Source organism: Lampetra fluviatilis, chromosome 18 (assembly GCF_964198595.1).
Source record: "Lampetra fluviatilis chromosome 18, kcLamFluv1.1, whole genome shotgun sequence".
Classification (NCBI taxonomy): Eukaryota; Metazoa; Chordata; class Hyperoartia; order Petromyzontiformes; family Petromyzontidae; genus Lampetra; species Lampetra fluviatilis.
The window spans coordinates 4,360,782-4,922,309 of record NC_136292.1 but is presented as its reverse complement, the minus strand read 5'-3'; the positions used below and the strand labels follow the sequence as shown (position 1 = coordinate 4,922,309).

The 561,528-nt window shown below is 45.7% G+C and overlaps 5 protein-coding genes across 16 annotated transcripts; 2 read left to right on the top strand and 3 right to left on the bottom strand.

The window, feature by feature from the left end:
• Nucleotides 1-36,718: 36,718 nt before the first annotated feature.
• Nucleotides 36,719-42,413, bottom strand: CCDC32 (coiled-coil domain containing 32). The gene is made up of 4 exons (XM_078864401.1): nucleotides 42,276-42,413; nucleotides 40,338-40,874; nucleotides 38,977-39,130; nucleotides 36,719-38,471 (listed from the first exon to the last, which is right to left on the bottom strand). Exons 2-4 carry the CDS (start codon nucleotides 40,852-40,854, stop codon nucleotides 38,222-38,224), a joined length of 921 nt encoding a protein of 306 aa, XP_078720527.1. The 5' UTR covers nucleotides 40,855-40,874; nucleotides 42,276-42,413; the 3' UTR covers nucleotides 36,719-38,221.
• A 2,495-nt stretch (nucleotides 42,414-44,908) lies between these two features.
• On the bottom strand, nucleotides 44,909-48,769 carry LOC144937115 (histone H3.3A). 2 transcript variants are annotated; one of them, XM_078864399.1, is made up of 4 exons: nucleotides 48,621-48,769; nucleotides 45,877-46,028; nucleotides 45,586-45,739; nucleotides 44,909-45,466 (listed from the first exon to the last, which is right to left on the bottom strand). In XM_078864399.1, the coding sequence occupies exons 2-4, from the start codon at nucleotides 46,002-46,004 to the stop codon at nucleotides 45,338-45,340; spliced, it is 411 nt and encodes a 136-aa protein (XP_078720525.1). In that variant the 5' UTR covers nucleotides 46,005-46,028; nucleotides 48,621-48,769; the 3' UTR covers nucleotides 44,909-45,337. The 2 variants fall into 2 exon arrangements, with proteins under 2 accessions (XP_078720525.1, XP_078720526.1); XM_078864400.1 differs by lacking the exon at nucleotides 48,621-48,769 and adding an exon at nucleotides 47,369-47,524.
• Nucleotides 48,770-50,891: 2,122 nt separating this feature from the next.
• LOC144937271 (uncharacterized) lies at nucleotides 50,892-61,037 on the top strand. The gene is made up of 12 exons (XM_078864680.1): nucleotides 50,892-51,041; nucleotides 52,132-52,308; nucleotides 52,973-53,078; nucleotides 53,917-54,078; nucleotides 55,595-55,946; nucleotides 56,416-56,538; nucleotides 57,312-57,499; nucleotides 58,106-58,302; nucleotides 58,728-58,819; nucleotides 59,008-59,062; nucleotides 59,888-59,985; nucleotides 60,611-61,037. Exons 1-12 carry the CDS (start codon nucleotides 50,980-50,982, stop codon nucleotides 60,847-60,849), a joined length of 1,851 nt encoding a protein of 616 aa, XP_078720806.1. The 5' UTR covers nucleotides 50,892-50,979; the 3' UTR covers nucleotides 60,850-61,037.
• A 1,389-nt stretch (nucleotides 61,038-62,426) lies between these two features.
• On the top strand, nucleotides 62,427-108,067 carry POMT2 (protein O-mannosyltransferase 2). Of its 2 annotated transcripts, XM_078864398.1 has the most exons (22): nucleotides 62,427-63,047; nucleotides 67,933-68,017; nucleotides 70,249-70,353; nucleotides 71,688-71,796; nucleotides 74,028-74,136; nucleotides 76,982-77,141; nucleotides 77,740-77,846; nucleotides 80,220-80,302; nucleotides 83,746-83,855; nucleotides 85,853-85,919; nucleotides 86,119-86,179; nucleotides 87,260-87,338; nucleotides 89,792-89,943; nucleotides 91,617-91,708; nucleotides 92,720-92,796; nucleotides 95,037-95,108; nucleotides 98,029-98,088; nucleotides 98,870-98,975; nucleotides 100,636-100,776; nucleotides 101,122-101,233; nucleotides 103,974-104,113; nucleotides 106,955-108,067. In XM_078864398.1, the coding sequence occupies exons 1-21, from the start codon at nucleotides 62,725-62,727 to the stop codon at nucleotides 104,077-104,079; spliced, it is 2,316 nt and encodes a 771-aa protein (XP_078720524.1). In that variant the 5' UTR covers nucleotides 62,427-62,724; the 3' UTR covers nucleotides 104,080-104,113; nucleotides 106,955-108,067. The 2 variants fall into 2 exon arrangements, with proteins under 2 accessions (XP_078720524.1, XP_078720523.1); XM_078864397.1 differs by having other exon boundaries at nucleotides 103,974-108,067.
• A 16,523-nt stretch (nucleotides 108,068-124,590) lies between these two features.
• Nucleotides 124,591-517,384, bottom strand: LOC144937111 (neurexin-1-like). Of its 10 annotated transcripts, none has more exons than XM_078864387.1 (23): nucleotides 517,008-517,383; nucleotides 497,588-499,357; nucleotides 485,617-485,634; nucleotides 477,658-477,687; nucleotides 345,179-345,480; nucleotides 341,739-341,762; nucleotides 335,354-335,515; nucleotides 312,026-312,315; nucleotides 309,702-309,868; nucleotides 294,257-294,643; nucleotides 264,433-264,636; nucleotides 257,623-257,649; nucleotides 236,284-236,403; nucleotides 235,516-235,897; nucleotides 232,405-232,595; nucleotides 226,072-226,245; nucleotides 213,807-213,926; nucleotides 172,917-173,098; nucleotides 152,603-152,774; nucleotides 144,497-144,586; nucleotides 142,915-143,234; nucleotides 133,941-134,019; nucleotides 124,591-127,524 (listed from the first exon to the last, which is right to left on the bottom strand). In XM_078864387.1, exons 2-23 carry the CDS (start codon nucleotides 498,471-498,473, stop codon nucleotides 126,680-126,682), a joined length of 5,172 nt encoding a protein of 1,723 aa, XP_078720513.1. In that variant the 5' UTR covers nucleotides 498,474-499,357; nucleotides 517,008-517,383; the 3' UTR covers nucleotides 124,591-126,679. The 10 variants fall into 10 exon arrangements, with proteins under 10 accessions (XP_078720513.1, XP_078720519.1, XP_078720516.1 ...); XM_078864393.1 differs by having other exon boundaries at nucleotides 124,591-127,080; XM_078864394.1 differs by lacking the exon at nucleotides 124,591-127,524 and adding an exon at nucleotides 127,554-127,860 and having other exon boundaries at nucleotides 517,008-517,384.
• Between the last annotated feature and the right edge of the window lie 44,144 nt (nucleotides 517,385-561,528).

Here is a 561,528-nt window from a genome sequence, read left to right as displayed (position 1 = left end):
GTCAGACAACAGGGATGGACTGTAGCAATCACTCTCACAGTGATACTTTAAGGCATGGGTGGGGAACGTCCGGCCCGCGGGCCGTATAAGGCCCGCGAAATCATTTGGGTCTGGCCCTGCCAAGGCAACCGCAGGCGGAACTCGAAATTCAATGAATTTAGGAGCACACCTGGAAAAGCAGTTGCGAGTAGCAACATCATCAATACCAGCTAACATCACACGCCTCGCCAAAGAGAAGCAGTTCCAGCCCATCACATCAGGGGCGAGTTAATTAAATGTTTGACCAAATATAACAGGCTAATTTAGAAGTTGATAACTTTGTATGGCCCGCGAATGATGTTGTAAATATCCAAATGTTCCTTGGCAAAAAAGGTTCCCTGCCGCTGTTTTAAGGTTTGTTATGGTGAAGTGTGGTCAAACAAGTCCTCTCTGTAAATGAGCGTACTCCGGATGAGTAATTTAGAGTTCGAGAGGGGGGGGGGATGACCCTGTATGCACATTTGACAAAGATAATACCAAACATCTATGAAAATGATCTTCATAGCTCATCGGATTCCTCCAGTCTAATTAAAGATTCGCGTTCTGAAACGTCAGCAGCATGAGCGGCAGCAACCGGCAGCTACTCCGTATAATCGAGGGACAATTTGAGCTGCTCCGTTCAATTTCTGAAAAAGCCCCCAGGTCAGACATCGTGATGGACATCACGCGTTCCAACGCGGGAGAGCCAGAGCTCACCGGGTGTGCTTGGCAGCTCACATTCGCGCTTACAAAACCCACGAAGCATCCTCTCTCGTCTTTTCATATCCCAACATCACTCCACGTGCATCGGTGTTTTACACAGAACAGCAGTTTTGTGGGAGTGCGGTGATGGGATTGTAGTGGTGGTGGTGGGAGGTTAGGAATTTTTGCAGTATTTGTTTTGTTCTGGCTTTGTGGATTTTCAGTTTAATGTAGGCTCTGCCGAAAACAGATCGGAATACTCGACGAAATTTTCTTTGCGCAAACACATTATGGTGCTTCGCAATTACGCGCCGCCCGCCTGCCCGTCCGCCTTGCACGGCACAGCAGGGGGGACATTACGTGCTGGCTGCGTGGTGGGAAATAAAATCAAGGTGTGGGTCACGAGAGACAGAGAGATGCGTGGGAACACTCTCAAGGGTTCGTGTGTGTGTAGTGTGTGTTCCCACTGGGGGCCACGGCTCTGGCAGGAGGAGCCGTGGTTTTTTTTGGGGTCTGGTGGTGAGTGGGGGGGGGAGGATTGGGTGAAGGTTATCATATGGTGTGTGGGGCGGTGTGGTGGGGAGTGGGGGGGTGAAGGTTCTATGGTGAGTGGGGGGGGGTGAAGGTTCTATGGTAAGTGGGGGGGGGGGTGGAGGTTCTATGGTGAGTGGGGGGGTGTGGTGGTGAGTGGGGGGGGGGGGGTGTGGTGGTGAGTGGGGGGGGTGAAAGTTCTGTGGTATGTGGGGGGGTGTGATGGTGAGTGGGGGGGGGGGTGTGGTGGTGAGTGGGGGGGGGTGTGGTGGTGAGTGGGGGGGGGTGGAGGTTCTATGGTGAGTGGGGGGGGGGTGTGGTGATGACTGGGGGGGGGGGGTGGAGGTTTTATAGTGAGTAGGGGGGTGTGGTGGTGAGTGGGGGGGGGGCTGGGTGAAGGTGCTATGGTGAGTGGGGGGGGGTGAAGGTTTATGTGGTGAGTGGGGGGGTGAAGGTGCTATGTTGTGTGGGGGGTGTGTGGTGGTGAGTGGGGGGTGTGTGGTGGTGAGTGGGGGGTGTGTGGTGGTGGGGGTGTGTGGGGGGGGCAGACTGTTGCTCGCAGCTGAGTTGGGGGATGAAGTCAAGTGCTGCCTGAGCGATGGCTCCCGTCTTTTTGTTTTCGTCTTCGTCTTCTGTTTCCCAGATCCCTCGGTCTGTTTTTTCCATTATGCGCTGCAGGGCTCAACCCAGTGGCCTCCGCATATCCCCGATACAATCTACACGCGGTTTCACTTCTTTCCATCAGTGTATTGGAATGTTTGTAATGTAATGTATTTTTTCAACGGTGCTGTGTACTGTTTGTGTGTGTGTATATATACAGCAACGTGGATTTATAATGATGATGATGATAATAATCTTACTCTCTTCTCAGCGGGCGATTGAATAGTGTGACTATAGTGGAACCTGCGATACAAGTTTGATGAAAAATATTTTTCAAAACAAGGGGAAAACTGTAAGATCTGACGAGAATGCTGTTGACGTTTACAGGATGTAATGATTAACGACCCTTTGTGGTGTATCTATGAACGAATCACACGACTGTGTGTACACAAATATTGCTTCCCTGACAATACAGAAGCTCCCAGAGGAATACCAACCCTTGTGGGTGGAAGTCGATGCCACTCCTGCTATGAATTATTTGTGAGCGGCACCGCTGTTTGGCGGGGAATTAAAGCAGCGGGGACTACAGGTCTGTGAGATCCTGAGTTTGAATCCTGGCCAGGGTTGACCCAGTCTGGCTGGTCCCCCTTAGCCCGGTAAAGTGAAAGCAGCACTCAGAAATTCTACTTGGTGTCAAGTCCATGTTGGTTGGCCAGTTGTTGTTGTCGACAACCTTTAACTTCCCACTGTTGGGAAGTTAAACGCAACGACAAGCAGTTATGAAGAAATTCGTTTTCAACCTGGATTTAAAAGTGCACAGCTCCAGTGGCTTCCTAATATCGGAAGGAAGAACGTTCCAGACGGCCGCAGAAGCGCGTCTGAAAGCGCGCGACGCCGTCACCGTCGTCTTTGTCCGATGCTGCGGCCAAGTCGTGGCGCATGCAAACGCGTTGGTTGTTGTCTTACCGCTGCCATCTCCTCCGCCATCCTCCGCTGCTTCTCTTGCCTCCTCGCCGTTTCCACTGTGCAGTTAACTTCACCAATGTTTGTTGTCCTCAGTTCTTCTCGTGACACGTCCTGGACACCTTCGCTTGATTTATTTTGCTTTAACGGCAGCGGCGGCGGTGGCGGCATTCATGACCACAGTTTCCCTTTCGTTATTTCTTAATTCCTTAACCCGTCTCTTTGACTTACGTTTTTTTTTCTCTTTTTGGTTGCTCAGATTGGAAAAAAAACAAGTATCAAGTCTTCATGCCCCGAGGGAAGAGAGCGAGAACGCCGGTATGGTAGATGGATATCTCCCGTTTATTTTGCAGCGGGACGGAAATCGAAGACAACGCCTTTGTTGTCGCAGAGTGGCCGGGCTTCGCTGGAATGAATACCAACCCCTTGCCATGGGGTATAGGGTTCATTGCACTGGCATCGCTGTTGCACAGCAGCAGCAGCAAACATGAAACAGAATGTGCCATGCAGGATGTTCCTATTTAACGTATGCACCACGTGTACTACATAACGGGACTGGGGGGGGGGGGTTGTTTGTTTGCAATGCGAAGCAAGACAAATTACATTCTCGTGTTTCGACAGAAATGGAAATATGTTTTTGTAACATTTCAATTACAATATGTTTGTACTTAGGTTTTTTTTTTTAAAAGAGGAAAATTCCTGGACAGCAATCTGTATGTTGGACCTCCACAGCCGTATAAGGCATCAAGAGCTGGCTGACCATTGATGGGCATTTGCTGGTCTTTCTCGAGGGAGGCATTTGAAGGCAAAGACAGAATGCTGTTGGCCCTCTCTGGGGGCGGGGAGGGGGGGTCCTGGGCCAAGAGGGTGAAGAGGAAGTTGAGCTGGAAGCACGAGACTCACTCGACCTCTCGGAGCCCCATTGACCCCCGAGGTCACGGGACCGTCACTCAGTCGACTGCCCGAGTTGAGATTGAAAACGAGTCCAGTGTCGTCCGAGTCGGCACTTGATCGCGTTGCTCCGCTCCCCGTGCGGTCGCTGCACCGACTGGGCAGGACTGGCCTTGCAAGCGGCGGCACACAACCACGATGCACGCGCGTCCCTGTCGACGCGTATATAGTCACCGGACTCGACGACTCTCTCTGGCTTCACCATGACGCGAAATAACCCGTTGGTCTCGTTCATTCCCACTCGTTCACGCATCGCGCGACAGACCGCTTTGATGCCAGCTAATGCGACGTCGTCGTATCAGTGATTCCCACCCCCCACCACCCCCCCCTCCCCAATCTTCAAATGCCAATACCCCCCCCCCCTCGCCCCCCATTCTCGGGGCGCTTTAATCGGCCAGGAACGCGAAAGCGCCCCACGCTGAGCCGCGCGCGATGTTCGGCATTAAATGCCAACAGCTGCTTGAAACGTTTCGAATAGCTGGCTGTGTCGCACCGGGCACCATCGGGGAAGCAGCAGCAGCAGCGGCAGCAGCAGCGGCAGCACCATCAGCGGGGTGGCACTTAGACGCTTAATGGACAAGTGTGGCATTGGCCTGCTTTTGGGAGGCGGAGAATCGCATCCACGATTGCTCGGCTAAGCTTCCCCGGTTTGCACGTGACGGAGAGTGAGAGAGTGAGCCGCGGCTTTGATATCAGCCGCGTGCCTTGGCAGGATTGTGCGAGCTGTCGCCGGCTTATAGGTTGACAACTCATCTCTATAGGACTGCTTTGTTGCGTGTGCTTAGTTTGTTGTCACCCCCCCCCCGAACCTCCAATTAGCACGGTTGACGACGTACGGTGCGAAAAAAAGTTCAACATACAAAAAAACAAAGATCCCCCGTATAACGTTAACAGACTGGTGGGGCAAGTGCTGTTGGCGAGCACCTATATATATACACATACATACATTCTAGCGTGCCTTTACACAGAAGTATTTTTCTTATATGTGTGCCGTTTATTGTTATTACTGTTTGACTGCTGACAGCACCGCGTGCCAAATGTTTTTGGGTCAACGGTGAAGTTTATTTTGTTTGTCGCTTGTCCCAATTGGCCTGCTGCTTCGGTGCAGAAGAATCAATAACGCAGTGACGTCAGTGCTGTCGTTGTTGTTGTTGTTGTTGTCGTTGTTGTTGATGTGCGTGGAGAGCTCAGCACGGTGGTACACACGCCGTCGAGCACAAATAAGGCACGCGTCGTGAAAACTTGAGGCCAGGGTTCCATCTGCAATGAGCATCGCACCGTCTCGGCCTAGCCACTGCAGCGGCGTATCGACTTTAAAATGTTCGCTGACCCACGAATGGCAACGTTAGGTCAACAAGTTGCTGATTTTTTTTTTCAAACAAAATTTCCCACCACCATCTTCAATCTCGCTACCTCCGCAACCTAAGCCCTGTGCCCTCTCTCACCCAATCCCGCCTTCCCCTCCTTCTCCATTCTCTCGACTGCCCCTCCAACCACCCCTCCACCACGGCCATGGCTCGGAGCCTCACTCTTCGCTATTTAGGTTACGGGAAGTGAAGGGGAAAAAAATGTCAACGCGACCACAAAGCCGGATCCAGATGCCGGGCAGGGAAAGACCGGCACGGGGCACGGGTGGCACGTGGAAGTAGATGCTGAAAACCTGGGGCTCCGTTGTTGGACAACAATGAGAATGCGTCCCGTCTTTATCACGGACTGTTGTTTTTATTTTTGCAAGTACAAATCTAAAAATAAAGACGCGGTCCTGCAATCACTTGCGCTCGCTACTGCTGGCGGAAGGGCCTCCACTAAAGGGAGCGTTAGTGACCCCCCTTTAGGGGGGTGTTTTGGCCTATTCTTCCATGCTGACCACATGTCTTGGATAAGGTGGGAGTAGCCACACTGTAGCCCACCGCACCCAGACTGCCGATCGCCTTGGTGGGCAGAAGCCGGTGGGATTTTAAGGGACGTGCCGACTCTGTTAACTTCCGTGCCAGGAGATCGAACTGGCGCTCAGCACTTTACTGCAGCAGTGCTCCTTAGACGGATTGTGGCATCGCAGGACCGTGATGGATGGCGATGCAGGGAGACCTTAATCCAGCAGTGGATGGACTCGGGCTAATGATGATTCCAAATATGAAATGGCCGAACGTCCAAATGTGAGGCTTTCCTCGGTAACTAAAATAAGTATTTCATTATTATTATTGAGTAAGCTTGTCTTAATATCGATGTCAATACTACTGCCATAACGAAAATATATTTCTGTCTATTATTAGGGCTAATTTAACTTTCCGAGTAATCTTGATTTGAAGTTTTCCGAATAATGTCATACTTTACACAAACGAGGAAATTCATAACATCACACTCATTGCCAGAGGTTCATCAGCCAATGTTTACATTGAATAGCTCTCAAAAAATAAGCAACATTGCCGTGGCTCGTTCCAAAATTAGTTATTTTTTGGGGGGTTCAGTTCAGTGACAGAGCTCTGGAGTGTGCCGGCAGTGCAACTGCACCAGAGGTCGCAATGATATCTGTTTACCAGAGGTCGCAAACGGATTTTGATTCCTTACCCGTACCCGTACCCGGCCGCAACAGGGTCGCAAACGGGTACCCGTACCCTACCCGTACCCGGCCGGGTACGGGTAGGGTACGGGTATCGGGTACCTGATTGCGACCTCTGGGATGAAGCCATGTTGCAGGCGCGGGTGCGTTGATTCTAGGAACTTTAATTGTGAGAAGAGACAAGACGTTGGGAAATGAGTGACAAACGGTGACTCACCAGTGACTCACGGCCTACCCGTACCCGTGCCCGGCCGCACCAGGGTCACAAACGGGTACCTGTACCCGTACCAGGCCGGGTACGGGTAGCCAGGTATCGGGTAGGGTACGGGTATCGGGTAGGGTACGGGTATCGGGTACCCGGTTGCGACCTCTGAACTGCACCGGGGCCTACGGCCCGGAAGGGCCCAGGTGAAAGGCTCCGAGGAGGAGGTTACATTTGGACATTGGGGGGTGGCGGGTTATTTAATTCCTTGCCCCAGGGCCCATGCGAACCACGCCACTGCCCACTGGATCACGTGCACTCCGATTAGCACGGCTGGCTACGTACGGTGCGAAAGAGGTACAACATGCACAGCAGACACACTCAAGCTCTTTGTTATTGAGCGGCGTATTGCAGCCGCGAGGGCCTGAATCTATACCCGCAACTCGATCCGAAACGTTCACTTCACGGGCAGTTTATTTGAACAAGAGGCCGTCCATAAATGACGTCACGCACCTAGGGGGGGGGGGGGTGTCAGACATTTGTGACGATGTGTGACGAGGGGGGGGGGGGGTTTGAGAAATGTGACGTCACATCAAAATGCGCAACTTTAAATAAATATAGACACGTTCTACTTAATTAAATATACTTTTTAAATATTTTTTTTCTCCTACAACATCAGAGCGCTGCGCCACATTAATTACGCACTACAATGACAGTAGTGCGGGGGGGGGGGCAGAGCTTTGTGACGTCATATTTGAGGGGGGGTCTGACTTTTGTGACGCCGTGTGACGATGGAGGGGGGGGGTCAAAAATCGTCCAAAATCGTGTGACGTCATTTATGGACAGCCCCCAATTGAAATACATCTTAATAGCCCGATCAAATTATTTGTGATAAAAATGTTTTGCCTTTTCCCCACCCCCGATGACGAGAAGTCCCTTCAACTCAAATCTCCGTGGCGCGTCCCGTCACATTGCCGGGCCCGCGGTAACTACCAGTGATTGATGTCCGCTGTGGCGGCTCTCTCGCTGTGTAATTAACCGGCTGCGTCGGGGTTACGGGAAGCCCGAGGTTGTTGTAGCACGAGGAGCCGGCAGCCACAGCAGCCACAGCAGCAGCAGCAGGTGGCTCGCCTCCGCCTTAGACTCGCGAGGCGGTGTGGGACGGAGCCTGCGGGTGTGCGGGGGGGGGGCACCGGTGACGTCTGAAAGGTCGCGCGCCACCCCACGTCCTGCCACAACACGCCGTGCCAACCCGTGTCCTGCCACCCGTGCCCTGCCACCCCGTGCCGTGCCACCCCGTGCCCTGCCACCCCGTGCCGTGCCACCCCACGCCCTGCCACCCCGTGCCGTGCCACCCCGTGCCCTGCCACCCCGTGCCGTGCCACCCCACGTCCTGCCACCCCGTGCCGTGCCACCCCGTGCCCTAACACCCCGCTCCGTGCCACCCCGCGCCGCCCCACGCCGTGCCACGCTCTGCCACGCCACGGAACGACGCTACGACCCTGCCGTGATGCGTGTTGAACTTCTTTTCGCACCGTACGGTCGCCAGCCGTGCTGTTCGGAGATGCCGGGGGAAGGAAAACAAACTAAACACACACACAAAAAGGCATTTCTAAAGAAATGTGTTTTCAATCTAGATTTAAAAGTGCATAGCTCCAGTGGCTTCCTGATATCGGAACGAAGAGACCCATAGAGACCCACGGAGATCCAGAGACTCGTATAAAACCATCGAGGCAACACAGCGACCTATAGCCATGTGTGTGTATGTATGTTACGTGTTGTTGGCCTGGCACAGCCACCACGGTGGCATCACCGTCACTTCGTGGCGAATGTTGGATTTTGGTATTGGTTGTTGTTGAACGAAACAAGGTATTAATTCTAGATTTGAAGCTTTCGTGACTGCAAGGATTCATATTCTTAGGTTTTGTCGGTAAAGTCACGTAGGTAAAAAATTTAAATTTTATTTTTTATTTAACTTTTATGAATTGTAATTTTTTACCTACGTGACTTTACCGAAAACGCCTAAGAATATGAAACAAGGTATATCTTGCTGTACCATGCCATGCCATGCCGTTTACCCGCTGTGCTTTCCCATGCCCCACCGCACTGGCTGTGTGAGGTAAATCACGCCATACCATGCCGCACCACGCACGCCATGCAATGCTGTTCCCGTGCCATGGTGCCGCTATCATTGCCTTGGCCTTTCTGAAATATAACAAAGTTGACATAACGGTTCCCCTGCCCCGTACTTCTCCACGCCAGTCAGCGTAGTTAGAACTCTGCTGTTTAATGTTTAGTGTTTGTTGTCCTTTCCCCCCGTACCTCCCATGAACACGGTTGGCTACGTACGGTGCGAAAGAAGTTCACCATCCTCTACATACATACATGCCAAGGCCGATCAACACCATAAAACTGCATGTCACACCGTGTCATACGCCAACCCCGCCGTACCTCGCACGCTATGCCACGCGACGTGTCGCGTTGAGGTTTGTATCACGCAGTAACAACGTCTCGCTGAGACATGGCACGCCACGCCATGCCACAGCATTCCATGCTATGCCATCGTTATGCCCGTGCCACACCACGTGCCACACCACGTGCCATGGCACGCCACACTGCCCCACCACACCACCGCGCTGCATGCCCAGGGGAGCTTTCACACTCTGGAAAATTTGGGGGGGTGGGGGGGAGGGAGGGGTGTCATCTCCGTGTGTGATTATTATTGCTTAGATTGCAAATAAAGGAGCACACGAATTAAACAACAAATGGAAAACGTAGAGACATCGTCCATAACAGAGCTTGTTTGGGTTAAATCGCGTAAATATCGATGTGTCGTTAAACCCGCCACCACCTGACACGGCCAATTAGTAAGGTTTGTCACGTAAACAAAACGTCTCAATTGGGTTACGAGTACAGCACACCGGTGTGTTGGAGAGTAAACCCACAACATTTACAATCCGAGTACGACGTTTCGTCGGTAATTACAACCAGCTTCATCAGGCGACATCCAGATTTATAGAGACATCGTATTGACTTCACGAGGGTAAGTGGGTTTGGCTGGGACACGCCGCTAGAAGGGATGATGATGATGATTGACGGGAAAGACAGGCTGCGGGGAAGCGAACCCCAAAGGAGGGAACACGCCCAAGAGGGTGACCACCGCAGGGGTGGAGCAATGAGATCCAGTCCATGTGCGGGAGCAAGATGGATTGTGGCATCGCAGGACGGCGAGGGATGACGATGTAGGGAGGCCTTAATCCGGCAGTGGATAGAGTCGGGCTTATGATGATGACTCCAGTTGCAATGTGAGTTTGTCGCGTTGTCGTGTGTTGAAGAACTATCATCCGTTTGGAAGGTCTGTGGCTAATAGTGCATCAGCCTGTGCCAGACAACAGCGCCATAAGATTGCGTCACCAAACTACTTCAGACCTCCGTGCTCCCACAAGTGGTCAAATACCCTTCATAAAATGCATCAAAATGCCAAACAGTGGAGCTCGAAAAAAGCCATATTAAGTGACATCACTCAACACACTTGTGTCTGATTACCTGGATGGATGCCCAGAGTCGAACCCAGGCTCTCAGCGGTGCTGGATCAGCAGTGCTCTGACCCCTTAGCCACCCAGCCACCCAGCCACCTCAGGCATGCACTTCTTAACTGCAGGAATTCGCTCTCCAGCTACGGTTCCATGGACGATTTACCTTGGTGCTTTGCCACGCGGTATGGCATTGATTCTGACATTGGAAAATGGAATAGCGTCTTGTTTGGCCGACAAATCACTTCTTTTCAATTCCCAGTTCCAGCAAAGGAATCCATTCCTCTGGACTCATTTTTTTAAAAATTAATTTCTGAGTTGTGCTGCCTATTTCTCTCCAGAGAGCTGTTAGCCGCATTCACCGCACGACCAGTCTGCACGTTCATAATTGCGTCACCTGTTATTTATAGTTAACGCGCTGTGTGGGGCTAAGAGTCCTACCTACCCTTGAATAATAACAATTGCTACTTGTAATGGGCCACACCGTATTCACTCACACATACAGGTGGGAAGGCAGCGGACAATGTACGTTGAACTTCTTTCGCACCGTATGTAACCAACCGTGCAAATCGTAGGTGTGGGGGAAGGACAACAAACTTAACACAAAAAGCAGTTCTAAATAAATTAGTTTTCAATTTAGATGTAAAAGTGCATCGCTCCAGTGGCTTCCTAATATCCGAAGGAAGAGCGTTCCAGACGGCCGCAGAAGCGCATCTGAAAGCGTGCGACGCAGCAACCGTCTTTGTTCGACGGTGAGCCAACATCCTCTGCTGCGAGGATGATCGGAGTTTGCGTGATGGTTGACGAGAATGAGCCGATACCAACAATTGCCCAAGTTCTACGGTCCTCTATGTAATATGATGTTTTTTTTTTAATTAATGTGGAAAGGAAACGGGAACACCCAGAGAAACTCCACACACGTATGAGAGAGAGAGGGGGGGGGGCATCATTCCGCCCTGTACAGACGGAAGAGGTGGAGTCCGTCTTCGCTTTACCCCCTTTCTCCTTGAAAGCGAGGCTATGGCACCCGAGCACTCACGGGAAGAAAGTTGCCCAACGTTCGCGTGACCCAGCAACCCGTGCTGCATCTGCAGTGCTGCATCTGCAGCGCTGCATCTGCAGTGCTGCATCTGCACCTCGCGTCGTCAGCTCCTTGTGACAGCGAAGCCTTCACGCCGTCTCTCGGCCCGTAATGCAACCCCGATGGCTTGCACCGCGTGCGAACACAGTTGCCGAGGCACGGAGCCGCCGTCGGGAATGCCAGCGTGTCTAGTCGGAGCAGTCCGATTGTAGTTCGGGAGGTTGGCTTTGAAGTCAGAGGTCTCGATGGCGGAGGAGGTGTATCTCAGGGGTGAAGGTCGCGGGGTTGAGTTTTAGCAGTGTAACAGTTGCCGCTGAATCGCAGCTGCACGAGACTCAGAAAAAAAATACGTGGGGAGATTACGCCGGGCCATGATTGACCGTGTTGCCGGGAAGTCTGCTCGGACGAGCGTTTTCTCGTGGCGCTTATAAAACGTCCCACGACGTTTGCGTGAAGGCGAGGATCTGCAGCGTTCACACACCCCCCCCCTCCATCTGACAATGGACAGGGACCCATCGATATTCCGAAGTGGGGGGGGGGGGAGTTTGTTGTTTTTGGCAGTAGAACCGCGAATCCGCATAAAAGTAGAGCGGGCGCGCCGTGCCAGGCGTCACACGGACGCAAGACCTTGCATCGTCACACTGAAATCATCAGGACATTTAAACCGCGGTTTCATGACGTTTTGTTTGTTATGTTTGCAAGCGTCCAGAGAGGTGTCGCGTGAGGCTACGCGATTCAATTGGCTTCCTTAATCTGAATTCATCGCTTTGCCTCCCTCCAACTCTCATCGCCACGTGCGCGCGTGTGTGGTGGTGGTGGGGGTGAGCGGTCGTGTAGCGGTTAGCGCGCTGCGCTGCGAACCTGGTGATACGAGCTCGATTCACGGCCAACACCGAGTGACGATTAGCTGAACCAGTCTTGGGCCTCCCCTAGGTCGACTCAGCCTCAAATGAGTACCTGGTGCGGTGTGTAGAAACATGACTACTAGGGAGACAAAGGCGGTCGGGCGTGGTGCTGGCTACTCACCCCCTCGTGTTGTACCGTTCCGGCCTTCATAGGTGCTCGCTAGCAGCACTTGCCCCAACAGTCTGTTAAGGCGATAAGGGGGATCTTTGTCTTTTGTGTTTCTCATAGGTGCTCGCTAACCGCACTTGCGCCAGCAGTCTGCTTAGCCTATACGGGGTATCTTTGTCTTTGTGTCCCTGCCCGCGTGAGCGAACCTGTGTACACAAAGCGCGCGCGTGCGCTTTGTGTACACAGGTTCGCTCGGCACGTATTTCCCAGCTGCCTTTTCTTTTTTTTCTTCTGCCCGCCGACCAATTCCTCGGCCTCCCCTCCTCACTCTCTGCATTCCTCCTTTGTTTTCCTTTAATCGTAGCACATCACAGGAACCCTGGGCCCCCGCGTGAATAATCAATTGCAGGGGAGAGTCCGTGGAGAGCACTGGTGTCGGGAAATGGCTTTGCCAGGTGGCTCCGTGGTGGCCAGGTGTGGCTTTCAGACGCCTCCTACCCCCCCACCACCACCTCCTCCACCCTCTCCATCCGCGTGCCCCTTGCGCCCTGGGTCCCGAGAGGTCAGGGAACTCTGAACTTTCTCTGCGGACACACGAGGCGGAGACGGAGGACTTGGCCGTTTCGGAATTACAAGGCGGTACTGTAAAGGCGCAACCCTAAAAATCCATTGCTCGCCTCACTGCTGGTGGAAGGGCCTCGTCTATCAGGGGAAGCTCCCGAGGGTATTTGGCCTACTCATCCATGCTGGCCAGACATCTTGGAAGAGGTGGGAACAACTAAACAATTTACTCCACCCAACACGACCTGCTGCCGAACGTGTATCGTGTACCTATTAAATACTGCCGGGCGGAGAGAGAGCCAGGGTGTGATGACAACACATGTCTTTGAACCTCAGCACGGGCAGATCAAAGCGAACCGCCCACCTCTGGATTGCAAGTCCAGTGTTGTTGACCATTACAGCACGGTGGCAGGACACCCCTCCCCCCACCCCGCAAAAGAAGAAAATAACAATCCCAAAGTACAAACAGGAGAAGTGAAGCTTCTAAATGTTCGCGTGCCGTGAGCCCTTTCAAGGAGTCCGTTAGCGCACTGAGATGCTTATCGCCAGGACTTTCTCTCTCTCTCCTCTTGCTGCAGTGGCAGCAAGAGGAGAGAGAGGAGGAGGGTTTTGAGTGGTGAGGGCGATGTCGAACGATTGTCCCCCGTTCCCCTTGGCCAGCAGCGTCCTGTTTATCAGGCTGCCGCGACCTCGACTCGGCAATGCCAAGCACATGTGGTAATACTGTACGTAGCAAGCAGCGTGGCGATTTTTTTTTCTATCATCTCTCTCTCACTCGCTCGCTTGCTACGAAGCGAGTCTCACGGTATTGTGTAACGCTTACAGCTGCTGCTGCTGCTTTGGTATTTTGTACATGTGTCGGTGAACTTCGCTGTCGGGTTTCTGGCGATGCAATCAATGCGGCCTCAAGATCGTCATTTTGTGATGTTAGGTTTTAGTATAACGTATGTTATCGGACTGAACAGAAGTATTTCTTTTCCTCCAAGTGCACTGCTGCTATTCATTCTTCAACCACAACTTTTCTCCACGCACGCTGCCCCACGAACCAAGGCTCTCTGTCGAAACCAACAGTCATAACGTTCATCTTCTTGGTTCTTTAGGTAAAGTCACGTAGAAGGGAAACTTTTATTATGTTTTATTTCTATTGTTTTATTTTTATTATTGTATTATTTCCCTTCTACGTTACTTTACCGAAAGAACCAAGAAGATCAATCCCTGCAGTCACGAAAGCTTAAAATCGAAAAAAAAGTAATAACGTTGTTTCATATCAGTGGGAAGTCGCTCATTCTCCTATGCCGTGCCAATAGTTTAGAACTCCCCCCACCCCCACGCCTTCTGTGTTGTCAACTCCTAGGTCCAGGCTCAAGAACCTTCCTTTTATCCTCTGTGAACGACCGCCAGCCCCTCCAACATAAAACAATATAAATAAGTGCCCACTGTTTCTGCACAACATCTGAAGACGTGGCAGCGTTTCGGCGCACTGTAAGTCCACAGTGTATTGTATAGAGTCACAAATAATAATATTTAAGTCGATACAAGCTTCTTGAGGTTGGGTAGCGGTGATGGAAGTTACCTAGCGCATTGCACTCTAAACCCGGCTACCTGAGCTTGATTCCCTGCCACGGCGAGTGATATCTCAATTGTTCCTGGGAATCCCACCACTGCACGTACCCACACTGACCAATTAACCCCCATCAAGATCGACATGGCATGGTGTAGAAAATTCATCCAGCGGGCGAGTTGACAAAGGGGCTGAAAATATACTGAAGCTGCTCGGACAGGTTCAGACTTTTGATTGCTAAACGCGAGGGATGGGGGTAGATGCAATCACTCCGGCTTTCCTTGTTTATCAAACCAGGCAAACATGCCGAAAGCTGCCCCTGTGATTAGACCTGTGGCAGAACCACCCCCCGTATCACGTGAGATCTGAGTGAGGTGACGTTCGCCCTTGCGCGAGGATGTCAAACACCGGCTATATTGATGGCAATAAAACCGGAGGTGTTGAGATGTTCAACCACCGAATAGATACATACTACAAGGCATCAAATCTGCACGATTTCGCCACAAGTATGCGTGGTTGAACGCGTTTAAACGTCTTAAAAACCTGTTTCATTGTCAGAAAGGGTAAATTCTAGATTTGAAGTTTTCGCAACTGCAAGGGTCCATATTCTTTGGTTCTTTCGGTAAAGTCACGTAGGTGAAAAAATAAAAATAAAAAATCACGACGTTTCGATTGCAACACAAGCAATCATCATCAGGTGTGACAATATTTTTTACTGAGAGAATATAGAAAGGGTAAAGCCTGTTCTTATTTTTTTCCATAACTTTGATACTGGCAAAATAAAATAAAAAGAGTCCCATATAGACCGCGTATATTTACACGCGCGCCGCCGTCTCGCTATTTTCAGCTTCGCTATTAGATTTCTGCATTTGACGTCTGCGATATCGGCGCCACTAAAAATGTGCCACCACCACCACCACCACAACTATCCACAAGCTAAAGGCCTTGGCTCCGCGCGGCCTCACGAGCGAATAAACGTCTCGCAACGAGCCGCTCATGTGCAGCCTGCGTCTGCAGGGGAACGCACGAATGGTTATAGCGGCAGACGTTCGACATTTCGTAACCAGAGAAGAAGAATGTATTTTTGAAGTTCGGGAGAGTGTCTTGACAGCGAGCGATGATGTTTTAGTGGCCTTGATGGGACAAATGCGCGGCAGTAATGCGTAATGAGTTTGTGTGGCACGGTGTTGTCTCTCTCTGACTCTCTCTCTCTCTCTGTGTTTAATTGGGTGCTATATTTTATAAGGAGCGCCCTTGCCAGTAAACGTCGTGTAAATTAGCAAGCAGCATTTGTCTTAACAAGCCTGACTCCGCTGATGAGACGCAGTAGGTTGAAATCGACCCACAGATTGCTTGAAATGTATTGGCCCGGAAAGCCCCACAGCCTTATGGACTAAACACACATTTGTGTTTACGTGTGGAGACACAGAGTTGTGATTATGCTTACTCTCATCCTTAATGCTCCACAGCAACACATCACAGGTTTGTTGATGGGACGAATTAGTTACTTGCTTAGTTTTCTTTATCACGTTTTGTTTGTTTGGTTCATGCTATAGTTGAGCCAAAGAGGTGGAAGTACATCCACCATTGCACAAAGTAAATAAATACATACGGCCATTCTTCTCCGTGTGAAAATCATGTCTCGTTGTTTAGTCTCCTTTGAGCATTTGTGCTTTCCATTAAGCAACATTACCCAGCAGCAAATTGACTCGATGGAGCGGAGGCCGAGTGCAGTGGACAGCGCACTTTTGCGCAGTGAGCCTAACGCGACCCGAGTTCTATTCTCGACCACAGCGAACACGAGTGGCGAGTGATAATCGAACCTGTCCTCGTTCCAGCCCCACCCCCTCCCACTCCTATGCAAACCTTCGCTGACCAGCATGGTGAAGTATGGTTAAGACAACCACGTGACTGGCACGGTGTGCGGGGGAGGTCATCGGGCAGCAGTGGATTGACTAAGCCACTAAGGGCTGTAAAGTTTAAAAAATATATATATAACAAAAATGTAATCAGACAAACTGTGGACCTGGTGGTTTCCACCACGGCCGGCTGGCTGGTTTTGTTATTGAGGGCATGAGTGGGAAGAAAGAGCACGGCTGGACTGTGCGTCAGTGCTGTCAGGCCAGGGTGTTTGAGAGATCTTTTGAGGGGGAGCAGTGGACAGGAGTGATTAAAGAAACCTCCCCCCACCTCCCCCCCCCCCCCAAAAAGTGCTTGACGCAGCAAACTGCAGCGCCGGTATCGTCAGGGGTTGTGGGAGAGGTCACGCCGAGCGGTCTGAGCGCATCACTTTGGAGTGATGGTGGTGCCGTCAGGCGTTCCTCCCTCCGCCATGCCCGCGCCACCTTTCGTGCGCCGCCGTGTTCACGTAGCGAGGCCGCTTTCGGCTCGTTCGAGTTATCTCGGCAGAAGATGTTCGAGCTGCTGATGCTGCTGCTGCTGCCTGGTGGCACGCGACTGTGCCGTGAGGTTGGTTCTGGGGGGTTGGCTCACTTAGTACAGAGCGCTGTGCTGGGCGCCGTTCAGATGTTTGAGAGCCTGGGTTTTAATCTGGGCCTCACCCGTCGTGAGAATTATTGTATTATGTTTTATTTTTATTATGTTATTACTTCCCTTCTACGTGACTTTACCGAAAGAACCAAGAAGAAGATAAAACTGGGTTCTCAAGTACGGTGGGATGATGGTGTCGGCGTGGTTCGGTATTGACTCCACAACAAAAAAACACACTCAATGTATTCCCCAATGATTCCACCAGAAACTGTCACGTTCATTTTGCCTAAATTACACTTCTGAAAAAAAATTGGAACATCTCGTGAAGAATCGTCCTCCCATTGTGGGAAAGCGCTCACTCCCTAATGTGTGGATACAAAAAAAAAACCAAAGTCCCTTGAAAAGAATCGCACGAAAAAAAAGATTGGAAATCTTTCTGTGAGAAATGATTATCTGACACTGAGTGAAGCACACGCTCGGCATCGTCTCGTGGTGACCACAATCACGATACAAATTGTGAGAGACAGCAACAGCAAACCACTCGTTTAAACGCAAAGACACTTGGTGGAAATATCTCATGCGAACGTGCAAGTATTCGTTTGGCGTGCTGGCACTTTCGAGGCGTTGATTTGTGAAACGCTCAGTTGTGCTGGGCCGAAGTGAGCAGGAATGTGTTCGTGAATGCACTGCCTTTGTGAACCTGTCTGTGTGGACCTGTCTGTGTGGTGTACCTCTGAGTATGTATGTTGTACTATGTATGGTATACTATGTATGTTGAACTTATACTGGTAGGAACCTCCTGGTTACACCAGCCCACAGGGGATTATTCTGTCCGTCCGTCCGTCGTGCATCCAAAAATGGGAGAGGTGGGGCTGGGTGGAGAGGGGAGGGTAGGGAGGGGCTGGGTGGGAAGGGGCTGGGTGGGGAGGGGAGGGTGGGGCTGGTTCGAGAGGGGAGGGTGAGGAGGGGCTGGGTGGGGAGGGTGGGGAGGGGCTGGGTGGGGAGGGGAGGGTGGGGAGGGGCTGGGTGGGGAGGGTGGGGCTGGGTGGGTGGTGGGAGGGGTGGGGCTGGGTGGGGAGGGGCTGGTCACCCCGTGGTGCCCTTATACAACTCAACGTTTAACCTACTCACGCCGGCTTGTGCCCGCCCTCACAGTCGGCCATATTTGCGGAATACACCACGCCGCCGTTGACCCTGGCCATTGACCGAGCAACCCAACGTTCCTACCAGCTCCCTCCGCAGGAATGTGTTTTTGCACCGTACATAGCCAACCACGCTAATCAGAGGTGCGGCGGAAGGACAACAAACTAAACACCAAAAATAATTGGGTACTAGTCACATTTTCTGGTTTCCTCCAACATGCAAAGCACTCATTAAAAAGGAATGGCCCAAGCATATCACTTCAGGTCCCTGTAAAATAGAATCCTTCGTCTCAGTGAGGCTTTCTTGGACAGAAAAATAACTTTTTGTTTTTACCAGTAGCTTCTTTTTAAAGGGGAACAATCTTTGCATCATCGTTACCGCTATTTTTTAAGTTCACATTTTTAAATAACAGGTATTTGAATCTTCTTGCAAGGTTTCAACTGTCGTCGTTATTTTTCATCCGTGGAAGTTGATTTAAGCACACATAAAGTTGCAACAATCGGATGCCACTGGAAGGCGTATCCAAGGCAACGTCCTTGAGTGATCTATCATGGACAGAGATACATTCGAAGAAAGGCCATGATTATTTAGATTATTTTGCTGGTATAAATGTGCACGTAATAATCCACTTCGTTTAGCAATCATTTGTGGCCAGGTCGCTTCTGAAAAATAAGCTAATAACTCAGTGGACGTTACCTGGAAAGATAAAATAAAACTAGTTTTTATTATGTTTTATTTTTATTATTTTATTACTTCCCTTCTACGTGACTTTACCGAAAGAACCAAGAAGATGAATCCCTGCAGTCACGAAAGCTTTAAATCGAAAAATAAAACTAGTTTCGTTTTATTCGTATAAATTTTAATTGATTTGCATACCTTTCCTATACTTTACACTCCTATCGTGTGTTTTGCACTGTTTGTTGTTGTAACGTTCTGACCCGCCCCTACATCTGGAATAAAAGAGCTTCATAGCTCATCGGATTCCTCTAGTATAAACACACATTCTGATCCTTTGAGACAGTTCACGGCACATAGACAAGGGAGAGTAGTTGTTTTTTTTGTGTGCCCATCTCCTGCTGCAGAGGCGAGCTTCGTTGAGGCGCAGTAGTCATTGGGAATCAGCAATCTCGACATCTCTGGGTCCGTTTACAATCGTCACGGGGCCCGCGGTGTTACTGCAGCCGTCGGCGGAGATGCAAAGTGGGGCAATCGACTTCTCTCGCTCAAGAGCGACCCGGATCTGTGAAGCGACGACGCCGTTGCACGCGGGTCGCACTCACCACACACGCACACACAACGACGTGTGGCCTTAACAGACTTGGTTGGGGCAAGTGCTGTTAGCGAGCACCTATGAAGGCCGGCACGGCACACGAGGGGGTGGGTGGCCAACACCACGCCCGGCCGATTTTATCTCCCCGGTGGCGATGCTTACTACACACCGCACCAGGTAACAATTTTAGGCTCAGTCGACCTAGGGGATGGCCAGGACCGGTTCACGTAATCGTCACTGGGTGTCGGCCGTGAGCGGCAATCGAACCCTGGTCTCCGGGTCTCCGGGTTTGTAGCGCAGCGCGCTAACCGCTACACCACCGCTCCCCACACACACGCACACAGAGACGTAATTCTTGTGAAGTCCTCTACACTTTGTGTCGTCACACATCGGCTGCTGTCACTATAGTGGGGACGTCGGTCACCAAGCGTCACATTTGTTTAAAAGTAGCGGTGTGGGTGGGTGGGGGGGCACGATGGTATTTGGAGTTGCGGTGTAGTGGGTAGCGCACTGCGTGACAGACCTGGCGACCTCGGTTTGAATCTCTCGTCACCGCTCACGTGACACTAAATCAAGAGATATATATTTTTAGTTTTATCAGGATAGGCCCGCAGAGATGTGTCGCTGTTTTTCAGAAGCGACCTGGCCGCAAATCGTAGCTCAGCGAAAGTGGCCTGTCACGTGGAAATTGACAGCAGCCAAATCGTCTGAACGCGTGATGTTGATTTGAAATTTGGAGGAACAAAAACCGGAGGACCCCGGAGAAAAATCCACTCTACCACGGGGACAGAGACACGCAAACTCCAACTGTACAGCAGGCGTCAGGGTCGGGATCGAACCCACGAACTTCTGTATAGGGGCCGTCCATAAATGACGTTACGCACCTAGGGGGGGGGGGGGGTTAGACATTTGTGACGATGTGTGACGAGGGGGGGGGGGGTGAGAAATGTGACGTCACATCAAAATGCGCAACTTTAAATAAATATAGACAACACGTTCTACTTAATTAAATAGACTTTTTAATAAATGTTTCTCCTACAACATCAGAGTGCAGCGCCACATTAAATACGCACTACAATGACAATAGTTTAAAGTGATTTGAAGCATGTTTTTTTTTTGGGGGGGGGCAGAGCTTTGTGACGTCATATTTGAGGGGGGGGGGGTCTGACTTTTGGTGACGCCGTGTGACGAGGGAGGGGGGTGGTCAAAAATCGTCCAAAATCGCGTGACGTCATTTATGGACGGCCCCATACCAGGCGAGCGAGTTAACACCTCGCCACAGCGGCGCCCCCTTCGTGCCGTGCGATGCTTGAACCCGGCTTTGACCTCCTTTCATGAATCCGCACTAACGAACATTGAAGTATGGTCAAACACAACCCCCCCCCCTCCTTGACAAACGAGTCGTGGGGAGGCCTTCATCCAGCGGAAGATGGAGACAGGGCTACAGACGAAAGTATTATGAAACACGTTTCAACAACGGCACTCAAACCACAGCAATACCCCGATTTACGTCTCCCACGTTTACGTTGCTTCGCAAATACGTCGTCACTTTATTCATCGTCCGTCTTGTATCGTTCCCGTCGTCTCTCAGCCTTCGTCATCCTCCACCTGACTAACCCTGTAAATCGCCGTTGATTTACGTCGTTCAGATAACCGTCGTCGCACGTTTCAGGAACGCATTCCCCGCGCCATAAAGAAACACACACACAGCAGTTAATATGTATGTGCCAGATTTGAAGCTTTCGTGACTGCAAGGATTCATATTCTTAGGTTTTTTCGGTAAAGTCACGTAGGTAAAATTGTAAAATTAATAAAAGTAAAATAAAAAATAAAATAAAAATCACGACGTTTCGGAGGCAACACAAGCTTCCGTCTTCAGGTGGAACAGTCACAGCACGATAGCTGTATCAAGTGAGAGAAATTCCAAGTAAACCGTAGGGGGGGGGGGGAAACCCTAAGAATATGTATGTGCCCTTTAAACAAGTGCCGGCGCTGTTGACGTAAACTCGAGCATTTGGAAGAGAGCACGTTGTAGAGTGAAGGCTGTATGGAATTGTTTATGGAACTTAAGGTGCAGGTGCATTTCCAAAAAAAAAAAACCTCTTGGCTTACGAAGGCACAAAAGCAATACCACGTGGATAGTGTTCTTGGCAAGTCCCTGTTACACAACAAGAACGACACTTTTGGCATGGCTCTGTCAACTCGACACAAGTTTGGTTTACGAGTGCTCGGCTGCTGAGCTATTCATCTGCCTAATTGCAGACACCATCAAGGAGTTATACGATACTCTTATCAAAGGCTAAGTGGCTGGACGTATTGTGGATATTGTACAGCGCGCGACACGTGGCGTTCGGCGTTCTTGTCCGCCCGTGTTCTCACGGATTTCATCGTAAAAACCCGCAGCGAGAGAGGCCACGCAGCTGCCCCGGAGTTTTGACGGGGAAAAGCCCACCCACGCACGCGTGCGTGTGTACACTAACTCACTCGCTCGCGAATGCCTTGGCTCTGCTCATCGCTGGGCAGATGCGTGAAGCGGCATTGCGCTGTGAGTCAGAGTAGCCCCACTGCCCTGCACTGATAAGACTGGGGGGGGGAGGGGGAGTCAGGGAAAGTCGGAGGAAAGTTGAGCTGCACGAGATGAACGGCTCATGCGAGTTTTTTTTAAATCAAAACCCATAAAGAAAATGAGCTCAAAGATGAAAAAAAAACACGAGACATGTGGTGACGTCCCGTCTGGACGCATTCTTCTTCTTTTGGTGGGAGGCAAGGTCCTGGGTGGCTGTGCGCTCGCTCAAAAATAAATAAAAGTCACATCGCATCGAGTTTTGTTTGAACCCAAACATAGACGGAATGGGTGGGTGGGCCAGACAAAGTATGACAGATGGAGGCCGTCGTACGGGGCCATCGCGATTGTCTCCGCTCGTGGTCTGTTTCCCGAACGTCCGATGACGTTGCCTGTGAACGGTGACCGATAGCCGAAAGACGCAGCATCGCTTCCAGGAAAGCCACCGACGCTTATCGTTCAATAAATTCGCAGTCGATCAGAATCGTGGAAGAAGGGTTCGTCGCCAACTAAGCCTAGTGCGTGGCCTGTAGAATATGTTATAAAGGAGCCCTAAATAAAAAAAAACACGTAAATATTAAAACACAATTTTTTTACTTGCATAGTAAAGTAATTGTATTTTTTATTTGCTATACAGCCAGGATAATACGACAAAGCGCTAACCTTAAACACCCAGTCGTTCATAAAAGTTGAAGGCAGTATAGTACTATAGTAATAGAGCAAGTGCAGAATCACTGAACCGGAATTGATAGCTTGAAAGTATTTAGTGCGGAGCCCTTGAAAGTGCGGGGCCCATAGCTACAAATGTAGCTACTTTTGATACTAGGATAATCCGGCACTGGGACAAGGAAATAATCGAAAGAAAAAAAAGACAAAAAAATGGGCATCCAATTGTTTTGTTTAGGCTTTCCAACTAAGTTAATACCTCAGTGGGCTTCGTCTGGTAGGATGGGAATGGTATCATGTTGTATTTGGATGTGTTTGGGTGACCTGTTTACCTTTCTTGTACTTTTTTTACTCTCATCATGTTTCTGTACTGTTTGTTGTTGTAGTGTTCTTACCCGACCCCCGACTGGACATCTGTGCAAAATGGAGCTTCATAGCTCATCGGATTCCTCCAGTATGAATACATATTCTGATTCTGAAGTTTGAACGCGTTAATGCACGAGCTCTCACGTCCGTCTGTAACGATGGGGGGCACGGTAACTGTCCCAACAGTATCCAAATGTGCGGCTCAATTTTTATGAACAACAACAACTACAAAGTCGTTTCGCTATCGAGGACGTACTCTCAGAGAACCTGGCCACGTCCATGAAAAGCGTCCCCCGCACTCATCCGCATCGGAGCCGCTCTCCGACCCCCCCCCCTTCCACGCCCCCCCCTTCCACCCCCCGTTGACTCGCCGTCGCCCCGCGAGGCGCGTTGCTCCCTTTGCCCGTCGTGACCGCCGCTGCCGTAATTAGCGCGAATTAAAAATACTTCCGAGGACAAATAACACGTCGGTAAGCGCGTGCCACAAGAAGTCACGTGCCTTGTGCGTGCCGCGTCTTCCTTATTTTGCTTTTAAATCCAGCAACGGGGGAGGGGGGGGGGCGAGGGGGAAGGGCAACTGAGGTTTAGCGGTTCGAATTCGATCGGCCGCCCTGGTTATTACTGCAGGTGTATTTAACGTGGAAACAATGTTAAAGATGCCGTCACGTAAATAACCATACCCCACACCGTGTCAGTCAAGGTCCATATTTGCCAAAAAATAATAACATGCAAATTTAATTTGGATCTACGAAGCGACCATTGCCCCCTACTTTGAAAACTTGTCGGGATCCTCCTAAAGACGAGTCACGAGATTCGGTGAGCCTTTCTTGCGAAAAACGAGCGTGATATTAAAATATAATTTCATTCGGACGTGAGCAAGCACGTGGTGGTGAAGGAGGAGATGGTGGGCGTCTGAAACCAGACGTGATGGGTCCATCTCTTCCGCCCTGGCCTTGAGCAGGACAGACGAGCCCATCCTTCCGCTCGCCCCGGGGAATACGTCTGCTGGAGGAGTGCTGTTGCGTCTTGCCGATTTGTACCGTGAAACTGGAAACAGATGGGAGCCCTGGAACCTGAACACCGCGAGAGCTGATTTCACGGTGGAGTGTTTATTGGAAGCTGGGATGGAGAGCCGGGGCGCGTAGGAAATGTCGTGGCGCGTGCCGGTGTGCCAGCACAAACCCTGGAGGTCCCGCGGTGGCGAGATCTTAACTACCTCGCCTGGTATGCAGGAGGTTGTGGGTTGGATGCCGACCCTGATGCCCGCTGTATGCGTCTGGAGTTTGCGTGTCTCTCTCCACGTTGGCAGCGTGGGGTTTTGTTTCTGCGGGTCCTCCGGTTTTTCCCTCCACTTTTAGAATGAACATCACGCGTTTAAAGTATTTGGCTGCTATACATGTCCACGTGATGAGCCACTTTGTTGAGCTATCATTTGTGGCCAGGTCGCTTTTAAAAAAAAAAGAGCTGTAGAACTCAGTGGGCCTTTACCTGGTAAGATAAAAAAAGCAGTTTCGTTCCAATAAAATTGTTTAGTTTAAATGTCAATCGGTCGCTAATCTCACTGAGATGATTTGTGCTCGGTAGGGCATGTTTGTGATTCAGCACTTTCGAGGCAGAGGGTTGGTGGGTCGTGCAGTTTTGTGAAATTCCCAAACCTGCTGCTGGGATGTGTGTCTTTTTATAAATCACGGATGCTGAGCACAGGACCACCCCCCCCCCCCAGCTCCACAAAGCGCCAAACAGCACAATTGAAGGCGTAATAGATGATAGTTGAGAGGTTCCTTGAATTGAGCGAGGTTATAACACGGGAAAGAGAGGCGATGGTAACGGATTCCAAGAGGGGGAGTGCGATGGAGGAAGCAAAAAATTAACCCGTAAAAATTAACCCGTAAAAACAAAGTTTTTCACTATAAATCCTTTATATGCGTGGCGGCTAGAGTCCTCTCATCCTCTGGCTTGAGATGGCTGCCACCTATGGGTCAGATGATTGCCTGGCAGCATTAAGCAATTGGTAATTAAATATAAAAAAAAAATTCCTAAAAAGTGTAAAATTTTGCAAACATTTTTTCACGAAAATTAATTGTCACGCACAACGAGTCTGTGTGGAAAATGTCAGCTCGATTGGATCACGGGAAGTGGGTTAAAAAACGACCGAAAGATTTGCACGGTCGTAAGCACGCAAGCAAGCACGCAAGTGAACTTAATATAAAGGATTTAAAAAGAGAAGCGTGTTCAGCTACAGCAGGGTGGACGAACACGGTATGAGTGAGATGAAACAGTCGATCTGCTATTGGTGGCTCGGGGAGATGGCCCTACAGGACATGCTTGTCATGTGTGCTTATCACGAATGAACCTAAACACCTTGCTGATCTAGTCAAAGAGCATAAACCATCAAGCAAACTTCGTTCATCCTCCCAGCGGCTTTTGGTTGTTGCCCCTCCCCTCCCCGCACCTTAGCACGGTTCACTACGTACCGTGCGAAAGAAGTTCAACATACACACGGTATGTGCAGCAAATTTGTTCGTGAACCCCATCCGTGTTAGACACATTCATGTTCACCCCATCACGTTCATGGGTCTTCTCCTGGCATTCCCGTTTCCTCCCACGCGCCGAATACCACTCATGAAAGACGGATTGGCCGAAACTCCCAAAGCGTGGCCCTCTGAAAATAGCCGTGAACCTTTGATTGAGGTTTTCCTGGATAAATCAACGTGTTCCACGTGAAAGCGGCAGTGCCACGAACACGTTTTAGAGGTTGGCAGCGCTGGGGCTGCTCAGGCTGAGGGGTTGGGGGAAGGGGAGGAAACATTTGCCCTGGGCCTCACACAAAAGAGAGACCCGCAACGGGCCTATTTTATGTCGCTCATGAACAAGGGTGGCTCTGATGTGGCAATCTTCACTGGGCCTCCAGCCCTGGGCATCTAGGAACTTCTGGGCAGCCCTGTGCAGGGGGACATGGTGAGGTTATGAGATTGAGTCTGCAATGACTTGTCATAGGACCTGAGCGCGCACGTGTGTGTGTGTTTTTGTTTGAAAGTGACCTGGTGAGTTGTTCTATTCCAGGAGCTGTTGGGGGAGGCCAACATTGGTGAAGTGTGACTCAGAGATATATTTGTGAGGTGTCGGTATCAGCCGAGCGAAGGCAGAATTAGCAGTGCGGTGATGATCTACGTTGCCGGGGAGAGCGCTGCACTGTCGCATTAAATCACGTTGACGTGTTTGCGATTTGCTACCGGGATCAGCGCCGTCTCCACGCGCGTGCAACTCACGCATTGTACACAGAGCTCCAGCGTGTGTCCTTCTACGTGTGTTTCTGTGTGTGTGTCTCTCTGTATGTGTCTCTCTGTGTGTGTCTGTGTGTGTGTGTGTTTCTGTGTGTGTGTCTGTGTGTGTGTCTCTCTGGGTGTGTGTCTCTGTGTGTGTGTGTGTCTCTCTACGTGTGTGTATCTGTGTGTGTCTCTGTGTGTGTGTCTGTGTGTGTTTCTGTGTGTGTCTCTCTGTGTGTGTCTCTCTGTGTGTGTCTCTCTGTGTGTGTCTGTGTGTGTGTCTCTGTGTGTGTCTCTCTCTGTGTGTGTCTCTCTGTGTGTGTGTCTCTCTGTGTGTGTATCTCTGTGTGTCTCTGTGTGTGTGTCTCTCTGTGTGGGGAGCGGCAGCCTATGGGGTTAGCGCGCCACGCTACGAACCCAGCGTTCCCGGGTTCGATTCCCGCCCACGGTCGACACCAGTGATGGTTATCTGCAACGGCTCCTGGGCCTCCCCTAGGTCGTCTCGGCCTCAAATGAGTAGCGAGTGCGGTGTGTAAACATCGCCACTCGGAAGACAAAGGCGGCCGAACGTGGTGCTGGCCACCCACCCCCTCGTGTGTCGTGCCGGCCTTCATAGGTGCTCGCTAACAGCACTTGCCCCAACAGTCTGTTAAGGCTATACGGGGGATCTTTGTCCTTGTCTCTCTCTCCATGTACTTCTCTTTTTCTCTCTCTGTGTTTTTGTCTCCGATGTTGAACTTTGTGTATCTCTCTTACATCCTCTCTGCGTCTGTCTGTCTCTCCCCGTGTCTGTCTCTCCCCCTCCCCCCCGTCTGTTTATCTGGGTAATCTCTCTTCTCCGCGCTTGCCTCTCACGCGTCGCTCTATTGTGTCTCTCGCCCACCGGGTGTCTCTGTGTGGAGCCTGCTAGCCGGGGCGAGGGGGTGTGGGTGAGACTCTGCCAGAGACGTTCTCCTCCTCTTGCCCGCAGACCCCGTCACGTCAGCGGTGTCGCCGCCGCTAGCCCCTGACGGGTCGTCGCTCATCGATGCAACATTGACGGCAGGGCATTCGGGCAGCCCTGCATGACACCCACATGCTTCGATTTAAAGCTTTCGTGACTGCAGGGATTCATCTTCTTGGTTCTTTCGGCAAAGTCACGTAGAAGGGACGTAATAAAATAAAAATAAAACAATAAAATTTCGATGTAAAGCTTTCGTGACTGCAGGGATTCATCTTCTTGGTTCTTTCGGTAAAGTCACGTAGAATGGAAATAATAAAATAATACAAATAAAACGTAATAAAATTATTCTCACGACGTTTCGGCCACAACGCTTGCGCTTGCGTTGTGGCCGAAACGTCGTGAGAATTATTTAATAATGTGTTATTTTTATTATTTTATTATTTCCATTCTACGTGACTTTAGCGAAAGAACCAAGAAGGTGAACCCACATGCTTAGTTATACGTACGCGTGTGGAACTTCTTTCGCACCGTACGTTAAGCCTACGGTGCACATTGGAGGTGCGAGGCGCGCAGATACGCACGCTGGTCGCCTAGCCAAGGGCAAATGTCGTGGCTGGCGACGAATGTTTTCGATGAGCGCAGATGATAACCCCGCTCTGACATATGGGTGATCGGGACCGTGGGCACGTGGATAAAGGAGATTTGAAGAAAGCCTGAAAACTGGATGCGTGCGCGGTTGGAATTCGACCGAGGGGCAGGAAGGGAAGCACACGGGATGGTCAAACTCACTCGAGCAACATCGATCGCGTTGAACGTTCGGAAACGTAAGTGGGCTGGGGCAGGACGCGTGGCGGATAGAAGGGATGATGATGATGATGGCCAAGAGTCGAGGTTTTACAATTGCGTGGTAGTCGAGAGGGAGCGGACGCAGCTGAGAAGACGCCAAATGGGGGGAGATGTAGCGGTGAGATCAGCTGATGTGCGGGAGTGGAATGCGCCGTGGCAGAGGGAGGTCTACAATCCAGCAGTAGAGAGAGAGAGAGACATTGGCTGCTGGTGTTATATATTCACACATTTGAAGCGCAACAATTACGGTCCAAATATAAAATCCCATTCTTAAAATTACGTTGTGCATTGAAACAAAAATAGTCACACTATACCGTGTTGACACTGCGAGAAACACGTTACGTAAATATTTAGCCGTGTTTAGAAATAGCAACGTCTCTTTCTGAGCGTCTCGAGCATGACCACATGCCCCTAGATGCGTGAAGGTATGCGGCTATGTCATTGCGCAGTACAGCAGGATGCAAGCGTCGTGATGGCATCGCCCTCTCTCTCTCTGCTCTCGCACGAGATCAGAGGAAGGGCGAGGGCGTGAGCAATAAAACATCTCCGAACGACGTCGTGGAGGGAGAGAGCAGAGGTAAAAATTAACCCGTAAAAACAAAGTTTTTCACTATAAATCCTTTATATGCGTGGCGGCTAGAGTCCTCTCGTCCTCTGGCTTGAGATGGCTGCCACCTATGGGTCAGACGATCGCCTGCCACCATTAAGCAATTGGTAATTAAATATAAAAAAAAATTTTCCTAAAAAGTGTACAATTTTGGAATTTTTTTTCACGAAAATACATTGTCACGCACAACGAGTTTGTGTGCAAGATGTCAGCTCGATTGGATCACGGGAAGTGGGTTAAAAAACGACCGAAATATTTGCACGGTCGTAAGCGCGCAAGCAAGCAAGCAAGTGAACTTGATATAAAGGATTTAAAAAGACCTGTGACTCCTCACGCACTCCTCCTCCTCCTCCGTCTCATCCTCCTCATCCTCTTCCCTGCTCATGAATCTCCTCCCTCCACCCGCCGAGTCAACAGATTTTCACTTCGTCCACAAAATTTGAGCATCCCAAAAAAAAAAGATCTGGTCAGGCGGTTCATGGTTGCGGGGGGGGGGGGTCAGTGTGTGGTGGTAGAGGGGTCAGTGGGGAGTGGAGTTTTATTCAGATTGTGTCGAATGTATGCACGTTGAACTTCTTTGGCACCGTACGTAGCCAACAGTGCTAATCGGAGTTGCGGGGGAAGGACAACAAACTAAACACAAAAAATATAGTTCTATATAAGTATGTTTGTGTGTGTGTGTCTCGTGTCAGTGGGGAGCGGTAGTGTAGTGGATAGCGCGCTGCGCTATGAACCCGGTGGTCCGAGTTCGATTCCCGCTCACGGGGATGGGGCCAGGGCGGTCCCCGTGTTCATTGTGTCTGCTTGTCGCCTGGGTCTGCCCCGTGACCTCCTGCCAGCGGGCGTTCGACACTTCACGTGGCCTCAAGGTGCACATAGCCTGGCACGAGCGTCGTGGTGACGTCACAGCCACTTAGTGGCGAATGGCGGTTGTTGTGTTGTGTGTCTGTGCGTGTGCGTGTTTTTTTTTTGTCCGCGGTTGTGCATTTTTCAGAGGAAGGTTGGGGAGAGAGCTGTCCCACTGCCGCCTATCCGTCGGTAGCGGTCGAGATAGGATCGTGCGTGCGTGCCTTTGCCATTGCGTACACACAGAACTCCCCGTCCCTCCAAAATACAGGGGTTTGTTAGTGTTGGGTTAGATCGCGTAAATATATAAATGTGTCGTTAAACCCGCCATCACCCGACACAGCCAATTAGTAAGGTTTGTCACATAAACAGAACAATTCAGATTGCAAATGTTGTGGATTTGCTCTCCAACACACCGGTGTGCTGTACTCTTAACGAATTGGCATGTTCTGTATTCGTGGCAAACCTGACTAATTGGCTGTGTCGGGTGGTGGTGAGTTTAACGACACATTTATATTTAAGCGATCTAACCCAAAAACAACCTTTATTATAGGTGATGTTGGTCGCGAAAGCCTCCGACCGCACGTTCAACTTCAAATTCCTCGTTTCAGAGTGGCCATGGCCGTCGTTTTGAGCCAAGCACGTGGGCCGATCTCATCGCTGCAATCTTTCTTATTGGACGTCCTGTTGGGGACATGTTCTCTCAGCAGATGGTTAGCATCGACTGCTGGCGATCATCAGTTCTCGCGACATGTCCTGCCCAAGCCCTCTCACTTTCCCTTTCAGTCCATCCGGTGTTTCTCATTTTTTCCCCCCCCGGATTGATGGACGGGTCTTCTTCTGTCTCTCGGTGTAGTTCCGAGCGCATGTGTCTCTCCGTTTCGGACCGACACCTTTGGCCGTCGTTTTGAGCCAAGCACATGGGCCGATCTCATCGCTCCAATCTTGCTTACTGGACGCCCTGTTGGAGACATATTCTCTCATTTGGCCGCCCCTCAAATGGTTAGCCTCGACTGCTGCATGGCCATCATCAAATCTCGCGACGCGTTCTGCCCAAGCCCACTTATGTTCCCTTTCAGTCAATATGGTGACCCTCATTTGTGCTTGTTCCCGGATTTGATGGATGGGTTCTCCGTCTGTCTTTCGGTGTAGTTCCGAGCGTGCGAAACAAAAAAAAGTGTTGCCAGGCCGAGACGCCGCGCTTTCCACGTGCCCTTCGTTTTTGGGACGGACACCTTCGGCCGTCTGTTTCGAGGCGAGCCACAATTTGCCCTGGCCGCAAACTACTGACGGGCCGCTGGGGAGAAGGCGGGTGGAGAAAGTCAACAACGGAAAGGGGATAGCGCTGGAAGGAGGAGGACAGCGAAATTAATAACAACTTTCAGCCGCGCCGATGTTTATTCCAAGTGCAGCTGCGTGAACGACAGCAGTTTTTTCGTTGTTTTGTTTTTTTTGTCGAGCGGGAAGACAGCAGCCTATCCCGCCTTGGATCGGGCCCCATTTCTTTTTTAGGGCGCGCGAGTGACGCGTCGTAAAAAAAAAGTGTCAGATTTAACCTCGCTGCTGCTGCTGCTTTAAAAAAAAAGACCGGACGGCCTTGCGTTTTGGGATTGTCTAGACGGAGGACGTCATGGAGATTATGGCAGATTTGCACGATCGATGTGCGTGCGAATTCACCGGAGCAGGGCGCTCCAACCCGTGGCCCTTCAGAGCCATTTCAGACGCACCCGCCCCCCCCAAATAAATACCTACGCATATGCCGCAGAAATCCTCCCATCTCAAAAACTTTCTTTTGCTGCCCTTGATTTAATCAGTACTGGATTAGCATGAATTACATATGCGCTTTTCGCTTCAGAAAAACTTTAACCCCCACATCTTGCAAGACCTCTAGGGCTCTCTCTCTAGTGGAGGCCCTTCCGACGGCAGTGCCGTGAGCGAGCAATTGCAGGGCTGCGCCTCTGCAATGACACATTTTTACTTCGTTCCCATTTCTCTGCAGAATGACCGGAGGCTCACGTGTAGATTCATTCCCGTTCTCAATCAGGATCACTTATTTCCGAAGGGCCCTTGACACTGGGCGTGTGTCTGTGTGTTTGGCATGGAGCCGTGCAGCGGTGGCGCTACGAACCCCGGCCACCCGGGTTCGATTCCCGCTCACGGTCGACACCCAAGTGACAATTATTTGAACCGCTCCTGGGCCTCCCCTAGGTCTACTCAGCCTCTAATGAGAACCTGATGCGATGTGTAGCCACCACCACCACTGGGGGGCCACCCATCCCCTCGTGTGCCGTGCCGGCCTACATCGGTGCTCGCTAGCAGCACTTGCCCCAACAGTCTGTTAAGGCTATACGGGGATGTTTGTCTGCGTGTATCGCGCCACAGTCCCAGTGTAGTCACACGTCCTGTGCACGATCTGCTCCTGTGCATGCCGCGAAATCCTTCTTCTTGACAGGCTCCAGCTTGGGGGATAAAAAACACAGCTTGGAATAACTTTGTGTGTTTTTTTTCATCAACAGTCCTTTCTTTTTGTCGCTCGTATTGTCTCATTTAAAACAAAGGCAACGCTCCGCCGTGTTGCCTTGTACAGATGGACACACGAGGTAACCATGCTGCTCGCCAGCACCTCCATCAGGCTGTCGCGACTCACAAAGGAGTTCGGTATGGCCAGAACATCCAGACCCAGCCAACTTTGTCTCCCCAGTGCTGATGTTTACAAATTGCACTGGGAGCGAATTCAAGGCTCATTTGAGCCCGGGAAGGCTCCGGAAAGTTTCTAATGCCACGTGGTTCAGATACAGAGGCGAAGATCCAATGTTGTCGACTCACAGGCTGCAGTGGGACGCGTTGTCAGTAAGCATAGATTGAGGTCCTCACAGCGCACAGCGGAGTGGCATGGCCAGCACCGTCCCTGGACGCCTTTGTCTTTCCAGTGCTCAGGCCCAGGATAACGCGCAAAGATAAAGGCCCCCGTATAGCCTGAACAGACTGTAGGAGCAAGTGCTGTTGCGAGCACCTACGAAGGCCAGTACGGCACACGAGGGGGTGGGTGGCCAGCACCACGCCCGGCTGCCTTTGTCTCCCTCGTGGCGATGTTTACACACCGCACCAGGTACTCAGTTGAGGCTGAGGCGAACTAGGGACCCGTTCAGAACCACTGCACTGCCGTTAGCCCACAATATTATGGCCAAGTTCCTCGTGGAAGACGTTCTTAGTTTGGGGCATTATAGATACGTGTGGAGCAGCAGGGTTAGGGAGCGTACTGTGCTATGAAGCCGGCAATCTCAGCTTGATTCCCGGCTATAGCCAACATCGGTGGCCATAACCCACGCCTGGCAGAATGGTGAAGTATGGTCAAACAACCCCCATTATAAACACAGCGTAGAGATTGACACATTGTTATTATTACTTTGATTAAAGGTGCTTGTGTCGTCGTACCTACACAGCTGCACTCATCGCCTCGTGCTATTTGGTCAGGCTGTTGTGAAGTTGTGCGTTTCGTGTTGGTACTGCCATTCATTATTGTCAGACCTCCAAACTTAAAATACGAGGGCTGGCTTAACACCTGTTCTTTACTAAAAAAAATAGAGACACGCGGGCAATGTCGCATTCGTATATCTGTCTCCATATACACAAATAAAAGTGTTATTTTACACAACCCATCACCCCCACATCCTTCTGGGAGTTCATCATTTCAATAAGCATTGATTCAGTTCAAGCAAACTCTGGACTGCTTTCGACATACTGTCATTCTTGCTTGAATCAATGCCAGTGAACTGCCCAATGTCATCGGCAAGAGTCCCCTTTCTTTAAGATGACGACACTCATAATCGTTATTAGTTCTTTACAAAACTCTGCTTCACAATTGACGCAAGTGGGATTATTCAGAGCGATCACGCCCCCTAACTGCATTCTTGTTATGGTTGAGACTCTATAAGGCTCGCCTGGGTAAGCGAGCCAAAACAATACAAAACTCTACTTTGTGATCAACCAGGCTGGATGAGCCAGAACTCTTCCTCGATACGCAAATTGTAGGTGTAAATTGTCAAGCACAGGGGCATCTCTCGTCTTTTGTGACACCCAGGGAAGCAACCACCACGTCCTACCATTAGCATCCTGACGGGCGTCTGACCCACGTGGATCTCTGGTTTGGATTACTGAAGAGTTCTCGAGCCCATTGGCGCTCTGCCTTATCTTCAGCGGGAGACAGACGAAGCATCGCCTCCTCAAGCGGAGACAGCTTAAGGGGGCTCCAACCAGATGCAGGTGCCTGGATGCGGTTGGTGGAAAGAACTCGAGCCATTTCTCTCCATAGGGCCATTGATTATGCTGGGAGCAGTTGACTGGTTGAAAAGTATTTGTGTTTACTCAGTTGCTGGCCGCTTTGCGTTTTTTTAGGGGGCTTTGTGCGTTGGCAACTCTTGCATGCTAGTCTGGCTCTGGTGTGTGGCCGATAGACGAAAGCCTTCCCTAGTTGATGGACGATAAGGGAGCGTTTGGAAAAATACGGAGCAGGTGGTGACCCTCCTAACCCAAAGGCCTGTGCCCTCTTCAAATGGCATACCCGGAAGTCTGCTGGAAAAAAAAGCATTGTGAACGGAATCTATTAACCATCATTTAACTTCCAATACTCGGGTCTTCTACCATTAGATTTATAGAAAACTGTGTTCAATGGTAATTACTAAAGAACTTCAAATGACAAATATAAAACTACTCATAGAATGTAAATCGTTATTCATGGAAGCCAGTTTAAACCTACACGTAATAATTATCGTTGCATACTTTTATAGCAATTATTTTGTTAGTAATAATTATTATAATCTGGTCATGACCAAATCACCAAGAATGTACCCAGCGTTGCCATATCTCAGCAGCTAAGCAGGGTTGGGCGTGGACATGTATTGTATGGTTGGCCACCATTCCTAATCGATTGCTAAAGGTTGTTGTGGGCTACGTGATGTGAGCATTGCAGCGTTGTACTACGTTCCCACATCTATGCTTCTGGTCTCCTTCACAAACCCACACTGCCTAGCGTGGTGAAGTATGGTCAAAAATCACCCCATGACACACACGGAAAAGAGGGGGGGGGGGTGGATAGGGAGGCTTTCACTCAGCAGTGGATTTACAAAAAGGCGCTACATGTCACGTAAACAGCAACAAACCGCGACGATCCTGAAAACGACGCAAACTTTTCTCCAACTCGCATTCGCAGAGCACCTTGCACCGACAGATCTCCCGAATTTTTCGATGTAAAGCTTTCGTGACTACAGGGATTCATCTTCTTGGTTCTTTCGGTAAAGTCACGTAGAAGGGAAGTAATAAAAAATATAAAACATAATAAAATAATTCTCACGACGTTTCGGCTGTCTCCCCGACAGACCTGGTCTTCACCTGAGGACGGCTGCTTGCGTTTTGGCCGAAACGTCGTGAGAATTATTTTATTATGTTTTATTTTTATTATTTTATTACTTCCCTTCTACGTGACTTTACCGAAAGAACCAAGAAGAAGATCTCCCGAGGTTTGCCTGCGCGTCTTTCGCTCCGCGCCCATCAGAGCGCCGCCGCTGCTTCGCAGAGCGCGTCTCTTAGAAGAGCGAGCGCTTAAGTGGAAACAGACGTCTTGAACGGGGCCACCACTTTGTTATATTTGGGGGGGTGGGGTGCAGGGTTTCGCATGCCCCCACCCCTCCCCCACCCCTCCCCCACCTCTCTGACGCACGTTGGGCTTGGCGATTGCCTCATTCATCACCGACGTTGTGGGGGGTGGGGGGGGCACTTTAAATCATCACGCGCCGCGCATTAAAATACAAGCCCCGGCCCGGTCTCCTCTGTGCGCATCGGGTAGCAAGCAGCAGCAGCGGCGGCGGTGGCGGCAATAACACGGCAACTCGGAACGGCAGCAGCGCTTGGACGCCGGGAGGAAAGGTTGAGGGCACGAGTTAGGGCCATTATCTACTTGGAGGTAAACGTCCATAGATCGAGGCGTCATATTTCACCCGCTCAGCTCGTCAAAGCCGCTTGTTCGAGCACCGTTGCCAAGTGCAGGTGGCAATGTGCTAAATTAAAGTGCAGCTAATTCGTCGGTTGGAGGGGGTTGGTTCTTGGAATCTTGCGCAGGCGTTTACCCAAAGTTGCCGTGATGCCGAGCGCAATCCATCATGTTGACCTCTCGCGAGCCTCGATTAGTGGGAGCAGGGGGCCAAGGGTGAGTGTGCCAGGCACGCCCAGGCACAGATGGTGTATCCCTGTGCAGCGGAGAGTGCCCGCCTCCCCCCTCACCCAGCCAGCCACGGGAGGGGCTCGGGGAACAGTGGAAGAAAAATGTGGGCAAATGTCTTCATCGCATTTCACTGAACCATTGAAGGGCTTGTAGGCGGTGTTGAATTGTCAGTAGCCCCTGCATGAATTCGTAGTCAAGTCAATAAATGTTGGGACATTGGTATATATACAACGGGGGGGGGAGGGGGTCACTGCTGGATCATAATGCATGATGGTAAAGAAACTCGTTCTTGTTTAGCCTTCAGCATGTTTGAAGCTTGTTTTACACTGTATGAACCCCCTCCAACCCCATTTTAAACAAGATTACGCTACAGGGTTGGATAGGACGTAACAATGCGTCGATTACAGTAATCTACGTGGAAATGTGCACGTAAGAATAAAAGTGTTGATTTGTATGAATTGTATAGTCGCTACGGGTCAGCACAATGTAACAAAAAAAATATTTTTGATTTATGAGCTTGAATTATGAAAAATTTAAGTGTTGCGAATCCATATAATGCCAATTGGTATACATTTAAGATGATTGCGGCGTTCATGTACATAGTGGATGCAAATATTGTTGCCTATAGTATGCGAGGCAAAATGTTACAAGCCACGCTTATTTAAAAATTACCAAAAAAGTATGATTTACAGCCCTTTGCCAGTGCATGATGGATTAAGTCCTCCCCATGCCATGTCGGTCACATATTTTAAAGCCTCATACCTAAAGCCTCTTATTTTAGCACTGGGGGTGGAAGCATTGGTCGCGGTAAGTACACTGCAATATGAATCCAGTCACCTGAGTTCGAATTATGGACCATGACTAACACAAGTAGTAAATTACATACGAACTGATCAAAAAAGGAAGCAATGAGTACTGCCGAATGTTTCTAAAGATTACAAGTTTGTTATTTCACCTTTCACCTATCTAAGGAAAAATAACTGTATTTATATCCGCATTGTGATCCAAAATGTATCGTAATACAGTATCTGCATTTTATCAGTGGATGCCACCCAGAAGTGCTTTCCAAAATTGTTAAATTCATCTTCATACAACATATCTCTTCATGGATAATCATGCAGACATCAGTCATGTACATATATTATTCACACCTGCCAACCTTCATATCAATGCAGAGAAAAGATATTGCATTGGAATTTACAAAAAAAATTCCAGAACTTGCATATTCAATTTTTATTTTTTCCCAACAGCAAACATGTCGACATAAGTACATCAATTAATTAAATACGTAGTTAATGCCTTACGCCAGGAACACTTCTGGATAAACTGGTCATAGGATAAAGAAATGCAACAAAGTACTACAGACATAGCTTATAGATATTTAACACATTTCCACTCTCTCGACACGACTTCCGTTTGCGGGCGTCCGCTTTGGATATAATTTTCCAGTTTTGGTTTAAAAAAGCATCATAAAAAAAAACCACTCACCATCAAATTATGAAATAATTAGGGCCGAACACAGGAAGGGAGGGAGGATAATAGGTGCTTTAGGGTTGACAGCGTAAATAGTAGACAGATGGTGATAACAGTGCTATTTCTGTCGGACGCCACCCATCCGTCCCTGTTGGCTGTAAACATGGGGCACTTATTTTTAGCTGTTCCTTGATGTTGGCAGTACCCGGAAATCTGGGGTCAGATCGTTTTGCCAAGGGGTCCAAAGCCAATCTCCGTGCCTTGGGCAGCTGTGTCCAAGCCTAGGCATGTGGCCGGTTCAATGATTCCAGCAACTGGGTCCTGTGCTTCCACATGTCTCGAAATGCATCCACGAACATCAAATCATAGCAATTAAGCAGCAGCAGATAAATCACACATTTTTGCATCTTTCTTTATCATTAGGATTTTCATGTGACGCCAAACATAATACTGCACACACGTACACTCTAAAATGTAGTTCGCAAGTTCTCAACCAGCCTTGCCAATGATCACAGTGCCACCAACTGGTGAAAGATGAAAACTGAACGAGTATCCCGTGTTGATTTGTCAGTCATCCTCAACGGTTTTTTTTATTGAAAAAAATCAGGTTCTCTTGTAGACTTTAATCGATGCAAACTTTCTGTGTTATACTGGGCTTTGTAGTGATATGAATCCCAGTGAAAGGCAATCTTACATACGTACAAAACTCAGTGTTGGGAAATCAACACGAAAAACTGTGCACCCATCTTCAAGTGATTTACTGGCTCCAGGATGTTAACATCTACTAAAAAAAGATCCACCTTAAAGCCACACGTTAACTAAATGAACCACAGATACTAATAGTTGTTTTGCTTGATTAAAACAACATTTTTCCATTTAATTGCTATTCGGGCTGGAAAGATGGATGCATTAATTAATCATGTTATGCAATAATTTGCACGTTTAACGATCAATGCATTTTGTTTTGTACGTATGCTACCATTCACCATAATGTAAACAATTAATAATCTTGAATTACAGCCCTGAATCATGTCAATTGATTTAATTTCCAGGGCAATGAACCATTTGACCCCTAATGTATCCCACTTAATGTCGAGTGCCACAAAACACATATCCTCTTGGTCAGAGAAACTGTGCAAGTTTTCAACAAAAGCTAAAGTATTAGACACAATGTCACTTTCATTTTTTCGCGAAGCCACCTGAGCTTTGCGGATGTGTGTGCGTCTTCAGCTATCAACCGCTGCCATGTCAAGGGCCCGTATCAGGAAGCTCCACGTCCGCACGGCCCTCCGACTCGTTCACCGCATGGTCACTTATTTCCTCCGTTTTCACCGGTTCCAGGCTCACCGCCGCTGCGCTTTTATCCGTCGTCCCACCGTTAGTCGACGCCATGCTATTATTTTCCACCATGGCCACGGGCGGTATGAGGTGCTCCAATTCTTCGGCTGTGACGGCCACTCGCTCGGGCGCGAGCCATCGCCGGAACTGTATCAGGGAGCTTTTCACAAGTTGTAAAAATGAAAAAGGGACAACAGCGACACATTTTATATCGAGTGTACAGCCAAATAGAACAATACTCACAGGTAGCAATTATGGATAAACACGTTATTGCTTTTACTAAATATGGATTTAATCTTGTAAGTTTTCATCTTCACATTTTAATGGTGTATTGTGTGTGTGTGTTATATGATTTATAAGGAATTCCTCGGCATTCGTAACATCTTTACAAATATTCGTATCATAAATTAGGCATGTGTTGATGCGTCAAGTAATCAATTAAAAATAATTCTCACTCATAATATATGCAAGTAAATGCATACGTTACGCTAATGTGATATTGACACTAATGTAGCCAAGAACAAATACAATCTGAACATGACCCTAAATATTAACAATTCACCGAATGGCTGAGGAAGAGGTGGGTGAAGTGTAACATGCCTACCCTACACACCGAGCCACACATAAGTTGCCCACCAAATTGTCAGATAAGTCTTGACGCTCACCCGTCTCCGAGGTTGTCTTCAGTGAAGGCCTCCGTGGACGAGTCGTCGTGCAGGAGACGGTCCAAGCACTCTTGTCGCGCCTGCGCCAGGCTGCTCACCATCTCCCGTGACGACACGGCCCGCTCCTGCCCTTTGATACGTCTGAGCCGTGACTCTATCATCAAACAAACCAAAATAAACCCACAGCAATTTAGAATAATAACAATAACAAGTCATGGCAGTTTCCTACTCAAACAAGTATATGTTGGTGTTCACATCCTGTTTGTATCTCTGAGCCTGTGGTAACAAAAAATAAATCAACACTTCTATGGGAGGGGTAAGTTTATCTATTGGGTAACTGTTGTTAATAGAATAAAATCAAGATGAATGTATCTTATTGAGAGTGGGTGTTTAGTTATATAATTAAGCAACCAAATGTCAATATTCGTATGAATGTGATGTAAGTGACATAGTGGTAGTGCACTGGTATATATTTGCTGGACATTTTTTCAAAACTCAAGGAACCAAAAATATTCATACTCATCGCCATGGGGTAATCCTGGGGTGGGGAACCTTTTTTTATGGAGGGCTGATTAAGACCTTTAAATGCCGTTAGAAGGCTACACATTAACTTACACCAAATTTTGACCAACCAAGGACTGTACCCATTCACTCTCTGTTTATAGCAATGGTAAAGACAACAGGTGAAAATGTTCTCAGAACAGAAAGGGTTTCCAAGTCGAAAATATATTCCCTTTGAGTACCAGATTAGTGCAGCTAAGATGCTTGCAGTGATGGATAAATGTTGTGGGACATTTCGAAATGGTTATCCTTCTGTACTCTGCATGAAATTAAGTTGTGGGTTGCGTGTTGGCTCGTGGGGTCTTGAATACGTTGGTTATGTATGTTGAACTTCTTTCGCACCGTACGTAGCCAACCGTACTAATCGAAGGTGCGGGCCCTATTAACGAGCCCGAAAGGCTTCCCGTGCACAAAAAGTATGCAAGCCTATGGCAAGGCAAACACAGTAAACAACTTTGAATAAGTTTAACGCGTAGGCTTTCGCAACCAAAATGATCCATAACAGGTTTAATTTCAGACCAAAACAGGAGGAGGATTTCTCCACAACTCTGGCTGTCTACTGATGAGGCTAGTTGTCATTACTAGCGAAACGTCGTACTCGAATTGTAAATGTTGTGGGTTAACTCTCCAACACACCGGTGTGCTGAACAAGTAACGAATTGGCACATTTTGTTAACGTGACAAACCTTACTAATTGGCTGCGTCGGGTGATGGCGGGTTTAACGACACATTTATATTTATGCGATCTAACCCAAAAAATACTCTTATGGATAACTTTGAATACGATTACATTATTTTACCGAGCAAGGCCAAGTAAGCTGCAGAATCGTCAAGTCGCCCAGACGCAGAGTTGGGGGCGGCTCTGCCGTCTTGCCGTGCGTTGACGCTGGAGGAGGTGGCGTTGCAAAGTGACGTTGCAAGAATCAGGGTCTGGGTTCCCCATTGCATCTCAGGAACCTTGTCCCCCTCTGCTTGAGTGATCCTGGTCACAGTGTCTCTCTTTGTCTCGGTGACAATGGTGTCGTTGTCTCCCAGTGTCTGAGGGTGGTTCCTTGCCGGTACATCCCCAAATGTCTCAGGAATCGTCGTGATGGGAGCATCCCTGTGTGTTTTAGGGAATGGGGTATGGGTGCTGTTTCCTTGTGTCCCAGCGGCGTGGATGAGTGGACATCCCCGTGCGTCAGGAACTCCAACGGGAACGTCACTGCTTCCAAATGAATCCTCGAAGCCGTCGGTCGTGCTGGGAACCTCGGGGCCGGCGAGACCCTCACACACATGGGCCCACGCCTCGCTCGACAGCGCCGAGTCCAGGGCCATGGGGCTGGAAGAGATCCCCACTGAAAGAACGGAGGAGAACGAGGCGAGGACATTTCTCGGCAGCGGCGTCTCTGTGCTGCACTTGTTACGGTACTGGGGGTGTCCGGAGCTCTTGACATTGGAAGGTGGCGACGATACGAGTGCGTGAGAATGGTCAGCGGATGAGCATGAGATTGGATCGTGAAACAATTCAAATATGCCTCGGAGCGTGCGACTCGGGCACCATTGCCGAGTGGGTGAGAGGCTACAGGGCTGGTCCAGATTACTTGTGACCCCCCCCCCCCAACAGAATTCTCTAACGTTATGTTTTCTTAAAGCAAGGTTTATTAAACATAAAAATGCAAAGGAAATAAATCTATAGAAGTTAAGTAATTTGGCAGGGGGGGGGGTCACAAGAGATCTCGACCACCCTGTACAGTATATACAGGACACGTAATCTGCTTGGTGTGCTTCTGTTTGGCTCTATGAATCTCAATGACACGGACGTGATTACTGTACAAACTAAAACCTCACACTAAATAAACGGGGTTGTAATCCATTTATAAGATAGAAATTAGACAAACCCAGTGGAATCGCAAGGTTTTCCACGTGTCTCGCACTGATCTCGATACACGAACGACGCGTTTGAATGTTCCCGCACCTGCGATTAGCACGGCTGGCGAAAGCAGTTCAAGGTACACGCTGAACATTCTCTCTCCCCTATTCTTGGTTATTTCGGTAAAGTCACGTAGAAGGGAAATAATAAAGCAATAAAAATAAAACAATAAAATGATCACGACGTTTCGATTGCAACACAGCAATCATCATCAGGTGTGAAAACCACAGAAAGAATATTAGATTTTTTTTAATGTATTGCTGTGGTTTTCACACCTGATGATGAAAATTTGAAAAAAATTTGATTTTTTTTTCTTGCTGTGGTTTTCACACCTGATGACGATTGCTTGTGTTACAATCGAAACGTCGTGATACTTTTATTGTTTTAGTTTTATTATTTCCCTTCTACGTGCCTTTACCGAAAGAACCAAGCATATGAATCCCTGCGGTCACGAGAGCTTTAAATAGAAATTCTCTCCCCTGTGAGATACGGGCCCGTCGCTTGCACGACGGACACCTGCAAAAAGTATCCGTCTAGAAACAAAGATGCTCTTTAGAAAGCACAGGGATATCTGTAAAGATCACGAACGAATCGCTGTGTTGAGGGGGGGGGGGGTATTTACACGATTTCGGTGGCACTCCCCCACCACCTCCGTGGTATCCACAGCAAAAAAAATATTAGGCGACGTTTCGGGCAATGCCCCCACCCCCCCCCCGCATGGCATTCGCACACCACATGCATCGCCGTCCCGACGATATGAAACCTCAAGAATTCCCCTCTCCCAACTCGTCTCTCTCTCTGCACTCAACGACGGCGTCGCGTTTACCTCGAGGCGCGGACAGGCACGGGGGGTTGACGGGCGGCGTCGGGACGGGCGAGGAGACGAATGTTTATTTCTGTGTTGGCCGCAGCCTCCATGGGCCCCTTCGTGTTTACTTCCAGGGTTGGCACATCCGGTCCGTGACGTCATTGAAGGGGGAGGGGGGGTTGGTGGGGGGTGCGTGCGGTTACTCAAATCGCCGCCCGGGGGGAATGTTCGTGGGGGCGGGCGAGAGGGGGCGGGGGCTAAACGCTCCGAGGGGGTGTGTTCGGAAACAGAATGTTAATTTAAAGTGGAGGAATCCGATGAGCTGGAAAGCTCTTTCGGTCGCAGATGTCCCAGTAAGGGGGTGGGTCAGAACGTTACAGCAGCAAACACGATAGGAGTGACTCTTTGGTTCTTTCGGTAAAGTCACGTAGAAAAAGAAAATAATAAATTAAATACATTTACATACTTTTAAATTTTCTCTTTCTACGTGAAAATAATCAATTTAATTCAATAAAATACTTTATTATTTTCTCTTTGTACGTGACTTTACCGAAATAACCAAAGAGTAATGCCTGCAGTCACGAAAGCTCCAAATAACGGTAGGAGTGCTCCACCGAAAGGCGTCCTCTGGTCTAACACCGTTTGAGACGAGGCTCAAAAGAAAGCTGTCTCTGGTGTGGACCAATCAGTTTCAAAGACAATGCATATCCTTTCAGAGTATGTTTTTTGTTTGCATCCTGACCACAAGGTGTTTTAACATCGTAACACCTGTTTTGTTGCCAGAAAAAAGGGGAAAACCTATTCTCATATTTTGGTACTGGCAAAGGAGGTCCCATGATGAAAGTGATAGTAGTTAATACATTTTTTAAATTGTTGATATTTTAGTAAATATAATTGCAGATGGAAATGTTATACTTGCTCATATTAATGTCTGTAATATACAATGTATGCTTTTCCAGCTTACAACATTGCACATGTAAAACCAGTTTGCCAACCCATTACTGGATGAGCCTTTCCACGCCTGCGGGAGTCGTGTTATTTGACCATACTCCACCAAGCTAGTCACTCCAGGTTTGAAATGAGGTACACATACATGAGCACTTATGATCTAAATGCTCATAAAATGCGCGTGCAATTATATTCTCATTCATGTGTTTGTAATTACGAATGCTGCAGTAAACATCTTCCTCAGGATAACCTCAGATCAAACCCTGTTGTACATTAAGCCTCATCATTGCCATTATCGAGCTGGCAAAGGTTAAATGTGGACCCGTGGGATGCATTGCATAGAGGGGAGATGTGGCTTCCAGTTTTATTTCACGAATGGATGGATGTAACCAGCCCTAGCGTTTCGGGTTTTTTTCCATAGCGTGCAAAATACGGGCAATCAATCATAGGGCAATTCATGTAATCCGATGCAGGGAAGTTTGTATTGTATATCTGAAAAGCAACACGATTGACATGATTGAAATGCATTAATTAGCTCACCAGTTCTGGTAAGAAATACAATATCCTCACAGTGCATATTAAAGTAATGAGAATGATTGGAAAAAAAAACATTAGCTTTCATACGAAACGTCTTGATGTTAGGGACTGTACCTGAATGTTGTCCCGTTGTATATGGTAATGGGATGTGCGATTTTGATTCCAGTCTCCATATTAACGCACACAAATCACAATTGATGCCCCTCTGAATTTAGTTTCAATCCAGTGTCACTATATAACATCGTGTCAATAATCTCCCGTGCACTTTACTTGAAATATTCTTAGGTTTTTTCGGTAAAGTCACGTAGGTAAAAACATTAAAAAGTAAAATAAAATAAAAATCACGACGTTTCGGAGGCAACACAAGCTTCCGTCTTCAGGTGGTACCGTCACAGCCACGACAGCTGTATCAAGTAAATGAGAGATTGCAGGAGTTACTTGAAATGTAACCGTGCCGACGCGACTGCTTGTTTTACGCTTGATATGAGGCTGCCACCTAGTGGTCAATTTTATTGGGGAATCACTTTTTTAAACATTCTGAAATAATGTACTTGCATGGTTAGAAACTTTTATTATAAGTGGGTGTTTCTTACAACAGCTATGATGAAGCAATATTTGAACACTGCCCTAATGTGTAAAAGGGATGATCATTGCAAGACCACTAATTTACCATCTTCTTGGTTCTTTACCAAAAGAACCAAGATGAATCCCTGCAGTCACGAAAGCTTTAAATCGAAATACTAATTTACCAGTTACAATTCATTTTAATTCCCATGATGTATGGGTCGGCATCCTTCACCATGCATGTCACATTTTGCAGGCAGGGAGAATAATCGCAGTATAGTACAATTTTACTGCATTGACACCTGCCCACTGGTCTCGTAGTAACCTTCACATCAGTTTAATGTGGTGCGTATCCATCCGGAGCAATATTCAGGGCCATGCCGACGTTGCGAGCAACGTCTAATAAAATTAGGCATTCCACTCCAAACACCAACACATTTAAATTTAAGACTATTGATATTACTCAGGCTATATTATAAGTTTGTTTTATAACTGGGCAACGCTTTGGCTTCACTATCATCATTAATGTAAAATGTCTGCTGCTTGACAATTTTCATCAGAATGCAAAATGAGAAACATGCGTTCAATAAATGTCAAAAACATTCTTATTTGAACAAATGTTTATTGGCAACCTTTAAAAAAATTCCACAGATACACAGTAATGGGTAAAGGAATAGGAGATGCAACACAAGCTTGATGGGGAGGAAAAGAAACTGAAAGATGTAATCAAACCACGTACAAAGTTTCAATTTACCTGAAGTTGTTATAAAAATACACTGAGCCTGTGTACAAATGCTGCTGCGCTGGAAAAAAATGGTATAAGATCTTATCATGAATCCCCTTCAATCCAGGCAACTTTACCATGATGCACAAGGGGATAAAAACAAATTTCCGAGACAAAACGCGACAAAGAAGCAAGCAATTTGTGTACAACTTCAACTATTCTATGAAATACACGTGGCTAAAATCTAAAAATCTACTTTTTTTTGTATCCATGGACCCAAGGTGTGCGGGTGCAATGCTGCCAAGGCTTAGGCGCGCTCGCCACGGATGCGTCGTGCCAGCTGGATGTCCTTGGGCATGATGGTGACACGCTTGGCGTGAATCGCACACAGGTTGGTGTCCTCAAAGAGCCCCACCAGGTAGGCCTCGCTTGCCTCCTGCAGAACCAAACACAACCGTTACTTGCAAATACACCGCACAAATAGACATTTCAAACCGACGATACGATAAAACACGCAAGAACATTTGTTTGCGCTACAAAATGCTATTGTCGTACCTGCAAGGCGCCAATGGCAGCGCTCTGGAAGCGCAGATCGGTCTTAAAGTCCTGCGCGATCTCACGAACCAGGCGCTGGAATGGCAGCTTGCGGATCAACAGCTCCGTCGACTTCTGGTAACGACGGATCTCACGCAGCGCCACCGTGCCAGGTCTGTTGTAAACCGCACACACAATCACGTCATACAAGATTATATCGTGAAATAATGCGTGTTCATCAAATGTAATTGTGTTGGGAGGCAATTTTGTTGATACGCTCCCCGTTCGTGGTGGGGATGGTCCGGCACCTACCGGTAACGGTGAGGCTTCTTTACGCCACCGGTGGACGGCGCACTCTTGCGAGCCGCCTTGGTGGCCAGCTGCTTGCGTGGGGCCTTCCCACCAGTGGACTTACGGGCTGTTTGCTTGGTACGGGCCATGGCCTCTTAACCACCTTCGTTCACCTGGTAAAGATTGGGGACAGTCATTACCACACAGCAACAAGTCAAGACTATGCAAAAGGGCTATCTTAATTGACTCAATTACTTAATCATAAAAACATACCAAATTGCCTAAACACGATTTACAGTTTAAATAGGTGGTATGATTATAGCTAGTAGTCATGTGTATATATAGCTTGGATACCGTTTACCCGAGTAGAACATGTCATTGGAAAAGCTAGGTAGATTAAATTCAATACAATTAAAGTTTGTTTTATTACTAAGAAAGCCACAGGGAGAAAAAAAAACTCGTTGAATCAGTCTCTTAAGACTTTTTCAGACTGCTAATATGGCAACATCCAATACCGACACGCTTTACCAACGTCGACCGAAACATAAGACGATTAAGGGGGCACCGAAGGAAATAACCTTGCCCCCTTTGCTGGAGGCTTACAGCTTAAGGGAAGACCGTTGGGCGACGACGAGAAATAGAACAGCTGGAAGGAGTTGGAGCCCGGCAAGAACTTCACACTTTGCTCTGCTCAGTGCAGCCACGTTGCCCTTTGTTTCTCACGGCCAGGCTCAACGGAGGCCTCCTCTCCCGCCCAGCAGCACCTTGCCGCGATTAATCTATCGCCCAAGCGTGTGGAGGCACAGGTGTGCCGTTATTGGCACCGATATATATTTAATCGGGTTCCAAAACCGACAACGTTGTCAGGGAGAGAGAGGAAAAAAAACAAGAGACATTTACAGGGAGTCGTAACCCACCCACACCGACCATTTGGGGATGAAGCCGCACAAACCCGAACGCGTCGACGGGGGCCCGCGGGGAGAGCCTACGGAGCTCAATTAACGCCGAGGACGTTAATTAGGCGACGATTACGGCATTACCTGCTATGTATATTGAGAACACGTAACGTAATCAAGTATAAATGCGAAGGCACGAGACAAACGACAAATTCGCGCCAAAAAAGTGAAGCGAATAAAAAAAACCCAAGAACGAGACAATAGGTCGCTACACACGATACGGTGAAATAAATGGCGACACACAAACGAAACTTCCACAAAACACTGAAATAAATAGTATTTGTTCGTAACGTCTCGTCTGTTTTGTTTCACTTCATCGTCTCCTTCATTACAATAACCTTCGGAAAAAAACGAACATAATCGCTTACTCAATAACCACGAGTGCATATCACCGATTTATATCGATAAATTGGCGGCACGCGGCCTAGGCATCTAGTACATCCGCTCCGCATCACCACAAACCACGCACTTAAAAAAAAATGCTCAACTTCCTCATGGCCCACACGAACCAAGCGACACGAATCGTTCTTAGGCCTACAAACCCCGCCGCAACGCACCTCTCTCGCCTCCTTCGCTTGTGCCGACAACGAAAGCCTCGACCGCCGGTGGGTGGAGCAGCACGCGCAGTAACACGAAGCCAATTAAAGCGAACCTCTAAATCTCTCCCGCGTCCCAATTCCAAAGCGGCGCCTTCCTTAAGTACCGACTGCCCGGGCACGTAGACGCGATGACGTCACCACGCACGCGTTTTGTCGACGGGCGATGATGACGTCATCGCGCCGATCTTTTTTTTCTGTTCGCAAACGCCTTTTGACGTCACGCAAAGTCAACGGCGTCATTGAACGTGACGCAACGTGGGAGGGTTATGGAGGTGGGGGTGTAGGAGGGATGGGGAAGAAGGGGGTTGGAGGGAGGGGATGATGGGTGGGGTCTGGAGGGGGCGGATAAAGGGGGTCAGGAGGGGGGAGGGGATCAGGCGCGGGGTCAGGCGGGGGGGGTCAGGAAGGGGTGTCAGGAGGGGGAACTGGGAGGGGGACTGGAGGGGAAAGAAGCCTTGACGGTGGGGGGGGGGGCCTTGACGGTGGGGGGGGGGGCCTTGACGGTGGGGGGGGGGGCCTTGACGGTGGGGGGGGGGCCTTGACGGTGGGGGGGGGGCCTTGACGGTGGGGGGGGGGCCTTGACGGTGGGGGGGGGCCTTGACGGTGGGGGGGGGGGCCTTGACGGTGGGGGGGGGGGCCTTGACGGTGGGGGGGGGCCTTGACGGTGGGGGGGGGGCCTTTACGGGGGGGGGGCCTTGACGGGGGGGGGGGCCTTGACTGGGGGGGGGGCTTGACGGGGGGACGAATGGATAGAAAGGGGGAGGCGAGTAACGTGGGCGGGTGTTGTAGTGGGGAAAAAGGAGGGGGTTTTCACCCAGCCTCGCTCGTCTCGTCTCCCTCCTCCTCACACGTGCTCCCACCAACAAAACAATTCCAAGAAATGTAATAGAAAATGATAACAAAACAGCCGCAACTATCAGAGCGGGAGTGGGATCCACGACGAAAACAACACGAACACGCAAACGACCGTGAAGGCGAGCGACGACAAATGGCCGGACCGAACCGCCCCCTCCCCTCAACGCGACAATAAAAAAAACCTCTCGCGACAAAACGACGCCAAAAAACAACAACCACCACCACCACCCCCCGAAACCGCCTTTAACGCACGGAACAAAACAAAACCGCGGCGATTTTTATTTTTGTGTGTGTACGAAAAATATCGTAGAATGTCGCTTGTCGAGCGCGCCGCGTCGGGGCAGTCTCGACTCACCGGGGGCGCTTCTCTCTCCGTCGTCTTCGTCTCCTTCGTCTCCTTCGCCGCCGCCGCTCAAACGAAAAAGGAAAATGGCCGCTCGCGAAACCGCCGCGCTCGGGAGACGCTCGCGTGACGTCACGGCGGCGTGTGACGACATCACGGCGGGGGGGCGGGGCGTCGCCCGCGCGCTGACGTCACCACGTAGGGTGGGCGGGGCTACTTGCATTCGCGTTTACGTTTGAAGGAATCGGCACGTTCGCGCAGTTACGCCATCACGTTATTTTTTTTTTAAGTGCCACGCAAAAGGGACGTTACCCGAAACATCACGTATTATATTTTTCCTTATAAGGTCACGTTATGCACGAAAGCAAAACATTTTCACGTTGATGTAGGTGTTTTTTTTTACGCGTGCGTGATGACGTCACCGCGTTTTATAGCGGAGACGTCACTCCGTATTGGGGCGGTGATATTTTCTCAGGAATGTCAGTGACGTCATCGCGGTTGACCCTCGTCTGGTACAATGGCCCCACCCCCTTACACAAAGGTCGCCCCACAGCGAATCGATTCTCGCTATACGTGCTTGGAATTTAATTTAGGAATCGATTCTTCGTTTTGCTTAAATACTATGGGGTCTAAACTCTTTGGTTCTTTCGGTAAAGTCAGGTAGGTGAAAATAAAAATAATAAGATAAAATAAAAAATAACTAGACTTTTTATGTTATCTTATTTTTTTTATTTTCACCTACATGACTTTACCGAAAGAACCAAAAGGTATATGGATCCTTGCTTTCACGAAAACTTCAAATCTAGTACTATGGGGTCTGTGAAGTTGATTCCAACAGCTTGATTATGTCCACAGTTATGACTTTAAAACTTTAGGCCGCAGTTTTGGGCTCGATACACGTGTGAGCAAAACAAAATCCATGTCCAGCAACTATAAGCAGACATTTTATCTCCAAACAATGCGTATACATTATTTAGCCCACCCGCCTCTTGGATTTCCAAACTGTGAAGCAGCATCTGTTTAAGCAAGCACATTCTGGACTGGGTTTGACCTTTTAGCGTCTCATCTATAGGAATGGTTGTTAAATACAGCTGGATTACCAAATGTTTGCAAGAGCACTCCCATCTTAACAGTAGAGAGGGTAAGTACATTATGTCTTGCATGTGCCCCATCTATATCCCTTTATTTAACAAGCAACACATTCAAAAAGGACTATAATCTCGATGGCAAAAGTTGGAAATGTCAGGTCAGCATCATCTATCGTGATATACTGATTAATCACAATGCTATATAATAACAATTATAATGTTACAGCTCTTTGTCAACATTTCCCATGCCGTGTCGGTTAAGGGCGTTGTTTGACCATCCATAACTCCCATCAGGCTGGTCGGTGTGGATTTAATGTGGTTCATATATAATGCCACTGGTGTTAGCCGTGACTAAAATCTAACTCAGGTTTTGCATTGCAATGCGTTAAGCCGTGAATGAACCACAGTGCCACCACAAAATAGAATGACTATCAGATCCATCAGAGCCCTATAGCAGTCCTGGACCAATGTTTTACAGCAGCCGCATTGGTTTAAATAGGTAAATCCTGAAACACTATATGGTACCGGATGCTACTTTCAGAGCCCAATGCTGATGGGTTGGTCATAGGTTAATGGAAAATTTAGTTTCGTGTGAAAATTATACGCAACACGTACAAAGCATTGGGAACATTGTACACTTGGGTTCTGATCATCTAGGCTATTATTATCTATGCTCTTTGGGTCTTTCGGAAAAGTCACGTAGATATTATTATCTAGTTTAATACGTTGTTTCGGAGAGCTCGAGCGTGATTGCGTGAATTTGAAATCTGATAAGGCAGGTTTTTCCAGCCAATTGTTGTGCAACCTGTAGCTCTTTTTTGGTGTAATATTTACACAAAGTGTCACATATTAACGATGAATGGATAAATTAGGCACACTTGGCGTCCATTGTTAAGCCACACGCGTGAATTAAACAACTGAAGTCTGATGAAGTTTTCAGAACCCAGAGAAATTAAGCCACTTTTGACAAACTGAAGTTGAATATCTATTTAGCCTCTGCTCATTTGAAACACAATGAAAACCGCGACATCTGTGTCCCGCCTGGCGAGTCCCCTCGTCAGACAGAAGCAATGAGGAAAAAATTAGCATAGCAACGTTCTGATTCGCGGATTGGAAGAGACCGCTCCAGCCAATCGGAGCGCGCGAGAGGTTATTTGGCGCGAAATCTCGTTTTCGTAAGTTCAGCGGTGGCGCATCAGTTCCGCATGTGCGTCGTGTTTATTATTATTGTTCTTGTTGTTGTTTAAACTCAGAATTTGCTACCGCTAACTTCGCTCGCGAACATGGGGAAGCTCGAAATCTACGTCCTGTGGAATCTGAAGGATCCGCCCAGACAAGCCATCAGGTCGGTAGTACACGTTGGTTACATTGGGCCACTGGGAATCGTTTTCCCGCGTTTTTTTGTATCAAGACGATTGAGCTTTGCTGTTGTTTATACTGTAGTTTGTATTATATACTGTAGTTTGTATTATATAATATATATGAACGTGATGGCTCTTTGTCCCTCAAGGCCTCCCGTTCTAATGGATTGTTTGACCATACTTCACCACGCTGGTTAATGCGGCTTTTGTGAATGAGGAGTCTGGAATCGCTTCAGATATCGTTCGCCACTGATTATGAGCCGTGGTCTGGAATCTTATACCTTTAGGTTTTGCGGGTCTATAGCACAATCCCCTAATCATTGTGCCACCGCTTAACCCCCAGCTATAGTATCAACATGGCCTGCGAAATTATAGGATGAGGCCCCGACGGATTAGAATTCCCCGGGGTAAATGTATGTACTGTACATGTTGAACTTCTTTAGCACCCTACGTAGGCAACAGTGCTAATCGGAGGTGTGGGGTAAGGACAAACTAAATGTCTCCACCTGCCCCGTGTCTACGGGCCTGTTATATGACCAGCCTTAGAACCAGGAGAGGTCCCACTTAACAGTTCTTTGTCAAGGGAGATTTGAGTCCCAAAATCTATACAATACTAACGTGATACAGCATAAACCCTATAATAATTAATAAACAGGTGGCTAAAGAAATTACCACGTGAATAAAGAAAATTTCTTGTCACGCCACGGATATAAAACTATTTAATATAATCAACCTGAGGACAGCTGCTTGTGTTGTGGCCGAAACGTCGTGACAATTATTTTATTATGTTTTATTTTTATTATTTTATTACTTCCCTTCTACGTGACTTTACCGAAAGAACCAAGCAGATATAATCAACCTGTGGGTTTTTAACACGTTCACTGGGACGTACTGTGATTGCATGGCGAGATCATGGACAAATATGGCCGTGGATAGACCATGGCTGATGATAACAATAGGGGGAATACTTATTGTACATTGAACACGGCAATTAAAATAATAGTTTTCGCCACGTACCGTGGCCTTGTGTGACCTTTATAAGTTGCGTGTTTCTACCACTTCTGTTGGGTGCAGCAAGTCGGACCGTCTTTGCTTTTCGCTGGCCGTGCCACTCCCCCTGCCCGCTCACCTGGTGGTGTTCACGCGGGGAGCGTGGGGCGCCTACTCGGCAGGCAGCTTCGTGAGCGCAGAGATGAGGGTGCCTGGAGCCGTCAAAGCACAGCCCCTGGGCACCTTGTCTGCAGAGAACAGGTGAGAGAGGGAGAGAGAGAGAGTTCCCACAACAACAGCCTAACGAATGGATACGTGTGCTGTGGTTTTGGGGGCTGCTGAGCAACAAAGCGATCAAGCATCATTGACACGTAAATGGAAAAAAAAAGAATAACGTAAATGGATCTGAATGTGTTGTGGGCAGCAGATGATAGTTTATCAAAATTCCTTCTTAGATCGCGCTTCATTGCTCCCATGTCTCTGTTCCCCCAGCTTTACCAATTTGCACTGACTAGCATAATTTATTTTCTCATTAATACGTGGAGTCATTGCGTGAATTGTATTTCTTGTGAAAAAAATAACTTCCGTTCAATGACCAACTTGTGTATATATAAAGTACTCCCAGATGAATAAATATAAATTAAAGCAATAAAAAAGTGGTACAGATGGAGAGTAGTGCAGAAAAATCATTATTGCACCGATCCTGTATTTACACACCGCTGTTTATGTCCTTGATTTAATCAACACGCACTGACCAGTGTGTGAAGTATGGAAAAATAATCCGCTACAGCCCAAACGGCATGGGAAGGGGGGCCTCTCATCGTCTATCAATAAAGATTTATAAAAAAATACCTCTGTGTACATAAACTCTGATGCACTGATGGCGTGGTAAGTTTATTTTTAATTCCACTTGTTTTATGCTCAGGAGTCTGGTGTGGGAGGGCGAGTGGACGGACGAATTTTTGGAGGCTGCTGAAACGCAGGCTGAATTCGGGCAATTCGCAAAACTGGTGCTCACCGTGGATGGACGGGTACGTCCGCGCTGGTCATCTTGCCCGTGGCGATGTGGGGTTTGTGTATCGTGCAGAGAATTGCTACAGCATGGGTCTTTGCGATTGTGCTCTACAACTTTGTTTTTGGGTTATACCACGTGTTGGCATGAAGTCTGACTATGTTCCATTTGCTGTAAGCTTTTGTCCGTTCATAAAGTTCCCAAAGAAGCTTAGGGTTAGGGTTGGACATCATACCAGACAACACGCTTTACAACCTGAAAACACAATGTAAAGGACAATTTAATTTGTTATTGTAAAAAAATAGTTTTCGGTGTCTTCTTGCAGTGTTTTATTGCACACCCCTGTACTTGTAGTAAACAAATCATTTGGTGATGCTGCATTGGCGGTGGTGCACAAGCACAAATAAAAAAACACATTCGTCAATAACACTGCCTTTTAATAATATCACTGACTTAAAAGGAAAAATATATAGTTGGAGACGTTTTGTGCAATGTCCCTTCTTCATGGAACATAGATAGGCTAGAGAGATTGAGTGGATAATGAGAGCTAGAGACTGCACTTGACACCATGGGGTCTGATGAGAATAATATATATATTTTTTTTTATTCCTGATGACCAGTTTTTAAATTGGCATATGAATAGTTACCTATACAATCCAATTGTACAGAAGTACAGTACAACAATTTATTTACCCCACTCCCCTCTGCTATTCACTGCAGCCTATAGCATCTTCTATGCATCAACTGATGAAATCTGGTTCATTAAGGGTGATTTGTTCATGTTGCTTTACGTGTAGCAATATACCAATGACTCATGTTCTGGTTCAAATAAAGGAACTGATAATTTTTTTCTGTAGGTGGTGAACAAGAGGCAGGGCCTAGGCGGGTGCAAGAGGAGTTCCACAGCGTCCCTTCGCTCGTTCTTCATGTCAGTGGGCGGCCAAACTTCCATAGAGAGAGAATCGGCAGAAGACCCTTCAGAAGCTGAGGTCTCTTCACCTGCTGAGGTTTCTCCAAAGGTTTGTCTGAAACATTCTTGTTGATTTGCCTTTCAGGTTTGATCTTGAAATTTTTGCGGATGGAAATGTATTTTTTATTTTCAGGGAATGTTTGATTGCAATTTAATTCGCCTAATAACAACAACTTATTTGCATCACAATGCGGCTTTAATTTGTAATCATTCCCTTTGGAAGCTAATATTGGTTGGATTTTATTAAATTCTACTTTGTATAAGGAATGCAGTGGCTGAACACATTCATTTTTGGTCATGGCTTATTTTAGCGGTAACACTACAAATTCTAATGTATATTAGGTTTGTAATAGTTCACTTTCCCTTTGTTGACTCCATTATCTTACATGTAACATAAGTGCAACATTTTCATATACCTTGCATACATCATCAGCCAATTCTCATGCTATTCTATGCATGGTGTTTGTTGAAAGAATTATCATACACATATATGACATGTACAATTATTTTTCGATTTAAAGTTTTCGTGATTGCAGGGATTCATCTTCTTGGTTCTTTCGGTAAAGTCACGTAGAAGGGAAGTAATAAAATAATAAAAATAAATCATAATAAAATAATTCTCACGACGTTTCGGCCACAACACAAGCAGCCGTCCTCAGGTGAAGACCAGGTCTGTCGAGGCGACAGCGTCAATCCACTGCTGGATGATGGCCTTTGCTGCCCACCACTTTGTTCCCCATTTGGCTATGGCAACTTGATGTGTGCTGTGAATGGTGGTCACCCATTCAAGCACAATTCAGGCTCAACCCTGCTCGGTTTCTGATGTACAACAAGTTTGGCCACATTCCTGGTGATTTTGTCAAGGTAAAATTGACAAGCAATTGAGAGATTACTTGCAAATCACCTTATTTTGGAAGCCATATGGCAATTATCACCCACGACTGGTTGGCTAATGCCCAGTTGCTGGCCAGTGCTGCATTCACTGTATGCCTCGCAGGGACAACTTCCAGGAGGGGTTCCCTGCCGCGGGTGCATCGACTAAATATATACACACACTTCTTTTTTACGTGGTGGTTTAGTTACTGCAGCTACATACTATTAACATTCCTTCCCTTTATTAATGCTACCCTATCCCCCTCCCTTTGATGCTGCTAATCCTGCATAATGCACGGGCATAATATGACTTTGAAACCCCCCGCCCACCTCCTACGCATTTCACAAGTAGTACTAATCCCATATCTGCTTTTCCCATAAATATGCTAAATTCCTCTTGATATGCAAATTATTTTGTCAAGGCGCTTTTCCCCCTCGAACCCAGCTTAAATATACGCTCCAAGTCTGGGGTGTTTCATTCAGACGCTGTCTTCCCGACGCACCTGTTGTTCACCTGAGGACGGCTGCTTGCGTTGTGGCCGAAACGTCGTGAGAATAATTTTATGATGTTTTATTTTTATTATTTTATTATTTCCCTTCTACGTGACTTTACCGAAAGAACCAAGAAGATGAATCCCTGCAGTCACGAAAGCTTTAAATCGAAATTTACACACTTCTTTCTCAACGTGTAGGTCTCCATTTTGGCGACAAAGGTGGAGTCTATGAAGGGGAATCACAGGCAGCGCAAGCGCAGTCACCAGTCCACAGAAGATGGCCCTGACACGCCTCCGGGCAGCCTCCCCATTGCCAAGCAGTCGCGCATCTGCCGCAAGCTGCACCAGGCGGGCAGCCCCGTGAGCTCCACACCCGGCGAGACCTTTTGCTCCACCAGTGCCAGCCCCGGTGATTCCCCCTGCTTCGGCAGCACAACTCCCGAGGGGAGTTTTGAGAAGAGCGTCAAAGACGCAAGGGATGAGAAGAAGCCAGCGGGCAAGAGCGTCAAGAAAATGGCCCAGCAGCTTCAAAAGAAAAGCGAAGAAAATGGTCGGTAAACGAGTGTCGTGTATTTGATTTTGAAACGGATTTGCAAGTCGAGTGGTGCAGAGATGCATACTGCCAGAGTATTTTTTGCTGTGGCGATGCGAGAATGGTGTAGTAGGATATATTTTAAAGACCTCGTAGAAGTATGAACCTGTTTCCAGTAGCATAACTAACTTGCGAAAATGAAATTTGTTTCAAGTGCTGTTTGTTCATTAACTGCTTTTGTACTGTCTCATACTGCCATTACTACGGTGGATTGTGCTGAAACTTTTATTCCGTTGTCAAAAAAATATATAATGCTTTCAGCTGTAAGTAAAACTATTTAGAATTGCAAGTGATGATCGAATCATTTCTCTTAGAACCATTTGTAGAGATGAGCAAAAGCGGCTTTGGTCTTTGTGCACGTTTGTATTTCCCACGTGTGATTTGACGGTGCGCTGCCATGCCATGCCATGCCCTCACTCCACTGCAGCCCTGCCGAGTGCACGCTGGGGCCACAGCCTGTGCCTCATCGACCCACAAACAGTCATCCTCATTGGGGGACAGGGCCACCGCATGACTTTTTGCAAGGACCCCATTTGGAAATTGCACATTGGTAAGGACTGTAATTCACGTCAAGGGCACCTACGTTTGCGTACATTTTACCTTTGCGGTGGATTTGTATGGATCACATGTTTTTAACACATTTTACACACCCAAACTTGTTGTATGACTTTGTTGCAAGTTCCATTTTTGAACATTTTGATTTATATTTATGTTTTCATTGTAGTTGTCCGAGGATTTTAGGTTGGGTATGCAGCTGTTTTTTTTGTTTCTTCCGAATTGTCTAATTCTGTTATCCTTTTATTGTTGTCCCTGTTTCCCTTGGTCAAATGTTTTTTGTCGTGCACTTTGAGATACTTCTCAGTTTAAGTACTAAATTATAATTTTCATCCTAGGGACAGCGAAAAATGTGGTTTTATGTTTTTCTATTTTTAAGATTGGTCCTGATTCAGTAATTGTTTTGAACAGAGTAGTTGGGTAATAAGGAGAACCAAATTCCAATGGCTCATTCTGACATAAAATAATCATGTCTGCCTTATGCATTTCAACTTTGGTTGAGAAAGCCTTAACTCTGCCTGTACCCATCTACATCAGGGAGTGACTAACCGATGTATATAACCTGTGTGTGTTCTCTCTCTTATCACTTGTTCCTTTTTCGAAACTTATCCGCATTTGTTCCATTTTTTATTTAATGTCCATATTTCTGATCCATTTGTCATAGCAGGTAGTGTGCCTTGTATATGTTGTTGTTTTTACTTTAGAGGACAAGCACATCTTGAAGTTACAAAATCTATGCAAATGTACGATTTTTTGTCGTTGTACTAGAGAATAACTCGTGGTTACCAGCGGAGACGGTTGCCACTGGTAAAACCCCAGAATGCCGCATTGGGCACACCGCTACATTCGACTCGGAGATGCGGCGAATCTACGTTTTTGGAGGCTCCAAGAACGGGAAATGGTTCAGTGACATGCACATCTTGGACATGGCCACATGGAAGTGGCAACTGGTGGAGGTGAGCTCTATGCAGTGTTTGGAATTACATTGGATCAGCATTATCATCGTCACATATATTGGAATAATTATTCATATTTATCATCCTCACCATTGCATCTAATCCTTATGAGCCACTTTGTTTTATCCACCGCTGAATGAAGGTATCCTCATGTCGCTATCCCTCATGGTGACGCAGTGTCACAATCCGTCTCACTTAAAAAAACACATGAAGTGATATTGCTCTTATCAGATAAGTTCCTCAGGCACATTCTGTCACATAAGAGATCTTTGAAGCAGGCCTGTCACATCTTTCCTTGGACTGCTCTAATACGGCACCCCGAGAGTTTCAAATAGATTTTTTCTCTCATGACATGACATCAAAAGTTAAATGTGGATAAAATTAGAAAAAAAGGCACGTCTCTAAAAATATAATTACCGTGTACAATTGCATTACAAAGCACCCTGCACTCTTGACATTTTATAAGTTCAGTCAAATGGGCTTATAGGACATGGATGGTTTGAGGGCATGTTTCAGAATATGGCACTGGTTAAAAATATAGCTGCTGATGATGAATTGCAATGCCGACCTGTGTGTGTCTCCCTCCCCAATCCTGTTTTGAGCCAGGCCAAGGGCAAGGTTCCACCTCTGGCGTACCACAGCAGCACGCTTTTCCGCCATGAGCTGTTTGTGTTTGGAGGCGTTTTCCCACTACCCAACCCACAGCCGGACGGCTGCAGCAACCAACTGTACATCTTCAATCCGCAGCACAGCATCTGGTACCAGCCGATTGTGGTGGGCGACCTGCCCTGCCCTCGATCCGGGTACGCACTTTAAGGATGATAATGCCGGCAGGCCATTATGAATAAATGAGTGTGTCAATACACTATCCAGATGAGGGTTTTTCCCATGCTGTGCAGGTCATGAGGAGTTGTTTGACCATACTTTGCACTGGCCAATGCGGTTGGTGAAGGCAACACAGTTGTATAAGCATAGCAGTACAATAATAGATATTGCAGGACTAACTGCCTTCTGCTGTTCATCATGTTAGCCCCATTTCAAACTACATGGTGATCACCTGTCCAAGCACTATCCAATAATTCTGCTTTGCTTTAACGGTCCGATGAACAGATGCCTTGAAAAAAAAAGTGATTGGTTATAGAATGAGACTGTTAACAACAAGTTCAATGATGTTCCCATATTGTCATCATTATAAGCTCAAAAGCTTATTTTGCATGTTATTTATCAGACACTCGATGATCCTGCTGAAAAACAAGCTGGTGATATTCGGTGGTTGGGATGCACCCGTGTGCTTCAGTGACCTGCATGTCCTCGACCTTGGTGAGCGATGGGAGTGTGCATGCTGTGCTGTTTAACATGCTGCCGTGGGGCCAGTGATTTATATTTTCAACCGTGCTAAAATCGGGGGCGGGGTTGGCGTGTTCATTGTTTGTAATGGCTTTTGCTTTAATTAAATCCATGTCGTAACTGGTATTGCTGCCCGTCAAACTTGTATATCATCACTCTAGGGTTTATGGAGTATGCACCCGTGCAAGTCCAGGGAGCCGTGCCTTCTCCAAGATGGTGAGCAATTAAAACGATTTACTGTGAAAGGGGGATGCTGCTGTGCTGTCATGGTTAGTTTATGGTTTGCACACTGGACTTGCAATCCAGAGATCACCTGTTCGATGCAATCTCCCGGCGGGGCAGTTGAACCAATGATGCATATTTCGTAAATGCCCCAGTCCCTATCCACGCAGCGGTATACATGGGTACACCACAATTAGTTGATCGTCAGGTTTTTGTGTCGTGACCAGTGTTGAAGAGTTGGCCAAAATTTTCCCCCGAAGGGTCTCTAAAGCTCCCTCTTGGTGAGAATGTAATTGTAGTGATGTTCTTTTTTTAACGTTGTATCTATGAAAACAAGTACTGTATGATTGAGGTGTAAATAATTAATTACATTTGATTATAAAGCTTGCAATGCATGTGTAGACTTGAATGTTTTTTTTATTTTCTATACGGAATGTATTCTTGTGTCCTGCAGCCACTAGTGGCCGCTACACTTACCGCAAAAAGTAATTTATGATGAAATCTCGACTCCTTTTAATTACATCAATCATCACATGATCCTGTGGAGAGGGTGTATATCGTTACACCTCTACTGCATTAAAGAAATGTCATTATTTATACCCAAGCTGTTTTGTAAATTGTATCATAGCATTACTACTGCGCACGTTTTTCACGTTTGTGCTGTATAGGTCCGATTTGTTTTCAGGTTGTACTACGTGTTGTTTGGCAGGTGTTGTGAAACGTCAGACATCATGCCAAAACAAACATGTGGTAAAATCTGAAACGAGATTTGAGTTGGTTTATAGTAAGTATAAAACATATACCCCTTTCTATCCTTAGCTGGCATGCATCTGCCCCTGTTTCGGACAACCGTATGATTATTCACGGAGGATATAATGGCCAACGTGCTCTCACGGACACGCACATCTTCAACGTTGGTGAGCAACCTCTCCGTTTATTTATTTAGCATTTCAACCCAAATTTTTGAGCCATGTTTTTGTACAGCAAAAGCAGATGTGCTAGAAATCGCATGAATATAGCCCATTGGAAGTTAACTGCACACATGAAGATTTGTTGATGTAAAATTCATTTGCACAGTTTTTTTTCGATGTACTGCTACGAACTTGATATAATATAATTTACATGGCATTTTGTCAATCCACTGAAGCCCTACCCCTTGCCAAAGGTCATGGGGGTTTGACCATAGGTACGGGTTAGTGAAGGGGAAGGTCAAGGCTTTTCTTGATATAATTTGCCACGGATGTTAGCCGTGACTGGAAATCAAACTTAGCTTTTCTTCATAGTGCAGTGTGCTAACCATGTCTTAGCTGCTCCTGGGAATTGATGATTTATGCCTTATTAAAAGTACATGCTAATGTTCCTTCGGGATACTGCTACGAACTTGATAGAACAAACCAGATAGAATATAAAGCTGAATACAAATGAGATGAAAGTGTAAAGATCCTTGAATCTCACATTTTGACAATTCATTGCATTGTGGGGGGGTGGATTGGAGATTGTTGAATTCTTACACGCCGAGTAATAACTGTGTGTGTGCTTCAGATACGAGCGAGTGGACACAGCTCATGAGTGACCCCTTTGGGTCGGTCCCACGTGCTGGCCACTCTATTCTCGCACTGGCGTCTCTGGACGGGGGCGCTGATGCCAAAACGGAAGGAGCGACTGGGGGGCACGAGGCCCTCTCCACGCTGCTCGTTTTCGGTGGGGGAGACAACGAGGGGGGCTTCTATAACGATGTGTGTCTCGTGCCGCTAAGAGAGGTCCTGGAAGACGTAGTGTAGGAATTTGTTCCTGATTTTCTTGTCGATCCGAATGTGTGATGTCCACCGGAAAGGATGCCGCGTGTTTCACAACTTGCGTGCATTTCCTCCAGAAAGTTGCGTGACGAATCATCTGACGATGTCACTTTTGTAAGCATGAATACACGTTAATTTATTACAATGTCAATAACCCCAATATCTGAAAAAAATATCCGAAATTGTCCTTAAGCTGAAACTCCTCCCTATTATATAGGAATTGGGCAGAGCTGCTACTGTATTCCCTGGATTGTGGTCTGATTTTTTGTACTCCTTTAAAATTAAAGCAAAAGTTGGCAGTGCATCTTTTCCAATAGTGCTGTGTGACCAGATTTGTATCACGATTGACAATGGCCAGGCACAAGTTTGTGGTGCGTCTTACCTTCTGGATCGTCTTATAATCTGAAGAATATGATCATCTTGTCTCGCTCCTGTTGTTCTTTCCAGGTTAAATACTTACATCCATCTGAATGCCGCATTGAGTTATGTCTACAAGGCCCCTAAACGTTGTGCTGGCATTGCCATTCAGCCTTGCAGGAATACTCTCCGATTTTCGCCATGTGCTGTTGTGGTGGTATATTCAAGGCTTCTCAAAAGCCACTCTACCTTAAATATTGATGTTAAGATAGCCAGATTCTAGTTTAAAATATGCATTAATTAGCAACCTTGCATTTTAAATGTTTTCAGGTGTAAATGTGTCTCCTGTTGCATTCTGCTTTATTGTGTGTGTGTGGCATTGGAAGCTACTAATATAAAGTGTTTTGTCATTTTTTATTGCAGAATTATATCGTTTTCGTGTTTAAATAAATGTGTACATTTCTTGAATAAAAGCAATTGAATAAAGCATTAAATATCGCACGTGATTTTATTTTGCACATCCGGGTACCCCCTTTGTGTTTTTGTAGTCCAGTGTATTGTGACAGTTGTCCAGTAACAACATGCATTACTTTAAATGGCAACCAACACTAAAGTTCATTTAAAGTTTAATTAGTTTGGCCACATACTCTGGCTTGGAAAATAACTTAATGTCAGGGGACTGCTTGTGTGAATCCAATGTTTTTGAAATGATGCCACTAAGAGGGCCAAGTGGATTATTGGATGTGTAAAGCAAAAAAATATATTATTTTACGTTCACAGACGTGCGTGAAGACATCTGAAGTACAGTCTAATTCTCCACGACGCTCATTCTGTCGCAAAAGTATACATACGATGCATTGTTACATTACGCACGTGCTAATCTGCACGTTCTCAAGTATTCAATTGTCACGAATGCTGTATTTGTTTCTTTGTGTCACGGATTTCAACAACTTGTTGATGTACGCCATTTTTTTTAACCCAACCTAATTCACGACAGATCTATTATACAAGTCTGAATTATATTCTCGCGGATGGGGCAATACGTTCAGGGCACGAAATGCCAATAAAGTTTACTTCGCCACGACGAGAAGGCTTCCTGAGAGATCGTGTAGCTAAGGAGCATTCACTGCAGTTGTCTAACAAAATAACACGGGAGAGCAGATCATCCTTGTCTTGGCGCGTGTTGTTGAAACTGGTGCGTTTAACTGTAATATTGTGGTCGAACGACGTTAATAATGATTGATTTCGGGCAGGGACACCACCCAACCCCTTGACTTTTTAAACTTTTTTGTAAAGTCGAAGAGCCGCACTGACGTCACCTCCACGACAGCTGTGAGAGTTCAAAGACCCCCCTCCCATCTGTTCAGTACATGAACGTCCATTCGGAATGTGGTTCTCCCAGATCTCCAACACCACCACTGCTGCTACTACCACCAGCACCACAGTCCTGCCCCATGCGAAAAGACGCGAGGGGCCATTCTTGAATGCTCTTTCGCTTCCACGATGAGCAAGCAAGGAGACGCTTTTGTCCGTCGGCGTAAAGCGATGAGCGATCCGGCGACTCCGACGGCGGCGGCTTCCCCGCATCTCAACGGCGGCGGCGGCGAACCCGAGCGAGTGCGTCTCGGACGACGAGAAGGAAGAGGTGGCGGACGAGGTGGAGGGCGAGGGACAGGAGGAGAGGGACCGGGAGAGGCCGGGCCTGGCTCTGGTGCCGAGGGGGGGCAGCGGGTGTCGCCGAGAGAGGCGCGCGTGGTGTCGGCCTGCGTGCTGTTACTTGCCGCGGCCACAAGGTTCTATCGCCTGGACGAGCCAGACCATGTGTGGTGGGTGTGCGGACACATCATCACAAATCATCATCACACACGTACAGCAGTGTGTGTGTGACACACATCATCACCATCACACACGTACAGCAGTGTGTGTGTGACACATCATCATCATACACATCATCATCACACGTACAGCAGTGTGTGTGTGTGCACTGTGCAGTATCACGCACTGTCAAGGGTAACTGAAGTCGCCTGCGCACTGTAAGCCAGAGCGCACTGTAAATTCACACGTGTGTGTGCAGACTGTAAGCGAGCACGCACTGTAAATTCACACGTGTGTCTGTGCGCACGCGCACTGTAAATTCACACGTGTGTGCACGCAGACTGTAAGCGAGCGCGCACTGTAAATTAACACGTGTGTCTGTGCACACGCACTGTAAGCACGCGCACTGTAAATTCACACGTGTGTTTGTGCACACGCACTGTAAGCGAGCACGCACTGTAAATTCGCACGTGCTCAGTGTGTGTTTGAGCACGCGCGCTGTGAGCACGCGCTCTGCCGCACGTGCGCAGGCGAACGCGCAGACAACAACGACGTCTTCTCCACCACCCGTGGGCGTTTATTTCGCAACCTTTGCACGCGAGCGATACGGTCCCTGCTGCCAGCAAGGGTGGAGAAAAAAAACCCGATTTTTTTTTAAATAGCAAATTTGATCGGGTTATTGGTTTTTATTCCAAAAAACACCCGATTTTGTCGGGAAAAAAAACCATGGTTTTAATCCGGCAAGTCAAGTTGCCGTCAATCGGCGGCAGCAGCAGAGTCATCGGATTCGCTGTCCTCTCGCAGTTCGATCATCTCGACCGCGCCGTCGAAGAAGACGTGAATGTTGCTCTTGATGAAGACGACGACCTTCTCCACCGATTCCACGCTCGGGTGGCTGCTCCTCCTCCTCCTCAGCTCGGAGTGAACGAAGGCCGTGGTGGAGAAGAAGTTCCTCTCGGACGCGGCGCTGGACGTGGCGATGCTGGACAGCTCCATTGTGAACTTTTGCAGCTCGGGCCACTCGCTGCCATCGGACAGCCCAAGACTCCATCAGGAGCCTTGCGAACTTTGACCATCATCTTGTAGCGGGACGTGTTGTTTGTCTTCTCTCTGGTGGGCGGCTATAATTATAGGGATTAACAGGCAATGCAACCGGATTGTGGGCCATCTGAGATGATCGTTTTTTAAAATTAAAGCCATGAAAAACCCGATGGAAAAAAAAACCCGATGCTGCCAGCCAGCCTTGGCTACAAGCTACACGCGGACTGCTGGGACAAGTGCTGTTAAGCGGACGCCTGTTAAAGCCCATAGATTATACTTTTTGGTTCTTTCGGTAAAGTCACGTCGGTATAAAATAAAATAAATCACGACGTTTCGGGCGCAACACAAGCGTCCCACCTGATGATGGACGCTTGTGTTGCGCTCGAAAACGTCGTGATTTATTTGAATCTATACCCACGTGACTTTACCGAAAGAACCAAAGAGTATGGATTCCTGCAGTCACGAAAGCTTCAAATCAAGGTTCGGGTATAGTTCAAGCCAACCTGTCCGCTTCTAGGCTTCCCAACCCTGATGTTGATCACGCGCCGCACCGGTTATTCGGATCTTCTGCTGCTTCTTCTTCTTGTTGTCCTCGTCGTCGTACGACTGCTGATGTCGATGCAGAGCAGCGACTTGCAATTTCCACACTCGGGTGGCCAAGCCAAGATAACCGCGAGTGAGCGGAGTGTATCCGCTCTGATCTCCCCCCCTACCCCGTTTTCGTGTTATTCGATTATTGCAACTAATTACTCTACAGGACGTCTGGTAAAAAAAAACCAATAAACACAAAATTGGCAAGCTGTGGTGTGTACAACAACATTCTTTGGCACGTACCAGTGACAGGTACCGCAATATCTCATCCTGTCGGTACGGTGGTGGCTGAGCCGCATCGAATTCCGGTTGCCGAACGAATACATTATAAAGTTGCCCTCGCAAACCTGTCCACCCCTTATCAGTGCCCTACCTTATTACAGACCAATTCAGACCTTATTGGTCTTCCCGTGCCCTTATAATTCTCAACGTTCATCCGACAAAGTCCCGTATTGAAACGGCTGTCTGTCGTATGGACCTGAAAACTCAATTTCCCTGTTCAAGAATACGGGTAAACCGTATGGGCTAACACGGTATGCACTCATTACACACGAAGTGCTTGCCACAAAAGAACCACAATACCTTGCTGATCTCGCCAAGGGGCATAAACCATCACGTGAACTCTGGTCGACCTCACAGCAGCGGATTTTGGCTCGGCCATCGAACAAAGATGGCCACTGGAGCAATGCACTTTTAAATCTAGATTGAAAATGTATTTCCTTAGAACAGCTTTTTTGTGTTTCGTTTGTTGCCCTTCCCCTGCACCTCCGATTAGCATGGTTGGCTACGTACGGTTCAGCATTCTTACACCATGTAGTGATTGTGAAAGTATGTCACCATGTCTGACACTTAACTGATGAAAAAGAGGTAGTGTTCCCAGGACAGGTCTTAACTATACCGAGTCCTAAGACTCATTTGAAGTGCGTTTGTATGCGGGAGAAAACTGGAGTTTCCGGTGAAAACCCACGCATACCAGAACAAGCAACCAAAGAATGACACAAATAGATTAAATAATCCACAGTCGAGTGAGTTGGGATTCTGATAAAACTCTACGTGATCCACCAACGCAAGCCTCCAAAGTGATGGAATCAAAGCACCATGCATACACCACAGCAGACACGCATCTATAAGTCTGAGTTGACGTTCCAGAGGCTGAGAACTGTCACATTAACCACTGGCGAAAAATACTTGCAAGCTGCAGTGTGTACAAATTCTTTGGCACGTGCCGTGACGGGTACCGCAAGCGTGTCCACCCGGTGCTCCCTGAGCTGCATTGGATTCTGGTTGCTGAACGAATACATTGAGGGTCGCACTCATTACACACAAAGAGCTTACCACAAATGAACCACAATACCTTGCTGATCTCATCAACGAGCATCAACCATCACGTGAACTACGGTCATCTTCGCAGAAGTGACTTTTGGCTGGCCATCGAACGAAGACATTCATTGAGGCTCGCAAGGACCATTCCCCCTGCCTCAAGAATATGCCTGATATGGTCGATGCTAAGAGATAGGCGACAAATCCAGCTCACTCCGGTTCCTCAACAATGGATTGCCACAGGTTCAGTACTCGCGGCAATGCTCTTCAAGGTCTACACGAGTGGCATGCCATCAAACGTGTCAAGCTAATTTGCATATGCGGGTGACCTTGCCCTGGTAACAGCAAACAGCCATTTTCAACAACATTGAATCCACTGAACCAAGACCTAATGACCATGGGGGAATATTTCTTGGAATGGAGGCTCAAGCTAAATCCGCACAAAACAACAGGCATTGCACTTTATCTTGATAATTCTAGGAGCACCAAGCACACTCTGAAAGTGACCTTCTGGGGCAACACTCTGCGACACGACCCCACTCCAACCTATCTCGGAGTGAAGCTGGACCTCACGCCAACCTTCCACGATCTCCTGAAAAAAATAGCTGCCAAGACCAAAACAAGGGTCAACCTGGTTAAGCAACTGGCAGGCACAAGTTGGGGAACATCAGCACCGGTGCCACGGACATCACCAATGGCCCTTGTGTACTCTGTGGCCGAGTACCGTGCACCAGTATGGACCAGAAGTAGTCACACTCGACTTATTGATGTCCAACTGAACACAGCAATGTGGTGTACCACGGGAACTTTCAAGTCGACTCGAACACCCTGGCTGTCCGTGCTGGGCAGTGTGTTTTTTTAAAATCACGGATGCTGAGCACAGGTCCCAAAACCCTCAAAACACCAAGTGGTGAGCAACAAACGACACAATCAAAGGTGGAATATATTTAAGTTGAGATGTTATAACACGCGAAGAAGAGGTTGATGGGAAGGAATTCCAAGAGGGGGATTGCGATGGAGGAAGCAAAAAGAAAAGTATGTTCAGCTACAGTAGGGTGGACAAACACGGTAAAAGTGAGATGAAACGATTGATCTGCTATAGGTGGCTAGGGGGGTGGCACTACAGTACATGCTTGCCATGTGTGCTTGTCACAAATTAACCAAAGAACCTTGCTGATCTCATCAAGGATCATAAACCATCACGCAAACTCCTCGCATCCTCGCAGCGGCTTTTGGCGAGCCATCAAATAAAGACGCTCACTGCATCGTGAGCTTTCAGATGGGCTTCTGCAGCCGTCTGGCATGCTCTTTCCTCTGATATTTGGAAGCCACTGGAGCTATACACTTTAAAATCTAGATTGAAAACGAATTTCTTTAGAACTGCTGTTTGTGATTCGTTTGTTTTCTTTCTCCCACACCTTCGATTAGCACGGTTGGTTATGTACGGTGCGAAATAAGTTCAACATACAAAGTGTGCACCCATCCCTGCTCACAACAGGTGTAGATTTATCCACACGCAAATTGGAGAGTTTTAAGTGTGCATATACAACACTAATTTGAACTATGCTGGACTTTCATTAATATATTTTCTAGGTACGCAAGAAAAGGTAAAGCCTCATTATATGTCAGATGCCAATTCATGGGGATGTCACGAACATTTTGGCTAATTGTCCTTTTCCAAGCACTTGCAACAAATTATCAATTGGGGTCAGTAATCCATAATATAATAATTAATAAGCGTCACACGACCATATGCGAATGGCAACCTTTACGGCGGTATAGTGTTCAAGATGTTACCCGTGTAGCCGATCATCCAAGGGGCTGACAATGTGCCACACCTGGGCTGTGTGGTGGATGGGGCATGTGATCATTGTAAAATGTACAGCAGGGGGATGTGTGCATCTGACCGTCTACTGAAGCCCTCTCGTGTCTTTCCTCCACCAGTTGGGACGAGACTCACTTTGGCAAGATGGGAAGTTACTACATCAACAACACGTTCTTCTTCGATGTCCACCCTCCACTGGGCAAGGTGGCTTGTTACACATTAACAGAGTGGTAATACTGCAGTAATGGTACAGCTCTTTGTAAATAGAATTGCTGGATGAAGGCCTCCCAAATGCCAAATCGGTGATGACAGATGTTTGGCTGTAATTCATCACGCTGCTGAGTGCAAATCAGTGAAGGTGTGAAGGTGGTGGAAGACCTAGGACCGGTTCAGAGATCACTCGCTGCCTGCTGTTAGCTGAGGCCGAGAATCAAACTCCGGTGATCAGGTTTATAGAGTGCAGGGTACTATCCTCTGCGCTTACCCTTGTTCAAGGCCAGGCTCTGCCTATGACCATATCATCCTGAACGTGCCTGATTTCATCAGAGCTCAGAAGCTAAGCTGTTGTGAACCTGTATGGTGCTTGGATGAGTGACCAACCGTGCATTTGATGTTGTAGGCTGATGTGGGGGCTATGTTGTCAGCAGAGGGCAGTGCAGCAAAATGCACTTTGTGGTACAGGGACTCCTCTACTTACGGACATTCGACTTACGAAGTTTCAGAGATTGGAACAAACCTGTCCGTATGTCCAGTTGCCTTTCTGGACCGAGTGTCATAAGTTCAACCACCGCGCAATAGATGGCGGTGGTTGTTCGGTGTCATTACCCAGCATTCCCAGCACTTCTGCCTGGGCCGCCACCATTGTCTGTTGTTATGTTTGTCTAGTGGCGGCTCCTGCAAAATCTCTCAGGGGGGGCAAATGTCTGGATGATTTATAAGGATAAGGTCCACCCATGCAAAGGATAAATTAACAGCTTAAGCATGTAAAGGCAACTTCACTTCTTTAATATTAATGAAAAATAAAGTGACTCTTACAATACATCTTGTTTGTTTCTATACTCACTATTAATACAATCCACTCAAGTTTCTTTTATTAAAGATTCCACTAGGTGGCGACAAATTATATTGTTGGATGAAACGTGCTTACGTATGATGACGTAAGCACGTATGATGACGTAAGCACGTTAGAGCGAGCCCTCCCGGAAGCCATAGAGAATGCATTGCAGCGCCCCCGTTCGAAAAAAAACATCTTTGAATGTAAGTCTATGGGACCACTCGGGGCGATTCTCAGCTGGAGGGAAATCGCCCAAAAAGAGGCGGTACTCCACAGAACGTAGCATGACGCTGATTGGACTATATCCAGAGGCACAGTGACGGCTAGCGTGACTCTGTGGCTGAATGACATTGGTGGTGCGTCGCCCAATCGCCCTAATGAAGAAACCGCCCCTGTGTTTGTCGCTGTGCGGTGCACTACAACGTTCTCTGTGCTTTTCACAAACACTATCAACCCCCATAATGTCTCGGAAGCATGAGAGTAGTGAAAGGTGTTGAGGGTGGTAGTACAAAGAACCAGTGGCATCTACATCTACAGGAGATTATACAACTTTTAAAGCCATTCCCCGTGTTTAGTGTACATGCTGTACAACATGTTTGGAATCGACAGGAGTAAAGTTGGACTTAAGAACAAATCGACTTACGAACAGACCTCTGGAACCTAACTCGTCTGTAAGTAGAGGCGTCCCTGTACTATATTATGTCCCAACGTTGATGGTCCCCACCTCCACCAACACTCGCTGCTCAGCGTGGTGAAGTACGGTCACAGAGCTCAAGCGAGCCATTTGACATGGGTTAGCCCCCTCACCCAGAAGTGAAATGACAAATTAGGTTGTTCTTCTTGGTTCTTTCGGTAAAGTCACGTAGAAGGGAAATAATAAAATAATAAAAATAAAACATAATAAAATAATTCTCACGACGTTTCAGCCACAACACAAGCAGCCGTCCTCAGGCGAAGACCAGGTCTGTCGGGGAGACAGCGTCTGAATGAATTACTTCCCTTCTACGTGACTTTACCGAAAGAACCAAGAAGATGAATCCCTGCAGTCACGAAAGCTTTAAATCGAAATTTAAATTAGGTTGTACTTGATATGACTGATTGATTATTTCGTTCATTAAGTACGTAAATATTCCCACTGTTCTGCAATAGCGTCGTGTTGACCCGTTTGTAATTAGACGCCGTATAAATCCACAAGCTAAATATCCGGATGCCATCAAGGCAGAAGCCGTTGATGCCACCACACTTTGTTGACGTGTTATACCCTCTGCCGTAGCTGCACAGTAGACACGCAACCTCCAAGATCTGCTCAAACGGTGTCCCACCATCTGGTGTTGCAGCTTGTCGAGCTGTATGAATTTGTGACTGTGCGTTGCTCTACCAGATGCTGATCGGCCTGGCTGGGCACCTCAGTGGCTACGACGGCACCTTCCCCTTCTCCAAGCCCGGTGACAAGTACGGAGCGGCGGAGTACCTGGGCATGCGAGCCGTGAGTCGCTGTAGTCGCAGTCTCCGTGTCCCACACCCCCACCCCACTTCTCGTGACTCTGTTCCTCGGCTCATGGCCGGAGAATTATCGCATCCAACGGTGTCCTACGCTGACATGTCTGTCCTTTTACGGGGTGTCTGGACCTTGTCACCAAAGGGGCGAATTTACCAAATGTAAAAATGTTCCTTTGCAAATTACCGAATTGGAGTGGCCGATAGCAATGTGACTTGCATGTGTCGGTGCTGCGTCACCCTCTGCTGCACAGGGACAGCTGCCATCAGGAAGGGTCTCCTAGGCTAAAAAAAAACTGACTGCTGTGTATCGAAATGATTGAGATGCGATGTAAGGCGCTTTGAGACATTGGGGCATTTAAGCGCCCAACACATGCAAATAGTTTTTCTTTGGCTGGCTTTGTTTTCAGTAAAATGTGAATGCATGTGAGGTATGCGGTTGATTCAGAAGTCAAGAGAACTGAACTGGCACCGTCAAGTTCCTGGGTTTGAATCTGAAGCAGCCAGCTGTGGTTAAACCGGGTTCTCAAGTGCGGAGAGTTGATGGTCTCAGCTGGGTCACCGATGGCTGCACAAAAAACACGTCCGGCAAAAACCCCCCGAAGCTCCGCTTGAGTAAGGCAAAATTCATGGTAAGCGGGAACAGCTACTAAAATAAATAAAAAAATCGAAACAAAAAGACTCAAACCAGCAATATGCAGCGTTTTCCTAAATGTGTGTTTAACCGAGAAGATTTGGTGAATATGGTGGCTCATGTGAACTGGAGTCGAGGGTAGCACTGGATTTCATTTAATGGCACACTGTTTAAATAAATAACTAATTTACACAGGACCCTTAACACATTCCTGTGGAGGGAGCTGGTAGGAACGTTGGGTTGCTCGGTCAATGGCCAGGGTCAACAGCGGCATGGTGTATTCTGCAAATATGACCGGCTGTGAGGGCGGGCACAAGCCGGCGACGTTGAGTTTTATAAGGGCACTACGGGGTGATCAGCCCCTCCCCACCCAGCCCCGCCCCACCCCACCCAGCCCCACCCTCCCCACCCAGCCCTTCCCCACCCTCCCCACCCAGCCCCTCCCCACCCTCCCCTCCGCACCCAGCCCCTCCCTGCACGACGGACGGACACAATAATCCCCTGTGGGCTGGTGTAACCAGGAGGTTCCTACCAGTATAAATATGCAACTTAAATATTCATCAGACTGTAAAATCCATAAATGTAATCACTGAATTTACAGTCCATTAAATTGCTAAACAGAACAGCAAAGCTTCAATAAGTAGGAGAACATAGTCATAATATTTTCGTGTGCTCATTTGCCTGGCCAGTTTTGCGCGCTGCTGGGGTCACTGGCGGTATTTTTCGCGCACCTGACCGTGCTCGAGGTGACGCGCTCCATCTCCGCCTCGGTCGTCCTCGCGGCGCTCCTCATTTTCGGTGAGTCGCTTCCAATCCCTGCCAATGGCACCCCGTTATCAAGTGTCATCGCTCCGCGCCGCGTTGCAATTCCACCGTCGGGGGCGTACGAAGGGGCTACCGCTTTTCGCAGAAATTGCGTGAAAAAAAAAATGTACGTAGACGGGTCTCTACATTTCTCGGGGGTGTGTTTTTGACCTTCTGCCGGTGGCTTTGTGAGCTTTTCAGCTCACGGCTGTGAAAATAGCCACCGTCTGTTTCACTTAAGGCCAGTCCCTTGGGGTCTTTGGACGGGTTGTGTGGCCAATCGCTCACGAGTGTCTTTAATCGCGCCGGTTTTATGAAAGAATCAAACGGGCTGCGATAGAAAACTGACGATGCGTATCATTGGGTTTTCTATTTACTCGCAACAAAAGGCCTGCATGACAACAGTGTCGTTGTTTGTGCAGATTGTCCTCTGGGAATCCTGGAATTGCCACGTTTACCCCTCCCCCCCCCCCTTTTTTTTTACAATTTCAAGCAAATCCTTTGTTCGGTCCAGTTATGAGAACAGCGCACGGCAATTGAGGCCTAAAAGGCTCTCGTTAAAGTGTCATCACCCCCTGCTTCAACCTCCGTTTGACATTTATAAACACGCATGCTCCGACCTACAAGTGTCATTCGCCGCTTGCCACACACTGCCTCCCAGAGACGCTGCTGCTGAAGGTCGCGTTAGTTGTATGGTCGCATAGTTTCACTGGTGCCTCAACAAGACTCAATTTTGTAGACAATCACATTTTGTGAGTCGCCATGACTTTTTCCAGGACACGCCTCATTTTTTACCTTTGTAAACAAATGACCCGCAATAATGTGCAGTTAGACCTCCCAGAAATTCAAATCGTAAGCAATTCACTTTTTTACGACGCGAATCGTAATGAAAAGTATAATCCCTTTATCAATCCACGGCTGTATGAAGGTCTCGGTCATAGGGCATTGTTTGACCCCACCACGCTCGTCATTGCTGGTTGTCGCCAGTGGTGGGGGCCCAGGGCTGTTGCAGATATTGCTCGCCGGTGAATTTAATGCCCCGGAATCAAGTTCAGGTAGCTGGGCGCATAGCACAGTTTGCCAACGACTATTCCCGCTTGTCCATGCTTGGATAGCATGCTTGGATAGATATGAACGGTGCGAAAGACGTTCAACATACATACACACTTTAGGAAATATGTAAGTAAAATTCTCCATGTAAGGCAATTTAATTTGCCCTGGTGGCTCAGCTGTAGAGCGAGCGGCGAGTAGTTGCAAGGTTGCGAGTTGACTCAGCCCATAATCCCTCTCAGGGTCGATACAATCAGTACCACTTTGTGGGCAAGTCAACAGCAGTTATCATAAGGATCGACTCGCCTCCGCCATAGGAACATGGAATATTCACCATTAGTTTTAAGTGCGATGTGGCACTTAAAACTAATGGGTTAAACAACCTGGTAACGAGTACACACATGGCGACTGACTTCACTTGTGATCACACCAGGCATGTGCTGTTACTCGCTAAATAAGGAGTGCCTGCTCCATCTAAAACCTATTTACAATTGTAAGCATTTTTCTAAAATACCTAGAACTTAAAATAAATATACGAGTAGTTGCAGAAGTGTGTAAAGGCAGCACGTGTGGCGGCATTTGCAGATAGCAGCAACTTGTTTCATTATGTGTGCGTGTGTTTATGCGTGTGGGGAGCGGTAGTGTAGCGGTCAGCGCGCTGCGCTACGAACCTGGCGACCCGGGTTCGATTCCCGCTCATGGCCAATACCAGTGACGATTATCTGAACCGGTCCTGGGCCTCCCCTAGATCGACTCAACCTCAAATGAGTACCTGGTGCGGTGTGTAGTAAACATCGTCACTAGGGAGACAAAGGCGGCCGGGCGTGGTGTTGGCCACCCACCCCATCGTGTGCCGTGCCGGCCTTCAAAGGTGCTCGCTAACAGCACTTACCCCTACAGTCTGTTAAGGCTACACGGGGGATCTTTGTCTTCGCATCGGGAGGCCGAGGACCAGTTCAGATATTCGCCACCGATGTTTCCAGTGATGAATATCTATACTGGTTCTGGGCCTCGCCTTGGTCGACTCAGCCTTAAATGAGTACCTGGTGCCGGGGCGTGGCACTGTCCACCCACCCCTTAGTGTGCCGTGCCGGCCTTCATGGGTGCACGTTTACAGCACTTGCCCTAGCAGTCTGTTAAAGGCTATAATGGGTTTCTATCTTTTTTTGTATCAGATACGGGCTGCCTTACACTGTCTCAGTACATCCTGCTGGACCCCGTGCTCCTCTTCTTCATCATGGGGGCCACGTACGGCATGGCGCGCATCGGCTGGGGTGGTCACAGGTGAGGGGTTCATTTAATCTTCGTCGTTAGTTGCCGCGACTTATCCACCGCTGAATGAAGGCCGACCCCGGCCGCCACCGCCCCTCATTGTGCCATGGTGTAGCAATGCGCCTTGCACCTGCTGCGGAGGACTCGCTCACGTGGTGAGTTTCGTCTTTTGGGCAGTCGCCTCCACCCTCAGTCTCGGCCATTTTGTTTTGCCCAAGCCCACTTAAATGTTTCTTTACAGTCAATATGATGTCTCCATCTTGTCTGTATTACTTAATCATTGTGCTTCTGTCCGCGTCTCTCAGTGTAATGCCGAGCATGCACTTCTCCTCGCTTCAATGCGCACTTTTCAGCTCTTCAATTCTATTTGCCAGCAAAATGGCCATGCTGAGTGGCTCCCTCGTGTACCTTGGTATTCTTTACGCACTCAATTTTCCTCTCACATGAAGCCAAACACTCATTAATAAGTTTGCCCAAACATCTCAAATGCAGGACACTATTGAAAAATAGACCCGAGACTCGGTGAGGCTTTTTTGAGTAAATCATTTCCATTAGGCTGTGTGCTGCATATTAAGTCCCACCTTGATTCTGTGCCCACCTTTGTCCCACAGTAGCGGGAGACTGGGCTGACAGCAGCAATTAATCAATTAAGCCATTGATTAATTAGCTCATTAGGTGTATGACGTGAACTGCCTTTTAGCAGTTTTGCCACTCTGTGATTGCATTCATGAGTATCATTTCTCCTTTTTTGACACATTTTGCAAGTATCCTCTAGTGGAAAGAAAGAGGAAGTGTTGCTCGGCTCACGGCTGTCTTTTTAACACCTTCACTCCTGAGTTCCCTCTTTGGCCATTCTTGACCACTCGCATAAGAGGACACATTTGATCATGTGTCAATTAGGAGAGGGTTTTCCACATTGTGGCGCCTCGTGGCCATCGAATATCACTCGGTTCACCAAAATACAAAATGCCCCTTAAAGGAGGTCACAAAAGTCTTCATCATTGTCGGCTGTGATCCGTTGTCCACTGTGCGATGAAGGCCTTTTGAAGTCTTTGCCATCTCTCACAGTCCTGCGGTGATACAAAATCCACCTGGTCCCTGCGTATGAGCTCACTCTGTGTTCATTTCTTAACGCACCCGGCTAGTCAGTCCTGATTGTGGAGGGAAAGTTGGTGACTTTGAACAAGGCTATAAACTGCGAATACAAAATACATTGAAAATAAGCGATGAAAGACATACTTGAAGCTTGACTTCAAGTATGTCTTACAATTGAGATGTTTTTTTGGGAACACTGGGAAAATACTTTTACGATGTGTGATAATTGTAATAATTGTAATAATTGCTGTAGTTTGATCTACAGTTGGGTTAATAAGTTAAAACTTTTATTACTTCACCGTCATCCCTTACTCTAGTGGGGCATCCTGCTTTTCCACTAGGATCCCAGCATTTATCTGAATATCCCTTGAGTAGCACGCCTCACCTATAAACGTTTGCTCTGAGGGTTTCCAAGTGGAGTAGAGAACAGACACAGCTTAGGGATGTCATAATTGACCTTGAAGAAAAGTAATTCAGAATCAGAAACTCTATTTAGACCGGAGGAATCCAATGAGCCCTATGCAGCTCTTTTTCACAGATGTCCAGTATGGGCAGGTCAGCAGGTTACAAAGTGGGGCGAGGGCAGGAAACGTCACCAGACGGGATTATGGCCGGTGGGCGAGACACAGACGAGCAACGCCCATTTGCTCGTTGGCGTTTGGGAACGCTAATTCTAGATTTGAAGTTTTCGTGACTGCAAGGATTCATATGCTTTGTTTTTTTCGGTAAAGTCACATAGGTAAATTTTTTTAATAAATTAAATCACGACGTTTCGGGCGCAACACAAGCATCCTCCTTTAGGTGGGGACAACTTAGCAAAAGCACACCGCTTAAGTGTGTAACTTAGTGAAAGCACACCGCTTAAGTGTGTAAGCGGCATAGGTGGGACAAAGTCATTGTTATGCAAGTCCAAGTCGAGTCGCAAGTCATCAAATTCATGACTCGAGTCTGACTCGAGTCCAAGTCACATGACTCGAGTCCACATCTCATAGGTGGGACAAAGTCATTGTTATGCAAGTCCAAGTCGAGTCGCAAGTCATCAAATTCATGACTCGAGTCTGACTCGAGTCCAAGTCACATGACTCGAGTCCACACCTCTGGTAAGCGGTGTGCTTTCGCTAAGTTATCCCCACCTGAAGAAGGACGCTTGTGTTGCGCCCGAAACGTCGTGATTTAATTTATTAAATTTTTTTACCCACGTGACTTTACCGAAAAAAACAAATATTATAGAAATGTACTTATCTCAGATAAAATAAATCACGACGTTTCGATCGCAACACAAGCGGTTGTCCTCAGGCGGAAATAATGTAATCCAGCAGTGGAACTCGTGATTTATTTTATTTTCTACCTACGTGACTTTACCGAAAAAAAACAAAGAGTTTGGGACGTACTTCGCCACTGATGTTTAGAAAACACATCGATTCATCCTCTCGCACAACCTGATGGTGAATGGTCGCGATTCGGGATCCGTGATTTGATAAAAAAAAAATCGATTATCTTTTTTTCTTCTTCCCTCACGTTTGCACCGTCTCGTTTGTATTGGCCGCCTTGTCCGTTCCTTCTTGTTTGTTGCCTTCCATTGACGTAATTGGACTTTGTGCCACCCAACGTGCAGTGACAACCCGACGACGTGTCTGAGGGCTATTGCGATACAACCGCAAAAAAATATATAATGTACAGGCTAGTGCAGCAGTCACGACGCGCCTGCGAACGAATTTAACCGCCGCTCTCCATCTCTCTCGTGTCGCCGATGCCGCGGCAGGCCTTTCTCTGCCGGATGGTGGCTCTGGCTCGCTTTCACGGGCGTGTTTCTGGCCGGCGCGGTGAGCGTCAAGTTCGTGGGCCTCTTCGTGGTGACCCTCGTGGGCCTTCGCACGGCGGCTGAGCTGTGGGCGCTGCTGGGAGACCTCCGCCTGCCCGTGGTATTTCCCCCTCGCAGCTTTGTCATCTTCGTCGGTGTCTTTAGTTTGGAAATGTCCTCCCACCCCCCCGCCCTGCACCCTACCTGATTCAACACCTCTCCCGTTTCTGCTCAGGACGACCCAGAAATAAACCGGGAGACGCTCACCGTGTGCGCGCCTCACACAGAGGCAGCGGTGCACAGCTCCTGCCGGTTTTTTTCTCTTGCACAGAAAATAATGTGTTTGTTGTATTCAAGATTCCGCCGGGGTATAACGGTTAGGGCACCGGACCAATTAAGTTCCATCTCCTGGCACGGAATTTGAATTGATGGGAAAAGTTATGAAATCCCCCTTGTCTGTTTCCACCCAGCAGCATAAATTGGTTCACCGCAGTTAAGTCGATCGGTACTCCAACCTCTTTCGAGATGTCTGACCAGCGTGGAAGAGTAGGCCAAAAGACCCTCTCGTGTTGGGTTCTCTCGAACTCCATCTTGGTCGAGGCCCCTTCCGTGAGCAGCGGGGCGAGCATGCATCGTCAGGGCTTTACCTTCGGCTATTTGTGAGCTTTAATCCAACGGGACCGTGGCTTTGACGGGACCATGTCATGTTTTATTTGCAGAGTGAATTCGGGTGGCACTTTGTGGCGCGGGCGAGCTGTCTAATTGCCCTTCCGGTGGTGCTGTACACTGTGACGTTCGCTGCTCACGTCGCTGTACTTTCGCGAAGGTGAGTGGGCACAATGTAAGGCAGCGTGGAGTGGGTGGCACAGTGATTCACGCGACGCGGTTGACATCGGTGGCTTGTGACATCGAGGCCATTCCTTGGCTGCCCCTTCACCAACTCGCACTCACGAACATCGTGAAGACCATAGGAGAGGCCTTCATCCATCAGTGGTTTGGAAAATGGCTCCAAATTAACTGTCTTATAAAACAATGTAGCACACGAGTGCAGTGAAGAAATTATCAGGGGCAGGAGAAATATGAATCGAGGTGTAATATGACTAGTTTAGTATGACTAGTATCTTGTTACAAATTGTTAGTGTAATACAAAAACCACAGTAACCCGTGCTGAAGTCACGTTTATTTTTTTTGACCGCGCCTCGAATGTGCTTTTTTTCCGTGAACCTTTGTACCTCTGTGGATCTTCAAATAAAGTCAATTTCCCTACAACAGCAACAACAACAAAAATAACACCACCCCCGATGCGTCTGCCTCTCAATTTTCACCATCAGACCTGTCGAATTGGCCCCATTGGCACCGCACTTAGCAACCGCCTGCTGTCTTGTGGAGACGTTGGTTCCTGTCGTTAGGACCGGCGAGAGCTGGCTGGGGATTGAGAGAAATGTAGGTGTCAAACTCTCTGGGACGCGTTCCCAAACAGTCGAAGTACATCCAATGGCCCGTTTATTTGGCTTATGTAGACTAGGATCGCTTCGATATGGCGATACCATGACGTAGCGGACGGTATAGGTCCACCCTGAATCGTATCGTCCGCTTTGCTAAATTTCGTCACGTGGTGATTACAGTTGCTCGTTATTTACACTTCTAAATATTTTACTTTTTCTGCCAAATATTTACGTGAAAAGCGAAAATGTAAGTTTACAGTCGTAATTTCACAACCGTAAATCACAGTTATAAATAAACAGCTATTACCAATCTACTTAGTGCTTTGTAAAAACGTTTTCCGGAGTAATTTACCGCCGGTGTCTGACACGGCTTGGCTTTCGTTCAATTTTCGATTGAATAAAGAGTCTGTAAATGAGTACGTTTTATTATTCACATATTTGTGGCAAAACGCTGCGAGTGTTGGCGGGCGTGTTGCGGAACTTCTGCAGTGGTGACTCAGTCAGTGAGGAGGGCACCTTGGCTGTGTGACTCTCGCGACTCTGTTGTGATTAACTGTGAATGAGGTGTAATTTTAGGCGATAATAGCAGCCGTGGTGACTTTGTTTCCTCTCGTTGCACACGCCGGGCCAGATCCGGTTTGATAGGATCCCGGGGGTGTTATGGTGTTGGGGTGCCCCCTTTTTGTATGTTCGGTTCAATCGGTGATCAAAATAAAGGGCTTTATTACCATTTCTGGCGTAAATACAGGTGTTACGATATTCAAGATACCGACTGGCAAGAGAGGTGTCGTAGCTCTGTTAATTCATTTGACTGTTTTACCACTACCACTCATCCATGCCTGATTGCAAACACTTCACCGTTATTAATTTTGCTTATATAATTAGCAGTTTTAAAATGTGATGTACAAAAAAAATGGTTCAACTAATTAAGACTATAAATGAACTAAACTAGTTTAATGTTGGCTGCACTATTGTTAGTAATACACACAGTGATGCTATGATTTTAATTACCAAATGATGCTAAAGTTTTTTTTTTATCACAGTGCTACATTGCTGCATTTAAATCGTTAGAAAGCAATATACGTGTATATACATGGGGGGTGGTGGGCCTTAAAGGCATAGGCCCTGGGCTGCAACCACGAAAGCCCTTGTGTTAATCCAGCCCTGGCCACAGGGTGGAGTGGGAGGGTACGGCGCTCACTCGCTCCTTGTTGCCCATCTCGGTGCAGCGACAAGTCGGTGCACACCGATTAACTCCATCACCATTCGATGAATTGCCGAGATTCGGAGATTACAAACACATTTAAAAATGCTGGTTATTTGTTTCATTTTCCCAGTCTCACTTTGTATTGTTTGTATCGACACCTGTACATTTGGATTATTAAGCAATAAATACCTATTCATTATCTGTGTAGAATGTGGGTGGGGAACGTGGAATGACTTGTGTGTTGTTGCTTTTAAAGTTATCGGTTGACTTGCCAAAACGTTTGTGCCAACTGCTTGATAACCGAGTCAACTGTCATTTTCTGTGCCACCTGCTTGACAACTGGGAGTCAACTGTCACTTTCCGTGCCACTTGCTTGACAACTGAGAGTCAACTGTCACTTTCCGTGCCACTTGCTTGACAACTGAGAGCCAACTGTCACTTCCTGTGCCACCTGCTTGACAACTGAGAGTCAACTGTCACTTCCTGTACCACTTGCTTGATAACCGAGTCAACTGTCACTTTCTGTGCCACTTTCTTGGCGTTTTAGTGGAAATGGAGACGGCTTCTTCAGTTCCGGCTTCCAGGCGAGACTGATGGGCAACAGCCTGTACAACGCGTCCATGCCCGAGTGTAAGTACGACTGGTGGGAATTGTATCGCTGGGCTCACGGTGTCTGCACTATACCAGTGTCCAGGGCATTTTGACCCCGAGAATGTAACTCGTGTAAAAAACTCTGCCCGTGTTCGTTCAAGTCCCGGATCAAGTGCTTGCTATTTTTCATCTGCCTGTAAACTGACTAACCTCTATGCGTATAATGAATATGCTCACGGTGTACTGCACAGCGTCTGGAGATGAGGATGCGTTTAGAGCTGGAATGATTGGTCGATGAAGTGGAATAGTCTACTAAGCATTGTAATTTGTGGCCAGGTCAGTGGGCTTTACCTGGTAAAATAAAAATAGTTTTACGTGGAATATATATTTTTTTAGTTACTTGCTCACCTTTCCTATACTTTGCACTTCTGTCGTATTTTTGTATTGTTGTAACATTCTGACCCGCCGCTACTAGCGATGTGTGAAAAAGAACTTTACAGCTGTAATCGACCACTTATTTCCCGTGGTCGATTACTTGAGGCCCCTTTAAAAAAATTGCGGCCACCCCCACGTCCCGCCTGCGAAAGGTGGGAAACGGAATCCTGAGCAAGGCACACCTAGCTGACGATACTGACGACCTCGCAAAGCCCCCCCGCCCATTACCTCCTATCCAGTGGCACATGTGAGAACACAGGGTGAGGCCTACCTTTTCCAACAATTGTTTGTGTTATCCGACGAGTCAAGTCATGGAAGCGACATTCGCTAGAGGAAGACTGTACGTTTATTATATGCTTGGAGAGCCCGACTGTTTCAAAACCCTTATTACGCACTCCTGTGGAGCATCGTGAATCATAAAATAAATCAACGTCTACTTTTTGTGCAATATTACTCTTTGGATTGAACAAAGTGTCATTGTTAAGATGGAGTGCTCTGCCAAATAACTCCTGACAGTCCAGTAGCTCTGTTTAACAAGCATTGTACTGCTGATGAGACCCATAAGGTCAAAACTAGTCGAGAGTTTGTCTCTGTCGACAAATGCTGCTAGAAATAATTGTCCGTGGGCTGCACGGCCTGTGGGCTGAAAGACTAAAAAACAAAATGTAAATCTCATGTTGTTTGTTGTTACGCAGTGGTAATGTGTATAATGGTGGTCTCAAACGTCGGGAGGAGGTTGAGTACATAATGTAGAGCTTTGAAGTTTTTCCACTCAGTCATCCTTTAATTATCTCACTCCCTGTGTTTATTTGACATGTTTAAAATTACATTTCGCGTAACACATTGGGTTCCCCTCCTACTGGCAGGATTTAGTTGTGTGGTAAAAAGCTACAATAACGATTCATGCCCAAGAGAACAGATCTGATCGATGTTGATTTTAAATCGACTGTTCATGCATTCACATTGCATGTAGCAATTTAGTTCAAGTTCATTTATTAGGTATAGCCCTGTGAGCCATTTGGCATCTTGAATCGGGTGCAACTGCAACAAACAAAAACATGAACAAGAATACATCTTATAGTAACTATGTGCAAATAGAAAATCCAAGAAAAGACAGAAAAATATTGCAGAAAAATCACCGTACACTAACACTGTGTGCAAAAATCCCAGTGGGATGCAAGTCAAACAACAACAACCACAAGACAACTTAGATTAAGGCCATCAGTCTAACTCTGTACTACAACAAACAAACATGGCCAAAGCAAAAAACTTTTCGAAAATCACCAAAATAAAGCCATAAAAGCAATGAAACAGTGGTCATAGGAACTGTGACCGAATTTTCACAATAAACGATGTAAACAACATGTACTACCAAACTCTGCAGCCATAGCTGGCTGCATGAGTCACTCCACAACAGCAGGAGCATGTTTCTACGAGTTGCTATAGTTTATTAATTCGATTAGCACGTTGCTTCTGTTGTTGCCGTTGTGCTTGCTGAAGTTACCACCGTGGTAATCTATAGAATCTATGGTCTTGTTAATTTTCGATTTAAAGCTTTCGTGACTGCAGGGATTCATCTTCTTGGTTCTTTCGGTAAAGTCACGTAGAAGGGGAGTAATAAAATAATAAAAACAAAACATAATAAAATAATTCTCACGACGTTTTGGCCACAACGCAAGCAGCCGTCCTCAGGTGAATGTTTATGAATTGAAATAATTGATTTTTACTTTCCTGATCGTTCATGTAAATTACAAAATTGATCAATTAAACTTTGGAGCAATACATCCGTACTATTTGGAGTTTGTACGTCATTGTAAGCGCTGTGTTAATGTTTATATATTTTTTTACGAACATTCATCAAATTGTGCTGTTGACATTTTGTCTTGATATCAAGTATGCACTAAAATCTCTCACGTAGAATGGTCCACAAAAGGGGATATCACGGAGTTATATCTGAGTTTTTAAGTGACCTTTCATATTCCTGACGCAATTATCTGGCACATCGACATGACATTAACTTGCTAATCTCCCTAATCTCTCTGCCTAATCTCTCCCATCAACATAGTGCTAATATCCCATTAACACTGCTGCTGTGCGCATATGCGGGGACGGTACTCTTATGCGGAGACGGAAGCTCATTTACTTTGACATGCTAATCTCTCTCCCTAATCTCTCCCATTGACACAACTGATGTGCTTGCGTGCGGGGATGGGACTCCTTTCCAGCTCAGACCCCGCCTCCTTGCCCTTGGCCAACATCTATAATCTCTTGTTGTAGCAGCTTTCTCGCTGTGTTCCTCCTGGTTCAGCAGTTCTACTGCTGGATTATTTTTTCCGCCTGAGGACGATCGCTTGTGTTGCGATCGAAACGCCGTGATATATTGTTTTTATTTAATTGTTCTACCTACGTGACTTTACCGAAAGAACCAAAGAGTATGGATTCCTGCAGTCACGAAAGCTTCAAATCAAGATTAAAATCATAGTTGTTGCTCCGCATCAATATCGGCCATACGAAGACGAGCAAGGAGACTAGGAAATGCATTTCCTCATGTGCTCAGTCATTTATATGTTTGTGACATGGCCGTAAATCAAATCGTTTAAATTCTGAGAGTTGACAGTTTTACAAGTTACACGCAAAAAATGTATTTCATACGACATCTTTGTGTGTGTGTGAAGCAGAGGTGTGGACTCGATTCATGCGACTTGGACTCGAGTCAGACTCGAGTCATGATTTTGATGACTTCAGACTCGACTTGGACTTGCCTCATCTTTGACTCGACTTGACTCGGGACTCGAGAGCAAAGACTTGAGACTTACTTGTGACTTGCATAACAATGACTTTGTCCCACCTCTGGTGTGAAGCAATAGGTGATCATCACGTGCAGCTGAAACCTCAGATATTAACCCAGGAGCTCAGCGGTGCCAGCTAGGTTCCGAGACCTCTGAACCACGTGGCCACTCTGTTCATATTCTTCTGTTCATGTTTGTCAAGTGACCTGAATGCTCGAGCGCTCGCTGACGCGCGACGTGGTGTTTGTCCACAAACAGACATCGCGTACGGATCGGTGGTGACGCTGAAGAATGTGCGGACAGCGGGAGGCTACCTGCACTCACACTGGCACCTCTACCCTGAGGGCGTGGGGGCCAAGCAGCAGCAGGTAACGACATTCGCGATTCAGTTCCGGTGACATCACGTCGGCGCTTTCCGCAAGGGCATTAAGCATCGCTCGCGTTGGGGTCACAAATGTCTCGTGACACTTTAAGGCTGGCGGTGGCTCGCATCCGTGACATTCGATTACCACCGGCAAATCTGCCATTTCATTACTGAGACGCAAAGTGTGACCAACGCTTTGCGCCGTGCCGTGGACAACAACAATTTAGAAACATGGTAAATTCTCGACACTGGCGGATGTTGCGATCGCGGTTTTTGCGTCCTCGCGATACATTCTTCGCGTCGTGCGATTTGAAATTCGCCGTGGGTTGCATTTTAAATGTTCACCGCCATTAAGCTTGCAACCGCCCGACAAGAAGTGGTGAGGCGTGTGAGCGTCGCGGATCCTGAAAATACCCCCCAACGCGCCACGCCGCTCTCCCTCTCGGTCCGCCTCTGTCTGCCGCCCCATTTACACACAAGCGCTTTCCTTTACGATCATCGCCATTGAAGGTGAGTTCAAATAACACTGCGTATTTACCCCCCCACTCCCCTATTTAAGACCGAAACAGGACTTCTCCACAATTCTGGCTGTCGCCTGATGAGGCTGCTTGTAATTACCGGCAAAATGTCGTGCTAGAATTGTAAATGTTGTGGGTTTACTCTCCAACACACAAGCGGTGTGCTGAACGAGTAACTAATTGGGATGTTTTGTTGACGTGACAAACCTTACTACTAATTGGCTGCGTCGGGTAGTGGTGGTGGGTTTAACGACACATTTCTATTTACGCGATCTAAACCAAAAACACTTCTATTATGGATAATATTGGTCATGAAAGCCTACGTGTTAAACTGGGCATCTTCATTAATTTATCACGTGTTCAAGTGTGGAATATTTTCTTAATTATTCATTGATATTTTCACTTTATGTGTTTTTGTGTAAACGTCACATTTTGTTTATGCCCCCCAAACCAATTTTGCTCATAAGCTTTAAATATCAATATTCGCAGATGTAATATTCATGCCGTTCTCAAGGAACGCATCCCCTGCGAACATTAAGGCTTTACTGGGCATGCAGAGGGGAGCGGACACAAGTCGGCAGTTGTTCTTCATAGTGCCAAAATGATCCCATCATCCGATGACGCTCTTATCAAGGGATGATGCTCTTATCGAACCAAATCATCCTGAATGTGCCCGCTTTTGTTAGCTCTTGGAAACTAGATGGAAGACTGCCTGGAAATACGAAGATTTTGTAGGTTCGAGTCAAGGTGGTTAGGAGATGGTGGTGCAGCAAGGAATTCACTGGGTGCTCTTGTTTCCTCCCGCATGCCAAACACTTATGAATGGAATTGGCCAAGCAGCACAATGCAGGACCCTCCTGAAAAAGAGTCTTGAGACTCAGTGAGGCTTTCCTGGTTATATAAAGGGCATTATTATTATTATTCCCATCCACTGCCATCGTGTAACTTGCAATAGCAGTTTGATTCGATCTTCCAGGGCGGCAGTTGAGACATTTGTGCAAGTTCACCGCATATAGTCGATAGGCAGGTTGTGTGTGGTGGGGTAAAGTATGGGTACACCTACATCTTCCAAGATGTATGACCAGCGTGGAAGAGTAGGCGAAATACCCTCTATAGGGGCCTTCTAGAGCTACCTGTAGTTGATTGCCTTTATAACAACCGCAGCATGAGGAAGTAATTGCAGGGCTGCGCATTTCCCTTTACTTCATCACTCAATCTTGCAAGTGCGCAGAATACATAGGCAGCATTTAATAGGAGGGCATACATTTCTGCTTTCAGGAAATGCACTTTTTTTGTCTCGTTATTTCCCAACAAAATTGCACGGAAGCCCGGAGTGGGGGCGGACCGAAGTGCGCCAAGCACAAAGACGCGTTGGGTCACCGAAATTAGCCCGGGAAAGCATCGCTTCGAGGCTTTGAAGAAACAGGAGCCTTTTTGGTTTGTTTGTTCACCTCATGCTATCCTTTGATGTCATCCCCGACAGATCACCGCCTACACCCACAAAGACCACAACAACATGTGGCTCGTCAAGAAGCACGACCGGAATCCGAGTAAGAGAGCGAGCGAGAGCGCGCGGCGCTATTCGAGAGAGAAAAAAAGTATTTGAATGCCGCGTCCCTGAAGTAAAAAGGGAGATATCAATTATTCGAAGGGGGTACTCGTGATGTTTAATGAGCGTGGCAGCTGTCGTCGGCTGGGTGCGTGTGGCCGCGCTAATGAGGGTGATATCCGCGCCGATCGCCCTCGCAGGTGACAGCGAACCCCCGGAACTCGTGCAGAATGGAGACGTCATCCGCCTGGAGCACGTCGCGTGAGTTGCGCCAGAATGTGCCGCAGGCGTGATGAAGACGACGATGATGACGATGATGATGAGGATTCAAATAATAATAGTGCAAAGCAAGGGAGGATGAGATAAAAAAACGGGAAATTGTATTGAAGAGCTGCTGGAGTTTCTGGCGTTAAGTCACCCGTGGTCCGTCTTCAGGATTTGTTACCCTCACCCTTTTCATCGTAGCCGCCTATTAACTCATTCCGCAGTTATAATTCAATGTTTATTTCTTCCACGGGAAATCCAAATTTAGCCAGTTACCGAGTTAGTTTCCATGGCAATGTCACACAACTGCTCAGGAGTTACTGTTGGGGAGAAAGGAGCCCAGCCAGGAAACCCAAGGCATCGATCATTTTCAATAGCGCTGTGATATACGGAACAGAAGTGAATTTGATTAAACTGTTAGTCCACATTTATAAATGCATGCATTATATAACTGCGGCATTTATTCCATATTGAGCTGCACTTGGTTTTATCACAAATTTAAAGCTGTCCTTAAAAAATTGCCATTGTGATGTATCACTGATGCCACTAGCCTCCTGGAGTGGAAAATGTACACGAGGGATAGGGGTATAATGACCCATTGATTCATCAATTAATATCGATTCTTAAGCTCATGATACATGCATCCAATCGTGCGTGTACGAATTGACGATTTTCGATTCATCTCTGTTACATTGCAATGGGTTCACGTGATCCCTCCAGCCACTAGAGGCCACTACCATTCACCGCAAGGAAAAAAAGAGAACTAATTCTTGAGTCAATTTGAAGCCAAGAATCGCGACGATACATCAAATTGCTGGGTGGCTGGGGGAATCTGTTCCATCTCTAATCCATACGTGTCGCGACGTTCATGCGTTTTTTAAATTAAAAGGTAATGGTGCTGATGCCTGGTCTCTCAATCATTTGCATGAATCGTAATCTTCAGTTGTGACAATTGAATCGTGACAGTGGTAATGGCTCGGTGGAGGGTTCGGACAGAGTGGGGGGCATCGGGGAGCTAAGGGTGGTGGATTGCCGCACCTCTAACAAGGAACGTTGGGTTTGTGTTTGCGCCAACAGAACAAAGAGGAATCTGCACAGTCACAAGGAGCGCGCTCCCCTCTCCTCGAAGCACTGGCAGGTCACCGGCTACGGGGAGGTATGGCCGTTGCGGCTCGGCCCGTGCTTTGGTTACGTTTACAATGACCCCCACGAATAACCTTGGAAGCGTCCTGCGTCGGTAACCGGTAATGGATGATAATGTAGATATATTAACAGCGTGTAGACGCAAAAGCAATTGCGCATTCGATGTTTTCCCTTCAACCACTTGCAATTGGAACATTTTTGGTAATTTCATCGCAGCGTAATAGATTAACAACCGAGCTCTGGCTAGGGCATTCTATTTTGTTGTCAGTTCCATGCTGTGCTTCATTATTTTCACGAAATTGCAAGTGAGTTGAGTGTCGGACTATGCTTGGATTTGTCAGAGTGGCGAGCTGCTGGTGGATGAAGCTGATTGAGCCAGTTCACTGAAATTGTGGCCGGATAATTCCGAAGGCCTAGGTAATATCAGGATATATTACAATTTGACTGAATCAGCGAGTCACTGTTTCCAGTCATTGCGTAACATCACAATGATTATGCTGCGTTTGTCGATGCATACAAATTCAGAGGCGATATTTATGAATGTGGAAACGTATTTTGGCGAAATTTATATTCAGACCTTTTGCACTCTTGTTAACATTCGTACAAAGATGAAAATGACGATTAAAAATAATGCATATGCATGGATTCTGTAACACATTTGAAATTAGAAATAACAATAGATTCCAAGCTGCACAACGAGATGATGTCAAATGACGTGTCATTGCCTTGGCCAACAAATCTTATTTTTTTAAGTGGCATCCCTTTGATGAAATTTGACCGTTTTTTTTAAATCGGTGCAACTTTATGCTGAAGGTTCGCGAATATTGTATCATCTTTACGAGAGTTATCGTGACCCTCCACTTTATACACATGAACAGACGGATGGACTGAGCTCATGCATGAACGCTTTCAGCCCTTAGTTAGAATGTGTAATAAATTATTAACGTTGGATGATTATAAAATCTTATTTTAAAAGGAATAAAAACTCCGATTTAAAGCTTTCGTGACTGCAGGGATTCATCTTCTTGGTTCTTTCGGTAAAGTCACATAGAAGGGAAATAATAAAATAATAAAAATAAAACATTATAAAATTATTCTCACGACGTTGTCAAGCCTGGTGGTGCCCATTCAGACGCTGTCTTTCCGACAGACATGTTCTTCACCTGAGGACGGCTGCTTGCGTTGTGGCCGAAACGTCGTGAGAATTATTTTATTATGTTTTATTTTTATTATTTTATTATTTCCCTTCTACGTGACTTTACCAAAAGAACCAAGAAGAGGAATAAAACTGATATATATTTTGTATACCAGTTGCATTGTTGCTACAGGAGCAGCTCTTTTTAAATATTCTCGTCCGCCAGCCGGGATGGATAGTCTACGGCCTCGGATGCGTCCAACATACTCGCTCGCTGTTAATGTAACCAATCGGAAGTCCACCATTATCGAATGCCTAAAAACGATGGTGCAGAACACGGGCAAAAACGGTATCTTTAAAATAAATCTTAACGGGTTGTCAGTGTAAATGAATGTAAACAAATATAATGGAATAAAAATAAACACCGCCATTCCTGTGAGAGTCCCCGAAGCCCCTCGCAACATCTGTCGTGGAAATAGTTCTCGGTTTTATGTTTGTTGCCATGTGAGAGTCTGAATTTACAGAGCGGCCCATCGGTTCGCCTGCCTTTGTGTGTGTGTGTGGCGGTGGCGCAGCAGTTAGTACGCTGCGCTACAAACCCGTCCACCTGAGTTCGATTCCCGCTCACGATCCATAACAATGGCGAATATCTGAACCGATCCCGTGTCTCCCTGAGCCCAACTCAGCCACACATGAGGACCTGGTGCAATGTGTAAACGCCGCCACTGGGGAGACAAGGGGGTGGTAACCCACCCCCTTGTGTGCCGTGCCGGCCTTCATAGGTGCTCGCTAACAGCACTTGCCCCAATAGTTAGTTAAAGGCTATAGGGGGATCTTTGTCCTTGTATATGTGTGTGTGGGGTGTGTATGTTCATGGTTCTGTGGGAAAATCTGTTTCATTGCATGTTGGGTATACATATGTGTATATGTGTGTATACAGCTGTGTATATCTGTGTGGGTGTGCGCATGGCAGCATGGTGCAGTGGTAACACTTTCGCCTCACAGCAGGGAGGCCCTGGGTTCGATCCCTGACTGGAGCACTTTTCTGTGCGGAGTGTGTACGTTCTCGCCCTGTTCTGCACGAGTTTCCTCCGGGTGCTCCAATTTCCTCCCATAGCTGAAAAAAACACAACAAATTATTACCGGCAAAACTCTCGTTTGGGATTATTACATCGCAACGTCGCCCCCGACTGTAAAACGCGTCGTCAGGAGGCAGGACGCTCCCGATCAAAGATTCTTGGTGACTCCGTGAGTCTCTCATGAGTAAACAAGTCGAGCAGTAGTCGTAATAACAACAATAACGATGCACGTGGTCTCTGTGCCGGCCTCAGAACGGCACGGGGGACTCCAACGACTTATGGCGCGTGGAGGTGGTGGGCGGCGCGACGGGAGAGGCGCTTGGGGTGGTGCGGAGCCGAATGCGCCTGGTGCACGTCTCCACAGGCTGCCTGCTGCACTCACACTCCAAGGCGCTGCCCAAGTGGTGAGAGCCGCGTTCGGGGGTGGGCGCAGTGGCCTGTCCAGCCTCCCTCCCACGGCGCAGGGTGCCCACCTCCCACAGTCATAATAATTGTTGTTGTTGTTTGACTTGCATCCCACTGGGATTTTTGCGCACAGCGTTGGTGTACGGTGTTTTTTTCTGCTGTCTTTCTTCTGTTTGCACTTAGTCACATATTCACTTTAAGATGTTTTTTGTTCATGTTTTAGTTTTTTTGTTTGTTGCGGTTGCACCCGATTCAAGAGCCGAATGGCTCACAGGGCTATACCTAATAAATGAACTTGAACTTGAAATTTATAAAACTTCACATTTACAATGCTTCCCCCCCTCTGCTTCTTTTCACTCGCGCTGCCCCACTTTGGAATTCCCTCCCGTCATCTCTTCCCTCCCTCCCCCCCCCAAACTCTTACGGTTAACCTTGCTCGGAGCAAGTAACGGTTTTACGATCGTGCCTGCATCCGTGCTGTTTGTTGCAGGCTGCTTGGCAATTTCGGCCTGCGGGTCGGTGCTTGGCAACCGGAGGGTTGATGTGCCCGATGTGTTTCTGTTTTGTTTAATATTTTGACCCTGAATTATGTTGTGGATTCTGTCTGCTTTGCAACCCAGATTTACCTCTAAAGAGACACTTTTAGTCGCACTGGGCTCTCAGCTAAAATAAGGGAAGAGTATCACCGACTGACTGAGCCCACCCCGTAATCTTAAGGGATGTTGTGGAGCAAAGGGGTGGGATGATAATGATTTTCTTTTAGCCTCTTGCAAGGGAGAGGAAGAAAGCAGCAACGTAGTGAACAGTGATAATGAAATACGGTACGGAGAGAAAAAGTGAACTGCTTCATTGCTTCTTATTTATTCCAAAAGTCCTGCGCATCTGCGCCATTAATTTTACAGCTGTGTGCCTCATCGATTCTTTGGCAAATACAGAGTGCTGGAAGCTGCCTGCTTTGTGACGGTGTGGTCTCATCCATCCGTTGCGATTGAATGGTCGGTTGAGTGCACTCTTGAAGGGGGTCAGTAAGCTTTAGCGACAGGGCTGTGTGTGTGTTTGTTTGTGTGTGTGTGTTGTGGTGGCGGTGGTGCAACGGTTAGCACGCTGCGCTTACGAACCCGGCGACCTGGGTTCGATTCCCGCTCACGGCCAACACCAGTGACGATTATCTGAACCGGTCCTGGGCCTCCTCTAGGTCGACATCGCCACTGGGGAGACCAAGGCGGTCGGGCGTGGTGCTGGCCACCCACCGCCTCGTTCGTGTTCCGTTCCGGCCTTCATAGGTGCTCGCTAACAGCGCTTACCTCTACAGTCTGTTAAGGCTATACGGGGGATCTTTGTCTTTATCTTTGTGTGTTGTGGTGGCGGTGGTGCAACGGTTAGCACGCTGCGCTTACAAACCCGGTGACCCGAGTTCGATTCCCGCTCATGGCCAACACCAGTGATGATCTGAACTGGTCCCGGGTCTCCCCTAGGTCGACTCAGCCACAAATGAATACCTGGTGCAATGTGTAAAAATCGCCACTAAGGAGACAAAGGCGGCCGGGCGTGGTGCTGGCCACCCATCCCCTCGTGTGCCGTGCCTTCATAGGTGCTCGCTAAGAGCACTTGCCCCAACAGTCTGCTATGGCTATGTGGGGATCTTTGTCTTTGTGATGTGGTGTCTTTGAAGGGGCTACGATCAGATGGAGGTGACCTGTAACCCGTATAAGAAGGACACGGGGAACGTCCTCTGGAATGTGGAGGAGCATATTCATCCCAAAAGTGAGTTTTGATGCAATGATGCCGGGATGAAAAAAAAGTACGTAGCTGTTTTTTTTACGTCGCAAGCATTAACTTCAAATTCATAATCGTTGAGTCTTATGTGGAAAACGTCTTCCTTCGATTCTGTCGCCTGAGAAATTAAACCGATGTGAATAGATGATATCTGTTCATCTCTCTGTGCCTGCCTGTCTAACAGTTTTAATATTATGTTCAGCGGATGTAGCGCTGACTTGGACACCTCATCTTGAGATGCTGTTGGATTTAGATGCTATATCCAATCATATTTAAATCCAAGTGGTATTGTATTAATGTTCGGGATTCATATTAAAAGGAATTTATTTTAATGAATCATCATGTTTGTATTTTTCTAATATTGTTTTGTCTCGGTTTAACACGTAGGCTTACGCGACCAATATCCATGATACAGGTTTTTTGGGTTAGACCGCGTACATTTTTTAATGTGTTGTTAAACCCGCCACCACCCGACACAGCCAATTAGTAAGGTTTGTCACGTAAACAGAACGTGCCAATTCGTTACTAGTACAGCACACCGGTGTGTTGGGGAGCAAAGCCACAACATTTACAATCAGCGTACGAAGTTTTTCCAGTAATTACAACCAGCTTCATCTGGCTGTAATTACTGGCGAAACGTCGTGCTCAGATTGTAAATGGTGTGGCTTTGCTGTCCAACACACCGTTGTGCTGTACTAGTAACGAATTGGCCACGTTCTGTTTACGTGACAAACCTTACTAGTTGGCTGTGTTGGGTGGTGGTGGGTTAACGACACATTTATATATTTACGTGATCTGACCCAAAAAAAAACCTGTTTTCTGGATTGTTTTGACTCGTTTGTACAGTTTCATTTGCTTCATTAGCCTAAATAACTTTTAACAAAAATAAATATACATTTCTCTGCAACTTTCCACAAAAGCATTTCACCTTTATCTGTGGCCATGAAACGAAATGCTTTACGGTATACATGCATGCACTTAACGCTGTCACATTTGCAGTGCCCAACGTCAGTTTTGAAGTGTTCAAGTCGTCCTTCCTGGAGGTTTTTATCGAGTCCCACATCGTTATGGCGCAGGTGAGTGGTGGCAAGATGTTACCTCCCTCACCTGGTGTGATCCCAACCCTGATGCCTGTATATTTGAAGTTTGTGTGTCTCTCCCCGTGGTTGCGTGGGTTTTTCTCCAGGTCCCCCCATCATGGTTTCTCCCTCTACATTTAGAAACATGCGTTTTTAGTATTTGGCTGCTGTAAATTCCCACTTCGTTGAGCTATCGTTTGTGGCCAGGTCGCTTCTGAAAAAGAGCTAGAAAGCTCAGTGGGCTTTACCTGGTAGAAATTGAGTGCAACAAGGGGTAGGATTTTTGGGAAGCAAGTTAGATTATTTTTTGTTTGTTTAAAAAATGTATTGTTAATGTCTATTCGATACGTGGCAGGAGTATAACAATTAATTCTCCCAGAGTTGCGATGAATTGTGAACGATCAGAGCCACGATTCGATTTTATAACCGATTGTGTTTATAACCTTTGTAGTAATTGTAGTGACCTCTTATTGCCTGCAGAGGTCACGTGAACCCGTTAAATCCGACATATGGGTGCAAAAACATCGGATTCTTCCACACATAATTTGATGCACATGTGGTGAGCTTAAATAATATTGGTGTATTATTACACACTCCTAGAGTGCTGTATTTTAGTAAATAAAAAAATTGTCTCAAAATAGGTTTTAATATTTTGCCAATCCACTGCTGGATGACGTTTTCCCCATACTGTGTTTGGTCTTTGTGGTCGTTTGGACATAGTCCACCATTCTAGATTTGAAGCTTTCGTGACTGCAATGAATCATATTCTTAGGTTTTTTCGGTAAAGTCACGTAGGTAAAACATCAAAATTAATGAAAATAAAATAAAATAAAAATAAAAACAAAAATCACGACGTTTCGGAGGCAACACAAGTCTCCGTCATCAGGTGGGACCGTCATAGCCGAATTAGCTGCATCTTGATGCACAAGTCTCCGTCATCAGGTGGGACCGTCACAGCCGAATTAGCTGAATCTTGATGCATCTTGATGCAGCTAATTCGGCTGTGACGGTCCCACCTGATGACGGAGACTTGTGTTGCCTCCGAAACGTCGTGATTTTTGTTTTTATTTTATTTTATTTTCATTAATTTTGATGTTTTACCTACGTGACTTTACCGAAAAAACCTAAGAATATAGTCCACCATGCTGATCAGTGCCGGTTAGTGACGGCGTGGGTGGGAGGGGGGTCCAGGAATAGTTCAGATGTCACTCACTGCTGATGTTAGCCATGATTGAGATCAAACTCAGGACACCGGGTTCAAAGGTCATTATGAAAACTACTGCCCCACCACTCTCATCTGCTCAAGAAAGTCATACTGAGGGTTATCCTATTTGTTACCAGCCCCAAGATAGTGGTGGGCGTTCCATATTCCCATGGCAGAGGTAATTTTGTCTCTATGACTATAACGGTTAAGTAATGCCCACACACAAGGTACGGATCCATTTCTAGATACCCCACTAAAATTACGTGAAGAAATTACGGAGAAAATGGGATTTTATTTCTAAGCATCTACACGCGTCCCACCGATCTCAATACGAGTGTTACATCTTGTGACACTCTCCTCAGTAAGATGTGGCGCCGTTGATTCCACGGTTTTCATTCATTTCTTGCAGAAGAAAGGTGCTCACTTGACATCTAGTGGGGTGTCTATAAATGGATCAGGCTGTGTGTGTGTGTGTGCACATGACAGGATGTAAGGGTAATGCTAAAAATAAAATAATGGGGAAGTGCAAGTCCCAGCTAGCAACTGTCATCCCCTAAATATTTACCGCTATTTTTAATCCAGAGAATCTCATGGGATGAACATAGAGCTTGTTGCGATGAGGTGACAGGGGTGGCATAATAGTGAAACTTGTGCCTTGCAGTCATAAGCACCTGGGTTCGATTCCCAACACGGGCATCTATCGTGTTTGGGGGTTTGTATGTTCTCCCCCCTGTTCTGCACGGGTTTTCTCTGGGATCTATGGTTTCCTCCCATTGCTAAACAAACCCAAAAACAAACATTGTAATTGGTATTGGCAAAACATCCCAATGCTGAAATATTATATGCAATATAGTCAGTTGGGATCATGCTTAGCAACATTGCCCCCCCCCCCCACCTACTGTGAAAACTTGCCAGGACTGTCCTGAAAATGTTTCTTGAGACTCAATGAGGCTTTCCTGGGTTAATAAGCATGATAAAAATAATGAGGTTCTACAGGTATCGTAGTGAAATGTCACCGGTTTGGTTTTTGCAGAGCAACAGTGGGCTGAAACCCAAGGAGAATGAAGTGACTTCACAGCCGTGGCAGTGGCCCATCAACTACCGGGTAAGGCTCAGGTTGCTGATTTCTCTTTGACACGTGTGAAGGTCTTGCTCTCCTCGCGATTCGATGAATTGACGTGATTCGATGGATGTTTCCTTGGTAAATATATCCAGCATCATCGGCGATAATTACATCTAGCATCATTGGGCAAAATCGCCCGATGATGCTGGATGTAATTACCAGCAAAAACGTACTCAAATTCTAAATGCTGTGGGTTTACTCTCCAACACACCGGTTGGTTGAATGAGTAACAAATTGGCATGTTTTGTTTACTTGATAAACCTTACTAATTGGCTGTGTCGGGTGGTGGTGGCTTTCCGACACATTTATACTTACGTGATCTAAACCAAAAAACCCTTCTATTATGAATAATATTGGTCGCGAAAGCCGACTTGTCAAACTGACACTGGCGTTGGCTGTGGCCAGGAATTTAAGTCGGGTTGCAATGAGCTAACCACTCTTGCACCGTTTCACCTCTGGTACTTGGAAATGTAGATCGAAGGTGGTTTTTTGTTTGTTGTTGTTATAATTAAATCATTTACGATATGAAAAAAAAGGGAACCGTGCATTTGGCTTGCAGTTCCACGCCACTTTGTTGCACACATTATTGTCACAGCGGTCATTGCTGTGAATAGGTTTTGTCAAACTACGAAGCAATTTTTTTAATAATCCTTTGCTGGATTTACAGGCTTTTATACGTCGTGTGTCAGTCATGGGAGGTGGTCTGACCACCTGCCATGACTGACACAGATTAGTGAAACGGGGGGGGGTGGGTTTGGGGGGCCCAGAAATCACTCGGCACCATTGTGAGCCATGGCTGGGAATCGCACTTAGGGAACCAGGTTAACAGCGCAGTGTTTTAGCCAGTGCGTGACCGCTGCCTGTTTGTGTCTTTCATATGAAGTCGTATAAATCTTGACATCTTTGTGTTGGATGTTGAGCCAGTTGAATTTCCAGTCTCCCGCGTTAAAACCAAACGACAGGCTGTTCATGACTCGTCGTGTTGTGCAGTCTCTTGTGCAAGTTTGTCACGAGAATGTCTGGGTTTTGGGATCGGTTCATTTAGCTTGGTAGCATTATCTAGAGCAACAGAGATTCATAATGAGAAGTCTCAGTACGACTGAGGCTGGCTTAAAGGTTAGTGGAATCGCCAAACCCACAGTATTTGGTGTTGCCATCATCTTCGTGCTTTCAAGGTTCTTGTACTTTGTCTCACTTTAAAGAGCCGAGACGCAGATGCTCAAAGGATCATTGAGGGCATGACTAAATTCCTTCGTTCTTAAATGTCTTCGCAAACATTGTGCTAGTGCTTGAAACTAACATGACTGTGACTGAACATAGACTACTGCGGCTTTGCCAGGAGGGGCCCCTAAGAAGGGAGTTCACTTTGGGGCCTAGTGCCAGGAGGGACCGCTAGGGGTTGGAGCCGGATGGTTGATGCTGCTACAGACTGTCTCGGCCTATACTCCTACGCTTGACTTGAATATAAATCTGCACCAGATCTTACTTTAGAACTATATCAATTCTATATTAAATGTTGATAAATTACGAGCATTAATATTTATTGATATCTGCTATCCAATTGCTTTAGAGATCCTAAGCAAACCTTATTCCATAATTCATCCATTTGCCTTTGATCCTGTACGGCTTTTTGAAGGTAGTCAATTAATTATGGAGGTGCTATCTTCAGAAGCCTATTGAAAGTTAGGTCCGCTTCACAATGTGTGAGTCACACTGAGCCTGAGTGGATAGTCTGATTAAATGTAACATGTGCTTAAAAATATACTCGTTCTATTCGTCTCAATGTATTCGTCTGTTGACTCGTCTCTATATAAGTTACACGCTACTTATTGAAATTCACATTACAGAACTTTTAGATTTTTTCGGACCTTTTTTTTGCCAATATCAAGAATGATGAAATATAAAAATAGGTTTTACCCTTTCTGGCAATAAAACAGGTGATTAGATGTCCAAACACCAAATAGAAACCTTTTGCAAGGCATCAAGTCCGCATTAACCACACGTACTTGTGGTGAACATGCAAACCAACATGCTCTGATAATAGATGGCATTGTCTATGAAACTGATTGGCCTGGCCTGCACCAGAGACAGCCTTCTTTATGGCCTAGTCTCACTAGTGTCAGACTAGAGAACGCCATTCTTGATACTGCTAGAAAAGGTCCTATAGATATAACTGCTCGATCCGCGCTAGAAATGCTCTGATAGTGCATTGTCTTTGTGCTGTTCACTTTTTTGCTGTCTCTGGTGGAGGCCAATCAGTTCCAAAGACAATGCATGTATTCATCTTCTTGGTTTTTTCGGTAAAGTCACGTAGAAGGGAAGTAATAAAATAATAAAAATAAAACACCTCCAACCCAGCTTATACCCCAACCCAGCTTATATGTAAGTTCCTAGCTTGAAGTGTCTCATTCTTCACCTGAGGACGGCTGCTTGCGTTGTGGCCGAAACGTCGTGAGAATTGTTTAATTTTATTATGTTTTATTTTTATTATTTTATTACTTCCCTTCTACGTGACTTTACCGAAAAAAACCAAGAAGATGAATCCCTGCAGTCACGAAAGCTTTAAATCGAAAAATGCATATATTATCAGAGCATGTTTGCTTTGCATGTTTTGTCACAAGTGCGTGTGGTTAATGCAGACTTGATGCTTTGCAAAAGGTATCTGTTTGGTGTTTTAACGTCTTCACACCTGATTCTTTGCCGTAAAGGGTAAAACTTATTCTTATTTTTCATCATTGTTGATTTTTGCTGGTCATATTTTTCTTTGCAGTTTGGAACATCAATAGTTCATTGTCTCATGTAACTGTGTCACGCACACCCACATGTATGTATGTATGGACACACGCATGCGCACACGCACACGCACGTGTTCTCAGAAAATCGAATTACTTTTTTCCTTCAGGGCCAGCGGTTTTCGGGCGTTAATGAGACCGATTACCGCGTGTACTTATTGGGAAATCCGGTGAGTGGCATTTTGTCACCTTTTGTCCTCGCACGAATGTACCAATTACGACGTGAAGGAAAGTAAAAATGTTCAGCATTCCGTTCAATTACTAACTCACTATCAGTCCTGCTTGGCATTCAGCTCCAGCGGACGAGAGGTGAGGAGCAGATCGGAGTGTAAATTGAGAGCAGTGGGTGTCTGTTCTTAGAAAACGTATCACAAATTGGCCGAGCCGCGATGTGGCTGACGTTGAAGGTGCGAGTGGTTGCCCAGGGATGCTGGATTTGGGCACAAATTGAGAGATCAGACACTCCGAGGACCAGCTTTGCCATTAAAGCAGCGCACACTGGTCCATGTTAGAATTGCGCACGGTTCTCGTTTGGGGTTTTGTTAAAAAAAACGGATTGCTGGAATGATAATAATAAGACACTTGCACATCCAGCATGCAGTCCAGTGATCCGATGAATGGAACATTCGTAATTTATCTGCAGTTTTCTTGCTTAACTCATCAAATGCAGGTTTTACATTTTTACCAGTGTATCTGCATGTACAGGCATTGTTGAATCCACTGCTGGATGAGGGGCTCCCCCCCACACCCCGTGTCTGTCACGGCGGTTATTTGACCATGCTTCACCACGATGGTCAGTGTGTGGGTTTGGGAAGGCGGGGAGAATATAAGGAACAGTACGACTGTGCTTTGTTTCTGCACTGCGATAGCTGTCCAGGTATAATCGCATACCTGTTTATATACCTGTGTTATGTGCTTACTCATTGATCACCGGTTTTGTGTCGTGGTCAGGTAATTTGGTGGTGGAACCTGGGCAGCCTCTTTGTGTTTCTGGTGATGTTCTGCTTCTTGGGGTTTGCGATCCGTCGCCGATGCCCCCTGGCCAGCAAGCTTCAGGGTGAGATGTGACGACAGAGCGTGCGCTCGGACTGCCCCTTCTTACTTGGGTAACGACACAACGGAGCCAGCGTGCCCAGTGCCCAGACCTCCCGCGAGCATTGTGACCACGCTGGGCAGCTTCTCCTCCACTCCTCCATTCTCTTACAAATTGGGCAGGAATTCTCAAAGCAACTGAGGACCGGTACATTATTACTCTCTTGCCTGCCTCTGGTGAAACGAGGACAACTTGTATTGACCACGGAGACCTTGAGAATTAGACACTTAGTCTATGACAACAGTTCTCAGAAACACAGTTGGATTCCCGCACCTCCAATTAGCACAGTTGGTGACGTACGGTGCAAAAGAAATCCAACATACATAGAAACCACTGTACATTACACGCTACACTATACAGTACTGTACACTACGATACACTGCACGATTATACACTCCGATTAGCACGGTTGGCTACGTATGGTGCGAAAGAAGTTCATCATACGTACAAACTACTATACACTACACACTACACTAGCATACACTATACCCTACACTACGATACACTACACTACTACAGACTCCGATTAGCACAGTTGGCGACGTACAACATACATACAAGGTACTTATTTACACATTTGCTCATCTTCCCCCTGCATATCTACGCGTGTTAATTCTTACTTTGTGTGTGTCGTCATCCGGTTGATGCGAGGTTGCCGAGACTGCAGTTAGACAAGACACAGCTTCAACTCCACGAAGACATGTAACCATAATTTTGTGTGATCGGCGGTGTGTGTGTGTGCATCTTGAACTTCTTTCACACCATACGTAGCCACCCGTGCTCGTCGGAGGTGCAAGGCAGTGGTGCACAAGAACAAATTGCAAGAATTCTCTGCTATGAAGAAGACTCATCGCCTGAAACGTCGCCATATCATGCATCTTTTCCTCTTAATCTTACTGACGCTGTTTCCACGTTGCTGTTTTAACCTTCTTGCTCTGCTTACTCCAATCTTTGTGTTAAAAAAACTGGTCATGATGGTTCCCACCTCATTCCACTCCACATGGCTTGCCATCTCCTTCTTGCTTCCCTCGCCTTTGTCAACAAGAGACACATTTGATTTAAAACGGAAGAAGCTGATGAGCTCTGTCTAGCCCAAGTTGGTCGGCAACCGTGGAAAGTCACCGACAAATTCTTCGCACCTGCCCCCAGTTATTTTCTGAGGTCCCGACCTCTCTTCTCTCCTCCGATTAGCACGGTTGGCTATGTACGGTGTGAAAGAAGTTCAAGTTCGATGTTCTCGTGGTGGCCGTGGTATTGACGAGCGTGTGTCGAACTTGTTATTTGTTCTCGTGAAGAAATTGGGCTGGCGCGCGCCATTTATAGTACAGTAAAACCTTGGATTGCGAGTAACTTGGTCTGCGAGTGTTTTGCAAGACGAGCACATTTTTAAAATAAATATGAATTTGATAAACGAGCGAGGTCTTGCAACACGAGTAGTACGTGTATACGCTTTGTCTGCCGAACGTCACGTGATCACAACTGATATACGAGTGCTTTGGATTACAAACACGTTTCCGGAACGAATTATGCTCGCAATCCAAGGTTTTACTGTATTACCTGTGAAAGCCTACACGTCAGGGCCAAGATGCGTTTCTCATTATTCTAAATATATCCCCTCACCCAGCCCGCACCCCAGAGTTTATGGACGCCGGGTTCTGGTTGTTCCTGGGCTGGATGCTGCACTACCTGCCATTCTTCACGATGGGTCGCGTCCTCTACTTCCACCACTACTTCCCGGCAATGATGTACAGCAGCATGCTCACAGGTGCGCAGCGGGGCGAGGCGTTCGTACAAGTCGACACTTTCCATTGGTTGTGATTGTCTTATATTTTTTTGTTCAGGCAAAGTTTTGCCAGATTGTGTCTGTGTGCGTCTCTTTGTGTCCCTTTTTGTGTCTCTTTGAATCTCTCTGCGTCTCGTATTGTCTCTGTGTCACTTCATGTGTGTGTCTGGTTTTTTTTGGGTCTCTGTTGTGTCTGTGTATTTGTCTCTTGTGTGTCTCTCTGTGTTGTCATGCGTCTTCACGTCTCTTTGTATCTTGCTGTCTTATCTCTCTCCGTGCGTGCTCACGTCTCCGTGTCTCTGCGCGCCTCTCTGCGTGTGCTGGTAGCGGCCACGTGGGACGCCGCTCTGCGCTGGGTGGGCCTCCTTCTGCAGGGCCGCGCCAGGGAGAGGTTGCACACGGCCGGGACGGCGCTGATGCTGCTCCTCTGCGTGTACAGGTGCCGCTCCAGTTGTTTGTATGTGTGTGTGTTTGTATGTTGAACTTCTTTCACGCCGTACGTAGCCAACCGTGCTAAAAGGGAAGGACAACAAACTAAACGGATAAAAAAGTTGCCGCAAACTCATATTTCACGATGCGATATCAATTTTTATCGACATGACATTTATCGATATATCAATAACCCGTAACTTTTTTTATTGGATTGCACGTTTTTACTTGTATAGTATGGTTTGCTGTACTCCCAACACACCTAAAGATTGTCTGAACGTTCTTGAATTGTAATTCACTCAGCATCGGCCTGCCTTGCAAATCAATACATTCTCTATCGCCTTTAATGCACATGCTCTCAGTTCTGCCAACACCAATTAAATAATTAAATTCACAAATCAAATGATCACATTGGTTTTCGCAGCCAATATTATGACCGAATTGATTTTTGGGTTATGCCGCCAAACCGAAAAAAAAATAATGAAAGAAAATGTTGACATCATATAAACTCCATGCTGTCTATCACTCTCAGATGTTTTTGTGCAAAGTATCACTTTAATAGATAACAGCTATTTATTTGCAAATTTATTTACGGAGATAAAACATTTCAAGTAAATAAAACTGCCAGCAATAATCGTGATATGACATTTTTAAATCCTTTATATTAAGTTCGCTTGCTTGCTTGCGTGCTTGCTTGCTTGCTTGCGTGCTTGCTTGCTTGCTTAGGACCGTGCAAATCTTTCGGTCGTTTTTTAACCCACTTCCCGTGATCCAATCGAGCTGACATTTTCCACACAGACTCGTTGTGCGAGACAATTAATGTTCGTGAAAAAAAATTCCCAAAATTTTACACTTTTTAGGCAAAAAAAAATGATTTTACATATATTCAAATAGAACTCATTCATGGCTTTGGCTGAACGTCACAGTGTAAGAGCCCAGAGCGTAACCCCTCCACAGGCCGTGGCGGAGTAGCGCAGTTGGTAGCGCCCTCGCTTCCCATGCCAAAGGTCGCGGGATCGATCCCCGCGTCCTCCACAGGCGAATATATTTTTAAATTCTTTATATTAAGTTCGCTTGCTTGCTTAGGACCGTGCAAATCTTTCGCTCGTTTTTTTATCCCACTTCCCGTGATCCAATCAAGCTGACATTTTCCACACAGACTCGTTGTGTGTGACAATTAATTTTCGTGAAAAAAAAATTCCAAAATTTTACACTGTTTAGGGAAAACAAATTAAATATTTACTTACCAATTGCTTAATGGTGGCAGACAATCATCTGACCCATAGGTGGCAGCCATCTCAAGCCAGAGGACGAGAGGACTCTAGCCGCCACGCATATAAAGGATTTATAGTGAAAAACTTTGTTTTTACGGGTTTACTTGTTTTAAATGGAGGATCCCGACCCTGATGCCTATTGTATATTTGGAGTTTGCATGTCCTCCCCGTGGTTGCGTGGATTCTTCTCCGGATCTTTCGGGTTTTCCCTCCACATTTAAAAACATGCGTTCTGAGCATTTGGCTGCTTAGAAATTTCCACGTGATAAGCCACTTTGCCGAGCTGTCATTTGTGGCCAGGTCGCTTCTAAAATATGAGCTCAGTGGGCCTTACCTGGTAAAAATAGTATCCCAACAGTTCAGGATTTTTGGAAAGAAAGTTAGATGATTTTTTTTATTTTGTTCCAAAAATGTATTGTTAATCTCTAGTTGATACGTCCAGGAGTATAACAATGAATTCTCCCAGAGTTGTGAAGAATTGTCAACGATCAGGGTAACGATTCGATTTCATAACTGTTAGTTTATTTTATGTACGATTATCGTGTATTTTACATCGTACGATATACCGTAGCGAACCGCAGTGGTCGCCATGTTGCCGCGAAACCATGTGCTTCTGCACGCGCCTCGACCGCCCGCTCACCTACCCGCTCACCTGCCCGCTCATCTGCCCGCTCACCTGCCCGCTCACCTGTAAGATCACCTGTCCACTCACCTGCCCGCTCACCTGCCCGCTCACCTGTCCGCTCACCTGTAAGATCACCTGCCCGCTCACCTGCCCGCTCATCTACCCGCTCACCTGCCCGCTCACCTGTCCGCTCACCTGCCTGCTCACCTGCCTGCTCACCTGTCCGCTCACCTGCCCGCTTACCTGCGCGCTCACCTGTCCGCTCATCTGCCCGCTCACTGTCCGCTCACCTGTAAGATCACCTGCCTGTTCACCTGTCCGCTCACCTGGCCAGCGTGGCGAGAGCGTTTAGCAGGCGACGTTCAGAAACGCCGTCGGGGTGAAATTGGTCGTACACCGAGGCCAATCGATGCGGTGTTTCCTGCCAACCGACGCAAGCCTCGTGTGCGTTTTATACGTTGGGGAATTAAGTTTGTCCATTGTATTTTAAGTGCGGTAAGTGTTAGCGATTTTCTTTCCTTTGTTCATTTCCCCACATTAATTGAGCAGCATTGGTCCTTTAAGTGGCTCATTATAACTGACCTCGCCTGACAGTTGTTGTGAATGGTGATGGGTTTGTTTTCATCAAAGGCAGTGGAGCGCAGCAGGGATTTAATTACTCTGCTACTTTGTGTTACTGAAGGTGCTATGGAAGGTGTTACTTAGGGTGGCATTATGCCTTATTGACATTGCAGTGCTCAGTGTCCTTCCGGAACGTGCCTGCTGGCTCCAGGATGGTGAAAAACTCACTCAAATGCGATGAAATGTGCATTCATGTTTTCTAATGTACGTGTATATATTTGCTTCTGCAGTTTTTACCTCTTCCACCCACTTTCGTACGGGATGACGGGGCCTTACTCAACGGATCCCAGCAGCGATATGGCCGGCCTGCGATGGATGGATGCGTGGGAATTTTAACCTCTCAACCTTTGGCTCTGCCAGACAACTGGAGGTGGTTGGACTGCGGCTGTTACTCTGACTGACACTGCAAAATATTGGAGATGTCGACTACTGATTATAACCAAGATGATTTTTTACATGCAGTGCCAGTCATGGGGCCTGTTTCACCGGTCGTTGTGGATGAGGGAAGAGTGGGGAGGGTGGGTTGGTGCTGATTGGTGGCCAGGGTCGGTTTGAATATGTATGTATGAATGGTGAACTTCTTTCACGCCGTACATAGCCAACCGTGCTAATCGGAGGTGCGGTGGCTGGGAATCAATCTCAGGTATTCCGGGTTCATAGTGTTAGTGCATTAACCGCCGCAACATTGCTTCATCCTAGAAATTGACCTGTTATGGATGACATTTTGGTTTTAATGGAGTAGCGTGCAATCACTTGTGTCACTTGGGTTTGTTTATTCTAAAAAGCAACAAAAAAACCCTCAAAAGTATTAAAACCATTTCTGCAAAAGTGCCGTCATCTATGGTGGTTTATCAAGCACCATTCCACACGTGGCTCAGCACAGGGTGGCACGCGTTTATCGGAATTGTGGAGGAGTTCGGAGAAGAACTGCGCTTGAAATCGGGCGAGCGCAACCGTCGTCCTGATTCGCCGCCCGTAAATGTCGTAAAGAAACGAAACGTGATGGGAATGAAAGTCGTAAGAAATCGCGAGGGAAAAAAACAACAAAAGCCTACGTTTACGTTGCACACCAATAAAGCAATTTGTCGGCGTTTTGGACAACTGCATTTGCTTTAAAAAGAGCAAAGCATTCTTCATTAGCCATGCCAGTCTCCAAGGTTATCTTTTATTAGCTTGTGAAGCGGGGCATTCACCCTCGTGTTGACTGCACGGCTCACCCCGTGCATTTAACGAGTAGCTTAATGAATGGACGACGCCCCGCGCAATTCGCGGCCGCAATTTTCTGCGCGTCGTCGGCACGCTCAGAAGACGGCCCTCTGCGACGTGCACATTTACCTGATCGGCGCTCGATTACCGTAGCGCAAGCTGCGGTCTAGCCCAGGACTCCCCGACACGTTTCCAATTGGTGTTGAATCGGCGGGGCGTGTTTGTCACGTCGCGAGCAATTTGGTAAATTTGGTTGAGCTGTCAGAAGGTGGAATGTGGCGTGCGACACTCCCCATCCCCCCTCCCCCAGACTTTTTATTTTATTTTTTTGCCTCCAAACTGCTAAAGGCCTTGAGGCTTTCTGTCGTGTGTTGTGTATGGAGCCTGAGTTGCGATGGCTTGCGTTATGTTTCGTGCGCGAGAGGATGACAATTCACGTGTGTTCCGCCATTGCGCTAGAGTCGTGACTTTAACGAAACGTTGATTGAGGATTATCGATTCTCAAGCTGACGATACATGTCTCGATTCATGCAAGAATTGATGTTTTAGATTTGTAAATGTTGTGCGTAATTGGCTTCCCCGTCATGCCTTCTGACATTGGTAGAGTTTCCAGCTCTGAGTTACACAAAACCAGGGGACACATCATGGGAAGAAGAAAATCTCGATGCCAGAATATGGGAGAACTGTATGTGCATGCATTGCCTTGAGTCGTTATCCTGCAACTGATAAAAAAAGAAGACAATCCTAGGAAAACCAAGACGGGTCGGCAATACTAGGCATGAGTGAACACTACATTAATTGCAATCACACCCCTATAAACACAACCCTCGATTTAAAGCTTTCGTGACTGCAGGGATTCATCTTCTTGGTTCTTTCGGTAAAGTCACGTAGAAGGGAAGTAATAAAATAATAAAAACAAAACATAATAAAATAATTCTCACGACGTTTCGGCCACAACGCACCTGGGGACGGCTGCTTGCGTTGTGGCCGAAACGTCGTGAGAATTATTTTATTATGTTTTGTTTTTATTATTTTATTACTTCCCTTCTACGTGACTTTACCGAAAGAACCAAGAAGATGAAACACAACCCTGTTCTGCTTACGTGACAAACCTTACTAAATTGGCTGTCTCTGGTGGTGGCGGGTTTAACGACATTTATATTTATGCGATCTAACCCAAAATAAAACTATATCATGTATGACATTGGTCGACGGAAGCCTACGTGTTAATATCACAACCTTAGCATTGCGACAAACACTGGCGCTACATCGTGCCCACATTTGCGCGTTTGTAACATTTCCCGCAGAAGTAGTTGCAGTTTCAGCGTGTGCGCAGATCGAAGGATGACAATGATGATGAGCATGGCCGTTGTATTTTTTCAGCCCACCACACCGCTCTCCAGAGACGCGACAGCAGTGTCTGTGCGGGTGTGTGAATGGTCTTGCCAACTTTTGCTCGGTCGGATAGAAGGGGGCTAAACGGGTGCGGCTCGGGCTAGAGAAGAGATGGAGTGATGTGGTACAAGAGGATGTGGAGCTGAGTGGACTTGCTGATGACTGGTTACCAGCCGATGTCAAGATCGACCTATGTGGAGGAGGCTCGTGAAGGATGCTACTGGGTAGTTGTAGGCAGTCGCCCTACAGCAACAACGGAGGACAGAGGAGCGACGCTCACAACAACGAGCAGAGCGCCGGGTGGCTAAAACACAGCAAGTTGGCACAGTAGGGGGCACAGGTGGTGCATCGGCCAGTCATTTCAGTCAGACGACCCATGGCACTTGGGTCTGTCCCGTGACCTCCTGCCAGCGGGCGTTGGACACTTCATGTGGCCTTAAAGTGCACTTAGCCTGGACACGTCACCGCCACTCAGTGGCGAATGACGGTTGTCGCTGTTGTTGAACACGCTGGATCGCTGAGCCTGCTCCCCACGGGGCCATTCCTGTGTGCCACCTTCCAAGTTGTCCGTCCTTGACGACCCCCCCCCCCATCGGCTCTGTCTGTACAGCGCCCGCAAAGAAGTCCCGAGGCAACGGAGTCATCCTCCACGGGTTTCCACGCGTGCAAGTGGATTAATTTAGAAACAGCGAGGCGCTCTGAGTCATCGTTGGCACTTTCTCCGGGAGACTGGTGCTCGCAGCAAATTGACAGCTTTGCAGAAAACTGGTTTGGTGAAGACCTCCACTGGTGCAGCATATTCATCGACACGACCAGCGCACATTGAACTTGTGCTCCACTGATCACTCCTATTCTCGCACGTGACAATATTGTTCAGGAATGAAATGGCCAATGTCAAGGTCGGCTGTCCACGAGAGGGCTTTCAGGGTTAGAGTTCGTGTCGTTTTGCTACTGCTTTGTTGAAGGAGCGCAGACTTACGGCAGTTTATTTTTTTACGTGGTTCACAAATAGTCCATAATGGCACGTGTTATCACCTGAGACTGAAAGACCCGAGGTGGGACTATGTTAACTCCTCCAACTCACGTTGCCGATTGGAACATTGCAGCGTTTTATCATTGACGAATGCTCGCCACCACCGGCGGCTTGTCTTATTTGATCGCCGCGTCAAACGGCGACGTTTTCAACGTCACGATAAGCGAGGAGTCGATTGTGAGAGCTTGCTGCTGTACTTGCCTGTCAGTTGAAATAGACGCGTGCTCTCGAACTCTTATTGAACCGTGCATCGTCTCGAGGTATATAGGGGGATGTGAGGATTAACGGCGCTGGCAACTCGATGACTTGTTACAATTTCAGGGAAGAATAGACGCTTCAAATGCGTGCTGAAAACTGCAGCCACTATTGTCTGCAGGGTATGTGTGACCCGTTGCACCGTATATGATTCATGCTGAAACTGAATTCAATGCTTGTTTATTGCCAACTTAAGAATCGATATTAATAGGTGAATTGATGCGTCGTGATTACACCGCTTGTAATTACTGTTTACGTGCAGTCTTGAGCCTGTTCTACAACTGAAATATTGATTTGCGGGGAAGAAGGGAACGGTTATGGGATTGTAGACGGTATTTATTTCCTTTTTGGTATGAAATAGTAAAACGTGGACGAAACAACGTTCTTGTGAAACTCTTTTCCCTGTAAATAAACATTTAAAACGTGGAATGGCTTGCTACCGATACCCGAGTCGAGGTCTTTCTCAAATGAGCATTGAGGGGCCGTGCTTCGGTCTTAACAGCCCTGAGCCCGTGGTGGAATATTCCACGTTCCTGTGGTGGGAGCGAGTCTACCCGTAGGGAAATCACTTGTGGACGTCCCCCACAGTGTTGGTTACTCATTGTATCAGCCCCACAGGGACGTGATGATGATGATGCTGAAGTCATCCACCAAAGGGTTTAGACTTTATGATTGCGAGCCGCTCGCAATACCATACATGGCTGTCCCACACATCATCATCATCATCCATTGTGGGAAGGCCCTTCCCATAGGGCCCTGCCCAAACTGGAATAACGCTACCGGTAATGGATTTCCATTGTAATTTATATGATTACATTACCCCCCCCTCCCACACTCTGGCCTTCGCACCTAATTGGCTCACAAGTGACGACATCACACGAATCCCATTAATTATTGAAGACCGAAACAAGAGGAGCATTTCCACCACAACTCTGGCTGTCGCCTGATGATGCTGGTGGTAATTACTGGCGAAACGTCGTACTCGTATTGTAAATGTTGGTTTCGTCTCCCACACCAGGGGTGTGCTGTACTAGTCACGAATTGGCACTTTTTATTTACGTGACAAAACTCAGTGTCTGTGTCGGGTGGTGGCGGTTTGAACGACACATCTATATTTACGCGATCTAACCCCCCAAAAAAACCTCTTGGATAATATTGGTGGCGAAAGCCTACGTGTTAAACTGGGAATCTTTATAAATGTAATTTCACGAGTTTACAATTGAGAAAAAATAATTATATGCACCCCGCGATTCCAAATGGGGGACAAAGCGAACCACTGTATCTCCCCCAAATATAGAAGTCAAACTCCACCTATGCATCCATGGTCAATCCACTGCTCGATTAAAGCATTCCAAATGAATACGAATGGACTCCTTCCCAACCCCCCCCCCCTCTTTGTAAACCTCAACACAAAACGAGACGAAAAAGAAACGAGAAAAGTTAACCGAAGAACGCGAAGTGATTGAAGACGTCGCCTTTCTACATTTCACGAGAGGCGTTGATGCAAAAAAACACGTTTGTTTTGTTTCGATTTAAAGCTTTCGTGACTGCAGGGATTCATCTTCTTGGTTCTTTCGGTAAAGTCACGTAGAAGGGAAGTAATAAAATAATAAAAATATAACATAATATTTCTTCCCTTCTACGTGACTTTACCGAAAGAACCAAGAAGACGTTTGTTTTGTATCAATGCCACACGTTGCTTTATCGGCCGCCGTATTTCTGTTGACGACGGCGACGACGATGATGATGATGAACAAGCGACTCGATATTGAGTTGAGCCGCCACACTCCGCTGGGCTGTACGATCGTGCGACGTGGCCAGAACCGGCCCTAGACCTTTGGGGGCCCTAAGCAAAATTTGGTTGGAGGCCCCTTTGATGTATGATTTTTTTCAACCACTAGCTAGCAGTGACTCTAGGGGGCCCTCTGCTGGCCACGGGGCCCTTTGCAATTGCAAGGGTCGCTTAGTGGCTGGGCCGGCTCTGGACGTGGCGACCGTCGTCTGCACGGCGTGACACGCACGTGGCCGGCCTGGAGAGAAGCAGACAAACTTGCCAGACTTGCTTTTGCTTCATCAAGCGTTCGTTCATCCATGCTGCTCGTCTGTCCCACTGCACGTGGAATCACTGAGTAAACTCTTACCCCACCCCCACCCCGCTTTGTATTTTGCAAAGCTACAGAGATCGCTGCCAGATATTGGGGTTTTTCGCATTTTGCCCCAGTAGCTTTACCATCCACCTGTGCGAGAAATTGATAATAATTGCCATGATTGGCAGAGTTTAATCGCTGGCACGTCTCGAGGATCGGGGGCTAAACGAAATCGGGAGGAGGATACACAAGCAACACACCAGAACGATGGCCTCAATCCAAAACTAAATGAAGCCGAGGCTAGGAGGCAGCAGCTATTGACTCCGCGCACGAAGTAACGTGCACCGCGAGCCAGGTCGCGTTTTGTTTTAAAACGCGCCCGTAGTTGGGCGAATTTTGGCGAACTTTCCACTTGGGGTGACGTCTCTGAGATTTGGAGAGTGGGGGGCGCGCTCTGGGCGATGACTGTCGTCCCCACGACACATCACCCACGCACAGCGGGGTTGGCATTGGCACCGCGGTGGAGACAATGAAGGTAACTGCAGCAGATGGAGAATGCGCCGAAGGATTATTTCTGGGAACCAACGGGCGTGGAGGTGAGTTCAGCCATGGTGAATGTTAACGCGCACTACAGGGTAGTCCAGATGTCTTGTGACCCCCACCCTCCCCCCACCAATATCATTATTTTAAACTTAATATTTAAAGAGATGGGTTCATTTAAATTATAAATTAATATGGAAAAGGATTTTTTCTACGACTCAATTGGTGGTCACAATACATCTGGACCACGCTCTACAGGACGTATTGTTGAAGTTTACGTAAAACTGCTGAAACGAAGGGGGGAAGGGGGGGGGGGTACAAGTTGAAATTGAAGTTGTTGGTATTTTGTCATTTGTTGCCAAACGAATGGCGCGCGAGGTTTTCGCGACCGTGCCGTGAACACGGCTCTCCCCGACTGCGCCTTCGCGTCGTACCCCGTTGTCCGACGTTTCGCTCCACGAAACGCTTACGGTGCATACACGCACGTGCTGGGAACTCGTTCACATTGGGGAGCGACGTGACTCAATGCGGTCTTTGTAGGTACCCGAGCGTGTATGGCTATTTAAAAATTGGCCATCAGAAATTTGTACAAAAAAAGTATCCTTATCAGGCCCGATGGTGCAATGTGCAGTCTCCCAACGCCTTCAATCCACTCGATCTCTCGGGCTTCTCCATGCGTTATGAATACGGGCCATTGCCCGAAACGTCGCCGAGTATTATATTCATTCTTTTCAGGACCCACACACTTGATGGTGTTGACGAGTGTGCTGATTTGTGTTGTTACTCGTGCCTGTGCATTACTGCCAAAGCAGCAGCAGCGTCAGCATCGTTTTGTCTTTATCGTGACGAATATTTGTATTCAATGAAAGGGGCTTAGCAATAACAACAATGACTTATGAATTTAGCCATTAAACAAAGACGGTGGTCACTGCATCGCGCGGCGCTTTCAGATGCGCTTCGGCGGCCGTCTGGAACGCTCTCTTCTTTCCGATATTAGGGAGCTCCCTGTAGCTGTGCACTTTCAAATCATCGAGATTGAAAAACTCATTTCTTGAGAACTGCTTTGTTGTGTTTAGTTAGTTTTCCTTCACTCGCGAAAGAAGTTCGAAGTACGGTATATTTAACGACACAAGCGGGGGAGGTGTGGGTGGTGTTTCTCCACAAATTATCCGCAGGCTCCATCCATAGATTTGAGGCATTGCTCATTATTCAGCCGGCAGAGGGCGCGATGCGCTATGGGGGCGTGGTGTTCGGTACATCCGTGCCGTGTGTTACATTTCGTTGTTTAATTACGATTTGCTTCGAATACGAATGAATTGTAATCTGCACCAGAGTTTGTGTACCGTGGCCTTATTCTACGCGTTTATTTTGATGTCTGGCAATGCGGATTTAACTTTTGAAGCCCGAGTCAAATGCATGGGTGTGGAGCTAAAAAACAAACATACGCCAAAAACGTGTTGTGTTAAATCTGAGCGTGTGTGCCTCAACTTTTAGCAATTAAGCACACATACAGTGTACGTTCTGGACAAAGCAATGGATTGAATTGGGATTTTTTTGTTTGTAAATATGGATAATGTATTTAGCGAATTCGTTACACTGTAGTTTTAAAATATAATTTTATTAGCCACCCATCCATCCAAACGGCTGTATTTGTGTTAACCGCAAATTGTTAATGATATTTGCCACGTGTTTGTGGATTCGAGAGAAAAAAAACCCATTTATACCTTCGTTTTAATTGTTTTAGATCTTTATTTTCCACTTGCATGAACAGGATATCTCAAATTTATGTCCTCCTAGCACGTTTACCAATCCTCTCCGTTCAAATACAAATTAATCTGTTGCTCCATCTGCCACGGCGGTCGTTTATTCCTTTGGCTACCACTCTGCACTTCGATTAGCACGGTTACATACGGTGCGAAAGAAGTTCAACACACATCCATGTTAGTTTCGGCCACTGGCCATCATCATTTCTTCTCGCGAGTGGCCTGCCCAAACCCACATTCTGTCCTTTTCTTTACGATGTCTCTAACTTGTGCAGATACCTCATCCATGTTTTTCTCTTTCTCTCAGTGTCATTCCATACATCCACATTCACCTCCCCACGCTTATTTGCACATTTTGCTGTCTTTGTTCCATTTCCATTGTCAGCATCCACGTTTCTGATCCATATGTCACAGCAGCGGATATGCATTCATCAAGGACGCGCTTCTATAGGCCGACTGGTATGCCACTAATCATAATTATTTAATTTTCCTAAAAGCACTCAAGCCTGTGCTCTTCTGGGTTCTTTGTTTCGTAATTTTGATCCCGATCTGCTTTAAATAACTCCCCGACATAGAGCTGAAGTGGATTCTGGTTGTGTCTCTTCCTCCATCAAATACACAACTGCCAGCTGCCCGTCAGAACGACGATGGGATTTTCTCAGAAGTTTGTAGTTCATGGTTTTGTTATCTTTTGTTCAATTACAATTTTTAAAATATATATGGTCTCGGCAATGCAGGATAAGTGTGTTCTTCGTGTCCCTCACAAACATCATCAATTGTTTTGACAAACTTTGTGTTTTGTGACTTTTGTTTTGCGCATGTGTAGTGAACCCCACTTTGTAGTCAATATTAAGTTCGTTTATCATTTCCTGTTGTTCATTTAGAATCGGATGTAGTAATGCCTGTCATCGGCAACATTGTGAGGACAGTTTATATTTGTGCCGTTTGAAAGTTTATCTTTGTATGCCTTTGTTTTTTCGATCAATTTGGGAAAACATAATCATGTAGATTGAGGCCTCCTTTGCCAGTACCAAAATATTATAATATGGTTTTCCCCCTTTTTTTCTGGCGACAAATACTGAAACCTTTTGCAAGGAATCATGTTTACATTAACCACAATACTTGCAGTCAAAATGCAAAAAAAACACTATTATAATTTATGCATTGTGCTTGAAACTGATTGGTCCACACCAGAGACAGCTTTCCTTAGAGTCTCGTCTCATGCGGTGTTCGCCCAGATGACGCCAAAAGGCGCCTTTTGGTGTCATCTGGTTTGCAGTTTGACTGCAAGTATTGTGGTTAATGTAATCATGATTCCTTGCAAAAGGTTTCAGTTTTGTCGCCAGAAAAAAGGGGAAAAACCCTATGATAATAATCATATAGTTTGTGCTGAAATTGATTCTGGTGCAAATATGTCACCTTGTCTGAATTTCCTTCTAATAATGCATGTTTGGTATTTTCTTCATGCAATCCCAAGAATGTGGCTGTTCCATTATCGTTAATCGGTTTGCAACATTTTAAAATCCATAACATAGGTTTTTTGGGTTCGATCGCGTAAATATAAATGTGTCGTTAAACCAGCCACCACCCGACACAGCCAATTAGTGAGGTTTGTCACGTAAATGTAGTGGATTTGCTCTCCAAAACACCGTTGTGCTGTACTAGTAACGAATTGGCATGTTCTGTTTACGTGACAAATCTTACTAACTGGCTGTGTCGGGTGGTGGTCGGTTTAACGACACATTTATATTTACGCAATTTAGCCCAACCAAACAAACTTATATATTATGGATGATATTGGCCGCGAGAGCCTGCAATGTGTTTTAAAACTGAGTATTTCTAACTCTTTGTTTTTATTCTGGGGACCTTCGGTGCTTGGCGACTGCACGGATGACCGCGTCAATTTCCACCGAGTCAAATACCATTTGTGCCCCAAACTTTTGGGAGACTTCGTACGACAAGCGAATTTGACTCGGTTGAAAGTTGATGCATTCATCCGAGCGCTTGCAAACTGTGGCAGCCCCATTCCGCACAAACTCACGTGTGCATTTGGTGCTGCCAATTTCACAACGATCCCTATCCCCCAATTTTTTAAGATCACGTTTCTTTTTGTTGCTTTGCTCCGAAATCTGCGGCCAGCACCAGAAAAGATGACAAGTGATGATGAATATGACGATAACGATGTTGAATAATTTGTTGATGATTGTGATGACGGCTGTTGTGGAAAGTTATTGTCACTGATATGATGCTGCTGTAGCTATTGTGTTGATATTGCGTCTGCTGCTGCTGCTGAGCATTATACAAATTTGAAATGATGCAGAAGAGGTAGCGTTTCCAGGAAAGATCTTATTACACTGAGTCCTAAGAGTGATCTTGACTGCATTTATATGCAGGAGGAAGCTGGAGTTCCCGGCGAAAACCCACGCATTCCAAAACATAGCAACCACAGAACGACACAGATAGATTAAATAATCCACAGTCGAGTGAGTTGGGATTCTGATAAAATTGGACGTGATCCACCAACGCATGCCTCCAAAGTGATGGAATCCAAGCACAATGCATACACCACGGCAGACACGCATTTAGAAGTCAGAGTTGACGTTCCAGACGCTGATAACTGCTTCATTAACCACTGTGCTCCCAACATCGCACATGAACACACGTATATACACAAGTGTGCAGTTTCATACAGACATGTGCACTCATGCACACATCCACATGTTCAAACATACATGTGAATGTGTGTATGTGTAAATGCGCATGTTTATACATATATACAAAGACAAAGATCCCCCTATAGCGTTAACATACTGTTGGGACAAGTGCTGTTGGTGAGAACCTATGAAGGCTGGAACATGAGGGGGTGAGTGGTCAGCACCACGCCCGGCCACCTTTGTCTCCCTAGTGGCGATGTTTACACACCGCACCAGGTACTCATTTGAGGCTGAGTCGACCTAGTGGATGCCCAGGACAGGTTCAGATAATCGCGGCAATCGAACTCGGGTATTTGGGTTCGTAGCGCAGCGCGCTAACCGCTACACTACCTCTCCCCCATGCACGTACACGTACACACACATGGGAAGACAGTGATTTCCCATGTCGCCTCGAGGCCACTGACATTATTCAGAATGTGGTGGGTGTAGGGTATGGGGAAGGGGTGATTGGGGAGAGATCTGGCATGGACAGCACTGCACTGCAAGCCTTGCAAACCGAGTTGTATTCCCGTCCTCCCTCGACGAACAACAGCCATCATTCAGCAGTGGATTAATAGAGGGCTGTAATGACGTTACATTTATAACCAGTGGTACAAAATCCTTGGGTTGTCAGTGCGTTGACAGCGATCAAGGCGACGTTGTATTCTCGGCATGCTGTCTTCGTTGTATTTACTTTCAACCCTTATTCCATCCACTGTCTTTGATTCGGCTAATGTAGGAATTTCACAAAATCGTGAAGACAAACTCAGCATGAATCAAGCTTATGGGCCCTATCTTAATTGGAATCGGCATTCTCCGAATCACGTTGATGCATTCATGCGTACATAACGCGCACACACAACTAATATTTCTCTCTATCTTAATTCGAATCGGCACACTATTAGTCACATGACATGACAGCAGGCGAACGCACACACACAAGTTATCATAGTGTGAATCGTCACTCTCCAGGTTACGTGAGACCCATTTTACTAATAATAAAGTGTGTGCAGCACGTGATGGCTAACTCTGCAGTTGAAGGTGGAGACTGGCAAGCACGATAATGAGTCCTGGGCTGGGTTACGAGGAATGGACTTTGGGAAATCCCTGTCTTTGACAATGACAATGTTTTTTTTTTCCCTTTGGGTCTTTCGGTAAAGTCACGTAGATAGGTTCAAATTAATATAAATAAAATAATAAAAAAACTACGACGTTTCGATCACAACACAAGCGATCGCTTGTGATCGCGTGTGTTGTGATCGAAACGTCGTACTTTACGAAAGACCCAAATCAATGAATTCCTGCAGTCACGAAAGCTTTAAGTCTATGACAATGTTGCACGTGTACGGCCCGTTGTTAATCGAATTTATGTATTGAATTACCAAAGTACATTTTTATAATTACCAGCGCCCTATAAAGTGGACCCTACAAACCGCGAAACATTATTTGTACGGGCATGCCGTCGTGAGCCTTTAGTCTTATTTTCAGCCCTTTGCAAGTCGACTGCTGGTTGGAGGGTGGTTGTTCGACCATACTTCACCACACGGGTCAATGTGGGTTGTTAAAAGTGGAAGAGATGGAGGACCGGGACGAGTTCAGATATTGTTACTCGCCACTGCTAATAGCTGTGGCCGGGATTTGAACGCGGGTCATCAGATTCAAAGCACATTGCCATAACCGTTGGCCCAAGTGCTCGACCTCTTGACATTGGTATTCTGTATGAAACTGATAAATGAGATGGCACGAATGATTGAGGGTGTTTATGCGTAATATTACAAGCGTGCGGCCACTTGCAGCGATTCATCACCATCATCATGCTTTTGCGGTGCTGTAGCGCAATTTACAGCCGGCATCATCGTGTTCACTACCATTCATGTAATCAGGTAATCTTAATGGATTCCATTATAGTGAATTTAATTAGAGTTCATTTATCAGACAATTACGATGAAATACTGTGGATTTTCTCCGATTTAAATTTGTCATTTGTAAAAAAAAAACCAGGAGGTCATTATTATTTATTTTATTTTTTCCCCTACTTTTTGCCAATTTGCTGCATTCCCTTGCATGCATTACATGGACCTTTACTCCCTGGCTTGCGATGTCGGGTTTCGTGCTTGTTCTCGATTGTACCGTGCATGCACACTGCACATTACGGACTAGAGATAACCGCGAGACGGCAGGGTTTCAAAAATAACCCCAGAATTACCTCGTCGGATGCATTTTTTTCAATCCTCCAACCGGCTCGCTCAGCCGCCCTCAAAACGTTTTGACCGTGCCTCCGACACGCAATTAGATTTTTTATACGATGTTAAAATACCAAATGCGTCGAGCCAAAGCCGTCCACTGCGAGTCGCAGGGCCCATTCCTCCGTTGCCACGTGGGAGGGGAAAGCGGTTGACTTCGGACGCGTCCCCGGATTGTTTTTGCAATCCGCCTCAGACCGCGAGGAAAAGCTAGCAGTTAGGATTTTTAAGTTTGTCTTTTATTACGCTTGTGCTTTCACGGTGCGTTGAGAGGTGTAATTTGAATTTGTAAAGCGTGGGGGAAAAAAATATAATTGCACGGTGTCCCTGGACCCGCCTGTAACGTAGGCGATGCAGGCGTCATCTGCTTAAAGGATGCATTCCTGCTTAAAGGAATTAAAAAAGGATTACAACAACAATAACAACAACCAAATACATTAAATAGACGCCTTCTGGCAATATTGATGAATTAACGTTCCCATCTTGAATGGATTGAGGAAATTCCAGAGCAGATGCCGGTCGTGTGAATGTAACGTTTAGGTGTTTCGTTTGTTTGTTTCGCCCGTCGCACGAATGTGTAGCTGGGTCCGTCTGCGGCAGGCACCGCTCGCATTTCGTTTGCCCCACTGCGGCCCACGCAGCGTGTAGCCAGCCGCTTCGTGTTGGGCATTGTTTCGTGCCGTTATCTTTTTGAGCCCATCTCCGTCTCTTGACCCTCGGGCACGACGCTGAATCACGTCACCTGTCAATACATTTTCGCGTCGCTGTGTTTCGTGAAAGGAGGGGGTGGGGTTTGTGGTGAAAAAGGGGAAAAGAGAAAGCCCGGTTTTGTGAAAAGACCTCCTCTTAAACGCAAAATGACAATTCTCTTCAGTCAGTCAGCGGGTCATCTTTTCTTTTTTTAAAGTCTGTCTTTTTCAATAGGCACAAATCTGGAAAACTTGTTCAAATAGGGAACCCATCCATCACCCACGGCGCACGCAAGCAAAACAAAACGACGGCAGCAAGTTGGGGGGCGGCGGTAGGAGCGGGGTGGGGGGCGGCGGTAGGAGCGGGGTGGGGGGCGGCGGTAGGAGCGGGGTGGGGGGCGGCGGTCAAGTCGAATCGTCCAGTGCCCGCGCACGTCGCTGTTGGTGGTGGGTGGTTGGGTGGTGGTGGTTGGGTGGTTGGATGGTGGTGCGTGGTTGGGTGGTGGTGCGTGGTTGGGTGGTTGGATGGTGGTGGGTGGTTGGGTGGTGGTGGTGCGTGGTTGGGTGGTGGTGAGTTGGGTGGTTTGGTGGTGGGTGGTGGTGGGTGGTGGTGGTTGGGTGGGTGGTTGGATGGTGGTGGGTGGTTGGATGGTGGTGGGTGGTTGGGTGGTGGTGGTGCGTGGTTGGGTGGTGGTGAGTTGGGTGGTTGGATGGTGGTGGGTGGTTGGATGGTGGTGGGTGGTTTGGTGGTGGGTGGTGGTGGGTGGTTTGGTGTTGGATGGTGGTGGGTGGTTGGGTGGTGGTGGTTTGGTGGTTGGGTGGTTGGATGGTGGTTGGGTGGTGGTGGGTGGTTGGATGGTGGTGGGTGGTTGGGTGGTGGTGGGTGGTTGGGTGGTGGTGGTTTGGTGGTTGGGTGGTTGGATGGTGGTTGGATGGTGGTGGGTGGTTGGATGGTGGTGGGTGGTGGTGTTAGGTGGTTGGGTGGTGGTGGTTTGGTGGTTGGGTGGTGGTGGGTGGTTGGATGGTGGTGGGTGGTGGTGGGTGGTTGAGTGATGGTGGGTGGTTGGATGGTGGTGGGTGGTAGTGTTAGGTGGTTGGGTGGTGGCGGCTCTTTGATGGCTTGTCAGAGTAAATAAAGCGGGCGCGTGCCCCCCCCCCCCTAGCAGCGATTGCAAAATAGGTCTGCGGGGCGACAGTTCCCTGTTTTCCATCAACCTCGACGAGAGAGGGATGCTTTTCAATTCGACGTGGCCGCCAACTCTCCACAATCGCTGCAGGCTGGCCGTTTCCTTAAAAGCAAAGCTTTTTAGAGAATCGGTGCAACAGCCCTTTTAAATATTTTTCTCTATACATATACGTGCCAATGTAATCCCTAATCGCCGTTATAGGCCGTTAGGGCTCCAACAAAAGCCATCTTTTGTGAGGAGCGGGCATGTTCGTGGGGTCTTTTGCCGCGGAGTTGTGACGTGTCAAAATTGCTCGTCCCAAAAACAGTCTCTCCAATTTTCCAAATAGTGCTTTCTTGAAAGCCCGACTCGCAGTGCGAGTGGCGTTGCGATGCATTAAGTTTTGAAATCACTCCATAATGCACGTTTGTAGTGGGCGCGCAAATGTACGAACGAATAGAAGCGGCATGCATAATTAAAGTACCAAAGCCCACATTACGGGTCTCACATATCAGCAGAGCCTACAGTTATTTGAACCACTGCCTTGTTAAATATTAATAGTACGGCAATGGCTCTTTTTTTAGCAGTTTGAAGTTGAAGCATGTATGAAGGCATGGTAAAGAAAAAAAACTAAATTACTGTTGGGTTCTTGAAGGTAATTAAATGATAATTTCGGCCATTAGTCGGTGTATTATGTGCTGGTGAAGGTGGTGAAGGTGTGAAAGCAGGCCCACATTAATATCTCGGCGTGTGCTCTTAGGTTTAGAGAATTGACTGGTACAGACTGGAGTGGGCCCTGGTTGCTGGAATTGTTTGTTTAAGTTGCTGATGAACAAACTAAAAATGAGCTGCTGTTGAATATTAAGTGGAAAACTATGTAATGGCATATATAATTTAATCGTAAGTAGTGTACTGCTGCCTCAAAGGGATTTCCTCTCCCCACACTTTAAACTGGAGTTGTTGTGAGATCCGGAAAATCTTTTTTGGGAAATTATATCAGTTTTTAGCGAGATTTGTGAGCACATAGGCAACACTTTGGATTGTTTAACTGTCAGTAGTAAGCTTGAACTCATTGAATGATGGATCAACACATTATTTTTTTTAAATATACGAGCACTGCCCGCGTATTTGTGTGGAATGCATGACCCGAGTGGAGGATGGGGTGGGGGGAGGCGTGACGTCAGCACGCATATGTGCTCGGTGACATCACCACCACGCACTTGCCCACCCGTGCGCCAGCCAGCAAAACTTTTTTGTCGAATCTATTTATATCCCACCTATTTTATTCCAATGGTGGTGCCATTGGCACCTTTGTCACACGATGACATCTTCAAATAGAAACTCGATCGGCGAGCAGTGCACCACGTTGCCGCATTTGTCGCACGTTGCAGAGATTAAACTACTTTTGTTTTATATTTTTACCAGGTAAGGCCCACTGAGCTACAGGGCTATTTTTTGAGACGCGATCTGGCCACAAATGATCGCGCAACAAAGTGTCTTTTCACGTGGAAATGTAGAGCAGCCAAATATTCTAAATTACTCCAAATATGATAATTGTTTTTTTACCCTTCTATCTGGCAACAAAACTGACACCTTTTTTAACGAGGAGTCATGTTTGCATAGACCACAATACCTGCAGTCATAATGCAAGCAAAAAACATAACTCTGATAATGTATGCACTGTCCTTGAAGTTGATTTATCCACACCCGAGACAGCTTTCCTTAGAGCCTAGTCTCACCAAAAAAAGGTGTCAGTTTTGTTGCCAGATAAAAGGGTAAAACAACAATTATCATATTTTTTACTGGCAAATGAGGCACCAATGGTTACTCCAAATACTTTAGATTCGTGGTTCGAATCCAGCGGCGGCCCTGGTGTTTGCTGTGGAGGTTCTAACCAAAACATACACGTCGTCTGCCCCACGGTGCATCTTCGATTTGGCACGGTTGGCTATGTACGGTGCCAAAGAAGTTCAACATACATACGGCGAACATTAAAGATGCTACAACACCATTCGCAGAAGAAGGCCAAAACTTGTCAAATTTGAAAAATCGCCCGCAAAATCAGACAATTGGGATGATACGTAGCAATAATCGTAGTCGACTGCGAAAACTTGACAGGATCCTCCAGAAAAAGAGTCATGAGATTTGTTATATGGTGTCACGTAACAGTTTCTAAAGCCACTTTAATAAGCTTCTTTATCGAAACCGGGAAATGTATTCTTTAAGCACTGAAAAGATTATTCATATCATGTCAATCCAACATACTGTATATGACATTTCTCGGAGCTGGAATTGAGCCTAATGAAGTGAAAAGCCAAATTGAATGCGGTGGGGCTTTTGTGCAGCCACTGGTGACTAGTTTGAGACCTTTGACTTAAGATACGCGAGTTTAATTATGGGTCTCGCTGACACTTGGATTCAAACCCACGATCTCTGAGCTGCCTAGTTTGGAGATTTGACAGTATTAAGCTCCGTGAACCATCTGTGGCCTCCTTGGGGTAAATTTGTTACCAAGGTGAAAAAGCTATCAAAGTGACCTCTGTGACATTGGCACGATTTCCTTGAACAGTTATTTGAAAAAAAAGCGAGGCTAATTTGAATATCATTTTGCGTGTAATGTTTAAAAATGTTTTGCTCTAAATTCTTAGGAGACATGTTTGCATGCTTAAAAGAAAGAACATGTACTTTACGTACTTCAGTGCCTCTGTAAGGCTTTTTAGTTTTATAGTTTAAGGTATGAGATGATAAAATGAGGGTTATTAACATTTATGACCTGAAGGTTTGTTGTAGCTGTGCCCATTGTAAATGCTCGCGGATTTTATTTCCAAACTCAGAGCACAGTGTGTCCTAGTGAAGACTGTGTTCACCATTGCTTGTACAAATTTACAAGTCGTATGCATTTTCCCGTGCGTTAAGCATTGAATGGGCACACTTGATCAACGTATTTAGCATTGCAACATTTCCCCCATTCATTTATAAGTAACTTTTTTTTGTTAAGTGTTCTAAAAAAAATCACAACCAATTGTCCATACATGTCAACCCCAAAATAGTTCAAATCTGTGAGCCTCTCCTAGAATAACCTTGATGAAAACCCAAGAAACCGTGGCAGAACCCCAGAAAACTGAGACACAAACATTTCACCGTCATGTAAGCAAGGGCAAGCCGACTGAGCTTACTTTGTAGAAATAGCCCTCAGGTATACCACTTAGTGAATTAAATAATAACATTGGATAGTTGTGATTGGTTTCCCTGCTGTTTCCTCATGAAGAGGCTGTAGAGACGAGCTTTACCCATCCGTACACATGAGAGCTGACCCATCGGTAACTGCTGCTGGTTGCACAGATAAAAAATTAACCCGTAAAAACTAATTTTTTCACTATAAATCCTTTATATGCGTGGCGGCTAGAGTCCTCTCGTCCTCTGGCTTGAGATGGCTGCCACCTATGGGTCAGATGATTGTCTGCCACCATTAAGCAATTGGTAATTATAATTAAATTTTTTTCGTCCTAAAAAGTGTAAAATTTTGGAAAAATTTTTTCACGAATATAAATTGTCACGCACAACGAGTCTGTGTGCAAAAAGTCAGCTCGATTGGATCACGGGAAGTGGGTTAAAAAACGACCGAAAGATTTGCACGGTCGTAAGCAAGCAAGCAAACTTAATATAAAGGGTTTTAAAAATATGGTCGAGTGAATTATTTTCAGGTAAACAACGACATTAAATCTGAGAATCAATTGCCCGGCTGTGAGACACTCAACAATGTGAAACACTGCGAGTCTCAAGGGTTCAACATACATACATACGTACACATTTAAAGCTTTCGTGACTGCAGGGATTCATCTTCTTGGTTCTTTCGGTAAAGTCACGTAGAAGGGAAATAATTAAATAATAAAAATAAAACATAATAAAATAATTCTCACGACGTTTCGGCCACAACGCAAGCAGCCGTCGTCAGGTGAAGAACAGGTCATTCAGACGCTGTCTTTCCGACAGACCTGTTCTTCACCTGAGGACGGCTGTTTGCCTTGTGGCTGAAACGTCGTGATAATTATTTATTATGTTTTATTTTTCTTATTTTATTATTTCCCTTCTACGTGACTTTACCGAAATAACCAAGAAGATACGTACACACGTAATGGTTCTTGAAACTTGACAGGTATGCTTTGTCAATCCACCGCTGGATGAAGGCCCTTCCAATGCTGTTTCGGTCATGGGCATTGTTTAACCCTCCTTCACCATGACGGTCATTGCCGATTGAAGCAGTGGGTGGGTGGGGGGGTAGCAGCAATTCAGACGTCGGTTGCCGGCTGAAACTCCACCAGATCCATCGTGCATTGACGACTACTCCTCTGCTGCCTCCAACTTGCAATTAGTCGCGTGAGATGTCTCATGAATCAAACCTTTATTAACGGCTTAAAATATACGTTGTCGTAAAAATTAGGAAGGAAATTTCAAAGCAATCAATAACTTCTCCGCCAAAAGCGCACTACTTTGTCTGCGTGTAATGTGCGCCTTTGGTGGGGTGGGGGTGGGCTCCCACATGTATGCAGAGGGAGATGTGGGAGTAACCTAAACTATTAAACAATTTATTTTTGTATTTTACCAGCTAAAGCCCACTTAGCTACATAACTCTTTTTCAGAAGCGACCTGGCCATAAATGATAGCTCAACGAAGTGGCTTATCACTTGGAAATGTAATGCAGCCAAATGCTCTAAAGGCATGTTGAGTCTGAATTCACGTGACCACGGGGAGAACATGCAAACTCCAAGTATACAGGCGTCAGGGTCGGGATCGAACCCACGACCTCCTGTATACCAGGCGAGGTCGTTAACATCTCGCCAATGTGGCACTCCAAACCACGCTCTACCCCAAACCACACTCTACCCCAAACCACGCTCCACCCCAAACCACGCTCCACCCCAAACCACACTCTACCCCAAACCACGCTCTACCCCAAACCACGCTCCACCCCAAACCACGCTCTACCCCAAACCACGCTCCACCCCAAACCACGCTCTACCCCAAACCACGCTCCACCCCAAACCACGCTCTACCCCAAACCACGCTCTACCCCAAACCACGCTCTACCCCAAACCACGCTCTACCCCAAACCACGCTCCACCCCAAACCACGCTCCACCCCAAACCACGCTCTACCCCAAACCATGCTCTACCCCAAACCACGCTCCACCCCAAACCACGCTCTACCCCAAACCACGCTCCACCCCAAACCACGCTCCACCCCAAACCACGCTCTACCCCAAACCACGCTCCACCCCAAACCACGCTCTACCCCAAACCACGCTCCACCCCAAACCACGCTCTACCCCAAACCACGCTCCACCCCAAACCACGCTCTACCCCAAACCACGCTCCACCCCAAACCACGCTCTACCCCAAACCACGCTCCACCCCAAACCACGCTCTACCCCAAACCACGCTCCACCCCAAACCACGCTCTACCCCAAACCACGCTCCACCCCAAACCACGCTCCACCCTCGCACATATGAACTGCGGAGTGCCCATAGATACTTTTGCGTGGAAAACTTGCCCGTTGTTTCCACTGCCGATACGGGAGTTCGATTTGGTGATCTCTGGATGGCAAGACCAGCTTTCTAACCATAATACCACGGCACCATCTGCAGCAGTGTAATTTGTTACAAAAGATACCGTTTGCGAAATGCCCTTTGGGGGGTTGTGCAAAGCTGTGAGGCTGCCAACACAAGCTGTCTTGAAATAAAAGAAAGCATTTATTGCTAAGCAGCACAAGGTACAAATAACAAAATTGAAATGTCGAGATATGGGACCCGATGACGTCGTTTGCATAAAAAAGCACAAATCGTTTTCTCTTTTTAATTCTTAAAATCAATGCATCATTGACAACCATGAATCGTAAAAGCAGAAAAAACACTGAGCAAAGGGGAGCTGAGGTATGCAAGAATGGACAAAGAAACATCGGATTTACCGTCAACTGGGTACAAGTCAACAAGAAGAAAGATGAGTCGGTGTTGCAAAAAAAAACCAAAGAGCAAATTCCATAGTCAACTTAAAACCGGTATGAAACAGTTAACTTTTATATTATATGCCACGATGCATATTTTAACTCTCCCCCCACCCCCCAATGAACTCAACAAATATCAGAAAACCATGATATTCATTATAATTTTACAGCTAAACTATTTATGTACATGACTTCTACCTTAAGCCACCTTCACTGTACATGGCATATAAGGGAATCTCTCGGTAAATATGGGCGCAGCAATTGGACACAACATCAACTGAAATATACATGACACGTACACACTTGCTACCGTATACAAGCGCTAATTCGCACAGTTTGTACTTTATTCACCCCCCACCACCACCACCACTCCACCGTTTTGGTAAACCAGGTTTTGAAATAGACTTTTAAAAGGTAGAGCTTTTAAATGACGCAAAAAGGTTTGCAGCAATCGCCCCGAATCGCGGCAGTGTGCCAAGGAGAGCTTTTACAGCGTCCCCTCGTGTGAAGTCAATTCATTTTAGTTTCAGAGTATATAGAAAATGAGTCTTTAAGAGTTACATGTGCTGCACCATTGCATCCGTGTGCCATTTGTTATTGTGCTTTAGATCTGCCGAAGGAAACTTTCTCTTGGGATATTTTGTGCAGTTTTTTTTCGTATAATTTTTGTATTATTCATAGAGGACGATATTACTTTTTTTGAGAATAAGTACAGCACTGTATTAATGTGCCGAATGTGTCCTTGGAACGATGGTACAGCTAGATGTAACATTCTTTATTGTTTCGCCAGCTGTGAACAGGATGGAATGTGAGACATAGCGCGTGTGCGAGCATTTCACTGTAGCATTCATTAGCCTTGGGGGAAAAAAATTCAATGAGCACATTGAAAAATACATTCTTCACATAGCCCATTCATTTTTCCTATTCTCTTTACTTTTATAAACAAGCTTACAATGAAAGACAAAAAAAAAACACAAAATACCCACGAAGGAAATGAACACCCGAGATCCTAGTCACAGGTAGAATATTATAAATTAATACAAATTATAAATCTTTGTTCTCGGAACCACCGAACATGTGTGCATGCGTTGTCACCATAATCAAGAATGCAATTTGTTTGCACGCTCCGTGGACGTAAATATGTATGCCACTTTGTTTTCATTTGAAGCCTCATCCAAAACACAAATGATCGGCATGAGGTCCACTTGGTGGCTACACGATGGGGAGATGTTGAGTACATCAATGCAGTGCTTTAAAAGGCAAGTTTACAATAGTTTTTTTTTCTTTCCATTAAACAAACCAGTTTTATTTTTTTGAACATGCATCCCTTAACACAACCGGGGTATCCAGATGTGGACATTTTTTTAGGAGTGTTATGTTTTAGAGTATCGGAGAAAATAAGTAAAACTGGTCATCATTTTCTGTTCTCTTCTCACACCGTACACACATATATATATAATATTTACGCAGTGGTCTTCTGCAAGGGTTGAAGTCACAACTCAGTGGGAAAATGATCACATAGTATTTGTTGCCTCTGTGGCGTAAAAGCACATCTTAGAATTAGCATTATAAAGTTTTCAGCAAACATTGTAAAGGAGTTTGTGCCGTAAAAAACCAAGGTTGTAAAGTTTATGGTTTCTTCCGTTATATTTTTTCTCGTTTTTTTGTTTCCCCCACCCCCCCCACCCCCCCATTTTTTTGAAAAAAAAAACAAAAACTGATTTTTTTTGGAGCATCTTCTTGGACAGTTGACACATTTGCCAACTCGTGGATAAGAAAGCAGTTGAACGGGTGGGAAAAAAAAACATTTCACGTTGGCAAATATCAGCGGGAGCGGTGCCCGTCGACGATGGAGAGAGGCTCGCTCACACGTAGTACTCTTTGTCCTTGTTTTTCTTGCCCTTGCCGGGCGCCGCCGGTGGCTTCCCCTTCCCCATCGCGCCGGCCTGCTTGTCGGCCTTGCTCGCCGAGCCGTTGGCCTGCGCCGGGCCGGCGTGGGCGGTCGACGTGGCGCTGCTGCTGATGTAGTTGCGGGTCTCGTCCACGTGGTACGAGCCCTCGTCGCGGTTGCGATACTTGTACATGGCGTAGAGCAGGATGACGATGCAGAGGGCCGCGGCGGCCACGATCCCCACCACCATGCCCGTCGTGCTGCCAGACTCGCGCACGGTGATCTCCGAGACCCCGCCTGCCGATCCGAGGCCCGGGCCGAGCCCCGGCCCCCCGCTGCCCGCCTGCCTCCCACCTCCGCCGGGCCCTGGCCGAGCTGTGGGCAAAGACATTGGTGAAGTTACTACCGCTGGGACCCCCCGCATTTTGGTGCTGTCCGACTCGGGCACGGTGGGTGGCACCAGCACCACGTCGGGAAACTGCGCTCCTCCGCTCTGACGCGTGTTCATTTTGCCGGCGGGGAACTTGCGTCCGCTGCCTCCCGGCTGGGCCGCCACGGTGGGCAGCGCCGCGCCACCGGCCGTGGCCGCGCCGCTGCCGGTGTGCCTGGCGGTCGAGGCGGCCGTGGTGGAAACGTAGCCGGGGGCCAAGGTGGTGGTTGTGGTGGAGACAAAAGCTGAGTGGCTGCGGCCGTCAATGCCGAAGGCCAGGCTGGGCCCGAAGTCCTCGGCCTCCCACTGCCGCGCCTGCGCTTTGTTGTAGCCGCCCCCGCCACCCGTCGCGGCGCCACTTTCAAAAGTCGTGATGCCCTTGTCGGGATCTGCCGTTACCAAGCAACACGGAGGAGGAGGAGGAGGAGGGAGGGAGGTGAGTACTCTTCTGCTGTTGCCTTGAAGAAGGTGGAAAAGTCCCCCCCGAGGGGTTTCTTTTGTCGGCGAGGGTCAGGGCGGGTAAGGGGGGGTCACACGGAAGCCGTGTGGGTTTGGCTGGGAGTCGGGTCGGGGTTTCGCGGAGAGGGCTTTTTGGATGGGAAGAGCAAAGGTGAGGAGGCATGGGAAGGGTTTGCCGGGTGTTCTCCTCCGGGCTGGTGGTCGACGTGCGTGCTTTGGTGGGACTCAGCCCAGATGAAGCTGTTTTGCCGTGACTACTGTAACTCCTGCGAAGCGAGAGAGACGAGAGAAGTGATGGTGGTCACAACAAAACGACAGGGAAGAAAACACTGCGATGTGCACGCATTGTTTGTATAAATTGTAATTGATGATTTTCAATCAATGTGTACTATATACTTTTTTAATCCATGATACTTCTTTTTATGAAGTACGGTAACTGTGGCATACCCAGGAGGCACATTTTCTCGTTCTTAGCACCCTAAAACATTGTAGAACTCAGTAAGGTTAAAGGGACAACTTCTAGTTCGTAGTTGGTAAGAGAAAATAAACTATTTACAGCGCTGAAAACTATTCAGTACGACATAACCTAATGCAATATTGTTCCATCATATCGTGTATGCAGGACCGATGGCATTAGTGCAGCCTTTAATGATTTACTTATTAAATGTAATTCAGCATTTCTTCTATGGCCAGGTGAGAGTGCATCGAGATTAATTAATTATGCAGGTAAGACTTGCAACGACCTTCGTTATGCAAGGACATTTTTGTTCAGCTGTTTGTAATTTTTGACGTTTAGGACTGGAGTTATGACATTGGCACATTTTAATTTACTCTTGCGAACGACGTCGTGGCTTTCAGTGTCGGCAACGTAAGGGGGGTCGGGTCCTCTTTGGTGATTCTGCGCCATTCCGGGCATCTGCAGCAATTAATCTGTCAACTGAAATGGCTCGGTTGACAAGTTCACTATCGGCTACCGTACGTACCCGATAACAGTAGAGCAATTTAACCGCCACCGCCAACCAACCAACCAACCACTGGAATGTGATTACTTGTCACAGTTGAGGGTCGCGGTTCTATATATATAAAAACACTATCTTTTTTTGACATGTTTTAATGCCTTGAGCAGTTACAGGCATCGATGTGAACCCATTGCATGAAACATATAAATAAATAAAACCCATCAATTCCTGAATTAGCTTTTATTGCACACATTGAGAGCTTGATAATCAAAATGAATCTGTTTGGAATTGATTAATTGATTCACCATTACACCCATATGACCCAATACTCCAGTACTTGGCTCTTAACTACCCTACTATCCTGGCCACTATTCATCCCACCCCAGGAACATTTGAAGGGTATGCCACTTCACCATGAATACGCCACCAAACATATAAAAGCAGTGTGCTGCTCTGGAGGATTATATAATATGTTTCTATCTCTACGTATCATTTTTTGTACGATAGCAGCTGGTATGACAAAGATGGTAACAAGAGCAAATAGAATTTACGGAATGTATCAATTCACTAATGCAAGATTGACAGAGTGGCTAGATTGTAATGCTTAGAAAACCAGTTGGCTTATGAAATGAAAAGCGTGCGGCGTGTAATTGTCGGTCAAGAAAGAGTAAACTTTACTCACGTTTGCAGTGTGCTCCCAAAGGATATTGCATGAAATACCATGAAGTTAAAACGAGAGTTAAGAAATCTTTGGAGGTCATAGAATTACAACAGACTTACACCATTGTCATTTCACGATCAAAATATTCATGGATATAAAAAAAAAACCTTCTATAATAATGATATTACAGGACAAGAAAAACAGCCCATGATTAAATATACATACACATGACTCAATTTGTAATAAGTGTTACTATGAATCCTCATTTCTGGATTATTTCTATTAAAAAGGTTCACATCTATTGGACGCAACAATTTAAATATTTCTTTGAGGGAAAAAAAAAACCTCCCTTAACCTTGAAATGGAGATTGCCCGATAATTGATTCAAGACTATCCACAATTAGGGCTCGCCTCAGCGCATCTGACAGCCAACTTTCCGAGGACGAGCTTCCGTTTAGGCATTTCACCCGCATGGGTGAAATGGAAGTATCGGGTGTGGGGGAGCGCACGATGCAGCGGAAGAGTACGTGAGCCGGGGGAAGAGTTTGTGAAGAGTTTCTGTACATAGTCTCGTGTCTCTTAGAGCTCTCTTCACTTGAAACAGTAATTTTGCTGTGACGGTTCCACCTGAAGACGGAAGCTCGTGTTGCCTCCGAAACGTCGTGATTTTTTTATTTTTTTATTTTCTACCTACGTGACTTTACCAAAAAAAAAACAAAGAGTATGGACCCTTGCAGTCACGAAAACTTCAAATCTAGAATGGTTCGTGAACACAGGAAAAATTAAGTGAGCCAGGGAAGAGTAGGTGAGCCCGGGGAAGAGTTTGTGCAGAGTTTCTGTACATAGTCTCGTGTCTCTTAGAGCTCTCTTCACTTGATACAGTACTTTTTCTGTGACGGTTCCACTTGAAGACGGAAGCTCGTGTTGCCTCCGAAACGTCGTGATAATTTTTTTTTATTTTTTTTATTTTCTACCTACGTGACTTTACCCAAAAAAAAAACAGTATGGACCCTTGCAGTCACGAAAACTCCAAACCTAGAAGAGTTCGTGAGCCCAGGGAAAATTAAGTTAGCCAGGGAAGAGTAGGTGAGCCAGGACGTTCAGTCATTGCCCCCCCGGCGCAATTAGCTACGACGCGCGGATATGTTTTCTCTTGCATCCACGGCGTGTCTTGTGGCCTTTGCCACTTTAATTCTGCCTCGGTGTCGACCACAGCGGCGGAGGGGGGCCTCCGATGCCGGTGCCTTTGTGTCGGCGCTGGTGGCAGAGTAGCTCGGGGAACTTTTTAACACAGCCGGCGAGGAGCTTCGGGTGAGGCTGTCCGCAGCCAGCGTAGACGAGAGAGAGTTTGACCTTAAAGCGTCCTTTGGGTCTTTTGTTATTTTTGTTGGCCATGTTTTGCATGAGTGAACGTATGTATGTTTGTTTGTTGTTGTATACTGCTGTGATGGAAAGGTGGGTGGGTCTCATGTAAAAGGAAAGAAAACATGGAGAGACATCAATAATCTTTAGTCTGTGGCTGCTTGTTGATACGTTTGGGCCTGGGAGAGAGAGATATTCAACCAGGTGCCACTAGCACAGCTCATTGGGCAATCGTATTAAGTAGGATCACTACATCTCACCCGATCCAAATTTTGAGGTGTTTGATGAGCAATACAAACAAACAAAAAAATATTTTTTTTTTACAACGAATCTAATTGTGTTCAAATAAGTCTTCTTGCACAACTGATGACTTACAATCAACTCCCAGATTTGCACAAGACAGACGTTATTATAACAAAATAAATTGCAGTGCTACGTAGAACTGACTATACAATCCTTCGCTAATAATGCGAACCAGGAATGCGCGCGGGCTGACACATCCGTGTAAAAACGAGGGAGAGAGAGAGAGAGCGAGCGTACGAACTGCACACTGTGGATTGAAGAGCCGTTATTTCGAGGTCACCGCTAATCAGCCAAGGATAGTTGAGCGTAGGGAATTAAAATGGTGGCGATGATGGCATGGCGAAGCGCAGGACCGGCTGTCTGAGTCTGACATGCATTGGCTGTGCGGGACTGACATGATGGGCTGCACTAGGGGTGAGAGCGAGAGAATGATGAAGATGAAGGGGGAGGTGGGGAGTTGGGGGGGGGCGGGAGGGGGGTGGGTACGAAAGGGGAAGAACATAATCCGTGAGCATAAACCATGCCCAACAACACAGAACCAATAAGATGTGTCACAAAGCACAGACATTAAAGTAGAAAATAAAAGACAAAAAACTGTCTGGTGCTCCATTGGGTGCATGTGATGTGTGTGCGTGTGTCTTCGCAGCGGGAATGTGCCAATGATTCTGCGGTGCCGGCATCTGTGGAATAACTCGGTCCTGAAAAAATGTACGCAATGGTTATACTAGTTTTGTTGCATCTCAAATGAGCAACTTTTTGTGAAGGATGCCTTGGCTTTAATCGCTGTGCATTGCAATTATGATTGGAATTTCGTTCAGTCAGGGGAAATTGCCTCCTTTGATTCGGCCGCAGTTGCCGCCAACAGACTTTTTTCGTCACGAAAATCACGTTCTGTGTTTAGTCTGTTTTTGGCAGTCTTTCGTTGGTGAAAATCTTTGTTTGTGCCAGCTAAGACACGAAGAAAACAGTCAGTTATAATTAAAGGGGGGGGGGGGGGGTGGGGGGGAGCACGTGTGTGCGTGTGATTGCAATGGCAGTGCGGCCTCGTGAAGTGCAGAAACGGGCCATTGAGGATGTTTTAAGACTCGAACGTGGAGTCAATTAGGAGAAACCGTCATGCTGATGGGGTTGAAGAGCCAGGGGGTGGGGGGGCGGGGGGCAGGGGGCGGGGGGAGGTGTTAATTCAACGCGAGCGCTGATTGACCCACAATTTCATTAACGTTCAGAGACGAGGTGCAGCCGGGAGCAGTCTGCCATCCACCCCTGCAGGAATTGACCACCGCTAAATGGAATGCACGGTCGTGGTGGTGGGGGCTTTGCGTGGGACCTGTTTTTTTTCTTACTCCTTTAACCGACCTCACAATTGATCCTTTCAAAGTAAACATCTGTATTTTGGTGCTCAGGCGTCGGCTTTGACCTGCCGATCGTGCGCCGTTTGGCGCTGGAGACCTCGGCCACTTGTGGTTCAGCCCGAAGGTGGAACTTTGAACCGTGGATCGCGTTGGCTTGTGGGTTTTGGTAGCTGCAGGCCTGAGGGGGAGGATCGCGCTTACAAGGTGGTACCTGTGTTATTTCGTTTGGCTGTGTCAATCACTGAGACCGTCCCGTACACGCCCACGTTGAACAGGTATTCCGTTGCGACATTCAAAACGGCAAGACTCATCGCGGGTTTTCACGGGAGCCTGCTATGACTGAATGCGCGACTTGGGTTCGATGCATAGTTGAGGTTTCTCAGCTCTCTCTGCGTGTCTCTCACTTGTGTTAAGTGTTTCATTAAAAAAAGGCAACATGAAAGAATTATAAAAACGAGACTGGCGACAAATTAATATTTTATCTTGTCTGACAGTGACTTAATGCTAACACTTTGTTCCCGCATAACAATTCGGCCATGGTACGGGTACATGACGACTCGCATTAAGCTGAAGTCACAGATTTTTACGGGGCTCTAATTTTAATTGTTATTCGAGTCAAAATAATTGAACTTGAGTTTAGCCTTTCACAGGCCCTTGCTAAATATACCCATGTCCTGACCAGTCCAGTCCAACATATCCTAAACATATAAAATAACATTTGACCTACAATTGAATACCTTTTTTTTTAAGTGACACAAACATCCCTATTTTGTTACGTGTGATATTACGTGAAAAACGGACACTCCAACGACCACCACCGTTCGTCAAACAAGGACGGCTGGAAGGATTTGCAGAGGTAGATTTATGGAGGAGGGTGAAGAATGACAACGCTTTTGGTTCGTTGAGATTTTCTTCATTACTGATACGCTCGGAGGGAAACGGCAGTCGGCAATTTCCACCCAAAAGCGATCTTACTGGGGAAGGGCCCAGGAACGCGACTCGCTGAATGGGCGGGGCCCATTCCTGCGGTCACTGTTGATCAGCGTTTGATGCGCAAAACAGCCGCCGACACAATAAGCTCCGCACAGCGGCTTTTTTTTTTACCAAGCACCAGTAACGCCTCCAGAGTCTGAAAACGCGTGCAATGGAAACGCACGAGTTTGCAGGGACCGACAAGTTTTTTTTTCCACTCGCTTACCTTTTTTTGAACATCTGTTTTGAAAAAAAAGGTACATTTTCATCGGCAACAAAAGCGGGTGCGTAAAACGTGACACGTTGCATTTTCGCCTCCCGCCCTTGATCACAAAATAATGTTTATAAACAGGAGCATTTTGTTTCATCCACTCCCCATGAATGATTTAATGCACCGTGAAGCATCGGACTTATTTCTGCGAAGATGGGCTATACGGCACCTGCTGTCTCTCCCACGAGACGGCCGTGGCCCACTTGAATGCTAATCGCCGTGTGCCGTGCAGCGTCGTACATGCTCACCGGCGAGAAAGGGCGCAGTTGGGGAGGTCACTCAAAGGACACCTTCGTCGTGTGATCACGAGCACCGCAGACAGCTAAAGAGCTGTGTTGCAGGTTAGCGAGAGACATTGCCGTGGTTGAAACAGCAGCTAAGTCGGGCTGAGTATTGCGGTGTGGTGGTACGAGAGGTGGTCGTGGTGGTCGTGGTGGTTGTGGTGGTGGTGTAAAGTCTGTCCCACCTGAGCTCGTGTCACACTCCTCCAGGTCCTCGTCGTCGCTCGGGCACTCGGCCGAAGCCACCAGGATGTCGTCCGTGTTCTGGATGTGACAGGCGGTACAAAGTTGACGCGTTAACGTCCGGTTTGTGAAGCGCGCAACGTGTTGGTGAGTTTGGTGGGCTTGGGCAGGACGCGTCGCCGGATGGGGTGATGACCGGTGACCGGGAATAATAACCGAGTGGCGTCCAAGGATTTGAATGCGTCAGAGAGAACTAATTCAAGTCCGTGAATGATGAGGAAACGTGTCGCATCAGTATTATTAGTGCAGTCCGCAAAAACAAAGAATTTCAACGATACACAAAACTGTGCACTTATGGGTACAAACACCTCTTGGCCTTATATAGGAAACTACCAATCTCCATCGAATTTAGAAAACGTCCATGTGGGCAATATAAAGGGTGACCAGGGTTGGGTTTTGCCCTCTATGGGGTTCACCCTCTATGGGGTTCACCCTCTATGGGGTTCACCCTCTATGGGGTTCACCCTCTATGGGGTTCACCCTCTATGGGGTTCACCCTCTATGGGGTTCACCCTCTATGAGGCTCCCAGTGGAAGATTGCAGCAGTGAACATGGATTACTGTACTGATCAATCCGAATCAGAACAAAACCGGTCAACAGTTGTATCCTTGTCTCAATGCTGCCCATCAATTGATTACATATTATCAAGTTTATGGAGAGTGATCAAAGACAAAATCACCAGAATGCAGTTCTTCTGAACTGGTGGTTTGCTGTATAAGGCTGAGACATTTTCGTACACACAGCGAGTGCTCGTTTTTGTGTGCGGTTGAAACTCTCAGAGAGGATGTTGACCGAGGAGATGGAGCGATGAATTCAGCTCGTTGTGTGGGTGCTAGGAGGCAGTCATCCAGCAGTGAGATTGACCATGGCTGATAATGATACGACGTTCCGTTTTGCTTTTCATGTGTCTCTCTCGCGAGCGTTTAACAATGCAGGAGCTACCCCTGTGCATTATATTCAGAAACACAAAACTCTCTTGGGAAGTCAAAATATTTTTGTCTTTTACATTACATTTTTTGCTCTTGAGTTTCAGAGGCCCCATGTATCAATCTGGATCACCAGGCCAAGTGCTGCTAGTGGGCATCTATTAAGGCTACCGTTGCACACAAAGAGGCTTTATGTTATGAACTCTGGACTGCCTCTGTCTCGGCAATGCCGGTGTTTACCCGTGGTATTTTAGGACAAGTATTCGCAAGGGAAGACCCATTGCAGGTTACAATACATTACAGTTTGGATTCACACAGAGCCTAAATGTAACCGTTATCTCAAGATTCCGTGCGATAAAGGTCCGGCACATATACAGTCTAGACCAGCGGTCGGGAACCTATGGCTCGCGAGCCATATATGGCTCTTCCAGTGACGGCATATGGCTCCCAGACAATTTTGAGTTGAAAAAAGAAAAAAAATCAGTTTGGAACTGATTTTAAAATACTTGTGATATTGCTTAATAATACTGTGTCATTTTAAAGTAAACAGAAATTAGTTTTGAAGATAAATTTCACGGGTCACGCCTGCATGAATCTCAACCTCACCACGTATGAACCAGACTACAAGGCCATCAGCAAAACCATGCAGCACCAGAAGTCGCATTAAAAGTAAGACATATTCAATTTATTATACGTTAAAAATACTATATGGCTCTCAATGAAATATATTTAGAAATATTTGGCTTTTATGGCTCTCCCAGGCAAAAAGGTTCCCGACCCCTGGTCTAGACACATGTATGACTGTATATATTACTCAAAGAGATGAGGCAGTCAGAGGCAAATGAGAAGAGAGAGGTCTTGAGCCTGGACTTGAACAGGGCGAGGGAGTCAACAGCACGAACAGCCGTGGGGAGAGAGTTCAAAATAATGGTGGCAGCAGAGGAAAAGGAGCGACCTCCCACAGAGCGAAGAATGACTGGGGGCTTCGACAGAAGGCCATGGCTGCTAGAGCGGAGAGCAAGTGTGTGTGTGTGGGTGGGTGGGAGGAGCTAGATGAAGGGTTGCTTTCTTTTGTCATTAATTTTGAGTCAAATGTTAGTTGTTTTGTAATTAGGCTTCCGAATCACGAAGTATAATCACAATACAACACAATTTGGATCTTGCCGGGCAGATACGAAGAGCCGATGGTGTACCCTTGGCCAGGAATCCATTTCAGGGGAGCCAGGATTGTGCAGCAGAGCCATATGATCACCATGCCAATGCCAATATATATTTTTAGATACAGACCCACAAAGATACCTCGTATAGCCTGTTACATGTTGCTGGGGGCAAGTCCTGTTAGCAAGCACCTATTAAGGCTGGTACGACACCAAACGTCCAATTAGCGTGGTTCTCTACGTATGGTGTGAAAGAAGTTCTACATACATGCACCACACGTTTGTCTTTGTATCCACATTATCGATATTTACCCACTGCAACAGGTACTCATTTAAGGCTGATTCGACCGAGGAGAGGTACAGGCCCAGTTCAGATATCACTCGGCCCTTATGTTCGCCTTTGTCGAGGGTTCATAACACAGAGAACTAACCACCATGCCACGGCTCCACTATATATGTGTACGCACACACAAGGTCTGCACACAAACTCTAACAAGCATTCGAGTTTCTATTTCTCTGTGGGGCCAAAACAAAGAAAAAAAACGAAATAAACTCGGAGGCGGAGGAAATAGGAACACACAAGGTAGTAAATTATTCACCGGGAATGTCTTGCAGCAGGCTGTGTGTGTGTGTGTCCAACACAGGGTCGTTGTTAATTTGAGGCAACAGTTGGCAGCTACCCGCTGCAAGTCAACGTGGGCAGCCGCTGTATTTGACACGGCACGGCCGGCACGCTTACAAAAAAATAATCTCAACCATGCGTTTGAGATTGAGAGAGGTTGGCGATTGCAAATATGCCGGCAAGTCCTACGACTGCGATGACGATGACATTGATGTTTGCCCCAATGTTGTTTGCACGATAAATGATTGGTTTGCCATCGCAGTGGTTTGTATTGTTGGCAGTCGCACAGCAAGAGCCCACCCAGAAAAATAATTGCTTGAGAACAAATATGGAATGTTGGTTCTTTGAGCCATCCACCACGGGTGGTGTGAGCTGTAACCCTCGCCCCATCGTGACTGGAGGGAAAAACCACGCTCTGTATATTTATGCCGCCTGCTGAGCTACGTGACCAAATATTAAGTGACTGATAGATGAATTTCCGCGCTAGCTTCCTGATAAAAAAATTACAAATAATGCACGTATTTTTTTCGATGAATGACGGTAGTAAGAGCACATTTAAAAGATATATACCATTATCAAACACAATGCATTGTGTACATGTGCATCACCCTTTAAAGCTGTCATATAGCTCGATCAAATGATGGGATAATGAGGAACTAAAAGGTGGGCGCGGTGGCTCAATATATGCGGTGACAAGTCAGCGTTGGGCCCACTTCTGTCATTGACCAGTGTAACGCTGTGGGGCATCACAGACACCCTACATCAGCAAATTGGACATCGAAGACCCTGTTCTGTTGTTTGTAAGAGTCCCAATAGCTGTGCCCCAGATACCAAATTTGAACTCGCCTGCAACTTCCCGATGCAGTTCCCAGGTTTCCCAGGTCTCTTAATTTGGTTTTAATTATTTAAGACGTGTATTACATTAAAAATTATACAATCGGAGAGAGGAAAATCCAATTTAAATATACAATTACATTCAATGTCAGTAACCTTCGCACAGCTAAATATTACTCGCTAATTTCATCTAACAACAAAAAGGAAATCGCATTTATTTATTTATTTACCCAGGCAAAAGGCTGAGTCTCAAGCCTCGTTTTCAGGAGGGTCCTGCATTGGGATATTTGGCGAGTCCAGTAATGGCCTTTTGGCTTCATGTGGCAGGAAGCTTCGGAATCCGGAGGAAACCCACCACGCATGCAGGGGGAGTTGAGACACCCAAGGCTCCACACACATAGATGCAAGATAATCCATTTGTTGTCGTGCCATATCCTGACCACCTTGCAATCCCTCATCCAAGTAATAGCCGGGCTCAACTTTGCTCAGCTTCGGACAAGATCAGGTGCATTCAGGTTGATTTGGCTGTGATTTGAGAATAGCAAACAATACATCATGGCAAAGGGAGCCAGGCAGTACATGGGTTAAAGTATTAGGATTATTACCATTAAACATAATTTCTGACAGGGACTCCGTGGTGGCAATATATTAACTACCTCGCCTGGTATGGAGGAAGTTGTGGGGTCTACCCTGACCCTTAAGCCTATATATTTGGAGTTTGCGTATTCTCTCTCCCCACGGTAGCATGGATTTCTCTCCGGGTCCTCCGGTTTTTCCCTCCACATTTAGATGCATGCGTTTAGATTATTTGACTGCTATAAATGACCACATTATAAGCCACTTAATTGCGCTATCATTTGTGGCCAGGTCGCTTATTAAAAAGAGCTGTATAGCTCGGTGAGCCTTACCTGGATAAATAAAAAAAAAGTTAGTAGTTAAACAAGTGTTGAAGACATTCCATTTCGAACATTAATAGTTAAATGTGTTGATGCCATTCTATTTTGAATAAACACAGCTCGAGTTGGGAAATTGAGAGGACTCCGTTTGAGGCGCGACATCTTTCATCTTCCCTTTGTTGTAGGATTCGTTTGACCCTATCGGCAATTTTAAAAATGACATGTTACATCCTTTGATATTAAATTGCTGAAAAATTACTGGAATATGCCTCGCATTCAAGCAACTTTGTTTTACTTCCTCTCGTTATCGTGCGGGAAAAGAAAGAGCATGTCGTAGAAATAAGCGATCGGCTGGAAGGTTATGAATATAATGAGGGGGGGGGGGGGGGTTGAAGGGAACAGATGAGTTTGATTTAAAATATAAAATTAGGGTCACATCACGAGGAGGGAAGACAATGAAGAGCTTTGAGGTGTCATTAGTTTACCATTAGGCATGATTGTCATTTTCATAGATGTTCGCACTGAGCAGAAAATTAATTGAAAACATTTATTCAACCAGAACAGGTGCTCGGGCTGCGTGGTGGATATGTTTATAAATGACGGCGCTCACAATGTTACCTGTCAAAGTGTCATCTTCGTTGTGTTTTTATGAACAGTCTTTCCGAACGTGTTTTGTAATAACAATGTCGTAATGCTTTCCTGTGGATCGAATTGGCCCTGCCATAGGAATGTTGAATTTCCATCAATCGCCAGTAGAGAAGAGGAGGAGACTGAAATAATTTGTTACCTACATTGGCTATATTTGTATTTTTGAGTATATTAGATAAAATTTTGAGTTAATATGTTTTGTAACCGAATATGATTGAAATACATTTTAGGTTGCGGTGCGAGGCGATACAATAACAAAGGGGTGATCCTTTGTTGATGTTCACTACGCAGAGGTTACATTTCGTTGAAAGGCATTTTACTCTCCGCACTTGATGCCATTAAACATTGATGCGGCGGCAGGGTCTTCAGGAATGTTATAGAATACGCAGGAATGGCGAGGGCTTGGAGAAAAACACTGCTGCTTTTTTATGGCTCGCGATGTTCCTGTTGGGGGGGGGGGGGGGCGGATGGTGTGGGGGGGGATGGTGGTGGTGGGGGGGGGGGTATAGCAGATTGTGGCAGCGGGTATTAAAAGAATTGGGAGTCAATATAAAATGTAATTGGAAAACACAGCAGCCTGGGCAATTGGCAAAAAAAAAAAATTCATCCGATTATTTGCAGCACATTGCAACATCAAAAGAATACAAATGCACATTACGTTTAAAAGGTATTTTAAATAAAATAAAAATTATGGAAATGACACCGTGTGCAATTTATAAAACCGCAACTGATCTTTGGGTAAAAGTGCTACGGCTATATGATCAATTTCAATGCTGTTTGCCAGTCGCAGGCGTGGAGGGGGATGGAGACTGTGGTCTGTACCATGACCACAATTGGCACGTGATTTTCATGTTGGATTCTGCAAATTGGGGAGTGTGTTTTGGCGATGGTTTGGCCACAGCGGCCAGGTTATTATTGCCAGGGTGCTGGGCAGTGTCTGGGCCCGTCACGTCCAATTACGGTGACATTGCCGCAACATGACGGGCCCTCATTATCTCGCGTCGTGGCGCCTGGCGGCCCCCTCTGAGCCTGCTGGCGATTTTCCGTTTAACCACATCCTCGCGTTTTATACCGCCCCGACACAACTGGCGATGGCTTCAGCGCAAAACAAAAACCAACGAGGCGAATGCAGGAACAAAAATAAGCAAGTCAAGGGAGGTGTAAATATATATTTCGTTCTAAAATATTTACGTTTTTGTTTCCCTAGACAAAATGTCTTGCAAAACAATAATAATAATAATAATGCCAAGTATGATATAATTGTGCCATACTTAGTAATTGTTATTTATTCATTCAGGGTGAGTGCATGGCACTCTGTATTCATATTTTTTTTTTATTTTAACAACCCAATACTTCATTCGTTGCTAACACAAACATTGGGCAGTCAGTGAATTGTTGTCATGAAGGATGGATGTGTTAAAGATTTGCAATACGTCCAAATCTTAGCAATCAGAGGAACAACATTTGGGATGTAAATGTTTTAATAATTGTACAGATAATCTAGCTGAAATATTAATGCAGCCCTACATCTCTGTGTGAAGTTTTATTTGTGTGGACAGACTTTGTCAAATTAGCTCTTTATGCCCCCTCCAGCTATGCGATAGCTTATTTCTTCGAGGTCAAGTTGAGGTTAGTTTTAACGCAACTGCATGTAATATAAAAAAAATAATTCCATAAAGAATGCATCAAAGCATAGAAATGCTATGGAAATATTATTGATAATAGCAGTAATGGTATTGCCACAGATTATCGATGGCATAGCAAACACAATCGTAAAGGTTTTTTTTTTAATAGACACCTTGTGTTTTTCACGTTTTAAATCGGTAAGTGAACTTTCTCGTGCTTTGTAAAATAACTGTGAAAACACAAACCCTCTACTGACTGATTAACGGATGGTTTGTTAATGGTTTTGAGCAGTATCTTGTCACTAAAATGCCAAGGCCCATTGATTTACCATTGGGATATGTTACCAATTAGTGATTATAAAGAAGCCCAATGGTTCTTGAAAAACTAATAAACGGTAGCGAGTACGTGAAATTTATTTTTTGCCCTGACTAAATTTCGTGCAGGTTACCTGCGTATCAATAAATGTAAATCTGAACTTCACTGCTTCGAGGCATTTCATCATCTTGTCTAATATCGTAACGCAATGCTGGCCCGAGTCCTCGTGAATGTGACCGCATATGTATGCCCAGCGGTGCTCATCAAGAAATCGAATTCTCACCTTGAAATTTTCAATCAAAAACGCATTTTTTATATTCAATTCTAAAAAAAATTATATATCGAGTGCAATTGTGAACAACAGCCATATCAGACATGAGTACGCCTAATCGGCATACTCATTGGTTCACTGCAGTTCAAAGACTCAGTCCCTACAAGGCATGTGGTGAAATTAAGCACGTGCTTGGCATTTGAAGGCCCGAAGACCAGAATCGGTGATTTCGCCGACAATGTGTTTGTTTCAGGGAGGCAGCTCTTATATCTCCGGACAGCGGAGTGAAGTGGAGCTTCTGTCGAGGGAGAAATGTTCTGGCGACTGGGGGGCTAAGGTGTGGCATCGTGCAGTGAAAGGGGGGGGGGGATCGTTTTGTATTGAAGGTCACGGCCGGAATAGGTGAACAGAGACAAGACAACCCGTGGGGGTTTACGTTGGTTGTAGAAGTAGAACTCTTTAGAAGTAAACGTCGAATACGGGATGTAATAAGACTCGACAGACATTTGTGCCATGAAGTTAATTGGCCCGGAATGGTTTCGGGGTCAGTCGTCCCGTTGTCTCGGAGACAAACGAAGGGGCGACTTGAATTTCCTCTCCGCGGACGGTCGTGACAAGACGCCTAAGTCCATCTGCATGTTTCCAGCTTGGAAACGGTCACATCCAGCGGGTTTGTGCACTCTCTCGCTGTTTCTTCCATGGGAACAATTAGTTTTGTGCTCCCACATGACATTTCAGCCTGAATGTCGGCACTTGGTTTCAGCTGAACACAGCCTCCACAGCGCTGATTAGGTCCGTTAGTTTACGGTATTTTTTGGAAAATTATTTATTTACGTTAATTGAAACCCGCTAAAGCGTATTTGGTAAAGTAATATTATTATTGCTGTACAGGAGAAGACAAAGTGTTTGTAATTTGGTAGGTAATGCAGTTTATTGAAATTTAAAATTGTATCCCTGGTGATTGTCATCGTGCCTTGTCTGCTTTTCCATTAACTTTTATTCTGCACAAATCTTAAACCAATTAAAAGCTGACTGATCTGAAGGTCACCTTGGCCACGATTTAACACGAAGCATTAATTATGCCGAAAATGAAATCATTACGCTTCTGTTTGCATTGCTCCGATAAGGATTTGTAATACATTATTTTTGTTAGGGGGCCAGGTATCCGTGTAACAAATATTTTTTCATGAGTTGTAATTAAATTATGCGGCCTTGCCTGTTGGGGGGTCAAGGAGATGCTTATTAATATTTAAAGGATTAGAGAGCATTCCTGGGCCACCTTTCATCAGAAGCTTCATCTGTTTGTCTCCAGCAAAGCAATAAAAGGGGGAAAGTGATATAAGTGAGCCACCATTTGGCCGGACCTTAATTTTATAATTCGTTTTTAAGCCCGGCGGGCAGAGCTGCGCTCAAAAGACAGCGGCGCAAATCGTACAATTTACCTAAACAAGAATCTAACAGCAGACGACAGGCACCAGCTCAAGACTGATCGGACATCGGCGTGCCCACGGGGGAGGAGACGATGATGGGGAAGGACACGGGCAAGGGGAGAAGACAAGAGGAGACGGAAGATGGGGCGGGGGGGGGGAAGACGGCGTTGTTCGCTCGCGCGTTCACTCACTATGAGCGGGGTGTCACGCGTGGTTGAGCGGGCCTTGCGCGTGGTGGTGGTGGACAGCGTGGTGGTCGTCTCCATGATGGTGGTGGACATCTCGGTGGGCATGGCCGTGACGGCGGTCTCGGTGGACGCGAGTGAGGGCAGCTCGCCGACCATGCGCACGTTACCCTGGACCCGCACGTTGGGGTCTCCCTCCGCCGCCATGTTGAGCACCTTGAGGCCGTTGTAGTAGAGGCCTGAGAGCTGGCCCTGGAAGGGCCGCTCGCCCTCTTTGCTTCCGATGGATATCGCAGCCTGGCTGTTGAATATCGTCAGCTGCCGCCCTGCAAGAGGAAGACTGTGAATCCGACTTAAGGGCTCGCCGGCGTTGAAAGCGTAGAGTCGGCGGCAGATAAATCTGCCAAGATTGTGATGACGGTGTAGTTTTTTTGCAGTTGTGCCTGTGTAACTCTCCGATGCGTATTCGGGTTGTACCACATGTCGTTCCCGGGCATGATGTCCAACGTTTTGAACCACCTACTTTTGCGTTTCTTCAGTGTTTACCCACATGCTGAGAGCTTCCTCAGGATCTGAACTTGGTTCTTGAAGAAGCCCCCAGCACGTGTAGAGAAGAATTGGACATCATGCTAAAACAACACATGGTACAACTCGAAAGCACATCGGAAAGCTGGCTGTATTTTTGTATTAGCTGCATTGCACAGTATGTATGTAATGCATGTTTATATGCATGTATGCATGCACGTGTGTACGTGATGTTATGAAGCTCAAAGCTGTATGTAAAGAACTATGAAGTTAATGAACATGCTGTATTTACTGGATAACAAGGATTTGTGACAAAAAACCAATGGTTTTTAACATTTAATGTTTGTGATTATCGGTTGAAACATTTACGAGTATGGGTTAAACATGACATTACGCTGCAACTAAGATATTCTTTTATGGTGCATAAAACATGCGATGACATTTATGTTTTTGTTAAAGGGACTTTTAAATGGTTTATCATATTAGTTTTCATATATTTTTATCATATTTTTTTCCTTTTCTAAACAAAGTTTGTTTAATTAAAAGTCGAAGCGAAAAAGCTTACCTAATTTATTGTAAACTAAAATAATTTATATGAAATTTCTTTTATGTAAAATTTATATTCGTTTAGTTTTTTAAAATTAATTTAATGTAGTCCCTTTAACACAATGTTTTACTTCACAAGTTGTTTTGTAATGGTTACATTCAAAAATGAATGCATGATATGAAAAACAAAAAGTGAATTAAATGGTCAAAAGGAAAAAGCCCCAAAAAAAGTCACAACATCTACAGTTTGATTTCAAACTGACGGTGATTTATCCATGCCGAATGAATTTAAAGCCATGAAGCTGTTAATATTTCATGCCTCGCTCGCAGATGCTGGACAAAAACAACAGATGTCAGAAAAGAAAGGAACATTGTATAATTATATAAACAAAGGAGATGCGTTCATGTTTGAGTTGAAATACAAAAAAACGGGGTGGTTTAATGTTTAGAGGATGGTTAGCAGGTTTTTGCGTGGACAGTTTTTTTGTTGTCGTTCCATTTTAATTGCAGATGTTACCTTTATCAAGCAGCCAATCGTCCACCACTCGACCAAGTCTGGGTGGAATGCGAGACCTAGCGATCGTCAGCCGATCGCTATCACTGTTCCCTTCAGGTTTAATAAAGAGACAATTAGATTAAGTTACACCATTTAAAACAGACTCTTTAAAAAAAAATACACGTAACACGTTAAAAGTTAGTGAAGCAACAGACCGCTATTTTAGTACTCGGAACTTGTGTTTTTTTTTTAAAGAACTTAAGCTTGTTAATGTTTTCAATTCGCACACCGACCTACCAATTCACACAGGTTTAAACATTTAGGTGAGAGGTGCTCATTGATTTTTTTTTAACAATACTCTTAGTTCATTGAAGATATATGTTAAACCTCACACTTTTAAATGACTGTGCAAATTAGGTTTGGCTTAAAAGACATAGCGTTAGACATTAAAACATTTTGAATGAGCTAACATTTTACTTGCTTTAAAAGTGTTAGTGCACTAAATGGCTTTAGTTATCATGTAACAAGATATTTTATTTTTTATATATATCTATCGAAAAAAAATTGCACACATTTGTAAGGTCAACGGTACCTAACTAATGCATTGAGAGAGTTGCATGCATTACAAAAAGCCTAATTTGTCCCAAGCCATTTGTATAATTTATTGCTTAACATTCAAATACAGATTACATATTTCACAACGGCAAGAATGCATGCGCACATTTAACGCACGCGTCCGTACACATGCGTGCACACGCGAGCACACCAACACAGGCACTGGCATGGTTTGGCAGGATGTGTGCTTAGTGGACGGTACATATCGGTGACACCGAACAATGAACCTAGCACAATCATTTTTATTCCACGTCCATCAGTGGGATGAAGGGAGCTTTTTTTGGGAGATCCATAATCTCTTGCGGTGACCTTTGGTTCAGAGCCTCGTCACAAGGAAAGGAAAAGTCAAATCTGGCATAATTTTGAAGGATAAATGGTGGATTGGTCATAGTCCTCAAAGACAATTTAATATTTGCGAATTGACTCATGATGAAAGATTCTTGAGTGAATGATGGATGACAGATCGTCGTGGTGAGTGGTGCTAGCTGGCGCTTGTTCCTTGGCATTAGCCCGCTGTGTGTACTGGGCTGAAGCAAATTCAGTGCCATTAATTCATTGCAATCTAGGGTGAAGGCCATCACGAGTACATTGGCTTAATTTGAAAGGTACAGCGGTGGCATAGGAGGACAGGGCACGATCCACAAAGCCACCTACTTACACCGGGTCTTCAAATAAATTGATACTTGACCTCTTCAAAGCAAAATATTCAACAGAAATTACAACAGTGTTGCTATGAGGCACATTGCACAATTTTGGCTGAGGAAAATTCAGATCTTTGGATTTTAGTAAAACTGCTATATTATCTGGGGGGATCATTTTTGTTTTACACCATTTGCTTTGGCCAAGGTATGAATCGTTCAATGAATTGTACACACTGTGTTTGGTTTTTGAAAAGCCTAAGAAGGCAGATTATCAACGACGATAGTCTGGCGCTTTGTACAAAAATAATAATCAGTCACCGTGCAGAATCTGCAAGTGTATCTATTCCCTTATCTCTCCATTAAATGCTTTGTAAGTGTAAAGAAGAGATAAACCCTGCCATTCGATTCCTTTCATGCAGGACCTTGTCAATGCTATCAGCTCCGTTTCTGCCCATGTCCTGCTGACCTCTCATTCTAACCCCTCGACACTTTCATTTAAAAAAACAGCAGAAATACAGAACTGTCAAAATGAATTTTATTTTTTATTATTCAGGGTGCCGTTTCATCACTTCTTACGAGCTACTTTTTTGTCTTATGAGCATGTGCTGCCAATGGAAGCTTCGTGGAGTTCACTTTGAGGAAATCTTTGGGAAATGTCGAATCAAATGACATGAAAATACATACTTTTGTTCACATTGTTGTGTTACTTAATGTGGTACTTTGTACCTTACCGCAGTTATCTTCATATTGAGGTTGATGTGTCATTTATAATTGGGCTTTCAAAGCTAACGTCCCATTTTGAAAAGAATTTGTTTCCATCCGTTGTTTACAAGCCATTTTTATAATTTGACTGTTTGAACTTTCAAATTAACAAGACAATGTCGCGCTCTTTAATCGCGCGCAACTTGCTCGGATTTGATAGTGTGTCAAAATAATGTGACTGGGGGGGGGGAAGCCACACAAATTAGCGTGGATTTAGAAATGCTAATACCCAGGCGTTTATAAGTCATGCCAAAAGTATAAAAAGGGCTCATGAATATTTTAAATTTTTTGAAGAAATAAAATCATTCAGCACAAAATAAGTCAACTTGGAGAGTGAATTGGTTTATAAATGATTTGCCAATTTAAAAAAACGAAATTACTTTTCTCAAAGCCCCCCCCCCCCCACTGAGTGAACCCTATTGAATGGATGAAATCTTGGCATTGAAATTGGGCCGCCCAGCCCCTAAAGCGGCTGCTGCACATGTGGTTAAAAAAGTTATGCGCATGCTTAAAAAAAGAAGATCATGGTCGATGAGCACAGGGCCCAAAAATGGCAAGCGGTCAGCAACAAACGGCACTTGATTTGAAAGTTTTTTTTGGGTTAGATGTCTTGAGTATATATGTGTAAACAATACGCGTCAATTGGTTACTACTTCAGCCCACCGGTGTGTTGGAGAGTAAATCCACAACATTTACAATTTGACTACAATGTCTTTTGCTGGTAATTACATCCAGCATCATCGGGCGATTTTTGCCAGAATAATATTGGTCGCGAAAGCCTATGTGTCAAACTAACTAACAGCACTTATTGATATTGAATGTGTAATCGAAATGCATGAACGAGTCTTTTTTTAACGAGCAAGGCTATAATGACTTGGTGTGGACGAGATGTATCAGTGTTGTTTTATCAACTCCCTATCGCTTACGGTGTATGCGAGCTGCTGTTTGCGGATGCATCTTTATCAGCCATTTGCATTCACTTGCCTACAACACAATTTTCACGAAAGCACTCCTAGTTGGGGCGCCACAGTGGTGAGATGTTAACTACCTCGCCTAGTATACAGGAGGTCGTGGGTTCGATCCAGACCCTGACGCCTGCTGTATCGTTGGAGTTTGCATGTTCTCCCTGTTGTCACGTGGATTTTTCTCCTGGTCCCCTCTGGATTTTCCCTCTACATTTAGAATCAACAACATGCGTTTAGAGTATTTGGCTGCTATAAATTTCCACATGATAGGCCACTTGATTGAGTTATCATGTGTGGCCAGATCGCTTCTGAAAAAGAGCAATATATATAGCTCAGTGTGCCTTTCCTGGTAAAAAAAATACAAAGTTTAGTTTATAGTTTCTAGAGGATGCACTGCAGCATACAAGCCCAGTCTGAGGAATTTTCTCCCGCACCATAAGATTTTATTGTAATTTTTCTCGGTGAAGCGTCTCAGGTCCTCGTAAACCCAATCCTAGGGAGAGTGTTAATGAAGAGGCACATACACCAGTAACGGCGGCCGGTAGCCTGATTGCGAAACTGCCGATAAAATGGGGAGAGAACAAGGGGTTAACGGAGCGACCGTGGTCTTATCAGCCGGCTCCAGTCCCCGTGTTTGTGAGCGTTGGCCTGTGGCAAATTCTACGGCAGAAAGAACCGGGTTTAAATACAAAAAAAAAACTCCGTGCACTTTTCTGTTGCGAGAGCTATCAGATTGAAACTTTTCCTCCAGCTCTTTATTTTTTTTATTTTGCCCAAGGCATTTATCCAATGTAGGCCACGAGAATGTTTGTATCTGTATGGGGAAAATAAACCAGTCTCCCAGTTTTTTCTCTCTTCCTCCTCCTCTCTATCTTTCTTTTCTTCTTGGTCCACTATGTGCGTCTTTGTTGCACGTTCACATCTCTGAGATTAAACCGTATTTTCTTAAGGACTGTAATGGAATAATATCGGGCGAATGATAAAGCTCCCCTTGTGTTCAATAAGAGGATATTGGCGTGTTTCAGCCGAGCCATATTCTATTTTTCCCCGTTACCTCCGTTCTCGGAGCATATTGTACCGGTATTACTCTGCGCTGCTGCCACATTATGTCAGGAACGCTGCGTAATGAAGCACTGGATATGCTTGAGCTTCAGGCAAGAGGAATAGGAAAAAAACCAAGTCGTGGTTGTTAGCAGCAGCAGCAGCAGCAGTCCTCCATATTTTCCCCGTCCTGTGCTGCACCCTGCAAGCTCCGGCCTCCACCATTTGTGTGTGTTTGTTGCTGCAGCGAAGCAAGCGAGAAACAAATTGATTTGGGCAGTTTAATGTATTTTCTTTTGCTCGAAGGAATAGTGATCTATTCATGTAGTCTCTGCAGAAATCTCTGCGGTTATCCTGTTTCCTCCTCCCTTTCCCTGCCCTCATTTGTGCTGTGCCTCCCCTTCCCTTTTATCTCTCGCGTTTATAAGTGGAGTTGAGTTGTTCATGTCTGCTGTTTTGAACTGTGTGTAAGCCAATTAAAACAAATACATATATGATTTAGCAGTGTACTTTCGACTATATGGGTCTTTCGGTAAAGTCACGGAGATAGAAAAATAAAAAATAAACATCACGACGTTTCGATCGCAACACAAGTAATCGTCTTCAGGTGAAGAAAACACAGTAGGAGAACTGCTGAGGCAGGAGAAATATAGCGGGAGAGCTATTTATTTTCATTTAATTTCTAGTGGCCATTTATAATGCCATTGTTAAGAAAAATCATTTTGGACGGATGCCAAAACGTACCTAATAGTCGTATTGGTCTTGATATGCCTCATAATTTTCACACACAAGGATTAATTGCGTTGGGACATTACAGTTTGATGCCGCGCTACATTTCATTTCGCACAACTCAATATCCGTACGCATAGACCAGACACAGAGCGTGCTGTCTTTTGATAGACCATCATCTGCCATTCTCCTTCTGCTGGTGAATGAAGAGCCTTCACTCTGCTTGTGTCATCACTTCTGCCACTGCAGAGCTGAAATCCATCTCTCTTGCGTGCGTGCCCCGGTTGCATTGCTCCTCCTCACCATTTGATCATCACTTTCACCATAATCCTTTTTGGCTGCATTGATATATCTATCGAATTACCCCTCGCACAAGGCTTGAAAGTAAATTTCTTTTGCGCATTCAGATTTACGAGCCGTTGCTGGCATGGTGAATTATAGCACGGGAAATAGTGCCCACTCCACACAGCTGCATTTGGATGTACTTTGATATAATTTGGGGCATGGGTCAAGGTACTCGCAAGTGCACGGAATCATTGTAATAAGGGTTCGTGTTTTTTTTGTATTAACCGACCCATGCCTGTTCGTTTGCGGCAACACTATGGAAAGTATATTCTTAGTTCTTTCGGTAAAGTCACGTAGAAGGGAAAGAACTAAGAATATGAATCCCTGCAGTCACGAAAGCTTTAAATCGAAATTTACTTTGGAAAGTTTTTTGTAAACTCGTCCTGAAACGACTTCATCGCACCTCGAGATTTGGTGATTTGTCAAAACTCCGGGTTGTAATTTCGATTCGGGAATGTATAACTTTGGTGACACTTTCATAATCAACGTTTTTGGGTTTAGATCGCGTTATTTATAAATGTGTCGTAACCCTCCACCACCCGACACGGCCAATCAGTAAAAAAAGTGTCACGTTGACAAGAGACAAATAGTTCACTGCTTTAGCCCACCGGTGTGTTGAAGCATGAAACCACAACAATTTACAATTTGAGTTTCACGCTTCAACACACCGGTGGGCTAAAGCAGTGAACTATTTGTCTTTTGTCAACGTGACACTTTTTTTACTGATTGGCCGTGTCGGGTGGTGGAGGGTTACGACACATTTATAAATAACGCGATCTAAACCCAAAAACGTTGATTATGAATAATATTGGTCGCGAAAGCCTACGTGTTAATTTGGTGACACTGCGGTTCAACTGTACCGCCAACAGTGATTGCAAGCGGTCACGTGGACTAATGACGTGCAAGGAATACGAATCCAAACATCCGCCCAGGTGGCTCAGTGGTTGAGCAGGCGGCATCTCAACCGGAGGGTTGCGAGTTCAAGTCCTGGTCGGAGGTTGTTGACTCAGCCCGTCATCTCTCCCTGGGTCGATAAAATACGTACTACGTTGCGGAGGAGTCTGCAGCGGTTGTCCTATGAAGAGACTCGCGCCATCATAGGAATTTGTAATTTCCACCTCTGAGCTCAGGGCTGTAAACGGCAAGATGAGCACTGCCTCAAGTGCTCATTTGAGCAGCAAATCACTGCGACTTTCTCTTTGCTCATAGAAATCGTGTAATAATTTCCCAGTGCCTTATTCTGCGCATTGTCGCAAGCGGTAAGCATCGACTTCAATCGCCATGTCACCGTTGCCTATAGCCAACTGTGTGTGCCACAGCCAACACCATCGTTCACCGCTACGGTTCGTTGGGTAATTTACAGTGCCACAAACGAGCATATTCTCGCTATTTAAAGCACTCAAGACGGTGGCTTGTCTGCATGAAGGGTGAGCTCAGGGTGACAGCCCGTTGGGAGGTTGTATAACCCACGGATAATGAGCCACACGTGCGCGCTCCACACAGCGCGCACATTTGAGTCAGTGGCTCCCTTTGCGCCGCTATTCTTGGCATTCTGTCGGGCAAAGTTTATTTGTTTTTTTTTGGAGGTTGGTCTCTCTCAAACCAGTTCCCAAGTGATCAGGTCTTCCACAATAACCATGGCGCCGAATGGCAGCGAATTTGACATCGGTTTTAAATTGAGATTGAAAACTCATTTGTTTGTAATTGCTTTTTGTGTTTAGTTTGTGCCTTCCCCCCGCCGCACCTCCGATTAGCTCGGTTGGCTGCGTACGGTGTGAAAGAAGTTCAACATACACATGCACAGAATAAATAACATCTAGCTGTATATCGCGAAAAATCACATTGTTATACCGTACCGAAATTAAGACACATCCATTGGAAATTCTCCACATTATAATTTTTACACACAATTGTGAGTAAGCTACCTGACTCTTAATGACAGACACGCTCTGCGTCTAAAAGCACACAGCGTGTGTGTGTGTGTGCTATGGAGGAGACTCGTGAAGGATGCTGCTGGGCAATTGGAGGGTAGCCACACACCCACAACAACAGGTCAGAAGAGCAATGCTCACAACAATGCTCGTTGGCACAGGTCAGAGCACAGGTGGTGTGTGTTTGGCAGTCATCTTAGACGGTCAATCCGGGCCTGTCCTGAGACCTCTTGCCAGCAAGCCTACGACACGCTACATGGCCTCAAAGGGCACCTAGCTTGGCACAAGTGCTGTGGTGACTTTTCGATTTAAAGCTTTCGTGACTGCAGGGATTCATCTTCTTGGTTCTTTCGGTAATGTCACGTAGAAGGGAAGTAATAAAATAATAAAAATAAAACATAATAAAATAATTCTCACGACGTTTCGGCCACAACGCAAGAGGACGGCTGCTTGCGTTGTGGCCGAAACGTCGTGAGAATTATTTTATTATGTTTTATTTTTATTATTTTATTACTTCCCTTCTACGTGACTTTACCGAAAGAACCAAGAAGATGCTGTGGTGACGTCACCGTCACTCAAAACTTTTTTTTATTTCACCAGGTAAGGCTCACTGAGCTATACAGCTATTTTTCAGAAGCGACCTGGCCACAAATGATAGCGCAACGAAGTGGCTTATCAGGTGGACATTTATAGCAGACAAATACTTTAAACGCACATGGATTCTAAATGTGGAGGGAAAAAACCAGAGGACCTGGAGAAAAATCCACACGGCCACGAGAACATACACGCTTCAAATATACAGCAGCAGGCGTCAGGGGTCGCGATCAAACCCACGACCTTCTGCATACCAGGCGAGGGAGTTAACATCTCGCCACCATTTAGTGGCGAATGGCGGCGGCGGCAGCGGTTGTTGTCACCGACGTGTGCACCATATGCGCTCGAATGTGAATAGCGGCCGAAAAGTCCCAGGCCAGCCTGCACCATTGCCTAGTAACTGGCTATGCGTGTGTGCGTGGTGGCGCCTGCTGGGCCGTGGAATGGCTAAAGTGGGGAGAGTGTGTGGGGCGAGCAGCTCGAGGCGATTGTTGTCCCACGTACCTGAAGGGGAGCGCTCTTTGACGGGAAGCTGGTCAAGCTGCAAGGTGGCGTTGCCTCCGCTGCGGGTGAACCTCACCACGTGGTACCGGCCGTCGTTTACCAGCGCGTCGTCCTCCGTTATCACCATGTCGTCCGTGCCCACGTTAAAAATCACGCCGACCTTGCCTTGCTCCTGTAAGGGGATAGAGTTTTCCGTGGTAATTTTGGGCGCAGGAGCCCTCGTCCCAACGATCCAGAAATGGCGTAGAGTTTGGATTTGGGCACATTCTCAGAGGTGGGAGCTTGATGGAGCAAGTCCTGGAAGGAAGGAGGGATGTAGACGCAAGAGGTGGATAAATACAACTGCCGCTTGACTGCCTGAAGAAAGGGTGAAGGCAAATGAAGAAGAAAGGTCAAGATCAGAGGACAGAGGATGGAGAACTTTGAGACCTGCCATTGGGTAAAGGACTTGGGAAAATAAATTTGGATATATACTCTAAATGTTTAAATATATTTTGGGTCTCATTTTTCTCCCAATTGTGTTCTTTGCAATGTCTTGTAAAATGATCCATTTGCAAATTTTGGAGAGCAGTGTGCAAGCCTGTGTGTCAGAGGCTGGTCTTGAAAGAGAATTTCACAGCATCTCTCCTGAAAAATACTTAGCCTCTTCACATTTGGTATTGCATACTCCCTCGCCCACTGCAATTATGCATGTGCTTTGAACTTATTTCCCACGTACGTAAATTGTTTGTTGCAGGACAGTGAATGCAATATGTTTTTTTTATATTCTTCGAGCTGGAATTTTGCAATAATCATTGAAAAGCCAAATTTTGTATATTTATTATAAAAAAAAAATCTTATTTGTTTATCTGCCATCATTGGCGACTGGGCTGAGACCACAAACTCGCCGCCGTATTTGAGGGCCTGGTTTAATCACGGGTGCCTGCCTGGATTCAAGCCCAGGATTTGAGGAGTAACGGCTTAGTGCTCTGACCTCTGTGCCACCTGCCCAGAGCAGGGTAATCGGATATTAAATTCCTAACGAGGCAAGCTAATCAATGGAGAAATGAATCTACTGGCATTGGTGAATCAATTAATTAGCCAGTGCCCTTCATTTAACCAGGGGAGAGCCTATTAGGCATGCGATGATTCATCGATTCATCAACTCAGATCGTTCCTTATGCTCGCGACACGTGCACTGCATCGTGCACTTTCCAAGCAGTTATTTATATTTTAGGCAAATTAATGCAAATTATGTACGTATGTTGAACTTCTTTCACACCGTACGTAACCAGCCGTGCTAATCGCAGGAGCGATTAGGGTAATGGAGTGAACAGAATTGTGCAAATTAGGCAACGAAAATAATGAGGATTGATACACGAAACAGGATGGAATGAACAAGACGAACATCAAATGGATTCTAGATTCCTGACAAATCATCGTATTGCTGGCAGAGTGTGAATTATCTCATGCCTCGAGCCCATGGATGTCTGTTTATAGAAGGCAAAATTCAATCGATTGGTGAAACGAATGATGTTGCAAGGGTTATAATGTGAATTTTACATCTATTGGTACAATTTTGTATTTTTTTCTGCCAGAAATTATTGAGTTTTGGCAGAAATAAAAATGTTAAATTCAGGCATACACTCGATCCAGCTGCCGAAACCATTCCACCTCTGCTCGCCTGTCGAGGCTGTCTATTATTGTATAATTTAGTTCATTGCCATGTACAGTTTATTCACTATAGTGTAATGCTGTTTGTCTCTTCTCAAGAGCTGTCAGCAATCTCTCACGACTGGCCTTATAATTATATGAGCCATGTCATCCATGCCTCCCCAGTGGCGATGTTTAAACACCGCACCAGGTACTCATTTATGGCTGAGTCGACCTATTGTAGGAACCAAACACGGTTCAGAAAATCGTCACTAGTGTTGTCAATAAGCAAAAGACAAAAAAGACAAAGCTCCCCCGTATAGCCTTAAACAGACTGTTGGGGCAAGTGCTGTTCGCGAGCACCTATGAAGGCCGGCACGGCACACGAGGGGGTGGGTGGCCAACACCACGCCCGGTCGCCTTTGTCTCCTCAGTTGCGATGTGTACACACCGCACTAGATACTCATTTGAGGCTGAGTCGACCTAGGGGAGACCCAGGCCGGGTTCGGATAAATCGTCACTGGTGTTGGTGGCCGTGAGCGGGAATTGAACTGGGCGGGTTAATAGCGCAGCGCGCCAACCACCACACTGCCTGCGTCCCCACGGTGTCAATAGGCAACACTCTACAAACACACACATATTTAAGTGTCAGATCTCAATGGGCTATGCGTTTCTCACAAAGTCCGACATGTGGGTGCGGCGTGTCATAACAGACACTCGATTATAGCGTGGTGAAAGAACGCTCTTAGCAAACCCTCAGAAACCCTGCAATAAAAAACAAATCTTTTCTCAACAGCTGTCATCAATGCTCTCGCTCCTAGGCCTGTCCCCCCCCCTCCTCACCCAACACCCACATCTGGCAAAGACGCAAAACAACAAGACACATACACAGAGTCACGATCTTAACAACTCGCCAGATTGAACGCACACAACGCGCGAACGTCCTTTGTGTGGTTTTTGTTCTAAAAACAGATTGGACACAATGAAAAACCCGAGTTTGTAACGCACAAAAACCCGGTCCATGTAACGATTTCCGTGGCTCCGAGACACTCCATTTGCCACCATTAATTGGAATTTCTCACTGTCCAGGGATCCGGAGGTAATCCTCTACCAAGTACTCACTCTCGATCGTTACGGCTTATTGCTTACCATAATCCTGCAGCACAGAATCGCAAGGTATCCCGCAGGCCCGCCTTTCGAGCCCTTCTCCAGCCGATCAATAGCCAATATGGTGAGTTAGAGCCTGTCGTTGGCTATCAAAGCCCACTTGAGCAACAGATTAGTGGAATTGTACCGCAAGAGAGAGAGAGAGAAAAAAAAGAAGAAAAATTGACGTCTGAATCAAATGTGCTGAGATGCTGCCTTCCCACGTCCGCTTGAACAGTTTAAGGTATATTGCTCTTTGCCATGGTAATGGTGCCTTGTGCATTCAAGTGATTACACCATTGGAACCTCATTTGCCAGTAAAAAATATAATTGTTTTTTTACCCTTCTATCTGGCAACAAAACTGACACCTTTTTTTTTACAAGGAGTCTTGTTTGCATAGACCACAATACCTGCAGCCATAATGCAAACATTATGGCTGCAGGTATATATATTTTTTTGCATTATGGCTGCAGGTATTGTGGTCTATGCAAACATGACTCCTTGTAAAAAAAGGTGTCTGTTTTGTTGCCAGATAGAAGGTTAAAAACCAATTATCATTCAAGTGATGTCGATGTCGCGCTTTGGGCTTCACAGTCACGTGGCCGAGTGGAAGTGCGTTCGCGACTCGCTGTGGAGCCTCGTGCTTGTGAAGCCCGGTGGCCGCCCTGGTTAATACTGCAGGCGCGATTAGCCAAGGGGGGGCTACGCGCCGTCTGATTCACGGTGGGCGCTAAAGATCCTGTGACGTTATTTGAAAAAGAGAAGGTCAAGTGTGCTCACATGAGCGTCCAAAATTTTTTAATTTTTGTAAATTGCTTTGCAAATGACTTAATTGGGTGAAGCCACGCAGCAAAATCTCCCCGCCCCCCCCTCCCGCTGTGAAACGACTGCAAACTATAATCGTCTTTGAACATACCGCCTTTGTGATTGCCTTGCCCTATAGCAAGAATTACACGGATACCGAATGTACTAAATGGTTTGATGCATTGCTCCCAGAGCTTTGGGGTCAGGAGAGGCCAAATTTGCACGAGCGCTAATGACGATCACCTGGAAAGTGCCGCTCCACGGCACGCGGTTGCTGGGTTCGCTCCCGCCAGGCTGTGACCGCGAGACGTAGCGTTGACTCTCGGTTTACTAGCATTACGCACGCATTGTGTGTGCGCGCGTTAAAAAAAATGCACACGCTCATGTTTCGCTTGCGAAGTAAATAGGGGAACGGGCGACTTGAACGCTTTAAACCGCTGCCTCTGTGTGACAAATCACAGCGCGAGTTTCCGTGCAGACATTTGCCTCTTTATTGCAGTCTGGGGCATGAATGATTTAAATGTTTTATGGCTGTGGGTGGAAATGGGGGAGGTGGACGGGGCATTGCTCGGGTCAAGTGAATTAGTTTAGCATGGTCAAAGTGGCTCTGTGCAGGGGGGCGCATCCCACGTCCTATCACACAATAGACGGTTGTTTGTTGCAGTCATGTTTGTGCACGCGTGTACTACCCCACATTCGCGTGTACGCAAAGCATATCTTGCGCTCACGTGGGCCTTGAAAGATTTCAATGTTTACTTGGTATTCGAGGTGCCGAAAGTACATATCGCACAATTTGTACTCCGTGCACGCGGTCTATTTTTCGGCAATGGAATTATAGCATGGGACACCGAACCTGATAATGACGGCGTTCAACATTGGCAGCATGTGGGCTTTTAGAGGTTCTGTTCATCTACAGCAGGATGGTGTGACGCATAAAGGGGGCCATTGGTAATTTGTCCGCGTTGCTGCTGTAATTATGTTTCCATGGAATCGGCCATCGTTTTCAAGAATAATAATTTGCAGCTTTTATTGATCCACTGTTGGATGAAGTTAGTCAGTCATGAGTGAGTATTGGTCAGTGTCGGTTGGTGAAGGCGAGGGGGGGGGGGGGGTTAAATGTCCTACTGGACATTTGTGAAAAATAGCTTGATAGCTCATCGGATTCCTTAAGTAAAAATAAATATTTTTGTTCTAAATGTCACTTGCTACTGGTGTTAACCATGGCAAGCCCAACGCGTTTACAGCGCACAGCGCTAACAGCTGCGCCGCCTCTCCCTCCAATGTCTCAATGTAAAAATAACAAAAACATTCGATGCATTCGGCAGTTTTCACAATGCGGATCATTCAACTGCATTTATAAAAGATATGCAAGTTAAATTAAAATGCTTAAGCATCAGAACCAAGAATATGAACAGTGTGAGGCCAAATGCTGTTCTGCAGGGTACATTGCTAATTCCAGCAGCATAGAACCTCAGCGGTCTAGTGCAAGACTCTCACAGATGGGGAGATGATGGTCCATCTGCCCTCGCAGGATAAATGTTTTTCCACCACTGGCTGCCTGCGATTTTAAGTCTCATCTTTACCATTTCAGAGAGAGGTTGTGGCTCCTGTTAAAAAAATATATATAAACTGGCGCAGACAGTTACCCCCGACATATGGAAGTTTCTGTGCACGAATTTTTTGTATTTTATTCATTTTATTTCTACGTGACTTTACCGAAATAAACAAATAGTAATTTCTGTGCATGGTTTGTCACCGATTGAGGCTGATTGCAGATACGACGTGCAATTGTACATGGCAGAGTAAACCAAAAGCCATTTGCCCACAGTACAGTATTGCATTGGTCTTTCAAGGGCAGCAAACAAGAGGGTGGTCAGGTGTTTGCAGGACCAGAGCACTGAGCTAGCACCACTGAGAATCTGGCGAGATGTTAACTACCTCGCCTGGTATACAGGAGGTCGTGGGTTCGATCGTGACCCTGAAGTCTGCTGTATATACGGAGTCTGTGTGTTCTTCCCGTGGTCGTGTGGATTTTTCTCGGGGTTCTCCGCATTCATGAACACGCGTTTAGGGTATTTGCGCTGCTAGAAATGTCGACGTGATAAGCCACTTCGTTGGGCTATAATTTTCGATTGCCAGGTCGCTTCCGAAAAAAAAGTTATATAGCTCAGTGAGCCTTACCTGGTAAAATTTAGAAATATTATTTTTTCATTTATTTTAGAATCGAGGTCACCAACCGTGATTAAACCGCGTTCTTGACATGTTATTTTTTGCCATTTAACTTAACAAAATTAAAGATGTGAGAATTAAAAAAAACCCACATGAATGTCAGTTTTCTTTTACTGACATGGCAGGTCCAAAAGTGTTGCATCCGACCCCCCCCCCCCCTTTGGTGTGGATGCAAGAGGTCACTTGAAGGGATCTCGGTAGTAGTTCTACGATACATCCTTCCACAGGCTGATGCAGTGCTCTGCCAGGGTTCTGAATGCACGTGACCTTCTCATGACGTGACACTCACGGCACAATTGGAAGAAATAATGTTGGGGGGGGGGGGGGAAAGACCAGAAAATAAATGGAAGATGCGGCCTTGAGCATCTTTTCCCGTGCGCAGTCGCTATACCAACTATTGCCGACAAGATTTAGCTTTCACCTGAAAGCGACGATTTACGATGAAGGAGCTGCTCATTTGTTAGACACAACACACTGTCAGCTGTGTCACTCAGTGCACACAGAACACGGAGCTTTACATAACCACCCAATTGTCTATTTTTAAGCTGCGGAATACACACTTGCATCGCTGCATTGAAATGATAAAAGCGATAGTATACTAGGTTTCCTCCAGACATTTGTATTTTTGGAAAGTGCAGCTTTCAAAATATTTTTGCATTAATTCTAGATTTTAGGTTTTCGTGACTGCAAGGATTCATACTCTTTGTTTTTTTCGGTAAAGTCACGAAGGTAAAAAAAATATTAATAAAATAAATGAAAACAACTAAATTAAATCACGACGTTTCAGAAGCAACACAAGCCTCCGCCTTCAGGTGGAACACGCCACAGCAAAATCACTACAGTGTTCCACCTGAAGACGGAGGCTTGTGTTGCTTCTGAAACGTCGTGATTTAATTTAGTTGTTTTCATTTATTTTATTAATATTTTTTTACCTACGTGACATTACCGAAAAAACCATAGAGTATTTTTGCATTATTTCCTACTTTAAATGTGTATCGCTGTCTACATAAGAGTTGTGGGAAAAATATATTTTAAAAATTACGTTTCTCTAACCGTTAACGGGAAACATTCTGTTTGGCGAGCACAGAAGGGGGGAGGGGGCTTAATGGAGGTGGGCAGAGGCAGCAGTGTTTTGCTTTTGCATGCAGTGGCGATAAAGCGGGGAAACGCGAGGATGACCTTTGCCTATCAATATTGGAGGCCAGTTCGCCGTCATATTTGGTGTGCGAGCACCCTGCGCTGCTGGGCAGACCTTTATCGTCACCTGCACTTCCGGCGTGTGTGTGTTCTTGAAATGGAAGGAGGCTCACATCTGGAGGTAATTACCAGCGGCAGCTTTGCTTGGTAAAAAAAAAAGGCCACACTCGGAAGAATTGGAAAATTAGAATTTGATTTTAAGCCACACGTCGTGACGTCGAGCCCCCCGCTGCCCCCCCCCTCTGCCTCTGGCTACACAACAATACTGCCTCGAGGTAAATCAATGTTTATGGCCACTGGGAGAATTGGGTTTTTCGTCATGACTGGTTGCAGGCAAAAAAAAACACCCAGCAGTGCCGCCTTAATTATTAGGGTAATGGCAATGTAGGAAGCTGTTCAATAGACGTTCATTTAAAAATGTGTCATTATGTGCTGTAATGAAACGTTTTACTTCTGTGCTTTAAGTGATCTCACGAACAAATAATGTTAGTAATTTCTTGCGTATTTGATATTCTTGGCGCCTATTTCGTATATATAATAAAAATAACGGTCCCTTTTCTAATTTTTTTTTGCTCCCATGCTGACATTTGCACAAATACAAGGAATAACGGGAATTGAATTCTAAAGCAATATAAAATGATTTCCTGTCAGTCTTGAGAAACCACCAATCATTGTAAAATCTCACGGTTGACATTTATTTTTCCTAAGTTTGGAGAATAGGTGGGGTTTTTTTCTTTCTTCAGGTTCTGTCTTCAGGATTATGTTAAAATGAACACCTACTCTTGAAACACCGCAATGGCATAAGCACCGTGTTGGGCTTGACACGGAGAAGCCCTCTGGTGTTGGCTAAATTTCAAGTAAAGCACGTGGGAAAATGAAATGTTTTCATCAAAAGGCATCAACGCAAAATCCCGTCCCCACCCCACCACCTCAATTCCTTGCAATGCCCTCTGCGAGTACATGTAAGACGTCTGCTCTGGCACCTGGCCTTCAAAAAGTGCGGCTTTAAAAATAATAAAAAATCGGGAAAGTATCATAACAGACGGAGATATTTTCCAGTCGATGGAGATTTTGATTCATGAGGAGAGAAAAAAAAGCCCCGTTGGCTGTGTTAGGAATATGTCCTGTGGCGTCGGTGCAAGAACACAAAGGCGGGCGAGCGCTGAGGGGGCGACCTGTTATCCCTCGCACCACCCCAAAGCGGTGCTTGCAACAAATAAATATAATTGACTGAAGAGAGAGCTGGAGAGAGAAAATCATTGCGATGGATTATCGGTGACATTTCAGGGTCCAGAAACACTCGCGTATTGAGACGCCGTAAAATACAAAATGATATCGTATTGTATTGTTCCGAGCACTTAAGTGTTTGGCTCATGTTTGTATCCTTTCGGGCGCTGCGTGTTTCAAAGTTTATCACCAGGCAAGGTGTCACAATGGCAGCTGGCTGTTTCGCAGGCCTTTACGTGAAAATTGGAACTGTTGTGAAAGACGTTCGCGGCGATTTAGCTAATTTATTTACACTTGACATTGCGGCCGTCCTAACAGATGTTTGCCTGCCGCCAGGTATGTATTTAAAGAAGAGGGCTGGGTGGGACGGGGCTGTTTCTTTTCGCGCTTAAACCTGGCTATCCATCACGCGTGGCAACGCGGCACCGGTAAACATTTCTTAGTTGCTGGAATTTGTGGGTTAGTGGGGGGGTGGCTGCGAGGGCTCAATGAGGACGATAACTCAAATGCATTTAGTGCTACGAGAAAGGTGAAATGAAGGGACAGGTCCAAATAACATGGAACAAAAACGGATTGCGTGACTGTAATTCAAATTGATGCAACTGCCCAGTGGGGGTGAGCACTGCCTCAACGCACAACTCTCGACCAGTGCTGCACCTGCACGGGGGAGCTTGCCTCGATCCGCCGGGGGAGGCAATCGGCGCAATCTCCCGTCGGAGGAGCGGTGCTTGCCTTTGTGCGACCTGGTGTGACGGCTAACGTGCTGGTCCATCAAATGGCAACAATCGTGTCCGATCGGGCACTTGCTTACGTAACGCGAAAGCGGTTTGGATTTGGAGAGCGTCGAAATGCGACCGCATATTAAAGATGACCGCACTTCAGAAGGGACGTGTGAGCATCAGGATAATTTGAAGAGGAATATATATTTGTTTTCCTTCCATCCCAAAATTGTTTGTATGCACGCATGTTGAACTTCTTTCGCACCGGACGTAGCCAACCATGCTAATCGGAGGTGCTGGGGAAGGACAACAAACTAAACACAAAAAGCAGTTCTCAAGAAATACTTTTCAATATAGACGATTTACAAGTGCTTAGCTCCAGTGGCTTCCTAATATCGGAAGGAAGAACGTTTGTGTTCGAGAATGACCCACGGAAGCTGACACTACAGAGCTACTTCTGACATCCCCTCACAAGTGATATCTGGTCCACACAGCAGAGGGAAGCTCTTTCCCACCTATACTCAATGTGGGAGTACTGTTTTGCACATGATGGTCAAACCGATATAATAATTAATTCTAAATGCTGGAATGTGGCCAAATTAAGTGCAGTCATTGTTCGCCAGGCTGAGACCATTATTTCACCGCAACTTGAGAACCGGGTTTCCCGAACCAATGATATTTGTGTCAGCTCAGTTCCCTGACCTCTGGGCTACTTGAAAAGGGAATTTTTGCATTACCTTAAAAACATTACAGTATGTTGTGATGCATTACTTTGCTTTAAAATGCTTTATTGACTGTAAGGCTACTTTTGACCGTCTAATCAATTTCCTCGAAAAGAATAGCTTCTTTTGTATTCTCTATTGCAACCACATTCTAGTGAATAGACTGAAAATATGCTGGGATTTATTGGCTTGAAACAAACTGTGTTGAAAGGGCAGTGTTAGGCTTGGCTGCCCAATTTGTGTCATTGTCATGAAAGTCACATCAAATATGCAAAGCATTTGCGTTCATTGCATCCCCACTGTGCGCACGTTTGGTTTTATATAGTCCGGGCGTGTATCTGTAGCGCAGAGTAAATGATACGGGCAGTGCATCATGCATGTAAGTAGTGACTTTGTGTACGGTGGTGAATAAAACGCGTCCCATGAAAAATATTCCACTCCACATTGGTAATAAAAATGCATGCTTGTAGCCGACATTGCTGTAATGTTAATAGCCTGTGCTTTTATTGCTATCGTATTTTCCAATGCAAAAACCAAAATCCAAGGTGAAAAATCAGATAAATACTAAATTATGTTGCAATAAAGGCTGCCAAATTCAAGGTGAGAACATTTCAATCATCTGAATCCCCAAATGTGGGATAGAGGCTACATTTCCGAAGAATTATGAATCAAAATTAGAAAAACGTGGAATCCTAGTTGTACACAAGGCATGCGCTCATTGTAGGCCGTTTTACTAAGCCGCAGAACACCCATTGTTGGAGTGCCATTATAAATTTCACAAGATGTACATTACTTAATTTTAGAACTTTCGTGACTGCAGGAATTATTATTTGGTTCTTTCGGTTAAGTCACGTCTAAAGATAAAATAATAAATTAAGTTAAATAATTAAAGTAAATTAAATAATTATTTAATTGAATTTATTATTTTATCTTTAGACGTGACTTAACCGAAAGAACCAAATAATAATGTACATTACTTCCGTGCTTTGTACGAAGGGGCTCGTTTGGCCATGACCCCACTCGCGCCCTTGGTCCATTTTTCGAAGAAATTGTCACGAAACATTTAATGCTCGCGAGTGACCGGCATTGGCAGCTCGCTCTGACGACGAACTCAACCGTGTTTTTTTTATTTCTCTCCCTCTTTACGCTCAGCAACGGGTGTGCAAATCACGCTTTTTAAACGCGCCGCAGCCGTGCACCCGCAAGCGGGGCTGCGGTGCTGCCAGCTCCCAATGCCACCTTCCTCTGCTCCTGGCAAGTTTTAACAATGTGACTCGGGCAATGGAGGATTTGCAAGTGGGCAGAAGTGAGTAAGACATGTTTTTCCCCTTGCCCCAACCTACTTCATTATAATCGTGGCGCTAATTAACCGCCGAGTAATAGACTTGCCTCTGGCAGAGCATGATGCGAGGCAATAGAAGCAGAGAAAGTCGAGGTTGGGGAAGCAGTTTTTGGCTGTCATTGCCGGCAGCGAAACACAACTGGGCAAGGCTGGCCATTAAATGGGCGAGTTAAGTGCTGAAAATTCTCTTTTCTGTTTATGTGTATGAAGGCGATACATTGTATCGAGGTAGCATAGAAGTGGCAGAGTGTATACGATTTTGCTGTACATGTCAGCTTTCAAATAACAATTTACTTTCGTGCCAGCATACAGATCGCAAGCAAAATAAATGGTCTTTAAATATAGTAGTAGGTTTTTACCCTTTTAAACTGGTAAAAAACTGACACCTTTATTCAAGGCATCATGTTTGCAATAACCACAACACAAGTAGTCAAAAAAGCAAACAAAAAGAAGCAACTCTGATAATGATAATAATATGCACAGTCCTTGAAGTTGATTGGTCCACACCCGAGACGGCTTTCTTAAGAGCCTAGTCCCCATTGGTGTTGGACCAGATGACACCAGAAGGCGTACAACTCAAACACAGTGCAATATCAGAGTATTGAGAGCTCGGGGTAAGCATTTACACTATGAGATCTCTTTTACCAGTGGCAAAATATAGTAGTAGGTTATTGAAAACATGATGCCTTGAATAAAGGTGTCAGTTTTGTACCAGTTTAAAAGGGTAAAAACCTACTACTATATTTTGCCACTGGTAAAAGAGATCTCATAGTGTAAATGGTCTTTAAATGTTTAATACATACTCGAAGATGGACCTATTTTGTATTAAGGGAATTCTCTATACAAGTCTCTTTACATGTGCATCCATAATGTGCATCCACATTCACACGGCGGATTATTTTAGTAAAACTCTTTTATCACCATAGGCTTACAATGCAACAAAAGTGACTTCGATGCCATGTAAGTCATAATTCTCACTCTGCGGTGGCTGTGCAGTTGCATTCGAGTAGAACTAATGAGTCCTGGTAATGATCCCTTTTTTTTTGTTTACGACCCAAACATAAGGTGGATTAAAGTTTTTCAAATTGCCTTTTGCCTTTCTGTTTCTAGGTAATCATTGAAGAAAGAAAGAAAGCTTGGGGTCGGTGAATCGAAGGCAGTTAATTTGGCAGGGGAGTTAGAGACTCTAAGGGCGTGCAAGGTTTGTGTCCTAGAAATTCTGGGGATATTCTTGCCAAAAAATTTCATTTCCCCGATTTTTTTTTTCATTTGCGGCAGTCTTATACTCGGCCTGTAGCATTGTAATCGTGGGTTTCAATGCAAATCTCATGGCCTTCCTGAAAAGACGGGAAAATGATTTTGGCTCTATAGTGTTGCCATGATTATGGCTTTGGCATTAAAGTTTTAAATTAATTAGCATAATATACTGCAGTTTTTGGTTCAGAGGGCCCATTAAATATTTATTATTTCCTTCATTATTTCCCCCCCCCCCCGTGCAATAATTATTTACACCGGAATTTGTGCATTTAAGATTTGTCGTCAATTGGAGCATTTTATTACATGAGCTGCTCTCGGAGGAAAAGCACATTTCCGATAAGCAAACTCGTGCCTAAACGCCGCGTGGTTTTGCCATCACTCATTAGGCTCCGAGTTGTTAAGGCGGGGAAGGGTCAGAATGAGCGAAACATTCCCCCACTGTGACTCCCTTAGCATGCCGTTCCCCCCGCCTGTTAATCAGTTGCAGTGCAAAGACAAATCATTGTGGAGCCCGGTGCCCAAATGTCAAGTGCTCTCTCGCCTTCCTCGGGCTAGCCGGTTTTTTATTGCACTCATTTCGGCGTGTTATTAACGTCAAAACTCCACGTAATTTATGTACATCAAGGGCCACGAGCATTCACAAGGCGGCAGTGGCATTTATTTCTCCGGCTCAGAGGTAGTGATATTTATTTTGGGCTCAATTTGGTTTTGTAGTTAATGTCCACCCACTCCTCCCCAACTGGCCCCTATCCTTTGGTACCATAATGGATATATAATATATATTTCACCATTCAATTACGAGCCGATAGCAAAGAGAAGTATATTTTAAGTTTGTCACTCGATAATCAAATGTATAATGAATCGGTAACATATAAAGGCCGTGCATATTAATGAGTACTGTTTGCAGGCTGCTCTACTCGAGCGGAAATGCCTTATTTTTTTATAATGGCACGCAAATGGAAATATAAATGACTGTCATTGTTATCCATGGCAACACTACGAGAGGTAGGCATTGACCTCGTTAGATAACCACACAGAGATGTGGAACGTCATAAATCAGACGATGGTTTGTGATTAGCCTTCACATGCAAAAAATGGCATCATTATAGGCCAACTTGAGCAACAAATTTAACCCCAGAACAACATTTAATTACGTTCCGTGCGCAATGCGTTGAGTGGTGATGCGGCGGTTAGCGGCACTGTGCTATAACGCCGGGGTGACCCCATTTCGAATTCTGTCCACGTACGCGGCTGGCATTTTGGGTCTATCTGTACCTGGTACGGGCCTACCGTAAGGTCGACTTGGCCTCAAATGAATACGCGGTATGTCGTTTCAGCATCGGAGCACTGGAAGCAAAGGTTGCCTGGCTTCACCGCCGTCGTGTTTGCCACGCCACCTCTGATGAGCGTTTTGCTCGCGAAAATTGCCGCACTTGTCAGCGGCGATTCACAAATGTCTTGGACAACATTTCCTCCCTGCCTTTTTGGATGCAGTTCTGAAATGCCCCTGGTTTCCCGCTACCCCTCGGGTCATCTCATACAGGGCAGCACTTTCTGTCCTAAAATTTGAATCTTGCACCGGGCGATAATCATTTTCCTGTCATAGCCACGGTCATTCTCCCGAGGCTGGGATACTCTACCTGCCAGCAATGGTACAGGCTGTGCCCAATCAGCTCTTCACAAACTCCACAACCTCAAGGCACCCGCACGAATGCAATGATGCTCAATATTCCCGTTTCAATCGCAGTGAGTTTCATTTGACATCTGTGTGTTTCCTCGGTTTTCATGTAATGTGCCGTGTTGTCCTCCACTCCAATATAATTACCTGCACTAGATTTGTTTCTGCGTTTCTCTTTAGGGGGTTGCAGTGACACGATGGTTAGCACAGTGTGCTATGAACTTAGTTACCTGAATTTGACTCCCAGTCATGGCTAACATTGGTGGCGACTCATATCTGAACTAGTCCTATTGACTCCTTCACCCACCTGCATTGACAAGTGTAGTGAAGTATGGATCAAGCAACTCTCATGGCTGACATAAACTAAAAACTTAGCTAAACTTTTTATTTTACCAGGCAAGGTCCACTGAGCTCTATAGCTCTTTTTCAGAAGCGACCTGGCCGCAAATGATCGCTCAATTAAAGTGGCTTATCATGTGGAAATATATAGCAGGCAAATGCTCTAAACGCATATTTCTAAATGTGGAGGGGAAAACCGGAGGACCTGGAGAAAAATCCACGCGACCACTGGGAGAAAGACACCGCAAACTCCAAATATACACGTTTCAGGGTTGGCATCAAACCCACGACCTCCTGTATACCAGGAGAAGTAGTGAGCATCTCGCCACTGCAGCGCCCCTTTAACCTTGACATGACAAGAATAAGCCTAAAATGTACATACTTTCAGGATTCTTCTAGAAATAGAACTTAAAACTAAAATATGCAAATTAAAATATTGGTAACAAGAGCAAATTGAAAAGACAGATGTGTGTGTATGTGTGCACGTTTTGGCTGAGATGTTTTAAAAGTGTGTAAATATTTGCCACAAGATTTTACGAAATTGGATGCCATGTCATGATCAAAGTGACGGTGGTGATTATTCGGATTACTCATATGAGCTGCTCTTGAATTAAATTAATTGGGAAATGCAAGCATTAAAGCTGAGTCATATATTGCAGAAACTAGCATATTGTCTTCATTGTTTTAGCCTTATCGTAATAACGTAATAATAACTTAATTAGCAATCACGTCATTGCTGGTACTGCAATAATGATAATAACAAATAACAGTAGTGATAATTCAGAGCTAATCTGCATTAACATGAGCTTAACATTTACGTGCATTTGTAATTGCTTCACAAGCCCTGGGTTAAGAGAAAGAAGTAGCACATCCAGATCAATGGACGTTTAATTATCTTCTTAAAAGTGAAGCGGGCCCATAAAGAGAAAAGGCAAAAAAAAACCTACGCTTCATTTACTGATGAACCCATTAGAGAACTCACTCTAGCAGCAAACACACTTGTTTATGAGTGGCTGGATGGCTAAACGTGCATAAAGACTGCGTTTGGGGTACTCTGGTGGAGCCAAAGAAATTCCGGGTGTAGGGCCCTAGCGACGATGAGAGAGTGGGGTGGGGTGGAGAATGGCACCTCGCAGATCGTGAAGGTTTCACATGAGCAGCGGGTTTGATGCGGATTAGCTCAGTGGTCGATGAAAGCCGAGTTAAGTAAAAAAAAAAGTGCTGCATAGAAAAGCGTGATCACACCACTTGCGTTACACATGGTAAGCTCCTAGAGCCCCCACAGAGCAGCCCAGAGCCTGAGATCACGGATCCGTGGTCTCGCCTACCTCTTGAGTGCCGGGTGACACAGATCGACTGGGATTTCAGATAAGTCTAAAGCCAAGGCGGGGGGGTCCAGTCGCTTGGCGGTTCATGCGTGACCGCGTCACGTTGCCACGTGAGTCGGCGGTGACCTGCTCCATGTGAGAACGGCATTGATCGTGCGATTTTGACATCGTCCCAGAGCCCTTCGAGTGGCCCGTGAGCGTCGGTGTCCCAGAACATTGACGTGTATTGGCTCTGCACTCGCGAACAAGTGGCCGAATGTCGAAACGCAACTGGGGCACGTAAGTTTAACACGTAGTAGGCTTCGATTTAAAGCTTTCGTGACTGCAGGGATTCATCTTCTTGGTTCTTTCGGTAAAGTCACGTAGAAGGGAAGTAATAATAAAAATAAAACATAATAAAATACAATTCTCACGACGTTTCGGCCACAACGCAAGCAGCCGTCCTCAGGTGAAGAACAGGTCTGTCGGAAAGACAGCGTCTGCGTTTCCGACAGACCTGTTCTTCACCTGAGGACGGCTGCTTGCGTTGTGGCCGAAACGTCGTGAGAATTGTATTTTATTATGTTTTATTTTTATTATTTTATTATTTCCCTTCTACGTGACTTTACCGAAAGAACCAAGAAGACATAGTAGGTTTTCACGACCAATATTATCCACATTCGTTTTTTTGTGTTAGATCGTGTAAATATAAAACGTGTCGGTAAACCCGCCAACACCCGACACAGCCAATTAGTAAGGTTTGTTCCGTAAACAAAACATGCCAATTAGTTACTATTGTTGGAGGGTAAACCCCCACAACATTTACAATTTGAGCACAACGTTTTTGCCGGTGATTACAACCATCAGGCGACAGCCAGAATGTGGAGAAATCTTCCCGTCTTGGTCTTAAATATAAAACTAATTATACATAAAAAAAATTGTATACATCTGCTGGGAACCCTTTTTGAGAAATTACTATCATCTGTATAATTAATATATAATAAAAACATACTAATTACGTCGTGTTAACAAAGGTCAGATATGGTGCTTTATTTGAGGAGTGAACAAGCTAGACATACTGTAATGCCACTCAACAGCAACTTATTGTCTCTCTTGTCCAGCAACAAACAACAGACGTCTGACTATCTTAAGGCCAAAGTCTTAAGATCTCATATAGACAAATCTTTTTAACTGCATTTCCCCAAACAAATACTGCTGCTGCAAGTGTATTACATAATTCCATTTCATAAAAACAATAACGCCTTCACTCCACTTAAATGACAAGTAAAAAGAAATAAACCCGCAACTCGGAAATGATTTGAAATTACCAATTTAACAGCTGTACATTTGAAGGAGCGGGCAGACGGGCTGTGGCCTTTCTTTTGGGTAAGAAAAAACAGAGAAACTATTAACCAATCAAGGCAATAGTTATGTGGACATGTGCGAGAGGAAGGCACTTACAGCTCTATTGGAAAACATGCAACGGAGTAGAGTAATTGAGGTTGGGCACGTTAAAGATGGGGGTTACAAATTCCCAGTGGCGGCTGCCCTCTCAGCAAATTACTTGCAATTTTTTTTTGCAGCCGCCTGCAATTATAATGAGAAAATTGGGGCCAAACTGGCTGGGGAATGGAGGAGGAGGCAGCGGGGTGGGGGGGGGTGTGGGGTGGGGGGCGGTGGGGGGGGTGGGGTGGGGGGCGGTGGGGGGGGTGGGGGGTGCGTTGGGGGGGGTGGGGGGTGCGGTGGGGGGGGGTGCGGGGGTGTGTGCGGGGGGGGGGGGGTGCGTTGGGGGGGGGGGGCGAGGGGGGGGGCGAGGGGGGGGGCGTCGGGTGCGAGGGGGGTGCGGGGAGGTGTGGGGGGGGTATGCGGGGGGGAGGGGTATGCGGGGGGGAGGGGTATGCGGGGGGGAGGGGTATGCGGGGGGGAGGGGTATGCGGGGGGGAGGGGTATGCGGGGATGGGGGTGCGGGGTGGGGGTGCGGGGAGGTGCGGGGGGGTGCGAGGGGGTGCGGGGGGGGGTGCGGGGGGGGTGCGGGGGGTGCGGGGGGAGACGTAAGTATGGGTTAGATGGCACTAAAAACATGGGGGTTAGGCTCAGGTTCACTCTGGCGATTCACTCTGGTGTGTTGCCTCTTCAACTCGGTTTCTGCCGCTACGAAGTTCAACATTGGTAATAATGATGGGCGGCGCTTTGAAATGCTGGGCAGTGGGACGTTGAGGTATTACGAATTTGGTGAAACTGGGTATATTTTGTGCCTGTTAGTATGACGCAAAAACATTTATTGAAATTAATTGTACTTAATTTGTGCCCTTGTTTGTATTCAAAGCAAAATTTGTTCAATGAAAGACGTTTTACACAAAGTTTCTTCTTTTACTTTACCTGCTTGGACGAATTGTTTTCGGCGTCATGTACGAAACAAAAGCAATGTTTGACACCTTTTGCGACCCCCCCTCTCACGTTTTAAACAACAAAGACATTTCATTTTCATGATGTAGAAAAAAAATAGATATCTTTCGAAAGCAGCTGATTTTTCTCAGCCAATGGTAGGGTTGTGGAAAAAACCACACCTTTTGTTCAGACACAAATAGGGTTGTTCGTGGGGGGGGGGGGGGTGCTGGCGATGTTTGGAAGAAACGTCGCTTTTATTCAAGGACATTTCAGGGTCTGCAAGGATATTAAAAAAAACCCGCTTGCGTGAGGTCCATCTCATTCGTCAGCCTGTGAAGCACTTCAATGGGACTAACCCCAGCGCCAACGATCCGCAATGGAGTGGGCAGCACAATAAAGGAGTTTAAGTCACAGATGTGCCACTGTGTAGACAATTGTCTACGCTCTAAATGTGTGCTGGTTAGGCAGTGTAGGCACGAGGGCCCTATAATATCGCCGCTAAGGCGCTTGTAAAATATACTACATGGCAATGGGGGAGTGTCTGCTTAAGCTGATTAATTAGTTAATTTTAATCTGTTTAATTAGCGTCGGTACAAATATTCTGACGCTGTCAAGGGCTTACTGCCGGTTGGTAAATTTTTCATTTTAGAAAATAATTAACTAGTTCAAATTCGTTTCTCCCCCTTCGCAAATCGGTGTTCTTCATGGTGTTTCCTCACTGCCGCTCAAATGTTCGCTCATTGTTGCGTAATGCTGTCGAAATATGTAATTAGCAAATTGTTGACACATTGGGAATGGTGCTGTGCATGAATGAGACTCATTAAACGCGACAGGATTTCGTTGAGCGGCTGATACCAGGCATTGGCTGTGGAATTGTTGTGGATTAATACACACACACACAAAAGAGCCACGATCGTTATGCTAATTGAACCACTTTTGCCGAAGACCTTTTTTTAAGCATGGCATTTTCCACAAACGCTTATTGAAAGAGTTTTGACAGTCATTCAAATGTACGAATACATTTCTCTATTTTAAAAAGCGAGTGGAACGTGTCAAACACGCTCAGTTATTAGTTATTTTTATATAATTTGAGAATCTTTGACATATTGCATCAGTATTTTCAAAATAAATTATTTTATTCATGAATTTCAGTGTCTATTACTTATACTAAAAAGACACATTTTGGCGGAAATAATACTGTACTTAGAGAGACCTTGGCCAAATATGGTGAACAAGGCTGCTGCTGAAATAACAACTTCTGCAGGCTTGCCTGAAAAAAAATCAACTGCTCTCATTGTTAGAATTTGTATTCGCAGTGTACAATGTGATAGCTGCTCACATTTAACAATGCATCTTATAGCTCAATCTATGCTCTTGTCAGTAATATCTGGCAAGAGCAACTGCATTTAGCAAACAAAAACATCCTGATCATAGGACCCAGTAGGTCAAAACCATTCTGGAGTTTGCCAAAGTAAACTAATGACGCTGGGAAACAGTTCAGAAGGCTAAAGAGCCAATGCATGAAAAGCAATATTTATTTTTGTTTGGAGTGATGTTGGACTTTTGTATTACAGGTAAAGGTACAGTCCTGCAATTACATCTTGAAATTTTCGTGACTGCAGGAATTCATATTCTTTGGGTCTTTCGGTAAAGTCACGTAGATAGGTTCAAAGAAAATAGCAAAAAATAAAAAAAAAACTACGACGTTTCGATCGCAACACAAGCGTGCGTCATCAGGAAGAGGTGGTTTAGCTTCTAGAGGTAAACTGTTTATAAAGGTTTGAAATGGGCTTGGCCCAAATGTCAGCAGACAATGTTAATGTCAGTGGTGGGCAGCGACCGCGACGGTGGTGTGGGTTTTCCCACCAATCATAGGGCTGCCCAGTAAAAAAAAAAACATTATCATGCTCATTTTTAGCAAACGAAATGGGCGAACAAGTTAACCGCCATCGCAGCGAAATCACACGCTGGTGAACACAACCGGTGCCGTGGTTGCGCCGTGCCGCCAGCAATGCGGCTTTAGCGGAGGGGGGGGGGCTCGAGTGGGGAGAGCGCCCGTGCTGGAAGACTCGGCCCCCCCCTCCCCCCCCCCAAATCCCCCTGCTGAATTATTATCATCAAGCCAAAAAATATTCGTGCAATTTTTAACGCAGTAGGTGGTGGCGGGATGATGTGTGATAGACTCGGCAGATCACATTGTGACTCAGTTTGTTCAGCGTATGCTTGGTTTACATTGACCTGCGTCACGTGCCCCCCCCCCCCCTTGTGACAAGGTCACGCGCTGCGGGGGGGGGGGGGTTTGCAGCATGCAGCCGCCACCACTCACGATGTGAAGCCGCAGGTAGTCTCCGAGCGTCTCGCCGCTCTCCACGTGCACCAGGATGGCGTCCTTGTTCTGCGTGCTGAAGCCCAGCGCCAGACGGTCGGCCCGCGTGCTCGGCCGGTTGTTGGGCGGCCACACGTACGTGATCTGACCTCCCGTGCGGCCAAATATGTATGTGGTGCCCGCTGGGGGGGGGGGACGGCAGAGACAGGGGGGGGGGGAGCGGCGCGTCAGATCATCGGTCGGGTGGATCCCATCTCGCCCCCCACCACCCACACCCCCCCCCCCCCCATGGGTTTTCACCGCGCGAGTCAAAGCCGCCGGGGTCTGCCTTGCCGGCTCGCCTGCCCGGCGTGAGCGATGTTCGTCTCTGCGGGCGGCCCCCGGAGCTAGCCGAAGAAATTCCAGCGCGCAATACGATCGCATTTGGATTTACGTAGCAGCGCCGAAATGCGGCTGCATCTCACAATGCCGTGCAGGAGGAGTGGGCGCATTTTTTCATCTTTATAGGAGGAGGCAATCATAGGTTCTATGTGAGTTTTTGAGCATCTATGTAAATATATGGGGGCTCCATGGTGGTATTTGCATCTCACGTGTGTGAGTCTGTACAATACAATTACGCCGTGGATTTATATAGCGTGGAAATGCGAGTGTGTCGCAAGACGCCGTACGAAAACAATGGGTTGATATGTAGTCATATAGAGAAGTAGTTTTCCATAGGCATGGGAGAAGAGTGGTTCATGGAAACCCAAATTAAACAACCGTGGCTTATGCATGGATTCAAACTCAGATTTTCAGTGGCGTCGGCCCACCCAGTCACCTGCTAAATAGACCTGTACCGCATTTCAATGGCCACTTGAGTGATTACATTTCCAATACAGTAATCGTACACGGTATACAAAACAAATGTAGACTGATAGTAATGGTCTGAATTGAACAGAAATGGTTTTCAAGATAAATTCTGCCAATAATCGTGAATGATGACTTTTCTCCTCTATAACGATTATCCTTTGACTGATAACCAAAAAAAAGCAAATGCATTCGCATTATCAATGTGCAAGCAAATAAAATAACAATTATTGGAAAATAAAATCGGCAGAAAATAGGCGTGAAACTATCTCGAGCCTACACGATTGTGAACCTCGAGACGATCAAGCTGTGTGTCGCCATGGAATGCACGCTGTAGATGGAGCGCAAAGTGGTACCCCCTTTTTATCTGCGCCAACGAGTGTGATGGGCTAAGTAGACCTCTCCTGGCCAGGTGTTTTGAAATTGCAGCCTTTTGATTGAACTAGTCAAGCACTCCAACCCTCAGTGGTACTTGGCCTGTTTGTATCTTATTACACATATATTTATATATATATTTCAAAAAGGGGGTTAATTAAAGGTCGGATAGTCATTGTACAATGCTTATAGTTCTTTGTGTCTTAAAAAAAAAACCCCACCATCTTTTCTTTATTCCATGTGATGACAGCAACAGAAAGGTTGCAATTTAATAATTTACATTATTTGGCCACATTTAGCAGAGATGAGTTGAAAAACGCGTGGCAACAACTCATTAGCGGGCAGACCCCTTTCACACAGAGCTCCCCCTCCGTCTCTCAGGGTCATTTGGGGGGGATTTGGGGTTATTTGGCTGTGACAATGGCGAGCGGCGGTCTCTTTGTGCTCTCGGCGTCACGCGGGATCTTTTGATGTTGTCGGGGCGTTTCGCGAATGTGACGAGCTGGACCGGAGACCACGAACAACCCGCAGGCAGAAGCAGGGCTTGGTCTTATCGGCGAGTTGGCAAGGCAAACCCACGGCCGCCTGCCTTGTTAAGCACGTGTTGTATATTGCGGCTGTTTAAACGCTCCAGGGGTGATTATTTTTCTTCCGCAGGTGCTTTATAATGGGATGATGATGAACGTGCGAACGATTAAAATAAACACATGGCGGATACGGTAGATAATCTCCATGAAGTCGAGTGATATGGTAATGCTAACCTTATTTGAGCACTCCTGCTGCCAAATGCGTAATGTGTTGTTTTTGCCGAACCAAAAAACGTAGTCGTTAGTAATGCTTTTTATACTCAATGGGTTGAGCTCTATTAAGCACGTTGGCAATAAGCGGTAAATTGGTAGCGGTAAATTGGTAGCGGTTGTCGTCGCTGACAAATCTCGGCAGCTTTTCGTTTGTTTGTGTCGAGGGTGTGAAATAAAAGATTTAGCAACAACGAAAAAGTCATCGTCGCATTTTCTGCCGTGGTGCCAAACGTCGCGAGTCGTTGCGTCGGCTCTGGTGGAGTTGGCTGGGACACAAAAGGGAAGTTGTGGGGGGGGGGGGTCATCCGGCAGTGATATTCTGAACATCGCTTGTTGCAACAACAACAACAACACAAAAAACAGATGGCTGTAATTATCGCCAACTAAAAAAAAAATCTGCTGTTAGCCACAAGCTTGCGGATAAAAAAAGCGTGATTAGCACGGTTGGTTACGTATGGTGCAAAATAAGTTACACACACACACATGCATGCGTACGTATAGAGTGACAGTTCTCATTCCAACTCTCCCCCTGGTTATTCCCTCCAAGCGTAGCGTCCTATGTTCGCCGCAGTTCTGTCCATTAGGCTTGTGTCTCAGTTGTTCCATATGCAAGCGCAATGCAGCCAGTGCCTCGAGTGTTTTGTTGAAGATTTGTTTTTGTATCACTTACAGGAGCATTGCCTGAGCAATTGCGCACGATACACGGGTGGAGTAGGGGGTGGGGGGGGCATGACGTCAGCACGAACCCAGCTCAACGCTGTGGGATGCAGGTGACGTCTTAATACAGATGTGCTTGGTGACGTCACTACCATGCACTTCCCTGCCGGTACACCAGTCAGCAAATTTTTTTTTTAAATCGTACATGACATGTGGGCATTTTGCTGCTCATAATAGTTAAAGTTATCGAGTTTTGGAAAGAGCATGCCATTATCTACTAATGCTTTCCTATTATTTATTGAGTAGTTGTCCTCGATGGACATTATCTGTCCTTTTTGGCAGGACAGACTCATTGAGTCTCAAGACTGTCAGGAGGGTCTCGCTCCATTTGGATGTTTGGCCAATTCAATTCCTTAACATTTGGCTTCATGTGGGAGGAAACCACAATACCCCTACACATAACCTCTGCACATACAGTCTGAGCATCTAAAATTGTAATGGCCCAGAGTGAAACTTGCGTCACGTTTGCTGGTATTCTGGTTATATTGATTCCGTCACTTGTACTCGTGGCCTCATTTGATTACTAATAAATTGCAACGTTCAAGTAAAAACAACAACATTTCACGTGTGAAACCTAGAAACTATTGCGTTCCAAAGAAAAAAGTCAGCCCAGAAAAGCGTGTCTGGCCCTGAAATATTTACTGTTCTTGTGCTAAGAGCACGGAAATGCATTATCCTGCCAAAGAGATAACACAACAACATTGCTCTGGTGGTAATGAGTTGCTACCTCGGTTAGCATCGACAGAGAAGAGGTCCCATTGAAATTGTACCTTTCCTAGTGTTCTGGGGTATTGTCCAGCCACAGTGGCAAATCAAATAAAAGAAGTGGGTTTTCTCAATTTCGAGTTTACTCTATTGTTTCCTTAATATCTTTTTCTCACCGTTTGTTTCTCACGTGTTTGTTTCTCGACACGTGATTTCGTCATCCTTGTTGCTGCATTTTCTCTCGTGTCCTCCTCTTGTTTCTTTTGCTTTGCCGTCTCCCGTCTGAGGAAGGTCCTGGGCTTTTTTGGGGCCACGCAGTCCGTGTGCTCGTGCTGAGCTGGGATCCAGTAGTGATGGACGGCCGGTGCGATAATTAGATTGGGCCATTAAATGAACCCGACCGGCGCAGTGGCTGTTCTCCGTAGATAAACCAGTGCAATTTCCAGCCAGGCTGCGGCAAGCAAGCGGGGAGCCTAGTGATACATCATCCATAATGCCTTAAATCCAGCCCTTCCTTCCCAATTTTCCTCCACCCTCCGCTGCCGTTGCTGTGCCTTACATCATGCCGGAGAGAGAATATCCGAGTCGCTGTGAGGATCCACTGTTGTTTTTTTTTTATCATTTTGACTGGTGGCAGCTCCTCTGGTCCGTGTGCACTTCACAGCCTCATTTAAGTCAATGGCCTTAATGTTGACTTTGGACAGGTGGGCACATTCTGGAGGAAGTGACATTCAAGAACCAGGGTGTTACCACAACATGTCATGGATTCTTAAATTATAAATATAGGGCACTTTGTTTTGCAAATCTTACCGGTTGGATTTTTATATTTGTGCCATCACAAAAATATATATTCATCTGGAGAGGCTTGTATACATAATCATGAAAACACGCAGAAACACTTCTGAATTTGCTGTACACATCGTAATATTTCAAGTACTTCAAAGCTTTGGCAATTGTTGGCGTTGGCTCACCACGTGACTGTCCTCCAGTTTGTCTATGGTCCCTCACCAATTGCGGTTTGCAGTTTGTATGAATGAGACGATATGAGACTAAAACATGTTAGAATTTAGTAATGTCAAAACATACTCGCCTTTGTTTGGTTACTGCGGTCAAAAAGAGGTTGGTAGGACCATGCAGACATTACACTGTTTTCTGAAAATGTGTCATCACTCAGCCTTGATCTATCCATGGCTGGATGAAGGCCTTCCTGAGTCAGCACTAATCTGCATCATTATGGCAGTATTACTATTCTTGAGGAACGGTTCATGGTGCTGTGAAACCGGTCATCCGAGTTCGATTCTTGGCCACGGCTAACATCAGCCGTGGCTTTTCACCAAAACCCGCGCCGCACTGGAAGATGGCAGTAGCCTTCACGCGGGCCCCACTCTGCTACGTGAGAGATCACGACTTGATGCCATCATCAACCCTGGAGACCGATCAACGATTTCGTGGTCTCCGAAGCGATAACTCAAGCCGACCAACCCACTCTGACCGGTATATGAAAGTACAGTACGGTCAATCAATCCCACCCCTTCCACCCCTCCCAATAATCGAAATGGCATTGGGCGGCATTCATCGAGCTGTGGATTGACAAAGGGTTGTACGTTCTTATTATGGCAATATTTCAGATTTAAGTCAACTCGCTGCTGACATGTCTTGGAGAAAAGCACGTTGAGGACCTTTGTAATAGATACTGGCTAACAAGGCACAGACGCTGTGCTTCATCTCCCTGTGGGTAATGATTTGCGAACTTGTACATGCTGAGCCCACGTCCACGATGCTCCACTTGAAATTTTAAATGTTATCCTTAATCAACGCTTGCAAGCGTTTCACCATAATTAAGGCTATAAAGTAACCCCTATTTTATCTCATTCGCAAATTATATTATTATTACTCGGAAAAAAGGGCTTGTCTCAGGCCGATTTGGCAAGCCGTAGAGCCCGATTCCCCAGAGGTGCCATTACATGTCGTGTATTTGAAAAGGATGAAATGTCAGTAGATAATAAACCCTCTCCTTCCTATCCTCCCTTTCTCTGCAAAAATGTTGAATTACTGCTTCGCATACCAATATTTCTGTTTTATACGACGCACTTTAATATGCGCTTGGAATATATCTGAAATGTTTTTCAAGAGTAAAGATATCTCCCCCTCCCCCCTTGCCACTTTTTTTTGGGGGGGGGGGGGCAGAAATCACGCCATTTTACTCGACATCATCAGTATGCCATTACCCAGCAACCTTTGCAATAACCGGGCTGAAAGTGATGGTGATGTAAACTAAGGGTGGCATGTAGCTCTTGTTACTGTGCGGATACATTTCACGACCCCCGATGGCAGTATGCGACGGCCATGGGCTCTATCTGTGCTTTGAAAATGCCAGTACTGGAAAGTTTCTGTCGGGAAGGACAGCCGGGTCTCAAATTGGGTTCGGCGCAGCAAACTGTCACAGAGCTTTCCCTGAATACACCCACGCAAGTCGATGGAAGGCGTGCGGCGGTGGTGGTGATGCCATCGTTGTAAAGTCAAGTCTTGATTTAATGGCCTTTGATTAGATGTGAATGCAACGTGAAGGGCGACTGACTGGTAGGCACGTGATCATTCATACTCTTTGGTTTTTTCGGTAAAAGTCACGTAGGTACAAAATTTAATAAAATAAATGAAAACAACTAAGTGAAATCACGACGTTTTGGGCGCAACACAAGCGTCCGTCATCAGGTGGGAAAGCATGGCCTACTGCTGATGCAGACTGTTTTAAAGGTTTGGCAATTTACCCCCATGCCCCGTTTACCAAAGCGATTAGACGAATTTTCATGATTTGGCATGACGATTCAATTCAAGGATCGATTCGCTTTAACTGTATTGTTTGTCTCTGTTATTAATTCTCTGTCTCGTTTGGGCAGTAATGATTTCTCTAATACCCCTAAATGGAGCACGGCATATAACATTTGCATTCAATTTGCAAGAAGAGTAATAATCAATTCTCACTCGAACGATTCAATGCACGTGGAATGAGCATAAGAATTGGCCAATTGTAATTGGTTAATCAATTGCATTCAAAACAGCATTGCAGTACAGGAAGCTCGTGAAGACATGAAAGTTATCTCATCGCTTTACCTCCTAACTTTCTTCCTCTCGATGCAGCAGTCGTGCAGAGTTCCAGATGAGATTCGCCGCGGATAGCCAAAATATCGCGGATATCAAGTTCTAGTGCATAACTTTGGGAATATGTACAAGAACTCGTCTACTCACGAACATACGACTTAATAACTTTCAGAAATATAGATGGCGGTGGTGGCATCTACATCTGCAGAGCATAAAGAACCAGTGGCATCTACATCTACAGGAGATTATACAACTTTTAAAGCCATTCCCCGTGTTTAGTGTACATGCCGTACAACATGTTTTGGAATCGACAAGTGGATTTACGAACAAATCGACTTAAGAACAGACCCTTGGAACCTAACTCGTTCATAAGTAGAGGACTCTCTGTACTATAAAAGGTAAAGGTGCAGCCCTTCAATTGCTTTGCTCATGCCACTGCTGTCGGAACAGCCTCCACTAGAGAGAATTCTAGAGAGCCAGTTTATATTTCGTACTAGCATAAGTACCCGGCGTTGCCCGGGTGAAAAATATATTTCTTAATAACCTTACATATATACACACCCTCACCACTCACCCTCACCATTCACCCTCACCACTCTCCCTCACCACTCTCCCTCACCACTCATCCTCACCAAACACACCCTCACCACTCACCCTCAACACTCACCACTCACCCTCACCATTGACCCTCACCACTCTCCCTCACCACTCATCCTCAACAATCACACCCTCACCACTCTCCCTCACCACTCTCCCTCACCACTCATCTTCACCAATCACACCCTCACCAATCACCACTCACCCTCAACACTCACCCTCACCACTCACCCTCACCATTCACCCTCACCACTCTCCCTCACCACTCTCCCTCACCACTCATCCTCACCAATCACCACTCACCGTCACAACACTCACCCTCACCAATGACCCTCACCACTCACCCTCACCACTCAACCTCCCCTCACCACTCACTAATCACCACTCACAATCGCCAATCACAACCGCCTGCACCAATATATTTTTGCCCCAGTCAACGCCGGATATTTGCCATTCGTAGCAGTTTATATCAACTCTATAAGCAACTTATATTAAACAGGAAGCTAATTCGGCTGTGACGGTCCCACCTGATGACGGAGACTTGTGTTGCCTCCGAAACGTCGTGATTTTTTGTTTTATTTTATTTTCATTAATTTTGATGTTTTTACCTACGTGACTTTACCGAAAAAACCTAAGAATATACTTCGATGAGTCCTTTGTGCGATTCAAAGAATCGATTCCTGGCGATTCCTGGCGAGTTTTTAATTACATTTTTGCCCTGGTCAACGCCGGATATTTCCCGTTCGTAGCAGTTTATATGGACTTTAAACAACTTATAGTAATTCTAGATTTGAAGCTTTCGTGACTGCAATGATTCATATTCTCAGGTTTTTTCGGTAAAGTCACGTAGGTAAAAACATTAAAATTAATGAAAGTAAAATAAAACAAAACAAAACAAAAAACTTATAGTAACTTATAGTAACTTATAGTAAACGGGAATCGTCCGAATCTAAAGGAATCTACAACCTTCGATTCCTTTGCGCGATTCAGAGAATCGATTCTTGGCGCGTGGGGTTTAAAAGTAATTACACAGTTGTTTTTTTCATTGGTATGTAATGTTTGAAAGTTTTCATAAGATTTTAAATGTATTTTCCCCCCGGGCAACGCTGGGTATATCGAGTTTATACGACAAATGCGTGCGCATATTTTTAACGGGAATTAAAAATGGCGTCCACCCGGCAGCGAATGCGTCGCTACCCGTTGCCAGGGGCAACCGCCTTCCAATGAAACTGCGTATGGTCCGGCGACACACAGACACACAGACAGATTTGCGATTTTATATATATATAGATTAGCCTCCTCAACGACACAGTCACCTGCCTAGCAAGATCCAATTTAAAAGCGACATCAATTTTAAGAAAGCAGAATGTTGTTACGTTACTGAATCACAACGCATCAATGATAATGTGCAGTCATTTTGTCAATCCATTGTTGGATGAAAGCATCTCCATGCTATACTGGGTGTGGGGGTTGTTTGACTATAATTCACGATGCTGGGCAGGATAGGTTGGTGAAGAGCAAAGCCCAGGACCAATTCAAATAACACTTTTCACTGATGCTAGTAAGGTCATCAGGTTCAAAGCACCCTTGGCATAAGGCCAAGATATTTGGCCTATGCTTCCATGCTGGCCGGATGTCTTGGCAGAGGTATGGTATCCTATATACACCAATAATAATGCACAGAATGAAACTACTTACAACGCAAATATATCGTCATACAATATTCGTAGAACCTGAACTGAAATGGACTATTACATAGATATTTAACTTCTGTATGTAATTATATGTACTATTATTGCACGGTTGGTTACGTATGGTGCGAAAGAAGTTCAACATACATACAAACATACAACAGGTTCATTGAAATAATAAGAGTTGTTTTTTTACCGTTAGTAGAAGGTTTGGCATTTGTCAGGATTTTCCTGAGCAAGGCCATGACCAAGGCCACACACACTGAAATGTCTTTCTTTATAAATTAGTCAATAACAGAGCCCTGAAGGGAAATGTACATATATATACATAAATTATATGTCCTGTTGCTATCAGTAAATAACACACTTATTATTATTATTATTCAAATTTACTCATCCTATCTGTGGTGGTGTGGTGGTGTGGGGGTGGCACTCTTGACACGTTTATCTGTGGAACTTCTCCTGTATTTCACACAGCTATCCACAGATAAATATGGATAATAGGAGAAATGTACCACGACTCACGGGCGATTCCTCTAATCCTCAGCCTCAGGTAATAGGATGAACTTTATCCTTCTGAGAGACCAATTCTGGTGAGTCCTTATCTACGGATAAGTGGGAATCCGACGAACTTGTTACCGCATCTGGATTACTCCTCTTATCAGCAGATAAGTACAGATAAACCGTAAGTAATCGATAAGAGGGTACAAGATTTCTGCCGATCAGTTTCGGGGGGTGCAATTAATGAGAAAGAACGGATCGGAGGAGTTCTGCTGCAATTACTATGAACGCTGAGGGTGAAGGAACAACCCTCGCGTTCATCGCTTGAGCCACTGCTGGAGGAAGGGCCTCCACTCGAGACAGCCAGAGGGAACCCCTCCAGAGGGCATTTTTTTTGGCCTCGTTTTCAACGCTGACCGGACCTTTTTTTTATTGAGGCAATACGCCGGCCCGTTCCATCATGTTGTGTTGTGTGTTCGAGCCGGCGACGCGAGTTAACCCGGTTGCCGAGAGCAAGGGGGTGAAGAGAGGGGGAGCGGACCCGCTGCCATGCTGACCAGACATTTTGAAATAAGTGGGAGTAACCACAGTTTTTTTTGTTTCCCACCGCACATGGCCTGCTGCGAGACTAATCGTGTTGTACCCAATTATACTGCAGGGTCCGACAGAGGTGGGGGTATTTAAGAGGTCGTGGGTTCGATCCTGACCTTGACGTCTGTATATTTGGAGTGTGCATGTTCTCCCCGTGGTCGCGTGGATTTTTCTCCAGGACCTCCGTTTTTCCCTCCACATTTAGAATCGACATTCGTTGAGACTATTTGGTTGACCTGGGGCAATTTTTTTGCTTCTCCCATGCAAGTGCATATGTTGCACGTGACAACAACAACAGCGCCATTCACCATGCGGTGGTGGCGAGATGTTAACTAAATCGCCTGGTATGCAGGAGGTCGTGTGTTCGATCCCGACCCCGACGCCTGTATATTTGGAGTTTGTATGCTTTCCCCATGGTCGTGTGGATTATTCCCCGGGACCTCTGGTATTTGGCTGCTAACCTGGCCACAAATAATAGCCATCAATGAACTGAAAAGGATCTATATAGCTGAGTGGGCCTCACCTGGTGAAATAAAAAACAGAAACTTGCCCCATTGTTTCAACTTAAGTGCCGGGAGGAGATCGACCAGACCACCGCTGGATTGCGAGTTCAGAGTGCTAACCATTGCACCATGGGAGCTTCTCAATAATGCATACATTTACATCGCAATTAGGCACTTTCACATACCTTGACTTGCTATGAAAGATAACAACAATATTTTAAAGCCTATGTAACGTTTCACTGCATAAAATCCCGTGTACGAGTTTGGGTGGCATGAATGATTGCAGGTTAATGCCACTACATAATCCCGATGGAGTAAACACAGAACACGCAATGGGCTAAATGTTCATGCATGTTCAGCATATGTTCATATTAAATACTGTGTAATGTAAATACGGCCCATGTGATGATGATCGTATGCAGAAATGAGATGGGCAATGATGGGAATTCAGTGCGGTTAGCAGGAAACATGACTAAGCGACGCATGAAATTACATCAATACACCCACGCTCTCCTGAATGATTGGTTTGCTTCACCAAACACCCAGACGCGATGTGCTTTAACAGAGGACTGAGATTGGTTGATATGTCATAACCAAGAGAAATTCCCCAGAGTCCAATTAAACCCGTGCCTTTCATGATGAAGGATACAGAGACATCTTCAAATAACGACATTGCTCAAACACATTGCACATACACTACGCGGTGCTTTGTTTATCTTGGTGCCTTACGTCAGATGTGCTGTTTTTTTGTTGTTAAATGCTAGTTGTGGATTTAAAGTTTAGTGTTCATATCTGGGGGGGGGGGGGTCGGGTGGGGAGTGGAGGTGTAGTGGTTAGTGCAGCGCGGTCTGAACCCGATGACCTTACTAGCATCAGTGGGAAGTATTATTTCTATATTTGAAGCTTTCGTGACTGCAAGGATTCATATTCTTAGGTTTTTTCGGTAAAGTCACGTAAGTAAAAAATAAAAATTTATGAAAGTAAAATAAAAATAAAATAAAAATCACGACGTTTCGGAGGCAACACAAGCTTCCGTCTTCAGGTGGAACCGCCACAGCACGATAGCTGTATCAAGTGATACGTCGTGATTTTTTTTTTATTTTAATTTTACTTTTATTAATTTAAATTTTTTTACCTACGTGACTTTACCGAAAAAACCTAAGAAAATGGGAAGTATTATCTCAATTGGTCCTGGGCTTCGCTCTTCACCAGCCAATACTGCCCACCCCTCGTGAATTATGTTCAAAGAACCCTCATGACCAGCACAGCATGGAGATGCCTTCATCCAGCAATGCATTGACAAAATGGCTGTACATTTTCATGTATGCTTTGTGATTCCGTAACGCAAATAACATCATTTTACATTCTTAAAATTGATGTTGCTTTCAAATTGGATCTTGCTATGCAGGTGACTGGGTCTCTCAGGAGGCTAATAGAACGTCGGAGAACTAAGCTGGCACTGCTGAGATCCTGAACCCGAATCAAGGTTTTAGTCACCCGTCATTCAACCAGGTTGTATGTATGTTGAACTTCTTCTGCACCGTACGTAGCCAACCGTGCTAATTGGAGGTTCTCAAGCGTAGTGAGTTGAATATTATCACCAATGATAATATCACCAATGATAATATTCACTCTTTTAATGGGTGGCGACACAGATTGGAACCCAGGAACTTAGCGCTCCTGGTTTAGTGCCTCAACTGCTGAGTCACCTGGTCATTATCAACGTTTATTGGACGACATTACGTTGATGGGATTCTGAAATTTTGGCCACAGGCACACTCGGTGAAGTTTTTGAAAAGGATTTGTTTCAGATTTGCTTCGAAATATATAATCGTAAATGCGTGCACTAGGTTTCAGAGCATCTGCAAGTGAAATATGCCCACTGTAATAATAGTCTGCTTAGAGCATGAATAATTATGATGATATGTCAGTTGATTACTAATTCACGTATTAATCAGCAGGTTCGGGTAATCTCTGGCTCATTATATTGAAGTGGGCAGATGTAACTAAGGAAATTAATTTTGGATGAAAGAAGAAGAGAATATATTGCGGGTGTTTGGGGGGAGAACTGAAGGTGTATGCAGGTAGAAATAATGCGCTTGTACCGGCGCGTGGAAAGATGTTAAGACGTAGTTAATCAAATAAAATTACGCGCGGAAGACAGGAGCCGAGGAAGCTTGAACGTTTGACAGGGAAAATGTGGACAATGCCTCGATTGGAGGCAGAGAGAACGGTGGCACAGAGGATCGTTGGCACGGGTCCCGGGGGGGAGGAGAGCGTACGTCTCTTAGCTTGCATTTCGCGAGGCTTAGATAGACAGAATGGAGGAAGCTGCACCGTACTTATTTGCCCTGCCTTTGATTCAAAGAGAAATTCTTTACCTAGATAACATTCTGTTTTGACTAATTTTCACCCAAGTGCTTCGTGTATAAATCCGGGCACGGCATTTAAAATTCTCGCACGGGGAACTTTGCCACTAACACCAGCGGCTTGCACCACGACCAGCGCACAGCGCTTGCTGTTCGTCATGCTGCCGGCGCGTTGCAGAATGTGCTCATTTATTTGACGGTAATTGCAGTTTATGCTTCCTCCAGATTTGTACGAAAACAACTTGGGTGTGTCGCCACAAACAAACAATGGCTTGTACAGCGAACTCTGTGCAATAATGTCTTAAATAACGTGGGATATATATATGAAGTCGTGCCATATCACACTATATTTTTTATACAGTTAAAATTTTAATATCACACTATCTTTTTAATACAATTTAAAAAAATTATTGAATCCCGTTCGTTTCTCCACTTTTCCACTTGTTTTGTTTTGAGCAAAGCAACACCGAGCATTGATGAATTTACTCTCTCGTCCAATGTTACTCTGGCGGGGACATTGCACAGCGGTTCACGAACTACATTACCAGTCCAGAAATATCAGTTTAAGTTCCCGGCCACGGCTACCGTCAGTGGCGAGCAAAACCTGAACAGGTCCCGAGGTCACCAAAATTCACCAACCTGCACTGACCAACTTGGTCAGCACCTAACAACACTGTGTTAGTATGTCTTTATACAGCAGTGGATTAATAAATGGAAGTAAATTGATATTTTGGATTTATTCATTTCACGATTATTGAACAGACTGCTCTGCATGTTGCAAGTAATTCATAGTTATTCCGTGGCAAACATTGTAAATGAAGAGCATTATTTCCAGATGGATACGTGCAATATCTCTTGCAATCTCACACCCATTAACAGCTTCTCTCCCGAGTGAGACCCACTTCCTCACGTCGTAAGTTTCATATGCCAACGGACGCAGTGAGTGCGTAGAAAATTGCTGGTAACGCAACAATTAACGTTGACAAAATGCGTTCGTATGCATTCGTTAGTTAGTTGCACTGTTATCACACTTGTACCTGGTCGCTCTGTAGGTCTTGTGGCAATTTGTCAGCGTTGGCGTGGTTGCGTGTGCGTGCTGGTGAGTGCTCACAAGTGCGGTGTGTGGGCCGTGCACATGTTCGAGTAATTAATGACCCTTGTATGGCTGCTTAAATTTGCTCAACCATAGACGTGGTAATGCCCTTTGCTTGTGGTAGTCCGTCTTTAATTGCTCTCTTTTTTTGCCCGTTTTTCAAGGGATTGCGAATTAATTTTGAGAATCCTCCTCCGCGGAGGTTTAAGTTGTTTTCTTCTTGGAAACTTAAGCAAATGTACAGTGTTTCCACTAAGGAGCGCAATGAGGTTTTGAACACTGAGAATTCCCCCATCTTACGCATTAAATAAGTTATTACCTCTGGGCTTTACCTGGTAAGAAAAATACATTGTTTAGTTTTATTTGTATATATTTTTACGCGATTTGCTTAGCTCTTATATTCCTTGCACTCCGATCGTGTTTTTGTATTGTTTTCTTAGGTTTTGTCGGTAAGGTCACGGAGGTAAAAAATAAATAGAAGTAAAATAAAAATAAAATAAAAATCACAACGTTTCGGAGGCAACACAAGCTTCCGTCTTCAGGTGTATCAAGTGATACAGCTATCGTGCTGTGACGGTTCCACCTGAAGACGGAAGCTTGTGTTGCCTCCGAAACGTCGTGATTTTTATTTTATTTTATTTTTATTTTACTTTTATTAATTTTGATTTTTTACCTACGTGACCTTACCGAAAAAACCTAAGAATATGAATCCTTGCAGTCACGAAAGCTTCAAATCTAGAATCTGTATTGTTTGTTGGTGTAACGAGCTGACCCGCCTCGACTGGACATCTGCGACAAAAGAGGTTTAGAGCTCATCAAATTCCTCCAGTGATAAATATTAAGATTGTGATTTTGATTGAAAACGAACAAGAGTTCTGTGAAACCTCGTTAGCAAGTGAGGCGAGGTGCCAAATATCACTCACTACCCGTGCTGGCTGCTAAGCAGTTCGTTTGTGTCCGCAGGCGCAAAAGTCCGGGATTTCATCGGACGTGGGTGGTTAGGTGCCTATACATGGTCACCTTCAAATCAACACGATGCTAAGTGGCACAGCCAGTCATTTCAAACCACGTGGAGACACCTTATTCACACCCGTGCTAATGTCCATCGTTGCGGATGGCGCCGTGGTGAGTGCACTGCATTCACCACGCAGCGTTTAGACTATTTCGATTATTTTGCTGCTATAAATGTCCACGTGATAAGCCACTTTTTGTTGAGCGATCATTTGTGGCCAGGTCGCTTCTGAAAAATAAGTGAATACCTCAGTGAGCTTTGTCTGGTAACGATGGGGATGGTTTAGTTTTGTATTTGTTTGTGTTTATGTGACATGTTTACCTTTCTTGTACTTTGCACTCCGATCGTGTTTGTGTGTTTTGTTTGTTGTAACGTTTTTACCCGCCACCTATTTGGCGTCTGTGAAAAAGAGCTTTCTAGATCATCGGATTCCTCCGGTATGAATGACTATTCTGATTCTGACCTAAGTTTGATTACTAGCCACAGCTGATATCAGTGGCAAGTCGTGTCTGAAGCAGTCCTCGACTTCTTCCTCCTCTCTCCCAACCCAGCCCGCACTGACCATGTTTGCACTGAACATTTTTGCTCCCCGATGTTTGCGCCGTTTTTTTTTTTCGATCTCTGTGCATTTATCTCACATACTCTGTTTTTGCACTGTTCGTTTCGGTTCACGTGTGTTTCATTTTCGACTGTCAAATACAGTGATTCTGGTATTTTTTTTTAGTTGCGCAATATTCCTTAAGGAGCCGTTACTCGTTCTCTGCAACGTCGATGGTTTGTTAAGATTCTTGGTTTTTTATTGTTTATTGTTGCGGTGATGCTCACGGCACCGCGGATCTCCCTCGGAAAATAGCCGGGCGACCGGCTCGACGAGGAGCATCCGTGCAACAAATCAAATGAATTTTAGATTTGAAGCTTGAATCAAATGAACTCAAACTCAAGTATGGCGAAGTTTGGACAAACAACCTTCGTGACCGACAATGGCGTGGGGGGGGGGCACTTCTTGCAGTCGTGAACGGACAAAGGGCTGCACGTTGTCACAAATCATTTATATTGATTTGATATTTGATCAATTTCGGCATTGTTTTTGGCCGACGCAATGATGCATCGATTAATCGGTTCACATTGATTCTTTAGCTCGCAATAAAATTAATCGAAACGCCCGTGTGAGGTTATTGATCTTTCAATTCACGTGCGTTGTATGCAACGGGTTCACACGGCCATTGCCGGCACTAGAAGCCACTACAATAATCAAATTGTAAAAAAATTATCTTGAATTGGATAGCGACAATTAATCAAATCGCTGCGGGAGGGAATTATTACACCTCTAGCATATGGTTATAGATATAACAATATGTTTCGTCTCACTTATTTGGAGCCATATGCAAATACAATGGCTGGAGAGCTCCCCCACACATGTCAGTCACGGAGATTGTTTGACCATACTTCACCGTGCCGGTCAGTGCGGGTTGGTGAAGGGGGTGGAATCTGTTCAAATAGCACTCGCCACTGATGTTAACCGTAGCCAAGAAACTCATTGCAGCCGCCGCGTTCATAATGTACCACGCTAACCCCTGAAATAGTTCCAATCCTCAGAAACAAAGTGGAAGTTTCGGGGCAATATTTTGACTTCGCTATCATTAGAGCCACGGGTCTTCGCTTGATATATTTAGTTCAAAGACTGTACACATAGTGGAGGCTACACGTGTATAAATGTGCATATATATTAAATAGCGCTGCCAAATCCTGCAGTTTATATTCACAGTATTTACTTATTTACCAATGCACGATGGAAAAACAATATACAGTGTTGCGCCAGACCCACGAAGTATGATTGTGGCATCAGCTTGCAGTGTACTTCAGTTTGGCATCTGCAGAAATTGAAAACCCCGTTTGTATTCATCGCAACTCTCAATTCCGTATTCGCTGGATGTATTCACAGTGTGAAGTGCTCGCCAAACACGAGCTGTTCCTCACAAATATTCTGCACCTTCAATCTTCACTTTCTAAGAATTAGGGTGGAGTTTTTTTTGCATTACTTACCCTCCAGCCTTGTGCAATATCTCTCAATCGGCGGCGAGCGATAAGAGTTTTCAAATGTATTATTATGCAAAAAACTCACAAAAGATGATGGTGCTGTTTTTCCACCGTAAGATTAAATGACTCGGTTACTCAATGGGCATGAACCCCACACCGTTAAACAGTTTCTCAATATCGCCACTTGATTCATTTCTGCTCACTCATGAGTTATATTACAGAACCTATATTTCTCAAAGCTTCCAATTGTTATGTGTTTAAGGTTCTGGCTTATGTGAATATCGCCTTTACGATGTCTTATTTAGCTGGCCGAGTGTTGTTTTTCTTTGTTCATTGCTTGCCTTATTTCTCAACCGTCTATGGAAAACTGTTCAGCATGCTCTCGATCTTCTCGCATCTCGGAAGCTAGGACGGGTGACCACCCCGCATAGAACAGGTGTCGTAGACTGCCACTGGGCTATGTCGTCAGCAGCGCACGAAATCCTTTGTTGCATTGTACTACGTCGCTACATATAATGCCCTCTGCCTTCACTGACCAGCACTGGCCCACGTGGTAAAATATGGTCAAATAACCCCCACGACCTGCACGGTGTGGGGGAGGCCATCTGGGACACTGGCATAAAGGGATGGGCATGTGTATGTGTCACCACTCTCTTGGTGTGTCTCTCTCTCCCGACTTTTACCAACCACTCCGCGAGCTTCCAATCTTGGGGGAGTGGAGGTGAAAAATTAATGCATCGAGCTCACGTGCAGCTGGGTAGTAACATGAGCCAGTTTTTGTCCCTGCCACAACCCAGTTTCCTGGCCTCCTTTTCTAGCACGTGTTCCTCCGTTTATTCTGCACTCTACCTTTCATCGTTAAAAAAGTTAAAGAAATGAAGCATTGGCCATGCAAAATTTAGTAATGTAAAAAAAAGAATCCAACCTACTTAGCGAAATAAAAATTAATACGGCTGTTCCTGAAGCATTCATATTTAAAATGTAAGTCCGCTTACAACCATTATCTTGCGATTTTTTTTTATTAAATGTAATTAAATATAAATGTACCTGCAGACACACACGTACACACAATGGATGCCTTCAGCTCCCGAATATCGGAAAATATAGCCAGCATCTTTACGAATTGATTTCCCTGCATCAAAATAATTATTTATCGTTACAATTTTTTATTGTGATTATTGTTACGATGATGAAATAATTCATCACCTTCAGTAAAAAAAGGCAAATGTTACAATTACCATCATTTGGTAATCATTTCCGTAAGTGAGCCTATTGAGTCTTGGATTATTTATTGCATTTCGCGCTGGGTAATATCTGCTAAGATTGGACTAAAATCAAATTTTTGTCTCAGTGCGTCACGCCTTTGAAATCTAAAACCTCAGGGCACACACTGTGATCAATGGCCTGTCAATATCTCTGCCTTGCTTCTATGCCTTTGGGTGGATAATTAAAGCCCGCCAGGTGTTTGTCAGGCAGGAAACAGGTTAAATCTCGTCTGCTCAATTGTGGCTTTCGGTCTCACGGGAGCAGGTGCACAGATTTTACAGGGAAATCTGATCAGATCTCTTCGGCTGGCAATTTACCAATACCGGCTTGCCTCGAGACATGGGCAGACGAGGAAAAAAATATATATACATGGTCGGGTGTACTGAGGAATGCATACCTACCGAACAATGCCCTAAAGGTTGATGTGTAAAAACAAATATTCCCTTCCCTCCCTCCCCGGTAAAGCCTACACAGGGGAAAGTGGTGTGAGAGAGCACCTAGCACCTATGAAGGGCAGCACGGCACGCAAGAGGGTAACCATTGCTGACGTTTATACACCACACCATATACACGTTTTAAGGCTGAGTCAACCTAGGGGAGGAGTTGGTGTCATGACCGGGGTTGGATATTTATCGCTGATCTTGGCCACGAATAGGGAATCGCACTCATGTCGCAGGGCTTTTGAGGCGCATTTCACTCGCCACTCAGCTACCCCATGCACGTGTATGTATACACACACACACAGACTGCGTGTGCAGCACTCACACGCGGTATTTGCACACGGGTGAGTACATACGTCTGCCTTCAAGGGCTGCGCATTACTCAGTGAGCGGGTTTTAATTGGGCCGAGTAAGCCATTTATCATGCTGCAAGCAAATTACCTGGTGGTTTTGTGTGCTCAGCAAACAAAAGCGTGGGCTGGCCTGGGCTGGCGGACGGGATAGTCCATCTGACCCTTGTTACGATCCGTCTGAGAAGCGCATTTCAGCGGTGAGACAATCGGCGCGTATTGACACCGGACGAGAGCCGCAGCCGTCGCTATCGCAAGTGGCCACGGTGACCAAAGTCCACTGGGGCATGAAGCTGGCAACGTTCGTTATACGATTTGAATGAACGAGAGCACGTACAAAAACAACAACAACAAACAAACAAAAGCGTCGTGCCGCTCGCTGTTACGATGCCAGAAATAGAGAAAACAAATAAAACGGCTCGAGAAAAGGCTTGGCAAACGAGGAGCACAGTTTCCCTTTGTCGGCGAGCAACGGTGCGCCGAATGAGCTTATGAAAATGTTATCACAAGGACCAGACCATTTATAATGCATTTATACTCGTATTGTACCGGGATTCGCTCTCTTGCTGACAGTCGCTGTAGTCAGTGCTGTGGAGTTGTTTTTTTCTTGTTCTGCTGTAATGCATAGCGAGGGTGTTCATTCCCATAAGGTGCAGGGATGGGGGTGGGGGGGCTCTTATAATATTGAAGAGAGGACCCAACACTGTTGTTCATTTATTTATGCTTGCACGTCTCCGCGCAAGTAGTTCATGTAGTTGGCGGACAGTCTGCGGTCGGTGCCATTCACGCCCGCGTCCTCGTGCAGGTATCCGCTGGAATGTGTTTTAATTATTGAATGCGCGTAATGCATTTTAGATGCATTTAAATGCATTTTTCAGAGGCTGGAAGTTTGACGTAGGCTGCAAAGAGCGGAGGCGGATGGAAACGCGTGCGCGCGCGCGCGCGCGTCATAGTGTGCCCGCACGAATAGAAATGCTCTTAATCGAAATCAATTATAAATCGCAATGCATAATTGAATTTAATCATGGAAAACATACGAAGTGGCCAGCATTTTGTCGCACTTATTGACCCGTCTGCGAAAGGCTTGCCGCCTTGCAAGAATATTTCGGCGAGTCAAAAAAATTACTACTTTGTAAAAGCTTCTGCTCGTAAAATGCGACACGGTGTTTTGCTCGGCCGAGTGCACCTTGCGTGAAAACAAACAAACAAATCAATTGCGCCTTCTTGGTTCTTTCGGTAAAGTCACGTAGAAGGGAAATAATAAAAATAAAAACATAATAAAATAATTCTCACGACGTTTCGGCCACAACGCAAGCAGCCGTTTTCAGGTGAAGAACAGGTCTGTCGGGAAGACAGCGTCTGAATGAAACACCCTATTCAGACGCTGTCTTCCCGACAGACCTGTTCTTCACCTGAGGACGGCTGCTTGCGTTGTGGCCGAACAGTCGTGAGAATAATTTTATTATTTTATTATTATTTCCCTTCTACGTGACTTTACCGAAAGAACCAAGAAGATGAATCCCTGCAGTCACGAAAGCTTTAAATCGAAAAATAAATTGCGGTTCATTCGACAAGATGATCGAGTGAACGGGTACCGTTAAATCTTCCTGGGCTTGCATGTTTTCTCGAAAGCAAAGGTCGGCAGCGATGCTCCTCCGAGCCACTGACCTTTAGCCTGGGCTCCCGGGATCTCGGCTGTTCTACAAACGTGAGCGTTCTTTTCGGCAAAGGCGAGTTAAGGGCTGAGAAAACAAAAAGTATGTATATATACCCCGACAACAAGCGGACGCTGTGGGCATACGTGTGTTTTCACTCTCAGCATTGATTGTCAACAGTGTTGGCGTAAATCGGTAGTTCTGTATGGACATTCATGATGAACACGTACGTTTGGCATGGATTTATATCTTTGAGCTGTGGTGGGAGCCTTAATGCAAGTGTATGCCTTTTTCGAACCTGACTATCTCACGTTGACAAATGTTTCACCGACCAGTAAGAAGTTGTAAAAAAAAAGAAAGTGCATATAAAGCGTCTCGCGTGTTTACAAATCGCCTCGTGTATCGCAGCATACGAGCCTGCGTTTGTGACGGCACAAGGTAAACATCGATAACATTTGTACTCGCACGTTCATATTGCGGCGGACAGCTGTGCCACCGCTTGCTCTGGATGACACGTGGTGTCTTTTGAGGGGTTAGCTCCAGGGCACCCGGTGATCACCGATTACCTCGAAACAATAGGCTGCTCACAAAAGAGACTGAAGGTAATAATCGTCTCAACCTCGACACTCCCGGGGAGGTTCGTTCTATCGCCCAACATCAAAGTAACGTTACCAACAAATAACAGTCATTGTACGCGCGCGGGAGCGAATAGAAGCAAACAAAAAAAATTGCACCCTTAATTTTCGATTTAAAGCTTTCGTGACTGCAGGGATTCATCTTCTTGGTTCTTTCGGTAAAGTCACGTAGAAGGGAAGTAATAAAATAATAAAAATAAAACATAATAAAATAATTACAAAATTATCATGTTTTATTTTTATTATTTTATTACTTCCCTTCTACGCGACTTTACCGAAAGAACCAAGAAGACGCACCCTTAATTTTAAGCGTTTCCGTAGTTTTTTTTTGCTGTTAGTGTGAAAAGCGCCAAAAAACGCGGACTTACAATGGGAGCGCAGGGAAGCTGGAGCATTGTAATTAACGTGCCGTGCGCCGACATGAGATGATTGCAGCTCACTCTCGTGATGATCTTGGCTGTGATGGTGCCGCTGCTGCTGCTGCTGCTGCCGCGGGCCGGACCCATGGTGCTGAGACATGTAGCTGGGCATGGTGAGGAAGAGAGCCTGCGACAGCGTAATTAACTGCAGGAGGCGACTCGCAGACCGAAGCCCCCCCGGGAAAAACGCCGAGAAGGGGAATTGTATCTGCATGGTGGTGATGGCGAGTACGCGGGTGCGTCTCAAGTAGGGCGCCGTAAATTCCCTTTGTCGCAAGCACGAGGTCAGAGCGCCGTCATCGTAGCCTCAACGACTCCGGCTCCGAGGTGAGATTGACGGAATAAATTTGAGCTGCAATTAAAACGGTTACGCGTATGCATTCAGCACAGCCCCGTGCCTATGAAATCCATTTCCAATTACATGTCCAAAGCAATGGCAGAGTTCACTCATAAGATCCCACCACAGCGACGCTGTCATCCGGATGATGCACGGCGGTCATCATGTCCAGTTTCATTGTCTTCTCCGAAATGTGTCCAAGCAAAACGACAATAGCTGTATTCTTCAGAGCAGTAACACTTTTCGACGATATGATGCCCCCCCACCCCACCCCCCCCCAAATAAAAAAAATCCACGATGGAGACGGTAGATATTTCTTCACAATTGTATGCTCCTTCCACGATGTTACGGCACGCGAAGTAAAACAACAACAGACTTTTTGAAAGGCAGAACGGTGCTCAAAGACGCCGCGGTATTTCTGCACTCTTACTTGTCAACGCCAAGTTGATCCCTTCCACTTTACAGGCACGAAGCAGCCACCGCAGCGCCGCTCGCCGCGTACGACACTCACAACTTCTCTCGCCTCATTCTCTTCGTCCTTTCCTTCATTTACCCTTCCGTTGTTGGGGTGGGGGGTGAGGAGCGAGTGGGGGGCCACTTCGACAACGCGAATTTTTTTTGGGTCACCGCAGCGATCAGACGAAGAAAAGTGGGAAACTGCAAATGGTGAGAGGGTTGAGAGAGAGAGAGAAAAAAAATCCTCATCTCTTCAAACAGCCAATGGGTTGCAGCCTGCAGTGGAGCGTTCCACTGTTCGCGTTCCGAGGGGAGGCTCGGGCTAAAGGGGAAGCCGAGCCATGCAGCGGGGAACGGAGCGAGCGAGAGAGAGAGCGAAGCAACCTGCCTGCGAGAAATGCGCGCCGAGCGAGTCCAGATTGTTGCAATTTACTCAGAGACACAACAACGGCTTGTCAATGCTGTCATACCTCTTGCGGGCGCGAGCACGAATGCTCGTGTGAATACGACATTTCTGTAGCCGTGCATTCGTGTAAAAGCATTGCTCTGAAATTGATGTGGGAGGCAGAGGTTATCGTTTTAGTTTTTAAGGCAAAAATATTTCTATAAATATTAAGCTCAATTTTAGTTTGAGTGCACATTAATTTTGTATACTCAACTTCATATTTAAGTTATAATTGTCTGGCCCGAAGGTTTATTCACTTCTCAATTGTTAAGCAACATCTGTCCCGCCATATGAACAGAGTATTTAAGCAAAGCAGTCATAGCTTTGAAACAACACAAATTGATTTAATTGCTCGATATCTGTACCTAATTAACCTCGGCTAACTGACCTGTGCTAAAAAGATTTCCACTGCAGTTTCAATTAAGGCATTTGTAAAGTTATTTTCATCCGATTGACTTTTGAGAAGAGTACGTAGACCCCTGCACAGGAGAGATGCAATGATGGCCGATTGATTCGACTGCTGACGGAATGGCAGCCGAAGGAGGCAACGCGCCAGAGAGAATGTCTATCGTGGAGATGGAGTGGTGACATTGGTTCGTGTGCAGGTGCTAGATGGATTGTTGCATCACGAGATGATGACGACCACTTCGGAATGCCTTCATCTAGCAGTGGATAGATAATCGATAACGACAATGCTGGCTTTTACGTTAAAATGATCAATTTCAAGGTGAAAACACGTTTTCAAGGTTTTATATTGGCGGATTTACAAATAATAAAAAAAAATCACAGTTTTTTATTGCCACTTTAGTCCTTTATTTATTATTCTTTGTTTTTGTTTGACTGTTTTGCTATCGCGTAAATCTACGTCCGCGAAAGCCGGGCGCTGATGTGCAAAAAAATCATTATTGACGACCGCGCATTGCCACGAGATGACACGGGGACAATAAAGCCTCTTTAGACACCGCCGGTCGCACCCTTCCTCTCTCAAGTCTCAAGTAGATTGGAGCTGATGGAATTTCTTTTTTGAATACAGGAAGCGGGATGATGCACCACACCTCGCAAACGGCTGGTGCACCTCCAAACCGTTGCGCTCGTCACGTCAAGTGGAGCTGGGGAAAGCCTTTGCACCCGAGTGGGATTTGGAAAGGGCACTGCCGCTTCAAAGATTCTATCCCGCTTGTCACTTGTTCAAGTGCCCTCTCGCGTTCGCTAGCGCAATCCGGGCTGGCTATCCCACCTTGCTTCCACGTTTGCCTTTAAGCCAGTGTTTAGCTTGTGTGTTTCAGCCTATTTGTAGAACACCCAATGATGTTGATTGGATTTTAAATTAATTCAACCGTTCAAGGAACTTGCAAAAGAGCAGTGCTGCCTTCTGCGGAGAACTTCTTTTAAAAGTTTGGCAATCTGCGCCTTACACGTCAAAAATATATAGAGTAATTGAGTTCAGGTGCCATGGGCAAGAGAAGTTTGTCTTTGTGATGCCTTTGAACAAGTGCAGAAATTGACACCTATTACAATTGGCTCATCTGTTTATGTCACTGATGTTGTCTTTTTATTTGTTGTGTTTTTTATTCTTCGTCCTGCTTACTTTAGGCGCATGGCAGGCTGGTTTAATTTACTATGCGTTTGCCTTTGGGGAGCACCTTTAGGCAGCAGCAAAAAAAGACACACACAGCCAACTGGCTAATCTGTTCGGTCGGAGATGCTATCCATTGTGGGCTATTTGTCCACCGTCCATGACAAGTGCCAAGCTGGTCTAAGTTTCCCGGACATTTATCTTGTTTATTGCAAATTACGAAGGCCTCTCTCCTGTACCTGACCTTCCCTGGTGCCGTGGGCTCTCACGTAAAGTAACCGCAAGCTGTTGAATAGTTTTTTTTCCCTCAACCTAATCTGCCAAAGGTATAGTAAATAAAAAATCATAGAGCCGAAAATGAAGAGGGCCTTTGGGCTTTGTGTGGAAGTGCATCGTGGCCCACACGGAGGGAGAGAACTGTAAAAGCAATTGATTAGACCACCACTGGCTTTGTAGTTTTTATCCAACCCCCTCTCGGCTTTCATCTATTCCTCTAGTTGTCAGGAAATCGTTAAGAGATTCCACCGATTTTTTTTCCAGAATGAAGTGGTGTGAAACTACAGTAGGGTAAGGCACACATTCAGACCATATTTAAAAATACTTGTATGAAAAAATTGTTGGAATCGTGTTGGTAGAACCTACATTCATTTTTTCTTTTTTTAACTTGAGCAGAATTTGATGTTGTGCCGGTAACTTTCATAAACAGCGTTAACATCCATCTCGCCACCATGGGTTGGGTGATTTTTTTTTTGCTACCTTTGTGTCGTCCTTGATAAAAATCCCCTCAGAAAATCAAAGGGCTTTAAAATATTTACACGATATCGAACGCTGATAAATTAATATTGCAGGCCTTCTGGGGACCTTTTGTACAAAAAAAAGAATCTAAGCTGTCATTTGTGCTGTATCTATAATAGAATGAAAGGATTTGAAGAGATAAAAACCACAATCCACCAAAGGGAAGCAAGAATCATTTGAGTGTGGACGGAGCTGTTCCGGGTGGCAGGGTGGCTGTCCCTCTTAAGAGTAAGTCCACAGCAGCTCACGGGGTCTTTTCCCTGCTGATGGTTCCATCAGCGCAGTGTGCTCGTCAAAAACAGACCAATCAATTTCTCTGCTGAGCCGGAGCGAATGTCACCCACCCTGCCATCTCATCCCATCCTGTTCCAGCATAACCCCGCCCCGTGCCTTGAATGATTTAATTTTCGGTTGAAGGGCCACGGGGGTTGAAGCAAACCTTTTTTTTTTGGGGGGTGGGGAGGTGGGGATAGCGGGTGTGGGGTGGAGGCCGCCTCTTCTCTCTCTCATCGTTTCTCTAATTATATCATCGCAAGGTGGCTTCGAGCGTTCAACATTTTTCGCTCGCGATGGAATGTGCGCCGCCGTTCGCAGGAGATGTCGGTCGCTCGTTCTATTTTGTGTGTGTGTATCTCCTCTCGCCGAAGCTGAAGCGATATCGCTCCTTACAAGGTGATCGTCCTGGGGAATAGGCGCGGCGCGGAGCTGCGGCGGGGGGGGGGTATTAAACTGTCGTTCAAGTCTGCAAGTGTGTGCAAGATAAAGCAGGCGGTCAGAAAAATTACGAGCGCTTGACACGGCCGATCAATTTTTTGATATGCAGTTTGTAAGTTGAGCGATCTTTTTTCATTACCCGCGTCTATTACAGCGCCGCGCGGCGGGTTTAAAGGGAGGGAGGAGGGGAGGGGAAAACGCATCATGTTGTGTGTGTGTGGCTTGTTTCCATGTTAACATTTTGATGGATGATTAGAGAGCCGTTCCTGCACTTGTTCATTTCTTTGCACCCCTCCCACCCACCCACCCCCTCCCCCCTTCAGTGATCCGCTCGCAGGCGTTTCGCTGGTTTATATTTGACACGACAAGGCCGCCTTGCACTCTTCCTGTGCACCTCCGCGTAGGGGATGTTTACGGCACAGCCGTTAAGCTGCTGAGATGGCGGCGTTAATTAGATGCCTCCCTTTTACCCACAAAAAAATCGTAGGTTTTGGAAAGAAAAAAAAATTCACGCCCTGACGCCGTTTAATGAATCGGAGTCGCTGGACCATTTCGGTTAACGGAGCATGGTAAAATAAAGACGTAAATAACTCCGTAATTCCAGGGGACCCACCTTTTCTATCAATCAAGCGCACACCCTCGATACGTCTCGGCAGGCGCGTGCCCACGTGGCCCGAGACGACCGATTCGCTCAGCTTGCGACTCAACATTCATCTCGAAGGGCGGCACCGTCGCATACGCGTCATGAAGGGCTTTTGCAAACACACACGCGACCAATGTGCTCGAGTGTCGAACACAAAATGATTTTGCAGTTTGATAGACAGCTTTGTTCCGAAGCTCATAATTGAACATCTCAGGTCACGGTGGAGGGATATTCTCCCTTCCCCCAACCATCCACGCTGTTGACCTCCTGCCCCCCGTTCAAGTCTAGGCTCAGGACCTTTCTGTTTTTTTTTACCTTTGCCTCTGACTGACTGCCTCTATCTCTCTATAAAATTGCTATACCCAATGTTTCTGCTCAGCGTCTGGCGAAGCAGTTGCATGAATGTGCTCCATAAATCCGAATTGTATTGTTCAGTGGAGGGATTTATCTGAGGGATGGCACATAATGGTGGCGTTTTCATCGGCTCAGACATTTCATAATTCCGCTTTATTGTAACACAATAGGATTCCTACGGTGCTGTGGGGATGTTGGTGATTGGTGTAGTGTTACGGGGCTACCCTAGGCCCTCCTGTCTGATAAGTCCCTTTGTGCTGCGGATTAATTACCGTCATCACAGTCGTCGTCCTGGGAATTCCCTGTCGAAGTGCCCTAATTTAATGACTGTGGCTAAAAGGGCAGGATAGGGTACATGGCACGTGGTGGGCACCCTTTCTTCCCCCCACTATTTGGCAGACCGGGAGGCTAGCCCATCGTGCCACGGATCCCGCACTCGACTTGAGCTCCAGAGGTTGCCTGGCTCGGTCCCCCCAGCACTGCGGTTGATACAACGGCACATGTTTCTTCGTAATTCCGCGCCCTCCACCACCTCTGCTCACCCGAGCAGTGTAAATGGTTACGCCGCAGTTAGAATCAGTCGATCGGCGATGTCTCTTGTGGTGGTGGAGTAAAGTGTGAGTACTTACAACCCCCCGCCCCCCAACTATTTTCTGCACCGAACCTCACAAAATTAATATTCAGGGCCCACCTTGGCTCCTCCCACCCTCAACCAGTATATATATACAAGGACTGTTTTCTTGGAATTTCTCTTAATTGATACAGCTATCGTGCTGTGACTGTTCCACCTGAAGACGGAAGCTTGTGTTGCCTCCGAAACGTCGTGATTTTTATTTTATTTTACTTTTATTAATTTACATTTTTTATCTACGTAACTTTACCGAAAACAACCTAAGAATATTTCCTGAGACATCTGGCCAGCGTTGAAGAGAAGGCCACGTTACCGTGAGGGGGGTGGCCGAACCCAGCACACCGCTGCCAGCGGTTACATGAGCACGTTAATTGTGGGGATTTACCATTACCTTTTTTTCTAAGAGAGGACTACCAATGCAGATAGTATTCATCGCAGAAGGTACCCACCCGTGAGGGCCCCCTGGGTGTTCACACACAAAAAAAACCCGTAATGAAATGCGTGGGTTCATTGACAACCGTTGTAATTCTCACTCGCAAACCCGTTGTATTGAAGGTGTGAAAATACGACGATAATTGGGAAATGCGCGGTTTGAGAGTGAGTGCACCCCCGAAGCATGGAATCGGGGTCATGTTGACAGGCGTGTCAAGAGAGGTGACTTGTGTTGTACAGTAACATGTAAAGTCGCAGCCGTGCAATTCCTTTCAAACACCACTGAACTGTTAACTATTTAGCTATTTTTATTTTACAAACACAGCTCGTTTTCAGAAGCCACTAGGCCACAATTGATAGCCCTACGAAATGGCTTATCACGTGTAAATTTATAGCAGCCAAATACTCTAAACACGCGTTTATGAATGTGGAGGGGAAACCCGAAGGACCTGGAGAAAAATCAATGCGACCACGGGGAGAAAGAGACACAAAGACATCAGGGTTGGGATCGAACCCACGACCTTCTGTATACGAGGCGAGGAAATTAACATCCCCCAGCCACCGTGGCCAAATGGCCTCTGCGAGAGGGAAATTGGCCTTCTCTACCACGCTGACCAGATTTTGAAAGAGGTGGGATTACCCACACTTTAGTCCACTACACGTGAACTGCCGATTGCTAAACAGTACAGATGTGGAATTGGTAATTTAGCGCAGTTAAGTTGATCTAAATACACAATGTTTTTTTTACACATAATTATCATTATTTACATGAGATTAAAAATGTTTATATGAATGCAACCTTTCTGGAAAGCTGATAATTTAACGCAATGTTTTGAACCAAACCCAAATTATTTCTTGAATAAAAATATAAACAGCTGCGTTTCCAGTGGCGCACAAACACAAAACAAGTCAAACAACTTTAACCATCGACGCTGCCTTACAACCGCAAAGAAAAGAACAGATTGTGTAGCATTATCTGCTCTGAACAAAGGGCATAGCCTGAAACCTCAGCCTCTTATACATTGTTCCGTCGTGGCGATACGTGGTGAGTTGATTTCATACACTCTTTGTTTACAACTATATGCGAAGAAAATACATTTGATGAAATCGCCAACTTTGGATAAATGCCAGTTATTACTTATGCGTGTCTGAAGATAGCTTTGCAAGTAAAACATAACACACGTGGCTAACATTTTGTGAGTGGTTGTTTTTGTGGCGCATTGGTGAGTGTATATCCTGCTATGAATGTGGAAACCCGAGTGAGATACCCGGCCATGACGAACGTCAGTGGCGTCATGCCCTCGCCAACCAACACTGACCAGTGCGGTGAAGTATGGTCCAACAACCTCCATGATTAGCATGGCTTGGAGGAGAACTTCATTCAGCAGTAGATTAACACAAAGGGCCGCATGTAATTATTGTATACCTCATTTAAAGCTTTCGTGACTGCAGGGATTCATAGTCTTGGTTCTTTCGGTAAAGTCACGTAGAAGGGAAGCAATAAAATTATACAAATATAAACAATACAATTCTCACGACGTTTCGACTGCAACACAAGCAATCATCATCAGGTGTGAAAAACTCACGGCAAGAAAAATTGAAAAAAGTTGCGTTTTTTTCTTATCGTCAGCACCACGGACAGCGATTTTGGCAGTTGGTCAGATGGACGAGTTCACGCCTGTAGATGATTGCTTGTGTTGCAGTCGAAACGTCGTGAGAATTTAATTGTTTTGTATTTTTATGATTTTATTGTTTCCCTTCTACGTGACTTTACCGAAAGAACCAAGACTATTGTATACCTATTTAATTGCCCATTCTATTTTTGGAGTTGTTCCCACATCGGCAGCCCAAATCGCATTAGGAAGCCCGTCTCTCATGCACGAGCACCTACGATTCACACGGATGGCTACATACTGCGCGAAATAAGTTCAACATACGAACATCGTTCAACTTTTCATCAGTGAACCGCGGCTATTTTTAACGGTCACCCAATCCGGGTGGTGCAGTTTGCTGGAGAAACGCGGCGAGCAATCACGAGGCCTTCACCACACTGAGGGTCAAACAAGTACCACTGATGATCATAAACACAAATACCTTTGATGGTCATAAATACCTCTGATGGTCATTAACACAAGTACCTGTGATGGTCATTAACACAAGTACCTCTGATGATCATTAACACAAATACCTCTGATGATCATAAACACAAATACCTCTGATGATCATTAACACAAATACCTCTGATGATCATTAACACAAGTACCTCTGATGATCATTAACACAAATACCTCTGATGATCATTAACACAAGTACCTCTGATGATCATTAACACAAGTACCTCTGATGATCATAAACACAAATACCTTTGATGGTCATAAATACCTCTGATGATCATTAACACAAATACCTGTAATGGTCATTAACACAAATACCTCTGATGGTCATTAACACAAGTACCTCTGATGGTCATTAACACAAATACCTCTGATGGTCATTAACACAAGTACCTCTGATGGTCATTAACACAAGTACCTGTGATGGTCATTAACACAAGTACCTGTGATGATCATTAACACAAGTACCTGTGATGATCATTAACACAAATACCTCTGATGATCATTAACACAAGTACCTGTGATGATCATTAACACAAGTACCTGTGATGATCATTAACACAAATACCTCTGATGATCATTAACACAAGCACCTCTGATGATCATTAACACAAGTACCTGTGATGATCATTAACACAAATACCTCTGATGATCATTAACACAAGTACCTGTGATGGTCATTAACACAAATACCTCTGATGATCATTAACACAAGCACCTCTGATGATCATTAACACAAGTACCTGTGATGGTCATTAACACAAGTACCTGTGATGATCATTAACACAAATACCTCTGATGATCATTAACACAAGCACCTCTGATGATCATTAACACAAATACCTGTGATGGTCATTAACACAAATACCTGTGATGGTCATTAACACAAATACCTCTGATGATCATTAACACAAATACCTGTGATGGTCATTAACACAAATACCTGTGATGGTCATTAACACAAATACCTCTGATGATCATTAACACAAATACCTGTGATGGTCATTAACACAAATACCTCTGATGATCATTAACACAAATACCTCTGATGGTCATTAACACAAATACCTCTGATGGTCATAAATACCTCTGATGATCATTAACACAAATACCTTTGATGGTCATAAATACCTCTGATGATCATGAACACAAATACCTCTGATGGTCATTAACACAAATACCTCTGATGGTCATAAATACCTCTGTAGATCATTAACACAAATACCTCTGATGATCATTAACACAAATACCTCTGATGGTCATAAATACCTCTGATGATCATGAACACAAATACCTCTGATGGTCATTAACACAAATACCTCTGATGGTCATAAATACCTCTGTAGATCATTAACACAAGTACCTCTGATGATCATTAACACAAATACCTCTGATGGTCATAAATACCTCTGAAGATCATTAACACAAGTACCTTTGATGGTCATAAATACCACTTATTTTAATCAAAACAAGTACCACTTTGTGAATGCGGACTTTTACCATTGGCTCAGGCCCATAAACAGCCTGTGGGGATCTGGCGGGAGGTGAAGGAAGCATCGGAGAGGTGGGGTGGCGTCAGTGGCTTCGGCCATGGCGACATCTTAATCTTGATGAATATTAAATAAGATAGCAGTCAACCTGCTGTGTTTGTTTCGCACCTGATGACGGTTGCTTGCGTTGCGATCGAAACGTCGTGATCTATTATTTTTTCTACCTACGTGACTTTACCGAAAGAACCAAAGAGTAAGGTTAGATCAACAAGCAACGGACAACATTCCATGCTCTCTTGAGTTAGGGTATCATTTTTGGTAGAGAAGTGAGAACGCGCCGGAGAGGGAGTCATTTGGAGAAACTTTTGGCGACGATGCCAAGAAGGCGCCGTCCACATTGATGCTCGCGACGACTTTCGAACGCAAGGAGACTGCGTTTATTTAGCCTCTGCTGACCACTACCTGGCGATTGCCATTTATACAAACACCCGCTCATCCTGCGGCGTGAATTACACAGTAGCTCGCGTGCATTGTAACACAGTTACTTCGTGAAATATTGCGTTATAATGTACCACCCGTTCATCTTCGGGCGTAAACTACATCGTTAGCTCGCGTGCATTGTAACACAGTTATTTCTTAAAATATGATGTTATCATGTTGGTCCACATGATTTGTGTTTTTTTGGGGAATTTGGAATTTTGACTTCATGAAACCAAATTGTATAATTTACAGTTTCCATAGTAACTACTTGTAAATTTTAGATGTGCTCCACATACTTAAAAACAAAATCGCCAATTTTCCCAACTTCCTGACGTAAAATATTAATGCATATTTTGCACAGCAGTGGTGCTCCCGGGGAGATTTACTGGAGCGGTATACAATTGTGAGTGCCGTTTCAAAGATTTTTAAAGCAAAATGCTAAAATGAGCCGTGCCAGCCGAACGTCCAACCTCATTTAAAGTGCCCGGAAACTATTTACAAAAATTTGAATCTGTTATGTGGATTGTTGCTCTGGATGACTTCCTAGATAAAATCATAATTAAGTATGTTCTTTCATGTTCTTTTCTCAAATCGCTTTTCATAGCCTCATATAGATATATAAAATCATTGCTCCAGTTATTGATTGCTGTTACAGAATATAAATTAAGATTAGCCAATCACCGAGCAGTTTAAACGGGTAGCAGTTCACGTGATACAGCAATCCATTGAGGGATCGTAAATTACAGGAGCAGGCAGAAACTAACTGTGTGCGATTCGTTTTTGAAGGGATATTATTATTTCAGCAAAAATGTAGAAATAATATGAAAGTGAATCTTCACTTAAGGCTTTCGTGACTGCAGGAATTCATATTATTTGGGTCTTTCGGTAAAATCAGGTAGATAAATTCAAAGAAAATAAAAAAAAACTACGACTTCAGGAAGATCGAAACGTCGTAGTTTTTTTGTTTGTTATTTTCTTGGAACCTATCTACGTGACTTTACCGAAAGACCCAAAGAATATGAAAGTGATATTTTTGCCAATATGGCTCCTCTATCACCACCACCACCACCACCTTTGGCAGTGCAAAATAAAATCCATGCTTAAAAAATGGAATAAAGTGAGAAGACCACAGCTTAATTTTACAAATTATGACGGAAAATAAAAAAAATAAACCTCCAGAATTAACGATGTAGGAAAAAAATGTGGTTAAAGAAGAAAAAAAAATAATCGTGTATGCATTTCCCTAAATTGCAGTGTAATTTCTGCAGGAAAAATTAAACCCGCCAGTCTAAATTTTGATGGCAGGTCAAGAACATTCGGAAAACCCATTAACGGTGATTTTTTTTACCTTTGCTATTAATCATTGATATGATAATGAATTGCATGTACATAGAGGGCTAACAATCTCCTTCTATATGGAGTCAGATACCATTGCCTAACATTAAATCATATTTCCATAAATGCCTACCTTCGTACCATTTAATGTTTTTTTTCTCTCTCTAGAAGATGCCTCTGGCCCTCACCTCCCCTTGCCAACATTGGGCTTGTACTAGCTGCTTAATTTGAGGACAAGTTTATTCATTAAGGTGCAGCCCTGCAATATCTTGCTCATGTCACTGCCGGGAGAAGAAGGGCCTCCATTCTAGGGAGCTCGAGGGAGTCATTTTAGAGGGCATCTTGGCCTAATCTTGTACGATGGGTAGACGTCTTAGAAGCGCTGGGAGTACCCACACTGAACCCCACCACGCGTGACTGGCAGATCGACTGATTGTGGTGTACCGATTTCTACTGCTGGGGGTGACGGAAGTGGGAGGTGTTTTTTAGAAACTTGCCCATTATTTAAATTTTCGTTACCGGGAGATTGAACCAGCAACCTCTGGATTTGTTAGCACACTTGAAGGTCTAGGGTGCTAACTATTGCACAACGGTAGCATCCAAAATATGTGTTCATATTCAACGCACTAATCATATTACCCTATTGCAGGTGTAACGATTCACTCCCCTGGCAGTTTGATGAATTGTCATGATCAATGTCCAACATTCATCCGAATAACAGATTCTTGCTGGTACCATTTCCCGGGAATGCAGTGATCGGTAGTAGCTGCAAGGGTCACGTGAACCCTTTGCGTGAACAATGTAAAAAAAATAATTCACAAGGTCTCCCCCAAGCCGTGTCAGTCACTGAGGTTGTTTGATCACAATTGACCACATTGGTCAGAACAGGTTGGTGTAGCGGCAGAACCTAAGACTGATTATCCTTGGCTGGGAAATCAATGTTCATCGTGCAAAGCGCTAACCACTAAAAATAAAATCTTCAAAAAAAATGTATTTTTTAGCTCTTGTTCAGAAGCGACCTGGTCACAAAGGATAGCTCAACAAACTGGCTTACCACGTACAACATTTATAGCAGGCAAATAATCGAAACGTATGTTTGTAAAGTGCGGAGGGAAAATCTGGAGGACCAGGAGAAAAATCCACACGACCACGGGGAGAACATGCAAACTCCAAAATATACAGCAGGCGTCAGGGTTGGGATCCAACCCACGATCCCCGCATACAAGGCAAGGGAGATAACATCTTGCCACCGTGACACTCCACCATTCCTTGTTCCGTACGTGCACGAATATAAAAAAAACATTGATTCTTACACATGCAATTCGATGCATGTATCGTGAGCTTCAAAATAGACATGAATCAATACGTCGTTACACCATACAATTTACGTTGTTTGACGTTGAACCCATCTTCCTGCTACGCTTCTTTCTCTTTGTACCTTCTGCGAGCACCGTTGAACAAAGTGTTTCTGTCCTTCCACTGGAAGATTCATTTTCCGACAACAGTAGTGCATCATCGCTTCCCTCTGGGTGCGATTCCCCTGCACTCTATCGCTCCGGCAACTTCTACACAGCTCCCGCCACTCGATCACACTCCCTTCGCCGCCACCAACCCCCCTGACCCCTCCCCTTCCCCCCTCACCTTTTAGAAAAAAATAAATATATTTTTATTTTTGTTTTGTTTCTTTCTACTAACACACTTGCGCACAAGTGAACAGTTTTGGTAAGTGAAGGAGAGGCAAGGACGCACAGGCCCGAGACTCGAAAGGGGTTAATGACCGGTAATGAGACATAAAGAGCGTCGTCCGTCAAAAGTGACAGCCTTTCGATTTTGGAGGTGATCCGGAGTGTGGGTGTGTGTATGCAGCTGTGGGCTAGGGATGCGCTCGCCGTTGTCCACCTGCTAATGACGATGAACACGGCGGGGCGGTGTTGTGACGACGGCATTCTCCAAAAACTGAGGACGTGTTTAAAACATGGCTTTGATTCACTCCCTCGCTGTTGATGGGCGGTTGTTATAATTGAAATCCTGGAACGCATTACGGCCTCTCTCCGCACAGCTGTTGTGGAGCATATGCTGAACTTTTGTTCGTAAATATGTTGCCGTGTGTTGAAGTGTTTGAATTTTCTTTTTTTTTACATTCGATGTGATGTATTTTTAGCTGGTCAAACGGTGATGGCTGCTTTTATGGATAATTACCCTTGTGGGTTCTTTTTGGAGTGCTAATTATGGCAGTTAGCAATTATACACAATCTGTCCTTGTAGAAAACCATAAACACCTGAATGTGTTCCAATTAAAACATTTAAAGGGCAATGGGCATGCATTAGAATGCAGAAAATGCACAATGAACTAATGTTAGTCTCCCACAATTCCAGCATAGCTGGTAATTACCAAGGTCCGTGTGGCAACATCTTTTGTCAGTATAATTAATATTTTGTTTCTGCCTTCTCACGATAACTATGGGTACCAAGGCCCTTGGATGCTCATCTTGCCGTTTCTGTCAGCGCTTTGAATAAAAAAAAAGGCCACATTGGTTACATTTGACTTTGGTCTTTCTCAAAAGTAAAAAAAAAAGAAAATCCAATATCGCAGTCGGGGAGAACAACGCTGACTCGGCAGTGTTTTGTTACCTTGTGGGCAGATTTAGGAATTTGTCAGCAATAGGTGGCAAAGTTTGCAGTTAATTTATATTCATATGTATGTGAAAGTTTTTTTTCGTAAGTAATATATTTGAGTAGGTTGTCAAAACAGGGGAACAGCTTTGCTGAAAAAAGTGATTGTTTCCATAAACAGGTTTAAATATCTCGTAAAATATGATGTCATTTTTGAAAGATGTTACAGCATTCATGACTTCTTTGTCGAATGTATTACTACGATGATTAGACAAGACGTAAATCAACCATAAAACAAATACATATTTACATACACAAACTATCGTAGATGCCAAGTGCAAGTTTTATGCAAGAAACTTTCATGCTCGTAAAGACCAATGATTCTATTGTGCAAGCATAAATAATGTGATAATAATTCACAGCCCTTTGTCAATCCGCTGCGAGATGAAGCCTTTCCATGCTGTGTGGGCTTATGGAGATCGTTTGACTATACTTCGCCACGCTGGTCAATGTGTGTCGGCGAAGTTGGGTGGGCCCGGGACCGATTTCAGATATCACTCGTCACCGACTTCAGCCCGTGGCCAAGAATCGATCTCAGATTGCTGGCTTCATATCGCAGTGCGATTTAATATGAAAACAACTGGGAAAAATTCCACACTGTAAATGCATCTTAACATTCAAAACAAAAGTGGCGCCTTGCTCAAATAAGCATGGGGGCAGTGCCCATCTCCTGATTAAACCCCGAGCCAGTGGTGAAAATTCCACGTTCCCATGGCAGGGGGTGAGTATTTCCACGACACAACTGCGAACGGATTTCCAGACAAAGTGACACTCGTTTTATTGGCCGCGTAGGACTATTGTGGCGAGTCAACACTCGACTCGTATTTGAGCCTCCCACTCTGGATTGCAGGCCGCGCTGTCTACCGCAGCATCAGCCCAGGCAGCGTTATGTCTTCACAGCATAATATATATTTTAAAAAACGATTAAGTATTAAAGTCATTTGTGAAAGTGTGTTGATTTAAATAAGTAATTGGTGGTGGCTTTTGTGCTGACGCTAAGTTGCTCAGTAAATAGAGTGAGGGCTGGGAAGAAAGATGTATTGAGGTAAGAAACGAGAGGATATGAACGGTTCCCTGAAGACGTACAGCCGGGAAACTGTTGTAGTAGCAACATAAGAAATAAAACGGTGGCGTTCTTGATTAATTGTGCAAGAATACAGTACAAGGGATCAGTTAGCACCTCGAGGTGACTTACGTAACACGGACATTTTTACGGAGGGCTGGATGGATATGCCTAGGAGCGAAGTTTTCATGTTAAAGAACAAATGTAAAAAAAAATCTGTATAAATTGCACTAAAATATGACTGCAAATGCCAGTGTGCAGCAAATGAAAAATGTACAATGACTGTAGCAGAGAAACAGTTGCCATGGCAATTCCCACGAGGCTTCATTATCGCTCTTTCACAGGACCGAAAAAAACAAGAATTTTCAGTACCTTGGGATCATATAATTACAAAAAATTTAATAGAAAGCAAAAGGTTTAATTTTATTCAGAAATGAGAATTGACGTCGAAAAATATGAATATCCAGAATACGTTGTTCCAGTAAAAAAAAAAAAACATTTTGAATCTAAATGTAAGTGTTATGTATTTCACCTTCAAAAAGTTACCAATTTACTGTCGAATTTTTTAATTTTTTCACATATTTACCCGTAATTATTACCTACATTTTCGACCCAAATAAAACATTTTTTGGTGTGGTGGCATACACACCCAGTAGTATAGTGACTTCGAAGTGGGGTTGATGGATCGTGCAGAGATGGAGCTTGTGGATGATCACCTGACTCTGTATTATAATGAGGAAAACAGTCTACCCACCTAGGTTTGTAAAAATGCATCGCTTCGTTTGAGAGCGGCCTACAATTCCCTCCTGCGAGCAGGAAAATAGTGCCAACCATCCCAAAAAGCAAGACCCTCCTAAATCTCAGAAGGAGAGTTTTGGGCCAAAGCCGACGATGACTAACGACGCCGACGATGTCTATGACGACGATGACGACGACGACGACGATGATGACAACGACGACTACGATGATGATGATGATCATACGTTTGACGTTGAAATCATATGCGGTGCAATTCCACCGTCGAGTGCTGTGGGCATGCCGCGACGCGATGGCAATGACGTCTGTTTATTCAAAGAGGCGCGATTTGCGAGTGATGTGTGTTCGTGCCCACCGACTCGATGCTTTTGTATTCTCATTTATCCCTCTGCCGCTCGTCCGCCAGCTGTCAAGAGCTTCATAAATATGCTATAATGGTCGTCGATGGAAAGCACGAATGCAACACCACTCGAGAGGGCCCGGTTACACATGTAGAGCATTACACGCAGCGTCTGTGAGCCTTGGTGCAGATGTTTAAAAAAAATAATTAATCGTGGCTAACTGTTAAGGGTGGGGGGGGGCTGAGTGGGGATATGGGTGGGGGCGCAGGGGGGGGGGGGTGCTCTGAAAGGCAGCTCAGAGCTATTAAATAAAATTAACGCTGACCAAGTGGTGATCCGCTACAAGTTGGTGATGCATTTTATTTTAATTAACTTGGCTAAGCGTGCCATCGCCATGGAAACTAATCACTGGGCAATGTGCGAGCTGTCAACCTGGGAAAGCCACGACATCAGTTCCGTTTAGCGTACAATTCATATTTAACAGGTCGGGTGAAAAGAAAAGTGACCACATTATGCAATTAAATATATAAGAGCAAAGTAATTGAAAAGCACACGGTATAAAAATTATTCCTTCCCTTATTACATACAGGCGTTTAAAGCCCATTGAGCAATGTGTGATTAGTCCCTGTGTGTCCGACGCTGAACGTTAGCCTGTAACAATTACATCTGCCATGAATTCGATGAATGTTCACGATTCAGCGTCACGATTTAATGCAAATTTTTTTTTATAGATTCTAACCCAGCAGCAATTGCATAAGAGGCCTGACTGCCGATGGGCCTCAGAATGTCGGAGCCGGTCCAGAGTTTGCTTGCAGAAACAATTGCTGTTGGATGACATTGGTCTGTAAAGCCCAACAGGCCGATGGACTTCCAAACTGTTTTGTTTATTATTATTATTCTTTATAGCTGGAGACGGAACTGAGTTTGGCTCATACTGTTTGGTTTTTCCGGTAAAGTCACGTAGGTAAAAAATTAAAAACGTCGTGATTTTTTATTTTTTTCTACGTGACTTGACCGAAAAATCATTGCAGTCACGAAAACTGAAAATCTAGAATGAGTTTGGCTCATATCAAAATTTTCGTCAAATTATTACTGTCCCGTTTGTATGGTTCCTCGTTTGTTTGTGTTTTTTCTCTCGCGCGCACAGCTTCATGCCATTAGCTTAAATGTTACAGAAAACCATTTGCATAAAGCGTAAATGATCCTCACGCACACATGTGCAGCTAGATGCATGTATCATGAGCAAAACAATTCAAGGGACGTTTGATTCAGTTTACCGGTTAATTTCAGAGTAATTGCTGCTAAGAAGTGGTCTTGTCATGCTGGTACACATATGTTATTATGATATATTGACACGTGGGAAATGCAGCCTTTATACTTTTAACACTAATAAAAAAACAACAACACATTCATCAATACCTTAGCAGAAGAAAAATGTATAAACTAGCTGACGTTTTGGGCAATGGCCCGACTTCAGAGCACATCGACATTTAAAATTGAAGGTCTTACTGCAAGACGCGATATCATAGTGGTTTGCGCACTGCGCCGCAATTATTGCATCTTGGGTTCAATTACTGGTCATGCAAAGCCATTCGGCTCTTGATAAACCAGTCTGGTCAGCCCCCGCACCTCCCCCCCCAGATCAACCTAGACTAAAATGAGTACTCGGTACGGTATGTCAGCATCAGCAATGGGGAGACAATGATGGACAGGCGTGCTGGGTACATTGCCTCCTTGTGCAGTCTGGTGTTTGCTAATAGGTTATTGTCCTCACGGTAAATGGGCTTTTTGTCCTTGTGTGCGTTAGTGTGTGTACACTTGTGCGAGTTTGTGTGTCGTGGTTAGCACACGACGCTACGAACCCTGCGATCCGAGGTCGATTTCCCGCTGTTTGTCAACATCTGGGCCCGGGCTTCCTGAGGTCCACTCAGCCTTAAATAAGTGCCTGGTGCAGTTGATAAACATGAGCACTAAAGGAGACAAAGGCGGCCGGTCGTCATCCCAGCCACACCACTCACTTCCAATATCGGCCTTCATAGGTGCTGGCTAACAGCACTTGCCCCAACAGTCTGTAGGCTACATGGGGGATCTTTGTACGTGTGTATGTGTGTGTGTGTGTAAATGAGTATATACAAGTGTGTATGTGTCTATAAGCATGAGCATATGAACAGAGATTGAGTGTGCACATCATGGAGGTGATAACCTAGTTTCGATTCACGTACGTACGTGTGTGTGTGTGTGTGCAGTTTATGTAATGAAGCAGTATAGCGGTTCGCGCGCTGCGCTTATTCACCCAACAACCCGCTAAAGACCACCAACAGAAGTGACGATTATCCGAACCGGTCCTGGGCCTCCCCTAGGTAGACTCAGCCTCAAATGAGTACCTGGTGTGGTGTTAAACGTAGCCACGAGGGAGACAAAGGCGGCCGGGCGTGGTGCTGGATACGCACTCCCCCACGGCCTTCATAGGTTCTCGCTAACAGCACTTGCCCCAACAGTCTGCTCAGGCTATACGGGGGGGAATCTTTGCCTTTGTGATGCGTAAATCACTCACGGTCATTGCAGAAGGCGCCCGTGTAGGAGGTCATGGTGCAGTCACAGGTGAACTCCTCCCACTGTTGGACGCACAGGCCCTGGTTGGAGCATGAGTCATCCTGGCAGACGGTGCTGGGCCCTGCAGAAGGTGGGCACGGTGCGACGAACGGCAAACATTCTCATGTTATCACCGATTCGACACCAAACTCTTTATATCACGATAGCAATATTTTTTTCTCTCTCTCTCCATTAAAAATTTTTTTGAACAAGTCGTACCACAGCATCGGTGCATTCGCAGCAATCTCCAACATGAGTGTGTCGTGTGGGAGGAAAATGCTTTTTTTTATCTATACGCGTAATTTATCCTGAATAAACTGGCAAAGGGAGGAAAAGGGTGGTTGTACCGCGTAGAATGTTGATGAGGAGGTTCAAATGCCGGGCCGTTTGCCTTCACGCTACAGCGGTTTGAGTGCAGTGTCGATCGTATGTATTGCTGCTGTTGTTGTTGTTGTCATAGTCGTGTCCCATCCCTGTTTTCTCAGAAGCCACGGTGAGACATCTTGTACCCCAGATTGCAATGCAATCCTCACAGGCGCGAGAGCTGCGATGGGCTGTGCCCTTGCGTCGACCATGTCCCCTGCCACCTGTGCACGTGTGGATTGTCTCGGATTCTTTTCAGCCAGAAGGATGGATTCATTGCTCCAAACAAAAGGGCCGTGAAGATACTCTTTTTTTAAGCGTACAGGAAGGGGCATGAACGCTCTTGCGGTGTAAATCCTTCAGTGGCAATTTTTCGAGAGAATGGAATTTTTAAGTCTCGAGCTGAGCTTGAAAAAGTTTAGGTATTTTGTCAGCAAATGTTTGTTTTCCAGGGTACACAGACACGAGCTGTGTGGGGGGGGGGGTCCCACTTGGGCATTACGTTGTAGTTTTGCCGATTCTATATTTTATTAACTTTTCCTACCCGACTGAGAGACAAGCAAGTTATCAAAAATGTGTCTCACAATATGTCAAAAGAAGTCAAAGTTTCCCAAAGCTGAAATGAGGCACAGGCAGGAGGTGCACACGTGACCTGGTAGGCCTGAGCCGACGGTGTATATTCCTTGTTATTAAGTCGAAGAAAAATTGGATGTTGGCCAGGTGGCTCTGGTGTCAGAGTGTTGAGCTGGCAATTGCTGATATCCTGGGTTCAAATTCGAACGGTCATATACGATTCAACCAAGGTTTGTAGTGAGTTTCATGCTCTCAACCAGCAAACCAATGATGGTCTAAAAAAATACACAACTTCATTACATTTAGCCTGATTCCAAGAACACAGGATGAGATGTTACTATCCTTTGTGCAAGCACTTCCAAGAGTTCATGAAAAGTGAGCCTGGTGAAATTTGGGGAGCGCATCGTACATTTAGCCTGCACTTAATTTGGCTAAGATTCCAGCTCTTAGAATGAAAAACGTCAGTTTGACTATCATGCAACGAACAACACTCTGTGACCGTGTGGGTGGGAAAGTGCTTCCCCCTACTGTGTGGCATCAGGGGATCGCTTGAATACACCTGAGCGTTAGCTTTGTGACATTTGCTTCCCAGGCAGGCTGTTCTCGATCACAGAAAGTTTGCGCTGCTCTGCGCAGAATCCGAATGGATTCTTCGTCTTGTAACACGGTGGCCAGTGGCACGATAGTGATCTAATTGCAAAAAAGATCCTCCCCCTAAAGATCCCCCGCCCCAAGTCTCCGTGGCAGAGGAACTTTCCCACCAAGTGGCATTCGCTGGGTGTGGCGAGTTTAACACGGAGGCTTTTGCCACCAACAACATTCATAATAAAGTTTTGCTTTGGGTTAGATCGCGTAAATTAAAATGTGTCGATATTTAAGGCCGAAACAGGGGGACTTCTGCATAATTTTGGCAAATCGCCTGACGAAACTGGTTGTAATGTACCAGCCGAAACGTCGTACTCGCATTGTAAATGGTTGTTGGTTTATTGTCCACCACACCGGTGTGCTGAAGCAGTAACTAAATTGGCACGTTTTGTTTACGTGACAAACCTTACTGATTGGCTGTGTGGGATGGTGGCGGATGTAACGGGGTGACCCTGGCTGCTTATATTGCACCTCTGGCCGGTGAGGCGGGTGTCCTGCTGCTCCTCCGTGACTCCTAGGAAAGTGTGGCCTGTGAAGATGCCCAAGGAGCACCCGCGTGGACGTACTGCCCTGTTGTTTTTGTCCGCCCAATGTTGGATGAGGACCTTATTATGCAGTGCTTGTCCCGGGGATTATTTGACCATACTTCAGCACCCACTGGTCCGTGTGGATTGGTCAAGGCAGTAAGCAGGGATGCGGGAGCGTCACTGTGGCAAGATGTTAACTATGTCGCCCGGTATACAGGAGGTCGTGGGTTCGATCCAGACCCTGACACCTGCTGTATATTTGGAGTTTGCATGTTATCCCCATCGTCGCGTGGATTTTTCTCCTGGTCTCCTCTGGATTTCCCCTCCACATTTTAGAATCAACATGCATTTAGATTGTTTGGCTGCTATACATTTGCACGTGAAAAGCCACTTCGAGCTATCATTTGTGGCCAGGTCGCTTCTGAAAAAGAGCCGTATAGCTCAGTGGGCCTTACCTGGTGAAATTTAAAATAGTTTTGTTTAATTCGGGGCGCCGCGCGCTATGTTGGCAATAGTAGCCTCTGAACAATGCGCCCAGAATGGGGCCGATCTCGTCAAGATTCCGGAAGCTAAGTAGAATTGAGTCTCGGTATTGCTTGGATGGGTGACCATCATGCATAAAACAGGTGTTGTAGGCTGCTGTGGTGAAAAGTGTAACATCTGATTTTAATTGCTGTCATGCAGGAATTGTGCGGCAGTTAGAACTCCCACCAAAAACATGTTTCTCCCAGACTGAAGTTCATTACCAATATATATTTTCTATACATGTCCAATAATGAAAACAATGTCATTTCTGATTACAGTGGAATGGCATACGGAATGGAACATTTGTTTATTTATTTAAAGCTTTCGTGACTGCAGGGATTCATATTCTTGGTTCTTTCGGTAAAGTCACGTAGAAGGGAAAAAAAATAATATTTGTTTTTATTATTTTATTATTTCCCTTCTACGTGACTTTACCGAAAGAACCAAGAATATTTGTTAATTGTTTTAGGAAATTAGGGAGTCGGAATGTGCATGAAGAGTTCCCGAGCAAATGTAAAATAGAATAATAAGAATCCTACAATCCCGGCTGTGGGAGGGGGGGGACAAAGCAGAGAGTGTAAGCAATGGTGTGTGCGCTGTGCGAGTGCAGTCCTTGTTTTGGGGTGCTCACCGTGGCGAGATGTTAACTACTTCGCCTGGTATACAGGAGGTCATGGGTTAAATTCCTACATTGACGCATGTACATTTGGAGTTTGCATGTTCTCCCCGTGGTCCTGGGGATTTTTCTCCGGGTCCCCCGGTTTTTTCTCTCCACATTGAGAAACGTGCGTTTAAGAGTATCTGTCTGCTGTTAATTTCCACGCGATAAGCCACTTCGTTGAGCTATCAATTGTGATAACCAAGTCGCTTCTTAAAAAAAATAGCTATATAGCTCAGTGGGCCTTACCTGCTAAAATAAAAAGTTGTTTTTAGTTTAGTTTGTCATCACAAGAACGGTTGCTTACTCCACAACGTGTGAACCCATACACCTGTGTGGGTGGCCAACAGATACACAGATTTATTTTTGCCCTGATGGTGAACTCCGTTTCTGTGAAGACACCTCCCCAAGCTGCATCTCCATTAGCGAGATGGCAACACTACCTGACCCTGGGTTTTCAAGCATTGCCGCCACCCATCGAGCTACACGCGCCACTAAGCACAACCGCATGAGCTTTAAAAAGGCAGAGGTCGCGACCTCTCCTGACGTACAGGGCTGCAGGGGAGGGAGGGTGGGTGCCATTACCCGTGACCCTGGCAGTTATGGGATGGAGGTCAGTCATGCGGCCAACCATTGATTTTGACCTGGAAAAACTTGTAATTTATTTTTTTCTGGACATCGCTGCATTTCCCCCACTCAATGGATGCTGCCAAAAATCGACTGCCTTTGTCCTGTCTCTGAGCTGAGGTTTTTTTTTTAGTCGTCAAAAATTTTTTCCCGGTTCTTCATCCGTTTCTAACAACAAAGCCAAAGTGTCATGCGAGATATGGCTGACATTCTCGTTGGTGACACGGGGGTTAAAGGTTAGTGAGAACATGCCATTATTTTGTGGTACAAAAAATGATTAAGAAACGTATCGTAAAAAAAAATGTGTGGGTGATGAGGAGGCTCAGGCGTCAGAGTACCGAGCCGAGACGACTTGAGATTTTTTTAAATTCTGAATTTGGGCAGGCACCCGTGAACAAACCGGGTCCTCAATTGCAACGCATTTATGGTCTGAGCACAATCAACATAGATTGCATAAAACGCCCTTTTCATAATCAGTTTGTTTTTTCGCTTCATTTGGCTCATGCCAGCTTTGAGAGTAAAAATAAAACACAATTGGTGTGCTTGATATACAATTAACACTCTTTGCAGATCATTCATATGTATACCTCCACTGTGGATAAATTGGCCCCATTGATAGTTACTTCGGAAGTAGTCCTATCACGTAATTTTTGCAGGGCTCTGGTCCGACAATGCGTTGATACATTTCTATCTGCAGAGTTGCAAATTGACGCTTTGTCTAATAAACACGACTGCAATAGCACAACCGGGTATATAAACTGAAGAAAATACAAGTATTTGATAAAAAAAAAATAGAGGTAGAAAAAAACCATCAGTATTGGCTGCAGTCGGTGCAATTCTCCAAAACTAAGAATCAGAATCGGATTATTGATTTAAACTGGAGGAATCCGATGAGGTAAAAAGCTCTTTTTCAAAGATGTCCAGTCGGTGCGGGTATGAACGTTACAACAAACAAAACAAAAACACGATGGGAGTGCAAAGTACAGGAAAGGTAAACAAATCACCCAAACATAAACAAATACATCACTAAACCATCCCCATCCTACCAGGCAAAGCCCACTGAGGTATTAACTGAACTCCGTTTAAGTTTGGGGGCGAAAACAAATTAATTTAATGGTGACATGCATCTCCTTCAGAGCGTTATTCACCTCGGAGTAGGCCTGGCACAAACCTTGCAGCTCCCTTATACTGTTGCAAAGTGCCTGTGAGTTTCCCCAGTAAAGTGTTACAATTATTACAAATTAACCTTCAAACGTGCCATGTACACGCGCGGGAAACAAAAATCCCTTCAATGCCACGCCGGAGTGAATTTCTCTTTTTAAATAAACACAAAAATAAACATGATCGAATATTCCTGAGAACCTATAAATCCGAAAAGCCTGAAAAAGTACAGATTATTTCTCCAGCGTCTTATCTGGGCTTAATTTGTGGAGATGGGATGAAACAAGATGAGGAATGAGCTAAATTAATATAATACCAGTGGCTATTTTGCAACATCTGTCGGTTAACATGCAGCAAGCATACGTTACTTAAGCATTTGTCTTTGGCACTTAAGTAAGATTTTATTCAGTTTAACACGTAGGCGTGAGGGCTTCACCATGCTTGCGAATTGCCCGATGATGCTGGATGTAATTACCAGCGAAACGTCGTACTAAAAAAAAAACTGTAAATGTTGTGGATTCACTCTTCAACACACCGGTGGGCTAAAGCAGTGAACTATTTGTCTTTTGTCAACGTGACACTTTTTTGCTCATTGGCCATGTCGGGTGGTGGAGGGTTACGACACATTTATAAATAACGCGATCTAACCCAAAAACGTTTATTATGAATAAGATGTTATTCTCATGTGTGCATCCTACAATCCTAGAATGGGAGTAACGCAGTGCTTAAAAAAAAAACAGACCGCTCTTTTTACAGAAGCCACCTATTCGAGACATGCGTAATAGGTGGCTCTAGTGTGTACAAACTGCTTACCGTTAATTCATATTTGTCTATAAAAAAACGCCATGATTTCGCGGGTACTATAACACATTATCGGCCACACGAACCCGTGACACGCTCTCACTGTGAAGTCATCGCCGGAGAATTGGCACTCCGCTACAGAGAATGCCTTATGAAGCATAAGTGACAAAAATGTGAAATGAAACACTGATGTAATATCCCGGAATGTGGTAACTCGGAATGACGAAATATTCGCATGAAGTGCCTCTTTAATTCTACTTATATATTTTCGTCACATCACTTTGGAAGCTAGCAGATGGTGCATGGGAGGAAAGGTGGAGGGGTGGGGGGGGATAAGAACATCCATGAATTACATTTAAAATATTTCACCGTGATGAATATAGTTTCCAAGGTTTACGTTAACGTTACGTGTCTAATGTGCTTCATAACGATCGCACCAAACACGTTCGGTACAGTTGTGCTACGTTGTGTGAAGCAGTTGTTTTAGGGATGTACGCACGCACACACAATGGAAATGTCAAGATTCGTATTCGAGTTTAAGAAAATTAATCTTTTTACATTTTAGTTTGAACAATGTAGACGGTCGTAAAAAAAAAATCCAATGATACTTTCATTAAAATATATTGTAAACATAATTTACGTTATATTGGCTCTTGTATCTTCCTCTGCATAATTAACTTTCATGTCGAAGCTAATTTAATTGTGAAATTAAATGATGAATTAAAGCGTATTAGCGTTAATTGTTTTTTTCTTTTTCCTTGGGTTACCCCAAGCTGTTGCTGGAATGGAAGGATCAGAGCTGGTGGAAATCTACATCTGCTTGCTTTGTGGTTATTTAAGACATTCCATTTAATTAGAATGTTTAGGCTGGAAATACTTAACTCCCATCATCATTATCAAATACTGCCTCATGTGCAGAAATATAACATGTTGTGAACTAACACTTTATGTAATGGCCATTATTTACACCAGAGAGATAGCGATGAAAACCCCCACTATCATCTGTCCTCTCTCTTTGCTTTTAAGAAGGTTCTTTGCCAAAAAATATCCTAATTAGATATATAAAATGTAATGTACACATGTACATACGTGTATGTACGTCGACATTATTTCACGCCGTACTTTGCCAACCGTGGATAATTGGAGGCACAGTGTGGGGGGTGGAGGGGGGGGGGCGATGAATGACACCTACGGAGATGAATGACACCCACGGAGATGAATGACACCGACGGAGATGGAGCGATGAGATCACGGGTTGGCTACGTATGGTGCAAAAGAAGTTCAGCACACAGTACATACATCGGCTAATGCAGGAAGCAGATGAATTGTGACATTGTGGAACCATGTTATATGGAAACTGTGGAGATGCCGACATCCAGCAAAGGATTGATCATAACTGCCGATTATTATTCTTCTGTTCCATTACCAAAAGACATGGCTCTGTTTCAGCAGGATCCCGTCCCGGTTTTTGCAGTCGTGCGTGTTGGTTGCTGCGTATTTTCAATTTGGGTAATTTGGACCGTAATGCCGGCTTACACGATGGCCTACGCTTGCGAATTGCATCACGGGATCTTTAACAACATCCACCGTGGAGCAGATGGTGTGTATGTTTATCGGTAATACACCCGGCATTGTGGCTAAGGGAGCGGGAGCCGGTTTTAAAACCGTGAACCTCTGAAACCCCCCCCACCCCCCACTTCCGCTAAGCCATGTCGCTGCCCCAGATGATAATAATTGCATGCATTCTCAGTTACAAATCTGCTTGCGGTTGATGATGTAGGACGTAAAGCAATAATTCACAGCTGGTGCCATTGCTGATGTTGCGTTTGAACTGGCAGGCGAAGATGCGTACCGCGAGAAGAGCCCCACCCGCTCAGGCACGTAGTTATGTCATTGATATATGTTTTGTACATTATTACGTTACGAAAACACGGCCACTGATTTATCTCCCCGTGTTTAAATGTTATCATAAGGAAAGACAATCGATAACTCATAAAAAAAAATACGTGCGGATTCGGGGACGCTGGCGTTTGGAGTATATTTGTCTTACATTGGCTTTCGCCTGATAGATGGGGGCTTTTTTTTGCATTTATATAATGCCAATCCTGCTCGCAATTTTTTGTCAGCAATTCATCACGAAATATTGCATTTTAGGCACGGTGACCTTTAGAATTATGGACAAATAATCATCGTTAATGAAATGCCTCGTGCATGTCGTACAAGATACAATATTTCGTGAGGAATCTCAGGGATGCCATTGATTGGCAGTTTAAATTGTGCGCATTGATTATATTTTATTCTGAATTTAATGCATCTTCTCAAACCTTTCCCTTCCAAATTAAATCATATAGCATTGATTTTTTAACCCGCTTTCTGTAAGATTGATTTTCATTTTTTTTGTCTATATAATTCAATTTGTGTGATTTTCCATGCACCCCCCCCACCCCCCCACCCCCAAGCGTGTTTCATACCACACATTCTATTTTTTTTATGAGCTTTGAAGTTACACGAATTCTGGAGAAAGACACAAAAAAAACCTGGCAATTAGTCGCGAAAAAACAGCTCATCAGAGACCCTAACGATAGGTTAACATCAGCAAACACTGCCATCTTGTGGAGATCCTTATTTCCAAGGGCACTTGGCTCTCCACGCGACACGTCCATGTTCACACGCAGCAGCTGCTGCTGCTACTGCTGCTACTGCTGCTGCTGCTACTGCTGCTGCTGCTACTGCTGCTGCTGCTACTGCTGCTGCTGCTACTGCTGCTGCTGCTACTGCTGCTGCTGCTACTGCTGCTGCTGCTACTGCTGCTGCTGCGTGTTCTTCTGATGTGAATGAAACGCTTGCGCGTGACAGCCTCTTTAGCCGCGAATTACTGGTGCTAGAAATGCACCGTGTGCTCTTTTCTGCGCGTGCCCTCTTCGTGCATTTAGTTATTGCGCCAAAGAGTCGTTAAGAACGGCAGGTCAAGATGTTCACAATAATTGTATTCGTGCATGATAAAGGGAAACATGAAAGTGCATCGTTGTCGACATTCCGCTGAATTGCAACTGCAGCTTAAGTTTTGCAGAGGTAATAATTTTTGGTCGCGATGAGCTTAGATTCACAAAGCGACGATGAACATGTCCTGTGGCTTTCTCTCCAGAGGTCGCCGGTTCGATTCAATATCCCGGTGCGACAGTTGAAACAATGGCGCAAGCTTCTGAATTCCCTGACCTCTGTTCAGCCAGCAGAATAATTGGGTGCACCACATTTCGTCAATCAGCAGGTCGCGTGTGGTGCGACAAAGCGTGGGTGTATTCACACCTCTCTCAAGGTGAAGGCGTCTGTGGCCAGCGTGGAAGAGAAGGCCAAATACTGTTCCGAGGAATTCGGTGGAGGCCCTTCGGCCAGATATTGTGTGAGCAAGCAATTGCAGGGCTGCCCCTTTAACTTTTACTGCCTGAACTCTGCACCTGCAGCACAAGAGCCGCCGAGTCTGGCATGAAAGCGTTGCTCTGGCGGAGGGGAAGGTAGTTTTTAACAACCCTTCCTGCTCGTAAGGAGACGATGATTAAGTGTGTGTGGTGTGAAGGGCTGATTCACAGATCACAAAGGCGCAGTGCTAAGTTACTTTCCTCGGATGACTCCAAAGAGCACTTCGCTGTTGATCAGTTGATAAAAGGTTGGGCACATATATGACAGAAAGTAAGGAATAGGTCTGTGTCGAATGACAGGGAAGTAGATGAGAGTTGAAGGGAGAGCGAGAACAAAGTGTGAGTGCGGAAATGGGCACCGTCGCTCTGTTTCCAAGCAGCTCAAAATATATTATTTTTGCTGTCAGGTGCCAAGCCATCCGCTTTTACAATCGGAGAACCCGCCTTGCATGTCTGCCTGGATGTGTATGTCTGGAGTGAGTACTGTTTGACCATTACTCGAGGTCTATGTCCAATGACCTGTTCATGTACATTAAAGAAAGACTTCTTCATTGTCAGCATCGGCCATGATCAATCCACTACTGGATTAAGGCCTCCACCCGCTGGTCCCCCCATCACAAAAAATATGTAGACATTATGAAAGCCGAGTACGTGGCCTTCTCTCACATTAAAATAAATGAACAGTTAAATTTCGATTTAAAGCTTTCGTGACTGCAGGGATTCATCTTCTTGGTTCTTTCGGTAAAGTCACGTAGAAGGGAAGTAATAAAATAACCTGAGGACGGCTGCTTGCGTTGTGGCCGAAACGTCGTGAGAATTATTTTATTATGTTGTATTTTTATTATTTTATTATTTCCCTTCTACGTGACTTTACCGAAAGAACCAAGAAGATAAATGAACAGGTCACATTCTGCTGCTGTGGCACAGAAAGTCAAAGCCAGTAAAAAAGATTCAGTTGAACACGGAGACTTTGGCGACCAATATCATCATTAATATTGGCATGTTCTGTTTAAGTGACACACATTCATAATGGGCTGTGTCAGGTGGTGGCGGGTTTAACGACATTATTTATATTTACGCGATCTAACCCCCCCCCCCCCAAAAAAAAAAACCTCTATTACAGTAAATAGAGTGCCTGATTAAACAAATGCTGCTGGAAAAAGCTGATGGGACGACATTACATGTTATTTTACACAGACATGGACCTCCTCTGTCTATTTTTGATGATGTAATGATTTTTTGGTAAGAACTACTGTTCTTGTATAATCAGAAATACGGGGCATGCAGTTTGAGAGTGGCTTGCGTGCAAGGCGCATCTGTATTTAAACTTATTGATTTGTATGCCATTGATTTTACTATTCACTCACAAATTCAAGCACAATTGTTTAAAGATTGCATAGCCCTAAACCCTATAAAGCTCGACTCTGCATGCAAATAATTTAAGTCTCTGCGTGTTTATGCATCTCAATATTTCCCAACAGCATTTCAGTGTCTTTATCTGAGTAAATAAATCACGAAATATGGTGAATATATTACATTTTTAAACAAACATATACTGCACCTAAAAATATACTGCGAATATATAATACATTTCAGTACTTCTGTTGAACATTATTTTAGGAACATATCACGTTAAAATCACCTGACTATGCCTCATCTTATCTGATTGTTAAAAGCTGAGAGGGTTAAGCCTGGTTAGTACTTGAATGGGAAACTGCCTGTGAATATCAGGTGTTGTAGGTTTGCAATATTATATCTATTTTTTTTTATCTCATCTATGTGGAGCTCTGAGATTGACCCAAAGTATCAGGTGAGTGCGAGTGTCTGGTCAAAGTGAGTTTCTGGTAAGTGGTGGGGTGGTGAGTTGGCACACTAGGTGGTCCAGCTGGTGCAGCTACCAGTCATCTCAGTCAGCCAACCCATGGCACCTGCTAGGTCTGTCCCGAGACCTCCTCCTGTCAGCGAGCCTTCGACATCTTCTTGGTAGAAGGGAAATAATATTATAATATTATTTCCCTTCTACGTGAAGATGAATCCCTGCAGTCACGAAAGCTTTAAATCGAAATTTTGAGCCTTCGACACTTCATGTGGCCTCAAAGTACACCTCGCCTGGCACAGGCGCCGTGGTGACGTCACCGTTACTTAGTGGCGAATGGCGGGTTATTGGTATTGGCTGGTGAGTAGCTGGTGGGTGTGAATGTCTGTTGAGTGTGAGTAGTGAGTGGTATCAAGTGAGTATTGTGTCTTTGGTGAGTGTCAGATGATGGACAGCTGAACATTAAGTGTCGTGTTACACCATCCATATGATGGGTTACCCTCTAGCAAAGCGCCTCCTCTGCAGTTATTTTAACACCATAGGGAACTTGCAAATCATCTGGTGTGCTGGAGCTAGACGAGGAATGTTGTATCATAAGAGTGAGAGCTGGCTACAATTTGGGGACGCCTTAATCCAGGAGTGGATAGCTCACGGCTGTTGATGATGATGACGATGGTGATGGTGATAATCACGATGAGGACGCTTTGTCCACAGGATCACCTGGCACAGGCTGACGTCACCGTGCCGCAGTGGGTCATTTACACCTCAATATTGTGGGCACGTGCACGCGGGTGCAGGAGGGGAGCGGTTAGTGCGCTGCGCCACGAACCCGACGACCCGAGTTCGAATCCCACTCACGGCCAACACCTGTGACGATCATTTGAACCCGTCCTGGGCCTCGACTCAGCCTAAAATGAGGACCTGGCGTGGTGTGTAAACGTCGCCACTCGGGAGACAAAGGTGGTCGGGCGTGGTGCTGGCCACCCGGGCCCTCGTGTGCCATCCCGGCCTTCATGGGCGCTCCTCGCTAACAGCACTTGCCCCAGCAGCAGTCCGTGACTGGCTATCTTTGTCGCTGTTTTTGTTTTGTGCGTGCGCGCGCGTGTGTCTGGCACCTTCGCATCCGCGCTCGATTTGCCCCGAGCGGCGCAAGGCGTCGTCCAGTAGGTCGGGCAGGCGGCCGTTGAGGTCGACGGAGGCCAGGCAGCCCTGGAAGCCGTCCCGTGACACCACCAGCTTGTGGAGGCCCGAGTAGTGTTCGCGGGGCAGCCCGCCCACGAACAGATCGCCTGTCACATGCGACGGCACAGAACGGGCAAGGGCAGGTCTATCGCAGCTGTAGGCCACTTGCTTCATCGACTCATACCGGTGCTCGATGTCAGAATAGGCCCATCTGGTGGGGTGGTGCTCTTAGGTTTTTTCGGTAAAGTCACGTAGGTAGAATAAATAAAAATAATAGAAATAATGATAGAAATAAAATAATAAATCACGACGTTTCGGAGGCAAACACAAGTCTCCGTCATCAGGTGGGACCGTCACAGCTAAATTTTACTGTATCAAGTGATGGGGTGGTGCTGTTGTGTTGTAATGTAAGTGTCTGGTTAGCAGTTGGAGGATTATAGATTTGAGCTGCGAGGTTGCTTTGAGATGGTAGCACACCCTTGGATTAATACCGCTGCAAAGTGGCGTTGCGGTTGTGCCGAGTGGCTCCATGATGTGTTTTCGGGTTGTCCCCGGCCTGACGTCTCCGTCCTGAAGAAGTCCCAAGTTTATTTTGTCTACCCAGGCGAAAACCCAAAGCGAGCGGGAGAGTCTCATTTGCAACGCTGACTTGGGTCACCAAATGATGAACGCAAAGCAAATGCAAATCGGAACAAAAACAACTGTGTGAGAAGGAAACCGGCACTAGTTGGACACACACGGTAAGGATGGACAACAACCAGTGCCGCATTATCCTAGTAGCAAAAGTAGCTACGTATGCTACGGGCCCCGCACTTTCAAGGGCCCCGCGCTAAACGCCTTCAAGCTATCAATTCAGGTTCAGTGATTCTGCACTTGCTCTATTACTACAGTACTATACTGCCTTTAACTTTTATGAACGACTGGGTGTTTAAGGTTAGCGATATGTCGTATTATCTGGCTGTATACAGTAGCAAATGAAAAAATACAATAACTTTACTATGCAAGTTAAAAATGTGTGTTTTAAAATGCATGTGTTTTTATTTTTATTTAGGGCCCCTTTATCACACAAGCTACAGGCCCCACACTAGCTTAATCCGGTACTGACAACAACAGGAAAATTAAAAGTGTGTTTTTTCGGGAAGGAACCGGACAGAGAAGAAGACCTAGCAGAGAACGGCTTTGACGACGACGACGTAAGAGATCGGTGCCAACAAGACCTGGCGCTACCTTGAGCAGATTGGCACGATGCAGAGGAAAGTGGCAACAAATGACGAAATGTGCAGTGGACACCGACTACGGGCCATCAGCCCATGGATCGTGATGATGACTGAAGAAGCTGTCAGCACTTGGAGTAAAACGTCGCACGTCATGCCGATCAATGCGCGGTACAACCAGAAAGCGCATATAAGAGCCACAGATTTGATGAATCTGTGAGAAGCTTTGAATGTTGTCCCCTCATATGCTTGGGTTGACCTCAGATTCTCCGTTTTCCTCCCCCACGTCAAACAAGCCATGAATGGTCGTTGCCGAACACCCCGATGTCTGACTCTCCTGCTTGAACACGAGCCCTGAGACTCACCGATGCATTCTTGGGGAAATAAACATCATTATTACATTTATTGAGTATTAAGGATAGCTGCACAATGTTTGTTGTTCGTTTTATTTTGCGCCGTTCATGCAAATTGCATCTCACCATCACACGTGCGACAGCAGCCAGGTGATGAGCCCCGGGACAACACTTGCCCAAGCTCTGTGGTCCTCTATACATTGAGTTGTTTTCAGCCAATTAATGCGACTGCACGTGGGAGAGGGGCAACGCTGTCAGACGTTACCGCCTTCTCCTGGCGATCCAGGGCCGGGCACCACCTGGACGTCCACGGGAAGGGAGTTTCACAACTTTCGTGTGATCCGCCCACCCTCGTCTCTCCAACAGTTGCTGGATTACAGGCGACCGCCGTCCCGGCTATGTGTTGATAGATTCGGAGCATTGCAATTCTGTGCGGATTGTCCCAGGTATCTTTAAGCACGGCTTATTGATGCTGGAGGCAACGGTGGTTGTCCTATAGAGCAGCGGTCCTCAACCTTTTTGGCACCAGGGACCGGTTTCGTGGAAGACATTTTTTTCACGGACCGGGGGGGGGGGGGGGGGGGAGGTCATCATTGGGTCTTTTTCCCCCTTTTCAAAGAAGCTCTCCAGCGACGTTTCTTTTTGACTCATTGTGGCTACTAGGGGTTAGCAGCTTGTGGGCTCACCAATACTGTGACTGAGACGAGTGCGCAGTGCGGGAAAGAGGCGCGGACGGAAGTGGTCAATAATAAAATAATGGGGGCGGGCCACGCGCGGACTAAAATAAGTGTCGGATTCTGACTTCTCATAAGGAGCGCGCAACCTAGACCCCTCGCGTGCGCAGTTGACAGTAGGGTTCGCGCTCTTATGAGAATCTAATGCCGCCACTGATCTGACAGGAGGCGGAGCTCAGACGGTAATGCGAGCGATGGGGAGCGGCTGTCAATACAGATGATGAAGCTTCGCTCGCCCACAGCTCATCTCCTGCTGTGCGGCCCGGTTCCTAACAGGCCACGGACTGGTACCGGTCCACGGCCCGGGGGTTGGGGACCCCTGCTATAGAGAGACTGCAGTTTTATTCGTGTTTCAAATGAAGCAGCTGCTTTACTGCTAAGCGATGGCATGGATATGGTCAAGGCTGCTCTGCCATTGCTTGTAAATATCCCAAAATTAAATAATTGGTGTTATTTTTGATGGCATTGATATGGGGCGGGTGCTCTACCTTTGCTTGTAAATATCCCAAAAAAATAATTGGTCAAATTCTTGATGGCATGGATATGGGACGGCTGCTCTACCTTTGCTTGTAAATATCCCAAAAAAATAATTGGTCAAATTCTTGATGGCATGGATATGGGACGGCTGCTCTACCTTTGCTTGTAAATATCCCAAAAAAATAATTGGTCAAATTCTTGATGGCATGGATATGGGACGGCTGCTCTACCTTTGCTTGTAAATATCCCAAAAAAATAATTGGTCAAATTCTTGATGGCATGGATATGGGACGGCTGCTCTACCTTTGCTTGTAAATATCCCAAAAAAATAATTGGTCAAATTCTTGATGGCATGGATATGGGACGGCTGCTCTACCTTTGCTTGTAAATATCCCAAAAAAATAATTGGTCAAATTCTTGATGGCATGGATATGGGACGGCTGCTCTACCTTTGCTTGTAAATATCCCAAAAAAATAATTGGTCAAATTCTTGATGGCATGGATATGGGACGGCTGCTCTACCTTTGCTTGTAAATATCCCAAAAAAATAATTGGTCAAATTCTTGATGGCATGGATATGGGACGGCTGCTCTACCTTTGCGTGTAAATATCCCAAAAAAATAATTGGTCAAATTCTTGATGGCATGGATATGGGACGGCTGCTCTACCTTTGCTTGTAAATATCCCAAAAAAATAATTGGTCAAATTCTTGATGGCATGGATATGGGACGGCTGCTCTACCTTTGCTTGTAAATATCCCAAAAAAATAATTGGTCAAATTCTTGATGGCATGGATATGGGACGGCTGCTCTACCTTTGCTTGTAAATATCCCAAAAAAATAATTGGTCAAATTCTTGATGGCATGGATATGGGACGGCTGCTCTACCTTTGCTTGTAAATATCCCAAAAAAATAATTGGTCAAATTCTTGATGGCATGGATATGGGACGGCTGCTCTGCCTTTGCTTGTAAATATCCCAAAAAAATAATTGGTCAAATTCTTGATGGCATGGATATGGGACGGCTGCTCTACCTTTGCTTGTAAATATCCCAAAAAAATAATTGGTCAAATTCTTGATGGCATGGATATGGGACGGCTGCTCTACCTTTGCTTGTAAATATCCCAAAAAAATAATTGGTCAAATTCTTGATGGCATGGATATGGGACGGCTGCTCTACCTTTGCTTGTAAATATCCCAAAAAAATAATTGGTCAAATTCTTGATGGCATGGATATGGGACGGCTGCTCTACCTTTGCTTGTAAATATCCCAAAAAAATAATTGGTCAAATTCTTGATGGCATGGATATGGGACGGCTGCTCTACCTTTGCTTGTAAATATCCCAAAAAAATAATTGGTCAAATTCTTGATGGCATGGATATGGGACGGCTGCTCTACCTTTGCTTGTAAATATCCCAAAAAAATAATTGGTCAAATTCTTGATGCTCTTGGGTCTTTCAAGTCTCGACAAGAGTTTGTCTCCACCTGCTGGTGGCGGTTGGCGATTGCAATGATCCGGCTGTCAACTGCTTTGTGGGTTTTAATAACCATTCGTGTGGTGGCCTGTTGACACAAATCACCCGGAATGTGCCCAGATCTCATCAGAGATCGGGAGCTCTGAGCAGGGTTGAGCCGGGACAGGGCTTCTAGTGGCAAGCATCGTGCATGTCCAGGTTGTTATATTCTCCATCGAGGTTACGTGTTGAGCGTCAGAGGGCATTGCAGAAACATCCAATGTTGCACTGGGCTTCAGGGCTCCCACGTTTGCCTTCCCGGCCTCCACCAATCCGCGCTGACCAGCGTGGTGAAGTATGGTCAAGTAACCTCCTTAAAACCTGCACGGCATGGCATGCGGAGACTCGCATCCAGTTGGGGAATTGACAAAAGGGCTGTGCGTGTACATTTATGGGTTGTCTTTAATCACTCTACCACAGCTCTCAGCATGCGAAAAACAGTTGTGATTGCATTGTGTGCACGGCAAGAGCAATAACACACACACACACACACGCCCCAGGATATAAATGCACATACCGTGCATACCTCTAGGTTCATGGAATACAAATGTTAAGTGCCCGTTACATTTTGCTCTCTTACCCCATGGAATGACTGAAGTGCATTGTAACAGCGTGTTCACGCGTTAAAAGTTTCACAACGCTTTCCTTAATTTACATTCGTGCAAGGCGTGTTTCACCGCACTCAAACAAGTTCAAGCGAGCACACTTCTGTGGCCTCTCTATGTGCTGTGAAGAAGGGGTATTGCCCGAAACGATGCCTGTTGTATCTTTTTGAAGGCCACAGTGATTTTGACGAGTGAGTTCATATTGTTGTTTTTAATTGTGCCAATGCAGTGGCAGCACCATCATCACCAGATAATTATATAACATTTTCTGAATTATATGCTGCAATGGATCGAATTGTCACGAATAATGAATGATTGTGCCGGGGGAAGTCATCGTATTATTTGGGGGGTGCAGGCAGAATTAAATCGAATCTTGGTTACAACATAGGACTGCATTTCCACAAATGGCAGAATGTCTGATTGTGCAGGTGGCGATCGGCATCTAACAAGCGAGTTTGAGTGTGCCGCCAGGTAAGGTTACTTAACACTTGGGAACACGGTTCGATTATAGTCTGACCAAGATTATAGTCTGACCACTGAACAGTGGAGAAAGCAGAGTTATGCATCGGCTTCTGATCAATTGTAACCCAGCGTGAGTTCGTACAGGCCAAGAGGGCCCTGCGTCGGTGTGGCAATTAAGTGGTCACGTGAACCGAGTGGACTAAAACGAATTGAACATTCATTTACCTGCACTGCCTGCACGGGCAGACGTAGTCACTGCTTACCATTGTTTCTCACAGTCGGTACGTGCCCGTTGACGCTTTCTATCGCTAGGATTCGTCACCTGTCCTGTTTTTTTTTGCCCAGATGTATCCCTTTTGTAATGCAGCTTGAAAAATCTGTAAATCTTCCCGCGACTTTAAACGTTACCAGCTTTTGTCATTAGCGTCATACTAATGCAGCAATCGAGACGATGCATTTAAATGTAGTTCTCCCGCCTCTTGTGACATTGTGAGATATTCTTCTTAACCCGTGATATCCCTCGGTGGTTTTTTTCTTTTATTAACTCAGAGGTGGTCAAAGCTATCCTGTGGCCCATGAGCATCGCATGCTGACCACACGCCGCTGTTATCGCCGCCCTTCCCCCGGCGCAAGCTTGCCTCTCGCACCGCACGGTGACCGCAGACATACGGACGAACCAACGTACGGCAAGCTGGAGCAGCAGCAGCTGCAGCAGCAGCAGCTGCAGTAGCAGCAGCTGCAGCAGCTGCAGTAGCAGCTGCAGCAGTAGCAGCTGCAGTAGCAGCTGCAGTAGCAGCAGCTGCAGCAGCAGCAGCAGCTGCAGTAGCAGCAGTAGCAGCAGCAGCAGCAGTAGCAGCAGCAGCTGCAGCAGCTCCAGAGGTCAGCAGGAGCCGCTCGGAACCCTTACCCTTGAGGTCGAGGTTGCGTGCCTCGTTGCCGTTCTGTGTCGCCATGTCCCTGTCCACCTTGAGCGTGTGCAGGTTGTTGGCGTCGCGCATGACGATCACGCTGTGCCACTGGTTGTCGTTGAGCTGCCCCTCCGACTTGCCCTTGATCACGCTGGGCCCCTTGCCCAGGTCAAAGGCGTAGTGCAGGTACCTGTAAGGCAGGGCACGCGCACGCCACGGCCTGGGGTCAGGGCAGCGATGGAGGGCGTTCGAGGGGAGGCGAGCGCGCATTGTGAGCCACGTGCGTGCTCGCGGGAAACGCAGCCGTGTTACGGTCGTGTGGATAACGTGAATCGAACTGTGTAGGGAAAAATTGCGGTGGTTTTCGGTTAGTCCACTGCTGGATGAAGGCTTTTGAAACGCCATTACGGGGGGGTGTTGGAATACATGCGTGGGGAGCGGTGGCGCAGTGGTTAACGCGCCGCGCTATGAACCCAGCCGTCTGAGTTCTGTTCCCGCTCACAGCCAATATTGGTCGTAAAAAATACGAACCAGGTCTGGGCATTTCCTAGGTAGACTCGGCCTTAAATTAGTAACGGCTACCGTGTGTCAGATATCTAATTTATATATCTCTTGCGCCGATGTTTAAAAAAAAAAGAGTGTTACCTGTATTCTCCACGAAGACGCTGACGATTACTTTGCCTGCAGCACGAACGAAATGTTGTCGTCACACCGCGGCAAATACCAGGCACTAAACCCGTACCGTTGACTGATCTGAATTCTTAAAAAGGTCCGTAGACATTCACATCCAAAGTAAAAGATGCGCTGATGCAGGCCTCTTCTCCCCCTTTTCCTCTCCCCGCCCCCCTCTCCCCCCACTCCAAGTCTCACCATAACTTGAATGAGTTTGTGAGCACAGTGTTCGTTGCAGAATTTACACCGCCCCACGGTCTGCTTACTTGTGGGAGCTGCACAAGAGGCCTTTGTACCTTGGTGTCAAAGACACATAAAGCATTGGCAATACATATTCCAGAATAGCAAAGTGCGCCTTTCTTAATCCAAAAGCTGCACTACATTTAATGATAATAATAATAATACTACTAATAAAAGCTTTACGGAGAACTTGAAAACTTTTGAATAAATAAATACAACCGCGTAAATATGGGTGTGGATATAAAGGTGCAAATTTATAGCTTATTTATTAACACTATATCCGCTGTTGTTTTGTGACATACCATTAATACATTTTACGAACAGTATTTAGATGATGTATAATCGCAGTATTTTTTTTTCTCTTACAAGGGTGAAATTAATTTTCACTCGCTGAATATTCGGGATGCCCAACGCGGCTGTAAATTGTTTTTAGTTACACTTGCATGAATCTTCGTTCTTGGGAAAGGGAGTAAATTGTGAATATAGCGGTGCCAAAAGTCATCAAACTTCTTTTTATGGCTTCGGGAAGGTTCACTCTGTGCGACCACGTGCAGCAGCGGGACACGGCGGATGAGGTACAACGCCGCCGCTTCGCCACGCAACATTGCGACCGCCTCGGTAGATGCACGCATAACTTCCATTTAATGGACTGTAAAGCAACATCAATCGACTGAGAAATCACTCGAGTTCTCGCCGTAATGTGTGAAAGATTTAAATGCCCTGGAGCGCTGGATGCCACGGCATTGAGCGAGAGACGGGGGCGAGCGGGGGGGGGGACGTTGGCATTGAGACATATTTTATATTGTAAATCATAAGCGCCAGATGAGGTCATCCCTCTAGCGTAGTCCTGCGAGCTTCGTGAAAATATTGACAATGCCAGACCCCAACCGACTCCTTCCTCCTTCAATGTGAAATGCATCACAGTACGGCGATGCTTGAATTAGACTTCTCTATGTAAACCTTGCAATTGCTACGAAGGTACTTAAAAAAAAAGTGTGTCTCGAGTTTGCTTCAATTATAGCATTTTCAGGTAGGGGTTGTGCTCGCATAGCAAAGCTGTTGGCGCACGGCACCATTAGCCTGGCCACCCTTAGTTCGATTCCTTGCCATGGCTAACATCACGGCAAGTGATGTCTAAATCTGCACCTACCAGCATGGTGAAGTGTCATCAATCAATTCCCACAGCTGGCAGAACGTGGGTAGATGCTTATCCAGTAGCGGATTGACAAATGGCTGTAAATTTATCAATATATCCCACAGTTAAATAGATGCATGTGGCTCTATATTGTAGTTGCATGCACATATTATATTATAATATTCCTATTATAATATAATGCACATTCGTTTTTCTGTTCTCTAGCCCTCCCCGTTAATAATGTAATTGTATAACATTGTTTATTTGGTAGCAAAATTGTTAAATTATTGGATTCCATTGATCATTCGTGTCTTTTGTCATGTTCATCAACATCATTGCGACCATCATCTAGCCACTGCTGGATGAAGACCTCTTCCAGCAATGCCATCTCTATGTCCTGCGATGCCACAATCCATGTGTAATAATAGTCGCTCACAACACTTTCCGCAGGGGTCATTAGCGACGCCTGCAAAGCAGGGATCGTTTTTTTGTGGGCTCTATAGGAGCGTTGAAATGTCACTAGGCTTTGGCAGCGAATGTTTGCCCTTGCTCAAACCGTCTTGCCACGTGACCCCCAACTGCTTACATGCGCCCTCCCCTGGATCGGACAGGCTTTGTTCTCACTGCACGATACTCAGGATGCCACTTTATTGCTGGAGAAAGCTCCACGAAATCGCTCGTCAATACCACGCATTTAGGAGCGGGGACTTTTTTTTCTTAAAGGTCGGTGGGCTAATGTCCACAGCCTACGGGCCAGAGGCCATCAGATTTTCAGTTCCGCTGAACAGGGTCGAACAGCCATGCGAGCGGAATGAGTTTCAATTGTTCCTTGCAGGGCCAAGATTTGGTATCAGGACCCCAGGGATTGCAGGCTCGGCATTCCGATACAGATGTCGCTAATGAAAGAAAATGTACTTTGGTAAACGTGTCCTTGCCGCTGCTGATCATTGAACATTTGTCTCCGAATGCCCACAGCCATACACGAAGAGATTGCTTTTTTTCTTTTCTCGATTTCATTTCCCCCCCCCCCCTCTTTTCCATTGTCCTTTCTCTTTAGGCTCACCCTTGCACGAGCTCCAGCGCGATGAAGTCGGTGCCGTCGCCGCCGTTGTAGAGCAGGAGGCCGTCGGGCGACATCGTCTTGAACTGGAAGAAGAGGTGCATGGCCGCGTACGCCTGGAGCGTCGCCAGCGTCAGGTACGAGCTGCGCGTGCGGAAGGTAACGGGGTCCGCGATGATGGTGCGAAGCCCGAAGCGCGCGTTGATCTCGCAGAGCGCCACGTCGCCATTCTTGCACAGGTCCAGGTAGGGCAGCCCGTTGAAGACCAGCGACTGCAGGTGGCCGATGAAGTTGGACGGAACCACCGAGGTGTACCGCCGCTCCGTCATGATGCCCGTCTCGATGTTGTGGAACTCGAGGCGGGTGTGGTCTCCCGCCATCTCATCTGCGGCGCGGCGCATGACGCGGAGATTCCGATCAGATGCTCCCCCCCACCCTCCACCCCCTCTCGACATGTGACTAAGTCGCCCTCGCATTGCAACGTCGTTTCGGCGTGATTGCGGAATTGTGGCCGTGCAGTGGTGCACTTTCTCACAAAGTGCCCAAAGTGACCGATTGTCGAATAATTATAACAACAAAAGAGCGCAAAGGATTTGAAATATGGTAAACTTCTAGCGTGCGCACGGACACATTTTACTTTTCAACATTACCCACAGCAGTGTGCGGTGAATATTTAATCTCGTCATGCTTTAAGTGTCGTGTAACGGGGCATGCATAATGGGACATTCACGGCTTTGGCATGGAGCGGTTGGGGCTGCGCGCCGCCGTTACCTTCTTTGGAAACCTCGTCGACGGACAGTTTGAGGATTTTTCCGCGCCGGGAGACGCGCACGGTGTGCCACTCGTTGTCGTTGAGCTTCTGGCCTGCGTGCAAAACCTCCGGCCCCTTGCCTGCGCCGCGGCACGGAGAGAGGGGAGCAATGAAAAGGCGGCAGTGGGGGGAGCGGAAGAGAACACACACACACACCCGAGCGCGCATCTTCGGCGCAATGCTCTGGGCAGGTGCCTTCAACAGGTGAGCCCCTTCGCTAGGAGAAATGGTTCCCCACAGTGCACTTTCAGTGCTGTTTCCCCATGCATGGGGCAAGTGGTGTTTCTAATCAATGTGGAATTGGTTAGACTAGAGCCGGGTAAGTAGGGCAGTGCTTTTGTTCTCTCCATGTGAGTTTACTGAACTCTCGGGAGAGATGGAAACTTCCATTTGGTTCGGCCTTATTATGGATAAATCCCCAATAATTGTTCCCCCCCCCCCACTTTACATTTTATACAGATTTGGAATGCGCACCCATGTGTTATTTGGTGAATTTTATTTATGTAAATTTTTCTTTTTAAACCAGCCGACCAGAGGTTGTGATTTGTATCAGAATTAAACTTAAATTAAAGTGGCTGTCACAGCTCTTGTTTGCAGGGTGCGTTAGCAGCGCAGATACAATGTCAAGACTCGTCTATTGCCAGAGGTGTGGACTCGAGTCATGTGACTTGGACTCGAGTCAGACTCGAGTCATGAATTTGATGACTTGCGACTCGACTTGGACTTGCATAACAATGACTTTGTCCCACCTATGAGATGTGGACTCGAGTCATGTGACTTGGACTCGAGTCAGACTCGAGTCATGAATTTGATGACTTGCGACTCGACTTGGACTTGCATAACAATGACTTTGTCCCACCTATGAGATGTGGACTCGAGTCATGTGACTTGGACTCGAGTCAGACTCGAGTCATGAATTTGATGACTTGCGACTCGACTTGGACTTGCATAACAATGACTTTGTCCCACCTCTGTCTATTGCACTGCTTGAGAAACATAACAACTTGTACGTATGTTGAACTTATTTCGCACAGTACGTAGCCAACCATGCTAATTGGAAGTGCGGCAAAGGACCACAAACTAAACACAGAAAGCAGTTATAAAGAAATTAATTTTCAATCAAGATTTAAAAGTGCATAGCTCCAGTAGCTTCCTAATATTGGAAGAGCATTCCAGACGGCCGCAGAAGCGCACCTGAAAGCGCGTGATGCGGTGACCGTCTTTGTTCGATGGCTAGCCAAAAGCCGCTTTGAGGATGACCGGAGTTCACGTGATGATGGTTTATGCTCCTTGACGAGATTAGCGAGGTGACGTGGTTCATTTGTGGCAAGCACTTTGTCTGTAACGAGCCCGACCTTATGATGTATTCAAAGCGGGAGAGGCAGTCTCGGCGAGCACTGGGTGGACATGGTCGGATATAGCCTCTGAGCTTATGTGGGTATTTTGGTTAAAAAAATTCCCACTTTTACTTGGGATTGATAAATGCTCACGAAGGCTTCTGTATGTTTTTTTGTGAAGGTTGTGCTCTGTAGTGTTTTCCGATAACTTAATTACAGTTGGAATCATCTCTGAATAATACGCAACAAAGGGAACAAATATTCAACAAAATTGTTGGAATAAGAGGCCTGTGTATTACACTTTTTTAAAATAATTATATGAAAGAGGTTATTTTTCAATCTCAAGTTGGTCCGTTTGCACGTTGTATAGTTATGTTAGAAATCGACTTTTTCCCACAAATTAAATTTCATAGACGTGGAGTGCTGGAGAAACTAAAGTACATGATTAAAACTTTTAATTTCTCTAAAGGCACAAAAAAAATCTATTTGGCACTTTTATCTACCAGATTTCACAAATTAGATTCATTTCATGTTATACTCTCATGAGTTTCAATTATTTAAACGTCTGTCTAGGGGTTTTCTCGGGAGTCGCCAATAGAGTTTTATTAATGCTTTTTATTTGCTGTAATGAAGGAACATGGCAATTGAATCCCATGAGCTTTGACAAGAGGTTTAATCTATTTAAGGGAAATTCCCAGCCTTACATGTTTTAAATATGAACGTGGAAATATTAGTCTTGACTGGTTTATTTTTTGCATTCGCGGTGGATTTTCAGTGAAATTCTGCTGCTGTATTTGCACTCGTTTGTGTTTCTTGGTGTCGTCCGACATTGTGTCGTGAACTCCTCTCTCCGCGTTGTATCGTTACCCCCTTTCCCACCGTCCCCACACCCTTTCCGACCAGGAGGTGTGGAACGTGCTGAATAATTGAGGCTTATCGATGCTTTTTAAAATGAAATGAAAATTCAAAGCGGGAGAGGCGGTGGCCGCTGCTGCTGCTGCTGCTGCGCATTTTGGGGGCGTCAGCCACAAACCTCTTTTTATATTGCACCGGTAGTTTATCGGTGAGCGGTGGGGGGGTCTCGGCCAAATTAGAGAAACTCTGTCTTCTCTGAATTAAAAAGGGAATTCTGACGGCTGGCGTATGTCTTTGCACCAGTGCTACCGCCCTTCAGCACTTGCGCGATGGCTCGCCGCTGTGCGGCTGAGCTACGCTCTCCTGCCACTGTGTGGCGATCTTGCTTCACGTTCTTTGCGTGCTCTCACCCTCTGGTAAACTCATCGATATTGGACGATTTACGGCGTTGTGCCGTACAGCGCTCTGATGTCTTTTAAGAGTTGTGCTACGTCTCTCGTTCGGCACGTTTCACTCCCGGCACGCGGAGCGAGACGCCGAACGATACCCGGCGCGACCCCAAAAACCCATCGGAGAGCGACTGACTCGCCAGCCTTTTGTTTGGGGGGGATATTTGTGGTACGCAAAGGATGATGACGATTATATTGGTGGGATTGCAGCGTCGCAACTCATCTGTCAGACTGGCCGTGTGTGCCTGACGCCCCTTTCGCAGGAAACGCCAGCTTCCACGGAGCGTCGTCATTCCTCGCTCCCTTCTTGCATTGCGCGGGCTTCAATGTGAAAAATCACTTTTGTTACGGTGAATTTCTCTCTGATGTTTTTTTAGTTACAGTCCATGTCGAATTGGACCCATCGCGCCAAATCCGGCACCGATTTCTCGCCTGCTGTGCGTGGGGTTGTGCCACTCGGCCCCGTCGTTTGCGCACAAAGGTGTGATGCAGGTCGACTGCTCAATTGTTTGTCCCTATTTTTCGATGTAAAGCTTTCGTGACTGCAGGAATTCATCTTCTTGGTTCTTTCGGTAAAGTCACGTAGAATGGAAATAATAAAATAATAAAAATAAAACATAATCAAATAATTCTCACGACGTTTCGGCCACAACGCAAGCAGCCGTCCTCAGGTGAAGAACAGGTCTGTCGAGAAGACAGAGTCTGAATGACACACCCCAGGCTTGGAGCGTCTATCTTCTCGACTGACCTGTTCTTCACCTGAGGGCGGCTGCTTGCGTTGTGGCCGAAACGTCGTGAGAATTATTTTATTATGTTATATTTTTACTATTTTATTATTTCCAGTCTACGTGACTTTACCGAAAAAAACAAGAAGATTGTTGGTCCCTGTTGGAGAACGCTGGTATCGTCCTCACAGGGGGATCATCTTGTGCAATACAATGCACATGGAATCCGGGGTGTGATTGTGTGAGGTGCTTACGAAAAGTCTGATTTGGGACTCCTGAGCAATGGCAAAGACGTAGTGGGGGGGGGGGGGTGGTTAGGCCTCGTTGTGCATCAACTCGTCAACCCATCCGACTCGCTCAAAATACATCCCTGCACCCCCCCCCCCCTACCGCCGAGCTGTATTTGCGAAGCTGTGAACGTGCAGTCACCTATTGGCTACCGCATTACTAGTATAAGCAGGCGTGTTTAATTGGTACGGTTTGGACTGCATGCACGTTCCGCTCACGGTGGCACCCTGTGCGAAGGGATCGGCGTTTTTTTGTTTTTTAAATCCTTTATATTAAGTTCGCGTGCTTGCTTGCTTGCTTACGACCGTGCAAATCTTTCGGTCGTTTTTTAACCCACTTCCCGTGATCCAATCGAGCTGACATTTTCCACACAGACTCGTTGTGCCAGACAATTATTGTTCGTGAAAAAAAATTCCCAAAATTTTACATTTTTTAGGCAAAAAAAATATATTTTACATATATTCAAATAGAACGCATTCATGGCTTTGGCTGAACGTCAGAGTGTAAGAGCCCAGAGCGTAACCCCTCCACAGGCCGTGGCGGAGTAGCGCAGTTGGTAGCGCCCTCGCTTCCCATGCCAAAGGTCGCGGGATCGATCCCCGCGTCCTCCACAGGCGAATATATTTTTAAATCCTTTATATTAAGTTCGCTTGCTTGCTTAGGACCGTGCAAATCTTTCGCTCGTGTTTTAACCCACTTCCCGTGATCCAATCGAGCTGACATTTTCCACACAGACTCGTTGTGTGTGACAATTAATTTTCGTGAAAATTTTTTTCCAAAATTTTACACTGTTTAGGGAAAACAAATTAAATATTTAATATCCAATTGCTTAATACTGGCAGACAATCATCTGACCCATAGGTGGCAGCCATCTCAAGCCAGAGGACGAGAAGACTCTAGCCGCCACGCATATAAAGGATTTATAGTGAAAAACTTTGTTTTTACGGGTTTACTTGTTGACGATGATGTCAATTCGGGGGCGCGGAGGACCTTTGAATAATTCTGCGTTTTTCCGCGCTGCCCGTGAATCCTGATTTTTATTTGTGAGTCACCTCGTGGCCCCTACTCTGTGCCGTGGCTTTAATTGGGGGTAGGTGAATGCTCATTAAATCGGTTAACTTCATCATTAGGCCACTGCAGGTATGCACCGAAATCCAAGCTGCTGCTGTTAAGAGGCCCTAACACTGAAACCATCACTTCGAAAATGGGAGGTGAAAATACATATATGAAGGGCACTTATCAATCATATAATAAAAAAAATATATCCATTGCTTCTAGCGATACAATCCCCACCACCCCAAGGCTCAATACGAATGAAACACCGTTTTCCAATAGTCACGGTGAGCCTTTTGATGCTCGACAGCACTTCACGACACGTGTTCATGCGCGAGGTGTGAGGCAGGTGTTCAAGGCCATCAAGGGAGTGAGGCTCGCTTCTCATTATCTAGACCCCCACATCCCACCCGCATCCCCACAGCGGTACAGCCACGTGTCGCCTGCACGTGCCCATCGGACGGTGAGCGCCACCTCCCCTTGCGAGCAACACGGATGAGTGAAAGGCAGGGGCATGCGTCAGCCTTCGGGCTCTGTGCCAGGCTCAGCAGGACCACCGCTTGGCCCACTTGACAGCCATGTGGCTCCGAGTTTCCGTGCATGTTCGCGTGGCCTTTGGCCTCTCTGTCTCTCACTCTCGCGTTCATGGCCCATCTGTAGGACCACACCTGCCGCTCGATGCGTGCAGTTGTTCCCTTGTTATTCGCGAAGGTTACTTTCCGGAGATGCTTGTGAATGGCAAATTGAAATGCACAAATAAGCTATTAAATACATATGATCTCGTCACTTTATCTCACCACTTTCGTTCTCTCTCTCGCTCTCGATGCAGTCGTGTAGACTTCCAGATGCGATTCGCGGATATCTAAAATCGCGGGTAGCAAGTTCGTCAATAACGAGGTAATATTCTACCCCGTATTGTGTTATTGACCTGGTTCTGTGATTATTAATAATAAAACACATTAATGGTTGTAATTACAGGTCACTAATCTATGCAAGAACTGATTATTTTTGTCAAATTTTTACATCAACCATAATAGAGGTTTTTCTGGGTTAGATCGCGTAAAAATATAATAGGTTTCAGTTTGGGTTTTTAACATGTTAGCACCTGTTTTGTTGCCAGAAAAAAGGGGAAAACCTATTCTCATATTTTGGTACAGGCAAAGGAGGTCCCATTGTGATATAAATGTGTCGTTAAAACCTGCCACCACCCGACACAGCCAACTTATAAGCGTTGTCACGTCGTTGGCTGTGTCGGGTGGTGGCGGGTTTTAACGACACATTTATATATTTACACGATCTAACCCAAAACAACCTCTTATGGATGATATTGGTCGCGAAATCCTCCTAAGTGTTAAACTGACACATTTTTACATCAACTCTTGTTTTTTCGTTCACATAACGGCATTTGTCTTCACTACCCGGGAAATAACATGAGATCATTTATTTTGCATGGGATTTGCATCCATCGTAAATAATCGATTGTAATTTGCGTGATTCAATGCACGTGTAACAAGCCATTTTTAATTGATGAACTAATGCATCGTAACATGCCTAATCATAAATTACAAAATTATACTACATTAGTTATTAAAATTATTATTTTACACGGATATATATTTCACTAAGTCTTTTCTGGATAAGCTCCTTTATGATCTTAGAGAGAGAGAGAAAAAAAAACAATCTGGGGGTGCAGCTTCTTGAAGGAGTTCAAAGAAATTCATACACACGGCATGGAGATGAGAGATACGTGTGGCCGAGAAATATAATTGCATTTAAAACGGCGTGATATTTTCATGAAACTGACAATATTCGATACATCTGGGGGCAATTTTCAAACCCATTTTAGCAGCATAAATGTCATTTTTCAAAATCTTGCAGCTTGGACATTTTGTGACTCTCTTTCGGCGTTGCACGTTTGGCATTTGTTGTTTTAAGTTAAGCAAAAAAAACTATGCTGGGATATTACCGACATAAATCCACAGAGATAGCACAGCACCTCGAAAAAAAAACAGTTATAATAAGCTGTGTTTGATTCTATATTCGAGGAAAAATGGAACTGTTAACTGGACAGATTTGTAGAAGTTGCCCTAAAGGAGAGGCACAGTAATTATACGATCATCACTGCTCGGTTTGAAATTTGCAATGATGCGGAACAGACCTATTCCCAGGAAACTTGGTTTTCTTCACCGAAGCTAAATTGTCCTGGTTGTTTCTCGTTGTCAGTGTGCCATAACGCTGCGAAGGCATCGCATGATGTATTATTTTAATCTTGTTTTCACAGTCAAAAATGACCCTTAGAAAATTGACGCAATCGATCCCAAATTTCATAATTTGTTCTGGAAACGATTAAAAAAACGAAACGAAACAAAACAAACTGTATCGCCTCCAGTGGCAGCTGAAAACTGCCTTGCCGTTTTGTGTTGATGGTTCTGCGAAAATGTTTTTTTTTTGTCTCCGCTAAAATTCTGCCACGGTTCATCGTGCGCGGTAATCCGATCGTGCAAACACCTTTTGCCGCTGAGGCCTTGTGATGGCTCTGTGGACTCCAAGGGCAGGCACGGCCATGCCCTTGTCATCCAATCGCGGAGAGCAGCTAACGATTTGTATTTCTTCTCCTGGGCCAGGCGAGTGGATTAGCCTGTGGGCTGGGGCAGTGCAATTGAAAATGGGGATTTTTTCTTCTTCACACAATCAAGTGGGGATGGCTTCAGCCGGTGAAATTTGCTGCATCCAGATTTAGTTTCTGCTAAATCAACTTCGGGCTGGCAATCGTCATCAAATATTTAATTGGTTATTTTGCAATTAAAACATTTAAATGTAAGTGCGTTATAGTGGGAATTTCAAATTTTTTTTTTACTGTCACGGCACACTCAAGCGTATTGCATGAGAACACGATCGTGAGGACGGCACACGCACGAGCACAACGCGTGCCGTTCTCACGCCTGTCATGCGCAGTCGTGTATTTTGGTGCACTTTTTTTTTTGGAGGGGGGGGGGGGTGGCACACTCTTGTGCCACACCTTCGTTGTCATCAGTGGGGTGAATGATATGGGCACTTTGAATGCCGTCCATGTCATCTTCTTGGTTTTTTTTCGATTTAAAGCTTTCGTGACTGCAGGGATTCATCTTCTTGGTTCTTTCGGTAAAGTCACGTAGAAGGGAAGTAATACATTTTTTATTATTATATTATTATATATATTTATTTTTTATTTTAAGAAGATTTTCTTGGTTCTTTCGGTACAGTCACGTAGAAGGGAAATAATAAAATAAAAAAAATAAAACATAATTTAAAAAAATTTTCACGACGTTTCGGCCACAACGCAAGCAGCCGTCCTCAGGTGAAGAACAGGGCTGGACGCTGTCTTTCTGACAGACCTGTTCTTCACCTGAGGACGGCTGCTTGCGATGTGGCCGAAACTTCGTGAGAATTTTATTTTATTATGTTTTATTTTTATTGTTTTATTATTTCCCTTCTACGTGACTTTACCGAAATAACCAAGAAGATGCATCCCTGCAGTCACGAAAGCTTTAAATCGAAAAATTTGCCGTCCATGTTTTAAACTTTTTTTTTTATATATACAAAATAACAAGCAGTAAGCTTCCTATTGAGTCGAACTGGACAATGTTATATAACGTTCACGAACAATGCGAGGAAAGGTAACGCTTTTTTGTAATCGCTGTACGTGAAAGACACGCACCATATTTAGCTCCGTTCCATCACGTTAAATGTAATAAAAAATGAGCGGAATGTTTTGTCGTTACAAAATTATAGGCATTTTGAGAATGTTCCATCAAAATGAGATGGGCTACGCATTTGTCTCAATTTTCTTTTGCCTGGGTAAAAAAAGAAAATAATAATAAATTGGTCAGTGCAAGATTTTGGGGTAAGTCATATGGTAGGTCAAATTATAGATGTTAATTAAGTTACACGTAATTATATAATGCCCCACATAATAGTGTCGCTCGTTTGGATAATTGGATAGAAAAATCTAAGTGTTTGGTATGCAGTGAATACCGCTGCTGCTGCTGTTGTCCCAAAGTCCAACAGTTTTTATTATATTCTGGCAAAAATATCATTACGCTTATTGCGATGCTTTTAGTATGTAGATGCCGCATAAATTCAAATTATTGTTATGAAAATATGTGCATGTGCCTACGTGCAATTGCATAATTTATTTAAGCACTTACAAATAAATATAACTGTTCTGTGAAGTTAATGTTGAATGCTTGCACAATTATAGACACAACATATTTATATGCATGTATGTATGAGTGGGTTGGAGTGGGTTGGAGTAGTGATTAGCGCACTGCACAATAAACCCGGCCACCTGAATTTAATTCCAGGCCACTGCGATGTGTGTACGTTGCAACTTCTTTTTCGCGCCGTACGCAGCAAACCGTGCCAAGGGACTAACTTCAGTCGTGGGTGAAATTTGAACCAGTCATTTACCAATTGATACGGAACAGCATGATGAAATATGGTTAAGCAAACTTCCATGACCAAACAATATGGTGAGGATTTAAACCAGAAGCAGATTTACCAAGATGTGTAAATGATTTTGCTTTCTTATACGAGTTCCCTCGACAAATATTTTTTAGTGTTACTGATTTATTTTGACCTAGCAAGGTTTTAATGTCTGATTTCACAGGTTTAAAAGCATTTTGCCCTCATGGTGACTGATTTGGGAGGGTGGTTGATGTTGCCAGGCAGGGAAATGGTGGACTCGAATGGCCTTTTCAACCAATATTCTAAAATTAGATTTGATCCTCGCTCTCTGTGTCCAGTTTTCTCCTAAACGCGTTGGTCCTTTTTTTTCGTTTTCCCACTTTTTCCCTTTTTGGTCTCGGTGCGCTGTGCATCTCTGTCGATGCTGTGGAGTGCTTTGCATTGAGTGCAGTGTTGCTGCAAATCCCTATTACTATTAGCATTGACAAAGACCAGCCACAGTGCAATTTTGCAACCCAAAATTGCGGACCTCACGGTAAACTGCTGCGGTCTGCGCTCCTTCAACAGAGGAATCGCAAAGCTGCACGAACTCTGTCTTTGAGGCCCTCTCGTGCCGAGTAGATCTCGTGAACTTATTGCCGTAAATAAGGAATATAATGAACGGAAGATATCTTAAGTCTGCCTCTTCTCCCAGGGCGCACCAAGGGAGCGAGTGGAATACCTTGACGAGGCCCCTAGCGATGCTGCTCGCTCACCCTCAACGGGGAGGCATTTACATTCACCTCGTCATTCTCAAATAGAACGGGTTCACCAAAGATGGGATTGCCCCCAATTTCAACTCTTCATTTACTCATGTCAGCCTTGTTGATGCTGGCGACGCGCGCGCAAGTCAAACAAAGGGTCCCGTCGATGATGGGCAATGGGGATTTGTACTACTGTCGGCTTCAACCCCTTGCTACCAAGAGGAAGGGGAAAAACATTGGCACATTCGGGTCTATAATGGGAGGTGTGCACTTGAGATGTGTTAATTTACTTTCAAGTCAATCAACATTGATCGAGGCTATGTCAAAGCTGGCGCGGCTTCGGTGAGGCGCTCGGTTTTTTCCATTCGCAGAAACCGAGCCGTGCCACCGGTGTCTCGCACAATGCGCGAGAGTCGAACGGCGCGCAAGCCGATGCGGCGACTGTCCACACAGCGCCCCAGAGTGATGTCACACACGCAGTGAATGCGCGATTAGCCCTGGGTCTTTGCTTGGCTCCGAGCCAAACTTCGAGACGTCTTGTGAGGCGAACGTATTCACGGTTTTGGTTCTTGGCTTGACACAGCGAATATCGAGGGGAAGGACCACTCCATACGGCGAGGGGGTTATCACTGATGTGCCAGTGAAAAGGGAGGGGGTACATTGATTTCCAATTTGTGACGATGTGGATCCCTGGATGATTGTGGCCTAGCTCGACGAAACTTGAACCATAGTCCCTGACCGGCGGTGTCGGAGACGATTTCTTCGCACGCTGCTTTGTACCCAGAGGGAGCAGCAACTCATTTGGTGGCAGAAAAAAAAAGATCATCGACGTGACGTCCCAATGGCCCAGCGCACCAATGGCCCCATGTTCCAGGGAAAACTCGGCCACACTTTCGCACCAGTACCAGTCATCTTTGTGAAGCGACTTCGCTCACAAAGCTGGAGTGTGTGCTCCAGTTTTCTCTTTGGAAACTGCCTCATAATCGGCTTCTGGTATTAATTATTTCAGTAGCTATTCATATTGTCCTTTGTGTGGGAGAGCTGGTGCTTTTGTTGTGTAACATATGAGCCGCTGGGTCTTAGAGGAATATTACAGCCGGGGGTTCTGATAATAGCCAGGAAACCCTCTGAGTACTCAGGGAAACTTACTGAATGCCTGCAGAATCACCTGGCCAGAAATACAATAAAAAGTTCCCCACTTCCTTGATCAGACGATGAGACCTTGACCCAACAGTGTCAGCGTTGTTTGTTAACCAGCAGTTTTTTTTAATGCCCTAGCAGTTTGGGTAGGCACCATGCCAGCCTATGAGCCACTTCCAAGGGCAGACTTAGCCGTGGACGGAATTCTCACCAGGACAGCTGGTGCGCTCAGATGTGGAGGAGTAATTGATAAATTGCATAAAGGCGTTGTGGCAGTCATATTTTTGCCGACTCAATTTTCCAACCCATTGTCATTAAATCTGCCACCACCCCCCTTCTCCCCCCGTAGCTCGCCGCTGCGACATTTGGGTAAGAGGATTCGAAGCGAGGGCTACGCTGACATGTCGGTCCAAATTGAGCAGAGATTTTGCAGTGTATTATCTGTCGCTTTTGACCACAGACACAGGCTTTTGCCCGCGGCTTCGAGTCCCACGTGCTTGTCATTCAACGCCGACTATGGTGAAGAACTGATGTTGCTGGTAGCCGCGTCCATATTTAACATGCAAATTTGCCAGGGTTTTGTTCAAACGAGGCGACCGTCACAACTTATTTCTCAGCCGCTGCCTTCAAATGCATTGAATCGGCGCATTTCAAAATAGAGTGGGGAAAAAGTGCAATGTCCCAATTAATTGATTTCCACGTTCACTCCTCCTCGCGCAACGTGACACGGGCATGCAATTGTGGCTGTGTTCAGCAAGGGGGCTCTTGACGCTAACAAATGCAGCTTTGAAAGGAACAGGGCTAGAAACCAGGCAAAATACTTAACGTGGGGCATGAACGCAGAAGCCAGGGTCAGTTCCGGGGCAGTTGGGGCCAGCGGCATTGGCTGAAGAGTGAAATGTGGATTTAGTTTTCTTCTAGGATTACAGGTAACGAGCCTTTTTTTTCTCTCTCTCCCTTTTAATGTGCCAGTTACAAATGGTAAGTCGCTGTCAGGAAAGCTTCCAGGCGCACACAGTTGTTGATGCTGACAAAGCCCTGCTGCCAAACAGGTGCCGTTGCTGGGAAGGTCCACTTTGAGTCCATCTGACAGAGTTGCGCATGGGTTTGTGTACATTTACTCTTGTATTATTGCAATAATAAAGGGTTGGCAAAAAGTGATCGAGGGACTGAATTATAAGTCCGCCAACCTGAGTTGGATTCCCGGCCATTGCTAATATCAGTGACGAGCGATATATCTGAACTGGCCTTGGGCCTCCCATTCACCAACTCTCACTGAGCAGTACGGGGAAGTATGGTCAAATAAATCCCATTTTCGACACAGCGTGGGCAAGCTTGCATCCAGCGGTGCATTGACCAAGGCCTATCTATGAATTATTGCTTTTATAATAATAATAATATATTCCCAAATGAATCCGTTTTAAGACGTTTTCATAAGGAAACTGCTTGGGATAACTGGCCGATTCTTTGAGTATTTTTCTACGTGAGAGGAATTCAGAATCGCTTGCTTCGAGCCACACATAGGAGTGGATGGCGCTCAATATTTGCATCGATAGTTTGTAAAAACCCTACTTGTTGTACTGCCTCTTGCAGGCACCTCTTAGCTCTGCAAAGTGGGTCTTTCACACTTGAAGGCTCCAACTATGCACTCTTCACCACTCTTCTTTGGCAGCTATTAGAACCAGAATAACAACATACTTCGTTGAAACCAATCAGAAAAGAACTTGGAATGGACCTGATTTTAATCAGTTCTCTAAAGCTTAGCAGGCAAGTACGATTGAGTCTGCGTAGCGCCTGGACTGGTGGCCCACGCACCTGGATTAGTGGCCCACGCACCTGGACTAGTGGCCCACGTGCCTGGATTAGTGGCCCACGCGCCTGGACTGGTGGCCCACGCACCTGGACTAGTGGCCCACGTGCCTGGATTAGTGGCCCACGCACCAGGTGTTTTTATGCTTGCGGAGCTACATTGCGGGCAGCAGATGGGAAGTGCAGCGAAATCAATTGTTGCCCCACACTTCTACGTTCCTCCACCTGTGCTCACCGCCTTTACCAAACACCATTGATCAGCGTGGTGAAACGTGGCCAAATAGCCCGCATGACCTGCAACCAGCTTGGGTGGGTGGGGGGAGGCCTCCATACCGCAATGGATTGACAAAGGGCTGTGCTACGTACAACCGAACACCACTACGGCACTGAAATTGAATGTGTTATTTTTTTTTGTATGTATAACACAAGTTGGACATGGACACCCAGCTGGGTTTAATGGCTGGCCCCTTCCTAATTTGCCAGCTTTGTCTTCCAGGCCTGGTGCCTAATAGGTGTGGTGTTTTTGTGGGGCCACGTTCTTGTACCATGTCCCATTTGTCATTCTCCTGTAAGAAGCATGCGAAATGCAGATATCCCAGCGCAGTTGCACAGCTGCATGCTAAATCTTTAGCCTACTGGACGAAAAGGTCATCATCATCATCATCATGCACGCCAATTTTTTTCGAGCACCTGCAGATCAGACAGCTGTTCTGTTCATAGATGTGGGCGATTGGTAATACAGAAATGTTGGACATACCCTCGTAAGGTTTATTTGAATTGCAATAAGTTATTCCCATTGGGCTGCAACATTTTCAGACTTTCACATTATTCTTTTTGCTGCAGCCAGCAACACGGCACTGCCAGTGAAGTGAGAATAAAATATACGCTGGATAACAAGGCCGCTGTTTATTGGGCTAGAGATTTATGCTGGTGCTAAGGTGGCTTAGAATGGTTCAAGATAGAAATCTGGGAAATTCTGGCAGCCACCTGAACACTAATTCCACGCCTGTGAGGTAGCTGGAGGAGAATTGAGATCGCCAATTTGTTTGTTTAACTTTGCCTGCCACAGTTGCTGCCCTCGGGCAGAAGGTTTTTCAGGGTCTGCTTAAAGGGCTCGTGAGAAATACCATCAGTTGTTGTTATGGCCAGATTGCGAAATGTGGTCTAACAATAAATAAAGTCTCGACCAACAAAGCCTCCTACTGTTTTGTATTCGATTTTAATGAGAATGCTATGTCCAGGTACCTGGCTCAATGATGTTACGTGCGTTAGACACCTAACCTGCAAGGTGGCCAGTGTGTGACAGTGCAGAAAGTAGGTAGTTGACAAATCTCATTCCACATTTGTACTTATGAGTTTTCATCACGTACTCTGCCTTCCTCTCGCGACACAAAAATACTCAACAGAGGAATTATTCAAATGAATTAAGCAAGGTCCCCTTTTGAGGCCTTCCTAAATATTTTAAGGTCATAATTATTCTACGTTGCATGGGCCAGTCTTGAATATGTAACACATTCGCACGGGCGACCTTGGTCTTGATCGATACGTGGTGTTGATGTAATTTTATCAGTGCATGTCATAACCTGCGAGAATAGTTGTTGACCTTTAATGCCCTTTTTGACATCCACCCAAGCCCCAAGATGATCTCCATCTTTCCTCGCAACAACCGAGCGGTGCGCTGGGAAGGCAAACATCCACGGGGCCCTATCGTCGGCGGACACGACCACAGGGTTAGCCGTCATCTGTCAGAGCCGGAATATTAAATGGGACGCTCGCCGCGTCGACGGGGGTACGTAATGAATTCCGCTGATGTGCTCCCGTGGTTACCGAGTGACTCTTCCAGATGGGCCGGTCGCGGGTGCATGGATGGCGGTGTCTTGTGGTGGCAGGGCCTCTTGAGCCATTTACGCCTCTGGTAAAGGTTGTGGAGTGTGTTGTGTGATATTATTGGCTCTACATTTAAAAAAAAAACTATCTATTATGCTTTGACACAAACACATTTTTTCTTGCAGTTGGTTTTGTGGTGTGAGGTTGCGGATGTAATTTTGGTTTATTGTCGATTTCAACCCCCCAAAAACTATTTAAAATAAATATGTATTCTTCGGCGTTTTCACATTATGTTTGACAGATTTTGACTTTTATTTAAATAATTTACGTAATATTTCTAATTCATTTGGTCCAAATGAAAATAAAACGTGGGCTATTAAAATATACGACGTGGACATTTGTTCTGCTCCTTTCTCTCTCAGTACGAGCTCCCTTCGTATGCGCCGGTGATGAACGCTTTATTCACAGCTACATGCGTAAAGCGCAACTTTAATGTATCGTCATTAACTTTTAATAGCAAGAAGATGTTATTTTGGACAAAGCTATGTTAATATAATGCTTTTGTTAATCCAAAATCATATACTGAACTTTGCTTGTAATGTTTTCCCCTGCTCTTTTTAAAATCAAAATAAATGCACATGTAAATAATCTCCAGTTGTTTGCAGACTCGTAAAAGCTGAAAATGCAGTACTCCAAATTAAAATGCACTTTCCCTACGAAGCCACATATCCTCACAGAGCATGACAAATCTCTCTGGTGGTTACTACCAGTCGGAAAACGATGCACAGCACCAGGTGTGAGTGCCCTCCTTTACTCTGCAACACAGATGGCAAACGCTGACGGCTGTGAGAGATTGTCATATCTTTCGTTGGGACATTGGAGTGGAGTAAGAGACCTTGCCTTACGATGGCTCTGGATTACTCAAAGCAATTTATCTGCATGGCTAACTTCATGGTCAGTAGGTTTTTTGAAAAAAAAAATATTTAAAGAGCAACGGTAAATTGAGGTTGTGGCCCTTTTTCCCATTAGGTTGAAGGCAGAATCTCTCTGGGTCATTGACCAGTGACCGGTGACGCAAAACATGAGGCTTGCATCGCGCCAACAGGGTCCACTGTTGGGACACAAATGACAGCTTTTGTTGTTAGCAAAGAGCCATTGGCTGCCACGAGTTCCCCACACGAGATTGTTGATCATTGATTTTCTTCTCAATAGGATGAATATGAAACGCTGAAATCGGCATAGATTCAGCTATTGACCCGTCTGACGTATTTCAAATGTTTAATTTCAGGCCTTAACGTCCCACTCCGTTCATCGTTTAATTTGAACATTGTGAGCTGCTGTTGAATGTTGTGGAATTACAAGTGCCAAGCGTTGGGGGCATTCTTCCTGGATTTCGAGGGAAACTCGTTCTTGACGGGAGGGGGGGGGGCTCTACGCTTTTCCTGCCATTTTTTGGGACAGTGCGGACGGAGCCACGGAGTGCTTCTGAAAGGCTGTGTTGTTTTACGGTTGTTCCAACGTTTTAATATACAAACACTGTTTACGAGATCAACCTGAGTGTGATCGCCATTGACCCACCCCTACTTGTTGCACGTCAGTGATAAAGAGCTTCATAACTCATCGGATTTCTCGAGGAAAAATAAAGATTCTGGTTCTGCCCATACAATTTAGCAAGGTGCCGAGCAAGGAAATAGACTGCGAGTGGAAGAAGCTCTATTCAAGATTCTCATGCTGAACGCTGTCAGGGTCACACACGGTAATGTTGCGTGACACGTCACACAAGGTGCGCTGCATACGAGGAGAGGCAGATGAAATGGGGTTTGTTGATGGCAGTCGCAAAACTCTGCATGGCCATCGAGATTGTATGCTTGCTCAGTGGCGCTGTAAACTTTGAAAGTTTGAATCCTCTTTGCTGGGTTTCCGTTTGGTTTGGATGTAAGTCTTGCTGATTCTGTCTCATGGGTAAAACGTGCAGTCTCCCTTAAATGTAAACTGTTTCTTTTCGATTACAGCAAATCCGTGGTGTGTGTGTGTGGATCTGCCTTTTGAAATATTCTTACGATTGTGAGCGTTGCAAAATAATCTGTACTTTCCTATTAATAGCTGTGTAAAATGTATATACGTATTGTGGAATGAAAAGCACAATATTCATAAAAGGTTAATTTGAATGGACAATATCCCACTGTGAGCAGAAGTGTGTGCACGCACGAGTGCACAAGACACAAATGTGAAACTACTTTCATGATCTCGAGTTCAGAAGACCTGTAATAAATAAATTAGCATACAACTCTATGGCCAATGATTCATTTTAAAACGTGATTAATTGGTGTTAAGCTGCACCATTTTTGATGTTAAGTTGATATCAAGATAGCTATAAATGGGTCAACTCAACATACGCTCATCTGATACGAGAGTTGCCAGGTTTAACCAGAGCCCGTGTTTTGGTTCATTAAGTTTACATGCTAAGATGACTTTTAATTACCATTAATTGGACATAATTACCTTATGCAAATCGGGTCAAAATTGTGCCAGCAAAACGGGATATGATAATTTGTGTGATGACATTTACTGTTGCGTAAAATCTATACGAGCCGTGATAGAATCACTTGGCTCCGATGTTACTCGCAAAACGACGTTTTGCGCACAGATGGACCCAACGCCTGGCCAATGCACAGACTGTTGCTGAAACAATTATTATCGGCATTTATTAACGCTCGCAAAATGCTGGAAAGTATTTTTTTACGTGCCAAGCAGCACTCTTTCAAATCAAGATGTAAACCCTATCCTCGACAAATGAGATAGAGGTAACACTTTCGTCGACAATGTACTTACTTGTTGAAATGCAACTCAAACAGTGCCAAGATGTCGCGTGGTTTTTGTTGTTGTTGTTGTTGTTGCAGAAAACCATTTCGGATAAAATTCATTCATGCTCAGTTAATTCAATTCAGTGTCCTTCATTTAAGCAGGCGAAGGTCCATTGAGATTCATGGTATGATTTCGTGGTGGACATGCGGATGACATTCCTTAGCTAGACAAGGGGGCATTGCATTATTTGGAAGTGCGCGCGAAGGGAGCAAAGATCCATGGGGAGCCCATGTCTTGTTACCTGGGATGGTCCTATTAAATATATCAATTATGGGGTGATAGCAAATAGCTTGAACCCCCTGTCAACAGTTGGCCGGGCAGCTGCCCAACCCTACCCTCTCTGTTTTTCGCACTCACTTGCATGGCGAGAACTAAAAACATTCAACAAATGAGATTTGGCCTTTGATGCTGGAACAAAGGCCATCCAGTTGCATGGCTAGTGGCAAGTGGCCGACGGTATAGAGCACTATACGCGATTTATTCCCCCCACCCGCCCCTTCTGACGTCTATCTCTCTCTGAACGACAGGCTACTAAAAAAATCTCACCTCAGGGGGTGTTTTGTGCAGGTGACTCAGATACAAACGCAAACTTGCGTGGTTTTTTTGTCTTCTTGGTTCTTTCGGTAAAGTCACGTAGAAGAAAAATAATAAAATAATAAAAATAAAACATTTATTATTATATTATTTTATTATGTTTTATTTTTTTCATTTTATTACTTCCCTTCTACATGACTTTACCGAAAGAACCAAGAAGATGAATCCCTGCAGTCACGAAAGCTTTAAATCGAAATGTTTTTTTGTTGTTGCTTTCAAACCTGGATTTTGGAAGAAAATAAATTCGGCCATTGCTGCGAACGAGGCCAAGAAGGCGGGATGCGTGGCCTCGCAGTAATACGTACATTTTTAGAGCCATGCTGGATACATATGCTGTTTAGTCAGGAAGTGTTCCATTCGTTGTGTAACGATGGTCGGGAATTTCTTTATTTTATTTAATGATCCCTTGACTGCCAACCCCCTTGCACCGGCACTAGCGTCCACAATAATGGATCCGCCTTGGGGTAATTTCTCGTAACGAGAATGAATGGATTTTGTGGGTGACCGTACGGTGCGGGTTTTGCATTATTTGCAAGGGTCGAAATAATTGTAGGTGAGTTGCATTTTTTGTTTACGTTTTTGTGTAATGCTGAATCGGTGTGACCATTTCAAATTGCACACAGGAACGTGACTGTAGCTCGGTTCGGTGGGTAGATTTTGGATCGACTACTGTGTATCAAACCAAATGCCATACGACCGTTTGATAAAAAAAGATATAAATGTACGCCTTAGAAGACGGGGGTGTGCGACGCAAATTTGCGTGCGGTTATTACACGTGTGCGAACGCACGCGCCCTGGTAAATCTGCTGTGTAACCTCAATGTGTTTCATTTCATCATACACAGTGGTACATCGGCACTGTACGACATTAGCATGTTTTGCTACGGGCGTGTGTTGGTATATATCTGTACAAAATAAGCACGCGCGCACTTTTAAGTGTTGCATTCAACAATAAGGCCGCTATCCTTATGGTGGCCTCTCATTGTGTTTGTGCATTTGCGCTGCTCGTGTTACATTCACAGGGATTATATTGCTCACTGTAATTATATGGGCTTTAATGGCTACAGCATTGTAGAAGCCTATTAGGATAATAAGCAAAGTAAGCATTTGTTGGGTGCAAATAAACAATAGGAGTCAATTTTATAAATGGAATATTTTGACGTATATCCTCATCGCCGCTGCCCACGGTTATTAATTTTCTGAGATTAGGGAGATCTTTTTTTTAATATAATTTGTGTCTCCTTTGGATGTCATCAGCTGCTCTTGTAATTTACTTATCTCGTTAACTCAACAACAAAAAATTAGTGGGGGTGGAATGAAAAATAAATTAATATAAAACTGCATCGTTCTGCTGGCGATGCAAATGACTGCGAAACTCGCGCTCACTTGCCACCCCAGCTAGCCGGGTTTATCGCCCAAACCACAGCCTCCGCTGAGCCGCCCGCGATTAGACGGTAGAGATAATTACCGCTAATTGCCGCGGCTATTAAAACCCGTATAATTTCAGCCTTTCGGTGGTGATACAACTTCGAAATACGTTAACGCTCGATAAAGCTTAAATTGGGATTGCTGTGTTTAAAGAGATACGATGGCCCCCGCTCCCTCGCCCCAACCCGGTGGTGTCATTGTGATGACTTGGCCAGAATCAGGTAAGGAAATGGGGGGAGACATGACTGTTTAATGCATGAGGGTTTCTAAAAATCGTGCTCGAAAAATGCAGGGTTCGAAATGCTTCATTAGGCCAATAAAACCCGACGCACTGTGTAAGTGCATTAACACTTTTGAAGTTACAATAAAATTATATTAGGTTATAATTAAATGTAATGGTAAACGCTGGCTTGTCTCCTGCTTCGAGCGCGATGCTGGTGTCGGATTGGAAAACACATTCCCGCGGAGGGAGCTGGTAGGAACGTTGGGTTGCTCGGTCAATGGCCGAGGTCAACGGCGGCGTGGTGTATTCTGCAAATATGCCCGACTGTGAGGGCGGGCACAAGCCGGCGTTTGGTAGGTTAAACGTTGAGTTTTATAAGGGCACCACGGGGTGACCAGCCCCTCCCCACCCAGCCCCACCCCTCCCACCCCCCACCCAGCCCCTCCCCTCCCACCCCCCACCCAGCCCCTCCCCTCCCACCCCCCACCCAGCCCCTCCCCACCCAGCCCCTCCCCACCCTCCCCACCCAGCCCCTCCACACCCTCCCCTCTCCACCCAGCCCCGACCCCTCCCATTTTTGGATCCACGACGGACGGACGGACACAATAATCCCCTGTGGGCTGGTGTAACCAGGAGGTTCCTACCAGTATAACTCGAGAGGTGTGCAGCTGATGCAGCTGGTGCAGCCGTCCACCAACCTCCCCGGAGACGAGCGCTGATTCGGGATTCGTTTTGCCGTGGCGTCGCGTGATGGAAATGCTCATTGCTCTGGCGTCGCTGGCTTTCACTTAATTTCAAGGTGATTTTGACAATTTCTTCATCAAACGCCGTGTTGTTTTCTCCCACTGGGACAACGAAAGGGGATGATTGCACGGGCCATGCGCGCACCATCCCATTGGGCCGCTTTGCTCGATGTTTTGTTCGAGAAACTTTGACTTAAGATGCTTTTTCATTTGTGTTTTATCTTTAAATACTCGCTGGTTGCGCAGGCTTTGACTGGCATCTCAGATTGTTCAAACAGTCGGCGGGTGCACTGTGTAATAGCTTCCTCTGAAAACGACACAGGAGCTGATGTTTTTTTACTTAAGCAGCGGTCGGCTCTTTTGTGAATCTGTTTAAGGTTCCATCCGGCACAGTGTGCGAGTTTTGTTTGGAAGTCGTTCATCACGACACGCAAGCACGTTAATGTACACCGCGCCGGTATACATTACCACAATATATTTGCTCCGAATATAGAGCCTGAGACTAAGAGTTATGTTGGAGTGAAATGTAGTTAATGCAGGTGTGACACATCCTATATCAAGAGGCCGGGTATTGCACAGCAAAACAAGCAACATTGTAACAACAAAGCACCACATTCATGGAGTTAAACTTTTGCTTCTTTTTTTAAACAACTTAAAATAATATATATTTTTTAAATTCTTCATTACTGCCCGTGCCCAGTTGATTAACACGGTGTTGTAAAAGTTCACAGACATCATATGCGGCATATTAAAATGTGAGTGCAAACAAACTTACTGGAGTTACACTTTATCCTGATACAGTCTAGATGGGGGGAGGGCAGGGGGGATGAAAAAAAGATGAAAATTGCATCCTTCAAGGTTACAGCTGCTGGACAACCACAAATCATTAATGCCACCTTCCGGGGACAGACACACGCAACGCTCAATCGGCCATTCCACATCGGCTAATAGCAATTTTGTCGATTTGTAATTACTCAAATGTTTGTGAGAAATAGTGGACACAATCTGCGGTGCTGCTGCAGGAATGTGTGTCCGGGCTGCTCGGTTGTAAAAGGTTCCTTGGCTCAGCATCCAATTCACATTTCTCACTCGCCTTGGTGCCGTTTCAACAGCAGTTCTACGTGAGACTTTGTTCCTGGGATTATCATTTTTTTCATACTTAATGTTAATTTAATAACGCGGACTCTGCAAACGTTTACTATTTTGTAGACGGGAGCAGGCTTTGCCAGAACGGTTTCTGAGGGCCGGATTCATTGCTTTGGTTGGAACTTTTAGACGCATTGAGCCCGCAGTGCTTTACCGATGCAAAATGGCCGTGTGCACACATCAGCTCCACATGACATCCTGACCCCACTTGAGAAGTCTTCTTCTTTAAAAATGAATAGGTTTGACTCTACGCCAATAGCCAATGGATATAAATGTTTGAATGCACAAGTTTATTTTTATGCCGAATGTGTGTCTATATATTATTAAGCGGCGCCGTTTTCTGGCATCACAGAACTGTAGCACGCAACGCATGGCACTTGTTCGGCCTCGAAAGAAGCGTTAATGTTACGCAATGAAATCAAACAAGATTTTGACGATTAGTCTATTGTTGATTCAATCCCTAATTTTCCCACTTTAACAAATAAATCAGGATTAATTTGTTTTGATTTGCCGCAGCTTGTTCGTCGCGACGTTCACAATATATGAGTTTTAATTGCGCGATCGTGCTTTGGGTAAGAGAAAATGGCATACAGCAGGTTAACAATGATCAGACATCTGGCATACATAAGCCAGACAACTAAATTAGAATCGGACGTCACAGGGAAGATTGTAACGACAGCAACCCGCTATGTAAAGGCTTCGGTACTATTGACGAAACGCATTGAGGCTGCTCTCCCCGTGTCATCCTGCAGTAGATTTTCCACGTGGGGTCAGGAGGTCATGGCGCTGGGGTTCGACGTGTGTCGTCAACCGCCGCAGAAAAGTGGGTGTGAAAAGCCAGGTGACGCTCGTGCGCCCAGGGGTGTGGGGTAGCCCATACATTTGTGTGTGCGTGCACTCGTGTATTTGCTCGTGCGTGCGTGTGTGCAGTCGTGCGTGTGTGCTCATGCGTGATTGGGTAATTGGGCACGTGCGTTGTGCACACAGCGAGCCTTCGACACTTCACGTGACCGCGAAGTGCACCTAGTCTGGCACAAATGATGTGTTGTGCGTGCTCATGTTTTTGTGCTTGTCTTTGCGTAATTGTACCCAGTGAGCCTTCGATACTGCGCATGGCCTCGAAGCGCACCTGGCCTGCCATAACTAATGTGGTGGTGAATCACAGCCACTTTTCTGATGAATGGCGACTGTTGTTGTTTTTGTTTGGTTGATTGAACTGTGCTATGAACCAGACAACTTGAGTTTTATTCCCAGCCACGGCAAACGTCAGCGTTGAACGATACCTTAACTGATTTTGAGTCTTCCCCTCGATCAACTCGGCCTTATACGAATATCTGTCCCAACATCCAAAAGGAGCAATCTCTTGAAAACAGGTTGAGACTCACTGAAACTCCCCTGGATTAGCAAAGGGTATTTCAACAATAAAAACTCCTACTGCTCTTAAAATGAGAACCTGATGTGATACGTTAACATCAGGCATAGTTCTGGGCCACACTCTAACTCGGTGTGGAATGATGGTACATGCCCTGCTTGTATGTATGCATGTATATTGAACTTCTTTCACACCGTACGTAGCCAACTATGCGAATGGGATGTGCACGGGGAAGGACAACAAACTAAACACAAAAAGCAGTTGTAAAGAAATTAGTTTTTCATATAGATGATTTCAAAGTGCATAGCTCTTTGTAAATGTTGTGACTTTGCTCTCCAGTAACGAATTGGCATGATCTGTTTACGTAACAAACCTTACTAATTGGCTGTGTCGGGTGGTGGCGGGTTTAACGACACATTTATATATTTACGTGATCTAACCAAAAAAAAACCTGTATTGTGGATGATATTGGTCGCGACCAATATCATCGGACGGAAGAGCTGTTCATACGGCCGCAGAAGCGAATCTGAAAGTGCACGATGCAGTGACCGATGCAGCCCTAGCAGTCTGTTGGGGCTCAATGTGGCATCGCTGCCTTTGTAAGTGGGGACGAGAGAGAGAGAGCACATGGCCTAATGAAGGTCCCACCGGGTGGAGGTGGTTTCCACTACAATGGTTCATTAAATGCAGCCGTTCCGTCGGGACTCTTATTTTGTCAGGGTGCTGCTCTGACCATTTTGACAAGATATTGACTGACTGCTAGTGTTCTGGGAGTGTTCATTTACCCAGTATATATGTGTGTCTATTCTCATGTTAGCTTGCACTAGCTCGCCATCTGTGCCCATGAATTAGTCTTGCGCGTGTGTCTGTATACGGTCGCACGCTAAAATTGAACGGTAAATACACGGGAGGTTTTGTTACTTGGCGACGTGAGGCTTTACGCTGTTTCGGTTGGTGGGCTGAGTATTAAATTTAGTTTTTTTCCAAGACTACGGTTAACAAAGACCTCCAATTGGGCTCGGCAGTCCAATGGCATTCCTTTGTAGCAAATTTTTTCACCTCTTTAGTGCATTCTAGTTCAAGGTTCGGGTTTCTCTTTCATTTCCAACCTGAATCATTAAAGGCACTAAGAGGGATTTGTAACAGACAGCACAGTTACTTTCCTGGAAAATCGTTTCCTCGGTTTCAAATATTGTTCACGTTCTGCTTCATCTCCTTTTCCCTCACGATTTCTCGTCTTAACCTCAACATACGTTGTTGCGGTGAATTTTCTTGAATAATTAGCGTCTCTTTATTATAAGTCGCTTCCAGACACGTGCGCTAATTTGCAACCTCTGGAGATGGGTAAACAATCACAAACGTGCACATTGATAACCGGTATAGATGGACGATTCGCAATGTCACCGGCCAAAAGAGAATTTGTTTCCGTTAAAAATGCGAATAACACATTTAATTGGAAAAATTGTGTCCTTCAAACTGCTTTTTGTGTTTAGTTTGTTGTCCTTCCCCTTGCACCTCCGATTAGCGCGGACGGCTACATAACGGTGCGAAAGAAGTTCAGCATAGAGTACATAGGTGAACGAGCTGCCGAGGATGACCACAGTGAAGTTCCCAACACACGCACGAAATGAAACAACGAAAGATTTCGGGATTGTTTTCAAAGAAGTGTTTTGATAAGCGTCAAAATGTACCGCCGTTTTTTTGTTCTGTGTCAAATTGCACAAACAATGCCCCCCCCCCCCCCATAGATATTACCTCAGTGAGGCAGCATACTTTGAAAAATACCCATCTTGCCCTCTTTGCTGCCTTCCGCTACGTGGGAACCCTGTTCAATTGTCCGCAATTATCATCGCTGACTTATGGATGCACAACCTTGCACAGCGGCAGTGAACGACAATCAAAAATGCACGGTTATCAATTCATAATCTTGCGCGCAAGGATATTATTAAATCATGGTTTTTTTTTATTTATTGGAGGAGGGAATAATTTGAAAGAAGTGTGCATTTGTTTGCAGAGTGTGACATTACAAGCCGGCACATGCACAAAATAATGAGGGTAAAAAAAATAAAACATGTGCACACGGACGACCCCACGTGCACATTTCTTCGTGACGAGCGTTGAACAAGAGTGACAGATCATGTCGGCAGACAGAGAGCAGACCAGTTTATCCTGCGCTCGCAGACGATAATTCTCCCAAATGCATTCCCTCCCCCATCCCTTCCGCTACCCCCCCACGCCACCCACCCCCACTACGCCGTGCTACTAATGGAACGGGACGAATGAATCGCAGCAAATGCTTTAACCTCTCATCGCTTTCTGCCTTGCAAAGCAGACTCAATAATTAACCCCCCAAAGACTCCCTCTCCGCATATTTAATCTGGCACGCACACGCGCGCGCATGTCGATTTGCCCCTTATATAATGTATTGAGCTTTAAAGGAGGTTAAAAGAGGACTGGAAATAATGTCCTGCCTCATACGCACGCTGCGATTTATTTATTCATTTACTTTCATTCACGTTTTAAAAAATACGTAATTATGAAAAATGCTGTGAAATTTAATAATGAACGAGCTCATTTAAATTAGTGCTGCATCGTGGTAGAGAAGGATGACTGTCGTGGGCTCGGCTGCTTTGTTTTCAACTCGTGCACCCTAACACGGATCTAAGCGTCTCAACAAAAACCAAATGCAGTATGAATTCTGACCTTTTGCTGCTATTGATTTCCTTCCTACCCACCCTCCTCCTCATTCCTGTCCAATAACCTCCGCTGTGCTATAGAGATCCTTTCAACTTGAATTTTAAATAAATGTGTTTCTGTTCATCAGGATTCCGTGAATTGCTTCACCATATATTTACGTTCGGCCCATCTGCTCGGATAATCCTGCTTTTGACCAGATTTTGTGGGTCATCTAGGATGAGTATCTTAATGAAGATTTTTTTTTTACATTCACGAGGTATGAGAGCAAAAAGAAAAAGATAATTCAATGTCAATCAATTTAAACTCACTTTACAGGCCGGTCGGTGTAAGTGGGGAAAGGATGAGTGTTTATTTAAAAAAAAATATCTGAGCTTGACAGTTACGTAAAACTGATTTATACCATTAAATGTTTTATTCCTTGGAGGCACAAATGTTTTTTCTCATTTTAATTGTAAGTTACAAAGTCACATTCACCCATTACTTTCTTAATGATTTTAAACATCCCCAAGATGTGAGATGGGAAATATTATTCAGAAGCCCAGCGTGATATACCGAGGCTGTTGTGTTTCAGCTGTTAGCCCTACCATTTAGGCAGGTCCATGCCAGAATGTTTGGATTTTTCTTATAACATAACCTTCCTTTGAATAATGTATGCTCTGTGCGTATTGAAATGTTCAGGCTGTACTCGCGCACTGGTATGTTTTTTGAGTGTAGAATCAGCAAGGGGATTCATGTATACAGTATATGTAGCAACGAGTATCTGTGTGTGGATGTTTGCGTGTAAAAGTGTTTGTGCGTAAGTATCTGCTCTTGCTTAATTTGTGCAATTACACCCCATAGCCAGGCCTGAGGTAGAGCCCTTGAGACACTAACCTTGACGCTAGCACACCCTGACGGTGCTAGCCCAGGTTAGTCCCAAGCAATGCAATTAGTAAGGAGGGTGGAGTGGGGGGGGGTCTACCTCAGGCCACTGGCTTTAGGAGGGTTAATGAATGTGCACGCTTGATCTAGTCTGGGTTGGAGACTGGCTCAATCCCACCTGTGGCCAATTATGAGACACCAGGCCTTTGGAGGCTTGGTCCCTGTGCACAAGACCTCAGCATAACTGCCACGAGCTAAGCTGTGGGCGCGTGCGCTGGGACCACGTGTCCACTGCGGAGGGTCTCGTGTGGGTTGTTACTCAGCTCCCACCCAGACTAGCTCAGGGCTTGGGCGGCAGTCCCATGACTGGGGTATCACAAAGCGAAATTCACTTGGCTTTTCACACGCTGGTCGCAGGCTTTTAGGGCCTTTGAAGGGAAATTGGAAAACTTAGAGAGAGGGAGGGGAGGGAACCGGGAGAAAGAGGGGAGGGCACGGGGGATGAACTAAAATAAAAACACGGTTGAAAATAATTGTATAAGTAGATCGATCTTCAAAACTGAAGGAAGAAAAACCGCTGGATTCATAGCTGTTAGAGCAACAATCATTCGCAACATTGGAGAAGTTTTAGTTTAATTCAGTAATCTCAAAGGTATTGGTAAAGTCATACAAAGGCAAAGGATATATTGCAGCGACCACTGTAAAGAGGTAAATGGGTTAATACAAAAGAACACTTTACAATTTTATGTAAAAGTGAAAAACTGTGCTTTTCCATTTTAAACAATTCCCCTAATGCTGGATATTTGTATTAATGTTCAGTGTTTATTTTTAGATTTCTAATTATTTTTCATATAATAGTCTGAAATGTATTTGTGTGAGGTTCATGGATTTCGTTTTATATTGATAATCTCAATCTTCATCGTCATTGTCGTCATTACCACAACCCTTTCGTCATCATTTATTCATCATCATCCTCCTCCTCGTCATCATCAGTCATCATCATCAATCAATAATCGGCTCATTGCTCCCTCCACGCTGCCTGAGGCCAACAACTAATTTCATAATCAGCTTTGCTTTGATCTTAAGAGTTTCAAGGTCATTCACAGCCAAACCTGGTTTTAATCACGAGAATAACTTTATATTTTTTGCGTCACTTCTAGTGTTCCAAGCTGAGTATAACGCTCATTTCTCGCGTTCAGAATATAGATCAACACAGCGAGTCAATTTCTATGAATTATCAGCCAAAGTGGCATCTGCTCTGACCTATGATGGAGTTTACTGTTGGACTCTGGGCCTATGTCACGTAACTCATCATCCTGCTCTGCTAAACTGATGAGAAGCTGTCAATTCTAGGTAATAACACGAATTTCTCAAGTGGCCCAAAATGAGTCGTCGAAGGGTTTGCATTTGTTGCAAGCCCCCTGACGTCTTTATAGAAGTGACAGGGGGGGCTCTGCTCCGAGACATAGCCGGCGGAGAGGAGAGAAGAGGGCCGGGGGAGGGACGTACCGAGGTTCACGGTGAGCTTGACCTGCCCAGCGTCGAGCTCCAGCCTCAGCGTGTCGGCCGAGTCGCGCGACGTCGTGGCGAGCAGCAGGCCGTAGGCTCGCTGAGACATGAAGCGTAGGGACACGTCCTCCGCCTCCGTGTGCATCACCGTCGGCATCACCACCTTGACGAACATGGAGCCGTCGTAGCTCAGCACCGTCGCCTCTGAGCCGTGAGTACCGGGGACGCGCGCACACGGAGACAAAGACAAAGAGAGTTCCATATTATAGCCTTGGACAGACTGTTGGGGCAAGTGCTGCTAGGGAGCAACCTATGAAGGCCGGGGTAGGTGGCCAGCACCACGCCCGGCCGCTTTTATCTCCCCAGTGGCGATGTTTACACTTTGCACCAGGTACTCATTTGAGACTTTGTCGACATAGTAAAGGCCCAGGAGCGGTTCTTATAATCGTCATTGGTGTTGGCCGTGAGCTAGAATTGAACCCGGATCGCCGGGTTCGTAGCGCCGGCGGCTACACTACACACACGCACGCAGGCACAGACAGATACGCACAGACAAACAGACACGGGCAAAACTGTGTTTCAACTATAGTTGTAACGATATCATTTTTCATGATTACATATTAATTTTCGTGATGTGACGATTATGTATGATGGAATTATTGCGAGCATGTTGACCTGCCTTAATTACTTTTGGTACAATAAATGAAGGCATGAGCACAAGGGTGTTGCAGAAAGAAACACATGGTCCATTTACACCACCAGTAAATCACGCATAAAGAGAAATTCCAACGCAAGCACACATGCAGCTGTGCAAGAGAATAAATGGATTATGCAGGGGTGCCATGATATCATTTTTCACAAAATAATACAATATCAAGTTCAACAGCATGATGATTAATGCGATATCAATTTCCCATGTATTTGTAATTGTATTTCACATTTTTATTTGTGGAGTTTTTTTTTATCTTTGCTGTACTTACATCACGAATAAAATGGCTTGAACGTTCTTAAACTGCAGGTCACTCAAACTCGATCCTGTATAATCATTAGAATCTACATCGCTTATAATGTTGCATGCTGTCAGTTTACACCACCCCTGGACCCAGTCCTGGCCCGTGACTGAGAAAGAAACTCTGGGTTGCATAGTTAAAAGCAAAGCGCCCTAACCACTGAGCCGCCACTTCACCCCTACCCCAATCGAATGCTCGGTTTTGTTTTAAAAGGCCTCTTGGGGGTGTCCCCTAATGTAGTGTGTGACGAATAATGTTCGTGCCGTGCATAAAAAGAAAGGCGGCAAAACTGAGGTCTACCGCGCAATACGGGACGACGAAAGTTTCACGAGCAGTTTTTGTTTTACTTGCCATTACTGACATGGCTGTACCGAATGTGTCACGTAAGCCGGTGTTTTGGATCGTGGCACTTCTGCAAGAGAAAACCAAAAACAGAACGGAGCTCGTTGCCTGAAATGTTGGATTCGAACTTTTTGGTGATATAACGCAGCGGCGGAGGCTGTTGATGGAGGCGATGTTTAAGGGCCTTGTTTATTTTCTCCCTCTCCTCCTGCGCTTCTGCAACTCAATGCCAAAGCAATGCCCCTAACTGAAACATTTTATTTGAAAACCCTGCAACGCAATTACAGCAGAGCGGGTTCCCGTTGGACGGCAGGGGGCGCACAAGTGCCAAAAAGAAAGCCCATAAAACCTCGTTAATTCCGCTCCATCACTCGGGGGCCCATTTTAATAATTCATTATGTGGAAGTAAAGTCGATAAATGCCACTTCGAACGTCCAAAACCGTGCTCTAGGTCTCGTAAATCATGCGGCGATATATACACGCTTTAAATCCCAATAATTCCACCGACATTCTGGAGATGTCGCGCCGCAGTCGTGCCAAATTGCGCGACCCGCTTTGCAATGAAGCGTTTTAATTACGAAGCCTGGCTCCGTTACGATTAACTATGAAACGGCTCCAGCTCATTAACGGCCTTTAATTTGTTAACCTTTTCAGTGCCGCTCGCTGCAACAACCACCCTCAGAAATATACAAATTCTGCTTGACTGTAAGTGCGTTTTTTTTTAAATATGACACTGCGTATTCAATTTGCTTTTTTGAATTTTTTTGGAGTGTTTCACGTAATCCTATTGACAGATTGGGGGGGGGGAAATTACGGAAATAAAATTAATATTTACAAATCACAATTTGATCAACACACAGACACAATGCGGTAGTAAAACGAACGCTGGGTTCTGAATTGTAAAGCGATGTGTGGCACTGATTTATTTCTCAGTTTGTCACTTAACGCTCATGTTGCTGATTCATTGCAGATTCAACATAGCATATTGGGGTCCCCACCCCCCAACTAACTTGATTTATTTTTTATTTCTAAGTTGATCCTCTTCATTTAAATTGTATTTTCACTGTTTTAGATATTACCCTGATGGATCACAGGCTGCATGTGGTGCCAATGGGTTGGGAGAAGGGGACGAGACATTGAGGCACTTATTTATTTACTGGAAATTGCCGTGCCCCAGGGAAATATCCCGGCAGCTGGTTGTGTTGCTCTCACTGAAAGGGTATGAAGTCGCATCAAGTTGGACCCGTTACCTGTCCCGATTGCGCACGAACATAACATTCCGACGAAACACATTCTCTCACTTGGCCATTCTCACACGTGTTCCCGACCCATACGTTCACCCTTGAACGTGAATGTTCTCCACAAGTGCTTTGTGAGTGAGTGTGTGTTTGTGTATGAATGAGGAGCGGCGGTTGTAGTGGTTAGTACACTGCGCTATGAGACATTTGGCGTTCCGCTCGTGCACATACCGGTGGCGAATATTTGAACCGGCCTTGGGCCTCCCCTAGGTTGACTAAGCCTCAAATGAGTACCGGTGCAGCGTGCAAACGTTTGCAGTGAGTGTTGGCCACCTCTTACCTCCTTGTGTGTCATGCCAGCCTTCGTTGGTAATCGTGAAGAGCACTTACCCCAATAGCCTTTTAAAGGCTACACGGGGGATATTTGTCTTTATATATGTGTGTATGTTTGCGTGCGTGCCCTCATTTGGATTACAGAACTGTTGGGTGCCACACAAATCTACGTGCACTAATTCACGGACACAATTACAGTGTCCTGAGTTAATGTTTGCGAGCACTTATTTCGGGCCACCGTAAAACACGTGGGGCTAGTTCAGGGGTCGGCAACCTACGGCTCCGGAGCCGCATGCGGCTCTTTACCGGCTGCTTCTTGACGATATGTACGTATGTACAGTATGTACTCAGATGCATTGCGGCTCTTGAAATACTGAATTTCGTACCGAATTGGAAAGAAATGGCTCTTCTTGTTATTTTGGTTGCCGACCCCTGGGCTAGTTGGTTGGTAGGATCGCCCTGCGGTCACCTTGACAGCGACAGTTTTGATCGTCCCCATGAGCACACCGCCGCAGCAAGTTGCTCACTTTAGGCTGAGCTGACCTACGAAAATTCGACGTGAAGTTCTTGTTCCAATTTCCTTCACCCACCGCCAGTTATTCGACCCGGGTCGCTGTGATTTTGTAACGTCGTCTGCTCACTCCCGTGATGTCACGCTCAAATATATCAAGACAAAGGTCCCCCATGAAGCCTTCAACAAGCGGTTGGGGCACGTGCTGTCAGCAAGCTCCCATGAAGGCCGGCACGGCACACAAGGGTGTGGGTGGCTAACACCACGCCCTTCGTCCCCCCAGTGCTGATATTTACACATACGTACCGGGTACTAATTTAAGGCCGAGTCAAGCTAGGGGATACCCAGAATTGGTGTAGATATTAAATAAAAAATATATATAAATACACACTCACTGCACATGCGCACGTTTTTTCCTGGCTGCAGTGGATGCTGATTGTTTGCAGCATCGTCTTCTGCATCCGCTGGCCTTCATTTGCCGCTTCCTTCATCTCATAATGATCTGTTGAATTCCTCCCGACTTGAGCACTGCTCGAGTGTCACGGAGCCTTTGCTCCTTTATTGATATTGATTGCTGCCCCGCAGAAGCGGAATATTGCGTTGCTCGTGCTTCAAGCTGTATTTACATGAACACATTTTGGGCCCAAAAAAAAAAATATCGTAAAAATACAATTTGGCACCAGCTGCTTTAATTGGATCTCTAAATAAACTGGAGCTGCACACGTTGTAGATATTTACTGCAACGGTGCCCGATCAAAATTATTTATCGTCGCCGGCGTTGTGCTGCAGTGTGCGATGAGCGGGGGGGGGAAACCTCCCGATATTTTCTAACTGCATCTTTGAATTAAAAACTTTAGGAAATGCACAATACTTGCCGGAGCTCTTACAAACGCAGAGGTGTGCAAGCTCACGTCTGTGAGTGGACGCACACAAGAGGGGGGGAGGAGGTGGTGGTGGTGGTGGTGGTGGAAATAGCTTTGAGGATTTGTCCTCGGCTTTTAAGATGAGCGCAGGTGGCTTGCAGGACCGAGCGAGGGGTTTGGTTCATGCGATGGAGGTGCGATTTGTGCTGCCACACCGCAACAGAAGGGAAGAGCAAAATTAATTAAATTGACGTGCGAGGGAGAGCCGGGTCCCTGCAGGCTAAAGCCCTCCTCCTCCCCAACCCGTGTGCCTAACCCTTATTACCATCAAGCTTTAAAGGCACTCGCGTTGACTCCGCAGTGACGGGATTAGTAATGGGGGGGGTTTGCTCCACTAGCGATGGAGAGCTGGGGAGCGGCGGGTGGATGAGTGAAAACAAAAACCTGGAGCGAGGTTCGAGTCTCTCCAAAGGTATTGCTCACACTCCATATTCCTTCCCAATACTCGTGGGCCACCTTTTCGTGTTTAGTGGTCTTACCTTGAATTTTTTTTAACTCAAATGAAAAACTAAAAAAATGTTATGTAACGCTACAGCACTTGCATATAATCCCAAACTATCATGCTGAACCCGTCAGATAATTATTTTAACGAACATTATTAGATAAAATTTTAATGGACGGTATGTTCGGTGTCTCTGTCAAAATAACCTCAAATTTAAAAATGTTCAGTGTCACAAGTAGGTATTGAAATATTAATATTCTGCAGTCGAATACGTATTTGCGAGGTGGTAGGAAATTAAATTAATAATTTTACTGACGAATCCAGTAAAGCCTCAAGAGAAAAGGCTGAGAGATAGAAACAAGACGAGAATATGGCGATCTGAAGTTGGTATTGTAACATTATTTTTCAACCTGTGGGGAGAGGAAATGCATGATTGCTCAACTAAGCACATATTTATTTGAAGCCTTACTCTCCAAATATTGTTTACATAAAACAATACAAAAAATATGCACTTATATTATGAAACTGTATTTGGTGTATTATTAGAATTAATTTTGATCTTAGGACCTCTCAAATCACATTACTCAACCCAATATTCTACACAACCAATATGGCCCACCTTTCCATGTTTACCAATCATCTGCAGTTGAATGCACATTTCATGAATCCGATGATTGGTACAAGTGATGTGGTGCAAATAATCTGACTGTCATTGATCAATGCAGGAAAGCCTCACTGCATCTCAAAAAAAATTTCAGGGGCATCTTACATTTTTGCCTATTTTCTTTTTAAAACGGTGATTTATATGTGAGAGGAAACCAGAAATACCCGGAGAAAACCCCACGCACAAGACAAGATGGCAATTAAAGTTTCACAAAGACACGATTGCAATTTGAGAAGAGTAACATCAATATGTTTTTATACTGAAAATGTGAGTGTCACAAATATAATCTCTAAGGTATGTGCGGTTAAGTATCACACATTAAACTTCTATATTCGTGATACACATTCTGAAGTTTGAGTTTATTTTAAAAGGAGACAATTAACACATTCCTGCGGAGGCAGCTGGTAGGAACGTTTGGTTGCTCGGTCAATGGCCAGGGTCAACGGCAGCGTGGTGTATTCCGCAAATATGCCCGACTGTGAGGGCGGGCACAAGCCGGCGTGAGTAGGTTAAACGTTTAGTTTTATAAGGGCACCACGGGGTGACCAGCCCCTCCCCACCCAGCCCCACCCCTCCCACCCCCCACCCAGCCCCACCCTCCCCACCCAGCCCCTCCCCACCCTCCCCTCCCCACCCAGCCCCACCCTCCCCACCCAGCCCCTCCCCACCCTCCCCTCCCACCCAGCCCCTCCCTCCCCACCCAGCCCCTCCCTGCACGACGGACGGACGGACACAATAATCCCCTGTGGGCCGGTGTAACTAGGAGGTTCCTACCAGTAAGATGCTGGCCATTATATGTTTTTTCTAGATACTATATGTTTGTAAAATTAAACCAAATGGGTTCACACAATATCTTGTGATGATATGCAATTATACTTTAGAGGGCTAGTGTAAATAAATATTTCCATCTGGATTGAAAACCTCAAAAATAACACCACCCAAATATAAAATCCCTACCCATAAATTGCACTACTTAGCAAAGGTAAAGCTATTGATTTGGTCTGGCAACACAGGAGGGTTGACTTTTATGAGGAAAGTGCTTTCAGTTTGATTGACCTTAAAACAGTACCGTTTGGACACGTCAAGATATTTACAGTGTCCATTTTCCATTAAATTATCCGTGTCATTAAAAAAAATTACTCCCTTTCACGTAACAAAATTAGCCACAGTGTAACACATTTTGAAATATTACAGGATTTATTGTTGATAATGTAATGGACCCCACTAATATGGCATTATATTATGTGGCATGGCAGTGCTTGAAGTGATGTGACCTAATTTGTTCTGGGGCTTTATTGCATTAGGAGGTGCCACAATGCTCTCTGTGCACGTGCGAATTCCTTGATCACGTTTCGTGTTTGCCGCCGCACACATTCTCTGCGTCCTCGCATTTGAAATTGTTTGCATGAGGCTGTTGCGCACAAACTCGCGAACATGCGCGCACATAATATCGCACCGACCTAACAGTCACTCATTCACTCGGGGCGAAATTTGTTATGCATTAAAACTGAGGGAAACTTTATATTGCAGGCCCTAATGTGACTTCAGGCAGTTTACTGCCAGTTAATTTATTTTACTGTAAAGGGCAATTATTACGTTATTGACTGGTTTTGCACTCCGTGCTGTTTTTGCTGTGATTTGTGTTTATAGGATTGCTGGCAAAGCAATTGTTGGGGAAACATTCTCGAAATAACTAGAAGAATTTGAACTCTGTGTGGAGATCTCAGCTCTTCCCCTCTCTCTCTTTAACCTCTGCATCCTTCTCTTTTCTCACTGCCTCTTATTTTATTAATTCCTCTATTCCTATCTGCCCCCCCCCTCTCTCTCTCCTCTTCTCTGCCGGTGTACCACACGCTGGGATTTTAATCCACGGCTGAGGCAGTGGATTGGAAAACGGGTAGCGTTTTAGGCTTTGGTATGCCTTGGGCCACGGAATGATTAATTATCTTCCTCAGGGACTGTCAGGGAGAGTGAGATGTGGGACAGCAGGGTGAGTGAGCGAGCAAGAGAGGGAGAGTGAGTTGGAGAGAAGAGGCTGAGAGAGAGAAACATGACAAGAACATGGCGATGGGAAGTTAGTATTGTAACATTATTCTGCAAGCTGAGGGGAAAAAAAAAGAATTGTATAATTTCCGAATACGTACAAATGTATTCCACGCCTTTATCTCTCAATCTTGCTCTTTAAAAAAAAAATACATTTTTTTGTATTGTGTTTCGGTAAAGCTGCATTTGATGTATATTAGAATTAATTTTACCTTCGGCGATTATACACATGAAAGGAGAAAAGCAAAATACGATTTTTTTCTCTCAAATACTGTGAGGGAATGTGAGGCAAAAATGTGAAGGCAATCCACAGGGGAATTTCACAGGAATTCAATTCTGAATGAGTTTCTTGATGTAACGTCTGTCACCGTCTTTTTTAAATCTCATGGGATTCCTCCGGAATGAAACAACAGCCTCTGCTTCGTGCTTCTGCTACTTCCGCGACTACAGCTTCTGCTGTGTGTTTTTATTTTTTTATTTTTGTTTGGAAGAATGATGAAACCTGGTCTCTCCCGAAAGAGGCAGAAAATACATTAAAGATTCACACAAACCACGGGGAATGCTCTCTTTTGCTGCAAAGGTCACGACCCCCATGAATATATAATATTGCTGGATATATGACGGCACACGTGAGCTGATCAAAATGAAATATAAATGCACAAATTTCACATATTTGCAGAAATATATTTTCATTTTTCATGTTGTTTAAGAAAGTTGTGAAGTGGGCTTAAATTGAATCCTGCTGATGAGTAATACTTTTGGGATAATCGAGGGAGTTTTGTGCAATTTTATTTTTTTGTATTTGCATACCCCTTTGGGATAAAGATGTGTTTTATTTTTCTGCATTCTATAATTGCATTTTGCCGTGACCTTAAAGGAGTATGCGTATTTTAAAGAGTCGATAAAACGATTTATGCATCAGAGACTCAATGAAGTTGCAAGCTTCACATTTGACTGGGAGCGACATTCTAACCTTTCACGTGATAGGCTGCCACATTGATATAGAACATACCATTTAGCAATACGTTTTGCCAGAGGGGCCAGCGATGTGGCAAAAATATAAAAAAAAAACACTCCCCTTTCTATTACTGGTGTCAGTAAGACGCACCTAGTCAATACCCTTAATTACCAAATAAACATATACATTTACTGCATTAATCGAAGCCGGCTTAAGCCATGAATAAATTGGGTAGCGGTCGTATATTGTATGCAATTCCGCTCTCTAAGATGGATATTTTGTGAGGTTGAACACCAAGGCTGTGTTGGGTGTGGGTGAGCGTGCACACATTAGTTTGTTTTTTCAATAATGGGAACATTTAAATGCACACGTCTATTTCGCGGTAATCTTCAGCGAATGCGTTTCTGATAATGGAAACACACTTGTTTTGGCGATAAATTATGCAGATTATTACGCGTTAAAATATTAAACGCTTAAAAACACATCACCCCCTGAGTTTCTTTAGTGCCTCTTTGTTTCGTTTACAAAGAGAGAGAGAAAGGTAAATCTCCGTGCGTTTGTGAAACAAAATCACCGCAACAGTTTGCTACTCCGAATGTAAGAGGCTTACACTAAAATGGGCGATTTTTTTCTTTCCAAAAGGAATTATTTGGCTGCGGCCCAACATTGTAAGTGAATTCACCAGGATGAACGTTGCTTGGTATATTCACCAGGAGTCATGGCGTTACACACACACACACACAAAAAGCCTTTGCTCTGTTTGCCTGGGGCATGTAAAAATTACGGGGCCAGCATGTAAGCCCTGTAACCCACAAGCCAAGTTGAAGAGTGTTAATACAATAAAAAAAAAATTCGAATACTTTTTTTCTTCATATCATTTGCATCAAAAAAAAAATATTCACCAGACTTTAATTACACGTCTCCTTCCAGCTGCATTGTTGTCAGGTGTGCAGCAACAGTTTTTTTTGTGTGGATACTGTTGTTTTACACTGCACAGAGAAACGTGTAAAGAGAGTTAGCTCAGGCTGCAAACCTGCAATTTGTTTGTTCGTGCCACTTTTGGCAGAAGGGCCCCTCCGCTAAAGGGAACCCTAGAGAACCACTCTAAAGGGTATTTTGTCCTACCTTTTTTCACGATTGGCAGATGTGGGGGGGTGAAAAGAACACACTTTAGCTCCGCACAATCGCTTCCACGTCCGTCGCCCACCCTTTTGGCCTCGCCCCCCCCCGCCCCCCCCCCTCCCTCTCGATACGTTCCATTCATTGGCTACCATAGTCTGATGAGCTCCCCTAAGTTTGTACCCATCATCATTTTCGTTCTTTTGTCTGTCATGTGTATCAGACCCCCCCTCCCCCTCTCTCTCCATTGTGTTGGCGTGTGCAGTAATTGGCCGCTTGCGCACAAGCGCTTCCACGTCCATCGCCCACCCTTTTGGCCTCGCCCCCCCTCCCTCCCGATACGTTCCTTTCATTGGCTACCATAGTCTGATGAGCTCCCCCCTCCCTCTCCCTCCCCCCTCAACTCACTTTTAAGGGATTACATCTTGAATCATTGCCTCACTTGATACAGCTAATCTGGCTGTGACGGTCCCACCTGATGACGGAGACTTGTGTTGCCTCCGAAACGTCGTGATTTTTGTTTTTATTTTATTTTACTTTCTACGTGACTTTACCGAAAAAACCTAAGAAGATGACACTTTAGCTCACTCGCACGTTTGTGTCCTGCCACTGAAGTAATTGGGGTGTGCCCGCGCACACTGCGGGGTGCGCAGACGATTTAAAGAGACTTGCACGTCTTCTTGGTTCTTTCACGTAGAATGGAAATAAAAATAAAACATAATAAAATAATTCTCACGACGTTTCGGCCACAACGCAAGCAGCCGTCCTCAGGTGGAGAGCAGGTCTGTCGAGTAGACAGAGTCTGAATGACAGACCTGCTCTCCACCTGAGGACGGCTGCTTGCGTTGTGGCCGAAACGTCGTGAGAATTATTTTATTATGTTTTATTATTATTATTATTTCCATTCTACGTGACTTTATCGAAAGAACCAAGAAGATGAATCCCTGCAGTCACGAAAGCTTTAAATCGAAATGTTATTATGTTTTATTTTTATTATTTTATTATGTTTTATTTTTATTATTTTATTATGTTTTATTATTATTTTACAATGTTATTTTTTATAATTGTATCATGTAACATTTTTTTTATTTAATTATTTTTATTATTATTATTATTTTATTATTTCCATTCTACGTGACTTTACCGAAAGAACCAAGAAGATGAATCCCTGCAGTCACGAAAGCTTAAAATCGAAAGAGACTTGCATGATTGCCTCGGATGCCATGCCGTGCAACCTTTGGATTGCAAGTCCAGTTGTGCTCACCATTCTACCATGGCGTATATGAATATATGTACATAAATTATACGTTGTAGATGTATCAATGTTGAAGCTGTGTAATCAGCTAAACAAGTAAAAAAAAACACCCATCGATTTTTGTTTCATTTGAACCAACATTGCTTTGTATATTTCGCTAAGGCCCCAATGTTGATGAGTAGAGTCACTAATGATTTACTTTTTTTCTAAATTCATTAAGGACCAACATTCTTTATTTGCTTAGTATATTGATTAGGGTATTCATTAAGATCCAACACTGCCGAGTAAATTTACTCAGAACAGCACTGCTTGAATGCATTCTCTGGGCAATAAGACTGCTTAAGAGATTCACTGGGGGACTGGCATTGGTTTGGCGGAATTCCCTGGGGACTGTGACACAGACCGGAGTCATTGTGAAGAAGTTGTATGTGCACTTCCCACGGTAAGACCTATAAGCGAAGAGGAAAGGAGGGAGATGCTGTTAAACCATAATTCAAAAGTGTCATATACAGTACACATTTGGTGGCAGCGCAGCAGGTCTAATGGAATTCCGTAAGGCACATTAACTTCATTTAACAAAATTGTGTTCGGTATGTGGGTAATTGAATACATTAGGCAGTATAAAATCCTGCACATTAACCTGCATCAAAGTCAGCCAGAGCACTTCTCCTTATTTAAAACAACACTAAAATGTTTGTAAAAGGACATTAATTCAAAGAGTGGTTTCCTGCTCAATTGAGCAAGGGATGGTGCTCGTACACTGCTGCATACAGAGCTGCATCACTCATCACTCGTGGAAATCATGCATTCCTATAGTGGGGGGTTGAGTCCTTCCATGCTATGCAACTAATCAAGTTTTATTGAGCCTCGGTGGGATGAAGGGCTGGGCTGAATCCTGACCAGGATTTGAACTCCACAGCCTCCCGATTGAAAGCCGCACACCCTTTAAGCCCCACGCCGCCCAGTAGCACAGCGTTGCCGTTTAATTGCAAGGCACAGAGAGGTCCTTGCGTGAGCCCCGCGTAAGGACACGTACGAATCCTTCGAACGCGGCGAGCAAACTGCTAACGAGATGCGCTCTCCAGCTGTTCAGCCAAGCGTGAGATTTTAAAATAAATAATAAATGAATGCACAAGCGCAGAAAGCTAAACACCAGTCTGCCCATGCTCACCGCACCACTAAGGATCAATTGACTCAGATCCACATGACCTACAACATAATGTGACGCTCTGGTCCATGCATCAAATTGAATTTTATATTCCCTTCCACCCTCCGCCGCCGCCGCCGCTGCCCTCCCTCGGTGATTTGTGAAGCAGGCGCCGCTTGTGGCTTTCCAATGTCTGATGCGTCACGGCGCCGCTTAACGCTCGTGGCAAGGCACCAGGCACCAGGCAAAAGTCCTTCCCGGGTCCTTGTGGTGGCAGTGGTGCGCGTTGGCACGAGTGAATCTCTCACGGAAGTGCCCCCCCCGCCCCCCCACTCTGGATGCAGATGGCCAGCCGCCCACGCCACCGTAAGACTGTGACCCCAAAGCGCACTCATTTGTGCTGAGCATCGAGCTCGGGGACTGTTTACGTGCTCGCTGGCAGAAGTCCCATCGCTTACCCGTCACCCATCACCTTACTCGTGGCATATAAGATCGCATTACCCATTAGTATCTGACTCGTTACCTTGTAATTGACCTGCTTAATCATGGTAACAGAATAACGGGCCACGACAAAGTATATTTAACAGAACACGGCAATGTCATGGCATTGTTTTTCGTTTAAGAAAGAGGTATTGTGTTTGCTGTTGTTTCGATGTGCTTCGTGAATTTGTTTATACGGCTGTGTTTTTAAAAAAAAGTGATTTGATAGGTCTGGGAAATGATGTCTGCTGGTAGCAACGAGCATGTCAGTGTCTGCGAATTACCATATTTAACGAGGACATTAAGTTTTAAGGTCACTCATTAATTTGGCGACCGTCCAATCCGTTTTTGTCTTGTCTGGGTGGCTTATGCAGATTCATATTCTTAGGTTTTTTCGGTAAAGTCACGTAGGTAAAAATTAAAATTAATAAAAGTAAAATAAAAATCACGACGTTTCGGAGGCAACACAAGCTTCCGTCTTGATACAGCAAGTGTGCTGTGACGGTTCCACCTGAAGACGGAAGCTTGTGTTGCCTCCGAAACGTCGTGATTTTTATTTTTATTTTACTTTTATTAATTTTAATTTTTACCTACGTGACTTTACCGAAAAAAACCTAAGAATATGAATACTTGCAGTCACGAAAGCTTCAAATCTAGAATGGCTTATGCAGGTTTGGGTCGACTATGTGTAGCCATGTCGTAATACTTTACAACACGATTACATGTTTATTTGTCTATTGAGTGTCCAAATGTAACATCATCTCTCGATGCTATACATGAAGAAATACATATGCATTACGAGATCAAGGAGGGCACAAAAGAAGAGGAATCTTGCACTGAAAAAAGACATTTCAATCAACGAGAATGTTCAGTTATAGCAACAGAAAAAGAAGGTCTTAAGCCTGGACTTGGAACAGAGAGATGTGGAGTCAGCTGCGTGGAGGTCTCAGAGAGGAAGTCACAGATCATCAAGAGCAGCAGCAGCAGCAAAAAAAAATAGGGGAGTGACCTTCCGCCGCGTGGGGGTTGACTTGAGGGATTTGATGGGAGAGGCCCCTTGGTATCTGGAGTGTTGGCGTGGAGAGCGCAGGAAGGGGGGAAAGTGGTGGAGTGAGATGAGAGCGCAGATGTAAATGGAGCAAGTCCGTGATGGTAAAGTGCATACAGAGCTCATTAAAATATACCATTCCAAACGCTGGGAATTTGTGAAGCTCACCGTCTGTACGTCTCGTTTGTGCTAATATATATATTTTTGTGCGTGAAAAATACACATGTCATGATAATATCAACGGCGTAATTTCTGGCATTGGGATATCCTGTCCTTGATAAGTATACAGTATGTGTGCCTTAGTGAAAAATTACGGCAATTCATAACTGGGTTATATATTGTAAGGCATTTGTCTAGGAACTGCAATTTGCATGACAATTGTCCCTTTCCTTTCCGAATGTGGACGAAATGTTTCTCTGTCGTAAATGAGCAGTGTCTATGATAATAATAATAATAAATGTACACATTTTGCCACCCCACTGCTGGTAGATAAATGAAGGTTTCCCCACTCGGCACCCATGATGAGAGCTGTTGGACCATATTTCACCGTTATGGTGGTCAGTTCAGGTTGGTTGAATGGAGGTGTCTATGATCCATGCAGGTATCACTTCGCCACCGATGTTAGTAGATTCCAACTCGGATCTCCAGGTTCATAGCGCAGTACGCTTGCCAATGTAGCATTACAACCGGCCCTTTCGAATACCTCTATAAATATTTGAAACTACCCCTGTAATTTCGGCATTGTGTAAAACCGAACTGTAGGGTGCAGTTGTTATTTTAGTCTTACCACACTTTGTATTTCATCAAACTTAAAACAAAATCTCAGTATTTTTTTGTTGCAGTAATTGTTTGAATAAAAAATATGCCATGTAGTCACAATTGCAAATAATACGTTGTATTGAATTAATTGAATTGCAAGTTCAGCACTGTGAAGAGTGAGGCAGATGCTGTGGTAGTGTAACGGGAGAGAGTCACCATTGCCTTCAGTCAGATGCAAATGTAAAAATAGTCACAAACTCGGTAAATGATAACACATCCTTGCCAGCTAACAAAAAACGCATGCTAAGAGCCATTCATTTGCAAAGTCACCTTGAGAAAGCTCCGCTTGAAAAAAAAAACTAGTTCTTTAACTCGGCTTCCCACCAATACCTCCTCTTTCCATATTTATTTGTTTATTTATTTCATTGTACACATATCTTGCAGGCACATCTCAGCATTGTAGTGTCACTGGGAAAACAAATGTTTTTTGTTACTGGCAATCGCAGAGTCCCATTCCCCAGGAGAGAAGAGCGATGTGGAGGCATTGGGCGGCGTTTTTCAACTCCCTTTATCTCTTTTTCACAGGCTGGAGGTGACGTGGAATCACAATTCATACACTCTCAACGCAAGCCCCCCCACCCCCGCCGCAACCACCCCACCTCCGCCCCTCTCCTCCTACAAACTCCCCGGCAAGACAACCTGGCCTCAACGGTTCTAGCATTATTCAATTTGGCCCCCAGCTGTGTTGAGTCACAGCTCTCTTGGCAAAAAAAAAATACTTGTCCACAAGTTAAATTCTCACGTGGGTAACAGGAAAACCTGGAAATAAACACTTCCACAGGGCAACTTCCACAAGGTGGAGGAGGACCCTAATTGTTAACGGCAACATTTCCTCAAGGCAATTTGCTTACACCCTGCTTTTGGAAAAGTGAGCATTAATGCAAAGTGGGAAAAAAATTGCATTGTACTTTACTGCAGCAAAAAGTAGCACGCAGCATACTCGTCAACAGCACTGCCTTAAAATAATATATAGTCAGCAACGTTTCGAGCAACGGCCCTTCTTTATCTCCAAAAGTGTCACGGATTTTAAAATAGTGTTTATTTTAAGGCAGCATCATTTACTCTTTTGTTCCTTGTGCTTGTGTACCACTGACCAATACAGCATCGCCAAATTATATTTTACTTTACTGTAGATATGATATAATATTTTAAGCAGAATTTTATAGACCAGAGAACAACTTTTTGGTTTGTGTATTTGTCATCTATTTTCTTTCTCCGAAAACCTCATCCTTTTTATTAAAAGAAAAACATACATTTTTCTCAATTGTATTCCAATCATGCTAACGGCATTGCACCCATGAGGCAAATATATATATCCACTCGTACCTCTGCAGCTGAAAGTGCATCACCCCATGTGATAGAACAGCTCTCTTCAGAATAACTTTTATATCCACACTAGGGGCGACACCTTTTAACGAGTATTTTTCGCATTTCAATAAAACTGACACGAGTGAAAGTCTCATCCCTGGAATAATGCAAATGATGTTATTTTTTTTGCGTGTATACATTGTTAACTGGCCTGATGCCATCAACTCGCCATACACTTGAGAACCCGATGTAATCGCTAGCAGCCGAGTAACCGGATTCAAACCCCAGATTACGTGGCACCCGCCTAGCACTTGAACCATTGAGCCACAAACCCACCTACCCACCCAGCCAGCCAGCCAACCCAAACCTCATCCTTTTAAATAATCACTGAATACGATAAAATAAAAGTTACTCCAATGTCCAGCCGCTCACAGGGCCACTTAACCAACATGAAAGACTGCAGTCCATGCATTCCCCAGAGATGCGAGTTTAAACCTGCACATGAGAGCGAGAGCGAGCGAGGAGAGCGAGCCAGGGCCCACTGCACCCTGGGGTGGGGGGGGTTCCTCTGTCAGGTGTACGGAAGCCACTTTTTACAACTTTGTTCCGGCAGCATTGGAACAGTTACTTCAAGGCACACAAAAAAACAACAGCAGCAGCAGCAACTCCACCCGCCGCCGCCCCCACTTAAATTTGTTATATTGACCCCTTGCCACAAGGCGGTTGGCTGAGGACCTTTGAATGGCAAGAGAAAGGGGCAGGAATGTTGTGGCTTCCATATCGGAGGGGGGGGGGGGTGCCCAGCCGAGGCTGAGGCTCAGTGTACGTTTGTCGAGGTGGAGGCAGGCTAAAGCTACGTGGCTGTGTGCCGTCTGGTCAATGGCGAGCAGTGACTATGACAGTTGGGTTTGAGGTTTTTTTTTGCCTTTCAAAATTGTTCGTCTTTCCCCACGGTTTATCCCACGTTTGCTGGGAGTCATGTCATGCCACAGTGTCCATTCGGATCTCTAACAGAGCAGTGCAACACCTCGCGTTAGAGAACGTTTTGCAGAAGCGAATGTCACAGATTTACCTTCAAGTGACCCTCTGATCTACACATGGTGGGGGGGGGGGGGCAGTCCTTTGCCGCCCGTCCTGCTAGAGAGTAATTTCCATTGCATAACAACCAAACCGAGATTTACATTCTCAGAGCTGGAATGTATCACTGCAGAGCCAAACTTAACGTGGCTATTTGTTTTTCATGTGCAGTCTTTGGTGACCGGCCTGAGACCACAAACTCTCCACGATTAAAACCCCGGTTTTGAACTCGGGGCCCTAAGTCGTACCGGCTCTGTGGCAGAGGTCGCAAACGGGTTTTGATTCCTTACCCGTACCCGGCCGCACCAGGGTCGCAAACGGGTACCCGTACCCTACCCGATACCCGGCTACCCGTACCCGGCCGGGTATGGGTAGGGTACGGGTATCGGGTACCCGATTGCGATCTCAGGGATGAAGCCATGTTGCAGGCGCGGGTGGGTTGATTCTAGGAACTTGAATTGTGAGAAGAGACAAGACATTGGGAAATGAGTGACAAACGGTGACTCACCAGTGACTCACGGCCTACCCGTACCCGGCCGCACCAGGGTCGCAAACGGGTACCCGTACCCGGCCGGGTACGGGTAGCCGGGTATCGGGTAGGGTACGGGTATCGGGTACCCAGTTGCGACCTCTGCTCTGTGGCCAAGCCTCTGAGGTGCCGGGCCACCTCACTGGTGAGTTTCATATTTCAAGAGTATGTGAGAGTGTTTATTTTTTCTTCATTAACTTCACATTCACGGTTGTACATCTGTGGACATGTTGGAGTATGATGATAGTCACTACTTGAAACGCATACTATTTAAAATGTATTCTTTGTTTACATACTCTAAAACCACCGCAATGAATTGTTTCAAAATAAAGAACACGCGACATGATTTATAATGAGCAGTGTAGAAGGAAGAGAGGTTGCATTTAAATAAAAGAAAGTTACACATTTATCACGATTAAATACAAATAAAACAGTAGTTAATGTCAGTTTGCTAACAGGATGCAAATGGAGCAATCAGAAAGATCAAAGGCGTGGAACTGCAGAATACAAAGCTCTTTGCAACAATAACAAAAAACCCACGCTCATATCGCAAACAAAGCCACTGGCTTATGAATTGCTGTACATTCGCAGAATGTATAATTCGGCCACTGCCCGTGTCCATTGAATTCGGTTTGTGAAGAAAAGTAAAAAAAATGATAATGAGTCAAAATAAAAGAAAAAGCAATTATTCTTTCCAAGTAGGAGAGAATTCTGTGACCCGCAGATAACGCACTTGATTCACACAGGCTCGACCTTTTCCACGGAGATGGAGGTGGTGGTGGGATGACCAAAATTGGGGTCGTTTGTCTGCGAGCCTGTCTGTGGCGCGCATCTATATACCGCACCGGTTTGCCTGCAAAACTTAGTTCTACGCGATAACATCGCGAGCGACTCATTACAAGGTGGAGCTGATGCTAATGACTAAATGTCACGGCTTTAAAATATGCAAGGATCGTGTTTTATCTTACAGCCTGAATAAGTTGCTTTACCAGATACACCGCTGTGATAACAGGGGCGGCTTGCGTGGCTCCATTAATTGGTGTTGGCTGCACCGGTTTGCAAGGAAGCCGATCGTAATCGGAATATTTTTTTCGACTGGAAGAATCCGATGAGCTATGAAGCTATTTTCACAGACGTCCGGTAGTTTTCACAGATGCTCGACGGTTCGATGCTGCATGATAGTGATTTCTTCTGTACGCTATGAATGCACCACCAACCTTTGTAATATTACATGCGATTCTTCTCACAACCAAAAAAAACCCAAATGCAGTACAACTCCTCTTACCGAAGGCAATGTCGTGGGATCGGTATCACAGATCCTATTACCCACGGGTTATCTGTGATTTTACTCCACTTATCCGCTGGACAAACAAACACACAAATGCTGGTAATTGTGGATAATAGGAGGAAGAAGGCAACGTACAATCGGAGCTTTCACAGACTCAATGGCTCCCACTTATAATCCCATATGAGCTTTATCTATACCTAGACTGTTTTAAAATAGATGTAAACCCTGTCTTATAAAAGAGACGAGAGATTTCGGGATGGTGTGGCCCGGTGAAATAACGGTTAATGTTTGACATCCTACAGTTTGGATTATAAGAAAATGAATCACGTATAACCGATAATAAGTAGTTAAGTTGCCTAGCCAGCATCACGTTGACAGTTCCGCGTGATGTAAGAACACGATTTGGAATGTCAAATGTTCTACCGTTCTAACTTGAAATCGACTGCACGGTGTGTTGTGGTTAATTAAATGTGACTTTTGTAAATACTTTCTATATTGGAAGTTACGAAGACAAAATTAGCAACGAATACTATCTGTGCTGGTAAATATTGTCGATTCACCAAATCATATGCTTACCTAACCAACTACCATATTCACCTTTATGCTCATCTACCTATAAAAGCTAATTAATTATGTGCAAAAGCAGCGTGGGGAACCTTCATAAGTGTTTAATCATCCTTAGGAGTAGAATTTGCTTGCCTGTGAAGGGTAAAAGATCCCATGGCACAGATCTCAAGGGTATGCAATTATTTGCGAATGTCGTGGTCAAATTTGCTCTTAAAATTATCCTACAGTTATCCAAAGTGTACTTGCTCTCAGGTGGTGGTAGGGATTCTTCATTCCACAAATATTTCCGGAGTTGCTTTCACATTTGTGAGATGCATTTCTCAAGGCTGGCCTTCTTCTAATTCCCAGGCAAGGAATATATTACATTTGAAACAGCATTCTTTAAAATTATCGTAAAATGTGAATACATTCTGTAAATAATAATAATCATATTCTTAGGTTTTTTTCGGTAAAGTCACGTAGGTAAAACGGAGTGGTAGCTCCTGCAATCTCTCATTTACTTGATACAGCTGTCGTGGCTGTGACGGTTCCACCTGAAGACGGAAGCTTGTGTTGCCTCCGAAACGTCGTGATTTTTATTTTATTTTACTTTTATTAATTTTAATGTTTTACCTACGTGATTTTACCGAAAAAAACTCAGAATATGAATCCTTGCAGTCACGAAAGCTTCAAATCTAGAAATAATAATCATAAATCATAAGAATTGAGTTCTGGGTTGTTATTTTTTATTTTATTTGGAGAGTGTCAAGGCTCACTACACGTGACTTCAGTTTCTGGCCATTGCACAATATCGTTTTTACAAATTCGTCTGGGTTGGTATTGCGTTGCATTTTAATGGCAAAGGGGAAAATAAAATCGTTTCTTTATTAAAGTTACATGATGATAACATTTCTATGTTAAGGACATCAATATTTAATGTTCTTCGTGGCAGATCTTTTCCGACTGATTGTTTCCAACTATTGATGGTGTATGCATCTGCAGCGAAAAAAAAACATGCCATGTGTAAAGTATCATTGACGTCTACCTACTTTCAAAATTATTACTTCGTGTATTTCATTGATTCTACAGTCAAGGATTTACAAGAGCAACACAGGAACATTCGACACAGCAGGGAAATAGTTCCTTTTTTATTTTATTACACGCTTTTATTTAACTCACTCTGTCTGTTGTATCCTCAAATCTTGTAACTCAATTTTTACCCACTTCCCAATGTGGTATCGACTGCAAACTTGGTGTAATTATGTCATACTGATGACAATACTATATTCTATCATTATTTTTTATATGTTATGTTTTGGCTTGGGTCTAATTGTCCACGGTAAACTCACGTTGGCTCTAATTGACCATGGTTCCTTACGTTATGGCAAGCTTTGGGGCCACTTCCTGGAGTCGTGGAGTTCTTCCATTACTAGTACGGTACATTTGATCAAAGCGTGTTTTTATAAAGTTTTTAAAAAAAAATTACTTATTATGTATGGCATTGACTTGCTCCGTGGTAGCATAAAAGCCCAGATGTTTCTCAAGTAACATTTTGGGATTATCGGGCTTTGTGTCCCGTGCCGTAACTCCTCCGTCACTGTGCAATGGAGCACAGGCATTTCAATAAGACTTTAGAAGTAACGTCAAAAAATCGTCTTGTCATCAATGAAACATTTTGAGATTGTGTTAAAATTTGTGTGTTGTCTATGAAAGGCTGGATCTTTTTGTTCAATTGCAAACCATTTAATCTGAAACTTGTCTGAAATAAAACATGCAAATTAATGCCACTGAGAAAACATTTAAAGAATTCCTCTGCAACCCCTTTGTCACACACTGCTGAAATACAAGAATTTCAAACACTGCCAGAAGTTTTGCACACACAATGTAATTGTATTGCGAACGAAAATGTGGTGTGTATATGTACATATACAACATTACTTGTGCATAGGCATTCATTTATGTGCAATGTGGGAGCAGTGTTATTTGGGCAGTGTGTGCAATATAGGACTTATTTTTCAAGACGGCTGACAGCAGAGGGCATGCTATGACTACTACATCGGTGTGGGCCATCTCTGATTCTGCAGGGCTTGGTGAAGGTGAACTAATTATTGCTCTGCATTGTATTTACCCCTCTCCTTCCCAGCAGTTGGTATGCTTGCCTTCACAGTGTTGTCTTTAGATCACAAGGGTAATCTGAATGTCAGCTTTGGGAGGTGAGTGTGATTAAGTTGTCTCATGTCGTCTTTTAACATCAAGCACCCACCCACCCGAATCTATAAGTGTCCCGTAAATGCGTTTGGGGACCGATACAGGCTTGTCTTAAATCCAGCACAGGTGGTGCTGCTGGTGTGATTGCGGGACTGGAGGTTGCACAATCTGATAAATGCCATCCCCATTTGGCTTGTGTACCGTGGCGCACCATGAGGCCCGTTTTGATGTTCGATTTGAATATTATGGGCCCTTTTATTTATTTAATTTAGTTTAATGTTTTTATTTCGATTAAAAGCTGTTCTTCACCTGAGGATGGCTGCTTGCGTTGTGGCCGAAACGTCGTGAGAATTGTATTTTATTATGTTTAATTTTTTTAATTTTATTTTTTCCCTTCTACGTGACTTTACCGAAAGAACCAAGAAGATTAATGTTTATATTTTGGAAATTTGCGGCAGAAAGGTTCATTGTGAATATGCTCGTTGGCTTTGCGTGTTTTGCACCCATCTGAAGTGGGTGATGCTGTTCTTAATGCACTTTGATGGGAATGTTTGGCCAAGCCCATTCATTAAATTGTCATGACGGTGAGGGCGGATCTTTGTGAAGAATTGAGAGGCGATACTACATATTTTATAAGCAGCATTTTATCATGATGTCATGTTTTCAAAGCAAATCATTACGTTATTAAACCTTCCATTGCATGGTACAAATGGAAAATGAGCTCGATTTAAAATGTTATGTTTTGAGAAATGAAACACAACTGAAATCCTTTCAATCTTTGGCTCAAAACAAAAATAACGTCTGTAGCAAAACTATTTTTTTTACCGTTATGTGCGAGTTGTAACAAAAATATTCAGCGATCTCAATTTTTAAGTAATAACTAAAAATAAACGTGTCGTCAATTATGTGATGGGACAGTTTTGTCTCTGTATTTGGTAACTAAACCTTATTTATTACAATACCATATTTCACATGTCGCAGTTACTGCCAAATTAGGGTGATGAAGTGTGTTAGTAGAAGGAAAATTACTGAAATAACCCTAAACAAATCAGCGTGTTTTTTCCTTCTCTTCTACATGTTATTAAACAATTCTATACATTGTGTCTATGAATCGTGGGCTAGAAATGCAATGTACACATTTTTACGCAAACGAACAAATATTCTTCAAACGTTCATGAGATTTAGTCAGTGGCCATCTTTGTCACCGTTTGGCTACGTGGCGCTGTAAGCCGTCTGAAGGAGGCAAAAGGTGGCGTGTGTTTCGTGAAAAGGTGGCGTGTGTTTCGTGAAAAGTGTCGTGTGCTTCACGAAAAGGAAAAGAAACGAGGAAAAGAAACGAGGAAAGGTTAGAAAAACGGGTGAACAATTCTTCATTGATCCCGCAAATTTCAGCTCACCATAAACACATGCTTCCAATGTGATATTTTAATCCCACAAAAAACTGCCTTCATTTAACCTGTGGGCTGTTCCTCACATTACCTGCAGGAACTAATACATGTATATATTCCATCAAGGTCCTTAACATATTCTGATCTCCAACTGCTCAGCACTCCCAGGTCTACAGGTTGCGCTCTGTTAGTGATCGGGCTTTTTTCAGCTTGGCACCCAAGCTGTGGGACGCCTTGCTCTTGAAATCAGGGAATCAGAGTCGGTAGATATATTTAAGTCTGCTTTGAAAACCCCATCTCTTTAAAGTGGCCTTCCCTCTTTAGTTTGGTCGGTTGCCCCTGGTTCTGTTTTTGTTTCCTGCTATTCACGCATTGCACATTGGGATCATAGGGTGGAATGCCGCATTATAAATTTGAATTATTATAATGAGCCTGCAGTGTTACTTTCTAATGCCCATCTTTTAACGTGTATTTTTATTGTATCGATGTTGTATAAATCCCATTTGCCATCTGAGTGTTATGCGTATTGTTTTAATCCTGAGACGCTTTAATGTGGAAGATTAGAAGGTTGACGTGAATTCTGTGGATAAGGGTGAATTTGGGGGGGGGGGGTTGTGTGGGGGATGGAGGATATTTGCTGGGAGGATTGGTCTGATTGAAGCAAAGAAAAACTGCGAAATCTTGACACAGAATCTGTAGCATCTGATTTAGGTGAAAGTTAATGAGCTCCGCTTCACATGGAAAGCTGCCTGGCAATAAGTGTAAATCAAAGTGGATATAAGTGCAGCAGTGTGGCACATGACAGATGTAATTTGTTAATCTTCGTTTCAAGGCACAGGCCCGAGAAGCCTGGGGTGATTAAACATATACAAAATGGGTAACCCTTGAAAATACATTTAAATACATTTTCATTATCAAAATGCAAGATTCAAAATGTTTATTTTTTTGCTCCATTATATTGCAGGAATGTCATAATATCTCCGCGAATTCATTTTACTCTCGGGCAATTTGGGAGTCAAGTAGAATGTCAGGCATATGCAAAATGCATAGCTGCCCTGAAAATCAGTACCCGAGCAAACCCAGACTCACTGAAACAAAGCAACCCAATTCCATTTCTATTATGAGAAGCAGGCATGGAGTCAATATTGCAGGAAACTAACCGAGTGTCTGATAAAATATTAATTACACGCTCACTTTTTCAAATGCAGCTAGGAACACAAATGTAATTGATTTTGCATGAGACCAAGTTGTCAAAATCCCACGGCACCGCAAAGAAAGGTCAGAGTTTTGGCGTAACAACTGACCGTGATACTCAATTTATAATGATCGTTGATCATGGTTAAATTTTAAACTCATTATCTTATCAACGATGCCATGGTGTGGTAATGCTTGGCCTACTGGACTTTCAATCCAGACGCAGCCGCTTTGATTTTCCCACACGGCAGTTGAAACAATGGTAAATAAATGCCTTCAATCCCCCAAGCCTCTGCTCATCCAACAGTCTACATGGGTAAACCACAGTTTAGTCAAGAGGCAAGTCGTGTGTGGTGGGATAAATTGTGATTGTTCCCACAAAGACGTCAGCATGGAATAGTTGATCAAATGCCCTCCCGAGGGGTTCCGTTGATCTCCCTCTAATGGAGGCCCTTATTTCAGCAGTGGAGTGAACAAACACTTGCAGGGCTGCGCCTTTATTTACTCTTTAATATGAACAGAGAGCTTGCGAGTTGCTCAGCCAATTGAGATACATTATATTGTAGCCAAAACCATATCATACGCAATTTAGGTGTTTTGTGGGTGTGCGTGTCACAATTAAAATTGTCTGTGGCCTGCCAACTTGCTTCACTTAGCCTGGCAAGCACCTTGGAGAATCCTGGCTGCGTTCAACTTTCAGGGAATATCGTGCATTTAGCCATCTCAAGTAATACTCGTGGACCGATTTTAGCTTGGGGAATGGCACTTGTATAGCCACGCGTGTTTGCTCCACTGGTTTTCTGCGTGGCGCGTGTTGGTGTTAAGGGCCACAAAGGCGCACCGGTCTACTCTCAGCTGACAAATTATTACCCTTATTATTGTGTGCGATTGCATGTGGTATCTGCAGGCTAATGCAACGGCCTTGGCCATGTGATGAGTGAAAATGCACAGTGCTAATTGGCTTGCCTCTGGGAATGATTGACAGCATAAATAGGTAAGTTTGCCACGGGCCTCATTGAGGCTTTTAAGAATCATTCTGTTCGCTGTCCTTTGAGTCTTCCAAATGTGACTGCTGTCTGTGCTGGGTGTCACAGCTGCAGTTGCCAGAGAGACTTCCGGGAAAAGTAAAGTCCAACTTGATTTATAACAATTTATATTTTATATTTTTGCATGCTTAATGCTTTATCTACATAAAGCTGCTGCGTAGTACTTGGATGTGTTTTCGGGGCGTATCATGCATTGTTTGGCACGATGTCCGACGTTTCGCTCCATGTGCTGGGAGCTTCTTCATGAACTCAATTAGATCTAGCGACTGAGGTTCTCCAGCACAACCGTGAAAACCTACGCAGAAGCTGTTGTATTAATTTCCTTCCACCCCCACCCAAAGTTCATTAACGAGAACCACTAAATTAGAATAACTAGAATAACAAAAACGCGTTCAAGACCAGCATTATTGTGAGACGTTGTGCAATCACATTATGTTAAAATGCGTTGCTATGTTCTATTAATGAATACAGTTTTTAACATTGGTGCTACAACGTAAACATAATTGTGAGAGGGCCCTCTGTGAGTTGCTTTGGAACTGTTGCTATGGAATGGAACCCTGCTTGTGTATGAGCCACACACGTCCCCCATTACTGTATTTATTTGTCATCTTTGATTTGAATATCATGGACAGCTTATTACAGATATTTTTCAGTATTTAAATTTCACGCATCAACCACATTTACAATTGGTACTTCAAAATACCCTTTTTGGTATGATTAATGTATTTAATTACGTATGCTGAATCTAACAAAGTTTGGCTGGTTAATAGGCCACATTTAAAACTTGATAAATGACAAGTACATTTAAATTGTACAGCCATTATCCAACGCTCCATACCAGATGGTGTAACATGTACTGCATATTTTATTAATGCACTTGCAAACATTTGTCAAATCATGTTTTTTTTGAGAAACAAACAATAAAGGCAGTATGAAAAACAACCACAGTAATTAGATGTATAAATCACAGCCACATACCCATTTGTAAAAAGAGTGTATAGATTGCCCTCGTCCTCCTGCTGCCATTCCTTGGCATGTTGCTATAGTGCTCGTGACTTTGTATGTGTCCAAGTGCTCTGTGATTAAACGTCGCTCCAAGGAAGAACCAGCCAGTTGCCCTTAATAGCCCGACTGCCCCAACAAGATACATTAATTGGTGCCCTGTCTTTAACAAGATAAATAGATGACAAATGTTCCGTTCATGGCGACGGCCGGCTGGTGGAGGTGTCATTGCCCCCGAGTGGGTGATATGCCCCTTGAGTGCCTCGTACATGGTTTGGCTGCGTGATAAGTAGGTATGCAACGACAAAGAATCGATTAAATAGCTAAAAATCAATTCTTCTGCTCGTGATACCTGTGGCAATATCATACACGCCAGGGTCATGTGTTCCTTCCGAACGCTCTTTCTTCTGATATTAGGAAGCCACTGAAGCTATGCGCTTTTAAATCTCGATTCAGAACTAATTTATTTAGAAATGCTTTTTGTGTTTAGTTTGTTGTCCTTAGATTAGTCGGTTGGCTATGTACGGTGCTAAATAAGATGTACATTTACATTTGGTGCAAAGCCTCAAAATGGCATGCTGACGTTACGTTTAGGCCAACGAGATTGAACAAAATCGTACAAGCAATCGAGACGGAGATAAGAAACTGAACTAAACGGTGTAATAAAACGAGACAAAAATAATTCAATGTTGAATCGAATTGCGATAACAAATTGTCACAATCCATATTCGCCTTTGTATAATGTCACGTTGGTTAGCTTTCGTGCAAAAGTTCTCGTCATTCATCGTCCACCGCCCAACAAATATCGTCACGTTTTGTAAAGTTAGTATCAATACGCGCCGACGTATTGATCAAATTCTGACCAGGCAGCTCAAGATTTTTTCACGAATCAATTAACCTTCAATGTGTGTGGGACGTTGCCTCAACGTGACGAATTCATCGAATCGCCGTGAGCAGAGGCGTAGCTAGGGGGGGGGGGGCAGGGGGTACATATGTCCCCGGGCGCCAAGGTAAAGGGGCGCCAAAATGAGGCTTACAACGTTACATTATAACTTATTGCGGCGGGCGCGGCAGCCTGAAACTACTGCACAAATCTACACCTCAACCTAAAAGTTTATATATCTCGCCACACACAGCCTACATGTCATGTAATTACATTTTGGTATGTGATTAAACGGGGGGGGGGGGGGGGGGCGCCAATTTTATAGTTCGTCCCCGGGCGCAAAATATCCTAGCTACGCCACTGGCCGTGAGCGAGCCGCGACAGGCGTCGTGGCAAGGCCCTCTCCAAAACTTTATTTTCCCACCGGGGGGGCGAGCGATGGCTCTCGGGTGGTTGTGAAGCTGCGTGAATTTCAGCTCCCAACACGGTGGAGTGTCGTGGTTCAGCCAAGTTCAACTCTGTGCACGGAGGCTTGTGGCTGCAATTTAAAATAAAAACCGTTCGTGCGATGGGCATGACTGATTACATATGCAATTCATCATAATGGGGTAATAGCGGGCCATGGATAATGCCAAATTTTCATGGTGTATGTGGGCCATACGGGTTACACAAGCACTTGTGGAGATTCGCAGAGATCGTTCGAGAGCAATCGTACACGCGTGCACTTTAAACTGCCAAAATACATCAAAGATTAAAAAAAATCTAAAGAGAAACCCGCAAATCTCCTTCTCATTGCGTAACAATGCTCAACTTATATTCGTATAATTGTACATCAAAAACACGGACAAATACTGTGGTTTTGAAGCACAAATCATCCCTGTAAATAACACCCAGACAGATGATAAGTACAAACGAATAGCCTCTGGCATAGTAATTAATTCAATCAGACATTCTCCCGGTTTCATTTTTTCCTCCCCTCACCTGGCTCGATACGCGACCCTCATTATGTGGGTTCTTTGGGTCAAACTGAGATACAATTCCGCTAACAAAATCTACAACATGCACACTCAATTAGCAGCGCACTCCGGACCGTACCATTCCGTCCACGATTACCCGTCTCTGGGGACACAGATTCCTTCGTAATCCATTCCCGCCACACTATCCTCCCTTCCCACTATTTCCGCAGCTCTTTCCATCCCACCCGCGCAGCCACGTGACAACCATCCCTTGCAAGCACCTGCAGGGTGAGTTCGTCCTATCCTGGCGCCACTTAAAAGCACATTAAAATGTTATTTTTCTCCTAACCTTGGATGCATTAATCTTCGACTGTCGTGGGGTAAAAGTGAGGGGGGGGGGATATTTTTAGGTTGCAAAGGCCACGTTGGAAAGTTGGGTCGGTGATGGCTCACTTAAGGGAGAGTAATGCTGTCCTTGCTTAACCCCCCCTCCCCCTCCGCCCCCCCCCCCTCACTGAAAACATTAACTTACGTTTATAAAATGCCTCTTATAAAATAAATTAATATATGGGGAAATATAAATAACTAAATAAAAATATATTACGAAGTCAAGGGGCTTGCTGAATGTCTGTCAGACGTTATCGTTTATTATCGCTGTTTTTGTTTTATTTGTTTGATCTTACAACAACAAAACACGTTAATGCTGGGGATGATTTTTGTTGTTGTTGTTGTTGTGCAAAACAGGTGTGAATGTTGCCTACGAGGCAAGAAGGAACCCTTTTAATGTCCCATGTAGGCGAAGAACACCTCTCTACAGTCTAAACGATACGTATTACTTATTTTTTTGCGTTAGGGATTAGGTAATACCCATAGTGTTACATTGCCACTTTGGGTAGCTGTCTGAAAGTAATCGGTTCAAAGTGAAATATTTTTTAACGTGTAAATGCGTATGATGATTTATAAATGTGGAGAAACGGATAATCTCAAAGAAGGATTTGTCGTATGTGTGTGTATTTATGTGTATATATTGAAAGAGAAATTTTGAAGTAAACGCACTGTGTTACATGGCAACAACGTGGGGCATGCAACAATAAAAAAAGATGTAACTTTAAAAAAGTGACTTTGGATACATTTGTAAAAAGCCGTTGGAAAATACCGACCTGATTAAATTTGATTCGGAACAAGGTAAACACACGAATCTGGCTCATTGCGCACTCACACATTCACATTCTTATTTTGAGCACAAGTGACTTATCTCACATTCCAAAAAATATCGGAATGTTATGACGGACACACGTTGTGTCAGTCACGCGATCGCTGGCAGTGTGTGATTCGTGCTGGAGAAATGATCACGTTTGCCAACGAGCACAGGAGTTTGAAGCGGCTGCCCCAGTTAATAATGCGGATGCATTAACCATGGATGTACGTAGCATCTTCTTCAGTGGACTTGAAAGATCCTTTTAACACGTAGGCGGGAGACACAGCAGAGCCTCACCATTCTGGCGAATTGCCCGATGATGCTGGATGCAATTACCAGCGAAACGTCGTACTCAAATTGTAAATGTTGTGGTTTCACGCTTCAACACACCGGTGGGCTAAAGCAGTGAACTATTTGTCTTTTGTCAACGTGACACTTTTTTACTGATTGGCCGTGTCGGGTGGTGGAGGGTTACAACACATTTATAAATAACGCGATCTAAACCCACAAATCGTTGATTGAAAGATCCTGAGATCCGATTCGAAGATGAGTGGGCCATGTGCACCGGCGTCATGGTCCAATTGAGACATATTTTACAATTGACTAAATTAGAAAGTCCCCCCCCCCTTGCCCCCCTCAAAAAATCAAACATCACAGCCCCTCTGCTGGCAGCCTAATGCCCACTCGTACACCAGCGCGGCGCCGTTCACCACGTGCCGCACAGGGACAGCTGCCGCCGCGGGTCCCCCGGCGCGGGTCACCTTGAGACGCACCCGCACGCACGCGAGGCATTGAGCGATGGCGATAACGGCGACGGACGACGCAAAACGCCGCCGCGCTCCGAAGACCGCGCGCGCGCTCGCTCCCACCTCTCTCGCAGGTGCTGCCGATGTAGCCGGTGGAGGCGCAGTCGCACACGTAGCGGTTCCATCCCTCGCGGCACAGCCCGGCGTTGGCGCACGGCCGCGACACGCAGTGGCGCCCCGTCTCGCGCACGCACGCCGGCTTCACCCCGGTGGCCAGCTGGCTCTCGGCGATGCGCCGCACGTCCTTGGCCTGGCCGTCCAGGTAGAGGTCGCGCACACAGCCCACGTAGCCCAGGCCCAGCGACGCCGTCCACAGCTCCGGCGGGAGAGGCGGCATGTCCAGGCGCCAGCCGGGCAACCCGCCCAGGTACATTTCCCCGTCCAGATCCAGGATCTCGCTCTCGCCGCTCGCCGTGAATTGGGTCCGGCGGCCGTCGACGCTCACCAGGCCTGGGAGTAAGGGAGGGGGGCGGGGGTTTGACGAGAATGTAGACACGTGAGATGCACGGTCGCGATGTGGCGCACGTGCATGCATAGGGTCGATGCAAAAACACGGGACGTTTTTCTCTCGCGATAGTCTGTGGTCACCCGATAGAGATATACTGGATAATACCAAAGCAATGTGGCGTTTCCACCGCTCCGATTAGCACAGTTGGCTACATGCGGTGCGAAAGAAGTTCAACGTACATACAGTACTTGCTAAGAGCCATAGCCCCGCTCTTAGCAAGAGCTGTCAAAAGTTAGAGGCATCGTTGTGACGGCTAGGATAAGTTTGTGATCTCGGTCAGAACGCATCGCTAAATACGAACATCGGAGTGGCAGCTAAATAAGGGGATTTACTCAAGTGGATGTCTACCATGCAGATGACGTGATGAAGTCAGATGCTAGAGATGGCAGCGGCTTGGGTAAAGCCTTCATCCAGCAGTGGATTGATCGCGGCCTGACGATGAGGATGATGATTTCCGTAGCCGCCAATTAAAATGGGTTTTAATCCCACGTTTATGTTTGTGGGGGAGATAGTTTGTCAGTGCCAGTCTTGCCAGCGAGCCCCTATAAAGGCCTGCATGGTTACACACAGTAGAGGTGTGGCTGCTCACGACAACCAGATGACTGTCTCCAGAGCACTGCCGCTGTTGACATGCAGTACCAGGCGGCGAGCCTTTCCGCCCAGTAAAAAAAAACATTCCATTCACGTAGCTTCACTCGCGAGGAGTGGAGATGTACACATGAAAAGCCTCTCCTCACACATTATCATTTGACCTTGTAGCAAGTGCCTTTAATAGAACTATGAATATGCCTGCCGTGCGCTTACGTGTGCATGTGCACCGTATGCTTGCGTTTGTATTGTTCGGTTATTGTTGATGCAAAAAATAGGCAGAAAGAGCCCCAAATCCGGAGCATTAATAGCATTATACTGCGAGCTGCACACAAGCCGACTTGTGTGGATTCAAAGCCCTTCGTGTTGGATCAAAAAAATATAAAAATGAAGTCCCCAAATCTTTATCCCTCTGGCTTTATACCAAATGCTGCTGAGCCAATATAAAAGCGGGCGGCTCGTGCCGCCACTCGCCGTCAATTTCACTGAGCCCAACAGTTTCATCCGGAGATGCCTCTCGTCCCGGCGTAGGTCGATTCCCGCAGTCATAAACGAGCGGCGCTATATAATGGCGCTTCGAGTGAGGCCTGGGAGGATGCCGGGGTGAGTGAAAAGCAGCTTCGCATTATCCGGTACGGGGTAGATGTGCCAGCTTGACAAGCCATGGACTGCTGTGCCCTTGGGCAGTGAATGGGCCATTTTTTTAGGTTTTTTTCGGTAAAGTCACGTAGGTAAAAAAATAAATACAATTTAAAGTTAATACAAGTAATAATGGAAATAAAATAAAATAATAAATCACGACGTTTCGGAGGCAACACAAGTCTCCGTCATCAGGTGTGGGACCGTCACAGCTAAAATTACTGCATCAAGCTTCAAATCTAGAATGGGCCATTTGTTTATCCGTATATATCGGGGTGTTCCCTGCACATTCACGGATTGCTGCGAAAGCCGGTCAATGCGGTGGGCGACTTGAGTGTGCACTATGGAGCCATGCTACACCGTCGCTTGTGTCGTGTAGACATGTGTACGATGAAAAGGGGGGGAGGGGGGGTGCAGTGGTTAGCGCGCCACGGCTCTGAAACGGAAACCAAAGTTCAAGTGGCAGCGGCAGCAGCTGCGACCAGTGGACAAGTGATATCAGAACTGATCCTGCAGAGCCACTGACACCAGCCCCCATCCCCACTGAAATCTACCAGCACTGATCAGTGCGGTGAAGTATGCAAACAAAAAAGATTTACATGGTGTTGAGGAGTCCTTCATCCACTGATACATTGAAAAAGTATTGCGTTTATTTTTAATTTTCAACTAAAACATGCCAATTGGGGGTGTTTTTTCAACTTTCAAATACATTTTGGAAGCTGTTTTTAAGCGTTACCGTTAATGTATAAAATCTTAAATTATGGATGTGAATTAACAAACGATTGTAGAGGACAATGTCACATGGCAAGCTGACCTTTTTCAGATTTTAAAGGATACCGTCACACTGTATTTAATTTTAGGCTTAAGGCAGAATATGCTTTTAGTCTAATTTAAAACAGATTCATGTAAAAACCTTTTTGACAGCCAATAATCTGCTTGTACAGCTTAATGTATGTGGGAGGGTCTGAGAGTTTTAGGCTCAGAACATTTGGCAGAGACGTGATGCTTCCAATAAGAATTACAAACCTATAAGGTAAGAACACCAGCACTTAGGTTTGCAAGTAAGATGTCTTTCCTCTCCCGGTAAGCTTATCCTTTCTGCTTTATTTTTTATTTTTCTTCTGTTGATTGGAGAGTCGGCCTGTTTCTCTCTCTCTCTATCTCACATTCACACATACATACATACACACACGCACGCGTAAAGTCTGTCTCTTTCCCTCTCTCTAGCAGACTTGGCTGGTGCCAGATGGCATGCCTTTGATTCCTGTGAAAATGTCAGCTCTGATATGCTCTGAACCATGTTAAAATGTGCCGAAATGTCGCAGCCTAAAGTCATGCGTATGTTTTGCCTCTCCTCCCCACCCTCTTTCCTGAATGTAATCGGATTTATTTCATTATTTTAACAAACATGCAGGGGGGAAAATATAATGACGCACTGGTTTGCTATAGCAAGGTTTTCCCTCATTGTTTGACATTTTAATAATTCTAGTCAGTTTCGTATGCGTATACATTGCAAGTGAGGTGGTTACTTGGGGTCAGACACTCAGTAAATGGCAATGGTAAACTTTATATGTACACACACACATTTTAATTACAATTGTTCTTGATGTATAGATTATGAATGCATTCAGTGGCGTGCATCACTGGATTGTTAAGCGATATTTTATTCAAAATCAACGTTTTTGGGTTTAGATCGCGTTATTTATAAATGTGTCGTAACCCCCCACCACCCGACATGGCCAATCAATAAAACGTGTCACGTTGACAAAAGACAACTAGTTCACTGCTTTAGCCCACCGGTGTGTTGAAGCGTGAAACCACAACATTTACAAATGATGACGTCACCCTGCTGCTGCTCTATATAAGAACGGGAGACAGAGCAGAGCCTCACCATTCTGGCGAATTGCCCGATGATGCTGGATGCAATTACCAGCGAAACGTCGTGCTACTCAAAAATTGTAAATGTTGTGGTTTCACGCTTCAACACACCGGTGGGCTAAAGCAGTGAACTATTTGTCTTTTGTCAACGTGACACTTTTTACTGATTGGCCGTGTCGGGTGGTGGAGGGTTCCGACACATTTATAAATAACGCGATCTAAACCCAAAAACGTTGATTATGAATAATATTGGTCGCGAAAGCCTACGTGTTAAATTGACATTTTATTAGCATTCTTTGCAATTATGACATATCAGGTGCCTCACCTCAGCACAGGTAAATATGGACGGTGTCGTTGGATAGCATCAGATTAAGTCTTTCCAGAAAAGCCATTTGGCAACTTGCTTGCTCATTAAAAAAAATAGATTCTATTTTTTTTCATTATCTGCCAGCGGTGCTTTATTACAGAGCAATGACACCAACCATAACACTGATAAATATAGCATTGGATAAAAAAACACATTCACCCTCCCCACACATCCAGTTCAATATATCAACCCATAATGGATTTGTTATGAAAAATAATTACGACAATAAATAAAAATGCATTACATATTAGACGGCGTACGGAGAGCATTTTATTTAAATGCTTCATATGTTTTTTGTTTTTGCCGGTGCCCTGAAATTAGTTTGGCAGACTGCAATACATTGAGCGCAGGCCATACCCTTGCATGTGATTAACTTTTACGCCACCTGCCAGGCACATACGAAGAAAAATATCCCCAGGGAAGGTCGGCTGTCAGGAGGGGGGGGGGGCAAAAAAAACAAATAAGGGAGAGAGGTGATAATATAAGCACACACAGCTGGGCCCGAGGGCTCCACACAGAGAGAAAGTATCGGGTGCTTTGGGGCGTAGAAATTTGTATTAATTTCTTGGTTGGCTTGCCAGGCTCCTATCTGCAGCCTCTTTATTACCAGTGATGAGCGATCACTACCGCATTTCATTTTTGCGTTAGCAAGGCACTTTAATATCGAAGCGCCGAGCGACTGCTTTTGATTGGCATTGCTTGTCAACTGAATGGGAAGTCACTTTCGGTCGCAAGTCGTCCCGGCAATTCTCAACACGACGACAATGAACTTATGAGTAAAGATATATATGTATTTAACACAAGTTGAGTGTTAGAACTTTTTATGTTAAACAGTTTAATGTTTCACGGGCAGTCGTTTACAAAAAAATGCGACTCTGTGAGAAAATTTCGATTTAAAGCTTTCGTGACTGCAGGGATTCATCTTCTTGGTTCTTTCGGTAAAGTCACGTAGTAGGGAAGTAATAAAATAATAAAAATAAAACATAATAAAACAATTCTCATGATGTTTCGGCCACAACGCAAGCAGCCGTCCTCATGTTCTTCACCTGAGGACGGCTGCTTGCGTTGTGGCCGAAACGTCGTGAGAATTGTTTTATTATGTTTTATTTTTATTATTGTATTACTTCCCTACTACGTGACTTTACCGAAAGAACCAAGAAGATGAATCTGTGAGAAAACTTTACATTCGAAAATTTCACGCCTGCAATCAGAAGCTAATCGTCCTCAAACTGCCTGATTGCTCGCTTGATGGGAAGCAAAATGAAGAACAGTGAAAACAATAGATGAATAAAACTCCAACGTGTTAAGTTTGGGACATACATTAAATGCATCATCCACGCCTACTGATGATATTTGGATATTTGCATGCTGCAATTAGATACTGTCTTAGTTTCTTCGTTTACAGTTTCATCGAGTCACTTCGGGAATGGTGATCTGGGAAGAGGGGGTGGGGAGCGCATGTTTGTCTTGGGGTTGGGCAAGGCGGCTGGCTGTAGTTTGATTGAAGCTCTTTTGGAGAGTTTATAGGCGAGTTTGCAGTGCCCGGAGGCTGCGTGGAATGGGATTAGCACCGCGCACAATCTTCATCTCCCCATCAAAACAATGGCACATATTATGGATATAAAATATGCTGGCAGTCCCGCTCTAGGAGGTGTAAGTGAAGTACTGCATAGTAAATCAATGCCTCCCTGCCACGGCGGAGGCCACTCTCGCCGGCAATCAGGGAAGGTGGCAGAGGTGGGGGCTGTCTGCGGAGGGGAAGGGCTTTGGGTTTCTTTTGCCAACCCTGTAGTAGGAGTCGGAGATGGTAAATCCCAACATTAAAATACCTGACATCCCCTGTAGCCACACCAGGCAGTATGTAGCCATGCATATGAGAAACATTTGTCTCCCAGCTGGCTACGTTTGGTGAAGAGGAGGGAGTCATTTCCCATGTATGTGTGGACGTATGCCAGTATGTAATGCATTTATGTACAATGTGAATATATGTCAAATGTATGCACTTGCATATGAAAATGTGTCTGTTTGAACGTATGCGTATGGGGAGCGGTAGTGTAGCGGTTACCGCGCTGCGCTAAGAACCCGGTGACTCGAGTTCGAGTCTCGCTCACGGCCAATACCAGTGACGATTATCTGAACCGGTCATGGGCATCCCCTAGGTCGACTCAGCCTCAAATTAGTTCCTGGTGTGGTGTGTAAACATCATCATTGGGAGTGTTGGCCACCCACCCCGTCGTGTGCCGTGCCGGCCTTGATAGCTGCTTGCTCACAGCACTTGCCCCAACAGTCTGTTCAGGCTATACGGGGAGTCTTTGTATTTTTCATGTATGCGTATGAATGTATGTATACTGCTTTTGCTGTGGCCCAATACACATTAGGCATATCATGATTTATTTCTTCCCCCACCAGCGATTCAATGAATTGTCATAATTGAGATTCATGAATCAAGCCAAAAATAGATTCTTCTTTGTTTCGTTTATTTTTGCTGTCTAATTTGCACGGTATATTGTTTGCTCTGCCTGGTTTATGCACTTTTTTTTCACCCCCATTAGCCCAAATGCAACGAGTGTAACGTTTTCATTCCAAATTGATTCTCGTGATTCCTGCACTTTATGATACATGCATTGAATCGTGCTGTTGAGAAGCAATTACAAATTATGCAAAGCGTATGCTGATGTTACATTGATGCTCACGGGGTAAACAAAACTGTAGTATGTGGTCAGAAAAAAGTGGGAAACAATACCTTCGAGATGACAAAAGTGACGCAATTTTTGTTACAAAAGTTCTGGAATAAATTTCGATTTAAAGCTTTCGTGACTGCAGGAATTCATCTTCTTGGTTATTTCGATAAAGTCACGTAGAATGGAAATAATAAAATAATAAAAATAAAACATAAAAAAAAATATTCTCACGACGTTTCGGCCACAACGCAAGCAGCGTCTGTCTACTCGAAAGACCTGCTCTCCACCTGATGACGGCTGCTTGCGTTGTGGCCGAAACGTCGTGAGAATTATTTTATTATGTTTTATTTTTTTTATTCTGGAATAAAATTGCCACCCCCGAATCGTGACAATTCATCAAATCTCCAGGGTGAGGGGTGAGTCGATACATGCCTACAAATGTGCACACGTACATTTGTATTCCTCTTCCAAATTGACAGAGAAAGCTAAAATTGAATTGGAGCAATTATATATCTTTACCAACCCACGGCTGTTCTCTCTGAAGTTTGTTCGTGTGTGTTTTTTTTATATTTCCCAATCTCAACTATCATTTTTGTTTAACTAAACACCTTTTTTCTTTTACCAGGTAAGGCCGACTGAGCTTCATAGCAATTTTTTCTGAAGCGGCCTGACCACAAATGAAAGCTCAACAAAGTGGTTTATCACGTGGAAATGTATAGCAGCTAAATACTCTCAACGCACGTTGATTCTAAATGTGGAGCGAAAAACCGGAGGACCCTGAGAAAAATCCACACGACCATGGGGAGAGAGACATGCAAACTCCAAATATACAGGCGTCAGGGTCGGCATCGAACCCACGACCTTCTGCATACCAAGCGAGGTAGTTAACATCTCGCTACCGGGGAGTCCTATCTCTGCTTTCAGTTGGCAAGAGTGGCACCCATGTCAGAGAAACTGAAAAAAAAGTCAGCTCCAGTTTGCGAGGACGTATCGTGAGAAGCGAGGAAATCCACGTCGGAAGGACGGTTGACAATGGGAGCACTCAGATGGCGATTGAGAGGCTGGCCTAGAAAGATGGTGGGTTATAAGTTGTGAACCGGGATGTGAAGGACTGTGGAGTAGATGTGTGGAGGTGGTCCCAGCAGGGAAAGAGGGTTGAGGCAACCCCCCCACACACACAAGATTGAGAATAACGACAGGAAGGAGACGACCGCTGTAACTAAAAACGGCCGCTAATTCCTCTCATCTCACTGTATTCCCTGCTACCGGGGTGCCCTCATTCAGCACGACAAAACAGGAGCGTGTTACCCTCCTTACCTTTCTGGCCACCTATGGATTACAGGGGGAACAAGCCCCATTGTTTGAGGTGACTGTGCTGCCCCACCTCCCTCCCCCTGTATACGTTACAGGTCAGGCAATTACGGCTCGTATTTCAAGTTGCTGCATCAGCATTTCCTAATAGCCGGAGGAAGAGAGGAAAAAAACATGCAAGCGCATTAAAAGGGCACAATGGAATGAGAAGGCGAGTTAGCAAGATGATGAGGAATATTTGGAGTCTGATTTAAGACCATTTCTTGGGATACTCTATGGCGGGAATTCAGCGAAGACGTTAAATGCCTCGAGCATCACGATTTTCAAACGTACGTAAATGTATTCTACCAGTGCTATAGTTTACGATGCATAGGCTCGTTGATTAAAGCTCGCGATAAACGCATTTAATTGCGTGCGTAAGAATCTGTTTTTATTTCAGTTGATGTTTGTTCTTTGTAGAGCAGAAGCTGGATGTAGGCACACCGGTTTGGAGTGACGCAAGCTGTGCTTATATTTCGATTTAAAGCTTTCGTGACTGCAGGGATTCATCTTCTTGGTTCTTTCGGTAAAGTCACGTAGAAGGGAAGTAATACAATAATAAAAATAAAACATAATAAAATAATTCTCACGACGTTTCGGCCACAACGCAAGCAGCCGTCCTCAAGTGAAGACCAGGTCTGTCGGGGAGACAGCGTCTGAATGCATAGTATAGTGTATCGTGAATTTGTATAGTGTATAGTGAATGCCAATCAGACGCTGTCTCCCCGACAGACCTGAGGACGGCTGCTTGCGTTGTGGCCGAAACGTCGTGAGAATTATTTTATTATGTTTTATTTTTATTATTTTATTACTTCCCTTCTACGTGACTTTACCGAAAGAACCAAGAAGAAGCTGTGCTTATTTACAAAGTAGTCTATTTGTATTATTGGTTCTTTCGGTAAAGTCACGTAGAGCGGATATAATAAAATAATAAAAATTAAACAATACAATTCTCACGACGTTTCGATTGCAACACAAGCAATCATCAGATATGAAAACCACAGCGAGAATATTTTTTTTCAAAGTTTTCTTTTTTTCAAAATTGTGTTGCTGTGGTTTTCACATCTGATGATGATTGCTTGTGTTGCAATCGAAACGTCGTGATAATTGTATAGTATTTTTTATTTTTATTATTTTATTATTTACCTTTTATGTGACTTTACCGAAAGAACCACGAATATGAATCCCTGCCGTCACGAAAGCTTTGAATTGAAATGTTGTCTATTTGTTTTAAAAGTTGCCCCTCGGCTTACCCCCACCAGTGCAATGTAAGCATGTGTTGCTTATATCAAAACTATATAATGGGTGTGCTTACATCCATCTTCTGCTGTCATGGGTTCACAAGACCCCTGCATCCGATAATGGTCACTATATTCACTATAATGATTGATCCTTGAATTGAATCCCGACCATGAATCATAACAATTTATAGAATCAAAAGGAAGGGGTGGGGAGGGGGGGGCGGAGGCAGCAAGGGATGAGTTTTTCCAACCCAAATTTTTAATTATAAATCACAGACATGTACATATGCTAAATTAAATAAAGGAACTGACTACCTTCAACAACGGACTTAACCAGCTTAAGTTGCATTTGCTGGCATTTCAATCACGCAGTGTTCCATAGCTGTGGGAACGCTGAAAAGGGCAGTGAGTGCATCACTAATTTGAAGAATGCTCTTTTAGGCACTGCAATATCTATCACCTTTTGCTTGCAGACGGCAATTTGGCTACATCACTGGTACAAACCATTCCGGTTCGTAAAATCACAAGCTAATGGATGGGAAGGCTTACAATGGCATGTCTGACAATGACACATGTTGTCCAAGAGACACCACGCTTTTATGAGGCCTTGCCCACCAGAGGGCATACACCAAGGTCAAGACTGTGTTTCAATTTGACGGAGTCTTCGCCTCCGAACCAAGGCTGCTTGCCTTCAAACCAATCCTGCTCCTGCTAATTCTATGCACTCGGAGCTGTACCAAATAACGGCAGCAACGCGAAATTGCATATTCAGTGAGTATCTGTTTACTTTTATATCCTCTGCTAATGGAGCAAATGCTAAACAATACTGGCAGCAAGCATTATTATGCTCCGGCAACATTACTCCCTAATGGTATGTCGTGAGCGATCTGTCTAAATAAACGTCCCAGGCACTGTAAGCTGATACTGTAAAATGAACTCAAATTGAAATCTTGGGCACACTTATTGTGCGGTTTTCCTTCAAGTAATCCGGTAATTTGGGATGTGTGCATTTGGCGACGGTAAGCCTAAAAGGCTGCTTGTATTGATGCATCTTCTCCCATCAATCCCAAAATCTGTCACCAAAGTTGATCGGGTAATTGTCACAAACTTGATGCACACTTATAGGTAATGGCAGCCAGCGAAAAAAGGAAACCTGATATAAATAGGCATAAAATATTCACCGACTGGGAGTAGTAAAATAAAGAAAGTGTGATGCCCTCAGGATGTAATCATTATTAAAACCACAGTGCCAGCATTGTCTGCATAATGCATCACTGTCCGCTTTGCAATTTACCACCAGATTTATTTGAGTTGTTTACTGGAATTTGGCCCTGAAAGTTACACAGTCTGATGTGAAAAAATGTTTTTGGGTTTAATTTATGGTGGTGAGGCCGCATTAATTTAGAGAGGATGTCAGGGGTTCCAAATCGGTCCCGACTAGCGTGGAATTTAGGTTTATTTTTTCGTGATATTTCCTGAAAAGTAGATGGCTCTTATGGTGCAGAACGAGGAAAGAATTTGTAATTTTATTTTTGAGGAATTACTTTTCAGTGGTATTTAGTAAATTAATGATCAACCTTCACCCTTGCAAAATAATGACACGTTATTTTTCAAAACGTATCGGTATTGTCACGAACGTCAACTCTCCAGCTCCTTCAATACGTGTTTGTGTTATTTTCATTTCTTGTTTGGGTAACTGTATCCGCTACCCCAGCTGACACATTAGAACATCCTCTTCGTGATGGCGAAAATTTCCCCTGAAACCTAATTTGTCTCTGCGGCGCGACCGTTCGCAATATTCATGCAGCTGGCTGATCTCTATTGTGGGATGCTGTGTGGGGCACAGAAGCCAGCTCTGCATTCTACGGTGCTACACTTCTTGTCACTTTTATTACGATGCAGGAATTAATTTTCAGAAATCCTCACAATTTTGTTGCCAGTGAAATGTTTATTTTTTCTTCTTTAGCCTCTGTTTCATAAATAGACGAGTGTAAAACTTCGTGGCTTTTCCAGGAAATAGGGGAAGGGAAAAAGCAACAAGAGATGTTTTAAAAAATATATCCGGAGAAAGAAAGTCTGTGTAGGTTTGATCCCGTGTCCAAATCTTCATTAAATACATTATATATTTCTGAGAGAATTCGATGTTCAGCTCTTTTTTTGTTTAGTTTTACATATATATTTTAAATATGCAACGGCAATACATTTTCCTAACGAAAGGAGGCTGTTTGGTTTTGACTCCACGGCTATAATGCTCACGGTTAAGAAATATTACGTATTCAGACAAGAGCAACATCGGCCTTTCTTATAAACCCGCTACATACAGCTTCTGCGAAAATGGGTGTTTTTTTCCCCCTCCTCCAACAAGAAGGATTGTGTTGTTTCTAACCAATCACGTTGCTCATAAATGACTGTACCCTTGAGCACTGGTGTGTGATGATCAATTGCCGGGCATGGCAGCATGTATTTTAATTAGAACATTGCACGGTGCAGAAGGAACGATGCAAATCACCGGGCGCCACATAATGCCAACATATTCAGCATGGCGTACACGTTTTAATGTGGATTTATATGCACGCATATGTAAAACCACCCCGCATCCACGTTGCAGCTTGTAGCACGACGGCATGACATTGACACGTGCAATGCAACGTCGCGGGGTCGCACTGCAAAACAGAGTCTCGCCAAATGACACCGTGAAGAGCTTAAGCCTCACGTCGCAACCAGCCGCGGGCAGCAATGTTTTGGGACCAGTGCTAAGATCCAAAAATTGCTCTCGCTGCAACAAGCACTTCCAGACGTCCTGGCAAACGCCTCGGTAGGGGGATAAGATTGCACGGCACCAGGGTTGACTTTGCCGTCCCTTCTCTATTGTGATCAAGCCTTGTGACGCTTTAGCCTCCTAAACCAGCTGGGGCATGGCGATCGTGTTCTTGTGTTTGACAGAATTGTGTTCGTTTTGTTTTGTATTCTGTTGTTTGCTCCGGGAGTGAGTAATGCTGCACTGTGCAGAATAACGCACTTGGGTTCCAATTCGTGAAATGGATGCATTGCCTAGAGAGTGTCCCCAATTCAGTGGGAATATATATATGTACGTTGCAATTTGGAGTTTAATATATGCTTTTGTGTTCACGGAAGATAAGACCACCCAGAGGATTGGAAATATATTACATGGTTTGCGATGTTAGGTGATAAAACATGAGCAGCAATGGAAAAGGAAGTGCGTGCACTAACAAACAAGGGCACTTATCCATGTATTTTACACATAAATGGCCAAAAAGTAAAAAAAAAATTAACCCGTAAAAACAAAGTTTTTCACTATAAATCCTTTATATGCGTGGCGGCTAGAGTCCTCTCGCCCTCTGGCTTGAGATGGCTGCCACCTATGGGTCAGATGATTGCGTGCCACCATTAAGCAATTGGTAATTAAATATAAAAAAAAAATCCTAAAAAGTGTAAAATTTTGGAAAAATGTTTTCACGAAAATACATTGTCACGCACAACGAGTATGTGTGCAAAATGTCAGCTCTATTGGATCACGGGAAGTGGGTTAAAAAAACGACCGAAAGATTTGCACGGTCGTAAGCGCGCACGCAAGCAAGCAAGCGAACTTAATATAAAGGATTTAATAACCATGATGCGTAAGATAAGACTGCTCACATGCACACAGTGCAAGCCTCATCTGCAGGTGAAAATCCTACTGCTCGTTGTCTTTAAGGTCGGTGGTTTTTGACTCCAGCCATCACCGTCTGGTTCTCTTATCGACTGAAACTTACTCGGCCATATTTCACCGGTGGGTCTTTCTCTACACAAACTCCCTGAGGACAGATCTCATAGTTCAACGCTAAATTATGTCTCTATTGCCGCTGCTGTGCAGAGCTGATATTTTTACATTGGTTGTTTTGTGCCCACATCTTTCTTTCTTTCTTCGCTATAATTGTCCACAAAAATGCATTCGTAGGTGGAAAAACGGTCGACGTTTATTCTCGCTCTTATCTGAAGTTCATTATCGCCCCGCACAATGCTTATACATGCATTCAGATACTGAGGTATGGTTGTAGTTGTATTCATTTATTTGTATCGAAACACTGGACAGAACATGCTAGGGCAATTTTCAAATATTAACCGTAGATTACCAGAGTGCATTAATGTCAGCAGTGACTAAACTGGTGTTTGACTGCATGTGCAGTCTTAATTCACATAAAATGTTTCCCCAAAACATGTTACCTCATTGTGCACGTGTGGCTACGTAAGGTGTGAAAGAAGTTAAAAAAACATACATACGTACATTTCCTATTTTTAATTCCGCAACTGTGTAATGAGTTAAAACTCCAAATCTGCCAAGGAAATATCCGACTGCTGAGTGAATAATGTGGCAGAGAGTGCCAATATAGAACAACTTCCATTCTACCGCAGTGATCCACAGGTCTTTGATTTAAACAAATCCTATACTTCCCAACCTTGCTTTTATATTTTTTCTCTCACAATTTATTATTTAAGCACCACTTAAAGCTTTGGAAAGCACTTTATACAATCCAAACATTGATTTTTTGTTCTTTTTCTTTTCCTGATAAAAAGCCCTCATGAAAGTGAAGATTATTCCTAAGTAAAAAAAATAAATCTTAACTTTATCTTCATCTAATTGAAAACACCAATTTGTATGTTTTTGCACGTGCAAAATGATATTGTTGGAAATTAAATCGTTTTAAAAGAGCACTTAATTCAGCATGCACTCATGTGGCTCATTGCTATCATTGTCTTTACCTTCATGCTCACACTGAGCACGCTGGTGTCATACCCCAGTGTTGTATTCCAGCGTGGTCACCGGTTGTGATTAATAGCAGTGACCTCATAATCCATAAATAATCTGCGCACAATAATGGCTTTGCTGACTTTGTTTCGGCTGCGGCTGCGCGCTTTCTTTCTCTCTCTTTCCAAAGTCCCAACCCACCACGGAGTTGTCATGCGTGAATAGAACACCTAACCGTGCCACTTGATGTCCGCGTGTTGAGTGATCACTCCTCTATCTCTTTTCTTCCCGTTGAATTGATGTGCTTTCAAATGGCGGTAATTGTTCAAATTTGTGAGGCTGGAACCACACAAAGGGAAACTAAGACGGTTATCAAAGGGCAATGCGGAATAGAAAGAAGACTGAACACAGATGAGGGGCTTCAGCGGGCTCCTTCCAACCCGCACCATACCCATCATAGCCAATTTTGAACACCTGGGTGTCACCGCCTATTCTAATGGTCTCTGGCCATTCTAGAACGCCAAACCCGTCCCCGTTATGAAACCGATGGTTTTGTGTTGATGACGCATGTGTTTTTTCTTTCATATTCGTGGTGCCATTCGTAGATCGGTATTAAAATGAAGCTCTATAATGTTGGGAAAATAAATAAATAAACGGCCCCAATCCTCCTGGACTATGAGGTGCCTGGGAGGTGGCAGTACAGCAAGTGGGTCGTTAAACTTATCTCTGTGGAAAAGGCCTCCCCACATTGTGTGGGTCACGGGGATTGTTGGACCATACTTCACCACGCCGGTCACTGCAAGTTGGTCATTGGCATGGCCCAGGACTGCCTCCGATGTCTCTTGCCATTGATGTAAGCGTAATCTTGGAATGGAACTCGTCAGGTGAGCAGATTCAAAGTGGAGAATGCTAACCATGGCACCGCCGATCCACCACGCAGTCAAGTTATATTCAGTTCTACGTAAATGTCTTATAATCTTTGCTCTCGAGTTCACCACCACGGAACACCTGACAACAGGCATCACCGTGCGCCCACTGGAGCCAAAGAATGCGAACACCAAGCAGGTAAATTTTGAGTTAAAGCTTTCGTAACTGCAGGGATTGATATTGTTGGTTCTTTCGGTAAAGTCACGTAGAAGGGAAATAATAAAAATATACAACAATAAAAATTCTCACGACGTTTCGACTGCAACACAAGCAATCATCATCAGGTGTGAAATCCACAGCAAGAAAACAGTCTGGTGGTGTTGGAGAATTGCGAAAGGTTTCACTGTTGAAGAGGTGGCAGTGAAGTTTGTGATATTATATAAACATCGGTGCGATTTCAACACTGCTGAGATGTGTTATTCACTATTGTGTGTCAAGCAAGAGAAGAAAAGGATGAAGCGGCTTATCGCTAATATCTACAGAGAAGCAAAACCAAGAACATTTTCTCGCTGTGGATTTCAGGTAGTAAATCATCGGACGGACGGACGGATGGGTGTATGGGTACTTGAAAGAGTGACCGACCTGATCGCCCATCCCTCTGGAAGTCGACGTGGTGCCAGTCGCCATCGTTGACCTTGCGCGGCGACGCTCGCAGCTTGATGGTGCCCGAGCCCATGTCAAGCAGCAGGTGCAGGTGACCCTCCAAGAGCTCCATGGCAAAGAAGTCCACCTTGCGAGGGCTGTTCATGCTGCGCGGGGCCACAGAGAGGCAAAAAGGGGGGAAATCGGTGAGGAGGCCTGAGGGTTCAGAGGGTGAATGTTTGGATGTTGATCATCGTTGGAGGGCGGGAGAAGGAAAGAACCAAGAAGATGAATCCCTGCAGTCACGAAAGCTTTAAATCGAAATTTGAGGATGGGGTGGTTGTAGAATGAGTGATGCACCTCCCCCCCCTAAGGAGGGGTCGTTGGGATCTGGAAATAGAAAAAAGACTGGTGGTGTTGGAGAATTGCGAAGGGTTTCGCTGTTGAAGAGGTGGCAGTGAAGTTTGTGAAATTATATAAATATCGGTGCGATTTCAACACCGCTGAGATGTGTTATTCACTATTGTGTGTCAAGCAAGAGAAGAAAAGGATGAAGCGGCTTGTCGCTAATATCTACAGAGAAGCAAAACCACGTGTGTCCGTATATATATACTTTTTAGACTTGTCACCTCATTAAATTGAGAGTATTTTGTCTTCCCAGTGGACAATCATACCGCATCTGCTTTTCCAGCAGTGATATAACAATAACTAAGTATAGATTGCCTGTAACCAATTCACTCGGAATGCGTCCAATCTCGTCAGATCTCGGAAGCTAAGCAGAGATGAGCTTGAATAGGCGACCGCCATACGTGCATTGCACATTCGACACGAATATACGAGGCACTCCAGATCGATGGCAACACGTTTAGTCTTGAAATACCTGTAAAATGCAACGAAATTTTATTTTACGCCCAGGCAGGTCTGTACCAGGTCTCCGTAGGCACGTGACCGGTGCGCATGCAAGGTCACTCAAGAGTTCACCCAGCCACCAACTGGGCCAGAACCATCATTGAGCGCCCCTGTAACACATTCCTGCGGAGGGAGCTGGTAGGAACGTTGGGTTGCTCGGTCAATGGCCTGCAGGGTCAACGGCGGCGTGGTGTATTCCGCAAATATGCCCGACTGTGAGGGCGGGCACAAGCCGGCGTGAGTAGGTGAAACGTTGAGTTTTATAAGGGCACCACGGGGTGACCAGCCCCTCCCCACCCAGCCCCACCACTCCCACCCCCCACCCAGGCCCACCCTCCCCACCCAGCCCCTCCCCACCCTCCCCACCCAGCCCCTCCCTCCCCACCCAGCCCCTTCCTGCACCCAGACAGCCCCTTCCTGCACGACGGACACAATAATTCCCTGTGGGCTAGTGTAACCAGGAGGTTCCTACCAGTATATATATACACACATGTACTCTTGAAACTAATAGCAAATAGGGCCCTTGTAATCCAGGATTCGGCAACCTGCGGCTCCAGACCTGCATGTCGCTCTTCAAGGACTGCTTCGAGTCGTTGTTTATTCTGGATCGTCTCCTATTCACAAGCATTGCGGCTCTTGAAAATGTGGGGTTTTTTTTCGAATATAAAAAAAATGGCCCTTCTTGTTATTTTGGTTGCCAACCCCTGTTTGTAAACCAACACAAATTGCTCTTTTGCTACAAAAAATAAAGAATTAAGGGCTGCCCATTTCTACTGACTGTGCCACACACAACGGGCTTTATAGACTGCACGGCTATGTTGCAGGCAGCAGAAGGCGGTGCCGAATCCATTACTGTGCTGTACTTCTATACTCCCTGCACGTGCTCCCCTGCCTCCATCAACCTACGCTGACCAGCGTGGTGAAGTACGGCGAAAATAACTCCCGTGACCCACGCGGCACGTGGAGGGCCTCGCTCAGCACTGACCTGACCATGCGCTGCGCAGGTAAGTGCGCAGCGCCTCCCAAGGACGACTCACAAACACCATCGTTTTCTTTCTATTTAAAGCTTTCGTGACTGCAGGGATTCATCTTCTTGGTTCTTTCGGTAAAGTCACGTAGAAGGGAAATAATAAAATAATAAAAATAAAACATAATAAAATAATTCTCACGACGTTTCGGCCACAACGCAAGTATCCGTCCTCAGGTGAAGACCAGGTCTGTCGGGGAGACAGCGTCTGACGCTATCTGGCCGAAACGTCGTGAGAATATTTTTATTGTGTTTTATTTGTATTATTTTATTATTTCCCTTCTACGTGACTTTACCTAAAGAACCAAGAAGACCATCGTTATCATCGTGGAAGCGGCGCTCTCTCTCTCTCTCGGTGACCTTCGCTCGCGCGAGGTGTTTCCCTGACCTTTCGCGCGCCGATAGGGGAACCCCCGTGGCTCCCTTGGGCCTCCCGTGCGTGTAGAGCAGCAGCCCATTGGGCTCGGTGGAGCGGAAGTCGAAGGCCATGGAGCCGATCTTCTTGGCGTTCCAGCGCGGCAGGGACACGTGCGACTCGGGTGTCTCGAAGGAGATGGGGTCGAGCGTGGCCACTTCCTCGCAGCGGAACACCACGTTGCCGTGGACCTTCATCTTGGGGTCGTTCGCCTGGGCGAGGCGCGACAGCTCCAGGCGGACGTCGTTGTTCTTGTACACGACCTGCGAGGCGAGCGAGACATTCCCCCGGAGGAGAGAGATTGCGGTAGCTGCTACAGCAAACAATGAGATCGCTTCTCTCGCCTGTTAAGCATGCACGCAGAGCGCCACGGTGGCGAGATGTTAACTAGTTTGACACGGAAGCTTTCGAGACCAATATCATCCATAATAGAGGTTTTTTTGGGTTAGATCGCGTAAATATATAAATCTGTCGTTAAATATATGTATATATACGTGTTGGGTGGTGGTACGCGATCTTACCGAAAAAACATGTTTTATGGAGATGTTAATTACCTCGCCTGGTATACAGGAGGTTGTGGGTTCAATCCCGACCCTGACACCTGCTGTTGTATATTTTGAAGTTTGCGTGTCTCTCTCCCCGTTGTCGTGTTGATTTTTCTCTTGGTCGTCCGGTTTTCCCTCCACATTTAGAAACATGTGGCCAGGTCGCTTTTGAAAAAGAGCTGTATAGTGGGCCTTACTTGGAAAATGTTGTAAATAAATAAATACACTTCGAGGGAGACCAGTGGCGGCCGGTGGATAAATTCATTGGTGGGGTACAGAAGCCAGTGGGGGGAGGGTGGTGTATCCAATTTATAATCATTATAATGAGCAGGTAAATATTGGTAAGGGTGTTTTTGTCTAGAAAATGTTTCATTAGTGGGGCCATGACCCAGCGGGCCCCCTTTATAACGATGAGCTTGCCCACTGGATGGTGGCAAGCAGCTCATCATTGGATAGACACAAAGGACGCGGTAATATTGGGGGGGGGGGGTGGATGCATGCACGGGGCACATGTCACACGTGTGTAGGCGGCACTGGGCGAGACCCTCTGTGAGCCCCCCCACCTCTCCCCAAGACTCGCACAGTAATCAGTCATCTGTGCCGTGAGTCCTCTGTCAAACACTGCACTGGCCATTTATAATGCACTGCCGTTTCTCCGCGTTTCATAATTTACTGCTTCATGAATGCATTAAAAATGGGCCCTGGTTGGGTGGCTCAGAGGGGTTCGGAGACAAAGAGATCCGTTGTGCTGTTGAGATCTCGAGGTCGAATCCAGGATTCAAACAACCCAGAATCAAACTGGGTTCTCAAGTTTGATAAGTGGACGATCCACAGGCACAGTTAGCGATGACTGGTAAAAAAAAAGGTCCATTTGAGTTTGCAGGTTAATCCGATACAATTTCAGTGCGACAATTAAAAATGTCAGTTTGACGTGCAACTAACATTTCTGTAGCGTCTTGCCAAAGTGCAATGTCCCAAGTATGGATAATAGGTCAACTGCAGGGATATCAGAAGTAGTTCTGGGTGGGAGATAACAACCGTCACGTGGTCACCTGTCAAGTGTTTTCCAAATGTGAACAAATTTCATAAACTCGGCAGAGTAGTTACTTAAATGCTCAGAAAGGCCCTTCTCGGGGTCACTCCACCAGAAGCATCGAGCCAAACCTTATACATCTACTCTCTGGAAGAAGTCCTGTAATATCGCCTCCAATGGGTCGTTTTCCCTTTGATGGAGTGATGCACTTCTCTGTGAGAGCTTCGAATGGACACTCCATCTCCCACCATGACACTTACAGCACGATTGGAATAAAATTCGTGAAAAAGCAAAACAACGCGAAAAGTTGCATTGTTTCTGGATCCAACGGTAAACATACCTACGCACGGCACAAACTAACTCCTCTATCATTCTCCTGGATGACAGCTTTAGTCATTGGTGGACTTTGAGGTCACTAGCATAGTAGGTAAGGCGATACATATATAGATGAGCCGAGTATTGTATATGATGATCTGTACAGCAACACAATGGCCTTTGCTGCATTGTAATAAAATATGAATGGGTGTTTGACCAACATTTCCCGCTGTTATCCACAACAAAGTTCGACAGTGCCCCTATCCTAGAAAGGCATAAATGAAGTTTCTGTGCAACCAGCTGTAAGGCACAAAAGGTAGAATGCAAGGCATAATGGGAGAACTTGATTCAATGGTGACCATTGTGCCTATTGCTTTCTATCATTCGCCCGATGACGACCGCTTGTGTTGCGATCGAAACATCGTGATTTGTTTTATTTTATTTCTAACTACGTGACTTTACCGAAAGAACCAATGAGTATGGATTATGAACAACATGTTTGTGTGTACCATTGATCTTATTTGTTTCCAGCCGGCACTCACTTTTCTGTCTGATGAGTTTTTTTTTAATAAAAAGAAAGTGTTTAGAATTGCTTTGCAAGAGGTAAGAGTGTGGAATCAGCCCTTCATCCGTCGTGAGGCTGATGAAATGAGTACCGCTTTGTGGAAAGGCAAAAGCAGGTGTCCTGTACATCACCCAGACCCTGCCCTGCCATGGAATGTCGAATTTCCACCACTGGCGCAGGGATGTGAACAGAAGTTGGGCACGAAACCCGAGGCTGTTTTTTAACAACAACAACAACAACAAAAACAAAAAACACTTAATGGTTACAGTGTGCGCAAATGCATCCTCAGATTTTGGATAGTCGCCATTTGTAATAAGTTAAAAAGTAAATTCACCAATGTAGCCATCTGTAGTTTAGAAGCAGGATTGGACATTTGCAGTCGGTATACATAGGCCAATTACTGGTAGGAACCGCCAGGTTACACCAGCCCACAGGGGATTATTGTGTCCGTCCGTCGTGCATCAAAAAATGGGAGGGGTGGGGCTGGGTTGAGAGGGGAGGGTGGGGAGGGGCTGGGTGGGGAGGGTTGGGCTGGGTGGGGAGGGGAGGGTGGGGAGGGGCTGGGTGGGGAGGGTTGGGCTGGGTGGGGAGGGGAGGGTGGGGAGGGGCTGTGTGGGGAGGGGCTCTGTGGGAAGGGTGGGGCTGGCTGGGGGTGGGAGGGGTGCGGCTGGAAGGGGAGGGGCTGGTCACCGTGTGGTGCCCTTATAAAACTCAACGTTTAACCTACTCACGCCGGCTTGTGCCCGCCCTCACAGCCGGGATTATTTGCGGAATACACCACGCCGCCGTTGACCCTGGCCATTGACCGAGCAACCCAACGTTCCTACCAGCTCCCTCCGCAGGAATGTGTTAAACATTCCATTGGCTTCATTTAATATAATATTAAATGCTTTGGGAGCTACACTGCCAGTGGGCTGAATTGGAGTAAATGCTCTGATCTGCTTAATTTCTCATTTATTTCACACCTTTAATTTTACAACCTTAATTATTGCTATATATATGAATCTCAAACTTTGCACGTGAGAACTAGCATAGAGGAATCTTTGGAAGGGTATTGAAAGGCACAAAAGACCGTGGTTATTTTTTTAATACATGTTTAATGTACGCTGTTTTTTAAAGCTTAATTATGCAATCTACTTACTGTGAAATAAATTGTTCGAAATGTTCTGAACTCACACCTCTATCTTAAACCCGTTAGCTGATGTACCACATTTGCCTGCTAGTTCAGCGCTTGTTTTATGTTATCCTATTTTAAATGGGATAACGATACAAGATGAACTCCATTTTTTTAGTGCCAAATTACACTCAATATACTCCCATTTACACATTGTAAGCACAGCTATTTCAGCAGTGTTTAATGTTTCCTTTTTAGACAAATAACGTTTTTAATCAACGCGCATGTTCCTTGTATATCAAGACTGTTCGAATACCATCCCTTCAACAAATAATAAAAAATACGTGACGAAATATATTTTCTTAAATTGCATTAACGGACAACAGTGCATTGTGTGACAGGTGATAGATTAAAAGTCACCAGAGGATGGACATTAAGAATATCGCCTGGTGCACGGCATTGTGGAATACCTGGGATACCTAATTACTTGAGCGGAAGCATCAGCAACTCCTGCCATGCGAGTGTTTGTTTGGTCATGTGATGTCAATCGATGGCTCTTCATCCCCCCAATCTAATGGGCAATCGAGTCCGAGCCTCTTACGTTTTGTTTGCATCAGAATTTTCGACATCCGCAAGTTCACTCGCGCCAAGCGTTCAACACTGCACACACTCCACTCTTTGTGCCCGCAACATCATTTTTACAAAGGTCGGCTTTCTAAATTTACATTTCATTTAGTTTCAAAGATTGCATTTAAATAAAAGATACGGTTAGCTGGGAAAAGGGGAGAATACGAATGGGGACGATGTGTACTCCGACCTTTTCACGAAAGCCATCGTAATCTCAATTATTATTATTATTATGATCTGTGTGGAAAGCACCCTAATTTGAAAGTGTCGCAGTGCAGTTCTGGGCGCCCTTTAGTTTTTTTTTTGGAGGGGAGGGGGGGATGTGGACATTGACTCTGACGAGGAACCGAACTCATTTCCAGTGGAAAGTTTGTTTGTGCTCTGTTCAATATTTCACCCGCCAGGCACAACGTGGGACACATTATATGTTCCCGACGTGTGCTCGGTGAATACATAATCTCACAGGTCGATTATGAAACATTTTGGCTATGAATTTGAAGGCAGTTTTCGAACTTAGCCTTGCATTTTCAGGAGAACGTCGGAAAAAAGAGAAATTTCGAGATAAATCCTTGAATTGTTGTGCCTTCTGTTTGACGATCTAACTCGATTGTGTGCAATTAGGCGTGCCTATCCCATTTTAAAGCTAAACAGATGTTGGAGCTGCTACAGATCTTGTGATTAATTAAACAATGACAGATTGCGACACTAAAATGTTTTGTTTGATTGTGACAAGAGAGCTAGTAGTTCTCAAGCTTCTGATAGTTTTAACCTATTCCTACGAATTGGTTTAATGTTCTTAAATATTAAGTTCATTATTGTTTTTCTACTCACTTTGTTTATGTTAAAGTCAAGTAAGTGTAAGATTAGCTGAAGTCAAGACGTAAAATATTGTCATGTTCATAAAACATATTTAGTGCCGAGTGATAAAAATTTATAAAAATACCCACCACAAGTAATTTTCCACAAAGCAATTAAGGCTCATGGATTAAAATGTATTTAATGTGGCATGGATTTAATGACACATAAAACACATCCTATATTTTTTTAAATCTCCAAGCTGTGGTTATATGTGGCAAATAGTTATGCGGTAATAAACACAATATCTCGATTCAGCTCAGCTGTTATCTCATCTCTGGAAAGAATCCAAGCAGACATGCCTTATTTCTCTTAGGCTTGAACAAATACACAAAGAAATGCTGGATTCCCACCCCCAAGGGTGGCCGTTTACACAAGGCTCTCGCTAAATTAAATTCCATCTCACTGTCCTCCGCTGGATTTTTGTTAAATCTCTTATTTTTTTTCATTGTTTTGTTTTATTTTGCTTATGACATTTTGGCAGGGGAGAAAAAAAAAACAACCACATTTTTCAAGCCGTGACATTCTTCTTCTTTGTATTGGAAGCATTTTTTTAACCCTGTTGCTTGTGATGCATAGGTTAAGGGCCCAGATTTGTTTGTCATTATTAATGTTGCGTTGCACGGCTTAAGAGGGAAAATGTAATTAATTGTGCTGGTGAATAAAAAGCCAGTAATCTCATATATGGTCTTATTAAGTGAGCAAATGTTCTCATTTGCTTTGCTGCTCTGCTACACCTGGTGCATGTGTATTCGCAAACAATTAAATCACCCTAAATTATTGCAGGCAATTTATATTAGCCACTGCTGTGCAATAGGTAATGCACACATTCATACGTGTAATTGGCTTGATATTAAAACAATATTTAAGACATGTATAACCCTTGGCATGTCATACCAGTCACATTCCTAATTGGGATAAAGCGAGCGTTCATCGTATCTTATTAATTTAATGTTGGAACACAGATCACCACCTTTTGTTGACAGCTCTTGTTCCCAGACATTTTTTTAAACGGTAACATTTATGAAAGATTGTTATTGTTGTTGTATCGACCAATACATGTCTAATCTTTGAAGCAACATATGGTAAGTTAAAATATTTTTAGTTAACAGTTGCAGGAATTGTATGTATATTGAACTTCTTTTGCACTGTTACGTAGTCAACCATGCTAATCAGACTTGGTTGGTTAAAAGCTCGTATAAAAAAATATATCAAATTGTGTGAGTGTAAGATATCCCGTGTACATATGTGTTGTGCCTCCTCTGAAATTACTCCATTGTATTTTCCCCATCTGGAAGGACGTAATTGTAACCAAAACATTTTAATTCTTTGCAGAATTGGCCACCCAATTATGCTCAAATCAATTGCAGAGATTTGCATGTGAATTGACACAAAATGCATAAACTTGAAACAAATTGCATAAAGACAAACATGTGTGTCTGCGAGGAATTAAGATTTGTGTTATTTGACAAGGTAATTTTTATCAAAGTAGAAAAAAAAATCTTAATATTTTCATTTGCACTCATGACAAAAAAAAATATCCCAGTAAAAATGGAAATAAAAACCTCCGACAATGTATCAAAGACGGTGGGTTGAGGAGTTAATCAGACGCCTCCACAAATAAATGTAATTGTGGAAATAAAACGCATATATTGCCATCACTAAATCATGAATAAAAGCTAATGGGAGTGAGTTATTTGTTCTTTGGAATAAAATCCAATGGCATTAACAGCTGCATTGGCTACAACGTGGCTTCACTCCACAATTGCATCCTACCGCGCTCACCCGTCTTCTGCCCCGATCGCACGCAACGAGACAAACTGCGGAGAGCACTACCCATTGTCCACACTTTGGACACCACTCCATAGCCACTGCAGAACACTTGTTAGAGGGCAGCGGCGTTTCTTGCCGCTGCTAATTGGCACCAGCGAGCTCTAGGCCATTTCACCAGAGCAGCAGATTTAATAAGGTGGAAAATTACAGCTCAGAAGATGTTTCGCACGCGTTAGCGGGTGCAGTATTCCGTGCATAAACAACACAAGTAAGGCATACATACACTGTTGTGATTAAAACACCATTTGTTTCTGGTGGTATGAGTCAGTGGGCATGAATACGAAGGCGAAATGCCTCGCAATGAGTCGGCGATAATTTGCGGATTTTCTTTCTTTGGCGGTGCCTTGTGCCACTGTTCGTCGCCGCGAGATAGCGCCGGTGATGTCCGCGTGACGACATTATCATACACTAAGGCACATCTGACCAAAGTTGGGTGAACAAACAGTTCTTTCCTGCTGCAGACGTAATTAGTCCACCGCAGCGTCATCGCTGTACATTTAACCAATGGCTCAGCCACGCAAGCGGAATTGAAAGGCAGCTTATGGCGACGTTTAACTCACCAGGGTACGAAGGATTTCCACGCACGTTTTAATCTTTTTTTGGGGGGGGGGGGGTGGGGGTCACATTTTCCAGCTGTCACCTAATGATATTTGCACCCGATCTCGTGTTTCCTAAATGTACGTGCACGCATCCCTTCGCCACGCCGCGCCGAGCGGTGTTAAATGAACAAAGCCAAAAAAGGTCGTCCATTCTTTTGCACTGGCTGAAAGTGCTCACTTAATTCAGAGAATACTTAAGGAAGCTTCGCCGCTTTCGCACCGGCGCCTAAGGGGCCAATCTCTTGGCACGGCACCAACGGAACGACGCTCGCATAACGCAACCAGACCCAAAAGTCGAGAAATACCTCGGGCAGTGGCACCTAAATTAGTTGGAACAAACTAGATTCGAAGCTTTCGTGACTGCAGGAATTACTCTTTGATTCTTTCGGTAAAGTCACGTAGGCAGAAATTAAATAAAATAATAATAGAATACGACGTTTCGATTGCAACACAAGCAACAATCGAAACGTCGTATTTTATTATGATTTAATTTAATTTATTTCTACGTGACTTTACCGAAAGAACCAAGGAGTAGTTGGAACAAGTTTTGTTTGCATTTTGTTGCTTTGTAATCCAACACGCCCCGGCCCAATTTTGCTCATTTGCCGTAGAGATTTAATTGACGCATTCTCAGTTGTTGTTGTTTTGACTTTTGTTATGGACACTTTGCATTGAGGAATGCTTTTGGAAGAAGAAAAATATCATCAGACGTGATCGATATATTGCTGGATATAGGCCTCGGCAAGCCATCGCCATCTCTCAAGAAAAATGTAACAATCCACATCGCGCCTGCACACGAGTGCGTTTCATTGCTTCATCTCCATGGATGGTTGGACGTCCTCGCCGGTGACGGGTATTCCTTGCCTGCCACTCCGTGATTATTCTCAATCGTCAACCATCATCACTTCCGGTGACACATCCCTGCCAAAGTCCACTTACTTTAATTCAATACCTTGAACAATGCCATTAATGCGTGCATGTCCTACAATTATCCGCGTGTTCGCACTTTACTTTTTGCTCGGTCGGTGTTAGACGCAGCGACTGCTTTCTTATTTAATTCCTGTTGCTCTATGCCCCTTTTACCGTCCCCGTTCTGCTTTACTGTGCACCGATGTCTACTCTATTGTGGGCGATATTTGCACGTGAAATAAATAATCAAATTGATTGATAGTTTTCCTCTTTCTGTATCTCAATGTAAATCCAAGCGCATTATCTCTCCATGCTTGTTCACACACTGAAAAAAAAATCCACTAATATCGGTTTGTGTCAATTTATAAAATTCGCGTGGTTATATTTTCGTGCCAATTTTGACTTGAGTTGTCACATGGTTCCTTCTTTTTCTTGCATCGTGTCCTTGCCAGCCGCATTTTTTTTTCGTCTTAAAATTTCACCACAGGTCTCCGTTGCGCAAGAGGCGCCACACCAACGCAACGGGGTCTTTTTCGCCTTGCCATACAAAAAATTGCCGACTGCAGATATTTGACAAGCTGTGAGCGTCCGCAGCATGACATCGAGAGGAACTGTCTCTGAATGACCTAGAGCGGACCGCCCTCTCCTGCTGACTGGTTTGTTCTGTGTCAGACCGCACGTTCTACCACAGGGCATGTCACCAAGCAGCTAGGCCAGCTGCCAGAGCATCTGCTACAAAGGGCGGCTGACTAATGTTTCGCAAGCGGGGCGGAGATCAAGACATCTCTCCGCTGCCGAGCCTCAAAGGAGGGGTCCCGAGCCATCACTTGCCCGGACAAGTGGTGGCTCTCAGTACTGCGGGGATGTGAGCCGCGCACGTTGAGATAATCAAACAGGTGGGGTGGCTTTTGGTGCGCGATCAGGGCTGCGTGTACGTGTGACAAAGACAAAGGTCCCCCGTATAGCGTTTAACATATGGCTGGGGCAAGTGCTGTTGGCGAGCACCAATCGTGGCCAGCAGTATGGCAAACGCCACCTTTGTCTCCCCAGCGCTGATGTATACACACCGCACTGGGCGCGAATTTTAGTCTGAGTCGAGCTAGGGGAGGTGCAGAACCAGTTCTGACATTCACCGCCTAAGTCGGCCGTGAGCAGGGAATTAAATTGTATCACTCCGTTTCTCGTGCAGTGCACTAACCGCTACACCACCGCTCCTCTCCTGTGTGACAATACAGCAAAGACAAAGATTCCCCGCAAGGCCTTGACAGACCGTTGGGGCAAGTGCTGTTAGCGAGCACCTATGAAGGCCAGGACGGCACGCGAGGGGGTGGGTGGTCAGAACTACGCCCGGGCCGCCTTTGTCTCCCCAGTGACAATGTTTACACACCGCACCAGGTAGTCATTTGAGGCTGAGTCGACCTAGAGGAGGCCCAGGACCGGTTCAGATAATCGTCACTGGTGTTGGCCGTGAGCGGGAATCGAACCCGTGTCGCCGGGTTCATAGCGCAGCGCGCTAACCGCTACATTATCGCTCCCCGCTACACACACACACGTACGCACAGTGTGGGTACGTGTGTGTGTGTCTGTTTTCACGCGTGCCCTGTGTTGTAGGGGAGTAAAATCTCGTTTTATTGGCTCACATCAGCGGCAAGTGGTCTGAACCTCTTCTGGGCCTCGGCTTGGTCAGCTTAGCGTTACATTAATATTCATGTGCGTGTGTGAACATCAGAGACTAATCAAGCGGTGGTGGTGGTGGTGGCATGATGTTTCAGACACTTTGCTACAAACCATACAACCTGGGTTTGATTTATGGCCATGGTTCAACATCAGTGACGAGTGATATTTGAACCGATCCAAGGCCTCCGCAATTTGAATCAGCCTTACATGACTGTCTGGTGTAAATTCATAATAAATGATTTTTGGGTTAGATCGTGTCAATATAAATGTGTCGTTAACCCACCAACCACCCGATACAGCCAAATAGTAAGGTTTGTCACGTGAACAAAACGTGCCAATTCGCTATTAAGCACATCAGTTTGACGGCGAGTAAACCCACCACACAATTGAGTACGACGTTTCGCTGGCGATTACAACCGACTTCATCAGGCGATTTTCTCGAATTGTGAAGAAGTCTTCCTGCTTCCGATCGTGAATATAGCAAGATGATGTTATCATTGTCTGTCGTCACTTCCTGACCCGCCGTTACTGGGCTATCTGTGAAAAAGATCCTCATAGCTCATCGGATTCCTCCTCCGGTCTAAATGAAGATTGTGATTCTGATGCACCTGCGATGGGGTCACAAAGGTGACCGGGGAGGGTTCACGTTTCTTGTACGCGGTGCTTAAGATGCTGCCCAAAAGGGATCTCCAAGCGGAGCAGCAACTCGCAAAACAGTCAGAAACCGCGTGTGTGTATGCCCAACAAATCAGCTCTCAGCAAATGTGTTTTATCTCATGCGGTTAGGTGTGAGAAAGCCCCAGACTCTGTTAAGAGTCCGCTAATTGGCGACGACTATGGGAAGCACAAACATCTGTAGATTTCTCCCAATTTGCAAGCGTTAAATGGCTTATAATGTGAATAGGCAATGATGGGATGGTCCCAGAGTGTCTGTCCGTCTGCCTCTCCCCCCTTGTCTTCCCGGGCCTCTGCAATCCCCATCCCATCTGTCTTCTCCTGTTCTTGTCTTCTCCTCCCATTGCCTGTAACCCTTTGAGATTGTTTTTCTTCTCGTCAATCCTCCACATTATATATAAAGTCTTCTCATTCTGACATTCTGTTTCTGTCCATTGATGGATGTACACACTCACCATCGAATTAGTTCTTGTGTTGCGTGCCCCCACAATGCGTCCTGTCCGCACGATTTGCACGCAACATTAAAGCTCTAATCAAACCGTTCATTAAGCGCTCGGTTTGCTGTAGGTTTATCCTGGTTTTCTAAATGGCAAGGATAAGCTGTTTATTTATTCTCGTGCAACGGGGGATGGCAATTGCATTCGCTTTATGTGGGTCACAGCTGATCCGTCGTCTGCCGTTCCCTTGCTGCTCAGATGCGCGATGAACCGCGGTGTGAGCACTGGGCACGGAGGCTTCGAGTTTGCCAGCGTCACGCTAAAAAGCCTCGTGCACGACGCTAAAGCGACAGAGCCACGCGGCGCTGGCCACAAATCGCGTGCCAAGCGCCGTGCGCCACGCGGCCAAATTACAAGGGCCCACAACCCTTTTTATTCAGCTCCTAATTAACCTTTTGAATCCCGTCATGTCTCGGTCTGCCACTTTGTGCTCGGCGAGCAGAGGGACAAATCAATCTTTTGGGGGTTCAGAGGAAATATCAACGGCTCTGACAGACCTAGCTAAGGCCTTGCGGAGCATCACTCCGGCCATCTCTGCCCTCATGATTACGAATTCTGGCCGGTTGCCTCCTCTTCTCCTGCTAACAGCTCTGCCCTTGCTGTTCATACTGCCAAGTGCACTCGGCAATTACGAGTGTAAGATATCAGCTGCCGAGGCAGCCTGTACGACACCTCCGATATTATTGAATAGTTGAGGGAACAGCCTGAGCCGGTGCCGTATTTGAATTCACATTGCTGGAAATGTTTAAGTAAAAACGGGTAACATACAATCAGACACACATATAAATAAGATAAAGGAACATATACGTGTCTGCAGATGTGAATTAAAACAAAATACACGTTTTAGCCTATTGGCTTTCTAGACAAATATTATCCAGCACAATTTGTTTGCACAAGAAAACTCTGGACCGATTTCCAGCATCCGTGTCATCTTCTGTATACTGTTGATAGCATTGGTCTGAAAGCCAATTAGACAGTGGAATGTTGTCCTTCCCCGCACCTCCGATTAGTGTGGTTGGATACATACGGTGCAAAAGAAGTTCGACAGACGTACATACATATACACACCTACATACGTATGCGTGTTGAGACAGAACGGAATGATTTTTCCGTATGCTTTTACCTGTAATGCTTCACAACACGCTTAATGAGTTTGTACACAGACAAGGGCCCTCTGCAGGTCTGGAAGAAAAAGCTACAGATCCGTATATGATTCAGTGCAGAGCCCATTGTGCTTAGCTTTAAACAGCAGGAGAAAAGAGAAGTTTCTTACTTTTTGTTTTGGCTTTGTACTTCGCAGCGACCGCCAATACATCTTCGAGACAGACTGCAATGAGGCAGGTTTTGTTTTTTTTTCCTTGAAAAATGTCAGCGCGCGTCCTTTCCTTCGCAACGCATCGACATTTTGTGACGGATGAAAATTAACTGTTCATCGTGTCCTTGTCAAGCGTGCAGGGAGGCTGGGAAATGGTCACAGACGTTTGCAGTCTCTGTCTTCAAGACTACCTTCTCCTGCCACCGGTCTTGAATGACATTGCTTGCCCTGGTCCTGGGATTTATCCTGTGACGTGCCTGAAATCTTGCCGTGGCAATGTGGAATTTCTGTCGGCTGCTATAGTTTCTCTCTTTCGGACATTATCCAGCCACCGGAATGAAATTACGTTGTTCTGGAGTTTTGTGGTTGTGCTATGGTCGACTGGGACTTGTCATAGGAATGTATAAATTCCACCACTGGCTCAGCACACTAAATGGAGATGGGCACCATTGATCTTTTTGATTGGAGAAATTACTTTGACTCTGACTTGATAAGATAAAAATATATATAAATATTGACCCATTTCATGCAGGTTTATTTGGCAAAGTCAGGTTTTTAGCATGAACGTTTCTTAATGCTGATGGACAGCATTGCTGTAACTTGCCATGGTGGGCAAATTATTGTGTCAGCAAGAACCCTAAAGCTTACGTATTGCCAAATGTGTCACAACCAAGACTAAACTATTGCATTGAGTGGAATGCCATTTACAAAACATAAACACACACACGTACACATGCTCACAATCCTTATAGTGCATTTGTTTTGTTTCACATATATCCTATTTAACCCATAATGCATCAGAGGTTGTGTATAATGTCAATTATCTGTACATTTCCCCCCCAAAATAGTAATAATAAATAATGTTTTACTCCCTAGAGTAACGTTAAGCAGAAAATCATTCGCATAAAACCAATAAAGCCAAGACAATGAAGCAAAGGGGAATAAGGCTTTATAAAAGAAAAACATAGATCAGGGGACCATGTTGTACCTCGTGCTCAAAGTCAGTGAGGTCAAAAGGGTGAAAGGTTTTCATCGTGGCTTGTATGCTAATCGTGGGCACTAAAAAATTATAATGGTCACACATAGTGCTGCATACAGCCTTTTGACACAGCGGGCAGCCCAGACATGCTACAGATTTAAAATGTGCATCAGGATTCAGCTAACGAACCTCCAACCAAAAAAGAACCCAAAATCAACGCGAGGGAGAGAGGGGGTGGGGGGAGTTTCACGACTCCTGATTAAAATTCCAGCCTTGCTCTTCCCTTTTTGCTCCTTGCCGCCAATGCATCTTTACCAGTTTGTTAATTGCAGTGCCCGAGAAATGATTTATTTGCTAGATATGCCTTCATGTCTTGGTCGTGCCCGACATGACAACAAAACAATGGCCAATGCAAGCAAAACATGCAAAGAGGTGACGAATACTTTTAAGTAAAATAATCGCGTTCATTTACAGCCCACTGTCATTTGACTGCTGGACGAGGGCTTCCCCATGCTGTGTCGATCGTACGGGGTTTGACCATACTTCACCACGCTGGTCAGTGCAGGCTGGCGAAGGGAGGGAGGGTTCCCCCAGACTCGTTAAAGAGTGTTGTGCATACTCGCCCACGTACGCGGTAATTGCGTTTTGAAGCAGTTGGGGTTTTCATCTGAAGTCTCTCGCTTCATAAAACTTTGTGTCGCATAGGGCAGCAATCTCCGATATGAATCCGGTGCCATGGGTTCAATTCTCGGCGATGGTGAACCTAAGGGTACCACGCTGGCGAGAAGTTAATTACCTTGCCCGGTATACAGGAGGTCATGGATTCGATCCCGACGCCTGCTGTATATTTGGAAGCTGCGTGGTCTGTCTCCCCGTGGTCGCGTGGGTTTTTCTCCGGGTCCTCAGGTTTTCTTGTCCACATTTAGAAATATGCGTTTAAAGTATGTGGCTGCTATAAATTTCCACGTGATAAGCCACTTTGTTGAGCTATCATTTGTGGCCAAGTCGCTTCTGAAAAAGAGCTGTATAGCTCAGTGGGCCTTACCTTGTTAAATGTAAGAAAAAGTTAAAGTGGCAAATAATATATGAACCAGCCCTTCACTCAATTAGCACTTGACTGGTAAGGTGAAGTATGGTCAAACAACCCCCACGACCGACATGGTGTGGGCAAGGCCTTCTTCGTGCAGCACATCGACAAAGCGCTGTAAAATTACAACCATTCAACTACGCATTCTATTACGAAACAAACGCAAGAATTTGCACAAATGTCTCAGATTACACTGGTTAACAAAAAAAAACATTTCTGGCCTGGACTTTTGCAGCTGTTTTAAGACTAATTTCAGGGTGTTGATTCCAAATCTGATCTCAGATTTGCTCTATCACATCATTTTTAAATCCTTTATATTAAGTTCGCGTGCTTGCTTGCTTGCTTAGGACCGTGCAAATCTTTCGATCGTTTTTTAACCCACTTCCCGTGATCCAATCGAGCTGACATTTTCCACACAGACTCGTTGTGCCAGACAATTATTGTTCGTGAAAAAAATTCCCAAAATGTTACACTTTTTAGGCAAAATTTTTTTATTTTACATATATTCAAATAGAACGCATTCATGGCTTTGGCTGAACGTCAGAGTGTAAGAGCCCAGAGCGTAACCCCTCCACAGGCCGTGGCGGAGTAGCGCAGTTGGTAGCGCCCTCGCTTCCCATGCCAAAGGTCGCGGAATCGATCCCCGCGTCCTCCACAGGCGAATATATTTTAAAATCCTTTATATTAAGTTCGCTTGATTGCTTAGGACCGTGCAAATCTTTCGCTCGTTTTTTAACCCACTTCCCGTGATCCAATCGAGCTGACATTTTCCACACAGACTCGTTGTGTGTGACAATTAATTTTCGTGAAAAAAAAATCCAAAATTTTACACTGTTTAGGGAAAACAAATTAAATATTTAATTACCAATTGCTTAATGGTGGCAGACAATCATCTGACCCATAAGTGGCAGCCGTCTCAAGCCAGAGGACGAGAGGACTCTAGCCGCCACGCATATAAAGGATTTATAGTGAAAAACTTTGTTTTTACGGGTTTACTTGTTATGCTATCGGCATACCCCATTTTCATTGATTTTACCCGAAATTAACTCTGTTTCTTATGATTGCAAGTTGTTGCGAGTCAGTGACTGCTTTAGTGATAAAATATGGTGCTGTATTTTTAGGATAGTGTGTTTATAATATAATTTTATGTAGATATCCACATTAATTTAATATTTTTCTTCTGCAGTTTTTATTGAAAATGCAATATTTGATATCTCAAAAACCTGATGTGATAGACAAAAACTGATGCCAGATTTGGAATCAGCACCCCAAAATTACCTTAAAACCGTTGGAATACCTTATGCCAGAAAAAGTGTGTTGACCAGTGTTATAATTTTTTGGTTTGCTCCAGCTCTGATCAAGGGTTTGTGGATTTGCTCAAGCCTCAGCCGAAAGAGCTGAAACCCCGACGAGCGCCTTTGGTAAACTCGCCACACCTCCTCCTTGTCTCTGCGCCGTAAATGAGTCTGGCACTCGCACGCTGTGCCACTGACACCTGTCGCCTTGTTCGTAAGTGCCACGCTGTGCAGAGGCATGCGGAGCATCATTGAGTAAAACATTACCCTTCGTGTTTTACAGGTACAAAAAAAAGAAAAAATACTAACCCCCAATAAAGACTGTTTGCATGAGACAGCGCTGTAAAGGTATGCCTAGTGAGGCCGGAGCCGAGAAAGCAGACCATGCCTGGCCACTTTTGACTCTCTCGTGGTGATGTTTGTATACCACACCAGGCACACATTTCAGGCTGCGTTGACCAAGGAGATGGGAAGGACGTATCTAGATGTGCCGCTTGCTACTGATATTATCCAATGCCATGGATCAAACTATTGGTTTGCAGCACAGTGTGATAACCACTGCAGACAAATATATCCCGTAAAGCCTGTGTAGCATGTTGGGGCAATTGCTATTGGTGAGAACCTATCATGGCTGGAAGTGAACACAAGCAAATGCTGTGACCAGCTTCACATGGATCCCCCTTTCTTTCCGCAGTGCTGATGTTCATACACCACACCAGGTACTGATTTAAGGCTAAGTCAACTTAGGGGAGAGGCCCAGATCACGTTTTAATATCACTTTCCATTGCTGGCATCCTTGCCCATGAATCAAACCTAGGTTTCTGGGTTCATCACTGCTCCCCCACAGATACAGGCGCACATACATGCATACACAAGGCATTCACTGTCTCGCCTTATGCTGAGACAGGTGCTGTCAGCAAGCACCTATGAAACTGACAAGAGTACAACAAAGAGGTGGAGTAGCGAGAGCCATGCCCTCATTCATCTCCCCCGCGCCAGGTACAGCACTCAGATGCCACCGGTCACTTGTGTACATTTAAACTTTTTTCAACTATAAACAATGGTTTGCTTACCAGGTAAGGCCCACTGAGCTATGTAGCTCTTTTTCAGTAGCGACCTGGCCACAAATGATAGCTCAACGAAGTGGCTCATCACGTGTAAATGTATAGCAGCCGAATACTGTAAACGCACGTTTATAAATATGGAGGAGAAAACCGGAGGACCCGGAGAAAAATCCACGCGACCACGGGGATAACTTGCAAACTCCAAATATACAGCAGGCGTCAGGGTCGGGATCGAACGCACGACCTCCTGTATACCAGGCAAGGTAGTTAACATCTTGCCACCGTGGCACCCCATGACCTTGAATCGAACCCAGGTCACGAGATTTGTAGCGTAATGCGTCAACCACTGTAAGACCGCTGCACAGATGCTCATGTAAACAGAAGACAAAGGTGCTTATTTTAGATTTATAGGCTCTTCATAGACGAGGCGAGTGATGTTATTGAGCAAATAGATTCGCTCGTAACACGCACAAATCCGCTCTATTGTTTGTATAAATAACACACAAAAAATAGCTACTTTATTTGTTTTGGCTAACACACTTCATGTTCTCGAACACTGGTCCAAAAATGTGACGTATCATGATGTTGCCTTTGGCAACGGGCTTGTGAAAAATTGCCTGCCACTCGCACATGTTTAATGTTATGGAACATACGAAATGTATTTCACGAGTGTACACTTACAATATTGGAAATAGCATGTTTTTCTTCAGTTCGACCTAACGGAGAATCTGAGAAACATTAGTGAAAATGCGGTTGAGGCTTAAAAAAACGAAATAAGTATATTTAAACTCCTCCACAGGGTTCTGCTCAGGGAACTGAATATCATTTTTCATTCACAGACGAATTAATTGGTACATTACTAATATTTCTGATCAACGAAGGCAATGATTTTTAATGTGATTGGACCTCTGCAGAAAATCTTGAAGTAGATATTTAAAATATTCTGTATGAATAATTCTACATTCTACTGCTCCGTAAACATTACGGGATTATTATATCTTCTGATCATTTGTGTTGGAACGATGCAACCTACGTAACAACAGATTGCAATGACCCAAAGTTTTAAAATCACCAGCAATTACTTTCGCATTTAATTGCCCCCTTCCATAACTGCTGGGTCTTGGCTGTAATCGTACAAGGTTTGAACGAGATCCCACCAGGTCAAACCGCAACAACGATCGCCTATCCACTGCTAGATGAAAGCCTTCCCTGACCCGTCGCCATCCGTCACGGAGCTGCGATGCGACAATCCTTCCAGCTCCCGCACACGACACGATCTGGCTCCGCCTCCACGGCGGACGTCCTCTAAGGCGTGCTCCCTACATTGGCTGCCATTCCGTCACTGTTCTCCACCACCGACCCGTGATCCCTCCGAGTGACGCGTCTGAAGCCCTTCTATCTGGCAACAAAACTGACACCTTTTTTACAAGGAGTCATGTTTGCATAGACCACAATACCTGCAAGGAGTCATGTTTGCATAGACCACAATACCTGCAGTCATAATGCAAAAAAAACAATTATCATATTTTTTACTGGCAAATGAGGTTCCAATGGTGCGTCTGAAGCCGTTCACAATGATTGTGATATCTCGAACTTGTTTGTCCATCCATCCGTCTGTTCGAAAGCACTTCTCGTGTTTGAACGGAAACTGCAAAATTCCCCCCAATGCAGTCGCCGTGAACCTCACCACACAGCTCACCAAAACCAATGCCCAGAATCTGTTTGGTTGTTGGACACGATTGGCGATGACGTACATTGAAAGCCTATTGTATAACGTTAACGTTACACTGCTCGATGGCACGATTTGCATGCGTGCTCTCACGAAGGTGAGCATGTGGGCAGACGCGTGCGCGCGCACGCCGGCATAACACTGGCATCTTTTTGGCTCGGAAGCTCATTTTAAAACTTTCTCCCCGAACACAAGTGTGGCACCAAGATAAATCCACGTGGTCACGTGGATACGAATGTGGCACCAAGATAAACCCACGGGCGGCCGACGCTGCCGATTATTGGTGAATATCCTCGCGCAATGAGCTAGGTAGACCGATGAAGGGAGCACTCTGTGAAAGCTTTAATGAAGCCCTTTTGCTAATGCCACAGTAGAGGTAGGGCAAAACAAGGCATTACAATCAGTGGTGCGGGGGGGGGAGAATTAATAATGTTAGAGTTATGAGGGGAATGTGGAGGATTAAGAGAAATCTATGAGACACTAATGCAAGCGCTATCGCAAAATGTGAGTGTGCCATTATGTAAAGCCAACTAATCAGTAAAATTGGGTAATTTTATCAGTCTAACAGCATAAATTATGGAGCAGAAAAAAACTGTTTGTTCTTCCAATAGTGTGGTGCACACAACCATAGGACGCAGTGGAAGAGATGAGAAAAATATTTAAAGTGTCAGACCGTACCCGAGTTAAGGTTATTTTTTTAAGGTTACCTTTATTGAGCAAGTAATCGATTTAGGGGTGGAATTATGCATAAGATTATTACAACGTTTTGGGTACTCGGCTCATGAAACGTGCATTGAGTCATGCGTCATGTGATCAATGTTTTTACGTTGAGATGCGTTGTATGTTCACGTGAACCCTCCAGCCGCTATGGGAGCTACTATCTTCATGCAATGGAAAACAATTCTTGATTAATACATTCATAAAACCAATAGCAATTGCCCCAACGTGTGAGGAAACACGTGACATTTTATCCGCTACACATCTCTGACAATACCGCGTGTGGCGTTACACTATCGGCAAACAAAGCGAGAGCGAACTTGACAATGTGTCATACCTTGTCCTCAAATCTGTTCCGCTACGTGTGCACAAAGACACTGCATGTGTATAAGATGGTGCAGTTTGCCGGGTGTGGTGTTGGCCACCCACCTCCTCGTGTGCTGTGCCGGCCTTCATAGGTGCTGCTCGCTATCAGCACTTGCTCTAGCAGTCTGTTAAACAGCTCTACGAGGGATAATTAATATTTGTCTATCTGCATAAAATAATGTGATTAGCGGTGGTGTCGTGGTTATCATTCTGCAACCCATGCATGCTCAAGGCCAACACCAGTAGCAATTATCTGAACCGGTCCTGGGCCTCCACTAGGGCGACTCAGCCTCAAATGAGTATCTGGTGCTGTGTGTAAACATTGCCACTTCGGGAGACAAAGGTGGCCGGGCGTGGTGTTGGCCACCACCTCCTTGGGCTCCGTCCCGGCCTTCATATGTGCTCACTAACAGCACTTGACTCAATAGTTAAAACCTATACGGGGGGGTGGGGGGGGGGTCTATATATTTGCCTTTATACAGGATAGCATATAAATGCATGTGTTTTTAACCAAAAAAAGTTTGATGAATTAATTCATTGTCAACCGCTAAACATCACGGCAACGACGCAGATTTGAGTCCAGATTCATTTCAGTGGCTGGCGCTTTGATGGGCCGTTCATTATAAAAATGCAAACAAGTGCATCGTGTGAGTCGAAGAAGGAGATACGCTTCTCACGATCGAGAAAAAAAAATAACAAGCAAAGAGGCGCTAACAAGAAGTGCTTTAAAATACCTGACAATTATGCACAAACACGCCCAAACATATGCACGTGAAGCAAACATTTTCAGCCGAGGCAAAGCAAAGAAGCTGCATTGCAGTACAGAGTAATGATGCTTCAGCGCACCATTATCACCCCTCCTCTTTACTCCTCAACAAGGTGAAAAATGCACCCGAATAACTAGCTTAAGAATTGGAAACGTGTCGGGCATTACAATGGTACAATTGGGCTATGATACTCGAGGTGGAAAATACATTTTCAGCAGCCACATTTCATGCGAGGGCATGCCCGATGAGAGCGCTGAGCAGCGGTACAAGGTACGCAACTCTGAGAAAATGTCATCACAGTCCGTGTAAGACCAATCACAGATTAAAGCATAGCACCAAATCCGCAGGACCTTCTATGTATTATGGTTCCTTAACGCAACGCTATTGATGTCCTAAAGCGAGAACAAGATTACATTCTGCATGGCTTGTGTCGACTAGATATTGTTCTCGGCATGTTTTTATTTGCGTGCAAATTAAGACAGTTTCATTCATTTACGATGTTTGTTTGAATGTGCACGATGAAGGCGCCAGATTTCAATATCGATACACAAAATGTTTCCAAAGCAAACATAATTGAACTTAGTTTCAAAGATGAACGCATTCATTTCCAAGCCTGATAGTTCATGCACGCGAACGTGTTGATGTTGCAGCTCACGGCTGACGGCACTTGTCCACCCGTTCCTCTTGGCACGATGTATTAAACAATTGCTGAAAGATGCAACAATTAACTCGGCGCGGGACCCAATTGCCTAAAGGCTTCACCGATGATGCAATCGGACGAACATTGTATTTGAACCAAAAAATGCAGAGATTCCACGCGTACCATCAGCGGGGAAAATGTTGATTCTGAAGACCCAATACAAAGGCGGTTATTTTGAGAGCGCAAAACGCTGCAGGCCAGAATGACATATCGATGAAACGGCTAGAGCGCATTGGCTTGAAGATTTGCGTGATTGCTGGTCATGGTGATGTGTCGGTGTATTTTTACTAAAAAATGTAGGATGAAAGTGAAAATTCACCAACAACGCGTGAATGAACTCCGTGATAATTTTTTTATGCATCGACACGGCGGTGTTTCCAGCTCACAACTCCAGGTACAACAGCAGGTCCAACATTGTTTAGTGGCATAATTAAACAGCGAGAGACTTTGATTGGCACAGCGGATAATAATTCCGAGCACGGGGGAACTCTAATCATATTAGAAACTCAGGATGATTAAAGACATTAGATTACACCATAGACGTAAACTGCAGTTGGTCACGAGAGATTTGATACAACTGGATCTGTTTTCAAGCAACAATTATGAATTTATTTCTCAAGTAAACACACCTTGCGGAGTGAGTTTTGATGCAAGCTTACGCACCTCCAACCCAGCTTATATATAAGCTCCTAGCTTGGCAGTGTCTCATTCTTCACCTGAAGACGGCTGCTTGCGTTGTAGCCGAAACGTCGTGAGAATTATTTTATTTTATTATGTTTTATTTTTATTATTTTATTACTTCCCTTCTACGTGACTTTACCGAAAGAACCAAGAAGATGTGTGTTTCTAGTGCTGCACGGCAAACTCGGCGATCCGAGTTCAATTCCAGCTCGCTGACAACATTAGTGACAATCATTTGAACCGGTTCTGGGCCTCCTCTAGGTCGACTCAACCTCAAACAAAGTAGTCAACTGAGCACCTGGTTAACATCAACATTAGGGAGACAAAGGTGGTGCTGGCCACCCACCCTATCATGTGCCATGATGGCCTTCATAGGTGCTCGCTAACAGAACTTGCTCCAACAGTCTGTTATGCCTATACGGGAGGTCGTTGTCTTTGTGCATGAGTGATGGCATGATGTTTTGCACACTGCGCGACAAATCATACAACCTGGGGTTGATTCCTGGCAATGGCTAACATGAGTGAAACGTGATATTTGGACTGGTCCTAGACCTCCAGAATTTGACTCTGCCTTTTTGGGTTAGATCGCGTAAATATAAATGCGTCGTTAAACCCGCCACCACCCGACACAGCCAATTAGTAAGGTTCGTCATGGAAACAAAACACGCCAATTCGTTACTAGTTCAGCACACCAGTGTGTTGGAGACTAAACCCACATCATTTACAATTCGAGTGTAAATGTTGACACTGGGGCTACAAAAGTTGCTGGCCATGGTGCTGGCTACATGACCGCTCATGCGCCGTGCCAGCTGAAAGTGCTCGCTAGCGGCAATTCCCCAACAGTCTGTAAGGCTGTACGTGTGAGGGCTGCCACTTCCGAGGTACAAAGCTCTGCTACGCATCATGGGAATAAGCGAGGACCGTATATAACTGACAAAAAAAACTAAACTTTCAACGCTTGTTTATGTTCTGGGAACACGTGGATTTCCCAGGGCAGCTACCTCAACAAGAGGACGATCTTGAGAAACCGCACGGCAGGTGGTAACCTTCTCCAACAAATGAGACCATATTGGTCTCTTGGGTTCTCACCTGGTGGAACAAATAAGCTTGACTCGATCTCAAGGGGATCTTTACCTTTGTCTTTGTGAGCGTGCACAAGAATCTCAGCCAGTTAACCCGTAACAATCGGCATTGTCACGTGACCTCTCGCCAGCAGGGAGCCTTCGAGACTTCACGCGGCCTCGATAGCTCACGTAGCCTGGCACGTCGTTGATGTCGCACGGATGAGCGCGTGTGCGTTTGCAAGGGCGAGAAGCCAGCCCCACTCCAGCAGCACCACCCACCCACCGCGCCTCACCTCTTTGAGACATCCGCGGAAGTTGTTGCTGACAGGGGATCCGGGCAGGTCGGCCGTGTTCTGGCTACCGCCAACGTAGAAGAAGTCGTCGGAGCCGAGCATGGTATAGTCCTCCTGGGTGTAGCCCGTCGTCGTCAGAATCCCATCCACTGAGATGGTGACCTGACGCAGCGGTGGATCGTGAAAACAAAATCAAGGCGAAACAAACAAACAAGACGGGGGGGTCGGGAGGGGAGGGGTGGGGGGAGGTATTATAATAAACGTAATCACCCTTATGTTACTGAGCATGATCACTGAGTGATAGCGGGAGATTTTTTGTTGAGTTTTAACACGAAATGTCCACTTCTTCGAGAGTGTTCGTTTCCTCTGAAAGTCAAATCGAGGAATGTCTCCTAGGAGTGTGATCTAGTTATCTAATAAGGCATGTCTTATATTAAATAGTATTGTCACAGAAAAAAGGGAGGAAAAAAAGCACTCGTAAAAAATAGGTTTTCGATGGTCAGCTGATTTTTTTTGCATACATATATTTTTATCTAAACAAATCCATCAGCAAAAAAAAGGCAATAAATAGCTTCACGAGCAAGTAGGTTTCGAAACATATTCTCAACACCGGAACAAATATTCGTTCATCAGTTGGTCTGTGAGCTTAAATGGGCCTTACGCATATGTGTACAAAATGTTCTTTTTTTCCGCAAAAAAGGCATTACATATGGAACATGGATAAATTTGGTGGTGCAATGGTTTAGTATATTGAGGGGGTTTTTTTCACGAGATAAAATGCATCACAATTTCATAATGGTGCAAAAAGCATTTCTTGCGAAGAGTAAAAAGGGATTGAATTGGCGTGACACGAGGCAACCATAAATTAAATGAAGAGAAAAAAAGAAATTACTTTTAAGATGAATCTCACTGGTGTAATTGTCGACTTGACGCGTATTTATATGCGCGCTCGAGTGATTTCGCATTCCTGTATGTGCGTGAATTTATTTTATCTATTACAGACTTTGCCATCTTCTCCGATAAAAAAAGATTATACCCAAGCAAGGCGTTACATCAAAAGCACCACAGGAGGCGTGATGCAAAGAAAAAATGTCTCCTAATTAATATATATTTTAAACCTTACAAAACTACACTTCCGTCTGTTCTAATGAATAATTCCATCTGGTCAGGAGGTTACAAACATATAGTTACACCCGAATAAATATATGTAGACTAAATAATGATAATGACTGGTATCTGAATGCTAGCTCATTGGAAAGTGGAGCTAAAATTGCTCATTAAATGAGGCAGTTTAAATTGCTCTTGGTCGAGAATAGGAATAAAATAACAGAGGTAGTGAATGTACACTCCTCAATATTCCCTGCTGCTGCTGCTCTCTCGATTTAAATACACTCTTTTTAGTGCAGACTTGTTGCGAGACAGACACGTGCACAGTGAGGGGTTAATATTGTTAGAAACGTAATGATATCGCACACGCACCATATGCACATACCGTACCGTATTTATAAAAAGACAACTAAACACTCACACACACAGAAAACAATCGCGCGCTTGCACACACACACACACGGCCGCCGCGCAGGCTTCTGACAGGAGAGGCCATGCATGATATGAAAATGCGATCTGCAGCATTTTTTTGTTCCAGAGAAATTGGCGACAACTTAATTTCCCGGAATGATTAAAAACAAAAAGAATAGCGGTACTCAACGCAAACATACATGTTGCAAAGAAATACAGCTGATAAAAAATAGACAAAATTAAAGACGAATAACGTCAAACATTGAGCATAAAAGAAAAACAAACTGAAAATATTTAAGCGGGTGCCATATGACTCTGGCATATACAATTATAGCAAAAAAAATGTCAGCCAGTTTGCATAGATATAGTTTCTTGCGGACATCAGAGAATCGGTATCATTGCTTGTAATGAAATAATTTCATGGACAAAGTTGTATGCTTTTCATTATTATATATTACCGTTGATTGTTATATTATATATATATCATTTGAGCTGTTCTTGTTGTGCTCATGTATTAGTTGATTTTATCCAGTGCGAAAATACTCCAATTAAATTGTTTTCTTTCCTTTCCTAAAACGTGACTCTTTAATTGGAACCAAAAGTAATATCTTCAATTTAAGGGCAGTTACCTTTCTTGCTCATCGCTTACACTTTAATGTAAATGTCACGTATTAAACATGCTCGGAAAAAATGAAGTAGAAAATTAATTTAGCCTTATTTGTAGAGGAATAACTTTACCTAGGCTGCGTGGTAGAATACACATTTCCGTTCAAGAGCAACTCTTGCCTATTTTAAGAATTGCTTTGATTTTTCTTACTCTTGGCAATACTGAAGCTAATGGTGGCTTCTGAATGAAAAGAACGTAAAAAAAATCGTTATGCTGACTGTAACGATGATATATTTCCAACCATGCCAAATTTCTATTCTTCCAGTCTGAATAATTATTATGTAGTAATCATCTTTGAAAAAAACGGACACGCACACAAAATGTGTAAGCACTATGTGTCCTCCATCAGGAACTCTCAGATAATCATTCCTAAGACAACTGAAGGCGACTTCGACAAGAGATCAAACGATTTCGTTTTAAAAGCCGACAGTCTCCAGCTATGACTGAAATCGACTAAAATTCCCTTTGCTGGAATGTCCGTGTGCATATTGCAATCATGGGTTGGCTACATTTGACACAAGTGGCATATAATCGGTATTCCCGATCGCAGACAGATGGCACATTTGCCAAATATGCGCTAATGTGCCCTCGTCAAGTCATTGCGGTCCGTCTGTCCTCGTCTTCCTGGGGAAGTTTGGTTGTTGCTTCCAAGGCCGATAAACCTCACAGCGATTCGAGAGAAGTTCGTTTTTACATCATTTAATATAAACACGTTCCCATGTTACCTCGGGCGATTCTACAATTGAGAAAAATAGCAATTTAGATTAAAGTTTTGTCACGGAGCCTTATTTTAGGCCACAATTTGGTAACGGTGACTGTGTTGGGTATGTGGCATTCTAAAATAAGTAATCATACACCGTTGAGACGAGAGTTGGTGCTTGCAGATTCAAAAGAAAACGTTCCACTCTAAAGGCCACCAAGTGAGCAGTTGTTTTGTATGTGATGTCACATTTGTTTTAGAACGCATGTGACGAGTTATGAATGGCAATTATTTTTTAACTGGCAACATTTTTTTTTACTTAAGTTGTATGCGCACTGATAACAGCTCGAACTCGAATGAAATGAAACATTTGGATTTCGTTCTTTTATTTTGAAATGAACCCAAAAAACAGAACACTACAAAATTATGTCTGGTAAGTACGAGTGGGATCTATGATGAGAAAAAAGGCGGTGTTATGCTGTTTATGAAATAAAACCAAGTAATTAGAAAATTTGATAAAGCTTCAGCTGATATTTCATTATTTTGATGCAGCCTAATTAAGCACAAATACGTAACAGCAATATCAACCGGTTACTACTCATCTCTACATTAACATCCGTGCAAATTGTGTTCGTTGAGAGTAAACATTATTATTTAAATAAATCTACAGGCTTGTGCAGGATTTTCAGAGTGGGAACATTTCTTCACATCATTCTTCGATGTCCGGAATGACGAGTACATTTATCGCATGCAGACTCGAAAAATTATTGGAATGGCCAATTTATAAACTTGTTATAATATTCAACTTTCCGGCATGAAAAAATAACAGGTTGTCCAAAAAATTGCGTTGCATTCGCGAGATGCAGGATTCGCGTTAACAAGCTTAGGCTGTGGCTCGGGTCTACAACCCTTTAACTCCGTGAAAACGTCAGGCCTTCATTAGCAAGCGTCTATCGCCCTCACGTCAGCCTGCGCGCTGTGTTTCTTTAACTTCATAGCATTCAAAACTAAATTAGAGTTTCGTTCGGATATTCTTACATTTTTATCTCGATCAAAATTTTTAATAAATTGAGTTTGGATGCATCGCAATGTCACCCTCCCCGCCTCACCTCCCCCGCGCCTCTAATAAGGGGGCGCAGGATCTCATTATTATAATTGCGATGGCTTTTCAGTAGGCGGCGAGAGACACGCTCACACTCGAGTTGCATACGGCAATAAGAATTAAGACGAATCAGAGCAAAAAAAAAATAATAAATCGTGCGTGGAGTTGCAACCAGACGGCACCGTACGAAACTGGCGAAACAAAATAATTGCATCGCACAAAGCAAGGCGCGCACACCACACACACCACACACACCACACCACACACAAGACACACAACACACACAGAGACACGCGCAGCCCGACGCTAGGTGAGGCAACGCAGCACAGCAAGCATGCAGGACAGCACGTCAGGGGAGGGCCGGCTGTCACAGAGGCAGCTGTGCTTGGGGGGACGTGTTGGCTTTGCGCTGGCAATGGGAGAAGTAAAAGTTATCTGAGAGCTATAAGCAGCTCGCTGTGGTAACGGACTAACGAGAGAGAGAGAGAGAAAAAGTGAGTTCCTCGTGTCCCGTTTTTTTTTACAGCCGTTGTTTTTTTTTACGGTCGCTATTTTTGATGTTGACGTTTCCGCCGATTTTCACACGGGGTTTTAAGTTTCCGCGTTTTAAAACAACGTCCCATAAAATATCGGTCGTTAAAATTTACAACCTGGAAGACGTTACCACCCCAAGTGTCTTCTGCACGAGCTCGCGTGATGTTGCGTCTCTCACGTCCCCCCCAACCCCAACCTCCCCGCAGGGCCTTAGGAGACGAACATAACTTGCATGATAAGAATCGCATTTACCACCGTGCATACGAACCACCGCTTAAATGTACTGCTCTGAACATTTAATTGCAGTGGGGAGGGGGGGCACGGGCTCTCGCGACCACATTTTGCGGCACGGACACTTCGCGTGCGGATCGGCGCTTCATTTGGCGCGCTCCTTCCCTCAAAATGTCCTCTCTCGTAAAATAACGGCACGTTACCGGAGACGAATTTCTTGTTTCTACCCAAGCACAGATGCATTGCAACAGGGCAGCTGCAATGGGGGGTGGCGGGGTGGTGGGTGTCCAGAGGGGATGCGCCTCGGATGTAAGTGGGAGGGGCACGTGACAAGCAGTGGCGGTGAATGAGAGCCCTTGGGTTGTGGTGAAAAGGAGAGGGGTGGTAGTGGTGGTGGGGTTCAAGAGGGTATTAATTCTAGATTTGAAGCTTTCGTGACTGCAAGGATTCATATCCTTAGTTTTTTTCGGTAAAGTCACGTAGATAAAAAATTAAAATTAATAAAAGTAAAATAAAATAAAAATCAAGCTTCTGTGTTGCCTCCGAAACGTCGCGAATTTTATTTCATTTTTATTTTACTTTTATTAATTTTTATTAAAAACATTTTTATCTACGTGACTTTACCGAAAAAACCTAAGAATATGGGGTTCAAGAGCTTCAAGAGCTTGTGAGCTCAGATTTGGGACGCTGCAAGAAAAAGTCAAATCGCAGGTTGAAGGAGAATGACTGGCAAGCTCAGCCGTCTCGGAGCGAGTGCTTAAAAGGGGACTGAGAATAACCGCAGCTCTTATTCACATTGCGCCTTTTTAAAATGCTAATAGGCGAGAACGGTTGTTGAGATGTTTAAAATAATTGTCTTAAGCTTCATCGCTAGGTCTTAAAATTGTTAACTTCACGTTGGGGTAATTTATTTAATAACGTAAGCCATCATAATGCAATTGCAATATATATTTTTAACCCTGCTATTGTAGGCTTCAAGGGTTTAAGTGTAGATGTTTATAGCACTTTAACCGTGGATTGCAGGTGACGTATAATTCCAAATTAATCGTTTTGCCTCAGCCCACAAGGTTGGCAGGACTGTGCGGGGGAGGAGAGGTGGGTGGCTGTGGAGGTGATGGCTCAACAGAGCTGCACAACAGACAGGAGAGTGACGAGGGGGGTGGCACGGCATGTGGAGGCTGGCACACCCGAGTGATGAAAGCAAACGTGAAGCCATCGCACATACACAGGTGAGCAGGGGGAGGAGTGGGAGGAAGAGTGGGGGAGGGAGGAGGGGTCTGGGTGAGGGGGGGGTGTGTAGATGGGGAGTGGCCGCTAGAATGGAGGGAAGAGAAGAGAAGAGGTAGGGGAGTCCGCGGGAGGACTAGGAGTCTCACGGAGGATGTGAGGTTAACACAATATAAACAAACAGTCTGCCAAAATAAGAACCGAATCTTAAAAAAGAAAATGTGGTCGATCGTCAATAAAAGAAAGAGAGAAAGAGGGATAGTCTTCAACTCATAATTAATCATAATAATAATAACTTGGGGGTCGGGTGAGGAGGTGGGGAAGAAGCTGAAAATAATGCCCAAAGAGGCCACTGCAAACGGAGACAAATTGGAATGATATCTACCATACAGTGGAGTTTGTTTACCATAGCATGTCCGATGCCCGAATGCTTTGCATCAGAATTCGGTGGTGTTTTGAAGGTTGGGGGAGGGTGGGTCGGGGTGAGAGGAGTGGGGAGGGGAAACAGGAGGGTTGAGAGAGAAAGAGAGAGAGAGAGACAAAGAGGGAGCACAAAAAAATAAAACGGTGAAAACGTCACTGGAACGAAAAATCAAAGATGTTAGCGGCGAAGGTATTTCACATTCGGTTAGTAAATGTATTTGGCAGCCATCCGACTGCTGGTTAGTACGTAATGCAGTTAGTGCAGTAACAATCGCTCGGTTAGAGTCGTTATGTTAGTAGAAGTACAACATACAAAATGAGACATTCCATGAGTTGTTAGTTTGTTAAACAAGCAGAGCTTGAGTAAGTCACCCTCGGTTAGTAAAGCATGTAATGTGACAGGATAGCACTCAAGCCGGGTGAACACAGCTCCGCTTGGTTAGTGTTTGCTAAGTCTGCAAAATAAAAAGAGATGTCTCTCGTACTTACCAAAGCTACCTCACTGTGATTACGGGTTAACCTGTTTCCTGAGGCACTAATGCCCTATAATTAATAAAGCAATTAAGCAATCAAATTAATTTTCTAAATGCAAAATCTCCCTTTCTTGTTTAAATACTCCACACACTGGATCAAACATCTCAATAAGCGTGGGCTTTGAAAGGCATACTTTGTCTGCAAGTGGTTGTGTGATGAGAGGTCAATTTGGTGTAGGAACTCTGGCCTTTTGAAAGGCGGTACACATTAATTAGTAAACATGACAGATCCATTGCCAATTTGTATGGCACAGCATCCCGATCGGTGTGTTGTCTTTTCCCCTTTCTTCTTCCTTGCTCCGTGATTCTAAATCGAAGACATTTCCTCCTCGGAGGATGCTGCAACAGACCTCGGCACACTCAATGCATCTCTCTCGCACGAACACCAGCGCAAAGAAAGATTGAACGTCTCGGGAAATTTGGGCGTCCACTTTTCTCGCGCACATCTGAAGAGTTTTCTCCCACGGGGATTTACGTTATAAGCTTCTTGATGTAAGATGAAGGCCGCTGATGATGTACACAAAGCTCGCGGGGCCATTTACCCAATCGGGATCGAGGACCACTACCTCTGAGTGAGTTCTTTTATATAAATTTCGATTTAAAGCTTTCGTGACTGCAGGGATTCATCTTCTTGGTTCTTTCGGTAAAGTCACGTAGAAGGAAAAGAATAAAGTAATAAAAAGAAAAATAATAAAATAAAATAATAAATATTATTTTATTATGTTGCATTTTTATTATTTTCCTTCTACGCGACTTTACCGAAAGAACCAAGAAGATTCTTTTATATATTTGTTTTTAAAGCTGCAAAATCTTGGAAGCAACCGAGACCGTACTGGTGTGTGGCCCAGGCAAGCGAGAGGCCGATAAGTTTGTGCCCGCGAAGGATACAAAAAAAAAACACTCGAGGCGCGCGTGTGAGACGGAGCGAATTCGGTCGGCGAAAGACGCGCGCTGGGGGAGGGGGGAGGGGGGTGGGGGAGGGGGGAAACGCGCGTTTTGAAATCCTAACCGCTCGGCCGCAAAGACCGCATAGCTCTGGGCGCAGTCGCCCTCTCGACGAAACTCCCCGGTGGGTTTTGCTGCCAGGAAACCGCTACGTTGGATAACAAAAAAAAATCAAAGTTTCGTCGGAGAGTAAAATCAACAGTGAATCGCTTTTCAATCTGCGGGAGGGGGGGGGCACACGTTAGACATCCACGCGACAAGTTACACGGCCATTGCAATTTGGTAACTCGCTCACAGAATCATTTTAACAATCTAATATTGAGAACACAGAGTCACCAATGAGCTGGTTTGTTAAAGTGGTAAATGAAGGGGGAAAGAATCAACAAACTTAGTTTTTTTTTTAAATGCAGCTTTATGAGGCTTCCTAATACACTGAAGGTTCTCAATGTATCAATTATTGAAGGGATTGAGGAACTTTTTCAGACCCCAGTAACTTACGCTCTAGTTCAGTTTACATAAGCATGAACTTTAAACAATGTTTTAACGCTCGATACATTTCTTAACAAACGTATAAATAACAGAAAACGTTGCTCTATAACCCATGAAGCACCCTCTGCAAGATAATGACCTTAAAGATATTTCATTAAAACATAAATACGTGGGCATTGCAATGACCCGGGAAAAAAAAGTAACACAAAATTACGGAGCGTTTAAACTCGAACGCGTGATTTGGAATTTCGTCTTGAACTTTTCCTTCTTTCAGAAAAAGCCACGAGAAAAAAAGCCCAAAAAAACCCCGCCTGTACCCTTATTTTTCCCCCCAATTAAAACAACAACAAGAACAACAAGAACACATTTGGCGAAGAAACTAAAGCCCGGCGTTGTTGGCACACCCGGCTAACAACGGCAGCCCAGAGTGAACCGTAGGAGTCCTCCGCTCAAAATCCTCGATACAGCTATCGTGCTGTGACGGTTCCACCTGAAGACGGAAGCTTGTGTTCCCTCCGAAACGTCGTGATTTTTATTTTATTTTTTACTTTTATTAATTTTAATTTTTTTACCTACGTGACTTTACCGAAAAAACCTAAGAATATGAATCCTGAGCGGAGACCGCGCGCACGCTCTCTTGCACGTTCCTCCGCCGACAGAGCCGACCGCCGCACGCGACGCCGATTTAAGAAACGAGCTTCGCGGGATGCCAGGGGACGCCGTGGCGAGGCTCCGTGTCGCGACGTCGCCTTCCACGCCAAGGAGCCGCACAGAGGGGTGGTTAAAATGCTAATACAGCCCGAGTGGATGATCCGCACATTCAGCACTGCGTACAAAATTCCCCAGCCAGGCATATGTCACATGCCGACCCCCTCCCCGTCCTTCCCCGCCCTTCTCCCTCCTGGCTTAGCTCTCTCGTGTTTAATTGGGGTCTTGCCGCAACGTTGTGCACAACGATGTCCGATGTTTCAGCTCCACGTGCCAGGGGAGCACTTCGGGCGGCACGGTAACTCTCGTGACGATGATCCCATGCGAATGACACATTTTAGTCCACGGTTGTGTTACTGTTAAGGACTTGCTGGACACAAAACCAGCCGAATTGATCAAAGGGTGGCCCATGAAACTTTGGAGATAAAACAGCAGTCCTTCAAAGGGAACCGATTTTCATTTTCGGACACATTTTAGTTCCCGACAAAAGCTCCCCCGCAGCACGTGGAGCCAAACGTCGGACTTCGCGCCGAACCAGAAGCGGCGCAACCCCCGAGAAACACATCGGCAGCACATTCACGACAACCTCCACAACAACAACAACAGTACTCCATCCTCGATGTCCTCCCAACTCACCCCTGACCCCCCCCCCCCCGCCGTCGCACCCCGACGCATCTCCCACCCTCCCCCCGCTCCCCCCCGAATCACGACTCCTCTCCACAGCCGCCGTGCCCCATCGCCCCCGTACCTGGCGGAGGTTCCGCGTGACGCGCACGTCGTGCCAGCTGTTGTCGTTGAACTTGCCGTTGACCGGCTCCACGAGCGCCTCGAAGGCACCCGAGCCCAGGTTGATGACCAGGGCCACGGCGCCGTCGCGCAGAGACAGGTTCACGTAGTCGGCCGACTTGCCCGTGTGCAGGATGAGGCCGTTGCGCTGCAGTGTGCAGAAGGAGAGCGTGATCTCGTCGCTGCTGCTCTGGATGGGGCTCTCGGAGAGGTCGTAGCAGAAGTACTCGCTGCCCCGGAAGGTGGCCACACTCTCCTCCTTGGCTGTCGAGCGAGATGGGAGAGGTGCGTGCGTGCGCGCGCCTTGGTTAGTTTGCGCACTCATTTCAGAGCTGCTTTTTTTGTTTTGTTCGTTGTCCTTCGCCCCGCGTCTCCGATTAGCACGGTTGGGTACGTACGGAGCGAAAGAAGTTCAACGTACGTACATACAGCTCGTTTGCTCGCAGTGACGAGGCGAGGGCGTTCGGGTGGTGGCAGTGGTCGTGGCAGTGGTCGTGGCGATGATGCTGTTGGTGGTGGTAGTGATGGTGGTGATGGTGAAGCAAGTTGACGTGACAAGAATTGCACTCTTCGATTCGAATCCCTTTATTTTTAAGGCTAGCTAAAAGCCCACGGGGATCAGACGCCACTTTTGCAATGAAGACATGGGTACAAAAAAAAAAACATGCTTCATAACTGCAAAAGTTATAGTGCAACACAGAAGCAGAATTAAACATTATAAATAGCACATATCGTTAGGACTGTCCATACTTCACGCAATAATTCATGGTATTTGCTCACATCAATGGATAAAGTAGTTTTATTGGTCGAAATTGAACCTTCGCCTTCAACTCTCCTCACTATTTGGATGGTCCTCTGCTCGTCTTGATTATTATTGGAGCCGCCAATCACATCCCGTCCAAAGTACCTCACACACACGCCGTGATATTTTCCACCCCCTCAGACTACAACACGACTTTGCGATCTGACCGCACGCAGTGGGATAAGAAGAGCACCACCTGGACTGGTAAAGCATTTCAACGGAAGACACGCTCATCACACAGAGTGCCGCACAACACGACGAGGAATTTGGGGGTGGAATTAAATGTAAGGGAACATTCTCAGGGCGGGGGGGGGGTCACAAAGTGCGGGGGGGGGTAGGACACCCCTCTTTATTTTTTGTTCACGTACGAGGGCCAGCGTGCCCCCCCCCGCCCCCCAGCGCCCCCCAGCGCCCCCTCAACATTCTTACCGCTGCTAATTTCATTCGTCCGCTCACCCTCGCGGATGGAACTATGTAAGTCAGTGGACCTGCTGTGCAGAGGCGGTTGCATTTTCTACCCATTTGCCGTAACAGCACGCGTTGGAAATGAGCTGAAGGTTAATGAGCTTGGTTTAACGGAGACTTTTTGTGGGGGGGGGGGGGGGGCACGCGGTGGGGGGGAGGTGGGGTGTGTGAAACGACAGCACCTATTTTAAGATTTCCAGCTCGCCACTTGTAAAAGCAACGGCAGGCCCCTCTCTATTACAGCTAAGGGTAAAAACAATCAGGCAATGGAGCATGAAATAAGTTGAAATGAAAGTAATATTAAATTAGAGTACTGGAGTTTATCATGTTTAGCCAAGCTGCACGTACCTCATAACTGGCTCATACTTGTGTAGATCATTTGTACGGTGTGTGTCTCTGTGTGTGTTGTGTGCACACAGGTGTGTGCGCGTACTTGCTTGTTGATGCAGCATTTACAAATATTAAGCTAATGAGGGAATGGAATACATTGGAAGACAGGGAATCTGTTGCAGATTTACATTCGCTTCATATTTGTACCCTGAACGCAATGTTGACTGCATATACGTTTGCATTTCGCGCAAATCAAAAACACTGCGATGTGCACCTCGGCAAAAATTTAAGCGGTAAATATAAAAAAAATGCCTCCCCGATGCAAAATGAAGCAACAAGTTCTGATTAAGATTAGAAAAATTGTTATCAGAGGAGTTAAAAAATGTTGGTAAAAGCACTGGACCTAAATTAAGCGAAAGTGTAATCACAATGTAATGTTGCTTCAGGCCTCGTGTGGTCTAATAAAGTGCACTACCCTAATCCACCAAACAGCTTTTAAAATTTGAGTACGCTCTTGCAGACTTAACTGTGTTAAAAAAAAAAAGTAAATTGGAATCAAAATGATGGTCAGGTTTGCTAATGGGGAGTCTGCTCACATTTAGCATAATATGCATAATAAACAAGGCCAAATGAAGGTTACCTGCAGCCTCTGGGCCAAAGCCGGTGAACACTGCAGGGACCAAGGGATTAGAAGGATCGCACCTCTTCCATGCAAAGAGCCCACCATTTTCTACATGTTTTTTTTTATTGTCACATCCATGTAATATCGTCCACGGCTGACACGAATTATTGGCTTGCCGTAGAAATTAAACTGTAAACGATGTAATATCACCAGGTTAAGCCCACTGAGCTATTAGCCTTTTTTTCAGAAGCAACCTGGCCACAAATGAGGGAAAAACTGGAGTACCCATAGAAAAATCCACGCGACCAAGGGGGGTCAACATGCAAGCCGGCAAATATACAGGCGTCAGGGTCGGCATTGAACCCACGACCTCTTGCATACCAGGCGAGGGAGATAACATCTCGCCACTGCGGTGCCCCAAATTTCCGACGTGGCTCCCCACATGGCCCCGAACCCAGAACTTTTCTGAGGCCTGCTGTTGTCCACTGAGGCCATGATGGTGCTGTTGTGATGCCTGTCGTGTCGTGGCTGCCAGGTAATGCAAGGGTGGCGCGGATGGATGGGCGATTGAGCTGGGACTGCGTGAGCAATGGGAGTTAGGATGGGGTGATGGGGGGGAAAGAAGGGGTGCTGATGAAAATGCTGGGGTGGGCAGGTGGGAGGCGGGGAACGTCACCCAATTATAAATTGTTTTCCCACTTCAGACAGATTGCATTAGTTACAGCACTTGCTCCAAGGCAATAGCGGGCCCGCCCCGCGTTCTCGGTGGTTGTGAGAGCAAGCCGGCGGTTGCTTATTGCCAGTAAAGGGAATCCATTACCCGCGTGCGTCTATGTGCAAATGTGCAACGCACAGATTTCTACCACGGTGCAATTTCTCAGGCTCGCCGACTGCACATACACGTGTGCTCAGTTTCTGAGCACACGGATATTTTCGCAATCTGGATCAGGAGGAGTGTTTTGTTAACTGGGACGTGTTTCACAACATTGCACAACTGAGCAATAGCCAGGGCCGCTCACTAACGCACACCTTGCACAGTAACACAGGTGATCGATTTAGCGTTTTGTGTGTGTGTTCCACCCCCACCCTCCTGCCATCCCTGCCTGTCTGTGCAAGGCTGGATATCGATACTTTTTCAAAACAATGTCATCAGGGTATACAGAACTTCTGTATACACGCCCACACATTTAATGTAGGTTGTGAAAATGTTACTTTCCCACTATGTTAGATGGTGGAATTGGGCAATCCTATTCCGAGATTGCTATAACTACAACAAAATACGTGAATATAATATCAAAAACAAATACATTCGTCTTGCTTTAAGCATAATTCTACTTTCCAGATGGATTCCTCCAAGATCCATCAACGTATGGATTTTAAACTGTCTGGGTTTAGTTGATGCGGTGCAAGGGTGAAATATCCCGTGAAATAAGTCGGAAGCAATTTACTTTAAAACACACGTAGATGCGATTAGCTAACACACGGGAGCACAAAGGCCCGATATGTGTCGAAATGTCACGTGAAGGTTGACTTCACGTGACAACATTTCTGTTGTTCAATGCTCAGTGTAAAGGTCAGGAAACATGTCAATACAACTGCAATCACTTGCACCAACTTTATTTGTATTAACTACAGCATTTACTTGGACATCGGGAAAACTAAAGTAAGGGTACTGCCCTTAAACCATTTGGCTCGAAGCCACTGCTGGTGGGAGGGCTTTTGCTTGAGCCACATTGAGGGAGCATAGCTAGTGGTGCATCTGCCAGTCATCTCAGTCAGTCATCCCATGGCACCTGGGTCTGCGTCCGTGAAATCCTGCCAGAGGGCCTTCGACACTTCACGGGGCCTCAAAGCGCACCTACGGTGGTTGTGTTCTGTTACTAGAGGAAGCTACAGAGAGCTTATCTGGACGGTGTTTTGGGCTACTCCTCCACGGCTAGCCAGACGTGTTGGTAGAGGTGTAAGTGCCAACCCATCACACACAACCTGCCGGTCGACAAACCGTGGTGAATCCATTGATGTTGCTGGGTGGACAGAGATGGTTGGGGGGGACGGGGGGTTACAAAAACTCGTTCAGTATTTTTACTTTTCACGCCCAGGAGATCAAACCGGCGGCCTCTGGATCGCAAGTCGAGTGCGCATTTTCCAATACACGGTGAGAGTATCCGAAGGAGAAATTTGAATAAGTTAATTGACGCGCGCCCGTCGCCGCGTGGCGGAAACACAACGTCGCGCCCGGTAAAACGTACCCCCGTAAATAAAGACACGACAGACAGACAAGCAAACAAACTGATCGATTGAATGGAAAAAAAAAACCGCTTACGCGTTCATCGCCGTTTTATATTTGGCGCTTGCTCGCAAACGTCAAAAAACGCGGCGCCCCTTTTTAAACGCCACGGGTGCACCCGGCGATGATTGGTGTGGGGGCATGAACCGTGTTAATATCGACACGTTCGCTGGCAGAGCGGGAGTAGGCTCGCCAGTAAATACAAGTGGGGGACATAAATTGACGCGAAGACAGAACAGTAATGAGGGGTCCCGTACCTGCACACCCGAGGGCAGCCGAGTTGTCCAATTACATGACATTGACGTTTACTTCTTCAGATATTTTTTTCAAGCCTCCCTCCCCCCACCCCCATGCGCCACTAAACCTCTATTTCTCCAAGTCCATTATGGTCTTCTTGGAGGCGACGCTTGATCACTCTGAAGTCATTATTTTAATGCTTTCTGAAAGGCGTGGATGTAAGAAAAAAAGAAAGGATTGTGTGCCTCTCTCGGATCAAAAATGAAGAGTGCTCAGGCAATTGTGCTGTTGAAAGGGATTCCTAGCACTGCAGTGCAGAGAGGTAATATCGCCAGCTTTTTGTTCGTGGCCAAGATGCATTGTGCCTAATGTGATCCGTTTGAAATTACTCTTTTGTTTCATATCCAGCTTGATGTGCTGCAGATTGAGATGCAACACCAAGATTATCTGATGCTCCCATTGGCCTCGACAAATTGCAAATGAAGAGCGCAACAGTCTCGTGTTCGTAACAACAACAAATAACCCCAAACTTGCTCCATTTTCTTCTTGGATGAATCCCACGCTCTCTTTTTTATTTATTTATTCCCCGAGTCTTTTCTTCCACCGTCCATGCGTGCCAATCACTGCCTGTCCCACATGCGGAATATTTTCCCATTTCATTTATTCTTCCCTTTCCTCCCACGCTTTTCTTGCCTGACAGCCTCATTTGTGTCCGGCTTGTAATGTTGTTGGCGTGCGTCAGCTTGAAGGCACCGGCTGCAACTTTCCGTCCGACTTCACATCAGCCTCATTTCCATCAACTAAACCGAACGCATTTCCTTCATTTCAAAATCGCCGTGTCTAAGCCTTTTATATTTTTGTGTGGGTGGGGGGGGTGACAGGGAGGGGGGGACCGATCTCATTCTCCAGCAGTTGGCGGAACACATCTGCAGCATTTACATGCCCGCTGCTATCTGATTCCGACGGGAAACCAGGGAGATTTATTTGACGGTGCTTGATATCTACTGCATGGCGGACATGACCGGAATGGCGCGCGAGAGAGCACAGCTGGAGTTTCGGGCCAGATTGAAGGGGTACTCGGTTCAAGGTCATTGATCCCTGGCCGCTCAATAGAGCTTGGCGTTTACACAGCAAAAAGGGTTTGTCTGCAGACCGCCGCGCGCGAGAGAGCCGCGCTCAATATACTTGCGGTGGTGACGCGACCTTCGACTGGTCAGCCAGATGGCACCGGGCCCACATACCCCCTAAAGTGTGCCGAGTCAAAATTCTAAAACTTCAACTTCCCACACTTTCTGCATTTCTCATAGTTAATCTTCGAATCATTATCGCCTGCCAGGATGCACCGTTTAAAAGTGTCAATTTCCATGGCGGACGATGCCTTTTAGTGTGCAATCGTAGTTATGTAATTGCGTAAGCTTCAACAAAAGTGGCCGATTTGTCTCTTTGGCTGATTGTATTTTAATTTAAATGCCACGAAACTCACTTTTTTCTTTCTAAATTTAATTAAGTTGACTTTGATCCATTCCTCCACCAATAACGCTAGTCGTAATTATTATTAATAATAACAAAAAATCCCTTTGTCAATCCACTTGCGAAAGAAAACTTCCCCATGCCATGCCAGACTGCCAGACAAGGAAGGGCTTTTGTGTGACCATATTTGACGATGTTTGTCAGTGTGGCTTTGTGAAGAGGGAGCCCGAGACGAATTCAAATATGAACCGGCATTGATGTTAGCCATAGTCGATAATCAAACTCAGGTTGCCAGGTCCATAACGCAGTGCGCATGTATCGACGCCACAGCTCCCGGCATTAATTTCCACTCGCAACTTATTATTACGTAAGGAATCATTATTATTATTACCTCATGTAACTCGTCTCGAATTCGATTTTAAGTGTGCCGAACACACGTTTAATCAAATAGCAACGTAATTGCGGAGTGGCGTTGAGAGATGATTCGCGCGATGCTAATATAAACCCGTCAAACCGAGATCAATTCCCGCTCATCGCCAACTTGAGTGGCAAGTGATACCTGAAGCAGAATCAGAATTTTTATTTAGACTGGAGAAATCCGATGAGCTATTAAGCTCTTTCACAGACGCCAACTAGGGGCGGATCAGAAGCGATGCTGAGCCCCCTCCAATTGACCTTCCCACACGTATGTCTGCAAGATGATGCTTATTGGGAGCACTTTAACAACTCTGGCACCCCCCCCTCTCTCAGCCAGTCTACATAACAAAGGCTCAGTCCTTTGTTATGTAGACTAGCCGTAGTCTCAAGCCGCACCTTACCATAATAGTATAAAGGGGGCCTGTCCTGGCCCATCCCCCCCCCCCCAACCAGTATATATACGGGGTAGTATCTCTTGGAATCTCTCATTTACTTGATACAGCAAGCGTGCTGTGACAGTTCCACCTGAAGACGGAAGCTTGTGTTGCCTCCGAAACGTCGTGATTTTTATTTTAATTTAAATTTACTTTTATTAATTTCAATTTCAATTTTTTACCTACGTGATTTTACCGAAAAAAAACTAAGAATATTGGGAGCGTGTTTGAGGACGAAAATAACGACACGTCAATAAGTCTGAATGTCCTCCATGTTCAAACAAGCATCGGGTGGTCCTGAGCCACTGAATGTCATAACGCCACTCCCTTGGCTGGCACCTGTCTCTCTCCGTGGCGATTTCTTACTCAGAGCATTGACGTGGTGCTTATCTGTGCGTATGCATATTGAACTTCTTTTGCACCGTACGCAGCCAACCGTGCTCCAGTTGACTGGAATTCCACATTCATGTGCCATTGGTGAGTCTTTTTATCGGAATACCGCCGTTGGATTTCCCTTCAAAGTGGTAGAAATTTTACTGACCCAGGAGGAATGATGGGCTGAGCGGCAACCCACTCCTCATTGGCATTTGAACTCACAACCTTCGGATTGCGAGCGGCTTTGCTCAACCACGGAGCCACCTCGCCCATCACAACGACTGTGACATGTAATAACCAGGCATGTAATTACTCACCCTATTGTGATTCAACGAATTGTTCGAATTTTATCACACAATCGTATCTTGTTTTTTTTTACTCACTTCTTACTTTTCTCGTATGTATTGTTTCGAATGTGTTTTTGTTGATCCTGGATGTACAGTTTCATTTGCCCCTATTAGCCTAAATGCATAATTAGCATAGCATTAGCAAGTGATTTGCATAAATCATTATCAAATAAATCCTTGTGGGCAAGGTTCGATGCGTACATTCAGAGCGCATGAATCAATTCCAGTCAATGAGCTGACGCACCGCTCGACGCACGGTGAGTAAACGCCACTCAAGAGCGGGCACGCGAATGCCAATAGCAATAAAAACCGTACTCTTTGGTTCTTTCGCTAAAGTCACGTGGTTAGCTAATAAAAACCGTCACCACACACAGCCCACACCTGCCACATACGAGGGAATGCAAAGCTAACGGCTGAAACGCAGCGAATCCATCTCCCCATCCCCCTCGCAGCTTTCTCCCTCGGCACGCTTTGATTTCCCCGCCTCCTCCACGCGCCTGCTCCCTGGCGGGCTCCCAGTCGCCTTCACCTACGCGGAGGTGCGACTCCTCGCGAAGCGGCGCCGAGACTCGTGAGCGGCGTGGGGGTAGGGGGAGGAGAGACGGGGGGGAGGGAGGAGGGAAGGGGGAGGAGGTTGGGGGGGAGGAGGACGGGGGGTAGGAGGACGGGGGGGAGAGGAGGATGGGAGGGGGGAGGAGGAGGGGGAGGAGGAGGGGGTGGGATGAGGGGGGAGGAGGAGGGGGGAGGAGGGGGGGGATGAGGGGGGAGGGGGAGGAGGGGAAGGGAAGGGAAAGGAGGGGAAAGGAGGGGGAGGGAAATGGGGGGGAGGGAAAGGAGGGGGGAGGGAAAGGAGGGGGGAGGAGGGGGTAGGGGGAGGAGGGGGAGGAGAAGGAGGGGGTAAGAGGGTGGAGGGGGAAGGAGGGGGGAAGAGGGTGGAGGGGGAAGGAAGGGGGAGGGATGACGGAGGAGGTAGGAGGGGGAGGGTGGGAGGAGGTAGGAGGGGGAGGGTGGGAGGAAGAGGAGGGGGTGGGGGGGAGAAGGAGGGGGATGAGGAGGGGGGATGAGGAGGGGGGATGAGGAGGGGAGGGGAGGGGGGAGGAGGGGAGGGGGGAGGGAGGAGGGAGGGAGGGAGGAGAGTGCGGGAGGAGGGGGATAGAGGCGGCGGCGGGGAGAGCCGCTAAGACGCCGCTGAGACGCTGCTGTTCCCGAGAAATTCCGCCTGCGCCGTCTCCCGTCAGCTAAACGTCCCTCGGTCCCATACAGCAACCGCCGAGCCACAAGATAGGCGCAGTAGGAATGCTCCGTACACTTTGTAATGTGCTTTTGCTTATGCGCCGTTTGCTTCGTGGTTATTGTTTTTTTATAAATCAAAGTCGTGGGTGGAGGGGGTCGTGGTGGGGGAGGGTGGTGCCTAATAGCGCACGCAGTTGCGCAAAATGTGTTGTGCAAAAAAAAACATCTCAAAAGGGAAAAAGTCGGTCGACCTTGTGTGACCAGAATGGATTAAAACGTCCTATCCTCCATTTGACCAAATGTTTGGTCCTTGTTTGCCAAGCACACCCAAAGTCTAACTGTTCAAGAGGCCGTTGTGAAATAAATTACAATTCGCGTGACATATTGCAGCCTCCTTTTTAGCTACAAATATATATTTTTTTCGCCCACACACTTTCCACTTCTGCTCTGGATTGTTGGGGTTGTTGGGCTTAAGGAAGGCTCGTTGAAAAAAAACCCATTACAAAATGTTATAAGGAGCTGAAAACTTGTTAGTCCGGGCAGTCAATGCAATTATTTTTTTTATAAATCTAATTTTGAGCGTGTTTGATAGGGAGGGGGGGGGGCTGTGGAGTGGAGTCCGTAGCGGTTGCTGGGAGGTTGGGGGGTGGGGAGAGAGAGAGGCCCTGGCTCAAAGTCAGACCTAAGCTCTCTGACGCAAACAGCAGCTCTTTAAATGAAATAGCTCCTGGGCTTTTGAAGTAGAGAGAAAGAGAGAAAAAAAATATCACAGCGAAGAATGAACGCCGATGCCATATCATTTTTTTTCTATGCTGAATATTAATCAGGTGTGAAACTAACAGACCTTCTGCCGGGTTGCAGCTGCGCTTGGCGCGAGAAATTCCAGAGGGCTGTGAATGTTTATAGGTGGTTCAGTGGGGTTTGGGGGGGGGGAGAGGTTGATTGGAAACGAGTCTCTATTTTTCCCGCTTTCAGTATAATTAACATCAGTCGATGCCTGCTGGGCTCCACGGGAACCGTAAGGGGTACAGTCTGATGCCATGCGTGAGACACCTTGTAAGGGCTCAGCCATGAGCTCTTATATATGTCCCAGGACATATATTATGGGACGATCCTAAACACGGATCTTTAGTTTTATACGTTGCGTTTCTCTTATTTTGGATGGGAGCCCAGATTTTGTGTGTTCTACCCATAACAGGTGGCCGTGTCCTCTGGAGATCCAACCACGTGGATTCGAAATAGAGTTTGATGACTTGTGATTTTTTTCTGTGATTACTGTTATTATTGTGTTGATAGTATTTTAAGGGGAAGAGCGGTATGGCATTGGAAGAGGAAATGGATAAACGGGCTCGAGACTTGACCCCATGGGAACATATAAAAACAGTGCCCATCATTTCAGCAGCCGGTTGGTCTCTCGGCGATTATGACTGTTAATCTCAATAATGTGTGCCATTGATTTATATTGATGATGACATTGGGTCAGCGGTGCTTGACAATGCATGCCTCTAATCCAGCCGCTTGGAGGGTATGACGGTCGGAAGATCATTGCGGCTGTGAGACAGCCCACAAGCAGAGCAGCGTGAAGCAGTACAGCAAGTAGGCCTCAGCCTGTGTGTTATTTCTCTCGTGCGTGTGCGGCTTTTCTCCGGCTTTCAGTTTGGTATTCTCCCAAATATTCTACGATATCTCTAAAACATATTTTACAGCTCTTAATCAATCCACTGCTGGATGAAGGCCTCTCCCACACCTCGTCAGTGAAGCGGTCATTTTTGACACGCTTCACAAGGCCGGTCAGTGAGGGATGGTGAAGTGGGGTGGGTGGGGGGTTCTCAGGCCTGGTTCAGATGTCACTCACCACTGATGCAAGCCGTGGCCGGAAATAAAACTCGCGTTGTCAGGTGTATAGTGCAGCGTGCACACCAATGCGCCACCACTCCCCCTCACAAAGCAGTGTGTATATTCTAGATTTGAAGCTTTTGTGACTGCAAGGATTCATATTCTTAGGTTTTTTCGGTAAAGTCACGTAGGCAAAAAAAAGAATTAAAATTAATTATTTTTTTATTTTACTTTTATTAATTTTAATTTTAATTTTTTACCTACGTGACTTTACCGAAAAAAACCTAAGAAAATTGTGTATATATCTAGATGGGAATTGTCTAAAAATGTCCACGCTCTATGCTGTGGAAAAGAATCAGAATGAGTGAGACATTTCTCAGCTAAATAAATACATGTGCTTACTCTATCCGTCTAATCGTGGCCCTTTCTGCGAGCAAAGACATTGCAAACAGGAGTTACACTTCCAGCATTGCCTTTACCTTGTACCGTGAATACTCTTAATTGTAGGGTGTAGGATACAAGGCAGAGCAGCTAAAACGCTCTAAGAGCAGTTCTTCGACAGACAGGCCAATGTCAGACACAATGGGAGGCTGGCTTTGTCATGAGGACGGTGGCAGATTGCACCTGAGTTTGGCATAACTCCAATTACATCATATTTATTGCAAAGTACACACAGATTTGGATTTGAGCATGTCACTTGTTTCCATTCAAATTCCCAATTTGCTGGTGGATTTTGTTTTACATTTAGAGTGCGATGACTTGTAGTGCTGATTATTGTTACTGAAAACACACGATGCGATGTTGGGTTTACAGAGCATACAAATGCAGCTGCATGCCAACATTTAGATGTATTATGCATAGACTGCTTACATGGAACTGCCATCCTGTGTTTCCTTCAACAAGTATGCCGCTCGGCAATGCTGCGTGAACGTTGTTTATGTACGCACAGTGCCTCTTCCCTTTCATTGATGGGTGGATTCTTATTGGGTAATAAGTTAATACACTCCATGTCAGGCTAAGATTGTATCGAGAGCAAGGGGTGCAGCGATGCATCGATTCATGAATTAAAATTGATTCTCACGCTCACGATACGGGCGCGACAATTGCGTGCGTGGGAAATTGTTGCATTCGATTCACATGCACCACATTCAATTACATCACCTAATTCCTGCAGCCATTGGAGGCACTTAAGTGCATACCATAATGTAGAAAAAATATATCGTAATGGCATAAAATCGTGAGCCTAAATCCTGATAATTCTGAATATTCTCATGGGGGAAGGATTGTTGCAGACCTGTGAGAGTGTCTTTCGGATCTCACTGATACCATGATGAGCCTAATTCATCAGGGATTTTGTTAAAGGATGAATGCAAACAAAGCGTATCCATTCTACAGGAGGCGACGCTCGCTCACTCGTATACACATCGTGGATTCTTTTATTTGCAATATTATTACCGATTAATTGCACGGATCCATAAAAAAAAACTAATGCAGATAGCCACGGATAACAGGATGAATTAGCTGATGAAATCTGATTATATGTGATATTTTACCCGGTCCAGTCAGATGTGCATTGGCCAAAACATAATAGCACAATTTCTACTATGTCACACCGTTATTAGCCATGGCTAGGAATCAAATTCATGTTGCTGAGTTCACGGTGCGGCGTACGAAACCATTGTGCCAACAGTCCACCCAACTATGTTGGCAATAATAGGAGTACTGACATTTGCGGGTGCAAAACCAATTTTCGTTCAACTCAGCGGAGGATTACACTGTGAGACGGAGCTAAGGTGCTCCAAGTATTGTAATAAGTTTACAAATTCTTATGAAGTATTTATGTGGCACTATCTATGGTAACAGTCGTGGTAGAGCGTGAACTAAATTATACATGGGGATAGCACTGGCTGTGTGTATGTAATGGAGTGGACAATATGTAAGAGAGAAAGAAAATCGTTGGAGACGTAGCTGAGAACATTTAATTTGTTACTTGTGTCAATAGTTGGATGGAGGACAGAGCTGAACAATTTGCAGTGGGTAATGACGAAGAAGGTATCTTTCTCGATAGCTCTCTGTTTGTGGGGTACTTAGGGTGGAAGGACTGGGACACACGTAGCATGTTCGGCTCAATAAATAATTCCTCACTGTGCACGTTTTAAGAAAATGTCATTTTCCGCTTTCATTTCAAGAGTGCAGAGGAAAATAAGTCATTTTGGCTCAACTAAACGTTTTAACTTTTTTTTTTGATCTGCGGTTTGCAGATTTGAACCCAGAATCTCAGTGGTGTCGTCGGTTCAGCGCTGAAGTAAAAATATCCCCAACAAATAAAATTTTGTTCGTATGAATGCCAACAATAAAACATTAAAACACGGTGTACAAACCCACCGTAAAATATGGTCAGTGTTCAATGATATTGATGTAAATTTCGATTTAAAGCTTTCGTGATTGCATGGATTCATATTCTTGGTTCTTTCGGTAAAGTCACGTAGATATTGATGTAACCCTTCATTTTTAAGCAATAGCGACACTTATAATTAACAGCGCACTTACTCAGTAAAATGATAGAACGTCAAAATTACCCTGTCACGTGTCCTTTTTGTGCCTCTTTCTAATTTTTGTGTACTGATGATGATGATAATTACAGTCACCCTGCCGCTCATAATCAGCTAAAAAGTTGATTATTATTAATAATAATAAAAATGCATAGTTATTCATCCCTCATGTCTTCAGTTAACTGCTGTGCAAGATTTGTAACCTCGATAAAAAGAGGCAAGTAGTTCGCTCTTGCCAAGCTGTTTTATTGGCTAATATTCAGCACATTCCGTAAGATGCATGTTGACCCTGACACTTCATAATTTTTCCCCAATACAGTTTTTAGGTCATCCATATAAAAGAGAATGTTGATGATCTTTTGGCTCTTTGGCTTTCCAGTGTTGTAGCTCAAATGGGGATTTTTTTTTTGTTGTATCTGGAATGAGATGGACCAATGAAGGAGGATATATATATGAAAGGGCACTTACATGATTTCTCTGCAGGAGCCTGCAGATATTTTGTCATTTCTACGTACCCTTCTGTGCAATCAATTTCATGGTAAAAGCTGGCTCTTCGTCGATGTTTCTCGAAATATGAATGTGTGTGCGGCTCAATTTGCTGAATGTTGAATGTTCTCTTGTTCCATCATAGCTGTAATGTATAGATTAAGTGACGGTAAAGGTGCAGCACTGTAAATTACTTGTTAACCACCGCTGCTGGTGGAAGGGCAACTAAAAGAAGTTAGCTCTGCAGAAGCTCTCTAGAAGGTAGTTTACCCTGCTCTTACACACTGGCCATGCATCTCGGAAGAGGTGGGGGTGTACCCATACTTGACCCCCGCCACATGCAACCTGCTGGACGGCCAACCCTGGTGTAGTCTCTGGTTCTTTCGGTAAAGTCACGTAGAAAAAAAAATCAACTAAGGCCTCGACACAGAGGCATTGGGTCTCTGTGTGTCTATGTTGTGTGTCTCTCTGTGTGTGTCTGTGTTGTCTATCTCTCTGCTTGTTTGTCTGTCTGTGCGTCTCCGTGTCTGTGGTTTGTCTCTCTCTCAATTTTAGTTCTACCTGAAGACGGTTGCTTGTGTAGCAATCGAAACGGCGTACTCTATTATTTAATTTATTTTCTTTCTACGTGACTTCACCGAACGAACCAAAGAGTAATTCCTGCAGTCACGAAAGCTTCAAATCAAGTTTGAACCCTGGTGTACCCAATTATACTGCTGGGGTGGGCAGATGTGGTGGGATCTGAGAAACGTGCTGCGTTGTTTCGACTGCCACGCTGGAAGAATGCATAAAAGAAGCGATGTCTGGATTGCATGCCGAGTAAGCTCGCCATTACATCACCGCAGCCATCCCTGCTGTGTACAAACAAAGCGTTAATAGTCCCAAGTGGTGGTATTGCATTCCGGGAATACAATCACGTTCATGCCCGGCCAACGCGAATTGTCAAACCTTTTTAAAAGCCCCTTTTCGTCCAGAGGAGATTTGTTAATGTGAGAGTGTTGATTTATTTATTCTCAGATAGGTAAAAGCCCAGTAGGAAAACGCGTGATGGCAAGTAGCCTGGTGCAGTGGGGTTGGCTCTAAGCGTGCGTGTTACTCATTCATTTGTTTGCAACTTCGTTTAGTTCCGGTGTGGCAATGAAATGGGCAAACGTCCGATTTGCTTCCCTCAAATTTGCTCTCAGTCGAAACTCTACGTGGCAGTAACACCAATTTTCCTGCAATTTTCTCTCGAAGTTAGAGAGCTACATCTTGCCCTGTCTGCAGAACACATATTTCGCTCCCACTGCAAACGTGTCCTGTCCGTGAAGCTTTCACGCCGGCGCATTTTCTGTGTTTTTTATTATTCAAATCGCGACTGTGGCATTTGTGATTTAGAGAATAGATTTTCCCCTTTTTTCTGGCAACAAAACAGGTGTTACGATGTTAAAACACCAAACTGAAACCTTTTACAAGGAATCGTGTCTGCATTAACCACAATACTTGTGGTCAGAATGCAAACAAAAACGTACTCTGATAATATATGCACTGTCTTTGAAGCTGATTGGTCCACACCAGAGACAGTTTTCTTTGGAGCCTCATCTCAAAACGGTGTTAGACCAGAGGACGCCAAACGGCAATGCCTCAGATTTGAATACCATTTGTGCTGCACATAATTTAACAGCTGCGATCGACAACACGATGTGCCTGACCTACGTTCTGCACAACATCTTGAGCTGCAAAGCTGCAAATGTATTTAATAATAATAACAATGGTGAGAGAAAAAAAGTCAGCTTTTTGTTAAATCAACTGCTGGATGAAGGATTCCAATGCCATTGTCAGTCATGAGGAATGGTTTACTGGTAGGAACCACCTGGTTCCACCAGCCCACAGGGGATTATTGTGTCCGTCCGTCCGTCGTGAATCCAAAAATGGGAGGGGTGAGGCTGGCTGGAGAGGGGAGGGTGGGGAGGGGCTGGGTGGGGAGGGTGGGGCTGGGTGGGGAGGGGAAGGTGGGGAGGTGGGGAGGGGCTGGGTGGGGAGGGTGGGGAGAGGCTGGGTGGGGAGGGAGGGGCTGGGTGGGGTGGGAGGGGTGGGGCTGGGTGGGGAGGGGTTGGTCACCCCGTGGTGCCCTTATAAAACTCAACGTTTAACCTACTCACGCCGGCTTGTGCTCGCCCTGACAGTTGGCCATATTTGCGGAATACACCACGCCGCCGTTGACCCTGGCCATTGACCGAGCAACCCAACGTTCCTACCAGCTCCCTCCGCAGGAATGTGTACCAGTACAACTTGTGTTGTACGCAGGACAATGTGGCTTTACTTCTATATACACTAACCTTGCTTTATTAATTCACATCACAAACTCCTCCTGCTTTACTTACGATTGTTCAGCAGCCACGAATGGTGGCACACAGACACACACACACCTATGGTCCATTGCTTCGGAGGTAATGGTTGGTGGCTAATGCATAGATTTGTAAAACCGAACCCACGAGCGCTGTTGGATGACCAGGACAACACAGTACGGCAGTTGCGTTCGTGAAGCCATCCGCGTGTTTTTCTCCAGGTACTCTGGTTTCGAACCGGTGACGAGTTTATTGATTTACATTGTCCCTGGTCACCCAGAAATATAATTACTGGGTAGACGGCATACTGTTGTCTGTAATGTAAGCTAGAAAGGTCAGGGTTGCACATTAACCGTCAGCTTTTTTTTACCCTGGTTATGAAAATTAACCGACCAAACATCTCAATGAAGGAACCTCTTGAGAAGAAGTGAAGAAACTCGGCATCAAGGGTTTGATTTTGCCAGTTTTGTAATCTCCCACGTCTGTTGCAGGCCCACTTGGAGGCTGTCGGCTACACAGCCAATGGATCTATAGTCTTTTTGCAGGCACAGATAATTTTGTTTTAAACCTAAGCAAAAAATGAATGACCACCTCAAGCTGTTCATCTCATAAATAAACACCCTTTTATGCTACACGGGAATGGTTGTGAGAAGCGAAGTTTAGGGATAGAATCAGGCTATGAATCTACGAATACAGATAATTGCTAACATCAACACTGCCACTTATACACCAAATTACTGTAGGATTATTGTAAATATATAGAGAGACCCAAGGGAGGGTGGTATCTATCACATGCAAAATTACTATTTTAAAATGTGTGTGTGTTTCCTTTAGTTAAAAGTAGTCTAAAGCTGGAATTTAAACTCGAGTCTCGCTTTCTATTTCCCGACCAACTAAAATTATTCACCGCGGCGAAGAGAGAATGCCTCGGAGTAATTTCTCTAGCGGGCGGGAAAATGTCGACCGAAACATCAATTAACATTTTAATTTTTTTTTCTCCACACCCAGTAACTTTGTACTTCCCCAACTGCTTGTCACCTGTCACGTTCACTTCTAAAGCTGCTACGTCTTGTCCCCCGCCCCCGCCCCCCTGATGCGTGAGAAGCAGCAAGCGCTCTCGAATCGCCCGTATATCAAAGCCTTTCAAATACCGGCTATTTAAACGTTAATCGTGGAAAGTAACATTGCAAAAAATAAACCAAGCAAGTCACAAGTGAGCTTAATTTAGGGGTGACTCCGTCCTTTTACGAACACCCAAATTGGGCGCAGGCTACAGTTGTTGGCTACTTTGATGTACGAAAAACCCGGGACGTAGCATTGGGGTAATTCATAGCTCACAACGCCGAAAGAGAGTAGAACTACATTATGAATGCATTGTCTCGAACGCTGCATTGTTATGCAACCGACGAAAGGCAGGACTTTTAATGTCCTCAGAAGAATTAAATATCTCACAGGACAGTTACCGTGATCATGGGAAAAACCAGAACAGGTGGCAACCATAGTTTATGTTTTTTAAAATATAAAAGCAGCAGCATTCAAACACGGACACAGCTCATCACGTAATTGTCTACTCCATATACAGACATCGTGCACAATCCTCCATCACCTCCTCTATTGTGTTCGCAATACGTATCCATTTGCTCGCCTTTTTACAAATATGTTTGTTATCCTTGCACATTTGTGTCTGAAGCTCATGTCTACATAGACTGGAGAAACACCAAGCATGAAGTTTATTGCTCGTCCCATCGGGGACAGATTAAACACGGCTTCCATCTGCGAACTAATTACATCCAATTAACCCTCCTCTGGGAAATTGGTTTTGAAAAACCTGGGTCACATTTTCTTAAATACAATCCAAATTTGGAGGATGCTGGAAAAATCCATTGCGTGTATTTTATAGCCACACTGTGGCCAGTTTAGGGCTCGTGATTAAAATAGGTAACAAATGGGAGGCAGGGCTGGGGGGTAGTTGGGGGGGGGGGTGAGCAGGATTTATGTGAGTTCGATGCGGTTTCCAGCCTCCCCGGATCACACCTCCAGATGGCCGGAGAGCTGCAGACAGAGACGGAGTGAATGGGAGTCTGGGAGAGGTAGCTGTTGTTGGCCACTGGGAACGAGTGCTTGGGAGTTGGCGAAATAAATAAAGTACAGGAGCCCTAAGGGGACTCTTCACGTGTGTACCTGCTGCTAAGGATAGTTCTAGTGTGCTTAATATCACACTCCTTCGATCTGGAAACTGTTTGACAATAAGCGGGACTGATATTAAAGAGAAATCAAGCAGCATGGATGATTGCCTGTCACTTATATCTTAAGTGACAAATGTTGGATGACATCTAGCAAGATAGAGAGGGCTTTTCCTTCTCCCATGCTAGGTAAATGCTTTGAAAATGTGTTGCTTGTGTTTTCGTGGTGGTGGTGGTGGTGGTGTAAAGCCACTGAAATGCAAGGCCACTCTGAGGCTTTTAATGTCGTCCCAGGACCGCGTGCCTCAAATGATTTTACCCACCCCCCCCGGAGCTGAATGTTGAGTCACGAGTCAAGTGACCTGTGCAGCAAGTAGTAGCTCTGTCGCCAAAAACAAGTCCACGGCACGTGACATTACAACATTTGGCAGATATCATTTGTAGTATTATTACGCTCTCAATAGTATTCATGCGTATGATTGCTTCGTGTTGCAATCATATGACTTGAACAATAATAACGTCTGTACCGACAGAATCGTATATATATGAAGGCAAATACAAAGATCCCCGTACTGTATAGCCTTTAACAGACTGTTGGAGAAAGTGCTGCCAGCGAGCACTTATAAAGGCCGGCGCGGCGGGGTTGGGTGGTCATCGCCACGCCCGGCCGCCTTTGTCTCCCCAGTGGCGATGCTTACGCGTCGCACCGGGTACTCGTGTTAAGGCTGAGTCGACCTCAGGGAGGCCCAGGACCGGTTCACGCAATCGTCACAGAGCCAGAACAAGGCATACGGTATATTATTGTAATTAGCATACGGTATACTATGTTATTCTAATACTTCATTGTAACCACCTGAAGATCTAAAAAGTCAAACTTTAGAATTCTGCAACTCTTTGTTTACTCATCCCGCTACTGGCCGAAAGGGCTTCCATTTAAGGGATGGTCAAGGCGGTTCCTTTGTAGAGGATGCTTGGCCTACTCTTCCGGCAATCTTAGAGAAGAGGTGGGGGGGGGGAGTGCCGGATCGACTAACTGTGGTGTTCCCACTCACAGTACTCTAATACTACGGGATTACAAGCCGGGATTATAAAGACTCGACATTAATGCCTGCAAGTCGTGACGAAGAGCGACACTGCCACGGGGAGAGACAATGCAAACACAAACGTAGGGTTGTCTCCATTATGTAAGTGATGTACCATTTTTTGGTTCTTTCGGTAAAGTCACGTATAAAGATAAAATAATAAAATAAATAATAGCATACGACGTTTCGATTGCAACACAAGCAATCATCATCAGGTATGATTGCTTGTGTTGCAATCGAAACGTCGTATGCTATTATTTATTTTATTATTTTATCTTTATACGTGACTTTACCGAAAGAACCAAAGAATAATTACTGCAGTCACGAAAGCTCCTAAATTAATGATGTACCGTTTATAAAATTTCAAACTTGCGTGCGCATTCGAACAAGAAAGAAGAAGGCACAGCTGGTTTGGGCCATGCGGGGGTACAGCGCACGGTGGCTTGCGGAGAGCCGCGAAGACGTTCGGAATGAATTGGGACGCATTAGATAATGCGGGTTTCATTGATTGATCGTCGGCGCCCTGTTTAGTTTGTGTGATGACAAATCTTCAAGTGGGATTTAGTGGGGCGTAGAGAGAGAGGAGAGAGGCAGGCGAGAGAGAGGCAGGAGAGAGGCAGGCGCGAGAGAGGAGAGAGGCAGGGGAGAGATAGAGAGAGGAAATCTATTGTGAAATCTGTCATTTAAAAGGGGGGGGTTACATAAAGCAAAGTATAAGAAAACACAAAAAAAAACTAAATGATGAACGAAGCAAAGTGCCGACTACACCGTGCATCTTCTTGTTTCCTCTGATCGTAAAAAAAGAGAGAGGAGAGGCAGGAGAGAGGCAAGCGCTGCGAGAAGGGCTGCGTGCAGAACGAGAGTGACCGAGAGAGTGAGCGAGAGAGTGAGTGAGAGGTGGGGGGTTTTGCATAAAGCTAAGTTTAAAAATGTAAAACATTTTTTTTTACGAAATGATGAACGAAGCAAAGTGCCGAATACACCGAGCATCTGCTTGTTTCCACTGATCGTAAAAAAATATAATAAAGAGAGAGAGAGAGGAGAAAGGCAGGGGAGAGGCAGGGGAGAGGCAAGCGAGAGAAGCAGGGGAGAGGCAGGGGAGAGAGACAGGAGAGAGGCAGGGGAGAGAGACAGGAGAGAGGCAGGAGAGAGGCAGGGGAGAGGCAGGGGGAGAGGCAGGGGAGAGAGGCAGGAGGGAGAGGCAGGGGAGAGAGGCAGGGGAGAGAGGCAGGGGAGAGGCAGGGGAGAAGCAGGGGAGAGAGACAGGGGAGAGAGGCAGGGGAGAGAGACAGGGGAGAGAGACAGGGGAGAGAGGCAGGGGAGAGAGGCAGGGGAGAGGCAGGGGAGAGGCAGGGGAGAGAGACAGGAGAGAGGCAGGGGAGAGGCAGGGGAGAGAGACAGGAGAGAGACAGGGGAGAGAGGCAGGGGGAGAGGCAGGGGAGAGAGGCAGGGGAGAGAGACAGGAGAAAGGCAGGGGAGAGAGGCAGGGGGAGAGGCAGGGGAGAGAGGCAGGGGAGAGGCAAGCGAGAGAGGCAGGGGAGAGAGGCAGGGGAGAGGCAAGCGAGAGAGGCAGGGGAGAGAGGCAAGGGAGAGGCAAGCGAGAGAGGCAGAGGAGAGAGGCAGGGGAGAGAGGCAGGGGAGAGAGGCAGGGGAGAGAGGCAGGGGAGAGAGGCAGGGGAGAGGCAGGGGAGAGGCAAGCTTGCCTGTGGTGCTGTCTGGAACGGGGTGGTGGTGGTTATTGGGAGTGGTGGGGGGGGCATCGCATGCACTCTCTTTTCGCAACGCGTCTTGCTGCGCCGGTGTTTTTTGAGTAAGCTGTGTGTTTTGAGAAATGGGGTGGTTGGGGGAGAGGAGTAATAGGGGAAGAGATGAGAGAGTTATGAGTTACCCGTCGGAGGCCGTTGGACTGCGAGAAGGGCTGCGTGCAGAACGAGAGAGAGAGCGAGAGAATGAGCGAGAGAGAGAGCGACGCTAGAGGTGGGGGTTTACATAAAGCAAAGTTATCATTAAAAAAAAAATACGAAATGATGAACGAAGCAAAGTGGCCGACTACATCGAGCATCTTCTTGTTTCCACTGATCGTAAAAAAAGAGAGAGAGGTGAGCGAAGAAGAGGTGGGGTGTGTGTGGGGGGGGGGCACAGGAGCCAGCGGGTGAACGGAGAAACGCAAGCGGATTGGACGGGCGATTTGGGTTTGGAGAGAGCGAAATGCACTTAAGATGGGGGAAAGAGTGATCTAGCAGCATGCTCGTAGCTGTTAGAAGAAACGCCTTTGGAGGGGGGCAGAAATGGACATTGACAGACGGAGGGATGGAGGACAAGTCGGGGTGGAGGGGTGGGGGTTAAGCAGACGCGTGGACACACGCCAGCGACCCCCTGACAGGTTTTTCAATCTGCGGAGCTGCGGGTTACACTTTCCCCACCATTAACCCTTCACAACCATTCCGGCCCCGCCAGCCAAAGAAAAGCCAGGGGGGTTGCAGGGGGGGAGGGTGCGGGGGGGGGTACGCCGGGGGTGCGGGGGGGGGGGTACGCGGGGGGGGGGGGTGCGGGGGGGGGCCGATTGCGCGCGCCGGAAATGGACCACGCTATCGGAGATTCCCGAGTGCGGATAGCGATGGAGTAAGCAAGGTGAGGGGTGCACACTGCAACGGTGTTTGACGCAACAACGGCGGCGGCTTCACAAGAGTCCACTGGACGGAATTCTGTGAGAGTTGTCGAATAACCGACAGTCGAATTTACTCGGGGGAAAGAAAACCAAACAAGCGAACAATAACAACAACAATAACAACAATAACAACAACAATAACAACAATGTTCCGCCGTGGAACACCGCAAGCAAGGAAGGTCGTTGCGGAACAGTTTGTGTGCGTTGTTAGGGGCCGTCCATAAATGACGTCACGCGATTTTGGACGATTTCTGACCCCCCCCCTCCCCCATCGTCACACGGCGTCACAAATGTCTGATCCCCCCCCCCCCAGGTGCGTGACGTCATTTATGGACGGCCCCTTAATCGCGAAATTTCTGCCGTCTCTGCGCACGGATGTCATAGAGTCGCCCGTTCCCGAGCAAGCCAACACAGATACGGAGCGTGAAGGGCAATTGCGGGGAGACGTGGAAGGGACTGTAAGGTAGTAGGACAGGCAGACGTGAAGGACCTCCCCCCACCACCGCGATAGGGGAGTTGAGCAGTTTTATTGGGATTCTGGTGGGATACAGATAAAATGTCTTACTTGGTGTCTGCCACTGCAAGAGAGACAATACACCCTAATGGGTTTCACCTGGTTAAACACGGGCCCATCGATTCATTGATTGCATGATTGATAGACTTTCAAGACCGGATTTAAAGTGCCAATGCGCAAAATGTAAAGTTGAAAGGGAAGTTAAGGTGAAAATAAACCAAACAAAGTCAGCCGGATAGAAGTCCCGCGTGGGAAGGTGACACGTGAAGAGTTTTGTAAATCGACCAAACAAGACAGTTACATTTTTTTTAACGAAGACAGCTTACAGGTTTGAAAGAAAGTGTGGCTGGAGACAAGGCTTATTTCATGGATAATTCGTTCGGAGTGACAGTCTAAATGTATCGCAAAGGAGGGGAACACGAGTCTCGGAGTTGGACGCATTGCGAGGCAGTAAATTAGATTTGACAAAGCGGGTCTGCTGGCAATGCAGTGTAGGAAGTTCGAGTGGATGAGTGGGGGGAAGTCAGATTGAGTAATAGAGACGGATAGGGGGATTCGCAATATGTAGTTATACCGGAGGAACCAGATGAGCTATGAAGTTTTATTTCCACAGTAGGGGCGGGTCAGTTACAACAACAACAAAAACAATACGAAAACACGATAGGCGTGTATATGGGAAAGGTAAACAAATCACAAAAAACAAATTCAATGTTTATCTTCGCAGGTAAAGCCCACTGAGCTATTGACTTCTTTTTCAGAAGCTACCTGGTCACAAACGATAGCTCAACGAAGTGTGGCTTATCATGTGGGAATTTATAGCAGCCGAATCTAAATACCCTTTGACCATTCTCCAGGCAAGGACTATCCCTGCTTTCCTTTGCTTCTCTGTGTTCCGCACTGGCAGTTCTCATTTCATTTTTTTGTAGAACAGTTGTGTTGCTTTCGTTTGCTGTTAAAATTCTGTCAGTTCGTTCCAACGCAGGCGAGCTCCCTTGGAAGTGTAGCCATTATCACAGCCTTCTCAAAGGAAACACGAATGTAAAAATTACGAAGGAAATAAATAAATTGATACAAATGACATTCATGCCAGCCGAGCGAGCGACTCGACAATCTTTTGGGCCACGGAAGTTATTTCATTTTGCAGAAGAGAATTTTCAATTTCACAGCTAGGAAATTTGATAAACGTGTATTGTGAATACTCGGAGTACATTCATGAAAACAAAACAAAAAAACATCGTGAGGCTTAGTTGTAAATGTTTCCGTGTAAGGTTCAATTAAATCACAGGGGCTAGCTTACATGCGTTTCATCGCAACGAAATTTCAGCTAATGCATGGGTGGCGTGCATCCGTCGCCCAGCGTGTTGGAGGTAAAGGCTGGCGGATCGTGCAAATGTGTGAAACTCCAAACCACGCTGGGCTATGGGATGACCGAGAGAGATGCTAGTACAGCTTTTGGGTTCTTGAATCCGTCTGTGGTGAAGTTTTGAGTGTTATCCCATAAGTAAGTGTTGGGTAAACATTTACACTATGAGATCTCTTTTACCAGTGGCAAAATATAATGGTAGGTTTTTACCCTTTTAACTGGTACAAAACTGACACCTTTATTCAAGGCATCATGTTTGCAATGACCACAACACAAGTAGTCAATAAAGCAAACAAAAAGAAGCTTTATTGACTACTTGTGTTGTGGTCATTGCAAACATGATGCCTTGAATAAAGGTGTCAGTTTTGTACCAGTTAAAAGGGTAAAAACCTACCATTAAGTGTTGGGTGTCTTTGGGTACTCTGGTTTAAAATTTCCACTCAAAACAGTCGGTGACGAAACTGGCCAAAACATCAAAAAGTGGGACCCACCACAATACAATATGTTCAAATTGTGCGAGGCTTTCCTGGGTAAAGGGCATTATTCTGAGAATGTAGCTATCATTTATCCTTCCTATGATAACAACTTTACTTGCTCACTAACTATCCCGACAACATTTCATTAGCATAGTTCATTGTCGAGTGTGAATTTAATCTGAAACATAACATGTTTATACATTTAAATTGCCAAAAAAACCACCTAAGATGCTTTTGGGTTAGATCTCGTAAATATGAATGTGTCGTTAAACCCGCCACCACCCGACACAGCCAATTAATAAGGTTTTTCACTTAAACAAAGCGTGACATTTCGTTTCGAGTACAGCAATGCCGGTGTTTTGGAGAGTAAACCCGCACAATTTACAAATCATACAAAAAAACTCTATTATGGATAATATTGGTCGCGAGAGCCGTGTGTGCTTAAACTAACCCAGCTCGCTTTGTAGATGCCGACAGGCGATGGTGGTTGTGTGCGGGAGGGGGGCACAGGGGGCTGCCTCTTAGAAGCACACGCATTTAAATAATCATGTGTTTGATTCTATAGACTGATGAGAAACAACTGGGCATTTTTCAAGTTTTAATTTGACCATTTCCTCTTTTATCACGCCACCAGTTATTCGTTGTTTTTTTTTTACCGTGGAGGAGATCTCTCTTCTGTTCCGTCAAAAGAGCACTTGAAATGTTTGTTTAAAAAAAAAACCCTTCGGCATTTCGCATCGTGTGAAGTCGACGACACGGATGACAGATTGTATTCCTGGTGTGCATCGTGGTTATTTGTGGCGGGGGGAGGGGTTGGCTAACAGTCACTGACATACGCGCGTCTTCAGCACCACGGACATCTAAAGGCGGTCTGTTCCTGTGGAAGTGTGTTGACGAAGCGCACCTGTATTCATTAATATCTGTTTCACGATCCATGGCATCTTGAATCTGTCAGCCACACTACTTTTAAAATCTTTGCTAACCCCCCCCCTCTATTATTTGACGTCACCAGTGTCATTTCCACATCACCCACACAGTTGTCCCATGCCATATAGCTCAGCGTTAAGCTGTTCTACATCAGCGTGGGTTATTCCGTCCATGTGAGCGTCAGCTGAAGCTGACGCCGGCAACCGCTGGCAATGTTAGTGAGGCCCCTACGGCCCATCTGCCAACCTTCAGGCTTTCCATGTCACGCCACTAATCTATACCCTTTGCTAACTCCCTCCTGCGTAATATTGAACAAAGGCACAGCGCCAACGCAGTGTTAACTCTCGCCGTGGTATTGGGGTTAGTTGATACATTTATAGTACTTGTTTCATTCCACATTAACTTAATACGTAATATTTTTTTAAAAAATGTGTGGATTATCTTTCCATTCCCACTTTTTCAGTTTTTTCTTGTTCTCCTATTGTTTCCTAGATTCCATTCGCGGGTACCGATTGTTATGGACATTTATGCTGGTCGAACGGATGCCTTTTCTTTAATCATTATGTTGGAAAATATAAATAAAACGTAGAAATCTGAATGCTACCACCGTGTAATTCTTCTTGGTTCTTTCGGTAAAGTCACGTAGAAGGGAAGTAATAAAATAATAAAAATAAAACATAATAAAATAATTCTCACGACGTTTCGGCCACAACGCAAGCAGCCGTCCTCAGGTGAAGACCAGGTCTGTCGGGGACCTGGTCTTCACCTGAGGACGGTCCCCGACAGACCTGGTCTTCACCTGAGGACGGCTGCTTGCGTTGTGGCCGAAACGTCGTGAGAATTATTTTATTATGTTTTATTTTTATTATTTTATTACTTCCCTTCTACGTGACTTTACCGAAAGAACCAAGAAGATGAATCCCTGCAGTCACGAAAGCTTTAAATCGAAATTTCACCGTGTAATTGTTAGCATATTTAAAGGTGCAATCTAAGAGCCTAATTTTAACGCAAGAGTTCAAAGAACTGCGTTTCTCAAATCGTCTCCGTCCCATCCACCCAGCAGTATAATTGGGGACACACCACAGTTCCTCGCTCGGCAGGCAACGTCTGGTGAGCTACAATGCGGGTACTCCCACCTATTTAACACGTCTGTTCAGCATGGAAGGGTAGACCAAAAATACCCTCAAGAGGAGCTCTCCCTCCCTCTGTTGGAGGCCATTCTGCCACCAGTGACGTTAGCAAGCAATTGCAGGGCTGCGCATTTGCTGCCTTGTATTAGAAAAAAACAAACTTGGTAACGAACAGCAAAACATGCAAATGAAGTATACACACCGCGGCATAATAGATAAATAAATTATCGGATGAAGTGTGAAGCTCACTTGAATAATTCTACAATTCACAGTCCCCGATGCCACGTTTATTTGACGGACAATGGCACTGTGCCACTGCTACCCCGATTGCCACCTGCATTGTTTGCAGTTTGTGATTTCACAGGGGCGGTCGTGTTCAAACACTGCGATGCGGCGTTGCCACATTCTGTATAATTCACGTGGCTTCCAGCGGCGTATGTGGCACGCGGATAATTTGGAGGGAAGCAGTGCTTCTTTTTTTTAATTATGACAAATTCGAAAAGATCATGACTTTGTTGGCTGGAAGCGCTCTTTTTATCCACCGCGTATGCGTGCGCGTTTCCCAAAAAAAATGTGCTGGGCACAGGCGATTGTGCGTGCACACGTGACACCCCCAACCTTCACGGCACTACACGGCTGCCTTCACAAGGGTGATTGGAGGGCCTCTTTATTTTGTCATGTCATGTCGTGTCCAATTACATTGCTTGCACCGGGTCAATATCCTCGCCACTGTGCGCTGGCTGCCTGATTGCGCTTAAACCCACGGTGTCACATTAATTATCAGGGAATTGTGCTCTTCCCCTCCCAGTATCGATGGCGTAAATAAACCATTTTCCACTTTCATTTTCCCTTCCCCCCCACCCCACCTGTCCATCCTCCAGAAACGTTGGTGACCGGCTACGAGTTTGGCAGCTGTACTCACCGTTCGTTGGGTTCGATGTACGCGCGGGTATGATGGGACCCTTCGTAACGAGGCCACGTCCCCATCCCGGCAGCTCTCGAAGCCGGCAGCCGTTTCATCTTCATTACGCTGTGTGGACTGATCACTGTGTCTGGCCACGCATACCCACACTGCATTTCCTAATTGGCTAACAGGCAGCGCAGAATGCGGTTTCCCTGACTAATTTAGTGCGTTATTGAGTCATCTCTGTCCGCACTGCCTACTCGCAGCACATGCCCTCTGATTTCTGTTTGCGTTATGCGGTGCACTGGGTAATTGTTCCCCAGCGATGGTTTTCCTAAGCGTTACAGCCATCATTATCTGTTTTAAGGAGAAACATATATAATCTCTGCACTTGCTTAATCATTATTACGTTTAGATACTGTACTTCATAAATGTCACGCTTATATGCGTGCGTGCGTGCGTGCCTGTGAGTTCCCTGCGAATAAGTTTTTATTAATTTCATTGAAAAATAATAAACCAATGGATGTTTCTCACTTTATTTCTACTTTCTTCCTCGCACTGCAACATATCCCGTGCCTGGTGTTGGCAGGCAATTATACAGATTAGCCATGTTTACATCTGAATCTGTTTTTTACACTCCCTGGGTTTAGTTTATCCTCCTTTCTTCCATTTCCGTTCTCTCCTTCTGTGCTTGTCTCTAATTTTTTGTTTCACTTGCCATTAGGTGTTGGCACATCATTACTATGATTAGAGGCCTTTAAAATGTTAGAATCTGTGCAAAAGACTTACAAGGAGTTAAAACTTTTCAGCAAGTTTTGTTTTATGAGCCAATGCTGACTATATAGTTTTTACATATATTGTTAACTGTTATATTTTCACCGTTAATTATAGCACCGTTGCATAACTATGCAATTTTAATCTCCCCGAGACTGCTGTGTAATAACACATATTAATAATGCAGCCCGTTGTCAATCGACTGCTCGATGAAGGCTTCCCCAAGCTGTTGTCGGTAGTGGGGGCTGTTGATAATACTTCACCACGCTGGTGAAGGCAGGATGCTCAGGACTCGTTAAAGAGTTGTTGTGCATACTCAACCATCGATGTAGCAATGCGTTTCACGGCAGGTGGAGCTTTCAATCGTGTTTTCTTCAAATAATAAAAGTTACGTCGCATAGGGAAGCACACTGTGCTATTAATTATGTGCCTGGGTTTGAGTCCCTGCCGTGGTTAACCAAACCGTGTTGGCTATGCGCTATTTATTGCAGGTTGGTGAAGGTGATGGAGACCAGTAACACTGATAGGAACGTCCTGGTTACACCAGCCCACAGGGGATTATTGTGTCCGTCGTACAGGGAGGGGCTGGGTGGGAAGGGAGGGGCTGGGTGGGAAGGGTGGGGCTGGGTGTGGAGGGTGGGGCTGGGTGGGGAGGGGAGGGTGGGGAGGGGCTGGGTGGGGAGGGTGGGGCTGGGTGGGGGGTGGGAGGGGTGGGGCTGGGTGGGGAGGGGCTGGTTACCCCGTTGTGTCCTTATAAAACTCAACGTTTAACCTACTCACGCCGGCTTGTGTCCGCCCTCACAGTCGGGCATATTTGCGGAATACACCACGCCGCCGTTGACCCTGACCATTGACCGAGCAACCCAACGTTCCTACCAGCTCCCTCCGCAGGAATGTGTTTATATTTTCCACACGATCGTCATGGCTCGGAATCGAACTGAGGTCACCAGGTTCACGGCACAGTTGCACCATCCACTGCCCCATCGCTCCAAGCCTGTCTATTCTACAAGCTACGGTCGCGAGACTTCTCAAGTTACCGCTATGCACGGATAAAAGACACGGATGCAACGGACGTCTAAAATCTGCACGCAAAATGTAATTGCCTATATTTGTGCATTGAGGGTGGCGCGTCTGAATGGTGGGAGATGGGAACGGGGTGTTTTGTTTCTCTTTTTGCCTAAGTCAAGGGCACGGTCAGTATTTGTTATCATTCAGTGGCTACCCTGAGTATTGCAGACACACACTTGCAACACAGGGGCAGTATGCGCTCCGATGTGCTGCACGTCCAGTGTACTCGCACGATTGCGTGGGGTTTGCATACAAGCGCCAACACTCCTAGTCCAGAAGGGCGCGCCGTGTGGATCAATGGGATCTGCATGGAGATTAATGTCCGTGGTCAAGTTTGGGCACAAACCCAGGTACCCACAACTCTCCACGAAGCCCCACCTAAGAATGTGCTTGTTTTGTAAGAATGCTTTGGAAAATACACTTAGCATGCACATGCAAGCTTTCAGCCAGCGCTGCACATTGCTGAAGACAATGCGCTACCATTTGTTACATCTACACAAAATGTAAATTGTTGTTTTTTTTTTTATCCTTGCCCAGTGCCGTCTGTAACCCCAATTGTATGCCGCCACGCAATGCACGGCACGGCCGGGACATTTCACACGGACGAAAGTGGCCCGGTCGGCAGGATCACAAATTTGGTCACTTGCACGTTTGCGGATGAGCATTTAGCGAATCAATGCGCTCATAGAGACTGGCGATTGTTTTGTAAACCCCCCACACATGGCTCGTTCGGCAGGTTCGCGTGCTGACGCTGGGACAGCGCCGAACATTCCGGCTAACCCTCGTCCACTTCCATCGGCAACATTGCCCGTCGTTTTGATGGCAGGTGCGTCAACAACAAAAAAAACCCCGTACGATGCGTCACATTCGCAATTGAGTTCCTGTTACGTCGAATAAATTAAAACGTGTGAACTTTAGCTAGACGATATTTGTCCTCGGCGGTTAATGTTGCTGGCGGCAACGTTCTCTCTTATTTGGATATGTTTTATTTTTATCTGTTGCGATTTTATAATTAACTGCTGATATTTTATCCCCGTAGAGCTTGTCGTTGTTGTTTTTTTGCACGACCCGAATTTCAGTGGGTGCACACACACCACAAAAACATCACGGAATTTTTCCCTCCGATAATGAATGTTGTTTATTCGAAATAAGAATACAATAAATATAAAATTCCAACAAATATAGCCGTCATTTTTCCATCATGTGGCTTTTTGCCCTTATATTTAATACGTGTTGCACGGCTCATGTGCCTCATGCCCCGTCATAGTTAAAGCCCACGTGGCCGTTTATGGAAAGAGAGAGAAAACGTTGCCGAGAAATGACATTTCATTCGTTGCGCATGCACATTTCTTTCCCCCCATTTGCGTTTCTGCCCTGAAACATCAGACGTTGGTCTCTTTGTGTGACGGAATCACTTTTAAGTTTACGCTTTTTTTTCTTCTTACATGTGCCACATTGTGCCCGAACCTCTTGGGAGCTCACAAACGAGATGCCACACTCACGCATGCGGCGCGGGTTGCCAACGTTTCAGGTTTCCGAACAAAAGAGAGAGAGAGAGAGAAAAACCGACTCGTGAAGATCGTTGTTCTCGCGAGGGAGTATTATCCGAAGCTCGGCTGAAAGTTTGCGCACCTGGCAGCTGTCAACAAAGACGGCCCCGGCGTTGAGTTTTCCACGTCGTCCCCGACACCCTTAATTGAACGATGGCCAGACGAGCAATTAATTAAACAAATTAATGATAACGAGAGGTGAAGCATCCGCTCCGCTCGGATGATCAAAATAGGCGGCAGGACGTCCGTGCCGGCGCCAATTATTCCCGGTGTGGGCGGACAGCGGGAGGGATTACGAGCGTAGAGCCTGCAAAATGTGCGTGCTTTTTTTTTCCCTCGCCTGCTAGATTCGACTTTTCCAGAACTCCAACTGCCACCGGCGCAATCTGATCTCAGCCGTGTGTGCAGGGCCCTCCCTCCCCCGCTCACTGGTCTGTCATAATCGCTGCAGCCATGGTAGGTTTCCATTAAAAACGAATCTGCACGGACGATATGCTGTGTGAACGCTACCAGAGCACAATTCCCTCACTATTTGAACGGGCGATGTCGACCTTATTACTATTTTGACTATTATGATTGTCATTGCTTTTTTTTAAGCAAGTCACCGGTAGGTTTGGCATTTAAAGGTTTTTCTTTTTTCGCAGTGAGCTTCCCTAGCAGCACACTTAGCAAGGTTCGAACATACCACGCAAGCAATAAACAAAAACAAGTAGAGGAGGGAGCTGGTAGGAATGATTCAGCTCGATTTGGCGTGTGTGTGGGGTGGTTGTTAGCGCATTGGGCTACACACTCGGTAACTTGAGTTCGATTAACGCTAACGGCCAACATCAGCGGCAAACAATTGAGCCAGTTTTGGGCCTTACCTAGGTTCAGTCAGCCTTGAACGTGCAAACACATGGCGCATCGTGTAAACATCGCACTGGTGAAATAAAGTCGGCTGGGCATGGTTCTGGCCACTTGCTGGTGCTTGGTAACAGCACTTGCCCCAACAGCCTGTATAACTACATGGGGAATCTTTATCTTTTGTGGGTCGTGTGGGGGGGGGGGGCATTTATTGCCGTTTAAATGAGCCAGAGAGAGAGAGAGACACTCCTGCCACCAGGCTGTGTACGAACAGCGTTTGAACATTTCCATTTGTGCATGCGTGATGGTAGGGCCAATGACAGCCACCTGCTCCTCAGATTGTATTCAGCATGCTCGTCACATTTCGTTGTGGTGGGGGGCGTGCGGGGGCCTCTATTTAAATTGCATTACATTTGCAATATTATTTTTGGTGCAGCGGTGGTGGTGGTTGTGACGGTGGCGTAGGTGCGGAGGCAGGTCTATCTATCTTCCCTCTTTCGCTCCCCCCCACTCCCCATCTACCCTAATGATATATCCGAGCTTATCTCCCTCCGCTCCGGTGCCAGTAATTAACGTGTGGCTGCTGACAGCTGTTTACTGGGTTGCACGTGTTATGAAATTGCGTCGTCTGCACAAGAAATAATTATTAGATCAGTGGTTGAGCAATGTAGGGGGGGGGGGGGCGAGGGGGGCGGTCAGGTGGTGCTTAACATTGCCCACAAACTTGGTGTGTGCAGGTCTCGTTGCTGTTTTATGCACCTATTAATTAGTCTGAAATTTCAGCTTGATTGGTTAATAGCAGTAAGCTATTTCAAGGCATCTGTCAGGCTCGTTTAGAGATAATTATGACACTTTTGTCGGAGCCATTCCCGTAAAGAAAATTCCCATAAAGATTTGTCTCACTGTTTTTAGGGAAATTTATTGTAAGGAAATGAGAGAGTGAGGATGGAATGGCGGCACAGCTGTGAGCTTATTGCACTACGAACCTCATGGACCTGAATTAAATGTCCACCCCTGGCTAGCACGAGGGAGTGGCGAGTTATACCTGCATTGCTTTCTGGGCCACCCCTTCACCAACCTACAGCGACCAGCGCGGTGAAGTATGGTCAAGCAACCCCCCATGACCATCAACGGTCAGTGGATGTAACTCCACAAAAAAAACACATTCCTTATTTATTTTGCAACATAGAAAATTTGTCTCATCTCAATACGCCGATTTTTTTACGTTTCGTCAAGCACTTTGTCTTTGAAATATCTACCATTTTGTGTTCAAGTTCATTTTGCTTATCCGCACACTAATGGAACGGCACTAGTGTGTATTACATTGCTATATATTCTTATGAAAGGGTAGGATATGGCTTATGCTAAACTACATCTACAGGCGCTCATGCCAGCTTTAAAACTTTATTTTTCTTGTTCACTCTCGGTTTGTGCTGAGAGGTTAGTTTTAATGGCTAAAGCTTGCCTTAGGCTGGTTCTTTATACTCCAAATAAGGAAAGCGTCAGTCATGCAGAATTTGCCATTAATCCAGGTTGTGTACTCTCTTTTTCGTTTGCCATTAAACAACGGAGCTTCGAAAATGTTAATTGATAAGTGATGGCTTTATTTCACTTAGCAATGGACTGCAATTCAAATTTGTGTAGAGAAGTAATTGGCGAAGTTTTAATGTTATTTTCATCTGCTGTTTTTTTGGAATATGTAACGCGCCTTGAGTCATTTTCTCAAAACCGGTTCTTTGAAAGGAACTGTTTTGGTCTTATGAGTTAAAAGCAATTACGAATTAATTACACCTGGTTCTCATTATTATTTCAGACTGCAACAATTTATATCCTTAAAATAAACAGGTTTCAGAGGGATCTTTGTTTATTCTGAGTCTGGAGCCACAGATTGCAATGCTGCCTCACTTTTTCGGCACGAATAGTATCCATTTAAAACAAAGTATAATCCTACAAAGAAGGCTGGCTGTGAAATATTAAAAATGACTTCAAATAAATATACTTTATAAGCAATTTAGTTAACGCACAATTTAATCTTGGCAAATGTACAGCAGTGTGATCCCGTGAACGACTTTGCTTTCCATCCTAAAAATCTAACTCCATGAAGCCACAATTTGCACGAAATTACCCATCGAGTGTCAGCATGGGGATTTTTGTTAATAATTCGGCTCAAAGTGTCGCCGCTACTAACACTGTGGTGGTCAATCCATCCCCTCTGGTAACGGTCTGCGCGGATGAGAGCCCCTGCTGCCTGCCATGCATTTGGAACAGGCGCGGATATTTTGCCTGTTCATTAGATGGTTCGTTCGTATCTCCTTCGCTCTGGTGTCCAATAACAAGTGAAGGGACACAAATGAGCATGCGCCTCTTTACTCACCACCGTCCGGCTTGTGCGAAGCAATAAATTGCTTATTCTAATACTGCTTTGATTGTATTTTGCCTCGGCTAAGATTTGCATAAGTATAGGTTCTAACGCTCAAAAAAAAATTCCGGCGAGTAACTTTGTTTGAAAAGCGCTCACATTTATTAATGCTATATTGGGGTTTGAATGGAATTCGGTGTAATTTTTTATATGTGTATGTATACGAATGAACGGGTTTTAAGCTAAGCATGAAGTATTAATGGAAAATGCAGGCAGGAAGGGAAGTAATGTCGTAATCTCTAATAAAATATTTTTCGATCACAATGCACTGCCTGTTTGATCAAAGTTTGCATGTGAAAAAACATCGCTAAAATTAATAACCTCCTTATTAAATAATACACGTCTTATTGAATGACTTACGTGGTTCATGACAAAACGTGTGCTTGGAAGGATTTCGATGAAAATGCATACAGAGTGCTGGGGGGGGGGGGGAGAATTACCTACGGCATCATGCCCACTGAAAATAAACGACGCGTACGTAGCACTTTAAGTGTTGGTAGAATGACAGACAAAGCTAGCACTGTGACAAAGCAGCAATGCAGAGATCATCATTAGAGGACAAAAGGAGAGATGGAGTGATGCATTTCCAGGGCATATTTGGCTGTAATGCGATCTCAGGCGTTCAGGCCCTGGACCCGTCAGCGTGAAGGGGTGGTGAGGGAGGGAGACCCTCTGTCCAGTGGTGGCTGTAGAATGAGTGATCATGGCACGGTGGTGGAGATAATCCATATATTTTCATCCTGTCACCCTAATGAAAGGCTGCCAAGGCACTGCTCCTGACATCGTCCCTGCAATGAGTGGTCATCCTATTGGACACCGGGGACTCCTACTGTGCAGCTACGGTATCTGCGGTGCACGTCTGCTGGGAGGAACCACGGCGTTTGTGCCACGAGAAGCCAAGGCTGCAATCTGCAGCCAGGTATTTTACAATTGACTTGCACAACAAAGACAAAGATCCCCCCCGTATAGACTTAACGCACTGTTGGGGCAAGTGCTGTTACTAAGCAACCTATGAAGGCCTGCACGGTACACGAGGGGGTGAGTGGCCAACACCACGCCCGACCGCCTTTGTCTCCCTATTGGCGATGTTTACACATCGCACCAGGTACGCATTTGAGGCTGAGTCGACCTAGGGGAGGCCCAGGACCGGTTCAGATAACCGGTGCTGGTGTTGACCGTGAGCTGGAATCGAACTCGGGACGCCAGGTTTGTAGCGCAGGGCGCTAACCACTACACTACCGCTCCTCACAACACACACACGCACGCACGTGTGATGCCATTATCTGATTCATACCGTACATCTTAAGAAGATTATTTCTAAAATTTTATTTTTTTAAATATTTCAATCCACTCAACTGCGCTTTCGACGCAACGCGGGGATTTATTGCACGTTTCAGTTCAGTGCCTCATTTTCTAAGGTGACAGCAGCATGCGCTATGCTGGGACATGTCATGGGATCTCATCACCAAATCTTTGCTAATTATACAAGTTTTTTTTCCACTTAACCTGCATAATTGCTGTAGGCTTCGCCATGCGCCTATGCACTTTTTTAATTAGTGATGGTAACCTTTTGTTTACACAGCAAAAAAAAAAGTCGCACCAAGTCTCGCTACTCTCGATCAGGAGGGTCTTACATTGTGACGTTGGGATATTTTCCATGAATGAGCGGAGGAGGATACCGGAGTTGTCTTCATTATCATCATCATTTTTCATTGTGCGTCCTCTGCTGGATGAAGACTTCCCCAGCCCATTGCCCTGTGTCTTGCAGTGTGCTACAATTCTTCTCTTTCCCAGCACTAGAGCTTATCTCAGTTCCATTTCCACTCGAGGTCATGATCTCAGGCACATCACCTCCTTTGGCTGCTATTCCGTCCAAGAGGCTTATCCATCAGCCATAATCCATTACAGCAGTGTGTCCTGCCCAAGCCACTTACTCAAAAGTTTTTAACAGTCAACACAATCTCTCTCTTGCATTTGTTCTTTCAATCATGTGGTTTCCGGTCGTACCTGGACAAAAACCCATCAGGCATACGAGGGGGTAACATTCAAAGCTCCACACAGATAGATGCATTAACCCATCGCTTTCCTACTACCTCCTGGCCGCATTTCAGGCACAGAAGACGAGCTCGGAGAAGAGACTGTGATGCCTGCATCTGAGTTTTCGCAGTGCTCGAGAGCTGGTGTTAGGAAGAGGTGATCTGGAGATCTGTGTGTTGAACTATTACCCATATCTAACAGAGGAGGTCTCTTACACCATTGGTACCTCATTTGCCAGTAAAAAATATGATAATTGGTTGCTCTGATGGTGCATTGTCTTTGAGTTGTGCGCCTTTTGGCGTCATCTGGTCCAACCCATGTGAGACTAGGCTCTAAGGAAAGCTGTCTCGGGTGTAGACCAATCAACTTCAAGGACAGTGCATACATTATCAGAGTTGTGTTTTTTGTTTGCATTATGACTGCAGGTATTGTGGTCTATGCAAACATGACTCCTCGTAAAAAAGGTGTCAGTTTTGTTGCCAGATAAAAGGGTAAAAAACCAATTATCAGAGGAGGTCTCCTTGCCTATAAACACAAGTCAGTTCACCAGCATTGGTTCAAGCAAACCTGGCTGCTGAGCTGACAATGAATGTTGTAACCGATCCAGATTTTTGCCTGTGTTGAACCAAAGCTGCTGAAATGATCCAATCCCAGATAGTCACGTGGCTGATGGGATGTATGCAACATTTTTTGGGGGGATCTTTTTTCACGTGGAGAAACAGCAATGGGAAGGCGGCATTGTCAGCGTATTTATTTTATGTTATTAACACTGGGTGCCTCGGCCACATGAGGCACAAGCTATCATACATTTCTCCACGTTCCCGTGGCTTAGTCGCCACGTCTGCGCCTAATTCTCTCGTGAAATCCTCAGTTGGAGTGCCTTATTTACGTGAGAGCACTCAGAGTAAATCAGAGTTCGCTTAATGGGGAGGGCAGTACGGCTGAGGTGCTGGAGAGTGAGCTTTGTTGGTGGCATTAAAAAGGTGAGGGCCAGGAGGTGGCTAAGTGGCTTATGGGACTAATGCGATGAGGTTTTTTTTGTTCGTGCGTGAGAGGAGTGATTCAGTGTCATTGAGATTATGGGAGCGGACACTAGGATTCCATAAAAGGTAAACGGAATTAACCTTTTTTTTATTTGTACGCATTCAACCTTGTTGCCAACGACTACATACATATCTGACTGTTTAGATTTGTCACTGCGTTCAATTTCACTTGGGACCAGGGCTTTGAGTGCTGATTTTTATTATTTTACCCGTGACCTCTTGGCACGGAAGGAATGGTGTGCACGTCTTTCTTCGGTCCCTCTTGAAAGTTGTCGTTCGTTGTGCAGGTTGCTTTTGTTGTTGTTGTCTATTAAATGGTCAGGTTATAGGACCCTGTGCTTTTTGCTTTTTGTCTCATCCTGCCCTTGGAGATAAAGCCCTACTCAATACTGTGTTTGCTGTTCAATTAAGTAGACAGAACATCTTATGATATAGCAAAACCCAATAACAAACACAAAATCTGGCGGGTTGCCACCGCCTTGTACTCAGAACTAAGCCAACAAGATATAAAAAAAGGGATTTACCATATTGGCGCTGTTCAGCTGTTCATTCCCCTGCCATTAAATCAAGACAGTCGTCGGACGGACGGAGTGGTCCGTTTAGACTTATACATTTATTTAGGAGTTGGGAGAGGGGGGCGGAGGGGCAAGCCTCGTGTGTGTACAAAAAAAAAGAAGAAATCTGCCACGATGGTGTATATCTTTGCGCCGGCAAATGGAATAAAAATCCAGCAGGTAATAAGTACACGTCTCGGCGGGGGCCACATGACGCATCGTCGATTGATAAAGTGGTGGGGGGGGGGGGAGACGAGCAGAGGGTGGCGAGCAGGCACGAGGGAGGGAGGCGTGCAGAGTTTGGCATCGGCAGGCGGGTAGGCTGGCGGGCGCGGCGGCTGCGGCTGCGGCAGGAGGCGCGGCGACGCGCAGTGGGGAGAGAGAGCGAAGGTGAAGGAGGAGGGAGGAAGAAAACAACGTGGCAGTTTGTCGATTGATAAATGGAGGGATAATGGGCAGGAGTTTTTTTAAATCGACTCGCTAATAAATTTCTCGTCGTATAATGCAGCGCGCCTTCGGGGGGAGAGACGGGGCAGAGTGCAGAGGGCAGAATTCTAGAAGATGCAACAAATTGAAATACGCACGCAAAATATACCCAGCGGCTAATCTGCGCAAAACGAAAAGCATGATGTTGCGGTAAGAATATTCCTAGTTCAAACACAGAGAGGGGGTAGTTTGGGTCTGCTGGTGATGTGAAAGATCAAAACTAGAAGTCACACCTCCATTAGCTTCAAATTCCCATGGAACGCACTAATATTTAAGTAATGACTACTAACTGCACTCATTTACAGCTTCAGCTCAAGCATGGAATGTCTCTTTATCTTTCCCTTGTCACCAACTTTTGAGATTCTCTGTTTCATCTTCAAGCAAAGAGATTGTTTTATGCTCCGTAGAAACACGCTCTGTACACGCGTGTAGGCTCGCAGTTGAAATGCGCAAAAAATGTTGATGCAAATAGATTGTTTTAGCGCGTTCGCCACGTCCATGGCTAATTCCACTTCAAAGCCCCTCGGTTTCGTTACACTGCCAGGCGTTGCGAGCGGCGGGTACAAGCAGGGATGTTGCATCATGCATTTAAACTAAAAAAAAACATTTTACCAGCTAAGGCCCACTGAGCTACGCCGCTCTTTTTCAGAAGCGACCTTTCCACAAATGATAGCTCAACGAAGTGGCTTATCGCGTGGAAAATTATAGCAGCCCAATACTCTTAATGCATGCTTCTAAAATGTTGAGGGAAAAACCGAACGGCCCGCGGTAAAATGCACGCGACCACGGGGAGAATATGCAAACTTACAAGTCACACGCTGATGTAAAAAGGTCAACATTTGTAAGCCATTATGGTTGCCCACATTTTGACCCGTGTCCTGATTGATAAATATAGGGAAAAAAAGATGAATAAGTGAATATTATCTCGTGATTCTTTTTTCAAGAGTATTTTACATCACATTTGCATTTGAAGCAAGTAATTAGTGGCGGGATTTTGTCTGCTTCCTGTCGACTTCAGCATCACACTGCAAGCGAGGTCAAATACTAAGTTCACTGACGAGTGGGTGTATTGAATATGTGGCGGTGTTAAGCGCAATGCTTAAACCGATGTGCAACTTCAGGGTTGACCATTCCCTATGAATGAAACTAATCAAGCTCCCGGCCGCAATTTTTGGAGGCCCAAATCTTTAAACAAATGACGGTTTTCAGATATTTTTGCTTTTAAGAACTAACTTGACTATACTTGTATTGAATTTCCAGTTTTCTAGTCCCTCTAGAACAGTGGTTCAAAACCTTTACTGTAGCCTTGCACCCATTTTGTTTCTCCATCGTTAAAAATGTATAATGCTAATAAATACATGGGTTTGATCTTGACTTAAAGTTTTCGTGACTGCAGGAAATTCATATTCTTTGGGGCTTTCGGCAAAGTCACGTCGATAGGTTCAAAGAAAATAACAAAAAACCACGACGTTTCGATCGCTCGTGATGACGATCACTTGTGTTGTGATCGAAACGTCGTTTGATGAAACAAATGAGCGGTTTGCTTCATTTGTGTTCGATGATTTACCTTCTAAAAAAAAGTGCCATGTCGCACACGCCCAGAAAGGGCATCTCGCACTCTCACTGCTCCAGAACACGACTCGAATTTATGGCGTTCAGTCTCAGTCTTCGGCATGCATAGGTACGCGGAATAGAATGTAATTACTTTTAAATTAATTCACGCATATTAAATATCAAACACTGCACGCAGTCACATTATTCACCAAAATTAATTTAAAATAGTGCAAGAACTCGATTTAACGTGTAATTAGTAACTGGTGACAATTGATGTAAAAATATAATTCTCATGATAAATAAAATATTGTTATGAAATCAACTGCCACATGAAAAGTAACTTTTTTCTTTTTAAACAAACGAGCGGCAAATACACACACACGTATAAATATAAATGCACAGCATATATATATTTAAATAAGCCGATTCACAAATTATGACAAACAAGAGAAAGCAAGAAGTTATAAAAAAAAACTTGCAATTCAGAGGAGCCGATTCTGTTGTCGCACGGCGAGATTTAAGGGGTTAATGAGCTCGCGGAACGGAGAATGGTCATCCGCGCAAGAAACTTATCACCGCGTTAAGTGCGCCCGCTACTCTCGCGTGGGAATTTACACATCCCAGATTGTTTTTCAGCAACGTCTCCGAGGACAGTCCTTTGGTAATGGGAAGTGATGCAGCGTTGCAGAGACTGAGGCCGTGTGGAAGTTGCCCTCCCCGCCCCACAGGTCACCGTGACGAGTTTCGTTGGGCGAGAAGGAAAGGAGACGCACCAAAAAAAACAAACCCCAAAAGCATCGACGGCACAAACAGACCGGAATGCGCAATTAAAAGTGAAATGTTGTAACCGTCTCATTTCCTCGTCGCAAATTTTGCAGGACATGTTAGCTGTTTAATTCGGCCAGACATGCCTGTCCGGGGGTTATTTCTTTGCGCTAACGAAGTCAAATAGCTCTCGTTACGCGGGCGCCTGTGGCCGGCGCGTGTCCGCGGACGGAGCGCGCTCGGGTGCGGCGACGTCCCTCACGGCGCTTCAAGGTGCCCGGAGAAAGGATTTCTCTTTGGTTCTTTCGGTAAAGTCAAAAGAAAGAAAATGAAATAAATAATAGAATACCACGCTTCGATTGCAATACAAGCAGTCGTCATCAGGTGTGAATGAATGCAAGCTCGCAGAGAGACACATATACAGAGAGAAAGACAGACACACAGAGACAAACACAGAGAGAGACACACATGGGGGAGAGACACATAGAGAGACACGCGCAGAGAGAGACACACACACAGAGAGAGACACAACAACAACCGCCATTCGCCACTAAGTGGCGGTGACGTCACCACGACGCTTGTGCCAGGCCATGTGCACCTTGAGGCCACGTGAAGTGTCGAACGCCCGCTGGCAGGAGGTCACGGGGCAGACCCAGGTGCCACGGGTCGACTGACCGAGATGACCGAGATGACTGGCTGATGCACCACCTGTGCCCCCTACTGTGCCAACTTGCTGTGCTTTAGCCACCCGGCGCTCCGCTCGTTGTTGTGAGCGTCGCTCCTCCGCCCTCCGTTGTTGTTGGAGGGCGACTGCCTCCAACTGCCCAGTAGCGTCCTTCACGAGCCTCCTCCACTGAGGCCGATCTTGACACCGCTGGTACCAGTCATCGGCAAGTCCACTCAGCTCCACGTCCTCCCGTACCACATCACTCCATCTCTTCTCTAGCCCGTGCCGCGCCCGTTTAGCCCCCTCGATCCGGCCGAACAAAAGCTGTTTAGGCATGCGGTGGCTGGGCATGCGGGCTACATGACCCAGCCAACGCAGCCTTGCCTGCCGGAGGAGCTCACTGATGGGACTTTGCCCAGATCTTTCAAGGACTTGTGAGCTCCTCACACAATCCAGCCTGGTCAAACCCAGGATGGATCGTAGGCAGGCCAGCCTAAATGTTTCCAACCGGCGAAGATGCTCCACTAGGGGGGTCCACGTTTCGCAAGCGTAGAGAAGGGAGGGAATGACCGTGGCCGAGAAGACCTGAAGCTTCGTGCGGAGCGACAGACCAGGTAGCTTCCACACAGCGTTACGCAACCGATGAAAAGATATTGCCGCTCGACTGATTCGGAGTGAGACCTCTGCTGATAAACTGGAGCTGGTCATGAGCACACTGCCCAGGTATGGGAAACTCTCTACTCTCTCCACAACTGCCCCATCACCGATTGGGAGTTGTGGGGGCGGAGTGCCCGATGGTACAAAATACCCAGGCAGGTGCTTAGTTTTGGTGGGGCTGATGGTAAGGCCCCACCTCTTAGTGGCACACTCCAGCCTCAGCAGCAGCGTCTCCAACTCCTCTTCAGAATGAGCAGCTATTACCAAATCATCGGCATACATAACGTGGTTTACCAATAGGGAGCCATCCCTTGATCGCACCCGGGCGTCGATCAGCCTCCCATTATATCTGTACCAAATGGTAATTCCCCCGGTACAGCTATTGAAGGCTTCACGAACTACGCAGTCGAAATAGATGTTAAATAATGTGGGAGCCAGAGGACATCCCTGTCGCACCCCAAGGTGTACAGGGAAAGGCTCCGACTCCCGGCCACGTAGTTTTACCCGGGCCCGCTCACCATCATGAAGGTCCTTAATGATCGTGAGCAGAGGGTCAGGGACTCCGAAAGCACGAAGAACAACCCAGAGCCCAGTCCTACTGATGGTATCATAGGCCTTGACCAGGTCAATAAAGCAGAGATGTAGGTCTTTTTGGAATTCCCTACACCTCTGCTGTAGCAGACGGACAGAAAATATGGCATCTGTGCAGGACCGCCCTTTCCTGAAACCACATTGGGGCTCCGCAAGCCTCTCCTCAGCATGCCTAGCAAGGCGATGTTGAATAATCCTTGCCAGGACCTTACCCGGCACACTGAGGAGTGAGATGCCCCTGTAGTTGTTACAGTCTGTGCGGTCCCCCTTCTTAAAGAGGGGGACCACCAGGGCATCCTTCCAGTCCTGCGGAACCCGTCCAGTGGTCCAGACTGTTGTTATGATGTCATATAGGGCAGTCTGTGCACAAACGCCACCCTCCCTCAGCATTTCGCCTGGGAGATCATCTCTGCCCGGTGCCTTCCCTGGTCTCAGACTCCGGATCGCCCTCAGTACTTCCTCAACAGCCGGTACCTCAGCCAGCCACTCACAGGGGGTGACCTCTTCCAATATTTGAGGCACCGCAGCCTCAGCAGGGTTATCCCCACTTTGTGCCATGATGTTTTCCTGGCTGAGAGATTTTCCCTCCCCCAGGACCTCACAGAAATGCTCAGCAAATCTGCAAACCTGTTCCTGGGGGTCGGAGATTGGATCACCGTTTTTTCCTCTAATGATGGTAATAGGTGTGGCGCTGCAGGTTACTTTTTTGATGGAGTTAAATAGTGATTTGTGATCGCGGGCCACTGAGGCAGACTCCATCTCCTCAGCAACCCGCGACCACCACCCATCCTTACAGCGCCTTACGGCTCTCCGAACCTCCGAGCGAAGGCTGCGGTAAACCTCCTCATTCTCTGACGTGGGATGCTGTAGGCGATGAGAGTGGGCCTGTCGCTTTTTCTCAATTAACCTGAACACCTCCTCCGTCAGCCAGGGTTCCCGGGGAGGTCTGGACCGCGTACCCAAAGCAGCCATTGCAGCTGCATGAGTCACAGTCTTAAACCTCGCCCATTTACCCTCGACATCAGGTGGAGTGGGGGACGATGCCAACCCCAGCTGCAAGCGATGATGAAATTCTCGCTTGCAACTTTCATCAGCTAACTTAGACCAGGCCACTTTTGGTTGGAATGGGATCCTGGGTGTACACCCACCACCGGAGTGGAAGAATGGCAGGCGCATCTTACAGATGACTAGTCGATGGTCAGAGGGCAGATCAGCTCCACGGTAGGTCCTGGTGTCAAGGACATGGGCTCGCATCCGCTGGTCCGTCACTACGTAGTCCAGCAGATGTTCTTGCTTGGACCCGGCATGCATCCATGATGTTGTGTGGATGCGCCGATGCCGGAAGAGCGTGTTGGTAATTACAAGCCCATGGGCTGCACAGAAATCTAGCAGCCTCCTACCGTTGTTATTGAGCTGATCTGGCCCATGCCTTCCAATCACTCCAGACCAGGTGCCAGCATCATGACCAACTCGGGCATTGAAGTCACCCAACAAGATGACTCTGTCCCGAGTGGCCACTTTAGCCAGCACCTGTGACAGTAGGTCATAGAAAGCGTCTGACTCATCGGCTTTGCCTGCATCCCTCCACGGATGTTCGTCTTCGGTGGGGGCGTAAGTAACCACGACCACCACTCCTCGCCTCTGGTTGATGGGAAGGCGAGCCCAAAGTATCCTGGGGCTTACAGCTTCCCACACCTCACCGCCACGCTCCCACGCCCCCTTCATTCTTTTGTTCAGAAGAAGAGCCACACCCTGTTGTTTGGCAGTCTCCTGCCCCGAGTAGAGGACTGTCCACCCCTCATGGTGGCAGGAGCCAGAACCGGTCCACCGGACCTCCTGAATGCCACAGAGATCCAGGCGGTACCGGTCCAGCTCCCGACAGAGGAGTGGCAGCCTCTCCTCCGCAGTGAGCGTTCGAACATTCCACGTGGCCATCCGCAATGGTTTTTCGTTGTTACTGGAGGAGCCCCGAGGGTTAAAATTCAATCTCCTGGCTCCGCCAAATGGGGTTTGGCCAGGAGACGTCATAAAAGCCTGACCCCCCGGGGCCTCCGGCACAAGCTTATTAATTACAGGTTTATGTTTAAATCGTAGTTTAGTGGTGGTTAATTGAAGGTGGAGGGGTTACCAGCCCCTCGCACCCGTCCAGAGCCCCCGTTTAGCCACTGTGGTGGTCACAGACGCCATGAGGGGAGAGGCCAATGGGCATTGGCATTCCCCCCACAGCACTGCCCACGACAGTGTTGCCCGTCCGGCACCGCGAGGAGGTAGGAGGTTGTTTTGCCGGACGAGAGAGACACACACAGAGAGAGACACACACACACAGAGAGAGAAACACACACACAGAGAGAGACACACACATGGGGGAGAGACACATAGAGAGACACACGCAGAGAGAGACACACACAGAGACACAACGCCTCCGTGACGAGGTATTTATATAGAGAGAGAGGGGGGGGAGAGAAATTAGCATGTCAATGAGAGTGGCAGGGGGAGAGAAATGGGAAGTTTTGACAACCCTAATAAAAAAAAATAGAGAGCTGCAGGGGAAGAGAAATTGGAAGTTTGAGAAAAGAAACCTTTCTTACAGACGTGTATTTTATACTTTTTAACATATATACAGATACTCCTCTATGTACGAACACTCAACTTACGACATTTCAGAGATACGAACAAATCTGGTCCATTATGTCCAATTGACTGTGGTGGTGGCGGCATCTACATCTACAGAACACGAAGAACCAGGGCCATCTACATCTCTAGGAGATTATACAACCTTTTAAAGCCATTCTCCGCGTTTAGTTTACATGCAGGAGTAAAGTTGGACTTACGAACAAATCGGCTGACCAACAGACCAGGAACCTAACACGTTCATAAGTAGAGGAGTCCCTGTACGCACAAATACGTACAGCATTGAAAACGCCGCTGCTGTGGCGTTATGTACGTGATGCGTGTTGAATTTTCTTTCACGCCGTACGTAGCTAAGCGTGCTAATCCGAGGTGCTAATCGGAGGTGCTAGTCGTGCACTGGAATTGCCACTCCAGAGGTTGCTGGTTCGATTCGATCTCCTGGCGTTGCAGTTCTAACAATGGTTATAGTTTCTTAAATCTCCCCCCCCCCCATCTCTGGACATCCAGCAGCTGCCCATATGGGCGCATCACAGTTAGTTGGTCGGCAAGTCACGTGTGGTGGGGCAAAGTATGACCACTTCCAAGACGTCTGGCCAGCGTGGAAGGACAGACAATAATAATCGCCTCTCCGGAGCATCCTCCACTGGAAGCCGTTCCCCCGGCAGTGATGTCATAAAGCAATTAGCACGCTGCACCTTTGCCTTTTAAATTTGCATAATGTTTGTCTCGCTGTGGGTAGCCTGCGTATGCCTCAAATGAGTACCTGGTGTGCCGGGTAAACATCGCCACTGGGGAGACAAAGGCGTCCGGGCGTGATTGCTGGCCACCCACCTCCTCGTGTGCCGTTCCGGCCTTCATAGGTGCTCGTGAACAGCACTTGCCCCAACAGTCTGTTGCAGGCTATACGGTGGAGCTTTGTTTTTTGTTGTTGTTGTTACTTGCTGTGCAGTGAGCAAAGTCGCTCCAGCCGCCCCGTGTTTTTGGGTTTGTCTCTGCGCACTGTTGTTATGATGCGGCCGTGTGGCATTGCGGCAGAACACTCAACTCACAATCACAACGTGACAAGATCAAATCGTGCACGGGGACCGGCTCAGCCCATCGCCCCTATGACAATGATGACTTATGGAGGAATACTCTTCGGGTTTTTCGGAAAAGTCACGTAGGGGAAAAATAAATGAGTAATAACAAAACATTTCCTACGTGACTTTTCCGAAAAAACCTAAGAGTATGAATCCTTGCAGTCACGAAAGCTTCAAATCTATAATTATGGAGGAATAGCAACCAAATTCGGTAAGGTGCTACATTCATTGTTTCTATGAAAGCAGTGAAATGAGTAGCACTTCATGATGAAGTCAAAAGTCATTGTCCTGTGAAATAGACCGGCTCCTGCCATAGGAATATGGAATTTACATCACTGACTCGGGGACAATCATAGAGATCAGCTCAGCCAAGGTCTTTTTTACAATGAGACACTTTGATTCGTTTTCATTTTTTGTTCCGTGTCTCCGCTGCTCCCTACGCTGCCTTCATTTTATTTTGGCATCAACACAGTGGCCATTCCAAGTGGCCTGTTTCCCCTTGTACATTGCGTACCGTACAATGCACACGCTCATTGATTTTCACCACAGTCCTGGTCTTTCCTTCCTAACAAGATGTGGGGTGGGGGGGGGGCATTATGTCCAGAAATGTCATCGCGATGCTGGATGTAAAAAGACATTTGACCTTTCAGGGTCACCTGCTGACATGACACTCGTCAGTTTCGGTGTCTCACGGGGCCCTCGAGGGCTGCGTGCCTTTTCATACCGCTAGAAAGATGATTTTTTGTTGTTGTTGTTGTTGTTTTTGTTGTAAACCTTATTTTGTGAATAAGATGCATCCACGAATAATAACGAGTGAATGAATTATCATAAATCGGCGTTGCAATTTGATTCAGTGTTTGCGTTGTGCTTTGACGTGAATTTTAGCGGCCTCTAGTGGCTGGAGGGGTCACACGAACACGTGACGTATAACGTATATGAAACTAAAAGCAGTGACTCTTACACGTGTGGCGTGACGCTTGCACGATGAGCTTAAACAAACGTCGTAATTGTTGGATTGAAGTGCTGTGTTTATTTTGTGTTTACCGAGTGATTGAGCGCTTTGTGAGAAGGCATGAGGAGAGGGCGAGAGGGGATGTTGGGAGGGATGGAAAAGTACACTGTAAGATCGAAACGTGGTGGTGGCTGACGCACGCGCGTGCGTGCGTGTGTGCGTGTGTGCCTGAGTGGTGTGGGGAGCGGTGGTGTAGCGGTTAGCGCGCTGCGCTATGAACCTGGCGAGCCAGGTTCGATTCCCGCTCACGGCCAACACCAGTGACGATTATCTGAACCGGTTCTGGGCCTCCCCTAGGTCGACTCAGCCTGAAATGAGTATCCGGTGTGGTGTGTAAACATCGCCACTGGGGAGACAAAGGCGGTCGGGCGTGGTTGCTGGCCACCCACCCCCTCGTGTACCGTTCCGGCCTTCATAGGTGCTCGCTAACAGCACTTGTTCCTACAGTCTGTTAAGGCTACACGGGGGATCTTTGTCTTTGCCTGAGTGGTGTGGAGCGGTGGTCCATGAGCATGGCCACTTAGAATTGAATTTATGGCCACGGCTGACATCAGTGGCGAGTAATATCTGAGGAAAGTAAGTCAGCTTGGGCATGACATTTCGCTCGAAGTAACAATGACGACGACGACGATAACGAAGAACGGGATTGATCACGGCATGGCAGCTGAAGCAGAGAATGCGCCTTAGAAAGACGACCAGCGCTGAGATGATGCTGCGATGAAAATCAACTTAACGCGCGCGAAACTTAGAAAACACGAAGGGCTTTGCACACAATCTAGATTTGAAGTTTGCACGACTGCTAGAATCCATGCTCTTTGGTTATTTCGTTAAAGTCAGGTAGGTATAAATTAAGTTAAATCACGACGTTTCGGGCGCAACGCAAGTGCCCATCATCAGGTGGAAACAATCCCAGCAACAAACAAATGGGCAAAAGGAGGCTGCTTGTGACACGCGAGGCACACGTGTGTGAGTCGACGCACGTTTCGCAAGGCTTCGAAGATCGCTCTTGTTTCACAGAAGCGACGCTTCTTCGCTTTACCCTCCCCGACGAAGCGGTCCTGGCCTGGGCTAAAACTGCGCTTCGCCACGACGATGCACTTGCCTCTGTACGTATGTCGTGTGTTGTATGCATGTTGTACGTATGTTGTAAGTATGCTCAATGTATATTGCATGTATGTTGTGTGTATGTAAGTTCTATGTATGTTGCGTGTATGTATGTTGTATGTATGTTGTATGTATGTTAGATGTATGTTGTATGTATGTTGTATGTATGTTGTATATATGTTGTAAGTATGTTATATGTATGTTGAACTTATTTTGGCCAGCGGACCACCCAGCCCCCCCGCCTCCTCCGCGCCCCGCCCCTGCTGACAAAACGAATTCACTTATCTCTCTAAATAACAGCCAAACTAAATTATTCATATGAGCGGCACATACATCTTCATTGAACACTCATTTCGTTAGAACTCCTTTTTTGTGTTTCGTTTGTTGCCTCCCCCCCCCGCTGCGCACACCTCCGATTAGCGCGGTTGGCTACGTACGGTGTGAAAGAAGTTCAACATCCATAAAAACACGTTTTTTTTACGCAGCTGAAACGTGTGTGTGTTTTAAGGGTGGCATATAGATGTAAGGGTAATTCAATTAGGGTAGTTTACCTAACTTAAATTTTTCTGCGGTGGCATTTAGATGTCAGGATAGTTTACCTAACTTCATAAAAAAAAATATGAGTTGAATATTCATTAATCTTCGAAAACAAAAGGTTGTCATTATTGACCGGATCAACCCGTGCATTTACATCACAGCCACCGGCCACCACCTGGAGGATCGTCGCGGTCCACACTGAGAACCACTGGGCGAGCACAGCATTGCATGGGGTGCGGGCGGGGGGGTGGGATGTGACCTCACCTCGGCCGTGATTTATTATTATTATTTTACTTTAACACTGAGCGGCCCCGCGGGACGCTTTGACAGCGAACAATGGATCGACCATAAAGCTGCCCGCGTTAAAAGATTACACAAATTTATTTTGGCTAGAGCCGCTTGTCGGCTTTGTTTTTTTTTGTTCGCCTGTTACAGCTTCATTTCCGGTCAGCGGGGGCGACGGCCACCCTCACGGTAACGTCACAAAGGCCTCGCGCGCCCGATGATTCTTCACATCGGCAGTAGGTCGAGGGCCGCGTGGCCGCGTGCGTTGCTGCCCGCTCGTGATGAATGGTCTCGCTGTGGCTTTCCACACCTGCGCACGTGGAAGAAGCCCGTGGGCTCTTGGGAAATATTTTTTTTTGCGTGTGGGGCGGACGGTGTTTTGGAGGAGGAGTTGGGATGCTGAGAGCCCCCGTTCCCGCACCCCACCCCTCTTGCTGAAGAAGAATCAGCCTCCTTGCAAAATTCGTATTGTTGAAGTCGAAAAACGCGGGCGCAACATTGAACACCGTTGTGGCGGCTTTTCGTCAGCCTCTCATCGTCTACGTAGGGGGTTGAAATGAACGCGAAATAATTGAAAGCAGAACAAGTTGTCGTTCATTCCGTTTTGCGTCGAACATTTGTTTGCATTTTTTAGCATTGGCTGTGTCGTGGCCCGCCTCTAAGTTTCTGGATGTGCCCCCCACCCCCCTCCAACTTTAAGTAAGGTCACCGCTACAAGGCGGCTTTAGATACTCGTCATGGTTCGTAGGCGCGGCAGCGAAATGGAAAAATATTACACGGGGGGGGAGGGGGGGGGTCTACGTTTGTATTCGAGCGCGCAGATGTGTCCCATACACACGATTGTCCGTCGGACGCCTACACGCGGCATGAAAAAGGAGAGCATTCACATGCAAGGGCGCTCGGCAGCAAGGCACATGTATCTTCACAGACTCTGACGGGACAGGCACAAACTAAAATGAATAAACAAAACTCTCAAAACGCATGTTCACACGCTGTGCATCTGCACCCCCCCTCTCAACCTCTCCCCCCCCTCCCAAAATAAAGATGTAACATTTCAGCGAGCGCCGTGACCGAGCGAGGCTCCCATTAGTCTGGTTAAGTCGCAATGCTGCAGCCAAAATAGGCGCACACATTCAATTGCATTCCTATTTTTCCTCCTGGACGTTTTCTTTGTGTTGTTGTTATTATTATTTCTATATATTTTGTTCCTTTTTCTCCTGCAATGCATGCGCATATACCCGCGTACAAACAAACCGGATAAGCGTGTTCCATTATACGTGTGTCTCTTGCCTGTTTATTACACCGCAAGGATTACATGCAAGTCTCGGTCGCTTACCAAAGCCAATATTTTTTCCAGCTCAAGCTAACTTTACATTTGTAAAAAATCAATTTGTATCAAAAAAAGCAACGTCATGTATCTCCTGCTCTAATGAGCATTGAGACATCGGTGCTTATTGCCTGTTTACAGCCCATGAGCCAGTGGTGGAAATTCCACATTTCTATGTAGGGGATAAGTATATCTATAAGACAACCACTGTTGGCATTCATCCAAAATTGGGAATAATTTTATCGACCCTGAAGGAATGAAGGGCTGAGTCAACCAACATCCAGGATTGCAATTCGCAACCTTTCGATCGCGAGCCGTTTGCTCCATCGCCGAGCCATCTGGCTGTGTACACGTTTATAAAACATGGACACGGGGAATAACTTTGAAGTCAAGTCATTCACGACACCGCATTTACGATGCCAAGAATTCAATCACGAATGTGCGTACAACATCAACAAAAGAATACAAGAAAACTTTACACATTTTTCTAAACTGCACAATGCACGCAATCAAAAATGGCTACGTACGATGCAAAATAAGTTCAACATGCGTACAAATTAGTTCGGATCCAGATGAGGGTTTCGGTTCTTATTAAACAAGTGAATTAATTGTACCGTTAGAAGATGCTCTGTACAACCGCAGATGTCGTTGGATTTATACACCCTGAGAATCTTGTGTGTGGGATGTATTGAAATATATGATCACAATGTCTCACCGCAGGTCGGTGTGTGACATTACGTCCAAAATGAAATCGTTCCATAAATGTGCTGCGAATCTACGTAGGATTTTAACCCTCATACGTTTCTCTGCCGCTGTTCGAAAATGCCACGGGACACCTTAAGCTTGTGGGGTGGCAGCAGAGGACAATTTGTGAATTCGGCGCACAGAAGGTGCTCTGGGTGAAGGGCCCTTTTTCAGGCAAGGGTTAACTCGGCTGTTATTAGTTGAATCTGGTGGCGGCAGGGTCCGTGGGCTGTGATGGATGTGGCAAACCCTCCACACTTCCCCTTAATCTCAAACTCCATCGGGCCGTTTGTCTTGACTGCGTCTCAACTGTGCCTCTCACAAGCAGGGCTCCATTTGTCTCTTCCACTCGCCTCTCTTTACCCTTCTCTGTTTCTTATAATTAATTTTCATTCGCTCCTACTCCATCCGACCACCTGTTTCCCGGCCCCCATCTTTTCTCCTCGTGTCTCTATTTGTTGGCGGTCGTCTGTGTGCCCATATCTGTCTTGCACTCCCTGCCATGCTCTGTCCTTGCATTCACTTTCTTCGCCCTCTGTTTTTCCCAAAGTGTTTGTCTTGCATGCCCTCCTTTATTTTTAAGTTTTAAGGGGTACCCATTTTTACATTTATCAAGAAAACCCTTCCTGGATCTGGCTTCTTAGATATGTGTTCTTGGTGTAAATTAGTTAAGCACCAAGCCTGAGCTCCTTTAGATCATCACCCCCTGCTAGTGCTGATGATGTATTTATTAAAATGCACCATCACACCGGCCAGGATACAGACTGGATACCAGCAATTGGTATCAAACTCTGGTCACTCGAACAAGAGTGGAACATAATGACATGGCATCACACCCATGCCTGCCTATTTTACTCAAAATTAAGTGACTTTGCACGGTCCATTTGCCCAATTAAAAAAACAACAACAATCCACAATTCACTCACTTGGAATCTGTCAATGCCCTCTACTGCAAACACTTGACAGGACTCTCCTGAAAATGAGTCACGAGACGCAAAATCTTTCTTGAGTAATCAAGTATAATAATAACAATACATTTGAAGTGCACTTCAGTCCAAAGTATCACATTGCAGATATTTCGTTAAACCTGCATATTTGCGACCAATGTAAGATACCAAAAAAATTATTTACATAATTGCAAGTGTGGTTAAGTCAGGCATTTTTTTAAAGTTTGAATGGGGAAAAAAACACACTTGGCAGAAACAGTTAGTACACGTGATTCTGGATATAATTGCCTGCTTGGGGACTCTGGGATGATATGACCTTGTGAGATACACAGAAAGTGCAATCAACAAAGCGCTCTGTATTCGAGCCGAACCACCCCAGTGGCTCAATTGGTGTACAGTAATGATCGGTGTTTGTTAATTAGGCAACCAAGAAACCATCGCCGACACTCTTCCAGCACCTCCCGCACTTTGCTGCCATGCGCATACACGTATAATAATAATACAAAGTGTCTTAACTTGGCTGTAAAATTGACACGTTGCCCTACAGAGACCTCCCCGCCCCTCACCTGCGTCATCTTCCCACGCGTGTGTTTGTCAAAAAACAATACCAATAATTGTTAAAATTAAGGATCGGGAAAAGCGTAATAAATTGCATTTAATATTTAAACAACAATAACGGTAACTGGAGCCCTAGCCTTAAAGGCCCAAAGCGCCCAGCGGGCAGCAACATGTGGCACTATTGAAGGGGTGATGGATGAGAGTGAACATATTTCCTGAATCGGGCAAGATTTTAAGGATTCATCTTCTTGGTTCTTTCGGTAAAGTCACGTAGAATGGAAATAATAAAATAATACAAATAAAACATAACAAAATAATTCTCACGACGTTTCGGCCACAACGCAAGCAGCCGTCCTCAGGTGAAGAACAGGTCTGTCAGAAAGACAGCGTCTGAATGAACACCACCAGGCTTGGCAGTGTATATTTAAGCTGGGTTGGAGGGGGAAGAGCGCCTTGACAAAGGAATTTGCATATCAAGAGGGATTTAGCATATATATGGTAAATGCTAAATTCCTGGTGGTGTTCATTCAGACGCTGTCTTTCTGACAGACCTGTTCTTCACCTGAGGACGGCTGCTTGCGCTGTGGCCGAAACATCGTGAGAATTATTTTATAATGTTTTATTTTTATTATTTTATTATTTCCATTCTACGTGACTTTACCAAAAGAACCAAGAAGATGAATCCCTGCAGTCACGAAAGCTTTAAATCGAATTTTAAGATTTTAAGGACTTGAGAAAGCAGATGATGCGAGGTCATTTCAATGTAGAGCAGTGCAAGAAAATAAGCAGAGAGAGAGAAGTGTTTGACCTGCTGTTTGGTTGTTGAATACAGCATGGGTGAGAAATAAAGTCGTTTCTCGTAGACTGAATCCTCAACATGGGTGGAGGGATTAATAAGTGAATTTCATGGGGAACGGTAACCATGGTTAGTAGTGATAGATGAGTAACACGAATGATTATATAATAGGTCAACGTGTGAGTGATATAATTTAAGTAATTTTTATAGAAGGACCAGACACTACAATTTCTGAAAAAATAGTCAAGTCTACAGATACATCTGGACAAAAATATGCAGAAGATTTTTCAACTTTAGGCCTCAGGAAATTTGGAGGCAAAAGTGTCGAACCGTCTCATTTTATAACTGAGGCTGACAACTTCGAGCGGTTTTGAAGGGTGGTGGATCAAATTTGACAGATGTTGAATTATCAATCCAAAATGGTCATTTTGGTTCCTCCTCAAAAGATGTGAGGCAGGGCAAAATTATAAAACTGAATTGTTTTTCAACGTATGAGCCGATGAAAATCTGCATCTGTAAATTTTGAAGGTGGCTTTTTCCCCCATGTAATTCGAAAGTTGATAGCAAGCAGGCAAAGCTTGCTGCCAGTTATTGGTATTATTACACATTTTTGGGAAGAGCTAGCTTTGGCTGACCTGTGGAATTCTTGTATGTATCCTATGCATATTTTCAACCCTACTTGAAATGAATACAAACTAAAATATTACTATTTGTCAGATTTTGGCCTGCTGGTCCCTGCCATCGTATTTTATGGTTCAGTTCAGTTTCATTCCTTTTACTCAATCATTATGGGACAGGAATTATATGTAATACCTTAAATCACTGAGTTGAGAATTTCTGTTAAAATAGTGACACATATTTTATTCTTGTTTCTCAGATTCCTTGTACATGCTCAGGCTTTCAAACGAGTCTATTCACTTGTACAACAATTCCTGAACACTCTTTCCAATAAATGCGTGTTATAAACGTGAGTTTGAGCCACATTGTCAGAAAATATTGAACAGTAACAAATACAATAAAAACTTTTCCAGAAATGAAAGGAAAACAAATCTAAGTATACAAAACATAGATATATGAATTCTTTCCAAATGTCTGCTTTTGCTCATCTTACATTCCTTTAAAAACTGTGATGATACAAAAAAAATAATGTCTAACTGTAAACGTTCAGGAACGACAAAAAATTATTATGGGGGCATGAATAATGCAGGCAGCCTTTGCAATTGTTCGGTGTGGAATTTTGCAAGCGAATAAGTTGACTGCGCTGGAATATGTGGCGAGGAGAGCGGGGGAGAGGGAAAAATAAATAGTTCACTCTGAGATGTGATCGCAGCATGGGGTTGAGGGCCTCTGTCTCATCGCTTGAATCGCCCCGGAGCGTGAAAATAAATGTCCTTAACTAGCAGTGCGAGGGCCACATTTATCACTCCGACAGGATGAAAATAAAATTATCAAAATCGCAAGGTTGTTAAAATACACACATTCTTATGCACCACACACACACACACTTTCACACACACAAAGCATAGTCTCAGAGACAATACAGTAATTAAAAATTATCATAGATAGGTGAAATGGTTTGGGTAGAGTTGTAAAACAAAAGGTGGTTTTGTATTTTATTTGCCGTTATTTATTTATTTTACTGCTCAAGGAGGATAATGAGATTTGTTTATCGACTGTTTTCAGTTCGCTCGCTGCACCGAGCTGCAGAAAGAGACAAAAAAAAGTTTTTCACGTGAAGCAATTTCCATGCAAATAAAGGCGAGCCTCCTTGCCAAAGAAAAAAAAATGCAGGACATGGCCTTGCAGCAACGATTAATGCTTTTTTTTGTTTGTTTTTGCCCTATTATTTTATTTTGTTATTTGTGACCATTTTTTAAAAATTCCAAATCGTACCCTTTTTAGGCCTTCAAAGAGATGGATGAAAATTGCATTGTTTCGTATCTCCGAGAGCATCTGTGCAAAATCCTCCTGTTTATGCTGCGATGGGATTTGTTTTTTCAACCTATTTTCTTTTTTGTTTGTTTGGTGGTGGGAGAATGGGGGTTGGTGAGACCGCGGAAGTGGGAGGAGGGGGCGTGTGGCTCATATTTAAAATATATATTTTAGAGAATGGAACCGTTAGTCAGTCCATGACATGTTTCGTTTCCCATCTGTCAATGTCATATTTGTATTTCCTGGCCAAGGATATGGCAAATACTAAGTGGTATTGTAAGCCTGCTATAGTTCGGCTTTCAAGATCAGTGTTCGCTGTAATTATGAAACGCTTAATGATGTGTTGCAAACATATTGAGATTGAAAGGCAAGTTCTGGCCAGAGAGATATATGAATGTTTTTTCATCATGCTCATTGTATTTGGTCTGTGAGGCTTAAAAATACTTTTGCAAATATTGATGTACATTATTCTGCGCGCAATCTTGCACATTACCTTAGATTTGGCACAAGCTTGGCTTTCTGTGTGGGAAAAAAATATTATAACAGAGATTATGGTCTAGCTTAAAAGAAAAAAATAATTTTAGCTGGGATTTAAGAGCTAGCAGTTGTCAAGGCAACCACACTGCTCAAGGTTGAGACCTTTTAAAAATGGGGGGGGGGGCGATGATTTCTCTGCCTGATGGCGAGATTTCAGGTGGACAGTGGTGCCGTTACCCAGCCTGTCAGTACATGTAATTGTTTGACGTGTTCACCACTGGGGTTCCAAAAGATACCCAAAAGATTTTTTTTTACACTGTGTTCCTAACCCTCAAATCTTCCTCCGCTCACCTCCCACCCCACTTTCCATCTGCCATAGTCTCACAACCTTGCCGCCCCCAACCAAGAGAAAGAGCTCGCTCTCGTAGGCGAGCTCTTTCTCGTCTTAAAGAGTCACTCCCCACCACACCCCTGACCCCACAAGTGAACAGAGAAAATTAAAACCTCCGTATATATGCCACACACATAAAAAAAACATAAAAAAATGTACGTTGAAAAGATGAGTATTAATGTATATATTTTTTTCCACGGATAAAATACAGGGTTTACAAATTTAAATGAAATGTATAAAAAAAATGGTTTGGGTTGTCAGGATGAACGAGAGTGGGAAGGAGGCATGACTGGGCGAAAGTTCCCCCCCCCCCCGCCCCCGATGTGACAGCGTTATGGTGCTGGTCGTAGCCAATCAGTGTCAAGCAGGCAATGGTGCACGGCGCACGCTTCGCGCACCCCAAACATGCTTAAGCACGTCGAGAAAATTCACTCAGGCCCTTTGAGCTGTCCCAGACCTGCCAGCCCATGTACAGTGGCCATGAGCGGATTGATGGAAAAATCGCACCCAAAGAGAGAGAGAGGAGGGGGGGCTTGTGGGTACGAGGGCGACCCGGACTCGAGCATGGGTGAAGGCAGGATGGGTGCATTGAACACATCGACGTGCGGGAGGGGCTGTTGGTACCAACACTCGGAGAATTGTCATTGTGGGGGAGGGGGGGGGGTGCCAAGGCAATGTCTACAAGCGGTTTGTGTACGAAGAACGGGAGTTCGTTTTCACGGTGAGAAAGCACCTTTAAAGAATGGGCAAAGCAGGTAAACATAAAAGCCACATTTCTAATTACGTAGAGGCTCTTTGATGCTATTAGAAAGAAAACTGCCCAAGGACAACGGTAAGTTGGGGGGGGGGCATCAACATGCCCTGATTCTCGAGTGAAAATTTCTAGGGCGCAGGGAAAATTTCCCATTATTTTTCTGATACTTAAGTGTCCCCAGATATTGGATGACACTTATTAAAATGACCCCCCTGCTTTTGTCCATGAATTCAATTTGGTTACTTTGAAAAATATCATGGCAATAACAGAGAGCCACAAAGAAAATAGAAGGCAAGCCCGTCTTGTCAACGTTGCCCAACTTTTCAACGTGTTCAATTATCACGACAAAGGCGGCGCAATAATTTTGCCTGCTCTTCATCTTGCGCGGTGCCAGTGAGATGATGCGTTATGCCAGGGTCACAGCGATCTGGGGCGTCACACTCTGTACCTGGTTCCGTGGCTGACATATCCGTGGCACCCCGGAGTCAGTCGCAGACATTGGGGCATAACAAAAAATAAAATTGTCAACATGATCTGCTCAGTGCAGTCTCTTTGACAGAGAACAAACCAGTATAAAGCTGCACAATTGCTTCAATTACTATTCCCATTTTTACGTCACTTTCATTTCCCCATCTGTCGGGTTTTTATTTTTATGATTTCCAACCTTGAAACTCGCTGAAGCATCTGCTCCTGTAATACTGTACTCGTCGTTTTTCTCTCTCTGTCCCCATTTCAATCTGAGGCAATTTTGAAGTTCTCAGCCTGTCCACACTGTCTCTTCTACTTTCGCTCCCTTTTAGGTTCATGTGTTTGCTGCAACCAATTATAGACACACACACACGCACGCGCGTGCACGCATGCACGCTGCCAACACCCAGAGATGCACATTGCACAGCGAGAAGCTGAGGCTCTGGGATGGACGCAACTTGACTGCAGGCTGACCATGTATCATCCTTCAAGATTAAAAGGTCCTTCCATCATTTCTCAATACATCAGCATCCCTCCTCAATAAATCCTGGCTCTAAACCACTCAATGCTGACACACACACACAAACATACATGCCGGTAAGTGCACCTGGCGTGCCCTCAAATGCCCTCCCCATTGCCTTTGCCAGTGATGCGTGAGCATATTGCACGCACGCGCGCGCGCGCGCATGCACGCACGCGCGCGCGAGTGTGAAACGTGCACACGCCGTCACAAAAGGCTGCACGCGGTACACACGGCGAAGGCACGCTTCGCTTTGGAGGCACGGAGTTGCACCCCGTTGCGAATGCGGCTCGCACAACGTGAGCGTTCGCTGGCTGCTTGGCGAGCGCACCAAATATTGCTTGCGGTGGTAACGTGTGTATTGACACCAAATCGAGAAGGCGCCGGAAATAGAGGAAGACCTTGCAGAGAAACGACCTGACGACGACATCGCAAGAGATCGGTGCCGGAAAGATGTGGCACCACTTGAGCATATTGGCACGAGAGGGAGGAAAGTGGAAATGACGCAATGTGCAGTGGACATCCACGGGATATCTGCCCACGGATCGTGATGATGATGATGATGATTATTGACACCTAGACCACGAGCGCCAGCGCAAACACAATTAGACAAGATATTCTTAAATTAAAATTACTTTTATTAATTTAAATTTTTTACCTACGTGACTTTACCGAAAAAAACTAAAGAATATGAATACTTGCAGTCACGAAAGCTTCAAATCTAGAACAATTAGACAACCCCCGATGACAAGCACGTGGATTTACGGTGTGTGCCCGCGCCGATGTCTGTGTAGAGACGAACGAGTAACAGGTTTTCTTTCACCTGTCCTTCTGCTACGCACCGCTCCACCGTGCCACTGTCTGTGTCTGTCCCTCTCTCTCACCTGCTGGCTTTCCGCTCCATTGATTTGCCGCCCGGCATTTTCGGAGTCCCGAGTTTTATGGACGAAAAGTCACGGTGCGTTAGTGTCATGATGTTCAACCCGTGAAGTCACTTTCTTCTCCTTTCCCATCTGCTGGTGATTTAGGAAGACGTAAGAGTTATCCTGTCTGCCTGGCAGAAGGCAGTATATTAACATCCTGTCTCTTGCCTCTTTCCCCCTCCATCTCTTCCTGACCAGTTATTGATGTCGCGTCCACCGGGACACTGGGACAATAACTCACTAACTGACGTTTGTTCCCCTCCTCTCTTTGATTCCACTCTAGCTTTTCATTCCATCCTAACACTTCTGACTTTTCACCTCCGCCGATATCTTTTATTGTAACCTTTACACCGCAAGGTATTTCCACTATTTGCTAAATGAAATTGATTGTGTTAGTTTCCAGTATTCGACCTTTTCTCTGGCTTAATTTTTTTCCCCGCTCCTGTAAAAACCTCTTTCATTTAAGGTGATATTTTGTCTCGATCAATATCGGAGGGGGGGGGGGGTGAAATATATATATATGAAAGGATGGCAAACTATGGCGGGGTGTGGTGAAACTAATGTAAATTGGAAAGCATGAGAGCGAAAGATGAAAAGGGATAGATAACGGCAGAAGCAGAGATAAAGCGAGATGGTGGACATTAAAAGAGATTACTGAGGTGGGGGATGTAAGGGCTTGGAAGCGCGGAGAGGCTGGGGACATGAGAAGGGAGGGGGAAGAGAGGTCTTGGTTGGGTGGACAGTAGGAGAGGCGGTAGGGTTGGGACCTAGATTGGGTGGATCAGAGGTAGAAAATCCACTCAAAATATGCCCGGCCATTACAGGCCAGTCACTAATTTCCAATTAGTTTTCAATTAAATGAGAAATTAAAAGCAAGCTCAACCACGGGCGTTAGCCACGAGAGAGTCATATTACTTAGCGGCTACACTCCCTCAAGCGATTGAGCACACACAGACACACACACACGCACGCACACGCACACACAGACACACACACACGCACGTGTGTGCGTGTGTGTGTCTGTGTGTGTGCATTTATGGGGAGCGGTAGTGAAGAGTTTGACGCGCTGCCCTCGGAACCCGGCGACCCGCGTTCGATTTGCGCTCACGGCCAACACCAGAGACGGTTATCTGAACCGGTGCTGGGCCTCCCCTGGGTCGACTCAGCCTCAAATGAATACTTGGTGGTGGTGTGGGAAGACAAAGGCGGTTGGGCATGGTGCTGACCACCCACGCCCTCGCGTGCCGTGCCGGCCTACGCATATCGCTTTTGGGGGATTTCAGTGGCGGAAACAGGGCGCGTTCGGAGTACGGTCGCCAAAAATATTCGCAACCGTCTCGTGGGAATCCCGAGATGCGCGCTTGACCTTTTTGCCTCTTTGGGACGTGCCGAGCCGCCTGAAACATTCCGGACGCTCTGCCCTCTGCGGGAAATTGCGGAAGACCGTCGGGGTAGCAAGTTGCACCTCCTGGTCGTCGCACCGCGCTCTGCGGTGTCTACGAGTTTCTCCTCTCGTCATCGGCGGCTGCGGTGGCTGCAAAGTTGACCCGTGGCATCTGCTTCGCGACACCACGTGGTCGGGGAGGCACGCAGTGCCCGTGGCCAGAGCAGATGCTTTCATCTCAGGAGAGGCGCGTGAAATGGTAATGGGGTGGTGCAGGATTTACTGACAATTTAGTTATTGTTGAATACCTGTCTAATGGAGAGAGTGCCACGGTATAAAATGGTGAGCGCATTGAGCTCGCAATCCAGAAGTCGCCGGCTCCAATCTCCATGCACACAGAAGTTGAAACAATGGCGCGGGTTTCTCAAATTCCCCCATCCGCCCTTATTCCCACCCAGCAGTATGAATTGGTAGACCATAGTTAGTCGATGCGGAGGTAGCATGTGGTGGGGTAAAGCGTGGGTAACTCCCACTTCTTCCGAGACCTATAATCAGGGTGGAAGAGTGGGCCAAAATGCACTCGAGAAGAGGATGCTCTCTAGAGCTCTCTCTAGTGGGAGGTCCTTTCGCGAGCAGTGGCATGAGCGAGCAATTGTAGGACTGCACTTCTACCACCACAACACGTTTACCGTCTAACCGGGTGAGGTGCTGTTTCCACGACCCACTTGCTGTTGTTGGTCCTGTAAATGACCTTGAGAGAGACTTTTCTTTACACCGTAGATTCAAAAATAGCAGTTGTTGATGCAAAAACACTCGATTGTTTTCACCTGCATCTCTAAATTGTAAACGATATTGTTTCGTGGGGCATTTATCTATATCTAAACAATTGCCATTTCTCTACCAAATGTTGTTTCTCCGGAGGGCAATATTTTACCCATTTCATAAAAGTAAAATGTCTCCACAAATCACTTTGGGGGGTCTATTTGCACTCACAGTTAATGTCGTAATTATTTGACAGCTAGGAGGGCATCAATGGAAGTGTAAACGTGGCTGCACTCTCCCGTTGGCACTCACGCACCTCTGCGACACGACGTGGACACCACCTCGGTGTCGAGCAGTGGCACAGCTCAACTTTCCCCAGTGGCATTTGATAGCAATGAGATGCCTCTTAGTTGGGAACATCTGTTGCATGTATTTATATCCATCGAACAAAGACGACGGGCACTTGCACTACGGCCGTCTGGGACGCCCTTCCTTCCGATATTAGGAAGCCACTGGAGCTATGCACGTCGAAATCCAGTTCGAAAACTAATTTCTTTAGAGCCGTTTTTTGTTCAATATACATAGATAATAATAATTTTAAAAACTTAATTTGTCTTTCGTAAAAAAATTTTTAGGTAAAGGCGAATATTTTCTTTCTCATGCCACTGCTGGCAGAAATGCCTCCAACTAGAGGGACTTTTGAAGAGCCCCTGCAGATGGTGTCGGCCAGAGGTGGGAGCTGGGCGGGGGAATGGGGGCCACCGTGAAACACTTAAAAAAACACAAAGACAGAGCCCGCGTAAAGCCTTAAACAGATTGTTGGGGCAAGTGCACCTATGAAGGCCGGCACAGTACACGAGGAGGTGGGTGGCCAGTGCCATGCCCGGCCGCCTTTGTCTCCCCAGTGGCGATGTTTACACACCGCACCAGGTATTCATTTGAGACTGAGTCGACCTCGGGGAGGCCCTGGATCAGTTCAGATAATCGTCACCGGTATTGGCCGTGAGCAGGAATCAAACTCGGGTCGCCGGGTTCGTAGCGCAGGGCGCTAACCGCTACACTACCGCTCAACATGCACACACATACACGCACACACACATATCATGCCCTTGTTTGATGTGTTATGGAGTCCAGATTTCTGTGCACTGATGCGTGGCGATGTACAATGCTTGCCTAAGAAAGTATAAGCCGACCTTTTTTTCCAGATTATCCAATAGTTTAACGTAAGACCGCTGTGCAAAGCTGCACGAAATCAAATGTACATATTCCATTTAGAAAATACAATATTTATTCTCTTTATCCCATCTCTATTACTCGTACTGAATAGATGGGAGACATTTCAAGAGTGTTGTTAATAGAGCTGCGCTTTGACTATCACTTCAGTCATACTTTATTATCACGTGGTGGGTCCCAACATTTTCTTAGATTTCAATTGAAATAAGGTGGTTGATATATATACGTGTGCTATTTTAGGGAGCTGAAATGTAACACTTCTTTTATGTATGTCATGTTTGATATTTTTTGCAGTTTATCAACTTAACGACTTTCCCACAAGGGCAGTATTTCTTGGCAATATAATTCCGTTTTTTTAAATTTTAGATTTCCGTTCATTGGCATTGGTGACCATTGGACATATGTTTCCTCAGTCCTACTGAGGAAACATATGCTGTGCTTTGCCTAAAAGCAGTCTGCTATCATACAACAAAAAGGATAACATTGTAGATTGATGGAGTAGTCGTAGCTCAAATGGTTAGTCCACTCTGCCATCAATACAGCAACCTACGTTAGATTGCTGAGTTAGAATCCAGTGGTAAGTGATGTCTGAATCAGTCCTGGGCTCTAACTGGTCACCAACCCGCAATGACCAGCATGGTGAAGTATGGTCAAACGACTCCCACCGTGTAAAGACATCTTCGTTCTGCAGAGGATTGACAAAGGGCTACATATTATTTTCAATATTATTATTTTCATTTTTTATATTTTAAACCATCACTATATTTTGCTGTCACCCACGTCATCAGTGTGGTAAATTTTTGCTGAACAAAAAGAAGCACTTTTTTGGTTCTAGATTTGAAGCTTTCCTGACTGCAAGGATTCATACTCTTGGGTTTTTTCGGTAAAATCACGTAGGTAACAAATAAAATTAAAATTAATAAAAGTAAAATAAAAATCACGACGTTTCGGAGGCAACACAAGCTTCCGTCTTCAGGTGGAACCGTCACAGCACGCTTGCTGTATCAAGTACTTTACTTGATACAGCAATCGTGCTGTGATTTTCATTTAACTTTTATTAATTTTAATTTTATTTTTTACCTACGTGACTTTACCGAAAAAACCTAAGAGTATTTTTTCGATCGACTTAATTATTTATTTATTTCAAACCGGTACATGGATTCGTTCCTTTATTGCAACGTCATCCATCTCCTTCTTTTATCCGCAGTTTCACCCCCTCCCCAACCGCCCCCCTCCTCCTCCCTCGATGTCTTTTCATTTGATTCTCTACAATTCATTCAATTTCAAAGCAGGGCCCTTAGATTCATGGTGTAAACTATAAGCAGGTCACTGGCTGTAATGGTGTCCTTGTTACGTGTGTCTGTAGTGCAAAGCCTCTAATGGCGATGTTTCACTTCTACAGGCTTATGTCACTTTCATTAGCGCCACACCCAAGGAGTGCAGATCCCTCCCAAATACATATATATTGGATTTGATTGGTATTTTTCAGTCTGTGTGAACTATCATTTCTGGCTCTTTGTTTATTGATTTGAAAGGAGATTTTGTTTAAAGCCCCTTTTAAAACAATTCTCACATCGCCGAAAGACATTGATTTTACAAATGCACTGTGCTCGAGCTAAAACAACTTAAAGGCGCAGCTCCGCAAATGCTGTCTCACGCCACTCTCGCCAGAAGGGCCTCCACAAGCACTGGGGTGCCTCTCCAGACGACCTGGAAGAGGTCGGCGTACCCACACTTTACCCCACCGCAGGCAATCGACGAACTGTGGTGGCCAGCGTTTCACACGGCCGCTTTGGGAGATGGGACAGAACCGGCCATTGCCAGTCCAACGGGCTCTCACCATTCCACCCCACGGCACCGTCTCCAAATGTATATTCATCTCTTTGTCCACTCCATTCTGCGGTGGATCACAGACCTCTGGCCACAATGGAGCAGAAACGAGCACATTGTTCTGTGGTCCAAAAACAGCTGGCGCAAATGAGAAAAATCTCGAAGAAAAAAAATAACGCGACAAACGCCGAGTGGAGCACCGGCTCATCTGGTAATTGCGTAATTATTTAATTGTGTTTTGTTTGCAAACGTGCGTTTCTTCTTCGTGACAAATCCCCAAATTATCGGCAACTCTATGCGCTTTGTGGGCTTTGTGGGCATTTCCCGTGAATGTCTCTAAGAGCTGTTTTGTTATAATCAATTGTTATTCCCCCCCCCACACGCATGCACTGCCTGCAGGTGTTCCCAAAATGAGAGCATTTCTTGTGAATAAAGAGACGCTTCTCCGGCGCTGACGGCCGTCATTTTTCAAGCAGGCGGTTTAGGGTTGTTGCAGGACGGAGGGGGAAGGGAGGGGTGGAACAAATATAAATATATATACAAAATATATATAATGCCGTAATATCGCATGATCCCAAACAACCACATCTTTGTGTCTTTTGTTCGGGGATGAAAGTCTGCGCGCGAGGAAGGAAAACAAAATATTGAATCACCTGCAGAGTCATTCTCTGTAGAAATGCGGCCCGAATGAGCGGACAAGATTGTTCATCACGTGCCTCCAGATTGATCCAGAATAATGACAACAAGCGCTGCCGTCAGGCACGTGTGTACGTTGATAGCGCTCCAGACCGAAACGTCAACTGTTAGACAGGTGATTGGCCGACGTTCTTGAAGTAATTACGACTTAATTGTCTAATTAATAAGAAGAAGGAAAATGCATTCACTGGCACTGCATGAAGATAATGTTAAGGTATTAAGAAGGGCATGGATTTTTACTTATACACCCACGTCTTTTCATATATATTTGTGTCAAAGCAAGCGTTGTAATCAATAAGAAATTGCCACAAGGGGACAGCTACCTTGTGGTGGTTTTAATTTATTTATAATAAATGATGAGACAGAGAGGCAGCCCTGGAAGGGATCTTGGATATTTTCACGAGGCATCCAAAAAAATGAATTATAACTGCCAAACAATTGACACTTGCATTTATATAAAACAATATAGCCGTGTAAAAAAAAATCATCTAATAAACACTCAGCAGCCAGCCATATTTCATTTTGTCTTCCCTCCTATTTGAGTGTATTAAAGGCAGAGGGTGAAATTGCACCCTCTAACATATCCTGGCAAATGATACCCCTTTGCAATGTATTTCACAACATCGGCGCTCTGCAAGTTAATCAATCACGGTCCAAAAGGAGCCCCAAGTGGCTGTCTCACACTGCCGCCCTTGCCCGTTACCGTAAGCAATCATCACCAGAGGCAGGAGAGCCATGGTGACGGAGCCCATCACGCGAGTTTCCACGGCAACGGCGAATGTGATAACGAACTAAGAACGAGAAGGGGGGGTGGGAGTAGGAGGTGGGCACCTGCCCCGCACACGAGGCCGACTCCAACGAGGATTTCTGCCCAAAACCCAATGATTTACAGGCTTGGCCTACCCATTAAATGTGTTTGTGAAAAGGCAGGCCCCGTTCGTATTTGCTTTTTTTTTCGTGAACAACTCCCCTTCTGTCTCAAGGTACCGACGCGACAGCTTGTGCAGCCCAAAACACGGGTTTATTGTGTCTGCGACCAGTGGCCGCGCGGTGTCACAGCTCAACGCGTTAACGTCCTCCTCCTCCTCACCCCCCACCCACCCCCCAACATTTGGCGCGCTCGCCAGTGGCACACCTGAGATCCATAATGTAGACAGTCGCGGTGGCCTCGTCCAATTGGCTGCTCCGCTGGAAGAGAGTCCAGCCCTTCGTCCTTCAAGCTCAATTACCCACGGACCAGCCCTTACGCCTGAGCTCATTCTGCACGTGCCTGAATTTGAGCTTGGCGTGCATGCACCGTGCGAGTCTCTGCACGAGTGCACGCACATGCATCTCTATCTGCGTGTGTGTGTGTAGGGGGGGGGGGGTAGTTGCGACGACAGATTGGTTAGCACACCCCACAGCGACGAACTCGTCCACCTGAAGAGAACGATTCCCAGCCACGGCTGGAACGACAGTGGCTAGTGCGTGCGGTTTGTCACATTTGTGGTACAATATAAAACCCGGGCGTACGATGGTAAGAGGAAGATCTCACAATACTGGCAGAGCATGTCAACGCATTGTCTCGGGCGGTATGCCATTACGCAACCGACAAACACCGGGATTCCAGCATCGTCGTGGAAGACTTGCAGATTTTCTGGGACAGCTGCTTCAAAAAGGGGACATTCCTGGAAAACCAGGACGATCAGTAATCCTCGTGGGAAATTGCGTCTAAACCTTCCCTGTGCCTCACTAGTTCCACTGCCTTGGGCTGGATGTGACTCTCGCCTCACTGCCCTCCCCATTTGCCTGACTAGTTTCCCGCAAACAACACTTACTCCCCATAGTTCATATGGCTAGATGGGCAATCTGTATCTGTACTTGTGTGCGCATGTGGTGATATATATAGTGTGGGGAACGGTAGTGTCGCGGCTAGCGTTCTGTGCTACGAACCCAGCGAACCGAGTTCGATTCCCGCTCATGGCCAAAACAAGCGGTGATTTTCTGAACTGATCCTGGGCCTCCCCTAGGTCGACTCGACCTCAAATGAGTACCCGGTGCGGTGTGTAAATCATCACTCCTGGGGAGACAAAGGCGGCCGGGCGTGGTGCTAGACACCCACCCACCCCCTCATGTGCCGAGCCAGCCTTCATAGATGCTCGCTAACAGCACTTGCCCCAACAGTCTGTTAAGGCTATGCAGGGGAATTTTTGTTTTTGTTAGATGCAGGGTGCTTCAAAAATGTTAACACGTATATGGGACTATTGTTTTTAATGGAAAAACAACGGATACTACAGCGTGAAATGATAACAAATGTATGTTAATAGCTTCAAAAAGTCAACGAGTCTCCACTTGCTCGCCATCATTGTCAACGCGTGCCTGAAATCTTCTCCAGGTGGTCTCCAGAGCCCGGAGGCACATTGCTTGTGGTATTGTTGCAAATTCTCAGAAGTGTGAAAAAAAACATTTTAAGCACCCTGTATATATCAATTTCAGGTAAAGTACCGGAGCGTCGATAAGGCCAGTGGCTGGTAAAAGTGGGGGCGGTGGGGGGGGTGTATCGAGAGTGGTGGGTGGTGGAGTGTGAGATAAGGCAAAGTCTTGTGGGGGAAGGGGGCAGCAGCTGGTAACAAATCCCATTGCCCAATTTGCCTGTTGGTGTCAAGCGGTGCCAGCAAAGCCCCGTCTGCAACAGCCTCTTGTGTGGACAGGAGTGTACACTTCTCACCATTGCCCCATGCATCAAGCCGCGAACCAGAGGCAGGAGTGGGAGAAGGTGTTCACCTTTGCAGATGCCAATTAAAATAGACAAGAGATCGGAGCCGGGACAGGTTGCAAAATCAAACGCTGGGATGGGAGAGCGACACGGCAGCTGTCTACAACGGCCACGCCGCTGCATTTATCTGCCGCTCTGCGGTTGCGATGCAGTTGGCACGGGGCTCGGGCAGAGAAGTGGCACGAGACAGAGAGAGCAGAGTGGGGTGGGGTTGGCTCCGAGCGCAGGTTGAGAGAGAGGAAAGGGAGGAGGAGGCATGCACAGAGTTGATTTTTTAGAAGTGTTTGCCTCCCAGGCAGAGCGCCTTAGTTACAGCAATACGGCCGCACAGTAGGGAATGGCTTATTTCAACATGAAAGCAAGATTTACAGCTAGTTACGCGTGCTCGTTCACAGCGTGGAATATTTAAGGGATTGGAAAATAAAAGAAAGACAAAATATAGTGGGGGGGCTGTGTGTTTTTTTTCCTTTCCCGCAACTAATAACCGGTTTGACAAAAGAAATTGTGGAGCGTGTGCGGAATTGACGAGAGCAAGTTAATGATTACTTGCGTGCACCCTTCTTCCACGGGTGTAAGAACAGGCGATGGCGGACGTGCGATGATTAATAATTATTAATCAGCCAGTGTGATCGTAATGACACTGGCACCTGCCGGAGTGCGCGTTTTGCGGTCGTCGTTATGCGACTTTCATAAGCGACGTGCAACTTGCAATAATCAAAACATCGGCGTGGGAATCGCCGTCTCGACAGGGCACTTCTGGTGCATTTTTAAATAGTGACACAAAAGATCAATTGAATGAATACGCTGCTGGCTTGCATTGTTGGGTTTTCACGCGTCTGTTTTCGAGCTTGACTTGCACGGCCCGAGCCGTTTCACTGTTTTTAACTCGCCCTTCGCTGTTTTGTTCCCCGGACTTTTCAGACGAATACAAAATGAAAGGTAACACGGATGTTGACTTAATGAGGTCTGCGTAAGAATGATACACGTATTATTATACGTTCACAATTGTTTGTCCATCCGCTGCTGGATGATGGGCTTCTCCCACGCCACGACGGTTCATGAGAGTTGTTTGACAGTACTTCACAGTACTTCACAGTACTTCACAGTACTTCACAGTACTTCACAGTACTCGTCAAGGTGAATGGTGGGCACGACCAGTTGTGGTGGCAATAACTTCCAGCCCTTTGTCAATCCACTGCTGGATGAAGGCCTACGCTTGCCTTGTCGGTTATGGAGGGGGGCTGTTTGACCATACTTCACCACACTGGTCGGTGAAGGTCGGTGCAGAGACTCGTTCAGATGTCACCCTCCGCTGATGTTAGACATGGCTCGGAATACAACCGCGGTCGTCAAAGTCGACTGCGCAGTGCCCGGAAACACTGCGTCTCTGCCCACCTGCGATTAGCACAGTTGGCTACGTACGGTGCGAAGGAAGTTCAACATACATACACCTCCTTCTACAGACTATATATTCTAATATTTGTATATGCCTCACTTTGCTGAGAATATGTTCGCCTAAGCTACAGCCGTGTTTACTCTGTCGGGTTTAATGCGCCCACAAATGTTTGTACAGATTCGACACTCACGCACGACCACATGCGGATGCATCCGTATCTCGGGCGTGCCAAACTCAACGGAATTCCATTAAATCTGCAAATGTTTGAGAGCCATACTTGTTCTGTTTTGCACACCGTTAAACACGTAGAGACCGTCACTGCCGCCCCGAGGGAACCCTTCGCGGTGCCTGCGTTGAACCGCGATGTGCACGCAGCTCCGATGGGAGACCAATCCCCCCAGCCGTTTGCCGGATCTTACCGATTTGTTCACTTTGAGCCAATCTCTGCAGCCGATCGATCGGATCGATTCTCGCTGCAGGAAATGGGAAAGTCTCGGCGCAAGTGACACATTGGACGTTAATAATTGCGCATTAATGTCCGTTACTTAATTTGATGGGAGCCCACAGAGAAATAGTATCGCCTAAACCATGGAGGTGTGTGTAACCATGGGTGTTTATTTATGTGTTTGAATCCCTTTGTCGATATACTGCTGGCTGAAGTCCTGCCCACACTCTGTAGGCCATGGCGATCGTTTGATCGTCCATCACCATGCTGCTCAGTGCGGGTTGATGGGAGCTAATGGCTGGTTCGGATATCATTCACTACTGATGTAAATCCTGGCCAGGATTCAAACTCATGTGTTCAGGTTCAGTGCACAGTGAGATAACAATGGCGATTCGCGACGACAACTTGTGATTTATACTCTTAGGTTTATTCGGTAAAGTCACGTAGGTAAAAACACATAATAAAAATAATAAAAATAATAAAAGTAATAAAAATAATAAAAATAATAAAAATAATAAAAATAATAATATAAATATTAATTCTAAATCACGACGTTTCGGAGGCAACACAAGTCTCCGTCCTCAGTGTTGCCTCCGAAGCGTCGTGATTTCAAATTTTGATTTCTATTATTATTTTTATGATTTTTATTTTTATTATTTATTTTGACCTACGTGACTTTACCGAAAAAACCGAAGAGTATGAATCCTTGCAGTCACGAGAGCTTCAAATCTAGAACTTGCGATTTATTAGCATGATGACATTTCATCTGCAGGTTGATCTCTTTTTTTTCAAATGTTACATTTGGGTTGTGACCACCGCCACTTGACTTGTGAATGACGTCCAATTAAATTTTGACTTAAAACTTTCGTGAGTGCACGAATTCATATTCTTGGTCCTTTCGGTAAAGTCAAGTAAAAAAAATACTATTAAAATGAAATGTAAGTACATTTTTTTTTCATATTATTTTCATATTATATTTAGTTTTATTATTTTAAATTTGAACTTTAATTCAAAATTAATTATATATATTTAGATATTTTTGTTTTATATTTACGTGACTTTACCGAAAGAACCAAGCATATGACGTCCGATTGTCTCTAAAGTCGTCCACCTACAGCGGACAGCACCCTTTGGTAGAGCTCCAATGTGAGTTTCGACCTTCAGGCTCTGTGCAAAACGGCTCGGGTGTGATCGCACAAGCCACCCGACTCCCCGTGCACTCCAGAGTCAAACGCCGTTCGTGTCCAAGATCAAGGCACTCCCCTCATGTCATCTGCCTGTGATGGACTCTCTGCCACCTATTAATATATTTCAACCACACCTTTTAAAAAATATATAAGCTTCTCCCATATTCGGTAGGCACATCCTGCATTTGGTACGTCGTCTTGAGATGCCTTTGCTGTTTACAAATGTATTTCGTGGTGTATGTTACTTTGGTCATGTCGAATTTATCAACATATTTCGGAATATTTATTAAAGTTAAGTTGTCCCTGAAAACGACGTTTCTTTCTCCCAAAATGTTATTTTAAAGCTTCTAGCTCACTATATGCCTTTGCCTTACTCTCTCTCTCTCTCTCCCACTCGTTCACTCTCACCATTTTTCTATTTGTGGGCGATTCTGGCCAAATCAGATATCAGCGCTGGGAGATGGAGTACTTAGCCTTTATCTAGGCTCTCTGTCTCTCGCAGGCTCTCTCCTCTTCCCTCTCGATCACCACATCAGTAATTTGTTATATGAATGCAAGTTATGGTAGCAGAGGCACGGAATCTTTCACGCGCAGGTCAATGATAGAAGGCGCACTGCACCATTGCAATCACTGCACTGGCTCTCACTCTGCTGAGGCCCAGTAATTACCCAGAGATAACGTATTGCATTTTATTTAAATCTTATTATTATCTCTCAACCGGCTGGGTGGCACAGCAGTGAGAGTGGGGCGGCTCGCTATGAGGAGGTCGTGAATTCAAAGCCTGATCAAGGCTCGACTGGGCGCCATGGTGGTGAGATGTTAACTGCCTCGCCTGGTAGACAGGAGGTCGTGGGTTCGATCCCGTCCCTGCTGTATATTTTGATTCATACTCTTAGTTCTTTCGGTAAAGTCACGTAAGTAAAAAAATGAAATTAAAATTAATAAAAATAAAACAATAAAATCACGACGTTTCGGAGGCAACACAAGTCTCCGTCATCAGGTGGGACCGTCACAGCCAGATTTACCGAAAAAACTAAGAGTATGAATCCTTGCAGTCACGAAAGCTTCAAATCTAGAATGTATATTTGGAGTTTGCATGTCTCTCTCTCCCAGTGGTCGTGTTGATTTTTCTGTGGGTCCTTCCGTTTTTTTACCCTCCACATTTTGAATCACGCGTTTCCAGTATTTGGCTGCTTTAAATTCCCACACAAATAAGCCACTTTGTTGAGCTATTATTTGTGGGCAGCTGACTTCTGGAAAATAGCTATATAGCTCAGTGGGCCTTACGTGGTAACATAAAAAAATAGTCTAGTTTTAGAGTTCTTTATATCCTTCAGGGTAAATGAAATGAACACCACTCTGTAGGGAAGTTAAGTGTGGTTGTTCCAACGTTAGACTGCTCCTCACCATAGGAATGTGGAATTTCTACCACTGGCTCAAGGCTGAAATATGGAGATGATTGATGGCCCACGATCAATTGAGCTGAAACCACGTTGACGTTCTCATTGTCCCAGTGCCCTGCTGCAGAGCTAAAGCTGATCTGCACACAAATGGTAAAGTTAACACTGAGTTATTTCAAGACAAATGTCATCCGTATAGTGTCATTAGGCTTTTAGGACAAGTGCTGCTCAACGAGGACCCATTAAACCCACTGCACCACCACTGCACCACCACTGCACCTCAAATCCATGAAATGTGGTCAACATTTTAACACATTGATTGGGCACCGTCCAAATACTGCAGCTGCTGAGAACCCATTCCCAAGTCCAAGCAAAACAAGTTTAATTTGAGCACAGGCAGTGTTTGTTTTGTGGACTTGCCTAAAGGTGATCTCCTGCCATGAGTTGAAGTGAAAATTGTTGGGAATTGACAAGTCAGCAGTTTTCTTGGAAATTGAACAGATGCCAACAGCATGCAAACGCAACGGTGAAGCAATGGGTTGTGGTGGGGGGTGGGGACAGGCTGGGGGTTCAGTTTTGGAGCAGGTTTGGGCCTGTGTTCCTGCAACAGAATTGGAGATTTAGTGAAAATCAATGGTGCCTTGACCACTGTGAAATATTGATCCCGCATGTCATTCCCATAGGGATGTCTCCCATTGGATGCCGATTCATCCTCTGGCACGATAACGATACAAAACGCGCACCGCCGACGTGGTGAAAGCATATTTGGAGGTAAAAGAGGCAGATTAACACCTGCAGGAAAGGCCACTGTCAATATTATTACGAAACGAACATGGCCCTAAATAAAGGACATGGTGGTGATGGTAGTTGCAATGATCGCAGTGGTGGTGGATGATATAGTGCTGAATAACTCATGCCACTGATATATTTGAAATGCAATATTAATCCACAATTGTGGCCCTGATGTCACAAACAGTTGAACTATGACTGCTCTTGTGAAAATTGGGTTCTTATGAAGCCAGAATCTCGTCGATACTGGATCGCAGTCTAACTTTTATTCGCACTTCAGCGACTGTGTTCGCATTTTGGCAGTGGTTAGAAGTACGGCTTGAGCATCACTTCCTCACAGTTGTCAATCTGTGATTAACAAACAACTGCCTAATGATTCAAAGTGTATGCATATAATGAGCTAATCGTTTAAGAAGTGGCTTTCCTCGATGCCTTCATTGTAACATTGTGACCCTTTTTGTTTGAGTAACGATCGGCACGTACACCACTCATTCATGGAGTTGGCCAAATGTCCCGATATTTAGGGCCACCGAGCGTGTTCATTTGTTTGCACAGGTTCTGGCCATTGTCCTGCTCATCTGTGGTTTCACACGGCTCTGCATCATCTATTCTCAGTCTCTCTCTCTATCTAACGACAACGGTAACTTGTGCTCATCTTGCGATATATTAAAAAAATTTGTGAACACACCTACGCAGTATATTCAATCTGTATACATTACAGTTCTTGGGAGATGATGTATAATGCACAGAGCACCAAACACTTGAATTGATAGAGTATTTATTATTATTATTTACACCAGCGTTGATATCTGTGTGGGGGCTATAACAAAAGCAGGTAAGGATGCGATGTTACAGGAGATGCACGGCTCGCACGGTTTCATTGCCTCCCCGTGGTGCTTTATCTCTCAACATTCTTTTTATGTCTCGCTACAGCAAAGCCTTTGTCTGTTCCTTCGCTGCAGCCTCCCTCCACGTCAGCTTCCTTGCACCGTTTAAATTCCACTGCAGCACCGAGCCCTCACTTTTGCCCCCTTCTCTGCTCGTGCGCATGTGTGTGTCTGCCTGCCCATAGCTCTTTCTCTCTCGGTGTCTCTCTCCAGCTGCCAGGCGGCTTTATTGATTGGTAGGCTGTATCTCAAAGGGTGGGAATTAAGGGTGAAAAGTCATGACCACTTAGTATCAAAAGGTCAGACCATAATTCTCTCATAATTCTCTTTCTCTTCGTTCTGACCCTTCCGTCTCTCCTCATCTCACCCCAATTCTCTCTCGATCTTTACTGCTCCCCCAATGCGTCCTGCTCCGTGGCGTGCACTTCTATTCCTGTCCATCCCAACCTGCTCCTGTGTCCTGCTGGCAAGTCAAACTCACTTTCGACCGGGCCCGGTTGTGGTGCTCGGAGTCGCACCTCTGTCAAGTGCCTTCACCATGTGTCAATCAAATCAATCAATAGATCGATCTTTATTTTACGTGCCACTATCGCCCACAATAAAGTGGGCATCAGTGCACACTACGTCACCGACGTATGGCGCACAAGAAGTTCAACATACGTACGTTGGAATGGAATGGGAACGATACAGGTGGGCGTACAGCAACGGGACATCAGTGCACACTACCTCACCGACGTATGGCGCGCAAGAAGTTCAACATACGTACGTTGGAATGGAATGGGAACGATACAGGTGGGCGTACAGCAACGGGACATCAGTGCACACTACCTCACCGACGTATGGCGCGCAAGAAGTTCAACATATGTACGTTGGAATGGAATGAGAACGATACAGGTGGGCGTACAGCAACGGGAATGAGAAAAGAAGCCCGTTATGACCTCAGCGACTAACACCGACTGAGAAAAGTAAATTGCAACTGCGCGCAAAATAAAGTGCATCCGTGTGTCTGGTCAAATCGCTTCCTCTTTCACATCATTATCAAGCGGCGGCGGTGGTGAGAATGTGGCAGAGGATTTCTTTCCATTTCTCTGCCTATATGTTAACTTAAAGACGCTAATTTTGCTGTATGTTTTGTGAAGGATCACCTAATTAACACTATTTGGAGGTTACAGCGAAATTCATCATTTCTAATTTTTACTTTAACACCAGAGTGCAGTGGAGTACTGTTGTGAATGATGTCGGAGTATTTTAAACATTCAATTTACAACAGATGAAACATTTTCGCATGTACAAATTTAGCAAAATATATTTATTGCCATGAAAAGACTATTCAGCATTTGACATCGCCCCATTCACCCAGGTGGGAATGCAGAATTGTTTTTTTATTACCGGACGGCCTATTCGCATTCACACACCTATTTGTTACAATAAGGTTAATTAAACAGTCACATTGGGCCAACTGTGAAAACCCCAAAATGGCTTTTCACACATTGAAAAAAAACCTCATTAAGCTTCACTCAGACAATCTGCATATTTACCCCTGAAATGCATTCAAAGTATTTAAATGCCGCCAATTCTACAATATGGCATCACTGATCGCCAAACATCTTCTAACGAGATGATGTGTGACATACTCTTAGTTCTTTCGGTAAAGCCACGTAGGTAAAGTCGGAGGCAACACAAGTCTCCATCATCATTGTGTTGCCTCCGAAGCCTCGTGATTTTTATTATTTTATTTTTATTAATTTTAATTTAATTTTTTACCTACGTGACTTTACCGAAAGAACTAAGAGTATGAATCCTTGCAGTCACGAACGCTTCAAATCTAGAATGATGTGTGACTTCTCTCTTTCTGTAAACCTCAGTACATCCTAATGGAGGTCGGTGAGCTGAAACGTCTCGTAATTGTTTTCCTCTGGGAGACAGTAAAACATTTTTGTTATTTTGTTTTAATTAATCTGTCATTTCGCAACGGATAGCGCACGTTGGTGACTCCCTGTAGAAATTACCAGGTGGCTATTGAGGATGGAAACGCCAAGTCGATCCAAACCGGCTCAGTGGGGAGCACACTGTCCACTTCGCAGCCCCAGCCGGCCATAAACACAATTTGTTGGTTATTTATTGTTTTGGCCTGTCACTTTATCTGATGGCATCAATGGCTCTTAAAAAAAAAATTCTACTTCTTCACTGTCATTCTCCTCTGTCTCGTCACTTGACAGTTTTTTTTCCCTTCTTCTCCTCCTGATCCTAAAAATTTCGTCTGTTTTCTGTGCTATCTCACAACTTTCCTTGACCGCCACCCAACCACAGCGGTACGCCTTGTTGCTCTGCATTAGAGCAGTGGGGAGCCCCAGAAATTGCCCACCATTGATCAACGAAACCTCATACTCTAAACCTTTGCAGTTCTGCGTTCTCTTCTAATTCAGCTCCATTCGTCTGTCTGCTCGGCTCCTGCCTCGCACGATCTCTTTGCCCCCCCCACCACCCCACCCTGGCCCCCTCAAAAGATAAAGGTGCAACCCTGCAATTACCTCTTCCCGCACCTCCGATGATCATGGTTGGCTACGTATGGTGCGAAAGAATTTCAGCATACATACATACAGAAGGGCCTCCACTAATGCATGCTCTAGGAGGTAACTTCGATCTACTCTTCCGTGACGACCAGACGTGTTGCAAACAGGGTGAGAGTACCCACACTTCACCCCACGACTTCACGAACCCTGGTGTTCCCGTTCATACTGCTGGCTGGATAGAGGCAGAAGAAGGAGGCGGGGGTGCGAGGGGGTTTAAGAAAGCTACAGCATTGTTTCAACCACCGTGCTAGCCGATGGAATTGAACCCGCGACCTCTGGATTGCTGGTCCAGTGTGCAGCTCACCGTTACTTACATCGTGGGCAGCAGCCACTTAAGTTTCCAATAAGTCCCGACTAATGTTTGTCCCCGATTTCCCTGCGCCTTTCCACGATAGCTGCGCTTCTTATCACTCTCCTGTCTCCACCATTGTTCTGTGTGCTTTGTTGTTGCCTGACGTTGATGCATTTGGGCAGTGTTTAATGCAGGCACTTAAAGAATCAATATTAAAAAAAACAAGTTTATTTGTTTCCTATCTTGTGTTTCCATAAAACCACGGTGTTTAAGGTGCAATGCAAATGTGAAATCTATTCTGTGCTGATATATATTTTGTACGTTGCAAACATTTGCACCACATTGCTGAGATGTCGAGCGAGTGGGCTGGCAATTGGATTGTTTGGGAGTTCAAACCCGAGCTGGGGGAGGGGGGGATGACTCAGCCGATCATTACTCCGTGGTCGACAAAATATGTGCCACCGGCCGAGTGGCACATATTTCGGGTAATTCCACAGTCTTCTCGGTTCTTTTGGTAAAGTCACGTAGAAGGAAAATAATAAAATAATAAAAATAAAACATAATAAAATAATTCTCACGACGTTTCGGCCACAACGCAAGCAGCCGTCTTCAGGTGGAGAACAGGTCTGTCGAGAAGGCAGAGAAGACGGCTGCTTGCGTTGTGGCCGAAACGTCGTGAGAATTATTCTATTATGTTTTATTTTTATTATTTTATTATTTTCCTTCTACGTGACTTTACCGAAAGAACCAAGAAGATGAATCCCTGCAGTCACGAAAGCTTTAAATCGAAATTTAATTCCACAGTGTTACCATGGAGAGGGTCTTCCCTGCCACAGGAATGGAGAATTTCCACCACGAACTGCGGGATGGAAACAGATGAGCATTGCCACGATGCTCACTTGAGCAACAAATGACATTTCATTTTCGTTTTTTTTTGTGTTTACATTACAAAAGTTACACGAAATGTATATTCGATTTACAACTATGTTCCAGTATTAATGTTGTAAATAACGTATTATTATGATTTATGATTCGCAAATTTGTGACATTAAGGAATGATTCAAAGTATTTCTGCAATGTTATTACTGATATTTAAATTAAATTAAACTACAGTTCTTGTAATTGCTTTCAGAAAGATTTATGCTTCACATTCTCGGCATGAAAACTTTTTTTTAATATTCATATATTCAAGAGTCATTGTGTAATTGAACTTAAATTGGAAACCAACAAGCTGGTTTTTAATAAAGGAACTTCACGACATTCTTGAACCTGTGCTTACCCCAGGTCTGGGTAGAATGGCCAAAACAAGAATCCCTCTTCGTGTTTCACCATTGTTTAATTGTTGTTGTGGAAATAATTCGAATAATTAACAACTTCTTTCTCAATCCACTGATATATTATCATATAGATATAGCATGATATAGATATTGCATGACTGATATAGTATGGGGAAAGTCTCCCCATACTATATCAGTCATGGGGGTTGTTCGACCATAATTGCTTAGTGTGGTTTGGTGAAGGGAGGGTTACAGGATTGATTGCGAATATTACCGCGTTCTCAAGTGACCCCCCCCCCCCCAACAGATCATTTTCCTGCAAAAAAGTCATTCAGTTAGAAACCCATGAGATTTCCCAGGCCCTCTCTCACCTTGACAGAAATCTGGGTGATCTAATTCATATTTGTTAAAACAATGAAACGTTTGTACAGCAACTATTTATGACAGTCGCATTTTCCACGAAGAAAGCGCACACCGCCTTCTCCATCTGAAAACGGACAGAAATAGACCTTCTGCGCACATGGGGAAACAGGTGTGTTATAATTGCACCTCGATGGGCCTTTGCCGGGCGTCCCAAATGAAAGAACAAATGCGGTCGTTTATTGAGGCCATGGCGTGCCCCTGGCGGGCACAGAAGCGTGCGTTCAATCCGAGTGTCACGGACAAAAAAAAGATGACTCCATTCAGACTGAAACGTGCACGTCTGTTGCGACGCCCAGCGAGACTTGTACACACGAGGGTGGATTTTTTTTTCCTGATTAGCAATTTCCAATAGTCACATGTGGCTCCCCCCCCCCCCATCTCCCTCCCCACCACACATTTCGAGAACCTCCACTTGCATTCATCCATTCATGTATGCATTTCGCCAGGAGGCACAGCCGAGATGCAGTGGCGGGCTCGCGCGAATCCCATTAGTGTGTGGGGGGGGGTCAGCCTTGGGAGCAGAGGCATAATTTTCGCACTGCAGCTATAGTGCTGTTGCTTCTTGTGCAGCAGTGGGCTTCATGCTGCACTTCAATCCCCCTCTGGTCATGGCTTGTGGCAACACTACTTTTGTGCAGTGGTAATACCCGCGGCACCGTTCTTGAAATGCAATGTAACGGATAAAGGGGCAGCCCTGCAATTGCCTGCTCAGGCCGCTGCCGGCAGTAGGGCGCCTCCACTAAATGGAGGTCGAGAGATATCTCTGGTGGGGATATTTTTGGCGACTCTTTTATGCTGTACCTGACGGTCGTATTCGATGTGGTGTCATCTATTTATACTGCTGGGTGGGCAGAGCGAAAGGGATTCAATAAACTTGCAGCATTGTTTCAAATGCTGTGCCTAAAGGTCGAACCGGTGACCTCTGGATTGCAAGCCCAGTGTGCTGATCATGACACCATGGCAGCAATTTGTAAAGTTTTAATACCCGATGTTGTCCTGGTGTTGAAGTATATATATACCGAAAAAGCATAATTGATAAAAACGTAACACCCAAAACATAAAGTTGATACAACAAACTTGGGATTTTGTATGAAAACTATGTTTCTTTTAAATAAGGGTTCAAATAGATTAAAATAAACATTTGCTCCTGGTGACAGTTTTATTAGACGTGACGATGCCTGATTTTGAGTAAAGGCACGGTGACCGACGCGCATGTCAATTAAATGAATCGCTTCCGGGAAAAGATCACGTGCGCTTTTATTTAACTCACTCTCTCTGTTATTGTTGTATCCTCAAATCTTGTAACTCAATTTTAACCCACTTCCAAATGTGGTATTGACTGCAAACTTGGTATACTTATGTCATACTGATGACAAAAATATATTTTATTTTATATATATATAAAAAAATTAAACAATCTTTTTTTATATGCTATGTTTCGGCTTGGGTCTAATTGTCCACGGTAAACTAACGTTGGCTGTAAATCACCACGTTCTCTTACGTTATGGCAAGCTTCGGTGCCATTTCCTGGAGTCGTAGAGTTCTTCCATTACTAGTACGGTACATTTCATTAAAGCGTGTTTAAAAAAAAGTTTTTTTATATTACTTATTTAAGAAACATTTTTTCGCGTGAATTCTTAGAAACTATATCGAAAAATACCCCCCCCCCCGCAACGAAAACAACAATGACACAATCTTTACTACTCATCAATGTGTATTTCCCCCCTCCCCCGCTCCTATTTCCTTCAATGAATGGCTCAAGCAAGGCACAGTGAAACAGCCTTTTCTCCCACCCACCTCCAGACAGCGTCCCACCCCACCACTCAGCTAACCACCAATGTAGTTCGCCATGGAGAGCGCTGATGGGGCGGGAGGGGGTGGTGGGGAGGGACTCGGTTAGTGGAATAAGAACGGAAATAAAAATCGATGCACGCTCCGAAAAAGCTGCGAAAGAGAAATAACAATAACTGCAAGACGGATCACTTCTCGGGGGCTTTCTGGCCGGTCGAAAATATTGGACATGAGTCTCACACTGCCCATGTAATATTTTCCTGCGTGGACCACCATTAATCGTGCCGGCCCATGAAAGATTAAGGCCCCCCTCTCTTTTCTCCCTTTCCCGTTGTTGGTTCACCGCATGCGTAAAATGTAAGGTAAGGCATTCATTCGTGTGAAAGTTGTCTTCTTCTTTTACGTAATATACCGTACCGTGACAGTTACACTGAAAGGTTTGCCCACGCGTGCACTGTGCGAGTACGGCAGCAACGCGTGGATTGGCAGGTGAGAAGGGGCGCGTGAATGTGACCTCCAAAGAGGTGCGTCTGGGCCGGGACCAGAGGTCGCAACCGGGTACCCGATACCCGTACCCTACCCGATACCCGGCTGCCCGTACCCGGCCAGGTACGGGTACGGGTAGGCCGTGAGTCACTGGTGAGTAACCGTTTGTCACTCATTTCGGGTAGGGTACGGGTACGGGTAGTGTACAGGTACCCAATACCCGGCCGGGTACGGGTACCCATTTGCGACCCTGGTGCGGCCGGGTACGGGTACGGGTAAGGAATCAAAACCTGTTTGCGACCTCTGGCCGGGACACGTGGCGGGCAGGGATGGCGAGGAGTCGTGATGAGAATGATTTTGCGTGTGTGGAGTACGTTCAAATTGAATTTGGCTTCAGCGACCCAAGCCTTGTGGTGATTGGTATTCTGTGGAAGTAAAACTTGAACACTATATTTGTTTTTGGCTGTGTCAACAAAATAGTTAAAAAGCGATCAATTTTATTTGCAACTGTTGCATAGCAACCATCTTCCGCAGACACCCCTAACGGCCCTTCTCCCCGCCCCTGGAACTGAAACGAAAATATAAAAGAAATACGGCAGTAAGGTGTATATATTTATCTTGAGGGGGCAATGGTGGCACAGTGGGTGCGCCCTACTTTGATTAACAGCCACAGCGAGTGAGACTTCAACATGAGCAGGTCCTCACCTCCCCCCACCATCCCCAAACCTCCCTTCGTTTCTCCAGCCCGCACTGCCCAGTCAAACCCTTTGGCTGACACACATCAGCAGTGGATTGACAAAGTAATGCACATTTTACGTAAATAGTATTATTACCTTTGCTGTGCTGTAAAAATATTACATCCTGTATTTGCTGTGAAGCCGTGCCCTTACCCCGAACCCAGCAATTGCTTCCCTCCATTTTACTTGTGTGTGTGTGTCTGTCATAGGACATAAACACTTGAATCTATGGTCCCGTGTCAGTGTTTAACACGAGTCATTACTTAGTGACTCAATGGCCCTCTAAAGCATGTGTGTTAAGGGTGGAACAATGTACTTTTCACCTTGAAATTCGATGAATTGTCCTGATGCAGAATCGTTGAACAATTGTGTTGAATAATATCACATCTAGTGGTTGTGAACTCACCGTATACGACTATACGCAATATACAACTTGACAATCATCGATTTTTACACGCGCGATTTGATTTATGTTTGATGACATTAGATTGATTAATTGATACGCCGTGTTTATTGCCACGCGACAATAAACTTGCGCTTTGTTTGGTTTTATATCTTTATCAATTCTTTTCATTCCTATTTGTTTTACAATTTTTGTATTTATTTAACCAAATTGATTTTAATGGGAAAATAATTTCTGTTCCCACAAATGCTGCGTGGGGTCTAAGGCAGCCGGAACTCACGAATAAGTCACTGGAAACACACGATGCACACAATAACGCACACGCACACGAAGACAAAGATCCCCCATATAGCCTTCTCTAACTTTTGTGGCAAGTGCTGTTAGTGAGCATCTATGAAGGCTGGCACATCACACCAGGGGGTGGGTGGTCTACACCATACCCGGCCGCCTTTGCCTCCCCAGTGGCAATGTTGACACATCACATGGGGAACTCATTTGAGGTTGAGACAACCTAGGAGAGGCTCAGGACTGGTTCAAATAATCATCACTGGTGTTGGTCGTGAACTCTCTGGGTTTTTCGCAGCAGGCTAACCACTGCGCCATCATTCTTCCGCTCCCCATAATAACAGACACGCACACAGAAATACGCATGCACGCTCACTATTACACACACGCTGTGTATATTGAATTTCCCCCCCAGTCACTCGTGATGTTTTTTTGCCTCTGTGGTCTATTATTGCCCCACATGAGTAATGTGGCAGATTTAGAAAGAAAAATAACCATAATTTATGAGATTATGAGAGTTGTCATTAGTTATGGTTACTGTTTAATATTTGTACCGTTTTCACTGATGTTTTTGAACAATAATGATGTTTAAAAAAATAAACCAGAAAAAACGGTACCTTTAATGTCCCAGAAACCCATTGTTTAGAAATGTCCATGCCTTCATTCTTGCATTCTAATGGTCATTATTTAAACGCAGTGTCCAGATTCCTCTCATTAAAAATATATTTATGAGGCTGTTAATCATTGGGGTGGTAGAGGATACACTGAGGAGCCTCCGTTCATGTGTAAATCTGTCCGGCGTTAGGAAACTGAGCCTGCACTTAAGCCTATAAAATACTGAGGCCACTCCCACCCAGATCAGGGTAGGCGCTTGAGGTGGGCAAAAAAAGGCCGACAAGTGATGGTGCAGCACAGTGGATGAAAAGGCAAATAAATTCGTAAAGTGCCAAAACTTTGTTTAAACTCATAAGAAACTGCAGGGAAATTTCACAACAAGAACTAAGCGCACGCGCGCGAGAGAGAGAGAAAAAAAGAGAGAGTCGGTGGTGAGGAAATTGGAGGGCAAAGCGGAGGGGGGAGCTGACGAGCGAATGACGGTGCACTATGTGAAAGTCCCAGTGCATCTGTCATCCTGGCGGGGGTGCCCCCCCCCTCCCCGACAACAGCGCAATGCTGTCCCCTCCTCTCCACCACTAATGGGTGCGTTAATGTGACATGGGCTTTAAGAGCTCGGCAGCGGCCACTGATGGATCCCGGGAAGTGATGATGGCGGAAGGGAGAAAAAAAATGCCAAAATCAATTGCGAATCAAACCCTTGACAAAGAGCTGGCTCTTTTTCTTTGTCTTTTTTTCACCTCCTCCGTTAACAAAAACCTCTTTCCAACACTTGCACTTGGCTGTGACAAATGAGATTTCTCTTTTTTTTTATAAATATAAAAAACTGGCGTTGCTTGGCACGTCGAATAATGAAAATCTTTGGTTAAATATCAGTGAGTCACTGGTGGACGTTTCGGAGTTTGTTTTATTATTTTTTTGCCAGAGCCGCTTTGTCAAGGCCGGGGAGAATTTTCATCATAAACGGCCGCGTGCGTTAAAGCCTTCATCACGGCCAAGCCTAGCGCGCATAAGCCATCCTCCAGCCTCGCGTTGACGAGCTTTGAAAATATCTCCGCCGCTGCTCTGGGATTAGAGGACACTCCATTGACTTGTAGATCTTCCTTCCGTCTATAGGTGCAGTGGCCACCCTTGTGGAGGGACAGTGATACATCTGCTCGTGCACAGCCGGGCAGATTGTTCGTGTCCTTCCACCCAGTGGCCAGACATAGGGCCCAAAGATGCACCAAACATGGGGAAGAAAGGGTGTTGCAGGACCATAGACGACCACATACAGGTAGTCCCCGACTTACGATGCTCCGACTTACGATATTTCGATCTTACGATGGCGAAAGCGATATTACAAAATTGTAAAATATTTTACATTTCGCGCGGTAGGCAAACGCAGCAACGTACGAGGTACGATACTGTACGTTGGGACGCTGCCGGGATGTACTGTATGCATATAGTTTAGACAGTACGGTACTGTAAATTGCTCTGTTTTGCTAAATTATCACCATTCTGTAAGACTCCTGGGTAGGCTAGGCCATTTTCGACTTACGATATTTTCGACTTACGATGGGGTCGTCGTAACGCATCTCCATCGTAAGTCGGGGACTACCTGTATTACCTTTCAGACCAAAGCTGTAACCTTTATTTTCTGGCCTATATATAACTCACTTTTTTCACTTTCTCCAATAATTTATTATATTTTATTTATCAAAATTATGTATACCTGTAATTTGTGGTAGTGTGCTTTTTATAATAATATTTAACACATACATCTAGTGTTGGATGAGGGCCTCCATTTGCCTTGTCATTCATTGGAATTATTTGCCCATACTTCACCACACTGGTAAGTGGGGGTTTGGTAATACGTGAGCTACGGACTGCTTCAGATATTTCTCGCCACCAATGTTAGCCCTGGCTTGGTATCAAACTCGGGTTCTCTGCTTCATTGTGCATTCCGATAACCACGACGCCACTGTGCTCCCCTCTATTGAGCATATTGCGAGGGCACAATTTATCAGCTCATAATTAGCTTTCAAAAAACAAACACAGAAATCGTCCGTATCATGAATTTGTACTCTCCTTCAAAGAATAGCCCGCGTGCATTGCTAAACGCAGATATACTGCAATCCTTATCAGCGGGATGACTTTGTGCCCATTGACAATGTAGCAATTTAATTTTCCGGACAAACAAAAGCACATGATAGCTCGCTGTAGAGTAATGGGTGAAGGCTTGATGAATGGTTTCTGGACACAAGAAAGGAGTAATAGCGTATCCATATAGTGAGAACGCTGCGTGCATACATGTAGCCATTTGTGGCTGTTTTATTTTTACACCGGTCACGTGACTCTGTGGCAGCAGAGTGGGTGAGCGTCTCGCAAATGGGCCGCTTTGCCAGTTCAAATCCAGGCTGGCGGTTGACTCGGCTCATCATCCCTCCAGGGCCGATAAAATGAGTGCCACTTTGTGAGGAGGTCAACGGTGGTTGTCCTATTCATAGCTACAGGGTGCTTCAAAAAAAGGTGAACAATTACATGGGACTATCGTTTTTTTAAGGAAAAAGAACGGATAATGCACTGTAACATGATAACAAATGTATGTTAATAGCTTCAAAAAGTGAAAGCGTCTCCACTTGTTCGCCATCGTTGTCAACACGTTGCCTGGAATTTTCTCCAGATGGTCTCCAGAGCCCGGAGGCACATTTTTCGTGATATTTTTGCAAATTCTCAGACGTGTTAACATATTTTTTAAAGCACCCTGTATATATCGACTTGCTGCTCAGCCTTAGAATGTGGCATTTTTCACCAATAGGTCTGGGCTATGAACAGGGGAAGATGAGCACCGCCTCAATGCTGATTTGAGCAGGAAATCACGTTGACTATTCAAAGTAAAATGGGAGGGGGAAAAAACACGCGCGCACATACACTATATAGCACCGCGGTTGTATGGGCACCTGGGTGTTGCACGCGGCTGGATGTGTGCGATCAATTACTCCATAAAGGAGGTGGGGGCGGGTTTGGGAGCAAGGCTAAATTACATCGAGATCCCAGTGCTTTTAAATAACTTGGCCGCAATTAACGATCAGCACGATCGAACGAGTGTGGCGTTCGCACGGGCTTGTGATGACCTCCGATCCCAGTCATCGGCGTGAGCAAATTTAAACCTGTGAGCGGCGGGGGAGGCGAGGGGGGGGGATGTGAGGGCCAGGAAGGGGGGTGGCAGGGTTCGGTGGCACACTTACAGAGCAGAGCGCTCGTTTGTTAATATTCAGGGTTAGATTTAGCGCCGCGTATATTATTTCGAACACCTGAGCAGCTATACAAACAAATTCATTTTCTGGACGGCGTTTAAATAAAGCCAAGCTTATAAAAACGTGCACGCACTTCTGATGGTTTATGAAGGCATGCGTCTTCCTTTTTTCAGATATTTATTTAAATGTTTTGACTTGCTGACCATTTTCTCTATTTTGCACTCCGATCGTTTTTTTGTGTTTTGTTTGCTGTTGTAACTTGCTGACCCGCCCATACTGGACATCCGTAAAAAAACATAGCTCATCGGATTCCTCCTGCAGTCTAAATCAGGATTCTGATTCAGATTTTTCAAGTGTGAAAATGTGGACGAGGAAATGCCTGGATTGTGCAAAGGAATGGGACTGATCAGCCCTTGAATTTATTTGCCTTCCTGAATTTATTTCAGTCCATTCATTTATCACGACAATCTGCTCTCAAGTTCTTGCGTGTTCTCAATTTCACGCACATCCCTCCGTGGTGATATTGCCACTGAAGGCGGCAGTGATGGGTGCCAGGGTCAGATTTAGTTGGGGGTGAGGCAAACTGGACATTTGTCCAGAGTCCAAAACGTCCATCGAGGAAGATGACATTTTTTAAATTTTAAGTTACGTATATGGGGTGTATGTGTAAGGTGAGGGGGTGGGTATGGGGGAGGGGTGAATGGTTGCCACCCCGAAGGTACATAACACTGGGACACATCATGGGAAGAAGAATATCTAACAATACTGTACATGCCTTGAGTGGTGTATTACTCTGTATTACTCTATTATGAAACAATACAGATTTCCCATCATGACAGATTTAAAAAAAAAAATAAACTCGATGTCTTGGGAAAACCAGCGGAACAGGTGAGCAACCTTAACAGGGTTGTCCTTTCTGCTCTTGGCCTCCTGAGAGCAACCACGGATACATCTGGCCCTGGTTGGGGGAGGAAAAGCTCTGCTCACTCGTGCCCATCACGGCGATCGTTGAGGGTTGCTTGCAGCGCTGGCACGAGCGGTGGTGCCGTTCCGCCCGTTCTTAAGGAAGGCGACGTACAATGCAGCGGGACACAGACGTGCCGGCACGCGGCCCAGCGATATTTTTAAATGCATAACGAGCGAGCCAGTGCTTCATTTCAACCAGAACAGACCTTGCTGAGCGCTGCTCCGGGAATAATGTTGCCACGTGGCCACATCCATCTCGACTTATTTCGTCCTAAACCTGTTTGTTATGGGATCATATGAATATACGGTTCAATAATATAGGATTATAATGAATAGGCATGCTGGAGTAGCTCTATACGTTTGGGTTGCGGTCCCAACAAAACGAAACGAAAAGTGAAAAATTGTACCGTATTTTCGAAACGTGTTATCCCATAAGGTGCCATTACATAACCTGAGATGTGCGCCGTACTTAACCAACCGTTATCGTCAGAGGTGCGGGGTATGGCCAGTCGGAGGGTACCGTAGTTTGAAGTTCACGGATTGTCTTGTAAACAAGTGGTGAACACTTTTTTTCTACCCTCAAAAATTAATGTAGAATTTTAAGAAAACGTAATCACGAAACAGAATAGGCATAAACCGAACAATTAATTTGATGACGAACGTAATAACTAATCATCGTGAATCGAGTTACCCTGTGTGTATTTTAGTGGTCGTGCCTTATGCCGATAACCCATACTACTCCAAGTAAGCATAGGCAGCATTCCAGAAAACAACGAATGGGAAATGTAGCCCTGGTAAGGAGGCTGCGTGTTAGCGCCAGGTACAACGGTTACTTACTCGTGTTGCCTTTTAAAAAGCAATACCAGTGCTGTCCAGATATTACTCGGTTAAATAAAACACAATAATTGCAAATGCGCATGCATTTCTCAGGGGTATAACCACACACATGGCTGTGGATGATTGCTGATTATGATGATGGTAATGGTGTACCGAACAAAATTAACTTTCCAAACCCCCCCCCTCTCACTCCTTGAATTTTTTTTTTATCGGGGAAAAGCAGCTTACACAAAATCTAACACGCGGAAATGTGTGTGTGTTTTTATATATTTTTTTATTTCCCAAGCACAGCACTAATGGAGTGTTCACTTTACACGGCAAGCAAAAAAAATCGGGTTTGCAATCGACTGGCCTGAAAGCAATTAGGAAATCGTTTTAAAATGTCGGGGCCGATGCACTTAAGTGAGGAGCGCTTGATGTGATCTAAACTTTCTACTGTGTGCATGGCCATCCTGCGGTATTTGTACTGCACAAAGGGTGAGGTGATGTTGTTCATCTCTCTGTTTCCTTTTCGAGGGGGGGTATTTAATTTGAAATTCCATAATTTGCGGATGAAAAAATGCAGCGGCCCCAATGCTCTTGCACCTAAGATGCCGTTGTTTTTCAGAAAATTTCAACTAATGGTGCTTTTAAAAAGCGGTTTGCAGTTTCCTGCACGCAGTTGTTTCATATTTATTTATTTACATACAATGCACACTAATTAATTAATAATTTAGACCCGTTTGTGAATCCACATCTAGATGAAGGCCTCCCCGTACTGTCAGAAATGGGGGTTGTTTGACCATACTTCACCACTCGGGTCAGTTTGAGTTGGTGACAGGGGGGGCACTAATGTTAGTCGTGGCTAAGAGTCGAGCTCAGGCCGCCGAGTTAAGAGTGCAGTGCGCTCGCCACTGCTCCACCACTCTTCGCTATATATATAATTACATAATATATAGCATTTAAACAATAACAATATTCAAGAGATGTACACGGTTGGATAAGTGCGGTGCGGAATAAGTTCAACATATACGAGTGAGTGCCATTAATTTCTGATCTCGTACAATGCACTGTGTGTGTTCGTAGCTTGGATTGCTTTTAGAGGTGAGGTCACGGCCACCTTTCCGCAAGCAGCTTATGCTTCACATGCAAATCAAGATTAAAAAGCCCTCAGTGTAATGACTATCATTATCATATTCTGCTAAGTTACATAAATTGCGGTTTAAAAAAAAATATCTAAACATTTAATGCACCAATCTTAAGCTGGCACAGCTGGGATAAACTGAAAATAAATATTTAATAACCTGCCTCCAACCGTAAAAAAAAACTAAGCAAAATATCAATAATTTTTGTTTGCAAAAAAGGTAACTACAGTTTGCGTTCAAACTGACTGGTGAGTGAAACATCTGCCCACATTTGTAGAGGCTTCAAAACATTCCGGGTGAATGTGAGCAGCTTCAATCGGAGACGAGCCCACGCTCGCAACTCGTCGTTATCGATCACGTGGGAGGACAGACAGATGCCGGGGGGATGAGAAATTTGCGTGGGCTCTCTCGCTTTCCACAGTTGCTATTTGCCTTCCCTGGCAATTTCCCCAAATGCGTAAATGCTTCTCTCCAGTACACCTCTGGAGAATCGCATGGTTGGCTATGCACGGTGTAAAATAAGTTCAACGTACGTTCATACATCTCCCCTCTACTCCACACCAAGTCTTCCCGACATACCTCCCTCCCTTCCGCCCTCCACCTCCCGCCCCCTATGCATCCCTCTTCCTCCCTTTTTCTTCCTTGGCTGCTCCAGTGCAATTTAAATCACCTTCAATAACAGTCTCCATTGCACATCTTGCCATCACGAAACTAATGATGGGCCAATTTACTCTCACCTTAGTTTTTTTTTGTCTTAGCAATGAATGACTTGTGGAGAGCGACAACAGGCCACCACTGAATAGACCACAAAAAAGGGCCATTATACAATTCAAAGAGGCTCAGTTTCAGATGTCTCTCTCCCCTCTCAGTTCTCCGTCTGACTGTTTATAACCACTGCCAGTGATCTTGGCTTTGTGTGTGTGTGTGTTGTGTCTAATCTGTGTTCGTGGGAATGTGTCACCGGCTTTTAAACTAAAGTGATAATATTTAGAATACGAATACGTCCTAACTGCTGTAATTGATTTCTTTGCCAATTAAACAATTTTCCATTTATGCAAATCTTAGACAATCCATTCCGGCTAATACTTATCTTGACAGAATATAATACATAACCTTAAAATGTATTCCCAAGAGATGAAACATTACTAATTTTTGCAAGTGTTCATCCAATCAGTGTATGCAAATTCAGACCAATTAGCACCGAATGAGGGTGTAGACTGTATATTGTTTCTTTGGAGAAAATGTGGTTACAGTTAGAAGAGTGGTGTCTAACATTATTCCATGGTAATTTTTTTTAGAAGAGATTGTGTACGCCAATTATAATGATTGTTGCCAATTAAGCGTTCAATATACAATTCGTCACCATAATTCTCGTGAAAATTACGTGAATTTTCCCATCTTGCAATAGAAAGTTAGTTCTAATTGCAAACAATGCAATTTTGCATGTGGGAAATGTATTGTTCCTATGTGTATACGCATTCAGCGCATACACGTATATGTTAACTCTGCATATGTGTCGATATGATTACGTCATCTCTGCGAATAATATGAATTACGTATGGCATGTGCATACAATTATATATTTATTGACTGTCCTACGAAAGAGTCGTACGTACTGAATTATGTGAATTAATGTACGTAAACATAATCTGTGTCTCTATAACACTGCATGTACAGATATAGCCGTTACATATGTAGAGGATGTTCGGGACATCCTCACACTCAACCACGGGTTAAGGGTCATGGGAGCGTGGGTTAAGGGTCACGGGGGCCCTGCCGTGTACGCCACCCAATCCGAGTATTGAGTGGAGGACACTCTGGTCGGATTGGTCCCCAGGAGGATTAGTAGTAGAGGGGTAGGCCCGAGAAGGAATGAATGTTAACAAATGGCAGGAGACGGGCTATATAAGACGATTTGGAGAGTCCGGGGTTAGTTTTCGATGAGTGGAAGTACAGTGTGAGTTGCATTGAGAATATAGATCCTTCTTAAACCATCTCAAGTCTCCTCTTCATCTGGTGGCAGCGGTGGGATATCTCGACTCAGTCGACGCAAACTCCCACAAGGGGAGACTCAAGCCGAGGACCCTCTAGGCGCCCAGGATGAGCACTGCCCTGAGACGGACTCGTCTCCTGGCTCCTCGACAGGAACTGAAGCAGCCGCTTCCCCGAAATGGGCACCTTCATCCACCAACCCGGCGGAGCCATTTCATCGCCGCCGCAGTAGACCATCGTCGGTGGTGGGGCACCATTGCTTGGGAGTGACCGACATGATTGTCTGGAATAATCAGCCACTATATTTGCAAGTCCTCAACATGGCCGACACCCCCATGACGGTACAGGAAGGGACGCTGTTCGTGCATGTCAGCCCTATGGTAGCGTGACCTGAGGCGTGAGGAGTGAATAGCATGCTGGTGGGTGAGCTGTCAGCCGGAGTGGAAGCCGCATCCTTGGTAGATGAGATCCTAGAGCAGAACACTGATCTGTGAGTAAAGGAGGCAGTGGAGTTCAGGGCATTGCTGTACGATTTCACTGAAATGTTCAGCAAAGTCCCCTACAATGTGGCCACATTACATTAATGGAACACCACATCGATATGGGAGATGCGCTGCCCATTTGGCAGAACGCCTATAGGATGAGTCCTACGGAGAAGGCGCATGTTCAGCGGGCAGTGCAGGAGGTGTTGCAGGCGGACATCATATCACCATCGACGAGTCCTTGGGGGGGCACCAGTCGTGTTGTTTAAGAAATCTGATGGCACTCTGCGGTTTTGCGTCGACTTCAGATGCCTGAACAAGGTCACCTTGGCTGACGCTTACCCGCACCTGTGCATTGACGATTTGTTAGACACACTTGCGTAAGCTACATTTTTCTCCACGCTGGACCTGTTGGCCAGATTCTAGCAGCTTCCGCTGGACGCGGAATCCAAACTGAAAAAGGCGTTCAGAATGCCACAGGGTCTTCTTCATTTGAACTGCCTCCCGATGGGATTGCTGACGGCCCCGGCCACGTTCCAGCAGTTAATGGAGTTGGTGCTTGCAGGGTTACAGTGGGAAGCCTGTCTTATCTACTTAGATGCCATTATCGTTTTTGGTCGGACATTTGAGGACCACTTGGGTCGGCTGTGCCAGGTCTTTGCGAAAATTTGGGCTGCAAACCTTAAACTGAAGCCCTCTAAATGTCACCTGGTTTGCTTCTCGTCAGCGCATCTGGGGCCACGACAGATCCCAATAAGACAGCGTGCATACGGAACTGGGCCATCCCCACGTCCGTGACCAAAGTCCGCAGATTCGTGGGGTTCGTGTCCTACTACTGCCATTTTGCTGAAAATGTTGCGACCATTGCTAAGCCCTTGCACGCACTTACAGCGAAAGGACAGATGTTCTATTGGGGCCAGGCTGAAACCGATGCATTCCTGACATTGCGCCAGCATCTCACAGAGGCACTGCCCCTAGCGTGCCCTGATTTTTCGCTCTCGTTAGTGTTGGACATGGACGCTAGCGACTTAGGCATCGGGGCCATCCTCTCCCAGGTTCAGGGGGTAGGGAGGTCGTGATCGCCTATGAGAGCCACGTATTGTCACCGGCCGAACAGCGGTATTGCATTACTCGCCATGGACTGCTCGCTGTTGCCCACTTTGTCCAGCAGTTCCGCCCTTATCTGTATGGCCACGAGTTTACTGTGTGAACGGATCATGCGGCGCTGCAGTATTCACTGCGCATTGACCAGCCAACGGGTCAGATGGCTCGATGGCTCGAGCGGTGTAGTTCACCGCAAAGGGCCGAAACACACGAATGTCGATGCTTTGTCCCAGTTGCCCGCCCCCATTCTATGTGCCTGTGGGGATGGGTCCCCGCGATGTAAACCTGCAGTCTTGTCGGCACCTGATGTCATTGCGCTGATTTATGGCAAAGTTTCGAACCAGGGGGAAGGGTCAGCATCCGTTGACTTGATATAGGGCTGACCCTTGGTGAATGGAAGAACCGGCAGCGAGCGAACGCTGCATTAGTGCCACTCCGGCGGCTGGCAGAGGCAGGAAGTGATACCGAGCTGCCCGAATTGGGAAAATTTTTCGTCATATGGAAGGGCTTATTGATGCACTGGGATGCCATGGTGGGCCGCAGGGTGTAGGTTGTTCCCTCTTCCCTGTGGAGTCAGCTGTGCGTGGACGTTCACATTCGACAGCTGATCCATTTGGGTAGCAGGAAGATGGAGGTAGGGTTATGTCTACGCTACTTTTGGCCAGGGATGTCCGCCGATGTTCGTCGTTGGGTGGCGGGCTGCTTGGACTATGGCCAGAGTAAGCTTCCGGCCACCACGCTACATGCTCCCCTGCAGTCGATCAAAGTCTCCAGGATCAATGAGCTTGTGGCTCTCGATATTTTGGGGCCCTTTCCAGCTACCCCTTGGGGAAATAAATACCTGCTGGTGGGCATGGAATATTTCCCCCGCTGGCCCTTCGTGTGCCCCTTAGTGGATCATACTGTGGCGTCCATAACTGACGCTTTTGTGAACGGCTATGTGGTGGACAAGGGGGCCCCGGAATGGCTGTCAACAGACCAGGGGCATAACTTCTCCTCCAAGCTGTTGCAGGAGGTGTGTGTCACGTTATGTGTCAAGAAGGTGTGGACTTCCCGGTACCATCCACAAACGGATGGCATGGTTGAGTGCTTTGACAGCACAATTTGGAGAATGTTATGCCAGCAGACGAACTGGGATATGCACATCCCCGGGGTTCTGACGGCATAACGTTCGGCGCTGCATGCATCCACGGGGTACTTGCCATTATTTTGGATGTATGGGCGGGAAGCTAACCCTCCAATAGAGGCTCAGCTGAACCCCGTTCTGCCACGAGCAGGTGATTTGCAAGCCTCGTTTCGCCACTCGCTGGAATATTTGGGCGAGGCTTCAGAGGTGGCCTCAGCGGTGTCCACCAAGGTGCAGGCAATGAACAAAAGTCTGCGGGCTAAGGCAGCAATGGTAGTCCCGTTTGCAGTGGGTGATCTGGACTTGCTGCACCGCCCACAGATGCCAATACGCACCTCCGTGAAGTTGCATTGGCCATGGCAGGGCCCAGTCACAATAGTGCAAGTTCTTCGACCCCAGTGTGTCCGCATTCAGTTGGGTAAACTTCGGTGGTACGTCCACCCCTCTAGACTGAAGCGCTACATTGTGGACGAGCCACCCCCTCACGCACGCTCATGTTCCCCTCCTTCATCATCGCTCCGGCTGGGTGATAAGAGGTCGACACACTCGCGGATGGCGGATCGGTTGATGCATGAACTGGCTCCTGCTCCTACAGGGATACGAGTGACCGGTGTGTGCTCGGACTCCGGCAGCGGAAGCAGCCGGGGACGCGATTACAACCATGAACGGTCACCCAATCCAAGGGTCCGTGCACCTGCTCTCAGTCACGCCGTCTTGCCGCAGTATAGGCCCAAGACGTTCCTGGGACTCGCTTGTGTTGGGTCTCGGTCATGGATCCTGGACATTGTCGCGGACAGAGGCAGCTCACGGCCTGACTGCTGGGAACATGTTTTTCTCTTCTCGATTGTGCCCTGCTATCACTGTGGAAGTTATTGTTACGCGTGCGTTCGGGTACTACGCCGGGTTGTGTTTTGTTCGCCTAGTCGGGGAATTATCCAAGCCGAGGACGGCTCCTTCTTAATAGAAGGGGTGGGGGGGGGGTGGTGATGTAGAGGATGTTTGGGACATCCTCACAGACAACCACGGGTCAAGGGTCACTCGAGCGCGGGTTAAGGGTCACGGGGGCGCTGCCGTGTACGCCACCCAATCCGAGTATTGAGTGGAGGACACTCTGATCGGATTGGTCCCCAGGAGGATTAGTAGTAGAGGGGTAGGCCCGAGAAGGGAATGAATGTTTAAAAAATGGCGGGAGACGGGCTATATAAGAGAGACGATTTGAAGGGCTCGGGGTTGGTTTTCGATGATGAGTGTAAGTACTGCGCAAATTGGCTTGAGAATAAAGATCCCGCATAAATCATCTCAAGTCTCCTCTTCACATATTTCACAACTACACATGCATTATAGATTTATAGTCGGCCCCTGTAGTGTCGCTTGCAGAGGGAAGGGCTCTCTTTTTGTCGTAGTTTTCCAGTTTAATGGTCCTGATTATTGAAAGAGTTTACTCCTATTTCGCTGGACTGGCACGAGGTACCTTTTATCCTCTAGCTATCCTTAAAGCCCAAGAGATAATAGAAAGCTCACATTCAATTCCCATTGCAACATCCAAATTACAAGAATTTTCCTGAAAAGGAAAATAAAAAAAACCCTCAGCGATTTAAAAGTCTGAATGTTTATGTGACTGCAAGCGCTGATTGCGGGCTTGCCTCAGACTGCAAAGTTCATAGGCAAATAACTGAAAACTCGAGCGGCGAAGTAAAAGATGCACAGAGGGGAACAAACAAATATATGTTCGAGTAATGGAATCAAAATAGCACCGTGATGGACAGAGGAAAGGAGCGGGAGGGAGATGCATTGTTGACACAGGGACTCCCACGCGCTGGAAGGGAATCTGGGCTAATCCCGGATGGAGAAATCTATTGACTTGGGGGTCTCCTCTGCCCAACATCAACCTTCTGGTAAGCTATTTTGACTGAAACCAAAAATTCAGGCATTGTGCATGAAAATCCAATTTCCTTAGCGCCTGAGTATGTGGCTTGACCCCTTTAGGACGTAGGTTTAATGAAACAAAATAAACATGGGGGTTTTTTTTCGTTGTTTTTTACAGACCGCGCATGATATTTTAATGTTTGTTAATGAGATGCAGTGTGCAATGTGAGGTGAACGTCGTAGGGGCGAACCGTACGTTTACAGCATCGTTTTCATTTTAGTTTGTAAACTAGGGCACAAGCCCCGTTTGTGTAGTGTGCTTTTACGTGTCTAGAAACGTTGCACATTGGGCTTTGTTATGTTGACCTATTTTATTATGTAGGTGATGGTTATTTTACACAGGCGATGATCATTCGTGTACATTTGTATCGACCTGACAAGTGCCGTTTAAATACGTAAATAACGATCGATTGATTATTAAAACGATCGTGCTTTAAAAATAAAAAAACAGGTAGAAACAAATACGTTATTTTATGAATGGAGATACGAAAATGTGTTTAAAAACCGTAAAAACATTCAATTTAGAGAGGTATTTTAACGTCTTTTTTCCCTTCCCCCATATTAATGTAAAAATGGCACGTTTGATAATAATTATTGTTTACCAGAAAATAAAAAAAAATTGACGCTACTCAAACATGCGAGCGCTAAACGGTGGCACTGCAGGGGCTGGTCCAGGCGTGTTGCGGTGCGCCGCCTTGTTTCTGTTCAGCAGAAAAGTAGCCGTTGTCTTTCTCCCGCTTAAGAACGTCTCACGCATGAGATAACGTACCACACTCCGGGGAAATGAAGCAGCCCGATTTTTTTTCCCTTTCCCCTCCCTCACAAGATAAAGAGAGATAAAATTCAGCTGAAATAAATAAACCTTCCCAGGAAGATAAATCGTCCGTCGGCAAGGGCAAAGGGTTGAGAAAAAGTATAAAGGCGTCTCTAATTTATAAAAAAAACTGACATCTTGTGCACAGCTTGTGCTCAAGAACGCGCGCGGCTCTTTTCTGTTGCGTGGTGCTGCTGCGGAGGTCCCTGTTTGCTTTGCTGTACCGGCACGCGGGCCACCTGGGCCACGTGACCACACCTCACGCACACGTGCACGCGCGCACGCACGCACGCGCCGCTCACTCCAGCTTCAACTCACGCGCGGCTTTCCATCGCTTCTCTTCTCCACCTCCCCGAGCAATCGTATCACGCGTGATGCACGTGTGGGCCCCCTTAAGCTCCTGTGTGGGCTCGCCAAAAGCCAATCCCTAGTTTTGTGAACATTCTCAAGCATTAAGCGAGCACAATGCGAGAATGTCTTTGGCGTTGGAGCGCGGGCCTCTGGGTCCCCTCTTTATCTTGTCACACATTTTCACGTGCAAAGCACCTGCGGCCAGATGCCGGTTGCGCTCTAAAGCACAGCGGTGGCATCTGCTCTGCATTTGCATGCGGCGGTGGCGGCGGTGGTCGTTGCATCAATAGGAAAAAGACACCCAGGGTTAGGCTGGGCTGGTGGGGGGGGAGCGCATGTATGGGATTGATTATTTATTTCTCCGACACACCTGGCATCGGGCAGAAATGTTGCGCTGCTCCAATCTCCACGTCTCTGCAGGACACGCAATAAAAACAGATGCCCCCGTGGCCTCCCTAATTGTACGGCGCAAAATTGCCTTCCCAGGAAACCCTCAATCGGCACGAGAGCGAGTGGCAAATGGTGCAAACGCTGTGCCAGTAAAATGCCATTTTCTAAATTTCCAAATTTCTTCTACATTGTGATTTGATTTGTAGTACCTGCTGCTGCTACCTGATGGCCAATTACGTTCAACGATTCTCAGGGTAGTCTGGTGAAAAACGCGTATGGGGTGTATTGATATTGTGGCATTGGTAACTGTGGGGTAAACAGCAGTTCTTCCGCAGCACCAAATAAATGCAGAAACAAAAGACGAACGTTGAAATTCACACTCGTTTGTGATTTAGCGACGACACTATTTTCTCACCCCTGTAGCTTGCTTTTACGTTCAAGTAATGCATTCATTTCAAAGAGTAATACTGAGTCGAATGGAAAATAGGGTATCTAAACATGTGCAATTATAATTAATGATATTCTGAATTGCATACGATTCCATTATCAGAACCGTTTTGCTTTATATCGGCAAGACGACACTCGAGCAACATTCAAAACGTATTTTTTTAAATATACTTATTCATAATCAACGTTTTTGAGTTTAGATCGCGTTATTTATAAATGTGTCGTAACCCTCCACCACCCGACACGGCCAATCAGTAAAAAAGTGTCACGTTGACAAAAGACAAATAGTTCACTGCTTTAGCCCACCGGTGTGTTGAAGCGTGAAACCACAACATTTACAATTTGATTACTCAAATACGTTGATTATGAATAATATTGGTCGCGAAAGCCTACGTGTTAAACTAAATATACCTACACTATACCTTTGGACAAGCTGCTTCTGTTTAAAAAGTGTCTCTTGACGCTTATGTAATTTAATAATGTACACATTTTCCAATGACCTAATCACCCATAATTTATTTGATTTTATGAGATCTTAAAAGCCGAGCAGGGTTGAGCCTAAACGTAACTTAACATTGGCTACCAACATGCATAGACAACAACAAGTGTTATCGCCTACTGCAACCCCATTGTTGCGCTGTACTATACACCCACGTCTGTCTTCCCTCCACCAACAAGCACTTAAGCGGTGTGAAGTACGGTCACGTGGCCTGCGGCTGCCATCTACGCATCCCACTTTCACCAACGCGTATCAACCAGCGTCGAATAAGTCCGATCAAACAATCATACGACCACGCACGGCGCGGGGGAGGCCCCTCATCCAGCCGTAGATTTGACAAATGCTCCCGCGTCTACACGCACAGGTTAGCATTCATTCACTCATTGAGCCTTGGTTTTCCGATCACTTATAAGCGGTCCTTCCCCAATTGGTCCACTGGGTATCTGCGCGGCGTCGATCGCGGGGCCGCTGACGATTTTGTCACGAATGGGGCGTATGGCAGCGTGTCCTCGGAAGGACACGGGGGGGGGGGGGGTGATGTACCGGGCGGCCGGTACAGCACCGCGACCCGCGCGATCCACAGAGAGAGAGAGCCGCGTGCTTCTCCCTGCCACCCGGCCACACACACACCCACCCCCCCTGCTTTCCGTGTTAATCTGGGACAGCCGCCGAAGCACGGCCGATGATTAATACGCATGTTCCTGCCGAGGGAATCCGTGCGTTAAGGAACGTCAAGCAATGGCATTCGAATATTTAGTCACAGTGATACTTTCCAGTGCCTGCGAGATTACCCGGAGACATCCATTTATTTGCCGAAAATCTCGAAAATCCGAAAGTGTTTCTCCACCATTGACTCGTAAGCTTATTAGATGGAGGGCCTTAATTTTACATCTGAATTTCCACTGCGCTTGATGTGTGAAGCATATTCCGCTTGCCATAAATATCGCAAATAGCAGACCTCTTACCAATGTGAGATTTTTTTTTCCTTTTTCCTAAATATTCATACTGTACAATCGGCATAATGTCATCGCTCTGTGTTAGAGAATGCCCCGGGAAGATGACATCAAAGAACGACGCCTGAAGTCGCTTCAATAGACGCTTTAACCTCACCAGGAGCGCACCTTTGAAACATCTGCAAAATTGCATTTGCCACATGTCAAGTGGATATTTCTAAATGTCAAGGATGTAATTTAGGCGAAAAAAGCGAATATCCAAATTGTAACGTGATTGTTATTTGCGCAGTCACGGTTGACTGGCCTGAGACTTCCAACTCACCGCACTTGACAACCTGGTTCAATCAAGCTTGGCTGAGAGCCAGATTCCAAACCCCCCATGTGCTGCCTCAGTGCTCTGACCTCTGAGCCATCCGGCCACTTTAGGAGTTGGTCTTTTCGTGATATCCTGATATACGTATTCCATACTATATATGTGTGTAGTGAGCGACTCCCAACACACGTCTTAGTAGAAGGCTTCTTGTTTATTAAGAGCACACAAGGCGATACACCTAGTAACGCAGCTACACCAAGGCTGCTCTAACACGCGGCCCCTCTCCGTCCTGCGCTACGCCGGCTGGTTGACGAGCTTAGCAGCGAAGACGGAGCGGGTCCCGCAGAAGAACAGCCACGTGGTCGAAGATGAAGATGACGCACTCAGGACCCAGACCCCACGCTAACAGCACCGAATCAAGGGTTCGGTGCTACTTATATCTCGCTCGGTTCCATCTCTGGCCACGCCCCCTTTCTAGAACCTGCTAGACCCTTCGAGATGGTTCCCGGAGCTTCTCGACTGACACCGCCCTTGGCCCTAACCCTAACCCCAGATACGCCACTTTGTAACAAGGCATTATGTAATGTCACTGTAACTGTAATTACCCTTATGGGCCGGTAGGTGTCACCCTGTCATTACACATGTATTCCGTACTATATATGTCACGTGTGGATTTTCTCCGGACGCTCTGGTTTTCTCCCACATCCATAGACACCCATAACGTGGCTGAAATCATCTTAAAAAAAAAAACAGGTGCAAGGCGCTCCTGTAAAAAAGAGCTTTACGACTAGGCGCTGTCAAAATTCACTCACGAGCGATTCGATTAATTATTACAATTTGAGGCCGTGATTCGGTTCAAGAATCATCTCGTTTGAATTGTTTATCTTTTTTTGTTCTCGTATTTACAGTTTTGTATTCTTCAAGCCTTTAACCTAACTATAACACTGGCATATTATCAGCATGTAATTTTCTGAATTTTAAAATACACAATTCTTCTTGATTATTTGAATATATGTAACGAGAGAGAGAGAACCGCAGAGCTTGGGCAATCATTGGCGCCGCGTTATCGCTGCCTTCTTGCTTGATCGTGGTTGTCTCTCTACGGGAGCGAGCAAATACTACGCGCTTTACAAGTTGAAATTTCACATCATCTTATGCACGTGATTCAGTGCGTGTATTGTGCGCGCATGAACTTATTTTAATCGATGGTGGGGAGCGATAGTGTAGCGGTTAGCACGCTGCCCTATGAACTTGGCGACCCTGGTTCGATTCCTGCTCACGGCCAACACCGGTGACGATTATCTGAACCGGTCCTGGGCCTCCCCTAGGTCGACTCAGCCTCAAATGAGTACCTGGTGCGGTGTGTAAACATCGCAACTGGGGAGACAAAGGCGGTCGGGCGTGGTGCTGGCCACCCACCCCCTCATGTACCGTTCCGGCCTTCATAGGTGCTCGCTAAAAGCACTTGCCCCTACAGTCTGTTAAGGCTATACGGGGGATCTTTGTTTTTGTTTGTATTGTGCGCGCATGAACCTATTTTAATCGATGCACCCACGAATCATTACTTGCCTACCACATACCGTTGTGTTACGTGGAAATCATTCCAGTTACAGGAATGGCAAGAACAAATGACTCGCTGTGCGTTGTTTAAATCATTTTTCTTTTGCTGAAGTAAACCATATTCGTACTCGTATATTAAAATGAAAAAACAAATCTGGGTGGAAATTCTCTGCTCAAAGATCCTTTTAAAATGTGTTGCGTTTTTTACGTGAGCAGCTTCAAATTTTAAATGACGCTCAAGTGGAATTGGTCTGCATTGCTAAAATACAAAGGGAGAAAAATAATAAAGACGGAATTGCCTTTGCACACAACCCACATTCCCACCGTAAGATCTACATTAAAAACGCAAAGCAAGTTACTCTGCAAATTGTGTGCACACAAGTAATTTCTTCCCTCATTAATTCCTGTATCGATAAGAACAAGCAATGAAAGAGCATTTACTTTTACAATACATGTAATGGACTTGCTTTCATGTGGGCTGTTTATGTAAATATGTTAAAATCCACACTCGAAACCCTGTTCTGTATTTATTAATTTTGTAAAAAAAAAACTGTTTTATGAAAAAAACTAAATTGTAATGCAAACAAAAAATACATTTGTAGTTCATCTTCCATTTTTTAACGCTCACTCTCTCTCTCTCTTGCATTCTGCCCACTGTGGTGCACTGCCTCAATATCGTTTGACTCCTGTGACATTATACGAATTGTTTTGCTTCTTAAATAACATTCATACATTTTTGGGGGGTTTTGCTTAAGTATGCCCGTTGAACTTCTTTCGCACCGTACGTAGCCAACCGTGCTAATCGGAGGCGATCGGGGGGAGGGGGAGTTAAAACAAAACTAAACACAAAACAGCAGTTTCTAAAGACATTAATTTTAAGCATAAACGTGATTTACAGAAACTGCTGGACACCCTGATGCATGAATCTATCTGCGGCATTTTACTCACCACTTCTAGATTTGAAGCTTCCGTGACTGTCAAGGATTCATATTCTTAGGTTTTTCGGTAAAGTCACGTAGGTAAAAAAATCAAAATTAATAAAAGTAAAATAAAATAAAAATCATGACGTTTCGGAGGCAACACAAACTTCCGTCTTCATTACTCACCACTGTCTGTGGCTTGCAACTCACCCATCGCTAAAGAAGGGTAAAGGTGCAGCCCTGCAGTTGCTTGCTCACACCACCGCTGGCCGAAGGGCTTACACCAGAGCGAGGTCTAGACAGCCCCTCAAAAAGGGGTATTTGGCCTCCTCCTCCACACTGGTTAGACGTTTTCGGGGAAGAATGTAGAGCACCCACACAATACCCCACCACACGCGATCTGCCGATCAACTCATTTATGCTGCTGGGTAGACAAGGGGCGGGGGGTTTAAGAAACTCGCACCATTGTTTCAACTTTCACGCGAGGATATCGTACCGGTGACCCCTGGACTTGCTGGTGCGGTGTGCTAACCGTCACAGCCATGCCTGACATCTAGATTTGAAGCTTTCGTGACTGCAATGATTCATACTCTTTAGCTTTTTCGGTAAAAGTCACGTAGGTAAATAAATAAATATGAATGAAAACAACTACATTAAATAACGACGTTTCGGGCGCAACACAAGCAGACTGTTTTAAACAATCTGCATCAGCAGCAGATCACGCTTTCCCACCTGATGACGGACGCTTGTGTTGCGCCCGAAACGTCGTGATTTAATTTAGTTGTTTTCATTTATTTTATTTTTTACCTACGTGACTTTACCGAAAAAACCAAAGAGTATGCCTGTCATCCTTGAATCAGCGCGACAAAGATGTTTCCCTCGAATTAATGTCGAAGGTGTTTTACTTTTGTCTCTGTTTCCCACCGTGGAGAAACTGCTGAATATCCTTCCTAGATCAAATAAGCTGCGGTGACTGTAGCATAGCAACCAGTTCTTCTTCCACCAGATTCAGTACGCATAAAGCCCCGCGTAAATCACAGTTTTTGTTGCAGCGGGGGGGGGGGGGTGGACAAATTTCCGCGAAAGCTGCCGCACGTCACAAAAACGCGTAGTTTTAAAACGCCTTCATTTCTGCGGCTGGGATATATGGATTTTGCTACGTTGTACGCGCGCCTGAATCCGTGCGTGTGCCTGAGTGTTGGCATTGTGGTTATTGAGCCGCACTTTGAGCTCAGGGAGGAAATAAGGAAGCGGACGAGAGCAGCTTAGGATGCTTTTGGAAAATTGAACTTGATCATGAAAAACAATCTACTTACGTGCCTCAAGAGGGTTCTACTTGGTGCGACGTGCGATCAGAAACATGGGCATTGGCAAACGGAATCGGAACAACATTTGAAAAGTGAAGCGAGCAGAGGTGCATGCTTAGAATTATGCCGTGAGGCAGAGAGAGGAACACATGGATCAGGGAGCAATTGTTTGTTAGAGGCACACCGTGAATTTAAACTGCTCGACCAGAGCTGTAAGTGCTCCGAAACGTGCATTGTCTTTGTACTTTGATAGTGCGTTGTCTTTGAGCTGTATGTCTTTTGGCGTCCTCTGGTCTAGCACCAATTGAGACGAGGCTCAAAAGAAAGCTGTCTCTGGTGTGGACCAATCAGTTTCAAGGACAATGCTTATCTTATCAGAGCGTGTTTTTTGTTTGCATTTTGACCACAAGTATTGTGGTTAATGCAGACATGATTCCTTGTAAAAAGGTTTCAGTTTTGTTTGCCAGAAAAAAGGGGAAAAAACCCCTATTATTATACTTTGGTACTGACAAAGGAGGTCTAATGATGTCTTTGTGAGTGTTCGCCTTTTGGCATTCTTTGGTCTAACACTGGTGAGACTAGGCCCTAAAGCAGGATGTCTCTGGCATAGGGCCAATCAGTTTCAGAGACAACGCATATATAATTATCAGAGCACGTTTGTTTTGCGTGTTTTGCCACAATTACGTGTGGTGAATGCAGATCCGATGCCTTGCAAAATGTGTCTATTTGGTGTTTGAGCATCTTAACACCTCCTGTATTATTGCCAGCAAAGGGTAAAACCTATTTTTTATTTTTCAATCACTTTGGATACCTGCAAAAGGTCCCATAGACACATCATGTTGGAAAAGTGAGTGGGCTTGGGCAGAATGCGTCACGAGAAGGGAAAACGTCGAGTGGTTGAGACTAACAATAGAGTGGCAGCAAAAGGAGGGGACATGCCTAAGAAGACATCTACTGCAGAGATGGAACGTCAAGATCAGCTCATGCGCAGGGGCTAGATGGATTATAGCGTCACATGACCATGCGGATATGATGACAGCTTGGGGCGGCCTTCATCCAGCAGTGTGTAGATCATGGCTGATGGTTATAATGATGAGCTCGGTGACCTGTATTCAAGTGCAAGTCGCGCATGTTGACGGCGGTTGTTGTGTGTATAGTGGTCCTCCCTGGTCACGTGGTTCCTCATGTCAACATCATCAAAGATGAGAAAGAGGCAACTGGGAGTGAGTCATACTGACACCAACTGCCAGACCCCCATACGTCATCTCGACTCTAACATGCAGTGTCAAATGCCTCTATCGATATCGTTATCATCAGCCGAACATTCTAGAATCATGGTGAGCAAATTAATCTGTACCTCTGTACGGCCATGCTTTTATTCGACTGGAAAATAAAAGGCCTGCCCACGTCATGACCATACTTCACCACGCTGTTCAGTGCGGGTTGGTGAAGGGTGGGTTTTTTTTTCCAGAACGACATATATTTTAAAACTATCTTGGGAACAAAACGTAAAAAAACGAGTACATGACGACAATAAATAGACGACTCATAATTAAACTAAAATTCAATTACGTGAATTTACCACCCGTGTTAATCATTATTATGGACCATGATAAGGCTTAGCTTCAGTCTCTAAAACCAAGCGTGACATCTAGCACCATTCCACAGTTCGTGCACGAAATCTCTAAATCACCTCCAGTTACTCGAACCCCCAAATGTAACCTTTTCTCTGCCTTTGCCTTCACCTCCCTCCGTTCACCCCTGGCCAGCAACATAATGCACACTATTTTGTATCTGTATTCCTTTAACCTTGGCAGTAATAATTCCTTACCTCCAAAAGCACTCGTCGCTTGAATTGAGACCTCATCTGGTAAAAGATGAAATTCACACATCTGAATCCAGCTGTAAAATTCTCATTAAAAAAAGCTGCCCGTGTATTTATTTATTTTATTTTTCAATATAATTTCTTTCCGTGCCCTCTTATTCCATTCCTTTTTTTGCTTTCATTCCTGAAAAATGTTCGGCAATTATTATTTAAAATTATTATGTTCGATTACTATGTTCAATTATTATATTCAATTGTCGAGGGTTATTTATTGGACATGCGTTTTGTTCACGGCCACGTGTATGACAAGGCCCTTTATTTATTCAGGAGAACCTCCACCAATCTCAAGAATCTTTTTCAGGAGGGTCCTGCATGGGGGATGTTTGGCCACATTGAATTTATGAACGGTTGGAATGTGAAAGGAAACCAGAGTCCCAGAGGAAAGACATGTGTTTGAATGAATAACACTCAAAGACCCGTACAGATGGATTCAATCCCTTGTTCTGCCATATCCTAGCCCTCCGATTAGCACAGTTGTCTACGTACGGTGCGAAAGAAGTTCAACATATATACCAGCCTCCTTGCATCCCAGCACATTTGGGAGTGTCACGTATCTTTCTGATCCACCAACCCCCACCTCCAAATGGTTGGATATGTTTTTGCATCGAGACGGTTGTCAATGACTTGGGAAGGCATTCATCCAGCAGTGGTGGCTGATGATGATGATGATGTATAAAGGACAAAGCTGATAATCATATCGTTTGCAAGAGGTGAAATCAAATACTTAGTAATGCTGTTTTCCTCGCTAAAATCCCAACTTAAATATCCTACATCAGCTGACTGTGGCGCTAACGGAGCTATTAGGCGTACGTTGAAATGCTGCTGCAGTGTCTTTCTGCTTACTGCCGCCACTTGCGCACCAACGCTTTACTGGCTCCCACCTGCTGCTCAACACAAAGTGCATCGCATCCAGTCGCCGCCGTTAATATCCGCACTCCGCTAATTACTTGCGGGGCTGGCGATCTCAACGTGCCCGCAAAATCTCAACGGGACCCACCCCCGGTCGCACCAGACGCCTCTGGGCTGGTGTGCCGGTGCCAGTTTACACGCTCCACGTGACCTTTGTGCAGCGCCCCGTTTGGGTACCGTGGACTCCCTTGATTGAGCCGTTTTTTTTTGCTGGTGCGCACTGTTAAACCCCGCATGCGGATAATGGCATGGTTGCTGATTTAATTCAAGTATAACATAGGGGGCCCTCTCTCCCCTTTCTCCCCCCTTCCCCTCCCCTGTCCCTTTCTTTTTCCCATTATGTGAGCTATCTTTCCCCCGAACCGTTTTCCTCTCCTCGTATAAACCTTCACGTACCCCGCTAGTGGTCCCCACTTGGATGGGGTAGTGAACTCAGTTCCCCCATTTCAATGGGCCCTGTCACGCCGAACTCGGGCGTTGTTCCCCCCCCCCTTCCGTTCTGTGAACGGCGCTTTGTATCGGGCTCGCGTTGAGTTGCAATAACAGCGACAAAAATAGGGAGCGGGAGAATGGTGGGGCAATGGTAAACCCCGCTGCATTGCGAACATGCGATTGGGTTGGAAGCTTGAGTTGGGAGATTCAACATCATCCTCATGATCATCAGGTCAAGTTTATTTGTTTAACCAGGTGAGAAATCAAGATATGAGTCACATTTGCGAGAGTGACCTAGGGTATTCGTCTGCCAGTAGTCGAGTCTCAATTGAGTATTGCAGTCAAAAATAGCTGTAGAACGCTGCCTTCAAAATGCATTGACAAGAATAAGTGTACATTTCTATTCTTGTTGGCGTGACACATGAAGCCCCGTACCCACGCCTCCTTGGCGCTTGACAGTATTCAGATATGGTTGGTGGTAAATTAAGGAATTGTTCTTCTTGGAGAAACAGGTTTGGGGCGGAGCGTTGGCACGAACAGTGGTTACCGCACTTCGCTGTGTACCTCGTGATTTTAATCGAAGTCGCCGCCGAGACAAACATGAGTGAAACGTGATACCTGAACCAGTCTTGGGCGTCCCCTTCACCGATTTGCACTGACCAGCACGGTGCAGTATGGCCAAATAAGCCCCATTAATGACAATGAATGGTGTGAGGCCTTAATTCAGCAATGGATTGACAAACGGCTGTAAATAATTATTTTTACTCTTAAACATTTGTCATTCGTTTGCTAGTAGTTACCATTAAATACAGCCATGATGAACACGTGGTATATTTGATTTTTACGAGAATTGAGACTGCGCGGGGATAATTCAGATATATCTTTCTCCAATTTATTCCAATTGAGCTATCGGCATTATGTCACAAGGTGAAGAATCTATTTGGAAAATCCCTCAGAGCAGCGCACCTCATGTTTCACAGAATGGCTGAAAATGTACTTTTTTTTCCCACAGAGATCCAGAAAAATCCATTAAGTATCAATGTTATCCTCTGCACAGCAGGGGGCACACTTTTTTATCACTCTGCTGTGAGTGTTGTGCTTGACACATGACAGTCAAGCGAATATTTGAAATTCTGAGAGCTGTAATATGGCAAAAATAAATACGTGTAACATTTTTGTTTTGTTTTGGTTCAGTAATTGGTGACCGGGCTGAATCCATCAACTGACTAAGCTATAAAACCCAGTTTATTCACAGGAAACTGATGTGAACCGAGGATCTAATAAGCTATGCCAACTCACCGCTATAACCTCTGTGCTACCCATCACACCTCAGGGATAATGAAACAAGTATAACCCGTAAAAACAAAGTTTTTCACTATAAATCCTTTATATGCGTGGCGGCTAGAGTCCTCTCGTCCTCTGGCTTGAGATGGCTGCCACCTATGGGTCAGATGATTGCATTGCACCATTAAGCAATTGGTAATTAAATATAAAAAAATGTTTCCTAAAAAGTGTAAAATTTTGGGAATGTTTTTTCACTAACATTAATTGTCACGCACAACGAGTCTGTGTGGAAAATGTCAGCTCGATTGGATCACGGGAAGTGGGTTAAAAAACGACCGAAAGATTTGCACGGTCGTAAGCAAGCAAGCGAACTTAATATAAAGGATTTAAAAACCCATACCATGGCCACGCACAGCCCTTTGTCAGTCCACTGCTGAATCTTCTTATTCGCGTGTCCTACCCCCCACTTCCTATGCTTATCCATTATCGGGCAAATGACGACAATGATGACGATGCTTGATAATGATGACGATGATGATGATTGATGATCACGACGGTGACGTGGCCCAGTCTGTAGCCCTAGCGAGGTCCTTTGCGGTGCACGGCTCCTGCAGGAGCCGTCGGATCAATAGATACTCCATGGTCCGTGTTTCACTGCAGTCACACATGTCAGCGTCGTTAGGAGTAGCCCCCACTTCCTCAAGTTGGCCGTTAACCTGCCGACTCCCATTCCCAAAGCGATTGAAACGAATCCGGTGTGACCGATCTTTCGCTGCGCAAGCGGCGAGGTGTTCGCCAATGTCGATGTGTGTCGCGTCGTTCTTCCCGGTTATCGCGACGAGCCGTGCTCGCTGCATTTCCACTCGCGTGGCCGTTGGTGATTTTTAAGCGATTCCGTTACGGCTCGGGTGAGGAGCCTCCAACCCCGGCAAAACCCACGAAGCATGCCCTTGTCATCGAAATGGATAGCGCTACAATGCGGTCCTTTTTTTTTTACTTGCGAGAAATGTTCCGTGGCCGAATGCTTAAAGGGAATAAATCAATGAAGCAAATTAACCGATTTTCACACGCAGCGGGGAAACTGCCTCGTTCGACATTCTAATGCAGCACGGCACAATGCATCGTAGAGTCAATAGCCGGAGCTGTCTCAGTTCAATGCATTGTTTCATTACACCCTGCTGTCCGCGTCGTCTCTTATGTTCTTAGGTTTTTTCGATAAAGTCACGTAGGTAAGAAATTAATAAAAGTAAAAAAAAATTCACGACGTTTCGGAGGCAACACAAGCTTCCGTCTTCAGGTGGAACCGTCACAGCACGATAGCTGTATCAAGTGATACAGCTATCGTGCTGTGACGGTTTCACTTGATACAGCTATCGTGCTGTGACGGTTCCACCTGAAGCCGGAAGCTTGTGTTGCCTCCGAAACGTCGTGATTTTTATTTTATTTTTTATTTTACTTTGATTAATTTCTTACCTACGTGACTTTACCGAATAAACCTAAGAATATGAATCCTTGCAGTCACGAAGGCTTCAAATCTCGTCTCGTATGCTTGACAGGCATTGGGCAAACACAGGGGGGCAATGCTGTGGCCCGAGTCATACTCGGCTAAAAGGCTCCCCCCCCAAGCACATTATACCCACTCCAAATCACATCCCTACTTCACCTACACTGTAAACAACCACGCGCTGCGTTGCCCTGATGACTTGTAGCTCTGGCACAAACACACAAACCTCACCCATTCAGTAATGGCCCTTCCGCCATCATCCTCATCATCAGCCACGATCATCAGTCCACTGCTGGATGACTGCGTGCCGGAGCCATCGCCATCTCTTCTTGGTTCTTTCGGTAAAGTCACGTAGAAGGGAAATAATAAAATAATAAAAATAAAACATAATAAAATACAATTCTCACTTCTACGTGACTTTACCGAAAGAACTAAGAAGATGAATCCCTGCAGTCACGAAAGCTTTAAATCGAAATTCCATCGCCATCTCTCACAGTCCTGCGATTAAACAACACTCCGTCTAGCTCCCTGCAAGCGTGCTGATTTCATTGCTCAATCTCCAGTGACCCCCCCCCCACCCTCCTTTCACCAACCCCGCACTCACCAGGCTGGTAAAGTTTGGTCAAATCACCCCCATTATCGCAACGGCCTGGGGAGGCTGTCATTCATCTACACATTATTATTATGATGCTCGAGTCCCAATTCTCACAGCCTCTGTATGTTTTTAAACAGATAACCAGTTTGCTTCTGTGCAATTGTTGAAATGTTCTTCTTGGTTCTTTCGGTAAAGTCACGTAGAAGGGAAATAATAAAGTAATAAAAATAAAACATAATAATTATAATTGTATTATATTATATTATTATATTATTTTATTATGTCAAATATTTTTTATTTTATTATTTCCCTTCTACGTGACTTTACCGAAAGAACCAAGAAGATGAATCCCTGCAGTCACGAAAGCTTTAAATCAAAATGTTGAAATGTTGTTGGAGGCATGTAATTTGGCATGTATTGTAGCAGCACGCTGTGGACAGGTTTCGCAAGGACTGCCAGTAGAAATCTTTAGCATCAAGAAAAGGGCAGAGCCTTAATCTTTACGGCCTCTCAAGAGAACGTGGGGGAGCTGCGTGCTGTGTACAAAGTGGAACACAGTGGCCAAGATAAGAGCTTGAACCTTTGACTACTGCACTTAAAGATGAGTGTCCTAGTCCTGTGCCTCTCTTGCTGCATCAAGTACCCTTGGACTGGGAAAGGTTGATCAATTATACCAATGTGTTTTTTTTTTACCTTGAGCAGTTTTGTTTGACTGAAGTTACTGGCGTAAGTGCAAATGTACGTACTGAGTGTATGCGTGGATATCAATACACATTTAAAATCACAGTTGCTGAGCACGGCTTCAAATGCCTATAATACAAAGTGGAGAAGGAGCCAGGAACAGGGAGCACTAATGACAGTGTGGCAGATGAGATCTAAAACATTTCTTCAAGTGAGCAAAGTTGGAAAAACCCAGGGGGGGAAAAAAAACATTATGGGATGGAGTTCCAAAGCAAGCAAACAAGCAACAAGGTGAATTCATGACCGGATAGCCGCTGAAAGCGTTACATGTTTTGTAATATGAACTTGGAACATGAGACGGTGGGAGGGAGTTCCGAAGCTGACCAGTTGCGTGAAACGAAAGTTTAAGGGGGAAATGGTTTTGTATCCTGCGGCATTGTCATCGAATGAGAGGAAAGAGTCAATCTGGTAGGAGGAGTTTTATCATAGGCTGGGGTGTCAAGACATGAAGCTCATGGGGCCTATGGCCGTGGTATGTATGTATGACAGTAGCAATAACAGATTGACAAGCGAGTGACTGAACGATGGCGTGAGAGTGATTTGAATTCGTAAATGAGCGCAGGAACATCAATCAGCCAAAGCGCTTTACATGTGATCCATATGTATACGTATCAGCATCGCCTTTTTAATACCACAGTCATGCTTGTAAAGTGTGCATCTTCGTGCAGCTTGTAGCCTACCGATCATGAACTCCATTGGTTAATAGTTCTCCACTTTGTCGATGTTATTCATTGCTTGCATATGCTCTTGCATGGTCAGTGCAAACGCAAGGGTAGCTTTCCCACCACACCTGAGCCTAGATGTTTTCCCACACGCGGCAACGCTGATGCCTACATTGACTTCCTTCTGGTGTGCTAGCTAGCGTGACCTTGGAGATCTGCTAATTCAAAGAAATGACTAACCCAGCTGAGTGTTTCTTTGGAAATTATTACACTAAGTGGTGTCCGCTTTGATTTATTATAAAAGTGTTTCATTTGCGACCATGGTCCAACAGTTTGATTTAAAAAAAATATATCCTACGATTGCACGACCTTTTGAAAGACGTTGAATTTTTTTCGGATGTCCTTTTTTACAAAATATCCCGGTCTCTTCTCTTCATCAAAATCCTTTCAGGGATAATGAGTCGGGCTTTTTTCTTAAAATAGTTTGCTCGCTGAATCGTTGCCTTACCTCCCAATATTGTCAGTCAATTGTATTTGGCGGACGGGCAGGCTTTGCACGTCCCATACGCACACTGTTGCGTCATACGACCCTTGCCTAAATACTGCATGACAATTAATCAACATTTTCAGACGTGAAAGTATCGACGCTCTCAGTAGGTGTACATTGCCATCGGAACAGGACTCATGACTAATCTTGCTTTTTTTACAATTAGCATTAGCGTTTCCTCGTTCGCAGTCTTTCCTCAAATGTTAATAAATCGGCAGCATAACTTAACTGTTACTATTTTTTTTATTTCACCAGGGAAGGCCCACTTCAGAAGTGAGCTGCCCATAAATGATAGCTCAACGAAGTGGCTTATTATGGGGAAATGTATAGCAGCCAAACACTGGAAACGCATGTAGATTCTAAATGTAGAGGGAAGAAAGCCGAAGGACCCGGAGAAAAAAAACAACATGACCACGGAGGGGGAGAGACATGCAAACTCCAAATATACAGCAGGTGCCAAGGTCGGGATCGAACCAACGATCACCTGTACACCAGGTGAGGTAGTTAACATCTCCTAGCCACCGTGGGACCTTGCCTGCGGTTTGGGCTCCTAATCCTCGAGGACAAATCCGATCCTTGAAGGCTCTACAGGAATTTAGTAATTTATTTAAATGAAAAAAAAAACACGTGGCATATATGCATTGGATTTAATGCAATATCGTGCGCATATTGTAAGGGCAGAGAAGTTCGCCCCACTGGAAATACGGCAATTGGTCGTGATGATATGGAATACAGTTAAAGCATGTTTTTATTTGAAGTGACTGATGGTGCCCCTAATGGCTGCAGGGATAATGTGAACTTATTACATACAACATATACACAATGAAAATCATTCTTCCGTACACATGTGATTCGATACATATATTGTGAGAATCAATGCATTATTGCATTTCGTGGACACTACTTTAACATATAGCACACAATGCACCTACATTCTCAAAATTCTATTTGGCCATCCTTTGGTGCTCATGTGCGTTGGACGATATAAAGTATACCCACATTATACTCAACCATCTCCAAACAACAAGATGCCTTTCCACTGTTGGATGGGGCAGCAATAGTGGTGGCTGATAAACCTTACCCAAGCGTACGATGATCTTGTGAGCAGGGATCAAACTAATTTGCTCTGAACTGTAAGCCCACCCGATGACTGAGAGGCACTAAGCCACCAGTCAGCTATCCGTGGCATCTCTTGCAAAAGCGACGTCGCATTTCGTAGGGCTCTCACCCAGATCGTAATGGGAATTGAAATAAAATATAGATATATGCAGAGTATAAATATCCCTTCATATATACATATCCTTGTTCGACTACAAATGACATCGCAGGTGGGGATTATGTTCCCATACATGCGCACAGCATGTCGCGGCTCGCTGTGTGCGCGCGTCTCATCTGCTGCAGCTCAATTGCGGCGGTGCGCAGGCAGCGAGTTCCCACTCTCGCTCTCCCCCCCCCCCCCCTTGGGGTGGCTAAACCTCGCGGCTTGCTCAACTTCAGCTTCAACTGATGTGAGAAGATGAATTATTTCTGGTTGCATGAACTATAGCGTGCCACTCCTGTACGCAGGGGGATTTATTTTATTTTATTTTCGTCACGTAGAGACTCTACCCTGCAGGGGCCTCTAAGAGTTAAGAAAGAAATAATAATAATAATTGTTGCGTTGGGATTTTTTATGTGATGTGGGAATTCTTTTTAACATTTCTGGATCAGGATAAATGAGACAAATTCAAACATGTTCACGTGCACTCCCTTCACCTTGGTAACCAGAATCTAAGTTCAATTGAAATGACTGAAGATTTTGGCCAATTTGAGGCCCTGCGAATGTGTATTCCGATCTCTGCCCGACCCACTGCTCATTTTGCCCCGCAAGCTCGTTAGGCGCACGGCTGTCGATCAATTAAATTAGCAGCGTATTCCATTCTCCTTTTTGCCCTGTCTCGCTAACGAGGTGGAGTCCCATCGCTGGCCAAGGCAGGGAAAGTCATGCGGAACGACCCGAGCAAATCATGCTCATTAGCGCCGGGCCGCTATTCCTGCGGCCCCCATCTGACTGCGGAAATTGCACACCGCCCCGCGTGTCGGGCCACGCGCACAACACACGTGGACCGGGAGCGGCGTCCTGCTGGGTGGCCTCCCAGCCCACCGTCTCGCTGCCGCACGACGCGGAGGACGTTTGCTTGAACTTCTCGTCCGTGGCAAGCCGGAGCGACGCAACGTTTGTACGCCAGCCGCATTTGCCGTCCGAGCAGCACTTAGAGGTGCGACTGAGTTGTCTACGGTTTTTTTTTTTGTGGAATATAATTGCAGTGTTTATTAATTTTATTTTTAATGAGGGTTCATTATTTTTTCTTCGTTCAAACTGTTGGTCTTATCCACACTAATTGAATGTTGTGAAATTTACTACGCGTAAGAGACCGTGGCTTATACATGTCGGCCTCGTGTGTAAGCAAGTGTTCCGTTGATTGTCTGGCCTTGGCTATTTTTACATTCTCTCTCTTCCTCCCCTTGCCCCTCCCCCCTTTCTCACCTATATAACCTCTTACCACGGCATCTCTCTCCCACTTCAGTAACAAAAATTATTGCTGTAGTTCCCACCTGATGATGATTGCTTGTGTTGCGATCGAAACGCCGTGATTTATTTGATTGTATACCTACGTGACTTTACCGAAAGAACCAAAGAGTATTTTTACATTGTTATTTAAACGTGACGTTAAAATTATATCACATATTAATCTTTCCATGGGCAATGTACATGCCGACTGAAAACAATGATATCCAAGTTGTGTCTAGAATTATGAAAATAATAATGCATTATTCCAGTTCGATAATTTTAAACGTATATTTATATTGTAAGGGGGCATGCAACGCTGAGTGAACCGCACTATAAAACTGATCATCTGGGTTCAATACCTGACCACTGCAAACGTCAGCAAAGTGAGACATCTGTACCAGTTCTGCTCTACACCACTCAACAGATCACACTGACCAGTGTGGTGAAGTATGGTTAAACAACCCCCATGGCCGACACGGCATGCGGCGGGGGGCACTTCATCCAGCATTCGATTTACAAACATCTATAAATTATTAGTTTTACTTTTTATTACACTACATTCCACTCTGCGACATCACATCAACTGACAAAAAAATGTCTCCACCTCGAGCCCATAGAATATTTTCCGTTGAACCCACACGAAACTTTATTTGCCACACTTACATAGAACTGCCAAGCAGGACGTAGGCATGGGGTACATTTTGAGCTGATAGATTTGAATATGCTCTGTCATGTTACAATACCAAAGTCATATTGTAGCACATGAAAAACAAGGCACTTGCTGTTCTTTCCAATCATCTTATCAGTATCAAAGATTACCCCGCTTAAAAAAAAACTGCTCGTCACAGTTTTAGCAGATTATTTTTTCTTCTGCCTTCCTTGTCACGGCTGTTGTTAGAATTCCGTAGCCATACAAATGTTTCATATCTGGGTAAAAGGTCGTCAAATCTTGTGGCAATCAGAGTAGTAAACACCGGCGCTGTCTCCGACGATACAATGAGTACACTATCTGTGGAAGGACGTCAACTGCTCGAGAGACTGGGAACCGTCACAATCAATACAAAACCCTAATCTATATCGTGCCCTTTTTGCTAAATTACCGGAAAGCATGTTGCTCATTACGGTAAAAGATTGAAGAGATGCGGAAATGTTTTGAAATGGCACTGAACTCGTTTTTTTTTTAATGCTTTCAGTCAATTCCTATTACATCTGAGTTCGCTATTCCCTAATTGGTAATTCATTGTTCGTAGATAATTTGATACGGGGAATTAAAATGCTGCTTCCCTTTGCGGAGTGGACCAGATTTGTACAAAATGTTATAGTTTTTGTTGCATTGTATTGAAACTATTAATGGAAGGTGATTAATCCAGATGCCATCCAAACAATTACATTGTGCAAACATAGTTGGACTCATGGAATTCATTTTCGTAATGATCATTTTATTTCTAATCGTACTAATTATAATAATTGGTTATATTGCTTTCATCAGCTGCGGCAGTGATGAATCTTAATTTCAACCCCAATGAAACAAGTGTCCAGTTATGTAATAATGACTGGGAAAATAATTAATTGCATGATTTAAAAGGAGGCATTACATGCTCATTAAAATTTTGTCAAAAAGATAAAGCAATGTGCTGTGAAAGAAAAAAAAGTGATTTTTATTTTATTTTATCGGACCATCCTGCGCTGATGGCCCGTCAATATATTCCCGCTCCTTCGCAAGCTACTAATGGCAGCTACTGGGGCTTAGATTGAAATCGAATCAAAAATTAGTCTGGCTTCTAAAAGCCCAAGTTCCGGGCGCAACAATGATTTATCAACCCCCACCTACGACGAGATCAATGTTAATTCTGTGGCAAAAATTCCATTATGATTCATTAAGGGATAGGAAGTGGACGGAAGTTAAAGGGGGGGGGGTGGGTGTGCTGGGGGGGGGGGGGTCTTTGTGGGTTTTGTTAACGGAAGGCCATCTTCGTATTTAAGTGTGAATACCTGGCAAGCCATGCGTAAAAAATAAATGTCCCCTCGTTCGATGCGGTAATTACCACTCATGTGATAGCCTGTGCACAATTGGCATATTGCACATCTTTCCTGCGTTATTTGTCTCGTACATCTTTTCTTTCCTCCTCCCAAATGTGGGGAGTGAACTGATGTCTGGCATGCTGCTGGTGATGAATGATCGACCGATGTTATTTTTTTTCCGTGATGTGGATATATTTCTTTCCTTTGTTCGAAGCTGACAACAGAAGGGGGCGGGCAACCGGTAAATGTAATTACTTGTAATTTTAACAAACAAATGTAAAAAAAAATCTTGGAATAGTTAGAAGAGCGTCCAACAGACAACGTGACGTTGTTTGCTTCAGGATTTAAATGCCAGAAAGTATGTGTAGATGGCACTTTGGCACAGATGAATGATTCCTCTTGGACATTGTCTCTTGCATTATGCTGTTAAGTCGCAAAAAATTGATTGAGGAAAATGTTCGCCCCAAAAACTATTTTGCCGTGATGCAAAGAGCAACACAAACCTTTTGGGTTACGGGGCACAAACCGACAGCGACAAATGCTTTAAGATACATTTCCGGTTGAAATGCCTCGCTGCGGTCCACATTTTTATAGCCTGTTTGTGGTTTTTGCCGGATCAGTTGTGGCCATAATTTGTGCCAGCATGTTGCCAGTGGCAGGCAAACACACAAATACATAAGTTAATAAATCGCTGTGTATATATGTAAAAATATGTTTTGTTAAGTGTGTGCACAACACTATGACGGCTTGATTCATTACAGAATTTACATCTTGCATGCATATGATTTCGCGAAATTTTGCATAATATTTGTGTTCATATTGGAGCAGCTAAGACGAGCATTATGCTTGCCCTTTCATCCACTATAGCACTAGAATCTTCTCAACAGCCCCCCCCCCCCGCCTTCATGAGGGATAGCCCTAAAATATTTGAGCCCCACGGATATATTTGAACTCCGTATGTTTTTTTTCGATTTGTATGTTGTACGTAATGAGTTCATGTGACCCCCTGCAGCCACCAGTGGCCAAGGCATTCAATCCAATGTGAAAAATAAATTTGCTTCTTGAATCAAATTCTGACAATTCATGAAGCCACCTAATGGGTGAATCGCCGCTCCTCTGTTGTACGTACATGCAAAGCCATTTCTTCAATCGACCACTGGACAAGGACCTACCCACGCCTTGCGCATCACGGGGGGTTATTTGAACATACTTCACCATGCTGATCAATCAATATAAAGCACGGTTTGAAGGGGTGGAGCCTCCATAGCCCAGCTGCGTGGAATTCCTGAATGCCAGCCAAGCAGGGAAGGGGTGGGCTTAAGCCAATTGAACACAGGAAGTTTACAAATTATTTCACCCAACATCGTGATCCTAACTTGAGAAGGCTTAAGCATGAGTACTTGAAAAGACAGGGTTATGAAGCTCATGCAGTGTTCCACAAAACTACCTACCTGTACTCTTATATTGTGCTGTGATAATAAAAAAAGGTGAAGTTTTGGATCATTCGAATAATTAATCACTATTTTATACGTAGAGAGAAAAATATATGGCACGTTGGGGGGGGGGGGGTCAGTGGTAGTGCAATACTTATAGCACACTGCACTGTGAGCCTAACGAACTGTAGTTTCATACCCAGCCACAATCCGCATCAGTGGGGAGTGATATTGGAACCAATCCTGCACCAACTTGTACTGGCCAGCGTGATGAAGTGTGGTTTCGGCAACCCCCAATAACTGACAGCATGCAGAGAGGCCTTCATCCAATAGTTGATGGACAAGGGGTTATTGTGTGTTATTGCGGTCTCACTGTGTTTTTTTTTCCAGAGATGCTTAGCACAGGCCCAAAGGGTGAGCAACAGAGAGCACTGATAGTAGAATAATCAAATGTAATCAATTCAGATATCTCTCGCCACTGATTACTTGAGCCATTACCACGAATCTAACTCAGGCTGCTGGACTCATAGTGTAGTGGCGCTTACTCCGCCCCAAGAGTAATACAATTTTGCAGATAATTCAAAGAGACAATCCAAACTAAACTATGAATCTATTTTTATTTTACCAGGTAAGGCCTACTGAGCTATATAGCTCTTTTTCAGAAGTGGCCTGGCCACAAATGATAGCTCAACGAAGTGACTTATCACGTGGAGATTTAAAGCAGCAAAATACTCTAAACGCATGTTGATTCTGAATGTGGAGGGGAAAATCGGAGGGCACTGAAAACAATCCACGCGACCACCAGGAGAACATGCAAACTCCAAATATACAGCAGGCGTCAGGGTCGAGATCGAACCATGACCTCATGTACACCAGGTGAGGTGGTTAACATCTCGCCACTGCGGCGCCCCAATGGGATAGAGGTTCCAAAGGTGGGGCAGCAGAAGGGAACACATAGATCTGCCTCATTATATAATACGGTTGTTGAACCCAGTTACGAGTGAGTTCAGCTGGCGGTAATGGCAGAACGGTGTTTTCAGTAGCGAGTGGCCTTGAACATCACTCATGGGGCCCCTTGTAGCCACACCATCTCCGTGTGGCCACAGGTTTATTCCTCGGAGGTAAGACCACTGCTGCTTGACTATTCTCATATTGCAAGCCCCCCTCCCCTGCTCCGCACGTGTGTGTGGGTTTATTTTTTTACACGTCTACCATTGTTTAGTGAGCTGAGCACCTTCAATTTTGTCTGTGCTCGTATAAGTCAGGAACAGAGTAAAATATGACGGCTCTTAGGATGAAATGCACTTTTGCCTTGACGCGGCGACTATGAGAGACAGGAGGAGTGGATAGAAACAAGTGACCGTGCATAGTGGAATGGTCTTGATGTCTACTGCAGGACTATTTCCAGATGACGGCTCTTAGTCCATTGGCCAGTGTGGGGTGGTGGCAAATATTTAGGGGCATCAACTTTTTTTTCTGTGGCGAATCGAAGCGCATCATGTGAAAGAATACTTATAAAATAAGGTTATCACGATAATTTACTTTCATTGACGATTTAAAAATGTTGTTGGCAAGTTTCGCAGTTGCAATCGGTACCAACGATATATTTGGACTGTCTTGCCGCTAGTTTGAACAGGTGTTATATGCCTTTGTGTTTCGGATGCATGGCCACACTTGCTCACAAACCGAAGCAAGTAAATCTTCTAACATTATCTTAGAGGTGTCTCTTAAAAATATTATAATTAGTATAACATGCGCTCAGCGCGCACGGCACGGTATTTCACACGGAGGTGAATAATTAAAAAAATGTGTGTGTTTATGCATAACGTGTACAAACATAAATAATTCTAACACGAGGTCTAACGCAAACCTCTGCTATTCATCATGTTTGGCAGCAGCTATTATGTACGGTCACCCTCATTATTTTGAAACACAATGCAATCCGCCGGGTTTGAGCATCGCATTTGATCACATTAACTGGTCCTCTCCAAACAGCGGTGTGCGTTTTTATATATCTGTGTGTGTGTGTGTCTTTCAGAGGAGTGGCGTCTTTTGATGACAAAAAAACTAAAGGAAACCAGCACAAACAAACAAACAAAAATCCATCGCGTTTCTCACTCGACCTTTGCTTAATGGGCACTTAGGATATAATTGTTAACAATTACCAGCATCCCCTTAAAATGTCCAGTAAGACAATAATAACAGAATGTGTGCGCACGTATTCCGTGGGTATCCAACGCACACCCCCCCCTCCCCCCTGAGTGTTTGGCCCGCGAAGGCAACAAAAAGCGTGAGCACAACGGAGGACAGACAATAATGACACGTGACGAACGGCGTGGAAGATTCTCCCCTCCGTGTAAGTCGATGATTTCAAACCGGCTGCCACGTAACAGCGCTCCGATTCGTTTAGCGGCTGTTGACACCAACGGCTCGGTTCTCGTCCCCAACCCCCCAGCCGCCCTCTGCCTCGTCCTCTTTTGCTTCACGAGGTTATTTTGGATCGGCAATCTGCGGTCTCCTTAATGGCGACAACATTTGGTGCATAATTTAACGCCGCGACAGTGAAGCACCACTCTGAAATTAGGACCACTACGTGTGCTCGGGGAAGGAAAGAAAAAGAGTGAAAAGCCCTCCTTGCCCTGGGTCTCTCATTAAGCTCGCTTTCCAATGTGTTGCCTGCACCGCTGTAAGTGTTCCGTTGCTCCGGCCCATTTAAACCCACGTCGTGGGCACGCGAACGTCGAGAGAGGCGAAAATAAAGAGCGCGGTGAACCTGTAGGGCGTTCAAAATAAAGGGCACGGGATGGAAACTTCCCTTTATTCCAAGTATGGATGCAGAACGAAACTATCACACAGACGCACAGAAGCAAAGAGGAACTGGCAGATAAAGGCGGACGGTCAAGAGTATTGCAATACATGTTTAGGCTCAGGGTGTGAATTCACGGATAGGTCTACCACCGAATTTTGTTCGTGTACATTTGTTGGCTTCGGCGCCACTCCTGAATGCACGGTGTACGATGATAACCATGAGAGGTGAACGTAACAGTAAAGTGTTCAAGAGGCGTGACTGCTGATGAGACCCAGGAGGTCGAAACAAGTCGACAGTTTGCTTGTTTAAGCACATGCTGCTGGATAATAGTGATCGAGAGGACGTAGGCGATTTCATTGTTATTTATATATAACCTATGACATTCCACAATGATGCTTCATTATGATGTCACCTTTTGAAAATCCACTGCTGGATGAGCGGTGCCCTCACACCGGATTAGTAATGGGGGTTATATTCGTTGGGTCTTTCGGTAAAGTCACGTAGATAAGTTCAAAGAAAATAACAAAAAGTATTAAAAAAATTACGACTTCATGTTTCATTTTTTCCCCCTCCTGATGACGACCACTTGCGTTGCGATCGAAACGTCGTAGTTTTTTCTTATTTTCTTTGAACCTATCTACGTGACTTTACCGAAAGACCCAAAGAATATGAATTCCTGCAGTCACGAAAGCTGCAAGTCAAGATTTAATGGTGGGGGGGGGGGGGGGTTAAATTTCGATTTAAAGCTTTCGTGACTGCAGGGATTCATCTTCTTGGTTCTTTCGGTAAAGTCACGTAGAAGGGAAGTAATAAAATAATAAAAATAAAACATAATAAAACAATTCTCACAAAGAGAATTGTTTTATTATGGGGGGGGGGGGGTTGTTTAGCCCTACTTCCACCGTGCTGGCCAACGCGGGTTGGTGAAGCTAGTGGAGCGTCGACTTGGGAGGGAATAACCGCAGCACGACGGCGTTTTACTGCTGCCCTCCGTTTGCCACCAGCTTCCATAGCCCTCGCGGCTTGCCTGTGTGACAACCTGGCATGCATGTTGGTCAACGATGCAGGCTCTATCCAGGCCAAAATCTACTTAGCTTCCTAGACCTTTTGAGATCGCGCCTTCGGATTATCACGGTTGGCTACGTACGGTGCAAGAGAAGATGCTCAACGTACAAACATACAGATCGGGCAAAAATCCAGGTGATTTGATCGTAGGCTTTTAAACCTTCGTACCGTATGGCTTATCAGTGGCAAACTTGGTGTGGGAAAAGATCGCCGGATAAAGTGGCGTGGGGAAACCTTTTCTGAAAGCCGTGGCCCTTTCGTTCATTGAACTCGTGCAGCCGACACGATCCCATCGCTGCCCACAGCCGTGCGTGCGTTTCAATCGAGAGAGGGGGCAAATGGATGCGTCAGAAAGCTCCCACCTCGAACAACAACAACAATCACCGGGGAGAATCCGAACAAACAGATTGTTAGCATCTGACAGAAGGTCCCCAGTTCCTCGTGTCACTCACCGAGCAGTGGGAATTGAAGTGCAGTTTTTTGCCTTACAGAAGCCACAACTCCACTTGGCAAAGCAAATGGAAAATAAATAGCGTATGTATGTATGTGCATATATGCATTGATGGGGAGCGTTAGTGTAGCGGTCAGCACGCTGCGCTACGAATCCGGTGACCCGAGTTTGGTTCCCGCTCACGGCCAACACCAGTGACGATTATCTGAACCGGTCCTGGGCCTCCCCTAGGTCGACTCAGCCTCAAATGAGTACCTGGTGCGGTGTGTAAACATCGCCGCTAGGGAGACAAAGGCGGTCGGGCGTGGTGCTGGCCACCCACCCCCTCGTGTACCGTTCCGGCCTTCATAGGTGCTCGCTAACCAGCACTTGCCCCAACAGTCTGTTCAGGCTACACGGAGGTATCTTTGTCTTTGTTACATATGTATGTATATTTATATTTCAGGTAAAGTACCATGGTGTCGATAAGGCCAGCAGTGGCTGGTAAAAAATTGCCTTTGTATATGGATATACGTGTATATAATGGAAGTAGAGTGGTGGTGCAGTGGTTTTTGCGCCACAAACCCGGCGATCCGAGTTCAAATCTTGGGTCACGGCTAACATCAGTGGTGAGTATCTTAGCTGTTCCTGCGCGCCATCCTTTCACCGACACGCACGGGCTCGTGTGGTGACGTACGGCTAAACAGCCAGCGTGACCAACACTGCATGGAGAGGCCTTGATCCACCAGTGCATTTACAAATGGCTATGACTTTTTTACTACTGCTATTATTATCATTATATAGAGGGACGAGATAACATCGCGTGCTCACAGCGCACATAGATAATATCCACATCCTCAAAAACGTCACGAGGTGCTTCCCACTCAACGGCACGTGGAGTGGTGCTCATCTCATGTTGACAGCACTGAGTCCTTCGTGGAAATTCTGCATTCCTGTGGCAGCGACGAGACATTTCCATGAGAATCTCACTGATAGCTTCCAACACAAAGTGGTAGCCATTTTGGGGTGCCCCGTATGATAATGGGCCGAGGCCACCTTCGACCAGGATTTGACCTTGTGACCCTCTGATAATTGGACGCTGCACTGCCTGCATTGCTATACATATGTGCACGGCCAATTTGCCAATCCACTGCTGGATAAGGGCTACATACAACACCCACTATGCCTGTGTTGTGCGTGGAGGTCACCCGTCCACGCACTATGTGGGCTCAAGCCTGCTTAGCTTGAGGTATGACAGAAGAGAGCAAATTCTGGGTGATTTGGCCATCGGCAATTATATGTATAGACGCATGCAACACACACAGAGAGACACAATTCAATGTGCACTGCAGAAACGTATGCAGAATATGAATCCACTACACTGCACATATACACACACAGAAACCGGTGACTGAAATGAAATGAGAATTTGCCCAGAGATATTTCCCAAGCAATCAGAATTGGGCCTGAGCCGACATGATTACAAGCACCGACAACAGAACCCACTGTAATGAGTGTCCGTCTGGATGATGTTTAATATTAAAGATTACATCCCTAAAGACTGTGGTTAAATTTGCTTTTGATTAATATGGAATGAAGTACAAAACAGGAGCCATTATTGCCTACTTCCTCCAAAAAATAAAAGTAAAGCAATGACTTTGCCAATATCTGAAGGTTCCCATTTAGTCTTATTTATTTTCATGAATAATATATATTCTTAATATTTTACTTTTGTTATTGTTGCCAGGAGCAAGCATCCAAGCTATTATGAGAAGATTGCATTGCAGGTTTTTAAGCCACAGAGCTTAGCTCGCGATTAAAGCAGGTAAATCCACAGGATTACGCCATTTGAGAGCCATCCCGATTTGCAAAATCCCTCATCTTAGGGACAACTTCATCCAGAGTGGCTCAGGGTTGTGGTGAACTCCCAGCAGGGCAGGCCAGGCTGTCAAAGCTGACAGAGCCTTCCTCGTGTCACCTTGCAGTTGGAGCATCTCGAGGTCAAGTACAAAGATTTACTCCACTTACTCGAGCACATGCACTCACGCACGCACGTGTGATTGTGTGCGCGCGTGCGCGTGGGGAGAGATAGTGTAGCGGTTAGCGCGCTGCACTATGAACCCGGCCATCCGGGTTCGATTCCCGCTCACGGCCAACACCAGTGACGATTATCTGAACCGGTCCTGGGCCTCCCCTAGGTTGACTCAGCCTCAAATGAGTACCTGGTGCGGTGTGTAAACATCGTCACTGGGGAGACAAAGGCGGCCGGTCGTGGTGTTGGCCACCCACCCCCTCGTGTACCGTTCCGGCCTTCATAGGTGCTCACTAACAGCACGTGCCCCTACAGTCTGTTAAGGCTACACGGGGGATCTTTGTGCATGCGCGTGGCTTTTGTGAGCGGTGGCGCCGTTGTTAGCGCACTCCACTACGGACCTGGCGAACCGAGCTAGATACACGCTCATGGCCAACATTGGTGACAAATGTCTGAACAGGGCCTGGTGCTCCCCGCGGTCGACTCAGCCTTAAATGAATACCTCGTTTGGTGTGTAAACAACGACACTGGAGACAAAGGCGGACAGACATGGTGCTCGCCACCCACCCCTCACGTGCCGTGCCAGCCTTCAAGGGTGCTCGCAAACAGCACTTGCCCCAACAATCTGTTGAAAGCTATAGGGGGGATCTTTGTCTTTGTTTAGAAAGAGGTGGTACAGTAGTTAGTGCAATGCGACACAAATTCGGAGACCCAGGATTGATTCTCGGCTACGGTAAACATCAGCGGAGAATATCCGAGCCGGTCATTGGCCTCCCCTACGTCAACTCAGCCTTAAATGTGTACCTGATGTGGTGTGTACACATTAGCACTGGGGAGACAAATTTAGCCAGCCCACTGCCTCATGTGCCATGCTGGACTTCATAGGTACTCGCTAACAGTACTTGCTCCAACAATGTATATGGATGATGGCTTTTTTGGTGTACTGCATATACATAGATTACATGTGTAGACTGCAGGGTGCAATGAAGTGAAGGCTTTGACTCCGAGCCAAGGTAATTACATATGCGGTATATTGGCGATTCTATCGAATACAATAAAAAAAAACACATTCATGAAAGGAACCGGAGAGAGAGAGGAAGACCTGACAGAGAACGGCTTGACGACGACATCACAAGAGATTGGTGCCAGACAGATGTGGCACTCACTTGAGCAGATTGTCACAAGACGGAGAGGAAAGTGGAAACCCATGACGAAACGTGCAGTGGACACCTACGGGCCATCTGCCCATGGATCGTGACGGTGTGATGATGATGATGATGATCGAACAAAAACAAAGTTTTGTTTTGGAATAAGTTGTGCCCAAGATTATACGAACAACTACTGGGAGGCCGATCTGTACACATGTCTCAACTATGAGGTACCATTGTTGTATCAGCTGCCAGGTAATGGTCAATCTCTGAACTCCACTCGTAAGGGTGGCAAACGGCACACGGTGACTCACTGTGGGCAGCACCGCGGTTGTTCAAATTGATCAAAGCACTGCAATATGCACTTCTTTCTTAACTATTTTAACAAATTATCATCAATTAGACCCATGGGCGTAATTCTGAGCTCAGAGGCTCGGATTATTTTCAACCTCTTTATTTTTAGCTTCAGGGATGTCACCACACACACGCGCGCTCACACACACACACACAGTGTACATGTAATGATTACCTGCCAGCTGATCAGATGATTTATGCATGTAGGGTAATAATTTTTCAAACCAGGATGCGCAACCGAGGATCTTGTGGTGTGAATGGTGATGCCTATAGGGGGGGGGGGGTCACGTTTATATGGCAATATTGTAGCACACATTCGCAAGCTCACCGAATACAAGAGCGTTCATTAGGTGCCCCTTAGAATGGTATTTGGCCTACTCTTCTGCACGGGCCAGATGTTTTGGGGGGGAGGTGGCAGCTCTCACACTCTACCCCACCACGCTCCAGTTAGCACGGTCGGCTACGTACGGCGCGAAAGAAGTTCAACATGCATACATACACACGCGACCTGCCGACCGGCTAACTGTCGCACCTACATTTATACTGCTGGATGGACAGAGGCGTTAGTTTGGGGGGGGGGGGAGATTAAAACAAAACTTGCACCATTCTCTCAACTGCCGCTCTGGGAGATCGAGACAAACCGGCGACCTCTGAATTGTAATTGTAAGGCCAGTCGCCTAACCAGTACACCACGGTGGCATCCTGTTTAACAGTGTGTGAGCACATATCTGGGTGCAGCCGTAGTGCAATACGTACGTTGAACTTCTTTCGCACCACCGTGCTAATCGGAAGTGCGGGGTGAAGGACAACAAAACTAAACACAAACCCGGCGGTCTCAATTTTATTTCTGGCCACGCTTAACATGAGCTGAGTGATGTATGAACCAGTGGCACGCCCGTACTGACCGCTGCGAAGTATTTGCCAAACAACCCCCCATGACCGACATCGCAAGAGGAGGCCTAATCCAGCAGTGGATTGACAGAGGACTTCATCAATGCACATTATTTGTGTGCTCTTGCAAACTATGTGTACTTATTAGAATCGTGGACCATAACTGTTACGCCATCGTCAATATCGCTTTGGTGTAACTGGCTTGTCCCTTGTACAAAAAAAAAAAGTTGGAAGTAACGTTAATGAAATGCTCTTGCGTGCAATTTTAAGATAATTAATTGCACTTTAAAGATATTGTATGCACCATGTGGGGCACATGGTTGCTACCGGGTCGAGGTTCCTTTATTGTCCCAAAAAGAAAGTGTTAACATGGGCAGTGTGGTGCAGCAGACAGATGGTCTTGCTTTTAAACAGCATGGATTTGGTCTTCAAAAATAGATCAGAAGCCCCGAGGACAGACACACCACCAACCTGATGGCTGCCACGTACACCTAAACAGCTGCTCCTGTAATGTTTCTTTCCTTTAATTTTTTTTACGTTCACACGTGATGTGGAATTTTTTTGGGCCAATTTTATGCCGAAGTGAGCATCCAGGTGTTGCTCACCTTCCATTTACAGTCCTGAGCCAGTGGTGGAAATTCCTCATTCCTATAGTGGGGGGGGGGGGGGTGAGTCTAACCATATGAAAACCACTGCTGACTTCATCACAAAGTAATACTCATTTCATTGACCCAGGAGAGACGATCGCCCGAGTCCTCCCGCCCCCGCCCCCGCCCCCCCAACCAGAATTTGAACTTACAACCTTCCGATCGCGAGCCACTCACTTGACCGTTGATCATGGCCCATCTGTGGGGTCCACCAACGTCTCACGTAGGCCACGTCCGAGAGCTCGAGGGTAAGCTCTCTTGTTCACGTCGGTGTTGCACAACTCAACAAACAAACAAACAAAAAAGGCGCACGCAGACGATGGCATGGGCGACGCACACATAAGGAGTCAGAAGAAAGATGTGCCACTATACCTTTTCTGCCTATGGTAAATGAAGGATGGCAACAGTCCATAGCGAGCATGTTTCAACAAAAATGGGAGAGAAGAAAAGAAATGACAAAGACGTGTTTTAAAACTCCACGCGCATGTTTGTACAAATAAAACAGAAATTAGCACGTGAAATGCATCCGCTGTGCACCTTTGATTAAACACCGTGGTTAGAAAATGGCTTAACAAATTATTGCAAAGGGTCCGTTGATTACTTGATTCAGTGAACACTTATTCTAATCAGTTCATGGCCTTAAACTTTAACAATCATGCATACTCCCTGAACATCCCGCTTCTTTGTTATTAAAGGAACAGTTTACTCCCAAAAATAATAGCTCTTATTTCACAGATTTAGGTTTTTTTTTGTGTGACAGATTGTTCGACTCAAGTTTGACGAAATAAATACTTTGAAATCTGTGAGCTGAGCTGGTTCAGGTGGCACAGAGGTCAGAGCACTGGGCTGGCGCTTCTGAGGTCTCTGGTTTGAATGCTGGCAGCCACCTGCCCCCCCCCCTCCCGATACGTTCCATTCATTGGCTACCACATTCTGATAAGCCCCCCCCCCCTCTCCTCCCCCCTTAATCTTGTATTTAAGAGCTTGCATCTTGAATTCCTGCCTCACTTGATGCAGCAAATCTGGCTGTGACGGTCCCACCTGATGACGGAGACTTGTGTTGCCTCCGAAACGTCGTGATTTTTATCGTTTTATTTTTATTAATTTTAATTTCATTTTTTACCTACGTGACTTTACCGAAAGAACTAAGAGTATATAGCCACCTGCCTGTGATTTAAATCGGGTTCTCAAGTGTAGCAAGGTGATGGTTTCTACCCGATTTTAACAATGAATGCACACCAAACCAAAATTTGCACTAAACATTGTTCTACACTTAATCTGGATCATTTCCAGCTCTGGGAATTATTTTTTTTTCATAATTTTGACAGTAATGTGACAAAAATTGCCTTCATTTGGCAGTGTGGGTGGTAAAGTGCGAATATGTGGACTAGAAGTCACTTGAAGGGATCTCAAATATCCAATTCTGTGGGTTATTCTCGAACAGAAAAGTTTGCATGGCCCTGCGACAGATCCAAATGTTAACTTTGTCTCGTGATACCAGAGCACAATTTAGGTCAAACATTTCTGATGTCTTCTTGGTTCTTTCGGTAAAGTCACGTAGAAGGGAAGTAATACAATAATACAAATAAGCAGCCGTCCTTCACCTGAGGACGGCTGCTTGCGTTGTGGCCGAAACGTCGTGATAATTATTTTATTATGTTGTATTTTTATTATTTTATTACTTCCCTTCTACGTGACTTTACCGAAAGAACCAAGAAGACGAATCCCTGCAGTCACGAAAGCTTTAAATCGAAATTTCTGATGTCACAAAAACAGAAGCATTCTGTGTGATTTCTGCACTCTTAGGTGACTTTAAATATTTTGTTATTTATTAGCAAAGATTCAAACTTATGCTTGACAACTCAGAACAAAAAGCCGAGATGCGTAGCTGTGAAATAATAACTCTCGTATGTGTTGTATTTTCACAGATACACATCGAGGCTTTGTGTCTCTGTGAAATAAGAACGATTGCATTTGTTCCTAGTTTTGCATCTCCCGTTAATAACCAGCTCGACGCTTCAACCGTGACAACAAATCCTGATGCGGAGGTGTGGGTTCTACTCGTTGGGGAATTCACATCAGAACTCGGGCTTCTGTTTTTATCCTTCACCTGCTATCAATAATTTCCGACAATCGTTTGCCACTTGGGTTCAGTATTGGCCCTGTCGGATGCAAAATAATTCCTGATGGCCTCTGGGAGTCAACCCACTTACTCGGGGTTTGTTTTTTTACCTTGTGAAGTTCCGACGAGAATTAACACCTTTTTTTGTCCTCATGTTATTTTATAGTTTTGAATGAAAAAAAAGCGTCACGACTTTCCGGTCTGAGAGCACCGGAGGTCCCCCTGGTGTTGTCAATTTCGCCTTGTTCAGAAGAATTTGTCACTGGCATCATTTGGCCCGATGTAAAAAAACAATCCAGCAGATATTTTTTTCCCTACTGTGTTTATTGGCATATATTTTATTTAAGGACATTCATGAAAAGCAAATAGGGGACATATGAGACAGAAAGAAAGTGGCTCTGCCAGAAGTGTAAATATTTAAGTGGCAAATTTGTATTTGAATGCCCGTTCAAATTAATTAAATTACTTTACCAAAGATATACCAGAGTGGAAACCACTCCGGCTTAATGTTAAAATATCTAAACTATAATAACACAAGCAATTTTCAACCATCTTCATAATTCATGCGCTAAAGTGGCTTTTATTTTCTAGCGTGTGTTCGTGATGTTTTGCCGCACTGAATTTTGCAACGACGAGAGGAAGGATGATGCATGGCGAGCGTTATTTAGGATGTGATGAGTAAATATTTGGAAGAAAAAATAAGTTAATGAGTGATATACAGACATGCATACAAAGCGCTGCGAAGCCATTGTATTTCACTTTAACGCACTATTACCGTCCAATTTGGATGAATTAAATCGTAATCGCCATTGCTATTAATTCCCCCGATTCCTGGAAACAAATTGGTTTCGTGTTATTTGTTTTTCGCTCATAACGGCGTGAATTATTTATAGTCCCAGCTTCCCCCGGCTGACCCGCCCCCAGCCGCGCCCCCCCCCCTCTTTGTGTCAATAGGGCTAGGGATCTATGCTCCATCAAACATTCATGACACGGTAATCGCAATCAACACGCGGGACCGTTGGTGTGGAAAGGCACGTGATGCACCGTCTAAATCGTGCCACCGCTCCGTCCGAGACGGGGCGGCGGCAGGGACAGAGGTGCACTACCAGGCCAGCCGCGTGCTTTGCACACAGAACGGGAAAGAAACAAATAAAAAAAAACATCCTTATTTATTGGGGGGGGGCGGGGGGGGGGGTTTGGCTGCAAGGACACACGGGAGCAGAGCTGTAGGGGGGGCTGCATCCATTTTCTTATTCAGCGTCGGTTAACATTGTAATGGGATATTTTGCGCTGCTGTATTTTCTTACATATATATCTCCAGATCGTGTATATACTGTACGTTGTTGTTATTTTTTTCCCCTCCGGCACCACTCTAAAGGTAGTGTTTCCACGATTTCCCGGCGCTGCAATTTGACGGAGAATTACCCAGAGGTGTGGACTCGAGTCATGTGACTTGGACTCGAGTCAGACTCGAGTCATGAATTTGATGACTTGCGACTCGACTTGGACTTGCATAACAATGACTTTGTCCCACCTCTGGAATTACGTGCGTACGCTGTACCAGATGCTCCTGCAAACGTGAACCATTTCGAGTGCACGCTTGCTTAACCCACCCCACCCCCGTCCCCCCTACTTTTAGCCATCATCAATTAGTTATGAAACCAATAGCCCGCCGTAAATTTTTCAGTGCTGTTTAATATTTTCGCCGGCGCTCTGCGTATTTGGGGCCGTGCACAGGCGCGTCGACGCGGCCCATCTACCGCTGCTACCTCGCCGTTGGCATCCTGCTGCCCGCAAGACCCCGAAGCACCGCACGGTGAAACACGCCCCAAAAATCGCGGGTGATTAATTATTAAAGCCCGAGTATTACACACGTCCTCTAAATGCAAAATAAATTAAAAATGTGATCGAGTGTAATAAGTGCATGTGGATCATCATCAGAAATCCCAGTACGACTGTCCAGTATTTATTTATTTTTTGCTCTTTTCTCGCCGGTGGTGGTGGTGTGGAATTTTATTTTTTGCGACCACGCGTCTGGCCATGCACGCAGTGGGAGGACGGTGGTAGAAGGCGATGGCGAAAACGTGCTTTTTTGGACTGCAATGTGCGGAGAGTGAGTGAGTAAGTAAACAAATAACACGTGGATGTTATTTTCTTTGGATATTTAGGTAAAGTCACGTAGATAGGTTCTAAGAAAATGTGAATTTCTGCAGTCACGAAAGCCTTAAGTCAAGACTTGGAATGTTGGTCGCACAGAAAGGTAACCTATAGCAGTAGGTTTTTACCCTTTTAAACTGGTACAAAACTGACACCTTTATTCAAGGCATCATGTTTGCAATAACCACAACACAAGTAGTCAAAAAAGCAAACAAAAAGAAGCAACTCTGATAATGATAATAATATGCACTGTCCTTGAAGTTGATTGTGCATATTATTATCATTATCAGAGTTGCTTCTTTTTGTTTGCTTTTTTGACTACTTGTGTTGTGGTTATTGCAAACATGATGCCTTGAATAAAGGTGTCAGTTTTGTACCAGTTTAAAAGGGTAAAAACCGACTACTATATTTTGCCACTGGTCAAAGAGATCTCATAGAGAAAGGTAACCGTGTTGCACGCGCAAGCGAGCAAAAGGGAACCACCCTCCGCCGGGAGCTCGTTCGCTGTAAGCGCACGACGCGTTACTCGGAGCACAGGGCCCGCTCGTGAGGACGGCACTTGGCACCCAGCCAAACTTTGACAACCCGCAGGTTTACGCCGGAGTTAACACCCCACCCACCCCACCCCCCGTGCCTCGGCGCTCAACTCGAATAATCAACTCGCAAACTCGGCGGCGTGAATTTTCGCGCTTTCTGCGAGCTGTCGCACATTTCTTTAGCCTCCACCGTCTCCTGCGAAGAATTGGGATCTCCGGAGGTGAGCAAAGAGTCAGGGACTGGTACAGGCTTCAGCCAGGGACAGTGGGTGGCATGTCGGGGTTGTTAAGTTTCGTGTCCGTTGCTATTCCGAGGATGAGCCACAACTCTTGAGTGCACAGTGTTGCCTTTTATTAAAGCTGCACACCTGTTGGCTGTTGGCTTCCAAGCATTCCATTATCTACAGCAGGGCCTTTCGATGCATTACAGCCTCTATACAGAGCCACTTAGCTATGCCAGACTGCGTGGGTGATGGTGAGCAATTTCCTCAGCGCTTCCGGCTAATGCAATCATTTCTAGGCCACAGTCAGCTCATCTTCAGGCATCCCTGAATCTAATCTCAGTGCGATCGTTCCCTTCGGTAAGAAAACTTCCACTGAGCCCAGTGGGCACCTAGAACCACCGTATCACGTGTGATCCATCGCAATTATTGCAAAGAATCACCGCACAGTCTTTATGGACATCTTCACCAATGTAAAACTGTTGCTTAAATAATTAAGAGGGTTTACCTTGATCGGACAACATCAGATGTGCGAGGCCTGTTGCGTTGGTGAGTGCAGAAGAGAAGTTGGCAGAGAGAACAAAAACAGGGTCATAGCACCACAATCGTCAAGAACATCATCACAATAACTTCTGTAGTGTATTGTGACAGGCAGGAGATCGTAATTTTGGTGGATTCTGGCTATTTCTCAATGGATTGTAAAGCTATTGGCCAAACATTCCTCGAGGAACTCTGCTTTATATCTCAAAGTTCAGTTCTTCTTGGATGAATGACCATTATAATTTTAGTATTATTATTGCATCAACAATATGGTAAATGTGTCGAGCAGGTAAGAGACTATCTTCACATTAAGCGGGGACATAAGGGGCCCACCTGCCACATTGAAATTCCATTGCTCAAGGCCATAATCAGGAGGCAAATTCAGTTCCACTTATTTGTGCTCATTCATTCTGACACCGCTCGCACGCTACTGGACCTGAATGTTTAACAGCTCGACATTTTGCGGCATTCTGTTTGCCGCTGAAGCAATGCGTGTCTCTTTCATTAGCATTTATCACGTGGCCCATCACAGGTGTTTTGGGGGCACTTGTCAGAATCATTCTGGAGGAGATCACAATGGAAACATTACAGGGCAGGCAATAGACTTGCTTCCGACATTTGGAATAATTCTGATCTTCCGTGGCCAGATTAATTACCATGTGTTAGGTAAATGATGGCAAGGATGTTTTTCGTACAGAAAGCATGCTTAATGATGTTAGCTCAAAAGTGAAATATTTAATGGCTGCAGTGTAATTTGCTATAGTTATCCATGTGCTCCTCGGTGTTTACTCGGCTTCCAAAACAACAGCGATGGCTCACGTGTATAAAGAGAAAGATTTATTAGAGACGCACACATTGCCTCCTCTATTTTCCACCAAAATTTCAATCGGTATGGGCGTGTCTTGCACCCATGCCTGGCCATATTATTGAAACAACAGTGTAATTTATCAAGAAACGTTCTCTCAATTAATCACTCAGCACAGCGGTGTTCGCTCGATATCAACCAGGCTGTCGCAATCTCGATAAAATGCAGGAGGACACCTGACATTGACATTAAAGGAGGTCATTAAGCATGGGTGAATGCAGAAACATCAACATAGCTTTTAGACGGAGCTGGATCGGGGCACAATTTGCAACCATGCTAATAAGAATAAAACAATGAAGGAACAGAAAAAAAATGGGTCAGTGTCTGTTGCGCATGAAGAAATCTTATCCGTAAATAAATCCTCCCACATTCACGTTGCTGCCAATATACCCCAAAGAGATCCCATGTGGTCCGATAGATTGCGGGTTGTTTTTTCTTCAGATGTTATTTATTTAAATATTTTCCTTCAAATACAAATATTATGATGTTGTTGTTGTTGCGCCTGCGTATATATCATAGCTGATAAAATAAAATAAAAACATTTATATAAAATAGGGAGGGTTTTGCCCTAGTCTGCACAGCACTCCAATGTGATATCTCCAACGTGATTTTATTGCAGCATAAAAACAGGTGTTGTGGCAAGGATGGATGTGGACATGTGTGGCGTGAGGTGTAATGAGGCACGGCATGCACACCGCCTTTTGGCAGGGTTAAAGGACCATTTTATTCCATTCGTAGCGGGGGGGGGGGGCGACTGATGCCCAATAGGCGTTTCTCTCTCGGGGTGATGAGGAAGCCGCGTTGTTGTTTGCTAATGCTGGGCCCTGTCTGTGGAATTCGCTTGCCAACTCCTTCTCTCGTGGCCTCCTCCACCCAACATCTCGCCACCGCCCCCTCCACATCTCCTGGCGCTCCCCCCCCCCTCCTCCATCCTCCTTTACAAAAAATCACATCCTCTCTCTCTCTCGCCCGTCGCTACCACCCACGGGCGCTTTTTCTCTTCTCTCTTCCTCCCCCCTCCCCCCCCAGTCCACAAAGCCGCCCCATCTGTTTGGCTGCGATACCAGGATCGGAGAAGAGGTGTGAAAAATGAACTGAGAGTGTTTCTTTTATTCCCCTTCGTCGTAGACGATCATTAGGCTTGTCGGAAGATGATTTCAGCTTCTGTGCTGAAACGCTGTTGAGACTTTGTCTAATAACACACATCCATTTCATTGCATTTCCTTAAATATTACGGCCCTTGCCCTGGTTTGTAAACGTCTATTTATTGCCCGCTGCTCGTCGTACTCATTGCAGATGATGTAAGGCAGTGGGCCCGCTTTGGCAGAAAAAAATAATTTCTGCAGATTTGCTGTGGCAGACGGTCAAATATGCCAAAACAGCGAAGACCTTCAACCAAGGCGACGGGGCAATGGAATCAGCTGGCGTGCAGCTGTGCTTCAGGTAGATTGTTCCTTGGCAGAATCGTGAAAGATGCTGGTGGCTTGTGGATTGACCCAAGGCTGCTGCTGATGGATGCCAGAAACTGCATGATGTGCATACATCAACAGTTTGTGACTTTAACTGACCTTTTTTTGGTTTTACTCTGTATAAAACAAGGACATTTAAAATACGTGATTTGTAATAATTATAGCAGACTGTGGTTTGTGGGTCAAGGTGAGTATAGCGAGGGCACGAGCAATTGGTATGCTTTGAAAGGAGATGCACAGGTGGGGTGGGATGGATGTGTGTGGGGGGGGGGGGTGATTTAACAAGGTCCAATTTGCAGTTAAGAGACATTGGAAAGCTGATTTGTGAGAAAAAAAATCCGGTGTGCACGCACGTCTGTGCTGGCCAAGTACAGCACGTGACCTTGCACTGAAATGAGTGGTTTTTGAAAGTTTCCGTAGTCTGTGAGGGAGTTTGGTGCAAGTGTGCTGCAGTAACAGTGCTTCTGTAGAACTGCTAATTAGAGAGAACTGCTGAATATGAAACACTGCAGTGTGAGCCGAGAGTATTTCATGAAGTTAATATGAGCTAATAAAAATAGATAGTAAAAAAAACGTTAATTTAAACTTTATGATGCTTCACCGTTTTTTTCACGTGCGATAATTTGCGTCAAATTTCACTGAAAGAAAAATAACTTCTATTTTTGTTTAACTGCAGTACGTCAGGTTTAGAGCGGACGTCGCATTTCATTCTCATGCTTGAAAGAATAGTTTGTCGTCGTCGTCCCCTCCTCCAAAGAAAATTACTCAGTGTCATTTTCATTCATCATCGCACTGATTTGTGTTCATTAGGATGATTTTAAGCTGCCTGTTTTGTGTGTGTGTGTGCGTGTGCGGAAGTAGGGAGGGTTTTTGCCGACCACTTTTGCCTGACAGCTGCGACGTCAGTGAAGTCTCTCCAAACTAATCGGTTACGCACAGATATGGGAAATTCCACGCGTGCCGCTCACACCGCCCCATGCACTTCTTGCCCTTGCATCTTTAAAAAAACATATTATTCCTCGTTTCTTTGACTCAAATAAAAAAATTGTCCTGCATGCGCCGCCAACTTCGGGAGAGTCCTGGATCTCAGAGTAACACGGGAACCGCGGGGTCAATTATCAACTGAGCTCCAATATTCCTCTGTATTGCCATGCTGCATAATTCATCGTATATCATGATGCTTATTCTTTACAAGAGCTCCGTAAATGCTGACTGAACATGGTTATTTATTATTAAGAGCAATTAATATTTCAAGGAGGGTCTATTCCATACCTCGACAAATATTTGCATTTTAAAGCTGCCGGCCGTAATTACGCGCCCCGCTTGAAGGTTGAAAAATACTTTGTGCGAGAGGTATTTTGTGAATTTGAACGTGAAGGTGGGTTTCGTTGGGGCTCGGAGGTCAGAGAGCTGAGCTGGCACCGTCGGGATAATACTCGGCTCGAATGCGGGTTTCAGCCACCCATGGCCAAACTGGGTTCTCAAGTGCAGCGAGTTGATGGTCACAGCTCGGCCAGTTGAGGTAGTTCGGGCACTTGGCAAGGATGCCCCCCGGTAGACTCCCCCTTGAACTCTACCGGGCAGCAGCAGCAGCAGCAATGTCCCACTGGGCGAAGACCCCGGGGGACAGGCCCAGGACCACGATGCTGCTGGCCGGACTACGTCGCTCAGCTGGCCTGGGAACGCCTGGGAATTCCCCAGGAAGAGCTAGAGTCTGTCGCCAGGGAAAAGGAGGTCTGGACCGCCGTAAATGCTGCCGCCGTGACCCTCACCAGGATAAGCGGACTGAGGAACGAACGAACGAACGAAACAAACAAAAAACTTTTTTTCGATTTAAAGCTTTCGTGACTGCAGGGATTCATCTTCTTGGTTCTTTCGATAAAGTCACGTAGAAGGGAAATAATAAAATAATAAAAATTAAACATTAAATTATTATCACGATGTTTCGGCCACAACGCAAGCAGCCGTCCTCAGGTCCACAGGTGAAGACCAGGTCTGTCTCCCCGACAGACCTGGTCTTCACCTGAGGACGGCTGCTTGCGTTGTGGCCGAAACGTCGTGAGAATTATTTTATTATGTTTTATTTTTATTATTTTATTATTTCCCTTCTACGTGACTTTAACCGAAAGAACCAAGAAGAAAAAAAAAACTGGCGAATATGAGTTGGGCTACCTTGCAATGAAGATCGCTCCAGCAGGGTGTGTGGGGGAGTGCAGTGGCCCTGGTGTGTTATTGAGAGGCCACTTGAAGGGATCTCAGAATCAGTTATGTGATACCTACTTCTGCATGTCATTCTCGAACGCTGCGTGTGGTTCACAGCTCTGTGAGAGTGCACAACTTTTCCTCTCACGACTTATAACACAGCTGTAGTAAAATATATATTAAAAAAAATTTACGAGTAAAAATGTTTGTAGGTGGTGCAGGTGAGACAATCTTAAGGTTGTGGGAATAAAAAAAAGCAATTTTCGAAATGGCAATATTACATGGCGCTACACCTCACGTGTGCGTGGCATTTTTTTTATCTCACAAAATAAGCTCCTTTTAAGTTGTTTTTTTTGGGGGGGGGGTCAATAAAACAAATAATTTGAGAGAAAAAAACGGAGATTGCAAGTGAGGACCCACAGCGACTGTAAATATTTGGGTTTCCGGGTTCTGCCTTCACCCCCCCCCCCTCCCTCGAAAAAGGTTCCATCCCTCCCCCCTGGCCCAGCTGACATCAATCCCACCTGGGAGAGCCCCAGCGATTACAGAGCACTTGTTAATATATCAGCTCAGCTGGGGAAAAGCTTCTTACTGGCTTGGACTATGGAGGTAATTCCCTTGCCCTAGCCAGCAGCCACCCACCCCTGGCCTAGACTTTGGGCTGCCTAAATAAGAGATCACATCCTCGAAGCTCTGTGTGGGTAGAACCGGCTTTGCCACGGTGCCTTGATTCCTACTCTGCAAGCATTAAAGCAACCTGGTGCATCTGAGACGGTACCCTCTTGTGTCATTTAAAAAATAAATCTCCCTTTCTCTTACCCTTAGAAATCGTTTGGCCAATTTTGCAGTGTCACATGGCCCGCAGGCCCACTTAAACGCTTTGGCTAATGGGGGGCGTTAGCTCTTAGTGAAAGGTTGCAGCAGCATTTAGCCGTGTGGAGTGCCCTAATAGGCGTATTTTACGAAAGTGCGTGGCCGACGCTGTTGACTTTCCTTCCACGCTTTGAAATCGCGCAAAGAGCTCTGGTGTGCGAAAAAGCGGCACGCCAGACGTTTGATTCATCTCCATTACCGTCGCTTCATTTTTTGTTGTTGCGCTCAAGAATGCAACTTGGCTGGATTTCACGAAGCCGCGCCATTAATGAATGAACAAGGCAGCATCCATCAAATGTCCATTATGGGAATAGCGATGCTTGGGCATTTGGTCTGGCGAGCGTGAAACTAAAAGGGAGGCGAAACTATGCATGAGTGCAAGCAGTGTGTGTTTGTGTTATATTTTCTTTTGATATGCAACTGTAACGCAGCAGACGGCAATCAGCCTGCAAGCGAATGACCCTTTGCGGCAGTGTACAAAAAAAACATCTGTTTGTCAGCTTGAATACTTCCTTCCCTATGTGGGTTTATTGGCAGCAAAATATGGTTGTGGATTATATGGCTGGGAAATAACAGAAAGAGACGTGTGTAGAGTAAGCATTTAATTTGAGATTTAAAATACCGTATATTGATTCGTAGCACTATGAGATCTCTTTTACCAGTGGCAAAATATAATGGTAGGTTTTTACCCTTTTAACTGGTACAAAACTGACACCTTTATTCAAGGCATCATGTTTGCAATGACCACAACACAAGTAGTCAATAAGCAAACAAAAAGAAGCAACTCTGATAAGGATAATAATATGCACTGTCCTTGAAGTTGATTGGCCCACACCCGAGACGGCTTTCTTTAGAGCCTAGTCCCCATTGGTGTAGGGCCAGATGACACCAGAAGGCCCTACACCAATGGGGACTAGGCTCTAAAGAAAGCCGTCTCGGGTGTGGGCCAATCAACTTCAAGGACAGTGCATATTATTATCCTTATCAGAGTTGCTTCTTTTTGTTTGCTTATTGACTACTTGTGTTGTGGTCATTGCAAACATGATGCCTTGAATAAAGGTGTCAGTTTTGTACCAGTTAAAAGGGTAAAAACCTACCATTATATTTTGCCACTGGTAAAAGAGATCTCATAGTGTAAATGTTCACCCCGAACTCTCAATACTCTGATATTGCACTGTTTTTGAGTTGTACGCCTTCTGGTGTCATCTGGCCCTACACCAATGGGGACTAGGCTCTAAAGAAAGCCGTCTCGGGTGTGGGCCAATCAACTTCAAGGACAGTGCATATTATTATCCTTATCAGAGTTGCTTCTTTTTGTTTGCTTATTGACTACTTGTGTTGTGGTCATTGCAAACATGATGCCTTGAATAAAGGTGTCAGTTTTGTACCAGTTAAAAGGGTAAAAACCTACCATTATATTTTGCCACTGGTAAAAGAGATCTCATAGTGTAAATGTTCACCCCGAACTCTCAATACTCTGATATTGCACTGTTTTTGAGTTGTACGCCTTCTGGTGTCATCTGGCCCTACACCAATGGGGACTAGGCTCTTAAGAAAGCCGTCTCGGGTGTGGGCCAATCAACTTCAAGGACAGTGCATATTATTATCCTTATCAGAGTTGCTTCTTTTTGTTTGCTTATTGACTACTTGTGTTGTGGTCATTGCAAACATGATGCCTTGAATAAAGGTGTCAGTTTTGTACCAGTTAAAAGGGTAAAAACCTACCATTATATTTTGCCACTGGTAAAAGAGATCTCATAGTGTAAATGTTCACCCCGAACTCTCAATACTCTGATATTGCACTGTTTTTGAGTTGTACGCCTTCTGGTGTCATCTGGCCCTACACCAATGGGGACTAGGCTCTAAAGAAAGCCGTCTCGGGTGTGGGCCAATCAACTTCAAGGACAGTGCATATTATTATCCTTATCAGAGTTGCTTCTTTTTGTTTGCTTATTGACTACTTGTGTTGTGGTCATTGCAAACATGATGCCTTGAATAAAGGTGTCAGTTTTGTACCAGTTAAAAGGGTAAAAACCTACCATGATTCGTAGCAATTATATATTTTTTCATAGTTATTTTGCACCACATTAAAATAGGATAAATTATTTTAACGAATGTAATGGTTCTACATATCCATGCTTGTGCAAATGTAAAATAATGTAGGCATTACTAGGTCGAACAAAGACACGTGGAGGGGAATGCCTTGGCAGCATCTAATTAATTCCGTAATAATTGCGACAGCCAAGTGCTCCCAAAAAAACGTTCTTCGCATCAGCTTAAATTAAAATCCGCCAATTTATTTTCATTTTTTTCCACACATCAGTTAGCCTTACGTATAATAGCACATGCGAGCAATTCTTTGAGTAACCTATGTATGGCAATCTACGAAACCAATGCATGCAATATCTCTCAGCGATTACAAAAAAACCACACGGCATGTTAAAGCCTTGCGATGCATGCAAAGCTCCAAGTGTCAAGGCCAATGACAGACGGCATGCAAGGCACGAGAACACCTTACCTGGCATGGTGTTTTCCTCTGGAGACAGAGAGAGGCATTTGAGGAGGTGAAAGGTCAGCGAAGATGGGAATAAGAGCAAGAAAAGGGCAGAAGATGAATACAGTGGACGTAGGGGAGAGATGAGTTGCAATGGGAAGTGGAAATCAAAAATGATATAAAAAATAGAAAGTCATGAAGATGGCAATTGGTTTGAAGATGGACAGGGAAAGAGGTATGGGAAACAGGGGAGTCGAACGCAAGAGGAAGGAGAGAGAAACACACACGCACACATCATTACGTGAGGCATGCTGTTGTATATCCTCTTTGCATGGCAAGTCATGCAAAAACAACCGTTCAAAACAACCGTTGCATCATCTTACGATGCACACAACCTTGAGTCCCGTTGTCATGGGACCCTGAAACGTCCTCTCGTAACTCTGAAAGACATCGCGCTGAATCGTGACATCGCAAACCGGTCAGCATTGGTACACCGATATTCTGCTCGGGATACAATGTCACACGCATCTTCTTCACGGTTTTTAGCCACGAATCGCTTTACTTTCTTTTGTTATTCACGCGTGTGAAGATTTCCAGTAATTGCTAACCGGATATTGGGAATATACAATAGCATATTTTAATTTTTGTTTGCATTTTGCCCAGTGAGGCAATGCTGATGTTGACAAAAATCCTCCATATCCAGTAAGTAATACTATAGCACAAATCGCCTTTCCCGTCCTGGACAAAAGCCAAACAGCACGCAGCACAGTAATGAAAAGATTCATGTTAATATATGCTTTCATTGCAGAGACTCGCAGTCTTGGTGTAATTGTGAACATTACTCTTTTTCATACTTTGTTACCGCCGTTCACCATTTCTAACGAGTTCAAGCTGGCAATAATGAACACATTTATAACATAATAACAATCGTACATCTTTTAAAAAAAAAATCACAAACCATACAGAAATGTCTTAGCTCTGGAGCGACGCTAACACGCAGAAGAGAGAGTCCTTGACCGCTCGATTTTGGGCCGCGAGATTTGCGTCAACTCCACAGAACGTGACAGACGGGCTCGTGATGAATGAATCTCCCACCATTTGCAGCCACGTCAACCGCCATTAAGATGAACGCCGTGGAAAAAAATATTAAGTTCTTCGTCATTCATTTCTTTTCTTCCTCCGTTCCAAATTAGCACCCCTTGACGGTGACTGATGCTCGGGAAAATTTGCCAGCGGTAGGGGCGGCGTAGAGCGGCGTGCCAGCCCGAACGGGCTGAATGCTAATTAAAGTGAAAGAGTCCTCTTGCGTGATAATCAATCTAATGACAAATGGTCATTAGCCCAGGTAAAGCCGATTCGTTGTTCACACGTTAGGAGCTATTAACATCATGATATTTTTAATTTAGGCGCTGTGGATCATGTGAAACCACATCAACTGCCAAGACCTTTGCTCTGTAAGCAATATTTTTCTATCAGTTACCGGTAACAAGCACCTACATACGAAGAAATTTGCAGCATGATAAATGCTCGGGGGCATTTATTAAATGATATTGCACATGCTTGCTGAATCGTATAAAAATATTTTGTGGGGTCGCTTGAATTAGTTTTTGGCTTGCAGCTGACTGTGTTGAGTAAAAAGTTGTTTTTTTAAATAACATAACAAAAATACGTTTTTACTTTCAAAGTCAAATTCATGCTGTGGCTTGCTGAAAACGTGCGCATACATATGTGCGCAGCTATAGAAAGATATACCCGGGCATGGAAATGTGATCGCAAAGTGATTCCATTTAAATGTTCTCAAGAAAGTCGTTGAATCAATATTTGAATAGATACCTATAAATAAATAAACAAAACAAATTAATGGCTAAATTAATTAAATGCCTCTACGTAACCTCAAATGTCAGTTCAATGTGTGTACATTGAAAGGAGGCCAGCCATGCATCGATCCAGGAGGAGGGAGGCACTGCTTAGGGCAGAAGAAAATTTAACTAAGACGCTGTTCCACACCAATCACAATTCATTGACTGCATCTCCATATCTACACGAGTGAGCAATGTAGCCCTGCAGTTATCTCCTCGTCATTGAAAATAACATTTTGTGTTCCAGCCTGTAATAAATTTATTTTAAAAAATGTATAATAACAGTGTTGGTCCTGCATATCTCTTCGACCACATTCATGAATTGTCAGTTGCAAGCATTTGTGCTCTCTGGCCCCATTGCAGACTCTTACAAAGGTGGGCATTATCTTTCAATAAATGTTTCATCAATCTGTATTCGCACGCAAGCAGCTGTAATGGCATTCCAAATTACTTCTTCTAAAAGGGCCGGTTTGTAGGTGCAGTCTTGAAGAAAGTCCATCGTGTCTCATTACCCCGCAGATTAGTTCAAGGGCAAGTTTGAGACTGGCAGCGTTTGCAGGACAAGAGTCCAATTAAACGGGTTCTGTCAAAACTCTACTCGAGCCAATCACAGTTGAACAAGTGCACTGGCACCCAATGAGGGATACGATTATCACGGTTGGCAAAGTACGGTGCGAAATAAATTCAACATAGATGCAAACAATTCCAATCTGTTTGCTATCAATCGTAATCTAAAAATAAAGAAACAATTGCATGGAAGGGAGAAAACAAATTCAACAAGAATTTGTTTTTAAAAAATGAGATGAAGAAATGGCTCTTCACACGTAAAATAAAAGTTAATGCTCCATCAAAAATGAATTTAGGCTTGAAACTCATTTAAAATGATTTGAACCCACGTGGCTTGTGGGCTTTCGTCAGCCCACTAAAGCAAACCAAACGTAATGGGTATTAAAAGGGTGTCAGAGCAAATACAACAGCGTTTGTGCAGCCTTCTCCACTCCCCCATCGCAGTCACCTCTACCACCCTCAAAAAAATAAATACGCGTGCGTCTGTATCACTAGCCGGCACTAATGCACGAACGCACGCTTGTGAAATCTAAATCCGGGTGGGTGGGTGGCGGCGGTCACTTGTTTACCTTGGGCTAATGTTTGAGTTTTTTTTTACTACTTAATAATGTTAAGTCTTGAGCAAGCAAAGCCATCAGAAAAAGGTGGCCCGGCCACCCCCCACCCCACCCCCCAGCTCCCTCCTCCCACGCTGCCGCCAGGGCTCGCTGCGAGTTGCGCTTTGCCTGTTTTATATCGAATGACCCTCGTCCGAGGCTCGGTCATTGGACTCATGCATAATTCACGTCCGCAAACACATTACACCGTGAGCGCGCGCGGCATTAATAGTTTATTCCACAGCGATGATAGGAGATTAGCTCTGATATGGAGAACGCCGAATTAATGAGGTCGCCAGTCAAACCTTCCTTTTCTTTTCTTTTTGTATTTTTTTTTGCATTTTTTTTTTCAAAAATCATATCTGAAATTCGCAAACCAATTCTCCTTTGATTTTAAATGAATAGCACCAGAGATTCTAGTAAATAAATAATGAATTGCGCGCATAAATACATTTTTACCATTTTTTTGCTCGTCAATTTAAAGCATTTTCTTTTCTCCGTGTTTTTTTTTATCTCGCGGTGTACATGTGCACGTCTGGATTTTCTTTATTGTTTTAACGTGCGGCTACATTTATATTTTTGTTAGCAGCTCAAGCGAAAAAAAAAAGTTTCGTGTGCACAGCCACCGTGGAAAAACACTTTAAAGCGCCACCTGAATAAATGAAAGACCGTGGAAAAAAATATAATCTCTTTCGTGTGTACGTCACACATTAATAGGCACAATCAGGCCCTTTGATGTAAGCGCTGTGTAGTCGTTAGCACTGCGCTTGTCATTGAGCGCAATCTCGACTCGTTTGCACCTGCACCCGGCTGCTGCGGCTCCGTTTCAATGTGGGCAACTTATTTTTTAAATGCCATCAACATCATCATCGTCATTGCGAAAGTCCTCCTCATCATAAATCAGCATCGGTATATTTCTCATAAGTTCCAATGCCATCATCATCATTCTCAATTCGATCATCATCATCATTGCGCTTCTGCCACCGTCTGGAACGATCTTCCTTCCGATATTAGGAAGCCACTGCAGCTATGCACTTTCAAGTCTAGATTTAAAACTAATTTGTTTAGAACTTATTTTTGTGTTTAGTTTGTTGTTCACCCCCCGCATCTCCGATTAGCACGGTTGGCTGCGTACGGTGCGAAAGACGTTCATACGTAAAATGTAAAAAAAAAAGTGGGCCACGCCACCACTGTGGAAGCCGCCCACCCTGCCCTCCAATCTTTTGATTTGCGGCCATGCTGACCCCCACGGCACGCCTCGTAGGTAGCGTGCCACTGCACTTTCGCCATGCCCCCCCCTCCTCTCCTTAACCCATCAAAAAAGCCACTACAGCTCCCACAATGATTATATATTTTTTCCAAACGTGATGCTACAGATTCTAGATTTGAAGCTTCCGTGACTGCAAGGATTCATATTCTTAGGTTTTTTCGGTAAAGTCACGTAGGTAAAAAATTTAAATTAATCAAAGTAAAATAAAAAATAAAATAAAAATCACGACGTTTCGGAGGCAACACAAGCTTCCGTCTTCAGGTGGAACCGTCACAGCACGATAGCTGTATCAAGTGATACCTACGTGACTTTACCGAAAAAAACCTAAGAATGTGATGCTACAGTACACGGTTGAGAAGAAATGTCTTCATCATCATCAGTGCACAGCTAGGATAAAGGCCTACCCAAGTCGTCGCCATGCCTCGCCAACCCGCAAAGCAATCGGCCACCTCGCAGCTTACGAGCGAGCAGATTTCATTGCTCCGTGATGTGGACTGACTCTCAGACGCGTCCCATTAGTAGTTGGCTGACCACTTTGTCGCCATTCTTGACCGCGAGCTCGAATGTTGACCGTGGAACGAGCTGCTTGAGAGTAAATAACAAATAAGTGAGGCAATCCACATGGGCAATTTCGTGCACCTCGTGAGCCGACGGTAGGTTGCTCTTCGCTGCGACCGCATTTCCTCCAATTATCTTGCCGCGAGTAAGCAAGCTGAAGAGACTCGTAACAAAATTTGTTTTTGTTGTAATAGGGTTTTACCCTTTCAACTGGTACAAAAACTGACACCTTTATACAAGGCATCATGTTTGCAATAACCACAACACAAGCAGTCAAAATGCAAACAAAAAGAAACAACTCTGATGATGATAATGATATGCACTGTCCTTGAAGTTGATTGGTCCACACCCAAGACAGCTTTTCTTAGAGCCTAGTCTCCATTGGTGTTGGACCAGATGACGCCTAAAGGCGTACAACTCAAGGCTCTAAGAAAAGGTGTCAGTTTTTGTACCAGTTGAAAGGGTAAAAACCTATTACTATATTTTTCCACTGGTAAAGGAGATGTCTCATACATTTTTTTTTCTTTGAACCTATCTACGTGACTTTACCGAAAGACCCAAATAATATGAATTCCTGCAGTCACGACAGCTTTGCAAGGCTTCCAAAAATCATCACTCGCTTCAGGACAACTGTGCAACATGAGCATTAAGCTGTAAAATTTTGGGAATAATGTACAAAAAAATCCTGTGTGTTGTAAAGAATTTTAACACCACCTCAATAATACGTTTCCTTAATGCATGCATAAATACTCCTCCGTCAGAATAGTTTTTGTGCGGGCCAGGGTATAAAATGCTGCAGAAACTGGCAGCTCCATTTGATTATTGCATGTTTGCTCTTCCAAGGGAATAAACATCGCTTGAATTTGAAATCTCTACTTGTTATGTTGCTCTCAGTGGTACAAATCTTTCACAACTCCAGACGGAGTCCATTCCCAATTAATCCAGATTTGTGTGGAGCTAAGGGCTGCAACGAACGTTAATGCGAGCAAAAATCTTGCCAGTCTCTTGTTTTCGACTGCAATTATGAATTCACATCAATTATCACTCTCAAACAAACACATACTGTACGTGTTTGGAGAACTGGACCCTCTCCCTAAGTGGCATAGGTGTTTATCAAATGCTGATTTATTTCCCTAGGTTTCTTGTGTGTGTGTTAAACACACACACACACAAAGCTGCGTATCATTTTAGCGAAGTAAAGAAAAGTGTGAAATGCAGTGGAGAACACAGCGCATACTCTGCGAAGCTATTTGTGGATCGGCAATGTTTTGCGTTAAGCTGTTTCTTCAATTTATGGCCATTGTACGCCTTCGTTTCTTCCGTGTTAGGGTCTATTGATAGATGGAGGTAAATGCTCATGGACAAAGCGACAGAACCCTATGAATCTGTCCAGACTTATAGGACGGTTTTAATGTTCTGGAATGGCGCTTAATTTTAATTTGCGAGGCATCTATTTATTGATTTCCTTTATCCGTGTGCTCTTCCTCGGAAGTGATGTGGGAGGGCGTTGCATTGGCAGCCCGAGCAAACTCGAAGCTCCGCTCACTTTATTTTTTTTCCCCGAGAGACCCGACTCGACGGCACGCCTTTTAAAAATGTGACTGGTGCTCAGCCTGAGCCTCCACGCCCCAGACAAACTTTTGACAGGAATCTGTCAAAGCAAGCGATGAAAGAATCCATCAGGAGCCAGGTTTGACCTCCGCGCTGAGCTTCCGATTAAGAGCGATTTCTCTTGGTCTGGCCGACACGTTAACAACAACAACAACGACGACGACGATGAAGGCCTGGCGGGTGTGGGGGGGGGGCATGGAGATAGGCGACAATCGAGTCGCACCGGCTCGCTTGCGCGGCTAAATCTTTCTAACGGGGCGTCCACTCGACACTCTGGGGTGTTCCATCGACCCACCGTTAGTGAGACTTACGGCCCCGTGACTGCCCCAGCCCCAGCCCCCCCCCCCCTAACACGTCGCCTTTCGCGACCAATATTATTAATTTTTTGGCGGGAAAAAAAAATCGCCCGATGCTGCTGGATGTAATTATACCAGCGACATGTCAAGGCACTCCAATTGCAAACGTTGTGGATTTACTCTCCGACACACCGGTGGGCCGAAGTGTCAACTAATTGTCACGTTCTGTTCACGTGACCGACCCTTACTAGTTGGCCGTGTCGGGAGGCAGTGGGTTATCATATTCACGCGATCTAACCCACACACAAAAAAAAACCTTTGTTGTGATGAGTGCCCCCCCCCCCTTGACCAAACCCCTTTACCTTGCTCCCTTACACGCTCAGCCCACATCCCATACCCAGCCAACCCCCGTTGGAGTCACCGTTGGAGTCGCTCCTCCAAGACCGCCTGCATCGTTGGCTCTCGTCACCTCCACCCCTGTGTTCAAGTCCCTTGACCACGTGCCACACCCCTTCGCCTCTGCTCGTGATTGACTGCTTGCCCGGCCAAGGCCTCTCTGCGCCATTCACGTCGCCACTGTGGCCTTCTCGCCTCTCGTTTGTTTCATTCACAGCTCCCTGTCCGTTCTTTCTTTCATTCACCTTTTGCCACCCCCCCGCCCCCACCCCCCCATGGCGTGTGCAGCATCTTCAGATGTTTCCTTTTTATGATTTGGGAATTATTCTACGGTAGAAACCCCTCTTGACGACGGTAGTTTGGTTCCGCGAAGCCGGCCAATATTAAAAGAAACATGGAGGCCCGTCGTTAAGCGATTAGTCGTTAACAGGGGTGGTCGTTAAGAGGGGTTCTCCTGTATTGTAAATTATTACTTTTAATTAAATACACCGTGAATACTAGAGTGTATTTTCTATATAAAAATTATCCTATAGGAGTCGCTGCTTAAACGCTGCTAATTATTCAATTGTCACAGAATGCATGTGCTTCTTTATTTAAATGTACGTATTTTTTAAGCAATGCAGTTTCACGTGACATGTCATGCGCTGCCAGAGCCATCTGCCTTCCCTCATTGCTCTGCCGCTGTTACTCTTGAGATAAGCGTACATTTGCACAATGCATCACCTACCCCGCAACATCATCTACATATGCTGAAGGGGGCACCGATGTCATTTCACTGCTTGCATTTCACTGCTTGCAAAATGCTTTTGGATTTTCGCAAACAAATGAAATGGTAACCACTTTGGAAATTAAATTATGAATATTTTATAGCACACACACGTGATGTTTTCAGGGGGGGGCAAGCCCTGTCCCCCAATCTATTCCACCAACCGCCTTCTAACCAGCGCATAGTTATCAGCGTCTTTGCTTGAGTCGTATTTCTATGGTGAATGGAGTTGGGTTTTTTTTCTGAGTTTCAAGTGACACTGTTAGGCGACGGGATAGCGTGGTGGCGTAGCTACCCTGGGCGCAGGCTGTGCAACTGGACCGGGGCTCGTATCGGATGGAGGGGCACAGTTGCCGAGCTGCAAAGCATAGGGAAATTAAACATGGGGACCTCATTTAATTCTTTGCACCAGGGTCTCTGGTGCAAGGCTATACCACTGAAATAGTAAAAAAAAACTATTAATTACGAGAATTAGTATGACATTATTTTTATATAACGCTGCACGTTAAATAAACGTACAATGGAACATATGCTCGTAATAATACTGAATTGCCATGCTCAACATTGCAGTCCAATTTTTTTCGAAGGTATTTTCCAATCCAATTTCATTAGATCCGGCGTGAACTTATATGATTGCGTGCTTTTAAGACTGGGCGATATTTCTTCGGTTTTATATCACAACAAACATCGTGGATAATGGAAGTGCAATTCCTCCTGGTGACATCGTAATGGCACCGCCGCACACCGAGAGACAGTGAATCACCGTTTGATTACAATCGCCGCTGCACAGTTTTGTGCATCCCCGCTGTAAAAATGGGGAGTGTGATGCAGTAAACGACAGCGGCTGAAGCTGCGGATGGAGTGTACTCGTCAGACTTGTGCATTTCAATCAACGGACAAAGTGCAAAAAAAAAACACCTATATATTTATACGTTTGGCGCTGGCAGGAAACAAAAAAAAACTTAGCCTTTTTTTATTCTTTAGCCACATTAAACACGTGTAAAGTGCTGCAGTGGAACCAGCAGTAAAATTGACACCACTTACCCACATGGTGGAAACATTAACGTCGGTTACATTGACTTGCCGAAGTTAAAGATCGTGACACTATTAGCAAGTGTGGGCCTCTGTGTGCCGCGTTATTGCCAAATTAACTACTCAATTCCATTTACCGCGAGTAATGTGTCCATTACTTAAAGGGCTGAATATTAAAATTAGGATCGTCCCGTTAATCTGAGAATGAGCACTGACGCATCGCAATATAAGGCGGTCGGTGAATGAGTAAATACTTTTTTTAAAGTCGTCTGCATGGCGTAGCGAAAATCACTCTCGCCACGTGTATGCCATCGAGTTAGGGGGGGGGGAACGCCATAATAGTTATCGATAAAATCACCGTAACATTTTCACCCAACCCTAGGCGTTGTAGACTTTCATGTCGTACATGTAACAGGACTCGTGCTTACGTGCGTACGTGTGCAACCTGCGGCCGACGACGAGACTAAAGCCGTCACGGCGTTATCTCAAACTTAATTAGGACTCTCTTCTGCGTGTTCAGCGTTTGTCTTTAAACATCAAATACAGTTTTGAAAAAAAAAAATCACCGTGACGTTAGAGCGTCTGCAATGAAAACAGAAAGAGAAATGATATGGTATGTGAACAATTGTAAAACACACTTGTAGTTTGGCCCAACTCTTTGTTATAAATAAAATAAATACGTAAAGAAGCAATTTCATTTCCGAATGCCAGCGTTAACCAATTTCACCTGTGAGTGGCTTTTTCTTGGTGGAGTGCTAAATCAAAAAGGCAGCTGTGCAAAATCCATAATTATGTGCTCAATGGTTAGTGTGAAAACACTGTTAATATCAACCTTTTAACACACACACAACATTCGCGAGCATGTTCTGCAGGTTATTCGCAGCATTTACTAACGTTTTCTTGACCCAGCAACGTCACATTATTAGCAATATGCACACAAACTATCGAATAGTATTTCCAACCCACAGAAGTAGACGACATTTATTTTCGAGATCCACAGCTGTAAGTAAACAAAAACATATTTGTGGGGGGAAAAGCAAAGAACAATCACAACCAACAATAAAAATCAACAATAATTCAACACCAAAAGAGAACTCAAATATTTGACCGTTCCTTATAAACTAATAGAGAACGACGTTTTTTTTAAGCTCTTAAATTAAATAAATATCACTCTCTAAGCGGAGCGAGGGAGCGACCCTGGGAAGAAAGGGAATCGCTCCGAGGGAGGTAGGCAGCAGGCAGTTGGCTAGACGAGGGCCGTTGGAGCTGCAACGGACATTAATAATACATCGCGCGTGCTCTCTCGCACCGCCAACTGCCATGCCGTCTCACCACGCGTATTTGTTACACGGCTGTGCAAAGGCGTCGTTTTACAGCCATCCGCGACGTAACAAAAAAAAACACATGGAACTGGAGCACGTGCCGTGGGCCACGCTCAGATGAGGCCCGGCGGGGCCTGGCCTCCGTTCTAAAAAGTTTGTCCACTCGGTTTCATGGAACTCTGTGAGGTTGGTTGGGGGGGGGGGTGAGACGTTGTTGTGGGTACTGGTTGGAGGTTGTGGTGGTGGTGGTGGCGGGTGATGGTGGTGATGGGTTTTTACAATAGGTCTTTAATGGGGGAGTTATTAAGTTATATTTGTTTAAATTCCAAGTACAACGTATACAACTGCATGCTGTTGCCTTGGGGGACGTGTGCGTGGCGTTAAAACACACTTCAAAGTCTTACGTGAATAAATATGCTTGAAAATAAACTTACATTTTCACATTTGGAGACGTGTATATTATTTGATAAAGCAAGCGATCGGGTGGCGTGTAATGGAAGATGGGTCAGTTCAACGCGACGCCTTTGGCAACGTGAACGGGTCGGGCAAGTTGCAGGGTTTCTGGTGAACGTGAACACGACGATGACACGCGGTATCCACAGAGACGCGGAACAAACGGCATCATGAACACAACCAGTGACAGGGAAAAGTCATAATGTATGCATGCCTGTTGGACTTCTTTCTCGCCGTACGTAGCCAACCGCGATAATCGGATGTGTGAGGAAGGACAACAAACTAGCAACAAAAAGCAGTTCTAAACAAATTAGTTTTCAATCTAGATTTAAAAGTGCATAGCTCCAGTGGCTTCCTAACATCGGAAGGAAGAGCGTTCCGAATTTTCAGAGAGCACACACACTCACTCAGCACTGCTCTTCTTGAAGTATGTCTATAAAAGCACCCTCGTTAAATTAGACAAAACGGGCTAGACTAGCACGGCAGCTCCTTGCCAGGAGTCCAATAGCAGGGGTGACGAGGTGCCATTCCTACGCTTCGATTTTCTCGAGACATCGACTGCAGGGGCCAGCATGTTAATATTCTGTCTGGCTTATTCGGCACCGTTGACGCCACCTTTTTCACCGTCCACGGCTTTGAGATTTCCGCGCGGAATAAACCCCACGGTGGAGCCCACTCGCCGCTGAATAAAAATGGGGGACGTGTGGAAAACAATCCCCTAAACAGCGACGAGTGGACAGAGATTAATGAGCCCTTTCCAGCCGATGATTTTTGAAATTTGACAAGCACAGGCACGCACGGCCTGGCCTCCAATCCAGATAAGGGCACTGGATGATACATTTATACCGAAAACAAACGGCAAACGTTATTAAACGGGCGCAGAGTCAGGCTAAATCCGACCCTACTGTGATTATAACAGATTATAAATGGGTATAATTACAATGTTTAGTGGATTTCAGTCTGCTTAATTAATGGGTGAGAAATGGGTATGGGTTAGAGCGGCGGCGGGGGGGGGGTAGTTTTGGGAGCTGTATGGGGATCAGTTTGGGGGGGGCACGCGGGTACAGAATATTAATTTTTAAATCTATATTGAAAACTCATTTATTTAGAACTACATTTTGTATTGAGTTTGTTGTCCTTCCCGTGCACCTCCCAAGAGCACGGCCGCCTCTTTGCGGTGCGAAAGAAGTTCAACGTGCCACCCGCACAATCGCCAGTTAAAACACCAAGCCGATAATCATCGCACGGCGCCCACCGCTGCTTCGTTACCTTCGTCGCAGTACTGCCCCTCGAATCCCGTGCCGGCGCAGTCGCAGAAGGCCTCGCCGTCCAGCACCGAGCAGAGGCCTCCGTTCTCGCACGGGTTGCGCTCGGTGCACACCCTCTCCGCCTCCGTGCCCACTCCCTGGCTCCCCACCAGCTCCGGCACCGAGAAGAAGCCGCCGCCGCCGCCGCCGCCCGGCCAGTGGCCCTCGTCGGCGCTGTAGCGCAGGTCCAGCAGCGTGCCGCTGAGCGGGAACTCCCTGTCGGCCGCCGCGTGCGCGGGGACGTCCGCGGGGACGCCGCCCACGAACAGGTCGCTAGGAGGCCGGCGCCTGCCGGCAGAGGCGACCATCCCGTGGCCCTGCCCGTGGCCGTGGCCCTGCCCGTGCCCGTGCCCGTGGCCGTGGCCGTGGCCAAAGCTGTGGCCGAGCTGCGCGCGGTCGAGCGACACGGCCCGCGCCACCTGGTTTTCCCCATCCACGGAGAGCTCGACGCGCCGCCCGTCGCGCCGCACCTGCACCCGGTGCCAGCGGCCGTCGTCCACGCGGCTTCCGCTCAGCACCAGCGCCTCCACGCCGCACGAGAGGCCCGCGCGCAGCCGCAGGCGGCCGTCGGAGAGGGACGTCGCCAGGAAGCCGCACGCTCCCCTGTCTCTGCCACCGCCGCCGCCGTCGTCTTGGTACAGCACCATGCCCCGGCTCTGGTTGGTGCGCATCTGGAAGCTCAGCTCTCCGCCAGCGGGGGCCGTTTTGGACGACGCCCCCGCGGAGCCAGATTCCCAGCGCTCAAAGCGGGCCCACTGTCCGCTTGAGCCGCTAAACTCCAGGCCGTGACTCCTGGAGGCCGCCAGCGTTGCCAGCAGGAGTTGCAGTGTCACCGAAGCCGAACCCATCGTCGCCGGAGCAGCGGGTGAAACAAACACCGACCTTCCTTGCCCGCTGCCAGCCGCTTTGGGCTTCAGAAATGTTGGCCGGGGGATATTGACCACCTCACTTGCGCTCGCTTTTCGGCAGTTGAGCTTCTCCAGGAGTCTCAGCGTGCTTTAATCTTATGAGCCCGGCGTTCATTGGTACAGCTCCACTCGGTGTTGCTATCTTCCATAGAGGGGAATGTCAATGCAGTTTGCTTGATTGTTTGTGGCGTGGCTCAGCCGTTGCCTTAGCCGAGACAGCAGTGGTCGTTTCATTAATTAGTTGCATAGGTTTTTGTCTTGTTGTAATCGCCGGCTGCTCGGTGTGTTGCAGATCGATCTGGCAGACGAGTCATTTGATACCATCACTAAAGAGTATGACCCATTACGGTGAAACTGCAAGGACAGCCTTTAACAAGGTACTGACAAAATCAGTAATGGGAGCTGTTGGTGAAATTCTAATCCGCAAAAAAAAATTCTCCCCTCCTTATTTTGGACTGGTAGAAATGCATTTAATGAAAGCTCCCAGGAAAAAAAAGTGCACACGATCGGAGACCTTAAAGCAGTTGAAGGATTGCAGAGTTGAAAAAATGTGATAGTTTAACCGCCCAGTTTGGGAGGAAGAGAGCCACAGATGAGATTAGATGCTCGCCGGAAAAAAATATTCTCTCTGATTTATGTCCTGCAGAAGGCTTCTTGTTAGGAATTGGGAATATCCCAGACAGCTAGAGTTGTCACGATCCCACGAGGCATAAAATACCGAGCCAGAACAGATTGATTTGTGATGTTTCCAAGCACATGCAGGATTTTTCTCCCTCGCAAGTAGACTTGTCATAAAATTCTGACTCGACCGCCGTAGACAAGTTCTGTGGAGGACAAGAGACAAAGAGAGGCAGAGAGAGAGATAAAGAGAGGGGCAGAATGCAAATAGAAGCCCAATTAGTAATTCAGCTCCTGTAGCAATGGAGAAGTGAAACTGGCAGAGCTCCACGCCGGAATGAGTGGGAAACACCTCCCACCGCGACAAAGGCAAGAACACTTCATATACCACAAGGCCCCATTGTTTGCAATTGGCCTTTGATAGGACGTCGCTACCCCACTCCACTCGCGCAGCGGCCAATACCAACCCGTTGAACTCCAAATAGAATGTCACTTGCTCAACCAGGTAGGGACCCATTACATTTTTGACAGTTTAGACAGTGGCCTGTGTAATTCTCATCGGCCAATGGGTGCTCCGACTGATACCGGAAGTTTATGGACTCAGAAACCCCTGTAAAGGGTACGAAGAATATAATAGGGAGAAAAGATGGACACATACAGCTGCACAATGTGTGTGTTTGTATTATTACATATTTGGTTTAAGAATATTATGAAAGGCAATGACCAAATCATTCAGTGTGTACCCGATCTTGTCAGAGATAGGAATCTTAGTAGGCTTGACCCTGGATAGTGCTTGGACGGGTGACCACCCATGCACAGACAGACGGTCCCCGTAGGGTTATATGATGGGCAGCAAAGGGCTTGTACCAGAAATCCATTGCTGTGCTCTACCTCCGTGCTCCAACTTATGCAACTCCCCTCCTCCAAGTAACCCCATCGTGACCCGCACGGCATAGGGAAGCCCTCCCACATCTCCGCAGTGGATTGTGAAAATGGATCTACTAGCACACAACATTGTGACAACAATAATAAGCAGGTCTATATAGCACTGGCCTGAGTCTGTTGTCCTTCCCCCGCATATCCGATTATCATGGCTGGCTACCTACGTTGCAAAATAAGTGCAACATACATAGCAACAACAACCGCCACTAAGTGGCGGTGATGTCACCACGGCGCTTGTGCCAGGCTATGTGCACTTTAAGGCCGTGTGAAGTGTCGAACGCCCGCTGGCAGGAGGTCACAGGGACAGACCCAAGTGCCATGGGTTGACTGACTGAGATGACTGGCAGATGCGCCACCTCTGCCTCCTAAATTGCCAGCATATACATACAAATAACCACCGATATAGCGCGCTTGCATCGAGCAAAAAAAAACTGAGAAAATCCACCGAGTTGCTGCTGCTGCTGCGGTGCAAAGTCCTTTTGTGAATCCGTTGTGTGAAGAAGTTGATCTCTGTGAGCCTCCTCTCAGAGCCAGCGCGCACCCCGAGGCCACACCTGGGTGTCGTGTTCCCGGCACTCTCATTGAACTCGGCACCACTTCTGTGCCACGCTGCAACGTCGCTGTTTACTCCGTGTATTATTTACGAAGGTATTAGTTTTATTTTAATTAAATAAATAAGTGCCGCTACGCCGCATTAACGTTGGCGGAAATGTGTTTACGAATATATAAATTGCGTAATCGTTTACACTACAGCTGCAACTTTACATGTTTTTTTTTAATCCTAGCTTTTATTGGAAAATGTACAATTAACTGCAGGTTTTGCAAGGAAGCTATCTTATTCCTCGGGTGAATGTTTATTGAGGATTTTATTTTAAACTACAAACACTTTGTTCAATGCATGTCTGGCGGTTTTTTTTCCCATAACCCAAGATAATGCCATTAAAGAGCGGGGATATACAGTTGATGCTTTACTCTCCTGTGCTCTATCGGTGCAAGCGGTGGCGACGATAAAACTATTGCGCTGCAATTCCTAGGAAGCGTTCGCGAAAAAAAAAAAATTTCACGGCACGAACGGACGAGGCAGCCATCCCGGCGTCTCAGTCGGAACGTGCGATGATCGGCCACTGCTGCACTGCCCCACTCGAGGCACACCGCATCATCGTGCAACGCTTTCAGATGCGCTTCTGCGGCCGTCTGGAACGCTCTTCCTTCCGATATCAGGGAGCCACTGGAGCTATGCGCTTTTAAATCATGTAGATTGAAAACATTTCTTTAGAACTGCTTTTAGTGCTGTGTTTGTTGACCTTCCCCCGCATCTCAGATTAGCACGGTTGGCTACGTACGGTGCGAAAGAAGTTCAACATACATACATACACACACACTGAACTGCCAACTGCCCAACGCCTCCCAACCTTTCATCTCTCCCAGGCTCTGCTGCGACCGCCACCCCATCCCGCCTGTCCCGCCATCGCCACCGCCCACTCCCATTTAACCCTCTTCAACATACATTAAGCTAGTGTGGGGCCTGTAGCATATGTTATAAAGGGGTCCTAAATTTATTTTAAAAAAAAAACATCAATTATTTAAACACAAATGTTTTACTTGCTTAGTAAATTAATTTTATTTTTTAATTTGCTATAAAGCCGGATAATACGACAAATCGCTAACCTTAAACACCCAGTCGTTCATAAAAGTTGAAGCGGTATAGTACTATAGTAATCGAGCAAGTGCAGAATCACTGAACCGGAATTGATAGCTTGAAAGCAACGTTTTGGGGTTAATGATGACGTCAACCTGCTGCTGCTCTATATAAGAACGGGAGACAGAGCAGAGCCTCACCATTCTGGCGAATTGCCCGATGATGCTGGATGCAATTACCAGCGAAACGTCGTACTCAAATTGTAAATGTTGTGGTTTCACGCTTCAACACACCGGCGGGGCTAAAGCAGTGAACTATTTGTCTTTTGTCAACGTGACACTTTTTTACTGATTGGCCGTGTCGGGTGGTGGAGGGTTACGACACATTTATAAATAACGCGATCTAAACCCAAAAACGTTGAATATGAAGCTTGAAAGCATTTGGCGTAGGGCCCTTGAAAGTGCGGGGCCCGTAGCATGTGCTACTTTTGCTACAAGGATGTTATGGGCACTGCATGCAGGGCCTCAAATGAAGAGTTCAACATTGCACGTTCACAACTCAGACGCGGACAGAGAACAACGCCTCTTCTAGCTCACTCCGCCGAGCGCGCAGGCCAAATGCAGGATGAGAAATGGAGGCTTGTGGTCAGGGCCGAGGCTATTCTTGTTCACGAAAAACAAAGCAAAACATTTCAAAGGAAAATAATGGAGGAGAGGCGTTTTTTTAGCCATGCAGCTGCTCAAATTCGTGAAAGATTTGCCCATTTTTGGGGAAATTAGTTATGCCTATACGAAATATAGAAGTTTTCGCTAATTTTAGGAGTTGTGCATGTGTGTGGTTTTCCCGCACTGCTTCATAATGACCGAAATGCCCATGATAAGTCCAACAGGTAATTTTTATCATAAAAGCCGTAGCGTTGTTGCGTGCTTTACTAGCATTTGACAAAAAGATGCACTCATTATAACTTGGGCTTACCTTTTACCATTTGTGTATTGCATTAACAACAACAAACTCGAACCTAAATGACCAAAAAAAAAACGTTTTTGGCATCGGTTATGAATGCTGGTAAAATGGTAAAGGGACGAGATTGAATAGACAGAGGGGTCGCCCCAAAACATTGTAACAGCCCTGGGCTCACATCAATCTCAGACTGGGCCCTGCTTGTAGCAGGGTAATCATGTTTTCGTCACCAGGGATGGTGGACGGAGGAAAAGGGTGTCAACATAGGAACCACATGCACCTGCCTGGGATTTGGGTCGGTGGGGGGCAGGACAGCAATAGCTTGTCATTACGACGTCAATCCGCATCTCCGATCAGCTCGGTTGGCTATGTACGGTGCGAAAGAAGTGCATACGTCAATTAACTGATGATTAACATGTCATTCACATACAGTGAATATGATGGGACTGACCGGATTGTGGTGGCGTGGACGTGGAGGTGGGAGAGATGAGAAAGCTGCTATATTTATCTGCCATGCTGAGGCAGGGTTACCTGCATTTGTGTCGGGGTCTTTTTTCCTTCCTGAAAAGATGATTGTTCACCATAATCTATATCTCATCTCCGTGAAATGGCTCTGACTCTCACAAGCGCCTGGGAGAGAGCTTACATTTATTTCCAATTGGTTAAGCCCGTGCTCCATAATGTGACCAGATTCGGGCTTTGGATCACTTGTGAACCAGTCCGGGACACATTTAACGTGGAAATAGACTGCAGCTTTTACCGGGCCGTGTTAAGACTTGGCGTGTTCTCCCCGCGGGTGTGCGGAGAGATCGTAGAATGTCAGAAAATCGCTTGCCTCGCCCGCTGTACGCGCGAGAGACGAAAATGATTGCTTGTCATGCGGGTTGTATGACTGTACGATCCCAGTCAGAGGCGTCCCCCGGGTTCACGTTCAGGGCTTCCGTCGAAAGTTTTTGCCCAAGCAGAAAACGGCAATGAGCAGTTTTAGTTACCTTTCGTCATCGCTCCGAGATCTCATTTGTCCATTACCGTGCGTTTGCCGCCGCGGTGCATGAAACGTTTGTCGGAATGAAGAATTATCTCTTTTTTTTATACCATTAAATTTTCATTCGGACTATTGTGTGTTCTTACCATTCATTTAGAAAATTACAGCCCATGAAGTGGACTTCATCTAATTACCGAGAGCCACCCGATTGCTCCCAACGAACAAGACGCACAGAAAGGCGCATTTCAGCCACTCAGCGTGGACAATGCACTCGCTGAGTGGCTGGTCACAGGCCTCCTCTTTCACGAGCACCGCTGGCTCCTGCAGCCCTGAAAGGAGCCGTCCCGACAAGGAGGGAAAGAGACAAACGCAACGACGGGCAGACAGAAGCATCACTCTGGCTCCGAGGCGTGCCGAATGTGCTCCAGTTTTACAAATTCTCCACAGCAGCTGTGGGACTATCATGGGTGAAAAAAACCCGATTTTTCCAGCGGCAGGCATCGGGTTTATTCTTTAATACAATTAAACCCGATTTCGGGGAATGAAAACCTGGTTTAATGAATACGAAACTCTGATCCAAGGCTTAGGCTGCTTCCTCGTCGGTGCTGCTATCATCGTACTCGGGGGGGCCGTCGGGCACGGGGTAGTCGTAGAATGCGGCGGGCAGGTTGGTCTTGATGAACACGAGGAGCTTCTCCTCCACAATCGTGGGCGCCAGTGAGTTCCTTAGCTTGGAATGGATGAAGCTCATCGTTGAGAAGTGCGCTTCTGCAATTAGAACCAATTAAACCGGATTTCTCCCAATCTCAGATGATCGGGTTGAATATAAAAAGACAATTAAACCCGATTGTAAAAAAAACCTGATTGTGCCACCCTTGGGGACTATGCGTGTTCTTTGATGTGGTGCAACAAACTGAACACCTTTTTTTGTTATTCCAATCGTACTCTCGGTGTCGAGTCGTGTGACAAAATATGCATTCGGAACTTTCGCAGAGAAGTGCATGATCTTGGGTTTGCGAGCAGCCTGTGGAGGTGGACGTCACAGCACTATTGTTGAGAGCTCTTCAAGCAAATATTTACGCATTATGCGGACAGAAGAGCCATCAGGAATTGCAGGACTCTCTTTCAGGAGGGTCCAGCATTGGGTTTTCGTCTTATAATGTTTCGAGACAATGAAACGTGTTTATTATACGAGTGGGAGGAAACGCAAGCACCCAGAGAAAACCCACACGCGCGAGGAGGCAACGTTCTACCTCCCTACAGATGGAGTCAGATGGCAATTGGTCCACTCGCTGTACTGCCTTCTCCAGACAAACCGGGGGATGGCACCTCGACGTGCACGAGAAAGGAGTTTCGCAAACATTTGTGCGGTGATGGGCCAACTCTCGCTGCCTCCCCAGTGCTGGATTACGGGCCGCGTGCATTGCCGACACAGCACGCAGCTTTTGTCCTCGCTGGGTGCGCTGGACTTTCCCATGCACCGGTCACATAGATGTTCGTCACGTGGCGCTAAATCAACGTTTTCGTCGGATTTCTTTCCAATTGAAATTAATGAAATTAATGAGTTAATGATGACGTCACCCTGCTGCTGCTCTATATAAGAACGCGGGACAGAGCAGAGCCTCACCATTCTGGCGAATTGCCCGATGATGCTGGATGCAATTACCAGCGAAACGTCGTACTCAAATTGTAAATGTTGTGGTTTCACGCTTCAACACACCGGTGGGCTAAAGCAGTGAACTATTTGTCTTTTGTCAACGTGACACTTTTTTTATTGATTGGCCGTGTCGGGTGGTGGAGGGTTACGACACATTTATAAATAACGCGATCTAAACCCAAAAACGTTGATTATGAATGAAATTAATACATAGAAATTATGCGATGGGTGTGGTTTTTTTGGCGCAGTCATTGGTAACCAGGTTAAGACCACCAATTTCCGAACGCAGTTTAATCACTGTTTGCATGCATGTACGTTTAACTTTTTTCGCATCGTGCGTAGCCAACCGTGCTGATCGGAGGCGCGCGGTGGAGGGAAAGACAACAACAACAAAAAAAGAAGCGGTTCTCAAGAAATAAGTTTTTAACCTAGGCTTGGAAGCGCTTCAGCTACGGTAGACTTCCCAATGTCGGAAGGAGGATCTTACGCCCGGATTCGGACGCAGGATCTCAACGGGTTTCGGCTCAGGTGCTATGGGCCCCCTTCAGCAACCTGGCTACCTCCCTGAAACTGGAAACTCTTTAACGGCGCTGCCTTGGCCCGGCGCATTCTGCGGGAGATGCTACGGGGAAAACCTGCAACTGGTTTCCAGAGCGAATTGAGAGAGCGGCAGCGTTGATCGCCGCTCGGAATTATGTTCATTCTTCACACGTTCATCTGGCAAAGGAACTTCGTCGTCTCCGTTTTAAAAAAATATCAATCGATAAATGCAATGCTTCGGCTGGGAATTGCATTTAAAATTGCGGAGAGACAATTTATCTCTTTGATCTGCATCTCGGCTTGCCCCACCACCAAGACAAAAAAATAACTCGTTTGATCAAAATCAGCCTAAAGCAATAGCAAAGAAGGATGAAAGTGATTTGATTAAACTAAAAAGGCAAACTTCTGTCATGTACCCTGCTTCTGCAGGTGCCAGAGAGTGATATCAGCAATGTGAACATTATTATCATTATTATTTAATTGCAGTGTGTTTTGTGCCACTCGTGGATTATGTGGTTTGAAATGATTACAAATAACTTGGAATCATGTTGTGTTGTCTCACGCATCATGAGCCACGATTTAAACGAATGCACATATCATTTTTTAAGCATTTTGTATTATCAATTCGTACACATTAATTTCATCCCCTAAATGACATTTTCTGACTGAATTTTGTTTGCTGTAGTATATCCGGACTTTCACAGACCAAAACATGATGACATATTGAAGTAAGTTTTATTTGTAGATTCAAGATACAACTGTGATGATTTTATTTCTTCACATGCCTCTTCGCGTTTGAACCTTTAAATGATTTAGTGCAAACTTATGAGCTGTGTGCACATATGCCATCACTACGAACATGTATATCCATAATGTGTTTTGTATTTCGTCATTTTACAAATTGTTGCATTGGACTGGCCATAAGATTTTACTGAAATATCCTCAGCTCTGCTGGTCACTGACATCCGATGAGATGTACGCTGCCTTGTGACGTTACCTTGCCACTTAATGTCGGCCCATCTCAAGGTACGTTTTTTTCTCTCTCCATATTTAGCGACAGCTATTTTTATTATGAGCAAATGCTATTTTTAATTCCCCCACATGAATTACAAATTCCCTGGTTTATGAAAGGTTATTCATAGCAAGATCCCTTAATTGCCGTTCACCTATTGAAATGCAATATCAGTGTCACCTAATTTTTTTATCCACTTAAGACACCACCAGAAATAATATTGCTTATCGCTCTTCAAAGTGAGAAAATTATTCTATCTCATCTGGTTGTCAACTGATCTGTGTTCTTTCACTTATTAATAAAACCCGATGTGATGGACAGACAACACTGACTTAAAGGAAGGCCAATTCACAAGCACCGTTTTCATGAGGCATCTGCCATCGAACTCGAGCAATGAGACATTTGGATATACCCTGTTTCGAATACGCTCTTGCGATCCGTTGCACAATAACGCAGCAACGTGTCGACATGGGAGTGCACGTGTCACATCTTGCGACTTGACGTGACGGGAAGACGCAGGTTTGATTTGTTTATTTAAAACCTGGGCACAGCCCACCTGCGTCACACACGTCACCGGCCGTGCCCACTTAGGGCACCGCAAATGCATATTCTGCCTAAATGATTGAAAAGCCACGACGTGATTTACAATCATCCTATCTCGTGTAGCATAGTGTCGACAAGGCTCGGTTATTGCACAACTCGCTTCTCCGCGGGATATCTGGCAAAAAAATAAAAAAAAAATATCTCAGCAAGCCGCAGCATGTACACAATTATTTGTCGCATGTCGCGATGGGTACTGCAAGATTTGACAGTGCTCGCTGAGTTGCATTGCCGAACGAATACATTCTAAGGTCGTACTCATTACACACAAAGTGTTTGACACAGATGAGCCACAATACCTTGCTGATCTTGCCAAGGAGCATAAGCCATCACGCAGGAAGCCACTGGAGCCATGAACTTTCAAATCTACATTGAAAACTTATTTGTTTAGAACTGCTTTTTGTGTTAAGTTTGTTGTCTCTCCCCCGCACCTCCGATGAGCACAGTTGGCTAGGTACGGTGCAATAGAAGTTCAACACACATAAGTGCATTAATTTTAATGTGACATTGCCACTCCCATTTTCGAAGTGTATTCAGAGCCAGCCAAAGAAAAATTATTACGCAGTGAAGTTACATTGAACCACAGTAGCGATGTTTAAATCACTTAAATTAACTATACTTATTTTTGAGTTTACTCTCAGAAGTAATAAACAAATGTCAAGTTCATGTTAGCGTTATTGTGATCTGATTAGGAAAAAACATTTCCCCTCGACCGCATAAAAAATTGCGGGAGATGTTACATTATCATACCAAGTGATACACTGAGCTTTACTTACAAAAGAGCACTCTTTTTTTCGTCAAACATTATTTCCAAATTTAACATTTTCTATGTATTTGTGTATTTCACATCTTGCCACACCGCCAGAGTGGTTGCGTGCAATGCTGAAAAACATCTGAATGTGTCGGATATTAAGGGTTAACATCTTGGACCAGCCTGTGAATTCTACATAAACCTGCATAGGCCTCAGCGAGGCAACTCTGACCTTTACAGCCATTTCCTTACATCGCCTAACGATGGTGACGTGTTAATTCATACGCAACTGGTAGTACATGTAGATACACGGTATTTTGTGTTCATTTGAAGACGCCTTAACATTTATTTCACCAGTTCTCGTACGCTCGAAATCGCTGCAGACTTTTCAACATGTATCATTGGCAAATATTCTTTACTGTAGGGGAGCAGAATTACAACTTTCCCATTCCTCTTTTCAGAAGATAGTTTGTGGACTAGCATCATTGAGCGCAACAACCTTTAAATGTACAATCAGTGTGGCACCTTGACGTGTCCCCGATGCCGTGTGTCGAGATTCAATGAGCAAATTCTCATCTGCTAAAAAAAAAACTGCCCGCACAAAAAAACGTATCATAACATGAAAAATAAAAATCGTACGTGAAAAGAGCACGCTATGGTGACACGGTGTAGCAACTTTTGTTTTGTCCTTCGCGTTTTTCATCTCCGGTTTACTGTTCTCAAGAGCAAATTGTCGGGCTGTGACTTTCTGCAGGTTTATTTGCCGAGGCAGTTTTGTATGGCATGTGGGAAAATGCAATTTCTAGGACCATGCACACAGACACGCTGCGCTTTCGACAACGTGTCTGCATGTTGAACTTCTTTCGCACCGTACGTTGCCAACCGTGCTCATCAGATGTGCGCGGGAAGGACAACAAACTAAACGCAAAAAGCAGTTCTAAATAAGTGAGTTTTCAATCTAGATTTCAAAGTGCGTAGCTCCTGTGGCTTCCTAATATTGAAACAAGGAGCGTTCCAGACGGCCGCAGAAGCGCGTCTGAAAGTGCGCGATGTGGCGACCAGCATCTTTCTTCGATGGCCATCCAAAATCCGCCGCTGCTGCTGCTGCTGCGATGATGATGCCCGGAATTCACTTTACACTTCAGCGCCTCCCGAGTTTGAAGCGATTTCCACGGAGCTGTATGTGAGTCACGAGTCGCAGACGGGGTCAGATAGTGCAGGCAAAGGTTTACGAGCGCGAGGGTCCGAGAGCGAAGGGCACCGGTGCCCGATCGCGCGGTGGCACGGCGGATTGTGATCGCGGCTCCCCCATGGATGTTTTTGGGACGCTGCGAGATGCTCGACCTCGTGTGTGTCGCCTGGCGCAGTGATGGAAGCCGGGCGTGGTGGCTGCGCACGCCTTTGACTCCACGCACCTCCGATTAGCGCGGTTTGCGACGTGTGGCGCAAAAACGAAGTTCGCAACATACAGCACTTACATTTGGAGGCAAGCGATGGTTGATCAAGTGGAATTTTTTTTATCCCAGGCAAGGGATAGTGGATCAAGTGGAATTGTTTTTATCCCAAAACCCGCTGGTGCTGTGAGGTGGCCAGGAGATGGTAGCAAAGGCAATAGATTTGCGAATCTCTCTGTGTGCACATTTGAGCGATATCCCTTCCCATGCTTTCTCTGGGTGACACACACATTACGAAAAACAAATATTTATTTTCATAAGAAGTTGGCAAACATTGTTAATTGCAGAATCCCGCAAAAAGGAAGTCTTGATACTCTCTCAGGCTTTTCTGAACAAATCCTGTTTTTATCGAACCCGCATATTTGGCCGTGGGCGTTGAACAGGCCCCATCTGGTGTGACTGGTGATAAAGCATTGTGAAATATGCTCATTGTTTTGGGTGGTGTGATGGCTTAAATGCCCTGTTTTTTTCTACCCTAGCCTAATCTTAATTGCCATTGACGTTTCATGTCAACACAGTCGAAAAGTAAAGATGAATTGTGGGTGGATTCAAAGACAAAGATCCCCCGTGTAGCCTTAACAGACTGTTGGGGCAAGTGCTGTTAGCGAAGCAGCTACGATGGCCGGCACGGCACACGAGGGGGTATGTGGGCCAGCACCACGCCAGACCGCCTTTGTCTCCCCAGTGGCGATGTTTGCACATCGCACTAGTTACTAACACTGGTCAACAACAAAAACAATCTGGCCTGGACTTTTGCAGCTGTTTTAGACTAATTTCAGGGTGCTGATTCCAAATCTGATCTCAGATTTGCTCTATCACATCATTTTTATGCTATCGGCATACCCCATTTTCATTGATTTTACCCAAAATTAACTCTGTCACTTATGATTGCAAGTTGTTGCGAGTCAGTGACTGCTTTAGTCTTAAAATATGGTGCTGTATTTTTAGGATAGTGTGTTTATAATATCATTTTATGTAGATATCCACATTTAATTAATATTTTTCTTCTGCAGTTTTTATTGAAAATGCAATATTTGATATCTCAAAAACCTGATGTGATAGACAAAAACTGATGCCAGATTTGGAATCAGCACCCCAAAATTACCTTAAAACCGTTGGAATACCTTATGCCAGAAAAAAGTGTGTTGACCAGTGTAATTTGAGGCTGAGTAGACCTAGGGGAGGAGGCCCAGGACGGGTTCAGATAATCTTCACCGTTGGTGGCCATGAGCGGGAATTGAACTCGGGTCGCCGGGTTCGTAGCGCAGCGCGTTCACCGCTACACTACAGCTCCCCAAGACAACGATCCCCGCATTGCCTAAACCAGGGGTCGGCAACCTACGGCTCCGGAGCCGCATGCGGCTCTTTACGGGCTGCTTCTTGACGATATGTACGTGAGTACAGTATGTACTCAGATGCATTGCGGCTCTTGAAATACTGAATTTTGTACCGAATTGTAAAGAAATGGCTCTTCTTGTTATTTTGGTTGCCGACCCCTGGCCTAAACTGACTGTTGGAGCAAGTGCTGTTTGCGAGCACACAAACAATTATTTCTGAAATAGGCCAGCAGCCAGAAAGGTAGAGATATTCCTTATCTCCCAGTGGTGGTACCAAATCATTTGATGATAACGTATGCTGGTATGCATTGTTTTAGCTCATTGCACCAGCAACATTGGTTTTTATGCTCTACATCACTGATACCAAAATACACATTTCTGGTGTGAGCATAATTACATGCATATACAGTACACATACCCATATGAAGAGCAGTTATCATTCAGTGTAATGGTCTTTTGCCTGGTTCTAAATAAAAGGAATTCATAACTTGAAATAACTGTCTGTAAAAAGTATATTAAAAAAACATCGGTTTTCATATACGCTTGTATCAGAGAGGGCCCTTTCTCTCATGCCCTGTGGGTCCCATGGGTCTGTCCATGGGGGCAACCCAGGACATTTGAGCATTCGCTCCATTTACCCAGGCGGCTGAAAACACAAAACTGAAAGGCAGACGCTAAATGAAAGAGAGCCCTCGCGAAGACTTGGAGATGGGGTTAGAGACAGGCTTAGGGTCAGCGGGGACGAAGGGCTAGGACCGTACTAGGTGGCTGGTTTGGCTCATTTGTTATTGTTGGAGCCAGTGATAGACACTCGGGTTTGGCTGGCTAGTTTGTTAGGATTGGGGTCACTGATTAGGCTCGTACTCGAGGCTTGTTGGTCATTTGGTTAATATTACATCAGTGAGAGTTCTAATACGAGTGGCCGTTTGACTCATTATTTAGGATCAATGCGCGAACTAAAGTGCGATTGTTTTGTTGGCTAGGTTAGAGCGAGCGTTCGGTTGGCGAGTGTGCTCCGCTCACAATGAAACAGTGTATCATCCCTTCGGTGATCTTCCTTTATGGTATTTCACAGCACTATTGGGTTTACAGGGGGTAAGCCACCTCTGTCTCCCGTGGCCATGATATGAAGGGTGCAAGGGGCACGAGAAGCGAGGGGATGATCATTACCATTCGGTGGTGATGAGAGATGTGAAGGCCTCACGTTATTCTTTGGTCAGGGTCACGTAGCCCATGAGCATAGCCCCATAACCTTTCATTACACGGCGCGTGTGCGTCGCTCTGCAAGACGCACACGCTGAACCATCGTGAAGCAATAAATAAGGTCGGCTCGAGTAAATTCATCGCTGGCTGCAACGCACTCGTTGTGGCCGACACTTCGTTTAGCTAATAAATTTGTGGTCGCCGGTGGCTGTATTGTCGAGTGTGCAGGCGGTGCAATTGCAACGGGATCCACGAGGCTACAAAGAAGCGGTGGTTGGGTGGGGGGGGTGCACTGAAAAGGTGACCCCCATTTCATTCCCAATTGTTGCACCGGGACCAGTGGTGCCAACCACGCTTAAGGCCCCCACTGGTGCCGCTGCGCTGCTTGGGTTGTTTGCGAGAATAGAGAGCGGTATTAATTGACGTTCGTTTAAATCTTCGGGTGGAGGGATGCTGCGTGGCAGAAGGATGACGATCTGGCCTGGGGGTCGCGGCAGTTGCCCGGTCTCCGTGGCGAAGCAACGCAAAGACGGCGACATCACGCGCGCGCGATGTGTGTGTGCGCGTGTGCGCACCACTTGTCAAATGAATGGAGCGTGTTACCTTGAGGCTGTGTGCCGTGTCCGTGTGACTGAACGAACAGATAACTCGTCATATACCAGTGTGCGTGTTTTATAGTGGGGAGCGGTGGCGCAGCGGTTAGCGCACTAACCACTACGAACCCGGAAAAAAAAAGGTCCGAGTTAAATTATCACTCGGCCGTCGGTGGCGAGTGATCATTTAAAGGCGGTAGACTGAGCCTCGAATGAGGACAGTATCTGGTGCGACGTGTTAGACATCAGCACTGGCGAGACAAAGGCGGCCGGGCGTTATGGTGGCGACACAAACCCCTCGTGCGACGTTGCCGACCTCAATGGATGTTCCCTAACAGTCTGCAATGCCCGACTTGAAATGTTTGTTTTTGCACTAAATGTGTGTGTGTGTACGTGCGTTTACACGCGCACACTGGTGGCTGAGTGATATGCGCTAGGATGCCAGTAACCTCGGTTCGATTCGCTGCCATGTCATCTGAATCTGTTCTGCGTCTCCGCCCTAAGTCGGCTCAGCCTTAAATTATTAACTTGTGCAGGGGTGGGGAACCTTTTTTCTGACAAGGGCCATTTGGATGTTTATAACATCATTCGCAGGCCATACAAAATTATCAACTAAAAAATTAGCCCGTTATATTTGGTCAAACATTTCATTAACTCACCCCTAATGTGATGGCTGGAACTGCTTCTCTTTGGCGAGGCGTGTGATGCTAGCCGGTATTGATGATGTTGCTACTCGCAACTGCTTTTCCAGGTTTGCTCCTAGATTTATTGAATTTCGAGTCCCGCCTGCGGTTGCCTTGGCAGGGCCACACCAAATTATTTCGCGGGCCTCATACGGCCCGCGGGCCGGACGTTCCCCACCCCTGAACGAGTGGGTTGGTGTCAACGGCTTATTGCGAGTAATGCAGACACAGATCGAGTTGCCGTGGTGATGGTGATCGCATCCCCTCCACCTTAATAGGTGCTCGCCAAGAGCAATTTCCCGACACGGTCTAACAATTTACTTGGGCTGTCCGCGTGGAGGACCAGTGAGGTTTATATCACAATTTATAGCTAGGCTGAGACAACGTACAACTAAGTCTGAAAGCTAAGTGTCCGTTGCCTGCGAATGTAGCAAATAAAATATTAAAGAGAAGGTATCACACTATACAAGTCGGCGAAAGCCTGCATCCTATGTCGCGTGTGTGTGAGTGTATACTGTAGCTGTATGGTGAGCGGTAGTGTAGCGGTTAGCGCTACCAACCCGGCGGACCCGAGTTCGATTCCTGCTCACGGCCAACACCAGTGGCGATTATCTGAACCGGTCCTGGGCATCCCCTAGGTTGACTCAGCCTCAAATTAGTGACTGGTGCGAATGTGTAAACATCGCTACTGGGGAGACAGAGGCGGCCGTGTGTGATGCTGGCCACCTACCACCCCCTCGTGTGCCGTGCCGGCCTTCATAGGTGCTCGCTAACAGCACGTGCACCAACAGTCTGTTCCAAGCTAGACGGGGGATCTTTGTCTTTGTAGTGTTTAGGCCACTAGCAACAAAACCCCGTGTCTAGTCCCTGCCACGGAACAATTCCCACATCTCCTCCATGTGGACTCAAGTTGCAAATGAGCAGCTAACTGGTGTGTGTGTTGTGTGGTGTGTGGTGTCTGCGGGGGAGGGAGACAAAGGCGGCCGGACGCGGTGCTGCCAACACGTTATGGCCTTTTAATAGAAGCTCCCCGAACAGCGCCTGTCCCAGTCTCATTATTTTGTACAGCGGTCTATACAGTTTGCTGTGGAGGCTATACGGGGGAGGGCGGGGGGGGATCTTTTGCATGTGTATGTATATATATGTGTGTACACATATGTGTGTGTGTGTCTGCGTATGTTGTGGAGAGTGGTAGTGTAGCGGTTAGCGCGCTGCGTTACGAACCCGGCGCCCCGAGTTCGATTCCCGCTCACGACCAACACCCAGTGGCGATTATCTGAACCGGACCCTGGGCATGCCCTAGGTCGACTCAGCCTGAAATGAGTAGCTGGTGCGGTGTGTTAACACCGCCAAAGGCAGCCAGGCGTGGTGTTGGACACACACCCCCCTCGTGTGCCGTGCCGGCCTTTATAGGTGCTCGCTAACAGCACTTGCCCCAACACTCTGTCCAGCCTAACGTCCATACAGGCAGACCCGTGAAAAGGAAAGAAAACCGCCCCACAACAGCAGCCAGGAATAATGCGTGAGGCTGTTCCTGGGGACAAAGACGAAAAAAATGTTCGCGCAAGGGAAAGGCGACGGTGACAACTCGAAAATTACTGCCGTGATGGAGTGCCTGGCACGAGATGCAGAGGCCCTCATAGTCCGGCACGCACCGCCCTCCTCACTCGACACACTCGACACACAGCCCAACCCACCTACCACCGATAGTTTTGATCGACTATTGAGGGGCAAGTGCTGTTAGCGAGCACCTATGAAGTCCGACACGGCACACGATGGGGCGGGAGGGGGGGTTAGGCTAGGGCAGCCACTTCTTCGCCACCGAGTGCATCTGCTGTTGTATCATGTTCATCATCAGCCACCGTCTATCATAACGAAGTTAACAATCCACTCCATCTAGAACCCCTTGTACAGGGAGCTGATTCCATCGCTTCCATATCCCCGCGGTGTTACGTGCTCTCGCTGCTTGTTTTAATCGAGTACTGTATGAAGGTTAGTGACGGGTGGGGACACCTGTACATTTACTGTGAAAATCACGAGTTGAACGAAGCACTGCGCTACACAGAGTTCGATTCCCGCTCACCCGAACTGTCCCTGGTACTCCTCTAGGTTGACTTATCCTTAAATGAGCCTGTATCTTGTGCGGTGTGCTGTGGTGCTGGCCACCCACTTACTCTTGTTCCGCGACGGCCTTCATAGGTGTTCACTAACAGCACTCGCCCCAACAGTCTGTAAAACGCAATATGGGGGAATCTTTGTCCGAAACGCACAGTAGTTGCCTCTCTATAGCAAGTGCTTGCTATATATGTGTAATCGTGCATATGTGTGCATTGTGTGTACACAATAGGATCACTTCATGGTATTTGTGGAGAGCTGTCACTCCCGGCGAGAGGGGGAAAGCGAGCGAGAAGATTAAACGGTGAGAGGTCGTCGTTTACCCTCGACTTAAATTGCGCACCGCTATTGTAGCAGGGAGGCTGCAGCGTCACTTGCTCTGAATGTCCGCGCACGCTGTGTAAACAACAAGGGACCACTTCTGGAAAAAAAGCTCGAACCGACATTCGAACGAACATTCAAACACGAGCCACTGGACCTGTCGCGATCGTCACCATCTGCGGGCGGGGCGAGACGGCACTGAACTCGTGTCCACAAATCACTCGGCCGGCCACCTCGCTCGCGTCTCGCTTCCCCGTGCGTGGCCCAAAGACACAGTTGGGGGAGGGTGCATGGTCGACAGGTGTGGTTTGGTGTGAGACACAGGGTGTGAGTGGCGCGTATGCCTGCTGGTGGTGTGGTGAGACACACGGTGTGGGTGGCGCGTATCCCTACTGGTGGTGTGGTGAGACACAGGGTATGGGTGGCGCGTATCCCTGCTGGTGATGTGGTGAGACACACGGTGTGGGTGGCGCGTATGCCGTTTCAGAACTCGTGCCCACCGTCTTGCGCTACGGCGGCACAAGTATACACACTTGTAGGCAGAGTACACTTACCCCGCGCGTGGGGTTTGAGTTATTCACGCCTTTCGTACCGGGAGTGGCGAGAACTACGCCAGGGACATGGTCTCACAGGTTCACAGGTAAGGAGCCGCATCTCTCTCGACCTCTCTCGCGCAATCTCCCCGTGGTTTTACGCAAATCATGTCCCCCCCTTTTACGCATATTCTTCCCGAACGCGAAGCTTAAGACCTCGAAATGTAATTTCACTGCCAAAGAGTGCGCCGAACAACCGCGAAATAGTCGTCTGCAAACCAATGCTTGTTTACATAGAGGCGGTGCAATTTTCAGCGTCTTCGTTTGACGAAATGAATTACCGCGCCGTGAGAAATGAGAAAGCCGCGCGCATTGTAACACATCGACAGCTTCTTTCATCGACAGCCTTGCGTGTGCCTTTTTTGCGTGTTTCATTCACAAAACTCAGAAGTACATTCGCGCATTGATCAATATTCACGCTTAAGTACTGTCGCGTGCCTTTAATCGACTGCTGCCATTAAATCATCTCACCTTTGGGGTCAGAAATCCTCTCGTTTTCTCCGTCGATCCCGCGCGCGGTTTCACCTCTTCTCCTCGCCAACCTCACTACAGCTGCCCCCCCCCCTCGCCTCCACCGCCCCCCCAATATGAAGACGGGATTTCTAAACAATAATAATCAAACTAATAAATATACACTCGTATAGCAAAAACAACAGGACATCAATTCGGCGAACAAAAGGGGCAGAGGAGGAAAAGCCCCGCTTCTGACTGGAGCGACATCTGCGCGAAGCGGGCGTCAGTGGAGAACGCGGAGCAGCGTTGAGGCTGCCCGACTGCGAGAGCGTTTGCGGTGAGGCAGATGTCCGGAGTCTCCCTCCCTCCCTCTCTCTCTCTCTCCTTTAGTCCTCGCTCTCTCCCCCTCTCCCTCTCCTCCCTCCCTCTCTCACTCACTCACTCCCACTCTTGAGCTCGCTCCACAGCCCTCGATGTTGTCAGCACGCCGAGCGCCTCTGCGCTGCAGCGCTTGTAGTGACGTCAAAAAGCGCTCATGAATTATTAAGACGATATTCCTCCTCCTCCTCCCACCCTCCATCTCTCTACCTCGAGCCCGTCCCGTACGTACCCCCAGCACCCCCCACCACCAACCCGCATACACTCCACAAATCCTCCCTCCCATTCATCCATCCCTCTTTCCCTTGTCAACCAGACCCAACCCTTCCCATCCATCTATCTATCTACACTAGGATCTCTCCATTCACCCATCCCCGGTGCCCCACCCCCCCTCTCACTCGCTAACCGCAGGCCAGGCGATGCAGCCCCCGTGACCCATGCGTCCATCTACCCGTCCGCACTTTGGGGTGCGCCGTTTGCTCTCGGCGCGATTCCGTCCCAGTCTTCTCTCGTGCTCGCCGTACCCTCTCCCCTCAGCTCCGTGGGTGCTGACGGCGTGAACGCATTATGTTCGCCTCGAGGTGGCGTCTGGTGTGAAACAAAGAAGAGTTGTTAATGTGTCCCTCGAGCATCATCGTCATCATCATCATCGCCACCACTAACCGTATGGATTACGTACAGCGTGCTGCGTACATTAATTGAACTCGATGTAATTACTCTTTGGGTCTTTCGTTGAAGTCACGTGGATAGAAAAATGATAAAGCAAGCAATCGTCTTCAGATGAAGAAATAGAGCAGGCGGATTGCTGAGGTAGGAAGAAATATAGCGATCGAAACGTCGTGATTTTTTAAACATTATTTTCTTATTTTTCTATCTACGTGACTTTACCGAAAGACCCAAAGAGTATAAATTCCCGCAGTCACGAAAGCTTTAAGTCAAGACTCAATGTCATTGTTTTTGTCGTGGCCGGGGCGTGGTGGTTGTGCACAACCTGCGATCCGGCGCTTCGGCAGGCAAGGGTTGGTGGATCACGTGTAGATTCTGCGTGAAACTCGCAAGCTTCACCAAAAAAAGAAAAACAAAAACCCCGCACAGGTATATTTGTGTGAAGCTCTCATTGCCCCCTCTGGGCTGCGAGGTCACCAGGGGATGGCATCGGAACCCGCACATGGACTAGGGTTCATGGACACGTCTGTACAAACTTTGTTGTTATGTTTCAAAGGGAATTCGGTCAAGCCTCCCAGGGCGGCACCCTCCTGAAAATAAAAGAGAACGTCTTAAGGCTCAGTAATGCTTTCCTGGAACCGTAGTTGAGATGTATCAAGGAGTGTATGACTTTTAAAGTAGCTATTTAATGGCCGATACGCAGCTCCAATGCCAGAGACGCCGTGGTCGTGCAGTATTAAAAAATGAACCAGTAAAAACAAAGTTTTTCACTATAAATCCTTTATATGCGTGGCGGCTAGAGTCCTCTCGTCCTCTGGCTTGAGATGGCTGCCACCTATGGGTCAGATGATTGCCTGCCACCATTAAGCAATTGGTAATTAAATATTTTTAAAAAATCCTAAAAAGTGTAAAGTTATGGAAAAAAAATTTCACAAAAATAAATTGTCACGCACAACGAGTCTGTGTGCAAAATGTCAGCTCGATTGGATCACGGGAAGTGGGTTGTAAGCGCGCAAGCAAGCAAGCAAGTGAACTTAATATAAAGGATTTAAAAAGAACAAGACCACGAAGATAACCCGTTTAGCCACTCAGAGGGTCGCGGCAATTGATGTTAGCGAGCAAATATGAAACCCGTGCTGGACGCACAAGGCGAGTGATGTGGCAAGAACTACTCCCGGGCGCCTCTTTGTATCCCCATTGATGCGTGTGTTTTTTTTAACACCGCATTTAAGGCCAATGTCGACCTATGTTCACATGCCACTGGTATTTGCCATGATCAGGAATCCAACTGTGCCCGCTATGTTCATAGTGCAGTGATATAATAAGTCACTACCTCGTCCGGTATGGAGGAGGTGGTGGGTTCGAACCCGACCCTGACGCCTGCTGGGGTTTTTTTTGGAGTTTGCGTGTCTCTCTCTCTCTACCCGGTGGTCGCGTGGATTCTTTTCCGGCTCTTCTGGGTTTTCCCTCCACATTTAGAAACATGCGTTAGAGTATTGGGCTGATATAAAAATCCACGTGATAAGCCACTTCGTTGAGTTATCAGTCGTGGCCAGGTCGCTTCTGAAAAATCGCAATAGAGATCAGTGGGCCTTACCTGGTAAAATAAAAATAAATGTTTTTTGTTTGTTTCAACAGTCGCCTTCAATCACTAAACGGCAGGGTCCGCCACCACGGCGCAAGGCTTCGGTGGACTTTGAGGATACACACACGCACGCACAAAAACCCGAGCAGAACCATTTTTTATCGGAATAAAAGATCAGTCACCGGCCACACTGCTTCAACCTCCGTCCCCTCTCACCCTTAAACCTCCTCCACCCGCCCCTCGATATGTTATGATTGCCGAGCAAGGGACCCCGACTCGAGCATAGCGCCCAAGGGCCTCTTGGCTTCGGGTTCGAGTTCATCGCGGGATGTTAAGAGAGAGAGAGAGATACGTGACGGCATAGAGCCACGCGTCAGAGAGTGGTGACGCGGTGGCTTTGGAGGTCAGGGCGCTGAGCTGGCACCGCTGGAATCTTTGGATCGATCCATGCAGCCGCTGTGTTTGAACTGGATTACTCGGCTGCTATAAATTGCCACGTAATAGGCCACTTCGTTGAGCTCTCATTTGTGGCCATGTCGCTACTGAAAAATAAGCTAATAGCTCAATGGCCTTTACCCGGTAAGATGAAAAAATGGTTTAGTTTAATTCGTATTATTTTTTACGTGATTTGTTTACCTTTCCTATACTGAGCACTCCTATCGTGTTTTTGTTTTGTTTGTTGTTGTAACATTATGACCCCGACCCTGCTGGACATCTGTGTAAAAGAGCTTCATAACTCATCGGATTCCTCCGGTTTAAATGCATATTCTGCTTCAATTGTAGCGAGTCTGACGGTCTTAACCCGGTCACCAAATGACTACACAACAACAACTAATCACATACAAATTTGTAACTTCATTTGCCTAAATTCTATCTCTATGAATTTTAATACCCATGGACTATTATGCGACGAGCATTACTCTCATATGCAGAGCGGCTGAGAGGGAAAGTTCTAACCACTGCTGTGTTGGACCGAGATCACTTGACGAAGAAGAAAATGTACTTATACTGGAGGAATCCGATTACCGATGAAGCTATTTTTCACATATGTCCAGTAGTTTCACAGATGTCCAGTAGGGATATCAGAGGTAGCTCTCTGATGTCCAATTCCGTGGGCCATTCTCTAACACGAATGTGTTACGCTGCTCACTGTCTTCGAGTGGATCATTTGTCTTGTGGGATAATTATCGTGGGTCGGTGTAGGGGGGGGGAGAAAAACATGAAATTAAAAGAAGCAAACAAAAGCCATCACAACAGTGCGCATGTGCGCAGGGAATAGTGAACGATTGGTGTGAAATATCCGATCAAAAAGAAATATGAGCATGCAATACAATCTAGACTCGAGACCAACCAACATCATCGGCGGCATTTTAAGCGGCAACGTTGCACTGAATCAGGCTAAAGTCGACATGTGTTATAATACGAGGTGATCAATTCATAGACACCCCACTGATTTCTAATGACACTCTTACTTGCATCTCAACAGGTGATTGAATTTTGTGAAGGGAAAAAAATAGTGTCGGCTCCCCGTATTACAAAGCGGAGTGTTTGAAAGATGTTATTAGCGTATTTAGATTGGTGTGCGATATGTCGAGGCATTGAAATCGAATGGATCATCCCCATGCACGTTATGTAATACTGCCATTGTAATGCTGAAATTGCAGTATTACAGTGGCAGTTGCTGTTGGTATTGATGACGGCATTAGAAAGAATTGCAGATTACAGGTAATCCAGCAAGATCTGTAACGAGCACGCTTCCAACATGGGCTCAAGGAAGTTGATGTGATGGCCACAGAATGAATGATGGAGCACTGCGTACGCTGTTGAGTATGTAGGGTGTCCGATTGACTCTGGTGGGTTGGCTTTTATCAGATGACGTGACCCTTTTGCGCAATCGCCATGTTGATTTTTGCATGAGCAGGTGAGAAGTCAAGGGAGTGTCATTGGCGTACGTGACCTGGGGAATGTATTAACCAGTGGAGAGTGGGGCGAGGGCGATGGTTACTACGTATAATCCCAGATGAGTCGAATGCGTTGTAATTTTTAAATCCTTTATATTAAGTTCACTTGCTTGCTTGCTTGCGTGCTTACGACAGTGCAAATCTTTCGGTCGTTTTTTAACCCACTTCCCGTGATCCAATCGAACTAACATTTTGCACACAGACTCGTTGTGCGTGACAATTTATTTTCGTGAAAAAAATTCCAAAATTTTCCACTTTTTTATGAAAAAAAAAATTCATATTTAATTTAAAATACCAATGTGATAAAAATGAAACTCTTACTCAAGAAAAACAGAATTGAATAATAAAATAAAACCGATGCCATGCATATAAAGGATTTATAGTGAAAAACTTAGTTTTTACGGGTTAATTTTTTGTTGTTTATTTAGATACCGTCGACACAGACGCGACGCACACAATGGCATAGTCTCGCGAACGACGTCAAGCGGATCGCTTGACGCCCCACTGCGAAGCGGGGCAGACGGTTTATAAATGTTTACAGACAACACCGGCGGTATTAATCGGGGCGGTCGCTTCGATTCGAACCACGAACCTCTGCAACGAGTTTGTGTTATGTTGAACTTCTTTCTTACCGTACGTAGCCAACGGTGCTATAGGAATGTGCGAGGGAAGGACAACAGTCTAAGCAACAAACTGAACCAAAGAGTACAAAAAAACTGTTTGAAAGAAAATAGATTTGAGATAAACGTTTCATGTTTATTTTATTTTTCAAAGTTCCACGTTGTGTTCCGATCTTTATTTTTACGATTGTCCTGTTCGTGTCACCGTACTGCTAATTGTATGACACGTTTAGTTTTTTGTACCACAGGATCTGTCTAAAGATTTGTTTTATATCAGTGGTCTCTCATCTGAGTGTAAGTAAAGATTTTGTACGTAATCTATGTTACGCAATCTATGTTACTTAACCTATGTTACGTACAGAGACAACGTTTTATTGAGGTCAAAACCACCATAAAAGCGTCAGATATTGGAAGTTAAATAGAAGTTATGTTGGAAGTTAAGTAGTTTTGTTAGCCGACTCTCTGTGTTGCATTGTTTCTAAGTTCACGAGGTTTGTTTTCTACCTGATGACGATTGCGTGTGTTGCAATCAAAACGTCGTATTCCATTATCTACTTTATTTTCTTTCTACGTGACTTTACCGAAAGAACCAAAGAGTAATTCCTGCAGTCACGAAAGCTTCAAATCAAGTTTGAAGTTAAGTAGAGTTGAGCATGATAAGCACTTGGTTGGATAGGAGACGATCTATGAATCCCGGGTGTGTCACAGGCTTGGGCTACGAGGTAAGTGCGTGGTGTGTTTTCCCTAAGGGCACCGTTTCCTCTCACAAGATAAACACTCACGAATGTAACTGGCCAAACATCGCAATCCATTTCCTCCAGAACGATGTACCTTTACAAACGCCGCGACTCTTATAGCCGAGGTTATCACAAGTGCGCAATATTCATGTATTGTGAGCTCTTGACTTAAAGCTTTCGTGACTGCAGGAAATCATATTATTTGGGTCTTTCGGTAAAGTCACGTAGATAGGTTAAAATTCATTAAAAAAGAAACAAAAGACTATGACGTTTCGATCACAACACAAGCGATCGTCATCAGGAGGGAAAAAAATGACGATCGCTTGTGTTATGATCCAAACGTCGTAATTTTTTTTTTCCTATCTACGTGACTTTACCGAAAGAATCAAAGAACATTGTGAGCTCTATTTAACATGTTTGTCTCACGTTTTCTGCTGAACTTGTTACATTTCTGTGAATAGTCTCGAACATCGCGTAGCTGCATTGAGTTTCAAGCTGATGGACCGCTGAGTAGGTGAGTGGGTGGGTGAGTAGATGAGTGGGTGGGTAGGTAAGTTCCAGGCCGATTGACTGCTGAGTAAGTGAGTGGGTGGATGAGTATGTGAGTTAGTGGTTATGTAAGTTCCAGGCCGATTGACCGCTGAGTAGGTGAGTAGGTGGGTGAGTAGGTGAGTATGTGGGTAGGTGAGTTCCAGGCTGACGGACCGGTGAGTTGGTGGGTGAGTAGGTGAGTGGGTGGGTGAGTAGGTGAGTGGGTGGGTGAGTAGGTGAGTATGTGGGTAGGTGAGTTCCAGGCTGACGGACCGGTGAGTTGGTGGGTGAGTAGGTGAGCGGGTGGGTGAGTAGGTGAGTGGGTGGGTGAGTAGGTGAGTGGGTGGGTGAGTAGGCGAGCGCGAATCCTCGAGGTCCAAATCTCGCCGTCCGAGTGTGCAGAACCATCGGGTGGTCGTCATGAGCTGCCGAATGAAGATGGCGATGTTTGACAATGGTGTGTGCTGCCACTCATAATCAGAATATTGTATGTGGAATCCGATGAGCTATAAAGCTCTTGTTCATAGATGTCCAATGAAGCCATTTCAGGCAAAGGGCAACACAGTACTGCGCTTTCAATGATTACGCCTTTGAAGAAATGCAGCCTCATCCTAGCTAAGCAGGTTTGAGCCAGGCTAGTGCTTGGATGGGCGACCACCATGCAACGGCGAGGCTATTTTCGGCTGTAGACTGCGGGGTTTTCGTCGTGAAAAGCACAGAGGGCAGTGGAGCAAACATCTCTCATTGTTCTTCTTGGTTCTTTCGGTAAAGTCACGTAGAATGGAAATAATAAAATAATAAAAATAAAACATATAAAAACATTCTCACGACGTTTCGGCCACAACGCAAGCAGCCGTCCTCAGGTGAAGAACAGGTCTGTCAGAAACACAGCGTCTGGGCATGATGCAATAATCCACATAGACAGACCTGTTCTTCACCTGAAGACGGCTGCTTGCGTTGTGGCCGCAACGTCGTGAGAATTATTTTATTATGTTTTATTTGTATTATTTTATTATTTCCATTCTACGTGACTTTACCGAAAGAACCAAGAAGATGAATCCCTGCAGTCACGAAAGCTTTAAATCGAAATCTCTCATTGTTGTACTGTAATTTGTCTATGCCGGTGAACGCACGTCTATGCGACCTCCTCCATTCGCCAACCCGCAATGAGCCGAGAGTGGTGAAGTATGTTCAATCAGCCCCCACGACACGCAAGCCACGGGGAGGCGCTCGTCAAGGAGTGGATTGACAAAGCACGGACTGATTATAGAGGGCGTCATTATAGAGAAAGTGTGTGGTGGTGGTGGTGGTGGTGGCGACATGCTGTGTATGCAACACTCGAAATTCGTCTGCCGTGTAAATAGATAACAGCGCGGACTACGAAGGGCTGCCTACGCGTGCGGCATGCATACGGTTATCCCTCGACCACGTCCACGGATACTATACGGCTCGAGTGAAAGCTGTTAATACACCTCAGATTAATATCATCATCATCTGGCACGCATTTTGTTTTCCTTCATCCGAATTCAACCACGCCGTTCCTGTGCGATATGTTAAGTGGCCACGCTTGTTAAAAAAACACACACACTTTGTCTTGAGATTCGCATTAATAATACGAATAATTGTCATGTAAATCCACTACTCGATTCAGGACTCTGGTACTGGGCATGATGCAATCATCCACATAGAAAGATGCACGCAAATGATTTCATTGCTCCACCTCCGTTCGGATGGGTTTCTTCCCTTAGCTGCCACTTCGTAATTGAGTATAGCCCATTGGCCACCATCCTATCCTACTTCAGAATCTATATTTTATTCTGGACAAAATCCGATGATCTATGAAGCTCTTTTTTACCACAGTTTTCCAGTAGTCAGTGCGGGTTTCGCCAAAGGGTTCCAGGGCGGGTGGAGCGCCCCCGCGTTTCTTTCGGATATGTTATTAGCTGTGGTTGGGAATCGAACTCAGGTTGGCGAGTTCAAAGCGAGTTCAAAGTGCGGCGTTCTAACCACTCCGCCACGTGCGTGCGCGTTACACCGCGGTGGCATGGACTGAAGGACGGGGATGCGATGAGTGTGGTGGGTTTGGTCATTCATGCGCAGATCTGTGAAACTCGCAAGGCCGCCGAGCCCGCAAGGTAAACTCATATTACGCAACGCCTATTGGATGCATGTGTGCGAATATTTGAGTGTCACGAAATGCTCTTGCACTTAATTGTTTTATTAATTACTCCGCTTTGTCTGCCACACGTCAAAGCACCACCCGTTCGTGGAATTGATCGAACATTCGAACGCAGAACCGGCTTGAAGGAGTCTTGATGAGTGAGGCTTTCCTCGAAAAATGAAGGTGATTAATAAGTGAAGGGTATTACTGTTGCGTGTCGACCCTTCGTTTAATGCTCAATCCCTCGGCGCGTGGCTCCAAAATGTGCGCGCGCTTATGCCTTAAATATCCGTGGTCAGGTCACGGCTTTGGCCAGGTTATGACTTTCGCTAACAGCACTTGCCCCAACAGTCTGTTAAAGTCCATGCGGTGGGCCGGTGGGGTGTTGTGCCAATCTCTGTGTACGCGCGGATCTGTGTGTACGTGTGGATCTGTGCGTACGCGCGGATCTGTGCGTACGCGCGGATCTGTGCGTACGCGTGGATCTGTGTGTACGCGCGGATCTGTGTGTACGCGCGGATCTGTGTGTACGCGCGGATCTGTGTGTACGCGCGGATCTGTGTGTACGCGCGGATCTGTGCGTACGCGCGGATCTGTGCGTACGCGCGGATCTGTGCGTACGCGCGGATCTGTGCGTACGCGCGGATCTGTGTGTACGCCGGATCTGTGTGTATGTGCGGATCTGTGTGTACGCGCGGATCTGTGCGTACGCGCGGATCTGTGCGTACGCGCGGATCTGTGCGTACGCGCGGATCTGTGCGTACGCGCGGTTCTGTGTGTACGCGCGGATCTGTGTGTACGCGCGGATCTGTGTGTACGTGCGGATCTGTGTGTGCGCGCGTGTGTTGGCGCGTGCAATGCCTTTGGTGGAACAACTTTGTCGCGCGTTTCATGCACGGGTCAAAAACGCTTGGGCTTCACACACAAGGGGATGACGGGGGGTGGGGGGGGGTTCACGCTGTACCTGCCGTTCCCCCCACCCCCGCCGAGCGGGTGAGGCAGGCTCCGTGCATGATGACGGTGATGGTGTCGTGGGTTGGTCCCGTGCACCCCGCAGCGCGACATCTCCCGAGTCTGCCTCTCACCTTTGCCTGCCGCTCCTCTCCGTTTGCCGGGTCTCCCCCCCCTCCCCCCCGCGGAAGATCCCGAGACCCTCGCTGTCGCAGCGAGACCCGTCAGCGGCTCACGCAGCGCAACGCAGTTCACTGTTAATGATGGGGGTGGAGCGGTGGCGCTGTGGTTAGCGCGTTGCACCCGGGTTACCTACATCTGATAGGTAACCCGAGTTCGATTCCCGCCCCACTGGTAACATCAGTGGGCGAGTGGTGGCTGAACCGGTTCTTTCCCCCACATTCACCAACCGGCACTGCCCATCATGTGGTGAAGTATGGTCAAAGTAACCCGAATCATCGAGCAGTGGACACGTGTCCGTGTGCACAAACGTGGCGAGAGCCACGGGTGAAGTCGACACGCGCTTCTTAACACGTGGACAATTTCGCTTGGAAGTCACTGCGCATCTTCATAGTTGACGTCGGCTGTTGACTCAGGGGGCTAACGACCAGGTCAGTAAACACTTGGATGGGGCATCGCTGACACTCCACCAGTAATTAAGCCGAGGCTTCTCAGTAGCGTGTTAATGGTCTCGGCTCACTCACCAATCGCGGTACAAAAAACGATACATTTGGGTATTAAACTTTTGAAAGTAATTTCCAGATTTTGAGAAAAGGAGAAAAAAAAATATGTTTGATTAGCCTGCAATGAATATTAAATGTGTGAAACTATTGGGGATAACGAGGCCGACTGATGTGAATTAATTGTTACATCATTGCCAGGGGCCTCTATTTGATAATAATTGATATGAAGCATGTGCGCGATATCTCGAACGCAATTGGAATCCAATCGGTAAAAATAGGAGACGAAAAAAACCCGTTTTTATTTAAATATTTTATTTCCGAAACAGTCAACCATGTTTTGATTTAAAAATTTCGTGACTGCAGGGATTCATATTCTTGGTTCTTTCGGTAAAGTCACGTAAAAGGGAAACAATAAAATAATAAAAATATAAAACAATACAATTATCACGACGTTTCGACTGCAACACAAGCAATCATCATCAGGCGTGAAAACCACAGCAAGAAAATTTGAAAAAAGTGGCGGTTTTTTTGTGTGTGTCAACCATGTGTTGGGCTTGGTTTCGCTTAGGCTGTGGTGCAAATACCACATGTCATATTCCTGTGGGGGTGAACCATTACATCAGTATCACGGTAGGACGACCACCGTGGACTTTAAAGTGGTGTCAGTGTTATTGGCCCCAGATGAGTGATGGTCTGTTGATACAATGCGCCTATTACGGGCACACTCACGTTACGGGCTTTGTCGGTGGTTCAGTGAGTTATACGCGAGCAACGGATGCGTCTTTGTCGCTTGGTCTTTTATCGCCAAAGTTTCGGCAAATTGGCGTTTAAAGACGACTTGCAGCGAGTTGTGGTTTTTCAGCAGAGCTGAGTTATCCGAGTATTTGTTTATTGACGACACTGGAATAAACACGCGCACAAAGCCCAGACAGAATACCGTGCCCAGCGCCCAGCACCACGCCAACACGCACAGTGCAGTTGCTGCACGCAACACAAACACCCTTTATGCAACACTGCCCACCATTCAATGTGATTAATCACTTCAGCACAGTATGTGGGTTAACTGTGACTAACCTAGACGGCATTTTTTTTATCATTTCATATTAGCATCATCTACTACGATTTATATTCATATATTTTTACCCCTCCTGGAAGAAAAAAAACGAAGAGATATTGACTATTCTTCAATCGCCTGACGCTGCTGTTTATAATCTAAGAGCGAGGCTTTGTATTCAGTTGTAAATGTCGTGGGTTTGCTCTCTGACACGCAAACCGGCGTGCTGAAATCATAACAAATTGGCACGTTTTGTTCACGTGACACACCTCGCTGATTGGCTGTGTCGGGTGGAGGTTGGTGTTACGACACACTGACATGCTCGAATGCAAAAAATAAAAACGCAACGTTATCATGAATACTGATTATCCCATTATATTATTCGGAAAGCACAATAATATGGGAAGGAACAAAAGATATCGCCTCGATGCCCACGTGTGCCGCAGGGAGGGGCCTGTGGAGAGGGGGTTTCCCACCTTCGCGAGACGGGAAATGGCGGTGGCCGGCACGCGGCATGTATTGACATGCATAGAAGGAGCCCAAAAATTTTGACAAAACTATGAGTACTTGTCGTGTAAGTACAATAATTGGTGATTCTGCGGTGGCAGTGGTGCACGAGCAAAATGTAACACAAAATAAACACGTGTTTTTTAAACGCTGCCTTAAAAAAAAACACACATTTGACGCGTCGGGCAATGATCCTTCCTCAGAGTACTTGACGTTGCATACTATTCGTTATTCTTCTTATAAGGAAGTGTTATTGACAAAATGAGTGCATTATTTAATTCCAAATTGTCGTTGGTTAATCAAACGAATGGTTCCAGCTCTAGTTTTTAGACGCATCGTGGCACGCAAGTCCTCACAATGAAGGTTTTTGAGGTTAGTATAAATGTGTCGTCACCCTCCACCACCCGACACAGCCAGTAAGGTTTGTCACGTGACGAGTACTGCAATCCAAACGAGCATCAGGCGGTCTTAGTGGATCGCGTCAGGACAATTGTTTAAGTGGGGCAGTATGCATACCGATGGGGAATATGACATACCGGGAAACTGAGGCGTAACTCCGGTATATCGGTGAAGTTGAGCATTACGTTTAACATGTGTCTTGTATACATTACAATGCTGATATTCAGTATGTGCCGCGTATTAAATTCACCATGTAGTGTATCATGTATTTAAAATGCAATGGAATGCGTCACGTGGTATAATCGTGTATTTTAAATCAATGACAGCACGGTTGTGCGATTCTTTTGTGGGGACCGGCAACTTCATTTTTTTTGGTAAAATTCCGTACAGATGGAGCCAGGGGTAGGTAGTACAGCAAATAGGTGTTAGTCAAGCTACATTTACTCGCTAAACACAGTTGCCGTGATGTGTGTGTGTATATACAAGGTGCTTCATATTTTTTTTAACACTTATATGGGACTATCGATTTAATGGAAAAATAACGTATACTCTGTAACATGGTCACAGATGTAATGTTAATAGCTTCAAAAAGTCACAAAAGACTCCACTTGTTCGCCATCGTTGTCAACGCGCGCCTGGAATCTTCTCCAGGTGGTCTCCAGAGCCAGGAGGCAGCATTTCTCGTGGAATTGTTGCAAATTCTCAAAAGTGTTCACGTTTTTTTTCAAGCTCCCTGTATATACTACAGATAAGCGGGGCGTCGCTGCGTCGTCTGTGTTGTGTGTGTGTGTGCGTTCTATTTTGAGTAGTAGTGTAGTGGTTAGCGCGCTGCACTACGAACCTGGCGACCGGGGTTCGATTCCCGCTCACGGCAAACACCAGTGACGATTATCTGAACCGGTCCTGGGCCTCCCCTAGGTCGACTCAGCCTCAAATGAGTACCTGGTGCGGTGTGTAAACATCGCCGCTAGGGAGACAAAGGCGGTCGGGCGTGGTGCTGGCCACCCACCCCCTCGTGTACCGTTCCGGCCTTCATAGGTGCTCGCTAACAGCACTTGCCCCTACAGTCTGTTAAGGCTACACGGGGATCTTTATCTTTGTCTATTTTGAGTGTCCACGTGCGGAATGGTTAAAGGCGTCGCCCTGCATAGATTTAAGTAACTTTGAAGATGAGAAAATGAAATCCTCGCGGATGAAACGCCGTGTGTTCTGTCGGAGCAGTCGTGAGCTTGCGCGATACAATAACAGAGGACTGCCACGGAATCATCGATCTCTCTGATATTAACCAATCAAATGAGTTGGGGGGGGGTGATATCATTACTCGATCCGTGGATCGATTGGCAATCAATCGACGCAGCGATTAACCCGCAAATTATGATTAACCCCGGTATTTTTGATGTTTGTATTATTTGGGTCTTTCGGTAAAAGTCACGTAGATAGGTTCAAAGAAAATAACGAAAAACTACGCCATCATCCTGATCATCCTGATGACGAACGCTTGTGTTGCGATCGAAATGTCGTAGTTTTTTGTTATTTTCTTTGAACCTATCGACGTGACTTTACCGAAAGACCCAAAGAATATGAATTCCTGCAGTCACGAAAGCTTTAAGTCAATATTTATTTTTCATGTTTGTTTATTATGGATCGACTGGAGCGGAATCGATACAATTGATCTCGATTAACGGTCCACAATGACCATATATGGGCAAATCTCTGATCGGTGATTTTTGTCGGTGCATTGATGTTATCGTCTTCCAGCTGCGCCGCCTGTTACATTTATGCGCGAACAAAAGGCCGCAGGTGGTGACTCTGTGTAATTTTACACTATTTACATATTTTTCACATTAATTCCGCTAAATTATTCTGCATTATTCATAGGTTCGTTTGGCGTTTTGATATCGCCCACCCGTATGGAAAACAAAACATACCTGAGACAAAACGGGATTATCAATTGAAGATATATTATTATTATTATTCGTTCAAAGTTTACGCTAATGTGTGTTGGGCTCTGCGAGTATGCGGGGAGGAAACCATCCTGTAGGGGTTAGCGCACTGCGCTACGAACCTGGCCACACGAGTTCGATTCCCGCTCACGGTCAACATCCGTGACGAATATCTGAACGGGTCTTTGGTCGACCCGGTCTTAAATGAGTACCTGGTGTGGTGTGCAAACATCAGCACTGGGGAGACAAAGGCGACCGTGCCGTGTTTTGTTGGCGTATCCATCCGCTCGTGTGACTTGCCTTCCATAGGTACTCGCTAACAGCACTTACCCCAACACTCTCTGTAGGCTACACGGGGGGTCTTTGTCTTTTGTTGGCCACAAAGCACGCCGCCTATTGCCATACCGTTGATCTTGGTTTGTAACTGTGGCTCAGTGGTTAGCACACTGCGTGTGCTGGGACTAATGCAGCAGTAGTAGAATATCCGAGTGAGATAAAAATCAATTGTTGTACAGTACTATGACCACAATGCTCCCACCACCTTCTATGCCCCCCGTCTTAACTAACCTGCACTGACCAGCGGAATAACGTTTTGGTCAAACAGCCCCAATGGGGCGGCCTTCATTCATTGGTAGCGATGTTAATAATAAATGATAAAACCATGGCTTTTTTGTAACGCTGAGTACTCCGGCTGTCATAGGAAGAGAAAGCCATCCTCAAAACCCCCATGGGGGACCTACTCATACCAACACAAAATAATTCACGTGGAATATCCGCTGTGTACGGATCTCAAATCGTGCAATGGCCAATGTTCACGTTGCCAGCAGAGGGCCATGCGGCAAAATCTATTGTACTCTACCATGCTCCAACGTTCTATGCTCCTCTGATTACAACCCGCACCGTCCAGCGTGCTTCATCGTGGTCAAATATCCACCTCGATCTGCGTTTCCAGCAGCGTGTTTAAAAGGCGGCTGCGCTGACCCGCGTTTAATGTGTGTACGTTGGACTTACATCGCACCCTGCGTTGCCAAGCCGTGCTCATTGGAGGTGCGTGGGGCAAGGACAACAAACTGAACGCAACAAAAGCAGTTCTACAGAAATGAGTTTATGTATTTCACTTGGAGCTGTCTACTGCTGAGCCCCGGATAATATCCTCCCACCAAACCCTGCTGTGGATGTCCCTACGGGTTAGTGGCAGGTGAGGGTCACGAGATGGGGGGGATGATGGTGGGGGTGGGAGTCCGGAAATACTGCACGCTATCAGAAACACATTCCTAGGAACGGACTGATATATAGAGAGGAACGTAACGTTCTAGATTTGAAGCTTTCGTGACTGCAAGGATTCATATTCTTAGGTTTTGTCGGTAAAGTCACGTAGGTAAAAAAAAATAATTAAACATTACTAAAAGTAATAATAGAAATAAAATAAAATAATGAATCACATTATTTTATGTTTATTATTACTCTTAGTATTTTTTAATTGTATTTGTTTTACCTACGTGACTTTACCGAAAAAAAACCTGAGAGCAGGAACGTCACGTGACACCTTCGCGCGGCGTGTGTCGATGCGCTGGTGGGTCGCGGGTTTGTGCTCTTCACGACGTGGCCGTCTCGTGCGCGCTTCCGTGATCAAAAACGTGACTCGGACGAGCGACGCTCCATTATTGCCACCCGTCATTTGCATGGCGAGCGCGCGCGCGCGCGTGCGCGCGAGTTTCTCGGGTCTTCACCTATAGGCGCTATTTCGCGCGCTGCATCTCCCCGATAAGACGTGGCTGTGTGTAATTCCCCTGGCAAGCCCTGTTTGATGTGCGGCGAAGCTCACGCTTAATGCGCTTCGCCACGGTGGCTTTGAAGACAGCGCTGCCTAATGGGAAAGCGGCGTTGACTCGCTCCTGCTTACGGCTATTGCTGCTGCTCTGCTCCAGCCAGCCAGTCAGCCAGCAACAGCAGTCCACGGTGGTGTTTCCATGAATTGCGGCTCTTTAAGGACCGCTTCGTGACAGTGATTTATCAAGGAGCGCCGTCTCGTATTTAACCACAGTGCATTGCGACTCCTGGGTCGAGCACGTGCGCGCGGGACGATTTCATCCCTCCGCCGACGCGGGGTGACTGTCCACTCAGGGGCGCAGTCTTCACCATCGGCCGTCGTCGCTTCTCACGACGTGTCCTGCCCAAGCTGACTTTTAGTGACGGTCAATATGACGTCTATGTGTATATTCTCTCATCGATGTTTCGCTCTCCCCGTCTCTCAGTGCAATTCAATTTGCACGAACGGGGAAATCTGTGATTGAAATGCACGCGATTAAGACGCGTGTTGCCGTGAGAGTTAAAAATCGATATGAATTGATTCATCGATGTATCACCGGTTACACCCTTGCAGTAATAGCAGCATACGACGGTGGTGATGATGATGATCATGATGATGGTGGTGGTGGTGGTGATGATGTCAGTGATGGATAATAGTGATGTTGCACAGTAAAATAGTGTCTTCGATTAGCGGTGCCGTGAGCGTCGGTCGAATGTGTGTATAAGGTTTCACAATATTCCCTCCATCCATTAAGAGGCTACTAACCACAATACCAAAAAATGTATCGATATTGATTCGTGAGGGTGGAAGAAGGCCAGGAGACCCGAATGATGTCCACACCCAGGGTCATCATCGCCATCTCAAACGCAGGTTTTCGTCACAGGCAAACGTGATCAACTAAGCCAGAATGTGCCGTGTCTCGTCAGGTCTCAGAAAATAAGCGGAGCTGGGCCATGGACGGTGCTGCTCAGGGCGAGCACAGTGCATGGCAGGTTGCTATAGGCTGCTGTGCGGCTACGTGGTGAACAGGAGAGGGCACTGCGGACAAAATCAATTCTTGAACTCATATTTCTTGGTCCAACGCCTGCAACCCACATTGACCAGCGCGGTGAAGTATACCGACTATAATCACCCAGGAATATTCTCAGGTTTTTTCGGTAAAGTCACGTAGGTAAAAAAAATTAAATTAATAAAAGTAAAATGAAAATAAAATAAAAAATCACGACGTTTCGGAGGCAACACAAGCTTCCGTCTTCAGGTGGAACCGTCACAGCACGTGCCTTTACCGAAAAAACCTAAGAATATGAATCCTTGCAGTCACGAAAGCTTCAAATCTAGGACTCACCCAGGAATGTCTGTCTTTAACTCTCGTGACGTCACTCCACATCGACAAGCCCCCTTCATTAATATTCATGAGCAGGTGACGTCCGCAGAATGGACCCCCCCCACCCCTCATTAATAATCATGAGCGGGTGACGTCACTCGAGATGGAGTACTCCCCCCCCCTCACTAATAATCATGAGCAAGTGACGTCACACCACAGCGACCAGCCCCCCTCATTAATAATCATGAGCAGGTGACGTCACTCTACATGGACCCCTCCCCCTCATTAAAAATCATGAGCAGGTGACGTCACTCCACATCAAACAGCTCACTTCATTAATAATCATTATAAGGTGACGTCCTCCAAAAGGACACCCCACCTCCCCCATTCATAATAATTAGCGGGTGACGTCACTCCACATGGGGGGGGGGGGGCGAGGCGCCTCCTCTCCCCTCCTCGGCGTCAACTTACAACCCTCACTACAACGGCAGAACCCTCACGTCATCACGCGATCTCCGTCACGCTGTTGAGACAAAGTACAACGGGCGTCGTGATGATCAAGGGATTATTACCTTTAAATGAAATAGGCCTGTGTCACCGCGCCCTGACAAATTGCACGCACATTGATGCAATGAATACCACGTCGCGGTCTGCTTTTCGCGTGCAAGTTTCAGACTCACTGCAATACACCCGGTCCTTGGACGGGCAAAAGGCTCGTGACTAAATAACGGCCACGATGCACGTGGCGTGGGTAGGGCATCATCCAGCAGTGGAGTGGTCTACGCGACTTTACAACGTTACAAATGACTTCCGTGCGTGGCATCTTTTTTTTTTAACTCGGAAGCGTAACAAACAACCTTTACTCGCCTTGCATCCTATACACAGCGCCTGAATGGCAGGTATAATTTCGCCCGTGCCACTGCCAAATGCAATGGTGGCAGACCATTAGAGCCTAGCAGTGATCGCGGGGATGGGTTGACACGTGTAATGAATACCGTGAGGTGAGCAGCAACATCTCTCTCGCCTCGGTGTCTCAGGCGCTAGTGAGGAGGGTACTCTTGTGTCGGGGTGGGTCACTTTTTATTTAAAGGGGGCTGTTGTCCTTCCGCTGCACATCTGATTAGCGTGGTTGGCAACGTACGGGGAGAAAGATGTCCAAGGTGCATTTATACGTACGAAGATGACTTTCACATATGTCGCGGTTAACCACACACGAACACACACACGCCTCTGTCATTTCAGTCACAGCAAGAGGCCCTGGTAGTGGCTGAAGTGACAGCACGCTACAATTATGGAGCCCAGTGTTGTTACCAAGTCAAAAACATTACCTTCTGGTACCCGATGAGTGCAGCTTAGTTTCTTTGAGTGGCTGTTTGGAAGTGGGATGCATTATATGGTCGAGAGCTGTATAAAAGGAATTTATGGGTCGCATGGCATGCAGTCACGGGCCGTACGGAATGAAGTCAAGGGCCGCGGTTGCGAGATGTTAACTCTCTCACCTGGTATACAGGAAGGTCGTGGGTTCGATCCTGACATGACGCTTGTATGTTTGGAGTTTGCGTGTTCTCCCCGTGGTCACATGGATTTTTCTCTGGGTCCTTCGGGTTTTCCCTCCACATTTATAAACTTGCGTTGAGAGGATAATGTGTGGTCAGGTCGCTAATAGCTCAATGGGCCTTACCTGCAATTAAGTCCTGGGTCTTATGGAATGAAGTCACGAGTCGTATCCAGCCCACAGCCATAGGTTATGGGTTTTTACAGCCCTGCTTCAGTAGAATATATCTGACATGTCCATGGCACCAGAGGTTAAAAACTGAAAAAAAGTTAAAACAGCAAAAGCAGATTCTCTCCCTTCAAATGATCGTAGCTACACATCTTTGTTGGAAGCAGCGCTTTCGAGTTTACATCTCAAGAGCAGCTTTTCACAGACGAATGTTTGAAACGGTTTAAAAAAAAGAATTGCAGTATGCTTGCAGAATTTTTTAACTGTCATCTTACACACAGTGCCACCAAACGAAAACGTTTGACATTAAATCATTGCCACTTTCTGGAGAGTGTCGCTTGCGTTTACATTTGGAAACTGAAAAAAGCAATTCTCAGCCGAAAACTGATTCGCTCATGAGCATAAAAAAATGGCAATAGCAGCATTGGTCTTGCGCAAAGGTGTTGTGGATAAATGGGATATTTTAAATGCCCTTTCAATTTATCTTGGCAATACGTTTCATCATTATCAACCACGTTGTATCCATTACCAGATGAAGGCCTCCTTACATCGTCATCATCGCTCACGGCCATACAGGGCCACAATACAGCTTACTCATTACTTAAACTCCACTGTAGTTGTCCACTCTCCACAATGGACGTGCTTTTGGCTACATTCCCTCCTTAGCCTGCCATTCCATCACCAATATTGTCCGTCCGTTGTCATCCCTTACCGCAACGTGCCCTTCCCAAGCGCACTTACGTTTGTTAGCTGACAATATACTTGTTTCCGTTTTGTGTTTGTTCTCCAATTATTGTGCCCCTTTCGGTATCCCCAGCATACATCTCACCATGCTTATTTGTGTATTTGTTAGCTTTACGTCCATATACTTTGTCAGACTCTATATTTGCGATCCATATGTCATTGCAGGTAATGTCTTGCTTTAAAACTTCAGAAATATTGATGTGTGGCTTTCACGATCCAATTTGACTTCCCAAAACCAGTCCATCTTGCTCTCACTGTTTGTTTGTCATCGGTTTTACCCCCAGTCTGCCTTTAATAATTTCTCTAGATATACAATTGCTTCCCTCCAAAAGACTATTACAGAAACCCTCAACATATTTTAAGCCCTATTCATTAATTTATTGGGTCAGATGTCACTTGGCCACAACACAAGAGTCCCGGGTAGAAGCCGACTTCGTCAAACGTTCTTCCACTCAAGGTGCTGTTTTCACTTTATCATCCACTCATATAGCTTGCAGGTTAAGCAGCCAAGATGTTTGGTGGTGACTCTTGGCACAGTTGGGGGATCTCTGTGGTTCGCGTAGTGCAACCACTTGTGTCTGTCCCCACTGCCTGGGTTTCTGCATTGCCTCCCGCGCTCTGTCTGAAGAAGTCAAGTGCCCACTTCTAGTGCTCTCATCCAAAACTGTGTGATGAGTTCATGAGATCCAGCTGCCTTTACACAGCGCAGAGTCCTCGTGGCCATCGTTCAATCCGCGATATTGAGCTGCACTTTGCTGTGACACTGATGTCTCTTGAGGAGTGAGCAAAGTTTCTGCTTGTTATGTTTCACATCTTTGCTTTGTAATCTGGTTTGCCACCTAAGATGGGTTTGGGGAGATACCGCAGAGATGCAATTTGCACTGTGACTGCGTTTTCCTCGACAGTGTATTTATGCCAGGCACTTTAATTGCTATATTCTAGAGGATAATGCTGCTACGGTGCACTGCACTCTATTTTAAAATCTAGAATTTAATTCCGAGCCAGGGGCGCGGCTTAGTTGCATCATATGTATGGGGTTGATCAAACGCATAGCTGTTTAAGGAAAACGCCAGTGGTTATCCTTTGGCGATAGTGACTACAGTGATAGAACTGTGGATTTTTCACGGTTAGTTTAGGGTCAATGACAGGCAGGAGCACTTGTCTCACACTCGTTCTATTATGGAGACGCTTTGACTTTTAAGATTTTAGACCGTCGTCAATTCCACGTCAGTTGCCTTCGTCGTGGGAGACAAGAGCCAACGAGAAATGCTGCCTGTCGCTGCTTTGGCCACCTCCTCAGGTCCCCACTCGCTCATTGTGTCACGGAGGCGTCTGTTTGCCTTCATTCCCACCACATCTAGCCGCGATTACTTTCTGTTTGTCTCCACGTTACGTTTAAAAATAGATCTCCGCGCAGAACCCACTGAGCCGATTTCAGCCAAACGTGGGAGATTTATCAGCGTATCAAGTGGGCTATGATGCGAAACACACAGTGCAGACTAGGTTGATATAGCAATGTGGTATAATGACAACAAATGTATCACTGAGTCTCAAAACTCCTGTTTTTTTTCAAAGTCTTACTTGACATATTTGGTCAATATCTTTCTAAAAAAATTCTATTTCATGTGGGAGGAAAACCGGAGTGCCTGGAGAGAGAGAGAGAAAAAAAATCATTCGCTGGCGATGGCACGCAAAGTTCACATTGATAGGTCATTGACCTACTTGCTGTACTTCTTTAAACCATCTAGCTGCCCAGCGGGTGGGTGTCTTAGATGCATCATCTCAGCGTGATCCACAAACCCCAGGCGCTGACCACTACCCGCGGTCATGAGTAAATAATGTATTTTTTTTCAGACCATGATAACTAGCAGCGGTGCATTGCGGGCGGTTTCGTACGGCGAGGTGGGGTCCAAGTCGCTGCGGTAAATATAGGTGGGAGCTGTCCGTCGTGCTGATCGCCTGAGAGACACTAATGCTCTTTAATCCCTTGGCCCAGAGCGCTCAAACGTGAATTCGTGAAATTTGAAGACCCATGGCAAGAAGCGAGCAAATCAGCTTCATCAACTTAATTCAGCCACTCGAGTAGAAAGAACCCAATGACCAAGAACTAAGCAAAATAATGGCACTGAACCCACACGCATAGCCAACATGTTATTATCGCGTGTTTTATTGTTATTATTTGAAGAGCAACTGTTACACAGTTTCCGCACACGCTTGCTGGAAGGTGATCTAGAGCACACGCAGGTGCTGCATTGTAAGCGCAATTAGCAATTACATATTGGCGTGCTTTGAAGGTATAGGCCAATTACAGTTTGTGTTTTTTAATTGGCGGCTTGCCGTGGTTTTACGGATCGCCTTATGCCCCCCCACCCCACCCCCAGAAGATTTGAGGGCGACGCGCAAATTGATCCGCAACAAGCAATCAGCGGCCGTCGGGCTCGGGGAACTCGAGCGTACAGACACATGTACACATGTTACACACACTAGAAAGATACATATCCCCCGTATAGCCTTAACAGACTGTTGGGGCAAGTGCTGTTAGCGAGTACCTATGAAGGCCGGCATGGCACACGAAGGTGTGGATGGTCAGCACCACGGCTATGTGTCATAAGCCTATATTAGTCTACCCTATATTGTACATATACTGTATATTGTATATTCCTACGAACGTGTTTATAAGAATATAGGGTAAAATGAGGACAATGTACAGCGAGATGGATGTTCCATGCCAAACAAAATAATTCCCGGGACAGCGTTCTGGACTCTTCTGGATGAAATTAAGCACACGCACACACACACACACAATCACCTACGAACCTTCAACAGTATGGAGTGTGTTTTGCATCTAGCGTCTGTTCCACCTCAATGGTTGTCGTTCTATGATAGACTACATCATTCGTTGCTTTCAAAAATTAAGTGAAAATTATTTTGATACATTTGCTTCCGATCTCATTTCGCCAGTACATTGCATTTTGCTTTGCGTTACAATTTCGCCTGTGCTATTGTTTTGTTTAACAAACTCCAGAGTTTTGTTTATCGTAATTTACGCACCATTTAGAATGTTAGCAAATAATCATTTTTACCGCGGTATTGTACTGTAACCTCAGCGTTCCCTTTATAAATAACCCCGTGGTCTCAATGCGCTCTCACCTGCTTGAAACACAGGAGCGTGAATGAATATTACAGTTGGCTTCGATATTATAGCCGAACGTAACTAGCAAGGACCTATTAATTTGTCGTGACATGTACAAACACAAAGATCCCCCGTATAGCCTTAACAGACTGTAGGGGCAATTGCTGTTAGCGAGCACCTATGAAGGCCAGAACGGTACACGAGGGGGTGGGTGGCCAGCACCACGCCCGACCGCCTTTGTCTCCCCAGTGGCGATGTTTACACACCGCACCAGGTACTCATTTAAGGCTGAGTCGACCTAGGGGAGGCCCAGGACCGGTTCAGATAATCGTCACTGGTGTTAGCCGTGAGCGGGAATCGAACCCGGGTCGCCAGGTTCATAGCGCAGCGCGCTAACCGCTACACACAAACACCCACACAGAGGCACACGCACCACACACAGCCAATTCCTCCCGGCTCCTCGGGTATACATATATTTTACATGTACTATATATATACCCAACAAGCACTGACCAGCGTGGTGAAGTATGGTCAACAATCCCCCAAGATCGACGTGGTGTGGGGAGGTCTTAATTCATTTCTGATTTATGAATGCCTGCAATGTATGTATTGTGTTGTATATATATACACACACGCAACATAGCATGCGCGTTGTTTAATTTATAGATGCTGCGGTGGCGAGGTGTTAACTACCTTGCCTGGTATACAGGAGATTCGTAGGTTTGATCCCGACCCAGACGCCTGCTGCTGTATATTTGGAGTTTGTATGCTGCCCCAGTGTCCCGTGGATTTTTCTCCGGGTCTTCCGGTTTTTTTTCCTCCACGTTTAGAAACATGCGTTCGAGTATTTGGCTGCTATAAATTTCCACGTGATAAGCCACGTTCTTGTGCTATCATTTGTGGCCAGCTGGCTTCTGAAAAAGAGCTACATAGCTCAGTGGGCATTACCTGGTGAAATAAAAACCAAATAATCTTGATTTGAAACAAATAGTGTATAAAACAGATTATTTTACGATGCTGCGTTGGCAGTGGTGCACAAATAACCAGAACAATATACAACAGTCTTCTTGGTTCTTTCGGTAAAGTCACGTAGAAGGGAAATAATAAAATAATACAAATAAAACATAATAAAATAATATGGTATATTATTTTATTATATAATATTATTATATTATTATTTTATTATATTTTATTATGTTTTATTTTTATTCTTTTATTATTTCCCTTCTACGTGACTTTACCGAAAGAACCAAGAAGATGAATCCCTGCAGTCACGAAAGCTTTAAATCTAAATATACAACAGGTGACGTTTCGGGCAATAGCCCTTCTTAATAGTCCATTAAAGAAACCTGTGCATAGAACTGGTTTTGTAGGCTGCTACGGTGCTACTCTGGCACCAGAGTGCATTGCGGCAAAATCTATTGTTGTACTGTACTATGATCCAACGGCTGTGCTTCTCGATTACGGTAAACTAACCCGGGCGGCCTGCGGGACGTGCAGAGGCTCGAGTCAAGGTGTGTATCGACAAGTCCTCCACGCGCCCTTGGATGACGGATACGTAGGATATAATTCACAGCATGCACATAATACCGTGGGGCTGTAATGGTCTTGAATGCGTGCTTAATTTCCTCGCTCAGTGTAAACAAAGTTCGATTCCTTTTTACATTAATACCAACTTGTGGATGAATTCAATAGAGAACGAATGCTATAGACACCCAGTTTTATTTATAAGGTTAGTCATCGCCTGGTCAATAATCCACACAACCCCACGTGGCTCGCTGATGAGCGTAGCTCGTGGCAGCAACAAAAAAAGTGGTGCAATTCGATTGAGGTTTACGAATGCCAATGTCCTTGAAGACCTTTCAACCTTGGGGGTCATGATTGTCTTATTTCAGAGAATACATTTTCATTTGTGTATGTCGCACTATATGGAGCCATGAGATCAGTTCACATGCTCGCGCGAGATGGATGTCAGCAAGCTCGGGACCGTGAGAGATGGTGACGACGTGGGGAGGGCCTTCATCCAGCAGTGGATAGAAAACAGCTGTTGCTGCTGCTGGTGGTGATTGTATTAAATAATCGAGGACGGTTTTTTGTCCACTTTTTGCCCACCTTGTTTGTATAAATCCTGCGCCCCTTTTACAGTTGTGTTCGATTGATTATTGGCTACTCATAACGTCGCCTTAATTTGCATACAGTTTACATGAATCGAAACAGCGTCGGCTCTTAAACACGCGATTCTTTTCAACTGATGACAAACGATGGATCGGTTAGTCGTGTACATCTACTGCGATGTTCGGAAGCAGCAAATTTGGCCGCTGACAAAGAATAATGACGGGTTGGCATGCAAGGAATGGAAACGTACACCGGATGACAAGGTGTACCGGATGACAAGGTGTACCGGATGACGTAGTGTACCGGATGACGTCGTGTGCCGGATGACGTCGTGTACCGAATGACAAGGTGTACCGGATGACGTAGTGTGCCGGATGACGTCGTGTACCGAATGACAAGGTGTACCGGATGACGTAGTGTGCCGGATGACGTCGTGTACCGAATGACGTCGTGTACCGGATGACGTAGTGTACCGAATGACAAGGTGTACCGGATGACGTAGTGTGCCGGGTGACGTCGTGTACCGAATGACAAGGTGTACCGGATGACGTAGTGTACCGGATGACGTCGTGTACCGGATGACGTCGTGTACCGGATGACGTCGTGTACCGGATGACGTGTACCGGATGACATTCACCGAGGAGACGGAGAGATGAAATCTGGTTGTGTGCAGGCGCTAAGTGGATTAATGCATCGCAGGAGAGTGAGAGGTGGCGACGGTTTGGAGATGTCTTCGTCCAGCAAGATATTCGACACATTCGCTGATGATGATGATGATCATGTTTGGATGTTGAACTTGTTTCGCGCCGTGCTACTCGGTGATGCGTATACACAATGTGTATGGTGTATACACAATGTATGCACAATGTGTTTGATGTATACACAACGCATATGGTGTATACACAATGTATATGGCGTATACACAATGTATATGGTATGTACACAATATATACATAATGTATATGGTTTATACACAATGTATTCACAATGTATTTGGTTTATACACAATGTATATGGTTTATACACAATGTATACACAATGTATATGGTTTATACACAATGTATTCACAATGTATTTGGTGTATATGTGTGCCTGTGTCGTGGGCAGTGGCACACTGCGTCGCGCATTACGCAACGATTCCCGATTCCCGATCGCCTGGGTTCGATTCCCAGCCATGGGTAACTAACCATCAGTGGGGTGATCGTTATCTTAACCAGTCCTGGGTCCTCCTCTAAGTTGACTCGGCCTTAAATTAGTAACTGTAATGGGATCTGCAAAACGTCAACTTGCCGGGTCAATGATGCCGGCCCTTTTTTTCATTTGGCGCAATTGTGAACAACAGCCACATCAGACATGAACGCAACTGATCGGCATAATCATTGGTTCAGTGCGGCTCAAAGACTCACTCCGACTAGGCGTGTGGTGCAGCTAGATGCCCACGTGCTCGGCATTTGAAGGCCTGGAGACCAGAATCGGTGATTTCGCCGACAATGTGTTTGTTTCAGGGAGTCAGCTCCAATATCTCCGGACAGCGGAGTTGAAGTGGAGCTTCTGTCGACATGCCTCTCGCACCCTGCTGGAATTTCGTGGGTGCTCGCGAATTTAACAGCAGCACATTCCCCCGACAAACGGTCCTATGTGGGTTACAGACGCCATGTGATAGGCGCTCGCTAACAACAGCACGTTGGCCACTGAACTCGTGCGCACAACGGATGAAACATTAAAGAGCGGCGCCTCTTTAATGTTCTGTTCCGGTCATGCCCCTTTTGGGATGGTCCCTCGTGGTCTCGGGTTTTTTTTTACCCCCCCCCCTCCCTAAAATGTCCACGTTGAGCTGAAATCAATGCCCACGCGCGCGCCTAATGCACTGCTGCGGCCACCGGGAGTTTAGGATGTGGCGCGGAGATTGGCAAAACAAACAAGCGGACACATCGGCAACTATATGAACCCCACGATGTGTGAGTTGACCTCAACAAATATGGAGGAGATACGCGCTAAGGCGCGCGCACAACCAGCTCTTGCGGGTTGCAGATTATGTTGGTGCGTCAACTGCAGTGGTGCTGCTTGGGCACAATTATCAATAACTACACTCGTTGAGTGATGTGTTGTGGTTTATTGCAGTTGGGAGTGGGGGGGCGGGGGATCATCTTGTTCTATAGGCAGTCAAAAACCGCTGCGAGGAAGACCGTGATGGTTTATGCTCCTCGACGAGATGAGCAAGATGTTGTGGCCTTTAAATGAAAAACATATAATAGGAGACATTTCGGGCAGCGACCCTTTCGTGTTGTTTACTGTGCTTGTGCACGCGCTGTGCAGGAGCAGCAGCAGCATCACCAAACAACGCAAATTAACGTGGCAGTGGTCGTTGGCTGTAGCGGGGATACGTTGTCAGCAGAGGGCAGCCCAGTGCAGTATTGTGTTGTGCTGTACTCTACTCCATGGACTATGCCTGCTCACTGTTACCCACCCTCAAACACATTCCTCCTGCGGAGGGAGCTGGTAGGAACGTTGGGTTGCTCGGTCAATGGCCTGCAGGGTCAACGGCGGCGTGGTGTATTCCGCAAATATGCCCGGCTGTGAAGACGGGCACAAGCCGGCGTGAGAAGGTTAAACGTTGAGTTTTATAAGGGCACCACGGGGTGACCAGCCCCTCCCCACCCAGCCCCACCCCCCACCCAGCCCCACTCCTCCCACCCCCCACCCTCAACCCACCCAGCTCCTCCCCACCCAGCCTCTCCCCACCCTCCACATCCTCCCCATCCTCCCCTCCCCACCCAGCCCCTCCCCACCCAGCCCCTCCCTGCACGACGGACACAATAATCCCCTGTGGGCTGGTGTAACCAGGAGGTTCCTATCGGTATAAGCCAGCGTGGTGAGAAGTACGGCCAGACAATGTTCACGACGCGCACGGCTTGCGGCAGCCTAGCCAGCGACGGATTGAAGAAAGGGATGTACGTGTCCACGTGTAGACATACATCTAAAACAGTGCATCATGGGACCTCCTTTGCCAGTATCCAAAATATAAGAATATGAACCTTGTAAAACGGTTTTAGTTTTGTTGCCAGAAAAGGGGAAAAAACTATTATTATCTAAGCCTGTGGTTCTTAACGTTGGCTGCAACATTGCACCCCTTTGGATGTCAGTCGTAAAACAAAATGTAAAATGTTAATAATTGCATAGGTTTTGAGGAAACAAAGTAGTTGTACTTGCGTGCCCGTGCATAATTTGTGTTTCGATTATTTACCTTTGAGAAAACAATCTGTCCGTGTCTCGCACCCACAGAATGGGCATCTCGCACTCCCTGGGGGTGCGTGGTGCACCCCAGGTGAAGAGCCACTCCTGGTCTAGGCTCTGTGTCCAGGGATTGTGCGACGCGAGTTCACAACTTCATAATCGGAGAAGAAACAAAACTCTGCCACGTCATTACGGCACTCCGGTTGCGTCATTGCAACGTCTACGTTTTAGCACGATGTCAATGTAATGATGTCTCTCTCACACTTATGATCGTTTGACTGATTATAACTGTCTTTTAAGAAGATTCATTATCGTTCCATATAGCAAGGGCCAGACACCCGTGTTTATTGATAATTTAAATCCTTTAAATCTGCGTTGCCTGAGTATGAAGATGCGAGGTTGCATGGTTCATCCCGCACATCGACATCATTCTTGGTCAATCCACTGGCGAATGAGAATTATGTGAAGTTATTTGTCCAGATGTCACCACCCTGCTCAGTGCGGGTTGGCCAAGGTGGGGAGCAGAGACTTAGGAGCATAGAAGCACAGGACAACTATTTGGTTTTACAGCCCTCTGCTGCCCACCTAAACAAAAACGAGAACGATTTGCCACTCAGAGGAGTAAAAATTCCACATTCCTACGACAGTTGTGAGTGTATCCATCAGACAACCAATCTTGACTTCCTCACAAGGTGATACATGTTTTAGTGACCCCCCCCTAAGGGATGAATGACTGAGTTAAATTTTGACTTAAAGCTTTCGTGACTGCAGGAATTTATATTCTCTGGGTCTTTCGGTAAAGTCACGTAGATAGGCCCAAAGAAAAAGGACTGAGTTGTTTGGGTTAGATCGCGTAAATATGAATGTGTCGTTAAACCCGCCACCACCCGACACAGCCGATTAGTAAGGGTTGTCACGTAAACGAAACTTTCCGATTAGTTACTCGTACAGCACACCGGTGTGTTGGAGAGTAAAACCCACAACATTTACAATTCGAGTGGGTTTTACTCTCCAACACACCGGTGTGCTGTACAAGTAAAGAATTGGCACGTTTTGTTTGCGTGACAAACCTTAATTATTGGCTGTATCGGGTGGTGGCGGGTTTAACGACGCATTTAGATGCATGCTATCCCGCGGAAAAACCTCGATTGTGGATATTGGACGCGAAATCCTGCCACGCGTCAAAGTGAAGGACTGCGTTGTACCCCACCGCGGCGATTTGGACTCGCGACCTTTCAGTTGCGAGACGCACACTCTCACTACCCTGCGACCCATGCCGCGCTGTATACGCTCACACCGTTTCATTAATTATCGGTGTAGATTAGTAATGAGAGTCAGACTGCGGGGCAAGTAGAGAGATTAAAGAAAGGTCGGGCTTAGTTCCTGCCTGGAATTGTCTGGAGGGTTTGGGCATAGGTCTGTTGTGTGCAGGGCTCGCTTGGCTTTAGCTATGGAAGGGATGAGACAGGCAGGCTTACTGAGTGCTCGGTAAATGATGAAGTCTTCCACCGATTTATCATTCAATTACTCTACATCCGATTGACAGAAAAGAAGTCGGGCTCCGTTGGAAGTCATTGGCATACGTCCAAGAGGCAACTAATGGTTTATACAAGAATACATCTGAAGGCTTTAACTAGCTGGAGATTCCACGTTCCTGTGGTGAGAGCATGTTTTTATCTATATCGAATAAGATAATTAAATCCTCGTTGGATTGCCCCCACCAAGCTGATCCAGTTGTATTGATCCAGGGGCAGATGATGAACCCTGACCTGGGGTTTAACGAATGGCTTCATGGGTTTGAACCTGTTGTATTGATCAAGTCCTCTGTAAGCTGTGTGACAGTGCCGGTATTCCTTGTACAGGGCAATATTGATCATAATCATTGTGGGGGTGGGGGGATAAAATAGCGTAACAGCACAAACACATTACACGTCTGCTTATCGTGTATTCACATCCGGGCAACCTCGTACCGTAGTGTCCCGCTCGGAGCGCGCAACCGAATTACATTTATTTTGAGGGAAAGGGGTTTAAATTAAATTAAGCACGCGATTTAATGAGCGTTGGGGAGCCGCGTGTGGACGATAAGACGCCGGCGAGAGTCTGGCTCGCTCGCTCGCTCGCCTTCCGCGCCGCCTCTCCTCCCGTGACCGCCTCCTCGCTCGAGTTGATTTTCCACGTTGTTTTATTTTAGTTCCTTTGGGGATTCCCATTCGTCCCAGTTTGTTCTTTCAGCGTCGTGGCATGGGGAGGGCCCCCGGCATTGGTTGCACGATATCGCAGGGCGGTCCGCTGCCCACGTGTAAACTTCGCCACTCCGTCTCGTGGCACGTGACTCCGTCTCGTGGCACGTGACTCCGTCTCGTGGCACGTGACTCCGTCTCGTGGCACGTGACTCCGTCTCGTGGCACGTGACTCCGTCTCGTGGCACGTGACTCCGTCTCGTGGCACGTGACTCCGTCTCGTGGCACGTGACTCCGTCTCGTGGCACGTGACTCCGTCTCGTGGCACGTGACTCCGTCTCGTGGCACGTGACTCCGTCTCGTGGCACGTGACTCCGTCTCGTGGCACGTGACTCCGTCTCGTGGCACGTGACTCCGTCTCGTGGCACGTGACTCCGTCTCGTGGCACGTGACTCCGTCTCGTGGCACGTGACTCCGTCTCGTGGCACGTGACTCCGTCTCGTGGCACGTGACTCCGTCTCGTGGCACATTTGGAGTGGAGCTGTCACAGCAAAGCAACGTTAGCAGAGCACCACGTAGAGAACGCGCGTTTAGAGTAAATTTTGGCCGCCATACATTTCCACGCGATAAGCCACTTGGTCGAGCTATAATCTGTGGCCGGGTCGTTTCTGAAAACGAGCTATATAGCTCAGTGGGCCTTACCTGGTAAAATGACAACAATAAGTAGTTAATAGAAACTGTGATGTGCTGCCGATTCTAGAATCCAGTGAACCGAAGTCACTAAACAGAGCACCACCGAACAACTGGGGACGAGATGGCACACGTATCCGCATCCCCTGTACGACGTTCCTGAACCAGGAGGCTGTCTGAACATATCTCGGCGGTTAGGTGTTGACTGTGCAAGATCTGGCAGAAGAAAGTAAGCAAGCGATGTCAAAGTGTGGCGGCATCAATGACATTGGCCATGATGAACTCTGGAACTTATCTCCGGCCACTCTGAAGAGCTGCCTATGACTGGGAGTGGTTACTTTTGCTCACTCGGTGTGGGGGGGGCACGCCTCCCCCCAGCCACTTCTATAGCATTGCCACCGCTTTAAAGCTTTCGTGACTGCAGGGATTCATCTTCTTGGTTCTTTCGGTAACGTCACATAGAAGAGAAATAATAAAATAATAAAAATAAAACATAATAAATTTATTATTTTATTATGTTTTAATAAAGAAGATTGCCACCGCTGTTAAGGATGCGGGACTTTGTTTTAAAAGGCAGCGCCTGCTGCAGGTGTGTTCCTAAATCCAATCGTGGTCTCAGTAATATGGCACATGGTGGTCCAAACGTCCTGTGACCCCCCCCCCCCCCCATTAATTGACTCCCCCCCCCCCCCCCCCCCCTTTGCTTTTTCATTTGTTTTCACAAAAATTGCTGGAGACGAAAGACGGGATGGAGAGTAGAGAAGAGAGGCTGGATGGGGGTAGAGACAATGCCGGTTCAAGCTCGTGTGGTGTCTATAGCATGTGACAGAGGACCTAAAAAGACACGTAAATATTAAAACACACATTTTTTTACTTGCATAGTAAAGTAATTGTATTTTTTCATTTGCTATACAGCCAGATAATACGACAAATCGCTAACCTTAAACACCCAGTCGTTCATAAAAGTATAGTACTATCGTAATCGAGCAAGTGCAGAATCACTGAACCTGAATTGATAGCTTGGAAGCATTTAACGCGGGGCCCTTGAAAGTGCGGGGCCCGTAGCTACATATGTACTAGCTACTTTTGCTACTACGATAATCCGGCACTGGGTAGAGAAGAGAGGCGAGATGGGGGGGGGGGGGTGGTCGACAAGAGAGGGACACATTTGTGTCGCGGCTCCTGGGCCCCTCGAACCCTCATGGCGGGGTTTATTGAGCGCGTGCGGAGCGGAAGGGGCCCTCACGATTCGTCCGTTGGCGACGCCCAGAAAGTCGCGTTCCAGTGGTGCTTCGGGCAACCCATCAATAAATATAAATCTCCGGTCGCAAGGGGCTTGGGTGGTCAAGGGACGGTTGGTTGCATTGTGTTATCCTCCGAGCTATTGTGTCCGGGTGCTGTGGGGGAGAGGAGGGGGGGGATGAGAGAGGGGTGGTGCTTCACGGTTTATTTTGTTGTCTTGGGATGGAAATCACGATTTCCTTGCGATACCTCTCACGATAACGTCGCGCCACGTGAGCACGTGGGAGCGGCACAGTCAGCCGTGGGGACGGTTTGCAGCTGACTCGTATCACGGGGCCCCAGGCACAGAGAGCGCTTCACTGGCAGCCGTATACGCTACGCAATGTGCACGCGTTGTGTTATGCACCCGATGCATGTTCTCTGTATGCAACACACACCATGTCCTTTGCTCTGTATGTGTCGACACGCCTTGTGCACGTATGTTCTAGGCGGACTTTATGTCTGCCCTCCGTGTGCGTGTGTGTGTGTGTTGTGCGCCCGTTATGGGGAGCGGGAGTGCAGCGGTTAGCGCGCTGCGCTATGAACCCAGCGACACGAGTTCGATTCCCGCTCACGGCCAACACCAGTGACGATTATCTGAACCGGTCCCGGGCCTCCGCTAGGTCGACTCAGCCTCAAATGAGTACCTGGTGAGGTGTGTAAACATCGCCACTAGAGAGAAAAAGGCGGTCGGGTGTGGTGCTGGCCACCCACCCCCTCGTGTACCGTTCCGGCCTTCATAGGTGCTCGCTAACAGCACTTGCCTCTACAGTCTGTTAAGGCTATATGGGGGATCTTTGTCTCTGTGCGCCCCTTGGGCTGTATGTTTCAGGGTGCACCTAGCCTGGCAGCACAAGTGTTTCGGTGATATCACCGAATGGTGGCCGCTGTTGTTGCGCGGTGTGTCTGCTGAATGTCATATGTAGGCTACTTCGTGTCGAAGGATTGCCCTTTTCCATGCTGCGTTGATGTCTGGGTCAATGCGGTAATGTACGCACATTGTGTTTTATGGCTGTACGTATGCAAGCGTTGTGTATGTCCTATGCAGGCTCTGTCTGTTGCAGATGTGCATACGGCTCTATGTACGTATACATGTCCTTTGAGTATGTCTGTGCACACTATAATATCGTTTTTTGTGGACTCCCTCTTTGCAGGCGTGATGCCTTCTGTGTGCGTGTGTGTGTGTGCCATTTGTGCTGTTGTATGTGGGAATGTCTCGGAGCGTACCTAAACTGTCACAGGTACGATTAGCACGGTTTTCTACGTACGGTGCGAAAGAAGTTCAACAACATACATGTTTTGCGTATATCTCGGTGTAGGCTACTCTTGTTCGAGGCAGGCTTTGGATCTAAGCATTGATTCATTGTTTAATATTGATCCGCAGTCTCAAGATACACGCATTGTTTAAGAATCAATGGCTTTTCCCCCAATATATTTCTGTTGTCTGTAATGGATTCATGTCTCCCCTGCAGTCACTGGAGGTGCTGCTAAAACTGTAACAGCAAAGTGAGAAAAAGTAATAAATTCTTGAATCAAATTGTGACCGTGGGTTCTGACCCGCCGTCATATCTGTGGGCAGTGAATTGTGACAATCCTACTGTTCACTCTTTGCACAGCTGTGCACACCTCTGAATGTATATGCACTTTGGGTTTTCCCTCTGTATAGACTTTCTTAGATGCAACGTGATATCCGATGCATAGTCTAGGTTGTACCTAGCCTAGTACGTATGGCAAATTGAATTGCAAATACGTGCTTAAGTATGTCCTATGCAGGCTACGTCTGCTATACGTGCGTGTCTTGTGTAGGCTACATAAGCCCTTTGCGGGCCACATGTATTTATGTATGACTGTCTAATACATGCACGACCTTTGCCCCGTATTTGTATGTGTGTCTTGTGCATTCATTGTATATGTATGCACAATTTCCCAACTCATGGTTGGCATAGGGCCTGCTGCAATGAATTGAACGGGCTCTTCTCCCTGTCCAATTTCCCTTATTTTTTTTTAGTATATCTGCACGCTGCTCCCCCCACCCCTTCCCTCGAAGGCACCCGTGCAGTTGTACCGCCTGCACACTCACTCAACAGCGTATATCTCGATGTAGGCTACTCTTGTTCCCGAACACTCGATAGTCGTGCCCTTTCTGCCACGTCTATGTGTGCTCCAGAATTCACTTAGTCTTGCACAAATGCCACGTGGAGGTCATCACCACTTGGTGGGAAATGGTGTCTTCTGCTGCTGCTGCTGCTGCTGTTGTTTAATGCGCTATGCAGGGTAAATACCCCTCCGTGACGTTGCGTGTATGCAATGTATCCCTGCGTTTGTGTATTTGCCCAGTGCCCTGTGTGTGCTAGACATTGTGTATGTGTCTGCCCGATGTATGTACACATGTAGTATGGATATGGAAACATCTATTGACCCAAGAATGCCCTGTAGGTGAAGAGGCGTAGATGATTGCAAACGAGCCGTTACATTTGAAATTGGCGTATTGTTGTTGTCGGAGAGAGGATTTTCTGAGCAAGAGCAGGACCTGAGTCTGTGATATAATGTTTGAATGGCGTCCACCGTGGTGACATAACTTTTAAGGCTACGCGCATGAGCACTATATGTATTATTATTTCGTAGGGCTTTGCGAATTACCGTTATTCAAATACTGATTTCTCGTACGTGCAAACGCTGTGCGGGATAATCCCGCTCAGCACGTGATTTGATTTTCCCAAAGTGATTTGTCGTTTGCTGTAGGTCTATTTTACATGATCGAGTTATATGAAAGGCCAAATAAGACACCGTGAATGAATGTCGATGGCTGAGGCTGCCATTAGCCGTTATAAGCGTGCGTGGTTGTGTGTGTATGTGTGTGTATGTGTGGGAATGTGTGTGTATGTGTGTGTATGTGTGGGAATGTGTGTGTATGTGTGTGTATGTGTGGGAATGTGTGTGAATGTGTGTATGTGTGTGAATGTGGGGAACGGTCGTGCAACGTTTTAGCGCGTTGCGCTCCAAACCCGCTTACCCGAATTCGATTCCCGCACACGGCCGACACCAGTGACAATTATCTGAACCAGTCCTGGGTTTCCCCTAGATCGACCTAGCCTTAAATGAGTACCTGGCGCGGTGTGTTAAGCATCGCTACTGGGGAGACAAAGACGGCTGGGCGTGGTGCTGGCCACCCACTCCCTCGTGTGCCATGCCGGTCTTCGTAGGCGCTCGCTAACAGCACTTGCTCCTGCAGTCTGTGAAGGCTATACGGGGGATCTCTGTCTTTGTATGAATGTGTGTGATGTGTAGCTGGGTTAACCGACTGAATCCTCCCAGTAAGTACACTCATGACACCTCGGTCTGTCCCGTGACCTCCTGTAAGTGAGCCTTCGACACTTCACGTGTCCTCAAAGTGCACCTGGCCTGGCACAGGCGCTGTGGTGATGTTGGTGGTGTGTAAACATCGCCACTGGGGAGACAAAGGTGGCCGGGCGTGGTGCTGGCCACCCAGTGGTCAGCCTTCATAGGTGTTCGCTAACAGCTCTTGTCCCAATAGTCCGTTAGGGCTACACGGGGGATCTTTGTCTGGAATGTGTGCGTTTGGAACGGTAACTTAGTTGCATCGCACTCCTCGCACGGCTGACGTGAGTGGCGAGTGATATCTCAACCGGTTCTGGGCCTCCCTTAGGTGGCCTCGGCCTTAAAACGAGTACCTGGTGCAGTGTGTAAACATCATTGTCGAAAGGTGGCCAGGCGTGGTGCTGACTGTACCACCGCTCTGGACTTAAAGGTGCTCGCTTACATCATATTACTGTCGGTGTATTTTACACAAGTCGATACACAGTCTGTGCACCGAATGGGAGGGTTTTTTTGCATTGTATATGTGTAACAAATCATGTTATCCTGCATGTCAAAAAGCTAATAAAGTCCTTTCACATTCACCTACTTAAATAATGCACAAATAAGCAAAGGAGAAAATCCGTTTTGCTTGCAAAATGTTTCATGTGGCAAAATGCAACTGCAGTCTGAACTATTTCTCCGTTTTACTTCAAACAGCCGAGTTTAAATTCTCTTGCGATGTTCTAAACTTGATAGATAGATAGATGCGTGCATCTCTCATCGTTATTATATTACTGACGCTCACAATCGTGACAATGGGGTACCAAAAGTCCTAACGGACTCGCCGTTATAATTTCTCATGACCTTGAATGGCATCAACGCGCATGCGATTACATAATTATAATGCGCTGGACTCGATTGTACCGTGCGGTACATTGTGACAAGAATGCCAAAGGGCTCTGCACGCCACGTCTACAGTCAAACTGCAATGTGTAAAGAGCATTCAATAGGGCTAATTGTCCCATCCATAACGAGTCATCCCACCTCTCCTGCACTAACCTCACCCCCACCCCTCCCCTTCTACCCCAACCCACGACGAGTCCCATTATGACCCGAGGCGCCGGCTATTATTGTTGTCTAAGCGCCAGGAAAGGGTCGTGTCGAGACTTGCCACCCGGGAAGCCTAAATGGCCACGGCCCCACAATTACGCCGTTGACGTCGCGGCTGCAGCGGTGTTCGCGTCTGCGGTGTAACAGCCGCCCCCCGTCCTCCACCAGTCGGATATGCCCAAAGGGTGCACACAGCGCCAGGCCAGCGGGGCAAATGCCCCCCTTCCCGGGAATAAGTCTCGCCTCCCCGTGTCTGCCTCCTCCGTGCTGGACATTTGAAGTCCGCTGTTAAGCTGTCACCCGTAGGAGACGTCCCGCTGATGTGTGTCCCTTCTGCAATCGCTATTCGGCTGTACCGTAGTAGTACGCGTGCAGTAGCAGCAGCAGCAGCAACGTCACTGTCACCGCCAGCGACATAAACGCCGAGGCCAGCACCACAACGATCACCAGGGCTACCACCAGAGGCACACTGTCAGAACAGCCGTCACCAGCAGTGCCACTGTCGCTCCATCATCACTGTGAACGTGATCACCATCACAGTGACCGCCATCACACTCCACGAGCAGCACCAGCTTCTACATCAACATCGCCGCTATCACTGTTTGGACCATCAGCACCATCAGCACCACCACCATAACTACTGCGATAAACACCACCACCAGCAAAAACTACCATAGTCAACCACCGGTATCGCAATCATCACCAGTAACCACTACCACACAAAAAAACAAAGACGTATCTCCCGTACAGCCTACAATAGCCGACGCTGTGTAGGCTGTTTGCGAGCGAGGATTCATGGGAGAACGCTGTACACGGCGATGGGGTGGCCAGCATTGGGCACGGCCACTTCTTTCTTCGCCGTGCTGATGTTTGCACATCGCACAATGTACCCATTCAAGGCTGATGCGACCACTACTACACCACGAACACATATCTGGCAAACCATAGGGTTTACCCCGTATTCTTGTGCAGGGAAATTGAGTTTTCAGGTCCGTACGGCGTACAGCCGTTTCAATACGGGCACACAAATGTGTTGTCTATTTGTTTGTGTTTCTCACTTTTGGGATTTTGTAGAATGAACGTTGAGATGTATAAGCGGCACGGGGTGACCAATAAGGTCTGCATTGGTGTGTAATAAGGTAGGGCACTGATCAGGGGTTGACAGGTATGCGAACCCCAGCACGACTACCACCACAAGCACCCACCACCGTCATAATCACCACAACCACTCAAATACGTCGTCGTTAGGATTCAAGAATCAAAAATCGGCCGCGCCTCATTGGCTTTTAATTGCTTTTTGATTGGTGGAAGGTCAATACGTTAAACAGTCTGCCTCAGCAGCTTTCCCCCTCCTCCTTCCTCCCGATGACGATCGCTTGTGTTGTGATCGAAACGTCGTAGCTTTTTTGTATTTTATTTTTATTCTTTTGAACCTATCTACGTGACTTTACCGAAAGACCCAAAGAATAGGCTAATACGTGTGCATAGTCCTTCCCTCTCTTGTATCGCACTGTACATGACAAATTTACCATTAGGCGGCGGACTATCTAATGTTTGCCATTTATTTACACACAATATCACAGATCCACTTCACTCAGGATGGGATTTTTTTCTCTTCTTACAAAAGTGAATGTGGCGCATGCGTGGCAGTTTTGCATAAGAAGGTGATCCTCTGGCTCCGCTCTGGAGAAAGTGTTTCTAGAGAGATGTTCATTTAGATAATCTGGTACAGTACTGCACTTTTGTATTCTCACGTATGTTGGCAAACATGTTGAGGGGCTAAACGCCAATGTCGAGGTCGGTTCGCCATGACGGGTATATTTCGGGGAGAGAGTTTGCATCGTTTTTTTGCTGTTCCTCCATTGAAGGAGCGCAGGCTACGGTGGTTTGTTTGCTATATTGGTCCATAGCTTGGGTTGCATTGCCACAATCGCACTGTGGCTTGTCTTTAATAGTAGCACGACGAGATGTGGGGAGCTCTGCAGGTGTGGCTATATACCGTGCGAGTAACCCAGGAGAAGGGTTTCCCCACTTTCTATCTGCTTTGGCGTTATGAGAGGCAAATTACAGAACTGATGTCAGTCTGTTAATGAACGCACAACCCTCATAACCCTAGGTTATTGATGGAGATCACATATTTGTAAGTATTTAAGCAGGATACATAAATCAACTTAGATATGTAGTTTGATTCTCTCCTATGAGTGAAACTAATTAATCCTACGCTTATGATGTTTGGAAGTGCCACATTTGAACGTTTTGGGTTTTTTCTTTCTAGCTAGAAGCATACGCGTGCCTATATGTGCAAAATTTCATATTTGTAGGCCTTCCCGAACATTATGAGAATATACATCGGTCATTCATTAAGTCGGAATCACGGATGTATGTGCTAGATACGCATTGGCTTACTCTACGTGTCAGGTGACAGCGGACATTGTATCACCTGTACGTGATTTGCGTAAAAAACAAATATGTTTGGTGTTGCCATGGGTAAAAAATAAATCCGTGGCATTTTGTCCATATCGATAGATGGCATTCTTTAATAATACATATCATAAACAACTGAACCGTGTCATGTATGTAATGGTAACACCTCTATACTGTACAGTAATAACAATTACAATCCACTGCTGGATGAAGGTGTCCTCCACACTGTCGGTCACGGGGGATGTTTGATCATACTTCTCCACGCCGGTCAGTACGGATTGTTGAAAGGGGGAGCTGCCTAGGACCGAGTTCAGATATTACTCGTCACGGATGTCAGCCGTGGCCGAGAATAAAACTCAAGTTGCCGGGTTCAAAGCGCGGTGTGCTAACCACTGCCCCACCGCTCCACCACCCCCCCTCCCTTTTGCTATATATGTGGACAATTAAGAGCTGGAGATATCTGATCCTCTGTGGTTCCTGAAACCTTAAAAGTTTAATTTTTATTGCCTTCGATTTCTCCGCCTCCGCTCTGTGATGTACGTTGCCCGGGCGTCTGTGCGCTGCTGTTGTCCCGAGCGATGCCCGTCGAGACGTTTGTGCTCCCTCGCGCGCGCCGGCAAAAAAAAAGCCACAACTCCACCCTTGCCCATCAACTGGCGTTGCATTACAGCAAAAAGCGCTGGGTCGTTAGGCAGTAAACAGCGCCGGGGGCTATCCCCCGCGCTGTACAACAGTGTGCGACTTCACATACGTCCGCCTCGCTGCCGGATGGAGTGGTTTACCACGCCTGCGATCCACCCGCTATGGATGCGAGTGTGGGTGTTACATCACACCAAAACCGTAATTATAATATATATTGGGGGGACATATCCCTCCCACACATCCCTTCCAATATTCAAATATGCTCAAAATGTCCCCCCCCCCAATATATTGCTATAAAAAATGTAATTGCTATGCTATGTAAATAGCAACAACAATTTGCTAAACCTTGGTCACAATAGCTGGACTTGTCTTCATATTAATCAATGCATAGATTTCTGTTTATATGATTGTGGTAATGGTTGTACTTTATTCATCCTTAATCTCTGCCATTAGATACAATGAAACAAGAAATGGTAAAAAAAGTAAAAACAGAGCAATGTAATACAATACACTATTAGAAATTATTGTAAAAAATAAATAAAAAGTCCATGACATGTGTTAGTGAATTTTAAAATATTTTAGGCAGGAAATGAGTTTTAAAATTTAGATATTTTTCTGGGTTGGGACCCCCAGACACCCTGGAAGATTTGGTCCCCCCCCCCCAATGTTGACTCCATGGCTACGGTCTTGCATCACACACGGGCTGTGAAACTCACAAACCTGCTTGCATGCGAGATGGCTGGTGGGACGTGGGGGGAGATGCGGTACAGCAAGTGGGTTCATCCGTGAGTTCCAGTTTGTGGACCGTAGACTGTTATATCTCAGCTATGCTGGGTATTCTCTGAATACTCCGGTTTTTGTTCCACATGCAAAATGACTCGTTAAAATGGAATCGGCCAGACATCCCAATCTCGTCTCGAAACTCGGAGAGGTTTTTTGTCCTGAATTAATCAATGACATTCTCATTATTTTTATGATCATAGCTCCGTTAAGGCCGCAAGCACCAGCCCTTGAGTCCAGACCAAATATTTGACGTGTTGGTACTGTATCACATACGACGTAATGCGTTCTATCAACATATTTAAATTCGCCAATAAATGCGAATAATGTGCAATATAACAAATCTGTCATATTTCTATTGTTGAAACAATATTGTTTCCTTTTTACGTGATTTTACCGAAAGAACCAAGAATATGAATCCCTGCAGTCACGAAAGCTTTAAATCAAAATTTCAATCTGTCATCACATAATTTACGTTTATAAACGATTATAAACAAAACAAAAATATTTTACCAAGCAAAGCCCACTAGTTTTTAAGAAGCGACATGGCCCACAAAGATAGCTCAACGAAGTGGCTTACCACGTGAAAATCGAAAGCAGCAGTCAAACACCCTAAACGCACGTTGATTCTAAATGTGTAAACAAAAATCGGGGGACCCGTAAAAATCCATGGTATACAAAGGAAAACATCTGATACTCGTAAATATTTCCCACCACCGTCGGTACCAACTTATACCGTGGCCCATGGACTAAAACGATTATGGACGGAGCGCACGCACTTAGTCGATGCTTGGCTGCGTTTGAAAGTTACCCTGCCACAGCCTCCTCCCTGTGTCCCCGCTCTCATTTCCCCATCTAGGGGAGCCGAATGCCCCCCGCGGGATGCGCGCCGCGAGGCTGCGGTGAGAGACACGCGAGCACTACGGCGTGCGTAAATATAGATGGTTTATGTGTTTATTGTCGCGTCGCTATTTGTTTTACTTAGTGTTGTTTTTTTTTGTAAGTGTCTCCCGAATGAATCGTGCGCCTGCTTCGGCGCTAGACCCCCGCCCGCCCGCCCAGTGATGTCGGTGTCTGTTTACACTCGCGTGTATTAATATGCATAAACGAGTCATCTGGGAGCGCAGATACACTCAACGCAGTCCCCGGGTAAAATACACACAAACAACCGGAGGAGGATGTTGGCCCATTCCGGGCTAGTGCGAGACCTCCCACCACCTCCCCACCGACACCACCACTACCCCAAGAACCTTCCTCCTGTGAGAGTCTCGTAAAACGCATTCGTACTTTCGTTGCGTTCCCAGCTCCAGTGTAACGCGGCGGCGGTGTCGTTAGTTGTGCTCGCGAAAAACGCAGACTTTGCAATGCAAGCACCTCTCGGCGTCACCCCCCGCCCCACCCACCTCCACCACAATCACCACGCTCATCAATATTCTCCGTTCAAATGCGAACGAGATGTGATCAAGATGCAGCGCATCGCGCCGGCGCACCTCGCGGATGTTGATGGGTAATCACGGAAAGTTGGGCCGTGGGGAGGTGGAGATGGCCACAGAGTCTGCGAACTCGAATGCCGACCTTAACCCGGTGGTAAAACAAAGAGACGTGCATCTCCTACCGAAAGCCTTGCCTGCCAAAAAGACGTCTTCTATTTCGATTTAAAGCTTTCGTGACTGCAGGGATTCATCTTCTTGGTTCTTTCGGTAAAGTCACGTAGAATGGAAATAATAAAATAATAAAAATAAAACATAATAAAATAATTCTCACGACGTTTCGGCCGCAACGCAAGCAGCCGTCCTCAGGTGGAGAGCAGGTCTGTCGAGTAGACAGAGTCTTCAGAATCCCTGCAGTCACGAAAGCTTTAAATCGAAATAGAAGACGTCTTTTTGTAGACAGTCTTCGACAGACCTGCTCTCGACCTGAGGACGGCTGCTTGCGTTGTGGCCAAAACGTCGTGAGAATTATTTAATTATGCTATATTTTTATTATTTTATTATTTCCATTCTACGTGACTTTACCGAAAGAACCAAGAAGATGACGTCTTCTCTTTTAGATCAGCGAAATATTGCTACTACGATAATTACTATTCTTTTTATTTGATCAGGTAAGGCCCGCTGAGCTATGTAGCTCTTATTTTTTTTTTAAAGAAGCCACCTGGCCACAAATGATAGCTCAACGAGGCGACTTATCGTGTGGAAATTGACATCAGCTAAATAATCTGCACGCGTGTTCTAAAAGTGTAGGGAGAAAATCGGAGGACCCGGAGAAAAATCCACGCTACTACGGGGAGAACATACAAACTCCAAATTTACAGCAGCAGGCGTCAAGGTCGGCATTGAACCCACGACCTCCTGTATACCAGGCAAAGTAGTTAACATCTCACCACCGCCTATCAGTGATGTGATCCCAAAAGCCTCACGTTTGGCGCGGTTATCGGGCTATTGTGATCATATAGACACGTACTGGTGGCGACAGCTTAGGGAGGTCTTCATCCAGCAGTGGACTGACCATGGTTGATCATGATGATGAGACATATTTGTATATTCTACTGCTCACCAATTACACCTTTCGACCACATTTGGCTTGAGGCAGTGACATTGCCCAGCGGGAGTATGTTCGCCTCCGGTTCCAGAGGTTCGCGATTCAAATCCGGCAGTCTGCCCTAGTTAATACTGCGGGTGTATTAGCTGAAGAAAATAAGAAGAAAAAAAACACTCCGTCAGCAGTGGATGTTAAAGATCCTGGGGTATCATTCAAAAAAATTAGACCAATTGTGTGCCGACGTCAATGTCCATATTTATCTAATTTGAGAAAAATGAGGCATCTTGTTCCACATAGGGACAAGGTGTCATTAGGGGGGCCTGGGCAAAAATAAAAATGCGTTCTGAGTCGTTTCCTTACTTTATGGATTCATATAATTGCAATTATTATAAATGTGGATGCCCTATGGAGGTATAATGTACCACTCCAGAGGAACGGGAGCCTCCTGATATATGGCTATGTTCTCACATTGACACAGCGAATCAAATTAGCTGTTATGGGATAATAAAAATTTGACAAGCATTATTTGACAAAAATTATGGGGTCACGTGTTTGCTTTTATGCACAGAAACTCGTTAACATTAAATGTATGCGCATAAAAATGAAGTGCCTATGACCGAATCACCCACAATGCGCCTGATCTCATTGGATATCAGTGGCTATAGATAAATGAGCCTGGATAGTGCTTGGATAGTGCTTGGATGAGCGACCACAAACATAAAAATAGGTTGCCATAGGCTGCCGCGGGTCTACATTGTCAGCGGAGGGCAGCGCAGTTAAAAGCATTGTTGTACCATACTCCGTTATATATATGTGTGTCGTTCGTATATCTACGTGTGAATATACAGGGAGCGGTGGCGCACTTGTTAGCGGTGACCCTGGCTCCGTTCCTGGTATTGGGTCTCAAACCTTGGTGGGCTGCACCTGCAATGAGTACCTGCAGCAGTGTGTACTCACCACCACTGAGGAGACAAAGGCAGCCGAGCGCGGTGTTGGCAACACCACCCCTCTGTGCGCTGTGTCGGCCTTAATAGTTACTCGCTAACAGCACTTTCCCCAACAGTTAACCCTGTACGGGAATCATTATCGTGGCGTGTAATGGGAGGAGCGCTGCAGCGCCTTCATGCACCACACTTTAAACCCGGCGTTCTGAGTACGATTCCTGTCCACGGATAAAATCAGTAGCAAGTGATGAACGAACCTGCCAACTGATCCTACCCATCGTCATTGGAGACACCAACTTGGCCTGGCGTAGCGCTGGCCACACCAACTCCTCGCTGGGCCATGCGAACCATAATCGGAGTTGCCTATCACCTC

Coding starts and splice junctions, on each gene's coding strand:
- CCDC32 (XM_078864401.1), bottom strand. CDS start 40,854: ATGGCCCTGGACTCGGCGCTGTCGAGCGAGGCGTGGGCCCATGTGTGT. Junction 39,131..40,337: donor AGCTTACTTGGCCTTGCTCG/GTAAAATAATGT, acceptor GTTTGATGATAG/AGTCACGGCTCAGACGTATC. Junction 38,472..38,976: donor GAAGACAACCTCGGAGACGG/GTGAGCGTCAAG, acceptor ACTTGTGAAAAG/CTCCCTGATACAGTTCCGGC.
- LOC144937115 (XM_078864399.1), bottom strand. CDS start 46,004: ATGGCCCGTACCAAGCAAACAGCCCGTAAGTCCACTGGTGGGAAGGCC. Junction 45,740..45,876: donor AAGAAGCCTCACCGTTACCG/GTAGGTGCCGGA, acceptor GGTTTACAACAG/ACCTGGCACGGTGGCGCTGC. Junction 45,467..45,585: donor CTGCCATTGGCGCCTTGCAG/GTACGACAATAG, acceptor TTGGTTCTGCAG/GAGGCAAGCGAGGCCTACCT.
- LOC144937271 (XM_078864680.1), top strand. CDS start 50,980: ATGGGGAAGCTCGAAATCTACGTCCTGTGGAATCTGAAGGATCCGCCC. Junction 55,947..56,415: donor AAAGAAAAGCGAAGAAAATG/GTCGGTAAACGA, acceptor ACTCCACTGCAG/CCCTGCCGAGTGCACGCTGG. Junction 58,820..59,007: donor CCTGCATGTCCTCGACCTTG/GTGAGCGATGGG, acceptor TCATCACTCTAG/GGTTTATGGAGTATGCACCC.
- POMT2 (XM_078864398.1), top strand. CDS start 62,725: ATGAGCAAGCAAGGAGACGCTTTTGTCCGTCGGCGTAAAGCGATGAGC. Junction 92,797..95,036: donor CCCACATCGTTATGGCGCAG/GTGAGTGGTGGC, acceptor TGGTTTTTGCAG/AGCAACAGTGGGCTGAAACC. Junction 98,976..100,635: donor CCTGGCCAGCAAGCTTCAGG/GTGAGATGTGAC, acceptor CCCCTCACCCAG/CCCGCACCCCAGAGTTTATG.
- LOC144937111 (XM_078864387.1), bottom strand. CDS start 498,473: ATGGGTTCGGCTTCGGTGACACTGCAACTCCTGCTGGCAACGCTGGCG. Junction 257,650..264,432: donor CAAGCTCACCGTGAACCTCG/GTACGTCCCTCC, acceptor CCCCCCATCTAG/ACTGTATCAGGATAAAGTGT. Junction 143,235..144,496: donor CGATTGGCTGCTTGATAAAG/GTAACATCTGCA, acceptor TTCCTCTTGCAG/GGCGGCAGCTGACGATATTC.